Source organism: Perissodus microlepis, chromosome 18 (genome assembly GCF_051167445.1).
Source record: "Perissodus microlepis isolate ML-2025 ecotype Zambia chromosome 18, ASM5116744v1, whole genome shotgun sequence".
Taxonomy (NCBI): Eukaryota; Metazoa; Chordata; class Actinopteri; order Cichliformes; family Cichlidae; genus Perissodus; species Perissodus microlepis.
In genome coordinates this window covers 29906895-30431490 of record NC_140478.1, presented here as the reverse complement: position 1 = coordinate 30431490, position 524596 = coordinate 29906895, and the positions used below count along the sequence as shown (strand labels likewise).

At 42.3% G+C, this 524596-nt stretch overlaps 36 protein-coding genes, 1 long non-coding RNA gene, 317 other non-coding genes and 4 pseudogenes across 375 annotated transcripts; 20 read left to right on the top strand and 338 right to left on the bottom strand.

Moving 5' to 3' along the window:
- Nucleotides 1–91: 91 nt before the first annotated feature.
- LOC146368506 (U1 spliceosomal RNA) lies at nucleotides 92–255 on the bottom strand. The gene has a single exon (XR_014798263.1). It is a non-coding gene; the product is annotated as a U1 spliceosomal RNA (small nuclear RNA).
- A 180-nt stretch (nucleotides 256–435) lies between these two features.
- Nucleotides 436–599, bottom strand: LOC146368505 (U1 spliceosomal RNA). The gene has a single exon (XR_014798032.1). It is a non-coding gene; the product is annotated as a U1 spliceosomal RNA (small nuclear RNA).
- A 180-nt stretch (nucleotides 600–779) lies between these two features.
- On the bottom strand, nucleotides 780–943 carry LOC146368504 (U1 spliceosomal RNA). Its single transcript, XR_014798062.1, has one exon. It is a non-coding gene; the product is annotated as a U1 spliceosomal RNA (small nuclear RNA).
- Nucleotides 944–1085: 142 nt separating this feature from the next.
- Nucleotides 1086–1249, bottom strand: LOC146368503 (U1 spliceosomal RNA). The gene has a single exon (XR_014798101.1). It is a non-coding gene; the product is annotated as a U1 spliceosomal RNA (small nuclear RNA).
- A 180-nt stretch (nucleotides 1250–1429) lies between these two features.
- LOC146368502 (U1 spliceosomal RNA) lies at nucleotides 1430–1593 on the bottom strand. The gene has a single exon (XR_014798021.1). It is a non-coding gene; the product is annotated as a U1 spliceosomal RNA (small nuclear RNA).
- A 180-nt stretch (nucleotides 1594–1773) lies between these two features.
- On the bottom strand, nucleotides 1774–1937 carry LOC146368501 (U1 spliceosomal RNA). Its single transcript, XR_014798084.1, has one exon. It is a non-coding gene; the product is annotated as a U1 spliceosomal RNA (small nuclear RNA).
- Nucleotides 1938–2082: 145 nt separating this feature from the next.
- LOC146368500 (U1 spliceosomal RNA) lies at nucleotides 2083–2246 on the bottom strand. The gene has a single exon (XR_014798100.1). It is a non-coding gene; the product is annotated as a U1 spliceosomal RNA (small nuclear RNA).
- A 180-nt stretch (nucleotides 2247–2426) lies between these two features.
- Nucleotides 2427–2590, bottom strand: LOC146368499 (U1 spliceosomal RNA). The gene has a single exon (XR_014798083.1). It is a non-coding gene; the product is annotated as a U1 spliceosomal RNA (small nuclear RNA).
- A 142-nt stretch (nucleotides 2591–2732) lies between these two features.
- Nucleotides 2733–2896, bottom strand: LOC146368498 (U1 spliceosomal RNA). The gene has a single exon (XR_014798191.1). It is a non-coding gene; the product is annotated as a U1 spliceosomal RNA (small nuclear RNA).
- Nucleotides 2897–3038: 142 nt separating this feature from the next.
- On the bottom strand, nucleotides 3039–3202 carry LOC146368497 (U1 spliceosomal RNA). Its single transcript, XR_014798082.1, has one exon. It is a non-coding gene; the product is annotated as a U1 spliceosomal RNA (small nuclear RNA).
- A 180-nt stretch (nucleotides 3203–3382) lies between these two features.
- LOC146368496 (U1 spliceosomal RNA) lies at nucleotides 3383–3546 on the bottom strand. Its single transcript, XR_014798342.1, has one exon. It is a non-coding gene; the product is annotated as a U1 spliceosomal RNA (small nuclear RNA).
- Nucleotides 3547–3726: 180 nt separating this feature from the next.
- On the bottom strand, nucleotides 3727–3890 carry LOC146368495 (U1 spliceosomal RNA). The gene has a single exon (XR_014798229.1). It is a non-coding gene; the product is annotated as a U1 spliceosomal RNA (small nuclear RNA).
- A 142-nt stretch (nucleotides 3891–4032) lies between these two features.
- On the bottom strand, nucleotides 4033–4196 carry LOC146368494 (U1 spliceosomal RNA). The gene has a single exon (XR_014798155.1). It is a non-coding gene; the product is annotated as a U1 spliceosomal RNA (small nuclear RNA).
- Nucleotides 4197–4499: 303 nt separating this feature from the next.
- On the bottom strand, nucleotides 4500–4663 carry LOC146368493 (U1 spliceosomal RNA). Its single transcript, XR_014798243.1, has one exon. It is a non-coding gene; the product is annotated as a U1 spliceosomal RNA (small nuclear RNA).
- A 180-nt stretch (nucleotides 4664–4843) lies between these two features.
- Nucleotides 4844–5007, bottom strand: LOC146368492 (U1 spliceosomal RNA). The gene has a single exon (XR_014798041.1). It is a non-coding gene; the product is annotated as a U1 spliceosomal RNA (small nuclear RNA).
- Nucleotides 5008–5149: 142 nt separating this feature from the next.
- LOC146368491 (U1 spliceosomal RNA) lies at nucleotides 5150–5313 on the bottom strand. Its single transcript, XR_014798099.1, has one exon. It is a non-coding gene; the product is annotated as a U1 spliceosomal RNA (small nuclear RNA).
- Nucleotides 5314–5493: 180 nt separating this feature from the next.
- On the bottom strand, nucleotides 5494–5657 carry LOC146368490 (U1 spliceosomal RNA). Its single transcript, XR_014798098.1, has one exon. It is a non-coding gene; the product is annotated as a U1 spliceosomal RNA (small nuclear RNA).
- A 180-nt stretch (nucleotides 5658–5837) lies between these two features.
- LOC146368489 (U1 spliceosomal RNA) lies at nucleotides 5838–6001 on the bottom strand. The gene has a single exon (XR_014798120.1). It is a non-coding gene; the product is annotated as a U1 spliceosomal RNA (small nuclear RNA).
- A 180-nt stretch (nucleotides 6002–6181) lies between these two features.
- LOC146368488 (U1 spliceosomal RNA) lies at nucleotides 6182–6345 on the bottom strand. Its single transcript, XR_014798326.1, has one exon. It is a non-coding gene; the product is annotated as a U1 spliceosomal RNA (small nuclear RNA).
- Nucleotides 6346–6487: 142 nt separating this feature from the next.
- Nucleotides 6488–6651, bottom strand: LOC146368487 (U1 spliceosomal RNA). The gene has a single exon (XR_014798233.1). It is a non-coding gene; the product is annotated as a U1 spliceosomal RNA (small nuclear RNA).
- A 180-nt stretch (nucleotides 6652–6831) lies between these two features.
- Nucleotides 6832–6995, bottom strand: LOC146368486 (U1 spliceosomal RNA). The gene has a single exon (XR_014798156.1). It is a non-coding gene; the product is annotated as a U1 spliceosomal RNA (small nuclear RNA).
- Nucleotides 6996–7175: 180 nt separating this feature from the next.
- LOC146368485 (U1 spliceosomal RNA) lies at nucleotides 7176–7339 on the bottom strand. Its single transcript, XR_014798081.1, has one exon. It is a non-coding gene; the product is annotated as a U1 spliceosomal RNA (small nuclear RNA).
- Nucleotides 7340–7484: 145 nt separating this feature from the next.
- On the bottom strand, nucleotides 7485–7648 carry LOC146368484 (U1 spliceosomal RNA). Its single transcript, XR_014798079.1, has one exon. It is a non-coding gene; the product is annotated as a U1 spliceosomal RNA (small nuclear RNA).
- A 180-nt stretch (nucleotides 7649–7828) lies between these two features.
- LOC146368483 (U1 spliceosomal RNA) lies at nucleotides 7829–7992 on the bottom strand. Its single transcript, XR_014798340.1, has one exon. It is a non-coding gene; the product is annotated as a U1 spliceosomal RNA (small nuclear RNA).
- Nucleotides 7993–8172: 180 nt separating this feature from the next.
- Nucleotides 8173–8336, bottom strand: LOC146368482 (U1 spliceosomal RNA). The gene has a single exon (XR_014798228.1). It is a non-coding gene; the product is annotated as a U1 spliceosomal RNA (small nuclear RNA).
- A 142-nt stretch (nucleotides 8337–8478) lies between these two features.
- Nucleotides 8479–8642, bottom strand: LOC146368481 (U1 spliceosomal RNA). The gene has a single exon (XR_014798154.1). It is a non-coding gene; the product is annotated as a U1 spliceosomal RNA (small nuclear RNA).
- Nucleotides 8643–8822: 180 nt separating this feature from the next.
- LOC146368480 (U1 spliceosomal RNA) lies at nucleotides 8823–8986 on the bottom strand. Its single transcript, XR_014798222.1, has one exon. It is a non-coding gene; the product is annotated as a U1 spliceosomal RNA (small nuclear RNA).
- Nucleotides 8987–9128: 142 nt separating this feature from the next.
- On the bottom strand, nucleotides 9129–9292 carry LOC146368479 (U1 spliceosomal RNA). Its single transcript, XR_014798153.1, has one exon. It is a non-coding gene; the product is annotated as a U1 spliceosomal RNA (small nuclear RNA).
- A 180-nt stretch (nucleotides 9293–9472) lies between these two features.
- Nucleotides 9473–9636, bottom strand: LOC146368478 (U1 spliceosomal RNA). The gene has a single exon (XR_014798422.1). It is a non-coding gene; the product is annotated as a U1 spliceosomal RNA (small nuclear RNA).
- A 142-nt stretch (nucleotides 9637–9778) lies between these two features.
- On the bottom strand, nucleotides 9779–9942 carry LOC146368477 (U1 spliceosomal RNA). Its single transcript, XR_014798178.1, has one exon. It is a non-coding gene; the product is annotated as a U1 spliceosomal RNA (small nuclear RNA).
- Nucleotides 9943–10122: 180 nt separating this feature from the next.
- On the bottom strand, nucleotides 10123–10286 carry LOC146368476 (U1 spliceosomal RNA). Its single transcript, XR_014798200.1, has one exon. It is a non-coding gene; the product is annotated as a U1 spliceosomal RNA (small nuclear RNA).
- Nucleotides 10287–10428: 142 nt separating this feature from the next.
- LOC146368475 (U1 spliceosomal RNA) lies at nucleotides 10429–10592 on the bottom strand. The gene has a single exon (XR_014798171.1). It is a non-coding gene; the product is annotated as a U1 spliceosomal RNA (small nuclear RNA).
- Nucleotides 10593–10772: 180 nt separating this feature from the next.
- On the bottom strand, nucleotides 10773–10936 carry LOC146368474 (U1 spliceosomal RNA). Its single transcript, XR_014798078.1, has one exon. It is a non-coding gene; the product is annotated as a U1 spliceosomal RNA (small nuclear RNA).
- A 142-nt stretch (nucleotides 10937–11078) lies between these two features.
- On the bottom strand, nucleotides 11079–11242 carry LOC146368473 (U1 spliceosomal RNA). The gene has a single exon (XR_014798180.1). It is a non-coding gene; the product is annotated as a U1 spliceosomal RNA (small nuclear RNA).
- A 142-nt stretch (nucleotides 11243–11384) lies between these two features.
- On the bottom strand, nucleotides 11385–11548 carry LOC146368472 (U1 spliceosomal RNA). Its single transcript, XR_014798010.1, has one exon. It is a non-coding gene; the product is annotated as a U1 spliceosomal RNA (small nuclear RNA).
- A 180-nt stretch (nucleotides 11549–11728) lies between these two features.
- On the bottom strand, nucleotides 11729–11892 carry LOC146368471 (U1 spliceosomal RNA). Its single transcript, XR_014798221.1, has one exon. It is a non-coding gene; the product is annotated as a U1 spliceosomal RNA (small nuclear RNA).
- Nucleotides 11893–12034: 142 nt separating this feature from the next.
- LOC146368470 (U1 spliceosomal RNA) lies at nucleotides 12035–12198 on the bottom strand. The gene has a single exon (XR_014798152.1). It is a non-coding gene; the product is annotated as a U1 spliceosomal RNA (small nuclear RNA).
- Nucleotides 12199–12378: 180 nt separating this feature from the next.
- LOC146368469 (U1 spliceosomal RNA) lies at nucleotides 12379–12542 on the bottom strand. Its single transcript, XR_014798250.1, has one exon. It is a non-coding gene; the product is annotated as a U1 spliceosomal RNA (small nuclear RNA).
- Nucleotides 12543–12684: 142 nt separating this feature from the next.
- Nucleotides 12685–12848, bottom strand: LOC146368468 (U1 spliceosomal RNA). The gene has a single exon (XR_014798151.1). It is a non-coding gene; the product is annotated as a U1 spliceosomal RNA (small nuclear RNA).
- Nucleotides 12849–13028: 180 nt separating this feature from the next.
- Nucleotides 13029–13192, bottom strand: LOC146368467 (U1 spliceosomal RNA). Its single transcript, XR_014798411.1, has one exon. It is a non-coding gene; the product is annotated as a U1 spliceosomal RNA (small nuclear RNA).
- A 142-nt stretch (nucleotides 13193–13334) lies between these two features.
- On the bottom strand, nucleotides 13335–13498 carry LOC146368466 (U1 spliceosomal RNA). Its single transcript, XR_014798177.1, has one exon. It is a non-coding gene; the product is annotated as a U1 spliceosomal RNA (small nuclear RNA).
- Nucleotides 13499–13678: 180 nt separating this feature from the next.
- On the bottom strand, nucleotides 13679–13842 carry LOC146368465 (U1 spliceosomal RNA). The gene has a single exon (XR_014798199.1). It is a non-coding gene; the product is annotated as a U1 spliceosomal RNA (small nuclear RNA).
- Nucleotides 13843–13984: 142 nt separating this feature from the next.
- Nucleotides 13985–14148, bottom strand: LOC146368464 (U1 spliceosomal RNA). Its single transcript, XR_014798170.1, has one exon. It is a non-coding gene; the product is annotated as a U1 spliceosomal RNA (small nuclear RNA).
- Nucleotides 14149–14328: 180 nt separating this feature from the next.
- Nucleotides 14329–14492, bottom strand: LOC146368463 (U1 spliceosomal RNA). Its single transcript, XR_014798077.1, has one exon. It is a non-coding gene; the product is annotated as a U1 spliceosomal RNA (small nuclear RNA).
- Nucleotides 14493–14634: 142 nt separating this feature from the next.
- On the bottom strand, nucleotides 14635–14798 carry LOC146368462 (U1 spliceosomal RNA). The gene has a single exon (XR_014798169.1). It is a non-coding gene; the product is annotated as a U1 spliceosomal RNA (small nuclear RNA).
- A 142-nt stretch (nucleotides 14799–14940) lies between these two features.
- Nucleotides 14941–15104, bottom strand: LOC146368461 (U1 spliceosomal RNA). The gene has a single exon (XR_014797999.1). It is a non-coding gene; the product is annotated as a U1 spliceosomal RNA (small nuclear RNA).
- Nucleotides 15105–15284: 180 nt separating this feature from the next.
- LOC146368460 (U1 spliceosomal RNA) lies at nucleotides 15285–15448 on the bottom strand. Its single transcript, XR_014798220.1, has one exon. It is a non-coding gene; the product is annotated as a U1 spliceosomal RNA (small nuclear RNA).
- Nucleotides 15449–15590: 142 nt separating this feature from the next.
- Nucleotides 15591–15754, bottom strand: LOC146368459 (U1 spliceosomal RNA). The gene has a single exon (XR_014798150.1). It is a non-coding gene; the product is annotated as a U1 spliceosomal RNA (small nuclear RNA).
- Nucleotides 15755–15934: 180 nt separating this feature from the next.
- On the bottom strand, nucleotides 15935–16098 carry LOC146368458 (U1 spliceosomal RNA). Its single transcript, XR_014798249.1, has one exon. It is a non-coding gene; the product is annotated as a U1 spliceosomal RNA (small nuclear RNA).
- A 142-nt stretch (nucleotides 16099–16240) lies between these two features.
- LOC146368457 (U1 spliceosomal RNA) lies at nucleotides 16241–16404 on the bottom strand. The gene has a single exon (XR_014798149.1). It is a non-coding gene; the product is annotated as a U1 spliceosomal RNA (small nuclear RNA).
- A 180-nt stretch (nucleotides 16405–16584) lies between these two features.
- On the bottom strand, nucleotides 16585–16748 carry LOC146368456 (U1 spliceosomal RNA). The gene has a single exon (XR_014798198.1). It is a non-coding gene; the product is annotated as a U1 spliceosomal RNA (small nuclear RNA).
- A 180-nt stretch (nucleotides 16749–16928) lies between these two features.
- On the bottom strand, nucleotides 16929–17092 carry LOC146368455 (U1 spliceosomal RNA). The gene has a single exon (XR_014798197.1). It is a non-coding gene; the product is annotated as a U1 spliceosomal RNA (small nuclear RNA).
- Nucleotides 17093–17234: 142 nt separating this feature from the next.
- Nucleotides 17235–17398, bottom strand: LOC146368454 (U1 spliceosomal RNA). Its single transcript, XR_014798168.1, has one exon. It is a non-coding gene; the product is annotated as a U1 spliceosomal RNA (small nuclear RNA).
- Nucleotides 17399–17578: 180 nt separating this feature from the next.
- On the bottom strand, nucleotides 17579–17742 carry LOC146368453 (U1 spliceosomal RNA). Its single transcript, XR_014798316.1, has one exon. It is a non-coding gene; the product is annotated as a U1 spliceosomal RNA (small nuclear RNA).
- Nucleotides 17743–17884: 142 nt separating this feature from the next.
- LOC146368452 (U1 spliceosomal RNA) lies at nucleotides 17885–18048 on the bottom strand. The gene has a single exon (XR_014797988.1). It is a non-coding gene; the product is annotated as a U1 spliceosomal RNA (small nuclear RNA).
- Nucleotides 18049–18228: 180 nt separating this feature from the next.
- LOC146368451 (U1 spliceosomal RNA) lies at nucleotides 18229–18392 on the bottom strand. The gene has a single exon (XR_014798060.1). It is a non-coding gene; the product is annotated as a U1 spliceosomal RNA (small nuclear RNA).
- A 142-nt stretch (nucleotides 18393–18534) lies between these two features.
- On the bottom strand, nucleotides 18535–18698 carry LOC146368450 (U1 spliceosomal RNA). Its single transcript, XR_014798148.1, has one exon. It is a non-coding gene; the product is annotated as a U1 spliceosomal RNA (small nuclear RNA).
- Nucleotides 18699–18878: 180 nt separating this feature from the next.
- On the bottom strand, nucleotides 18879–19042 carry LOC146368449 (U1 spliceosomal RNA). Its single transcript, XR_014797977.1, has one exon. It is a non-coding gene; the product is annotated as a U1 spliceosomal RNA (small nuclear RNA).
- Nucleotides 19043–19184: 142 nt separating this feature from the next.
- Nucleotides 19185–19348, bottom strand: LOC146368448 (U1 spliceosomal RNA). The gene has a single exon (XR_014798117.1). It is a non-coding gene; the product is annotated as a U1 spliceosomal RNA (small nuclear RNA).
- A 180-nt stretch (nucleotides 19349–19528) lies between these two features.
- On the bottom strand, nucleotides 19529–19692 carry LOC146368447 (U1 spliceosomal RNA). The gene has a single exon (XR_014798283.1). It is a non-coding gene; the product is annotated as a U1 spliceosomal RNA (small nuclear RNA).
- A 142-nt stretch (nucleotides 19693–19834) lies between these two features.
- LOC146368446 (U1 spliceosomal RNA) lies at nucleotides 19835–19998 on the bottom strand. Its single transcript, XR_014798158.1, has one exon. It is a non-coding gene; the product is annotated as a U1 spliceosomal RNA (small nuclear RNA).
- A 142-nt stretch (nucleotides 19999–20140) lies between these two features.
- Nucleotides 20141–20304, bottom strand: LOC146368445 (U1 spliceosomal RNA). Its single transcript, XR_014798076.1, has one exon. It is a non-coding gene; the product is annotated as a U1 spliceosomal RNA (small nuclear RNA).
- Nucleotides 20305–20484: 180 nt separating this feature from the next.
- LOC146368444 (U1 spliceosomal RNA) lies at nucleotides 20485–20648 on the bottom strand. The gene has a single exon (XR_014798339.1). It is a non-coding gene; the product is annotated as a U1 spliceosomal RNA (small nuclear RNA).
- A 180-nt stretch (nucleotides 20649–20828) lies between these two features.
- On the bottom strand, nucleotides 20829–20992 carry LOC146368443 (U1 spliceosomal RNA). The gene has a single exon (XR_014798196.1). It is a non-coding gene; the product is annotated as a U1 spliceosomal RNA (small nuclear RNA).
- A 142-nt stretch (nucleotides 20993–21134) lies between these two features.
- LOC146368442 (U1 spliceosomal RNA) lies at nucleotides 21135–21298 on the bottom strand. The gene has a single exon (XR_014798167.1). It is a non-coding gene; the product is annotated as a U1 spliceosomal RNA (small nuclear RNA).
- A 180-nt stretch (nucleotides 21299–21478) lies between these two features.
- LOC146368441 (U1 spliceosomal RNA) lies at nucleotides 21479–21642 on the bottom strand. Its single transcript, XR_014798075.1, has one exon. It is a non-coding gene; the product is annotated as a U1 spliceosomal RNA (small nuclear RNA).
- A 142-nt stretch (nucleotides 21643–21784) lies between these two features.
- On the bottom strand, nucleotides 21785–21948 carry LOC146368440 (U1 spliceosomal RNA). The gene has a single exon (XR_014798147.1). It is a non-coding gene; the product is annotated as a U1 spliceosomal RNA (small nuclear RNA).
- Nucleotides 21949–22090: 142 nt separating this feature from the next.
- On the bottom strand, nucleotides 22091–22254 carry LOC146368439 (U1 spliceosomal RNA). The gene has a single exon (XR_014798219.1). It is a non-coding gene; the product is annotated as a U1 spliceosomal RNA (small nuclear RNA).
- Nucleotides 22255–22396: 142 nt separating this feature from the next.
- LOC146368438 (U1 spliceosomal RNA) lies at nucleotides 22397–22560 on the bottom strand. Its single transcript, XR_014798146.1, has one exon. It is a non-coding gene; the product is annotated as a U1 spliceosomal RNA (small nuclear RNA).
- Nucleotides 22561–22740: 180 nt separating this feature from the next.
- On the bottom strand, nucleotides 22741–22904 carry LOC146368437 (U1 spliceosomal RNA). The gene has a single exon (XR_014798400.1). It is a non-coding gene; the product is annotated as a U1 spliceosomal RNA (small nuclear RNA).
- A 142-nt stretch (nucleotides 22905–23046) lies between these two features.
- LOC146368436 (U1 spliceosomal RNA) lies at nucleotides 23047–23210 on the bottom strand. The gene has a single exon (XR_014798176.1). It is a non-coding gene; the product is annotated as a U1 spliceosomal RNA (small nuclear RNA).
- Nucleotides 23211–23390: 180 nt separating this feature from the next.
- On the bottom strand, nucleotides 23391–23554 carry LOC146368435 (U1 spliceosomal RNA). Its single transcript, XR_014798195.1, has one exon. It is a non-coding gene; the product is annotated as a U1 spliceosomal RNA (small nuclear RNA).
- A 142-nt stretch (nucleotides 23555–23696) lies between these two features.
- Nucleotides 23697–23860, bottom strand: LOC146368434 (U1 spliceosomal RNA). The gene has a single exon (XR_014798166.1). It is a non-coding gene; the product is annotated as a U1 spliceosomal RNA (small nuclear RNA).
- Nucleotides 23861–24040: 180 nt separating this feature from the next.
- LOC146368433 (U1 spliceosomal RNA) lies at nucleotides 24041–24204 on the bottom strand. The gene has a single exon (XR_014798074.1). It is a non-coding gene; the product is annotated as a U1 spliceosomal RNA (small nuclear RNA).
- A 142-nt stretch (nucleotides 24205–24346) lies between these two features.
- Nucleotides 24347–24510, bottom strand: LOC146368432 (U1 spliceosomal RNA). The gene has a single exon (XR_014798265.1). It is a non-coding gene; the product is annotated as a U1 spliceosomal RNA (small nuclear RNA).
- Nucleotides 24511–24652: 142 nt separating this feature from the next.
- LOC146368431 (U1 spliceosomal RNA) lies at nucleotides 24653–24816 on the bottom strand. The gene has a single exon (XR_014798145.1). It is a non-coding gene; the product is annotated as a U1 spliceosomal RNA (small nuclear RNA).
- Nucleotides 24817–24996: 180 nt separating this feature from the next.
- LOC146368430 (U1 spliceosomal RNA) lies at nucleotides 24997–25160 on the bottom strand. The gene has a single exon (XR_014798218.1). It is a non-coding gene; the product is annotated as a U1 spliceosomal RNA (small nuclear RNA).
- A 142-nt stretch (nucleotides 25161–25302) lies between these two features.
- LOC146368429 (U1 spliceosomal RNA) lies at nucleotides 25303–25466 on the bottom strand. Its single transcript, XR_014798144.1, has one exon. It is a non-coding gene; the product is annotated as a U1 spliceosomal RNA (small nuclear RNA).
- A 180-nt stretch (nucleotides 25467–25646) lies between these two features.
- On the bottom strand, nucleotides 25647–25810 carry LOC146368428 (U1 spliceosomal RNA). The gene has a single exon (XR_014798248.1). It is a non-coding gene; the product is annotated as a U1 spliceosomal RNA (small nuclear RNA).
- A 142-nt stretch (nucleotides 25811–25952) lies between these two features.
- On the bottom strand, nucleotides 25953–26116 carry LOC146368427 (U1 spliceosomal RNA). Its single transcript, XR_014798143.1, has one exon. It is a non-coding gene; the product is annotated as a U1 spliceosomal RNA (small nuclear RNA).
- Nucleotides 26117–26296: 180 nt separating this feature from the next.
- On the bottom strand, nucleotides 26297–26460 carry LOC146368426 (U1 spliceosomal RNA). The gene has a single exon (XR_014798389.1). It is a non-coding gene; the product is annotated as a U1 spliceosomal RNA (small nuclear RNA).
- Nucleotides 26461–26602: 142 nt separating this feature from the next.
- LOC146368425 (U1 spliceosomal RNA) lies at nucleotides 26603–26766 on the bottom strand. The gene has a single exon (XR_014798175.1). It is a non-coding gene; the product is annotated as a U1 spliceosomal RNA (small nuclear RNA).
- A 180-nt stretch (nucleotides 26767–26946) lies between these two features.
- LOC146368424 (U1 spliceosomal RNA) lies at nucleotides 26947–27110 on the bottom strand. Its single transcript, XR_014798194.1, has one exon. It is a non-coding gene; the product is annotated as a U1 spliceosomal RNA (small nuclear RNA).
- Nucleotides 27111–27252: 142 nt separating this feature from the next.
- On the bottom strand, nucleotides 27253–27416 carry LOC146368423 (U1 spliceosomal RNA). Its single transcript, XR_014798165.1, has one exon. It is a non-coding gene; the product is annotated as a U1 spliceosomal RNA (small nuclear RNA).
- A 180-nt stretch (nucleotides 27417–27596) lies between these two features.
- Nucleotides 27597–27760, bottom strand: LOC146368422 (U1 spliceosomal RNA). Its single transcript, XR_014798073.1, has one exon. It is a non-coding gene; the product is annotated as a U1 spliceosomal RNA (small nuclear RNA).
- Nucleotides 27761–27902: 142 nt separating this feature from the next.
- LOC146368421 (U1 spliceosomal RNA) lies at nucleotides 27903–28066 on the bottom strand. The gene has a single exon (XR_014798136.1). It is a non-coding gene; the product is annotated as a U1 spliceosomal RNA (small nuclear RNA).
- Nucleotides 28067–28208: 142 nt separating this feature from the next.
- On the bottom strand, nucleotides 28209–28372 carry LOC146368420 (U1 spliceosomal RNA). Its single transcript, XR_014797965.1, has one exon. It is a non-coding gene; the product is annotated as a U1 spliceosomal RNA (small nuclear RNA).
- Nucleotides 28373–28552: 180 nt separating this feature from the next.
- On the bottom strand, nucleotides 28553–28716 carry LOC146368419 (U1 spliceosomal RNA). The gene has a single exon (XR_014798217.1). It is a non-coding gene; the product is annotated as a U1 spliceosomal RNA (small nuclear RNA).
- A 142-nt stretch (nucleotides 28717–28858) lies between these two features.
- On the bottom strand, nucleotides 28859–29022 carry LOC146368418 (U1 spliceosomal RNA). Its single transcript, XR_014798142.1, has one exon. It is a non-coding gene; the product is annotated as a U1 spliceosomal RNA (small nuclear RNA).
- Nucleotides 29023–29202: 180 nt separating this feature from the next.
- Nucleotides 29203–29366, bottom strand: LOC146368417 (U1 spliceosomal RNA). The gene has a single exon (XR_014798246.1). It is a non-coding gene; the product is annotated as a U1 spliceosomal RNA (small nuclear RNA).
- A 142-nt stretch (nucleotides 29367–29508) lies between these two features.
- On the bottom strand, nucleotides 29509–29672 carry LOC146368416 (U1 spliceosomal RNA). Its single transcript, XR_014798141.1, has one exon. It is a non-coding gene; the product is annotated as a U1 spliceosomal RNA (small nuclear RNA).
- Nucleotides 29673–29852: 180 nt separating this feature from the next.
- On the bottom strand, nucleotides 29853–30016 carry LOC146368415 (U1 spliceosomal RNA). The gene has a single exon (XR_014798193.1). It is a non-coding gene; the product is annotated as a U1 spliceosomal RNA (small nuclear RNA).
- A 180-nt stretch (nucleotides 30017–30196) lies between these two features.
- LOC146368414 (U1 spliceosomal RNA) lies at nucleotides 30197–30360 on the bottom strand. The gene has a single exon (XR_014798192.1). It is a non-coding gene; the product is annotated as a U1 spliceosomal RNA (small nuclear RNA).
- A 142-nt stretch (nucleotides 30361–30502) lies between these two features.
- On the bottom strand, nucleotides 30503–30666 carry LOC146368413 (U1 spliceosomal RNA). Its single transcript, XR_014798164.1, has one exon. It is a non-coding gene; the product is annotated as a U1 spliceosomal RNA (small nuclear RNA).
- Nucleotides 30667–30846: 180 nt separating this feature from the next.
- Nucleotides 30847–31010, bottom strand: LOC146368412 (U1 spliceosomal RNA). The gene has a single exon (XR_014798315.1). It is a non-coding gene; the product is annotated as a U1 spliceosomal RNA (small nuclear RNA).
- A 142-nt stretch (nucleotides 31011–31152) lies between these two features.
- Nucleotides 31153–31316, bottom strand: LOC146368411 (U1 spliceosomal RNA). The gene has a single exon (XR_014797954.1). It is a non-coding gene; the product is annotated as a U1 spliceosomal RNA (small nuclear RNA).
- A 180-nt stretch (nucleotides 31317–31496) lies between these two features.
- On the bottom strand, nucleotides 31497–31660 carry LOC146368410 (U1 spliceosomal RNA). Its single transcript, XR_014798059.1, has one exon. It is a non-coding gene; the product is annotated as a U1 spliceosomal RNA (small nuclear RNA).
- A 142-nt stretch (nucleotides 31661–31802) lies between these two features.
- Nucleotides 31803–31966, bottom strand: LOC146368409 (U1 spliceosomal RNA). Its single transcript, XR_014798140.1, has one exon. It is a non-coding gene; the product is annotated as a U1 spliceosomal RNA (small nuclear RNA).
- A 180-nt stretch (nucleotides 31967–32146) lies between these two features.
- Nucleotides 32147–32310, bottom strand: LOC146368408 (U1 spliceosomal RNA). Its single transcript, XR_014797943.1, has one exon. It is a non-coding gene; the product is annotated as a U1 spliceosomal RNA (small nuclear RNA).
- A 142-nt stretch (nucleotides 32311–32452) lies between these two features.
- LOC146368407 (U1 spliceosomal RNA) lies at nucleotides 32453–32616 on the bottom strand. The gene has a single exon (XR_014798116.1). It is a non-coding gene; the product is annotated as a U1 spliceosomal RNA (small nuclear RNA).
- Nucleotides 32617–32796: 180 nt separating this feature from the next.
- On the bottom strand, nucleotides 32797–32960 carry LOC146368406 (U1 spliceosomal RNA). Its single transcript, XR_014798282.1, has one exon. It is a non-coding gene; the product is annotated as a U1 spliceosomal RNA (small nuclear RNA).
- A 142-nt stretch (nucleotides 32961–33102) lies between these two features.
- On the bottom strand, nucleotides 33103–33266 carry LOC146368405 (U1 spliceosomal RNA). The gene has a single exon (XR_014798125.1). It is a non-coding gene; the product is annotated as a U1 spliceosomal RNA (small nuclear RNA).
- Nucleotides 33267–33408: 142 nt separating this feature from the next.
- Nucleotides 33409–33572, bottom strand: LOC146368404 (U1 spliceosomal RNA). Its single transcript, XR_014798072.1, has one exon. It is a non-coding gene; the product is annotated as a U1 spliceosomal RNA (small nuclear RNA).
- Nucleotides 33573–33752: 180 nt separating this feature from the next.
- LOC146368403 (U1 spliceosomal RNA) lies at nucleotides 33753–33916 on the bottom strand. The gene has a single exon (XR_014798338.1). It is a non-coding gene; the product is annotated as a U1 spliceosomal RNA (small nuclear RNA).
- Nucleotides 33917–34096: 180 nt separating this feature from the next.
- LOC146368402 (U1 spliceosomal RNA) lies at nucleotides 34097–34260 on the bottom strand. Its single transcript, XR_014798190.1, has one exon. It is a non-coding gene; the product is annotated as a U1 spliceosomal RNA (small nuclear RNA).
- Nucleotides 34261–34402: 142 nt separating this feature from the next.
- On the bottom strand, nucleotides 34403–34566 carry LOC146368401 (U1 spliceosomal RNA). The gene has a single exon (XR_014798163.1). It is a non-coding gene; the product is annotated as a U1 spliceosomal RNA (small nuclear RNA).
- A 180-nt stretch (nucleotides 34567–34746) lies between these two features.
- LOC146368400 (U1 spliceosomal RNA) lies at nucleotides 34747–34910 on the bottom strand. Its single transcript, XR_014798071.1, has one exon. It is a non-coding gene; the product is annotated as a U1 spliceosomal RNA (small nuclear RNA).
- A 142-nt stretch (nucleotides 34911–35052) lies between these two features.
- Nucleotides 35053–35216, bottom strand: LOC146368399 (U1 spliceosomal RNA). The gene has a single exon (XR_014798113.1). It is a non-coding gene; the product is annotated as a U1 spliceosomal RNA (small nuclear RNA).
- Nucleotides 35217–35358: 142 nt separating this feature from the next.
- Nucleotides 35359–35522, bottom strand: LOC146368398 (U1 spliceosomal RNA). The gene has a single exon (XR_014797932.1). It is a non-coding gene; the product is annotated as a U1 spliceosomal RNA (small nuclear RNA).
- A 180-nt stretch (nucleotides 35523–35702) lies between these two features.
- On the bottom strand, nucleotides 35703–35866 carry LOC146368397 (U1 spliceosomal RNA). The gene has a single exon (XR_014798216.1). It is a non-coding gene; the product is annotated as a U1 spliceosomal RNA (small nuclear RNA).
- Nucleotides 35867–36008: 142 nt separating this feature from the next.
- Nucleotides 36009–36172, bottom strand: LOC146368396 (U1 spliceosomal RNA). Its single transcript, XR_014798139.1, has one exon. It is a non-coding gene; the product is annotated as a U1 spliceosomal RNA (small nuclear RNA).
- A 180-nt stretch (nucleotides 36173–36352) lies between these two features.
- Nucleotides 36353–36516, bottom strand: LOC146368395 (U1 spliceosomal RNA). The gene has a single exon (XR_014798264.1). It is a non-coding gene; the product is annotated as a U1 spliceosomal RNA (small nuclear RNA).
- A 142-nt stretch (nucleotides 36517–36658) lies between these two features.
- On the bottom strand, nucleotides 36659–36822 carry LOC146368394 (U1 spliceosomal RNA). Its single transcript, XR_014798138.1, has one exon. It is a non-coding gene; the product is annotated as a U1 spliceosomal RNA (small nuclear RNA).
- A 180-nt stretch (nucleotides 36823–37002) lies between these two features.
- Nucleotides 37003–37166, bottom strand: LOC146368393 (U1 spliceosomal RNA). Its single transcript, XR_014798215.1, has one exon. It is a non-coding gene; the product is annotated as a U1 spliceosomal RNA (small nuclear RNA).
- A 142-nt stretch (nucleotides 37167–37308) lies between these two features.
- LOC146368392 (U1 spliceosomal RNA) lies at nucleotides 37309–37472 on the bottom strand. Its single transcript, XR_014798137.1, has one exon. It is a non-coding gene; the product is annotated as a U1 spliceosomal RNA (small nuclear RNA).
- A 180-nt stretch (nucleotides 37473–37652) lies between these two features.
- LOC146368391 (U1 spliceosomal RNA) lies at nucleotides 37653–37816 on the bottom strand. The gene has a single exon (XR_014798378.1). It is a non-coding gene; the product is annotated as a U1 spliceosomal RNA (small nuclear RNA).
- A 142-nt stretch (nucleotides 37817–37958) lies between these two features.
- LOC146368390 (U1 spliceosomal RNA) lies at nucleotides 37959–38122 on the bottom strand. The gene has a single exon (XR_014798115.1). It is a non-coding gene; the product is annotated as a U1 spliceosomal RNA (small nuclear RNA).
- Nucleotides 38123–38302: 180 nt separating this feature from the next.
- Nucleotides 38303–38466, bottom strand: LOC146368389 (U1 spliceosomal RNA). The gene has a single exon (XR_014798189.1). It is a non-coding gene; the product is annotated as a U1 spliceosomal RNA (small nuclear RNA).
- A 142-nt stretch (nucleotides 38467–38608) lies between these two features.
- On the bottom strand, nucleotides 38609–38772 carry LOC146368388 (U1 spliceosomal RNA). The gene has a single exon (XR_014798095.1). It is a non-coding gene; the product is annotated as a U1 spliceosomal RNA (small nuclear RNA).
- A 180-nt stretch (nucleotides 38773–38952) lies between these two features.
- Nucleotides 38953–39116, bottom strand: LOC146368387 (U1 spliceosomal RNA). The gene has a single exon (XR_014798188.1). It is a non-coding gene; the product is annotated as a U1 spliceosomal RNA (small nuclear RNA).
- A 142-nt stretch (nucleotides 39117–39258) lies between these two features.
- On the bottom strand, nucleotides 39259–39422 carry LOC146368386 (U1 spliceosomal RNA). Its single transcript, XR_014798162.1, has one exon. It is a non-coding gene; the product is annotated as a U1 spliceosomal RNA (small nuclear RNA).
- A 180-nt stretch (nucleotides 39423–39602) lies between these two features.
- LOC146368385 (U1 spliceosomal RNA) lies at nucleotides 39603–39766 on the bottom strand. The gene has a single exon (XR_014798314.1). It is a non-coding gene; the product is annotated as a U1 spliceosomal RNA (small nuclear RNA).
- Nucleotides 39767–39908: 142 nt separating this feature from the next.
- On the bottom strand, nucleotides 39909–40072 carry LOC146368384 (U1 spliceosomal RNA). The gene has a single exon (XR_014798214.1). It is a non-coding gene; the product is annotated as a U1 spliceosomal RNA (small nuclear RNA).
- Nucleotides 40073–40214: 142 nt separating this feature from the next.
- Nucleotides 40215–40378, bottom strand: LOC146368383 (U1 spliceosomal RNA). The gene has a single exon (XR_014798135.1). It is a non-coding gene; the product is annotated as a U1 spliceosomal RNA (small nuclear RNA).
- Nucleotides 40379–40558: 180 nt separating this feature from the next.
- On the bottom strand, nucleotides 40559–40722 carry LOC146368382 (U1 spliceosomal RNA). The gene has a single exon (XR_014798212.1). It is a non-coding gene; the product is annotated as a U1 spliceosomal RNA (small nuclear RNA).
- Nucleotides 40723–40864: 142 nt separating this feature from the next.
- On the bottom strand, nucleotides 40865–41028 carry LOC146368381 (U1 spliceosomal RNA). Its single transcript, XR_014798134.1, has one exon. It is a non-coding gene; the product is annotated as a U1 spliceosomal RNA (small nuclear RNA).
- A 180-nt stretch (nucleotides 41029–41208) lies between these two features.
- On the bottom strand, nucleotides 41209–41372 carry LOC146368380 (U1 spliceosomal RNA). The gene has a single exon (XR_014798367.1). It is a non-coding gene; the product is annotated as a U1 spliceosomal RNA (small nuclear RNA).
- A 142-nt stretch (nucleotides 41373–41514) lies between these two features.
- LOC146368379 (U1 spliceosomal RNA) lies at nucleotides 41515–41678 on the bottom strand. The gene has a single exon (XR_014798114.1). It is a non-coding gene; the product is annotated as a U1 spliceosomal RNA (small nuclear RNA).
- A 180-nt stretch (nucleotides 41679–41858) lies between these two features.
- Nucleotides 41859–42022, bottom strand: LOC146368378 (U1 spliceosomal RNA). Its single transcript, XR_014798187.1, has one exon. It is a non-coding gene; the product is annotated as a U1 spliceosomal RNA (small nuclear RNA).
- A 142-nt stretch (nucleotides 42023–42164) lies between these two features.
- On the bottom strand, nucleotides 42165–42328 carry LOC146368377 (U1 spliceosomal RNA). The gene has a single exon (XR_014798094.1). It is a non-coding gene; the product is annotated as a U1 spliceosomal RNA (small nuclear RNA).
- Nucleotides 42329–42508: 180 nt separating this feature from the next.
- LOC146368376 (U1 spliceosomal RNA) lies at nucleotides 42509–42672 on the bottom strand. Its single transcript, XR_014798312.1, has one exon. It is a non-coding gene; the product is annotated as a U1 spliceosomal RNA (small nuclear RNA).
- Nucleotides 42673–42814: 142 nt separating this feature from the next.
- On the bottom strand, nucleotides 42815–42978 carry LOC146368375 (U1 spliceosomal RNA). Its single transcript, XR_014797921.1, has one exon. It is a non-coding gene; the product is annotated as a U1 spliceosomal RNA (small nuclear RNA).
- Nucleotides 42979–43158: 180 nt separating this feature from the next.
- LOC146368374 (U1 spliceosomal RNA) lies at nucleotides 43159–43322 on the bottom strand. Its single transcript, XR_014798057.1, has one exon. It is a non-coding gene; the product is annotated as a U1 spliceosomal RNA (small nuclear RNA).
- A 142-nt stretch (nucleotides 43323–43464) lies between these two features.
- Nucleotides 43465–43628, bottom strand: LOC146368373 (U1 spliceosomal RNA). The gene has a single exon (XR_014798133.1). It is a non-coding gene; the product is annotated as a U1 spliceosomal RNA (small nuclear RNA).
- Nucleotides 43629–43808: 180 nt separating this feature from the next.
- LOC146368372 (U1 spliceosomal RNA) lies at nucleotides 43809–43972 on the bottom strand. Its single transcript, XR_014797910.1, has one exon. It is a non-coding gene; the product is annotated as a U1 spliceosomal RNA (small nuclear RNA).
- Nucleotides 43973–44114: 142 nt separating this feature from the next.
- Nucleotides 44115–44278, bottom strand: LOC146368371 (U1 spliceosomal RNA). The gene has a single exon (XR_014798201.1). It is a non-coding gene; the product is annotated as a U1 spliceosomal RNA (small nuclear RNA).
- A 180-nt stretch (nucleotides 44279–44458) lies between these two features.
- On the bottom strand, nucleotides 44459–44622 carry LOC146368370 (U1 spliceosomal RNA). Its single transcript, XR_014798281.1, has one exon. It is a non-coding gene; the product is annotated as a U1 spliceosomal RNA (small nuclear RNA).
- Nucleotides 44623–44786: 164 nt separating this feature from the next.
- LOC146368369 (U1 spliceosomal RNA) lies at nucleotides 44787–44950 on the bottom strand. The gene has a single exon (XR_014798070.1). It is a non-coding gene; the product is annotated as a U1 spliceosomal RNA (small nuclear RNA).
- Nucleotides 44951–45092: 142 nt separating this feature from the next.
- Nucleotides 45093–45256, bottom strand: LOC146368368 (U1 spliceosomal RNA). The gene has a single exon (XR_014798068.1). It is a non-coding gene; the product is annotated as a U1 spliceosomal RNA (small nuclear RNA).
- Nucleotides 45257–45436: 180 nt separating this feature from the next.
- LOC146368367 (U1 spliceosomal RNA) lies at nucleotides 45437–45600 on the bottom strand. Its single transcript, XR_014798337.1, has one exon. It is a non-coding gene; the product is annotated as a U1 spliceosomal RNA (small nuclear RNA).
- Nucleotides 45601–45780: 180 nt separating this feature from the next.
- Nucleotides 45781–45944, bottom strand: LOC146368366 (U1 spliceosomal RNA). The gene has a single exon (XR_014798235.1). It is a non-coding gene; the product is annotated as a U1 spliceosomal RNA (small nuclear RNA).
- A 142-nt stretch (nucleotides 45945–46086) lies between these two features.
- LOC146368365 (U1 spliceosomal RNA) lies at nucleotides 46087–46250 on the bottom strand. The gene has a single exon (XR_014798132.1). It is a non-coding gene; the product is annotated as a U1 spliceosomal RNA (small nuclear RNA).
- A 180-nt stretch (nucleotides 46251–46430) lies between these two features.
- On the bottom strand, nucleotides 46431–46594 carry LOC146368364 (U1 spliceosomal RNA). The gene has a single exon (XR_014798211.1). It is a non-coding gene; the product is annotated as a U1 spliceosomal RNA (small nuclear RNA).
- A 142-nt stretch (nucleotides 46595–46736) lies between these two features.
- LOC146368363 (U1 spliceosomal RNA) lies at nucleotides 46737–46900 on the bottom strand. Its single transcript, XR_014798131.1, has one exon. It is a non-coding gene; the product is annotated as a U1 spliceosomal RNA (small nuclear RNA).
- A 180-nt stretch (nucleotides 46901–47080) lies between these two features.
- On the bottom strand, nucleotides 47081–47244 carry LOC146368362 (U1 spliceosomal RNA). Its single transcript, XR_014798356.1, has one exon. It is a non-coding gene; the product is annotated as a U1 spliceosomal RNA (small nuclear RNA).
- Nucleotides 47245–47386: 142 nt separating this feature from the next.
- LOC146368361 (U1 spliceosomal RNA) lies at nucleotides 47387–47550 on the bottom strand. Its single transcript, XR_014798253.1, has one exon. It is a non-coding gene; the product is annotated as a U1 spliceosomal RNA (small nuclear RNA).
- A 180-nt stretch (nucleotides 47551–47730) lies between these two features.
- LOC146368360 (U1 spliceosomal RNA) lies at nucleotides 47731–47894 on the bottom strand. Its single transcript, XR_014798186.1, has one exon. It is a non-coding gene; the product is annotated as a U1 spliceosomal RNA (small nuclear RNA).
- Nucleotides 47895–48036: 142 nt separating this feature from the next.
- On the bottom strand, nucleotides 48037–48200 carry LOC146368359 (U1 spliceosomal RNA). The gene has a single exon (XR_014798161.1). It is a non-coding gene; the product is annotated as a U1 spliceosomal RNA (small nuclear RNA).
- Nucleotides 48201–48380: 180 nt separating this feature from the next.
- Nucleotides 48381–48544, bottom strand: LOC146368358 (U1 spliceosomal RNA). The gene has a single exon (XR_014798319.1). It is a non-coding gene; the product is annotated as a U1 spliceosomal RNA (small nuclear RNA).
- A 142-nt stretch (nucleotides 48545–48686) lies between these two features.
- LOC146368357 (U1 spliceosomal RNA) lies at nucleotides 48687–48850 on the bottom strand. The gene has a single exon (XR_014798210.1). It is a non-coding gene; the product is annotated as a U1 spliceosomal RNA (small nuclear RNA).
- A 142-nt stretch (nucleotides 48851–48992) lies between these two features.
- Nucleotides 48993–49156, bottom strand: LOC146368356 (U1 spliceosomal RNA). The gene has a single exon (XR_014798130.1). It is a non-coding gene; the product is annotated as a U1 spliceosomal RNA (small nuclear RNA).
- A 180-nt stretch (nucleotides 49157–49336) lies between these two features.
- Nucleotides 49337–49500, bottom strand: LOC146368355 (U1 spliceosomal RNA). Its single transcript, XR_014798209.1, has one exon. It is a non-coding gene; the product is annotated as a U1 spliceosomal RNA (small nuclear RNA).
- Nucleotides 49501–49642: 142 nt separating this feature from the next.
- On the bottom strand, nucleotides 49643–49806 carry LOC146368354 (U1 spliceosomal RNA). The gene has a single exon (XR_014798129.1). It is a non-coding gene; the product is annotated as a U1 spliceosomal RNA (small nuclear RNA).
- A 180-nt stretch (nucleotides 49807–49986) lies between these two features.
- LOC146368353 (U1 spliceosomal RNA) lies at nucleotides 49987–50150 on the bottom strand. Its single transcript, XR_014798345.1, has one exon. It is a non-coding gene; the product is annotated as a U1 spliceosomal RNA (small nuclear RNA).
- A 142-nt stretch (nucleotides 50151–50292) lies between these two features.
- Nucleotides 50293–50456, bottom strand: LOC146368352 (U1 spliceosomal RNA). The gene has a single exon (XR_014798112.1). It is a non-coding gene; the product is annotated as a U1 spliceosomal RNA (small nuclear RNA).
- Nucleotides 50457–50636: 180 nt separating this feature from the next.
- Nucleotides 50637–50800, bottom strand: LOC146368351 (U1 spliceosomal RNA). Its single transcript, XR_014798185.1, has one exon. It is a non-coding gene; the product is annotated as a U1 spliceosomal RNA (small nuclear RNA).
- A 142-nt stretch (nucleotides 50801–50942) lies between these two features.
- Nucleotides 50943–51106, bottom strand: LOC146368350 (U1 spliceosomal RNA). The gene has a single exon (XR_014798160.1). It is a non-coding gene; the product is annotated as a U1 spliceosomal RNA (small nuclear RNA).
- Nucleotides 51107–51286: 180 nt separating this feature from the next.
- Nucleotides 51287–51450, bottom strand: LOC146368349 (U1 spliceosomal RNA). The gene has a single exon (XR_014798311.1). It is a non-coding gene; the product is annotated as a U1 spliceosomal RNA (small nuclear RNA).
- A 142-nt stretch (nucleotides 51451–51592) lies between these two features.
- On the bottom strand, nucleotides 51593–51757 carry LOC146368348 (U1 spliceosomal RNA). Its single transcript, XR_014798269.1, has one exon. It is a non-coding gene; the product is annotated as a U1 spliceosomal RNA (small nuclear RNA).
- A 180-nt stretch (nucleotides 51758–51937) lies between these two features.
- LOC146368347 (U1 spliceosomal RNA) lies at nucleotides 51938–52101 on the bottom strand. The gene has a single exon (XR_014798056.1). It is a non-coding gene; the product is annotated as a U1 spliceosomal RNA (small nuclear RNA).
- Nucleotides 52102–52243: 142 nt separating this feature from the next.
- Nucleotides 52244–52407, bottom strand: LOC146368346 (U1 spliceosomal RNA). Its single transcript, XR_014798227.1, has one exon. It is a non-coding gene; the product is annotated as a U1 spliceosomal RNA (small nuclear RNA).
- Nucleotides 52408–52587: 180 nt separating this feature from the next.
- Nucleotides 52588–52751, bottom strand: LOC146368345 (U1 spliceosomal RNA). The gene has a single exon (XR_014798310.1). It is a non-coding gene; the product is annotated as a U1 spliceosomal RNA (small nuclear RNA).
- A 142-nt stretch (nucleotides 52752–52893) lies between these two features.
- On the bottom strand, nucleotides 52894–53057 carry LOC146368344 (U1 spliceosomal RNA). The gene has a single exon (XR_014798102.1). It is a non-coding gene; the product is annotated as a U1 spliceosomal RNA (small nuclear RNA).
- A 142-nt stretch (nucleotides 53058–53199) lies between these two features.
- LOC146368343 (U1 spliceosomal RNA) lies at nucleotides 53200–53363 on the bottom strand. Its single transcript, XR_014797899.1, has one exon. It is a non-coding gene; the product is annotated as a U1 spliceosomal RNA (small nuclear RNA).
- Nucleotides 53364–53543: 180 nt separating this feature from the next.
- On the bottom strand, nucleotides 53544–53707 carry LOC146368342 (U1 spliceosomal RNA). The gene has a single exon (XR_014798208.1). It is a non-coding gene; the product is annotated as a U1 spliceosomal RNA (small nuclear RNA).
- A 142-nt stretch (nucleotides 53708–53849) lies between these two features.
- LOC146368341 (U1 spliceosomal RNA) lies at nucleotides 53850–54013 on the bottom strand. Its single transcript, XR_014798128.1, has one exon. It is a non-coding gene; the product is annotated as a U1 spliceosomal RNA (small nuclear RNA).
- A 180-nt stretch (nucleotides 54014–54193) lies between these two features.
- LOC146368340 (U1 spliceosomal RNA) lies at nucleotides 54194–54357 on the bottom strand. Its single transcript, XR_014798207.1, has one exon. It is a non-coding gene; the product is annotated as a U1 spliceosomal RNA (small nuclear RNA).
- Nucleotides 54358–54499: 142 nt separating this feature from the next.
- On the bottom strand, nucleotides 54500–54663 carry LOC146368339 (U1 spliceosomal RNA). The gene has a single exon (XR_014798295.1). It is a non-coding gene; the product is annotated as a U1 spliceosomal RNA (small nuclear RNA).
- A 180-nt stretch (nucleotides 54664–54843) lies between these two features.
- LOC146368338 (U1 spliceosomal RNA) lies at nucleotides 54844–55007 on the bottom strand. Its single transcript, XR_014797888.1, has one exon. It is a non-coding gene; the product is annotated as a U1 spliceosomal RNA (small nuclear RNA).
- A 142-nt stretch (nucleotides 55008–55149) lies between these two features.
- Nucleotides 55150–55313, bottom strand: LOC146368337 (U1 spliceosomal RNA). Its single transcript, XR_014798174.1, has one exon. It is a non-coding gene; the product is annotated as a U1 spliceosomal RNA (small nuclear RNA).
- A 180-nt stretch (nucleotides 55314–55493) lies between these two features.
- On the bottom strand, nucleotides 55494–55657 carry LOC146368336 (U1 spliceosomal RNA). The gene has a single exon (XR_014798184.1). It is a non-coding gene; the product is annotated as a U1 spliceosomal RNA (small nuclear RNA).
- A 142-nt stretch (nucleotides 55658–55799) lies between these two features.
- On the bottom strand, nucleotides 55800–55963 carry LOC146368335 (U1 spliceosomal RNA). Its single transcript, XR_014798067.1, has one exon. It is a non-coding gene; the product is annotated as a U1 spliceosomal RNA (small nuclear RNA).
- A 180-nt stretch (nucleotides 55964–56143) lies between these two features.
- LOC146368334 (U1 spliceosomal RNA) lies at nucleotides 56144–56307 on the bottom strand. Its single transcript, XR_014798279.1, has one exon. It is a non-coding gene; the product is annotated as a U1 spliceosomal RNA (small nuclear RNA).
- Nucleotides 56308–56487: 180 nt separating this feature from the next.
- On the bottom strand, nucleotides 56488–56651 carry LOC146368333 (U1 spliceosomal RNA). The gene has a single exon (XR_014798309.1). It is a non-coding gene; the product is annotated as a U1 spliceosomal RNA (small nuclear RNA).
- A 180-nt stretch (nucleotides 56652–56831) lies between these two features.
- Nucleotides 56832–56995, bottom strand: LOC146368332 (U1 spliceosomal RNA). The gene has a single exon (XR_014798332.1). It is a non-coding gene; the product is annotated as a U1 spliceosomal RNA (small nuclear RNA).
- Nucleotides 56996–57175: 180 nt separating this feature from the next.
- On the bottom strand, nucleotides 57176–57339 carry LOC146368331 (U1 spliceosomal RNA). Its single transcript, XR_014797877.1, has one exon. It is a non-coding gene; the product is annotated as a U1 spliceosomal RNA (small nuclear RNA).
- Nucleotides 57340–57519: 180 nt separating this feature from the next.
- Nucleotides 57520–57683, bottom strand: LOC146368330 (U1 spliceosomal RNA). The gene has a single exon (XR_014797866.1). It is a non-coding gene; the product is annotated as a U1 spliceosomal RNA (small nuclear RNA).
- Nucleotides 57684–57863: 180 nt separating this feature from the next.
- Nucleotides 57864–58027, bottom strand: LOC146368329 (U1 spliceosomal RNA). The gene has a single exon (XR_014798055.1). It is a non-coding gene; the product is annotated as a U1 spliceosomal RNA (small nuclear RNA).
- A 142-nt stretch (nucleotides 58028–58169) lies between these two features.
- Nucleotides 58170–58333, bottom strand: LOC146368328 (U1 spliceosomal RNA). Its single transcript, XR_014798127.1, has one exon. It is a non-coding gene; the product is annotated as a U1 spliceosomal RNA (small nuclear RNA).
- Nucleotides 58334–58513: 180 nt separating this feature from the next.
- Nucleotides 58514–58677, bottom strand: LOC146368327 (U1 spliceosomal RNA). Its single transcript, XR_014798278.1, has one exon. It is a non-coding gene; the product is annotated as a U1 spliceosomal RNA (small nuclear RNA).
- Nucleotides 58678–58857: 180 nt separating this feature from the next.
- LOC146368326 (U1 spliceosomal RNA) lies at nucleotides 58858–59021 on the bottom strand. Its single transcript, XR_014798183.1, has one exon. It is a non-coding gene; the product is annotated as a U1 spliceosomal RNA (small nuclear RNA).
- Nucleotides 59022–59163: 142 nt separating this feature from the next.
- LOC146368325 (U1 spliceosomal RNA) lies at nucleotides 59164–59327 on the bottom strand. The gene has a single exon (XR_014798242.1). It is a non-coding gene; the product is annotated as a U1 spliceosomal RNA (small nuclear RNA).
- Nucleotides 59328–59469: 142 nt separating this feature from the next.
- On the bottom strand, nucleotides 59470–59633 carry LOC146368324 (U1 spliceosomal RNA). Its single transcript, XR_014798091.1, has one exon. It is a non-coding gene; the product is annotated as a U1 spliceosomal RNA (small nuclear RNA).
- A 142-nt stretch (nucleotides 59634–59775) lies between these two features.
- LOC146368323 (U1 spliceosomal RNA) lies at nucleotides 59776–59939 on the bottom strand. Its single transcript, XR_014798080.1, has one exon. It is a non-coding gene; the product is annotated as a U1 spliceosomal RNA (small nuclear RNA).
- Nucleotides 59940–60081: 142 nt separating this feature from the next.
- On the bottom strand, nucleotides 60082–60245 carry LOC146368322 (U1 spliceosomal RNA). The gene has a single exon (XR_014797854.1). It is a non-coding gene; the product is annotated as a U1 spliceosomal RNA (small nuclear RNA).
- A 181-nt stretch (nucleotides 60246–60426) lies between these two features.
- On the bottom strand, nucleotides 60427–60590 carry LOC146368321 (U1 spliceosomal RNA). Its single transcript, XR_014798336.1, has one exon. It is a non-coding gene; the product is annotated as a U1 spliceosomal RNA (small nuclear RNA).
- Nucleotides 60591–60770: 180 nt separating this feature from the next.
- LOC146368320 (U1 spliceosomal RNA) lies at nucleotides 60771–60934 on the bottom strand. The gene has a single exon (XR_014798303.1). It is a non-coding gene; the product is annotated as a U1 spliceosomal RNA (small nuclear RNA).
- A 180-nt stretch (nucleotides 60935–61114) lies between these two features.
- LOC146368319 (U1 spliceosomal RNA) lies at nucleotides 61115–61278 on the bottom strand. The gene has a single exon (XR_014798296.1). It is a non-coding gene; the product is annotated as a U1 spliceosomal RNA (small nuclear RNA).
- Nucleotides 61279–61420: 142 nt separating this feature from the next.
- On the bottom strand, nucleotides 61421–61585 carry LOC146368318 (U1 spliceosomal RNA). Its single transcript, XR_014798258.1, has one exon. It is a non-coding gene; the product is annotated as a U1 spliceosomal RNA (small nuclear RNA).
- A 180-nt stretch (nucleotides 61586–61765) lies between these two features.
- LOC146368317 (U1 spliceosomal RNA) lies at nucleotides 61766–61929 on the bottom strand. The gene has a single exon (XR_014798047.1). It is a non-coding gene; the product is annotated as a U1 spliceosomal RNA (small nuclear RNA).
- A 142-nt stretch (nucleotides 61930–62071) lies between these two features.
- Nucleotides 62072–62235, bottom strand: LOC146368316 (U1 spliceosomal RNA). Its single transcript, XR_014798226.1, has one exon. It is a non-coding gene; the product is annotated as a U1 spliceosomal RNA (small nuclear RNA).
- Nucleotides 62236–62415: 180 nt separating this feature from the next.
- On the bottom strand, nucleotides 62416–62579 carry LOC146368315 (U1 spliceosomal RNA). The gene has a single exon (XR_014798308.1). It is a non-coding gene; the product is annotated as a U1 spliceosomal RNA (small nuclear RNA).
- Nucleotides 62580–62721: 142 nt separating this feature from the next.
- On the bottom strand, nucleotides 62722–62885 carry LOC146368314 (U1 spliceosomal RNA). Its single transcript, XR_014798069.1, has one exon. It is a non-coding gene; the product is annotated as a U1 spliceosomal RNA (small nuclear RNA).
- Nucleotides 62886–63027: 142 nt separating this feature from the next.
- On the bottom strand, nucleotides 63028–63191 carry LOC146368313 (U1 spliceosomal RNA). Its single transcript, XR_014797843.1, has one exon. It is a non-coding gene; the product is annotated as a U1 spliceosomal RNA (small nuclear RNA).
- Nucleotides 63192–63371: 180 nt separating this feature from the next.
- Nucleotides 63372–63535, bottom strand: LOC146368312 (U1 spliceosomal RNA). The gene has a single exon (XR_014798206.1). It is a non-coding gene; the product is annotated as a U1 spliceosomal RNA (small nuclear RNA).
- Nucleotides 63536–63677: 142 nt separating this feature from the next.
- On the bottom strand, nucleotides 63678–63841 carry LOC146368311 (U1 spliceosomal RNA). The gene has a single exon (XR_014798126.1). It is a non-coding gene; the product is annotated as a U1 spliceosomal RNA (small nuclear RNA).
- A 180-nt stretch (nucleotides 63842–64021) lies between these two features.
- On the bottom strand, nucleotides 64022–64185 carry LOC146368310 (U1 spliceosomal RNA). Its single transcript, XR_014798205.1, has one exon. It is a non-coding gene; the product is annotated as a U1 spliceosomal RNA (small nuclear RNA).
- A 142-nt stretch (nucleotides 64186–64327) lies between these two features.
- On the bottom strand, nucleotides 64328–64491 carry LOC146368309 (U1 spliceosomal RNA). Its single transcript, XR_014798294.1, has one exon. It is a non-coding gene; the product is annotated as a U1 spliceosomal RNA (small nuclear RNA).
- A 180-nt stretch (nucleotides 64492–64671) lies between these two features.
- LOC146368308 (U1 spliceosomal RNA) lies at nucleotides 64672–64835 on the bottom strand. The gene has a single exon (XR_014797832.1). It is a non-coding gene; the product is annotated as a U1 spliceosomal RNA (small nuclear RNA).
- Nucleotides 64836–64977: 142 nt separating this feature from the next.
- Nucleotides 64978–65141, bottom strand: LOC146368307 (U1 spliceosomal RNA). The gene has a single exon (XR_014798111.1). It is a non-coding gene; the product is annotated as a U1 spliceosomal RNA (small nuclear RNA).
- A 180-nt stretch (nucleotides 65142–65321) lies between these two features.
- LOC146368306 (U1 spliceosomal RNA) lies at nucleotides 65322–65485 on the bottom strand. The gene has a single exon (XR_014798182.1). It is a non-coding gene; the product is annotated as a U1 spliceosomal RNA (small nuclear RNA).
- A 142-nt stretch (nucleotides 65486–65627) lies between these two features.
- On the bottom strand, nucleotides 65628–65791 carry LOC146368305 (U1 spliceosomal RNA). Its single transcript, XR_014798159.1, has one exon. It is a non-coding gene; the product is annotated as a U1 spliceosomal RNA (small nuclear RNA).
- A 142-nt stretch (nucleotides 65792–65933) lies between these two features.
- On the bottom strand, nucleotides 65934–66097 carry LOC146368304 (U1 spliceosomal RNA). Its single transcript, XR_014798225.1, has one exon. It is a non-coding gene; the product is annotated as a U1 spliceosomal RNA (small nuclear RNA).
- A 180-nt stretch (nucleotides 66098–66277) lies between these two features.
- On the bottom strand, nucleotides 66278–66441 carry LOC146368303 (U1 spliceosomal RNA). Its single transcript, XR_014798307.1, has one exon. It is a non-coding gene; the product is annotated as a U1 spliceosomal RNA (small nuclear RNA).
- A 180-nt stretch (nucleotides 66442–66621) lies between these two features.
- Nucleotides 66622–66785, bottom strand: LOC146368302 (U1 spliceosomal RNA). Its single transcript, XR_014798331.1, has one exon. It is a non-coding gene; the product is annotated as a U1 spliceosomal RNA (small nuclear RNA).
- Nucleotides 66786–66965: 180 nt separating this feature from the next.
- On the bottom strand, nucleotides 66966–67129 carry LOC146368301 (U1 spliceosomal RNA). Its single transcript, XR_014797821.1, has one exon. It is a non-coding gene; the product is annotated as a U1 spliceosomal RNA (small nuclear RNA).
- Nucleotides 67130–67309: 180 nt separating this feature from the next.
- LOC146368300 (U1 spliceosomal RNA) lies at nucleotides 67310–67473 on the bottom strand. The gene has a single exon (XR_014797810.1). It is a non-coding gene; the product is annotated as a U1 spliceosomal RNA (small nuclear RNA).
- A 180-nt stretch (nucleotides 67474–67653) lies between these two features.
- LOC146368299 (U1 spliceosomal RNA) lies at nucleotides 67654–67817 on the bottom strand. Its single transcript, XR_014798044.1, has one exon. It is a non-coding gene; the product is annotated as a U1 spliceosomal RNA (small nuclear RNA).
- Nucleotides 67818–67959: 142 nt separating this feature from the next.
- Nucleotides 67960–68123, bottom strand: LOC146368298 (U1 spliceosomal RNA). The gene has a single exon (XR_014798124.1). It is a non-coding gene; the product is annotated as a U1 spliceosomal RNA (small nuclear RNA).
- Nucleotides 68124–68303: 180 nt separating this feature from the next.
- On the bottom strand, nucleotides 68304–68467 carry LOC146368297 (U1 spliceosomal RNA). The gene has a single exon (XR_014798277.1). It is a non-coding gene; the product is annotated as a U1 spliceosomal RNA (small nuclear RNA).
- Nucleotides 68468–68648: 181 nt separating this feature from the next.
- Nucleotides 68649–68812, bottom strand: LOC146368296 (U1 spliceosomal RNA). The gene has a single exon (XR_014798334.1). It is a non-coding gene; the product is annotated as a U1 spliceosomal RNA (small nuclear RNA).
- A 180-nt stretch (nucleotides 68813–68992) lies between these two features.
- LOC146368295 (U1 spliceosomal RNA) lies at nucleotides 68993–69156 on the bottom strand. The gene has a single exon (XR_014798301.1). It is a non-coding gene; the product is annotated as a U1 spliceosomal RNA (small nuclear RNA).
- Nucleotides 69157–69336: 180 nt separating this feature from the next.
- LOC146368294 (U1 spliceosomal RNA) lies at nucleotides 69337–69500 on the bottom strand. Its single transcript, XR_014797799.1, has one exon. It is a non-coding gene; the product is annotated as a U1 spliceosomal RNA (small nuclear RNA).
- Nucleotides 69501–69680: 180 nt separating this feature from the next.
- Nucleotides 69681–69844, bottom strand: LOC146368293 (U1 spliceosomal RNA). The gene has a single exon (XR_014798173.1). It is a non-coding gene; the product is annotated as a U1 spliceosomal RNA (small nuclear RNA).
- A 180-nt stretch (nucleotides 69845–70024) lies between these two features.
- On the bottom strand, nucleotides 70025–70188 carry LOC146368292 (U1 spliceosomal RNA). The gene has a single exon (XR_014797788.1). It is a non-coding gene; the product is annotated as a U1 spliceosomal RNA (small nuclear RNA).
- A 142-nt stretch (nucleotides 70189–70330) lies between these two features.
- On the bottom strand, nucleotides 70331–70494 carry LOC146368291 (U1 spliceosomal RNA). Its single transcript, XR_014798261.1, has one exon. It is a non-coding gene; the product is annotated as a U1 spliceosomal RNA (small nuclear RNA).
- Nucleotides 70495–70674: 180 nt separating this feature from the next.
- LOC146368290 (U1 spliceosomal RNA) lies at nucleotides 70675–70838 on the bottom strand. Its single transcript, XR_014798058.1, has one exon. It is a non-coding gene; the product is annotated as a U1 spliceosomal RNA (small nuclear RNA).
- Nucleotides 70839–70980: 142 nt separating this feature from the next.
- LOC146368289 (U1 spliceosomal RNA) lies at nucleotides 70981–71144 on the bottom strand. The gene has a single exon (XR_014798066.1). It is a non-coding gene; the product is annotated as a U1 spliceosomal RNA (small nuclear RNA).
- Nucleotides 71145–71324: 180 nt separating this feature from the next.
- Nucleotides 71325–71488, bottom strand: LOC146368288 (U1 spliceosomal RNA). The gene has a single exon (XR_014797777.1). It is a non-coding gene; the product is annotated as a U1 spliceosomal RNA (small nuclear RNA).
- A 142-nt stretch (nucleotides 71489–71630) lies between these two features.
- LOC146368287 (U1 spliceosomal RNA) lies at nucleotides 71631–71794 on the bottom strand. The gene has a single exon (XR_014798238.1). It is a non-coding gene; the product is annotated as a U1 spliceosomal RNA (small nuclear RNA).
- Nucleotides 71795–71936: 142 nt separating this feature from the next.
- LOC146368286 (U1 spliceosomal RNA) lies at nucleotides 71937–72100 on the bottom strand. Its single transcript, XR_014798109.1, has one exon. It is a non-coding gene; the product is annotated as a U1 spliceosomal RNA (small nuclear RNA).
- A 164-nt stretch (nucleotides 72101–72264) lies between these two features.
- On the bottom strand, nucleotides 72265–72428 carry LOC146368285 (U1 spliceosomal RNA). The gene has a single exon (XR_014798289.1). It is a non-coding gene; the product is annotated as a U1 spliceosomal RNA (small nuclear RNA).
- Nucleotides 72429–72570: 142 nt separating this feature from the next.
- LOC146368284 (U1 spliceosomal RNA) lies at nucleotides 72571–72734 on the bottom strand. Its single transcript, XR_014798444.1, has one exon. It is a non-coding gene; the product is annotated as a U1 spliceosomal RNA (small nuclear RNA).
- A 180-nt stretch (nucleotides 72735–72914) lies between these two features.
- Nucleotides 72915–73078, bottom strand: LOC146368283 (U1 spliceosomal RNA). Its single transcript, XR_014798108.1, has one exon. It is a non-coding gene; the product is annotated as a U1 spliceosomal RNA (small nuclear RNA).
- A 164-nt stretch (nucleotides 73079–73242) lies between these two features.
- Nucleotides 73243–73406, bottom strand: LOC146368282 (U1 spliceosomal RNA). The gene has a single exon (XR_014798288.1). It is a non-coding gene; the product is annotated as a U1 spliceosomal RNA (small nuclear RNA).
- Nucleotides 73407–73548: 142 nt separating this feature from the next.
- Nucleotides 73549–73713, bottom strand: LOC146368281 (U1 spliceosomal RNA). Its single transcript, XR_014798247.1, has one exon. It is a non-coding gene; the product is annotated as a U1 spliceosomal RNA (small nuclear RNA).
- A 180-nt stretch (nucleotides 73714–73893) lies between these two features.
- On the bottom strand, nucleotides 73894–74057 carry LOC146368280 (U1 spliceosomal RNA). Its single transcript, XR_014798043.1, has one exon. It is a non-coding gene; the product is annotated as a U1 spliceosomal RNA (small nuclear RNA).
- Nucleotides 74058–74199: 142 nt separating this feature from the next.
- Nucleotides 74200–74363, bottom strand: LOC146368279 (U1 spliceosomal RNA). The gene has a single exon (XR_014798240.1). It is a non-coding gene; the product is annotated as a U1 spliceosomal RNA (small nuclear RNA).
- Nucleotides 74364–74543: 180 nt separating this feature from the next.
- Nucleotides 74544–74707, bottom strand: LOC146368278 (U1 spliceosomal RNA). The gene has a single exon (XR_014798306.1). It is a non-coding gene; the product is annotated as a U1 spliceosomal RNA (small nuclear RNA).
- Nucleotides 74708–74849: 142 nt separating this feature from the next.
- LOC146368277 (U1 spliceosomal RNA) lies at nucleotides 74850–75013 on the bottom strand. Its single transcript, XR_014798038.1, has one exon. It is a non-coding gene; the product is annotated as a U1 spliceosomal RNA (small nuclear RNA).
- Nucleotides 75014–75155: 142 nt separating this feature from the next.
- Nucleotides 75156–75319, bottom strand: LOC146368276 (U1 spliceosomal RNA). The gene has a single exon (XR_014797766.1). It is a non-coding gene; the product is annotated as a U1 spliceosomal RNA (small nuclear RNA).
- A 180-nt stretch (nucleotides 75320–75499) lies between these two features.
- Nucleotides 75500–75663, bottom strand: LOC146368275 (U1 spliceosomal RNA). The gene has a single exon (XR_014798204.1). It is a non-coding gene; the product is annotated as a U1 spliceosomal RNA (small nuclear RNA).
- A 142-nt stretch (nucleotides 75664–75805) lies between these two features.
- On the bottom strand, nucleotides 75806–75969 carry LOC146368274 (U1 spliceosomal RNA). Its single transcript, XR_014798123.1, has one exon. It is a non-coding gene; the product is annotated as a U1 spliceosomal RNA (small nuclear RNA).
- Nucleotides 75970–76149: 180 nt separating this feature from the next.
- Nucleotides 76150–76313, bottom strand: LOC146368273 (U1 spliceosomal RNA). The gene has a single exon (XR_014798203.1). It is a non-coding gene; the product is annotated as a U1 spliceosomal RNA (small nuclear RNA).
- Nucleotides 76314–76455: 142 nt separating this feature from the next.
- LOC146368272 (U1 spliceosomal RNA) lies at nucleotides 76456–76619 on the bottom strand. Its single transcript, XR_014798293.1, has one exon. It is a non-coding gene; the product is annotated as a U1 spliceosomal RNA (small nuclear RNA).
- A 180-nt stretch (nucleotides 76620–76799) lies between these two features.
- LOC146368271 (U1 spliceosomal RNA) lies at nucleotides 76800–76963 on the bottom strand. Its single transcript, XR_014797755.1, has one exon. It is a non-coding gene; the product is annotated as a U1 spliceosomal RNA (small nuclear RNA).
- Nucleotides 76964–77105: 142 nt separating this feature from the next.
- LOC146368270 (U1 spliceosomal RNA) lies at nucleotides 77106–77269 on the bottom strand. The gene has a single exon (XR_014798110.1). It is a non-coding gene; the product is annotated as a U1 spliceosomal RNA (small nuclear RNA).
- Nucleotides 77270–77449: 180 nt separating this feature from the next.
- LOC146368269 (U1 spliceosomal RNA) lies at nucleotides 77450–77613 on the bottom strand. The gene has a single exon (XR_014798181.1). It is a non-coding gene; the product is annotated as a U1 spliceosomal RNA (small nuclear RNA).
- Nucleotides 77614–77755: 142 nt separating this feature from the next.
- Nucleotides 77756–77919, bottom strand: LOC146368268 (U1 spliceosomal RNA). The gene has a single exon (XR_014798157.1). It is a non-coding gene; the product is annotated as a U1 spliceosomal RNA (small nuclear RNA).
- A 142-nt stretch (nucleotides 77920–78061) lies between these two features.
- Nucleotides 78062–78225, bottom strand: LOC146368267 (U1 spliceosomal RNA). The gene has a single exon (XR_014798223.1). It is a non-coding gene; the product is annotated as a U1 spliceosomal RNA (small nuclear RNA).
- A 180-nt stretch (nucleotides 78226–78405) lies between these two features.
- LOC146368266 (U1 spliceosomal RNA) lies at nucleotides 78406–78569 on the bottom strand. Its single transcript, XR_014798305.1, has one exon. It is a non-coding gene; the product is annotated as a U1 spliceosomal RNA (small nuclear RNA).
- A 180-nt stretch (nucleotides 78570–78749) lies between these two features.
- On the bottom strand, nucleotides 78750–78913 carry LOC146368265 (U1 spliceosomal RNA). Its single transcript, XR_014798330.1, has one exon. It is a non-coding gene; the product is annotated as a U1 spliceosomal RNA (small nuclear RNA).
- Nucleotides 78914–79093: 180 nt separating this feature from the next.
- Nucleotides 79094–79257, bottom strand: LOC146368264 (U1 spliceosomal RNA). Its single transcript, XR_014797743.1, has one exon. It is a non-coding gene; the product is annotated as a U1 spliceosomal RNA (small nuclear RNA).
- A 180-nt stretch (nucleotides 79258–79437) lies between these two features.
- On the bottom strand, nucleotides 79438–79601 carry LOC146368263 (U1 spliceosomal RNA). Its single transcript, XR_014797732.1, has one exon. It is a non-coding gene; the product is annotated as a U1 spliceosomal RNA (small nuclear RNA).
- A 180-nt stretch (nucleotides 79602–79781) lies between these two features.
- Nucleotides 79782–79945, bottom strand: LOC146368262 (U1 spliceosomal RNA). Its single transcript, XR_014798042.1, has one exon. It is a non-coding gene; the product is annotated as a U1 spliceosomal RNA (small nuclear RNA).
- A 142-nt stretch (nucleotides 79946–80087) lies between these two features.
- On the bottom strand, nucleotides 80088–80251 carry LOC146368261 (U1 spliceosomal RNA). Its single transcript, XR_014798122.1, has one exon. It is a non-coding gene; the product is annotated as a U1 spliceosomal RNA (small nuclear RNA).
- A 180-nt stretch (nucleotides 80252–80431) lies between these two features.
- LOC146368260 (U1 spliceosomal RNA) lies at nucleotides 80432–80595 on the bottom strand. Its single transcript, XR_014798276.1, has one exon. It is a non-coding gene; the product is annotated as a U1 spliceosomal RNA (small nuclear RNA).
- A 164-nt stretch (nucleotides 80596–80759) lies between these two features.
- On the bottom strand, nucleotides 80760–80923 carry LOC146368259 (U1 spliceosomal RNA). Its single transcript, XR_014798179.1, has one exon. It is a non-coding gene; the product is annotated as a U1 spliceosomal RNA (small nuclear RNA).
- A 142-nt stretch (nucleotides 80924–81065) lies between these two features.
- Nucleotides 81066–81229, bottom strand: LOC146368258 (U1 spliceosomal RNA). Its single transcript, XR_014798241.1, has one exon. It is a non-coding gene; the product is annotated as a U1 spliceosomal RNA (small nuclear RNA).
- A 142-nt stretch (nucleotides 81230–81371) lies between these two features.
- LOC146368257 (U1 spliceosomal RNA) lies at nucleotides 81372–81535 on the bottom strand. The gene has a single exon (XR_014797971.1). It is a non-coding gene; the product is annotated as a U1 spliceosomal RNA (small nuclear RNA).
- A 142-nt stretch (nucleotides 81536–81677) lies between these two features.
- LOC146368256 (U1 spliceosomal RNA) lies at nucleotides 81678–81841 on the bottom strand. Its single transcript, XR_014797860.1, has one exon. It is a non-coding gene; the product is annotated as a U1 spliceosomal RNA (small nuclear RNA).
- A 142-nt stretch (nucleotides 81842–81983) lies between these two features.
- LOC146368255 (U1 spliceosomal RNA) lies at nucleotides 81984–82147 on the bottom strand. Its single transcript, XR_014798118.1, has one exon. It is a non-coding gene; the product is annotated as a U1 spliceosomal RNA (small nuclear RNA).
- A 181-nt stretch (nucleotides 82148–82328) lies between these two features.
- Nucleotides 82329–82492, bottom strand: LOC146368254 (U1 spliceosomal RNA). The gene has a single exon (XR_014798333.1). It is a non-coding gene; the product is annotated as a U1 spliceosomal RNA (small nuclear RNA).
- A 180-nt stretch (nucleotides 82493–82672) lies between these two features.
- LOC146368253 (U1 spliceosomal RNA) lies at nucleotides 82673–82836 on the bottom strand. Its single transcript, XR_014798300.1, has one exon. It is a non-coding gene; the product is annotated as a U1 spliceosomal RNA (small nuclear RNA).
- A 180-nt stretch (nucleotides 82837–83016) lies between these two features.
- LOC146368252 (U1 spliceosomal RNA) lies at nucleotides 83017–83180 on the bottom strand. Its single transcript, XR_014797721.1, has one exon. It is a non-coding gene; the product is annotated as a U1 spliceosomal RNA (small nuclear RNA).
- A 180-nt stretch (nucleotides 83181–83360) lies between these two features.
- On the bottom strand, nucleotides 83361–83524 carry LOC146368251 (U1 spliceosomal RNA). Its single transcript, XR_014798172.1, has one exon. It is a non-coding gene; the product is annotated as a U1 spliceosomal RNA (small nuclear RNA).
- Nucleotides 83525–83704: 180 nt separating this feature from the next.
- On the bottom strand, nucleotides 83705–83868 carry LOC146368250 (U1 spliceosomal RNA). The gene has a single exon (XR_014797710.1). It is a non-coding gene; the product is annotated as a U1 spliceosomal RNA (small nuclear RNA).
- A 142-nt stretch (nucleotides 83869–84010) lies between these two features.
- On the bottom strand, nucleotides 84011–84174 carry LOC146368249 (U1 spliceosomal RNA). Its single transcript, XR_014798260.1, has one exon. It is a non-coding gene; the product is annotated as a U1 spliceosomal RNA (small nuclear RNA).
- A 180-nt stretch (nucleotides 84175–84354) lies between these two features.
- Nucleotides 84355–84518, bottom strand: LOC146368248 (U1 spliceosomal RNA). The gene has a single exon (XR_014797749.1). It is a non-coding gene; the product is annotated as a U1 spliceosomal RNA (small nuclear RNA).
- A 142-nt stretch (nucleotides 84519–84660) lies between these two features.
- LOC146368247 (U1 spliceosomal RNA) lies at nucleotides 84661–84824 on the bottom strand. Its single transcript, XR_014798065.1, has one exon. It is a non-coding gene; the product is annotated as a U1 spliceosomal RNA (small nuclear RNA).
- Nucleotides 84825–85004: 180 nt separating this feature from the next.
- LOC146368246 (U1 spliceosomal RNA) lies at nucleotides 85005–85168 on the bottom strand. Its single transcript, XR_014797699.1, has one exon. It is a non-coding gene; the product is annotated as a U1 spliceosomal RNA (small nuclear RNA).
- A 142-nt stretch (nucleotides 85169–85310) lies between these two features.
- Nucleotides 85311–85474, bottom strand: LOC146368245 (U1 spliceosomal RNA). The gene has a single exon (XR_014798237.1). It is a non-coding gene; the product is annotated as a U1 spliceosomal RNA (small nuclear RNA).
- A 142-nt stretch (nucleotides 85475–85616) lies between these two features.
- LOC146368244 (U1 spliceosomal RNA) lies at nucleotides 85617–85780 on the bottom strand. The gene has a single exon (XR_014798107.1). It is a non-coding gene; the product is annotated as a U1 spliceosomal RNA (small nuclear RNA).
- Nucleotides 85781–85944: 164 nt separating this feature from the next.
- Nucleotides 85945–86108, bottom strand: LOC146368243 (U1 spliceosomal RNA). Its single transcript, XR_014798287.1, has one exon. It is a non-coding gene; the product is annotated as a U1 spliceosomal RNA (small nuclear RNA).
- A 142-nt stretch (nucleotides 86109–86250) lies between these two features.
- LOC146368242 (U1 spliceosomal RNA) lies at nucleotides 86251–86414 on the bottom strand. Its single transcript, XR_014798433.1, has one exon. It is a non-coding gene; the product is annotated as a U1 spliceosomal RNA (small nuclear RNA).
- A 180-nt stretch (nucleotides 86415–86594) lies between these two features.
- Nucleotides 86595–86758, bottom strand: LOC146368241 (U1 spliceosomal RNA). Its single transcript, XR_014798063.1, has one exon. It is a non-coding gene; the product is annotated as a U1 spliceosomal RNA (small nuclear RNA).
- Nucleotides 86759–86900: 142 nt separating this feature from the next.
- Nucleotides 86901–87064, bottom strand: LOC146368240 (U1 spliceosomal RNA). Its single transcript, XR_014798040.1, has one exon. It is a non-coding gene; the product is annotated as a U1 spliceosomal RNA (small nuclear RNA).
- A 142-nt stretch (nucleotides 87065–87206) lies between these two features.
- On the bottom strand, nucleotides 87207–87370 carry LOC146368239 (U1 spliceosomal RNA). The gene has a single exon (XR_014798093.1). It is a non-coding gene; the product is annotated as a U1 spliceosomal RNA (small nuclear RNA).
- A 180-nt stretch (nucleotides 87371–87550) lies between these two features.
- LOC146368238 (U1 spliceosomal RNA) lies at nucleotides 87551–87714 on the bottom strand. The gene has a single exon (XR_014798259.1). It is a non-coding gene; the product is annotated as a U1 spliceosomal RNA (small nuclear RNA).
- A 180-nt stretch (nucleotides 87715–87894) lies between these two features.
- On the bottom strand, nucleotides 87895–88058 carry LOC146368237 (U1 spliceosomal RNA). The gene has a single exon (XR_014798450.1). It is a non-coding gene; the product is annotated as a U1 spliceosomal RNA (small nuclear RNA).
- Nucleotides 88059–88222: 164 nt separating this feature from the next.
- LOC146368236 (U1 spliceosomal RNA) lies at nucleotides 88223–88386 on the bottom strand. Its single transcript, XR_014798286.1, has one exon. It is a non-coding gene; the product is annotated as a U1 spliceosomal RNA (small nuclear RNA).
- A 142-nt stretch (nucleotides 88387–88528) lies between these two features.
- On the bottom strand, nucleotides 88529–88692 carry LOC146368235 (U1 spliceosomal RNA). The gene has a single exon (XR_014798467.1). It is a non-coding gene; the product is annotated as a U1 spliceosomal RNA (small nuclear RNA).
- A 180-nt stretch (nucleotides 88693–88872) lies between these two features.
- LOC146368234 (U1 spliceosomal RNA) lies at nucleotides 88873–89036 on the bottom strand. Its single transcript, XR_014798335.1, has one exon. It is a non-coding gene; the product is annotated as a U1 spliceosomal RNA (small nuclear RNA).
- A 142-nt stretch (nucleotides 89037–89178) lies between these two features.
- LOC146368233 (U1 spliceosomal RNA) lies at nucleotides 89179–89342 on the bottom strand. Its single transcript, XR_014798039.1, has one exon. It is a non-coding gene; the product is annotated as a U1 spliceosomal RNA (small nuclear RNA).
- Nucleotides 89343–89484: 142 nt separating this feature from the next.
- Nucleotides 89485–89648, bottom strand: LOC146368232 (U1 spliceosomal RNA). Its single transcript, XR_014798092.1, has one exon. It is a non-coding gene; the product is annotated as a U1 spliceosomal RNA (small nuclear RNA).
- Nucleotides 89649–89828: 180 nt separating this feature from the next.
- Nucleotides 89829–89992, bottom strand: LOC146368231 (U1 spliceosomal RNA). Its single transcript, XR_014797693.1, has one exon. It is a non-coding gene; the product is annotated as a U1 spliceosomal RNA (small nuclear RNA).
- Nucleotides 89993–90134: 142 nt separating this feature from the next.
- On the bottom strand, nucleotides 90135–90298 carry LOC146368230 (U1 spliceosomal RNA). The gene has a single exon (XR_014798251.1). It is a non-coding gene; the product is annotated as a U1 spliceosomal RNA (small nuclear RNA).
- A 180-nt stretch (nucleotides 90299–90478) lies between these two features.
- Nucleotides 90479–90642, bottom strand: LOC146368229 (U1 spliceosomal RNA). The gene has a single exon (XR_014798325.1). It is a non-coding gene; the product is annotated as a U1 spliceosomal RNA (small nuclear RNA).
- A 180-nt stretch (nucleotides 90643–90822) lies between these two features.
- On the bottom strand, nucleotides 90823–90986 carry LOC146368228 (U1 spliceosomal RNA). Its single transcript, XR_014798097.1, has one exon. It is a non-coding gene; the product is annotated as a U1 spliceosomal RNA (small nuclear RNA).
- A 164-nt stretch (nucleotides 90987–91150) lies between these two features.
- LOC146368227 (U1 spliceosomal RNA) lies at nucleotides 91151–91314 on the bottom strand. Its single transcript, XR_014798252.1, has one exon. It is a non-coding gene; the product is annotated as a U1 spliceosomal RNA (small nuclear RNA).
- Nucleotides 91315–91456: 142 nt separating this feature from the next.
- LOC146368226 (U1 spliceosomal RNA) lies at nucleotides 91457–91620 on the bottom strand. Its single transcript, XR_014798456.1, has one exon. It is a non-coding gene; the product is annotated as a U1 spliceosomal RNA (small nuclear RNA).
- A 180-nt stretch (nucleotides 91621–91800) lies between these two features.
- Nucleotides 91801–91964, bottom strand: LOC146368225 (U1 spliceosomal RNA). The gene has a single exon (XR_014798324.1). It is a non-coding gene; the product is annotated as a U1 spliceosomal RNA (small nuclear RNA).
- Nucleotides 91965–92106: 142 nt separating this feature from the next.
- On the bottom strand, nucleotides 92107–92270 carry LOC146368224 (U1 spliceosomal RNA). Its single transcript, XR_014798037.1, has one exon. It is a non-coding gene; the product is annotated as a U1 spliceosomal RNA (small nuclear RNA).
- A 142-nt stretch (nucleotides 92271–92412) lies between these two features.
- LOC146368223 (U1 spliceosomal RNA) lies at nucleotides 92413–92576 on the bottom strand. The gene has a single exon (XR_014798090.1). It is a non-coding gene; the product is annotated as a U1 spliceosomal RNA (small nuclear RNA).
- Nucleotides 92577–92756: 180 nt separating this feature from the next.
- LOC146368222 (U1 spliceosomal RNA) lies at nucleotides 92757–92920 on the bottom strand. Its single transcript, XR_014798313.1, has one exon. It is a non-coding gene; the product is annotated as a U1 spliceosomal RNA (small nuclear RNA).
- A 142-nt stretch (nucleotides 92921–93062) lies between these two features.
- Nucleotides 93063–93226, bottom strand: LOC146368221 (U1 spliceosomal RNA). Its single transcript, XR_014798036.1, has one exon. It is a non-coding gene; the product is annotated as a U1 spliceosomal RNA (small nuclear RNA).
- A 142-nt stretch (nucleotides 93227–93368) lies between these two features.
- On the bottom strand, nucleotides 93369–93532 carry LOC146368220 (U1 spliceosomal RNA). Its single transcript, XR_014798089.1, has one exon. It is a non-coding gene; the product is annotated as a U1 spliceosomal RNA (small nuclear RNA).
- A 180-nt stretch (nucleotides 93533–93712) lies between these two features.
- Nucleotides 93713–93876, bottom strand: LOC146368219 (U1 spliceosomal RNA). The gene has a single exon (XR_014798302.1). It is a non-coding gene; the product is annotated as a U1 spliceosomal RNA (small nuclear RNA).
- A 142-nt stretch (nucleotides 93877–94018) lies between these two features.
- On the bottom strand, nucleotides 94019–94182 carry LOC146368218 (U1 spliceosomal RNA). Its single transcript, XR_014798061.1, has one exon. It is a non-coding gene; the product is annotated as a U1 spliceosomal RNA (small nuclear RNA).
- Nucleotides 94183–94362: 180 nt separating this feature from the next.
- LOC146368217 (U1 spliceosomal RNA) lies at nucleotides 94363–94526 on the bottom strand. Its single transcript, XR_014798291.1, has one exon. It is a non-coding gene; the product is annotated as a U1 spliceosomal RNA (small nuclear RNA).
- Nucleotides 94527–94668: 142 nt separating this feature from the next.
- Nucleotides 94669–94832, bottom strand: LOC146368216 (U1 spliceosomal RNA). Its single transcript, XR_014798035.1, has one exon. It is a non-coding gene; the product is annotated as a U1 spliceosomal RNA (small nuclear RNA).
- A 142-nt stretch (nucleotides 94833–94974) lies between these two features.
- Nucleotides 94975–95138, bottom strand: LOC146368215 (U1 spliceosomal RNA). Its single transcript, XR_014798088.1, has one exon. It is a non-coding gene; the product is annotated as a U1 spliceosomal RNA (small nuclear RNA).
- A 180-nt stretch (nucleotides 95139–95318) lies between these two features.
- LOC146368214 (U1 spliceosomal RNA) lies at nucleotides 95319–95482 on the bottom strand. The gene has a single exon (XR_014798341.1). It is a non-coding gene; the product is annotated as a U1 spliceosomal RNA (small nuclear RNA).
- Nucleotides 95483–95624: 142 nt separating this feature from the next.
- On the bottom strand, nucleotides 95625–95788 carry LOC146368213 (U1 spliceosomal RNA). The gene has a single exon (XR_014798254.1). It is a non-coding gene; the product is annotated as a U1 spliceosomal RNA (small nuclear RNA).
- A 180-nt stretch (nucleotides 95789–95968) lies between these two features.
- LOC146368212 (U1 spliceosomal RNA) lies at nucleotides 95969–96132 on the bottom strand. The gene has a single exon (XR_014798323.1). It is a non-coding gene; the product is annotated as a U1 spliceosomal RNA (small nuclear RNA).
- A 180-nt stretch (nucleotides 96133–96312) lies between these two features.
- LOC146368211 (U1 spliceosomal RNA) lies at nucleotides 96313–96476 on the bottom strand. The gene has a single exon (XR_014798270.1). It is a non-coding gene; the product is annotated as a U1 spliceosomal RNA (small nuclear RNA).
- A 142-nt stretch (nucleotides 96477–96618) lies between these two features.
- On the bottom strand, nucleotides 96619–96782 carry LOC146368210 (U1 spliceosomal RNA). The gene has a single exon (XR_014798500.1). It is a non-coding gene; the product is annotated as a U1 spliceosomal RNA (small nuclear RNA).
- A 142-nt stretch (nucleotides 96783–96924) lies between these two features.
- On the bottom strand, nucleotides 96925–97088 carry LOC146368209 (U1 spliceosomal RNA). Its single transcript, XR_014798273.1, has one exon. It is a non-coding gene; the product is annotated as a U1 spliceosomal RNA (small nuclear RNA).
- A 179-nt stretch (nucleotides 97089–97267) lies between these two features.
- Nucleotides 97268–97431, bottom strand: LOC146368208 (U1 spliceosomal RNA). Its single transcript, XR_014798322.1, has one exon. It is a non-coding gene; the product is annotated as a U1 spliceosomal RNA (small nuclear RNA).
- A 180-nt stretch (nucleotides 97432–97611) lies between these two features.
- LOC146368207 (U1 spliceosomal RNA) lies at nucleotides 97612–97775 on the bottom strand. The gene has a single exon (XR_014798268.1). It is a non-coding gene; the product is annotated as a U1 spliceosomal RNA (small nuclear RNA).
- Nucleotides 97776–97917: 142 nt separating this feature from the next.
- Nucleotides 97918–98081, bottom strand: LOC146368206 (U1 spliceosomal RNA). Its single transcript, XR_014798489.1, has one exon. It is a non-coding gene; the product is annotated as a U1 spliceosomal RNA (small nuclear RNA).
- Nucleotides 98082–98223: 142 nt separating this feature from the next.
- LOC146368205 (U1 spliceosomal RNA) lies at nucleotides 98224–98387 on the bottom strand. Its single transcript, XR_014798272.1, has one exon. It is a non-coding gene; the product is annotated as a U1 spliceosomal RNA (small nuclear RNA).
- A 179-nt stretch (nucleotides 98388–98566) lies between these two features.
- Nucleotides 98567–98729, bottom strand: LOC146368204 (U1 spliceosomal RNA). Its single transcript, XR_014798298.1, has one exon. It is a non-coding gene; the product is annotated as a U1 spliceosomal RNA (small nuclear RNA).
- Nucleotides 98730–98871: 142 nt separating this feature from the next.
- LOC146368203 (U1 spliceosomal RNA) lies at nucleotides 98872–99035 on the bottom strand. Its single transcript, XR_014798230.1, has one exon. It is a non-coding gene; the product is annotated as a U1 spliceosomal RNA (small nuclear RNA).
- Nucleotides 99036–99177: 142 nt separating this feature from the next.
- Nucleotides 99178–99341, bottom strand: LOC146368202 (U1 spliceosomal RNA). The gene has a single exon (XR_014798255.1). It is a non-coding gene; the product is annotated as a U1 spliceosomal RNA (small nuclear RNA).
- A 180-nt stretch (nucleotides 99342–99521) lies between these two features.
- Nucleotides 99522–99685, bottom strand: LOC146368201 (U1 spliceosomal RNA). Its single transcript, XR_014798321.1, has one exon. It is a non-coding gene; the product is annotated as a U1 spliceosomal RNA (small nuclear RNA).
- Nucleotides 99686–99865: 180 nt separating this feature from the next.
- On the bottom strand, nucleotides 99866–100029 carry LOC146368200 (U1 spliceosomal RNA). The gene has a single exon (XR_014798267.1). It is a non-coding gene; the product is annotated as a U1 spliceosomal RNA (small nuclear RNA).
- Nucleotides 100030–100171: 142 nt separating this feature from the next.
- On the bottom strand, nucleotides 100172–100335 carry LOC146368199 (U1 spliceosomal RNA). The gene has a single exon (XR_014798292.1). It is a non-coding gene; the product is annotated as a U1 spliceosomal RNA (small nuclear RNA).
- A 180-nt stretch (nucleotides 100336–100515) lies between these two features.
- On the bottom strand, nucleotides 100516–100679 carry LOC146368198 (U1 spliceosomal RNA). The gene has a single exon (XR_014798262.1). It is a non-coding gene; the product is annotated as a U1 spliceosomal RNA (small nuclear RNA).
- Nucleotides 100680–100858: 179 nt separating this feature from the next.
- LOC146368197 (U1 spliceosomal RNA) lies at nucleotides 100859–101021 on the bottom strand. Its single transcript, XR_014798299.1, has one exon. It is a non-coding gene; the product is annotated as a U1 spliceosomal RNA (small nuclear RNA).
- A 142-nt stretch (nucleotides 101022–101163) lies between these two features.
- On the bottom strand, nucleotides 101164–101327 carry LOC146368196 (U1 spliceosomal RNA). The gene has a single exon (XR_014798064.1). It is a non-coding gene; the product is annotated as a U1 spliceosomal RNA (small nuclear RNA).
- Nucleotides 101328–101507: 180 nt separating this feature from the next.
- Nucleotides 101508–101671, bottom strand: LOC146368195 (U1 spliceosomal RNA). The gene has a single exon (XR_014798266.1). It is a non-coding gene; the product is annotated as a U1 spliceosomal RNA (small nuclear RNA).
- Nucleotides 101672–101813: 142 nt separating this feature from the next.
- On the bottom strand, nucleotides 101814–101977 carry LOC146368194 (U1 spliceosomal RNA). Its single transcript, XR_014798478.1, has one exon. It is a non-coding gene; the product is annotated as a U1 spliceosomal RNA (small nuclear RNA).
- Nucleotides 101978–102119: 142 nt separating this feature from the next.
- On the bottom strand, nucleotides 102120–102283 carry LOC146368193 (U1 spliceosomal RNA). The gene has a single exon (XR_014798257.1). It is a non-coding gene; the product is annotated as a U1 spliceosomal RNA (small nuclear RNA).
- Nucleotides 102284–102425: 142 nt separating this feature from the next.
- LOC146368192 (U1 spliceosomal RNA) lies at nucleotides 102426–102589 on the bottom strand. Its single transcript, XR_014798106.1, has one exon. It is a non-coding gene; the product is annotated as a U1 spliceosomal RNA (small nuclear RNA).
- A 180-nt stretch (nucleotides 102590–102769) lies between these two features.
- Nucleotides 102770–102933, bottom strand: LOC146368191 (U1 spliceosomal RNA). Its single transcript, XR_014798232.1, has one exon. It is a non-coding gene; the product is annotated as a U1 spliceosomal RNA (small nuclear RNA).
- A 179-nt stretch (nucleotides 102934–103112) lies between these two features.
- LOC146368190 (U1 spliceosomal RNA) lies at nucleotides 103113–103291 on the bottom strand (annotated as a pseudogene).
- Nucleotides 103292–103433: 142 nt separating this feature from the next.
- On the bottom strand, nucleotides 103434–103597 carry LOC146368189 (U1 spliceosomal RNA). The gene has a single exon (XR_014798256.1). It is a non-coding gene; the product is annotated as a U1 spliceosomal RNA (small nuclear RNA).
- A 142-nt stretch (nucleotides 103598–103739) lies between these two features.
- Nucleotides 103740–103919, bottom strand: LOC146368188 (U1 spliceosomal RNA; annotated as a pseudogene).
- A 4801-nt stretch (nucleotides 103920–108720) lies between these two features.
- LOC146368187 (tripartite motif-containing protein 16-like) lies at nucleotides 108721–111769 on the bottom strand. The gene has a single exon (XM_084913686.1). The coding sequence runs from the start codon at nucleotides 111182–111184 to the stop codon at nucleotides 109532–109534; it is 1653 nt and encodes a 550-aa protein (XP_084769812.1). The 5' UTR covers nucleotides 111185–111769; the 3' UTR covers nucleotides 108721–109531.
- Nucleotides 111770–115093: 3324 nt separating this feature from the next.
- LOC146368185 (uncharacterized) lies at nucleotides 115094–130850 on the bottom strand. Of its 2 annotated transcripts, XM_084913700.1 has the most exons (4): nucleotides 130305–130850; nucleotides 124745–124827; nucleotides 120224–120476; nucleotides 115094–117536 (listed from the first exon to the last, which is right to left on the bottom strand). In XM_084913700.1, exons 3-4 carry the CDS (start codon nucleotides 120459–120461, stop codon nucleotides 116356–116358), a joined length of 1419 nt encoding a protein of 472 aa, XP_084769826.1. In that variant the 5' UTR covers nucleotides 120462–120476; nucleotides 124745–124827; nucleotides 130305–130850; the 3' UTR covers nucleotides 115094–116355. The 2 variants fall into 2 exon arrangements, with proteins under 2 accessions (XP_084769826.1, XP_084769827.1); XM_084913701.1 differs by lacking the exon at nucleotides 124745–124827.
- LOC146368186 (uncharacterized) lies at nucleotides 124964–128701 on the top strand. The gene is made up of 9 exons (XM_084913739.1): nucleotides 124964–125849; nucleotides 125918–125959; nucleotides 126048–126119; nucleotides 126202–126267; nucleotides 126418–126506; nucleotides 126620–126731; nucleotides 126812–126920; nucleotides 127006–127076; nucleotides 128571–128701. Exons 1-9 carry the CDS (start codon nucleotides 125136–125138, stop codon nucleotides 128661–128663), a joined length of 1368 nt encoding a protein of 455 aa, XP_084769865.1. The 5' UTR covers nucleotides 124964–125135; the 3' UTR covers nucleotides 128664–128701.
- A 1413-nt stretch (nucleotides 130851–132263) lies between the features above and the next one.
- On the bottom strand, nucleotides 132264–142058 carry LOC146368184 (uncharacterized). 4 transcript variants are annotated; one of them, XM_084913694.1, is made up of 4 exons: nucleotides 141870–142058; nucleotides 138612–138702; nucleotides 136020–136288; nucleotides 132264–135182 (listed from the first exon to the last, which is right to left on the bottom strand). In XM_084913694.1, exons 2-4 carry the CDS (start codon nucleotides 138632–138634, stop codon nucleotides 134026–134028), a joined length of 1449 nt encoding a protein of 482 aa, XP_084769820.1. In that variant the 5' UTR covers nucleotides 138635–138702; nucleotides 141870–142058; the 3' UTR covers nucleotides 132264–134025. The 4 variants fall into 4 exon arrangements, with proteins under 4 accessions (XP_084769820.1, XP_084769821.1, XP_084769822.1 ...); XM_084913695.1 differs by lacking the exon at nucleotides 138612–138702; XM_084913696.1 differs by lacking the exon at nucleotides 138612–138702 and having other exon boundaries at nucleotides 136020–136272.
- Nucleotides 142059–144844: 2786 nt separating this feature from the next.
- On the bottom strand, nucleotides 144845–147511 carry LOC146368183 (tripartite motif-containing protein 16-like). The gene has a single exon (XM_084913721.1). It carries the CDS (start codon nucleotides 147494–147496, stop codon nucleotides 145820–145822), a length of 1677 nt encoding a protein of 558 aa, XP_084769847.1. The 5' UTR covers nucleotides 147497–147511; the 3' UTR covers nucleotides 144845–145819.
- A 5294-nt stretch (nucleotides 147512–152805) lies between these two features.
- Nucleotides 152806–157699, bottom strand: LOC146368182 (uncharacterized). 4 transcript variants are annotated; one of them, XM_084913691.1, is made up of 4 exons: nucleotides 157108–157699; nucleotides 156419–156524; nucleotides 155667–155901; nucleotides 152806–154346 (listed from the first exon to the last, which is right to left on the bottom strand). In XM_084913691.1, exons 3-4 carry the CDS (start codon nucleotides 155884–155886, stop codon nucleotides 152953–152955), a joined length of 1614 nt encoding a protein of 537 aa, XP_084769817.1. In that variant the 5' UTR covers nucleotides 155887–155901; nucleotides 156419–156524; nucleotides 157108–157699; the 3' UTR covers nucleotides 152806–152952. The 4 variants fall into 4 exon arrangements, with proteins under 4 accessions (XP_084769817.1, XP_084769816.1, XP_084769818.1 ...); XM_084913690.1 differs by lacking the exon at nucleotides 156419–156524 and having other exon boundaries at nucleotides 157108–157698; XM_084913692.1 differs by lacking the exons at nucleotides 156419–156524; nucleotides 157108–157699 and adding an exon at nucleotides 156525–157076.
- Nucleotides 157700–159620: 1921 nt separating this feature from the next.
- On the bottom strand, nucleotides 159621–166504 carry LOC146368181 (uncharacterized). The gene is made up of 3 exons (XM_084913708.1): nucleotides 166284–166504; nucleotides 162746–163009; nucleotides 159621–161484 (listed from the first exon to the last, which is right to left on the bottom strand). Exons 1-3 carry the CDS (start codon nucleotides 166477–166479, stop codon nucleotides 160565–160567), a joined length of 1380 nt encoding a protein of 459 aa, XP_084769834.1. The 5' UTR covers nucleotides 166480–166504; the 3' UTR covers nucleotides 159621–160564.
- Nucleotides 166505–169290: 2786 nt separating this feature from the next.
- On the bottom strand, nucleotides 169291–170185 carry LOC146368180 (uncharacterized; the record flags this gene model as incomplete). The annotated part of the gene is made up of 1 exon (XM_084913737.1): nucleotides 169291–170185. A coding segment is annotated over one exon (642 nt), but the record flags the coding sequence as incomplete, so codon positions are not given.
- On the bottom strand, nucleotides 170079–172753 carry LOC146368179 (uncharacterized). Of its 4 annotated transcripts, none has more exons than XM_084913732.1 (4): nucleotides 172520–172753; nucleotides 171224–171484; nucleotides 170312–170433; nucleotides 170079–170191 (listed from the first exon to the last, which is right to left on the bottom strand). In XM_084913732.1, exons 2-4 carry the CDS (start codon nucleotides 171462–171464, stop codon nucleotides 170186–170188), a joined length of 369 nt encoding a protein of 122 aa, XP_084769858.1. In that variant the 5' UTR covers nucleotides 171465–171484; nucleotides 172520–172753; the 3' UTR covers nucleotides 170079–170185. The 4 variants fall into 4 exon arrangements, with proteins under 4 accessions (XP_084769858.1, XP_084769862.1, XP_084769859.1 ...); XM_084913736.1 differs by lacking the exon at nucleotides 172520–172753 and adding an exon at nucleotides 172399–172503; XM_084913733.1 differs by lacking the exon at nucleotides 172520–172753 and adding an exon at nucleotides 172332–172501.
- A 1806-nt stretch (nucleotides 172754–174559) lies between these two features.
- On the bottom strand, nucleotides 174560–180426 carry LOC146368178 (uncharacterized). Of its 5 annotated transcripts, XM_084913707.1 has the most exons (4): nucleotides 180193–180426; nucleotides 178897–179157; nucleotides 177137–177258; nucleotides 174560–177016 (listed from the first exon to the last, which is right to left on the bottom strand). In XM_084913707.1, exons 2-4 carry the CDS (start codon nucleotides 179135–179137, stop codon nucleotides 176117–176119), a joined length of 1263 nt encoding a protein of 420 aa, XP_084769833.1. In that variant the 5' UTR covers nucleotides 179138–179157; nucleotides 180193–180426; the 3' UTR covers nucleotides 174560–176116. The 5 variants fall into 5 exon arrangements, with proteins under 5 accessions (XP_084769833.1, XP_084769828.1, XP_084769830.1 ...); XM_084913702.1 differs by having other exon boundaries at nucleotides 174560–177258; XM_084913704.1 differs by lacking the exon at nucleotides 180193–180426 and adding an exon at nucleotides 180005–180183 and having other exon boundaries at nucleotides 174560–177258.
- A 2899-nt stretch (nucleotides 180427–183325) lies between these two features.
- On the bottom strand, nucleotides 183326–191339 carry LOC146368177 (uncharacterized). The gene is made up of 3 exons (XM_084913711.1): nucleotides 191163–191339; nucleotides 188283–188550; nucleotides 183326–185884 (listed from the first exon to the last, which is right to left on the bottom strand). Exons 2-3 carry the CDS (start codon nucleotides 188533–188535, stop codon nucleotides 184890–184892), a joined length of 1248 nt encoding a protein of 415 aa, XP_084769837.1. The 5' UTR covers nucleotides 188536–188550; nucleotides 191163–191339; the 3' UTR covers nucleotides 183326–184889.
- A 35482-nt stretch (nucleotides 191340–226821) lies between these two features.
- Nucleotides 226822–228537, bottom strand: LOC146368176 (tripartite motif-containing protein 16-like). Its single transcript, XM_084913720.1, has one exon. It carries the CDS (start codon nucleotides 228520–228522, stop codon nucleotides 226828–226830), a length of 1695 nt encoding a protein of 564 aa, XP_084769846.1. The 5' UTR covers nucleotides 228523–228537; the 3' UTR covers nucleotides 226822–226827.
- A 3437-nt stretch (nucleotides 228538–231974) lies between these two features.
- Nucleotides 231975–234238, bottom strand: LOC146368175 (tripartite motif-containing protein 16-like). The gene has a single exon (XM_084913685.1). It carries the CDS (start codon nucleotides 234009–234011, stop codon nucleotides 232356–232358), a length of 1656 nt encoding a protein of 551 aa, XP_084769811.1. The 5' UTR covers nucleotides 234012–234238; the 3' UTR covers nucleotides 231975–232355.
- A 6234-nt stretch (nucleotides 234239–240472) lies between these two features.
- Nucleotides 240473–247931, bottom strand: LOC146368174 (uncharacterized). The gene is made up of 4 exons (XM_084913670.1): nucleotides 247891–247931; nucleotides 246628–246817; nucleotides 244028–244292; nucleotides 240473–243048 (listed from the first exon to the last, which is right to left on the bottom strand). The coding sequence occupies exons 3-4, from the start codon at nucleotides 244275–244277 to the stop codon at nucleotides 241169–241171; spliced, it is 2130 nt and encodes a 709-aa protein (XP_084769796.1). The 5' UTR covers nucleotides 244278–244292; nucleotides 246628–246817; nucleotides 247891–247931; the 3' UTR covers nucleotides 240473–241168.
- Nucleotides 247932–247951: 20 nt separating this feature from the next.
- Nucleotides 247952–258522, top strand: LOC146368173 (uncharacterized). Of its 2 annotated transcripts, XM_084913714.1 has the most exons (4): nucleotides 247952–248139; nucleotides 249115–249204; nucleotides 250365–250602; nucleotides 255501–258522. In XM_084913714.1, the coding sequence occupies exons 3-4, from the start codon at nucleotides 250380–250382 to the stop codon at nucleotides 256505–256507; spliced, it is 1230 nt and encodes a 409-aa protein (XP_084769840.1). In that variant the 5' UTR covers nucleotides 247952–248139; nucleotides 249115–249204; nucleotides 250365–250379; the 3' UTR covers nucleotides 256508–258522. The 2 variants fall into 2 exon arrangements, with proteins under 2 accessions (XP_084769840.1, XP_084769839.1); XM_084913713.1 differs by lacking the exon at nucleotides 249115–249204.
- Nucleotides 258523–260576: 2054 nt separating this feature from the next.
- On the bottom strand, nucleotides 260577–265406 carry LOC146368172 (uncharacterized). The gene is made up of 3 exons (XM_084913671.1): nucleotides 265251–265406; nucleotides 263786–264035; nucleotides 260577–262755 (listed from the first exon to the last, which is right to left on the bottom strand). The coding sequence occupies exons 2-3, from the start codon at nucleotides 264018–264020 to the stop codon at nucleotides 261131–261133; spliced, it is 1860 nt and encodes a 619-aa protein (XP_084769797.1). The 5' UTR covers nucleotides 264021–264035; nucleotides 265251–265406; the 3' UTR covers nucleotides 260577–261130.
- A 550-nt stretch (nucleotides 265407–265956) lies between these two features.
- Nucleotides 265957–270250, bottom strand: epdr1 (ependymin related 1). The gene is made up of 3 exons (XM_084913730.1): nucleotides 269924–270250; nucleotides 268077–268285; nucleotides 265957–266645 (listed from the first exon to the last, which is right to left on the bottom strand). Exons 1-3 carry the CDS (start codon nucleotides 270157–270159, stop codon nucleotides 266452–266454), a joined length of 639 nt encoding a protein of 212 aa, XP_084769856.1. The 5' UTR covers nucleotides 270160–270250; the 3' UTR covers nucleotides 265957–266451.
- A 623-nt stretch (nucleotides 270251–270873) lies between these two features.
- On the top strand, nucleotides 270874–277659 carry nol7 (nucleolar protein 7). The gene is made up of 8 exons (XM_084913727.1): nucleotides 270874–271110; nucleotides 271745–271805; nucleotides 272697–272752; nucleotides 272845–272870; nucleotides 273001–273091; nucleotides 275041–275162; nucleotides 275540–275617; nucleotides 277183–277659. Exons 1-8 carry the CDS (start codon nucleotides 270926–270928, stop codon nucleotides 277254–277256), a joined length of 693 nt encoding a protein of 230 aa, XP_084769853.1. The 5' UTR covers nucleotides 270874–270925; the 3' UTR covers nucleotides 277257–277659.
- Nucleotides 277660–278617: 958 nt separating this feature from the next.
- ranbp9 (RAN binding protein 9) lies at nucleotides 278618–307448 on the bottom strand. Its single transcript, XM_084913672.1, has 14 exons — nucleotides 306791–307448; nucleotides 303481–303592; nucleotides 300631–300683; nucleotides 297508–297675; nucleotides 296210–296232; nucleotides 292464–292648; nucleotides 288970–289082; nucleotides 288374–288482; nucleotides 287678–287832; nucleotides 286190–286343; nucleotides 284355–284476; nucleotides 284049–284200; nucleotides 283107–283218; nucleotides 278618–282433 (listed from the first exon to the last, which is right to left on the bottom strand). The coding sequence occupies exons 1-14, from the start codon at nucleotides 307005–307007 to the stop codon at nucleotides 282303–282305; spliced, it is 1806 nt and encodes a 601-aa protein (XP_084769798.1). The 5' UTR covers nucleotides 307008–307448; the 3' UTR covers nucleotides 278618–282302.
- A 4272-nt stretch (nucleotides 307449–311720) lies between these two features.
- rnf182 (ring finger protein 182) lies at nucleotides 311721–317501 on the bottom strand. Its single transcript, XM_084913725.1, has 2 exons — nucleotides 315995–317501; nucleotides 311721–314435 (listed from the first exon to the last, which is right to left on the bottom strand). Exon 2 carries the CDS (start codon nucleotides 314085–314087, stop codon nucleotides 313224–313226), a length of 864 nt encoding a protein of 287 aa, XP_084769851.1. The 5' UTR covers nucleotides 314088–314435; nucleotides 315995–317501; the 3' UTR covers nucleotides 311721–313223.
- A 733-nt stretch (nucleotides 317502–318234) lies between these two features.
- On the top strand, nucleotides 318235–344027 carry retreg1 (reticulophagy regulator 1). Its single transcript, XM_084913709.1, has 9 exons — nucleotides 318235–318419; nucleotides 319437–319543; nucleotides 322087–322117; nucleotides 338892–339009; nucleotides 339326–339410; nucleotides 339718–339840; nucleotides 340459–340529; nucleotides 340948–341071; nucleotides 341180–344027. Exons 1-9 carry the CDS (start codon nucleotides 318235–318237, stop codon nucleotides 341680–341682), a joined length of 1347 nt encoding a protein of 448 aa, XP_084769835.1. The 3' UTR covers nucleotides 341683–344027.
- A 99-nt stretch (nucleotides 344028–344126) lies between these two features.
- LOC146368166 (tripartite motif-containing protein 16-like) lies at nucleotides 344127–358898 on the top strand. Its single transcript, XM_084913673.1, has one exon. The coding sequence runs from the start codon at nucleotides 351943–351945 to the stop codon at nucleotides 353620–353622; it is 1680 nt and encodes a 559-aa protein (XP_084769799.1). The 5' UTR covers nucleotides 344127–351942; the 3' UTR covers nucleotides 353623–358898.
- On the top strand, nucleotides 355251–358898 carry LOC146368165 (tripartite motif-containing protein 16-like; annotated as a pseudogene).
- A 2397-nt stretch (nucleotides 358899–361295) lies between these two features.
- LOC146368164 (uncharacterized) lies at nucleotides 361296–367830 on the top strand. The gene is made up of 3 exons (XM_084913722.1): nucleotides 361296–361635; nucleotides 364698–364978; nucleotides 365472–367830. The coding sequence occupies exons 2-3, from the start codon at nucleotides 364732–364734 to the stop codon at nucleotides 366299–366301; spliced, it is 1077 nt and encodes a 358-aa protein (XP_084769848.1). The 5' UTR covers nucleotides 361296–361635; nucleotides 364698–364731; the 3' UTR covers nucleotides 366302–367830.
- Nucleotides 367831–368421: 591 nt separating this feature from the next.
- LOC146368163 (tripartite motif-containing protein 16-like) lies at nucleotides 368422–370405 on the top strand. Its single transcript, XM_084913717.1, has one exon. The coding sequence runs from the start codon at nucleotides 368455–368457 to the stop codon at nucleotides 369640–369642; it is 1188 nt and encodes a 395-aa protein (XP_084769843.1). The 5' UTR covers nucleotides 368422–368454; the 3' UTR covers nucleotides 369643–370405.
- A 914-nt stretch (nucleotides 370406–371319) lies between these two features.
- LOC146368161 (uncharacterized) lies at nucleotides 371320–390369 on the top strand. Of its 2 annotated transcripts, XM_084913718.1 has the most exons (3): nucleotides 371320–371433; nucleotides 373038–373299; nucleotides 373999–375438. In XM_084913718.1, the coding sequence occupies exons 2-3, from the start codon at nucleotides 373050–373052 to the stop codon at nucleotides 374925–374927; spliced, it is 1179 nt and encodes a 392-aa protein (XP_084769844.1). In that variant the 5' UTR covers nucleotides 371320–371433; nucleotides 373038–373049; the 3' UTR covers nucleotides 374928–375438. The 2 variants fall into 2 exon arrangements, with proteins under 2 accessions (XP_084769844.1, XP_084769845.1); XM_084913719.1 differs by lacking the exons at nucleotides 371320–371433; nucleotides 373038–373299; nucleotides 373999–375438 and adding exons at nucleotides 386122–386433; nucleotides 387831–390369.
- On the top strand, nucleotides 375750–383222 carry LOC146368162 (tripartite motif-containing protein 16-like). 2 transcript variants are annotated; one of them, XM_084913684.1, is made up of 3 exons: nucleotides 375750–379163; nucleotides 380016–380102; nucleotides 380593–383222. In XM_084913684.1, the coding sequence occupies exon 3, from the start codon at nucleotides 380743–380745 to the stop codon at nucleotides 382399–382401; it is 1659 nt and encodes a 552-aa protein (XP_084769810.1). In that variant the 5' UTR covers nucleotides 375750–379163; nucleotides 380016–380102; nucleotides 380593–380742; the 3' UTR covers nucleotides 382402–383222. The 2 variants fall into 2 exon arrangements, with proteins under 2 accessions (XP_084769810.1, XP_084769809.1); XM_084913683.1 differs by having other exon boundaries at nucleotides 379998–380102.
- A 2419-nt stretch (nucleotides 390370–392788) lies between the features above and the next one.
- Nucleotides 392789–396177, top strand: LOC146368160 (tripartite motif-containing protein 16-like). Its single transcript, XM_084913676.1, has one exon. It carries the CDS (start codon nucleotides 392920–392922, stop codon nucleotides 394594–394596), a length of 1677 nt encoding a protein of 558 aa, XP_084769802.1. The 5' UTR covers nucleotides 392789–392919; the 3' UTR covers nucleotides 394597–396177.
- A 2008-nt stretch (nucleotides 396178–398185) lies between these two features.
- Nucleotides 398186–400159, top strand: LOC146368159 (uncharacterized). The gene is made up of 3 exons (XM_084913731.1): nucleotides 398186–398816; nucleotides 399507–399671; nucleotides 399749–400159. The coding sequence occupies exons 1-3, from the start codon at nucleotides 398760–398762 to the stop codon at nucleotides 399914–399916; spliced, it is 390 nt and encodes a 129-aa protein (XP_084769857.1). The 5' UTR covers nucleotides 398186–398759; the 3' UTR covers nucleotides 399917–400159.
- A 634-nt stretch (nucleotides 400160–400793) lies between these two features.
- Nucleotides 400794–403092, top strand: LOC146368158 (E3 ubiquitin/ISG15 ligase TRIM25-like). 2 transcript variants are annotated; one of them, XM_084913679.1, is made up of 2 exons: nucleotides 400794–401665; nucleotides 402364–403092. In XM_084913679.1, the coding sequence occupies exons 1-2, from the start codon at nucleotides 400862–400864 to the stop codon at nucleotides 402418–402420; spliced, it is 861 nt and encodes a 286-aa protein (XP_084769805.1). In that variant the 5' UTR covers nucleotides 400794–400861; the 3' UTR covers nucleotides 402421–403092. The 2 variants fall into 2 exon arrangements, with proteins under 2 accessions (XP_084769805.1, XP_084769804.1); XM_084913678.1 differs by having other exon boundaries at nucleotides 400794–403092.
- A 4428-nt stretch (nucleotides 403093–407520) lies between these two features.
- Nucleotides 407521–410123, top strand: LOC146368157 (tripartite motif-containing protein 16-like). 2 transcript variants are annotated; one of them, XM_084913675.1, is made up of 2 exons: nucleotides 407523–408361; nucleotides 409066–409231. In XM_084913675.1, the coding sequence occupies exons 1-2, from the start codon at nucleotides 407558–407560 to the stop codon at nucleotides 409120–409122; spliced, it is 861 nt and encodes a 286-aa protein (XP_084769801.1). In that variant the 5' UTR covers nucleotides 407523–407557; the 3' UTR covers nucleotides 409123–409231. The 2 variants fall into 2 exon arrangements, with proteins under 2 accessions (XP_084769800.1, XP_084769801.1); XM_084913674.1 differs by having other exon boundaries at nucleotides 407521–410123.
- A 2403-nt stretch (nucleotides 410124–412526) lies between these two features.
- Nucleotides 412527–425626, top strand: LOC146368156 (uncharacterized). Of its 2 annotated transcripts, XM_084913687.1 has the most exons (3): nucleotides 412527–412695; nucleotides 417013–417250; nucleotides 423025–425626. In XM_084913687.1, the coding sequence occupies exons 2-3, from the start codon at nucleotides 417028–417030 to the stop codon at nucleotides 424434–424436; spliced, it is 1635 nt and encodes a 544-aa protein (XP_084769813.1). In that variant the 5' UTR covers nucleotides 412527–412695; nucleotides 417013–417027; the 3' UTR covers nucleotides 424437–425626. The 2 variants fall into 2 exon arrangements, with proteins under 2 accessions (XP_084769813.1, XP_084769814.1); XM_084913688.1 differs by lacking the exon at nucleotides 412527–412695 and having other exon boundaries at nucleotides 415192–417250.
- A 15955-nt stretch (nucleotides 425627–441581) lies between these two features.
- LOC146368155 (uncharacterized) lies at nucleotides 441582–452438 on the bottom strand. The gene is made up of 3 exons (XM_084913716.1): nucleotides 452286–452438; nucleotides 449808–450066; nucleotides 441582–446359 (listed from the first exon to the last, which is right to left on the bottom strand). The coding sequence occupies exons 2-3, from the start codon at nucleotides 450049–450051 to the stop codon at nucleotides 445374–445376; spliced, it is 1230 nt and encodes a 409-aa protein (XP_084769842.1). The 5' UTR covers nucleotides 450052–450066; nucleotides 452286–452438; the 3' UTR covers nucleotides 441582–445373.
- A 2367-nt stretch (nucleotides 452439–454805) lies between these two features.
- LOC146368153 (uncharacterized) lies at nucleotides 454806–467489 on the top strand. 2 transcript variants are annotated; one of them, XR_014797688.1, is made up of 3 exons: nucleotides 454806–454968; nucleotides 457750–458014; nucleotides 462174–467489. It is a non-coding gene; the product is annotated as an uncharacterized LOC146368153 (long non-coding RNA). The 2 variants fall into 2 exon arrangements; XR_014797687.1 differs by lacking the exon at nucleotides 462174–467489 and adding an exon at nucleotides 461727–462133.
- Nucleotides 458605–461701, top strand: LOC146368154 (tripartite motif-containing protein 16-like). The gene is made up of 2 exons (XM_084912567.1): nucleotides 458605–458740; nucleotides 460061–461701. The coding sequence occupies exons 1-2, from the start codon at nucleotides 458605–458607 to the stop codon at nucleotides 461230–461232; spliced, it is 1308 nt and encodes a 435-aa protein (XP_084768693.1). The 3' UTR covers nucleotides 461233–461701.
- A 4838-nt stretch (nucleotides 467490–472327) lies between the features above and the next one.
- On the top strand, nucleotides 472328–475031 carry LOC146368152 (tripartite motif-containing protein 16-like). The gene has a single exon (XM_084913682.1). It carries the CDS (start codon nucleotides 472904–472906, stop codon nucleotides 474566–474568), a length of 1665 nt encoding a protein of 554 aa, XP_084769808.1. The 5' UTR covers nucleotides 472328–472903; the 3' UTR covers nucleotides 474569–475031.
- A 9781-nt stretch (nucleotides 475032–484812) lies between these two features.
- LOC146368151 (uncharacterized) lies at nucleotides 484813–503545 on the top strand (annotated as a pseudogene).
- A 2067-nt stretch (nucleotides 503546–505612) lies between these two features.
- On the top strand, nucleotides 505613–518171 carry LOC146368150 (uncharacterized). Its single transcript, XM_084913738.1, has 5 exons — nucleotides 505613–505799; nucleotides 508681–508896; nucleotides 510010–510225; nucleotides 511693–511923; nucleotides 515092–518171. Exons 1-5 carry the CDS (start codon nucleotides 505616–505618, stop codon nucleotides 515949–515951), a joined length of 1707 nt encoding a protein of 568 aa, XP_084769864.1. The 5' UTR covers nucleotides 505613–505615; the 3' UTR covers nucleotides 515952–518171.
- Nucleotides 518172–518229: 58 nt separating this feature from the next.
- Nucleotides 518230–524025, bottom strand: LOC146368149 (uncharacterized). Its single transcript, XM_084913667.1, has one exon. It carries the CDS (start codon nucleotides 523298–523300, stop codon nucleotides 518843–518845), a length of 4458 nt encoding a protein of 1485 aa, XP_084769793.1. The 5' UTR covers nucleotides 523301–524025; the 3' UTR covers nucleotides 518230–518842.
- Nucleotides 524026–524596: the final 571 nt, after the last annotated feature.

Genomic DNA, 524596 nt, shown 5'->3' with positions numbered 1-524596 from the left:
CTGATCGTGCCTAACACACATTTTGTCCCAGTTCAAAGGGCACACCGAGAGAGGAGCAGACACATGGATCTTTGCTTTCAGACACAAGAGTGAGGGGAGAGCGCGAACGCAGTCCCCCACTACCACAAATTATCCAGTTGATATTCCCGCATTTGGGGAATTCACAGGGGTCAGCACAACCGCAGTGCAATGGCTGAGCCTCGCCCTGGGTGAAGCACCTTTGTGATCATGCTATCTCCCCTGCCAGGTAAGTATGAGTTGCCAGTGTGGGAGACAGGGGTCCCCTTTCCACATGCAGCACTCTGGCTGATGGTGCCTAACACGCATAATGCCTGAATCCAAGGACGGTGAGCACACCTTTGCATTTTCTCCCAGTTCAAAGGACACACCAAGAGAAGAGCAGACACATGGATCTTTGCTTTTGGACACAAGGGTGAGGGGAGAGCGCGAACGCAGTCCCCCACTACCACAAATTATGCAGTTGAGATTCCCGCATTTGGGGAATTCACAGGGGTCAGCACAACCGCAGTGCAATGGCTGAGCCTCGCCCTGGGTGAACCACCTTCGTGATCATGGTATCTCCCCTGCCAGGTAAGTATGAGTTGCCAGCGTGGGAGACAGGGGTCCCCTTTCCACATGCAGCACTCTGGCTGATGGTGCCTAACACGCATAATGCCTGAATCCAAGGACGGTGAGCACGCCATTGCATTTTCTCCCAGTTCAAAGGACACACCAAGAGAAGAGCAGACACATGGATCTTTGCTTTTGGACACAAGGGTGAGGGGAGAGCGCGAACGCAGTCCCCCACTACCACAAATTATGCAGTTGAGATTACCGCATTTGGGGAATTCACAGGGGTCAGCACAACCGCAGTGCAATGGCTGAGCCTCGCCCTGGGTGAACCACCTTCGTGATCATGGTATCCCCCCTGCCAGGTAAGTATGAGCTTCCAGCGTGGGAGACAGGGGTCCCCTTTCCACATGCAGCACTCTGGCTGATGGTGCCTAACACACATTTTGTCCCAGTTCAAAGGACACACCAAGAGAAGAGCAGACACATGGATCTTTGCTTTTGGACACAAGAGTGAGGGGAGAGCGCGAACGCAGTCCCCCACTACCACAAATTATGCAGTTGAGATTCCCGCATTTGGGGAATTCACAGGGGTCAGCACAACCGCAGTGCAATGGCTGAGCCTCGCCCTGGGTGAAGCACCTTTGTGATCATGCTATCTCCCCTGCCAGGTAAGTATGAGTTGCCAGTGTGGGAGACAGGGGTCCCCTTTCCACATGCAGCACTCTGGCTGATGGTGCCTAACACGCATAATGCCTGAATCCAAGGACGGTGAGCACGCCATCGCATATTCTCCCAGTTCAAAGAGCACACCGAGAAAAGAGCAGACACATGGATCTTTGCTTTTGGACACAAGAGTGAGGGGAGAGCGCGAACGCAGTCCCCCACTACCACAAATTATGCAGTTGAGATTCCCGCATTTGGGGAATTCACAGGGGTCAGCACAACCGCAGTGCAATGGCTGAGCCTCGCCCTGGGTGAACCACCTTCGTGATCATGGTATCTCCCCTGCCAGGTAAGTATGAGTTGCCAGCGTGGGAGACAGGGGTCCCCTTTCCACATGCAGCACTCTGGCTGATGGTGCCTAACACGCATAATGCCTGAATCCAAGGACGGTGAGCACGCCATTGCATTTTCTCCCAGTTCAAAGGACACACCAAGAGAAGAGCAGACACATGGATCTTTGCTTTTGGACACAAGAGTGAGGGGAGAGCGCGAACGCAGTCCCCCACTACCACAAATTATGCAGTTGAGATTCCCGCATTTGGGGAATTCACAGGGGTCAGCACAACCGCAGTGCAATGGCTGAGCCTCGCCCTGGGTGAACCACCTTTGTGATCATGGTATCTCCCCTGCCAGGTAAGTATGAGTTGCCAGCGTGGGAGACAGGGGTCCCCTTTCCACATGCAGCACTCTGGCTGATGGTGCCTAACACACATTTTGTCCCAGTTCAAAGGACACACCAAGAGAAGAGCAGACACATGGATCTTTGGTTTTTTTTTACACAAGAGTGAGGGGAGAGCGCGAACGCAGTCCCCCACTACCACAAATTATGCAGTTGAGATTCCCGCATTTGGGGAATTCACAGGGGTCAGCACAACCGCAGTGCAATGGCTGAGCCTCGCCCTGGGTGAAGCACCTTTGTGATCATGCTATCTCCCCTGCCAGGTAAGTATGAGTTGCCAGTGTGGGAGACAGGGGTCCCCTTTCCACATGCAGCACTCTGGCTGATGGTGCCTAACACGCATAATGCCTGAATCCAAGGACGGTGAGCACGCCATCGCATATTCTCCCAGTTCAAAGAGCACACCGAGAGAAGAGCAGACACATGGATCTTTGCTTTTGGACACAAGAGTGAGGGGAGAGCGCGAACGCAGTCCCCCACTACCACAAATTATGCAGTTGAGATTCCCGCATTTGGGGAATTCACAGGGGTCAGCACAACCGCAGTGCAATGGCTGAGCCTCGCCCTGGGTGAACCACCTTTGTGATCATGGTATCTCCCCTGCCAGGTAAGTATGAGTTGCCAGCGTGGGAGACAGGGGTCCCCTTTCCACATGCAGCACTCTGGCTGATGGTGCCTAACACACATTTTGTCCCAGTTCAAAGGACACACCAAGAGAAGAGCAGACACATGGATCTTTGGTTTTTGACACAAGAGTGAGGGGAGAGCGCGAACGCAGTCCCCCACTACCACAAATTATGCAGTTGAGATTCCCGCATTTGGGGAATTCACAGGGGTCAGCACAACCGCAGTGCAATGGTTGAGCCTCGCCCTGGGTGAACCACCTTCGTGATCATGGTATCTCCCCTGCCAGGTAAGTATGAGTTGCCAGCGTGGGAGACAGGGGTCCCCTTTCCACATGCAGCACTCTGGCTGATCGTGCCTAACACACATTTTGTCCCAGTTCAAAGGTTACACCGAGAGAAGAGTAGACACATGGATCTTTGCTTTTGGACACAAGAGTGAGGGGAGAGCGCGAACGCAGTCCCCCACTACCACAAATTATGCAGTTGAGATTCCCGCATTTGGGGAATTCACAGGGGTCAGCACAACCGCAGTGCAATGGCTGAGCCTCGCCCTGGGTGAACCACCTTTGTGATCATGGTATCTCCCCTGCCAGGTAAGTATGAGTTGCCAGCGTGGGAGACAGGGGTCCCCTTTCCACATGCAGCACTCTGGCTGATGGTGCCTAACACGCATAATGCCTGAATCCAAGGACGGTGAGCACGCCATTGCATTTTCTCCCAGTTCAAAGGACACACCAAGAGAAGAGCAGACACATGGATCTTTGCTTTTGGACACAAGAGTGAGTGGAGAGCGTGAACGCAGTCCCCCACTACCACAAATCATGCAGTTGAGATTCCCGCATTTGGGGAATTCCCATGGGTGAGCACAACCGCAGTGCAATGGTTGAGCCTCGTCCTGGGTGAACCACCTTTGTGATCATGGTATCCCCCCTGCCAGGTAAGTATGAGCTGCCAGCGTGGGAGACAGGGGTCCCCTTTCCACATGCAGCACTCTGGCTGATGGTGCCTAACACGCATAATGCCTGAATCCAAGGACGGTGAGCACGCCATCGCATATTCTCCCAGTTCAAAGGGCACACCGAGAGAAGAGCAGACACATGGATCTTTGCTTTTGGACACAAGAGTGAGGGGAGAGCGCGAACGCAGTCCCCCACTACCACAAATTATGCAGTTGAGATTCCCGCATTTGGGGACTTCACAGGGGTCAGCACAACCGCAGTGCAATGGCTGAGCCTCGCCCTGGGTGAACCACCTTTGTGATCATGGTATCTCCCCTGCCAGGTAAGTATGAGTTGCCAGCGTGGGAGACAGGGGTCCCCTTTCCACATGCAGCACTCTGGCTGATGGTGCCTAACACACATTTTGTCCCAGTTCAAAGGACACACCAAGAGAAGAGCAGACACATGGATCTTTGGTTTTTGACACAAGAGTGAGGGAAGAGCGCGAACGCAGTCCCCCACTACCACAAATTATGCAGTTGAGATTCCCGCATTTGGGGAATTCACAGGGGTCAGCACAACCGCAGTGCAATGGCTGAGCCTCGCCCTGGGTGAACCACCTTCGTGATCATGGTATCTCCCCTGCCAGGTAAGTATGAGTTGCCAGCGTGGGAGACAGGGGTCCCCTTTCCACATGCAGCACTCTGGCTGATGGTGCCTAACACGCATAATACCTGAATCCAAGGACGGTGAGCACGCCATTGCATATTCTCCCAGTTCAAAGGGCACACCGAGAGAAGAGCAGACACTTGCTTTTGGAGTTGCCAGCATGGGAGACAGGGGTCCCCTTTCCACATGCAGCACTCTGGCTGATCGTGCCTAACACACATTTTGTCCCAGTTCAAAGGGCACACCGAGAGAGGAGCAGACACATGGATCTTTGCTTTCAGACACAAGAGTGAGGGGAGAGCGCGAACGCAGTCCCCCACTACCACAAATTATCCAGTTGAGATTCCCGCATTTGGGGAATTCACAGGGGTCAGCACAACCGCAGTGCAATGGCTGAGCCTCGCCCTGGGTGAACCACCTTCGTGATCATGGTATCTCCCCTGCCAGGTAAGTATGAGTTGCCAGCGTGGGAGACAGGGGTCCCCTTTCCACATGCAGCACTCTGGCTGATGGTGCCTAACACGCATAATGCCTGAATCCAAGGACGGTGAGCACGCCATTGCATTTTCTCCCAGTTCAAAGGACACACCAAGAGAAGAGCAGACACATGGATCTTTGCTTTTGGACACAAGGGTGAGGGGAGAGCGCGAACGCAGTCCCCCACTACCACAAATTATGCAGTTGAGATTCCCGCATTTGGGGAATTCACAGGGGTCAGCACAACCGCAGTGCAATGGCTGAGCCTCGCCCTGGGTGAACCACCTTCGTGATCATGGTATCCCCCCTGCCAGGTAAGTATGAGCTGCCAGCGTGGGAGACAGGGGTCCCCTTTCCACATGCAGCACTCTGGCTGATGGTGCCTAACACACATTTTGTCCCAGTTCAAAGGACACACCAAGAGAAGAGCAGACACATGGATCTTTGCTTTTGGACACAAGAGTGAGGGGAGAGCGCGAACGCAGTCCCCCACTACCACAAATTATGCAGTTGAGATTCCCGCATTTGGGGAATTCACAGGGGTCAGCACAACCGCAGTGCAATGGCTGAGCCTCGCCCTGGGTGAAGCACCTTTGTGATCATGCTATCTCCCCTGCCAGGTAAGTATGAGTTGCCAGTGTGGGAGACAGGGGTCCCCTTTCCACATGCAGCACTCTGGCTGATGGTGCCTAACACGCATAATGCCTGAATCCAAGGACGGTGAGTACGCCATCGCATATTCTCCCAGTTCAAAGAGCACACCGAGAGAAGAGCAGACACATGGATCTTTGCTTTTGGACACAAGAGTGAGGGGAGAGCGCGAACGCAGTCCCCCACTACCACAAATTATGCAGTTGAGATTCCCGCATTTGGGGAATTCACAGGGGTCAGCACAACCGCAGTGCAATGGCTGAGCCTCGCCCTGGGTGAAGCACCTTTGTGATCATGCTATCTCCCCTGCCAGGTAAGTATGAGTTGCCAGTGTGGGAGACAGGGGTCCCCTTTCCACATGCAGCACTCTGGCTGATGGTGCCTAACACGCATAATGCCTGAATCCAAGGACGGTGAGCACGCCATCGCATATTCTCCCAGTTCAAAGAGCACACCGAGAGAAGAGCAGACACATGGATCTTTGCTTTTGGACACAAGAGTGAGGGGAGAGCGCGAACGCAGTCCCCCACTACCACAAATTATGCAGTTGAGATTCCCGCATTTGGGGAATTCACAGGAGTCAGCACAACCGCAGTGCAATGGCTGAGCCTCGCCCTGGGTGAACCACCTTCGTGATCATGGTATCTCCCCTGCCAGGTAAGTATGAGTTGCCAGCGTGGGAGACAGGGGTCCCCTTTCCACATGCAGCACTCTGGCTGATGGTGCCTAACACGCATAATGCCTGAATCCAAGGACGGTGAGCACGCCATTGCATTTTCTCCCAGTTCAAAGGACACACCAAGAGAAGAGCAGACACATGGATCTTTGCTTTTGGACACAAGAGTGAGGGGAGAGCGCTAACGCAGTCCCCCACAACCACAAGTCATGCAGTTGAGATTCCCGCATTTGGAGAATTCACATGGGTCAGTACAACCGCAGTGCAATGGTTGAGCCTCGCCCTGGGTGAACCACCTTTGTGATCATGGTATCTCCCCTGCCAGGTAAGTATGAGTTGCCAGCGTGGGAGACAGGGGTCCCCTTTCCACATGCAGCACTCTGGCTGATGGTGCCTAACACACATTTTGTCCCAGTTCAAAGGACACACCAAGAGAAGAGCAGACACATGGATCTTTGCTTTTGGACACAAGAGTGAGGGGAGAGCGCGAACGCAGTCCCCCACTACCACAAATTATGCAGTTGAGATTCCCGCATTTGGGGAATTCACAGGGGTCAGCACAACCGCAGTGCAATGGCTGAGCCTCGCCCTGGGTGAAGCACCTTTGTTATCATGCTATCTCCCCTGCCAGGTAAGTATGAGTTGCCAGTGTGGGAGACAGGGGTCCCCTTTCCACATGCAGCACTCTGGCTGATGGTGCCTAACACGCATAATGCCTGAATCCAAGGACGGTGAGCACGCCGTCGCATATTCTCCCAGTTCAAGGGGCACACCGAGAGAAGAGCAGACACATGGATCTTTGCTTTTGGACACAAGAGTGAGGGGAGAGCGCGAACGCAGTCCCCCGCTACCACAAATTATGCAGTTGAGATTCCCACATTTGGGGAATTCACAGGGGTCAACACAACCGCAGTGCAATGGCTGAGCCTCGCCCTGGGTGAAGCACCTTTGTGATCATGCTATCTCCCCTGCCAGGTAAGTATGAGTTGCCAGTGTGGGAGACAGGGGTCCCCTTTCCACATGCAGCACTCTGCCTGATGGTGCCTAACACGCATAATGCCTGAATCCAAGGACGGTGAGCACGCCATCGCATATTCTCCCAGTTCAAAGGGCACACCGAGAGAAGAGCAGACACATGGATCTTTGCTTTTGGACACAAGAGTGAGGGGAGAGCGCGAACGCAGTCCCCCACTACCACAAATTATGCAGTTGAGATTCCCGCATTTGGGGAATTCACAGGGGTCAGCACAACCGCAGTGCAATGGCTGAGCCTCGCCCTGGGTGAACCACCTTTGTGATCATGGTATCTCCCCTGCCAGGTAAGTATGAGTTGCCAGCGTGGGAGACAGGGGTCCCCTTTCCACATGCAGCACTCTGGCTGATGGTGCCTAACACACATTTTGTCCCAGTTCAAAGGACACACCAAGAGAAGAGCAGACACATGGATCTTTGGGTTTTTTTTACACAAGAGTGAGGGGAGAGCGCGAACGCAGTCCCCCACTACCACAAATTATGCAGTTGAGATTCCCGCATTTGGGGAATTCACAGGGGTCAGCACAACCGCAGTGCAATGGCTGAGCCTCGCCCTGGGTGAACCACCTTTGTGATCATGGTATCTCCCCTGCCAGGTAAGTATGAGTTGCCAGCGTGGGAGACAGGGGTCCCCTTTCCACATGCAGCACTCTGGCTGATGGTGCCTAACACGCATAATGCCTGAATCCAAGGACGGTGAGCACGCCATTGCATTTTCTCCCAGTTCAAAGGACACACCAAGAGAAGAGCAGACACATGGATCTTTGCTTTTGGACACAAGAGTGAGTGGAGAGCGTGAACGCAGTCCCCCACTACCACAAATCATGCAGTTGAGATTCCCGCATTTGGGGAATTCCCATGGGTGAGCACAACCGCAGTGCAATGGTTGAGCCTCGTCCTGGGTGAACCACCTTTGTGATCATGGTATCCCCCCTGCCAGGTAAGTATGAGCTGCCAGCGTGGGAGACAGGGGTCCCCTTTCCACATGCAGCACTCTGGCTGATGGTGCCTAACACGCATAATGCCTGAATCCAAGGACGGTGAGCACGCCATCGCATATTCTCCCAGTTCAAAGGGCACACCGAGAGAAGAGCAGACACATGGATCTTTGCTTTTGGACACAAGAGTGAGGGGAGAGCGCGAACGCAGTCCCCCACTACCACAAATTATGCAGTTGAGATTCCCGCATTTGGGGACTTCACAGGGGTCAGCACAACCGCAGTGCAATGGCTGAGCCTCGCCCTGGGTGAACCACCTTTGTGATCATGGTATCTCCCCTGCCAGGTAAGTATGAGTTGCCAGCGTGGGAGACAGGGGTCCCCTTTCCACATGCAGCACTCTGGCTGATGGTGCCTAACACACATTTTGTCCCAGTTCAAAGGACACACCAAGAGAAGAGCAGACACATGGATCTTTGGTTTTTGACACAAGAGTGAGGGAAGAGCGCGAACGCAGTCCCCCACTACCACAAATTATGCAGTTGAGATTCCCGCATTTGGGGAATTCACAGGGGTCAGCACAACCGCAGTGCAATGGCTGAGCCTCGCCCTGGGTGAACCACCTTCGTGATCATGGTATCTCCCCTGCCAGGTAAGTATGAGTTGCCAGCGTGGGAGACAGGGGTCCCCTTTCCACATGCAGCACTCTGGCTGATGGTGCCTAACACGCATAATACCTGAATCCAAGGACGGTGAGCACGCCTTTGCATTTTCTCCCAGTTCAAAGGACACACCAAGAGAAGAGCAGACACATGGATCTTTGCTTTTGGACACAAGAGTGAGGGGAGAGCGCGAACGCAGTCCCCCACTACCACAAATTATGCAGTTGAGATTCCCGCATTTGGGGAATTCACAGGGGTCAGCACAACCGCAGTGCAATGGCTGAGTCTCGCCCTGGGTGAACCACCTTCGTGATCATGGTATCTCCCCTGCCAGGTAAGTATGAGTTGCCAGCGTGGGAGACAGGGGTCCCCTTTCCACATGCAGCACTCTGGCTGATGGTGCCTAACACACATTTTGTCCCAGTTCAAAGGACACACCAAGAGAAGAGCAGACACATGGATCTTTGGTTTTTGACACAAGAGTGAGGGAAGAGCGCGAACGCAGTCCCCCACTACCACAAATTATGCAGTTGAGATTCCCGCATTTGGGGAATTCACAGGGGTCAGCACAACCGCAGTGCAATGGCTGAGCCTCGCCCTGGGTGAACCACCTTCGTGATCATGGTATCTCCCCTGCCAGGTAAGTATGAGTTGCCAGCGTGGGAGACAGGGGTCCCCTTTCCACATGCAGCACTCTGGCTGATGGTGCCTAACACGCATAATACCTGAATCCAAGGACGGTGAGCACGCCTTTGCATTTTCTCCCAGTTCAAAGGACACACCAAGAGAAGAGCAGACACATGGATCTTTGCTTTTGGACACAAGGGTGAGGGGAGAGCGCGAACGCAGTCCCCCACTACCACAAATTATGCAGTTGAGATTACCGCATTTGGGGAATTCACAGGGGTCAGCACAACCGCAGTGCAATGGTTGAGCCTCGCCCTGGGTGAACCACCTTCGTGATCATGGTATCTCCCCTGCCAGGTAAGTATGAGTTGCCAGCGTGGGAGACAGGGGTCCCCTTTCCACATGGAGCACTCTGGCTGATGGTGCCTAACACACATTTTGTCCCAGTTCAAAGGTTACACCGAGAGAAGAGCAGACACATGGATCTTTGCTTTTGGACACAAGAGTGAGGGGAGAGCGCGAACGCAGTCCCCCACTACCACAAATTATGCAGTTGAGATTCCCGCATGTGGGGAATTCACAGGGGTCAGCACAACCGCAGTGCAATGGCTGAGCCTCGCCCTGGGTGAACCACCTTTGTGATCATGGTATCTCCCCTGCCAGGTAAGTATGAGTTGCCAGCGTCGGAGACAGGGGTCCCCTTTCCACATGCAGCACTCTGGCTGATGGTGCCTAACACGCATAATGCCTGAATCCAAGGACGGTGAGCACGCCATTGCATTTTCTCCCAGTTCAAAGGACACACCGAGAGAAGAGCAGACACATGGATCTTTGCTTTTGGACACAAGAGTGAGGGGAGAGCGCGAACGCAGTCCCCCACTACCACAAATTATGCAGTTAAAATTCCCGCATTTGGGGAATTCACAGGGGTCAGCACAACCGCAGTGCAATGGCTGAGCCTCGCCCTGGGTGAACCACCTTCGTGATCATGGTATCTCCCCTGCCAGGTAAGTATGAGTTGCCAGCGTGGGAGACAGGGGTCCCCTTTCCACATGCAGCACTCTGGCTGATGGTGCCTAACACACATTTTGTCCCAGTTCAAAGGAAACACCAAGAGAAGAGCAGACACATGGATCTTTGCTTTTGGACACAAGAGTGAGGGGAGAGCGCGAACGCAGTACCCCACTACCACAAATTATGCAGTTGAGATTCCCGCATTTGGGGAATTCACAGGGGTCAGCACAACCGCAGTGCAATGGCTGAGCCTCGCCCTGGGTGAACCACCTTCGTGATCATGGTATCTCCCCTGCCAGGTAAGTATGAGTTGCCAGCGTGGGAGACAGGGGTCCCCTTTCCACATGCAGCACTCTGGCTGATGGTGCCTAACACGCATAATGCCTGAATCCAAGGACGGTGAGCACGCCATCGCATATTCTCCCAGTTCAAAGAGCACACCGAGAGAAGAGCAGACACATGGATCTTTGCTTTTGGACACAAGAGTGAGGGGAGAGCGCGAACGCAGTCCCCCACTACCACAAATTATGCAGTTGAGATTCCCGCATTTGGGGAATTCACAGGGGTCAGCACAACCGCAGTGCAATGGCTGAGCCTCGCCCTGGGTGAACCACCTTTGTGATCATGGTATCTCCCCTGCCAGGTAAGTATGAGTTGCCAGCGTGGGAGACAGGGGTCCCCTTTCCACATGCAGCACTCTGGCTGATGGTGCCTAACACACATTTTGTCCCAGTTCAAAGGACACACCAAGAGAAGAGCAGACACATGGATCTTTGGTTTTTGACACAAGAGTGAGGGGAGAGCGCGAACGCAGTCCCCCACTACCACAAATTATGCAGTTGAGATTCCCGCATTTGGGGAATTCACAGGGGTCAGCACAACCGCAGTGCAATGGTTGAGCCTCGCCCTGGGTGAACCACCTTCGTGATCATGGTATCTCCCCTGCCAGGTAAGTATGAGTTGCCAGCGTGGGAGACAGGGGTCCCCTTTCCACATGCAGCACTCTGGCTGATCGTGCCTAACACACATTTTGTCCCAGTTCAAAGGTTACACCGAGAGAAGAGTAGACACATGGATCTTTGCTTTTGGACACAAGAGTGAGGGGAGAGCGCGAACGCAGTCCCCCACTACCACAAATTATGCAGTTGAGATTCCCGCATTTGGGGAATTCACAGGGGTCAGCACAACCGCAGTGCAATGGCTGAGCCTCGCCCTGGGTGAACCACCTTCGTGATCATGGTATCTCCCCTGCCAGGTAAGTATGAGTTGCCAGCGTGGGAGACAGGGGTCCCCTTTCCACATGCAGCACTCTGGCTGATGGTGCCTAACACGCATAATACCTGAATCCAAGGACGGTGAGCACGCCTTTGCATTTTCTCCCAGTTCAAAGGACACACCAAGAGAAGAGCAGACACATGGATCTTTGCTTTTGGACACAAGAGTGAGGGGAGAGCGCGAACGCAGTCCCCCACTACCACAAATTATGCAGTTGAGATTCCCGCATTTGGGGAATTCACAGGGGTCAGCACAACCGCAGTGCAATGGCTGAGTCTCGCCCTGGGTGAACCACCTTCGTGATCATGGTATCTCCCCTGCCAGGTAAGTATGAGTTGCCAGCGTGGGAGACAGGGGTCCCCTTTCCACATGCAGCACTCTGGCTGATGGTGCCTAACACACATTTTGTCCCAGTTCAAAGGACACACCAAGAGAAGAGCAGACACATGGATCTTTGGTTTTTGACACAAGAGTGAGGGAAGAGCGCGAACGCAGTCCCCCACTACCACAAATTATGCAGTTGAGATTCCCGCATTTGGGGAATTCACAGGGGTCAGCACAACCGCAGTGCAATGGCTGAGCCTCGCCCTGGGTGAACCACCTTCGTGATCATGGTATCTCCCCTGCCAGGTAAGTATGAGTTGCCAGCGTGGGAGACAGGGGTCCCCTTTCCACATGCAGCACTCTGGCTGATGGTGCCTAACACGCATAATACCTGAATCCAAGGACGGTGAGCACGCCTTTGCATTTTCTCCCAGTTCAAAGGACACACCAAGAGAAGAGCAGACACATGGATCTTTGCTTTTGGACACAAGAGTGAGGGGAGAGCGCGAACGCAGTCCCCCACTACCACAAATTATGCAGTTGAGATTCCCGCATTTGGGGAATTCACAGGGGTCAGCACAACCGCAGTGCAATGGCTGAGTCTTGCCCTGGGTGAACCACCTTCGTGATCATGGTATCTCCCCTGCCAGGTAAGTATGAGTTGCCAGCGTGGGAGACAGGGGTCCCCTTTCCACATGCAGCACTCTGGCTGATGGTGCCTAACACACATTTTGTCCCAGTTCAAAGGACACACCAAGAGAAGAGCAGACACATGGATCTTTGGTTTTTGACACAAGAGTGAGGGAAGAGCGCGAACGCAGTCCCCCACTACCACAAATTATGCAGTTGAGATTCCCGCATTTGGGGAATTCACAGGGGTCAGCACAACCGCAGTGCAATGGCTGAGCCTCGCCCTGGGTGAACCACCTTCGTGATCATGGTATCTCCCCTGCCAGGTAAGTATGAGTTGCCAGCGTGGGAGACAGGGGTCCCCTTTCCACATGCAGCACTCTGGCTGATGGTGCCTAACACGCATAATACCTGAATCCAAGGACGGTGAGCACGCCTTTGCATTTTCTCCCAGTTCAAAGGACACACCAAGAGAAGAGCAGACACATGGATCTTTGCTTTTGGACACAAGGGTGAGGGGAGAGCGCGAACGCAGTCCCCCACTACCACAAATTATGCAGTTGAGATTACCGCATTTGGGGAATTCACAGGGGTCAGCACAACCGCAGTGCAATGGTTGAGCCTCGCCCTGGGTGAACCACCTTCGTGATCATGGTATCTCCCCTGCCAGGTAAGTATGAGTTGCCAGCGTGGGAGACAGGGGTCCCCTTTCCACATGGAGCACTCTGGCTGATGGTGCCTAACACACATTTTGTCCCAGTTCAAAGGTTACACCGAGAGAAGAGCAGACACATGGATCTTTGCTTTTGGACACAAGAGTGAGGGGAGAGCGCGAACGCAGTCCCCCACTACCACAAATTATGCAGTTGAGATTCCCGCATGTGGGGAATTCACAGGGGTCAGCACAACCGCAGTGCAATGGCTGAGCCTCGCCCTGGGTGAACCACCTTTGTGATCATGGTATCTCCCCTGCCAGGTAAGTATGAGTTGCCAGCGTCGGAGACAGGGGTCCCCTTTCCACATGCAGCACTCTGGCTGATGGTGCCTAACACGCATAATGCCTGAATCCAAGGACGGTGAGCACGCCATTGCATTTTCTCCCAGTTCAAAGGACACACCGAGAGAAGAGCAGACACATGGATCTTTGCTTTTGGACACAAGAGTGAGGGGAGAGCGCGAACGCAGTCCCCCACTACCACAAATTATGCAGTTAAAATTCCCGCATTTGGGGAATTCACAGGGGTCAGCACAACCGCAGTGCAATGGCTGAGCCTCGCCCTGGGTGAACCACCTTCGTGATCATGGTATCTCCCCTGCCAGGTAAGTATGAGTTGCCAGCGTGGGAGACAGGGGTCCCCTTTCCACATGCAGCACTCTGGCTGATGGTGCCTAACACACATTTTGTCCCAGTTCAAAGGAAACACCAAGAGAAGAGCAGACACATGGATCTTTGCTTTTGGACACAAGAGTGAGGGGAGAGCGCGAACGCAGTACCCCACTACCACAAATTATGCAGTTGAGATTCCCGCATTTGGGGAATTCACAGGGGTCAGCACAACCGCAGTGCAATGGCTGAGCCTCGCCCTGGGTGAACCACCTTCGTGATCATGGTATCTCCCCTGCCAGGTAAGTATGAGTTGCCAGCGTGGGAGACAGGGGTCCCCTTTCCACATGCAGCACTCTGGCTGATGGTGCCTAACACGCATAATGCCTGAATCCAAGGACGGTGAGCACGCCATCGCATATTCTCCCAGTTCAAAGAGCACACCGAGAGAAGAGCAGACACATGGATCTTTGCTTTTGGACACAAGAGTGAGGGGAGAGCGCGAACGCAGTCCCCCACTACCACAAATTATGCAGTTGAGATTCCCGCATTTGGGGAATTCACAGGGGTCAGCACAACCGCAGTGCAATGGCTGAGCCTCGCCCTGGGTGAACCACCTTTGTGATCATGGTATCTCCCCTGCCAGGTAAGTATGAGTTGCCAGCGTGGGAGACAGGGGTCCCCTTTCCACATGCAGCACTCTGGCTGATGGTGCCTAACACACATTTTGTCCCAGTTCAAAGGACACACCAAGAGAAGAGCAGACACATGGATCTTTGGTTTTTGACACAAGAGTGAGGGGAGAGCGCGAACGCAGTCCCCCACTACCACAAATTATGCAGTTGAGATTCCCGCATTTGGGGAATTCACAGGGGTCAGCACAACCGCAGTGCAATGGTTGAGCCTCGCCCTGGGTGAACCACCTTCGTGATCATGGTATCTCCCCTGCCAGGTAAGTATGAGTTGCCAGCGTGGGAGACAGGGGTCCCCTTTCCACATGCAGCACTCTGGCTGATCGTGCCTAACACACATTTTGTCCCAGTTCAAAGGTTACACCGAGAGAAGAGTAGACACATGGATCTTTGCTTTTGGACACAAGAGTGAGGGGAGAGCGCGAACGCAGTCCCCCACTACCACAAATTATGCAGTTGAGATTCCCGCATTTGGGGAATTCACAGGGGTCAGCACAACCGCAGTGCAATGGCTGAGCCTCGCCCTGGGTGAACCACCTTCGTGATCATGGTATCTCCCCTGCCAGGTAAGTATGAGTTGCCAGCGTGGGAGACAGGGGTCCCCTTTCCACATGCAGCACTCTGGCTGATGGTGCCTAACACGCATAATACCTGAATCCAAGGACGGTGAGCACGCCTTTGCATTTTCTCCCAGTTCAAAGGACACACCAAGAGAAGAGCAGACACATGGATCTTTGCTTTTGGACACAAGAGTGAGGGGAGAGCGCGAACGCAGTCCCCCACTACCACAAATTATGCAGTTGAGATTCCCGCATTTGGGGAATTCACAGGGGTCAGCACAACCGCAGTGCAATGGCTGAGTCTCGCCCTGGGTGAACCACCTTCGTGATCATGGTATCTCCCCTGCCAGGTAAGTATGAGTTGCCAGCGTGGGAGACAGGGGTCCCCTTTCCACATGCAGCACTCTGGCTGATGGTGCCTAACACACATTTTGTCCCAGTTCAAAGGACACACCAAGAGAAGAGCAGACACATGGATCTTTGGTTTTTGACACAAGAGTGAGGGAAGAGCGCGAACGCAGTCCCCCACTACCACAAATTATGCAGTTGAGATTCCCGCATTTGGGGAATTCACAGGGGTCAGCACAACCGCAGTGCAATGGCTGAGCCTCGCCCTGGGTGAACCACCTTCGTGATCATGGTATCTCCCCTGCCAGGTAAGTATGAGTTGCCAGCGTGGGAGACAGGGGTCCCCTTTCCACATGCAGCACTCTGGCTGATGGTGCCTAACACGCATAATACCTGAATCCAAGGACGGTGAGCACGCCTTTGCATTTTCTCCCAGTTCAAAGGACACACCAAGAGAAGAGCAGACACATGGATCTTTGCTTTTGGACACAAGAGTGAGGGGAGAGCGCGAACGCAGTCCCCCACTACCACAAATTATGCAGTTGAGATTCCCGCATTTGGGGAATTCACAGGGGTCAGCACAACCGCAGTGCAATGGCTGAGTCTTGCCCTGGGTGAACCACCTTCGTGATCATGGTATCTCCCCTGCCAGGTAAGTATGAGTTGCCAGCGTGGGAGACAGGGGTCCCCTTTCCACATGCAGCACTCTGGCTGATGGTGCCTAACACACATTTTGTCCCAGTTCAAAGGACACACCAAGAGAAGAGCAGACACATGGATCTTTGGTTTTTGACACAAGAGTGAGGGAAGAGCGCGAACGCAGTCCCCCACTACCACAAATTATGCAGTTGAGATTCCCGCATTTGGGGAATTCACAGGGGTCAGCACAACCGCAGTGCAATGGCTGAGCCTCGCCCTGGGTGAACCACCTTCGTGATCATGGTATCTCCCCTGCCAGGTAAGTATGAGTTGCCAGCGTGGGAGACAGGGGTCCCCTTTCCACATGCAGCACTCTGGCTGATGGTGCCTAACACGCATAATACCTGAATCCAAGGACGGTGAGCACGCCTTTGCATTTTCTCCCAGTTCAAAGGACACACCAAGAGAAGAGCAGACACATGGATCTTTGCTTTTGGACACAAGGGTGAGGGGAGAGCGCGAACGCAGTCCCCCACTACCACAAATTATGCAGTTAAAATTCCCGCATTTGGGGAATTCACAGGGGTCAGCACAACCGCAGTGCAATGGCTGAGCCTCGCCCTGGGTGAACCACCTTCGTGATCATGGTATCTCCCCTGCCAGGTAAGTATGAGTTGCCAGCGTCGGAGACAGGGGTCCCCTTTCCACATGCAGCACTCTGGCTGATGGTGCCTAACACGCATAATGCCTGAATCCAAGGACGGTGAGCACGCCATTGCATTTTCTCCCAGTTCAAAGGACACACCGAGAGAAGAGCAGACACATGGATCTTTGCTTTTGGACACAAGAGTGAGGGGAGAGCGCGAACGCAGTCCCCCACTACCACAAATTATGCAGTTAAAATTCCCGCATTTGGGGAATTCACAGGGGTCAGCACAACCGCAGTGCAATGGCTGAGCCTCGCCCTGGGTGAACCACCTTCGTGATCATGGTATCTCCCCTGCCAGGTAAGTATGAGTTGCCAGCGTGGGAGACAGGGGTCCCCTTTCCACATGCAGCACTCTGGCTGATGGTGCCTAACACACATTTTGTCCCAGTTCAAAGGACACACCAAGAGAAGAGCAGACACATGGATCTTTGCTTTTGGACACAAGAGTGAGGGGAGAGCGCGAACGCAGTACCCCACTACCACAAATTATGCAGTTGAGATTCCCGCATTTGGGGAATTCACAGGGGTCAGCACAACCGCAGTGCAATGGCTGAGCCTCGCCCTGGGTGAACCACCTTCGTGATCATGGTATCTCCCCTGCCAGGTAAGTATGAGTTGCCAGCGTGGGAGACAGGGGTCCCCTTTCCACATGCAGCACTCTGGCTGATGGTGCCTAACACGCATAATGCCTGAATCCAAGGACGGTGAGCACGCCATTGCATTTTCTCCCAGTTCAAAGGACACACCAAGAGAAGAGCAGACACATGGATCTTTGCTTTTGGACACAAGAGTGAGGGGAGAGCGTGAACGCAGTCCCCCACAACCACAAATCATGCAGTTGAGATTCCCGCATTTGGAGAATTCACATGGGTCAGTACAACCGCAGTGCAATGGTTGAGCCTCGCCCTGGGTGAACCACCTTTGTGATCATGGTATCTCCCCTGCCAGGTAAGTATGAGTTGCCAGCGTGGGAGACAGGGGTCCCCTTTCCACATGCAGCACTCTGGCTGATGGTGCCTAACACACATTTTGTCCCAGTTCAAAGGACACACCAAGAGAAGAGCAGACACATGGATCTTTGCTTTTGGACACAAGAGTGAGGGGAGAGCGCGAACGCAGTCCCCCACTACCACAAATTATGCAGTTGAGATTCCCGCATTTGGGGAATTCACAGGGGTCAGCACAACCGCAGTGCAATGGCTGAGCCTCGCCCTGGGTGAACCACCTTCGTGATCATGGTATCTCCCCTGCCAGGTAAGTATGAGTTGCCAGCGTGGGAGACAGGGGTCCCCTTTCCACATGCAGCACTCTGGCTGATGGTGCCTAACACGCATAATGCCTGAATCCAAGGACGGTGAGCACGCCATTGCATTTTCTCCCAGTTCAAAGGACACACCAAGAGAAGAGCAGACACATGGATCTTTGCTTTTGGACACAAGGGTGAGGGGAGAGCGCGAACGCAGTCCCCCACTACCACAAATTATGCAGTTGAGATTACCGCATTTGGGGAATTCACAGGGGTCAGCACAACCGCAGTGCAATGGCTGAGCCTCGCCCTGGGTGAACCACCTTCGTGATCATGGTATCTCCCCTGCCAGGTAAGTATGAGTTGCCAGCGTGGGAGACAGGGGTCCCCTTTCCACATGCAGCACTCTGGCTGATGGTGCCTAACACACATTTTGTCCCAGTTCAAAGGACACACCAAGAGAAGAGCAGACACATGGATCTTTGGTTTTTGACACAAGAGTGAGGGAAGAGCGCGAACGCAGTCCCCCACTACCACAAATTATGCAGTTGAGATTCCCGCATTTGGGGAATTCACAGGGGTCAGCACAACCGCAGTGCAATGGCTGAGCCTCGCCCTGGGTGAACCACCTTCGTGATCATGGTATCTCCCCTGCCAGGTAAGTATGAGTTGCCAGCGTGGGAGACAGGGGTCCCCTTTCCACATGCAGCACTCTGGCTGATGGTGCCTAACACGCATAATACCTGAATCCAAGGACGGTGAGCACGCCTTTGCATTTTCTCCCAGTTCAAAGGACACACCAAGAGAAGAGCAGACACATGGATCTTTGCTTTTGGACACAAGGGTGAGGGGAGAGCGCGAACGCAGTCCCCCACTACCACAAATTATGCAGTTGAGATTCCCGCATTTGGGGAATTCACAGGGGTCAGCACAACCGCAGTGCAATGGCTGAGCCTCGCCCTGGGTGAACCACCTTCGTGATCATGGTATCTCCCCTGCCAGGTAAGTATGAGTTGCCAGCGTGGGAGACAGGGGTCCCCTTTCCACATGCAGCACTCTGGCTGATGGTGCCTAACACACATTTTGTCCCAGTTCAAAGGACACACCAAGAGAAGAGCAGACACATGGATCTTTGGTTTTTGACACAAGAGTGAGGGGAGAGCGCGAACGCAGTCCCCCACTACCACAAATTATGCAGTTGAGATTCCCGCATTTGGGGAATTCACAGGGGTCAGCACAACCGCAGTGCAATGACTGAGCCTCGCCCTGGGTGAACCACCTTCGTGATCATGGTATCTCCCCTGCCAGGTAAGTATGAGTTGCCAGCGTGGGAGACAGGGGTCCCCTTTCCACATGCAGCACTCTGGCTGATGGTGCCTAACACGCATAATACCTGAATCCAAGGACGGTGAGCACACCTTTGCATTTTCTCCCAGTTCAAAGGACACACCAAGAGAAGAGCAGACACATGGATCTTTGCTTTTGGACACAAGGGTGAGGGGAGAGCGCGAACGCAGTCCCCCACTACCACAAATTATGCAGTTGCGATTCCCGCATTTGGGGAATTCACAGGGGTCAGCACAACCGCAGTGCAATGGCTGAGTCTCGCCCTGGGTGAAGCACCTTCGTGATCATGGTATCTCCCCTGCCAGGTAAGTATGAGTTGCCAGTGTGGGAGACAGGGGTCCCCTTTCCACATGCAGCACTCTGGCTGATGGTGCCTAACACACATTTTGTCCCAGTTCAAAGGACACACCAAGAGAAGAGCAGACACATGGATCTTTGGTTTTTGACACAAGAGTGAGGGGAGAGCGCGAACGCAGTCCCCCACTACCACAAATTATGCAGTTGAGATTCCCGCATTTGGGGAATTCACAGGGGTCAGCACAACCGCAGTGCAATGGTTGAGCCTCGCCCTGGGTGAACCACCTTCGTGATCATGGTATCTCCCCTGCCAGGTAAGTATGAGTTGCCAGCGTGGGAGACAGGGGTCCCCTTTCCACATGCAGCACTCTGGCTGATCGTGCCTAACACACATTTTGTCCCAGTTCAAAGGTTACACCGAGAGAAGAGTAGACACATGGATCTTTGCTTTTGGACACAAGAGTGAGGGGAGAGCGCGAACGCAGTCCCCCACTACCACAAATTATGCAGTTGAGATTCCCGCATTTGGGGAATTCACAGGGGTCAGCACAACCGCAGTGCAATGGCTGAGCCTCGCCCTGGGTGAACCACCTTTGTGATCATGGTATCTCCCCTGCCAGGTAAGTATGAGTTGCCAGCGTGGGAGACAGGGGTCCCCTTTCCACATGCAGCACTCTGGCTGATGGTGCCTAACACGCATAATGCCTGAATCCAAGGACGGTGAGCACGCCATTGCATTTTCTCCCAGTTCAAAGGACACACCAAGAGAAGAGCAGACACATGGATCTTTGCTTTTGGACACAAGAGTGAGTGGAGAGCGTGAACGCAGTCCCCCACTACCACAAATCATGCAGTTGAGATTCCCGCATTTGGGGAATTCCCATGGGTGAGCACAACCGCAGTGCAATGGTTGAGCCTCGTCCTGGGTGAACCACCTTTGTGATCATGGTATCCCCCCTGCCAGGTAAGTATGAGCTGCCAGCGTGGGAGACAGGGGTCCCCTTTCCACATGCAGCACTCTGGCTGATGGTGCCTAACACGCATAATGCCTGAATCCAAGGACGGTGAGCACGCCATCGCATATTCTCCCAGTTCAAAGGACACACCGAGAGAAGAGCAGACACATGGATCTTTGCTTTTGGACACAAGAGTGAGGGGAGAGCGCGAACGCAGTCCCCCACTACCACAAATTATGCAGTTAAAATTCCCGCATTTGGGGAATTCACAGGGGTCAGCACAACCGCAGTGCAATGGCTGAGCCTCGCCCTGGGTGAACCACCTTCGTGATCATGGTATCTCCCCTGCCAGGTAAGTATGAGTTGCCAGCGTGGGAGACAGGGGTCCCCTTTCCACATGCAGCACTCTGGCTGATGGTGCCTAACACACATTTTGTCCCAGTTCAAAGGACACACCAAGAGAAGAGCAGACACATGGATCTTTGCTTTTGGACACAAGAGTGAGGGGAGAGCGCGAACGCAGTACCCCACTACCACAAATTATGCAGTTGAGATTCCCGCATTTGGGGAATTCACAGGGGTCAGCACAACCGCAGTGCAATGGCTGAGCCTCGCCCTGGGTGAACCACCTTCGTGATCATGGTATCTCCCCTGCCAGGTAAGTATGAGTTGCCAGCGTGGGAGACAGGGGTCCCCTTTCCACATGCAGCACTCTGGCTGATGGTGCCTAACACGCATAATGCCTGAATCCAAGGACGGTGAGCACGCCATCGCATATTCTCCCAGTTCAAAGAGCACACCGAGAGAAGAGCAGACACATGGATCTTTGCTTTTGGACACAAGAGTGAGGGGAGAGCGCGAACGCAGTCCCCCACTACCACAAATTATGCAGTTGAGATTCCCGCATTTGGGGAATTCACAGGGGTCAGCACAACCGCAGTGCAATGGCTGAGCCTCGCCCTGGGTGAACCACCTTTGTGATCATGGTATCTCCCCTGCCAGGTAAGTATGAGTTGCCAGCGTGGGAGACAGGGGTCCCCTTTCCACATGCAGCACTCTGGCTGATGGTGCCTAACACACATTTTGTCCCAGTTCAAAGGACACACCAAGAGAAGAGCAGACACATGGATCTTTGGTTTTTGACACAAGAGTGAGGGGAGAGCGCGAACGCAGTCCCCCACTACCACAAATTATGCAGTTGAGATTCCCGCATTTGGGGAATTCACAGGGGTCAGCACAACCGCAGTGCAATGGTTGAGCCTCGCCCTGGGTGAACCACCTTCGTGATCATGGTATCTCCCCTGCCAGGTAAGTATGAGTTGCCAGCGTGGGAGACAGGGGTCCCCTTTCCACATGCAGCACTCTGGCTGATCGTGCCTAACACACATTTTGTCCCAGTTCAAAGGTTACACCGAGAGAAGAGTAGACACATGGATCTTTGCTTTTGGACACAAGAGTGAGGGGAGAGCGCGAACGCAGTCCCCCACTACCACAAATTATGCAGTTGAGATTCCCGCATTTGGGGAATTCACAGGGGTCAGCACAACCGCAGTGCAATGGCTGAGTCTCGCCCTGGGTGAACCACCTTCGTGATCATGGTATCTCCCCTGCCAGGTAAGTATGAGTTGCCAGCGTGGGAGACAGGGGTCCCCTTTCCACATGCAGCACTCTGGCTGATGGTGCCTAACACACATTTTGTCCCAGTTCAAAGGACACACCAAGAGAAGAGCAGACACATGGATCTTTGGTTTTTGACACAAGAGTGAGGGAAGAGCGCGAACGCAGTCCCCCACTACCACAAATTATGCAGTTGAGATTCCCGCATTTGGGGAATTCACAGGGGTCAGCACAACCGCAGTGCAATGGCTGAGCCTCGCCCTGGGTGAACCACCTTCGTGATCATGGTATCTCCCCTGCCAGGTAAGTATGAGTTGCCAGCGTGGGAGACAGGGGTCCCCTTTCCACATGCAGCACTCTGGCTGATGGTGCCTAACACGCATAATACCTGAATCCAAGGACGGTGAGCACGCCTTTGCATTTTCTCCCAGTTCAAAGGACACACCAAGAGAAGAGCAGACACATGGATCTTTGCTTTTGGACACAAGGGTGAGGGGAGAGCGCGAACGCAGTCCCCCACTACCACAAATTATGCAGTTGAGATTACCGCATTTGGGGAATTCACAGGGGTCAGCACAACCGCAGTGCAATGGTTGAGCCTCGCCCTGGGTGAACCACCTTCGTGATCATGGTATCTCCCCTGCCAGGTAAGTATGAGTTGCCAGCGTGGGAGACAGGGGTCCCCTTTCCACATGGAGCACTCTGGCTGATGGTGCCTAACACACATTTTGTCCCAGTTCAAAGGTTACACCGAGAGAAGAGCAGACACATGGATCTTTGCTTTTGGACACAAGAGTGAGGGGAGAGCGCGAACGCAGTCCCCCACTACCACAAATTATGCAGTTGAGATTCCCGCATGTGGGGAATTCACAGGGGTCAGCACAACCGCAGTGCAATGGCTGAGCCTCGCCCTGGGTGAACCACCTTTGTGATCATGGTATCTCCCCTGCCAGGTAAGTATGAGTTGCCAGCGTCGGAGACAGGGGTCCCCTTTCCACATGCAGCACTCTGGCTGATGGTGCCTAACACGCATAATGCCTGAATCCAAGGACGGTGAGCACGCCATTGCATTTTCTCCCAGTTCAAAGGACACACCGAGAGAAGAGCAGACACATGGATCTTTGCTTTTGGACACAAGAGTGAGGGGAGAGCGCGAACGCAGTCCCCCACTACCACAAATTATGCAGTTAAAATTCCCGCATTTGGGGAATTCACAGGGGTCAGCACAACCGCAGTGCAATGGCTGAGCCTCGCCCTGGGTGAACCACCTTCGTGATCATGGTATCTCCCCTGCCAGGTAAGTATGAGTTGCCAGCGTGGGAGACAGGGGTCCCCTTTCCACATGCAGCACTCTGGCTGATGGTGCCTAACACACATTTTGTCCCAGTTCAAAGGAAACACCAAGAGAAGAGCAGACACATGGATCTTTGCTTTTGGACACAAGAGTGAGGGGAGAGCGCGAACGCAGTACCCCACTACCACAAATTATGCAGTTGAGATTCCCGCATTTGGGGAATTCACAGGGGTCAGCACAACCGCAGTGCAATGGCTGAGCCTCGCCCTGGGTGAACCACCTTCGTGATCATGGTATCTCCCCTGCCAGGTAAGTATGAGTTGCCAGCGTGGGAGACAGGGGTCCCCTTTCCACATGCAGCACTCTGGCTGATGGTGCCTAACACGCATAATGCCTGAATCCAAGGACGGTGAGCACGCCATCGCATATTCTCCCAGTTCAAAGAGCACACCGAGAGAAGAGCAGACACATGGATCTTTGCTTTTGGACACAAGAGTGAGGGGAGAGCGCGAACGCAGTCCCCCACTACCACAAATTATGCAGTTGAGATTCCCGCATTTGGGGAATTCACAGGGGTCAGCACAACCGCAGTGCAATGGCTGAGCCTCGCCCTGGGTGAACCACCTTTGTGATCATGGTATCTCCCCTGCCAGGTAAGTATGAGTTGCCAGCGTGGGAGACAGGGGTCCCCTTTCCACATGCAGCACTCTGGCTGATGGTGCCTAACACACATTTTGTCCCAGTTCAAAGGACACACCAAGAGAAGAGCAGACACATGGATCTTTGCTTTTGGACACAAGAGTGAGGGTAGAGCGCGAACGCAGTCCCCCACTACCACAAATTATGCAGTTGAGATTCCCGCATTTGGGGAATTCACAGGGGTCAGCACAACCGCAGTGCAATGGCTGAGTCTCGCCCTGGGTGAACCACCTTCGTGATCATGGTATCTCCCCTGCCAGGTAAGTATGAGTTGCCAGCGTGGGAGACAGGGGTCCCCTTTCCACATGCAGCACTCTGGCTGATGGTGCCTAACACACATTTTGTCCCAGTTCAAAGGACACACCAAGAGAAGAGCAGACACATGGATCTTTGGTTTTTGACACAAGAGTGAGGGAAGAGCGCGAACGCAGTCCCCCACTACCACAAATTATGCAGTTGAGATTCCCGCATTTGGGGAATTCACAGGGGTCAGCACAACCGCAGTGCAATGGCTGAGCCTCGCCCTGGGTGAACCACCTTCGTGATCATGGTATCTCCCCTGCCAGGTAAGTATGAGTTGCCAGCGTGGGAGACAGGGGTCCCCTTTCCACATGCAGCACTCTGGCTGATGGTGCCTAACACGCATAATACCTGAATCCAAGGACGGTGAGCACGCCTTTGCATTTTCTCCCAGTTCAAAGGACACACCAAGAGAAGAGCAGACACATGGATCTTTGCTTTTGGACACAAGAGTGAGGGGAGAGCGCGAACGCAGTCCCCCACTACCACAAATTATGCAGTTGAGATTCCCGCATTTGGGGAATTCACAGGGGTCAGCACAACCGCAGTGCAATGGCTGAGTCTCGCCCTGGGTGAACCACCTTCGTGATCATGGTATCTCCCCTGCCAGGTAAGTATGAGTTGCCAGCGTGGGAGACAGGGGTCCCCTTTCCACATGCAGCACTCTGGCTGATGGTGCCTAACACACATTTTGTCCCAGTTCAAAGGACACACCAAGAGAAGAGCAGACACATGGATCTTTGGTTTTTGACACAAGAGTGAGGGAAGAGCGCGAACGCAGTCCCCCACTACCACAAATTATGCAGTTGAGATTCCCGCATTTGGGGAATTCACAGGGGTCAGCACAACCGCAGTGCAATGGCTGAGCCTCGCCCTGGGTGAACCACCTTCGTGATCATGGTATCTCCCCTGCCAGGTAAGTATGAGTTGCCAGCGTGGGAGACAGGGGTCCCCTTTCCACATGCAGCACTCTGGCTGATGGTGCCTAACACGCATAATACCTGAATCCAAGGACGGTGAGCACGCCTTTGCATTTTCTCCCAGTTCAAAGGACACACCAAGAGAAGAGCAGACACATGGATCTTTGCTTTTGGACACAAGAGTGAGGGGAGAGCGCGAACGCAGTCCCCCACTACCACAAATTATGCAGTTGAGATTCCCGCATTTGGGGAATTCACAGGGGTCAGCACAACCGCAGTGCAATGGCTGAGTCTTGCCCTGGGTGAACCACCTTCGTGATCATGGTATCTCCCCTGCCAGGTAAGTATGAGTTGCCAGCGTGGGAGACAGGGGTCCCCTTTCCACATGCAGCACTCTGGCTGATGGTGCCTAACACACATTTTGTCCCAGTTCAAAGGACACACCAAGAGAAGAGCAGACACATGGATCTTTGGTTTTTGACACAAGAGTGAGGGAAGAGCGCGAACGCAGTCCCCCACTACCACAAATTATGCAGTTGAGATTCCCGCATTTGGGGAATTCACAGGGGTCAGCACAACCGCAGTGCAATGGCTGAGCCTCGCCCTGGGTGAACCACCTTCGTGATCATGGTATCTCCCCTGCCAGGTAAGTATGAGTTGCCAGCGTGGGAGACAGGGGTCCCCTTTCCACATGCAGCACTCTGGCTGATGGTGCCTAACACGCATAATACCTGAATCCAAGGACGGTGAGCACGCCTTTGCATTTTCTCCCAGTTCAAAGGACACACCAAGAGAAGAGCAGACACATGGATCTTTGCTTTTGGACACAAGGGTGAGGGGAGAGCGCGAACGCAGTCCCCCACTACCACAAATTATGCAGTTGAGATTACCGCATTTGGGGAATTCACAGGGGTCAGCACAACCGCAGTGCAATGGTTGAGCCTCGCCCTGGGTGAACCACCTTCGTGATCATGGTATCTCCCCTGCCAGGTAAGTATGAGTTGCCAGCGTGGGAGACAGGGGTCCCCTTTCCACATGGAGCACTCTGGCTGATGGTGCCTAACACACATTTTGTCCCAGTTCAAAGGTTACACCGAGAGAAGAGCAGACACATGGATCTTTGCTTTTGGACACAAGAGTGAGGGGAGAGCGCGAACGCAGTCCCCCACTACCACAAATTATGCAGTTGAGATTCCCGCATGTGGGGAATTCACAGGGGTCAGCACAACCGCAGTGCAATGGCTGAGCCTCGCCCTGGGTGAACCACCTTTGTGATCATGGTATCTCCCCTGCCAGGTAAGTATGAGTTGCCAGCGTCGGAGACAGGGGTCCCCTTTCCACATGCAGCACTCTGGCTGATGGTGCCTAACACGCATAATGCCTGAATCCAAGGACGGTGAGCACGCCATTGCATTTTCTCCCAGTTCAAAGGACACACCGAGAGAAGAGCAGACACATGGATCTTTGCTTTTGGACACAAGAGTGAGGGGAGAGCGCGAACGCAGTCCCCCACTACCACAAATTATGCAGTTAAAATTCCCGCATTTGGGGAATTCACAGGGGTCAGCACAACCGCAGTGCAATGGCTGAGCCTCGCCCTGGGTGAACCACCTTCGTGATCATGGTATCTCCCCTGCCAGGTAAGTATGAGTTGCCAGCGTGGGAGACAGGGGTCCCCTTTCCACATGCAGCACTCTGGCTGATGGTGCCTAACACACATTTTGTCCCAGTTCAAAGGAAACACCAAGAGAAGAGCAGACACATGGATCTTTGCTTTTGGACACAAGAGTGAGGGGAGAGCGCGAACGCAGTACCCCACTACCACAAATTATGCAGTTGAGATTCCCGCATTTGGGGAATTCACAGGGGTCAGCACAACCGCAGTGCAATGGCTGAGCCTCGCCCTGGGTGAACCACCTTCGTGATCATGGTATCTCCCCTGCCAGGTAAGTATGAGTTGCCAGCGTGGGAGACAGGGGTCCCCTTTCCACATGCAGCACTCTGGCTGATGGTGCCTAACACGCATAATGCCTGAATCCAAGGACGGTGAGCACGCCATCGCATATTCTCCCAGTTCAAAGAGCACACCGAGAGAAGAGCAGACACATGGATCTTTGCTTTTGGACACAAGAGTGAGGGGAGAGCGCGAACGCAGTCCCCCACTACCACAAATTATGCAGTTGAGATTCCCGCATTTGGGGAATTCACAGGGGTCAGCACAACCGCAGTGCAATGGCTGAGCCTCGCCCTGGGTGAACCACCTTTGTGATCATGGTATCTCCCCTGCCAGGTAAGTATGAGTTGCCAGCGTGGGAGACAGGGGTCCCCTTTCCACATGCAGCACTCTGGCTGATGGTGCCTAACACACATTTTGTCCCAGTTCAAAGGACACACCAAGAGAAGAGCAGACACATGGATCTTTGGTTTTTGACACAAGAGTGAGGGGAGAGCGCGAACGCAGTCCCCCACTACCACAAATTATGCAGTTGAGATTCCCGCATTTGGGGAATTCACAGGGGTCAGCACAACCGCAGTGCAATGGTTGAGCCTCGCCCTGGGTGAACCACCTTCGTGATCATGGTATCTCCCCTGCCAGGTAAGTATGAGTTGCCAGCGTGGGAGACAGGGGTCCCCTTTCCACATGCAGCACTCTGGCTGATCGTGCCTAACACACATTTTGTCCCAGTTCAAAGGTTACACCGAGAGAAGAGTAGACACATGGATCTTTGCTTTTGGACACAAGAGTGAGGGGAGAGCGCGAACGCAGTCCCCCACTACCACAAATTATGCAGTTGAGATTCCCGCATTTGGGGAATTCACAGGGGTCAGCACAACCGCAGTGCAATGGCTGAGCCTCGCCCTGGGTGAACCACCTTCGTGATCATGGTATCTCCCCTGCCAGGTAAGTATGAGTTGCCAGCGTGGGAGACAGGGGTCCCCTTTCCACATGCAGCACTCTGGCTGATGGTGCCTAACACGCATAATACCTGAATCCAAGGACGGTGAGCACGCCTTTGCATTTTCTCCCAGTTCAAAGGACACACCAAGAGAAGAGCAGACACATGGATCTTTGCTTTTGGACACAAGAGTGAGGGGAGAGCGCGAACGCAGTCCCCCACTACCACAAATTATGCAGTTGAGATTCCCGCATTTGGGGAATTCACAGGGGTCAGCACAACCGCAGTGCAATGGCTGAGTCTCGCCCTGGGTGAACCACCTTCGTGATCATGGTATCTCCCCTGCCAGGTAAGTATGAGTTGCCAGCGTGGGAGACAGGGGTCCCCTTTCCACATGCAGCACTCTGGCTGATGGTGCCTAACACACATTTTGTCCCAGTTCAAAGGACACACCAAGAGAAGAGCAGACACATGGATCTTTGGTTTTTGACACAAGAGTGAGGGAAGAGCGCGAACGCAGTCCCCCACTACCACAAATTATGCAGTTGAGATTCCCGCATTTGGGGAATTCACAGGGGTCAGCACAACCGCAGTGCAATGGCTGAGCCTCGCCCTGGGTGAACCACCTTCGTGATCATGGTATCTCCCCTGCCAGGTAAGTATGAGTTGCCAGCGTGGGAGACAGGGGTCCCCTTTCCACATGCAGCACTCTGGCTGATGGTGCCTAACACGCATAATACCTGAATCCAAGGACGGTGAGCACGCCTTTGCATTTTCTCCCAGTTCAAAGGACACACCAAGAGAAGAGCAGACACATGGATCTTTGCTTTTGGACACAAGAGTGAGGGGAGAGCGCGAACGCAGTCCCCCACTACCACAAATTATGCAGTTGAGATTCCCGCATTTGGGGAATTCACAGGGGTCAGCACAACCGCAGTGCAATGGCTGAGTCTTGCCCTGGGTGAACCACCTTCGTGATCATGGTATCTCCCCTGCCAGGTAAGTATGAGTTGCCAGCGTGGGAGACAGGGGTCCCCTTTCCACATGCAGCACTCTGGCTGATGGTGCCTAACACACATTTTGTCCCAGTTCAAAGGACACACCAAGAGAAGAGCAGACACATGGATCTTTGGTTTTTGACACAAGAGTGAGGGAAGAGCGCGAACGCAGTCCCCCACTACCACAAATTATGCAGTTGAGATTCCCGCATTTGGGGAATTCACAGGGGTCAGCACAACCGCAGTGCAATGGCTGAGCCTCGCCCTGGGTGAACCACCTTCGTGATCATGGTATCTCCCCTGCCAGGTAAGTATGAGTTGCCAGCGTGGGAGACAGGGGTCCCCTTTCCACATGCAGCACTCTGGCTGATGGTGCCTAACACGCATAATACCTGAATCCAAGGACGGTGAGCACGCCTTTGCATTTTCTCCCAGTTCAAAGGACACACCAAGAGAAGAGCAGACACATGGATCTTTGCTTTTGGACACAAGGGTGAGGGGAGAGCGCGAACGCAGTCCCCCACTACCACAAATTATGCAGTTAAAATTCCCGCATTTGGGGAATTCACAGGGGTCAGCACAACCGCAGTGCAATGGCTGAGCCTCGCCCTGGGTGAACCACCTTCGTGATCATGGTATCTCCCCTGCCAGGTAAGTATGAGTTGCCAGCGTCGGAGACAGGGGTCCCCTTTCCACATGCAGCACTCTGGCTGATGGTGCCTAACACGCATAATGCCTGAATCCAAGGACGGTGAGCACGCCATTGCATTTTCTCCCAGTTCAAAGGACACACCGAGAGAAGAGCAGACACATGGATCTTTGCTTTTGGACACAAGAGTGAGGGGAGAGCGCGAACGCAGTCCCCCACTACCACAAATTATGCAGTTAAAATTCCCGCATTTGGGGAATTCACAGGGGTCAGCACAACCGCAGTGCAATGGCTGAGCCTCGCCCTGGGTGAACCACCTTCGTGATCATGGTATCTCCCCTGCCAGGTAAGTATGAGTTGCCAGCGTGGGAGACAGGGGTCCCCTTTCCACATGCAGCACTCTGGCTGATGGTGCCTAACACACATTTTGTCCCAGTTCAAAGGACACACCAAGAGAAGAGCAGACACATGGATCTTTGCTTTTGGACACAAGAGTGAGGGGAGAGCGCGAACGCAGTACCCCACTACCACAAATTATGCAGTTGAGATTCCCGCATTTGGGGAATTCACAGGGGTCAGCACAACCGCAGTGCAATGGCTGAGCCTCGCCCTGGGTGAACCACCTTCGTGATCATGGTATCTCCCCTGCCAGGTAAGTATGAGTTGCCAGCGTGGGAGACAGGGGTCCCCTTTCCACATGCAGCACTCTGGCTGATGGTGCCTAACACGCATAATGCCTGAATCCAAGGACGGTGAGCACGCCATTGCATTTTCTCCCAGTTCAAAGGACACACCAAGAGAAGAGCAGACACATGGATCTTTGCTTTTGGACACAAGAGTGAGGGGAGAGCGTGAACGCAGTCCCCCACAACCACAAATCATGCAGTTGAGATTCCCGCATTTGGAGAATTCACATGGGTCAGTACAACCGCAGTGCAATGGTTGAGCCTCGCCCTGGGTGAACCACCTTTGTGATCATGGTATCTCCCCTGCCAGGTAAGTATGAGTTGCCAGCGTGGGAGACAGGGGTCCCCTTTCCACATGCAGCACTCTGGCTGATGGTGCCTAACACACATTTTGTCCCAGTTCAAAGGACACACCAAGAGAAGAGCAGACACATGGATCTTTGCTTTTGGACACAAGAGTGAGGGGAGAGCGCGAACGCAGTCCCCCACTACCACAAATTATGCAGTTGAGATTCCCGCATTTGGGGAATTCACAGGGGTCAGCACAACCGCAGTGCAATGGCTGAGCCTCGCCCTGGGTGAACCACCTTCGTGATCATGGTATCTCCCCTGCCAGGTAAGTATGAGTTGCCAGCGTGGGAGACAGGGGTCCCCTTTCCACATGCAGCACTCTGGCTGATGGTGCCTAACACGCATAATGCCTGAATCCAAGGACGGTGAGCACGCCATTGCATTTTCTCCCAGTTCAAAGGACACACCAAGAGAAGAGCAGACACATGGATCTTTGCTTTTGGACACAAGGGTGAGGGGAGAGCGCGAACGCAGTCCCCCACTACCACAAATTATGCAGTTGAGATTACCGCATTTGGGGAATTCACAGGGGTCAGCACAACCGCAGTGCAATGGCTGAGCCTCGCCCTGGGTGAACCACCTTCGTGATCATGGTATCTCCCCTGCCAGGTAAGTATGAGTTGCCAGCGTGGGAGACAGGGGTCCCCTTTCCACATGCAGCACTCTGGCTGATGGTGCCTAACACACATTTTGTCCCAGTTCAAAGGACACACCAAGAGAAGAGCAGACACATGGATCTTTGGTTTTTGACACAAGAGTGAGGGAAGAGCGCGAACGCAGTCCCCCACTACCACAAATTATGCAGTTGAGATTCCCGCATTTGGGGAATTCACAGGGGTCAGCACAACCGCAGTGCAATGGCTGAGCCTCGCCCTGGGTGAACCACCTTCGTGATCATGGTATCTCCCCTGCCAGGTAAGTATGAGTTGCCAGCGTGGGAGACAGGGGTCCCCTTTCCACATGCAGCACTCTGGCTGATGGTGCCTAACACGCATAATACCTGAATCCAAGGACGGTGAGCACGCCTTTGCATTTTCTCCCAGTTCAAAGGACACACCAAGAGAAGAGCAGACACATGGATCTTTGCTTTTGGACACAAGGGTGAGGGGAGAGCGCGAACGCAGTCCCCCACTACCACAAATTATGCAGTTGAGATTCCCGCATTTGGGGAATTCACAGGGGTCAGCACAACCGCAGTGCAATGGCTGAGCCTCGCCCTGGGTGAACCACCTTCGTGATCATGGTATCTCCCCTGCCAGGTAAGTATGAGTTGCCAGCGTGGGAGACAGGGGTCCCCTTTCCACATGCAGCACTCTGGCTGATGGTGCCTAACACACATTTTGTCCCAGTTCAAAGGACACACCAAGAGAAGAGCAGACACATGGATCTTTGGTTTTTGACACAAGAGTGAGGGGAGAGCGCGAACGCAGTCCCCCACTACCACAAATTATGCAGTTGAGATTCCCGCATTTGGGGAATTCACAGGGGTCAGCACAACCGCAGTGCAATGACTGAGCCTCGCCCTGGGTGAACCACCTTCGTGATCATGGTATCTCCCCTGCCAGGTAAGTATGAGTTGCCAGCGTGGGAGACAGGGGTCCCCTTTCCACATGCAGCACTCTGGCTGATGGTGCCTAACACGCATAATACCTGAATCCAAGGACGGTGAGCACACCTTTGCATTTTCTCCCAGTTCAAAGGACACACCAAGAGAAGAGCAGACACATGGATCTTTGCTTTTGGACACAAGGGTGAGGGGAGAGCGCGAACGCAGTCCCCCACTACCACAAATTATGCAGTTGCGATTCCCGCATTTGGGGAATTCACAGGGGTCAGCACAACCGCAGTGCAATGGCTGAGTCTCGCCCTGGGTGAAGCACCTTCGTGATCATGGTATCTCCCCTGCCAGGTAAGTATGAGTTGCCAGTGTGGGAGACAGGGGTCCCCTTTCCACATGCAGCACTCTGGCTGATGGTGCCTAACACACATTTTGTCCCAGTTCAAAGGACACACCAAGAGAAGAGCAGACACATGGATCTTTGGTTTTTGACACAAGAGTGAGGGGAGAGCGCGAACGCAGTCCCCCACTACCACAAATTATGCAGTTGAGATTCCCGCATTTGGGGAATTCACAGGGGTCAGCACAACCGCAGTGCAATGGTTGAGCCTCGCCCTGGGTGAACCACCTTCGTGATCATGGTATCTCCCCTGCCAGGTAAGTATGAGTTGCCAGCGTGGGAGACAGGGGTCCCCTTTCCACATGCAGCACTCTGGCTGATCGTGCCTAACACACATTTTGTCCCAGTTCAAAGGTTACACCGAGAGAAGAGTAGACACATGGATCTTTGCTTTTGGACACAAGAGTGAGGGGAGAGCGCGAACGCAGTCCCCCACTACCACAAATTATGCAGTTGAGATTCCCGCATTTGGGGAATTCACAGGGGTCAGCACAACCGCAGTGCAATGGCTGAGCCTCGCCCTGGGTGAACCACCTTTGTGATCATGGTATCTCCCCTGCCAGGTAAGTATGAGTTGCCAGCGTGGGAGACAGGGGTCCCCTTTCCACATGCAGCACTCTGGCTGATGGTGCCTAACACGCATAATGCCTGAATCCAAGGACGGTGAGCACGCCATTGCATTTTCTCCCAGTTCAAAGGACACACCAAGAGAAGAGCAGACACATGGATCTTTGCTTTTGGACACAAGAGTGAGTGGAGAGCGTGAACGCAGTCCCCCACTACCACAAATCATGCAGTTGAGATTCCCGCATTTGGGGAATTCCCATGGGTGAGCACAACCGCAGTGCAATGGTTGAGCCTCGTCCTGGGTGAACCACCTTTGTGATCATGGTATCCCCCCTGCCAGGTAAGTATGAGCTGCCAGCGTGGGAGACAGGGGTCCCCTTTCCACATGCAGCACTCTGGCTGATGGTGCCTAACACGCATAATGCCTGAATCCAAGGACGGTGAGCACGCCATCGCATATTCTCCCAGTTCAAAGGACACACCGAGAGAAGAGCAGACACATGGATCTTTGCTTTTGGACACAAGAGTGAGGGGAGAGCGCGAACGCAGTCCCCCACTACCACAAATTATGCAGTTAAAATTCCCGCATTTGGGGAATTCACAGGGGTCAGCACAACCGCAGTGCAATGGCTGAGCCTCGCCCTGGGTGAACCACCTTCGTGATCATGGTATCTCCCCTGCCAGGTAAGTATGAGTTGCCAGCGTGGGAGACAGGGGTCCCCTTTCCACATGCAGCACTCTGGCTGATGGTGCCTAACACACATTTTGTCCCAGTTCAAAGGACACACCAAGAGAAGAGCAGACACATGGATCTTTGCTTTTGGACACAAGAGTGAGGGGAGAGCGCGAACGCAGTACCCCACTACCACAAATTATGCAGTTGAGATTCCCGCATTTGGGGAATTCACAGGGGTCAGCACAACCGCAGTGCAATGGCTGAGCCTCGCCCTGGGTGAACCACCTTCGTGATCATGGTATCTCCCCTGCCAGGTAAGTATGAGTTGCCAGCGTGGGAGACAGGGGTCCCCTTTCCACATGCAGCACTCTGGCTGATGGTGCCTAACACGCATAATGCCTGAATCCAAGGACGGTGAGCACGCCATCGCATATTCTCCCAGTTCAAAGAGCACACCGAGAGAAGAGCAGACACATGGATCTTTGCTTTTGGACACAAGAGTGAGGGGAGAGCGCGAACGCAGTCCCCCACTACCACAAATTATGCAGTTGAGATTCCCGCATTTGGGGAATTCACAGGGGTCAGCACAACCGCAGTGCAATGGCTGAGCCTCGCCCTGGGTGAACCACCTTTGTGATCATGGTATCTCCCCTGCCAGGTAAGTATGAGTTGCCAGCGTGGGAGACAGGGGTCCCCTTTCCACATGCAGCACTCTGGCTGATGGTGCCTAACACACATTTTGTCCCAGTTCAAAGGACACACCAAGAGAAGAGCAGACACATGGATCTTTGGTTTTTGACACAAGAGTGAGGGGAGAGCGCGAACGCAGTCCCCCACTACCACAAATTATGCAGTTGAGATTCCCGCATTTGGGGAATTCACAGGGGTCAGCACAACCGCAGTGCAATGGTTGAGCCTCGCCCTGGGTGAACCACCTTCGTGATCATGGTATCTCCCCTGCCAGGTAAGTATGAGTTGCCAGCGTGGGAGACAGGGGTCCCCTTTCCACATGCAGCACTCTGGCTGATCGTGCCTAACACACATTTTGTCCCAGTTCAAAGGTTACACCGAGAGAAGAGTAGACACATGGATCTTTGCTTTTGGACACAAGAGTGAGGGGAGAGCGCGAACGCAGTCCCCCACTACCACAAATTATGCAGTTGAGATTCCCGCATTTGGGGAATTCACAGGGGTCAGCACAACCGCAGTGCAATGGCTGAGCCTCGCCCTGGGTGAACCACCTTCGTGATCATGGTATCTCCCCTGCCAGGTAAGTATGAGTTGCCAGCGTGGGAGACAGGGGTCCCCTTTCCACATGCAGCACTCTGGCTGATGGTGCCTAACACGCATAATACCTGAATCCAAGGACGGTGAGCACGCCTTTGCATTTTCTCCCAGTTCAAAGGACACACCAAGAGAAGAGCAGACACATGGATCTTTGCTTTTGGACACAAGAGTGAGGGGAGAGCGCGAACGCAGTCCCCCACTACCACAAATTATGCAGTTGAGATTCCCGCATTTGGGGAATTCACAGGGGTCAGCACAACCGCAGTGCAATGGCTGAGTCTCGCCCTGGGTGAACCACCTTCGTGATCATGGTATCTCCCCTGCCAGGTAAGTATGAGTTGCCAGCGTGGGAGACAGGGGTCCCCTTTCCACATGCAGCACTCTGGCTGATGGTGCCTAACACACATTTTGTCCCAGTTCAAAGGACACACCAAGAGAAGAGCAGACACATGGATCTTTGGTTTTTGACACAAGAGTGAGGGAAGAGCGCGAACGCAGTCCCCCACTACCACAAATTATGCAGTTGAGATTCCCGCATTTGGGGAATTCACAGGGGTCAGCACAACCGCAGTGCAATGGCTGAGCCTCGCCCTGGGTGAACCACCTTCGTGATCATGGTATCTCCCCTGCCAGGTAAGTATGAGTTGCCAGCGTGGGAGACAGGGGTCCCCTTTCCACATGCAGCACTCTGGCTGATGGTGCCTAACACGCATAATACCTGAATCCAAGGACGGTGAGCACGCCTTTGCATTTTCTCCCAGTTCAAAGGACACACCAAGAGAAGAGCAGACACATGGATCTTTGCTTTTGGACACAAGAGTGAGGGTAGAGCGCGAACGCAGTCCCCCACTACCACAAATTATGCAGTTGAGATTCCCGCATTTGGGGAATTCACAGGGGTCAGCACAACCGCAGTGCAATGGCTGAGTCTCGCCCTGGGTGAACCACCTTCGTGATCATGGTATCTCCCCTGCCAGGTAAGTATGAGTTGCCAGCGTGGGAGACAGGGGTCCCCTTTCCACATGCAGCACTCTGGCTGATGGTGCCTAACACACATTTTGTCCCAGTTCAAAGGACACACCAAGAGAAGAGCAGACACATGGATCTTTGGTTTTTGACACAAGAGTGAGGGAAGAGCGCGAACGCAGTCCCCCACTACCACAAATTATGCAGTTGAGATTCCCGCATTTGGGGAATTCACAGGGGTCAGCACAACCGCAGTGCAATGGCTGAGCCTCGCCCTGGGTGAACCACCTTCGTGATCATGGTATCTCCCCTGCCAGGTAAGTATGAGTTGCCAGCGTGGGAGACAGGGGTCCCCTTTCCACATGCAGCACTCTGGCTGATGGTGCCTAACACGCATAATACCTGAATCCAAGGACGGTGAGCACGCCTTTGCATTTTCTCCCAGTTCAAAGGACACACCAAGAGAAGAGCAGACACATGGATCTTTGCTTTTGGACACAAGAGTGAGGGGAGAGCGCGAACGCAGTCCCCCACTACCACAAATTATGCAGTTGAGATTCCCGCATTTGGGGAATTCACAGGGGTCAGCACAACCGCAGTGCAATGGCTGAGTCTCGCCCTGGGTGAACCACCTTCGTGATCATGGTATCTCCCCTGCCAGGTAAGTATGAGTTGCCAGCGTGGGAGACAGGGGTCCCCTTTCCACATGCAGCACTCTGGCTGATGGTGCCTAACACACATTTTGTCCCAGTTCAAAGGACACACCAAGAGAAGAGCAGACACATGGATCTTTGGTTTTTGACACAAGAGTGAGGGAAGAGCGCGAACGCAGTCCCCCACTACCACAAATTATGCAGTTGAGATTCCCGCATTTGGGGAATTCACAGGGGTCAGCACAACCGCAGTGCAATGGCTGAGCCTCGCCCTGGGTGAACCACCTTCGTGATCATGGTATCTCCCCTGCCAGGTAAGTATGAGTTGCCAGCGTGGGAGACAGAGGTCCCCTTTCCACATGCAGCACTCTGGCTGATGGTGCCTAACACGCATAATACCTGAATCCAAGGACGGTGAGCACGCCTTTGCATTTTCTCCCAGTTCAAAGGACACACCAAGAGAAGAGCAGACACATGGATCTTTGCTTTTGGACACAAGGGTGAGGGGAGAGCGCGAACGCAGTCCCCCACTACCACAAATTATGCAGTTGAGATTACCGCATTTGGGGAATTCACAGGGGTCAGCACAACCGCAGTGCAATGGTTGAGCCTCGCCCTGGGTGAACCACCTTCGTGATCATGGTATCTCCCCTGCCAGGTAAGTATGAGTTGCCAGCGTGGGAGACAGGGGTCCCCTTTCCACATGGAGCACTCTGGCTGATCGTGCCTAACACACATTTTCTCCCAGTTCAAAGGTTACACCGAGAGAAGAGCAGACACATGGATCTTTGCTTTTGGACACAAGAGTGAGGGGAGAGCGCGAACGCAGTCCCCCACTACCACAAATTATGCAGTTGAGATTCCCGCATGTGGGGAATTCACAGGGGTCAGCACAACCGCAGTGCAATGGCTGAGCCTCGCCCTGGGTGAACCACCTTCGTGATCATGGTATCTCCCCTGCCAGGTAAGTATGAGTTGCCAGCGTCGGAGACAGGGGTCCCCTTTCCACATGCAGCACTCTGGCTGATGGTGCCTAACACGCATAATGCCTGAATCCAAGGACGGTGAGCACGCCATTGCATTTTCTCCCAGTTCAAAGGACACACCGAGAGAAGAGCAGACACATGGATCTTTGCTTTTGGACACAAGAGTGAGGGGAGAGCGCGAACGCAGTCCCCCACTACCACAAATTATGCAGTTAAAATTCCCGCATTTGGGGAATTCACAGGGGTCAGCACAACCGCAGTGCAATGGCTGAGCCTCGCCCTGGGTGAACCACCTTCGTGATCATGGTATCTCCCCTGCCAGGTAAGTATGAGTTGCCAGCGTGGGAGACAGGGGTCCCCTTTCCACATGCAGCACTCTGGCTGATGGTGCCTAACACACATTTTGTCCCAGTTCAAAGGACACACCAAGAGAAGAGCAGACACATGGATCTTTGCTTTTGGACACAAGAGTGAGGGGAGAGCGCGAACGCAGTCCCCCACTACCACAAATTATGCAGTTGAGATTCCCGCATTTGGGGAATTCACAGGGATCAGCACAACCGCAGTGCAATGGCTGAGCCTCGCCCTGGGTGAACCACCTTCGTGATCATGGTATCTCCCCTGCCAGGTAAGTATGAGTTGCCAGCGTGGGAGACAGGGGTCCCCTTTCCACATGCAGCACTCTGGCTGATGGTGCCTAACACGCATAATGCCTGAATCCAAGGACGGTGAGCACGCCATTGCATTTTCTCCCAGTTCAAAGGACACACCAAGAGAAGAGCAGACACATGGATCTTTGCTTTTGGACACAAGGGTGAGGGGAGAGCGCGAACGCAGTCCCCCACTACCACAAATTATGCAGTTAAAATTCCCGCATTTGGGGAATTCACAGGGGTCAGCACAACCGCAGTGCAATGGCTGAGCCTCGCCCTGGGTGAACCACCTTCGTGATCATGGTATCTCCCCTGCCAGGTAAGTATGAGTTGCCAGCGTGGGAGACAGGGGTCCCCTTTCCACATGCAGCACTCTGGCTGATGGTGCCTAACACACATTTTGTCCCAGTTCAAAGGACACACCAAGAGAAGAGCAGACACATGGATCTTTGCTTTTGGACACAAGAGTGAGGGGAGAGCGCGAACGCAGTACCCCACTACCACAAATTATGCAGTTGAGATTCCCGCATTTGGGGAATTCACAGGGGTCAGCACAACCGCAGTGCAATGGCTGAGCCTCGCCCTGGGTGAACCACCTTCGTGATCATGGTATCTCCCCTGCCAGGTAAGTATGAGTTGCCAGCGTGGGAGACAGGGGTCCCCTTTCCACATGCAGCACTCTGGCTGATGGTGCCTAACACGCATAATGCCTGAATCCAAGGACGGTGAGCACGCCATTGCATTTTCTCCCAGTTCAAAGGACACACCAAGAGAAGAGCAGACACATGGATCTTTGCTTTTGGACACAAGAGTGAGGGGAGAGCGTGAACGCAGTCCCCCACAACCACAAATCATGCAGTTGAGATTCCCGCATTTGGAGAATTCACATGGGTCAGTACAACCGCAGTGCAATGGTTGAGCCTCGCCCTGGGTGAACCACCTTTGTGATCATGGTATCTCCCCTGCCAGGTAAGTATGAGTTGCCAGCGTGGGAGACAGGGGTCCCCTTTCCACATGCAGCACTCTGGCTGATGGTGCCTAACACACATTTTGTCCCAGTTCAAAGGACACACCAAGAGAAGAGCAGACACATGGATCTTTGCTTTTGGACACAAGAGTGAGGGGAGAGCGCGAACGCAGTCCCCCACTACCACAAATTATGCAGTTGAGATTCCCGCATTTGGGGAATTCACAGGGGTCAGCACAACCGCAGTGCAATGGCTGAGTCTCGCCCTGGGTGAACCACCTTCGTGATCATGGTATCTCCCCTGCCAGGTAAGTATGAGTTGCCAGCGTGGGAGACAGGGGTCCCCTTTCCACATGCAGCACTCTGGCTGATGGTGCCTAACACACATTTTGTCCCAGTTCAAAGGACACACCAAGAGAAGAGCAGACACATGGATCTTTGGTTTTTGACACAAGAGTGAGGGAAGAGCGCGAACGCAGTCCCCCACTACCACAAATTATGCAGTTGAGATTCCCGCATTTGGGGAATTCACAGGGGTCAGCACAACCGCAGTGCAATGGCTGAGCCTCGCCCTGGGTGAACCACCTTCGTGATCATGGTATCTCCCCTGCCAGGTAAGTATGAGTTGCCAGCGTGGGAGACAGGGGTCCCCTTTCCACATGCAGCACTCTGGCTGATGGTGCCTAACACGCATAATACCTGAATCCAAGGACGGTGAGCACGCCTTTGCATTTTCTCCCAGTTCAAAGGACACACCAAGAGAAGAGCAGACACATGGATCTTTGCTTTTGGACACAAGAGTGAGGGGAGAGCGCGAACGCAGTCCCCCACTACCACAAATTATGCAGTTGAGATTCCCGCATTTGGGGAATTCACAGGGGTCAGCACAACCGCAGTGCAATGGCTGAGTCTCGCCCTGGGTGAACCACCTTCGTGATCATGGTATCTCCCCTGCCAGGTAAGTATGAGTTGCCAGCGTGGGAGACAGGGGTCCCCTTTCCACATGCAGCACTCTGGCTGATGGTGCCTAACACACATTTTGTCCCAGTTCAAAGGACACACCAAGAGAAGAGCAGACACATGGATCTTTGGTTTTTGACACAAGAGTGAGGGAAGAGCGCGAACGCAGTCCCCCACTACCACAAATTATGCAGTTGAGATTCCCGCATTTGGGGAATTCACAGGGGTCAGCACAACCGCAGTGCAATGGCTGAGCCTCGCCCTGGGTGAACCACCTTCGTGATCATGGTATCTCCCCTGCCAGGTAAGTATGAGTTGCCAGCGTGGGAGACAGGGGTCCCCTTTCCACATGCAGCACTCTGGCTGATGGTGCCTAACACGCATAATACCTGAATCCAAGGACGGTGAGCACGCCTTTGCATTTTCTCCCAGTTCAAAGGACACACCAAGAGAAGAGCAGACACATGGATCTTTGCTTTTGGACACAAGGGTGAGGGGAGAGCGCGAACGCAGTCCCCCACTACCACAAATTATGCAGTTGAGATTACCGCATTTGGGGAATTCACAGGGGTCAGCACAACCGCAGTGCAATGGTTGAGCCTCGCCCTGGGTGAACCACCTTCGTGATCATGGTATCTCCCCTGCCAGGTAAGTATGAGTTGCCAGCGTGGGAGACAGGGGTCCCCTTTCCACATGGAGCACTCTGGCTGATCGTGCCTAACACACATTTTCTCCCAGTTCAAAGGTTACACCGAGAGAAGAGCAGACACATGGATCTTTGCTTTTGGACACAAGAGTGAGGGGAGAGCGCGAACGCAGTCCCCCACTACCACAAATTATGCAGTTGAGATTCCCGCATGTGGGGAATTCACAGGGGTCAGCACAACCGCAGTGCAATGGCTGAGCCTCGCCCTGGGTGAACCACCTTCGTGATCATGGTATCTCCCCTGCCAGGTAAGTATGAGTTGCCAGCGTCGGAGACAGGGGTCCCCTTTCCACATGCAGCACTCTGGCTGATGGTGCCTAACACGCATAATGCCTGAATCCAAGGACGGTGAGCACGCCATTGCATTTTCTCCCAGTTCAAAGGACACACCGAGAGAAGAGCAGACACATGGATCTTTGCTTTTGGACACAAGAGTGAGGGGAGAGCGCGAACGCAGTCCCCCACTACCACAAATTATGCAGTTAAAATTCCCGCATTTGGGGAATTCACAGGGGTCAGCACAACCGCAGTGCAATGGCTGAGCCTCGCCCTGGGTGAACCACCTTCGTGATCATGGTATCTCCCCTGCCAGGTAAGTATGAGTTGCCAGCGTGGGAGACAGGGGTCCCCTTTCCACATGCAGCACTCTGGCTGATGGTGCCTAACACACATTTTGTCCCAGTTCAAAGGACACACCAAGAGAAGAGCAGACACATGGATCTTTGCTTTTGGACACAAGAGTGAGGGGAGAGCGCGAACGCAGTCCCCCACTACCACAAATTATGCAGTTGAGATTCCCGCATTTGGGGAATTCACAGGGATCAGCACAACCGCAGTGCAATGGCTGAGCCTCGCCCTGGGTGAACCACCTTCGTGATCATGGTATCTCCCCTGCCAGGTAAGTATGAGTTGCCAGCGTGGGAGACAGGGGTCCCCTTTCCACATGCAGCACTCTGGCTGATGGTGCCTAACACGCATAATGCCTGAATCCAAGGACGGTGAGCACGCCATTGCATTTTCTCCCAGTTCAAAGGACACACCAAGAGAAGAGCAGACACATGGATCTTTGCTTTTGGACACAAGAGTGAGGGGAGAGCGTGAACGCAGTCCCCCACAACCACAAATCATGCAGTTGAGATTCCCGCATTTGGAGAATTCACATGGGTCAGTACAACCGCAGTGCAATGGTTGAGCCTCGCCCTGGGTGAACCACCTTTGTGATCATGGTATCTCCCCTGCCAGGTAAGTATGAGTTGCCAGCGTGGGAGACAGGGGTCCCCTTTCCACATGCAGCACTCTGGCTGATGGTGCCTAACACACATTTTGTCCCAGTTCAAAGGACACACCAAGAGAAGAGCAGACACATGGATCTTTGCTTTTGGACACAAGAGTGAGGGGAGAGCGCGAACGCAGTCCCCCACTACCACAAATTATGCAGTTGAGATTCCCGCATTTGGGGAATTCACAGGGGTCAGCACAACCGCAGTGCAATGGCTGAGCCTCGCCCTGGGTGAACCACCTTCGTGATCATGGTATCTCCCCTGCCAGGTAAGTATGAGTTGCCAGCGTGGGAGACAGGGGTCCCCTTTCCACATGCAGCACTCTGGCTGATGGTGCCTAACACGCATAATGCCTGAATCCAAGGACGGTGAGCACGCCATTGCATTTTCTCCCAGTTCAAAGGACACACCAAGAGAAGAGCAGACACATGGATCTTTGCTTTTGGACACAAGGGTGAGGGGAGAGCGCGAACGCAGTCCCCCACTACCACAAATTATGCAGTTGAGATTACCGCATTTGGGGAATTCACAGGGGTCAGCACAACCGCAGTGCAATGGCTGAGCCTCGCCCTGGGTGAACCACCTTCGTGATCATGGTATCTCCCCTGCCAGGTAAGTATGAGTTGCCAGCGTGGGAGACAGGGGTCCCCTTTCCACATGCAGCACTCTGGCTGATGGTGCCTAACACACATTTTGTCCCAGTTCAAAGGACACACCAAGAGAAGAGCAGACACATGGATCTTTGGTTTTTGACACAAGAGTGAGGGAAGAGCGCGAACGCAGTCCCCCACTACCACAAATTATGCAGTTGAGATTCCCGCATTTGGGGAATTCACAGGGGTCAGCACAACCGCAGTGCAATGGCTGAGCCTCGCCCTGGGTGAACCACCTTCGTGATCATGGTATCTCCCCTGCCAGGTAAGTATGAGTTGCCAGCGTGGGAGACAGGGGTCCCCTTTCCACATGCAGCACTCTGGCTGATGGTGCCTAACACGCATAATACCTGAATCCAAGGACGGTGAGCACGCCTTTGCATTTTCTCCCAGTTCAAAGGACACACCAAGAGAAGAGCAGACACATGGATCTTTGCTTTTGGACACAAGGGTGAGGGGAGAGCGCGAACGCAGTCCCCCACTACCACAAATTATGCAGTTGAGATTCCCGCATTTGGGGAATTCACAGGGGTCAGCACAACCGCAGTGCAATGGCTGAGCCTCGCCCTGGGTGAACCACCTTCGTGATCATGGTATCTCCCCTGCCAGGTAAGTATGAGTTGCCAGCGTGGGAGACAGGGGTCCCCTTTCCACATGCAGCACTCTGGCTGATGGTGCCTAACACACATTTTGTCCCAGTTCAAAGGACACACCAAGAGAAGAGCAGACACATGGATCTTTGGTTTTTGACACAAGAGTGAGGGGAGAGCGCGAACGCAGTCCCCCACTACCACAAATTATGCAGTTGAGATTCCCGCATTTGGGGAATTCACAGGGGTCAGCACAACCGCAGTGCAATGACTGAGCCTCGCCCTGGGTGAACCACTTTCGTGATCATGGTATCTCCCCTGCCAGGTAAGTATGAGTTGCCAGCGTGGGAGACAGGGGTCCCCTTTCCACATGCAGCACTCTGGCTGATGGTGCCTAACACGCATAATACCTGAATCCAAGGACGGTGAGCACACCTTTGCATTTTCTCCCAGTTCAAAGGACACACCAAGAGAAGAGCAGACACATGGATCTTTGCTTTTGGACACAAGGGTGAGGGGAGAGCGCGAACGCAGTCCCCCACTACCACAAATTATGCAGTTGCGATTCCCGCATTTGGGGAATTCACAGGGGTCAGCACAACCGCAGTGCAATGGCTGAGTCTCGCCCTGGGTGAAGCACCTTCGTGATCATGGTATCTCCCCTGCCAGGTAAGTATGAGTTGCCAGTGTGGGAGACAGGGGTCCCCTTTCCACATGCAGCACTCTGGCTGATGGTGCCTAACACGCATAATGCCTGAATCCAAGGACGGTGAGCACGCCATCGCATATTCTCCCAGTTCAAAGAGCAGACACATGGATCTTTGCTTTTGGACACAAGAGTGAGGGGAGAGCGCGAACGCAGTCCCCCACTACCACAAATTATGCAGTTGAGATTCCCGCATTTGGGGAATTCACAGGGGTCAGCACAACCGCAGTGCAATGGCTGAGCCTCGCCCTGGGTGAACCACCTTTGTGATCATGGTATCTCCCCTGCCAGGTAAGTATGAGTTGCCAGCGTGGGAGACAGGGGTCCCCTTTCCACATGCAGCACTCTGGCTGATCGTGCCTAACACACATTTTGTCCCAGTTCAAAGGTTACACCGAGAGAAGAGTAGACACATGGATCTTTGCTTTTGGACACAAGAGTGAGGGGAGAGCGCGAACGCAGTCCCCCACTACCACAAATTATGCAGTTGAGATTCCCGCATTTGGGGAATTCACAGGGGTCAGCACAACCGCAGTGCAATGGCTGAGCCTCGCCCTGGGTGAACCACCTTTGTGATCATGGTATCTCCCCTGCCAGGTAAGTATGAGTTGCCAGCGTGGGAGACAGGGGTCCCCTTTCCACATGCAGCACTCTGGCTGATGGTGCCTAACACGCATAATGCCTGAATCCAAGGACGGTGAGCACGCCATTGCATTTTCTCCCAGTTCAAAGGACACACCAAGAGAAGAGCAGACACATGGATCTTTGCTTTTGGACACAAGAGTGAGTGGAGAGCGTGAACGCAGTCCCCCACTACCACAAATCATGCAGTTGAGATTCCCGCATTTGGGGAATTCCCATGGGTGAGCACAACCGCAGTGCAATGGTTGAGCCTCGTCCTGGGTGAACCACCTTTGTGATCATGGTATCCCCCCTGCCAGGTAAGTATGAGCTGCCAGCGTGGGAGACAGGGGTCCCCTTTCCACATGCAGCACTCTGGCTGATGGTGCCTAACACGCATAATGCCTGAATCCAAGGACGGTGAGCACGCCATCGCATATTCTCCCAGTTCAAAGGGCACACCGAGAGAAGAGCAGACACATGGATCTTTGCTTTTGGACACAAGAGTGAGGGGAGAGCGCGAACGCAGTCCCCCACTACCACAAATTATGCAGTTGAGATTCCCGCATTTGGGGACTTCACAGGGGTCAGCACAACCGCAGTGCAATGGCTGAGCCTCGCCCTGGGTGAACCACTTTTGTGATCATGGTATCTCCCCTGCCAGGTAAGTATGAGTTGCCAGCGTGGGAGACAGGGGTCCCCTTTCCACATGCAGCACTCTGGCTGGTGGTGCCTAACACACATTTTGTCCCAGTTCAAAGGACACACCAAGAGAAGAGCAGACACATGGATCTTTGGTTTTTGACACAAGAGTGAGGGAAGAGCGCGAACGCAGTCCCCCACTACCACAAATTATGCAGTTGAGATTCCCGCATTTGGGGAATTCACAGGGGTCAGCACAACCGCAGTGCAATGGCTGAGCCTCGCCCTGGGTGAACCACCTTCGTGATCATGGTATCTCCCCTGCCAGGTAAGTATGAGTTGCCAGCGTGGGAGACAGGGGTCCCCTTTCCACATGCAGCACTCTGGCTGATGGTGCCTAACACGCATAATACCTGAATCCAAGGACGGTGAGCACGCCTTTGCATTTTCTCCCAGTTCAAAGGACACACCAAGAGAAGAGCAGACACATGGATCTTTGCTTTTGGACACAAGAGTGAGGGGAGAGCGCGAACGCAGTCCCCCACTACCACAAATTATGCAGTTGAGATTCCCGCATTTGGGGAATTCACAGGGGTCAGCACAACCGCAGTGCAATGGCTGAGTCTCGCCCTGGGTGAACCACCTTCGTGATCATGGTATCTCCCCTGCCAGGTAAGTATGAGTTGCCAGCGTGGGAGACAGGGGTCCCCTTTCCACATGCAGCACTCTGGCTGATGGTGCCTAACACACATTTTGTCCCAGTTCAAAGGACACACCAAGAGAAGAGCAGACACATGGATCTTTGGTTTTTGACACAAGAGTGAGGGAAGAGCGCGAACGCAGTCCCCCACTACCACAAATTATGCAGTTGAGATTCCCGCATTTGGGGAATTCACAGGGGTCAGCACAACCGCAGTGCAATGGCTGAGCCTCGCCCTGGGTGAACCACCTTCGTGATCATGGTATCTCCCCTGCCAGGTAAGTATGAGTTGCCAGCGTGGGAGACAGGGGTCCCCTTTCCACATGCAGCACTCTGGCTGATGGTGCCTAACACGCATAATACCTGAATCCAAGGACGGTGAGCACGCCTTTGCATTTTCTCCCAGTTCAAAGGACACACCAAGAGAAGAGCAGACACATGGATCTTTGCTTTTGGACACAAGGGTGAGGGGAGAGCGCGAACGCAGTCCCCCACTACCACAAATTATGCAGTTGAGATTACCGCATTTGGGGAATTCACAGGGGTCAGCACAACCGCAGTGCAATGGTTGAGCCTCGCCCTGGGTGAACCACCTTCGTGATCATGGTATCTCCCCTGCCAGGTAAGTATGAGTTGCCAGCGTGGGAGACAGGGGTCCCCTTTCCACATGGAGCACTCTGGCTGATGGTGCCTAACACACATTTTGTCCCAGTTCAAAGGTTACCCCGAGAGAAGAGCAGACACATGGATCTTTGCTTTTGGACACAAGAGTGAGGGGAGAGCGCGAACGCAGTCCCCCACTACCACAAATTATGCAGTTGAGATTCCCGCATGTGGGGAATTCACAGGGGTCAGCACAACCGCAGTGCAATGGCTGAGCCTCGCCCTGGGTGAACCACCTTTGTGATCATTGTATCTCCCCTGCCAGGTAAGTATGAGTTGCCAGCGTGGGAGACAGGGGTCCCCTTTCCACATGCAGCACTCTGGCTGATGGTGCCTAACACGCATAATGCCTGAATCCAAGGACGGTGAGCACGCCATTGCATTTTCTCCCAGTTCAAAGGACACACCGAGAGAAGAGCAGACACATGGATCTTTGCTTTTGGACACAAGAGTGAGGGGAGAGCGCGAACGCAGTCCCCCACTACCACAAATTATGCAGTTAAAATTCCCGCATTTGGGGAATTCACAGGGGTCAGCACAACCGCAGTGCAATGGCTGAGCCTCGCCCTGGGTGAACCACCTTCGTGATCATGGTATCTCCCCTGCCAGGTAAGTATGAGTTGCCAGCGTGGGAGACAGGGGTCCCCTTTCCACATGCAGCACTCTGGCTGATGGTGCCTAACACACATTTTGTCCCAGTTCAAAGGACACACCAAGAGAAGAGCAGACACATGGATCTTTGCTTTTGGACACAAGAGTGAGGGGAGAGCGCGAACGCAGTACCCCACTACCACAAATTATGCAGTTGAGATTCCCGCATTTGGGGAATTCACAGGGGTCAGCACAACCGCAGTGCAATGGCTGAGCCTCGCCCTGGGTGAACCACCTTCGTGATCATGGTATCTCCCCTGCCAGGTAAGTATGAGTTGCCAGCGTGGGAGACAGGGGTCCCCTTTCCACATGCAGCACTCTGGCTGATGGTGCCTAACACGCATAATGCCTGAATCCAAGGACGGTGAGCACGCCATTGCATTTTCTCCCAGTTCAAAGGACACACCAAGAGAAGAGCAGACACATGGATCTTTGCTTTTGGACACAAGAGTGAGGGGAGAGCGTGAACGCAGTCCCCCACAACCACAAATCATGCAGTTGAGATTCCCGCATTTGGAGAATTCACATGGGTCAGTACAACCGCAGTGCAATGGCTGAGCCTCGCCCTGGGTGAACCACCTTTGTGATCATGGTATCTCCCCTGCCAGGTAAGTATGAGTTGCCAGCGTGGGAGACAGGGGTCCCCTTTCCACATGCAGCACTCTGGCTGATGGTGCCTAACACACATTTTGTCCCAGTTCAAAGGACACACCAAGAGAAGAGCAGACACATGGATCTTTGCTTTTGGACACAAGAGTGAGGGGAGAGCGCGAACGCAGTCCCCCACTACCACAAATTATGCAGTTGAGATTCCCGCATTTGGGGAATTCACAGGGGTCAGCACAACCGCAGTGCAATGGCTGAGTCTCGCCCTGGGTGAACCACCTTCGTGATCATGGTATCTCCCCTGCCAGGTAAGTATGAGTTGCCAGCGTGGGAGACAGGGGTCCCCTTTCCACATGCAGCACTCTGGCTGATGGTGCCTAACACACATTTTGTCCCAGTTCAAAGGACACACCAAGAGAAGAGCAGACACATGGATCTTTGGTTTTTGACACAAGAGTGAGGGAAGAGCGCGAACGCAGTCCCCCACTACCACAAATTATGCAGTTGAGATTCCCGCATTTGGGGAATTCACAGGGGTCAGCACAACCGCAGTGCAATGGCTGAGCCTCGCCCTGGGTGAACCACCTTCGTGATCATGGTATCTCCCCTGCCAGGTAAGTATGAGTTGCCAGCGTGGGAGACAGGGGTCCCCTTTCCACATGCAGCACTCTGGCTGATGGTGCCTAACACGCATAATACCTGAATCCAAGGACGGTGAGCACGCCTTTGCATTTTCTCCCAGTTCAAAGGACACACCAAGAGAAGAGCAGACACATGGATCTTTGCTTTTGGACACAAGAGTGAGGGGAGAGCGCGAACGCAGTCCCCCACTACCACAAATTATGCAGTTGAGATTCCCGCATTTGGGGAATTCACAGGGGTCAGCACAACCGCAGTGCAATGGCTGAGTCTCGCCCTGGGTGAACCACCTTCGTGATCATGGTATCTCCCCTGCCAGGTAAGTATGAGTTGCCAGCGTGGGAGACAGGGGTCCCCTTTCCACATGCAGCACTCTGGCTGATGGTGCCTAACACACATTTTGTCCCAGTTCAAAGGAGACACCAAGAGAAGAGCAGACACATGGATCTTTGGTTTTTGACACAAGAGTGAGGGAAGAGCGCGAACGCAGTCCCCCACTACCACAAATTATGCAGTTGAGATTCCCGCATTTGGGGAATTCACAGGGGTCAGCACAACCGCAGTGCAATGGCTGAGCCTCGCCCTGGGTGAACCACCTTCGTGATCATGGTATCTCCCCTGCCAGGTAAGTATGAGTTGCCAGCGTGGGAGACAGGGGTCCCCTTTCCACATGCAGCACTCTGGCTGATGGTGCCTAACACGCATAATACCTGAATCCAAGGACGGTGAGCACGCCTTTGCATTTTCTCCCAGTTCAAAGGACACACCAAGAGAAGAGCAGACACATGGATCTTTGCTTTTGGACACAAGGGTGAGGGGAGAGCGCGAACGCAGTCCCCCACTACCACAAATTATGCAGTTGAGATTACCGCATTTGGGGAATTCACAGGGGTCAGCACAACCGCAGTGCAATGGTTGAGCCTCGCCCTGGGTGAACCACCTTCGTGATCATGGTATCTCCCCTGCCAGGTAAGTATGAGTTGCCAGCGTGGGAGACAGGGGTCCCCTTTCCACATGGAGCACTCTGGCTGATCGTGCCTAACACACATTTTCTCCCAGTTCAAAGGTTACACCGAGAGAAGAGCAGACACATGGATCTTTGCTTTTGGACACAAGAGTGAGGGGAGAGCGCGAACGCAGTCCCCCACTACCACAAATTATGCAGTTGAGATTCCCGCATGTGGGGAATTCACAGGGGTCAGCACAACCGCAGTGCAATGGCTGAGCCTCGCCCTGGGTGAACCACCTTCGTGATCATGGTATCTCCCCTGCCAGGTAAGTATGAGTTGCCAGCGTCGGAGACAGGGGTCCCCTTTCCACATGCAGCACTCTGGCTGATGGTGCCTAACACGCATAATGCCTGAATCCAAGGACGGTGAGCACGCCATTGCATTTTCTCCCAGTTCAAAGGACACACCGAGAGAAGAGTAGACACATGGATCTTTGCTTTTGGACACAAGAGTGAGGGGAGAGCGCGAACGCAGTCCCCCACTACCACAAATTATGCAGTTAAAATTCCCGCATTTGGGGAATTCACAGGGGTCAGCACAACCGCAGTGCAATGGCTGAGCCTCGCCCTGGGTGAACCACCTTCGTGATCATGGTATCTCCCCTGCCAGGTAAGTATGAGTTGCCAGCGTGGGAGACAGGGGTCCCCTTTCCACATGCAGCACTCTGGCTGATGGTGCCTAACACACATTTTGTCCCAGTTCAAAGGACACACCAAGAGAAGAGCAGACACATGGATCTTTGCTTTTGGACACAAGAGTGAGGGGAGAGCGCGAACGCAGTACCCCACTACCACAAATTATGCAGTTGAGATTCCCGCATTTGGGGAATTCACAGGGGTCAGCACAACCGCAGTGCAATGGCTGAGCCTCGCCCTGGGTGAACCACCTTCGTGATCATGGTATCTCCCCTGCCAGGTAAGTATGAGTTGCCAGCGTGGGAGACAGGGGTCCCCTTTCCACATGCAGCACTCTGGCTGATGGTGCCTAACACGCATAATGCCTGAATCCAAGGACGGTGAGCACGCCATTGCATTTTCTCCCAGTTCAAAGGACACACCAAGACAAGAGCAGACACATGGATCTTTGCTTTTGGACACAAGAGTGAGGGGAGAGCGTGAACGCAGTCCCCCACAACCACAAATCATGCAGTTGAGATTCCCGCATTTGGAGAATTCACATGGGTCAGTACAACCGCAGTGCAATGGTTGAGCCTCGCCCTGGGTGAACCACCTTTGTGATCATGGTATCTCCCCTGCCAGGTAAGTATGAGTTGCCAGCGTGGGAGACAGGGGTCCCCTTTCCACATGCAGCACTCTGGCTGATGGTGCCTAACACACATTTTGTCCCAGTTCAAAGGACACACCAAGAGAAGAGCAGACACATGGATCTTTGCTTTTGGACACAAGAGTGAGGGGAGAGCGCGAACGCAGTCCCCCCACTACCACAAATTATGCAGTTGAGATTCCCGCATTTGGGGAATTCACAGGGGTCAGCACAACCGCAGTGCAATGGCTGAGCCTCGCCCTGGGTGAACCACCTTCGTGATCATGGTATCTCCCCTGCCAGGTAAGTATGAGTTGCCAGCGTGGGAGACAGGGGTCCCCTTTCCACATGCAGCACTCTGGCTGATGGTGCCTAACACGCATAATGCCTGAATCCAAGGACGGTGAGCACGCCATTGCATTTTCTCCCAGTTCAAAGGACACACCAAGAGAAGAGCAGACACATGGATCTTTGCTTTTGGACACAAGGGTGAGGGGAGAGCGCGAACGCAGTCCCCCACTACCACAAATTATGCAGTTGAGATTACCGCATTTGGGGAATTCACAGGGGTCAGCACAACCGCAGTGCAATGGCTGAGCCTCGCCCTGGGTGAACCACCTTCGTGATCATGGTATCTCCCCTGCCAGGTAAGTATGAGTTGCCAGCGTGGGAGACAGGGGTCCCCTTTCCATATGCAGCACTCTGGCTGATGGTGCCTAACACACATTTTGTCCCAGTTCAAAGGACACACCAAGAGAAGAGCAGACACATGGATCTTTGGTTTTTGACACAAGAGTGAGGGAAGAGCGCGAACGCAGTCCCCCACTACCACAAATTATGCAGTTGAGATTCCCGCATTTGGGGAATTCACAGGGGTCAGCACAACCGCAGTGCAATGGCTGAGCCTCGCCCTGGGTGAACCACCTTTGTGATCATGGTATCTCCCCTGCCAGGTAAGTATGAGTTGCCAGCGTGGGAGACAGGGGTCCCCTTTCCACATGCAGCACTCTGGCTGATGGTGCCTAACACGCATAATGCCTGAATCCAAGGACGGTGAGCACGCCATTGCATTTTCTCCCAGTTCAAAGGACACACCAAGAGAAGAGCAGACACATGGATCTTTGCTTTTGGACACAAGAGTGAGGGGAGAGCGTGAACGCAGTCCCCCACAACCACAAATCATGCAGTTGAGATTCCCGCATTTGGAGAATTCACATGGGTCAGTACAACCGCAGTGCAATGGTTGAGCCTCGCCCTGGGTGAACCACCTTTGTGATCATGGTATCTCCCCTGCCAGGTAAGTATGAGTTGCCAGCGTGGGAGACAGGGGTCCCCTTTCCACATGCAGCACTCTGGCTGATTGTGCCTAATACACATTTTGTCCCAGTTCAAAGGACACACCAAGAGAAGAGCAGACATATGGATCTTTGGTTTTTGACACAAGAGTGAGGGGAGAGCGCGAACGCAGTCCCCCACTACCACAAATTATGCAGTTGAGATTCCCGCATTTGGGGAATTCACAGGGGTCAGCACAACCGCAGTGCAATGGTTGAGCCTCGCCCTGGGTGAACCACCTTCGTGATCATGGTATCTCCCCTGCCAGGTAAGTATGAGTTGCCAGCGTGGGAGACAGGGGTCCCCTTTCCACATGCAGCACTCTGGCTGATCGTGCCTAACACACATTTTGTCCCAGTTCAAAGGTTACACCGAGAGAAGAGTAGACACATGGATCTTTGCTTTTGGACACAAGAGTGAGGGGAGAGCGCGAACGCAGTCCCCCACTACCACAAATTATGCAGTTGAGATTCCCGCATTTGGGGAATTCACAGGGGTCAGCACAACCGCAGTGCAATGGCTGAGCCTCGCCCTGGGTGAACCACCTTCGTGATCATGGTATCTCCCCTGCCAGGTAAGTATGAGTTGCCAGCGTGGGAGACAGGGGTCCCCTTTCCACATGCAGCACTCTGGCTGATGGTGCCTAACACGCATAATACCTGAATCCAAGGACGGTGAGCACGCCTTTGCATTTTCTCCCAGTTCAAAGGACACACCAAGAGAAGAGCAGACACATGGATCTTTGCTTTTGGACACAAGAGTGAGGGGAGAGCGCGAACGCAGTCCCCCACTACCACAAATTATGCAGTTGAGATTCCCGCATTTGGGGAATTCACAGGGGTCAGCACAACCGCAGTGCAATGGCTGAGTCTCGCCCTGGGTGAACCACCTTCGTGATCATGGTATCTCCCCTGCCAGGTAAGTATGAGTTGCCAGCGTGGGAGACAGGGGTCCCCTTTCCACATGCAGCACTCTGGCTGATGGTGCCTAACACACATTTTGTCCCAGTTCAAAGGACACACCAAGAGAAGAGCAGACACATGGATCTTTGGTTTTTGACACAAGAGTGAGGGAAGAGCGCGAACGCAGTCCCCCACTACCACAAATTATGCAGTTGAGATTCCCGCATTTGGGGAATTCACAGGGGTCAGCACAACCGCAGTGCAATGGCTGAGCCTCGCCCTGGGTGAACCACCTTCGTGATCATGGTATCTCCCCTGCCAGGTAAGTATGAGTTGCCAGCGTGGGAGACAGGGGTCCCCTTTCCACATGCAGCACTCTGGCTGATGGTGCCTAACACGCATAATACCTGAATCCAAGGACGGTGAGCACGCCTTTGCATTTTCTCCCAGTTCAAAGGACACACCAAGAGAAGAGCAGACACATGGATCTTTGCTTTTGGACACAAGAGTGAGGGGAGAGCGCGAACGCAGTCCCCCACTACCACAAATTATGCAGTTGAGATTCCCGCATTTGGGGAATTCACAGGGGTCAGCACAACCGCAGTGCAATGGCTGAGTCTCGCCCTGGGTGAACCACCTTCGTGATCATGGTATCTCCCCTGCCAGGTAAGTATGAGTTGCCAGCGTGGGAGACAGGGGTCCCCTTTCCACATGCAGCACTCTGGCTGATGGTGCCTAACACACATTTTGTCCCAGTTCAAAGGACACACCAAGAGAAGAGCAGACACATGGATCTTTGGTTTTTGACACAAGAGTGAGGGAAGAGCGCGAACGCAGTCCCCCACTACCACAAATTATGCAGTTGAGATTCCCGCATTTGGGGAATTCACATGGGTCAGCACAACCGCAGTGCAATGGTTGAGCCTGATCCTGGGTGAACCACCTTTGTGATCATGGTATCCCCCCTGCCAGGTAAGTATGAGCTGCCAGCGTGGGAGACAGGGGTCCCCTTTCCACATGCAGCACTCTGGCTGATGGTGCCTAACATGCATAATGCCTGAATCCAAGGACGGTGAGCACGCGGTCGCATATTCTCCCAGTTCAAAGGGCACACCGAGAGAAGAGCAGACACATGGATCTTTGCTTTTGGACACAAGAGTGAGGGGAGAGCGCGAACGCAGTCCCCCACTACCACAAATTATGCAGTTGAGATTCCCGCATTTGGGGAATTCACAGGGGTCAGCACAACCGCAGTGCAATGGCTGAGCCTCGCCCTGGGTGAACCACCTTCGTGATCATGGTATCTCCCCTGCCAGGTAAGTATGAGTTGCCAGCGTGGGAGACAGGGGTCCCCTTTCCACATGGAGCACTCTGGCTGATCGTGCCTAACACACATTTTCTCCCAGTTCAAAGGTTACACCGAGAGAAGAGCAGACACATGGATCTTTGCTTTTGGACACAAGAGTGAGGGGAGAGCGCGAACGCAGTCCCCCACTACCACAAATTATGCAGTTGAGATTCCCGCATGTGGGGAATTCACAGGGGTGAGCACAACCGCAGTGCAATGGCTGAGCCTCGCCCTGGGTGAACCACCTTCGTGATCATGGTATCTCCCCTGCCAGGTAAGTATGAGTTGCCAGCGTCGGAGACAGGGGTCCCCTTTCCACATGCAGCACTCTGGCTGATGGTGCCTAACACGCATAATGCCTGAATCCAAGGACGGTGAGCACGCCATTGCATTTTCTCCCAGTTCAAAGGACACACCGAGAGAAGAGTAGACACATGGATCTTTGCTTTTGGACACAAGAGTGAGGGGAGAGCGCGAACGCAGTCCCCCACTACCACAAATTATGCAGTTAAAATTCCCGCATTTGGGGAATTCACAGGGGTCAGCACAACCGCAGTGCAATGGCTGAGCCTCGCCCTGGGTGAACCACCTTCGTGATCATGGTATCTCCCCTGCCAGGTAAGTATGAGTTGCCAGCGTGGGAGACAGGGGTCCCCTTTCCACATGGAGCACTCTGGCTGATGGTGCCTAACACACATTTTGTCCCAGTTCAAAGGTTACACCGAGAGAAGAGCAGACACATGGATCTTTGCTTTTGGACACAAGAGTGAGGGGAGAGCGCGAACGCAGTCCCCCACTACCACAAATTATGCAGTTGAGATTCCCGCATTTGGGGAATTCACAGGGGTCAGCACAACCGCAGTGCAATGGCTGAGCCTCGCCCTGGGTGAACCACCTTTGTGATCATGGTATCTCCCCTGCCAGGTAAGTATGAGTTGCCAGCGTGGGAGACAGGGGTCCCCTTTCCACATGCAGCACTCTGGCTGATGGTGCCTAACACGCATAATACCTGAATCCAAGGACGGTGAGCACGCCTTTGCATTTTCTCCCAGTTCAAAGGACACACCAAGAGAAGAGCAGACACATGGATCTTTGCTTTTGGACACAAGGCTGAGGGGAGAGCGCGAACGCAGTCCCCCACTACCACAAATTATGCAGTTGCGATTCCCGCATTTGGGGAATTCACAGGGGTCAGCACAACCGCAGTGCAATGGCTGAGTCTCGCCCTGGGTGAAGCACCTTCGTGATCATGGTATCTCCCCTGCCAGGTAAGTATGAGTTGCCAGTGTGGGAGACAGGGGTCCCCTTTCCACATGCAGCACTCTGGCTGATGGTGCCTAACACGCATAATGCCTGAATCCAAGGACGGTGAGCACGCCATTGCATTTTCTCCCAGTTCAAAGGACACACCAAGAGAAGAGCAGACACATGGATCTTTGCTTTTGGACACAAGAGTGAGGGGAGAGCGTGAACGCAGTCCCCCACAACCACAAATCATGCAGTTGAGATTCCCGCATTTGGAGAATTCACATGGGTCAGTACAACCGCAGTGCAATGGTTGAGCCTCGCCCTGGGTGAACCACCTTTGTGATCATGGTATCTCCCCTGCCAGGTAAGTATGAGTTGCCAGCGTGGGAGACAGGGGTCCCCTTTCCACATGCAGCACTCTGGCTGATGGTGCCTAACACGCATAATGCCTGAATCCAAGGTCGGTGAGCACGCCATTGCATTTTCTCCCAGTTCAAAGGACACACCAAGAGAAGAGCAGACACATGGATCTTTGCTTTTGGACACAAGAGTGAGGGGAGAGCGTGAACGCAGTACCCCACTACCACAAATCATGCAGTTGAGATTCCCGCATTTGGGGAATTCACATGGGTCAGCACAACCGCAGTGCAATGGTTGAGCCTGATCCTGGGTGAACCACCTTTGTGATCATGGTATCCCCCCTGCCAGGTAAGTATGAGCTGCCAGCGTGGGAGACAGGGGTCCCCTTTCCACATGCAGCACTCTGGCTGATGGTGCCTAACATGCATAATGCCTGAATCCAAGGACGGTGAGCACGCGGTCGCATATTCTCCCAGTTCAAAGGGCACACCGAGAGAAGAGCAGACACATGGATCTTTGCTTTTGGACACAAGAGTGAGGGGAGAGCGCGAACGCAGTCCCCCACTACCACAAATTATGCAGTTGAGATTCCCGCATTTGGGGAATTCACAGGGGTCAGCACAACCGCAGTGCAATGGCTGAGCCTCGCCCTGGGTGAACCACCTTCGTGATCATGGTATCTCCCCTGCCAGGTAAGTATGAGTTGCCAGCGTGGGAGACAGGGGTCCCCTTTCCACATGCAGCACTCTGGCTGATGGTGCCTAACACGCATAATACCTGAATCCAAGGACGGTGAGCACGCCTTTGCATTTTCTCCCAGTTCAAAGGACACACCAAGAGAAGAGCAGACACATGGATCTTTGCTTTTGGACACAAGGGTGAGGGGAGAGCGCGAACGCAGTCCCCCACTACCACAAATTATGCAGTTGAGATTCCCGCATTTGGGGAATTCACAGGGGTCAGCACAACCGCAGTGCAATGGCTGAGCCTCGCCCTGGGTGAACCACCTTCGTGATCATGGTATCTCCCCTGCCAGGTAAGTATGAGTTGCCAGCGTGGGAGACAGGGGTCCCCTTTCCACATGCAGCACTCTGGCTGATGGTGCCTAACACGCATAATGCCTGAATCCAAGGACGGTGAGCACGCCATTGCATTTTCTCCCAGTTCAAAGGACACACCAAGAGAAGAGCAGACACATGGATCTTTGCTTTTGGACACAAGGCTGAGGGGAGAGCGCGAACGCAGTCCCCCACTACCACAAATTATGCAGTTGAGATTACCGCATTTGGGGAATTCACAGGGGTCAGCACAACCGCAGTGCAATGGCTGAGCCTCGCCCTGGGTGAACCACCTTCGTGATCATGGTATCTCCCCTGCCAGGTAAGTATGAGTTGCCAGCGTGGGAGACAGGGGTCCCCTTTCCACATGCAGCACTCTGGCTGATGGTGCCTAACACACATTTTGTCCCAATTCAAAGGACACACCAAGAGAAGAGCAGACACATGGATCTTTGGTTTTTGACACAAGAGTGAGGGAAGAGCGCGAACGCAGTCCCCCACTACCACAAATTATGCAGTTGAGATTCCCGCATTTGGGGAATTCACAGGGGTCAGCACAACCGCAGTGCAATGGCTGAGCCTCGCCCTGGGTGAACCACCTTCGTGATCATGGTATCTCCCCTGCCAGGTAAGTATGAGTTGCCAGCGTGGGAGACAGGGGTCCCCTTTCCACATGCAGCACTCTGGCTGATGGTGCCTAACACGCATAATACCTGAATCCAAGGACGGTGAGCACGCCTTTGCATTTTCTCCCAGTTCAAAGGACACACCAAGAGAAGAGCAGACACATGGATCTTTGCTTTTGGACACAAGGCTGAGGGGAGAGCGCGAACGCAGTCCCCCACTACCACAAATTATGCAGTTGCGATTCCCGCATTTGGGGAATTCACAGGGGTCAGCACAACCGCAGTGCAATGGCTGAGTCTCGCCCTGGGTGAAGCACCTTCGTGATCATGGTATCTCCCCTGCCAGGTAAGTATGAGTTGCCAGTGTGGGAGACAGGGGTCCCCTTTCCACATGCAGCACTCTGGCTGATGGTGCCTAACACGCATAATGCCTGAATCCAAGGACGGTGAGCACGCCATCGCATATTCTCCCAGTTCAAAGAGCACACCGAGAGAAGAGCAGACACATGGATCTTTGCTTTTGGACACAAGAGTGAGGGGAGAGCGCGAACGCAGTCCCCCACTACCACAAATTATGCAGTTAAAATTCCCGCATTTGGGGAATTCACAGGGGTCAGCACAACCGCAGTGCAATGGCTGAGCCTCGCCCTGGGTGAACCACCTTCGTGATCATGGTATCTCCCCTGCCAGGTAAGTATGAGTTGCCAGCGTGGGAGACAGGGGTCCCCTTTCCACATGCAGCACTCTGGCTGATGGTGCCTAACACACATTTTGTCCCAGTTCAAAGGACACACCAAGAGAAGAGCAGACACATGGATCTTTGGTTTTTGACACAAGAGTGAGAGAAGAGCGCGAACGCAGTCCCCCACTACCACAAATTATGCAGTTGAGATTCCCGCATTTGGGGAATTCACAGGGGTCAGCACAACCGCAGTGCAATGGCTGAGCCTCGCCCTGGGTGAACCACCTTTGTGATCATGGTATCTCCCCTGCCAGGTAAGTATGAGTTGCCAGCGTGGGAGACAGGGGTCCCCTTTCCACATGCAGCACTCTGGCTGATGGTGCCTAACACACATTTTGTCCCAGTTCAAAGGACACACCAAGAGAAGAGCAGACACATGGATCTTTGGTTTTTGACACAAGAGTGAGGGGAGAGCGCGAACGCAGTCCCCCACTACCACAAATTATGCAGTTGAGATTCCCGCATTTGGGGAATTCACAGGGGTCAGCACAACCGCAGTGCAATGGTTGAGCCTCGCCCTGGGTGAACCACCTTCGTGATCATGGTATCTCCCCTGCCAGGTAAGTATGAGTTGCCAGCGTGGGAGACAGGGGTCCCCTTTCCACATGCAGCACTCTGGCTGATGGTGCCTAACACACATTTTGTCCCAGTTCAAAGGACACACCAAGAGAAGAGCAGACACATGGATCTTTGGTTTTTGACACAAGAGTGAGGGGAGAGCGCGAACGCAGTCCCCCACTACCACAAATTATGCAGTTGAGATTCCCGCATTTGGGGAATTCACAGGGGTCAGCACAACCGCAGTGCAATGGTTGAGCCTCGCCCTGGGTGAACCACCTTCGTGATCATGGTATCTCCCCTGCCAGGTAAGTATGAGTTGCCAGCGTGGGAGACAGGGGTCCCCTTTCCACATGCAGCACTCTGGCTGATCGTGCCTAACACACATTTTGTCCCAGTTCAAAGGTTACACCGAGAGAAGAGTAGACACATGGATCTTTGCTTTTGGACACAAGAGTGAGGGGAGAGCGCGAACGCAGTCCCCCACTACCACAAATTATGCAGTTGAGATTCCCGCATTTGGGGAATTCACAGGGGTCAGCACAACCGCAGTGCAATGGCTGAGCCTCGCCCTGGGTGAACCACCTTCGTGATCATGGTATCTCCCCTGCCAGGTAAGTATGAGTTGCCAGCGTGGGAGACAGGGGTCCCCTTTCCACATGCAGCACTCTGGCTGATGGTGCCTAACACGCATAATGCCTGAATCCAAGGACGGTGAGCACGCCATTGCATTTTCTCCCAGTTCAAAGGACACACCAAGAGAAGAGCAGACACATGGATCTTCTTTTTTTTGACAACAGAGTGAGGGGAGAGCGTGAACGCAGTCCCCCACAACCACAAATCATGCAGTTGAGATTCCCGCATTTGGAGAATTCACATGAGTCAGTACAACCGCAGTGCAATGGTTGAGCCTCGCCCTGGGTGAACCACCTTTGTGATCATGGTATCTCCCCTGCTAGGTAAGTATGAGTTGCCAGCGTGGGAGACAGGGGTCCCCTTTCCACATGCAGCACTCTGGCTGATGGTGCCTAACACGCATAATGCCTGAATCCAAGGACGGTGAGCACGCCATTGCATTTTCTCCCAGTTCAAAGGACACACCAAGAGAAGAGCAGACACATGGATCTTTGCTTTTGGACACAAGAGTGAGGGGAGAGCGTGAACGCAGTACCCCACTACCACAAATCATGCAGTTGAGATTCCCGCATTTGGGGAATTCACATGGGTCAGCACAACCGCAGTGCAATGGTTGAGCCTCGTCCTGGGTGAACCACCTTTGTGATCATGGTATCCCCCCTGCCAGGTAAGTATGAGCTGCCAGCGTGGGAGACAGGGGTCCCCTTTCCACATGCAGCACTCTGGCTGATGGTGCCTAACATGCATAATGCCTGAATCCAAGGACGGTGAGCACGCCATCGCATATTCTCCCAGTTCAAAGGGCACACCGAGAGAAGAGCAGACACATGGATCTTTGCTTTTGGACACAAGAGTGAGGGGAGAGCGCGAACGCAGTCCCCCACAACCACAAATCATGCAGTTGAGATTCCCGCATTTGGAGAATTCACATGGGTCAGTACAACCGCAGTGCAATGGTTGAGCCTCGCCCTGGGTGAACCACCTTTGTGATCATGGTATCTCCCCTGCCAGGTAAGTATGAGTTGCCAGCGTGGGAGACAGGGGTCCCCTTTCCACATGCAGCACTCTGGCTGATGGTGCCTAACACACATTTTGTCCCAGTTCAAAGGACACACCAAGAGAAGAGCAGACACATGGATCTTTGCTTTTGGACACAAGAGTGAGGGGAGAGCGCGAACGCAGTCCCCCCACTACCACAAATTATGCAGTTGAGATTCCCGCATTTGGGGAATTCACAGGGGTCAGCACAACCGCAGTGCAATGGCTGAGCCTCGCCCTGGGTGAACCACCTTCGTGATCATGGTATCTCCCCTGCCAGGTAAGTATGAGTTGCCAGCGTGGGAGACAGGGGTCCCCTTTCCACATGCAGCACTCTGGCTGATGGTGCCTAACACGCATAATGCCTGAATCCAAGGACGGTGAGCACGCCATTGCATTTTCTCCCAGTTCAAAGGACACACCAAGAGAAGAGCAGACACATGGATCTTTGCTTTTGGACACAAGGGTGAGGGGAGAGCGCGAACGCAGTCCCCCACTACCACAAATTATGCAGTTGAGATTACCGCATTTGGGGAATTCACAGGGGTCAGCACAACCGCAGTGCAATGGCTGAGCCTCGCCCTGGGTGAACCACCTTCGTGATCATGGTATCTCCCCTGCCAGGTAAGTATGAGTTGCCAGCGTGGGAGACAGGGGTCCCCTTTCCATATGCAGCACTCTGGCTGATGGTGCCTAACACACATTTTGTCCCAGTTCAAAGGACACACCAAGAGAAGAGCAGACACATGGATCTTTGGTTTTTGACACAAGAGTGAGGGAAGAGCGCGAACGCAGTCCCCCACTACCACAAATTATGCAGTTGAGATTCCCGCATTTGGGGAATTCACAGGGGTCAGCACAACCGCAGTGCAATGGCTGAGCCTCGCCCTGGGTGAACCACCTTTGTGATCATGGTATCTCCCCTGCCAGGTAAGTATGAGTTGCCAGCGTGGGAGACAGGGGTCCCCTTTCCACATGCAGCACTCTGGCTGATGGTGCCTAACACGCATAATGCCTGAATCCAAGGACGGTGAGCACGCCATTGCATTTTCTCCCAGTTCAAAGGACACACCAAGAGAAGAGCAGACACATGGATCTTTGCTTTTGGACACAAGAGTGAGGGGAGAGCGTGAACGCAGTCCCCCACAACCACAAATCATGCAGTTGAGATTCCCGCATTTGGAGAATTCACATGGGTCAGTACAACCGCAGTGCAATGGTTGAGCCTCGCCCTGGGTGAACCACCTTTGTGATCATGGTATCTCCCCTGCCAGGTAAGTATGAGTTGCCAGCGTGGGAGACAGGGGTCCCCTTTCCACATGCAGCACTCTGGCTGATTGTGCCTAATACACATTTTGTCCCAGTTCAAAGGACACACCAAGAGAAGAGCAGACATATGGATCTTTGGTTTTTGACACAAGAGTGAGGGGAGAGCGCGAACGCAGTCCCCCACTACCACAAATTATGCAGTTGAGATTCCCGCATTTGGGGAATTCACAGGGGTCAGCACAACCGCAGTGCAATGGTTGAGCCTCGCCCTGGGTGAACCACCTTCGTGATCATGGTATCTCCCCTGCCAGGTAAGTATGAGTTGCCAGCGTGGGAGACAGGGGTCCCCTTTCCACATGCAGCACTCTGGCTGATCGTGCCTAACACACATTTTGTCCCAGTTCAAAGGTTACACCGAGAGAAGAGTAGACACATGGATCTTTGCTTTTGGACACAAGAGTGAGGGGAGAGCGCGAACGCAGTCCCCCACTACCACAAATTATGCAGTTGAGATTCCCGCATTTGGGGAATTCACAGGGGTCAGCACAACCGCAGTGCAATGGCTGAGCCTCGCCCTGGGTGAACCACCTTCGTGATCATGGTATCTCCCCTGCCAGGTAAGTATGAGTTGCCAGCGTGGGAGACAGGGGTCCCCTTTCCACATGCAGCACTCTGGCTGATGGTGCCTAACACGCATAATACCTGAATCCAAGGACGGTGAGCACGCCTTTGCATTTTCTCCCAGTTCAAAGGACACACCAAGAGAAGAGCAGACACATGGATCTTTGCTTTTGGACACAAGAGTGAGGGGAGAGCGCGAACGCAGTCCCCCACTACCACAAATTATGCAGTTGAGATTCCCGCATTTGGGGAATTCACAGGGGTCAGCACAACCGCAGTGCAATGGCTGAGTCTCGCCCTGGGTGAACCACCTTCGTGATCATGGTATCTCCCCTGCCAGGTAAGTATGAGTTGCCAGCGTGGGAGACAGGGGTCCCCTTTCCACATGCAGCACTCTGGCTGATGGTGCCTAACACACATTTTGTCCCAGTTCAAAGGACACACCAAGAGAAGAGCAGACACATGGATCTTTGGTTTTTGACACAAGAGTGAGGGAAGAGCGCGAACGCAGTCCCCCACTACCACAAATTATGCAGTTGAGATTCCCGCATTTGGGGAATTCACAGGGGTCAGCACAACCGCAGTGCAATGGCTGAGCCTCGCCCTGGGTGAACCACCTTCGTGATCATGGTATCTCCCCTGCCAGGTAAGTATGAGTTGCCAGCGTGGGAGACAGGGGTCCCCTTTCCACATGCAGCACTCTGGCTGATGGTGCCTAACACGCATAATACCTGAATCCAAGGACGGTGAGCACGCCTTTGCATTTTCTCCCAGTTCAAAGGACACACCAAGAGAAGAGCAGACACATGGATCTTTGCTTTTGGACACAAGAGTGAGGGGAGAGCGCGAACGCAGTCCCCCACTACCACAAATTATGCAGTTGAGATTCCCGCATTTGGGGAATTCACAGGGGTCAGCACAACCGCAGTGCAATGGCTGAGTCTCGCCCTGGGTGAACCACCTTCGTGATCATGGTATCTCCCCTGCCAGGTAAGTATGAGTTGCCAGCGTGGGAGACAGGGGTCCCCTTTCCACATGCAGCACTCTGGCTGATGGTGCCTAACACACATTTTGTCCCAGTTCAAAGGACACACCAAGAGAAGAGCAGACACATGGATCTTTGGTTTTTGACACAAGAGTGAGGGAAGAGCGCGAACGCAGTCCCCCACTACCACAAATTATGCAGTTGAGATTCCCGCATTTGGGGAATTCACATGGGTCAGCACAACCGCAGTGCAATGGTTGAGCCTGATCCTGGGTGAACCACCTTTGTGATCATGGTATCCCCCCTGCCAGGTAAGTATGAGCTGCCAGCGTGGGAGACAGGGGTCCCCTTTCCACATGCAGCACTCTGGCTGATGGTGCCTAACATGCATAATGCCTGAATCCAAGGACGGTGAGCACGCGGTCGCATATTCTCCCAGTTCAAAGGGCACACCGAGAGAAGAGCAGACACATGGATCTTTGCTTTTGGACACAAGAGTGAGGGGAGAGCGCGAACGCAGTCCCCCACTACCACAAATTATGCAGTTGAGATTCCCGCATTTGGGGAATTCACAGGGGTCAGCACAACCGCAGTGCAATGGCTGAGCCTCGCCCTGGGTGAACCACCTTCGTGATCATGGTATCTCCCCTGCCAGGTAAGTATGAGTTGCCAGCGTGGGAGACAGGGGTCCCCTTTCCACATGGAGCACTCTGGCTGATCGTGCCTAACACACATTTTCTCCCAGTTCAAAGGTTACACCGAGAGAAGAGCAGACACATGGATCTTTGCTTTTGGACACAAGAGTGAGGGGAGAGCGCGAACGCAGTCCCCCACTACCACAAATTATGCAGTTGAGATTCCCGCATGTGGGGAATTCACAGGGGTCAGCACAACCGCAGTGCAATGGCTGAGCCTCGCCCTGGGTGAACCACCTTCGTGATCATGGTATCTCCCCTGCCAGGTAAGTATGAGTTGCCAGCGTCGGAGACAGGGGTCCCCTTTCCACATGCAGCACTCTGGCTGATGGTGCCTAACACGCATAATGCCTGAATCCAAGGACGGTGAGCACGCCATTGCATTTTCTCCCAGTTCAAAGGACACACCGAGAGAAGAGTAGACACATGGATCTTTGCTTTTGGACACAAGAGTGAGGGGAGAGCGCGAACGCAGTCCCCCACTACCACAAATTATGCAGTTAAAATTCCCGCATTTGGGGAATTCACAGGGGTCAGCACAACCGCAGTGCAATGGCTGAGCCTCGCCCTGGGTGAACCACCTTCGTGATCATGGTATCTCCCCTGCCAGGTAAGTATGAGTTGCCAGCGTGGGAGACAGGGGTCCCCTTTCCACATGGAGCACTCTGGCTGATGGTGCCTAACACACATTTTGTCCCAGTTCAAAGGTTACACCGAGAGAAGAGCAGACACATGGATCTTTGCTTTTGGACACAAGAGTGAGGGGAGAGCGCGAACGCAGTACCCCACTACCACAAATTATGCAGTTGAGATTCCCGCATTTGGGGAATTCACAGGGGTCAGCACAACCGCAGTGCAATGGCTGAGCCTCGCCCTGGGTGAACCACCTTCGTGATCATGGTATCTCCCCTGCCAGGTAAGTATGAGTTGCCAGCGTGGGAGACAGGGGTCCCCTTTCCACATGCAGCACTCTGGCTGATGGTGCCTAACACACATTTTGTCCCAGTTCAAAGGACACACCAAGAGAAGAGCAGACACATGGATCTTTGGTTTTTGACACAAGAGTGAGGGAAGAGCGCGAACGCAGTCCCCCACTACCACAAATTATGCAGTTGAGATTCCCGCATTTGGGGAATTCACAGGGGTCAGCACAACCGCAGTGCAATGGCTGAGCCTCGCCCTGGGTGAACCACCTTTGTGATCATGGTATCTCCCCTGCCAGGTAAGTATGAGTTGCCAGCGTGGGAGACAGGGGTCCCCTTTCCACATGCAGCACTCTGGCTGATGGTGCCTAACACGCATAATGCCTGAATCCAAGGACGGTGAGCACGCCATTGCATTTTCTCCCAGTTCAAAGGACACACCAAGAGAAGAGCAGACACATGGATCTTTGCTTTTGGACACAAGAGTGAGGGGAGAGCGTGAACGCAGTCCCCCACAACCACAAATCATGCAGTTGAGATTCCCGCATTTGGAGAATTCACATGGGTCAGTACAACCGCAGTGCAATGGTTGAGCCTCGCCCTGGGTGAACCACCTTTGTGATCATGGTATCTCCCCTGCCAGGTAAGTATGAGTTGCCAGCGTGGGAGACAGGGGTCCCCTTTCCACATGCAGCACTCTGGCTGATGGTGCCTAACACGCATAATGCCTGAATCCAAGGTCGGTGAGCACGCCATTGCATTTTCTCCCAGTTCAAAGGACACACCAAGAGAAGAGCAGACACATGGATCTTTGCTTTTGGACACAAGAGTGAGGGGAGAGCGTGAACGCAGTACCCCACTACCACAAATCATGCAGTTGAGATTCCCGCATTTGGGGAATTCACATGGGTCAGCACAACCGCAGTGCAATGGTTGAGCCTGATCCTGGGTGAACCACCTTTGTGATCATGGTATCCCCCCTGCCAGGTAAGTATGAGCTGCCAGCGTGGGAGACAGGGGTCCCCTTTCCACATGCAGCACTCTGGCTGATGGTGCCTAACATGCATAATGCCTGAATCCAAGGACGGTGAGCACGCGGTCGCATATTCTCCCAGTTCAAAGGGCACACCGAGAGAAGAGCAGACACATGGATCTTTGCTTTTGGACACAAGAGTGAGGGGAGAGCGCGAACGCAGTCCCCCACTACCACAAATTATGCAGTTGAGATTCCCGCATTTGGGGAATTCACAGGGGTCAGCACAACCGCAGTGCAATGGCTGAGCCTCGCCCTGGGTGAACCACCTTCGTGATCATGGTATCTCCCCTGCCAGGTAAGTATGAGTTGCCAGCGTGGGAGACAGGGGTCCCCTTTCCACATGCAGCACTCTGGCTGATGGTGCCTAACACGCATAATACCTGAATCCAAGGACGGTGAGCACGCCTTTGCATTTTCTCCCAGTTCAAAGGACACACCAAGAGAAGAGCAGACACATGGATCTTTGCTTTTGGACACAAGAGTGAGGGGAGAGCGCGAACGCAGTCCCCCACTACCACAAATTATGCAGTTGAGATTCCCGCATTTGGGGAATTCACAGGGGTCAGCACAACCGCAGTGCAATGGCTGAGCCTCGCCCTGGGTGAACCACCTTCGTGATCATGGTATCTCCCCTGCCAGGTAAGTATGAGTTGCCAGCGTGGGAGACAGGGGTCCCCTTTCCACATGCAGCACTCTGGCTGATGGTGCCTAACACGCATAATGCCTGAATCCAAGGACGGTGAGCACGCCATTGCATTTTCTCCCAGTTCAAAGGACACACCAAGAGAAGAGCAGACACATGGATCTTTGCTTTTGGACACAAGGCTGAGGGGAGAGCGCGAACGCAGTCCCCCACTACCACAAATTATGCAGTTGAGATTACCGCATTTGGGGAATTCACAGGGGTCAGCACAACCGCAGTGCAATGGCTGAGCCTCGCCCTGGGTGAACCACCTTCGTGATCATGGTATCTCCCCTGCCAGGTAAGTATGAGTTGCCAGCGTGGGAGACAGGGGTCCCCTTTCCACATGCAGCACTCTGGCTGATGGTGCCTAACACACATTTTGTCCCAATTCAAAGGACACACCAAGAGAAGAGCAGACACATGGATCTTTGGTTTTTGACACAAGAGTGAGGGAAGAGCGCGAACGCAGTCCCCCACTACCACAAATTATGCAGTTGAGATTCCCGCATTTGGGGAATTCACAGGGGTCAGCACAACCGCAGTGCAATGGCTGAGCCTCGCCCTGGGTGAACCACCTTCGTGATCATGGTATCTCCCCTGCCAGGTAAGTATGAGTTGCCAGCGTGGGAGACAGGGGTCCCCTTTCCACATGCAGCACTCTGGCTGATGGTGCCTAACACGCATAATACCTGAATCCAAGGACGGTGAGCACGCCTTTGCATTTTCTCCCAGTTCAAAGGACACACCAAGAGAAGAGCAGACACATGGATCTTTGCTTTTGGACACAAGGCTGAGGGGAGAGCGCGAACGCAGTCCCCCACTACCACAAATTATGCAGTTGCGATTCCCGCATTTGGGGAATTCACAGGGGTCAGCACAACCGCAGTGCAATGGCTGAGTCTCGCCCTGGGTGAAGCACCTTCGTGATCATGGTATCTCCCCTGCCAGGTAAGTATGAGTTGCCAGTGTGGGAGACAGGGGTCCCCTTTCCACATGCAGCACTCTGGCTGATGGTGCCTAACACGCATAATGCCTGAATCCAAGGACGGTGAGCACGCCATTGCATTTTCTCCCAGTTCAAAGGACACACCAAGAGAAGAGCAGACACATGGATCTTCTTTTTTTTGACAACAGAGTGAGGGGAGAGCGTGAACGCAGTCCCCCACAACCACAAATCATGCAGTTGAGATTCCCGCATTTGGAGAATTCACATGAGTCAGTACAACCGCAGTGCAATGGTTGAGCCTCGCCCTGGGTGAACCACCTTTGTGATCATGGTATCTCCCCTGCTAGGTAAGTATGAGTTGCCAGCGTGGGAGACAGGGGTCCCCTTTCCACATGCAGCACTCTGGCTGATGGTGCCTAACACGCATAATGCCTGAATCCAAGGACGGTGAGCACGCCATTGCATTTTCTCCCAGTTCAAAGGACACACCAAGAGAAGAGCAGACACATGGATCTTTGCTTTTGGACACAAGAGTGAGGGGAGAGCGTGAACGCAGTACCCCACTACCACAAATCATGCAGTTGAGATTCCCGCATTTGGGGAATTCACATGGGTCAGCACAACCGCAGTGCAATGGTTGAGCCTCGTCCTGGGTGAACCACCTTTGTGATCATGGTATCCCCCCTGCCAGGTAAGTATGAGCTGCCAGCGTGGGAGACAGGGGTCCCCTTTCCACATGCAGCACTCTGGCTGATGGTGCCTAACATGCATAATGCCTGAATCCAAGGACGGTGAGCACGCCATCGCATATTCTCCCAGTTCAAAGGGCACACCGAGAGAAGAGCAGACACATGGATCTTTGCTTTTGGACACAAGAGTGAGGGGAGAGCGCGAACGCAGTCCCCCACTACCACAAATTATGCAGTTGAGATTCCCGCATTTGGGGAATTCACAGGGGTCAGCACAACCGCAGTGCAATGGCTGAGCCTCGCCCTGGGTGAACCACCTTCGTGATCATGGTATCTCCCCTGCCAGGTAAGTATGAGTTGCCAGCGTGGGAGACAGGGGTCCCCTTTCCACATGCAGCACTCTGGCTGATGGTGCCTAACACGCATAATACCTGAATCCAAGGACGGTGAGCACGCCTTTGCATTTTCTCCCAGTTCAAAGGACACACCAAGAGAAGAGCAGACACATGGATCTTTGCTTTTGGACACAAGGGTGAGGGGAGAGCGCGAACGCAGTCCCCCACTACCACAAATTATGCAGTTGAGATTCCCGCATTTGGGGAATTCAGAGGGGTCAGCACAACCGCAGTGCAATGGCTGAGCCTCGCCCTGGGTGAACCACCTTCGTGATCATGGTATCTCCCCTGCCAGGTAAGTATGAGTTGCCAGCGTGGGAGACAGGGGTCCCCTTTCCACATGCAGCACTCTGGCTGATGGTGCCTAACACGCATAATGCCTGAATCCAAGGACGGTGAGCACGCCATTGCATTTTCTCCCAGTTCAAAGGACACACCAAGAGAAGAGCAGACACATGGATCTTTGCTTTTGGACACAAGGCTGAGGGGAGAGCGCGAACGCAGTCCCCCACTACCACAAATTATGCAGTTGAGATTCCCGCATTTGGGGAATTCACAGGGGTCAGCACAACCGCAGTGCAATGGCTGAGCCTCGCCCTGGGTGAACCACCTTCGTGATCATGGTATCTCCCCTGCCAGGTAAGTATGAGTTGCCAGCGTGGGAGACAGGGGTCCCCTTTCCACATGCAGCACTCTGGCTGATGGTGCCTAACACACATTTTGTCCCCATTCAAAGGACACACCAAGAGAAGAGCAGACACATGGATCTTTGGTTTTTGACACAAGAGTGAGGGAAGAGCGCGAACGCAGTCCCCCACTACCACAAATTATGCAGTTGAGATTCCCGCATTTGGGGAATTCACAGGGGTCAGCACAACCGCAGTAAAATGGCTGAGCCTCGCCCTGGGTGAACCACCTTCGTGATCATGGTATCTCCCCTGCCAGGTAAGTATGAGTTGCCAGCGTGGGAGACAGGGGTCCCCTTTCCACATGCAGCACTCTGGCTGATGGTGCCTAACACGCATAATACCTGAATCCAAGGACGGTGAGCACGCCTTTGCATTTTCTCCCAGTTCAAAGGACACACCAAGAGAAGAGCAGACACATGGATCTTTGCTTTTGGACACAAGGGTGAGGGGAGAGCGCGAACGCAGTCCCCCACTACCACAAATTATGCAGTTGAGATTCCCGCATTTGGGGAATTCACAGGGGTCAGCACAACCGCAGTGCAATGGTTGAGCCTCGCCCTGGGTGAACCACCTTCGTGATCATGGTATCTCCCCTGCCAGGTAAGTATGAGTTGCCAGCGTGGGAGACAGGGGTCCCCTTTCCACATGGAGCACTCTGGCTGATGGTGCCTAACACACATTTTGTCCCAGTTCAAAGGTTACACCGAGAGAAGAGCAGACACATGGATCTTTGCTTTTGGACACAAGAGTGAGGGGAGAGCGCGAACGCAGTCCCCCACTACCACAAATTATGCAGTTGAGATTCCCGCATTTGGGGAATTCACAGGGGTCAGCACAACCGCAGTGCAATGGCTGAGCCTCGCCCTGGGTGAACCACCTTTGTGATCATGGTATCTCCCCTGCCAGGTAAGTATGAGTTGCCAGCGTCGGAGACAGGGGTCCCCTTTCCACATGCAGCACTCTGGCTGATGGTGCCTAACACGCATAATGCCTGAATCCAAGGACGGTGAGCACGCCATTGCATTTTCTCCCAGTTCAAAGGACACACCGAGAGAAGAGCAGACACATGGATCTTTGCTTTTGGACACAAGAGTGAGGGGAGAGCGCGAACGCAGTCCCCCACTACCACAAATTATGCAGTTGAGATTCCCGCATTTGGGGAATTCACAGGGGTCAGCACAACCGCAGTGCAATGGCTGAGCCTCGCCCTGGGTGAACCACCTTCGTGATCATGGTATCTCCCCTGCCAGGTAAGTATGAGTTGCCAGCGTGGGAGACAGGGGTCCCCTTTCCACATGCAGCACTCTGGCTGATCGTGCCTAACACACATTTTGTCCCCGTTCAAAGGACACACCAAGAGAAGAGCAGACACATGGATCTTTGGTTTTTGACACAAGAGTGAGGGGAGAGCGCGAACGCAGTCCCCCACTACCTCAAATTATGCAGTTGAGATTCCCGCATTTGGGGAATTCACAGGGGTCAGCACAACCGCAGTGCAATGGCTGAGCCTCGCCCTGGGTGAACCACCTTCGTGTTCATGGTATCTCCCCTGCCAGGTAAGTATGAGTTGCCAGCGTGGGAGACAGGGGTCCCCTTTCCACATGCAGCACTCTGGCTGATGGTGCCTAACACACATTTTGTCCCAGTTCAAAGGACACACCAAGAGAAGAGCAGACACATGGATCTTTGCTTTTGGACACAAGAGTGAGGGGAGAGCGCGAACGCAGTCCCCCACTACCACAAATTATGCAGTTGAGATTACCGCATTTGGGGAATTCACAGGGGTCAGCACAACCGCAGTGCAATGGCTGAGCCTCGCCCTGGGTGAAGCACCTTTGTGATCATGCTATCTCCCCTGCCAGGTAAGTATGAGTTGCCAGTGTGGGAGACAGGGGTGCCCTTTCCACATGCAGCACTCTGGCTGATGGTGCCTAACACGCATAATGCCTGAATCCAAGGACGGTGAGCACGCCATCGCATATTCTCCCAGTTCAAAGAGCAGACACATGGATCTTTGCTTTTGGACACAAGAGTGAGGGGAGAGCGCGAACGCAGTCCGCCACTATCACAAATTATGCAGTTGAGATTCCCGCATTTGGGGAATTCACAGGGGTCAGCACAACCGCAGTGCAATGGCTGAGCCTCGCCCTGGGTGAACAACCTTTGTGATCATGGTATCTCCCCTGCCAGGTAAGTATGAGTTGCCAGCGTCGGAGACAGGGGTCCCCTTTCCACATGCAGCACTCTGGCTGATGGTGCCTAACACACATTTTGTCCCAGTTCAAAGGACACACCAAGAGAAGAGCAGACACATGGATCTTTGCTTTTGGACACAAGGGTGAGGGGAGAGCGCGAACGCAGTCCCCCACTACCACAAATTATGCAGTTGAGATTCCCACATTTGGGGAATTCACAGGGGTCAGCACATCCGCAGTGCAATGGCTGAGCCTCACCCTGGGTGAACCACCTTCGTGATCATGGTATCTCCCCTGCCAGGTAAGTATGAGTTGCCAGCGTGGGAGACAGGGGTCCCCTTTCCACATGCAGCACTCTGGCTGATGGTGCCTAACACGCATAATGCCTGAATCCAAGGACGGTGAGCACGCCATTGCATTTTGTCCCAGTTCAAAGGACACACCAAGAGAAGATCAGACACATGGATCTTTGCTTTTGGACACAAGGGTGAGGGGAGAGCGCGAACGCAGTCCCCCACTACCACAAATTATGCAGTTGAGATTACCGCATTTGGGGAATTCACAGGGGTCAGCACAACCGCAGTGCAATGGCTGAGCCTCGCCCTGGGTGAAGCACCTTTGTGATCATGCTATCTCCCCTGCCAGGTAAGTATGAGTTGCCAGTGTGGGAGACAGGGGTGCCCTTTCCACATGCAGCACTCTGGCTGATGGTGCCTAACACGCATAATGCCTGAATCCAAGGACGGTGAGCACGCCATCGCATATTCTCCCAGTTCAAAGAGCAGACACATGGATCTTTGCTTTTGGACACAAGAGTGAGGGGAGAGCGCGAACGCAGTCCGCCACTATCACAAATTATGCAGTTGAGATTCCCGCATTTGGGGAATTCACAGGGGTCAGCACAACCGCAGTGCAATGGCTGAGCCTCGCCCTGGGTGAACAACCTTTGTGATCATGGTATCTCCCCTGCCAGGTAAGTATGAGTTGCCAGCGTGGGAGACAGGGGTCCCCTTTCCACATGCAGCACTCTGGCTGATGGTGCCTAACACACATTTTGTCCCAGTTCAAAGGACACACCAAGAGAAGAGCAGACACATGGATCTTTGCTTTTGGACACAAGAGTGAGGGGAGAGCGCGAACGCAGTCCCCCCACTACCACAAATTATGCAGTTGAGATTCCCGCATTTGGGGAATTCACAGGGGTCAGCACAACCGCAGTGCAATGGCTGAGCCTCGCCCTGGGTGAACCACCTTCGTGATCATGGTATCTCCCCTGCCAGGTAAGTATGAGTTGCCAGCGTGGGAGACAGGGGTCCCCTTTCCACATGCAGCACTCTGGCTGATGGTGCCTAACACGCATAATGCCTGAATCCAAGGACGGTGAGCACGCCATTGCATTTTCTCCCAGTTCAAAGGACACACCAAGAGAAGAGCAGACACATGGATCTTTGCTTTTGGACACAAGGGTGAGGGGAGAGCGCGAACGCAGTCCCCCACTACCACAAATTATGCAGTTGAGATTACCGCATTTGGGGAATTCACAGGGGTCAGCACAACCGCAGTGCAATGGCTGAGCCTCGCCCTGGGTGAACCACCTTCGTGATCATGGTATCTCCCCTGCCAGGTAAGTATGAGTTGCCAGCGTGGGAGACAGGGGTCCCCTTTCCATATGCAGCACTCTGGCTGATGGTGCCTAACACACATTTTGTCCCAGTTCAAAGGACACACCAAGAGAAGAGCAGACACATGGATCTTTGGTTTTTGACACAAGAGTGAGGGAAGAGCGCGAACGCAGTCCCCCACTACCACAAATTATGCAGTTGAGATTCCCGCATTTGGGGAATTCACAGGGGTCAGCACAACCGCAGTGCAATGGCTGAGCCTCGCCCTGGGTGAACCACCTTTGTGATCATGGTATCTCCCCTACCAGGTAAGTATGAGTTGCCAGCGTGGGAGACAGGGGTCCCCTTTCCACATGCAGCACTCTGGCTGATGGTGCCTAACACGCATAATGCCTGAATCCAAGGACGGTGAGCACGCCATTGCATTTTCTCCCAGTTCAAAGGACACACCAAGAGAAGAGCAGACACATGGATCTTTGCTTTTGGACACAAGAGTGAGGGGAGAGCGTGAACGCAGTCCCCCACAACCACAAATCATGCAGTTGAGATTCCCGCATTTGGAGAATTCACATGGGTCAGTACAACCGCAGTGCAATGGTTGAGCCTCGCCCTGGGTGAACCACCTTTGTGATCATGGTATCTCCCCTGCCAGGTAAGTATGAGTTGCCAGCGTGGGAGACAGGGGTCCCCTTTCCACATGCAGCACTCTGGCTGATTGTGCCTAATACACATTTTGTCCCAGTTCAAAGGACACACCAAGAGAAGAGCAGACATATGGATCTTTGGTTTTTGACACAAGAGTGAGGGGAGAGCGCGAACGCAGTCCCCCACTACCACAAATTATGCAGTTGAGATTCCCGCATTTGGGGAATTCACAGGGGTCAGCACAACCGCAGTGCAATGGTTGAGCCTCGCCCTGGGTGAACCACCTTCGTGATCATGGTATCTCCCCTGCCAGGTAAGTATGAGTTGCCAGCGTGGGAGACAGGGGTCCCCTTTCCACATGCAGCACTCTGGCTGATCGTGCCTAACACACATTTTGTCCCAGTTCAAAGGTTACACCGAGAGAAGAGTAGACACATGGATCTTTGCTTTTGGACACAAGAGTGAGGGGAGAGCGCGAACGCAGTCCCCCACTACCACAAATTATGCAGTTGAGATTCCCGCATTTGGGGAATTCACAGGGGTCAGCACAACCGCAGTGCAATGGCTGAGCCTCGCCCTGGGTGAACCACCTTCGTGATCATGGTATCTCCCCTGCCAGGTAAGTATGAGTTGCCAGCGTGGGAGACAGGGGTCCCCTTTCCACATGCAGCACTCTGGCTGATGGTGCCTAACACGCATAATACCTGAATCCAAGGACGGTGAGCACGCCTTTGCATTTTCTCCCAGTTCAAAGGACACACCAAGAGAAGAGCAGACACATGGATCTTTGCTTTTGGACACAAGAGTGAGGGGAGAGCGCGAACGCAGTCCCCCACTACCACAAATTATGCAGTTGAGATTCCCGCATTTGGGGAATTCACAGGGGTCAGCACAACCGCAGTGCAATGGCTGAGTCTCGCCCTGGGTGAACCACCTTCGTGATCATGGTATCTCCCCTGCCAGGTAAGTATGAGTTGCCAGCGTGGGAGACAGGGGTCCCCTTTCCACATGCAGCACTCTGGCTGATGGTGCCTAACACACATTTTGTCCCAGTTCAAAGGACACACCAAGAGAAGAGCAGACACATGGATCTTTGGTTTTTGACACAAGAGTGAGGGAAGAGCGCGAACGCAGTCCCCCACTACCACAAATTATGCAGTTGAGATTCCCGCATTTGGGGAATTCACAGGGGTCAGCACAACCGCAGTGCAATGGCTGAGCCTCGCCCTGGGTGAACCACCTTCGTGATCATGGTATCTCCCCTGCCAGGTAAGTATGAGTTGCCAGCGTGGGAGACAGGGGTCCCCTTTCCACATGCAGCACTCTGGCTGATGGTGCCTAACACGCATAATACCTGAATCCAAGGACGGTGAGCACGCCTTTGCATTTTCTCCCAGTTCAAAGGACACACCAAGAGAAGAGCAGACACATGGATCTTTGCTTTTGGACACAAGAGTGAGGGGAGAGCGCGAACGCAGTCCCCCACTACCACAAATTATGCAGTTGAGATTCCCGCATTTGGGGAATTCACAGGGGTCAGCACAACCGCAGTGCAATGGCTGAGTCTCGCCCTGGGTGAACCACCTTCGTGATCATGGTATCTCCCCTGCCAGGTAAGTATGAGTTGCCAGCGTGGGAGACAGGGGTCCCCTTTCCACATGCAGCACTCTGGCTGATGGTGCCTAACACACATTTTGTCCCAGTTCAAAGGACACACCAAGAGAAGAGCAGACACATGGATCTTTGGTTTTTGACACAAGAGTGAGGGAAGAGCGCGAACGCAGTCCCCCACTACCACAAATTATGCAGTTGAGATTCCCGCATTTGGGGAATTCACATGGGTCAGCACAACCGCAGTGCAATGGTTGAGCCTGATCCTGGGTGAACCACCTTTGTGATCATGGTATCCCCCCTGCCAGGTAAGTATGAGCTGCCAGCGTGGGAGACAGGGGTCCCCTTTCCACATGCAGCACTCTGGCTGATGGTGCCTAACATGCATAATGCCTGAATCCAAGGACGGTGAGCACGCGGTCGCATATTCTCCCAGTTCAAAGGGCACACCGAGAGAAGAGCAGACACATGGATCTTTGCTTTTGGACACAAGAGTGAGGGGAGAGCGCGAACGCAGTCCCCCACTACCACAAATTATGCAGTTGAGATTCCCGCATTTGGGGAATTCACAGGGGTCAGCACAACCGCAGTGCAATGGCTGAGCCTCGCCCTGGGTGAACCACCTTCGTGATCATGGTATCTCCCCTGCCAGGTAAGTATGAGTTGCCAGCGTGGGAGACAGGGGTCCCCTTTCCACATGGAGCACTCTGGCTGATCGTGCCTAACACACATTTTCTCCCAGTTCAAAGGTTACACCGAGAGAAGAGCAGACACATGGATCTTTGCTTTTGGACACAAGAGTGAGGGGAGAGCGCGAACGCAGTCCCCCACTACCACAAATTATGCAGTTGAGATTCCCGCATGTGGGGAATTCACAGGGGTCAGCACAACCGCAGTGCAATGGCTGAGCCTCGCCCTGGGTGAACCACCTTCGTGATCATGGTATCTCCCCTGCCAGGTAAGTATGAGTTGCCAGCGTCGGAGACAGGGGTCCCCTTTCCACATGCAGCACTCTGGCTGATGGTGCCTAACACGCATAATGCCTGAATCCAAGGACGGTGAGCACGCCATTGCATTTTCTCCCAGTTCAAAGGACACACCGAGAGAAGAGTAGACACATGGATCTTTGCTTTTGGACACAAGAGTGAGGGGAGAGCGCGAACGCAGTCCCCCACTACCACAAATTATGCAGTTAAAATTCCCGCATTTGGGGAATTCACAGGGGTCAGCACAACCGCAGTGCAATGGCTGAGCCTCGCCCTGGGTGAACCACCTTCGTGATCATGGTATCTCCCCTGCCAGGTAAGTATGAGTTGCCAGCGTGGGAGACAGGGGTCCCCTTTCCACATGGAGCACTCTGGCTGATGGTGCCTAACACACATTTTGTCCCAGTTCAAAGGTTACACCGAGAGAAGAGCAGACACATGGATCTTTGCTTTTGGACACAAGAGTGAGGGGAGAGCGCGAACGCAGTACCCCACTACCACAAATTATGCAGTTGAGATTCCCGCATTTGGGGAATTCACAGGGGTCAGCACAACCGCAGTGCAATGGCTGAGCCTCGCCCTGGGTGAACCACCTTCGTGATCATGGTATCTCCCCTGCCAGGTAAGTATGAGTTGCCAGCGTGGGAGACAGGGGTCCCCTTTCCACATGCAGCACTCTGGCTGATGGTGCCTAACACACATTTTGTCCCAGTTCAAAGGACACACCAAGAGAAGAGCAGACACATGGATCTTTGGTTTTTGACACAAGAGTGAGGGAAGAGCGCGAACGCAGTCCCCCACTACCACAAATTATGCAGTTGAGATTCCCGCATTTGGGGAATTCACAGGGGTCAGCACAACCGCAGTGCAATGGCTGAGCCTCGCCCTGGGTGAACCACCTTTGTGATCATGGTATCTCCCCTGCCAGGTAAGTATGAGTTGCCAGCGTGGGAGACAGGGGTCCCCTTTCCACATGCAGCACTCTGGCTGATGGTGCCTAACACGCATAATGCCTGAATCCAAGGACGGTGAGCACGCCATTGCATTTTCTCCCAGTTCAAAGGACACACCAAGAGAAGAGCAGACACATGGATCTTTGCTTTTGGACACAAGAGTGAGGGGAGAGCGTGAACGCAGTCCCCCACAACCACAAATCATGCAGTTGAGATTCCCGCATTTGGAGAATTCACATGGGTCAGTACAACCGCAGTGCAATGGTTGAGCCTCGCCCTGGGTGAACCACCTTTGTGATCATGGTATCTCCCCTGCCAGGTAAGTATGAGTTGCCAGCGTGGGAGACAGGGGTCCCCTTTCCACATGCAGCACTCTGGCTGATGGTGCCTAACACGCATAATGCCTGAATCCAAGGTCGGTGAGCACGCCATTGCATTTTCTCCCAGTTCAAAGGACACACCAAGAGAAGAGCAGACACATGGATCTTTGCTTTTGGACACAAGAGTGAGGGGAGAGCGTGAACGCAGTACCCCACTACCACAAATCATGCAGTTGAGATTCCCGCATTTGGGGAATTCACATGGGTCAGCACAACCGCAGTGCAATGGTTGAGCCTGATCCTGGGTGAACCACCTTTGTGATCATGGTATCCCCCCTGCCAGGTAAGTATGAGCTGCCAGCGTGGGAGACAGGGGTCCCCTTTCCACATGCAGCACTCTGGCTGATGGTGCCTAACATGCATAATGCCTGAATCCAAGGACGGTGAGCACGCGGTCGCATATTCTCCCAGTTCAAAGGGCACACCGAGAGAAGAGCAGACACATGGATCTTTGCTTTTGGACACAAGAGTGAGGGGAGAGCGCGAACGCAGTCCCCCACTACCACAAATTATGCAGTTGAGATTCCCGCATTTGGGGAATTCACAGGGGTCAGCACAACCGCAGTGCAATGGCTGAGCCTCGCCCTGGGTGAACCACCTTCGTGATCATGGTATCTCCCCTGCCAGGTAAGTATGAGTTGCCAGCGTGGGAGACAGGGGTCCCCTTTCCACATGCAGCACTCTGGCTGATGGTGCCTAACACGCATAATACCTGAATCCAAGGACGGTGAGCACGCCTTTGCATTTTCTCCCAGTTCAAAGGACACACCAAGAGAAGAGCAGACACATGGATCTTTGCTTTTGGACACAAGAGTGAGGGGAGAGCGCGAACGCAGTCCCCCACTACCACAAATTATGCAGTTGAGATTCCCGCATTTGGGGAATTCACAGGGGTCAGCACAACCGCAGTGCAATGGCTGAGCCTCGCCCTGGGTGAACCACCTTCGTGATCATGGTATCTCCCCTGCCAGGTAAGTATGAGTTGCCAGCGTGGGAGACAGGGGTCCCCTTTCCACATGCAGCACTCTGGCTGATGGTGCCTAACACGCATAATGCCTGAATCCAAGGACGGTGAGCACGCCATTGCATTTTCTCCCAGTTCAAAGGACACACCAAGAGAAGAGCAGACACATGGATCTTTGCTTTTGGACACAAGGCTGAGGGGAGAGCGCGAACGCAGTCCCCCACTACCACAAATTATGCAGTTGAGATTACCGCATTTGGGGAATTCACAGGGGTCAGCACAACCGCAGTGCAATGGCTGAGCCTCGCCCTGGGTGAACCACCTTCGTGATCATGGTATCTCCCCTGCCAGGTAAGTATGAGTTGCCAGCGTGGGAGACAGGGGTCCCCTTTCCACATGCAGCACTCTGGCTGATGGTGCCTAACACACATTTTGTCCCAATTCAAAGGACACACCAAGAGAAGAGCAGACACATGGATCTTTGGTTTTTGACACAAGAGTGAGGGAAGAGCGCGAACGCAGTCCCCCACTACCACAAATTATGCAGTTGAGATTCCCGCATTTGGGGAATTCACAGGGGTCAGCACAACCGCAGTGCAATGGCTGAGCCTCGCCCTGGGTGAACCACCTTCGTGATCATGGTATCTCCCCTGCCAGGTAAGTATGAGTTGCCAGCGTGGGAGACAGGGGTCCCCTTTCCACATGCAGCACTCTGGCTGATGGTGCCTAACACGCATAATACCTGAATCCAAGGACGGTGAGCACGCCTTTGCATTTTCTCCCAGTTCAAAGGACACACCAAGAGAAGAGCAGACACATGGATCTTTGCTTTTGGACACAAGGGTGAGGGGAGAGCGCGAACGCAGTCCCCCACTACCACAAATTATGCAGTTGCGATTCCCGCATTTGGGGAATTCACAGGGGTCAGCACAACCGCAGTGCAATGGCTGAGTCTCGCCCTGGGTGAAGCACCTTCGTGATCATGGTATCTCCCCTGCCAGGTAAGTATGAGTTGCCAGTGTGGGAGACAGGGGTCCCCTTTCCACATGCAGCACTCTGGCTGATGGTGCCTAACACGCATAATGCCTGAATCCAAGGACGGTGAGCACGCCATCGCATATTCTCCCAGTTCAAAGAGCAGACACATGGATCTTTGCTTTTGGACACAAGAGTGAGGGGAGAGCGCGAACGCAGTCCCCCACTACCACAAATTATGCAGTTAAAATTCCCGCATTTGGGGAATTCACAGGGGTCAGCACAACCGCAGTGCAATGGCTGAGCCTCGCCCTGGGTGAACCACCTTCGTGATCATGGTATCTCCCCTGCCAGGTAAGTATGAGTTGCCAGCGTGGGAGACAGGGGTCCCCTTTCCACATGCAGCACTCTGGCTGATGGTGCCTAACACACATTTTGTCCCAGTTCAAAGGACACACCAAGAGAAGAGCAGACACATGGATCTTTGGTTTTTGACACAAGAGTGAGAGAAGAGCGCGAACGCAGTCCCCCACTACCACAAATTATGCAGTTGAGATTCCCGCATTTGGGGAATTCACAGGGGTCAGCACAACCGCAGTGCAATGGCTGAGCCTCGCCCTGGGTGAACCACCTTTGTGATCATGGTATCTCCCCTGCCAGGTAAGTATGAGTTGCCAGCGTGGGAGACAGGGGTCCCCTTTCCACATGCAGCACTCTGGCTGATGGTGCCTAACACACATTTTGTCCCAGTTCAAAGGACACACCAAGAGAAGAGCAGACACATGGATCTTTGGTTTTTGACACAAGAGTGAGGGGAGAGCGCGAACGCAGTCCCCCACTACCACAAATTATGCAGTTGAGATTCCCGCATTTGGGGAATTCACAGGGGTCAGCACAACCGCAGTGCAATGGTTGAGCCTCGCCCTGGGTGAACCACCTTCGTGATCATGGTATCTCCCCTGCCAGGTAAGTATGAGTTGCCAGCGTGGGAGACAGGGGTCCCCTTTCCACATGCAGCACTCTGGCTGATGGTGCCTAACACACATTTTGTCCCAGTTCAAAGGACACACCAAGAGAAGAGCAGACACATGGATCTTTGGTTTTTGACACAAGAGTGAGGGGAGAGCGCGAACGCAGTCCCCCACTACCACAAATTATGCAGTTGAGATTCCCGCATTTGGGGAATTCACAGGGGTCAGCACAACCGCAGTGCAATGGTTGAGCCTCGCCCTGGGTGAACCACCTTCGTGATCATGGTATCTCCCCTGCCAGGTAAGTATGAGTTGCCAGCGTGGGAGACAGGGGTCCCCTTTCCACATGCAGCACTCTGGCTGATCGTGCCTAACACACATTTTGTCCCAGTTCAAAGGTTACACCGAGAGAAGAGTAGACACATGGATCTTTGCTTTTGGACACAAGAGTGAGGGGAGAGCGCGAACGCAGTCCCCCACTACCACAAATTATGCAGTTGAGATTCCCGCATTTGGGGAATTCACAGGGGTCAGCACAACCGCAGTGCAATGGCTGAGCCTCGCCCTGGGTGAACCACCTTCGTGGTCATGGTATCTCCCCTGCCAGGTAAGTATGAGTTGCCAGCGTGGGAGACAGGGGTCCCCTTTCCACATGCAGCACTCTGGCTGATGGTGCCTAACACGCATAATGCCTGAATCCAAGGACGGTGAGCACGCCATTGCATTTTCTCCCAGTTCAAAGGACACACCAAGAGAAGAGCAGACACATGGATCTTCTTTTTTTTGACAACAGAGTGAGGGGAGAGCGTGAACGCAGTCCCCCACAACCACAAATCATGCAGTTGAGATTCCCGCATTTGGAGAATTCACATGAGTCAGTACAACCGCAGTGCAATGGTTGAGCCTCGCCCTGGGTGAACCACCTTTGTGATCATGGTATCTCCCCTGCTAGGTAAGTATGAGTTGCCAGCGTGGGAGACAGGGGTCCCCTTTCCACATGCAGCACTCTGGCTGATGGTGCCTAACACGCATAATGCCTGAATCCAAGGACGGTGAGCACGCCATTGCATTTTCTCCCAGTTCAAAGGACACACCAAGAGAAGAGCAGACACATGGATCTTTGCTTTTGGACACAAGAGTGAGGGGAGAGCGTGAACGCAGTACCCCACTACCACAAATCATGCAGTTGAGATTCCCGCATTTGGGGAATTCACATGGGTCAGCACAACCGCAGTGCAATGGTTGAGCCTCGTCCTGGGTGAACCACCTTTGTGATCATGGTATCCCCCCTGCCAGGTAAGTATGAGCTGCCAGCGTGGGAGACAGGGGTCCCCTTTCCACATGCAGCACTCTGGCTGATGGTGCCTAACATGCATAATGCCTGAATCCAAGGACGGTGAGCACGCCATCGCATATTCTCCCAGTTCAAAGGGCACACCGAGAGAAGAGCAGACACATGGATCTTTGCTTTTGGACACAAGAGTGAGGGGAGAGCGCGAACGCAGTCCCCCACTACCACAAATTATGCAGTTGAGATTCCCGCATTTGGGGAATTCACAGGGGTCAGCACAACCGCAGTGCAATGGCTGAGCCTCGCCCTGGGTGAACCACCTTCGTGATCATGGTATCTCCCCTGCCAGGTAAGTATGAGTTGCCAGCGTGGGAGACAGGGGTCCCCTTTCCACATGCAGCACTCTGGCTGATGGTGCCTAACACGCATAATACCTGAATCCAAGGACGGTGAGCACGCCTTTGCATTTTCTCCCAGTTCAAAGGACACACCAAGAGAAGAGCAGACACATGGATCTTTGCTTTTGGACACAAGGGTGAGGGGAGAGCGCGAACGCAGTCCCCCACTACCACAAATTATGCAGTTGAGATTCCCGCATTTGGGGAATTCAGAGGGGTCAGCACAACCGCAGTGCAATGGCTGAGCCTCGCCCTGGGTGAACCACCTTCGTGATCATGGTATCTCCCCTGCCAGGTAAGTATGAGTTGCCAGCGTGGGAGACAGGGGTCCCCTTTCCACATGCAGCACTCTGGCTGATGGTGCCTAACACGCATAATGCCTGAATCCAAGGACGGTGAGCACGCCATTGCATTTTCTCCCAGTTCAAAGGACACACCAAGAGAAGAGCAGACACATGGATCTTTGCTTTTGGACACAAGGCTGAGGGGAGAGCGCGAACGCAGTCCCCCACTACCACAAATTATGCAGTTGAGATTCCCGCATTTGGGGAATTCACAGGGGTCAGCACAACCGCAGTGCAATGGCTGAGCCTCGCCCTGGGTGAACCACCTTCGTGATCATGGTATCTCCCCTGCCAGGTAAGTATGAGTTGCCAGCGTGGGAGACAGGGGTCCCCTTTCCACATGCAGCACTCTGGCTGATGGTGCCTAACACACATTTTGTCCCCATTCAAAGGACACACCAAGAGAAGAGCAGACACATGGATCTTTGGTTTTTGACACAAGAGTGAGGGAAGAGCGCGAACGCAGTCCCCCACTACCACAAATTATGCAGTTGAGATTCCCGCATTTGGGGAATTCACAGGGGTCAGCACAACCGCAGTAAAATGGCTGAGCCTCGCCCTGGGTGAACCACCTTCGTGATCATGGTATCTCCCCTGCCAGGTAAGTATGAGTTGCCAGCGTGGGAGACAGGGGTCCCCTTTCCACATGCAGCACTCTGGCTGATGGTGCCTAACACGCATAATACCTGAATCCAAGGACGGTGAGCACGCCTTTGCATTTTCTCCCAGTTCAAAGGACACACCAAGAGAAGAGCAGACACATGGATCTTTGCTTTTGGACACAAGGGTGAGGGGAGAGCGCGAACGCAGTCCCCCACTACCACAAATTATGCAGTTGAGATTCCCGCATTTGGGGAATTCACAGGGGTCAGCACAACCGCAGTGCAATGGTTGAGCCTCGCCCTGGGTGAACCACCTTCGTGATCATGGTATCTCCCCTGCCAGGTAAGTATGAGTTGCCAGCGTGGGAGACAGGGGTCCCCTTTCCACATGCAGCACTCTGGCTGATGGTGCCTAACACACATTTTGTCCCAGTTCAAAGGTTACACCGAGAGAAGAGCAGACACATGGATCTTTGCTTTTGGACACAAGAGTGAGGGGAGAGCGCGAACGCAGTCCCCCACTACCACAAATTATGCAGTTGAGATTCCCGCATTTGGGGAATTCACAGGGGTCAGCACAACCGCAGTGCAATGGCTGAGCCTCGCCCTGGGTGAACCACCTTTGTGATCATGGTATCTCCCCTGCCAGGTAAGTATGAGTTGCCAGCGTCGGAGACAGGGGTCCCCTTTCCACATGCAGCACTCTGGCTGATGGTGCCTAACACGCATAATGCCTGAATCCAAGGACGGTGAGCACGCCATTGCATTTTCTCCCAGTTCAAAGGACACACCGAGAGAAGAGCAGACACATGGATCTTTGCTTTTGGACACAAGAGTGAGGGGAGAGCGCGAACGCAGTCCCCCACTACCACAAATTATGCAGTTGAGATTCCCGCATTTGGGGAATTCACAGGGGTCAGCACAACCGCAGTGCAATGGCTGAGCCTCGCCCTGGGTGAACCACCTTCGTGATCATGGTATCTCCCCTGCCAGGTAAGTATGAGTTGCCAGCGTGGGAGACAGGGGTCCCCTTTCCACATGCAGCACTCTGGCTGATCGTGCCTAACACACATTTTGTCCCCGTTCAAAGGACACACCAAGAGAAGAGCAGACACATGGATCTTTGGTTTTTGACACAAGAGTGAGGGGAGAGCGCGAACGCAGTCCCCCACTACCTCAAATTATGCAGTTGAGATTCCCGCATTTGGGGAATTCACAGGGGTCAGCACAACCGCAGTGCAATGGCTGAGCCTCGCCCTGGGTGAACCACCTTCGTGTTCATGGTATCTCCCCTGCCAGGTAAGTATGAGTTGCCAGCGTGGGAGACAGGGGTCCCCTTTCCACATGCAGCACTCTGGCTGATGGTGCCTAACACACATTTTGTCCCAGTTCAAAGGACACACCAAGAGAAGAGCAGACACATGGATCTTTGCTTTTGGACACAAGAGTGAGGGGAGAGCGCGAACGCAGTCCCCCACTACCACAAATTATGCAGTTGAGATTACCGCATTTGGGGAATTCACAGGGGTCAGCACAACCGCAGTGCAATGGCTGAGCCTCGCCCTGGGTGAAGCACCTTTGTGATCATGCTATCTCCCCTGCCAGGTAAGTATGAGTTGCCAGTGTGGGAGACAGGGGTGCCCTTTCCACATGCAGCACTCTGGCTGATGGTGCCTAACACGCATAATGCCTGAATCCAAGGACGGTGAGCACGCCATCGCATATTCTCCCAGTTCAAAGAGCAGACACATGGATCTTTGCTTTTGGACACAAGAGTGAGGGGAGAGCGCGAACGCAGTCCGCCACTATCACAAATTATGCAGTTGAGATTCCCGCATTTGGGGAATTCACAGGGGTCAGCACAACCGCAGTGCAATGGCTGAGCCTCGCCCTGGGTGAACAACCTTTGTGATCATGGTATCTCCCCTGCCAGGTAAGTATGAGTTGCCAGCGTCGGAGACAGGGGTCCCCTTTCCACATGCAGCACTCTGGCTGATGGTGCCTAACACACATTTTGTCCCAGTTCAAAGGACACACCAAGAGAAGAGCAGACACATGGATCTTTGCTTTTGGACACAAGGGTGAGGGGAGAGCGCGAACGCAGTCCCCCACTACCACAAATTATGCAGTTGAGATTCCCACATTTGGGGAATTCACAGGGGTCAGCACATCCGCAGTGCAATGGCTGAGCCTCACCCTGGGTGAACCACCTTCGTGATCATGGTATCTCCCCTGCCAGGTAAGTATGAGTTGCCAGCGTGGGAGACAGGGGTCCCCTTTCCACATGCAGCACTCTGGCTGATGGTGCCTAACACGCATAATGCCTGAATCCAAGGACGGTGAGCACGCCATTGCATTTTCTCCCAGTTCAAAGGACACACCAAGAGAAGAGCAGACACATGGATCTTTGCTTTTGGACACAAGGGTGAGGGGAGAGCGCGAACGCAGTCCCCCACTACCACAAATTATGCAGTTGAGATTACCGCATTTGGGGAATTCACAGGGGTCAGCACAACCGCAGTGCAATGGTTGAGCCTCGCCCTGGGTGAACCACCTTCGTGATCATGGTATCTCCCCCGCCAGGTAAGTATGAGTTGCCAGCGTGGGAGAAAGGGGTCCCCTTTCCACATGCAGCACTCTGGCTGATCGTGCCTAACACACATTTTGTCCCAGTTCAAAGGTTACACCGAGAGAAGAGCAGACACATGGATCTTTGCTTTTGGACACAAGAGTGAGGGGAGAGCGCGAACGCAGTCCCCCACTACCACAAATTATGCAGTTGAGATTCCCGCATTTGGGGAATTCACAGGGGTCAGCACAACCGCAGTGCAATGGCTGAGCCTCGCCCTGGGTGAACCACCTTCGTGATCATGGTATCCCCCCTGCCAGGTAAGTATGAGCTGCCAGCGTGGGAAACAGGGGTCCCCTTTCCACATGCAGCACTCTGGCTGATGGTGCCTAACACACATTTTGTCCCAGTTCAAAGGACACACCAAGAGAAGAGCAGACACATGGATCTTTGCTTTTGGACACAAGAGTGAGGGGATAGCGCGAACGCAGTCCCCCACTACCACAAATTATGCAGTTGAGATTCCCGCATTTGGGGAATTCACAGGGGTCAGCACAACCGCAGTGCAATGGCTGAGCCTCGCCCTGGGTGAAGCACCTTTGTGATCATGCTATCTCCCCTGCCAGGTAAGTATGAGTTGCCAGTGTGGGAGACAGGGGTCCCCTTTCCACATGCAGCACTCTGGCTGATGGTGCCTAACACGCATAATGCCTGAATCCAAGGACGGTGAGCACGCCATCGCATATTCTCCCAGTTCAAAGGGCACACCGAGAGAAGAGCAGACACATGGATCTTTGGTTTTTGACACAAGAGTGAGGGAAGAGCGCGAACGCAGTCCCCCACTACCACAAATTATGCAGTTGAGATTCCCGCATTTGGGGAATTCACAGGGGTCAGCACAACCGCAGTAAAATGGCTGAGCCTCGCCCTGGGTGAACCACCTTCGTGATCATGGTATCTCCCCTGCCAGGTAAGTATGAGTTGCCAGCGTTGGAGACAGGGGTCCCCTTTCCACATGCAGCACTCTGGCTGATGGTGCCTAACACGCATAATACCTGAATCCAAGGACGGTGAGCACGCCTTTGCATTTTCTCCCAGTTCAAAGGACACACCAAGAGAAGAGCAGACACATGGATCTTTGCTTTTGGACACAAGGGTGAGGGGAGAGCGCGAACGCAGTCCCCCACTACCACAAATTATGCAGTTGAGATTCCCGCATTTGGGGAATTCACAGGGGTCAGCACAACCGCAGTGCAATGGTTGAGCCTCGCCCTGGGTGAACCACCTTCGTGATCATGGTATCTCCCCTGCCAGGTAAGTATGAGTTGCCAGCGTGGGAGACAGGGGTGCCCTTTCCACATGCAGCACTCTGGCTGATGGTGCCTAACACGCATAATGCCTGAATCCAAGGACGGTGAGCACGCCATCGCATATTCTCCCAGTTCAAAGAGCAGACACATGGATCTTTGCTTTTGGACACAAGAGTGAGGGGAGAGCGCGAACGCAGTCCGCCACTATCACAAATTATGCAGTTGAGATTCCCGCATTTGGGGAATTCACAGGGGTCAGCACAACCGCAGTGCAATGGCTGAGCCTCGCCCTGGGTGAACAACCTTTGTGATCATGGTATCTCCCCTGCCAGGTAAGTATGAGTTGCCAGCGTCGGAGACAGGGGTCCCCTTTCCACATGCAGCACTCTGGCTGATCGTGCCTAACACACATTTTGTCCCAGTTCAAAGGACACACCAAGAGAAGAGCAGACACATGGATCTTTGCTTTTGGACACAAGGGTGAGGGGAGAGCGCGAACGCAGTCCCCCACTACCACAAATTATGCAGTTGAGATTCCCACATTTGGGGAATTCACAGGGGTCAGCACATCCGCAGTGCAATGGCTGAGCCTCGCCCTGGGTGAACCACCTTCGTGATCATGGTATCTCCCCTGCCAGGTAAGTATGAGTTGCCAGCGTGGGAGACAGGGGTCCCCTTTCCACATGCAGCACTCTGGCTGATGGTGCCTAACACGCATAATGCCTGAATCCAAGGACGGTGAGCACGCCATTGCATTTTCTCCCAGTTCAAAGGACACACCAAGAGAAGAGCAGACACATGGATCTTTGCTTTTGGACACAAGGGTGAGGGGAGAGCGCGAACGCAGTCCCCCACTACCACAAATTATGCAGTTGAGATTACCGCATTTGGGGAATTCACAGGGGTCAGCACAACCGCAGTGCAATGGTTGAGCCTCGCCCTGGGTGAACCACCTTCGTGATCATGGTATCTCCCCTGCCAGGTAAGTATGAGTTGCCAGCGTGGGAGACAGGGGTCCCCTTTCCACATGCAGCACTCTGGCTGATCGTGCCTAACACACATTTTGTCCCAGTTCAAAGGTTACACCGAGAGAAGAGCAGACACATGGATCTTTGCTTTTGGACACAAGAGTGAGGGGAGAGCGCGAACGCAGTCCCCCACTACCACAAATTATGCAGTTGAGATTCCCGCATTTGGGGAATTCACAGGGGTCAGCACAACCGCAGTGCAATGGCTGAGCCTCGCCCTGGGTGAACCACCTTCGTGATCATGGTATCCCCCCTGCCAGGTAAGTATGAGCTGCCAGCGTGGGAAACAGGGGTCCCCTTTCCACATGCAGCACTCTGGCTGATGGTGCCTAACACACATTTTGTCCCAGTTCAAAGGACACACCAAGAGAAGAGCAGACACATGGATCTTTGCTTTTGGACACAAGAGTGAGGGGATAGCGCGAACGCAGTCCCCCACTACCACAAATTATGCAGTTGAGATTCCCGCATTTGGGGAATTCACAGGGGTCAGCACAACCGCAGTGCAATGGCTGAGCCTCGCCCTGGGTGAAGCACCTTTGTGATCATGCTATCTCCCCTGCCAGGTAAGTATGAGTTGCCAGTGTGGGAGACAGGGGTCCCCTTTCCACATGCAGCACTCTGGCTGATGGTGCCTAACACGCATAATGCCTGAATCCAAGGACGGTGAGCACGCCATCGCATATTCTCCCAGTTCAAAGGGCACACCGAGAGAAGAGCAGACACATGGATCTTTGCTTTTGGACACAAGAGTGAGGGGATAGCGCGAACGCAGTCCCCCACTACCACAAATTATGCAGTTGAGATTCCCGCATTTGGGGAATTCACAGGGGTCAGCACAACCGCAGTGCAATGGTTGAGCCTCGCCCTGGGTGAACCACCTTCGTGATCATGGTATCTCCCCTGCCAGGTAAGTATGAGTTGCCAGCGTGGGAGACAGGGGTCCCCTTTCCACATGCAGCACTCTGGCTGATGGTGCCTAACACACATTTTGTCCCAGTTCAAAGGTTACACCGAGAGAAGAGCAGACACATGGATCTTTGCTTTTGGACACAAGAGTGAGGGGAGAGCGCGAACGCAGTCCCCCACTACCACAAATTATGCAGTTGAGATTCCCGCATTTGGGGAATTCACAGGGGTCAGCACAACCGCAGTGCAATGGCTGAGCCTCGCACTGGGTGAACCACCTTTGTGATCATGGTATCTCCCCTGCCAGGTAAGTATGAGTTGCCAGCGTGGGAGACAGGGGTCCCCTTTCCACATGCAGCACTCTGGCTGATGGTGCCTAACACGCATAATGCCTGAATCCAAGGACGGTGAGCACGCCATTGCATTTTCTCCCAGTTCAAAGGACACACCAAGAGAAGAGCAGACACATGGATCTTTGCTTTTGGACACAAGAGTGAGGGGAGAGCGTGAACGCAGTCCCCCACAACCACAAATCATGCAGTTGAGATTCCCGCATTTGGAGAATTCATATGGGTCAGTACAACCGCAGTGCAATGGTTGAGCCTCGCCCTGGGTGAACCACCTTTGTGATCATGGTATCTCCCCTGCCAGGTAAGTATGAGTTGCCAGCGTGGGAGACAGGGGTCCCCTTTCCACATGCAGCACTCTGGCTGATGGTGCCTAACACGCATAATGCCTGAATCCAAGGACGGTGAGCACGCCATTGCATTTTCTCCCAGTTCAAAGGACACACCAAGAGAAGAGCAGACACATGGATCTTTGCTTTTGGACACAAGGGTGAGGGGAGAGCGCGAACGCAGTCCCCCACTACCACAAATTATGCAGTTGAGATTCCCGCATTTGGGGAATTCACAGGGGTCAGCACAACCGCAGTGCAATGGCTGAGCCTCGCCCTGGGTGAAGCACCTTTGTGATCATGCTATCTCCCCTGCCAGGTAAGTATGAGTTGCCAGTGTGGGAGACAGGGGTCCCCTTTCCACATGCAGCACTCTGGCTGATGGTGCCTAACACGCATAATGCCTGAATCCAAGGACGGTGAGCACGCCATCGCATATTCTCCCAGTTCAAAGAGCAGACACATGGATCTTTGCTTTTGGACACAAGAGTGAGGGGAGAGCGCGAACGCAGTCCCCCACTATCACAAATTATGCAGTTGAGATTCCCGCATTTGGGCAATTCACAGGGGTCAGCACAACCGCAGTGCAATGGCTGAGCCTCGCCCTGGGTGAACAACCTTTGTGATCATGGTATCTCCCCTGCCAGGTAAGTATGAGTTGCCAGCGTCGGAGACAGGGGTCCCCTTTCCACATGCAGCACTCTGGCTGATGGTGCCTAACACACATTTTGTCCCAGTTCAAAGGACACACCAAGAGAAGAGCAGACACATGGATCTTTGCTTTTGGACACAAGGGTGAGGGGAGAGCGCGAACGCAGTCCCCCACTACCACAAATTATGCAGTTGAGATTCCCACATTTGGGGAATTCACAGGGGTCAGCACATCCGCAGTGCAATGGCTGAGCCTCGCCCTGGGTGAACCACCTTCGTGATCATGGTATCTCCCCTGCCAGGTAAGTATGAGTTGCCAGCGTGGGAGACAGGGGTCCCCTTTCCACATGCAGCACTCTGGCTGATGGTGCCTAACACGCATAATGCCTGAATCCAAGGACGGTGAGCACGCCATTGCATTTTCTCCCAGTTCAAAGGACACACCAAGAGAAGAGCAGACACATGGATCTTTGCTTTTGGACACAAGGGTGAGGGGAGAGCGCGAACGCAGTCCCCCACTACCACAAATTATGCAGTTGAGATTACCGCATTTGGGGAATTCACAGGGGTCAGCACAACCGCAGTGCAATGGTTGAGCCTCGCCCTGGGTGAACCACCTTCGTGATCATGGTATCTCCCCTGCCAGGTAAGTATGAGTTGCCAGCGTGGGAGACAGGGGTCCCCTTTCCACATGCAGCACTCTGGCTGATGGTGCCTAACACACATTTTGTCCCAGTTCAAAGGTTACACCGAGAGAAGAGCAGACACATGGATCTTTGCTTTTGGACACAAGAGTGAGGGGAGAGCGCGAACGCAGTCCCCCACTACCACAAATTATGCAGTTGAGATTCCCGCATTTGGGGAATTCACAGGGGTCAGCACAACCGCAGTGCAATGGCTGAGCCTCGCCCTGGGTGAACCACCTTCGTGATCATGGTATCCCCCCTGCCAGGTAAGTATGAGCTGCCAGCGTGGGAAACAGGGGTCCCCTTTCCACATGCAGCACTCTGGCTGATGGTGCCTAACACACATTTTGTCCCAGTTCAAAGGACACACCAAGAGAAGAGCAGACACATGGATCTTTGCTTTTGGACACAAGAGTGAGGGGATAGCGCGAACGCAGTCCCCCACTACCACAAATTATGCAGTTGAGATTCCCGCATTTGGGGAATTCACAGGGGTCAGCACAACCGCAGTGCAATGGCTGAGCCTCGCCCTGGGTGAAGCACCTTTGTGATCATGCTATCTCCCCTGCCAGGTAAGTATGAGTTGCCAGTGTGGGAGACAGGGGTCCCCTTTCCACATGCAGCACTCTGGCTGATGGTGCCTAACACGCATAATGCCTGAATCCAAGGACGGTGAGCACGCCATCGCATATTCTCCCAGTTCAAAGAGCACACCGAGAGAAGAGCAGACACATGGATCTTTGCTTTTGGACACAAGGGTGAGGGGAGAGCGCGAACGCAGTCCCCCACTACCACAAATTATGCAGTTGAGATTACCGCATTTGGGGAATTCACAGGGGTCAGCACAACCGCAGTGCAATGGTTGAGCCTCGCCCTGGGTGAACCACCTTCGTGATCATGGTATCTCCCCTGCCAGGTAAGTATGAGTTGCCAGCGTGGGAGACAGGGGTCCCCTTTCCACATGCAGCACTCTGGCTGATCGTGCCTAACACACATTTTGTCCCAGTTCAAAGGTTACACCGAGAGAAGAGCAGACACATGGATCTTTGCTTTTGGACACAAGAGTGAGGGGAGAGCGCGAACGCAGTCCCCCACTACCACAAATTATGCAGTTGAGATTCCCGCATTTGGGGAATTCACAGGGGTCAGCACAACCGCAGTGCAATGGCTGAGCCTCGCCCTGGGTGAACCACCTTCGTGATCATGGTATCCCCCCTGCCAGGTAAGTATGAGCTGCCAGCGTGGGAAACAGGGGTCCCCTTTCCACATGCAGCACTCTGGCTGATGGTGCCTAACACACATTTTGTCCCAGTTCAAAGGACACACCAAGAGAAGAGCAGACACATGGATCTTTGCTTTTGGACACAAGAGTGAGGGGATAGCGCGAACGCAGTCCCCCACTACCACAAATTATGCAGTTGAGATTCCCGCATTTGGGGAATTCACAGGGGTCAGCACAACCGCAGTGCAATGGCTGAGCCTCGCCCTGGGTGAAGCACCTTTGTGATCATGCTATCTCCCCTGCCAGGTAAGTATGAGTTGCCAGTGTGGGAGACAGGGGTCCCCTTTCCACATGCAGCACTCTGGCTGATGGTGCCTAACACGCATAATGCCTGAATCCAAGGACGGTGAGCACGCCATCGCATATTCTCCCAGTTCAAAGAGCACACCGAGAGAAGAGCAGACACATGGATCTTTGCTTTTGGACACAAGGGTGAGGGGAGAGCGCGAACGCAGTCCCCCACTACCACAAATTATGCAGTTGAGATTACCGCATTTGGGGAATTCACAGGGGTCAGCACAACCGCAGTGCAATGGTTGAGCCTCGCCCTGGGTGAACCACCTTCGTGATCATGGTATCTCCCCTGCCAGGTAAGTATGAGTTGCCAGCGTGGGAGACAGGGGTCCCCTTTCCACATGCAGCACTCTGGCTGATCGTGCCTAACACACATTTTGTCCCAGTTCAAAGGTTACACCGAGAGAAGAGCAGACACATGGATCTTTGCTTTTGGACACAAGGGTGAGGGGAGAGCGCGAACGCAGTCCCCCACTACCACAAATTATGCAGTTGAGATTACCGCATTTGGGGAATTCACAGGGGTCAGCACAACCGCAGTGCAATGGCTGAGCCTCGCCCTGGGTGAACCACCTTCGTGATCATGGTATCCCCCCTGCCAGGTAAGTATGAGCTGCCAGTGTGGGAGACAGGGGTCCCCTTTCCACATGCAGCACTCTGGCTGATGGTGCCTAACACGCATAATGCCTGAATCCAAGGACGGTGAGCACGCCATCGCATATTCTCCCAGTTCAAAGAGCACACCGAGAGAAGAGCAGACACATGGATCTTTGCTTTTGGACACAAGGGTGAGGGGAGAGCGCGAACGCAGTCCCCCACTACCACAAATTATGCAGTTGAGATTACCGCATTTGGGGAATTCACAGGGGTCAGCACAACCGCAGTGCAATGGTTGAGCCTCGCCCTGGGTGAACCACCTTCGTGATCATGGTATCTCCCCTGCCAGGTAAGTATGAGTTGCCAGCGTGGGAGACAGGGGTCCCCTTTCCACATGCAGCACTCTGGCTGATCGTGCCTAACACACATTTTGTCCCAGTTCAAAGGTTACACCGAGAGAAGAGCAGACACATGGATCTTTGCTTTTGGACACAAGAGTGAGGGGAGAGCGCGAACGCAGTCCCCCACTACCACAAATTATGCAGTTGAGATTCCCGCATTTGGGGAATTCACAGGGGTCAGCACAACCGCAGTGCAATGGCTGAGCCTCGCCCTGGGTGAACCACCTTCGTGATCATGGTATCCCCCCTGCCAGGTAAGTATGAGCTGCCAGCGTGGGAAACAGGGGTCCCCTTTCCACATGCAGCACTCTGGCTGATGGTGCCTAACACACATTTTGTTCCAGTTCAAAGGACACACCAAGAGAAGAGCAGACACATGGATCTTTGCTTTTGGACACAAGAGTGAGGGGATAGCGCGAACGCAGTCCCCCACTACCACAAATTATGCAGTTGAGATTCCCGCATTTGGGGAATTCACAGGGGTCAGCACAACCGCAGTGCAATGGCTGAGCCTCGCCCTGGGTGAAGCACCTTTGTGATCATGCTATCTCCCCTGCCAGGTAAGTATGAGTTGCCAGTGTGGGAGACAGGGGTCCCCTTTCCACATGCAGCACTCTGGCTGATGGTGCCTAACACGCATAATGCCTGAATCCAAGGACGGTGAGCACGCCATCGCATATTCTCCCAGTTCAAAGAGCACACCGAGAGAAGAGCAGACACATGGATCTTTGCTTTTGGACACAAGAGTGAGGGGAGAGCGCGAACGCAGTCCCCCACTACCACAAATTATGCAGTTGAGATTCCCGCATTTGGGGAATTCACAGGGGTCAGCACAACCGCAGTGCAATGGTTGAGCCTCGCCCTGGGTGAACCACCTTCGTGATCATGGTATCTCCCCTGCCAGGTAAGTATGAGTTGCCAGCGTGGGAGACAGGGGTCCCCTTTCCACATGCAGCACTCTGGCTGATGGTGCCTAACACACATTTTGTCCCAGTTCAAAGGTTACACCGAGAGAAGAGCAGACACATGGATCTTTGCTTTTGGACACAAGAGTGAGGGGAGAGCGCGAACGCAGTCCCCCACTACCACAAATTATGCAGTTGAGATTCCCGCATTTGGGGAATTCACAGGGGTCAGCACAACCGCAGTGCAATGGCTGAGCCTCGCACTGGGTGAACCACTTTTGTGATCATGGTATCTCCCCTGCCAGGTAAGTATGAGTTGCCAGCGTGGGAGACAGGGGTCCCCTTTCCACATGCAGCACTCTGGCTGATGGTGCCTAACACGCATAATGCCTGAATCCAAGGACGGTGAGCACGCCATTGCATTTTCTCCCAGTTCAAAGGACACACCAAGAGAAGAGCAGACACATGGATCTTTGCTTTTGGACACAAGAGTGAGGGGAGAGCGTGAACGCAGTCCCCCACAACCACAAATCATGCAGTTGAGATTCCCGCATTTGGAGAATTCATATGGGTCAGTACAACCGCAGTGCAATGGTTGAGCCTCGCCCTGGGTGAACCACCTTTGTGATCATGGTATCTCCCCTGCCAGGTAAGTATGAGTTGCCAGCGTGGGAGACAGGGGTCCCCTTTCCACATGCAGCACTCTGGCTGATGGTGCCTAACACGCATAATGCCTGAATCCAAGGACGGTGAGCACGCCATTGCATTTTCTCCCAGTTCAAAGGACACACCAAGAGAAGAGCAGACACATGGATCTTTGCTTTTGGACACAAGAGTGAGGGGAGAGCGTGAACGCAGTCCCCCACTACCACAAATCATGCAGTTGAGATTCCCGCATTTGGGGAATTCACATGGGTCAGCACAACCGCAGTGCAATGGTTGAGCCTCGCCCTGGGTGAACCACCTTTGTGATCATGGTATCTCCCCTGCCAGGTAAGTATGAGTTGCCAGCGTGGGAGACAGGGGTCCCCTTTCCACATGCAGCACTCTGGCTGATCGTGCCTAACACACATTTTGTCCCAGTTCAAAGATTACACGGAGAGAAGAGCAGACACATGGATCTTTGCTTTTGGACACAAGACTGAGGGGAGAGCGCGAACGCAGTCCCCCACTACCACAAATTATGCAGTTGAGATTCCCGCATTTGGGGAATTCACAGGGGTCAGCACAACCGCAGTGCAATGGCTGAGCCTCGCCCTGGGTGAACCACCTTCGTGATCATGGTATCTCCCCTGCCAGGTAAGTATGAGTTGCCAGCGTGGGAGACAGGGGTCCCCTTTCCACATGCAGCACTCTGGCTGATCGTGCCTAACACACATTTTGTCCCAGTTCAAAGGGCACACGGAGAGAAGAGCAGACACATGGATCTTTGCTTTTGGACACAAGAGTGAGGGGAGAGCACGAACGCAGTCCCCCACTACCACAAATTATGCAGTTGAGATTCCCGCATTTGGGGAATTCACAGGGCTCAGCACAACCGCAGTGCAATGGCTGAGCCTCGCCCTGGGTGAAGCACCTTTGTGATCATGGTATCTCCCCTGCCAGGTAAGTATGAGTTGCCAGTGTGGGAGACAGGGGTCCCCTTTCCACATGCAGCACTCTGGCTGATGGTGCCTAACACGCATAAACCTGAATCCAAGGACGGTGAGCACACCATCGCATATTCTCCCAGTTCAAAGGGCACACCGAGAGAAGAGCAGACACATGGATCTTTGCTTTTGGACACAAGAGTGAGGGGAGAGCGTGAACGCAGTCCCCCACAACCACAAATCATGCAGTTGAGATTCCCGCATTTGGAGAATTCATATGGGTCAGTACAACCGCAGTGCAATGGTTGAGCCTCGCCCTGGGTGAACCACCTTTGTGATCATGGTATCTCCCCTGCCAGGTAAGTATGAGTTGCCAGCGTGGGAGACAGGGGTCCCCTTTCCACATGCAGCACTCTGGCTGATGGTGCCTAACACGCATAATGCCTGAATCCAAGGACGGTGAGCACGCCATTGCATTTTCTCCCAGTTCAAAGGACACACCAAGAGAAGAGCAGACACATGGATCTTTGCTTTTGGACACAAGAGTGAGGGGAGAGCGTGAACGCAGTCCCCCACTACCACAAATCATGCAGTTGAGATTCCCGCATTTGGGGAATTCACATGGGTCAGCACAACCGCAGTGCAATGGTTGAGCCTCGCCCTGGGTGAACCACCTTTGTGATCATGGTATCTCCCCTGCCAGGTAAGTATGAGTTGCCAGCGTGGGAGACAGGGGTCCCCTTTCCACATGCAGCACTCTGGCTGATCGTGCCTAACACACATTTTGTCCCAGTTCAAAGATTACACGGAGAGAAGAGCAGACACATGGATCTTTGCTTTTGGACACAAGACTGAGGGGAGAGCGCGAACGCAGTCCCCCACTACCACAAATTATGCAGTTGAGATTCCCGCATTTGGGGAATTCACAGGGGTCAGCACAACCGCAGTGCAATGGCTGAGCCTCGCCCTGGGTGAACCACCTTCGTGATCATGGTATCTCCCCTGCCAGGTAAGTATGAGTTGCCAGCGTGGGAGACAGGGGTCCCCTTTCCACATGCAGCACTCTGGCTGATCGTGCCTAACACACATTTTGTCCCAGTTCAAAGGGCACACGGAGAGAAGAGCAGACACATGGATCTTTGCTTTTGGACACAAGAGTGAGGGGAGAGCACGAACGCAGTCCCCCACTACCACAAATTATGCAGTTGAGATTCCCGCATTTGGGGAATTCACAGGGCTCAGCACAACCGCAGTGCAATGGCTGAGCCTCGCCCTGGGTGAAGCACCTTTGTGATCATGGTATCTCCCCTGCCAGGTAAGTATGAGTTGCCAGTGTGGGAGACAGGGGTCCCCTTTCCACATGCAGCACTCTGGCTGATGGTGCCTAACACGCATAAACCTGAATCCAAGGACGGTGAGCACACCATCGCATATTCTCCCAGTTCAAAGGGCACACCGAGAGAAGAGCAGACACATGGATCTTTGCTTTTGGACACAAGAGTGAGGGGAGAGCGCGAACGTAGTCCCCCACTACTACAAATTATGCAGTTGAGATTCCGCATTTTTGGAATTCACAGGGGTCAACACAACCGCAGTGCAATGGCTGAGCCTCGCCCTGGGTGAACCACCTTCGTGATCATGGTATCTCCCCTGCCAGGTAAGTATGAGTTGCCAGCGTGGGAGACAGGGGTCCCCTTTCCACATGCAGCACTCTGGCTGATGGTGCCTAACACACATTTTGTCCCAGTTCAAAGGACACACCAAGAGAAGAGCAGACACATGGATCTTTGGTTTTGGACACAAGAGTGAGGGGAGAGCGCGAACGCAGTCCCCCACTACCACAAATTATGCAGTTGAGATTCCCGCATTTGGGGAATTCACAGGGGTCAGCACAACCGCAGTGCAATGGTTGAGCCTCGCCCTGGGTGAACCACCTTCGTGATCATGGTATCTCCCCTGCCAGGTAAGTATGAGTTGCCAGCGTGGGAGACAGGGGTCCCCTTTCCACATGCAGCACTCTGGCTGATCGTGCCTAACACACATTTTGTCCCAGTTCAAAGGTTACACCGAGAGAAGAGCAGACACATGGATCTTTGCTTTTGGACACAAGAGTGAGGGGAGAGCGCGAACGCAGTCCCCCACTACCACAAATTATGCAGTTGAGATTACCGCATTTGGGGAATTCACAGGGGTCAGCACAACCGCAGTGCAATGGCTGAGCCTCGCACTGGGTGAACCACTTTTGTGATCATGGTATCTCCCCTGCCAGGTAAGTATGAGTTGCCAGCGTGGGAGACAGGGGTCCCCTTTCCACATGCAGCACTCTGGCTGATGGTGCCTAACACGCATAATGCCTGAATCCAAGGACGGTGAGCACGCCATTGCATTTTCTCCCAGTTCAAAGGACACACCAAGAGAAGAGCAGACACATGGATCTTTGCTTTTGGACACAAAAGTGAGGGGAGAGCGTGAACGCAGTCCCCCACAACCACAAATCATGCAGTTGAGATTCCCGCATTTGGAGAATTCATATGGGTCAGTACAACCGCAGTGCAATGGTTGAGCCTCGCCCTGGGTGAACCACCTTTGTGATCATGGTATCTCCCCTGCCAGGTAAGTATGAGTTGCCAGCGTGGGAGACAGGGGTCCCCTTTCCACATGCAGCACTCTGGCTGATGGTGCCTAACACGCATAATGCCTGAATCCAAGGACGGTGAGCACGCCATTGCATTTTCTCCCAGTTCAAAGGACACACCAAGAGAAGAGCAGACACATGGATCTTTGCTTTTGGACACAAGAGTGAGGGGAGAGCGTGAACGCAGTCCCCCACTACCACAAATCATGCAGTTGAGATTCCCGCATTTGGGGAATTCACATGGGTCAGCACAACCGCAGTGCAATGGTTGAGCCTCGCCCTGGGTGAACCACCTTTGTGATCATGGTATCTCCCCTGCCAGGTAAGTATGAGTTGCCAGCGTGGGAGACAGGGGTCCCCTTTCCACATGCAGCACTCTGGCTGATCGTGCCTAACACACATTTTGTCCCAGTTCAAAGGGCACACGGAGAGAAGAGCAGACACATGGATCTTTGCTTTTGGACACAAGAGTGAGGGGAGAGCGCGAACGCAGTCCCCCACTACCGCAAATTATGCAGTCGAGATTCCCGCATTTGGGGAATTCACAGGGCTCAGCACAACCGCAGTGCAATGGCTGAGCCTCGCCCTGGGTGAAGCACCTTTGTGATCATGGTATCTCCCCTGCCAGGTAAGTATGAGTTGCCAGCGTGGGAGACAGGGGTCCCCTTTCCACATGCAGCACTCTGGCTGATGGTGCCTAACACGCATAATGCCTGAATCCAAGGACGGTGAGCACGCCATTGCATTTTCTCCCAGTTCAAAGGACACACCAAGAGAAGAGCAGACACATGGATCTTTGCTTTTGGACACAAGAGTGAGGGGAGAGCGTGAACGCAGTCACCCACTACCACAAATTATGCAGTTGAGATTCCCGCATTTGGGGAATTCACAGGGGTCAGCACAACCGCAGTGCAATGGCTGAGCCTCGCCCTGGGTGAACCACCTTTGTGATCATGGTATCCCCCCTGCCAGGTAAGTATGAGCTGCCAGCGTGGGAGACAGGGGTCCCCTTTCCACATGCAGCACTCTGGCTGATGGTGCCTAACACGCATAAACCTGAATCCAAGGACGGTGAGCACGCCATCGCATATTCTCCCAGTTCAAAGGGCACACCGAGAGAAGAGCAGACACATGGATCTTTGCTTTTGGACACAAGAGTGAGGGGAGAGCGCGAACGCAGTCCCCCACTACTACAAATTATGCAGTTGAGATTCCGCATTTTTGGAATTCACAGGGGTCAACACAACCGCAGTGCAATGGCTGAGCCTCGCCCTGGGTGAACCACCTTCGTGATCATGGTATCTCCCCTTCCAGGTAAGTATGAGTTGCAAGCGTGGGAGACAGGGGTCCCTTTTCCACATGCAGCACTCTGGCTGATGGTGCCTAACACACATTTTGTCCGAGTTCAAAGGGCACACCGAGAGAAGAGCAGACACATGGATCTTTGCTTTTGGACACAAGAGTGAGGGGAGAGCGTGAACGCAGTCCCCCACTACCACAAATTATGCAGTTGAGATTACCGCATTTGGGGAATTCACAGGGGTCAGCACAACCGCAGTGCAATGGTTGAGCCTCGCCCTGGGTGAACCACCTTCGTGATCATGGTATCTCCCCTGCCAGGTAAGTATGAGTTGCCAGCGTGGGAGACAGGGGTCCCCTTTCCACATGCAGCACTCTGGCTGATGGTGCCTAACACGCATAATGCCTGAATCCAAGGACGGTGAGCACGCCATTGCATTTTCTCCCAGTTCAAAGGACACACCAAGAGAAGAGCAGACACATGGATCTTTGCTTTTGGACACAAGAGTGAGGGGAGAGCGTGAACGCAGTCCCCCACTACCACAAATCATGCAGTTGAGATTCCCGCATTTGGGGAATTCACATGGGTCAGCACAACCGCAGTGCAATGGTTGAGCCTCGCCCTGGGTGAACCACCTTTGTGATCATGGTATCTCCCCTGCCAGGTAAGTATGAGTTGCCAGCGTGGGAGACAGGGGTCCCCTTTCCACATGCAGCACTCTGGCTGATCGTGCCTAACACACATTTTGTCCCAGTTCAAAGATTACACGGAGAGAAGAGCAGACAACTGGATCTTTGCTTTTGGACACAAGACTGAGGGGAGAGCGCGAACGCAGTCCCCCACTACCACAAATTATGCAGTTGAGATTCCCGCATTTGGGGAATTCACAGGGGTCAGCACAACCGCAGTGCAATGGCTGAGCCTCGCCCTGGGTGAACCACCTTCGTGATCATGGTATCTCCCCTGCCAGGTAAGTATGAGTTGCCAGCGTGGGAGACAGGGGTCCCCTTTCCACATGCAGCACTCTGGCTGATCGTGCCTAACACACATTTTGTCCCAGTTCAAAGGGCACACGGAGAGAAGAGCAGACACATGGATCTTTGCTTTTGGACACAAGAGTGAGGGGAGAGCGCGAACGCAGTCCCCCACTACCACAAATTATGCAGTTGAGATTCCCGCATTTGGGGAATTCACAGGGCTCAGCACAACCGCAGTGCAATGGCTGAGCCTCGCCCTGGGTGAAGCACCTTTGTGATCATGGTATCTCCCCTGCCAGGTAAGTATGAGTTGCCAGTGTGGGAGACAGGGGTCCCCTTTCCACATGCAGCACTCTGGCTGATCGTGCCTAACACACATTTTGTCCCAGTTCAAAGGTTACACCGAGAGAAGAGCAGACACATGGATCTTTGCTTTTGGACACAAGAGTGAGGGGAGAGCGCGAACGCAGTCCCCTACTACCACAAATTATGCAGTTGAGATTCCCGCATGTGGGGAATTCACAGGGGTCAGCACAACCGCAGTGCAATGGCTGAGCCTCGCCCTGGGTGAACCACCTTCGTGATCATGGTATCTCCCCTGCCAGGTAAGTATGAGTTGCCAGCGTCGGAGACAGGGGTCCCCTTTCCACATGCAGCACTCTGGCTGATGGTGCCTAACACGCATAATGCCTGAATCCAAGGACGGTGAGCACGCCATTGCATTTTCTCCCAGTTCAAAGGACACACCGAGAGAAGAGCAGACACATGGATCTTTGCTTTTGGACACAAGAGTGAGGGGAGAGCGCGAACGCAGTCCCCCACTACCACAAATTATGCAGTTAAAATTCCCGCATTTGGGGAATTCACAGGGGTCAGCACAACCGCAGTGCAATGGCTGAGCCTCGCCCTGGGTGAACCACCTTTGTGATCATGGTATCCCCCCTGCCAGGTAAGTATGAGCTGCCAGCGTGGGAGACAGGGGTCCCCTTTCCACATGCAGCACTCTGGCTGATGGTGCCTAACACGCATAAACCTGAATCCAAGGACGGTGAGCACGCCATCGCATATTCTCCCAGTTCAAAGGGCACACCGAGAGAAGAGCAGACACATGGATCTTTGCTTTTGGACACAAGAGTGAGGGGAGAGCGCGAACGCAGTCCCCCACTACTACAAATTATGCAGTTGAGATTCCGCATTTTTGGAATTCACAGGGGTCAACACAACCGCAGTGCAATGGCTGAGCCTCGCCCTGGGTGAGCCTCGCCCTGGGTGAACCACCTTCGTGATCATGGTATCTCCCCTTCCAGGTAAGTATGAGTTGCAAGCGTGGGAGACAGGGGTCCCCTTTCCACATGCAGCACTCTGGCTGATGGTGCCTAACACACATTTTGTCCCAGTTCAAAGGGCACACGGAGAGAAGAGCAGACACATGGATCTTTGCTTTTGGACACAAGAGTGAGGGGAGAGCGCGAACGCAGTCCCCCACTACCACAAATTATGCAGTTGAGATTCCCGCATTTGGGGAATTCACAGGGCTCAGCACAACCGCAGTGCAATGGCTGAGCCTCGCCCTGGGTGAAGCACCTTTGTGATCATGGTATCTCCCCTGCCAGGTAAGTATGAGTTGCCAGTGTGGGAGACAGGGGTCCCCTTTCCACATGCAGCACTCTGGCTGATCGTGCCTAACACACATTTTGTCCCAGTTCAAAGGTTACACCGAGAGAAGAGCAGACACATGGATCTTTGCTTTTGGACACAAGAGTGAGGGGAGAGCGCGAACGCAGTCCCCTACTACCACAAATTATGCAGTTGAGATTCCCGCATTTGGGGAATTCACAGGGGTCAGCACAACTGCAGTGCAATGGCTAAGCCTCGCCCTGTACTAAAACGGGGGCCAATATAGTCCCAAGAAGTATTATTAGTATACGTACTAGGTAAGGTATACTTGGGAAATATAATTGAAGTATACTTATTTTTTGTATGGCCAGCAACAAAAACGAATGGCTACATTTAGAGTAATGTTTAAAAATGACTTCATTTAGCAGGGTGTTCCTTTTTTCTCTTCTTATTCTTTCTTTTTTTTTTTTTTTTTTTTTTGTAATTGAAGTCTTTATTTGTTTTTAACATTTAACAACATGAAAACATAAACAAAACAACAAACAAAACAACAACAGAAAAGAAACAAAGAAAGAAAAGAAAAGACAGCTTCTAATCCCATGGTTAATTCTCATTTGTATTTTGGGTCTATTTTCAATACTTACTAACTATCGGTACACCCGCAAAAAAAAAAAGGACAATAAAATCAAATTCTTAAGTTATTCCATTACTGAGTGCCTACACAAACATACAATGCAGCAAGCATAAAATTTAACTAAAGATAATTGCCCTGACCAAATAAATTCCAACCATCTCAGCCAAAAACACATCCCCATGATTTGTCAAACCCCTCCCTATCATCATTAATCCTAGCCAAGAATTTTTCATACGACTCCATTTTCAGCATATTTTCTTTCCACCTATTATATTCTGGAGGAGATGGTTCCTTCCATACACTGAGAATAACTCGAGCCACTGCGATCACCCCCACCTTTATAACCACAAAGTCATATTTTGAAACCCCAGGTAACACCGACCGATCCCCTAATAAGCACAGTCTTGGTGACAAGGGTATTATCAAACCAATCCACCTTTCTATTTTGTTCAATACTTTTTGCCAAAAGGGATAAACTTTCCCACATTCCCAAATAGCATGCATAAATGTCCCTGGATCTGAACTACATTTCCAGCATATATTACTGGGACTGATTCCCATTCTATAAAGTTTGGACGGAGTGAAGTACCATCTGTGTATTAATTTATACTGAGTAAATTTACCCCTGGCCTCTCTTATATATTTATCAGAGAATGACAAAATTATACACCAGTCTTCTTTAGAAATTGCACAACTCAGATCTCTCTGCCATATAATCCTCAAGTTTTCACATATCTCTTTTTTTGGATTGTTAAACAGTTTGTAGAAAACAGCTGCTCTATGTGCTATACTTATGTACTTATACTGGACATTCGTTTGTTTTGTATAAGGTGGTACTTTTTAAGACACCTCTGCCTAACTACAGTGAACTAACCTAATAATTTGCTCTGGTCGTCATTTTACACAAGTTAAGGTGTCACATCCATGAAACCTACACCACTAACCAGCATCAGTCCTACAACTTCACTCTCAAAATTAATAAATTCTGGGACAAGCAGAAACTGTATTTTTAGCGGTGCATTTTGTGGCAGGCCAGACTGCTATTAAATGCACTCTCCTAAAGAAATAATTCCTTTGTAGCACCACTTCGTCTTGGTTCAGAAGAGATGTCCTGGATATACGTGATAATGTAACACGGGTGTTTGTTCATGTTTAGCGCGTTGGGTTGTGTTTTTAAAGCGATTGTTACGTTTTTAAAGCTTTTTAATGCAACAGGTGCGATAGCCGACACCACACGTTCACCTGACGTACAACGTGACGTATGACGCACACGTCAGGTATTCACTTTCAAAACAACAATGGGGATAGAAAATATTGCTCGAGGTCGTTAATGCTCCTTAAACAGATACCCTCAAACATTTGCAGATTTTACTGAAAAGGGAGAAAGACTGGGTTGTGGACATTATTCACTACTAAGAAGCATCAAATCTAGAGTTGAACATGTTAATCAAGATATTACAACACATAGACTTCGTCAAACAAAGAGAACCAGGAATGAGGAAGACTTTAGTCCCAACAAATTAGATTATTAGCTAATCCATAGTAAGTACACCCCATGATTCAACAGCTTGTAGAAGCAGCAACAACGTGATGTAAATGGGGGGGGTGACTTTCGTTTCAGTCTTTTTTTGAAATTTTACTGGTATGTGATTATGAAAGTAACTGTTTTGTTTGCATTTTTATTCAGAAATGTGAGCGGAGTTAGCATATAGCACATTAGGTACTGGCATAATAACTAATATAAAGTGAATCTCTAGGTTAAACTTTTAAAAGCCTCTCAGTGATTTACGTATAGACTGTCCTGGTAATTGCTACTCCAGGGATGAACACATGAAATAATTCCCACACACCGCATTCCAGTACTAGCTGCAGGTAAAGTTAAGTTAACAGAGTCTGTTTAGGCTTTTCAAGTTAAAGCACATCCATCAGATTAAAGTCAGTCTCATCAGTTGAGTTGATGTTATGTCAGATTTTGAGTCCCAGTTTTGTCAGACAGTCGATTATTATTTTGGTCGTAAAATCATCTTGATTAAGCTGTTAAAAGTTTGATTTGAAATATAGCCACACATTTAAAGGAAGATTCTACTAGATTACTTACTTATTACTTACTTAAAATGTAAAAATCTGATGAGTTCTGAATTATGATCTGCACAAGGTTTTATTTATTTATTTATTTTACTTATAGAAGACATGAAACACTACACATAAAAATGCTAATTTAAACCTTTGAGCCCTGATCTCAAAAACAGATATAGATATAATGCTGTCTGTGAAGCTAGAATTAAGAAATAAGTGCTCAAAGTTTTAAAAACATATTTAGTGCCATATTCTGTCAGTATGGAACATCATCCAATGTCATGTTGTTGGTTTGTTAGTTGCAGCTATTCTGTTATACCTGTATGTAAAAAATACACTGCACCCAAAATATTTCATAGTTCAGCAACACTGATCAATCTAATAAACTTAAACCTACTCCATCCTCCCTATTCTGGTATTTTAAAGAGTACTTAGCAGAAATATTAAGCAACCTAACTAATAGGGTTGCAAACTCCCAGCAAAAAAAAATAGGGAACCACCCTCCACCTCATGATGCTTAATCGATGTAATCAAATTTAATTTGATGCAGGGGGGAAAATGCACAGAAATAAATTATTTTTCAAGAATAATTAAATAGATTCAACATCCTTCTTCAACAGAATTGCAGAATTCACAGATGGTACTTTCCCAAAGGAAAAAGTACTACAGCTTACTAGGGTATATTAGACTTAACAGTTACTATATACAGTAATGGACTTCTATATATTTTACATCAGATTAAAACTTTGGGTGTAAGAGTCAGATAATTATTTATTAAAAGCTAGACATTTTAAATGAGAATAAGAAAGAAAAGTATGTCTTTGTGCCCCCTTTTCCTTTTTCATGCCCTATCGGCCCCCCTGGCTAAACTTTGCTAGATCCGCCCCTGCACAGTTACCAGCCGTCAGCTACGTAGAAAAAGATCCTGGTGTAGAAAGTAATATTAAATAAATTCTAACAACAGCTTATCAAGGTTAAACGTGCTGCTGTTGTTCAGCCGCTGGTTTCCTCTTTCTGGTGAGAAGTGGGCCAAAAACAAAGAAGAGAGACGGACTCACAGAAAAGCCGATCAGCTGATCATTAAGCAGTTTCACTGATTGAAGTAGCAGCAGGAGAGGGAGAGAGAGAGGCAGTCGCTCCATATATCTGTTGTTAAGCTTAACGTGGGAATGCTTTACAAACGTTCAGAGATGAACTTACACACTTGCTTTACTTCTGTCTGGGATAACTTCCTCAGAGATGAAATGCTGGTGAGGCTACAAATACACACAGCCGCTCTATCACGTGATGCATACTGCTGAAAAGTGCTATGGTTATGAGCCGAGTTACACCGTGTAGCAAGTTTTGTGAGGTGCTTTTTTGATATTTAATGGATCGATTACATTTTTTATTTCTCGCCGATATCCGATCCAGTAATTTGGGTCAGTATCGGACCGATACCGATACGTAATATCGGATCGGTCCATCTCTAGTTTGTACAAGTAGAATTCTGTTAAATAATATTAAAAACAGTTAAATAATTGAGGAGAATCTTGATGTTCATCTGAATGGGCCCTAGGACATATAAATGTCATCAATTTATTGCAGACAAATTAACTTTATTAACAATGTTATGCATCTGTGTTGTGTTTCAGCCTACAGCTCATTGCTGTTGATCTCATCTTTGCACACTCTCTCAGTAAAATAAAGTAAATGCAATTTTGTGCAAAAAGGTTTTGCAGAACATCTGGAATCGTGGGCTTATCTTGAAAGTTAATCCAGTACAACAGAATCCGTCTCAGTCATTTAGTTTTTTTTTCTTTTTTCAACATTGTCTGTATTTTATATATTTGTAAAATATAAATTATGAGTTAATGATGCAGTGTTTTCAGTCTGTGTTGGTGTCTCTTCTGATGTCATGTACACATGCAAATGGATGACCATAGAAGAGTCAGAAGGGAAAAGTAGGATGATACTCAATTTCAGGTTAGTTGTGAGCCACAAGGTTCATCTTCTCTTTTAAAGGTTTATAAGTACTGTGTCTAGTTTGCTCACTAATCTTAAGGAAAGGTCCTCCTTGTGTGAAGTCAGCCTCAATAACATACAGGGTTTTTGCTCAGAACAGACTTTTGGGAGATGATGCAGGATTGGTCTGGCTATAGAAATGGCAATGATTCTGTGTTACCTCGCTTGGGGTTGTGGACTTCCTTGTTCTTCCTGAGCATTTGGCATACAGACATTTATTTTATGCTTGAATAAATTAAACCCCCACTGGGTGAAATATGCTTTATTACAATGTTCCTTTGACTGGAGGCCAAAACCTCTTGGGGGGGGGGGGGGGGGGGGGTGTTTAGCAGAGGGTACAGTGAACAGGGATACACTAGAAGTCCAAAAACTCAAAACCCTTCAGGATCCAGGATTATGACCAAGAAGAAACAAGAAAATAAGATTTATTTTCTTTTAAGGGGTACATAAAAATTCATACTTTCATATTGATTATATTATATTTTTGGTTCTTATTTAGTGGGTATGAAAATAAACAGTAGAAAGCTGTGTGGTGAAAATGCACAATTTGTAGTACATCTTCTGGAGTTTGTGGTTTCAACGTGGCAGTAAGATGAGGAAGACAGGAGCCCATGGAAAAAGGTCAGTTAGTAAATATTCTGTTTTTGAAGGAAATGTTTCTATAATATTACATGATACAGCTCCAAATTAATTAGCTAATGACAATTTGATTCTTTTTACCATGATTTGCAATACAATTGACTCATAAAGGGTTTTATCAGGCTAAAAACATGTCAGGATCTAAAAAATGTGGACAAACTGAGCTGAGGTGTTTTAACCTCCTCTACATCCCTGTTAGCAGGATGAAGGTGCCCTCTTGTGTTGTGCATCAATTTTAAAATTAAACTTCAGAAAAACATTTTTAAAAAAAACTTCACTGAGCTTTCAGCATCTTCAGCAACATCAGCAAAGAGACATTTAAAGATTTGTAAAACCACACTGTGTCAGTTTGTTCACAGGAGTCACAAGAAGTGATTGTTTTTTATGGCTAGACAGACACAGTAAAGAGCTCAATCTAACAAGACCTCAAAAACATCAAGAGAACATTTAGAACATGTCAAGGTACCACCTGTAATGTGTAACTGATTTCTGTGCATTGCAGAATGCCACAATAATGATGGAAACAAAAAAGAAATAGAAACTAAAATACTGTTTTAATCCCACAACAGTATGAAAGGATTCAGTCTATTTCAGTTTAACAAACTCAGCAATGTCCCCATAAGAATAACAAAGCCAAAGTCCAGCATAGAGCGGCTGAGTGAATGTGGTCTGGACTCTGTGGAGGAGAGTCATGGTTTCAGAGACGCTGTAGAAGGACAAAATACCTGCTGTGTGATCCAGGTACACTCCTACTCTGGAGGAACGAGGACCTGAGACACGAGTTTGGATGTTGTTGTACCAAAATGTATAACTATTTTTCAAACAATCTAATGCCCAAGATTTGTCATTATGTCCAAACCAACATCCAGTTTCTACTCTGCTGATATTCTTGTACGCAACTGCTACAATAATTCCTCCACCTCTCCACTCCACCTCCCAGTAACAACGTCCAGTCAGACTTTGTCTACTCAGGACCTGCCACCATCCAGTGCATCTGTCTGGATGATCAGAATAAGACTGTTTCTTTGTGGATGTTGCTTTTCTGTTCTCCTCTGATAATAACAGATATGCGTTTGCTGTGTTTGGATCCAGTGTGATTTCACGTGAATATTTTAAAAATTCCGCTCTAGTCTTTGGCTCTGCTTGTGGATCCGACAGTAAAACATCCACTTCAGTGACTGTCAGTGAGATGTTTGTCCATTCCTCTCTCAGAATGTCCTGTAGTTTATCTCTGACCTCTGACACAGCTGCTGTCACATCCTCAAAGTAGCTCAGAGGACAGATATTGATGCTGGATGAGTCTGTAGACTCACTGAGTGCTGACAGTGAAGGGTAGTTGTGTAGAAACTGGATGTGATCCTCTGTGTGTGTGAGCTGCTTCAGCTCAGCATCTTTCCTCTTCAGCTCAGTGATCTCCTGCTCCAGCTTCTCCTGAAGCTCTTTGACTCGACTCACTTCAGTTTCCTGCTGGGATCTGATTTGCTGCTTCACATCAGAGCTTCTTTTCTGGATGAGATGGATCAGCTCAGTGAAGATCTTCTCACTGTGCTCCACTGTTTGATCAGCAGACTGATTGATGGCCTCCACCTCCTGTTGAAGCAGCTTCACATCTTTCTCTCTGTCCTGGATTCTCTGCTGGATGTTTTGTCGACTCACCTCCAGCTCTCTCTGCCTCTCAGTCCTTTCTGCTGCAGCTGAGACTGTGTCGTGGCCTTTATGTTCATCCACAGGGCAGAGATAACAGATACTCTGCTGATCAGTACGACAGAACATCTTCATCACCTCATCATGATGAGAGCAGATGTTCTCCTGGAGCTTCTTGGAGGGCTCAACCAGCTTGTGTTCTTTTAATGTAGGTGAATAATAATGAGGCTTAAGGTGTTTCTCACAGTAAGAAGTCAGACAGATTAAACAGGATTTGCGGGCTTTCAGTTTTCTTCCAATACAGAGACCACAGGCCACATCTTCAGGTCCAGCATAGCAGTAATCAGCAGTAGCAGCTTGGAGTCCAGTCTTCTTCAGCTCCTCCACTAAATTTGCTAAAATGGTATTTTTCACCAGCACGGGCCTCACTGTGAAGATCTGCCTACATTGAGGACAGCTTTGGATTTTCTTTACCTTCTCGCCATTCCAGAGTTTTGTAATACAGTTCATGCAGTAGCTGTGTCCACATGGAATAGTCACCGGATCCTTCAGTAGATCCAAACAGATTGAACAAGTGAAGGTTTCTGGGTCCATTTGATTTTCTTGCTGCGCTAATTCCCTATTTTCTCTCTGACTGTCACATAGTTTTCACGTTCTGTGAACACAAACAGCCTCTGTGCCCTGAAGGGAAACTGAGCTCTTATTTACTTCTTGCAATCCACCCTTATACAGGGGAAGTATTAACAGTGTGACAAAGAGCGTGTTGTGACAGGCATGGTGTGTTATGCTTGACTTACTGAATACAGTAACAACTATGACCCAGTTAAACAGTTTACAGGAATTTAAACAGGAATTTTTACACTCAGAGCTTTAACTTTTAGCTCCTAACATGTGAATTGAATTGGATCTCTTATCTAGGAGGGTTTTTCAGTTCTGACTGACTTGTGGGGATTTGGGATTTAAGCTCTGTAGGATCTACTGAGGACTTTGATATGTCTTGGGTCACTGTGCTTCTGGCTGTTGTAACACAAGTCAGTGGATTTTTTGTGAGTCATGTGATTGTTTAGTGAAGTACATGGGAAAAGACAGTTATCGAGAATGATTGAAATGATTGGTTCCCTTACTTTAACCTACACTTACAGGTTAGTTATCTGTTTTGAATATTAATAAATATGACTTAAAACATTGTCTAATCACCTAGTCAAACTACAGAACAGCGATTAGAATCATACAGTCTATCTAAAAATCATTTTACATTTTTGCTCTGTCTGGCCTGTTTGGTGCCCTGGGTTATCTTGTTTCAGGATACATAATACCTGCCATTATCCAATGACACATCTGCTTACCTGCTTATCTTTTGCTTGTTTCTCCTCTTGTTTTCTCTTTTTTTCTAAACTGAGGATCTGATGACTTTTACCTTTTCTTGTCCATCTTCTATCAGTAATTTTGCGATCAAGTATCAACACCAAACTCTACAACATAAACTAATAGACTAACAGACCTACACCTTGTATAGGTTTTTTTTTCATGGGATTTCACACAGCCCAGGAAAAAATAATTAATACATAATGGGCTTTGATTGACAATATTATGAATGAAATGTGCACTATTTGAAAGCAGCCCGCCTCCTTTTCTTTTGACAGGTTGTGTGTGAGCAGCAGCAGCATGCAGGCTCACTGAGGGCCCTCGCACTCACTTTTCGCTTATATGTGTGTGATAGAATTCAGAAAACAGATCGGTGCAAATTATAAGTCTATATCATAGACTTATAATTTTAACACGTTAAAGGGGGGACGGCAGAGGATTCTCTGGCTGGCTGGAGCGGGATCTAATAACTTGCTCGCAAAATAAAACAAAATAAAAACAAACCAACAAACTAGGGCTGTCAACGTTAACACCCTCATCACGATTAATGAGATTACAAATTTTAACGCAATCAACCCATCTAGAGCGCAGAATGGACAAACTTTGGACAAACTGCCCGAAATGCGTTGACAGAGACATTTCAGGGATTTTGAGTCATTCTGCACTCCAAATGGCATTAAAATTTTCATTCTTCTTTCTGTGACGAGAAAGAAGAATGAAGGCTACCAGGTTTTTTAAATATTCTGAGATAAGGATCAGCACTTGGGAGTTAAAGTTTGTTTCCTCGCCTTTGCCTTATTTTTCTACATTAAGTTTATGTGAAATGTTTTATTGGCAGTTGGTGATGATTCCATGTTTTTCAAAGTCATCCAATGTCAGTCATCGAATGTACCAATTTTCAGGTAATTATCTGTCAGAGTCACTGAGTTTAATATATGCAGTATTTTCACTTCTTTATGGTTTTAACAGTTTCTATACTCTGACCTATGCTGTTTGTTTCTTGTTCACTCTCTCATTTGATTTTGTTTCCTTCTCATCATTTGATCTCATTTTTGTCAGGTGTGTGAAAGGAAGGGATCAGCTGTGAGAGAGCAGAAAGCAGAGGGAGTGTTTTCAGGCTTTACCACATTCCAGGACAAGGAGCAGCAGAGTTAAAATTCATAAAACAACCATTTTATAATCCTCTGCAGTGTTGTTGTTCCAGCACAGTGACAAATAGGATAAGAGACACAAGTCATAAACTGTAAGTCAGCAGACATGAAAAATATGCTTTAAAAACAACAGTAGTTACACAAACTATCACATGAGGAGAGTCACTCTGGAGACATCAACTCTGGAGACATCAACATAACAACAACAACAAAAAGCAAACAGTCATCATGGGTTTTCAGTAAGCAGAACCTGTGCTCACACTCTGGACGACCATCAGTAAGCAAACATTTAAATATTTTTCTGTCAGTTTGTTCACAGCAGTCACAGCCTGTAACAACGATCCTGCATTAAGGGACCATGGGAAAGATAAGAGAAAAGAGTTTCCAGTTTACGAAAATCCTAAAATACTTCCAACTTCAATGTACCCAGGGTATCTGTCTGTTATCTGGATTCACGTCCCCTTTTTTCATGAGGATATGTGCTCACATGAAGCTGGTTATCAAATCACTAAGTTAAACCAGGGTTTCCACTGCATGTTCACATGAGAGTGGTGGCATTGGCACCATCTAACCAATCACAAACATTGGTATACATACTGTATACTAGCAGCAGCAGAGCTGAGTTTTGCAAAAGAAGAAAGATAGTTTTAGTTTTCATCCTTACAGCTGCAGCCTTAGTGGTGTCAGTGGTCTAACAGCCTAAGACCAAGTAAAGATTAAAATAAAATGGAGCTCATTTATTGGGTCAAGTCTATGCTTCAGCATAGCAGTGATAAGCAGGAGGAGCTTGGAGTCCAGTCTTCTTCACTTCTTCACCAAAACTGCTACAATATAGCACATTTAAAATCTGAGATAACCCAAAGTGTTTTACATTTGAGGCATATGACAAAGTACATTAAAAAATATCATGTTTCACTTAAACACCGATTCGAGTCCCAAAATTCTAAATTTAACCAATGATTCACAATTAAATAAAACTATGTTTTTCATAAAGCAAACACATTTACTGCCACAAAAACTTTCTTCATTTTTGAATTGAAGCAATGAAAGAATTTTCTAACTTCATCTTTATGTTCACGAAGGAAGAGAAACATGAAACATGTCAGAATATGTTTTTTCTTTCTATGGTCAAGCTGATCACAACTTCTGTAATAATCTTTAACAGGTTCTTGGCTAAATTGTGTGCTTAGGGTAGCACCTCTGCTCTTGAAATTTGATTTATCTGCCGATAAAAATTACGAACTATCAGGGTACTAGGTCTTTGACTCAGTATTTGAGTCTTATTTTGTATTCAGTATTCTTTCTGTTGCTTTATGAAGATGTTTTAAGTTCAAGTTTATACAGTTTGGTCTTGAGTCCAAATCTTTTATGTCTGAGTTTTTTGTATTTCTACTTATGTTGTCTTGTCTTTGTCTCATCCTTGTGTCTCTTGTGAGATTCTGTCATGTCCTCTATGTATGTTTCCCAAGTCATGTCTATGTTTATTCCCTCTGTCTCATGTTTGTTTTCGTATTTGTGTCTCTCTCCATGTTTCTGGCTCCCTCGCCCTCCCACGTTCCTCCCCTTTGCGTTTCATCCTCCATCTTCACTTCATCCTTTGTGTTTCCACTTTCCTCGTCACCCTTTAGTGTATACATTGTCTCCGTCTTCCTCAGCCTTTTGTCAGACCACCAGTTAATCCTCTTTCGTGTTCCTGTGTTTTCAAGGTATTTCCAAGTGTTCCAGGTTTTCATGTGTTAATTTTCCCACTTTAGGTTTTATGATTAGTTTCTTGTCTAGTTGGTTTTCCTGTTTGGTTTATGCTTGTAATCAGTCACAATAAAAGGCTTGCTTTTTGTTAAGTTTAGTTCTGCCTCTGTTTGTCTCCAACAAAACATTGATTCTTTAAAAAGGAAACTTTGTCTAAATTTTACAACTCAATACCAGTAAGGCTAACGATGTGATAATCAGTTTCTGAAGAGGACTAAGGACAGACCCAGAAGCAAGATAATGCATAAGGATATTTAATTTCACACAAGAGATTCACAGACTTAAGCACTAACACACTACAACTTTTTCAAGGAATGTTCTAACAATAGTTGGGAAAAACGTGGGGTAGTGGACAGGATGGTGATATAAATTTTTTAAAATATATTCTCAGTCTTTTCCATCCAAAACAGGGTTCCAAGGGAAAATGTGAAAATGTCTCCTTCAACTCCACAAGACTGGTTGGTAAACTTCCACACATCTTTAAATATCTTCAAGAAAATCAAGAGCCAATCCACTTTTCCACGATCAGGAAGAAATCCGCATCGTTCCTTCAGAATCCTGGTTTCAACTAACAGGCAGACTCTTCTCTCCAGTGTCCAGGCATATACCTTTCCAGGGAGGCTAAGTGTGATCACCCTGAACACAACCTCTGGTCCCTCTTTTTAAAAAGGTGGACTACCACCTCCAGCATCCATGCTATGTCATTTATAGGGAAATTGTAATCTAATTATAGTAACTCTGTAAAGGATTACACCAAATTATTTAAATACAAGGCAGCAGATTAGACTGTGTGCTAATGTAGAAAATCTACATTAAATTTAAAAAGCTGACTGAATATCCAAAACAATGACAACATTTTTGCTCCATGTTTTAGAGATTACACATGAGAAAAAATAGCACAAATTTTGCTGAAACCTTTTAAATATATAACTCACACCAAGAAGCAATATAACTAAACAATTAATCAAGAAGACAGGTTGAGGCAAAAGTTTAACCTCCCTATTGAATGACCAGGGTACCAAATCCTGGCTACAAGAAGAACAAAAAAAACAAATTTTTTTCATGTCCTCCTTTTTCACTTGTATCACTTGCAGATATTTTGTAAAAAATAAAAAAATAAAAAAATAAATCACCTCTACAACATAAAACAATACACCTATCATTTTATATCATATCTTATTATATATGCTATTCAGACACATTATTATTATCATTATCATTATTATTAATAATAACAATAATAATAATAATAATAATAATTCCCACTGCAGAAGAACTTTCCAAATATGAGATAAATATCTCCTCTCATCCTCATTTTTAAAAATTCTCATTTTACTCTCTGATGAGTAGTGATGAGTGACAGATGGTTTCTTCCACTGAAAACGCTACATCTAGATGAACAGAATCAACCTTTTGAGTAATTTGCCTGCTTGCCTGTATTGGCCCTGCCATAAACCCACTTTTACAACTAACAGCTATTCCACATTTTATGTGAAATTTTCAACTTGTGTGAAATCTCATGTGTCTTTTCAAGTGTATCATCTGAATGAATCTTTTCCCACAGGTGCTACAACAATGTGGCTTCTCACCTGTGTGAATTCTCATATGAATTTTCAAGTTTATCATCTGACTGAATCCTTTTCCACAGGTACTACAAGAATGTAGTTTCTCACCTGTGTGACTTCTCTGATGTCTTTCCATTGTTGGTTTATGACCAAATCTTTTTCCACAGGTGATGCAAGAATAAGGCTTCTCACCTGTATGAATTGTCATGTGTTTTTTGAATGTCGATTGGTCTCTAAATCTTTTCCCACAGGTGCTACAACAATGTGGCTTATCATCTGTGTGAATTCGCATATGTCTGTTGAATGCTGACAAAGCACAAAACTCTTTTCCACAGATGCTACAAGAATATGGCTTCTCACCTGTGTGAATTCTCATGTGAGTTTTAAGGTTAATTAGCTGACTGAAACTTTTCCCGCATGTATTACAAGAATATGGTTTCTCACCTGTGTGGATTCTAATGTGATTTTTCAAATGTATCATCTGACTACATCTTTTTCCACAAGTGTTACAACAATATGGCTTCTCATCTGTGTGGATTCTTACGTGAGTCTCCAATCCTGATTTCCTACTGAATCCTTTCCCGCAGGTGGTACAAGAATAAGGTTTCTCACCTGTGTGTGATCTCAGATGTCTTGTTAGGTTGGATTTATCATGAAAGGTTTTTCCACAAATCTCACATTTTGCAGACTTTTTACTTATCTCAGATTTACACTGAGTCTCTGACAATGGAGAATTTTCCACTCTGTTTCTGTTATTCGTGTCATATGTCTTCTTATTCAGCTCCGCATATCGAGTTGATTCTGAGTTGATGTGCTTACTTTTTTCCTGATCTTGACTCTCTGGTTCAGGAGAGCTGTGAGAAAGGAGCTGATCACTGTGTGGCTCTGAATCACTGTGGTCACCTTCATCATAACCAAGAGTTACAAGAAAGGTTTCAGTCTCCTGCTTCAGTACCAGCTGCTCTCCCTCCTTGCTGGTGTAGAGTTCCTCGTGTTCTTCTTTAATCTGCAGAGTCCCTGGATCCTCCTGGTTCATAATGTGGCTCTTCTCCTTGTTATCCACCTGCTGGTCTGTGAAATCCTCTTCATCCTTACAGACATGTTGATATGGAAAATCTGAAGGGGTAAATAAACAAAACAAATGTCAGAAAATTGTAAAAATGTGATGATGTTGAGGCAATGATCTAAATGAATGTTGAGTTCTAACACACTTTTTTTTAAGCAAAGTTCCGCTAAATATTTGGATGCTTGCAATGCTATATTTATTGGATAATGACCAATTCTTTGTAATTTTGCTTCTGTACACCACCATGTTGGAATTTAAAATGCAACAATCAATGCATTTAGTAACTGAATAGCACTGTTGTGCTCTGTTGGGTTCAAATCAAGTGACTGGCTTGAAGAATATCAAATTTATTTGTCCTGATGAACTTTTGGGTTGCCTTTGCTGTGGGTCATTATCTATTTTGGCTGCAAAGTGCCATCTGATCAGTTTTGCTGCATTTTTCTGAATCTTACCAAAGTATAGCCTGTAAACTTCACAATTCATCCTACTACATCTGTCAACAAACACATCACCAGTAGACACTAGTGATCCAGTTCCACTGGCAATGATACATGCTCATGTCTCTCCCATAATTGACACATAATGTGCTATCCTTCACCACCAAAAACTGAGTCTGAGAGATAGCTAGCTGAGGTACACTTAGCACAGTCTCAGTCATGGTTAGGTGATGACATAGGAAAGTGACAAGAGACAATCAAGGGTGAGAAAGCCAAACTCCAAATCACCCAGAGATTTTAACTGACAAAGAAAAATAGGAACCAACGGAAAGTAACAAATATTGAATGAACGTAGAAATGAGGAAACTAAACACAACTTCACTAATATTAAACTAGGATTACAATATAACAATAACTAAAATGCATATATAACTAACTAAACTAACAACACAGACTCAGGATGAAGCCAATATATTTTTCCAGACCCGGATGCTGTTGAAATCGAATTTCTATGCTTACAGCGAAAACATGTAATTCTAGAACTTAAATGGATGACAGAACAAAATGAAACTTCTGGTGTTGGGTTTGTGTCTCTGCACGGGCACAGATTTAGTGTCAACAGCAAGTGGAAATGTTAAACTCGTAAAAATCAAGCGTGATAATTAAAAGAACAAGAAAAAGTAATGAGATAAAAGCAATGAGGCTCTCAGTCAAACATTTGACTCTTCTAAGTCTACACATATAGATATAATTTACTTAGTTCTCTTATTTTTCTGATAACAGATGACTGCTGAGTTTTTGTGTGTGTGTATGTGTGTGTGTGTGTGTGTGTGTGTGTGGGGGGGGGGGGGGGGGGGGCTTTTTAAAAGTGCACGTGTCACCTGGTCCCTTCAGTAATTACGGAGGACCACAAGAGCCACACTCATCAAAATAAAGAATTCTGTGCATAAATTGTACAGTAAATTATGCATTTGTAAATTAATTTACAAATTTCTTTTTTTAATTATTTTATTTATTCAAACATTACATAAGTAATTTATTATTTAATAAGTTTATTTAAAATAAAAATGTAAAATAAAAACACTAATCAATATTTCAAAATGAATAATTAATTCATTAATAAATACCTCAAATCAAAAATTGTTACTGGTATCGCCACATAACCTGGCTTGAGTCATACAAGCTTTGGTTAGATAGTTTCGTTTTCTACCGAAGCTGGGTCTGTTTGTAGATGTAAAGCCAACGGTACTTAAACGTTTTAGAATAAACCAAGCAGACGGTTCAATCTTTAAACTAAGTGTATTCACAGGGACCAAACATCTGTCCCATGAGCTGTGGTGAGGAAACAGACCCAACCATGCTGTGCTTGGTTTATAGTTAAAAGAACTCTCATCCTGTATAAACCACTAATAATAAGTCCTCCTCCATGTTTTGTCATGCTTATATCATACAACCTGAGTCTGTCACCTTTGTAATAAAGCCCAACATTTCTGCAGGGTCACGTGTCCTGTTTCCCCTTTTTTTGTTTTTAAAATACATAAAGAGTGATTCTATTAAAAACTGTGTTTTCATCCTGCAAGTTAACAGATATTTGATAAACCTCTGCTGTTTTTGTTGTTAACTGTCATGGTTGACTTCCTTCTGCAGGTGTCCAGAGTCAGAAAAGACTGAGAAGGTGAGAGGTGAAGGGACAGAGGCTCTCCACCCCTGATGAAGCACCAGGACAAATTCAGCTATGTGTGAGGAAGAGGAGGAAAAAAACAAGACAGCAGCAGGTGAGAGATGGAGAGGAGAACAGGGGAAGAAAATATAGCTGTTCTCTGTAATTTGGGGACTGGTAAAAACATTTGAGACAGTTTCTAGATATTTGCTTCCTCCACTATCACTGAAGCTGAGTAAAAACAAGAAGAACAGGGAACATTCCCTCAGTGACACTTGGAAAATTAGAAACTAGTCTTTAAAGCTTCAAAACATTTGTGACCTTTGACATTATGGTGCTATCTGTACTCAGCAAATATTTTTATGAGGGAAACAAATCATTTCTAAAGGCTGTATAATCAGAGTGACTCCGTTTTTCTGCAGCTCCAAGGAAGTGAACTCTTAGTTTCATCATTTCCACTGCACCAGTAGAAATGTTGTTGATGTTAAATGTTTAAGAAACACATGCACTATTGCTACTGATTGCAGCTGATTTTTAGGTTCTTCCTGTTTCTCTAAAAATAAATGTAAATTTGAGCAGTGAGTAGGATCCTAAATTATTCAAATTCATTTTTTATTAAGACTGATACAGGTTTGCATACCTGTGCTGTGTAAGTTTATTTCAGGTTTCCACATATCATCACTGAGTTTGAGTTGTTCATCCTCACTTCCAGCCTCCTCCTTCAGTTTAAGCTGCTCTCCCTCTCCCTGATTGGTGGAGATTTCTTCCTGTTCCTCTTTTATCCGTGGGGCCTCTGGGTCCTCCTGGTCCAGACTGGAGTTTTCCTGCTGGATCCAGACCTGCTGGTCCTCCAGACCTTCCTCCTCCTTACACTTCATGCTGCTATTAGAGGTCTGAGGAACAAAAGCGCACATGAAAAAGGTTACTAATGTGATGACAGGAAAATACACCTCTAAACAAATATAATCCAGTACATATTGAGTTCTTGAATCACTACCCGATTAGCTATTCTTATTGTTGTTAAATTACTATTAAACAAATTACTAAGTGAAACTAAACAGAGCTCCCTGAAAGGCACAGCCAATCACATTGGCCATATTTGTCACATGAGGTAGGACTCCAGTAGAGAACGTAATTTAACTCTTTCTGCACCGCTGAGTGAATGAGAGGTTGACAGATCGTTTTTTTCTTTCTATTGGGTTTATTTTTCTTTACTCGAAGAGACCAAATTATTGGTGGGGACAATTCAATAATCGCTGGATATTGGTGGGGACATGTCCCTTCCGTCCATGCCAAATCTACGTCCTTGACCCACTGTCAGAGTACCTGGGCCATTGACCCAGTGTTTCGTTCTGTTAGGTCAGGTGTGTGGAGAATGGAGACAGAGGACCAAAATGCTGGACTCATAGATTTATTATTAGGTTGAATGAACTGAACATAAATGACTGAATGAACTAGGAACACACACGAGCAGTTGACAACAACAAGAGTTCAGCACTGTTTAATCAAAACATCAGGATTGACATTACAAGAAATATTTGGGGTTGGCTCTAAACATGCAGGGTGAGGACTGAGTGATGATTTGCTGGATAGAGCCAAAGTTACTAATAATCTAACTAATCTTAGCTCTTTGAGCCATCTGCCCATGGAAATTACCCACTTGGTGTGATAACATACAAAAGATCACTGCATCACAGGAAACATTATATAATTCACATATAAAACTATGAATTGTAATTTTAAATGGTTTAAAAGTATGTAGAATAGCATATGTAGGCAAGTATATTTCTCCTTTTTTTTATCAAGAAGCAAAGACAAAAAGGAAAAAAAAAGAAACAGGGCAGGGTTCGGTGGTTGAATCATCCCCACCAATGCCAAAACCAAATCTACGCCCTTGCAATGGGTTTGCAGTGTTTCAGGGTTTTTGTCAGATTTGGGACTGTGTTAGTGCGTTAATACAGATATAAAAATATATAATACTGACTTAAATACCTACAGCTTACAAAAAAAAGAGTAATGCATGCATTTATGAAGGTGGCAAAGCAACTTCATTAACATGCAAATACATGGGGATCTGTTTCACTAACATGTCAGGTTCATACAGTGGCACATTAATAATAATGCAGCTCTCCTCTGGATAAATCCTAATATCCACTTGAGTCTCAGTCCACACACAATCCCTACAGCATCCACAATGTGGCAAAAAAGGGTAACCTCATTTATTCTTGATGTGAGATTCAGTGCTATGATAATAAGTGAAGAAACAAAATATGGTAAATGCATGCATGCAACAAAGACAGAAACCAAATCCTCTGTTCATCAATCCAGCGGTATGTAGTACAAGGCAGGAGTAAGTACACAGAAGGTTTGGCAGGGTTGTTTCATATGCCCTAAACCTAACCTGTTCAGGTGTGCTGCCTCCTAATGTAGCTCAGTTTCAACCACCAATGAACTGTCAACAAGGAATGTAAGGCCAGCCCTGTAGCCACCGCATTAGCATTTTCCAAAAAGAGAGTTTGTTTCTTTCTCTGTGTGTACCCCTGCAACAGATTGTCAATTCGTGAAGGCTGCACCCTGCCTCTCTCCCTATGACACCTAAGATGAGCTCCTGTTTTGTGAATATTTTTATTCACATACAAATGGTGCCACATCACTCCAGTGCGTTCTGGAAGCACTACGCAAATGCCAAAGAAGAAATGCCTTTTCTTAAATCCAAAAGAAATTATTTTCTAAAAACTGGCTGTAGTATAAGTGCATAAGTTTAGATGCTGTTGAACAATATTCTGTATTTTATTTTTGGCAAGTGGAATTTCTGACCGTTTTTCTATTATCTGAGTTTTCCACATTAAAAGCTTGGAGCAGTGGACTCTCATTTAGCCAAGGGGTGGCAAAAAAAAAGCAAATAAAAACAAAGGGGAATCGGGTGCTGCCATCTAATAGACTGAGATTTCGTTTGGATCTTTTTAGTCTAAGTTAATGCTGAAGTCACAGTTACCATAATTTTGGTCAGTATGACCATTTTAATTATTTAACATTTTATATTTAAAACAAAAATAAGCGAGGGTGGTGGGATCATCATCTGGTCATCTGGTTCAGACTTGAAGCCCCTCTCTGAAAGCAAAATTCCTGCCGGTGTTCTGGGAATTTCTCCTACCCCGTAAACCGTCCTACCCGTTGTTCCTGAGCATGTGCGCGCATGCGCACAACACAAAAAGGGAAGCTAAGCGCATCCGGCTGTGATTTCACGCTACTCCATTGTCATATTTGCAGGAGAATAGGTAAGTAGTAAGTATTAGTACTTTTTATTGACGTTGATACTTGATTTTTTAAGCCTTTGTGATTGTTTGTCAATATTAAAGTGAAGTCGCTATCTGCTTTCTGCACAAAACTGTCGAATTTGCAGATTCGGTGAAGTCTGCTGTCAAGTTACTGGACACGTGGTATTTGCACAACACTTTTGAGTCCGCAGCTTCGGTGTTTTAAGGCTGTTTCGGTAATGTCGTATTTAATAAGTTAAATTATTTGCATTGTTAACTGCACATATTGAAGCTCATAAGAAAATGTTTACTGACATTCGTAGATATGGAGAAGAAGTGGGAAGAGATTTACGCGTTCATTTCTGCGGGCTCCTACCCTTCAGGATATGACAAGGCTCAGAGGCAAAACCTCAGAAGATATGCCTCAAAATTCAAACAAAAGGGTCAGTAATTTATTGTTAATACTAACAACTCATATATGTGGTTAAATTAATTTCTAAATATATATTGTTTTACTGCAGATGGAGAACTCTTTGTTGGAACCAGAAGAGTAGTAAAAACCATGGATGATGCCAGGAAGATATTTCATGAGTTTCATTCATCTCCAATTGGAGGACACACTGGCACACACAAAACGCTAAATGCAGTGTGTTCCAGATTTTACTGGTTTGGTATGACAGTTGACATTAAAACATGGGTATGTATTAACTGTTTGTACTGTTGTTAAATAGTGTTTAAAATAAGCAAATTTTTTGATATCAGTTAAAAGAGAAACTGTACACTTGCAAAATATAAATAAATATGGTTAATTAGTGATATTACAGTAATAACCTGTAGGCCTGGCAGAGATTTGAAGACGCGCACACAAACTATTGTTGCTAAATAGTTTGTTCGTTAGAGAATATGTCATTAAGTGTTTTTGTTTTTTACAAATGAGAATGTTGAACATTTACGTGAACTCCATAAATATTTTTACCTTAAAGATTCTGGAATGTGACCAGTGTCAAAAAGTTGGGAAACCACTGACTGCTGTGCAACCGTTGCAGTGTATTCAGGTAAATATTATGCCCCGTTTACCCATCAAACTATGCTTGTAGCTCATATTCATAAAGGCAGGAGGGTTTGCCAACTAATTTTAACCATCAATGTTAATGTGTACATTATACAAATTGTTATTCAAATTATTAATTTGTCCTTGATAGGTGTCTGAAGTGTGGGAACTTATTGGTATAGATCTTACTGGACCTCTTCCTAAAACTTCAAGCGGCTTCCAGTATATACTTACTGCAACTGACTACTTTTCAAAATGGGTTGAAGCTTTCCCATTAAAAACAAAATCTGCATCTGAGGTAGCCCAGCACTTGTGCTCCATTATATATAGACATGGCTGCCCCAAAAGGATTTTGTCAGATCAAGGCAGAGAGTTTGTGAATGAAGTAAGTGTTAAATAATTTTCAGTTACATTTTTTAACTTTACTTCACTGGGGTCAAAGTTTTTTTTCTTGTGTGCTTGTATAAGAAGTATAACCTTGTCCTTATCTGTTGAAGCTCAACTCTGATCTTTGCAAGTTATTGCAAATTGAAAGAAGTGTCACAGTAGCATACCATCCACAGACCAATGGTCTAGATGAAAAGACCAATGACAACATAAAAAGGTATGCCTAATTTTTATCTAACAGTTTTTAATAACATTACTTATGTTATTCAAACTTAATTGTTACTTAGTAATTTATTAATTTATTTACTTCTAATTAAACTTTCATTACTGTCTTTACATATTTCTATGCCTGCATTTAGAGCCCTCCGAAAACTGGTGAATGACCAGCAGAATAACTGGGATCTGTATCTAGAGCCCACCCTGTTTTCACTTCGGTCAAAAGTACACACCACAACAAAATACACACCTTTTTTCTGATGTATGGAAGAGAGGCAGTATTTCCATCAGAAGTGCCTGCTCAAGTGCCGGTGAGTGTTTGTCAAATTCTTTCTGTTAGAACAAAGAATTGAAACCATTTAAGAAAAAAAAAACAGTAATGTCTTTATGAATATGATATCATCTTGTTTTAATTGCTAATATCTACAAAATTTTAGATTTCCAACATCATTCTGCCAGACAACAAAAGGTACAGTGACTATGTACAGTCTGAAAGTGAAGCACAACATGCAGTTAAAGAAACTGCACAAGAAAACATTGCGAAGTCACAAGACAAGCAAAAGGTTGCATACGCCAAGCGGGCCCTGAAAAAGTACAAAAATGTTGTGTACAATGTAGGGGATCAAATTCTGCTTCTAAATATGAGGAAACGTGGGCGAAAAGGAGGAAGACTTGAACCGGATTTTTCAGGTCCCTACACAATTGATGACTTCAGTGGAAAATGTGTTAGACTGAAAAACGCTGAGGGAAATACTTTAAAAAGTCTATACAGTATTGACCACATTAAACCCTATAGAACAAGCCACCCTGTCCAAGTCTCAACTCCAGCTGAACCTGTTGAGAGTAGCCCATCTTCTGAGATGTGGCCTTGCAGTCCTCAGCATCATCATGAAGCGCTGCAAAATAACAGATCCTCTGTCATTCAGTTTGCACCAAAAATAGCTCAGGTAAAATCAGTCCAAGCACCAGAAGAGCTTGTACCAGTGACCCCCCAGAAACCCAGCACGCAGGAAAAAGGTGGCATAGCTAAAAATCTCATTCTGACCGGTTGGTCAATTGTTGCCAGTTTGGCTAGTCAAATGGATACTCCCCTCTGGCATGTTTATGTTGTTGGCCCGTTGGCCCTTGTCTGCTTGTGGCCCGTTGGCCCTTGTCTGCTTGTGGCCCGTTGGCCATTGACCGTGATTTTCAAATGGCAACTGTTATTACTAAAGAAACTTATCATATTTTGTTTTTTAGTGAAGTGGCTTTGGGCTGCAAAAGACACCGGGCGTGTAGAGGCAGTCGTTGGGCCATACAAATTGTATGACTCTTCTTTTCGCACACTGGAGGACAGTGGGTGGCTTTCTGATGAGGTAAGTGAAGTAATCATTTTTGGTCCTAGTGGTGGTCTGTAAAAATAATCTTCTTTTAATCCAAACAGGTCATTGATGAATACCTGCACTGCCTCATTAGGAAACAAAGGGCAAGTAAGAACGTATGCCGGTTATTTCACAAAAGTATTTTATACAATTTTGTAATCTTTTAAAAAAAAAAAATCTTGCATTTTTCAGAAACCCGTGTATCAGTTGTCTTGCGTTGTTGCAACCTCTCTGTTTTCTGGGAAGTTTAAATGTGTCAGCAAGGTAATGTAGATGTTATATTGGTTATATAGTGTATGTTATGTAAATAAATCTAAACCTTTATAAACTTAAAAATATTCCACAGATGTTGTTTCCGGCTGAGGACATTTGGTTGTGCCCACTGAACTCTGGTGCACACTGGATCCTTGTGGTACATGTTCACACCTCATGTGTTTTTTCTCTTTTTTGTTTTACTGTTCTTTTTAGCAGCATATTCTTATTTTGAAAATGCTTACAATTGATTATGTTTACTTAAGTGAGTGTAATACACATATTCTACTAAATACAATTTTTATTTTAGGTTGTCAAAATCTCCTCACAATCTGTACTGCTGTTAGACCCTCTTGGAAATGAAGGTTGTTATGAAAGGAAAGTTATGCGTAACTGGAGGTATTCATCATTCATTAATTATCTGTTTTGGGTTGTTTGGTTTGTGGGGTTTTTTCTTTTTATTTAGAGCAAAATGCTGGCTACATTTTAAAAACTTGTTTTGTTTTTATTAGGAATTTTCTGAAGATGAAAGGAAAGGAAGAGTCCAGAGTGGATTGGAAAATGGAGACTCTGCCACACAACAAGCAGATGGACTCCAGCAGTTGTGGAGTTTTAGTGTTGAAGGTATTTAATAAGCAATTGTATTTAATGTATTTAACTAGAATTAAGTTAATCAATTGCAATTACTGTAACATATTTTACAGTTTGCCGAACACTACCTTCTGAGTGGAGAGGTTACTAGGGTGCTGTCTACTCCAGAAGCCATTGGGCTGCACCGCACTGAAATTGCTTGCGAACTGCTAGAACATCAAAGTAAGTTGAGTCATGTGCTTTTGTATTGCAATAGCACTTTCAGTTTTGTTTAAAACTGTTAGGTTGAACGTCAGTGTGTTTCTAGGTAATGCTGATGACTACTGTGTGGTTTGTTCCATGCTGGAAGCCGATCCTGACTCCAGTATGATTGAAATGGTAAAACAAATAAACCACAAATGCAATATACAGTCAGTGTTGGGAAGGTTACTTTTAAAATGTATTCCATTACAGAATACAGAATACATGCCCCAAAATGTATTCTGTAACGTATTCCGTTACGTTACTCAATGACAGTAACGTATTCTGAATACTTTGGAATACTTAATATATTATCATGCTTTTTACAACAACGTGAATGTACTATTGCTGTGTGATTTATTACTATTACTGAAGGTCCGCGACTCCGAACTGTAGTAAAGGGACCTCTGACTAATACGGCGGGGTCCCTGTCGGCTTGTAGCCGAAAAATAGCTTTACTTTGTTGTGTGGGTCAACTTTTCTTGCGAGAGACAGAGAGAGGCGTTGAAAGACTGCTGCAACGGAACTTATTGTTTTCGGAGGAAAACACGAACACAGTGTACAGTCGAGTCTTAATAGCTTACTTACAGCTGGGCTCGTCAGGCTCTCTTCTTGGCTACAGTGGTTATTATTATATTTACATGCTTCCAGCTCCCGTTTTTGCTCGATGACAACTCGTACCTTTCCACTCCCCTTTTTCTCCCTCCTCGCGCTCACAGACCCATAACGTGTATGGCAGTCCATTCTCCCTGCAACACGGACTACACTGCCCATGATGCTACATTCTTTAGAGCTATGCTTGTAGCATTCTGCCTGTTAGCTTAGCACAACAACAACAACAACGAAAAAGCGCTCTCTCACCCAGGAAACACACAGTCGCAGAGAGAGAGAGAGCGTCGCCCTGTAACCATGGCAACCGTAACGCTGCCGCCTGGAACAACAGAACGTAGCTGTCAAACAAAACCCAAACAGTCCTGACCCGCGACAAAATGAAACAGGAAAGTACCGCAGTGTAATCCATTTATTTCAACAAAGTAACTGTATTCTGAATACCACCTTTTTAAACGGTAACTGTAACGGAATACAGTTACTCATATTTTGTATTTTAAATACATAACGGCGGTACATGTATTCCGTTACTCCCCAACACTGTATACAGTGGCTTGCAATAGTATTCGGCCCCCTTGAACTTTTCCACATTTTGTCACATTACAGCCAAAAACACAAATCAATTTTAATTGGAATTCCACGTGAAAGACCAATACAAAGTGGTGTACACATGAGAAGTGGAACAACAATCATACATGATTCCAAACAATTTTTACAAATGAATAACTGAAAAGTGGGGTGTGCGTAATTATTCAGCCCCCTGAGTCAATACTTTGTAGAACCACCTTTATCTGCAATTACAGCTGCCAGTCTTTTAGGGTATGTCTCTACCAGACGGGTAGAGACATTGGTCTTTCACGTGGAATTCCAATAAAATTGATTCATGTTTGTGAATGCAATCTGACAAAATGTGGAAAAGTTCGCGGGGGCCGAATACTTTTGCAAGCCACTGTAGTAATTATTTTCTCATCAAATTCATAATGTTGGTTAACACACTTACACCCCCCCCTTCTCCCTCTTCAGGTGCAGTGCGAGTTTTGTTCCAGATGGGCACATTTTGGATGTGCTCAATATGAGAGCAGCCTGGTCAAGTACCTGTGCGACAAATGTGCATAATTTGTACACTGTTTCTTTTTCAGTTCTTTCTCCGTGTGTTCTGTTGGATCTATAAATGTCAAATATATGTATCTGTAAATATATTCAGTAAATATATACTGTAACTATAATGGAGTGAGTTCATTGTCAAAGTTTATATAGTCAGGTGTTCCAATCACATCAATGGTGACAGCTGTATAACTTAAGCACCTTGGCATGCAGACTGCTTCTACAAACAAGTGCCAAACCATGCTACTGTTGTTATTATAAACTAGAAGCATAATTCTGTTGGCAAGAATTACGTGCCAAAACATGCTACCTTAGTTAATAAGAGCAAGAAGCATAATTCTGATGGGAAGAATTACGTGCCAAAACATGCTACCGTTGTTATTATAAAGTAGAAGCATAATTCTGACGGGAAGAATTACGTGCCAAAACATGCTACCTTTGTTAATAAGAGCAAGAAGCATAATTCTGACGGGAAGAATTACGTGCCAAAACATACTACCTTTGTTATTATAAAGTAGAAGCATAATTCTGACGGGAAGAATTACGTGCCAAAACATGCTACCGTTGTTATTATAAAGTAGAAGCATAATTCTGACGGGAAGAATTACGTGCCAAAACATGCTACCTTTGTTAATAAGAGCAAGAAGCATAATTCTGATGGGAAGAATTACGTGCCAAAACATGCTACCGTTGTTATTATAAACTAGAAGCATAATTCTGATGGGAAGAATTACGTGCCAAAACATGCTACCGTTGTTATTATAAACTAGAAGCATAATTCTGATGGGAAGAATTACGTGCCAAAACATGCTACCTTAGTTAATAAGAGCAAGAAGCATAATTCTGATGGGAAGAATTACGTGCCAAAACATGCTACCGTTGTTATTATAAACTAGAAGCATACTCTGACAGGAAGAATTACGTGCCAAAACATGCTACCTTTGTGAATGTGACCTACAAGCACACTTTAATGGGTAAAAAGAAGTGTCAAACCGTACTGGCTTTATGAATATCAGCTACAAACATACTCTGATGGGCAAAGTTAAGTGGCAAACCGTCATACCTACTTAAATTTTTGCTGGAATTATTGTTTGGCAGCAGAAATGTGCATAAATTACGTACAGTAGGACATTTTGCCAAAGTAGGGCAGTTTGTCATATGGCAGCGTAAAATTATCCTACTGGTAGAACGGTTTGCCAAAGTAGGACTGTTTGTCAGGGGACACCGTAAAATTATCCTACGGGTAGGACGTTTTGCCAAAGTAGGATGGTTTGTCAGAACACCGGCCTGCTGGGCGAAGATAGCCACAGGCGGCAGCGGGCTCTTGTGTAGCCACCGACCGGCAGACAGAGAGCCGAAGCGGACATCCAACTGGTGGCACCCTGCAAACTGCTTTCCCTTACTGCCTACTCTATCTTAATCTCTAACGCCATCTTCTGCTAACGTAAATTTCCCCAGTGTCTCCTTGGATGCTTAATGCCAAAAGTTTACTGTTAAAGAGAGAGAGGGTGGTGGCGACTCCTATTTTATATAGTATATCTATAAAAAAAAAAAAAAAGCTCATAGCTGCTGCTTCATTATTGTCTGTTAGCCTGCAGACTGAGCTCCGATCAGGGTCCTTACACGTCTTACTTCTGTGTAAGCGTCACATACCTGTTATCTGTGACTTTATCCCGAGTCTTCGGCTGATAGCTGGCAGTCTGCGTTAAAGGCTGATCTCCTCTTCATACTGTACGATCGTGTTTTTAGCCTCTGAGCAGATTTCTTCAGCAGTTAATCTCTCGGACACTGAATTAAAGGCAGTGCTGCTCGGACAACTGAAATATTTCTCTCATACCACCAAAACAGGCTCTTCAAGCTAACAGTCTACCGCACATAAAACATCATCCATCAGAGTCCTTGAACTGCACAAAGCTTTTGTCCCACCTCAGCAGCTGCATCCTTTCAGGCCGTGAAGGCCGCACTCAGCGTTTTTATATCTCTTACGTCGCGCTGGTCCTGTTGCCTAGCAGCGATGGCAGAAAATTGACACCCATTACTGAAAAAAAACAAAGACTGTGCTGATGCTTTGAACCTGCTGTTTGTTCTGTTTTTAACACTCTGTGCTGAAGCTGAAGGAATGTGATGCAGCTTCAAACTAAATTACTTTGATGGGACACAGTGTGCTGTGACAAAGAGTTTTATCATCCTAAAAATATGTGGACAAGCTAAACTGAGGTGCTTTAACCTCCTCTACATCCCTGTTAGCATGATGACGGCGCCCTCGTGTGTTGTGCATCATCAGATTTCAGTTAACTTAGCAGAAAAAGATGTAAAAAAAAAAAACTTCACTGAGCCTTCAGCAGCTTATACATCATCAGTAAAGAGAGATTTAAATATCTGTGTGTGACACAGTGAGTCAGTTTGCTCACAGGAGCCACAACATGTAACACTGCTTTTTCTCTCTTTGCCTGAAGCTCTTATGTTATTTAGCGCTGGAGTTACATTTCTTATGTGCATGGTGTAAAGTGCTTAATCGACAACAGTCCCTGCAGAGGATGTGGGTGTGATCCACAGTTGCTCTCCAGGATGAAGGAAAGGTTGGACATCTTTGATTGAAGGTGTGTGTTCTTAGCATAGTTTCACAAACTAGTTTCATTTTTTCCTCTAGCTTTAAATACTAAAAACTCACAATAAAAAATATTAGGTGACTTATTTGTAAGTAAGTAATTTCCCCATGCACCTTTGCACTAGAACTATAATTCCCCCTACCTGCCAAATCCTCATGGTGGCTACATCCATCTTTTATATTGTTATGTTGCTAAAACTGACCGCATAAATATATAATGAAGTCTGTGATAATTTGCTCACTGACATTCACACCAGTGGCCTGATTTAGGTTATTTTGTATCATCCTGTTCCTCCTTACACAAAGGAGCAGATATCAGTATTGCTGATGGAATAAGGACCTTCTATGCCATACTCAGCTCTCCTACAGTGCCTGTCTCCCAGAACCTCCTCCATGCTCTTGAGAATGTGTTTGGCAAACACAGCAAAGCTTCTGGTAATGGCACGTATTGATGTGCCATCCAGGAGGACTCAGGCTACCTGTGGAAACCTTTTATGGTCCAAGTATCCGCTCATGCTACCAGTAGTGACACTGGCAAATGCAAAACTCGAGAAAAGATGAGGAGGGGAAAAATGTCAGTGGCTCCTTTTGTAAAACTATTCCCGTTTCAGAGGTTGTGTCATTGTTGCCCTTCTAGATGTTGTTAATTTAATTAACACCAAAGCAGCTGAAACTAATTAGCAACCTCTTCTGCTACTTAACTAACCAGATAAATATCCCAGAGGTTTAACTGATTTGATGCTATACTTTGATTAAAAAGTGTTCCTTTAATATCTGAGCAGTGTATTTTTATGCAGTATGAACTGTCAATCTGCAGCTACTCTACACAAATATCTTCAATGAAGCAGCAACACTCTGCAGCCAGAGCAGCTCAAGAACGGTAATACACACAGAAGCATGTTTCCTCAAATAATCAAAACCTCAGTTTCAAAATACATATAAAATAATGACAGACACAACCAAAGCTTCATATTTTAGAAATGACACTTCAGAAAAAAAATTGTCACGTTTTACAGAAATCTTTATTTAAATTTTAAGAATAAAGAACCCACAACAATAAGGAACAGAACTAAATAAATCAGGATAAATAAATCAACAGAAGAGGTCCATATGGAAGCTTATTTTTTATGAAAAGTATTACAACATAAGGTGACCTCAAATCCATAAAGGCACATTGTTTTTGGTCTTGTCACTGTCAAGCTTTTAATTTTCTTTAAAGAGATTAAAGACTCTTTATTGGACAATAAAATAATAAAATCTTGGCTATAAAAAGCAAAGTACCCACAGAAAAATATTTTTTCTGTAACAACGCTGTCAAGTGAAAAGACTGAAGAACCTGGATCTACAATTAATATTTATCACCTCACCAGCACTAACACAATATATAAATTTATAATATACATATGTACACAAACTGACCAAGCATAAAACTATGACCATCTGCCTAATATTGTGTTGGCCACCCTTTTGCTGCCAAAACAGCCCTGACTGTTCAAGGGATGGACTCCAGACCCCTGAAGGTGTACTGTGGTATGGACTTGTTTGTCCGACACATCCCACAGATGCTCGACTGGACTTATATCTGGGGAATTCGGAGTGCAAGTCAACACCTCAAAATTCTTGTTGTGCTCCCTGCAAGAATTTTTGCTTTTGGCGGGGCACATTACCCCACATAGAGAGGCCACAGGCTTCTTAAGGTTTCTTCACAAAAGGTAAAGAGGTCCAGTTACTTTCTTTCCAAACTCCTTAAACTAACATGCCTGGATGATTGAGAAACTACACACATCAGAGAATACCATTTCCATGAATGGGTGTTCATGGTCTACAACAATACTAGGTAGTTGATACGATCTTCACATACCCATTGTTCACATGGCCAGGGATCAGCATGGACACCCCGACTGGTATGCAGTAATTCAACGTTATTTGTATAACACAAAAACCCCAACAATCAGTCAACTCCCTATAAGTAAGCACTCTGTGACAGTGGGAAGAAAAAAACTCCCTTTTAACAGGAAGACATCTGCTGCAGAACCAGGTTCAGGGAGGAGGAATAATTGACTACGACCAGTTGGGGGTGAGGGTAAGACAACTATGCAGCGCCCAAACTGCAATGCACTGTATATTCTAACACCTTTCTATTAGAACCAGCATTAACTCTGTTTTGGGGGTTGTTTGTTGGACCGGACCACATGGGCCAGCCTTTGATCCCACTTGGATCAGTGAGCCTTGGCTGTCTATGAGACCATCACTGGTTCACCACTTTTCATTCTTTGGCCCACGTTGGATACATGCTGACCACTGCAGACCGGGAACATCCCATAAGAGCTGCATTTTTGAAGATACTCTGACCCAGTTGTCTGACCCAAAGTCAAATAAACTCACTCAACCATTTTTCCTGTTTAACTCATCAACTCTGAGGGAAGAATGTTTACTTGCTTCCTAATATATCCTACCCCCTAACAAGAGCCAAGATGTAGAGATAATGTTGTTCACTGGTCATAATACTATGCCTGATAGGTGTACATATATATCTGCTCAGACAAATGTAAAAATCAGGGTTTCCCCTACATCATAAGAATAAGGCAAACAAACAATACAAAAAGTGTTTTTACTGTCCAGGAGATAAAATGTAGCTCATTGACCTGAATGTGAGTTCATCTCTTCCTTCTGGTTTTGGAGTTATTTGGTTTCTCACTAGTGTGAGTTTTACCATTAACACACTGCTATGCCTGACGGCTCTGATAGACTCTAAGGATGAAACTTTTAAGCTGTGTGAGTTTTTATGTTTGTCTGACTGCATCTTTTCTCACAGGTGTCAAAAGAACGTGGCTTGTCCCCTGTGTGGGTTTTGATATGTTTTCTTAATGTTGACTGATCTCTAAATTCTTTTCCACAGGTGCTACATGAATATGGCTTTTCACCTGTGTGGATTCTGATGTGAGTTTTCAAGTGTTTTCTCTGAGTAAATCCTTTCCCACAGGTCCCACAAAAATAGGGCTTCTCGCCTGTGTGAATTCTCATGTGAGTTTTCAAGTTTATCATGTGACGGAAACTTTTCCCACAAGCAATGCAAGAATAAGGTTTCTCACCAGTGTGAATTCTAACATGAACTCTGAATGCTGATGAGTCACTGAAACATTTCCCACAGGTTTTACAAGAATAGGGCTTCTCACCTGTGTGGATTCTCATGTGAGTTTTCAAGTGTATCGTCTGACTGAAACCTTTCCCACAGGTGCTACAAGAATAAGGTTTCTCACCTGTGTGAATCCTTTCATGAAGATCTAAAGTTGATTTCTTTCTGAATCTTCTCCCACAAGAGCTGCAAGAATATGGCTTTTCACCTGTGTGAATTGCCATATGGCTTTTCACATGTATGAGCTGACTGAATCTTTTCCCACAAGTGCTGCAAGAGTAAGGTTTCTCACCTGTGTGAACTCTTAGATGCTTAGTCAGCCTGTATTTATACTGAAAAGTTTTTCCACAGGTGTCACATTTTAATGACTTTTCACTTGTGTCAGTTTTGCACTGACTCTCCATCACTGGACAGTTATCTGTTTTGTTACTGTGATGTCTTCTCTTCTTCGGCTCTGCATATCTAGTTGATCCTGTCTGCACATGCTCACTTTCTTTCTGATCTTGGCTCTCTGGTTCAGGAGAGTTGTAAGAAAGGAGATGGTCACAGTTTGGTTCTGATTCACTGTGGTCACTTTCCTTATAAATAGGAGTCACTATAAAGATATCAGCCTCCTGCTTCAGAACAAGCTGCTCTCCCTCCTGACTGGTGCAGAGTTCCTCCGGTTCCTCTTTAATTTGCAGAGGATCTGGGTCGACCTGGTTCAGACTGGAGTTTCTATCTTGGTTATCAACCTGCTGGTTATTCATAGCCTCCTCCTCCATACACATATATTGTTGCGGGAGATCTGATGTGACACATGGACAAAAATTATATGAAAAAAAAAAAAACACAACTGGGTATTTCAGGTTGTAAATCTAGTATTCAAAATTATCACACGTTCATACTAGAATATTATAGAACAGCACTGAAGGACACTTTATTTTAATTCTCATATAATGTCTCACCTATTTAGAAGTAATGTATTCATCTCACATATGGGCTGTTTCAAGCACATCTATATGTTGTATTTAGGTATCTGCACTAGTAGACTGTTTCCTGTCCAGGCAGTCTTCTTTCATGTAGTAGAAGAAAGACAGCACCTAGGTTCCTCAGATGGGACACAGGGCACTTCAAAGGGGAATGCTTTGACAAGGGGTGATATGTAATAGATTTTCAGGTCAAAGTGACCACACTAAAAATAATAAACAGAAAACTGGACAGTTTTCAATCTTTTGAAGCTTAATGTCTGCCATGGGTGAAGTCATGAGTTGAAATTAATAAGTGGGTGAATAATAGACCACCCTCTAGAAATTGAGAGCCCAAAAGCTTGGGGCAGCTTGTCCATCTTTGATTATGCTTGAGTCTGAGTACTTCCTGCAGAACGTCATGGGAGAGAGTTTTACTTTTTGCCTTTGGTTTTTGAGTTTCTTTTTTTTTTTTTTTTTCACCAAACCGTCCTGCATTTGAAGTTGCATTAAAAATTGCCAAGTATGGTTCAGAGGCCAAGGACCTGGGAAGTGAAATCCTCACCAGAACGAAAGAAGTCAGTTTCCACTTTGGCTTATGAGAATGTAGGTTTAATGTTCAATGTTAAAGGTTTAGGGGAAAAAATACATAAATGGTATTTTGAAGTTTTACATACCTATTCTGTGTAATTTTATTTCAGGCTTCCACATAATATCTAGCTCTCCCCCAGTCCAGATGATGATGCCTTCAGTCTCCTGCTTCACTACAAGCTGCTCTTCCTCCTGACTGATCCAGAGTTCATCCTGTTCCTCTTTAATCTGTGGAGGCTCTGAGTCCTCCTGGTCCATACTGGAGGTACTCTCCTGGTTACACATCTGCTGGTCATCCAGACCCTCCTCTTCCTCACACTTCATGTTGCTGTGGGAGGTCTTAATAAAAGGGACACTAGAAAGAGGTTATTGATGTGATGACAAGAAAACAAACATTTTAAAAAATATCTTCCAGTATGCCTCTACACTATGAGCATGTCTCTCATATATGTGAATAAGTGCACAAGTGTTTCAAGAGCACCTGTGCGAGTCACTCTTGAGTTCTAGCACTCTTAATAGCAGAGTACAAAACATTAGGGGAGGTTCTACGAACCTTATGTTTTAAAACACTTTTTGATTGTCACTTTTGTGAGATAACAAACATCAGTAACTACATGACAGAAAATCCTTTCCATGAGAAAAAAAAAATCTATATTTAATGATTACTAGCTGCAGATTTTAATGTAGGTGAAGCGAAAAAAGAGGAGACGAGGAGGTCTTGGGTTGGTATGGTGTTATGGTGTTCCTGTTAAGTAGAGCAGGAAAGATGATGGTGGGTTTCGTGAAAAGGATGGAAACAACTGTAGTGAACACATGGATCAACAAGAAGGAGGAATTTAGGGTGACAGATAAGAGTGGAGAAGGGAGCACACAGGTGGATTACAGCTTATGCAGAATGTGCTGTCTGAAAGCAAAGACACCCGAAGGTGGTGTTATTCGAGAATGCAGCTAGGCAGCATCGGATGGCAGTCTACAGTATGGCTTCAGATATCAAGAAGAGGAAACAAGTGAAGGAAGAAGCAAGGATTAAATGGTAGAAGCTGAAGAAGGAAAAATGTTCCACAGAGTTCTGGAAGGAGCTGAGACAGGCTCTGGGTGGTAGGGACTAGGGGTGGGTTTTGATTATTGATTTTCCGATTAAAATCGATTCTAGCTTGAATAATGTGATATCGATTCATTAACATCCTTATTTATATTTTTAAATATAAATTTAGTTTGCCCAAAATGCTAGAGTCTCAGGTTAAACCTCACAAAATTTCGAGAACCACCAAACGGCTAAAGCAGTAAATGAGAGCGCGGACCCGCCAACGCATCGGAAACAGTTTCTCACCCGACGCCGTCGGGGCTGAAAGCCGAGAGCTCACAGATTCTGATGTGTCAGCGGGGCTGCACTTTGTGCTTAAATCTTGTTTTGTGCTATATTCTGAAGCTTCAGGTTTTGTCTCTCTCCAAACAAAGTTGATTGAACCAGCCACAAAAGAAGATCCAAACTACACTTTACATGTCGCTTCACATAAGCATCATCGTTAATTCCCTCCTTTTCCTGTTTTGCTTCCACCACGATAAAAATCGCACTTCCTGCAGAGCTCTCTCTCTCTCTCTCAGTGTACTTCAACAACAGTTTCCCATCTAAATATCTCTGTTTTCTGCATTATTTGCTTGCTTATTACCCACCAGTCTACCGTTATGTACAGCACTGTCGGGCACTGTTTTTTTGTTGTTGTTTTTGTTAATCTAACTGACTTCCAACAAGAAAGCCTCATTTCTGCTGTTCAATACTGAAGAAATTTAAACTTTTTAGAATTATGCGAAATTGCAAAATGCTTAGCTGTGTCTCTAATAAAACCTCTGTAACTTTACTCTGCTTCACTTCATCAGCATCAGGTAATGTTTATATGTTGATTCATGGGTTTCTTCAGTTTTTGTTCTATTGCATTTTTAAGGTTATCTGCTATAAAAAGCCAGGAAAATCACCTTCATGTTTTTCTGTGTTTAATGCTCAGTTACTTTGACACAAAGGCATCTGCTGTGATGCTTACACCTCTGATAAAGTCTCACAAATGTCAGCTTTCTTTTTATAGATATAAAAATATGGATATTTACTGATAAATGATCAGAATTATAATATGTCTGACTGTCTGAGGCAAAATGTCCCCGATTCAAATCGAATTGAATCAATTCAGGACCTTGTGAATCGGAATCGAATCAATTCTAGAAATCAGTGACGATACCCAGCCCTAGTAGGGACGTGTTGCCAGATGAATGGGAAGGTACAGTTGTAGTCGTGAGGGAAACTCACAACCAGGTGATTGATGTATCCTTTGGAGAGAGGAAAGAGAACAAAGAGACTTGTTGATGGACAGAGGAACTACAGGAAAGTATTCAAAGGAAGAGGTTAGCAAAGAAAAAGGGGGATAGTCAGTCAACAGGAACACTGGGTGGCTAGGCAGAGATCAAGCTGGGAAATATGTGCAGCAGGTTAGCATGTTTAAGGATAAATATGGATATGTACTAATGAGTGAAGGGAGTGTATGGAGAAAATGGAAGCAATACTTCGAATGAAGCTGCAAAGCCGTAAGAAAAAGGTAGACCACAGAGAAGATTCATGCATGTAGAGAAAGAGGATATGCAGAAGGCTGACAAAATTATAGACATTCTCTACTTAAGTCCAATTCCACCTGAATTCGACCAGATGTTTCATGGTGTCAAACTCCAGTCCTCAAGGGCCGGTGTCCTGAAACTTTTCCATGTGTCCCTGCTGCAACACACCTGAATAACATAAGTAGGTCATTAGCAACACTCTATAGAAATTGACTGCATGCTGAGGTGGCAGTTCAGCCATTTGATTCATGTAACAGCAGCTCATGACTGAATGAACACGGTGCACGTAGTTTTAGAAGTACATTTTTCCAAACACTTTACGTCACTTCAGTTTACTTGAGTAGGTTTAGGGGTTGCTACCGCAGCATGCAGTCAAGTGTTGCTAATGACCTACTAATTTTATTCAAGTGTGTTGCAGGAGGGACACATGGAAAAGTTTCAGGACACAGGCCCACAAGGACTGGAGTATGACACAACTGCTCTACACTGACAGTATACAGTTTATGCTGTCTTTATACTGGACGGCCACTGTACACCAGTCAAACACACTGATCTTTACTTTAAATCCATCACAGTACAGCAAACTAACCTGTTTATCTATTTTAATGCAGCCTTTAAATAACAGTCTACCTCGTGTTTGTTTTGCAGCATGTTTTACAATATATATTAAAAAAAAAAAAAAACAGTGTCACATGTACAAACCCAATATCTGATAAAAAGCACAAGGACTTAAATGTAAGCTTCAAATGAGCAGTCCTTCCCTTTAAATCTAAGCTCTCTTTATCCTCTCCTGTCCTATCTCTCTTATTTTTCTCCATCTCTGAGTGAAGTTGGCTCTTTCTTTTCACTCCCAGTGCAATACAGCAGCTGGACCTTTAGCTTGCAACACACTGTGAGACAAACTCCACACAAACAGTTTGTGTGTTAGCTGATGTTTGTTGAGCTAATTGAAATGCTGCATTTGAAATCACCTGCCACTAAAAAACATTGCTCCCTTTATGCTCACTACTCTTCTGCAGGGCTACTTAGAGGCTGAAGTATCACACTTGCAACTTATGGACACCTGCAGTTGTTCTGGTGTTGTGCCAAAAAAAAGAAAAGAAGAAGAAAACGCAACCCACTTTAAACCCTGACTATCGGACACCATTGTGCCTCTTTAATGCCTTTTTATCAACATACCCTGGTGATTAATACACGAACAGGATTGCCCCTCATGTGTTACTGTTCACGCTTATTTCAGTTTGATGTTTGAAGGCGTGCAGTGACATGAAATAATAGCTTCCCTCATATCCCTTAAACCAAAAGTAACAAGCCTGTTTTGAAAATGTAAGTAAAAGTAAAAAGTACTCAAGTAAGGCACAGAAGGCCGAAAATTCTATTTAAGTACAGTAACAAAGTATTTGTACTTTGTTACTTCCTATATAAACATATTACCAACAAAGTGTTCTTATATTCTTAGACTGAGATTTTATCATTTTAGCTGGCTTTGGGACAATCTGCATTTTTCTGGACTTTTTATTGCATTTTAGTGTTTGGCTTTTGAGCGACTTCTTCAGCTCTGTTTCTATACTACCGTAATAATTAAGAGACCTCACAAGGGTACCACATAATGATGTGAAGCCAAAGAGCTTCAGCACCATGGAGCAGCAGCAGATCCAAAGCTCAGTGCAGTGCAGTCACTACTGTAATCCTTCATACTGTCCATATTTAATGTATGGTTTGAATCAGGCCATGAATTTCCTCATAATAAGTATTTTTACCAAAATGTGAACTACAGATCTAATTAGAATGTATAAATAGCCCATCTCACATAACTCACCGAACTTCCCAACATATAATGATGGCAAACTTAAAACAGATACCAGTGATGTGCAAAAGCCTTCAGCCAATCTTTATATTTTGCATCCAAGGAGCCAGTTTCTGGTAATGTTTTACAGAGGTCTTGAGTAATAGTTCTCCAGCCTTTCAGAAGGTCTTTCAAAGCTGGTCTTTAGAAATTGGCTGCTCCTTCACTTTTTTCAGTCCAGCCCTTGTACCTGACAATTATCAGAGGATTTTTTTTTCATTCAAGCATAAAACAGGCATCTAACTCAAACTCAGTCGAGAGCTTTGGACTGTCATTCAAGAAGAAAGCTAATTTTAACAGAGTTCAGGCTGTGTTGAGGAACACAGGTGGTCATACCAAGTGTTGCCTTTCAAGCTCATAGAATTGTACAAACTCTGTTTTAGCCTTACATACTGGATTTCCATGCATGTTTGCATGTGTTTCAATAACCGTTTTCCAATTTTCTTGTCATAATATGAAGAGATGAGGGGTGGCTCAAGACTTTTGCATGGTACCTTAATAAGTCACAAGCACTCTCACTTCAGTGTGTCTGACATTAAATAGATATATTTAGTCAGCTATTTACCTTCACTCTTAACTGCAAAGCTTCACTAGTCATGTTTACACTTATTAATGCTCTTCATAATTTTCAGGTCTACTGTTGGTCGGGGGTTTGAAATAATATGACATAGAAACAGAATTTTATATTTAATTGTTGTCTCTAAAGGGAATAGGTCTGTTCATATTACAGTTTGAAAGACAGGCTACATCTATCTATGCAAAAGTGAGGAGAAAAAGCAAGCGAGAGCTGGGGGCTTTATCTCTTCAGCGCGGCAGTAAAACAAGATGTAAAATAATCGCAGCGTTGAACAAGATTTTTTGTTTGTTTGTTTGCTGAAAACTTTAATAGTTTATATATTTAAAGATTTAAAGAGATGGAAAAGTAATGTAAATAACTCTTGGCTGAAGTATTAAAATTACAACAGTAAACTGAAAAAAGGGGAATAACATGTGCATATCACAAACAAGTATATTTAAGAATAAGAAATTTGTATGGACCGAATTTCTGACTTTACGGTGTATACCTAAAGGCACCACACAAACGATTTGTGGAGGTGCGTTTGGCCGTAAACAGCAATGTAGACGCGCACTAGGTTTTATTTTTATATTATTTTTTTTGTGCTTCTCCAAAGTGTATATGGTAGCTGGGAAGACCTGCACAACAGCCACATGGCGATATTGAGAGAGACCTACGGCACTGTGCAGAAAGCAGAAGCTTTCTTTGTCTCTGTTTGACTTTAATACACGAAGCCTTCCAGTAAAATCACTTCCTCGTGTGTAACGCTAAAAGAAGTTTACCGTTTAAAAGGGAACTTGTGTTATTTCTATACAAACAGGTCATAGTTGCTCATTGATTTACTCTTTCTGTCTACAATCTGGGCTCCGATCAGTGTCCTACATGAGTCGTATTCCTGCGTTAGTTCATTGTGATCGTCACAGTTTTACATACCAATTTATGTGTAACTTTATCTCGAGTTTCCGGCTGATATCCAGCAGTCTGCGGTGATGATTGATCTCCTCCTCATACCGGACGATTGTTTTGCAACCTGAGAGAATGTCTTCGATAACAGCAGTTAATCTCGCCTCGATAAACTCTCACTTGAAGACAGAGGTAAGAAGTAAGCGTGCGTCATTTCCGTTCTTATTGTTTTCTTGTTAATTTCCGGCAGATTAGACGCATCAAAATGTTATTGCTGCCCCCTTCAGGCCATTCGTACAATTTCAACGACTTACTTGCGAGCCCCTCACTGGTACTTTGCAGAAACCTGAATGTATGACTCTACAATAATCCAAGTTAAATATTGATCCAAGGAATAGTCTATGCATAAAGTTTCTTTCTCACCATAGGTGGAGCCGATCATAAAAGCATGCCTAACACATTCTGCCTTTCCACATGTGCATTTTTTCAATATGATGACCAATAATAAGTGCCAACCCATGACTGAAATCACAGTGCACCAGCCTAAGTCTGGTGAATAGCCTGTTTATGGTCATGCCAAAGCAGCTCAGTCTAATTTAAATTCAGACTTTGGTTTAGGTTTGGATAGCTTTATTCCTTTAATACATGAAATCGTTGTTTTAAAAATTCCGTTTTTGGATTTACTTGAGTTATCTTTGCATATTAATACAATTTGTTTAATGATCTGAAACATGTAAATTTGAACAACAAATATGCAAAAACAAATAGATATATAAGTAAGAGAGAAATCAGGAAGGGGCCAAATACCAGCTCTGTACACCATAAGTTATATTAAAAAGATCTTATTGCATGTTTCAGAAAATCTGTGCATTTTCTGAAGCATATTTTTCTGAAACATATTTTCAGCCATTGTCACGTCTGTGCAGTTTACTTTTCTTGTTGTCATGTCTGTGTTTACCCACCAGATGACGCCCTTTCTGCATTTCCTAAAGCCTCCCTGGTCAGTTTAATGCTTAGTCCAAGTTTAGAGCAAGAGAAGCAGTGATAGTCTCCACGGCAAAAAAAAAAAAAAAAAAAAAAAAGGCACAGAAAAGAGCTCCATCTAAAAAAATCAAACAAAAACAAAAAACAAAACAAAAAACAGATGTCACAGTACTTTTCTCTATCTTGGATTCTCTGCTGAATGTTTTGTCGACTCACCTCCAGCTCTCTCTGCCTCTCAGTCCTTTCTGCTGCAGCTGAGACTGTGTCATGGCCTTTATGTTCATCCACAGAGCAGAGATAACAGATATTCTGCTGATCAGTACGGCAGAACATCTTCATCACCTCATCATGTCGAGAGCAGATGTTCTCCTGGAGCTTCTTGGAGGGCTCCACCAGCTTGTGTTTCTTTTCTTTTTGTTTTTAATGTTACAATATTACACTGTGGCTAAAGGTGATTCTAACAGTAAGAAGCCAGACAAACTAAACAGAACTTGAAGCCTTTAGTTTTTTTCTCTGTGTAGAAATCAAAGGCAACATCTTCAGGTCCAGCAGTGACCAGCAGGAGCATCTTGGAGTCCAGCATTCCTTAGTTGTTCCACTAACATGGAGTTTTTCAACAGAACAGGAGTAATTTCAGTGACTCTAAGGCTATGTTCACACTGCAGGCGAAAGCGCATCAAATCCAACTTTTTTGACCCTATGCGACCCATATCTGATCATGGTATGACAGTGTCAACAGCACAAATCCGATATTTTCAAATCTGATCTGGGTCACTTTCGTATGTGGTACTGAATCCGATACATGTCTGATGTTTCAGAAAACGACTGCTGTTTGATGGTCATGTCGCATTAAATCCGTCTTTTACGTCACTGACACAAGACAGACGCCAATTATCAGCTCCGGAGAAGCACCCGATAAGACACGAACGCTTCCTGGCCATCCAGTGAAGCTGTTGGGAAGACAACATTGGAGTAACGTGAACATTTTATTTGTACTGTATAATCTGCAGATTCTGACAGAAATTTCCAACTATCCTTTGAAGCACCGCTCCTCTCTAAAACAACAATAAGGATCATTTTTAGGCCATATGTAAATAACAAAATAACAAAATAAAGGCTCAGTAATTCTAGTGTTAAAGCAAAATTGGGAAACGTAAAGTCCGAAACAAGTCTTTGTATTAAGGCCATCAGTCAAACAATACTGTTTGGTCTGGGTCTAAACAGAGCGCGTTGTGTGTAACGTCTGCTTTTGCGCATGCGGGCCGCTTTAAGGGTTCACACTAGAGCACGTTTGCTGTGTAGACCTGCAATGACCTGCAATGCGAATGTAGCCTTAGTTTCACTTCCTGAAACTAAAACTAGACTGAGCTCTGATCAAAAGAACATGGGTTTCTGCTGTGAATGGGGTCTGTCAGCTCTTATATGTCACAACATGTTGGTTCCACCATCTACAACCTCCAGATCTGACGAGCAGGAAACGAGAAAGCATGTTGACAGTAGTGTGAATTTTGTTCACTGGTAATTTTCATCATTTTTGTCAACAACCTTTTTTTCTAGCAAAAACAAGACGATAACCAAATAAAAACTAATGCACACACTTCTTGTATACACATTTTTGTAAACAAATACAAACGAAATCCAATCAGAATTCAGTTGTGTAGAAAGGTGTGACGAGTTTCACATTCGATATCAAAGAAAATAAGATGCTTTGTAAGCTGTGCTGAGCAACTCCTACCAGTAAAAATATGACATCATCTGTTGCAACATAAAAAAAAACCCTCTTTAAAAAATCATTCTTCTCAGTTTCTTGTGCAAATCTGCTGAATGCAGTATTTATCTTCCTTAAAATAATTCAAATATTCCAAATGAACAGAGAAAAGTTAGCTGATAAACAGGGAGACTGTTTAAAAAATACATTAGTGTCATAAGTAATTTTTTTATTTGTTTGTTTTTTTCTTTTTGTCTACTTCTCAGTACAAACCAGTAGTACAGTGTAACTACACTGCCAGAAAAAACAGGTGTATAGGTGACAACACATAAAAAAGAATTGCACCACTGCAGAGCACAACACTTCAGGACTCCAAACTGAAGAACTCTACACAATTAAAGTGCAGTCAGGTCTCCTAGATGCAGTCACCTGAGGGCATGAAGCTTCCCCTGCTCTACACCCAAACACATTATTAAGACTGCAGCTGTTCTTTTTTTAAAATAGGTAATATTTACATAAAACACACTATTGATTTTACGTTCCCCTAAAAGGTCCAGTGGAAGTGGGGGGAAGAAACAAACGGTGTTTGGTTTGAAAAAAGGAGACAGGGGTGCAAAATTGTTAAAGAGTTTTATTAATTTTCCTATTCATAATATAACTAAAAGAGATTAATAAGCCACTAAACCTTTTAAAGAAGGAAAACAAAGAAACCCAGGAGTTGGTCACTAAACTGAAAAGTAAGTCACCGAAACACACTCCTCACCACAGAGCAGGACAAAACACCATAAAATTGACTGACAGCCCAGATATTCTGTGTTAAAGTCATGCAGACTATCCGGGCTATCAGTTCATTTTAGAGAAAGACATTGCCCTTCAATGAAACTGCAGGTGCATTTCCACTTTGCACAACAGTAATGGGAAACAGTGACAGCAAGAGAGAGAAACAGAAATGGAGCTCTGCAGCTGTTACAGTTCTGTATAATCGGTCCATAGAGTGGCTGAGTGAATGTGGTCTGGAATCTGAAGGAGAGGCATGGTTTCAGGAAGGCTGTAGAAGGATAGAATATTGGCTTGTAAATAAAAAATCATCATGGGTAGTAATAGCCTCTAGGAAACAGGAAAGAGCTCGACCTAAAAAAAAAAGCCCTCAAAAACATCAAGAGAATAACAAGAAGACGTCAAGGTACCACCTATAATGTTTGACTGACAGCTGAGCTCTGTGCAGTGCAGAGATGTCACAACAATGATGGAGAAAAAAGAAATACACACCAAAATGAAATACTTTAGTCTATTTAAGGTTAATGAACTCAGCTTTGTTTCCATAATCAGAGTAAAGCCAAAATCCAGCATAGAGCGGCTGAGTGAATGTGGTCTGGACTCTATGGAGGAGAGTCATGGTTTCAGAGACGCTGTAGAAGGACAAAATACCTGCTCTGTGATCCAGGTACACTCCTACTCTGGAGGATGGAAGACCTGGGACAGGAGTTTTATAATTGTTGTACCAAAATGTATAACTCTTTGTATCACAGTCTAATGCCCAAGATTTGTCATTACGTCCAAATGCACATTCATTTCCTGATCTTTTGATATTTTTGTACACAACTGCTAAATAAACTCCTATCCCTTTCCTCTCCACCTCCCAGTAACAACGTCCAGACAGACTCTCTCTACTCAGGACCTGAAACCATTCAGTGAATCTGTCTGGATGATTAGAATTAGACTGTTGTTGATTCATTGCTATTACTTTTCTGTTCTCCTCTGATAATAACATATGTTTGTGTGCTGTGTTTGGATCCAGTGTGATTTCACATGAATATTTTAAAAATCCTTCTCTGGTCTTTGGCTCTATGTGTGGATCTGACAGTAAAACATCCACTTCAGTGATTGTCAGTGAGATGTTTGTCCACTCCTCTCTCAGAATGTCCTGTAGTTTATCTCTGACCTCTGACACAGCTGCTGTCACATCCTCAAAGTACCTCAGAGGACGGATATTGATGCTGGATGAGTCTGTAGACTCACTGAGTGCTGACAGTGAGGGGTAGTTGTGTAGAAACTGGATGTGATCCTCTGTGTGTGAGAGCTGCTTCAGCTCAGCATCTTTCCTCTTCAGCTCAGTGATCTCCTGCTCCAGCTTCTCCTGAAGCTCTTTGACTCGACTCACTTCAGTTTCCTGCTGGGATCTGATCTGCTGCTTCACATCAGAGCTTCTTTTCTGGATGAGATGGATCAGCTCAGTGAAGATCTTCTCACTGTGCTCCACTGTTTGATCAGCAGACTGATTGATGGCCTCCACCTCCTGTTGAAGCAGCTTCACATCTTTCTCTCTGTCCTGGATTCTCTGCTGGATGTTTTGTCGACTCACCTCCAGCTCTCTCTGCCTCTCAGTCCTTTCTGCTGCAGCTGAGACTGTGTCGTGGCCTTTATGGTCATCGATTAAACAGTGATGACAGATACTCTGCTGATCAGTACGACAGAACATATTCATCACCTCATCATGACGAGAGCAGATGTTCTCCTGGAGCTTCTTGGAGGGCTCCACCAGCTTGTGTTTCCTGAATGTAGGTGAATCATAATGAGGCTGAAGGTGTTTCTCACAGTAAGATGCCAGACACACTAAACATGAATTGAAGGCTTTCATTTTTCTTCCAGTGCAGACATCACAGGCCACATCTTCAGGTCCAGCATAGCAGTGATCAGCAGTAGCAGCTTGGAGTCCAGTCTTCTTCAGCTGCTCCACTAAAACTGCTAACATGGTGTTTTTCACCAGGACAGGCCTCGGTGTGAAAGTCTGTCTGCACTGAGGGCAGCTGTAGATTTGCTTTGTATTCTCTGTATTCCAATGGATTTTAATACAGTTCATGCAGTAGCTGTGTCCACATGGAATAGTCACCGGATCCTTCAGTAGATCCAAACAGATTGAACAAGAAAAAGTTTCTCGGTCCAGCTGAACTCCTTTCTGCGCCATTTCTTCTCTGAGTGTCAGTGACTGTGTGAGTTTCACTTCCTTATAACTGAAACTATTCTGAACTCTGATCTAAAAAACTTGTGTTTCTACAGTTAATGGGGCCTGTCAGCTCTTGCAAGTCACTATATTTCGGTTAGGCCTTTCTTCAAAGTGCAGATCGGAAGGGGAGGGAACATGGATAGAGAGGAGGTTCTGAGTTTCATTTTGGGTTCTTTTTTTTTGGGGTTGTGTCTTTTTTTTTTTTCTTCATTTTTTAGTTTTTAGTTATAAAAACAAACCAACAGGGAAAATATAAAGAAAGAAATTTCCAAACTGCTCCTGGCAATAAAAGAAAACATTGCCTATTACATTATTCTACATTACTTACTTTCCTTCAGTTAGGAAGACTAGATGGTACACTGGCCTTTCGCTGTCTTCTACTGTTTCTTATTCAAGTTATTTTTGACAGTTAAGCCCTATTTGTGGAGTGTGAGAATTAGGACCCAAGATGCAGGCACGGCTTAAGATGTGAGTGAGCTTTATTTAAACGGTGGAAATACAAACAGAAGTGGCGATGGGATGAGCAGAACCTAAAGATAACCTATACCGGAAAAAACTAACAAAAGTAACCTGAAACCTTAAACAGAGACGCAGGGAAACACAGGGAGATAACACAGATGAACCAGCAACAAGCAGGAGAAAACACAGTGCTCATATACACAAAGGAGCAATCAGGGAATGAGAAACATGAGGGAGACAGAGCTGGGATTTATTCGACATAACAAGACAAGGGGAAGCAAAACTAGACACACTAACGTAGGACATGGCACTGTCAAAATAAAACAGGAAATGACATGAACACAGAGACACAATACTAACACAGTACAGAGGAAACTAAAACCTCAGAACTAGAAAATCTTAAACAGAATTAAACTGAAACAAAAGATAATAACAATCAAAACAAAACCACTGAGTCCACAAACTCAGGACCATGACACTATTGTAATAAAACTTGTCTCATGTGTGACACTGAAGAGATCCCAAAACTTTGTTCTAGTTACATTAATGCAGCACTTTGCATTGTACAGAAAGTATACCTTACAGTATATACAGTACAGTATGTAGTATGACACCAATATCAGATTCAATGTAACCACACCGGTTAAAAACAGGTACAGGTGATCAACACATAGAACAAATGTACCACTGCAGGGCATCACACTACAGCACTGCAAACTGAAGAACTCCACTTAGCTAAACTGTACAATCAGGTCTCACAGATAAAGTCATATGAATACATCAAGCTTCCCTGCTGTACCCCCAATCACACTATTAACTGCAGCTGTTCTTTAAAATTCAGTAACATTTAAGAAAACACTATCAAACCTTCTCCTCTTCATACAGGAACCTTGCCTTCCAGCATATTTTTTACCTTCACCAGCAGCAGCTCCGTATAGTGTAAGAACTGCTCCTATTCTCTAATGATGATTGTAGCATTGGTTGGCCTGCAACCTTTCCTATCTGTACATTTACCACTGAAAAAAGAGGATTAATTACATGTATATCAGGGCAAAACCAAAATATATTTATTAGTGTGCTAACCACACCACAGCCATGACAAAACACATCTTTTGCAGTCTGCTTCCTGTCCTTTAGCCTACATCTTACTTAAGCTCTGTTTAAACTTTTCAGGTGAATTATCTGATAACTTATACAGTTTAAAACCTGTGTTGATTTAGCTGGGGTGGTGCACCCATGTTTTCAAATTTTACCTGGAAGATATGCCTGTGAAGGCTCTCAGTCATCCAGGTCATCGTAATTTAAAGAGCTTGGAAAGAAAAGTGTCTTGACTTCTTTAAGTTGCTTGAAGACGTTTCACCTCTGATCTGAGAAGCTTCTTCGGTTTTAAGGTCAAATGGTGGAGAGTCCCAGATTTAAGAAATTTAAGAAAGACAACTCAGGAAATTCCACACTTTACTAACAAAAACATTTACTTCTCAATCAGAACCTACACTACACAGAGAAGAACAGGAAGACTTCACACCCGAAGACAGTCAGGAAAATGGGTGAAGAGCTTTTCAGACAGTAATCTCACTGAACCTGAAAAGAAAGTACTAGCCAAAGGACTCAATTTTGCCATTTCTCCTTAACAGATTCCCATAGTGAACCTCATCACAGCCATAGAAACCGCCATAATGAATAAATTATCACAAACAGAAGTAGAGCAAATTAGGATGAAAGTTTCAGCCACCCTCTCCAGTGCTAAAGTTCCTCCATCTAACCATACAATACAAGAAAAGAAGGCCGTTGCTTCCCTAAGCAAAGACCACAACATCACCATATTAACAGATGACAAAGGAAGGTGCACCGTGGTTCTAAATTACCACACAAAGATTACTACACTCCTCAGTGTCAACAATACCTACGAGACCAGACAAGCAGCTACAAAAAGAAAGTTATCGCTTGCCTTCAAGAATTTGAAAAGGACAAAATCATTGACCGCCCTACATATCATCATCTATACCCAGGGGATGGCATACCCAAGTGTGGGTATAAAGACGGGATCCCACTCAGACCCATTGTTAGCAGCATAAACTCTCCCACTTACAGCATTTCTAAACACCTTGCTACCATCCTAGCACCCCTTGTGTTAAACACCCCAAATCACATCAAAAACTCCACCGACTTCACAAACAAGGTCCAGAAACTTATGCTGGGCTTACACTGTGCGATTTTTGGCCCATTTTGAGCCGATTTTTGAGTCGTGCAACCATTTTGGTGATCGGCCCGAGTTTGGCCTTCATCGTGCGTCGTGCATCGTGTAGTATACGTGGGGTAACGAGAAGCGATTAACACCTCACGACCAGCTCCCGATCATCAATCGCTTGGTCGGGAGGATTTCAAACCTGTTTGAAATCCTCACGACTGTCGTGAGGGTGTCGCCGCAGCCGCTCACACTGCGCACAGATGAAACAATGGTGTCCTTTGATATAGTCTCTCTCTTCACTTACATACCCACCACGGAGGCAGTGGAGACTGTCAGAAAACGACTACAAGAAGACAGCAGGAAGACAAAACCAGCTTCACCCCCAACTAGATTTGCACACTGTTAGACTTCTGTCTTACCACCACATATTTTAAATACAACGAGGGTTTTTACAGACAAAAACATGGATGTGCCTTGGGCTCCCCGGTGTCACCTATTGTAGCCAACCTTTACATGGAAGAAGTGGAAAGAAAGGCTCTTGGCTCTTTTAAAGGCAGAGTACCTAGCCACTGGTACAGATATGTAGACGACACCGGGGTCAAAATCAAAACCCAAGAAGTAGAAGCCTTCACTGCTCACATCAAAGTTGTGGATAATAAACCCCACCTAAACTTGGTATCTGACCCAGATAGACTGCAGGTCATAACTTCTTACCTGAAGTTCAGTTCACCTGGCACTCAGACCAGCGGCCGCTTCGGGTCTCTCCTCTTGCCTCCCCTTTCCCTCATCCACCTGCTGGCCTCCACCACTTGCTAATGTTATTGAATCTGTGGAAGCTCCGCGATAGGCTCGTTATTCATTACTTCGTGTGGTGGCTATCTAAATCCCAGTAACAAGTTTGGCATAATAACTAGTTACCGTGCTTGTTACCACAATAATAACGTAGTTACTGTAACGCGTTACTTAATAACGCGTTAGTCCCAACACTGGATGTAACACTATAGATCAACTTACCTCAGAATATATAAAGCATATAAACAATTACAGCAAGATGATACAACAAACACAGCAGTACTACTAATCCAAAATACTCAAAGCTTCATAGAACTGAAACAAACATTTATTTTTATCTCCATTCTGCTGCTGATACATACTTTAGGTTTCTGAATATTAAACTTGTTGCTGCCTTTCATAGTGTGTAACTTGAAGGCCCTGAGTACTTTCTCCCACACTGAAAACACTGGAATGATAAAATTATTTGAACATTACCTAATAAGACTGATTCAGGTGTATACACTGCTACAAAACAGCACAAGAGAAGGAGGATTTAGTGTTTGTGTTATTACGAGTGCTAAACAAGAAGAGTTCCCAGATGGTACAGTGGACACATGTGTGACTCCTGTGATTAAAGCATCTTTCTTTCAGCTTAACGAGTGAACCGTCAGCTCGTTCAAACACACGTTCAAGTCCGTTTGGCTCGACACCACCGAACAGAGGCAGCAATATAACATAGCTAACATTAACAGTGCAGTGAATCCTGCTTGTGCAGTGAATCCTGCTTGTGCCGTGATATTCAGGACTGCAAACCTAGCAGCATCACTGACTTTCAGCTTGTTGTGTTTGTGGATATATGACTGACTTTAATTATCCATAAAATCATCACATTCTCTATAAGATTAAGGTCAACTATATATATATTTTGAAGTAGAGGCTTTAAAACATCACTAATGTCACATAACTTTGCCAACATGTGGCCAACATTAATGTTTTAATGTTCTTCATTATTAAACATTCGCACATAAATAAGTGACATCATATTCAGTACTTACTTTTGACAGTTCAGTCTTCGGCCGCTCCTTTCTGCCTTCTGCCGTATTTTGCGGCAAAATTATCCACACCCACCGCCGCGCTATGAATTGTGGGATATATGGGACCACGAAGCGTGCACCGGACCACGCTTGATATTTGGGAAAATAGACGACGCATTTGGAGTATGCATTTGAAGTACACTTCGAATTGGGGCAGCCGTCGTCGCGTGGCGGTGACGTAATCGCACTCAAAATGTGTACTTCAAGCGTGCGGTCTCTTAATTGGGACACAGCCATAGTGTGTGTCCTCTCATGTTCGTTGCTTGTCCATCTGTGTTTCTTCCCTGCGTTTTCTCCCACAGTTGTCTGTTTAGGTTAGTTTTGTTAGTCATTCCCAAATTAGGTCACCTTTAGGTTTTGTTTTCCTCGCCGTGTTTCTGTTTGTGCCCCCAGTGTGTAAATAAAGCTCGCTCACGTCCAAGCCAGTGCCAGCGTCTGGGTCCTCTCTCACACTCACCACACGTCTGCCACCGCAGCCGTGACGGTATCATTCTAAGATCTGAGTAAAAAAATCCTTCTCATTCTATATCTCTCTCTGAAAGAAATAAAAGGCCCACATTTGCAAAAAAAAAAAAAAAGAGATAAGTTGATTTAAATAACTTATCTCTCTGAAAGAAATAAAAGGCCCACATTTGCAAAAAAAAAAAAGAAAAAAAAAGAGATAAGTTGATTTAAATAATTAAAACAACATTTTCTGATTTCATGTAAGCAGTGTCAAACATAAAGAAAACATTGGGAAATAATGGACAACACTGTTCAAATCCATAATGACTTTTACTTATTTGTGTCACTTTCCAGCTTTTGGATAGAGTGATGTAATCTTGGCTATAGAATACAAGTGTCAATAAATTATTTATCCAGTCTTGTTTTTCTATAATAAAGTACATTCTACATTTTAAAACTTAACTAGTATGAATTCTCATGTGCCTTTTCAAGTGTATCATCTGAACAAAACTTTTCCCGCAATTGCCACAGGAATGTGGCTTCTCAGGCATGTGAATTCTCATGTGAGTTTTCAAGGACGTCATATGACTGAAGCTTTTCCCACAGGTAATGCAAGAATGTGGCTTCTCACCTGTGTGAATTTTCATATGAATTTTCACTCCAGATTTCTGAGTGAATCGTTTCCCACAAGTGTTACAACAATATGGCTTCTCACCTGTGTGAATTCTAATGTGAGTTTTCAAATTCGTCATGTCACTGAATCTCTTTCCACAGGTGTTACAAGGGTGGGGCTTCTCACCTGTATGAATCATTTTATGTTTTTTGAATCCTGATGAATCGCTAAATCTTTTCCCACAGGTGCTACAAGAATATGGCTTCTCACCTGTATGAATTCTCATGTGGGTTTTCAAGTTCATCATATGACTGAAACTTTTTCCACAGGTAATGCAAGAATGTGGCTTCTCACCTGTATGAATTCGCATGTGAGTTTTCAAGGACTTCATATGACTGAAGCTTTTCCCACAGGTAATGCAAGAATGTGGCTTCTCACCTGTGTGAATTTTCATATGATGTTCCAGTCCAGATTTCTGAGTGAATAGTTTCCCACAAGTCTTACAACAATATGGCTTCTCACCTGTGTGAATTCTAATGTGGGCTTTGAAGGCTGACAAGACACTAAAGGTTTTTCCACATGTGCTACAACAATATGGCTTTTCACCTGTGTGGACTCTCATATGAGTTTTCAGGTTTATCATCTGACTGAATCCTTTTCCACAGATACTGCAAAAATGTGGCTTCTCACCTGTGTGAATTTTCATGTGAGTTTCCAGTCCTGATTTCTGACCAAAACGTTTCCCACAGGTGCTACAAGAAAAAGGCTTCTCACCTGTGTGAATTCTTACATGTTTTGTCAAGTGACATTCGTACTGAAAAGTCTTTCCACAAGTGTCACAAATTAGAGACTTTTTACTTTTGTCAGTTTTACACTGATTCTCTGGCACTGGAGAGTTGTTTACACTGTTACTGTTCTTCAGCTCTGGTTTTCTAGTAGATTCTGATTCCACATGCTCATTTTCTCCTTGATGCTGGCTCTCTGGTGCAGGAGAGTTGTGAGAAAGGAGCTGGTCTCTGTTTGGTTCACGTTCACTTTCATCAAAAGTCACCATAAAGGTATCAGTCTCCTCCTTCAATAAAAGCTGTTCTCCTTCCTCACTGGTGCAAAGTTCCTCTGGTTCCTCTTTAATCCATGGGAGCTCTGGGTCCTCGTGGTTCAAACTGGAGTTCCTCTCCTGGTTACACACCTGCTGGTCATGCAGATCCTCTTGCTTAAAGACACACTGTTGCGCAAGATCTGAAGGGACAAGTGGACAAAAATATATTCTAATTTTAACGATTAGCAGTACTTTAATGGCTGTGAACTATGAACAGGTTGCTCACATGTACCACTGAAACTTAGAGTGTACAAATGTGACAAATTATTTGGACACTGAAGCAAATTTTTGAGTATTTGGATGTTTGTGATACTAAATATGTATGAATTTTAAAGGTACTGGTTTTCTTCCAATTGAATTTAGTTTGGGAATGGAGTTATAAGGTACAGCTGCTTTGCTGGCTCTGACCTCTTATATCGTGGTAAACACTTTGACTGCACAAGTCCAAACACCATGAAAAACACTCTTATATGATCAACTTCAACTTTAGAAATTCTGAATTGTATATTATGAAAACTGAATCTAAAAATTAATCCATTAATTAATCCTGGGAATTGATCAAATTAAATTTCACACATTTCCATTCTACAGAGAAACAACTTAACAATCTTTAACTTAAACTGATGACAAAAAAAAGAAACTTCTGCTGTTGGATTTGTGTCTCTGTAGGGGTGCAGACACTTCACTTCTTGCATTCTGGTGAATTTTTTTCACATGAATTAACATTTTTTTGCATCCTTAAAATGCAATGATGGGAATAATGGCGTTAAAAGTAACAATGTTACTAACGCTGTTACTTTTGTCAGTAACTAGTACTATAACTAATTACTATTTCTATGTTTACAACGCTGTTACAGTTACTAATAAGAAAATGTGGTGCGGACACGTTACTATTTTTCATTTAACCAGGAGCTGGGGGGGACAATCACACGGGTGCTGCTGATTGGCTGAGGAAGAATAAAGTAGCCATGGTAAACCAATCACCTGACCAATTTAAGATGACACATAGCAACAAGATGCTATTTCAACCCAAAACAACCCTGAGTGTCCATTTTTGTGTTAAAAGTGGTAAATGTGATTAAAAAAAATTTAAAAAAGTGATAAAAAAATATACGCCATAATTTTTTCCGGAATACTATCGTCACATTTAATGTCTATGGTCAGTGGTAGGAAGAGAGAGATTGAGTTTTGAGATGTGAGAGATTTGTGATGTGTAGCATGTTTGGAGTGTAGTTAGTGTGTTGATATGTAGTTTGTGTGGATAATTGTTTGTTTTGTGTATAAGAACAGTGAAGCCACTGCTGCATGTCAAAGTTGCTGTCAAAGAGCCACCAAGCCACCATTTATACTGCAGTCTGCAGAGGTGCATTAATTTTACTTATTGCAGTTGGCCCTTAGATTCCTGCTATGCTAAGAAAAAGAAATGTTACTTCATTATTTTTAAGGGCAGTTTAGCATACCTTTACTGTATGTCGTTATTTCAGGTTTCCAGATGGTATCCAGGAGTCTGAGCCGTTCTTCTCCGGTCCAGATGATGATGCCCTCAGCCTCCTGCTTCACTACAAGCTGCTCTCCCTCTTTAATCTCTGGAAGCTCTGGGTCCTGTGGGTCCAATGTGGAGTTACTCTCCTGGTTACAGACCTGCTGGATATCCAGACCCTTCCCCTCATTACAGTTCATGTTGCTGTTGGTTGTCTTAGGAGCAAATGAACACAAGAAAAAGATCTAATGTGATTATAGGAGAACACACATAAGCAAATATATCTCAGCAAGACTATGAATACATTGCTCAAATAAAAACTACTTTCAGCAGCTTGCTTATTGATAAGAGATACCTGCTAAAGCAGGAAGCTCTAGGAATCCAGGTGTAGGTGTGTCACAGGTTAATATTGTTTAGGCAATGGCACTTCCCCACAGGTGCCACTAGTGGAGTGGACTCTGCTTTTGATGTAAACTGGACGTTTTGTCCGTCAGTTTGACAACCCTCAGGTCACATCAGAGTAATAACAATATGTGGGAAAATAATAATGAAGGCTAGAACATTTTCCATACCGTTAATTAACTTTCGCCTGTTTTGAATAGGCACTGTTATTTGATTATTGCTGTATTCGCGGTATGCTTATGCGTGGGAGTATCACCAGTTAAACTCTTAGGTTATTTTATGTTTCTTTTTCAAAACAATATGAATTACAGATTGCTGTGTTTAGCTAACCTCACAAAGTGCCGTTTGTAGGCGACGTATTCACACTGATTACTTCCTGGTTTGTCGGTATCAAGTCCTGGAAAGCCGCACCCGTGACACATCTGCTCACCCTTACCTGGTAATACAACACCTGTTAGAGAAACGGGCCTGCCTCAACCTCGGAAAGTCTGCGGATGCTGACGGAGGTGAGGTGCACCACCGGCCGAAGCAACCGCAGAGGACTGTCGTTTAGCCGCGGGGTGAGACGCAGTCACGCTGCACGGAGTGGACCGTTTTTTCTCATTATGTGAGTTTAAAGTGTGATTTCATCTCCTGCTAACGTCACTTGTGTGTGTTTCACTGGATGTTTAAAACTCAAAGTTTACAGTTTAAAGAAATGGAGCGTTTCTACGCCAGGTTTTAGTCTGTTAGCCTACAAACTGAGCTCTGATCAGGGTCCTACACGAGTCCTACACCTGTGTTAGTTCAGTGACCCCCAGGGTCCGTTGATCGGCGGAGAGAGGCGGTTTCTCGCAGCTTAAGTACAGTTTTTTGTTTTACGGCGGTTTTTCCCGAAGTCGCAAAAGTATGACGTCACAACATTCTGATTGGTCACTTGCAATGTTGATCCTGGAACAACATTTACTATGTTGATCTGGGAACAACACCAACACGACGATATCAGATCGCGCCCCGGGCAGAGGTTTTTTTTTTCATACCTGTATTGTGTAACTGTTATCTCGGGTTTACGATTGATCTTCTCATACTGGACAATCGTTTCTTTAAATCCTGAGAAGAATTCTTCACCAGCAGTCAGCCTTTCTTTTAAACTCGCACCGTTGCTTCAACAGCTAAAGAATTTCGCTGTTAAGCGAGCTAACGGTACATGAACACGTCGAGTAAGTAAGGGTTGTGGCATCTTCCGCTGTACTTCTGAATTTCCGGGAAACTGGTCATATCAGTGGCGTATTGCTGCCCTCCTCAGGCCATTAGTAGAAACTGGTTGTGATCCTCTGTGTGTGAGAGCTGCTTCAGCTCAGCATCTTTCCTCTTCAGCTCAGTGATCTCCTGCTCCAGCTTCTCCTGAAGCTCTTTGACTCGACTCACTTCAGTTTCCTGCTGGGATCTGATCTGCTGCTTCACATCAGAGCTTCTTTTCTGGATGAGATGGATCAGCTCAGTGAAGATCTTCTCACTGTGCTCCACTGTTTGATCAGCAGACTGATTGATGGCCTCCACCTCCTGTTGAAGCAGCTTCACATCTTTTTCTCTGTCCTGGATTCTCTGCTGGATGTTTTGTCGACTCACCTCCAGCTCTCTGCCTCACAGTAGGAAGAAGAGTGAGGGTTATCAGACTTTATTCCAGGAAGAGAAGCACTAAATGATTCCTATGTGTTTACCCATTTTCTGTTCAAAACCCATAGAAATATAATGTCATGCTTTTCAGTTCATCATGTAAATCTGCTAAATTAGTAATTCTGTTCTCTACAATAATTCAGATAATAAAAATGAACAGAGAAATTACTGATAGTGATAAAAACAAACAAAGGAAAAATAAAAAACTTGACGATAAAATGAAACTCAGCACACAAACTGGCTTTTACACTTCTTTTCTTCAGTTACACAGACTGGATCCCACACTAGTCTTTTGCTGCCCTCTACTATTTCTCAATGAAGTTGTATCTATGAGAATATAGAAAGCCCAAAACTGTGTTCCACAGAAACAGAAACTTTATTGTTGCAGTTACATTCATGCAGCACTTCACCTTGTATATAACATATACAGGACATAGAATGAGACTAATATCACCTTCAGTTTAACCACAGCTGGAGGATCCAATTGGCTGTCTGTCAAGAAACTAGACGAACCTCAACCTAAATTAAGGCCGTTACTGGTGCTGACTGCAGCCCCATAACCATCAGATAGCATCTGAGACCGCAGGGCTACAAAAACAAAAAAAAGTCTTCAAAGGCCTCGTCTCCTTGAATGCCACAGAACTGTCCGTTTGGACTTTGCAAGACAGCACCAAACATAGGACATTGAAAGGTGATAGAAAGTTTTATTCTCTGATGAGAAATATTTAACCTTGATGGTCCTGATGGTTTCCAACATTACTGGCATGACAGGCAGATCCCACCTGAGATGTTTCCTATGTGCCACAGGAGGTGCATGCGCGTCAAACGCTGGCTATGTCCAGATGTTGCAGAGAGCATGACTGAGGGCCCTCGTCTGCGTGGTAATGACTGGGTTTTTCAACAGGATAACGCTACAGTACACAGTGCCCGCAGGACAAGGGACTTCTTCCACTCTTTTTGGCCCATTCCCCTGATTTAAATCCAATTGAGAACCTTTGGGGATGGATGGCAAGGGAAGTTTACAAAAATGGACAACAGTTCCAGATAGCAGATGTCCTTGATGTGGCCGTCTTCACCACTTGGAAAAATGTTCCCACTCACCTCATGGAAGTGCTTACATCAAACAAATATTTGAAGTATCAACGACATAATGGTGGAGCTACTCATTACCAAGTTTATGTTTGGAACTTTGATTTTTGCTTTGGGGGGGGGGGGGGGGTTACAGATTTTTTTGGAGGTGTGGTCCTAAACCTTTGATAAACTGTAAAACAGCCTGTTTCAGTTTAAATGTGGTTTTCAATAAATTGCATGCTCAAAATGTTTTGTCTCACTCCCATTTCTTCTTGTTGCAAGTTGAAGCTCTATTTAGAACCTTGTTAAGATCCAGCCATGCAAAATATAATTTTTTTTGCCATTTTTCAAGTGGTCTTAAACTTTTGATCAGGACTGTATGAGGAGATTCAAGTGGGGAATAGACCACAGCTAGCTTTGCACACACTCACATAAATGGGGATACATCATATGACTCTTTTTCCATACAAAGTGATTCCTATATGAGTGCAGCCTTCTCCAATCAGATAATAATGATAAAAGGCCGTAAAAATCTATAAAGTACAAATCAGTTTGTCAGTAAAATGCATCAGTGTTGCAAAAAAGATAAGACTTTTGCTAAATCTGATGATCTAGCCCAAAGATAATACATTTCACCCAGCAGAGAATATACATTGTACTAAAAACATACTCTACGTAAAAAGTCAGTGAAAGTGTGGCACTTCCAGCTGATTTTTAAATCAAACCTCAGAACATAACCTGCTACTGAGCAGGGTTTGTGTTCAGAATCTTGGTGATTTAGCAAGGGAAAAAAGAGAGCCACTGACACAATCTAACCTTTTAATCTCCATTCATGGTACATCCCTTTGTACTACAAAGCAGGGTTATCATATTCATGTTAGGTTAACCTAGTCTCAGTATGGGTTTTTGTACTAGAAAGGTGGTTTACATCTTATTGAGGTATATCACCATGGTAACACATGCTGTAAAACTAACCTGAAATCACTGCCCACTGACCAGTCTGATGGAAAATCAGACTGGTCAGTGGCGAAAATCAACAATGCTGTAAAATAAAATAATTGTCCCCTCACTGATCTATTTTGTACATATTTGTTAGACTTCCATATTAAAATGTCTGATTTAGGGTCAAAAGCACTGATGAGACTAACATATTAAAAGTTATTTACTGTCACATTTACATGCAATTTCCACTGTAAACCAGCAGTTATAGTACATAAATATCATATGTGTGCATCATTGATTAAAGTAGACTTATAAAACAGAGTGAGGCAAGTTCAAGTAGTGAAAAAAACATTTTCTGAATTTATGTAAAACAATATGAGAAAAAAAAGTGTAAAACAAGACAGTGCGCTCTGATATTTCAGAGATTACCCCTTAAAATTTTCAATTAATTAATTAATTGAAATACTTATGTTAAAAAACTGTATTTACTTACGTACATAATACTTATGTTAAAAAACTGTATTTACTCTTGTAAATACAGTTCAAGAGGACAGGCACATGCTGAAGTTTACGCCTCAAGAAAGTCAACACCACAACACATGAAGTGACCTTGAATCCATAATGATATAATATTTTTGGTCTTGTCTTACTTTCTAGCAGCTTTTAAACCTGTTCAGAAAATGACTAAGGAATAAATATAATTAACAATTATTAGATTATTATTGTGGAGATAATAATAATAATAATAATAATAATAATCATTATTATTACAACTAAAGCTCTCCCAAATTTTGTAAGTAAAAACCTTTAAACTGTATGAATTTTCATATGTCTTTTCAAATGGATAATCTGAATGAATCTTTTCCCACATATGCTACAAGAGTGTATCTTTTCCCCTGTGTGAATTCTTATATGAGTTTTCAATGTTGATGAAACCGTAAATTCTTTCCCACAGGTGTTACAAGAATAGGGCCTCTCACCTGTGTGAACTCTCACGTGGGTTTTTAATGTTGATTTTCGACTGAATGTTTTCCCACAGGTGCTACAAGAATACGGCTTCTCACCTGTGTGAATTCTCATATGACGTTTCAGTTCTGATTTCCAGGTAAATGTTTTCCCACACGTGCTACAAGAATGTGGCTTCTCACCAGTGTGGATTCTGATATGATGTGCCAAAGTTGATTTCTGACTGAATGAGTTACCACAGGTGTTACAAGAATATGGCTTCTCGCCCGTGTGAATTCTCATGTGAGTTTTCAAGTTTATAATTTGACTGAATCTTTTTCCACAGGTGCTACAAGAATGTGGCTTCTCACCTGTATGAATTTTCAAATGTTTAGTTAGTCTGGATTTATCGTGAAAAGCTTTTCCACAAGTGTCACATTTTACAGACGTTTTTCCACAAGTGTCACACTTTACAGACTTTTTACTTGTGTCAGTGTTACACTGACTCTCTGGTCCAGGAGAGTTGCAAGACAGTTTCCGGTCACTGTGTGCTTCTGGTTCACTGTGATCACTTTCCTCGTGGGTCACCACAAAATTATCAGACTCCTGCTTCAGTCCAAGCTGCTCCCTTTCCTGACTGGTACAGAGTTCCTCCTTTTCCTCTTTAATCTGTGGAGGCTCTGAGTCATCCTGGTCCAGACTGGAGTTCTTATCCTGCTTACACACCTGCTGATCTGTGAGATCCTCCTCCTCCTCCTTAGAGACATGCTGATGTTGGAGGTCTGAAGGGACAAATTGAAAAAGAAAAAACTGAAACATCTGGAAAAAAATACATTTTAATCTTCATCCGTAGGAGTCTCGATAAAGCATTGCTTGACTCTGAAATAATGCCACTGTCTACATTCAGGAAGGAAGGATTGTTCATGATGGTAGGATGAAGAAGCATCATTAATGCAGCTGTACAGCAAGCACTGAGCATAAACGCCAAAGAAAAACTCCCTTTTAACAGGAAGAAACCTCCACTTTTACCATGAAGACAAGTGGACTGGAAAATGGTTTATAAATAAAGGCTGCTTTCGATTTTTCCAAATGGGCGACTTTTGTGTCACTATTTTATGCCTGCATAGTCATGTGACAGCAAAAACAGATAAGTATGTAAAATAGAAAAATTTTATTGTGAAATTGGCTCATCATCAAAATATTGATAATGTTCCCAGAGGAAGTGTAAGATTAAGCGTTAGCTGCAGATGATTCTAACAGCAATAAACATGTTGGATTTCCTGCTATAATTACATTCTTATTAGAAACAAAAGTTAATCTGTTGGGTCTTTATTTTCTCTGATACTGAGAGGGCACAGTAAGGACTTGGACACAGATGCTGAAACATTAACCTTGTCATAACGAAGGCTTGTGAGCTTACTGTTCGAAATCGGGCATATTCAAGTTCATGTTCTGCATCTTTAACCGCTGGGTGTTTGAGTAACACGTTTGCAGAATGCTTGGATTTTTTACACTCAGGTATAATTTTGTTTCTTGTGGTTTTATTTTGGCGGGTGTCAAAAATTCTTCTACGTAGGAAAAACCTTCACTTTGTTACACTGTAGCTTCTGCTGCCATTAACTTGTGTTCATGTTTTGCTATATTTATTGAGCACCTTTGCCACAAAGAGGATGAATTAAAATCCACTGAATCTCATTTTCAGCTTATAATAGTATAGTAATCTCAAAACTATTTCTTCTCAACCAACAGATTTCAGCTGGACTTCAACTTGTTTTAGTAACCTTCAACAGTAAAAATAAACACATTTAAAATAATTTTAGTGAAATAAACAAATCCCTATATTCAGATTGGATAACATGCTTTTACCTTCAACTGACACAAACTGTAGTTTTAATGTTAAATGTTCACAGTTTAGGAAAAAAATGCATTAAAGTTACTTATTGCAGTTAGTCCTTAAATTCTTCCTAAAAGTAACTCTGAGCTCTGATTAGCATCCAAATTGAGTCATATTTATTTTTCTAAGACCTTTACAGTTTTACATACCTATTCTGTGTAAGTTTATTTCAGGTTTCCAGTTAGTGTCACTTAGTCTGTCCTGGTCTTCCCTGGCCCAGACGAGGATGCCTTTGCAATCGTGCTTCAGTACAAGCTGTTCTCCCTCCAGACTGGTGCAAATTTCCTCCTCTTCCTCTTTAGTCTGCTGAGAATCTGGATCCTGCTGGTCCAGATTGGAGTGACTCTCCTGGTTACAGACCTGCTGGTTATCCATATCCTCTTCTTCCTTACATTCATCTTCGTCTGGGAGGTCTTGAGGAACAAAAACACACAAGAAAACATTTACTAATGTGATGATGGAAAAACACACACCTGAGCAAATATATCCCAGCATATGTAACCATGTCCCTCACATATGAGTGAAATGTTTCAAGGGTATTCCTATGAGTTCTGACAGTCTTATTAGCAAAGTTGTCACACTTTCAGTCCCCACTTATGTTGGGCACTGGTGCCTTCACAATAAGAGGCCCACACCACAGTTAAGTCAGAACTGCTTTTCTGTTGTTGGAGGGGAAGACACTCAGAGTAGGTAAGTGGCACATTAAGGAAGTCACATACCTGTGAACTATATTACTGAGGTCCACAGGCATGAGTCTGATCAGTAGGGTTCATTAAATCTATTTATTTTTAATCAAAACATTGTTTTGTAATGCTGTATATACATTATAATAACATGGACATGCATTTAGTATAAACAGGTGATTGCAACTGTAATGCAAACAGTGCAGCTCCATGCTAAACTTTTGCACAATCACATGTGTTTCATGAGACAGATCATACACATTTATTTCCTGAATTAAACAGCCTACTGGAAGCAAAATATACCAACCTAAAGAAGTAGAAATGAAAAAATTCTATGTAAATGTATATTATTATTAGATATTAAAGGAAAGAAAACCACAACACATCAACACTCGGTTGATGTCGGCCCTTGCTGTCTATCTTCAATCTTCTCCTGGCAGATAGACTAATAACAGCACAAACATGAGTAGACCAAAGACTGGTTGTACACACAGATGATCTCTGCAGACAGATGGGCTATGAGTAGTTGCCCACAGTCTGCCAACGGACTGCTAAGGCACTGCCATTGCCGAACCATAATTTTGCCCTAAGGGCTTCTCGAGGACAAATGTGTTGGTTGCAACCACAATATAGAAAGCAGCTAAATTAAAAGAAATTAAATTAAATTCTAAAGTTTGATTAGCTGTTGAAACAAATATGTGATCTTGTTAAGTGTGTAATAATGTAGTGTAAAAGTGTAATAAACAGCTAAACCTACTTGGAGCAGAGACTGCTGAGCCACTGCTGAGGGCGATGTAAAATGACCCTGAATGATTGTTACGTGTCTGCAGGCTGCATGTTTTCTTTCCCTCTCCTTTTGTTTGCCGTTCCCTTAGGTCGCAGACTGCAGGCTGATGTCAATCTGGGGACGTCCAACTAATTAGAGGAGGGAGACCCTGATTGGACAATCCAGGAGTGCACACCTTGATAAGGAGACTCAGCTGTAGCTGGGGGCGGCTCTCTTCCCTCCTTTGAATTGTTTGGTACATGTGTGACGTTTCTCTGCTGTCCTTCTTTTGGTTGATGATTGTGGTGGGAGTAAAGTGGACTAGGTAAGTTTGGGGACCCCATACACTTACTCACGTAGAGTCTTTTTGTTAGAAACGCTAGGTAAGTAGGTTGGTGCCACCCATGTAATTTTGAGCTTGTTTTGAGTTGAGGTTTAGGGTCTTTCTCTCCTGTTTGTTGCTTTTCTAGGATAATAGCTCAGCTAAGTTTTGGTTTTGTCTTTTTGGTGTTTTTTTTTTTTTGAAACAACCTAACTGTCCCTTTCTCCCCCACATTTGTTGTTTGAATCTGGGTTGTTTATTTTGTGAGAGCGCTGCCATTAAACCTTTTTCATACACCTGTACCGAGTTTCCAGAGTTGTTGTGTTATCCCCTCCTGCCCTCGAGGAGACGTAACAATGATAAACATTAGAGGTGGGAATCACCATACATCCCACGATACGATATTATTGCAATTTTTTAAAATATTTTGCGATATTCAGATTCTGTACATAAAGGTAAACTTTATCAATATTCATTTTATCTAATATCAAAGTCTCACACTCAGTCTCTCATTTCAGTCAGTTGTATTGTTGACAAACTGAACGGTTTGTATTACAGTCTAGTCCAACTTAACTGAACGCAACCATCTGGTACAATTATAGCTATTCTGAACTATGCAATTTATGAAAACTATGCAGCCCATTCAGCAGCTGAAGAATTTGAAAGTAAATTAAAACAAAATATAATTTTACATTAAATAAAAAAGTTTTAAACTTAATTAAAATAAAACATGTCTTAAATTAAAATAAGTAAACTGTCATGTTTATTGCTGCCAAAAAAAAAGTTAAACACATTTGGACAGTGAAGGAATGTCAGGATTCTTGCTCAGAAAAAGGATCAACATGCTCTGAAGTCAGAGCACAAAAACCTTTTTTGTAACAAAATATTGATTTCTGCTGTCCCTGTATCGATACATTATTAGCAAACAAAATATCACGATACTACACAGTATCGATTTTTTCCCCCACCCCTAATAAACATCTGGAAAAAGTTTGTGGAACATCTGAAAAACTAATTTTTGCCTCAAACCAACATTGCCCTGATGCCAAGAAAACTCTCCTAGACAACGGTCGAGGAATGTAGCCAGAGAGAGGATGCCGTGAACTTTCCCCGATCCCTCACTTGCTTTTTTTTTTACATTGTATTCTGCTGTGGATTCCATATCTTGTGACACAGGCATGATATTTTACTCAGTTTCAGTTATACTGGACCTGCAAGCATTTATTGTGTTGTTTATGAGATTTTTTACACCAGAGGTCTCAGTGGAAAAGCACATTTGTCATGAGAATTGTTTTAGTTCACCTGGAAATAAGTGCATTCATTTTTAATTAGGCATTCACGCATTTGTTTGTTTGTTTGTTTTACAGCAGGAATACTCTGTCAGTTTCTTGGTCAAATTAAAGTGAGGATGCAGCAAATATGATCTCAATTTCATATTAAATACGGGCGTTAGAGATGAAAACTCTGCCTATTATTGTTTCTTTGAAAGCGATTGTATTTAATGAACTTACAGCACAGTTTGCTCTCTTTATGTTGATACAGCTCAACTAACAGTCTCAGTCTTCATCTCTCACTTACACGAAAGTTATAAATGAAATGAGAAGAGTAATTATTATACTTGGTTGTTAAAGTAAATGGATGGTTGAAATACTAATAACAGATCGGGTATTGTTTCCATAATCTCTACACTCACGTGTATCCGCTGGGAATAAACAGAAGCGGTGGTATTAAAAACATTAACTTTAAATTACAAGGCCCAGCCTAAATACTGCCGCTAGCCGCTTATCGTTTAAGACAAAGAGAAGCACTTCTATTATTTATGTAAAAAATAAAAAACCTCAGAGCTGCGCCTTCATTTTATTCTACAAACTGGGCTGTGATTTAGGTGCTGCGTGAGTCATCCCAGTTTTACATACCGATTATGTGTAACTTTATCTCAGGTTTCCGGCTGATATCCAGCAGCCTGAGCTGATGGTTGATTTCCTCCTCATACCGGACGATCGTTTTTTTAACCTCTGAGAAGATTTCGTCAGCAACGCCAGTCAATCTATCCCTGATGAAGTCTCTCATATACTGAACTGAAGACATTGCTGAGCCGTAACACAGACGCATCGTTTCCGTTAGTCCTCGCCTTGTGTTGGATCTGCGGAAAGCTTAAGGAGCGCCCCCTTCAGCTCAGGCTGAGAATTCCAATCAGAAACAAATCCTTACAGTGCTTACTAGTAACGTGGACACAGGCACCAAAACTTCATGCTTGGAGCAATGACTGTAGTCATTGGTTTGGAGCCATTATCTTGAAAATGTATTTATTTATTTTTGCTTTCAATCTTAGGAAACAGCTGTTTTCTAAATCTCAGATTTAAACTAACTACAACATGAAAGACTGAAGTTTAATGAACTCAGCAATGTCTCTAAGCTAAAGTCAAGCATAGAGCGGCTGAGTGAATGTGGTCTGGATTCTGTGGAGGAAGTCATGGTTTCAGGGAAGAAGGACACAATACCTGCTCATCTGCAGGACTGAGGACCTGAGAGTCTCAGAGCTCTGACACAAAACCTCAGAGGACGGATATTGTTGTTGGACGAGTTTGTAGACTCACATCTTCTACAACTGAAATAGTTCTCCATCACACCACCAGCCCACAGACTTCCAAATAACATAAAAATCATACATGAAACTGGTTCCCTAATTTTACAGTAAAGGGTGTTTCCTTGATAACATGTGGATGCTTTGCTTTGCTCCATAGACTGCTATTGTTCCTTCAGCACTGGTGTGATCACATTATAGAGACAGATTACAGTAAATTATATAGTTTCAAAAATAAGGCAAATATTGGGCTGGCGGTAGAGGTGCTTCCATATTTTTATCCTTTAAGTAAATTATCTTTAACTGCGGCTGTGTCCCCGAGCTAATGGGAAGCAAGGAGAGGGGCTTTAACAGTGGACAGAGCTAAAACTGCAAGTTTCAGACAGAATGAGCTGAGGCACTGCAGTACAGCCCAGTAAAAGATAAAAACTGAAAAAAAATTGGGGATTGAAATGAGCCTCTTTCATCAAAGTATCACTGAGAAATTACAAAGCCCCCCCCCCCAAAAAAAAAATATGAGTTAAAACAAAACATACTGGAAATCTCTGAGTCCACGTTAGCACAAAAAGTTTTTCATCACATGTTGTTCAGTGCATTCATCTCATTAGAGTTTTCATAATTACTAAAAAAAAAATGGTAAATGGCCTGTATTTGTATAGCGCTTTACTTAGTCCCTAAGGACCCCAAAGTGCTTTACACTACATTCAGTCATCCACATTCACACACTGGTGATGGCAAGCTACATTGTAGCCACAGCTGCCCTGGGGAGCACTGACACTTACTATTACATTTTTATGCAGTTTATACTGCTGCACTAAATAAACATCATATGTGTGTCTCATTGCATAAAATGCTGGAGCTAGGACATCTAAACAGGAACTGTAACACAGACTGAGGCACAATTAAAAACAAACATCAGTATCTGAATTAATCTAAGACAATGTCAGGCAAAGAAAAGCTTGTGTGAAATAAGGCCCAACACTGTTAGGTTTCTCCCATATTTTACACATAAAGAAATCTTTATTTAAACTTTAAAAAAATCACAACCTTTCAGTGCATGCTGAAATCTTGTGAAAATAAATATCGCATGGCCAATGTCCATATTGATATATATATATATATATATATATATATATATATATATATATCTAACATGTCATTTTCCAGCTTTTAGTCCTGTGTATCCTCCTCACTGAACAACAAAGGAATCGAAACCTGGTTGTAAATGTTTTTACATAACACAGATGTTTAGTGAAACAGGGTAGAAATCTCCATCTATAATTGATGGCCATCACTTCCAGAGCCTAAAATTATATTTTAAAAAATATATAAAATTTCGCAAAAATTCTCTGTTTTTGGTAAGATCACAGAGACTGTATCTACTGAAGAAGTTCAGTAGTCTGCTGGAAGTGTTTTAACATGTTTTATGTAAATGTGACTGCAGATTAGTAAAAGTCTTTTGTGAGAAGTAAACCAGCAACCAGTATGGATCAGGCTTTCAAACCTTCAGTGCTTTAATGTGGCCGTGTAGATGTCTCAAGTAATATTTTTTGTGCTCATTTCTCTCAACCAAAAGGCTCCATCTAGAACCGATGCTTGTCAGCTCTACAGTTTATAACAAGAAAAATAATAATGAATTCATTTATCAGTTTAAATAAATATGAAATCAGGCTTTTTTCTAAATCATAATAAGCCAATAAATAATTATACCATAATTGCCCCCCCAAAACAGAAAAAAAGAGAAAGAAAAAAAAAAGTCCTTTAGGTGCTGGAGAGATTTGCCTTCTTACACATGTGAACTCTACCATCATCACAGTACTACATCTACGCTCTCCCACATTCTTACACTTTTAATCAGTACGAATTCTCATGTGCCTTCTCAAGTGCATCATCTGAATCAATCCCTTGCCACAGGTGCTGCAAGAATGCGGCTTCTCACCTGTGTGGATTTTCTTGTGTTTTCTAGATGCTGATAAGTCACCAAATCTTTTCCCATCTTTCCCAAATCTTTATAGTGTGTGTTCTCTCATGTTCGTTGCTAGTCCGTCTGTGTTTCTTCCCTGCATTTTCTCCCAGAGTCGTCCGTTCAGGTTAGTTTTGTTAGTCATTCCCAGTTTAGGTTACCTTTAGGTTTTGTTTTGCTCGCCGTGTTTCTGTTTGTGCCACCAGTGTGTAAATAAAGCGCGCTCACGTCCAAGCCAGTGCTAGCGTCTGGGTCCTCTCTCACACTCACCACACATCTGCCACCGCAGCCGTGACGGTATCATTCTAAGATCTGAGTAAAAAAATCCCTCTCATTCTATATCTCTCTCTGAAAGAAATAAAAAGCCCACATTTGCAAAAAAAAAGAGATAAGTTTATTTAAATAATTAAAACAACATTTTCTGATTTCATGTAAGCAGTGTCAAACATAAAGAAAACATTGGGAAATAATGGACAACACTGTTCAAATCCATAATGACTTTTACTTATTTGTGTCACTTTCCAGCTTTTGGATAGAGTGATGTAATCTTGGCTATAGAATACAAGTGTCAATAAAATATTTATCCATTCTTGTTTTTCTATAATAAAGTACATTCTACATTTTAAAACTTAACTAGTATGAATTCTCATGTGCCTTTTCAAGTGTATCATCTGAACAAAACTTTTCCTGCAATTGCTACAGGAATATGGCTTCTCAGACGTGTGAATTCTAATGTGAGTTTTCAAATTCGTCATGTCACTGAATCGCTTTCCACAGGTGTTACAAGGGTGGGGCTTCTCACCTGTGTGAATCCTTTTATGTTTTTTGAATCCTGATGAATTGTTAAATCTTTTCCCACATGTGCTACAAGAATACAGCTTCTCACCTGTGTGGATCCTCATGTGAGTTTTCAGTTGGGGCATCTGAATGAAACTTTGTCCACAGGTTGTACAACAATAAGGCTTCTCGCCTGTGTGAATTCTTTGGTGACGTTTCAAATGTGATTGGTAACTGAATCCTTTTCCACAGGTGCTACATAAATAAGACTTCTCGTCTGTGTGCTGTTTAGTCAGTCTGGATTTAAACGGGAAGGTTTTTCCACAAGTTCCACATTTTACAGACTTTTTACTTGTGTTAGCTTTACAGTAACTATCTGACACTGAAGAGATGTCTACTATGGTACTGTGACTTCCATTTCTGTGATGGTTCCTTTTCTTCAGCTCTGCATTTCTTGCTGATCCTGAGTCCACATCCTCGCCTTCTTCCTGATCTCATCTCTGTGAATCAGGAGAGTTATGAGAAAGGAGTTGGTCACTATTTGGTTCTGGTTCACTTTCCTCATAAGTAGCAGTCACTATAAAGGCATCAGCATCCTGCTTTCGTACAATCCGATCTACCTCCAGACTGCTGCTAAGATCCTCTGGTTCCTCTTTAATCCGTGGAAGCGCTGGGTCCTCCTGGGTCCTTCCTTGATCGTCCAGACCCTTCTCTTCCTTACAGCCATGTTGTTGTGGGAGGTCTGAGGAAACAAAGGGACAAACAAAAACAAAAAAACATTTGAGAAAATATAATCCAGTCTTAACCATTAGCAGTTCACTACATTATGAGCACGTTGCTCACATAGTCCAGTGAAACTTAAAGTGCACAAATGTGGCAAACTTTTTGATGCAAATGACTGCTGATTAGCAAAGTTCAGCTCACTATGTGGACATTTGTGGTGTTATATATGCATGAAATTTAAAACTACGGTGCATTTTCTTTCAAATTAATTTGGCTCCAACAGAGTGAAGTGTCGTTCTCTAGTAAAACAATCACTTCAATTTCAGAAGTCAGAATGTAACAGGAGAATTTTAATTCCCACCAATCAATGATTAGCTGTTAACCAGGACCTTCAGGAATTTGAGAAAACACCTTTTTGGAAAATGGCAAAACTAGGCAGGTAACCTTAAAAGGTAAATACATATTCATTATAATCTGATATCTTCTGCTGCCGTGAATATGTGTACATGGTTTTCACTATGTTTACTTTTGACACAATCTACAATTAACTTCTTTCTAAGCTCATTTTCAGGATGTAACATTAATTAGACTCTCAAAACAGTGTCTGTCTTCTCAAGCAACAGACTCTTTCAGTTTTAGTCATTTAAATGTTGTGGCATGCAGTATAGGTCTAATGTTAAACAGTTAAAAAAAAAAGTTGCATGCTACATATTGCAGCTGGCCCTGTGTATTTTAAAATAAATGCAACTTTCATCTTTGATTAGAATACATAAGTCAAACTTTATTAAGATCATTACAGCTTTACATACCTATTCTGTGTAACTTAATTTCAGGTTTCCAGATGGTATCCAGTAGTTTGCGTCGCTCTTCCCCGGTCCAGACAATAATGCCCTCAGCGTCCTGCTTCAGTACAAGATGCTCTTCCTCCTGATTGATGCAGGGTTCCTCCTCTTCCTCTTTAATCTTTGGGTCCTCCTGATCCACGCTGGAGTTCCTCTCTTGCTTATAGGCCTGCTGGTCATCCAAACCCTCCTCTTCTTTACACTTCATGTTGTTGTTGGAAATCTTGACTAAACAAAGGAACAAAGTTCAGAATATAAAACGTTCAGGTAGCCGCTGCCAGTTTCACCCTTTGAGTTTTGCTGGAGGCTCTACTTTAAAAGCTGTTTCACTTTATCCCATTTATATCTCTTTTATTTTATTTTTTTACATTTATTTAACCAGGAAGATCCCATTGAGATTAAAAACCTCTTTTTCAAGGGAGACGTGGCCAAGATAGTCAGAGGCAGCTCTTTGTCATGATTTCTACATAAATACTCTCAGATTTGAAAACAGAAGCAGCGCAAACCAAAGTGGACTCTGGTGCTGCCATGTGAAAGAAATCCAGCGGGTATACATATATATTAAAGCTTCAGTTATTTTAGACAATTATTTAAAAACAACAATGAACCTTAATATATTTCAAAGACATGAATTATACTCCCTACCAGAGTGGTCTAGTAGGGAGTTTAGTATTACTTGGGAATATTAGAGCAACTCCAGGTGAAACTTTGTGTACTCTAGTGGACCCAGAAGAGGAATCTTTTGAGAATTTCATGTCAACATTTAATGACTTTTTAAAACGATGTAATGATACGATTGACTTTGCTTACTTTCATCAAAATTGTCTTTCATTCTCACAAAAATATTACTTATGCTTGATTTTCCCTCTCGATAAGACTCTCAGTAATGTAGTAATGTAAAGTGAAAATGAGCATGAAAGCAGTTTGGATTACCTTGAAAATAAAATAACTGAAACCTTAAAACTGAAACCAGTCTCTCTCACACACTTCTCCCGCTTTCTCTTTTTCACACACTCCATTTTGAGATGCACAATATCATAAATCAACCTGATAGCCAAACAGGAAAAACATTTACTGTAAATTGGTCCTTTCACGGGCCGCAACCACAGAAATCAGCAAAAAAGAAAAAAAAGACGCACTACCATAAAACCCTGGGTAGAAGCGCAAGAAAGAATTGTCGGCTGAATGCTCACTTAACCGCAGACCTAAATCAGACCTCTGATTTCGGTGCTACTTCCCTGAGAGCACCACAGCCTTACACACCTGTCGTGTGTAATTTTATTTCAGCTTTCCAGCTGATATCCACCAGTCTGCGCTGACAGGTGTCGTGTCGTATCTCTGAGCAGATTTCTTCTATACCAACAGTTCGGCTCTCCAGGAAACTGTCGTTCTTGCTTCAAAAACGTAAATATTTCGCTAGTAAACTAGCGAACAAAAGTTTGCAGTTAAACGAACATGTGAAGCTAACTTCCGCCTTGAGTAAGCGTAACCGTTACGTCATTTCCATTTTTCCTCTTCTTCTTTTGAAGGGTCCGGTGTTGTTCCAAAAATGTTTCCCTGTGTGTTTTTTATGTGTATCTTTATGTATGTTGTTAAATAGACTTGGGTGAACAGGGTTTACAAAGGAAATATATATAAAATTTAAAAATTACCCATTTAGTATCTCTATAACTCTGCATTATTGTACTTACATTATAACCAATCCGGTTCTTTTTGTCCACTTAAAAAATGCTTACAGAACTATTGTTACATTTGTTGCAATTTCTCCTGTCCTCTTGGCCTGATTACTCTTTAAAAAGACATTTTAATGTCAACATTTTTTAACTTCATAAATAAAGGATATATAAAAGTCACTGCCAAAAACTGATTGCAGCTTCTACCTTGTTACAGGAATGTTGTTTGTGGCTCAAGTTATTCATAGCAGTTTAAATATGAGAAATCAGGTTTTGGCAAAAATCAGTTTTTGGCAGACAATCACTTCTTTATCGTAACACCACCACGCTTGGCGTAAGGTACCTCATAAAGTCTGGTATTTTGCAGAAATCTGACTGTAGAATTTATTATATTTATTATTTAATGTCCACCAGTGGCAATTCCTCGAGCTTCAAGTCTCTTTCTGTAGAATAGTTGGAGCAGACCATCAAAGCATGCTTAACAGTTTCTGCTGTTCCACATGTGCATTTTTATTCAGCATGTGTGTGCTCATTTTTCACAAATAAAACATGGTGTTTCTGTATCTTAACATTGTTTTGCAGTGAAAAGTAACTGCCCCCCTTCATTTCATTCTCCCACATATTCTGCCACATATGAGTTGTGCTTTCTTTGATGATGCATCTGAATTCAGAAGTTCTGATGTTTATTCTTAATAAGCTTTTGGATTTAATATGCCAAATACATCTCATTAATACCATTTTGACTGCTAACACACAAACTCATTCTCCCCGATTCAAACAGAAACCCCCCTGATTCTGCTTTTTCTTGTTCAGCAGAATGAATAGCTTCACCCTTAGGTCTCACCCTAAGTTTAATTATTTGATCCATCATCAGTTTTTCCAAATTTGCTGTTTTCAGAATTTTTCTACGAGTAAAGCTGGGCTTGTAGTTGTCAGTGATTTAGTTTGAATTACCTAATAATTGTGAAAGTAATTATTTATTGATCCAGTTTACCATGACTCATTCTGGCACGAACTACACATCAAGTCAATCCCATGAGTGTTCGGTGGGATTGAGGTCTGGACTACAGGCAGGCCACTTCATCCTCCCAGATTCTGGGGGTAATCTCTGATAAACCCCGGACTGTGGGGGTGAGTGTTGTCACCTTGGAGCAGAGAGTTTGGTCTCAGCCTGTGGAGATATGGGACTGCCACTGATGCAGAATCTCATCTCAGTGTAACTCTGAGCATTAAGGTCCAATGATGACAACCCTTGTTTTTCCAGTGAGGGGGTTGTAGTCCCAGTCTTCCATATCCTCTTGCGTACCTTTATTTCAAATCTACTGGAGCCTGCCCACAAAATGATGAATTTTATATATGGTGCGGTTGTGTGTCAGGTATAATGTCAATGAGAGGACTTGAAACGGCTCGTATTTGATTATTAATTCAGCCGTTGCATTAAGGCCTAGTGTAAAATAGCAGCGAATCATGGCCTCTAGTAAACATCAAGAATATAAATACAGAGCTGAGAATGAGTCTGTTTCTCCTTCAAAGTACCATTGATAAAATATAATATCCAACCTTAAAACATTAAAAATGTTTTGTAGGAAAACCAACCCAAATGCAGGACTCAAAAAACAACAGGCAGGAGTAACAAAAACCTAACATTTAATTAGGTCAGCAACCAGCTTTCAAAATAAAACACACTGAAACTTGATAGAAACCCATAGTGGAAGGCTAGGGGGAAAAAAAAGCAAAAAAGAGCTATATTTTAAAAAAAATTGGCTGGAACACAAAGAAGAAAAAGAAACTCAAGTAATGACTACAATAAAACAAAAGCATAAAATAACAAAAATGTTTTAAACAATGACAAAACTCCAAGACTAAAGCGCAACCCCCCAAAATTAACAAAATATTAAAGACAATTTGCATACAAACGAAAATCTTTTACAAACAGTTAATCTCAGTGAAAGAAACATTTAAGTCCTCGTTGTCGTAAAAAGTAAATTTTATCACCACTTGATTATTTCAGTGGATGAAACTTTAAAGCACTGCAGAGGAAAGTTATTTAATATAAGACAACTGGTCATATCATATGCTAATCATCAGGCTAAATATGACAAAAGTGCTTATTTGAAGACCAAAAGCAATGACAAACCATATAAACATATTAAACATCTTTTACCATTACACTTTCATGCAGTTTAACTGTAAACCTGCAGCTACACTACGCAAATGTCTCGTCACCAGAAGTGTTTCATGAAATCTTTATTTAAACTTTAAAGATAAATAACATACTAAGCACATCGCTAAGAACACAATAAACACCACAACACATTCAGTGACCTGAAAGTCTAGTCTGTCTCTTGCAAGTGGAGTTTTTCCTTGATCTGTTGCTTAGCCGGGCAGCTTTTTAGTTTACAGCATCAATAAGTACGCATAATTTACTTACTGCGCATAAGCGTAGATATACACATTATAACAGATGGACTCCTATGTTGTTGTAAGCTGTTTGACGTTTCTTAGTTGCCCTCCATCCTCAGCTGGAGTAAATGATCGAGTCCATTCACCAACTGCACCATGCTTTGCTTAGAATGTCTGGATTTTTAATAAACTCATTAACTTTAAGAGTCATGTTTTTGTCAAACCATGTGAAGGACTGAAATTTAATTTGACAATCAGGTGCCATGTTACAAATCATGTTGCTTGTCAATACTGCACTACAACTTCCATAAGCGTACATATTTATTTACCAGCCTAGAGACATTATACACACCTCCTGCCGTCAAGCCATTTGTAATGAAATACAGGTTAGCCATTAAAAAAAAAAAATGATACAAGACAGAAGAAAAACTGAAAAAAAAAAAACCCTCACAGAAGAATCAAATCTTTACTATGAAAAACAAAACTAAACAAAAATGAACATTTGTTTAAGCTTTTTTTTCTTTTTAAAACAACAAAGCTATTTAGTGAATCAAGTTTAAGGACATAATTCTACAATTAATTTTTGTGTATTATCTCTACAGGCTAAAAATATCATTTCTAGATTTAAAAACAAACAAACAAAAGGCTTTCCCTACAATTATAAGAATAAGCCAGTATTAGAATATATGAGATCATTTTTTCCTCACAGGTGTTGCGTATTTGGCGTCTCACCGGTGCATGCTGTGCTATGAACACAGTGCTAAAAATCTAAAAGATGACATTTTTAACCAGTATGATTTCTCATGTGTCTTTTTAACTGTGTTTTCTGCTTGAATGTTTTCCCACATGTGCTACAAAAATGTGACTTCTCGCCCGTGTGAATTCTCATCTGTGCTTTCAATCCAAATGAGTATCTATATCTTTTGCCACGGGGGCCAGACGATAATGGCTTCTCACCTGTGTGAATTTTCATGTGAGTTTTCAAGTGTATCATTTGACTGAAGCTTCTCTCACATATGGTGCAAACATATGGCTTCTCACTTGTGTGAATTCGTGTGTGTTTTCGGAATCCTGATAAGTCCGTGAATGTTTTTCCACAGATGCTACAAGAATATGGCTTTTCACCTGTGTGAATTCTAGTGTGAGTTTTGAATGATTTTAAATCTCTAAAACATTTCCCACAAGTACTGCAAGAATATGGTTTCTCACCAGTGTGAATTCTCATGTGAGCTTTGAATGCAGATGAGAAACTAAATTTGTTTCCACAGACACTACAACAATAAGGCTTCTCACCTGTGTGGATCCTCATGTGAGTTTTCAGTTGGGGCATCTGAATGAAACTTTGTCCACAGGTTGTACAACAATAAGGCTTCTCGCCTGTGTGAATTCTTTGGTGACGTTTCAAATGTGATTGGTAACTGAATCCTTTTCCACAGGTGCTACATAAATAAGGCTTCTCCTCTGTGTGCTGTTTAGTCAGTCTGGATTTAAACGGGAAGGTTTTTCCACAAGTTCCACATTTTACAGACTTTTTACTTGTGTTAGCTTTACAGTAACTATCTGACACTGAAGAGATGTCTACTATGGTACTGTGACTTCCATTTCTGTGATGGTTCCCTTTCTTCAGCTCTGCATTTCTTGCTGATCCTGAGTCCACATCCTCGCCTTCTTCCTGATCTCGTCTCTGTGAATCAGGAGAGTTATGAGAAAGGAGTTGGTCACTATTTGGTTCTGGTTCACTTTCCTCATAAGTAGCAGTCACTATAAAGGCATCAGCATCCTGCTTTCGTACAATCCGATCTACCTCCAGACTGCTGCTAAGATCCTCTGGTTCCTCTTTAATCCGTGGAAGCGCTGGGTCCTCCTGGGTCCTTCCTTGATCGTCCAGACCCTTCTCTTCCTTACAGCCATGTTGTTGTGGGAGGTCTGAGGAAACAAAGGGACAAACAAAAACAAAAAAACATTTGAGAAAATATAATCCAGTCTTAACCATTAGCAGTTCACTACATTATGAGCACGTTGCTCACATAGTCCAGTGAAACTTAAAGTGCACAAATGTGGCAAACTTTTTGATGCAAATGACTGCTGATTAGCAAAGTTCAGCTCACTATGTGGACATTTGTGGTGTTATATATGCATGAAATTTAAAACTACGGTGCATTTTCTTTCAAATTAATTTAGTAGTGGACGTCTGGTTTTGGTACAGTTATAAGGCATGTAAGGGCAGTGTTGTTTTGCTCTGGCTTGTGTTCTCTTGTGGTAAACTACAATGGGAAACGTTTTCCCATACCTCCAAGCACAATGAAAAACACTCTTCTAATATGATTAACTTAATTTAAATTTAGTAATTTCGTGTTTTAGTAAACAGAATATAAATATTTAACCACACTTATCTTAACCAGGCAGTAGTTAATATGTAATTTTGTATATTTCCGTGCTGCTGAGGCATCGTTTAACTGGATGAGAGATGCATGCATCAATGATAAAAATACAAAATGCATGTGAAGAAAATCACAAAAGTCAGGTATCAGGTGGCATCTTACTGTGCTTCTAATTTCTCAAGTTTTCTCATTTATCATCCCTGCCAAGTCAACACACCAGATATTATTTCCTCTGTTGTCTCACTTTTTATGACGTCAGGTGACTGTTGACTCCTTTTTTTTGAGGGGTGACCTGCGTAAATGTGTATGTGTTACCTGTTCCTCTCAGTGATATCTGAAGTGAGTTTGTATGATATCAGATCTCCTTCTCCTTTTTCTTTATCAGCCTGCCTGCATGTACAGCTGCAGACTCACAACACAACACTTTGAGTGAATCTGTTTGTGTGTGGCAAAGATAGTTATGTTTTCCACAAGCATTTCAGTCAATTACATTTTGGGCGTAAATAAAACCTTCTGCAGATGACAAAAAAGATCAGTACCCGATCATCTGTTTATGGATGGAGCATTTTTCACTAATGCGTTAGTGTCTGTCACCAGGAAGAAGAAGCATCACTAACACAGCTGTAAAAGCAGGAAGAACACAGTGTTTCTGTGGCTCCAACAGAGTGAAGTGTCGTTCTCTAGTAAAACAATCACTTCAATTTCAGAAGTCAGAATGTAACAGGAGAATTTTAATTCCCACCAATCAATGATTAGCTGTTAACCAGGACCTTCAGGAATTTGAGAAAACACCTTTTTGGAAAATGGCAAAACTAGGCAGGTAACCTTAAAAGGTAAATACATATTCATTATAATCTGATATCTTCTGCTGCCGTGAATATGTGTACATGGTTTTCACTATGTTTACTTTTGACACAATCTACAATTAACTTCTTTCTAAGCTCATTTTCAGGTTGTAACATTAATTAGACTCTCAAAACAGTGTCTGTCTTCTCAAGCAACAGACTCTTTCAGTTTTAGTCATTTAAATGTTGTGGCATGCAGTATAGGTCTAATGTTAAACAGTTAAAAAAAAAAAGTTGCATGCTACATATTGCAGCTGGCCCTGTGTATTTTAAAATAAATGCAACTTTCATCTTTGATTAGAATACATAAGTCAAACTTTATTAAGATCATTACATACCTATTCTGTGTAACTTAATTTCAGGTTTCCAGATGGTATCCAGTAGTTTGCGTCGCTCTTCCCCGGTCCAGACAATAATGCCCTCAGCGTCCTGCTTCAGTACAAGATGCTCTTCCTCCTGATTGATGCAGGGTTCCTCCTCTTCCTCTTTAATCTTTGGGTCCTCCTGATCCACGCTGGAGTTCCTCTCTTGCTTATAGGCCTGCTGGTCATCCAAACCCTCCTCTTCTTTACACTTCATGTTGTTGTTGGAAATCTTGACTAAACAAAGGAACAAAGTTCAGAATATAAAACGTTCAGGTAGCCGCTGCCAGTTTCACCCTTTGAGTTTTGCTGGAGGCTCTACTTTAAAAGCTGTTTCACTTTATCCCATTTATATCTCTTTTATTTTATTTTTTTACATTTATTTAACCAGGAAGATCCCATTGAGATTAAAAACCTCTTTTTCAAGGGAGACGTGGCCAAGATAGTCAGAGGCAGCCCTTTGTCATGATTTCTACATAAATACTCTCAGATTTGAAAACAGAAGCAGCGCAAACCAAAGTGGACTCTGGTGCTGCCATGTGAAAGAAATCCAGCGGGTATACATATATATTAAAGCTTCAGTTATTTTAGACAATTATTTAAAAACAACAATGAACCTTAATATATTTCAAAGACATGAATTATACTCCCTACCAGAGTGGTCTAGTAGGGAGTTTAGTATTACTCAGGAATATTAGAGCAACTCCAGGTGAAACTTTGTGTACTCTAGTGGACCCAGAAGAGGAATCTTTTGAGAATTTCATGTCAGCATTTAATGACTTTTTAAAACGATGTAATGATACGATTGACTTTGCTTACTTTCATCAAAATTGTCTTTCATTCTCACAAAAATATTACTTATGCTTGATTTTCCCTCTCGATAAGACTCTCAGTAATGTAGTAATGTAAAGTGAAAATGAGCATGAAAGCAGTTTGGATTACCTTGAAAATAAAATAACTGAAACCTTAAAACTGAAACCAGTCTCTCTCACACACTTCTCCCGCTTTCTCTTTTTCACACACTCCATTTTGAGATGCACAATATCATAAATCAACCTGATAGCCAAACAGGAAAAACATTTACTGTAAATTGGTCCTTTCACGGGCCGCAACCACAGAAATCAGCAAAAAAGAAAAAAAAGACGCACTACCATAAAACCCTGGGTAGAAGCGCAAGAAAGAATTGTCGGCTGAATGCTCACTTAACCGCAGACCTAAATCAGACCTCTGATTTCGGTGCTACTTCCCTGAGAGCACCACAGCCTTACACACCTGTCGTGTGTAATTTTATTTCAGCTTTCCAGCTGATATCCACCAGTCTGCGCTGACAGGTGTCGTGTCGTATCTCTGAGCAGATTTCTTCTATACCAACAGTTCGGCTCTCCAGGAAACTGTCGTTCTTGCTTCAAAAACGTAAATATTTCGCTAGTAAACTAGCGAACAAAAGTTTGCAGTTAAACGAACATGTGAAGCTAACTTCCGCCTTGAGTAAGCGTAACCGTTACGTCATTTCCATTTTTCCTCTTCTTCTTTTGAAGGGTCCGGTGTTGTTCCAAAAATGTTTCCCTGTGTGTTTTTTATGTGTATCTTTATGTATGTTGTTAAATAGACTTGGGTGAACAGGGTTTACAAAGGAAATATATATAAAATTTAAAAATTACCCATTTAGTATCTCTATAACTCTGCATTATTGTACTTACATTATAACCAATCCGGTTCTTTTTGTCCACTTAAAAATGCTTACAGAACTATTGTTACATTTGTTGCAATTTCTCCTGTCCTCTTGGCCTGATTACTCTTTAAAAAGACATTTTAATGTCAACATTTTTTAACTGCATAAATAAAGGATATATAAAAGTCACTGCCAAAAACTGATTGCAGCTTCTACCTTGTTACAGGAATGTTGCTTGTGGCTCAAGTTATTCATAGCAGTTTAAATATGAGCAATCAGGTTTTGGCAAAAATCAGTTTTTGGCAGACAATCACTTTTTTATCGTAACACCACCACGCTTGGCGTAAGGTACCTCATAAAGTCTGGTATTTTGCAGAAATCTGACTGTAGAATTTATTATATTTATTATTTAATGTCCACCAGTGGCAATTCCTCGAGCTTCAAGTCTCTTTCTGTAGAATAGTTGGAGCAGACCATCAAAGCATGCTTAACAGTTTCTGCTGTTCCACATGTGCATTTTTATTCAGGATGTGTGTGCTCATTTTTCACAAATAAAACATGGTGTTTCTGTATCTTAACATTGTTTTGCAGTGAAAAGTAACTGCCCCCCTTCATTTCATTCTCCCACATATTCTGCCACATATGAGTTGTGCTTTCTTTGATGATGCATCTGAATTCAGAAGTTCTGATGTTTATTCTTAATAAGCTTTTGGATTTAATATGCCAAATACATCTCATTAATACCATTTTGACTGCTAACACACAACACTCATTCTCCCCGATTCAAACAGAAACCCCCCTGATTCTGCTTTTTCTTGTTCAGCAGAATGAATAGCTTCACCCTTAAGTCTCACCCTAAGTTTGATTATTTGATCCATCATCAGTTTTTCCAAATTTGCTGTTTTCAGAATTTTTCTACGAGTAAAGCTGGGCTTGTAGTTGTCAGTGATTTAGTTTGAATTACCTAATAATTGTGAAAGTAATGATTTATTGATCCAGTTTACCATGATCTATGACACAATATTATAAAGGGTTTAATTAGCCTAATAATATGTAATATGATGTAAAACATGTGGACAAACTGAGCTGAGGTGCTCTAACCTCCTCTACATCCCTGTTAGCAGGATGAAGGCGCCCTCTTGTGTTGTGCATCACTTTCAGATTTCACTTGTTAACCTGCAGGAAGACAAAACTTCACTGAGCCTTCAGCAGCTTCAACATCATCAGTAAAGAGAGATTTAAATATGTGTAATATCACACTGTGTCAGTTTGTTCACAGGAGTCACAACCTGTAACACTGATGCTGCATTCAAGCATCCCCCCCAAAAAGAAAAAAAACAAACAAAAAAACCCCCCAACAGTTATCCAATTTTACAAGTAATGTAGTGATCAACAACTAAAATAAATGTCTCATTTCTCGGTAATGAAGCTCTTTTAGTGATGAAAGCTGAAATTTCACAGAAAAAGCTTAACTCTGAATTTTGTTTCAGAAGGAAAACTGCTTCAGCAGTTTCTCGCAGATTAGTTTCAAATTTTCTCGATCAGAGGGAGATCCTGAAATAATGAGTAAAAGACCTTGTTCAGGGTTTTATTTTTTCTTTAGTTTTTTAAAGTAAATATCTCTTCATTGATTATAATCATAAATATTATAGTTTTATATCATTAATTTGTCATTTTTAATGCAAATATTCGGTTTACCAAACAGATCAAAGTAACTGCACTTTTAGGTTAACATTTTTCGCCTTGGTCAGCAATGACTCTTGGGATAGTGGGCCACAAAGGATACACTTGGTGTTTCGTTCAAATCTCAGGAAATGGAGGACACATTTGCCATAAAACAACTTTTAAATAAGTTTTTCAATCTGCCAATGCCAAACAGCTTTTTCTGCTACTGACTCTTGATTGGTCTTGTTCATTAGATTTGACTGGATGGTTGTCTGGCAATTTAACAGTTCATTGGTTTAACAAACAGAGGCCTCAGTAGCATGTGGAAGAACCATATAGAGCATGGCATCTCCTCCTCATGCTGGTCACACAGTGCTGTGGGATGGCATCCCATTCATCACCCAGCATGTGTTGCTGGTCAGCCACTGTGGCCGTGCTACTCATTCTGGCACGAACTACACATCAAGTCAACCCCATGAGTGTTCGGTGGGATTGAGGTCTGGACTACAGGCAGGCCACTTCATCCTCCCAGATTCTGGGGGTAATCTCTGATAAACCCCGGACTGTGGGGGTGAGTGTTGTCACCTTGGAGCAAAGAGTTTGGTCTCAGCCTGTGGAGATATGGGACTGCCACTGATGCAGAATCTCATCTCAGTGTAACTGAGCATTAAGGTCCAATGATGGCAACCCTTGTTTTTCCAGTGAGGGGGTTGTAGTCCCAGTCTTCCATATCCTCTTGCGTACCTTTATTTCAAATCTACTGGAGCCTGCCCACAAAATGATGAATTTTATATATGGTGCGGTTGTGTGTCAGGTATAATGTCAATGAGAGGACTTGAAACGGCTCGTATTTGATTATTAATTCAGCCGTTGCATTAAGGCCTAGTGTAAAATAGCAGCGAATCATGGCCTCTAGTAAACATCAAGAATATAAATACAGAGCTGAGAATGAGCCTGTTTCTCCTTCAAAGTACCATTGATAAAATATAATATCCAACCTTAAAACATTAAAAATGTTTTGTAGGAAAACCAACCCAAATGCAGGACTCAAAAAACAACAGGCAGGAGTAACAAAAACCTAACATTTAATTAGGTCAGCAACCAGCTTTCAAAATAAAACACACTGAAACTTGATAGAAACCCATAGCGGAAGGCTAGGGGGAAAAAAAACAGCAAAAAAGACCTATATTAAAAAAAATTAGCTGGAACACAAAGAAGAAAAAGAAACTCAAGTAATGACTACAATAAAACAAAAGCATAAAATAACAAAAATGTTTTAAACAATGACAAAACTCCAAGACTAAAGCACAACCCCCCCCCAAAAAAAAAATTAACAAAATATTAAAGACAATTTGCATACAAACAAAAATCTTTTACAAACAGTTAATCTCAGTGAAAGAAACATTTAAGTCCTCGTTGTCGTAAAAAGTTAATTTTATCACCACTTGATTATTTCAGTGGATGAAACTTTAAAGCACTGCAGAGGAAAGTTATTTAATATAAGACAACTGGTCATATCATATGCTAATCATCAGGCTAAATATGACAAAAGTGCTTATTTGAAGACCAAAAGCAATGACAAACCATATAAACATATTAAACATCTTTTACCATTACACTTTCATGCAGTTTAACTGTAAACCTGCAGCTACACTACGCAAATGTCTCGTCACCAGAAGTGTTTCATGAAATCTTTATTTAAACTTTAAAGATAAATAACATACTAAGCACATCGCTAAGAACACAAACACCACAACACATTCAGTGACCTGAAAGTCTAGTCTGTCTCTTGCAAGTGGAGTTTTTCCTTGATTTGTTGCTTAGCCGGGCAGCTTTAGTTTACAGCATCAATAAGTACGCATAATTTACTTACTGCGCATAAGCGTAGATATACACATTATAACAGATGGACTCCTATGTTGTTGTAAGCTGTTTGACGTTTCTTAGTTGCCCTCCATCCTCAGCTGGAGTAAATGATCGAGTCCATTCACCAACCGCACCATGCTTTGCTTAGAATGTCTGGATTTTTAATAAACTCATTAACTTTAAGAGTCATGTTTTTGTCAAACCATGTGAAGGACTGAAATTTAATTTGACAATCAGGTGCCATGTTACAAATCATGTTGCTTGTCAATACTGCACTACAACTTCCATAAGCGTACATATTTATTTACCAGCCTAGAGACATTATACACACCTCCTGCCGTCAAGCCATTTGTAATGAAATACAGGTTAGCCATTAAAAAAAAAAAAATGATACAAGACAGAAGAAAAACTGGAAAAAAAAAAAAAAAAAACCTCACAGAAGAATCAAATCTTTACTATGAAAAACAAAACTAAACAAAAATGAACATTTGTTTAAGCTTTTTTTTCTTTTTAAAACAACAAAGCTATTTAGTGAATCAAGTTTAAGGACATAATTCTACAATTAATTTTTGTGTATTATCTCTACAGGCTAAAAATATCATTTCTAGATTTAAAAACAAACAAACGGCTTTCCCCACAATTATAAGAATAAGCCAGTATTAGAATATATGAGATCATTTTTTCCTCACAGGTGTTGCGTATTTGGCGTCTCACCGGTGCATGCTGTGCTATGAACACAGTGCTAAAAATCTAAAAGATGACATTTTTAACCAGTATGATTTCTCATGTGTCTTTTTAACTGTGTTTTCTGCTTGAATGTTTTCCCACATGTGCTACAAAAATGTGACTTCTCGCCCGTGTGAATTCTCATCTGTGCTTTCAATCCAAATGAGTATCTATATCTTTTGCCACGGGGGCCAGACGATAATGGCTTCTCACCTGTGTGAATTTTCATGTGAGTTTTCAAGTGTATCATTTGACTGAAGCTTCTCTCACATATGGTGCAAACATATGGCTTCTCACCTGTGTGAATTCGTGTGTGTTTTCGGAATCCTGATAAGTCCCTGAATGTTTTTCCACAGATGCTACAAGAATATGGCTTTTCACCTGTGTGAATTCTAGTGTGAGTTTTGAATGATTTTAAATCTCTAAAACATTTCCCACAAGTACTGCAAGAATACGGTTTCTCACCAGTGTGAATTCTCATGTGAACTTTGAATGCAGATGAGAAACTAAATTTGTTTCCACAGACACTACAACAATAAGGCTTCTCACCTGTGTGAACTCTCTGGTGTTCATTTAGTCCAGATTTAAAATGAAAGACTTTTCCACAAGTTTCACATTTTAAACACTTTTTAAATGTGTTTGTTGTATACTGGCCCTCTGAGCCAGGAGACTCATCTGCTCCCTCACCGCAAGGTTTCCTCTTTATCGGCTCTGCTCTTCTAGTTGATCCCAAATCCACATGCCTGCCTTCTTCCACATCTCGCATCTGTGGTTCAGGTAAGTTATGAGAGAGAAACTGCTCACGCTTTGGTTCTGGCCTACACTGCTCATAAGTCTGAGTCACCATAAAGGTATCACTCTCCTGCTTCAGTGCAAACTGCTCTCCCTCCGGACTGATGCACAATTCCTCCGGTTCCTCTTTAATGTGTCGCGGCTCTGGGTGCTCCTGGCCCAGGCTGGAGTACCTCTCCTGGTTACACACCTGATGGTCATCCAGACCCTCTTCTTCCTTACAGTCGTGTTGTTGTGGGAGGTCTGAAGGGACAAATATGAAAACACATCTTTGGTTCTGGATGTCTGGATTCGGAGCAGTTGCAGTCATGGTACAAAAAAACAACAACATAGAATTACATATTAAATTAAAATAAAATGTTGTTAGCAGGTCTTAAATTAAGCAGATACAGTCTCAGATAATAAAAAGTAAACAGATGCTGCTAATCTAAAGTACTTTATTAACTGATCATCTTTACGTGTGACCACCTCTATAGCTTCTTTGGCATTTTCTGGACTGGAGGTTAAAGATGTGTTTTTGCAGATTGCAGAACATTCAAAATATTACAATTATTCCAAAACAGAAGCTTCACAAAATATTTGTTTCATAAAGTCTTCTACAACAGGATAAAATGCAGAATTAATTAAATGTTCATTAAAAATTACTCAGCAGCCTTTCATTGCCCCCTTTTCACAAGGAAAACTAGTTGATCTTTGCTGGTTTCAGACACTAAACACTTTGTCCGCTGACAATTTTAGACTCACATCTCAAATTTGATAAGCATGTAAAGAAAATGTCATAGTAGTTATGGCTAATCTGAATGTTTTAACTTAGTTTGACACTGTATAGCGACATTAGCATACCTACATTATCTAGTCTAGTTTTCAAGTGGGGCCAGAGTGTCTTGGCTAGATAAATTCAAAGACAAAACAGTAATCACAGTACTAGGAGCACAGTTAATGGGAAAAGTAAAATGCCATATTAAAGATCTAAATCAGGATTCTCTATAAAGGCCTCAGTCTTTCATATCACTGGCCCACTCATCTTTACAGCAGTACTTCAGTTCACTGAGACTTACAGGCTTTGCTTGTATACGCTCCCTCAAGGTCCTACCACAACATTTTAATAACATTGGGTCTGGGCTTTGACTGGGCCATTGCAACACTGTGACTGTTTTCTTTTCAGCCATTCTGTTGTAGATTTGGTGGTGTGATTGGGATCATTGTCCTGTTATATGATTCATTCTCCTCCAAATTTAATTAATTAGAAAGACTGTTTCAAATTTGAATCTACAGGGTGGGCCATTGTTTTTCTTGTGACATTACCAATAAGTTTGATGTGTCACATGGCCCTCTTCCTATTGAAAAAACAAAAGTTGTATCCAAGATGGCCGACTTCTAAATGGCCACCATGGTCACTACCCATCTTGAGGAGTTTGCCCCCTCACATATACTAATGTGCCACAAACAGGACCTTAATATCACCAACCATTCCCATGTTATTACGGTGTATCCATATAAATGTCCCACCCTGTACAATACTTTGTTATTGTCCTGTAGCTGGAAAACAAGCCCAAATCATCACCCATCCACTACTGTGCAAAATAAGTGGTATGAGGGCTTTTGTAAAATATGGTGCTGTGTATTATAGCAAACCCCTCCACTTTTTTCCCCTATTCTGTCCAAAGGACATTGCTCTAGACATCTTGTGGTTTATTCAGATGGAACACTGCAAACCTAAGCCATGCTGCCATGTTCTTTTTGGGGGCGAGATTAGCCTTTCTCCTGGCAACTCTTCCAAACAACCCCAATTTTTTTTAGTCTTTTACTAATTGTACTGTCATGAACTTTAACATGCTAACGAAGGCCTTTACAGTCTGGGATGTATCTCTTGAATTTCTTGCAATTTCATTGACCATTGAGATGTATTTGCTAGGGTATCAATAACTGGAAAGAATGGCAGCTACCTTGAGTTTTCCACTTGTGACTAATCTTTCTCATTGTAGAATGATGGACTCCAAATTGTTTAATGACCTTTTCCATATGAGTAGACAACAGCTGCTTGCGTAGGATCATTGCTAATGTCTTTTCTAATACTACAGCTGAAAATTATCTGCCACTTTAACTGATTTTTTTGTACCACCTCAGCTGGATCCTTTGAAGAAAAGTAAGTTCACTCAGAGTCCGTCTCAAATTACAGAGGTCCTTCTGGGCTGAGCCTAGAAACCCACTGGAACAAGCTCATTTCCACAAATATGCCAACATTTAGAGGAGATGTTGAAAAATTATGTTTTTACTGAGGTAGTATTCTGTAGCATTTTATTTTTGTCTCCTGGTGCCTTTGTGAGCTCTTTTCGCAAGCAGTCATAATCGCAAATGACTCTGACGTCCCAGTTTGTTTACTTGGATTTGTTGAAGCATCACTTTCACTTGTTTTGGTCATATACTTATCATGTTTATATTTATTTTATTTAAAAGAGACGGTGCATATTAATGAATATGCCAAATTTAGCTATATAGGCTAATTTTCATCTGCACTCTTTACAGTTTGTTGGTGCTTTCTTCAGGTTTGGGGTGTTTCACCATGACAGTTCCAGTGTGTGTGTGTGCGTTTGTGTGTGTGCTTGTGTGTGTGTAAGATCTCTACAGCACAGCTGCATACCTGATCTGTGTAATAAATTTCTTTCAGGACTCCAGATGACATCCAGCAGCCTGAGGCGCTCTTCCCCGGTCCAGAAAATGATGCCATCGGCCTCCTGTTTCACTACAAGCTGCTCTCCTGCCTGAGCGATGCAGAGTTCCTCCTGTTCCTCTTTAATCGGTGGAAGATCAGGATTCTCCTGGTCCACACTGGAGCTCCTCTTCTGGTTACAGACCTGCTGATCATCACGAACTTCTTTGTCCTTACACTTCATGTTGCTGTGGGATGTCTTGATGAACAAAGTGACAAGAATAAAAGTTACTAATGTGATGACAGGAAAACAGATCTGAGCAAATACATTCCAGCAAATTTAATAATAATAATAATAATAATAATAATAATAATAATAATAATAATAATAATGGATTGCATTTATATAGCGCTTTTCGAGACCCTCAAAGCGCTTTACAATTCCACTATTCAGTCACTCTCACATTCACACACTGGTGGAGGCAGCTACAGTTGTAGCCACAGCTGCCCTGGGGCAGACTGACTGTTTCTATTAAGGAACAACTTCAGAATATCAAAAATCCCCCAGAAGCTTTTGCTTTTTCGAAAACAGATACTATTACACTGGTTACTTACATCCAAACAAACTTTCAACCATAAAAATTACATTTAAATCAACAATGACACTTTTTTTTTTTTTAATCAAAAGCTTGTTCAATAAAGGACTAGGCCTAATTAGCCAACTCTTTAATTCAGACGGTTGCCTGCTTTCATATTCAGAATTTGTCTTTTTATCAAACATGTGATACCAAAATAATATGCAAATGTTTGCGATGCAAGTCCAGATTGTGCAGTGAGACATTTAGTATTTGCAGCACAGATGGAAACTACATCACACCACCCTTTGATCTCGGCTCTCCCATGACTGTATCTTTAATCAGCAACAAAGCATCAACAGAATGATCAGAAACAAACAAACAAAAAAAAAAAAAAAAAAAATTTTTACCCAGAAAGTTCCTACTGACCAACAAATTAAAAGAGGTGACATTTAACACCATTAAACGTTACCTCACAGTGACCAGACTTGTTTACATTTCTAGAAGACGTTTCACCTTTTATCCGACAAGCTTCTCTAGTTCTAAAACCTAATGGTGAAGAAACCCGGGTATTTCAACTCTAGTGGGAGTTGTCCCTTAGGAACTTGACCCACTATTGATTATGTGAAAAAGGGCGTAGGTCATTATCAGCAGAATTTTCATTTGAAACCATTGTAAGATCTGGCCTCACCCGATTATGGCCTATTGAGATCAACTGATGCAAGATGTGAGTGGGCCCTGAGGTGCCTGAAGTGATCTTAAAACTGTATTGTAGGTAGCAGACGGTTGATGTCGTAAGCCACCCCCTCTGTTCAAGGATGGCAACAATGGAATCCTCGAAAGAGCGACCTTTGACCTTTAGATGCTGATGTACACCCAAGTCTTGTCTTGTCAACGTGGCTCTTCTATGCTGTGCCATGCATTTATGGAGTGGCTGCTGCACTGCACCACATGCACCATGTTGTTTTGTAAAGGAGCATATGCGGTGCAGTGCAGTGAAGAGTGCTCAGACCTCTACATTGAAGAAACCAACTTTAAAATAAAATATTTGTAAGTTAAAATAAAAAGATCAAATAATGAAAACTCTGACAAGACTCAAACCTGTTTCTGTGACCACAAGCTAACATTCTCTTTCTGATACCACTAAGCAGCCCAACGGAGTCTCGAGTTTACTTAATACATCCTGTTCAAAAGCTTGGTTGATAAAAGACTGGGCCTAATTAGCCAACTCCTTAATTCAGATGGTCTCCTGCTCAGTTTAACACAGGCGGCTTCCTGCTCAATAAAACAACATCACTTTAATTTGTATAAAATGAGTAAAAGTGTCTCTTTCACTAGCTTAGACTGCTGGACGCTTGTGTTTACACAGCGTCCAGCAGTCACAGAAGGACTCATGATAGAAACAGACCAAAAATCATGTTAATTAATGAATCACATTGGAATAATCTGTTTCCAGCGAGCTGTTCAGTGTGAAACATGTGTGCTGCAGTCAGTTTACAGCTCTGAGCAGATCAGTGTTTCTTTAAATGTAACTGTACCCTTTAAAAAGAGAATTACAAAAAATAACTGAATGTCAGCCACTTAAGATGCCATCATGGAGATGTTTTAGTGGTGATTGTCTTAAAACAATCGATGATTACTGTGAAAAACAAATGATCATCTTAAATAATCAAACATCATGGGGAATATATAAACACGGACACTGCTGTGTTAATTTATTGTAAAAAGTATAAACGAGTTCAAGGTAATGAGAACTTCATTCAGAAAACTAGTGATTTTAGTCATCAAGAAATAAACTGGTGATCCCTCTACAGCCATACTGCCACCCACCATAAGAGCCCCCCCTCGCGGGGTCTTTAATCTGGTTAAATCACGTGATATACTCGCAGAAATTCATGAATCCACGTATGTAATCCGAAACACGGACTGGAATATCTAAACCACTCTATCTAGTTAAGGTAAAAACCAGCTAACCCGGAACACCAGCGTTTACATTCTGGTTTTCTGTTAACGGGTCCTGAATGCTGCTTCTGTTTCACTGTTTTGCCGTGAATACACCGGCCTGCACACACACCGCATGGAGTCCGCGGGTGTCCGCAAGCACGAAGGTTTTCACCGCGATGTTTTAGTAAAGTCACTTTCTGCTGTGTCTCTCTGGATGTTTAGTGTTAAACGCTTACCTTTTAAAAAGACAGAAGCACTTGTGTGATTAGCTGCTCCCTGATTTTAGTCTGTTAGCATACAAGCTGCGCTCTGATCAGTGTTAGTTCAATGAGACCGTCACAGTTTCACAAACCTGCTTTGTGTGACTTTATCTCGGGTTTCCGGTTGTTCTGCAGCAGTCTGGGCTCACAGCTGACCTCCTCATATTTCGTTTGTTAAGCTGGCAGGATTTCTTCAGCAGCAGCAGATAAACTCTCACACAGCGAACTAAATATATTGTCGAGTAATAAAAGTCACGTCATTTCCGTTCTGTTTCGTCTTCCGGTAAATCACGCGTATCGAAGTCGCACTGCTGCCCTCCTCTGGTCATTCTTAAAATTTCAACCAGAACCAAGTCATTACATAGTCTTTTGCAGAAACCTGGATACATAATTTACACTTCTCCAGTGATCCCAGTTCAGTGTTGATTTAAAGAATAGACTGTGATGTCATCCCTGACAGTTCCTCATGCATGAGGTTTCTTTCTGAAACCTGTAATGCCAGCCAGAACCTGGTCAAATTCACCTCATCCCTCCTCCTGCTTGTTCTTACACATAACAGATTTTCTGCATCTTAACGGTCATTAATAATGAGAAGTAATGGCACTCCTTCATTTTCCCACTGCTTCTGGCACAACACTGTTATGTTTTCTTTGATGATTCAGAACAGCCCATCCTTAGCTTAATACCTCTTTTAATTGCCCCTCAGGGTGCGGTGACTCAGGCCCTTCTCTGTGTTGGTATCTACAGAAACCCTACTGATGCTCCTGTGTTTTCAGTACTATATAAGTAAATCTGATTAGACTCCAGCCTGAATTTCTTTCTTTCTGTAGTATAAACAGACAACCGCCTTCAGTCACCTAAGCTTTACATTGCCTGTAGGTCTGTTATGTCAAAATCAAAGTCTCATTTACCATTTTGTGGACCTTCTGGCCATCTGCATAAATCTGGGGTGCAGCTGAATAGTCACTTTCATTTAGGAAGGTTCCTAACTGAGTGACATGACAAGTATCTGTGTGGGAGCTGTAATAAGAGCTCATCTCTAGGTATTAAGAAAGCTGCTTCACTGATTGCTTTATAACGTAATTTAGCAGAGGATACAGTGAATCAACCTTTATGAAAGGAAAACAGATAATATCATCTCATAGTTCACAGCAACACAGTGTCTGACCACTCATGAAAAGAATCAACTGTCAAAGTGGCATGCACATGTAAATGCTAGTTGTATTTTTCAGTTTTCAACAGCAGACCTTAAAGCCACAGCTGAACTATGGCCACAATAATAATAATAACATCTGCTTCTTGTTGCATGAGGGCCCTACATTTATATAGGCTGTCTAAATCCAGATGAAGAGCATTAAAATGATCAAAATGCTTTTACTGTCATGGTTTACAGTGGCAGACCATGTGTTGGTGAGTGGGGACCCAGGTGCAGACACAGGCGAGGAAACCAAACTAACTTGAACAATAGGCGAGCCTTTTATTACGGCTTATAATCAGCTCAACAAAACAAGGGAGTAAGCACAGAGGCAAAGCTAAACTGGGCAAGCTGAATACTGAGACTATGAAAGCTAGGAAGGCAATGACAACGAGACTGTGAAGACTATGAACAGGACTTTGTGCAGGAACATGAAGGAACTATGAACTCATACACAAACAAGCAACATGACGTGCACAGTGTCCTGAAACCTGACATGACATGAGGGCTGAAACACAGACAACGCAACAATGAACAAAGGGAGACAGAGGACTTAAATACAAACATGAGGTGATCGGGGGAAGTGGAGACGCCAGAGGAAACAGCTGACACAAATGAATCATAATGACACCACAGGGGAAGAGTAAAATTAAACACAGTAACCATAGAAACACAAGATCTCTTCAAAATAAAACAGGAAACATAATGAGACAGACACGACAACACAAACTTGACAACATAAGACATGCAGACTTGAAACACATGAAGGGCAAGGAAGACTAAAACACAGCGGGAGAAGACATGAGGGGATCTAATAAACAGAGAACTAAAGGCTGAGCAACTTAGGAGCTTAAGAAAAATAGATGAACTTAACATAAACAAAGAATAACAAAATACAAGGACTCAAGTCCTAACTTTTGCAAGCAATCTGGATCGGATTAATTAATTTTTGCTTTGGGTCTTCTGGGATAGACTCCAGGCTCCTCCTAACCCCTACTACAACCACTGACTGAACTGGATAAGAGGTAGATGTTAGAAATTTTGCTTTAAACATAGAAAACAAATAGGAGGAAAGGAATACACAAAATCACCTCTCCAGTAAACATGTCACAGTGTGTGGAGTGAGAGGACCCAAGTGCAGAGTTTAACAAACAAAACCAAAAGAGACATTTATTTAGGGTGATACATTTACTAAAATCAAAAGTCCATAAATGTGACTAATATATAAACTAATATATAAACTAAACACAGGGAGAACTGGAAACACTAACAGTTACTCAGAATACAAAGAGGAAACACAGAAGCCAATCAGGCAGAACAAGCTGTACAGCACAACAGGAAATGGAGGGAAACTGAGGCTATGAATACACAGAGAGAGAATGGAGTCAAAGGAAGTAGAAATATCTGAGGCACATGCATCACAGATCACCTTAATCCAAATAATGAGGCAGAAAGGAAAGTAAAGCAACACAAAAGAAGGAACTACCATAACTGAAACTCGGAAATAAATAGTAAATGTGAATAAACTACACAGGAAAACAAGGGGAAACACTGAAGGAACTTCTGAGCGGAGAGTAATGCAAAGTTTTAGTGGGACCTATAGAGGTCTACAAATTTAGAACAAGTCTCAAACCACTATAAAAATATTAACATCTTTCTCTGTTTTCAAACAGACTTTAAACAGTTGTCATTAAATTAATATGTGGTTAACAATCCTTCAAAGCTTGCACTAGCACTCTATATGAGATTTAGACTATTGTTTTCATATCTACATACCATCTAGCTTAGTATTATTTGTATGTTAGGATATTATATTAATCTGAGGACATTTTACTGGTTTATCTTAGTATTATAGTATATGTTGGTAAATATATATATGCATTTGGTTTATATCTGATGTTCGGGGTTGTATTTATAATCTGTGATTAGCTTTTGGGCCCAATTTCAAAAATAACTATTTGTATATTATGATTTTTGAATTTTTATTTTATTTTTATTTATGAATAACCTGAAGCTGATATCAGGAATGCAGACATTAATTGAAGCTAACATATATCAACACCTGAAGGTTTATAATACATAGAAATCAAAGTAAAAACCTCATGAAAAGGAAATAGACTCTAGAACTGAGAGGCTCAATAGTACAAGTACATAGTTGAGCTAAGAACAAAGACAAAGGAACCAATAACACAAAATTTTCACAACAAACTAAACACTGTACAAGGGAAACAGGGAACTACAGTAGTAAACCAAAGACCAAACCAATCGAAATAATAATAAACCAACCCTGACTGAATTAACTCAGTGTGCACGCTCAAAAACTGAAAATCCTGGGTGCGGGATCAAGGATGATGGAAGGAGGAGTGAGAACAAATAAGGAGTAAAAAGCAATGCAAAAATAACGCTATGTTAAATTTTCTTGAAATCAACTATTTTGGAATGTTAATTACATGAGCAGCCTCGACCTCAGCTTCTTCTTAGCTTCTTCACAGTGCCACCTTCAGACATCTCAGGGCTAATTTTATCACCCCACTGACATGTTTGCCTTGATTGGAAACAAAGAACTCCACAGGTCTGCTGACATGTTTTTAAATCAATCCCTGTTCTTTCACAGCCAAACGGTCCCCGGGTCCTAGTGTCCTTCTACATAATCATTGTTTGAAACATAAGTAAATTACTGCCAGTTGATTTTTTCTCCCAAAAGTTAATTAATAAAATCAACCAAGAATAATTTCAGAAAAGAAAATTTAATTAAATATCTCATTAAATAAATCTAGTTAATTTAAGCAATTTAATTAAATAGAAAACCATCTACAAGGTATAACAAAAAAGGGCTGGTGTACAGCAGCATGTGAGGAGAGATAAAGGGAGGAAGAAGAGTGTTCACCTGTTGATTTCATGTAAACGCTGCTACTGTTGCAAGACATAAAATGCATAAATGCTGCATCATTTTAATTGTTATCCATCTTAAACATGTGAGTGTAAGGAAGTATTTTCAACTGTTTGTTATCCCTCTGTAGTTTAGTTTGTAGTCGTCATGTCTGTATTTGTCCACTAGATGTCTCCCTTTGCCCACTTTTTCTATGTGACAGCTCTACGCCCATGATGAAACGTTTTCGTTGAGGCTCTCTGTTTAATGTTTGAACCAAGTTAAATTGTGTGTTCTTTACACATTTGCTGGTTCTGTTTCGCTGCTGCTTGTTCTTCTTAATAGTCTTGATGTTTTTTAAACAGTCTGTGCTGAAGCTGAAGAAACCAATTCTACAATGTTAGATGATACAGCTTCAGAATAATAACTAAGTAAAACTTCTGCAGCTTCAGCAACATCAGTAAAGAGAGATTTTAGTGTCTGCAATATCACTTTGTGTGAGTTTATTCACAGGAGACATAACGTGAAACACTGGTGCTGCATTCAGGGATCATGTAAAAGACGGTAGAGAAGATCTTCCAGTTCACAAATATCCTAAAACACTTTGCCTGTGGTGGTTTGAGAGTGATAGTTAGTGTGAGCAGATGATATAATGAGAGTAACAGAGCAGGAAAGGAGTAGTGATGTTCTGAAGATCAGAGAGTTATGGACGTATGAGATTATGGAGAGACTTAAAATTAACACAATTTTTTACAGGAAGCCAGTGAAGCTGTTGAAAGACAGGAGCTATATGTTCTATGAAACATCTTTATGTTACTGCTGTGTATATTCACTATCCCTCCTCTGCAAATGTGAATAATGTTACAGAGTTGAAAAGAGTGTCTGACAGGATCTGAAGTTTAAAGCGAGATTAAACTGGAAGGGAAGTGCAGTAGGTTAGGGTGATTAAGGATAGAGCTGGAAATGCACTAATGAGGGCATTTCAAATGCTCCTGAGAGGAGTACTTTTATTAGGTTCACCGGGAGGAGGCCTTGTCTGCTTAGGCTGCTGCCCCCGTGACCTGGCCCTGCATGAACGGAAGAAAATAAATGGATGGCTGGAAAATAAAAAAGAGAGGAGGACAGATGGCAGAGAGACAGTGCATGAGGAAGTGCAGGAGATTGGTAAGGGGTAGGTTACAGCAGCTATAAAGGATGAGTGGAAAAGCAGTTGGTCCAGATGACATATCTGTGGAGGTATGGAGGAGAGAGGGCAGTGGTATTTACTTTTTCACACAGGGGCAGGTAGGTTTGGATAGCTTTTTTCCTTAATAAATAAAATGGGCGTTTAAAATTGCATTTTGTATTTACTCAGATTATCTCGGTCTAATTTTAAAATTTACTTGATGGTCATGTCACATGATCGTGTCAAATATACAGAGTGCAGGCAGGGTGGAGTGGGTGGAGATGAGTGTTAGGGTGATTTGTGACAGAAGGATAGCTGCAAGAGTTAAAAGGGAAGGTTTAAAAGATGGAAGTGAGACCTGCTTTGATTTATGGTTTGGGAAATGTGACACTAACTAAAAGACAGAAGGTCAAACTGGAGAAAGCAGAGCTCAAGGTGCTCAGATTTTCATTGAGAGTTGCCAAGATGGACAAGATTCATACATCTGATGGACAGCTCAGCTCAAGCATTTTGGAGGCAAGGATAGAGAGGCAACATTGAGATGGTTTGGGCACGTGCAGAGGAGGGCTAGGGCAGAGGGAAAGGAAAGTTAATGACTAGAACTTTAAAGGAGGAGGAAAAGAGGAAGAGAACAGAGGACGTTCACGGATGTGGTGAAGGAGGACATGCAGTGGGTTGGTGTAACACAAGATGAATCAGATGTAAGCAGATGATCTGCTGTGAAAATCCCTAATGAAATGATACGCACAGCATATAATAGCTGTGTGTATTGTTTTTATGCCAGGAATTACTTTTGAGAAGCGAGAAGATGGTTTTAATGGTTTATTTTGTTTTGCAACAGATGTGCGAAGTTTGACAAAACAGTAAAATTCAGTAAAATTCCTCGTTTCAGATGGAGGATGAACTGTGGGGCTGCACCAAGGCGCAGTATACAGTATATCAGGTTCATTCCGACAGTGACTCATGCAAAGCTCCTGCAGTGTAACAAGTTTCCTGTAACCAAAATACCATTATAAAATTTGATCTATGGTAAAAACACTTTTCCCATCTTGTTGAAAAAAATATTAAATCCACATTTGCACAAAAGGTTTGCTTCTAATCATTTCAGTTGGTTACTTCGATGCATCCCTCTCATTAGACTGCACATTAAACGAATAGAGAGTAAATATATTTCATATCAAGCAGGTCAAACCCTATGTTACTGAGTTCACATCAAATTCAATACAAATAATTGTTGACATGATCATCAAAATTGATAAAATTTTCATGCAGTTTGAACTGTGAACCTGCTGCTAAACAAGAACTATAACACAGACGGGGACATGTTTATTCAAATAGTACAAAAAAGAAAAAAAAAAAATCTGCTTCTACATTTATATAAAAAATATCAGTAACCAAGAAAAATGTGTGAAATAAGGCAGAATTTATGTTTCCTTTATATTTTAGATATTACTTCTCAGAAAAATATATAAGGATTACTTTTAAACTTTTGAACTGCATAAAACTCATAACCATTCAACACACACTGAAGGTTAATTTTCATTAATATGAATAGCTCGTCAAGTCCATAATAACGTATTTCTGTCCTATGTGTGGCACTTTCTTGCTAAACTCTGAACAACTGAATTAAAAGTTCATCTATCCTTGATTTTCTATAAGAAAGGTATTTCTTAAAACACAACCTACATCTACAACTTATGTTTGTCATCTCTACAGCCTAAAACAAAACAACAAAAATAAATTCAGACAAATATAAAATCAGGGTTTCCGCTACATCAGGGGTGTCAAACTTATGCCCCACAAGATAATTATTGATTGATTATCTGAAAAACAGCAAGTGTAGTGGTACAGGACAGGTACACACTGCTGCCATTCATCATAAGAATAGGACAGCAAATTGAATACATGATCGGTACAGTTCGTTAATGTTATGGAAATAAAATGCATATGAGGTCAGCTTTTTAAGTGAGTGGGACACTTAACTAGTGTGACTTTTCATGTGATTTTTCAGGTTTGTGGCATAACTGAATCTTTTGTCACAGATGCTACAAGAGTGTGGCCTTTCACCTGTATGCCTTCTCATATGATTTTTTAAGTGTATCATCTGAATAAAACTTTTCTCACACACACTACAGGAATATGGCTTTTCACCCGTGTGAAGTCTTGTGTGAGTTTTGAATCCTGTTAAGTCACTAAAAGTCTTCCCACAGGTGCTACAGGAATATGGTCTTTCACCTGTATGGATTCTCATGTGTCTTTTCAACCCTGATAAGTCACCAAATCCTTTCCCACAGGTGCTACAAGAATATGGCTTCTCACCTGTGTGAGTTCTCATATGTCTTGTCAAGTGATTCACCTGAGTGAATCCTCTTCCACAGACACTACAGAAACGTAAGTTCTCTCCTGTGTGAACTTTGAGATGACTTTTGAATTTCAACTCATCACTGAAACTTTTTCCACAGGCACCACAAGTATGTGGTTTCTCACCTATGTGGACTCTCACATGTTTTCTGATTGCTGATGAATCACTGAAGTTTTTGCCACAAGTTCCACAAGTATGTGGCCTCTCACCCGTGTGAATTCTCATGTGTGTTTCCAGTCCTGATCGCTGAGTGAATCTTTTGCCACAGGTGCTGCAAGAATATGGTTTTTCACCTGAGTGGATTCTCATATGATTTTTGAATCCTGAAAAGCTACTAAATCTTTTCCCACACTCACTACAAGAATACGGCTTCTCACCTGTATGTTTTCTCATGTGTGTTTTCAAGTTTACCCTCCGACTGAATACATTCCCACAGTAGGTACAGGGGAAAGGTTTCTCACCGGTGTGCGTTCTTAAATGGCCTTCCAATATTGATTTTTTTCTGAATCTTCTCCCACAGGTGCTACAGGAAAAAGGCTTCTCACCTGTGTGGATTGTCATGTGACTGTCCAATCCTGACTTCAGTGAGAATCTTTTCCCACAGGTGCTACATGGATACGCCTTCTCACCTGTGTGACTTTTCATGTGACTTTCCAGTCCCGCCTTTATAACAAATCTTTTTCCACAGATGCTACAAGGAAATGGCCTGTCACCTGCGTGATGTTTAACATGGATTTTGAAAGGTGATAAGAAAGTAAACTTTTTCCCACAGGTGTTACAAGTATATGGCTTCTCACCTGTATGAAGTCTCATGTGAATTTTCAAGTTTACCATCTGAGTGAACCTTTTTCCACAACTGCTACAAGTATAAGGTTTCTCACCCGTGTGAACTCGTGCGTGTTTTGCTAAGTGGCAGTCAAACCGAAATGTTTTTCCACAAGTGTCACATTTTATAGGCTTTTTGTTTGTATCAGTTTTACCCTGACTCTCTGATTCGAGACAGGTGTCTACTGTGTTACTCTGACTTCTATTTGTCTGTTGTGATGTGTTCTTCAGCTCAAAATGTATAATCAATCCTGAGAGCACATGCTTGCTTTCTTCCTGTTTTTGGCTCTCAGTTTCAGAAGACTTGCAAGAAAGGAGCAGGTCAGTGTTTGCTCCTGGAGTGACCGTAAAAGTATCAACCTCCTGCTTCACTGCAAGCTGCTCTCCCTCCTGACTGATGCATAGCTCCTCCTTTTCATCTTTAATCTGTGGGGGCTCTGAGTCCTGGTCCAGACTGGAGCTCCTCTCCTGGTTACAGACCTGCTGGTCTATGAGTACTTCTTCCTCCTTACAGTCATGTTGTAGTGGGAGGTCTGCATAGACAAAAATGATAGAAAACACACACATATTTGAGAAAATATCATGTAATTTGCCATCGGAAGTTCAGTTATGAAGGTGAGAAAAGTTCTAAAGAGTAAAAACTATTTATTACATCCTCATGAAAGCCCTTAGCTGTAATTCTCCACTCTGCAGTAATATCGTTTTTTAAATCAGTATATACCTATGTATTTCTCTGACACATTTTAGATTTTTCTCTTCTACTTATTACTTTTTATATTTCTTAGGGGTGAATTTAATGCTTTAATTGCAATTAATTAATTTGAAAAAAAGAAACGCGTTAAAAAAATTAAAGCATTTAATCGCACTTTGCGTTCCAAGCAAATCGGAAGTTTTGTCCATGTCATGATTTCCTGGTATACGATTACACTGATGCAAACCGCTACAAAAATGGAAGACTCAGAAGAAAGGATGCTGCTAGGACTGATCGCAGGCAAACTTCATTTCCAAAAGACTACTAAGTAAAGCCTTGATAAAAGTCTGGTTTTGTGCAAACTGTGCACAAAGGAGTTTGCATACCACCAAATCACTTCAAGCTTACAGTACCATCTAAATGCAAAACATGTTGCAGCGAGCACAGAAACTGTGGGAGCTGTTAGCTCCAACAAAAGGTGCCAGCAGCCCAAACTTGATGAAATGACTGGCTTCAGGACCGACATTAGTAAGTCAACATCGGACAACAGTTAGCATCAGTTGATCCAACTTTCCACCTGAAAGACTATTCAGGTAAATTCAACAGCTTTATGACACTGAAAAAGCAAGAAAAATTAGATGCATTACACACAGTCCTGCTAATACGATGGAACTACACCAGGAGCAAACACGACTGGGGCAACAAAAAGAGCCACTCATACAGGATGTTTCCACACAGTGGAATTCAAAGCTGGATATGGTTTCTTGTCTACTAAAGAATCAAGAGGCTGTTTTTGCTGCTTTAGACAAACAATCAAATCAGACAAACTCCATCTGAGCCAGTAAAACTCCAAAAGCTGACTGTCCTCAAGCCATGCAAGTAAATAAAACTATTTTCAATTTATTGTTGTTGTTTCTTCAAAAAGCTCTATAGTTGACAATTAGTGTGTAGATTAATATTTACTTTCTTGAACTGTCTACTACAGGTTTGTGACTGAACTTCTTAGAGGTGAGACATGTCTCATGTCCAGTGGTTTTACCTGCTTTCTGCCATCTGCCTCACACCATGGAGGTCTCCGATGATGAATCAAACTGCATGGTGAAATTTAAGATCCTTCACAAAGGACATACCCCAATGTGTAGCAACACTCAACCATCAGTGGCTCAAGATAGCTACTGTGCTTGACCCACCCTTTAAAGATTTAAAGTGTCTTAAAATGTAAAGATGCCACTACAAAGGAGCCAGCAAAGACAAAGAGCCTCCTCCTCTCTTCATTGTCTTCGGACTCTGATTCAGATGAGGAAGCCCTGAGTACCAGGGCCCTGAGTTTGTACAGAGCAGAATACACCATCAGTGAAAAAGACTGACCGCTGCACTGGTGGTCGAGTCGAGCAGGGACCTACACATACAGCTGTATGTCCTTGCCACGTGAGAGTCCCATGTGAGAGTGTTCCCCACTTGCAGGTCACATAGTAACAAAAAAGAGAGCTGACTTGAGCTCTGAAAATGTGAACAGGGTAGTTTGTCTAAGTAACTGGCTGAAAGAGACAGACAGCAACTAAGCATAGAGGTATTGTGACTCCAATAGGTTTGTTGATTTTTGTACTAAAATGTTCAATGATCACACTGTTTTAGCCTAATGTACAAAATAATTTTGGCTACGGTTACTCAGAGTCTAAAGGTGAAGCTGGTTAAATAACGTTTAATGTTTCTGCCTTATTTTTTTATTAAGTAGAAAAACTGCACTTTATGTTGAAGTTTGTATTACTATTTAAAGACAATACGATTTTGAAAATGTATTTTAAGTACTTAAAATAAGGCTTTATTTTTAAGTCTGTTTAAGTTCTTGTTTCTCTGTTTTGAATTGAAATTCAGTTTAAATACCTTTTTCTCTCAGAAATTAAAAGAGTTTGAGTTTACAGCATTCATCTCCATGTCCATAATTTGATTCTGTCACCCACTAAAACCCTTTTAAATTAAAAAACCAAAAAAACCAAAAAAACAACATTTGAGCTTAGGGGAAAATTTTCTTGTGCGAGCAAATGCGATTAATCAAGATTATTTAATTACAAAGCCTCTAATTAAGTAGATTAATCTTTTTAATTGAGTCCGACCCCTAATATTTATTCATTTATTTAGAATAAATTGTACAAAGTTGCTATACATTTTAATGCATCAGAATAAATTGTACAAAGTTGCTATACGTTTTAATGCATCAAGCAGGAGTAGCACTTCTTTTTTGATATTTTTCCACAGTACAATGTGGAAATTTTTACAGCCTTTTTTTAAAAAAAATTATGTTTGGGCAATAATAAGTCCCAATTTTTAATTTTTAAGGGATGGAAACAACATAAACTAATTATTTGAACTCCACTTTCTGCTTTTATTTGGATAGAAACCTCAACTTTTCCAGAATGTTAAACAGGCTGCCTGGAATTATTTTGTTGTTTTAGCTGTGGAGGTGTCATAAAATCTGCTGCGAGTATGTGGTTTGTCCCTTTTTTAGGACTACTACTTCCTTCAACATCTGGTAGTTGTTTTGCTTTACTGTTTGCTATAACTGTGTAATAACAGAGAATAATAACAGGAAAACACAAAACAGGAACATGAAATTTTACAGATTTTTACTGAATAAGGTACTCAGAATGTACATGAAAAAAAAAGATTTGCAATTTGCAATTTGAACTATAAAACAGACAACAACAAATATGTGAACTTTCGTTTGTTTGTTTCTGGGGGTCTCTAATTTTTTTTCTAAGCAAGTCCAGACATTTTTGGCCTCTGGTGGAACTCCAAAAAGCAGTTCCTTTCAAGCTGCAGGCAAAGGCCTACATTGCACTGCTGGCATTTCCAAGGAGTGCTCCTCTTACAGACAGTGCACTGCTTCCTTCCCAAGGTTGCCCTGTGCCTCTTTCCCATATCTCTAGTGCTCGTAGGGACAGGAAAGTGTCCTTGACTTGGGAACTCAGGCTTGCCATCCAAGCAAACACCTAGGAGGTGTGCAGCGAGCTCCTCCTGGAAGGCCTGCCGTGTCTTGTGCTTCTGTTGCTTGCTGATGCACAACTCTTTGTGAAGAATGAAACTGTTGGTAACTGCAATGTCCAGTAGATGCTGGAAAACTGTCATGTTCAATCTTTTGGTTTTGCAAAGGACTGAATTTGTTCCTAGCATCTGGTCTGATGTGTCCACTCCTCCCATGTATTTATTGTATTCGGTCACAGCTGTCGGTCTGGGGACAGAAACGCTCTCAAAATGTCCATCTTCATTTTTCTGCCAGCGTAACACTGTGTCCCCACTGTACACAGGGTGGACGGTGGTACAGATGGCGACTTCTCGACTGTCCACCCATTTTACAAATAAAAGGTCACCATCCCTGATCCACCGAATGGAGCCTCTTGGTGATCTTTTATGGAGAGCATTTTCCTGAGAGGATGGAACACCCAGTCTGCCCTCCCTGTATGTACCACAAGCCCCAAATCCCTGCTTTTTCAAGTGTTGGAAGAGGCCTGGGCTGGTGTAGAAGTTATCACAGTAGACAATATAACCTGATCCCAGAGAGTCTTTGTCCACTAGTGATGTAACCACATCAAAAGAGAGTCCTTTCTCTGATGACAACTTTGATTTCCCTGTGTATGGCTTGAAGTCTATGATGTAGCCATTTACATCAGCAAGAACAAAAAATTTTAGCCCCCACTTGGTGGGCTTGGCAACCATCCTCTCTTCAACTGAAATGTGCTGCTTTGGGTGGTAGTTACTCATGCAACGACTTCTCATCATCTCAAGGAGAGGTCTGACCTGGTGAAATGTGTCATAGTCCTCTGTGCCCTTTTTCTTGCCATAGGCCACATCTTCTTCTGGATCACTGATATGAAGGTTAGAATTGATGGCCATAAATCGGTCTTTGGACATAACAGTGGCAGGAAAAGGAACATGAAAAATTGTGTTACTCCTCCAAATGTCTACCATTTTTGGAAAATTGCAGACTGCCATGTAAAGTAACAAGCCCAGGTACTTTTGTAGTTCTTCTGGTGTAATTTCCTTCCATGCAATCGTTTTGCCCTTTTCCTTTTTTTTTGCCGCATTCTTGTTTGTGTTTTCACACAAGCATTTTAGTACTTCGTCATCAAAAAATTTGGAGAAGATGTCACCTGGGGAGTGTGCAGCATTGAGAGCAGGTTGAATACCAGGTGTTCTCTTTGGTCTGAACCTTGGTGGTTGAGGGACAGCATCATCTGGGTCTGCCTCTGTTCTCCAAGCCACTGGACGATGTGGCGACCGGCTGCGAGAGGCATCACCACCAGCTCCACGGCCTTTCCTTTCTCGACTTTGGCCACAAATGGCACGGATCCCTGCTGTAGTCCTCAACATGAATGAATGAAATCCACCCCACCCCAGCAAAAAAAAGAAAAGGAAAGAAAAAAATTTCTGTTATACTTGCTGACTCTCTTTTCTGTCAACCAACCTTCGTTTTCACAGGGTTGCGTTCACCCTGTGCCTGGGATAATGAACCTAATTTCAATAGAAAGTGCAGAACCTCTGCTTTCAGAAACTGTTGCCATTTTTTCAATTGTGTGAACAGTTCAAAAGTTACGGTAGGTTGAAAAAACCTGTCACCAGCGACGGGTTAGGGCTTAAAGGGTTTTAAAAGCCTGAGGACTTTAAAGTTGCTCCTTTCAATACAGAGGTGGAGAGGCACTTCTGACCAAACTCCTAATTTCTCTAACATAGAGCCCATATACCCTTCAGAAGATGCTCATTTACATTTCCCATCACCTCCACACAACAGATATAGCATGCACAGCAAAAGCAGTACGGATTCCCCTTCAAGTCTCCCGCTCCACTCTGCCTCACTTTCTGAACATTTGAGATATCTAACTTCTTCCACTTGCAGGAGCAACTCATCCCTGACGCAAAATGGACATTCACCCCTTTCTGGCTGAGAACCATGACCTCATTTTGAAGGTGCTAGTTATCTTTCCAAACACTTCACACTTGGCTACAAATGCAAGTTGGATGATAAAACCAAAAATAGTCACATCAACTGTGAAGAGCAGAGAGGAGATTCTGAGGCTACCAAGGCAGAAATCCTATGCCACTTTGCAATGCTAGAAATTCTGTCACTAAAAATTATGAAGAGAACTGGTGACAAAGGGAAGCCCTGTCAGTTCAACTCCCACCAGGAGTAAACATGAAACCAAGCTGTCACCACAGTTGCACCGAGTCCAAGTCCTTTCAGTTCCCAAGATGTTTTAGAAGGACTAGCAACATCACCTCATCTTAGATGGTTTTCAGATTTTCTGAGAAAAATGCCCAGACATCAGATCGATAAAAATAAGTCATTTAAATGATTCAAATTAAATAACCAAAGTACTGCACTCAGACTGAATAAAATGCTGTAGTAAAACCTAAACTTTACTCCAGGGGTGGGGGAACTCAAGGGCCAGTGTCCTGCAGGTTTTAGATGTGTCCTTGATCCAACACAGCTGATTTAAATGGCTAAATTACCTCCTCAACATGTCTTGAGGTTTTCCAGAGGCCTGTTAATGCACTAATCATTTGATTCAGGTGTGTTGACCCAGATTGATATCTAAAACCTGCAAGATACTGGTGTTCTGACAAACCATCCTACTTTGGCAAAACATCCTACCGTAAGTAGTTTATGCACATTTCTGCTGTCACAGAGTAATTCCAGCACAAATTTAAGTATGTATGACTGTTTGCCACTTAACTTTGCCCATCAGAGTATGCTTGTAGCTCATATTCATAAAACCATGATTGTTTGTCACTTCATTTTACCTGTTAAAGTATTCTTGTAGATAACATTCACAAAGGTAGGACGATTTGCCACTTAATTTCAGCTGTTAAAGTATGCTTGTAGGTCACATTCACAAAAGTAGGATGGTTTGGCACTTAATTTTACCCATCAGAGTATTTTTCTAGCTAATATTCACAAAGGTAGGACGGTTCGCCACTTAATTTCGTGTTGTGCGCATGCGCAGAAACAACGGGTAGGATGGTTTGTCAGGTACAGAACACTGGCCCTTGAGGCCTGGAGTTCCCCCACTCCTGCTCTACTCATTGCAGTTTTCCCTTAAAATTTTCCTGTGCCTGTAAACAAATAAGAAACTTTGAGCTCTGATTAAGGTCAAAGTTATTAAGATTCATATTCCTGTGTCATCTCATTAAGAACTTTTTAGTTGTACATACCCAAGTTTTCTTTTCGTTTCCAGATTTTATCCAGAAGACTGAGCCGTTCTTTACCAGTCCAAACGATGATACCATCAACCTCCTCCTTCACTACAAGCTGCTCTCCCTCCTCACTGATGCAGAGTTCCTCCTGTTCATCTTTAATCTGTGTAGGCTCTGGGTTCTCCTTCTCCAGACTGGAGTTCCTCTCCTGGTTACAAACTTGCAGGTCTGGGTCCTCCTTAAACATCGTGTTGTTATCAGAGGTCTCCTGCTGATCTGGGTCCTCCTTAATCATCACGTTGTTGGAGGTCTTCTGTTGATCTGAGTCCTCCTTGCTGGTCATGTTGTTGTGGGAGGTCTTTGGGAACAAATGTACACAAGAAAAAGGTTAGTAATGTGATGACATAGTACAATGCAGTAAAACCATTGGATTTGAATGTGGGAATACTACACATATGTAATTAGAGTCAATTTTGCATCAAATGTTCTCTGCAGTTTTATAAGAGACCGTTTTTTAAAGATAGCGATGAGGTCATAGCTGTAGTGATTTACTGAAACATGGAAAAATACAGAAATAGTGTATACATGGAAAAAAAGAGCCTGTCTTACTCTAATAGCTTAAAAATCAATATTTGTGATAAACACCTTTATTCTGAACTCTGTTAGTCAAGAGTTCGCATCATTTCGTAGTCTTCAGGAATAGTTCTTCTTGAAGGACACTTCAAGCTTTTCTTTGGATGTTGTCTGTCTTTTTGTGTTGTTCATTGTCAAGAAGTTCCTACACTGCTTCACTAATGCTGAAAAATAAAGCTCTGCTAAGACACTTCTTAGATGTTCTTTTTGTTTTCCTGATCTACTCGGTAAACACTGATAAGAACTTGAGCCAAACTTTTTTTTTCACATTTGGATTCATTACTCGCTTGATGACTCCCTCACTAACAAGTCTCATCATAGGCGATGCTTGCAGATGACAAGAAAGCTCGGCTCACCATTCCCACTACCAGTGTTACTAAAACAAATGAGCTCATATATGCCACTGCCACAGAAATAATAGAAACACTTGGGTATGAGATCAAGAACGCATGCAGAGAAAGTCCCCTGTGGAGAAGAAGGTTGGAAGCCAAAAATCAGGGAAGCCCAGAGGGGGTTAGTCAGCTAACAGAAGTACTGAACGACAGGTCCTGGATGAATAAGATATACAACAAGGTGCAAATAACTAAGGTTCTAGAAACTGCAGAACAAAAGCTCACATCTCTCGCCACTAGGCTGAAGAGACAAGCAGAGGCCAAGAGAATAAATTGCCTCTTCTCCAAAGATCAGTCCAAGGTGTACTCTCAGCTACAAGGGAACAATAATAAGAGGGCAGACCCACCCAGAGCTAAAACTGAGCAATACTGGAAGAACATCTGGGAGAAAGAGATGTTGTATACCACGAGCGTTAAGTGACTTGTGGACCTGAAAGCAGACCACGGCAACCTCCCAGAAAAAGAGGCAGTCAACATTATGGACCTGAGGTGATCCACACCTACCATCTGAAGACGCTAACAGCACAAATAAATGTGCTCATAACAGCAGGTACTCACCCAGACTGACTAACACAGGGCAGAGAACGCCACCATTGAGCTACCAGCTGATTACCTGCGTCTACACAACATGGAAGCTCATCCCAGGTATCATACCAACCTAGCTAAATAGGTACATGAGTCAACACATAAGTGCATCTCTAAAAGGAGTAAGGCAATACTTTATCGATACAGGGACACTAAATATTGATACGTTATTATTATATAAATTATCTTACATATTATCATTATTATTTTTGCAAATACAAAGTGAACCTTTTAATACTGGGATCAGTTGCTTTTCAGTCTGTTGTTGCTGTTCTAGTGAGTACAGCAGCTCAGGAAGTTGGCAAAACAAAGATGAAAGCATCAGAAACAAATCGTGTGTGTGTGTGTGTGTGTGTGTGTGTGTGTTTGTCTGTGAATGGGAGAGAGACTGTGACAGGCAGACAGATTTGAGACACTGTGGTTTTTGCTGCATGTTTAAGACACTGGAGCTCGGCATAAGTCACTGCCGTGTGTTTTCATGGAAAAAGCCAAATTCAGGTTCTAAAATGAAATAGAAATAAATGAAGTGTAAAGTTGAGGATAGCAGAAAGATTAGCATCATCTTTCAACGTGTGGACATCGCAGATTCATATGCAACTATGACGACTCATTATATCACAGGGAACTGGTGACTGCTGTCTCACAACTGAACGAAATCTGCAGTTCGAAAAAAGTAATATATCACAGTTTATCTTATTAGAATACTCAGCATGTCACAAAATGTTACAAATTGTCTTAAACATTGTATATAATTGTATGTTTGTACATGTTTCAGTTCATCACTGCAGCTATGACCCCAACTTTCCCTGTAAAAAGAAAAAAATTGGCATCTCATTAAACTGTACAGGTTTAGAAAAAAATCATCATTATATCTGATATCTCATAGCCTATGTATTATATCCCTATATTTAAATTAAAATTACATGAATTCTGCTCAAGGTTACAGTTTTACTATATTCCTTTTCAGGTTAACTGTATGGTTTTAGAAAAAAATAAAAGCAAGGTCCACTCAAATCACATAATGTGTGAATATTACCATGTCTGAACTGCAGTTACATTAGTTTTCACAATAACAAACACAACACAACTGCAGCGAGTATCGATTCAGGTTGACCCAGACTCCGTTCATGGTTATCATCTCCCCGTATTACAGTACACTTTTCTGTTGTCACTTTATTATACAAAACAATACAGCAGACAAAGTCTTCTCAAATAAAGTAATTTCAATTCAATTTATATAGTAATTTAAATGATAAAAATAGTCGCCTCATAGCGCTTTATATTGTGAGGTAAAGACCCTACAACAGGGGTCTCAAACTCCAGCCCTTGGGGACCGGGGTCCTGAAACTTTTCCATTTGTCCCTATTGCAACTTACCTGAATGCAATTAGTAGGTCATTCGTAAGACTATAGAACTTGACTGTATGCTGATGTGGCAATTCAGCCATTTGATTTGTGTTACAGGAGCTCATGAGTGAATGAACATGGTGCAATAAAAATACTTTTAGTACATTTTTCCAAACACTTACATTTACTTAAGAGGTTAGGGGTTGCCACTTCAGCATGCAGTCAAGTTCTATACTCTTGCTAATGGCCTTATAATTTTATTCAGGTCTGCTGCAACAGGCAGGGACACATGGCAAAGTTTTAGGACACCGGCCCTCAAGGACTGGAGTTTGAGACCCCTGCCCTACAATAATACAGAGAAAACCCCCAAAAATCAGATGAAAAGAGTAATGTGGAAATTACTTCTCCATATTCACAATGCTTTTAATTTTAACTGCAAACAGAAAGAGCTGGATGAACATTTTACAACTAATAAGGTTCTTAAGGATTTCACGTATTTACAGGGCTCAACCTGAAAAGGAATCCAGTGAAACTGTTGCATCAATTCAAACATGATTACTGCAACTACAGTTCATAGATGGTAACATTATAAACAAGGCAACATAATTTGAGTAGATTTTGCCTCATTTTTCCTTAAATAATACAGTTACGAGATATACTACAAGCCTTAAATAGTTTAATAACGTATCATGAATGTATTAATGTATTATAACGTATAATGTAAAAAAATCCTATACGGGACAGCGGAGTAAAACGATAGTTCTGCAAATAAAGTAAAATAAAGACAGTTTCAAAGTTGCAGAATGAACGCGCGTTCCTTTGTGCTAGTCACTCGGCACCCGTACCACAATGTCGGGAATAGCGGAGCAGCACAACTGAAGGTGCGGCTTGCTTGACCGCGACTTCTCGAATAAGGGTTCCGGGCAAAATTACCGCTTTAAAAAAAGAGAAGCGCTTGTTTTACTTCTATAAAAACGATTCGATGCTGCTCCTTGATTTTAGTCTGTTAGCCTAAAACAACAAATCTGACTAGGATCCTGCATGAGTCGGATTCTTGTGTTAGTTCATTGAGACCGCTACACTTTCACGTACCTATTATTTGTAACTTTATCTCGAGTTTCCGGTTAGTCTCTACCAGTCTGTGCTCACGGTTGATGTCGTCCTCATACTGGGAGATCGTTTCTGAAGATCTGAGAAGATTTCGTCTTCAGCAGCAGCTAATCTCTCCTCGACAAACTCTTACCGATGCCGAAGACTGAATTGTTGAGCAGTAAAGAGGCAAGTCATTTCCGTTCTCCTTCTTTTTCTTCTTCTATTGTACTTCCGGTAGAATACACGCATCAACGTAGCATTGCTGCTCTCTTCAGGTCAGTTTGAAGCTAGTCCTAAACTAAATTAAATAGCTGACTAACTAATGGTATGTCCATACATTTTAAAAAAAGAAATGTCAACATCTCTAATATCACGCTGTCAGATTGTTCATAGGAGTCATGACGTGTAACGATGGTGTTGGATTCAGGGACCATGGGAGAGAAGAGATTATCAAATATCCTAAAACAGTTCAGTGCTACAATCCATTTCAGCCTCCATAAACAGCCAACAACTAGAAGATGTCGCGGTATCACCCATGATGTTTGATTAACATCTGACCGCTGTGCTGTGCAGAGATGCCAGAACAATGATGGAAGGAAAATAAATAAATAAAATAAAATAATAAAAGTAAAACACAGATTTAAATTGATGAAAATAGGAAAGACCTCAGTCTATTTCAGTTTAACAAACTCAGCAAAGACATCAAAATTGATTGAGTTATCATAATATAGACTAATCCAGCATAGAGCGGCTGAGTGAATGTGGTCTGGACTCTGTGGAGGATAGCTATGGTTTCAGAGACGCTGTAGAAGGACAAAATACCTGCTCTGTGATCCAGGTACACTCCTACTCTGGAGGAACGAGGACCTGAGATAGGAGTTTGGATGTTGTTGTACCAAAAAGTGTCACTGATTTCATCTTGTAATTGGAAGGTTGCCGGTTCGAGCCCCGGCTCCGACAGTCTTGGTCGTTGTGTCCTTGGGCAAGACACTTCACCTGTTACCTACTGGTGGTGGTCAGAGGGCCCGGTGGCGCCAGTGTCCGGCAGCCTCGCTTTTGTCAGTGCGCCCCAGGGCACCTGTGGCTACAATGTAGCTTGCCATCACCTATGAGTGAATGACTAAATGTAATGTATAGCACTTTGGGGTCCTTAGGGACTAAGTAAAGCGCTATACAAATACAGGCCATTTACCATTTAATGACTTAGCGCCCAAGATTTGTCATTGTGTCCAAACCAGCATTCATTCCCTGTTCTGCTGATATTCTTGTATGCAGCTACTACATAAACTCCTATGCCTCTCCTTTCCACCTCCCAGTAACAACATCCAGTCAAATTTTCTCCACTCAGGATCTGCCAGTGTTCAGTGAATCTGTCTGGATAAGGCTTATTCATTACTATTACTTTTCTGTGCCCTTCTGATAATAACAACTGTTTGTGTGCTGTGTTTGGATCCAGTGTGATTTCACATAAATATTTTAAGAATTCAGCTCTGGTCTTTGCTTCTGGTGGATCTGACAGTAAAACATCCACTTCAGTGACTGTCAGTAAGACGCAGTGTTGGGGAGTAATGGAATACCACATCATAATGAGGCTGAAGGTGTTTCTCACAGTAAGATCCCAAACATACTAAACAGGACTTGAAGGATTTCATTTTTCTTCCAGTGCAGACATCACAGGCCACATCTTCAGGTCCAGCATAGCAGTGATAATCAGGAACAGCTTGGAGTCCAGTCTTCTTCAGCTCCTCCACTAAATCTGCTAACATGGTGTTTTTCACCAGGACAGGCCTCGGTGTGAAAGTCTGTCTGCACTGAGGGCAGCTGTAGATTTTCTTCTCCTCCTCTCCATCCCAGAATCTTTTAGTTCAGTTCATGCAGTAGCTGTGTTGACAGGGAATAGTAACCGGATCCTTCAGTAGATCCAAACAGATCTTGGTCCAGCTGAACTCCTTTCTATGCCATTTCTCCTCTCAGTGTCAGTGACTGTGTGAGTTTGTTTTCCTTATAACTGAAACTAGTCTGAGCTCTGATTGACACAACATGTGAATGGGGTCTGTCAGCCCTTACACATAACCACATTTTGGTTGCACCTATCTTCAAACTGGAGAGTTAAAAGGGAGGAAACAAAGAAATGTGTAAACAGAGGAGGTGCTGATTTAGACAGCAGCTTCACTGTAAGAAGTAAAGCAGTATGAGAGAGAGTGGCCATGTTGAACCATTTCTAGGACCTTTTTAAATGTTTTTTAAACCCTTTATAAAAGTTTTGTGCTACATTTATAAACTTGAAATGCCTTCGACCCCTGTTTCTAATAGACCCTTGTTAAAGGTGACTATTAAAGCTGAAATTGAACAGAAATGATATGAAATGAAATCTCTGAGGATTTTTTGAATAAAAATAGCATATTTAGAATGTAACTTCAACTAAAAAGTGTATTTTAATCTTTGTCCATGTAAGTTGAAACACATAAAATCCCAGATCATTTGGCTGCTTTGATTGGAACAGATCATGTTTCAGATTTTTACTGACAAGTCAAATCACTTTTTTTATGTACCACATTTAAAAACAGGAATGTCTCCAATGTGTTGTATTTCATGTAGACTAAAATCTTTTTATTGAAGGTGACCCAAATCCATGAGCAAACAGAGAAACACGAGGGAAACATTGGAATTAAGGAAACTGCAGGAAACATAATGGCCACGACGCACAGGAAACAGTCTGAGGGGAACAGGATGGTGTGACAAAGGGCTAGGGGAAGACAATCTGTTTATCCCCTAGCCTCTTTTCCTTGACCTCCATATTGTTTAAATGGAGACAAAGGTACGAAGGAGAATTGATAACAAGTTAGGAAAAGAGAAGAGTGGTGCTGAAGTCGAACGCCCTTACGTGATGCGTTGCACCATGTTAAAACTACAAGAAGACAGACTACATAATGTGCATCTTACTTCACCACAACATGTTCAAACCCTGTTAGTTTATGTAAGTCATATAAGTGAGAACAACATGTGAAAAATATCACATCATTAAAAAGATTGAGATTTTAAAGAAGGTACATTGAAGGCCTGATTTGCTAACATCTGTAGCAGTGCAAAGTCTTCTTTTGATACTATAAAGCTGCTGGATTCATTAAAGAGGTTCTGTTTCAGTGACAACGTTTTAAACAAGAGTATTTTTGCAGTTACCCTGATGACATGTGTATTTGCAGGTGTTTTACTTTCAGGACAAATATATTTAAGTGAGTCATACAATTGGGAAATACAAAATCTATGCCATACAACTTACAACAAATTTAAAAAAACAGCACTAAAAAAGTCATGTCATATGTCTGTTCTGCCTGCGATAGTTGCTACTAAGAGTGTTTGTTTTATAACACACGTATATCTGTTTTAGTCTAGGTGCCTTTTGTTTAGATGAACTGCTGGACTTCCAGACCAGCAGGTTTAGGGAAGTCGTTTATGGGGTCACACTCTGACCCCCCCCCCCCCACACACACACACACACACACACACACTTACACAACGCACAGGCAAGGTACTCTTTGTGTGTATGTATACGTCATATGTTAATGAACCTATGTATATTCATGTAACCTAAATAAAAGAGCAGTGTTACGGGGGAACGAACGAGAGCAACTGGGGTCAAGCGTTCGTCCAGTTCTCTCCCGTGCACGAGAAACATAAAGAACTTCGCCTACTCGTGTCTTGCTTTTGCTGTGTAGTAGAATTGTCTTGAACGTTCCAGCGAATAGGTTTACAAACCTATCAATAACACATATAATAACACAATAATTTAACTTGTTTTGTAAATCTGTCCCATAGCCTAATAAATTAAACATGGAACAGTGGAACTTCTTTCCTCCTTCTTTCTTCCTCCAGCCATGGTCTGTGTTAGTGCCAGTGTTTTTCCACAGAGCCGACAGGTCCACCTCTGGGAGGAGCCACCGTGTTCCTGCTCTCACCTGTGGGTAATTAAGCTGTCGACTTATAAAGGCAGCGCTCTCAAATTCTTTTTACCAGATTCTCAGCTAACCACAGTTAGTGCAGGCCATCAGTGCGTTTTGTAAATGTCATAGTAAATTACCTTGAACCTGTCATTCATAGCTACTCACCAGATTACCAGATACAAATCCTCTCCATAGAACCTGCATTCGGACGCTGGACCTCTTGACAGTCTTCATAGTCATGGTTTTTGCTCACTACACACACCTGCTTGCCTCCCTGCCTCAGCGTCAGGAGTTTTGGATTCCTTATCACTCACCCAGACCACTCTCCCCTCCATGCTACGGATCCACTTGCGGCAATTAAGCAGCTAAAAGGAACATTCAGAACCAATAACTGCCAGCATTGTCCTGGAACCATTTACTCTTATTTCAGTGACTCCGCCCCCCCCCCCCCGGACCCTGCCATCCAGTCTGACTCTCCCTTTGGCCCCAAAATCAAAGAACTGCAGTTTCCACAGTTGAAGTCTCTCTTGTTGTTTGCATAGCTCAGGTTGCATAAGTGCTCCATAGTTTTGGCATTGTTCACGGCACAAGTTTATACTCACTGCCCACAGTTCACAGTCGTTGTATAAACACTTGTTTGTAAATTAACTGTCACTTAATCGTTGCCAGTGCTCCGTCTGCATCCTGCATTTGAGCCCTTTTCTCTCGAGTTGGCCACGGCTGTCACACTCCTCCAAGTTTAGGATTTCTGTCACTGCAGTAAATTTCCCTCCGTCCATCGCTTATCCCACAATGTGATAGGATTCTCTTCAACCATGATTGAAATTGATGTGGAGGAGTGGCGACATGCTTTAACACGTTGTGACACACAGCACTGACAGAATGGACAGTGGTTAACAGCAGTAAACACAGTTGATAATGTGCACCTCATAATTGGGTATGGTTTTAACAATGACTGACTAAACAAAACTCTCCTTGAAGAGGTTACTAACGTGGTATCAGATCTTAAAACATTGTATTGCTGATCATTTTCTCGTGGGTGGTGATTGGAACAAATGAGTGATGGATAGATGTCCCCCAAAATTAGGGAAACAGCAACACAATGATATGATTAATGGCTTTATAATGGATAATAATTTAATAGACGCATAGAAAACATTAAATCTAGTACTTAGCGGCAACACAGCGATCACACACAGCACATGGAGTGGTACAACACAACGAAGGACAAAGGAAAGCACGGCTTAAATACACAAGGGAGTGACGAGGGAATGGAAAACAGGAGGGAAACACGGCTGGGACTAATTAGACATGGTCAGACATGGGGACGCAAAACTAGATACACTGACATAGGACATGAGACCGTCAAAATAAAACAGGAAACATGAGACAATCACAAAGACGCAGACTAGAAGTTGAGACATAGTGACTCGACGAGGAACACGGGAAAGACAAAGTAACAGAAACCTAAATCCTAGGACGAAGAATATAACAAAAGCAGAAAACAACAAAGAGAACCAAAACCAATGAGTAAAAATAATCAAAAAATATAAATTAACCACAAACACTGAGTCAGAAGACTTAGGACCATCACATGACGTGTACCTTCAAAGTGCTTTTATTAGATCAAAGGCCAAGTGGATTTAAGATGGAGAAAATAATTTCCATTATTTTAGTCATTTAGAAAAACAAGTCGACAGAAAAAAACCTCCATAACCAGTTTATGGAGTTATTAAGTTAAATTGTACAGATAGCAAGATTGTAGAAAAGGACGTTTTTAAGTTTTTCTCTGGTCTATGCTCCTTTCATTACTCAAGAGTAATCATAGACCTTTTATTTATTTATTTCAAATCTATATCCAAAATCTATAATATCTTGATTAAAGCGATGCAATTTCTACTAGATTCTATGGTTAGGGAACTAAAGTTTACAGCACTCAGAGAATTCTCCTGGTTTGTGACAGCTTCACACTGAAAAAATATAGAAAATAGTGATAGAAAATTGTCCAACACAGTTTTTAGATTTTACTGACAGAACATTTTTCTAATCAGAATAAGTAAAAACAGAACTGAAAGAATCGGCTGAAGACAGAAGACTTTGATCAAAGTTTATTTATTATACATATCTTCAGTTTGTTTGCACCTTAAGTATTAAATATTGAGTTACATATTGCATTCAATATTAATAATTGAATTATCTATACTTTGATTATTATCATGATAATAACAGTTTTACAGCCTCTAATATGTTTGTAGATTTAGGGAAAAAAAACAACAAAAGTATTTTTTCTGCCAAAAAGACAAATGTGTATGTGATTACAGATTTAATTTCTAAATGTACTAAATGGTGAGAACAAAATCTCGTTAATAAAGAGTTTTCTCTGTTATGATTATTGGCTGCTAGAAAAACAAAAAGATGGATCAGGATTAATCAGTGCAAGCAGTAATATCAGTAGATCAGAGGATTCTTAAGGAGCTGTGGATGGTGAGGAAACTGATGATGCTGATGACCTGAGGTTGTACCACCTCACCTGATATATTGTAATAGTTTTCAAAACAAATGGAAAAATATTGAATTTTGGTCCTAACTGGTCAACTGCAGACTTTATAAGAATTTCTGAAAGTTCTGACTCAACTGTTTTATAACAAAGCATTCAGAGGACAAATCACAAATTGTCACAGTTTGCTGAGGTAAGCCGTGTGGTGTGTGAGAGTAAGGACCCAAGATGCAGGCACGGCTGAGATGCAAGTGAGTATTATTCATAAGGTGGGTGATACAAACAGAAACTGTGAAGGCGTGGACGGAAACTAAGAAAAACCTAAACTGGAAAAAACTAACAACACAGACCTGAAAGGGAGACGCAGGGAGACTCAGGGAAATAACACAGACTAACCAGCGACGAGCACAAGAGGACACACAGTATAAGTACAAACAGAGGGAGACACAGCTGAACCTAACTGACCCGACGAGACAGGGGAAATGTAAACTGAACACACTGACATCAGACACAGACCTTCACAATAAAACAGGAAATGCATAGACTGACCTCAGAAGCACAATACAAACACAGAACCAAAACCTAAGAACTAACAAAGATACATCATAAAATCAAAGATTAATAATATGAAACGGAAAACACTGGGTCACTGATCCAATACCGTGGCAAAACTAATGTTTGCATCAATTAAGAGTTGCTATACATGGTCTTACAAAAAGTGCCAACAGATGCCATGATGGTGCACGCACATGAAAAACAAAGTATGTCTGAATTCAGGATTAATTGCTAGTTTCAATTAAAGATAGATGGGAAGAAGAGATGAGAGGGGCATGATGATGTGAGCAATTGATGGCAAGCTAGAGGGGAGACAGAACATTTGTAAACTCACAGACATGTTTTTTCTTTTGTTTAGTTCAGTTGACACTTTTTGTAAGACCATGTATGACTCCTGTTAACTGATGCAAGCATATTATTTTTTAGTTTTTGCTCTGGGTGTTTTAGAAAAGTCTGACTGAACTGAACTATTGTAAATGGCAGCAATATTGAAAAGACCATGGTGCTTTCTACGAGTGGCTAATTGTTTTAGGATTTAAAAACTTTCAAAACAAACATTTGCTTCCTTCTCTCAACTCCAAATTAAGTTCCTTTTTCCTCAATTACATTTTTATTCTTACTCCTAAATCAGACATTTTGTACAGGAGTACATCTCTGAATTTAACGTTAACCTTAAAAATCACATTCTTTTTTTTTTTTTTAATCTATTCCTGGTGCAACTAATATTCAAACATTTAGTGTCACAGTTTGTTAAAGTTTTTTCCATCTGGCAGCCATCTCAGCGAGGCCTGGGCCAATATGTTGGCTTCCCTAAAATCAAATAAAAGAGAGCCTGTCTTGCATTCAGAGCCGTTCTGAATGCAAGACAGGCTGATTCAATTTAAAGCTTTGTACAGACTTTATTATTCAAAGACTAAACAACAAAATATTTGGCAAACAGTGACACTGACACACAGACAGAAAGCATAGCTGGCAGGGTTTTCAGTTGTTTATTTTTTAAAATTCAACTTTATGTATATAGCACCGAATTACAACAGCATTCGCCTCAAGGCGTTTAAGGACATGCATGAACCTCTTAATTTCACTCAACAGTCAACATGAGGCAATGGATTGGAACAATGACCTCATATTTTTGTTTTTCTCAGCCAAGAGGATATGTAAATTTCCACATGCTCCGTCCTCAACTTTGTCTTTACATGTGTGCAGAATTTAATTTTAAAATATTTCAGTTAATTATCATACTCATGTTGGATAAAATCCATCCATCCAGCTTATTTAATTTGGGTTAAAGAGAACTGGACCCTATGGTAGATTCCCTTTTGCTAAAGCGTTTATTTAGCGATGGATCAGGTGACAATGAATCCTCCTTTAGTTATACAGCAATAGGCTGCTGAGGGATTCCCATGATTCATTGAGGGTTTCTTCTTTAGTCAACTTTCGCGCTCACTATGTGTTAATAAACCTCTCTGCATTGAAACATTACTTGTTATTAATCTGTGGCTCTCTTCCACAGCATGCCTTTTGTCCTGTCTTCCTCCCCTCACCCCAACTGGTCGCAGCAGATGGCCTTAAGGCGACTGTAAAATTGAATTAAACTGAACTGTCATAGTGGAAGAGGCGGGACATGCAGGACAAACACAGGTAGTCATTCAATTATTAAACTCTGGTTCTCTCTCCTGTGTTTGCTTGTATCCCGTCTCTCTCTGCTCTCTTCTCTTTCCCCTCACACCCAACTGGTCAAGGCAGATGGCTGCCTCTCCCTGAGGCTGGTTTCTTTCTGTTCCTTAAAGTAAGTTTTTCTCCCTGTCACCAAGTGCTTGCTCATAAAGGGTGCTGAGATTGTTGGGGGGTGCTTTCAAATATTGTAATATTGTGGGTCTTTATGTTTTTTTATTAGTGTGTTATCAAATATGGAACTTTGCTTAAGTGCTGGTGTCGTGGTCACTGAGACCTCCTGCGCTGGCATACCTTCTCTCTCTCTCTAGCCCTATTTTTTCCTCCCTTTCTTTGTATGCATATATGTTTGTGGGCGTGTTTTGTTTACTCTTTCAGAGGCGGTACTTCCCAGCTTCCCCGCCTTCCTGGCAAACCCTCACTTGTTAAATACTGCTGATTAACATACCTCCTCCTCATGTGGTTATCAGACTGCCTATTTTAGGCTCAAGCAATTCCTCAGTTTTTGCCCGACTGTTGCATTACAAAGGGTTATTGGCTTCTTCATGTAATCCATAGAGTCGTTTTCAGATCTAACCTGTGATTCTGTGCAAACTACTCCAGTGTCTCAGAAGCCCTTGTGTATTTGTAACAGTGTGACAGTGTGTGTTTGTGCCCACAGTGTTACCGACTCTCTCAGAATAAATTGCATCTTAGAAAATGATTCTTTTTCCGGCACTTCAAAGCAACCTGTAAAACCTACGTAAACATTACTCAGTGTCCTGTGAGTGAGTCTTCCTTTCTGTGACTTCCATGACAGCTGGACTTTTTTCTTCTTCATATTTTTACTCGGGTATTTGTCAATGGATTTATCCAAAATTACAGATCTTTGGTTCATTTAGATGGTAAGAAAGGCCGGTGAAAATTTCAGAATTTTATCTTTAATATGTGAAATAAAGTGAAAGTGGGTCAACAGACCATTTTTCAAAAAGTATGTCTTGAAAAGTATTTGACATCTGAACCTATGTCACCCTAATCAATCTTTGCACCCAAACTTTGGATCATAACCATAACTTATATAAAGGAAAGCAGTGTCTCGTGATTTATGATATAGCTCAGTTTGCAAATTTTGAACTAATTTTATTGACCAATAAATCACTGTTTTTTTCTTTCCACAATAATTAACAACTTCCAGCTTCCAGAAAAAAACAACAACATGAAAATGGGTTTTTGGAGCTGGACGGTCTCCAAAGCACTTTGGGTCAACTTTTGTTGTTTAAATGTGCTATAAATATAAATAGATCAAATATATAAATAAAAATAAATGAATAAATACAATAAAAATCTATAAATAAAATATAGGTGACAGTTAAAACAAAAAAATTTCAGACATTTTTCATAGTGCATGCTGGACTTACCAGATAGAAACAAAATATGGACTGGACTATTGATATCTGGATAAATCCGCCACCTCTAACTCCAGTTCCCACAAAGCTCCAAACTGCCAGGAGTAAAATAGAAAAATGTATGTGTGCAGTTTGTAATGAGCTGTTTGTGAAGACACCCAGCTGTGACTAAGGGATGACAAAGACAAAACCATGAAAAGCAGGGCTGATGTTACTCTGGAGACACAAGGCATTGTGTCTGTCAGGTAAAATATGTACATCAGTCTGCACCGTGACAATACTACACAATACATTTTTTCCATAAGCTCCACTGCACCTGCGCTACAGCTTCGATTGAATACACTGATAAGCTCCAAGTGCTCTGAATGCACCACTGAATGTACATTTTTATGCTGACCCAACAGTGACAAAGCTCATCTGTTGATTAGAGTTTGTTTCCTGAAATAGAAAGCACTTCTTACAACATCCTGTTCCATGACAGTCTTTGGGCATCTTTCCAATTTCAGACTTCCTCTTTTAAATCAAAGGAGGAACTTCTTTGTTTTAAAACAAAGAAGTTCAAGTTATGACTGTCATCCTTTAGCACAAACGTTTCCACTTCTTAAGAGGCTGACGGGTAAATTATCTGATACCTTACATGGTTTAAAACCTGTGTTCTAGATTTCAGAACTCTATATAAAATAAAATTAAATACATTAAAAGTTACTGTTGTCTTTTTATGCAGTCTGAAATGTAAACCTGCAGCTACATTACATGAACTTGCTGTGTGTGTCACACTGATTACAAAACTTTAGCAGAATTTTTCTTTTTTAATAAAAGGTTTAAAAACAAGTAGCACACATGGTCAGCAATGGGAACCATTCACTAATCTATAGTATATTGCCAAAAGTATTTGATCAACCATCAAAATAATTGAATTCAGCTTTCCAATCAATTGCTTGGGTACAGTTGTATAAAATCAAACACCTGAACATGCCATACATATTAGCTGGATGGCCCTTTCCTGATCCAAAATGACTGTGCACAAAGCAAGGCCCACTGGTCCAAGCAACCCAATGGAACACTTTAAGAATGAATTAGAGTGGAGACTGCAAGCCAGGGTTTCTTGTCCAGCATCAGTGTCTGACTTGTGCTAACCACTGCACTACCGTGCATGTGTTGTGACTTTGAAGATCAAAATCACAGCACAGTAAGTTACTTTCCAGCTATTAATCCAGTTTAGTAAATCCATGAATTGATTGACAGAGGAATCAGATATTGCCTTTTATTATTGCATTTTATTCTGTATTACCTAATAATGCCTTACCATGCTTATCAATGTGTTATCATGCTCTTTTTCCTGAAGGAAAGCTGTTTAATGAAAATCTTGAGAACCTTCATCACAGCAGACGGCTGAATGTGTCAAAAAGAGGCCCAAAAGTGGGTTGACAGAAATTGTTTGGTAGAAATATATTTTGAAAAGTGTTTGATATATAACCTTGAAGTGTCATAGCAATCATACTATGTGCTCAAACAATATTTTTAGACAAAATTTTAGGCAAATCAAAGATGATCAAGCAGAAAATATTCTAAAAATTGCCTAATCTGCAATGGAATGACGCTTTTGTCTTTTGAAGACTGTAAATGGATGCGTGTGCTCTGTGTGCTCTTGTTGCATTGCTGACTTACAATAGAACAAAGGAGTTCCTGTTGCAACTCATTTGGTTTAAAATAAGGAAGTTCCAGATGGAACTTCTTTGTTTTAAACTTCATGTTATGAGAGCTGACAGACATGAGCTGAACACCTTCAACAGATGAATTGAACAGTGAAAGATGAAATGTCTGTGAAGGTTCTCAGTCATCCAGGTCATCATAGTCAAAGGAGCTTGCAAAGAAAAGCGTCTGGACTTCTTTAAGTTGCTTGAAGACGTTTCACCTCTCCCAATCCCAATCAGCCAGGGTTTCGAGTGAGCTCATTGTGAAACCTGGCCCCACCTTATCATGCGAATTCCTGAGGTCAGATGGCCCAGGATGTGAGTGGGCATTAAGGCGTCTGGGGAGGGAACTCAAAACTGGATTATAGATGGCAGACAGTTGGTGTCGTAAACCACCGCCTCTGTTCAAAGATGGTCGCTCACAGTGAACATAGATGGCTTCTTTCACTCCTCTTTCAACTCTTTCCACTCTTTCCACCATTTGACCTTAGAACTGAAGAAGCTTCTCAGATGAGAGGTGAAACGTCTTCAAGCAACTTAAAGAAGTCCAGACGCTTTTCTTTGCAAGCTCCTTTGACAGTGAAAGATGAAGCACATCTGCTTATTCCATCCTCTGCACTCCCCTCCAGGTAGTCTCTGATAAATCTCATACGTGGGGGTGAGCATTGACAGCTTGGAGGATAGAGTTTGGTCCCAGACTGTGGAGATATGGGATTGCCACTGGCTGAAGAATCTCATTTTGATATCTAAGATAAGCTAGATCTTTATTGCCACTGTTACCAGAACAATGAAACACAGTTTGGTATCTCTCCATTGGCAGCTTGTAGGATTTTACATTCACATTCCTCAGATAAGAGAATAACATAAATAAAGATAAAATAAGTTTAAGAGGTACCTACACAGGGAATGTATGTAATGCACAATAACATAAGTATCTACACAAAAGGATATGCACAAGTTATACAGAAACAAAATATATAAATATATCTGCAGGTACAGTGTAAGGAGTAGTGATCAGTGCAGTATAAGGTGCGATGTGATCAGTGGTATTGCACATTGAGTAACGGATAGGAATGCTGGTTGCTACTGTAAAAAAAAATAAATACAGTTATATAAATAGAAATAGTAATGTTGGTTGTATTATACTGTAATGAATACTGTTTATAAGTAAGTACAGTGCAAGTGTCCATGAGTGTTAACAGTACAGTTAACCTTCAATCAGGGTGGAGGTAGGGCGTGCTTGACAGCCTGTGGGTAGAAGCTTCTATTGAGTCTGTTTGTCTTTGACCTGATCGATCTCTGGTGTTTACCTGAAGGGGGGGGGGTGTCCGTGTCCAGGGTGCGAGGGGTGCTTGATGATGATACTGGCTCTCTGCTGAAGTCTGCCAGTATAAATGTTTCTGAGGGGAGTCAGTGTTGTCAGCAAATTTTATAATGGTGTTACTGGTGGGAACTGGAGAACAGTCATGGGTGAAAAGTGAGTATAAGAGGGGACTGAGGACACACCCTTGTGGGATGCGTATATTCTGAATGAGGGTGGAGGAGGTGTGCTCGCCCATCCTGATGTTCTGGGGTCTATCGCTCAGTGATGACAAGCTTAGATTTTCCAGCATGGGAACACACACGTTACCTGCCCTGAAAGCTGTTACCCTATCAGTACACCAACCAGCATGGTGTTTCCTGCAACTTCTCCATACTTTGACCCTACCATCCAACTGCTGTAGGCAAAATCTGGATTCAGGTCTTGTGGTCATGGTCACTGAGATTCAAACTTGTCAGAGATTTTCAGTAGATGCACCTATAGTATTAATTTCATATTGCTACTACGCCTCATTCTTGAGTTATTGCATTCACAAACTTGGGTATGTATGCCACTTGCCTGATGGGGGTGACAACAATACCCCATCAGACTTTAATGGTTAAGGGGTAAAAACTGGCATAAATTTAACGCTGTGTAGCTGGATTCAAGTAAAAAGTGTTTAAAGTTAACATTTTTATAGCATGTTTAAAACCACTGGTACAAAGGTTATGCTTTTTAGTCTATCTTACTGTGGCGGGCGGCAGGCAAGAATAGAGACCCTGGGTGACTGATCACCAGATACTAAGAATAGCGACAGGGGGATGGAATGTCCCTTCTCTGGTGGGGAAGGAGAGTGAGCAAGTGTGTAAGGTTGAGAGGTACCCACTAGATGCAGTCGGGCTCACCTGAACACATGGCTTGGACTCTGGCACCAGTTTCCTGAAGAGTGGCTGGACTCACAGTCTGAAGTTGCCCTTGCTGAGAGGTGGGAGGCGGGGTGCTTGAGGGTCCTCCACCTGGGGCAACTCCAACAAAATGGATGGCTAGTTTATGTTAGCTAGCTTGCGAAAGAGCATATAACTGAGGTGGATCAGTGGTTACTGCATACTAGAAGTGAGGAAAAGCAAAACCCAAAAATAAGTGAAGGAGACTGTAAGAGTGAGATTTTTTTTCCCCTGTGGACATACTGATGTGTAATGTCCACCCCTGACCTTTCCACATTGGAGATGGGAATTTGGAATCCAATTCCTTGCAATCTGTGTGCTTTTCGATCCCGCTTATCAGTTCTTGCAGTCTTACTAAGATTAGTTGATTTCAGTCCGTGTGTTGGAGAAGGAAAATAGTGGCACAGTTTACAGCATATGGGCATTGCTTTTATTTTTATTGCACAAAAGGATGAGACCCTGTTGGTAAAGTGGAGACTGCTCCAGGACAAAAACAACTGCATTATATTGCTAACACAACTCTGCACCTGCAGAGACAGCATGCTAATGGTAAGCTAGCCAGGAACCCAGTGTGACGCTAAAGCTGAGTAAATGCTCACCCCAGCCCAGCATCGTGAAAAAATTAGCTGTCATTTGTGGTGAAGCCACTTCAACAGGTAACAAACTGATGAGCAGTCAGGCTGCAGCTTCCGTTTCTACTTGTTCATGTTTCTACAGTAAAGTCACTGTGGTGATCTCTTTAAAGTGTCTTTGTGCTGGTTTTCATCTTTGATTTGTGTTGTAGGTTTTGTGTTCATACCTAAAGACTAAGATAAAGATCACGTGTGTCCTCATTAGGACAGGGATTTGTGTTGGTGTGTGGAGCTGTAGCCTGAAGGTTCAAATGTTAATTGGTAATTATGAGACAGTGTGTTTCAGGTCATTTTACAGAGTAACATGAAAGTAACTTAACAAGTAGTATAACAAATGCGTTTCTCCTGGCTCTGATTAAGTAACGTACTGCATTTCTTTTAAGAAAAGTTTTCTGTGTAATATGTGTAATAACTTTTTTGCTTTACTTTTTTGAGTAATGACCCCAACACTGATCACAACAAAGAGGGGGAAATACCTCTAGCATGTACAAACATTTGACCTCACAGCATGCAATTAATTAGCATGAATGTAATGTCTTTGATATGCTGCTTAGAGATGGCGGTGACACTCAAAGTGGAGCCAATGAGACTCGATAAGGAATCGAGTTGATAAGTGATATCGATAATTGAATCGGAGTCGCTATCAATTCTCATCTGTATTCCTCATGCATAAGGTTTATTTATGCAGCATAGTTGGAGCACCCCACCAACACATACTTAACTTATGTATGTCACATTCACACAGTGTGACATACATGTGTCATGTGTTATTTTATTTTCATCATCACAGAAAAGTATTGATATATCCTTGATAGCTGTAAAGTATGGTGCTCACACTAAAGTATCAGTTTGAAGTAAAATCAAACACATTGAGTTCAACATGAACTACATCCTTTTTATGAGGATGACGGTGCCCTCTTTGTATTCTATTGTATTGTATTGTGAATTGAGAAGTTTTCAGGCTTCAGTCGTCAATGTGCAGGAAGGAATGCACAAACTTCACATGTGATAATTGAATACATCAAAAATCCTATATCTTGTGAAAATCATTAAGGACAAAAAAACATGGCTAATTTCTCTTTAATGGAGGTGTTTTATTTAAGGCAGCTGAAAGGTCACAGAGCTGAATGAAGATTTTCTGCTCTAAACATAAACTTTGTAGCATTTCAGAAGGAAAACTACTGCAGTTATTCTCTCAGATGAGTCTAACATTTCATTGTATGATTTGAGTGAGAGTTTGGAATGAAGACAGAAGAACAGCCTTTGTTTAAAGTTTTATTTATGCTAAATATCTTCAGTTTTTTCACACATTAAACATTGAACATAATGAATCTATAAATGGATTATTATCATGATAATTAGAGTTTTCTTCATCATAATTTGTTTGTTGATTTGGGATGGGGGCACAGGGATGACAAAATCTATCTGAAAAAGGAAGGTGTGCTGATGTCTCTGTTAATGTTTATGAAGTGGAAGAGAAACAACAGCATAAAAATACAGAAATCCAATAATTCCACAAAAATTTGGAGTGCATTTTCATTTGGAGAAATATTTTTGTAAATAAAAATCATCATGACCAGCGATCGCCTCCATGTCTAAACAGAACCAGGAATGAGCTCCACTTAAAAAACTCAAAATCATCAAGAGAACAAATAGAAGATGTCAAGGTGCCGCCTATAATGTTTTACTCACACCCGATCTCTGTGCAGTGCAGAAATGCTACAACAATGATCAAGAGAAAATAAAATGATGCTAAAATACAGATTTAAGCCCACAGTAATATGAAACAGTCTATTTCGGTTTAACGAATTCAGCAATTGTTTTAAAAATCAACCAGTCATCTGTGTAAAGCCAAAGTCCAGCATAGAGCGGCTGAGTGAATGTGGTCTGGACTCTGTGGAGGAGAGTCATGGTTTCAGAGACGCTGTAGAAGGACAAAATACCTGCTCTGTGATCCAGGTACACTCCTACTCTGGAGGAACGAGGACCTGAGACACGAGTTTGGATGTTGTTGTGCCAAAATATATAACTGTTTTTGTTGCAATCTAATGCCCAAGATTTGTCATTACGTCCAAACATACATTCATTCACAGTCCCTGCTCTCCTGATATTCTTGTATGCAACTGCTATATACACTCCTATGCCTCTCCACTCCACCTCCCAGTAACAACGTCCAGTTAGACTCTCTCTACTCAGGACCTGTTCGTATCCAGTGAATCTATCTGGATGATCAGAATAAGAATGATCTTGAAAAACAAACGTTGATTTTCTGTGCCCTTCTGATAATACTAGATTTCTGTGTACCGTGTTTGGATCCAGTGTGATTTCACATGAATATTTTAAGAATCCAGCTCTGGTCTTTGGCTCTGCTGGTGGATCTGACAGTAAAACATCCACTTCAGTGACTGTCAGTGAGATGTTTGTCCATTCCTCTCTCAGAATGTCCTGTAGTTTATCTCTGACCTCTGACACAGCTGCTGTCACATCCTCAAAGTAGCTCAGAGGACGGATATTGATGCTGGATGAGTCTGTAGACTCACTGAGTGCTGACAGTGAGGGGTAGTTGTGTAGAAACTGGATGTGATCCTCTGTGTGTGAGAGCTGCTTCAGCTCAGCATCTTTCCTCTTCAGCTCAGTGATCTCCTGCTCCAGCTTCTCCTGAAGCTCTTTGACTCGACTCACTTCAGTTTCCTGCTGGGATCTGATCTGCTGCTTCACATCAGAGCTTCTTTTCTGGATGAGATGGATCAGCTCAGTGAAGATCTTCTCACTGTGCTCCACTGTTTGATCAGCAGACTGATTGATGGCCTCCACCTCCTGTTGAAGCAGCTTCACATCTTTCTCTCTGTCCTGGATTCTCTGCTGGATGTTTTGTCGACTCACCTCCAGCTCTCTCTGCCTCTCAGTCCTTTCTGCTGCAGCTGAGACTGTGTCGTGGCCTTTATGTTCATCCACAGAGCAGAGATAACAGATACTCTGCTGATCAGTACGGCAGAACATCTTCATCACCTCATCATGACGAGAGCAGATGTTCTCCTGGAGCTTCTTGGAGGGTTTAACCAGCTTGTGTTTCTTGAATGTAGGTGAATCATAATGAGGCTGAAGGTGTTTCTCACAGTAAGATGCCAGACAGAATAAACAGGACTTGAAGGCTTTTATTTTCCTTTCAGTGCAGCAATCACAGGCCACATCTTCAGGTCCAGCATAGCAGTGATCAGCAGGAGCAGCTTGGAGTCCAGTCTTCTTCAGCTCCTCCACTAAAACTGCTAACATGGTGTTTTTCACCAGGACCGGCCTCGGTGTGAAAGTCTGTCTGCACTGAGGGCAGCTGTAGATTTTCTTATTTTCCTCTCCATCCCAAAAGCCATTAATACAGTTCATGCAGTAGCTGTGTCCACAGGGAAGAGTCACCGGATCCTTCAGTAGATCCAAACAGATCGAACAAGAGAAGCTTTCTCGGTCCAGCTGAACTCCTTTCTGCGCCATTTTTTATCTAACTGTTAGTGAGCGTGATTGTATGGTTGTGAGTTTCCTTATGATTCAAATTAATCTGAGCTATGATTTAAACATAAGGTTTGCTGTGAATGGGACTGGTCAGCTCTTATACATCACCACATGCTACACCCATCTTCAAAATGCAGATTTGAAGGGGAGGGAACAAGGAAACATTTAGACAGAGAGGAGGTGCTGATGTAGGGAGTAAGAAGACGAGGGAGGGCTATCGGGGAGGGCTGTGATTCATTGAAGGAAGGGGATGGATTTGAGGGATGGAGACTGTATATTCCCCTTTTCTGTCCAAATCTTTTGTAACAGATTTTTTTTTTTAATTAATTCTCAGTTTCTACTTTATATCTGCTAAATGAAATATTTCTGTTCCTTGCAATAATTCAAATACAGCAGATGTACAGACACATTAGTGACCGCTTCAGGAACTGAGCTGATAAAATGGCTTTTTAAACACTTGTGTATTATGCATTTGTACCCTACATTTTCAGTTTTTAGATAGAAAAACAAACCAAAAGCAGAACAAAGAACCTTCATCGGACAATAAAAGCAACACAGTGCAACACAAAATGACAAATCATAATTTCTTTTCTGAAGTTTATTTTTTGACAGTTAAACCTAATTGTAATCAAGCTCATCTCATGGATGTGACTGTAGAAAGCCCAAAACTGTATTTTACAGAGGAGGTACCGAAACCTTGTTGTCACAGTTAAATCTATGCAGCTCTTCATCTTGTACAGAAAGTATACAGGATGCAGTAGGAGACCAGCAGCACCCTCAGTGTAACTACACTGATTAATACTGATGCAAATGGGATTAGCACACACAAAATGTGTAGAGTAAAAGTTCACTGTTGACAGCTACAGTCAGTAGACTCTGACTGTAGGATTGCAGACTGTCAAACTATTTCACTGAAATCAAGCTCATGTGGAATAACTTTGTTAAAACACAAGAGTCACAAGAGTCATACCGCTGACCATGACAGGACCATGACACACCAAATATGTTGTGACTCTTTTCATTAGTCAAATGAAACTTAATAGCTTTGTTTAGATTGGCCAGTATGAGAACTACCTTCCTATCCAAGCCACTTTAGTGAGCCAAGTTACTGTTAGGGTGTTACTGTATATTGTGAATACTACAAGTTCACATTTTTGTTTTATTTTCTTGAACAGCACGGGACCTAAATACAATATTAAGAGAAAAGCTATATTTTTATTATGCAAAGCATAACAGGTACAATGTGTTCTTCCACAAGAACCTCACTCTGACAAAGAAGACAACATAGACGACCAGCTAAATTGGTCTTTTACTGCCCTCTACTGCTTTGTATTGAATCTGTTTTTCACAGTTAAATCTTAGTGGGGGGGAAAGAGAGTTCAGAACTTTGTTTCACAGAAAAGGAGAAGGCAGCTTGAGAGTATAAAAACAAGATATTTTGTTTTCACAGTTAAAGTCATGCAGCACTTCGTCTTGTGAAGAAAATATGTCACCCTCGGTTTAACCACACTGACAAAAAGCTGCTGTATAGATGATCAACACACACAAATTTGACCACTGCAGGGCACATTAAAGCACCGCAAACTGAAAACCGATAATAATGAATTACAGTAGTCCAGCCTAGAAGTAATAAATGCATGAACTGTCATGGGTTCATGTGTTTTTTGTGGACTTATTTATATTTCTGGGGTTATCTTGGGAAGGCAGTCCTCGCTGGTCGCCCGTGTGTCTATTTAACATGCCTTGCTGTCATATGTTCGTTGTTGTTCTCTCCCAGTCCCTCGTTTCCATCTGTACGAGTGTGTTTGTTGGCGGTGTCCGGGGTTTCCTGTAACATCAGGCCCAGAGAGTTTTTCCCTGCAGTGGAGCCAGCCGCACCTGAGGGATAATTACATGCATCTGTCAGCCTCGTCTGGAGGGCTAATTAACGGAGTAGCTGAGCTGCAGTCGATGCTGGATTGTTAAGAGAAATCAGTTATTTCCCAGCAATTGTGGGACAGTGTTTTTGGAGTTGACAAGTGGTGTGTACTTACCAGTTGCTTGTTGTTTTCCCAGAGTGTTGTGGACACGAGTGGAGGGAGTTGAGCGCTCTGTACATAGACACCACAAGGGGGAAAGAAACTCACCAAGGACACTTGAGAAGTCACAGCATGGGAACAGGAAGCAAGCACAAGAAGCAAAAACTCACACACAGAGAATTGTTTGCTCTTGTCATTATTGTTATTCACTATAAATAAGTTCACAGTTTGCTGCACAGTCCTGTGTTTGGGTCCTGCTTTCACACCCCTTGACATGAACTTGGTTTTTGGCGTCACTCTGAGTGGCCAGAGCTTTCTGTGTCTGTGCTTTCTGTTTCCTTGCCAAATAAACTAAGGACAGATTATTTTCTTCCTGAACCTGCCAGTGTTCCCGATGTTTATTTAAATTCTGATTTTGTGAGTTTAAAGTCCAAAAAGAACTTTTTTGAACTGTATAACTGTGAAGTTGTATAACAGTTGTATGATTGTATAACTGTCAAGCTACAGTTTAGTTGTACTTGTACGATGACAAAAAAGGGCTTTTCTATTCTACGTTCGTGTTTCTAAACTGGCCAATTCCTCCAGAGGTTGTGTGAGTTTGGTATAGAAAATGTGACGTGAACATTTCTGGACTAAATATGAGTGAAAGTGTTGTCCCTGAGCATTGACTGTTCTGTCTCAATTAATTCTGTGTGTGACTTGGAACAAAATTAGAAAATAACCTATTGACAATGTTTCTAAGGATGCTTCCCCTAAGATGGCTTCCATGCCTCCGCCTGTATCAGAGACCAAACCTGCGGGTCCCTCTCCTCCTGAGCCAGAGGCACAACCCCAGCTTGAGCCACCAGAGCCTGTCGTTTGCCTACTGCAGGGGTATCGAACTCCAGGCCTTGTGGTCCGGTGTCCTGCAGGTTTTAGATGTCATCCTGGGTCAACACACCTGAATCAAAGGATTAGTTCATTAATAGGCGTCTGGAGAACTTCAAGATATGTTGAGGAGGTAATTTAGCCATTTAAACCAGCTGTGTTGGATCAAGGACACATATAAGACCTGCAGGACACCGGCCCTCGAGGCCTGGAGTTTGACACCTGTGGCCTACTGAGTGACTGCGCATCACTGTGCATAGTGGTTATAGTTTAGGTTATTCTGGATTTAAGCTCAGCATTGTATTTACTTGTTCAAACTATTTTAAATTGTTTTCATAGTTATTCTGGTAGCTTTAATAAATCTGGTAAAAGTAATGTTTCAGGTTTCTGCTGTAACAACTCCATTTCCTAGATTGAGAACTAATGCTTATAACTTCTTTGATCGTAAACATGATAACAAAGTCTTTTATTGCATAAAAAATTGTAAATACGTTTTTAAAAATGTAATTCAATCAGTTGAAAGACTGGAAACAAGAAATACCTTAAAGCTTTCATGTATCCATTTATTTATTGCCGTATCTATTGCCATCTATTTTCTTCTACTTATCCAACTAAGACACATCAAAGAAAAGTCATTTGTCCAATGCTTAAAAATGTGGAGTAACTTTACCTGTGATGAATCATTACATCAAATCTTTTTTGTTGTCAAAATCAAGTAAAGTAAAAGTTGACTTCTTTCTTTTTTATGAAGAAGAAAGTTGAAAATATGTACTCTTAACTACTACTTCAGATAGTCATTGAGATTAGGTTCACATTTTCTCCACCAATTTTGAGTGTATATATATATATATATATATATATATATATATACATATATATACATATTACACAAAATGTCAAAACAATGATTCTGAGAAAATGAAATGGAAACTACTTCAGTTTAATGAACTCAGCAGTCTTTCCAAGCCAAAGTCCAGCATAGAGCGGCTGAGTGAATGTGGTCTGGACTCTGTGGAGGAGAGTCATGGTTTCAGACACGCTGTAGAAGGACAAAATACCTGCTCTGTGATCCAGGTACACTCCTACTCTGGAGGAACGAGGACCTGAGACACGAGTTTGGATGTTGTTGTACCAAAAACTGTTGTTACGATCTAATGCCCAAGATTTGTCATTACGTCCAAAGTTACATTCTTTCCCACTCCCTGCTCTGCTGATATTCTTGTACGCAACTGCTACATAACCTCCTTCCCCTCTCCACTCCACCTCCCAGTAACAACGTCCAGTCAGACTCTCTCTACTCAGGACCTGACGCCAAAAGGTGAATCTGTCTGGATGATCAGAATAAGACTGTTGTTGATTCATTAATGTTGCTTTTCTGTTCCCCTCTGATAATAACAGATATGTGTTTGCCGTGTTTGGATCCAGTGTGATTTCACATGAATATTTTAAGAATCCAGCTCTGGTCTTTGGCTCTGCTGGATCTGACAGTAAAACATCCACTTCAGTGACTGTCAGTGAGATGTTTGTCCATTCCTCTCTCAGAATGTCCTGTAGTTTATCTCTGACCTCTGACACAGCTGCTGTCACATCCTCAAAGTAGCTCAGAGGACGGATATTCATGCTGGATGAGTCTGTAGACTCACTGAGTGCTGACAGTGAGGGGTAGTTGTGTAGAAACTGGATGTGATCCTCTGTGTGTGAGAGCTGCTTCAGCTCAGCATCTTTCCTCTTCAGCTCAGTGATCTCCTGCTCCAGCTTCTCCTGAAGCTCTTTGACTCGACTCACTTCAGTTTCCTGCTGGGATCTGATCTGCTGCTTCACATCAGAGCTTCTTTTCTGGATGAGATGGGTGAGCTCAGTGAAGATCTTCTCACTGTGCTCCACTGTTTGATCAGCAGACTGATTGATGGCCTCCACCTCCTGTTGAAGCAGCTTCACATCTTTCTCTCTGTCCTGGATTCTCTGCTGCATGTTTTGTCGACTCACCTCCAGCTCTCTCTGCCTCTCAGTCCTTTCTGCTGCAGCTGAGACTGTGTCGTGGCCTTTATGTTCATCCACAGGGCAGAGATAACAGATACTCTGCTGATCAGTACGGCAGAACATCTTCATCACCTCATCATGACGAGAGCAGATGTTCTCCTGGAGCTTCTTGGAGGGCTCCACCAGCTTGTGTCTCTTTAATTGAACCACATCATAATGAGGCTGAAGGTGTTTCTCACAGTAAGATGCCAGACAGACTAAACAGGACTTGAAGGCTTTTGTTTTTCTTCCAGTGCAGACATCACAGGCCACATCTTCAGGTCCAGCATAGCAGTGATCAGCAGGAGCAGCTTGGAGTCCAGTCTTCTTCAGCTCCTCCACTAAAACTGCTAACATGGTGTTTTTCACCAGGACAGGTCTCGGTGTGAACGTCTGTCTGCACTGAGGGCAGCTGTAGAAATTATTCTCCCCTTTTTCCCAGAAGCTTTTAATACAGTTCATGCAGTAGCTGTGTCCACAGGGAATAGCCACTGGATCCTTCAGTAGATCCAAACAGATCGAACAAGAGAAGGTTTCTCGGTCCAGCTGAACTCCTTTCTGCGCCATTTCTCCTCTCAGTGTCAGTGATTGTGTAAGTTTCACTTCCTTATTATAGAAACTGGTCTGACCTCTGATCTGAACAACATGTGTTGCTGCTGTGAATGGGGCCTGCCAGCTCTAACACATGTTGGTTACACCCATCTTCATAATGTAGATCTAAAGGGGAGGGAACACAGAAAGATATGGACAGACAGGAGGTGCTTAGCTAGAGAGCAGGAAGAAGAGGAAGGGTTTTCATGCTGTGAAACATTCCAGAAAGCGGGGAGAGGCTCTGTGTTTAATTGTTTTCTGTTCAAACCTTTGCTAAATGAATAGTTTCTGTTTCTTTTAACAATTCAAATAGCAGAAATGAAAAGCTGACAGCTTGTCAGACTCAGACTGTAAACCATAGAGACAGTTTATATATACATTTAGTCAGGGCAGTGCAGAGATGTTTAAAGGGGCGGGTGCTCACAGTCAAAAAGGGCTCATAGAAGCAGGCTGAAGAACAACAACGCACATTCATCAAGAATCTAATATGGAATCACATCACACTATATCACTGTCATCGGGTGGGCACAATGCAAAGCAAATGTAGCCTATTTTTTACCTGATGGGGTACAATGTTGCTGTTTGGGGGGGTTGCTTCTGCTCTTGCTGCTGATAGTGCTGGAGGGCAGGGCTGTGTTGATCTGAGACTGTAGAGATTAAACAGTCTACAGGAGAGATGGTAGCTGATTAAACAAGTGTTATGAGATAATAATAAAACACAAATATTGGTCACAGCGCTTGGAACCATAAGGCAACAAAACTGTGGGAAATAAACTAAGCTCTGCCTGTGAATCACTCTTTGCCTCTCTTCTTCCTTCCATCTCCTCATCTCATCTATCACATTCCACTTGCTGTCCATATGAGAACAAGGCACAATTTGCTATTTAATTCATCTATTATTTAATTATACATTGTAACAACTCTTGCACCTAATCCATAATAAAGCAATGATAGAAAAATGTTATAGAACCAAAACTTTGTGTTTATTATTGTTTTTATACTTAAAGTGTGATGTCCACATATGTGGACGCCAGATCCTAGGAAGTTAATAATAAAGTAACACCAAATGACAAAAAAATACAAGAGAACTCAAAACACTGGGTCAACAAGACCCAGGACCATGACACTAACAATAAGATCAGATAACTCTTTATTGTCATTGCACAGTCATACTGATGCATACATAGTGATCCTTATTCTATATATATAACAGAAAGAAAGGGCAATTCTCTCCCAGCCAATAAACAAAAGAAAAAGGGTCTCAACAAAAAGGGCTTCTTACGCCTTCTGAACTGCTACCAGGTCCTCAATATGTCCAGTGTAAGTAAGCAAATGAGTAACTAAGTACTTTCAGGCACGGTGGTTAGCACTGGGAGCATGCACTACTTCCATTTCTCCTTTTGAGATACATTGACTGTTTCAGATAGAAGAAATCAGGACTTCGCGTATTCCATAGGTTGCTTCCTTGTTTTACAAGGTTAAAGAGAAGTTAAAGAGAAGTAGCAGCAGTAAAAGCAGATGCAATACTCAGAGGCAAGTTTAAGAGATGCTGTGGCCATTTTTGTTGAATGTTTATAAATCGCAATTTGTATTCATTTTTGTTTTTTCTTTAAAGTTGTAAGAATACGTGGACCTAGTTTTTGTTATGTAAATTTGTAATTCATTTTATTTTTGGAAAAGTTTTTGGAAAGTGATTGGTTTATTAGCTTATGGACCCTCCCATCAATCAAGGGATTAAGAGCACCCTGGAGGGGTGTGGTACAGATGTTTTTTGTTTGCCAAATTTCAGATGGGACAACGGGAGGGTTTAAAAAATTATTTTTTCACCACTTTTTGAAGTTGTTAAAGAAAATTAAGTTGACTTTCATTTCATTTTAAATTGCAAGAAGTTATTTGGGGTTTTTTTGGTTTGTAATTTTCCACAAAATAAACGCCATATAATTTTAAACAATGAAGTAAGAAGTGTGTTCTAAAACAAACCTCCTGTTGCCACCCATGGCCTTTTCTTGGACTTTTTTGGTGTTTGGAACATAAAAGGCCGTCACAAGAGATTTATTAACATGAGGTGAATGAGGGGTAGAGGACAGGGATTCATGAAGAGGAGCAATGGGCTGATAGGATGTGAAGCGATGGAGAGTGGGCAGGCAGGTGAGATCCTTCTAAAAGTTGAGTTTATTTGGTAGAGATGTTTTCAAGGGAGCTTCATCCAGAGGAATGCTAACAGGATACTGACACACAGAGGAGGTTCAGAGACAAAGAGCAAGGATGAGTAAACAGCACAATAACAATGTCTGGCAGCTTTTGGAAACAGAATATGATCGCCAACAGTGCTGGTTTAGTTACCTGAGAAAAGTAATTTGTTACTCAGTTACTTAGTTACTTTTTGAAAACATGATACAAAACCCGAATAGGTAATAAATCAATAGACCTTTGCAAAAACTTAGTGATGTCCAATTCTACTTTTTCTTTATAATCTATTATATAAAATGTAATCAAATGAAAAAGTCTCTTTTTAAAACTTGTTTTGTTAGTTTTAATCTTTTAACTTTATGCATCAAGCAAAAATTAAATTATATGCAACAATCTTTGACTTGTAGAAATTTGTTTAACACTGAAACCTATTTTCTGCATATTCCAGCATATAAAATAATTGTTTTTGTATCTTTACACTCACTCTTTCAAATACATGCAATTAAAACACAGCAGAAAATAAATAAAACCAAAGATTCAGTGGCACTGAGTCCTGTCGCTCTTAATTCTGTTGTCACCTGTTTAGCAGGAGTGGGGTTGGTGGAGGTTTGCCCGGTGCTGCAGCGGTCATGTCAGTGGGGGGATCCGGGGGTTTCTCTGTGAATTTCACATTCCCGTGGCATCGTGCTCGGTGCTTGCTCAGAATTTAAGGGGGGTTTTTTTTATGTAAAAAGAAGTTTACTTCCAGAAATATGAAAGGTACAACAAGAATAATAAATACGACAAACAAACAACAATAATGATGAGATGATGAGATAGCCTTTATTTGTCAGTTGCAGGTCTTTTGCCCACAACCGCCTAACAATAAAATAATAACAATAAAATATAAGTTAAAGTGTCAGTTACCCACTGATTCAAAGGCCAGCAAATAAAAATACGTTTTTAATCTGGATTTAAAAACCAGCACTGATGTAGACGGCCTAATGTGAAGAGGAAGATCATTCCAAAGCTTCGGAGCCACAATAGAGAAAGCAGATCGGACAAGTATATATAATGCCAGACCATTTAAAGATTAAAAAACTAATAAAAGAGTTTTAAAATGGATCCTAAAATCAATTGGAAGCCAGTGTAGGGAGGCCAGAACCGGAGTAATATGCTCAAATTTCCTTTTACCAGATGAAGATCTTCAAATAAAATAAACTTTGCATCTTGTATAACGTGTTCTAGGTTTTCATCCCTTTCTCATGCCACTATGAAAAACTTTGTATTTTAATTTTAGTTTACGTGGGATAAGTGAAGACTTAGTTTTAAGAATTCCCACCAGACTGTCAGAGACATGCTTATGTTAAGGCTTTTAAAGCACTTGATGTTTAATACTGGAGCTTATGAAAGGAAAATTAGAACTTTTTACTTTTCCACCAAATGGCAAAATATAAACCATTAATTTTCTAAATATCATTAATTTCCTGGTTTATTGGTAACAGCTTCTGAAAAGCATGTCTATGACAGATCTGTTTGACCAACACCAGCCAATCAGCAATACCTGTTAATGTGAAACAACAGTCGAAGTTGATAACTTAATTGGTGTGACGTGATTTTAGCTCATTTTGTTAATGTGTATGCTCCCGAGTGGAAGCATTTTGGTGTTGGTTGTGTGCAGTTGTTTCTGAATGACTTAAAACTGTTTTAGTGATGATGCATGTTGAAAGGATGTGTGTTTGAGCGTTAGTTTGTATCTTTTAACAGTAATGTTTACCTGCTAATACCAAGTAAGTTAAAGGTGCCATGTGCATTGGAAAGTAGTAACCACTACTGACGATGTGTCCCAAAGTTTAATATTATAAACTAGATCAGATCTCTAATCCCTAAATCTAACTAAGGAAGGTAAAAAAAATGGCAGACTAGCTTGGGATAAAAGACCAAAACACCCTGTGAAGTTGAGGCACACAACGATGTGTCCCGCTGGTAAAGTTTCTGGGCTGCCTTTCCTCATAATAGCCATCCCTCAAGACTTTCTCCATTTGAAGCAATGCATTATAATAATAATAATAATGGATTGCATTTATATAGCGCTTTTCGAAACCCTCAAAGCGCTTTACAATTCCACTATTCATTCACTCTCACATTCACACACTTTTATCGGGGATTGTAACATCTAGTCCTTTTACTGAATATGTTATTATTAATGTTATTCCTGGGGCTATATTCTTTACTAAACTAACATATATGTATTGAGTGTATTAAGTCAAATTTTTAATTTGCACTTTTATTGTTATCATGTTGTTCCTATGTGTGTGTAGCATATAAAATAGGTTATGTATGATCCTCTTCTATTTAAAGGGCTTTTTGACCCATTTGACAAAAAGCTAATCTTTGACTGGCTTTGGGAACTTGCTGTTGGTAACAAACAAATGCAATGCTCAGTGGAGTTGGTCTGATAAAGTAAAATAGAGAAAGGGGAGGGGAAAGTAGGAAAAAGCAAATATTGTGGTCATTGAGTGAAATCCAGTTCAATTATCCAGGTAGATTTTAGAATCTCTTTCAAGTCAGGGCAAACTACAAAATTGAATAAGCAGCTTGACAAAAGGTTTATTTTAATGTTGGATGCATGTTCCATTTGAGTTATTTGTTGAAACTCTTAAATCCTGGAGGATATAGATACATCAGATCATTTGGTTCGGCAGTGAACTTGGAAAGAAAGATTCTGCGTCATATTTTTCCTCATCAAAAACCTCCAACATGCTCAAATACGTTCTGTATGTCCACCACTGCAGCACTCTTTTATTACTGCTCTTATTTGGTTATACATGTCAACAAAATTGACTTTTTCCTGCATAAATCAAGACAACTGACAAAAGCACATGTAACATGAGAGCTCACGCTATGCAGGGACATTGGGTACGATGGAGGACAACAGAGAACAGACACAAACAGGATTTAAATACACAAAAGGAGATTAGTGCAAAGTGGAGACACCTGGGAAAAAACACACAGCTGAGCCGAATGTAACTAATGAGACAGGGGAAGCAAAACTGAACATGACACACATGGGATGTGTGACTATCAAGATAAAACAGGAACTAACAAGCACTGAGACCAGGTCTAAGACATACTAACTTGACACAACAGGAAAACTGGACAACCATCAAGACAAGACAAGACTCTCTCTCACCCTTTACCCACCCCTGTTGAGTCAGGAGTCAAGAATCAACATAGCGGGCAGCCTTGTGGGAATTTGAACAGCCGTTTCCTCTTTCTTTATTCTTTGATAAGCCAGGGCCAAGCCAGCGCCTATCAGCAAGAACCCTTTTATCATGGTTCCAAAAAGGTAGATGTCTTCAATGTCCTCGGTCGACAGTCCCACCAGGGACACGACCCTCCAGTCCTTCCACCCATCCATCATGTATCCGGCAGAGAATGTCCCTCCAGGACACACGGTCTCTCCCGAACCCAGGCTTCTCGTCGAGAAGAGGGTGTCAATTGCATTCAGGGCCAGTTGATCAAATCCATAATTCCTCTTTTAGGTTTTAGAGAACAGACTGTGAAACTCTTCCAGGGTAGAGAGAGAGAAGTAGACAAGACTAGACAGAGACATGAGAAAGCCAAGCAGGAAAGATAAAGGAAGGGAGAAAGTGCGACCGCCTTCGTCAAAAGCCAGAGAAGTTACTTGTCATGTGTTGCTTGTCATGTGTTTCTATGGTGTAATAACAGCCATGTGCTTTTTTGTGCTGAGGTGATTTTTTCTGCTCTCAAACTGTTCTCCCATTAGGAGCTCAGTCTGGGTGGAGTTTTTTCTCCTCTCACCTCATGTTTGTTTAATTTTGTTGTTCTTTCCTATCAGCCTACCTCTCTGACCTGTCTCCCCAATGCGATGTGTGTCTAAAGTATGTTTGGTCAGAAAGTTCATTGTAAGTACGCATGCGCCAACTAGCATGCTGCCTGCTGTAACCCATAATTTCCTTCGGGATTAATAAAGTATATCTAATTCTGATTCTGTTAGTGGGGATAGGTTAATTGATTCATCTAAATTGCCCATAGGTGTGAATCTGTGAGTGAATGTGAGTGCGAATGGTTGTCTGTTTCTCTATGTGTTAGCCCTGTGACAGACTGGCAATCTGTCCAGGGTGTACCTCTCGCCCTATAACAGCTGGGATAGGCTCCAGCGCCCCCCGCAACCCTGGAAAGGAGAGGCAGAAGCAAATGGATGGATGGATGATTCTGATTCTGAAGAAATAAATAACCACAAAAACCTTTAAATATCTCTTTATTTACCATTTAAGAACACATAACCCATACTCATTTACAACAGAACTAAACAATAAATAACAATACAGGCATGAAATTTCCCCTGAAGTTAAGCAGAAATCAGCATGGCAACACAAAGTGATTTCAAGTCCACCATGACATAATTATTGGTTTTTAATAATAAAATAATAAATATTACAATTGTAATATTGTAAACAACAGACATTTACAATTGATGTTTGTCACATGTACAACACTAGAACAACTGGAAAATATGAGTTCAGATAAATACAGGGGTTTAAATAACTCAGAGATTCATCAAAATGTCATGGAAATGAGGTAATAATTTAAATAAACAATTCTCAAAGCTCTTGGATAACAGTTTAGCTCACAAGTTGAATAGATTAGTATATGCTGTAATATTGCATGCTGTAACTCATGTTTGATTCCTACCTGATTCCTTTTGCTGCGCCTATTTTTCTATTCACTTGTCATGCTCTCCCTATTGTCTTCACTATGCTATCTGATAAACATGAAAGTGCCCCAAAGAATTCTGTCTTTAAGTGTTCTAGACAGAAGCTATACCATAGATAAGAATGGGGTCTTTTCCCTAAGGTCTTGCAGTGATTTTGTTTCTCACCTGTGTGAGAAACAAACTTGTGACAGTAGCTCTCCCACATTTTGTAAGACTGAAACTTTCAACCAGTATGAATTCTCATGTGTCTTTTCAACTGTGTCGTGTAACGAAATCTTTTCTCACAGCTGTTACAAGAATATGGTTTCTCCCCTGTGTGAATTCTCATATGAGTTTTCAAATTTACCATATGACTGAATCTTTTCCCACAGGTGCCACAAGAATGTGGCTTCTCACCTGTGTGGAATCTAGTGTGAGATTTTAATGCTGATAAGTTACAAAATCTTTTCCCACAAGTGGTGCAAGAATGTGGTTTATCTCCTGTGTGAATTTGCATGTGACGTTCCAATGTTGATTTCTGAAAGAATCTTTTCCCACAGGCACTGCACGAATAGGGCTTCTCACCTGTGTGAGTTCTCATGTGAGTTCTCAAGTTCATCATATGTCTGAATCTTTTACCACATGTGCTACAAGAATGTGGCTTCTCACCTGTGTGAATCTGCATGTGACGTTCCAATGTTGATTTCTGACTAAATCTTTTGCCACAGGTACTACAAGAATAGGGCTTCTCACCTGTGTGAGTTCTCATGTGAGTTTTCAAGTTCATCATATGACTGAATCTTTTCCCACAAGTATCACAAGAATGTGGCTTCTCACCTGTGTGGAATCTAGTGTGAGATTTTAATGCTGAGAAGTCACTAAAATCTTTCCCACAAGTTCTACAGGAATAGGGCTTCTCACCTGTGTGAGTTCTCATGTGAGTTTTCAAATTCATCCTATGACTGAATTGTTTTCCACAGGTGTTACAAGAATATGGTTTCTCCCCTGTGTGACTTCTCATATGAGTTTTCAAATTCACCATATGACTGAATCCTTTCCCACAAGTGCCACAAGAATGTGGCTTCTCACCTGTGTGGAATCTAGTGTGAGATTTTAATGCTGATAAGTTACAAAATCTTTTCCCACAAATGGTACAAGAATGTGGCTTCTCACCTGTGTGAATTCGCATGTGACGTTCCAATGTTGATTTCTGACTGAATCTTTTGCCACAGGTACTACAAGAATAGGGTTTCTCACCTGTGTGAGTTCTCATGTGAGTTTTCAAGTTCATCATATGTCTGAATCCTTTCCCACAAGTATCACAAGAATGCGGCTTCTCACCTGTGTGGAATCTCATGTGAGTTTTGAATGCTGAGAAGTTACTAAAATCTTTCCCACAAGTGCTACAGGAATAGGGCTTCTCACCTGTGTGAGTTCTCATGTGAGTTTTCAAGTTTATCATGTGACTGAATTGCTTTCCACAAGCGCCACAGGAATAGGGCTTCTCACCTGTGTGACATCTAATGTGAGTTTTCAAGTTTATCGTTTGCCGGAATCTTTTTCCACAGATGCTACAAAAATATGGCCTTTCACCTGTGTGAATTTTCATGTGTCTCTTCAAACTTGACAACTCACTAAATCTTTTATCACAGGTGGTACAAGAATAAGGTTTCTCACCCGTGTGCACTTTCAAATGTCTAGTGAGGCTGTATTTATCGCGAAAGGTTTTACCACAAGTGTTGCATTTTACACAATTTTTATTTTTAATAGATTTACACTGACTCTCTGATACTGGAGAGTTGTGCATTATATTACTGTGACTATCGTTTCCGTTATGTCTCATTTTCTTCAGCTCCCAATTTCTAGCCGAAAGAAGCTGGTCCCTGTTTGGTTCTAGTTCATTGAGGTCACTATGCTCATAAAAAGGAATCACCATAAACGTATCAGTTTCCTGCTTCAGTAGAAACTGTTCTGCCTCCTGACTGTTGCGGAGTTCCCGCTGTTCCTCTTTAATCTGTGGAGGATCTGGGTGCTCCTGGTCTAGGCTGAAGTTCTTCTCCTGGTTACAGATCTGTTGGTCTGTCAGAACCTCCTCCTTGTTACGCTCAACTTGGTGAATCAGATCTGATGGGACAAATGGGAAAAATGTGTTTATGAAAGAAAAGTGTAATTCAAAAATTTGAACAATTAATTTTCGCACTGATATAAATGACTGGAGTTCTGACACTCTTATTAGAAAAGCTCAATATTTGTTAAATGGCAGAGTTTTTAAACATCCAGAGTTTTTCATATAACATTTTACAGAATTTTCAGTTATTTTTAAGTACATATGTTTAAATACAAACATCAATTGAATTACAAAACAGAAACTGAATTAACACACCTAATGTAAAATAAAATGAAAAATCTAAAATTGTCAGTAACCATAAATTTTTATTTTTACCTTCCTAACTTTAACATAATTTTAATATACCGTCTTTTGTTCGACTTTAACAGTATAAATACGATTCTAAAATTTAATGCAAGCAGTGTATAACATCACTTAGAATTAGAATTGTTTTATAATGTAAAACATATTATTACTGTGTGTTGTGTATTTTCTAGCAGTTCTTTCATGGGTGGGTGGGGGGCAATGTTCCCTCTAATTTTTCATGTGTCTGAGCAAACACACAAACTCCCTGAGTGGTCCCTTGGACCACTGTGAGCGACATTAGATGTGTGCACTGTGGTCACGCTGGCATTGAATCCATCCAAGTTACATGGTTTATTAAAATAATCAAACTACAGCATTTACATTTATGTTAGACTACTTTTAATTAAGTGCTTTAGCTCACTTACAATGAAAATTTTAAAAAATCTTGTTCATGACCTGTGTAGTATGCAGTGATGGCTGGTTGCTGTTCTAAAAATCGTTCTATCATATCATGTAATTATGTCCGTGATCAATCTGTGATAGACATATACACACACACACACATATATATATATATATATATATATATATATATATATATATATATATATATATATATATATATATATATATATATATATATAGAGAGAGAGAGAGAGAGAGAGAGAGAGAGAGAGAGTTTTTACATACCTGTGCTCTCTAGGTTTATTTCCGGTTTCCAGATGGTATCCAGCAGTTTGCGCCGCTCTTCCCCAGTCCAGACAATGATGCCTTCGGCCTCCTGCTTCACTACAAGTTCTTCTCCCTCATGATTAATGCAGAGTTCATCCTGTTCCTCTTTAATCTGTGGAGGCTCTGGGTCCTCCTGGTCCAGACTGGAATTCCTCCCCTGGTTGAAGTCCTGCCAATCATCCAGACCCTCCTCTTCCTCACACTTCATATTGTCTTAGGAAGTCTTGAGGAACAGTGGGAAACAAGAAAATTGTTACTAATGTGATAGCAGGAAAATACACTTGTGAGCAAATATAATCTAGCAGCGCTGTACACTGTGAGCATGTTGCTCACATTTGTTAGTAAAACTGAAAGTGTGTTTCAGGAACACCGTGTGAGTGCTAAATGGTAAATGGACTGATACTTATATAACGCTTTTCTACTCTCCTGGAGCACTCAAAGGGCTGACTGCAGGTTTACCCAACCTAATAACCAGTACATCTGCACAATGACTGAAACCAGTGAATGAACAGCGAGCAGTGAGGTCAGTTCCTTGATCATTAATATGCAGATTGTAATGACCATTGATCAATAACCACTGATCAAAGACTCCTTGAAGAGGTAATTTGCATGAAAAGGAAAAGACAATCTCTGAATCGAGGAGGGGGCCTATGGGTAAATCTTTCACCATCTTACAGTGCTGTGAGTGCAGCCATTATTGGTACTCATGGCCATTGATCAATGGTCTTTGATCAAATTTGCATATTAACGAAAAAAGAAACTGACCTCACAGCCCATGTTTCTAAGTAGATCAATCTAAATCCCAATTTTTAAATAAATCTTATGGCAAAGTTACTTCAGTGGGCATTCTGTGTACATGCCCAGGGACCCACAGACAGCTGGGGGGCCATAAAAGAGGCAAATAAAAAAAAAAAAAAAACCAGCATACACATATGCATAAACACACACACACATATACATATATATTGCCACAAATCAATAGACATTGATCAAAGACCTCCTTGACTCCCCAAGGAGGAGTACCTGTGAAAAGGGAAAGACAATCTCTCAATTGAGGAGGGGGCCTAATGGTCCATCTTTCACCATCTTACAATGCTGTGAGTGCAGCTCTCTGTAAATTGTATGTGAATGGATCAATGACCATTGATCAATGGTCTTTGATCAGTGGTCATGACAACTTGCATATTAATGATGATTGATCATTAAACTGACCTCACAGCCCATTGTTCATTCTGTGGGCTCGTTTCAAGTCCCTGTGCAAATGTACTGTTTATAAGGTTGGGGAAACCTGCAGTCAGCTGAGACTGAAGAAGTCACTTGGATGAGTGATGAAACATTTCTACCACTGAACACACTACGTCCAGATGACCAGAATCTTTTGGGGATTTTAATACCTGGATGATTTAGTATGCATCAAGACAGTAAAAAGATGCTAAATTGTTATTAACATTTGCAACTGGGAAGATATGTGCTATTTAGCCAACTTCTGGTCTTACGGCGACCCCTAGTGGACATTGTAAAATATTGCTGTGTCTGAGTAGATGATGTGTTCTGATTGTTGCTTAGTTATCTTTGACCCTGCTAATTATAGTATTACCTGTTTCTGTTTCCAGACAACCATGCTTATAGTCACCTATACTGCATCTGCCACAATTATAAGTGCATATCTGGCTGTATCACAGTTGGATTTATTATGGCAAGCCCTGCTGTAACCAGTTCTTCTGTGAAGCTTCATTAAAGACGGTGAACTAAACTCCTGGACTGCTGAAGTCTTTCTGACCGAAGACTTAGGCCAGACTTGTATACCCAGCACTTCCAGTATATATATATTCTACACTGTCACAACCACCACATGGCCTGCTGCACCTCACAGAAACAATAATAAAACATAATAATATAAACGTATAAACATCTTCTATTCTTATTAAAAAATAATAATAACAATTATTGAAAAACATTTTTATGTTTTTTTTTTTCATTTTTTCTTCTTATATCAGATGCCTTATAGCTTTATAACTACATTAGCTGTATTCATATGAAACTGTATTCATTTCTACACACTGTTACTTTGCAGGACAGTGCTCTTCTTTTACAGCTATTCTGTGTGGGGTGGGTTTAAAAAAACGATTTTAATATGAATAATGAGTTATCGATTCATTAAATCCTGATTTAATTTGATCAGTTTTTAAATGTAAATGTATTTTGCCAGAAACGCCGGAGTCTCGACTTAAAGCCCACAAAACAATTTCAACCGTCAGTCGGCTAAAACAGCAAACGATTAAAGGGCAGGTAACCGCAAAAAGACGTAAACACAAAGCACAAAACCCGACGGCACGGACACGCCGTCCGGTGAAAACCCGCCAGGTTTGTCACTCTCCGACCAAAATACACAGAACCGGCTTCTGTCTCCTGGATGTTAATACTAAAGGTTTGCTGTTTAAAGATAGAGAAGAAGTCCTTGTTAGTCTGTTAGCCAAAACTGAGCTCTGATCAGTCCTATATGGTGCTATATGTTATTCCTGTGTTCGTTCACTGAGACCATCACCAGTTTTACATACCTGTAATGTGAGACTTTATCTCAGATTTCCAGCTGATATCCAGCAGTCTGTGCTGACTGATCTCCTCATACCGGACGATCCTGTCCTAACCTCTGAGATTTCTTGAGCAGCAGCAGTCACCTCCTCTCAGACGCAAAACGGGACAGAGCAGCGTCGGGTCCTTCTTCTTCTTCTTTTTATTGTTTAATGGCTGTTGGCAAACAGCACAATGCCGCATTACCGCCACCAACTGGTGTGGAGTGTGGACCGTAATGTTATTAAAAAAATGAAATCCTCCCAAAACAAATGAGTCTGCCTTAAGAATCAAAATAGGGTCTGATAGCTTTCAATTCTCGAGTTCGTACGAAACAAATCGATCAAGTCGAGTTTCACTTTCATATCAGCAACCTGATCAATTTTTCTTTCACCATCATATGTCTGACATTGCATTACGCATCATTTCCGTTCTTCCTCTTCTCCTTTTAAATTTTCGTCAGATCGGCTGCATTAAAAGCATATTGTTGCCCTCCTCAGGACATCCGTGGAGGTATTCATGAATTTTGGCACAGCTGTGAACAAACTAAGCTGAAGTGCTTTAACCTCCTCTGCATCCTTGTTGATAGAAGTGCAAGATACATGGGTCAGTGATTTAGTCTGGAGCTGTATCATCTAATATTTCCTTCAGCTTCAGCACAGAGTGTTAACAGAACAAGACTTTTGATGAGAACAAAGAGCAGGGACAGTAACAGGAAACAGCATAGTTTAACACAACCAGTAAAAATCTAATAAAATGGTGACAAAGGACAGACATTTTTGGTTCTTGCTTGTCTGCAGCACCTCCAGCATGTTTAAAATGATCTGGTTGTTTTTGCACGCATTTTACTTTTGGTTAGCATGAAGTTCATGTGGAGCTCAGTGTGTTTGATTTTATATAAACTGATACTTCAGTGTGAGCTCCTTTCTTTACAGCTGTCAATAAAACAGCAATACTTTTACTGCTGTGATGAAAATGAAACATCTGTGTGATAGGCAGGTAAGGCAGGTAAGGCAAAGCATCAGGACTACATTAAGAAAAGCATTATTTTTTAATATTATTACTGTCAAACCACTGCCTTGTCTGCTATACCCACTAATAATATTTTGCCTTTAATCTCTAAATTTCCATGTTGTTCTCAAAATGATCAATTACAATAAAACAAAAAAAGCTATTATTTATCTATCGTACATTACTCCTTCTTAGGGCTGCCAGACTTTATGTAAGGACTTGACTTTCGTCGGACTGACCTGAGAAGCGCAGCAATACGATTTTGGGCTTTCTAGTCCACCGGAAGTACAAATGACGGAAATGACGCAATGGTTACTGTTTAACATGTCTAGTGTTCGGGTTTCAGAGTGATTGTTGTTGAAGAAATCTGCTAACAAGTTAAAAAAAAAACAAAAAAAAAACGATCGTCCGGCATGAGAAGGAGACCAGCCGTCAACTCAGACTGCTGGACATCAGCTGGAAACCCGACATAAAGCCACACATTACAGGTGTGTAACACTGAGACGGTCTCGGTGAGCTAACACGGGAGTGTGAACCGTGCTGGAGCTCATGTAGCGGCTCAGTTTGTAGGCTAACAGGCTAAAATCAAGCGCTTCTCTTTATTTTAAATGTAAATATTTGACGTTAAATACCCACTGAGACACTGAAGGAAGCGACTTTGTTCTGCATAAAAGGGGTTGCCAGTGCTGGCGTGTTTTCCTTTCTTTTTTAAAAAAAAAAATCTTTAATATCCTTTTTTATGTGTTGGTTGGCTGTAGTCAGCAGGATCTACGTATCTCTTTGGAAAATATCTTTTTGAATCTCCCTTATTGTGTCTACTCTGTGTGCAGTTTTTTTCTCTTTTGTTAAAAGTCACGTTTTGTAAACCTTTTTTTTTGCTTTAAATGATTTTGATAATATCCAGGACAGATGTGCTTGGCAGATTATAGGTCCTTGGGTCACTTACAACAGTTTGAATGTCACTTTGTTTGTACAACCTGCAGATTACTTTGAGAAATATTGTGGAAAACACCCCAGATCAGGTCCTAGCACCCTAGCAGACGACCCTCACCTTTTTTAAATACATGGTTTTTCTCTCCGCCTCTCGCCTCCAAACATCAAACTTATTTGAGCCTAAACAGTAACACATAAAAGGGAATCCTGTTTGTGTATTAATTACCAGAGGATGTCACATAAAAAGGGATGAAATAGGCAAAACTGTGTGCCGTAGTAAGGGGTTAACATGAGGTGGTGTTTTTATTTTATTTTGTTATATTTTTGGAACAACTGCAAATGTCTATAAGTTGCAGTACTTCAACATTTAGATAACGCTACAGAAGAGGAACGAACACAAGGGAGTGATGTTATTTAAGTCACAGGTAATTTCAAGTTCAAAGGCTCAACAAACATCAGCAAACACACAAACTGTGTGCAGTTGTTCACAGTGTGTTGCTAGCTAAAGCTCCAGCTGCTATATTTCACAGGGAGAAAAAAGAAAGAGAGCTGATGTCACACAGAGATGGAGAAAGACAAGAAAGAGGACAGGAGAGGAAGAAGAGAGGTTAGATTCAAAGGTAGGAGAATAATTCACTGAATTCAACCTTTTTACAATCTAGAAAATAGACAGCATCAACAGTGTACTGTCAGTGTAGAGGATGGAAATCAGCCAGAAAAACTCATGAAACATCTGATGCAGGTGTGTAAATCCACAAAGAGCAGTAAACCTCAGCAGTAGTAACTGATTTTAGGGTTCCCCCACCTGCTGAATCCACTTTAACCTCTCACTGTGCTCATTTTGCTGTTTAGAGGCAAAGTCGCCCTCTACAATGTCAGCAACAGCAAACAGAGATATATTTTATTTTCCTTCTTTTTCACTCTCGATGTTCTACTTAACTGATTCAAGCTGAGTACATTTATTAGAATTGAATTCAGACAAACATAAAGTTTGTATTCTACTAATTTTATTTTTGAGTGCATTTCAGAGCCTGTACTTTTTCACTTTTACTTGAGTAAAGAAGTTGAATCAGTACTTCAACTTTTATTGGAGTATATCGGTACTTCTGCATAAGTAAAGAAAGCCTGTATTTGTGCCAACTCTGGGTTTAAGAAAATTAATTTTTAAATGATCAGGTAAAATAATTGAAATTGAAATGTTTCTCAAAATATTTCCAAGTTTTGCTGAGATAGAGCACCCTTAAACTAAAGGTATCCAGCAGTAATCTCACTGCAGCTAATCTCATGGCAGTAGCAGAGCCTCCTTTGGTTTTCTGTGCTTGACAGTATGTCTGATTGAAATGAGTGAAAGACACTGGACAAAGGAAAGTAGCTCTTAATGTGGATCTTGGAGTAGATCTCCCATCATAGGAAGAGAAGTTCTCATGGGCAAAATTAAATGCAACTGATTGTTTATCTGCAGCGTGTTTTTATCATGGATTTGGATTTAGGAAAAGCTGTTTCCTCTTTAGACATGTGTGATTCTGCAGGGTACAACTTTTAATCAAATAGCTGCTTCACACTTTAAGCCACTACCTGAATGTTTTGTAGTCTGAACTTTGCAAATAAGAACACCAGAACTCGAGACTGTCTCACACAGTACTCCCGACACATTTGTCAAATTTGTGCACAAATTTATATATGAGAGACATGCCCGCAGTGTACAGTCTTTCTGGATTATATCTGTGTGTTCCTGTCATCACATTAGTAACATTTTTCTTACATCCCTTTGTTTCTGAAGTCCTCCCACATCAACATGAATTGTGAGGAAGAGGAGGGTGTGGATGATCAGCAGGTCTGTAACCAGGAGAGGAATTCCAGTCTGGACCAAAATGACCCAGAGCCTCCACAGATTAAAGAGGAACTGGAGGAAGTCTGCACCGGTCAGGAGGCCGAAGGCATCATCGTCTGGACCGGAAAAGAGCGGCTCAGACTGCTGGATACCATTTGGAAACCTGAAATAAAGCTACACAGAATAGGTATGCTAAACTGTAAATAAAAGTCCATAATAATTATATAACTCTTTTAGGATTTTAAACTTAGCTAAAAGGTACTAAAATTTTTAGGGATAGTATAAAGGACGCAAGGAGAGAGTGGAGAGGGAATAATATGAAAGAAATAGTCTAAGGAGGTTGGAAAGAAAAGCGCCTGGACTTCTTTAAGTTGCTTGAAGATGTTTCACCTCTCATCCGAGAAGATGAGCCAAGGTGTGAAAACAGGTGTGGGTCACAATCAGCCAGGGTTTCAGTTGAGCTCATTGTGACCCACACCCGTTTTCACACCTTGGCTCATGTCATTAGGTAGAGGATCATCAGGGGGTCCTTTTGTCCCTCTTTGGGGGGATACTCCCGTGGGTTTAAATCTGGGACTCTCCACCATTTGACCCTAGAACTGAAGAAGCTTCTCGGATGAGAGATGAAACATCTTCAAGCAACTTAAAGAAGTCCAGACGCTTTTCTTTCCAACCTCCTTAAACTACGATGACCTGGATGACTGAGAACCTTCACAGACATGAAAGAAATAGAAACTTGGAGAAATTATTGCGACAAAAGATCTTTTGTCCCGTGGGTTGACCATTGTCCTGATGCCTTCATTACTCAGCCATTTTACTACACATGCACTCAGGGCACTCTTTGGACATAAAATGCTAAGAGTTCCCTAAATGTGTATAAACGATCCCCCATAAACTTTAATGAACTCGTAAAGATGAGTGGGCCAAAATTTCTCCACAATGATGTGAGCGACTGATTAAGTCACATAGAAAGTGATGACTTCAAGTTATTACTGCTGGATGTGGTTCTACAAGCTACTGAATCACTAAGAGTGTACTTGGTTTTTCACAGGATCGTAACTCTTCTACTACAAACTAATGCTGTTGTAATAAATGCAGTATGACATTTAGCTTTGTCTTGCTGATATATGCAAGATCTTCCTTAAAACTACATCATCTGGATATACCTTTCAGCATTGTTGGTGCTTTTCCAGATGTGTAAGCTGCCAGGTCAGTGGATACGAATGCACCTCTGTACCAACAAAGATGCAGGTTTTTGAACTGAGTGCTGATGAAAAAGCCAGATGGTGTCTCTCATTTTTAGACCAGAGAATGTGGTAAAGTATTTTCAAAAAAAACCTTTCACATCTAGTTTCAGTACAGTTTTTGATCTAATTCCATTTTAAACAAGCTTTGGTTCAGAGAAGACGACAGCGTTTCTGGTTTCTTTTTTGCATGATAAAGTTCAACCTAAGATAAGATAAGATAAGGTGAGATAACCTTTATTAGTCTCACACGTGGGAAGTCTTTTGGTCACGGCAGAAAGTACACGTTTAAGAGTGGTAAATGTTAATAAAACACAATAGGATAGGATAAGATAAAATAGAATAGAATACTTTACAACAAGAATAAAATACTATATACAATAGAATAAAGTACTATACAAATAAGATAAAATACTGTGCTCTGTTGTTGTAGGAAAAAAATTGCACTTTGTAATATTGCACATCAGGGAGACGGTTACAATTGTGTATCCGATGTGTGTGTGTCTGTCTGCACGTGTGCAGTCATCTGCAGAGACCATGTTGTAGAGTCTGACAGCAGTTGGAAGGAAAGACCTGAGGAATCTCTCCATCCCACATCGTGGGGGCCGCAGCCTGCCACTGAAGGAGCTGCTCAGTGATGTTAGAGTCTCCTGCATGGAGTGGGAGATGTTGTCCACCAGGGATGACAACTTAGCCACCATTTAGGGCATCCTAAAACAGAGCTGGCCCTCCAGATCAGCCTGTTTAGTCTCTTTCTGTCCCCAGCAGACCACACAGTAAAAGATGGCTGAGGCCACCACAGACTCATAGAAGGTCTTCAGGAGTGGGCCCTTCACTCCACAAGACCTGAGTCTTTGCAGCAGGTACAGCCTGCTCTGCCCTCTTCTGTAGAGGGCATCTGAATTGTGAGTCCAGTCCAGTTTATTGTTCAGATGAACACCAAGGTGCATGTAGCTATCCATAGCCTCATTGTCCATACCTTGGATGTTTAGTGGTTGCAGTGGAGGATGTTTGTGCTTGCGAAAGTCTACCACCAGCTCCTTGGTTTTACTAGTGTTGATCTGGAGGTAGTTCTGCTGGCACCAGTCCACAAAGTCTCTGTACTCCTTGTCGTCCCCATCAGTGATGAGGCCGACTATTGCAGAGTCATCAGAGAACTTCTGCAGGAAGCACTGGGTGGAGTTGTGGGAGAAGTCTGCAGTGTAGATGGTGAAGAGCAACGGAGCCAGAACCGTTCCCTGTGGGGCCCCTGTACTGCAGATGACTGCCACACAGCCCTGAGTTCTCACATACTATGGTCGGTCGGTGAGGTAGTCCATTATCCATGTTGTGAGGTGATGGTCCACTCCCGAGTTCTCCAGCTTGTCCTTCAGGACCGTGGGAAGAATGTTGTTGAAGGCACTGGAGAAATCAAAGAACATTATTCTCACAGTGCTCCCAGCGGTCTCCAGGTGAGAGAGTGAACGATGTAGGTGGTGAATGACAGCTTCATCTGCTCCAATGCCAGGCTGGTAGGCAAACTGAAGTGGATCCAGTGATGAACTCACCAGGCACGGAAGCTGAGCCAGGACCAGCCGCTCCAGGGTCTTCATCAGGTGGGCCTGTAGCTGTTGAGGTCCTTGGGACGTGGAGTCTTTTGCACTGGTACAACACAAGAGGTTTTCCAGAGGTGTGGAACTTGAAGATGTGCTCCATCACCCCACAGAGTTGATCTGTGCAGGACCTGACGACCCTTGAGCTGATGTCGTCTGGACCCGCTGCCTTCTTGGTTCTGGTCTTCCTCAGTTCTGGTCGAGAGAGACAGGCTGGAGCCTTGTGTCGGTTGTGTGCTGGATGCTGTGTTGGGGGTGGGGAGTTGTGAGCAGGGTGAGTAGAAGAGGTGTGATGTGTCAGAGGTGGAACAGCAGCAGTGAGGGTGGGTGAGTCTGCAACCGATGTTGAAGACTGCCTCATGGATAAATCAAACCTGTTAAAGAAGTGATTCAGTTCACTTGCCCACCTTGCATCTCCCACAGGCAGAAAGTTCTGATCCTTGTGGCCCGAGATGGTTATAAGGCCTCTCCAGACTTCGCTAACATTGTTCTGCAGAAGCTGGTCTTCCATCTTCTTCCTGTAGCTGGCCTTTCCATTCCTGATCAGGCCTTTCAGCTCTCTCTGCACCCTTTTCAGCTCCTCCTTGTCTCTGGCTTTGAAGACCCTCCTCTTCTGCTTGAGGATGGCTTTAATTTCTGGGGTAATCCAGGGTTTGTTGTTGGAGAAACGCTGCACAGTCCTGGTAGGTACGGTATTATCCACACTGAAGTTATTGTAGCCAGTAAAACAGTTCACAAGGCTGTCTATGTCCTCCCCATGGTCATCTCAACTTTATGCCTCTTTTGCATTGGCATACAGTAGGTCCAATGTTTTATTGTCTCTCGTGTGGCACGTCACATACTGGGTGAAGGTCGGCAGTGTCAGTGCTTCTCTCCAGGTCCCGTCATCTTCTCAAATAGAGGAGGCAAAATTATGCAGTTGTCGTTGTCAAATTGACTTCAGTGTGAATGCACACTGCAGTCGACTGCACTCAAATCGACTGGTTTTCCATTACAACCCAGTAGTACCTTGTTTGCGTGCTTGTTGTCATAAGAACCTGTGTACGCATCCTGCGACATAATTAATATTATGACAGAAGCGCTACAACAAAGGTGGATGTCGAAGCAAATATATCCCTGCTGCTCTGTAGCTTTTCGTCACACTTGGGAGAACATGGCGTTGGTTTTTGTAGTAATTTCCTTTGTTGCAGAGTTTCAGAAATGGTGGTTTTGACTTTCGTGAGCGAGATGCTCTCATGACTCATCGAGTGATGCTACTGACCAGCCAATGTGACATGCAGCGTGACAACGTCACGTTTTAGTACCTGTTTGGATCACTTGGAACCCTGGGCGAGCAGGTACTAAAACAGTACCTGGTACCAGGCACTGTGACCTAATGGAAAATCCTGGAAACTGTGCAAACCGTGCTGAGTTGATCTGAGTAGGTACTAGTGGACAAGGGGCTTTAGATTTAAACCAAATAGGGCCAAACCCTTGAGCCAAAAAAGCTAAAAACACTGATGGGGGTGAAAAAAACAAGACCTAAACACTAAAGTTAAAAGGTTTCATATGAGGGAGTTGTTTCTTACACTGAATAACCTGAGAAAGAGAGAGTGGCTTATTTTTCAAAGATGGTTACCACAGTAGGTAAAAAGCGTTTTTAGGTCACTGTTTGTGGGGTCAAATAGTGTTCAGTCCTTATTCTAGTTTAGTTTATATCTGCTGCCACTTGTCCATGAAATCCATAATTAAACACAGGTGTCTTAAGAGATTGATTGCCAGTTTTGTCTTCTTTATTGCAGGAAAACACAAAAATCTAGATTCCCTGCAAGTCCAATCTTGCCTTGCAAAAACTAGAAATTCATTGGAAAGGAAAGTCCAGTGCTTTTCAGTAATATAACTGAACACCGTACCAAACCATCATTTCCCTAAATTATTGCTACTCATTGTATACATGCTTAAGTTATGCAGCAGTGTCCCATCTACGATGAATTCAAAACACAACACCAAAACTACTCACAAACGCACACCTTAGCGAACACGTCACTCTAGTCCTCAAAGAATCGCACTAGCTTCCAATTCAGCAAAGTGTGGAACTGAAGGAAAATTAAAATTACCTGCAGCTGAGCTCACTGTCACAGTTTTCTTTCTGCAGCAGCAACCATCAGCATTAATAACCAGTGGGAAGCAGTTAATTGAACAATTTCTATTTTCTATTTTCTCCTGTGTTTTATACACTAAACTTTTTTATGTTTAATGTCTTTGTACAGACCTCCACCAGCAGGATATCGGTAAGGAGGAAGAAGTTGTCACAGATCAGCAGGTCTGTAACCAAGAGAGGAACTCCAATCTGGACCAGGAGGATCCAGAACCTCTGCAGATTAAAGAAGAACAGGAGGAAATCTGCATCAGTCATGAGGAAGAACCGCTTGTATTGAAGGAGGAGACTGAGACCTTTATGGCTGCTTCTACTTACGAGGAATGTAAATCAGAACCAAACAGTGACCAGTTCCTTTTTCACAACTCTCCTGACCCAGAGAGCCTAGAACAAGAAGAAAGCGAGCATGTGGACTTAACATCAAGTAAAAAATTATTAAAATGTGACACTTGTGGAAAATTCTTTCAGTATCAGTCCAAACTTAATAGACATCTGAGAGCTCACACAGGTGAGAAGCCATATTTTTGTGTCACATGTGGGAAGAGATTTAGTCAGATGATACACTTAAGAAAGCACATCAGAATTCACACAGGTGAGAAGCCTCATCCTTGTAGCATCTGTGGAAATAAGTTTAATGACATGTCAGCATTCAAATCGCACATGAGAATTCATACCGGTGAAAGACCATATTCTTGTAGCACCTGTGGGAAAAGTTTTAGCCAAATGATACACTTGAAAATTCACATGAGAGTTCACACAGGCGAGAAGCCGTATTCTTGTGATATGTGTGATAAAAGATTCACTAATTTGATAAACTTGAAAACGCACATAAGAATTCACACGGGAGAGAAACCACATTCTTGTAACATCTGTGGGAAAACCTTTCGTCAGAATTCGACGTTGCAAACTCATCTAAGGATCCACACAGGTGCGAAACCATATTCTTGTAGCACCTGTGGAAAAAGATTTAGTCATATTAAAAACTTGACAACTCACTCAAGAATTCACACAGGTGAGAAGCCATATACTTGTAGCACCTGTGGGAAAAATTTCAGTCAGTTGACTCATTTAAAAAGTCACATGAGAATTCATTCTACCTTACAAAATGTGGCAGAGTAGGAGTGTGTGGCTGTTAGAATGCATAGTGAGGAAAATCACAGCTACACCTGAGGGGAAAAAAAGATGACCTTATATTCTGGTCAGTATGGAATAGCTTTTAATAATAGTCATTCAAGTTGGCTGTGTTTTTGTTCTGATGTAATTGGAAGCCCAGTTTTATAAAGGGTCTCAAATAAGCCAGTTTTTAGAACATTTCCTACTGAACTATCTTCAATATGTATTAACATTTCACGGTAGAAATTTTAAACCTGTATAACCAGTCCTGTGAAATTTTAGCTTCATATATTAAATAAAAACAAAACAAAAAGTTATGTTTTAAGTTACTTTCAAAACTTAAATGGTTTCTAACTAAGTCGTAAAGTGATAATATTCTATTTTCATTCGGCTTTCAAGCATTTGAGCAAATACGATAAATGTTTTAACAAAAACAAAAATATCCGTAAAGAGTTTACTCTGAATAGAACAAGTTTCTAGATGGTTGTGTAATTACAACTCAGAAAATAATTTCATTAGATATTTGCATGTTTAACCTCCTAGGACCTGCCGTCCACATATGTGGACATCACATTTTGGGTTATTAGGCCAAAATACTAAATTTTGCTGAACGATCGCCTGATATCCACTTACGAGGACATTATACTGCTAATGTTCTATCGAAATTTTAAACAAATATCCTCATATGTAGCTCTCATTTTTCTTAGAAACAAAAATCAGGTATAAAAAAAAAAAAAAATCTGGTAATTCTTTGTTTTTACATTCATCAGGTCCCAATATGCCCAGATATCAAAGATAAATTAAAAATGCATGCCATGGAAGAGTTTGGGTCTTAGGAGGTTAATCAAATCATTAAATCTGATTTTTATCAAAACAGAAAGTTTCTGCTGAGCCTTCTCCAATTTACATAACAATGTTATGTTTCAAAGTGCGGGCATATTTTCCCTCTTTTCATATTTTAACAAGAGTTATCAGAGTTGTCCAAAAGCAGTATTTTTTTTCCTCTTCTGCCTGTCAGCTTAGACATTGTCATATTATAATATACTATGTTATATATAATCTAACAACTGAAATAACACAAATAAAATGATGAAATAAGCCAATAAAAGAAACATAAACAAGAGGAGCCTATAGAGACTTCATAGAATGTATCTTGGAAAAGCTACATATGTTTGGCACAAAGGTGATTTTTACACCATAATTCGTATTTTAAAAGCTGCTAGACAGGACAGGATTTAATTTCTTAAAAAGCATCAAATTAAATTTCTATAAAAACAAAAAGTTTCTGTTGAACCTTCTCCAATTTGAATAAAAATGTTCAGAGTTGTGTAAGCAATAGGACTCAAAATGGTAGGTAGGTAGAGTAGAGTAGGGGAGAAAAAAAGGGCTGAAAGTGGGTCATTGGACCATTTTTTTAAAAAAAAGAAAAAAAAACTATTCAATATATGAAACTAAAATTTCACGGCAATCAATATAAATGGTTAAAATTTCTACTGTAAAATTTTTATGCAAACCTGAGATGGGCTAGCAGAAGTCTTTGTTGATTTGACACAGACTTACCCAGAAGTCAACAAGTAACATAAGCCCAGTTTATAAATAGCAGGTTTACTCTTCAGCTTCAGAAGCTTTTATAAGTGCTTTGAAGTCTGCCATGGAGACAAAGTTCCAGCTTGAATATGCTGATATATGAAGGTTATTTCATCACCGAGATGGAAAAAAAGAAAATATTATTCTACTAATTTCATCCTAGTTTTAAATATGTTTTAGTTTGATATTTTTATTGTTTTATTAGCCACTAAAAAGATTCCACTACATAAGATTAAAAACTGAAAAAGATCAAGAAACACATAACATATTTTTTTTATGAACATTAGTTATTTTGTGGTGATATTTATTTTAATGAAGACTAAACTTGATTTTCATCCTGTCCTGTAAATTTAATCTTTTGCACTGTTTCTTTGTGATGTGGGTCATTTATTGTAAGATATCAACACAATCTAATTAAAACTTTTGTCGAATAATTTGGTCTAATGTGTGATCTTTAAAAAAAAAAAAATTAACCAGCCCTGTGTGCCATATTTAATGTCAAAGTAAACTTGTTGAATGAAGAGCAACTTGACCAACTGAAAAACTGATCACTGTCACAAGATGGCAGTAATTTAAAGTATGCAAATAGGCAAGACGCTTTATGACAGAATGCTGTTTGAGATGCAAGAAGAGAGATTGTGGCCACTCAGATTTTAGATCATATGTGTTCATAGATTTCACTGGGCATGTACTGCCTGATTTGCTTGCCCTGACAGAAAGTCACTATTAAGTTTTTTTTCTCCTGTTGGCTCTTTTTCGTCACTAATAGGGGATGTTCTTAATTGTAATCTCAGGTGCTGTGTGTGTGTGTGTGTGTGTGTGTGTGTGCACAGAAGCCCTCCCCTCCTGCAGTTCAAACCCTTTCAAGACTCAAACAAATAGAAGAAAACGGGAAACTGGGAGAAAAATTGTTTCAGTGACCAAGAGTAATACTATCATCAAAATATGGAAAGAAAATCTAAGTTTTACTAGCATATTTAAAATATATATCTAGTGAGGGCAAGAACAATATTATATCTATGAGATGTATTTTATATATAAAAATTGTTCATTAACGCTTTCACGCATAGTGGTCACTACAGTGGACAGCTATTCAAAGGCTCTTTTCTTGTATTTGTGTCAGTGTTAATGGTATACTTAAACCACTACATTGGACACTAATGTGTCACTCCATACCCTGCCACCCACTCCAAAGGTGATGTTGTCCACCTAAATGGACATGAAAAAAACTTTGAAAAGTACATGTTTAAAAAATGAAGTTCAAAAATCTTTTTTTCATGCCTAAAGATGAGTGAAAATCCAGATTGAGGTTGTCATAATTCATGCATGAAAGGGTTAATCATAATCATGGTAAAATGTTCATTGATCATGATTTTGATTTGAAGACATACTCCCAAGCCGTACTCTGAAAGATCAATGAAGCCTACATTTGCGCAACTCATCAAGCACAAATTATCAATTACAACACAACAGGAAAAAAACAATATATTAAACAAACCCAAGTGTAAAAGAAAACATAACTTGCAGCTCATGTTAACTCAGACAAGTTCCAGGTGTTACGGTTTATTCATAAAGAAACAAGGTTAAAGTTCACTGACCAGAAAAAAACAACTCTTTGTCTGGATTAATGGGAAAACGCCAAAGTGGATATTTTCCTGTTTGGTTAACCTAAAGCCACTTTAAACCTTGTTGATTAACAGAAAAACATGGAACTAAGGCCAACATTTTGACAAAAAGAAACAAAGTTTACAAAATCAAGGACCAGAATAAAGACAGACACTCAACCAACTTAGTGGAGTCGCATTACTCGTGTTATTGGTTGATTGTGATCAGGATGATTCCTGGATGAATCTCTGATCAAGTAATTTTGTTTGCCCAGTTGAGCAACATGATTATGGAGGACCACAAGAGCCACACACATCCCCCCAAAATTTTTATGCTGCAATTTTGAATTGTTAATGCAATAAAATGCATTTGCAAATTCAGTTACAAATGTATTTTTTAAATAATTTTATTTATTTAAACATTACAAAAGTAACTTATTATTTAATAATTACATTTTAAATAAAGACTATTTATAAATCAATATTTCAAAATGATTTATTAATCCATTGATAGATATGTCAAATTGAAAATGGATTTCACAAAAAACAATTAAACTCTCAGAAAAACCCTCATTTGACAAATGCCATTCAGCGGCTGTTTCTACACTCTGCCCAACACGGATATGTGAAGAATGTGAAATGACTCTGCTGTGAAATGGAGAGCCAAATCTCCGAGTCTTTGCCTGCGGACAGCCTGACCGCCTGTTAACTGTAACATTCTAACATGGCTAATGTTGGCACCACTGCATGTAGTGCCACAATTTTTTAAGTTAAAGAGTTTTTTCTTCCCACTTACACCAAGTTGTTGTTTATAGAAGGACATGTGACTGTTGGCGTTTTCTCTCTATTACTGTAGGGACTTCACTTTACAACTCAGAAAAAAGTCATGAGTTTAAAACACATCTTTATTTAAACTTTATAAAACTCAAAACCCTTCAACATCTTCTGAAGTTTAATTTTTCATGAAAATGAACATCAAGTTCATAATGATATATTTGTGTCTTCTGTGTGACACTTCCCTGCTTTTAATATTGTGCAGTGAAACCTCTGAACAACAGAGAAATTAAATATTTGCCATAATAAGCAACAAGTGACAAAAAAAAAAACTTATATAAGCTTCTTTCTCTATAACAAAGCTGTTTAGTGGAACAAGTTTATCTACAACTTGTGCTTGTCACCTCTACAGCCGAAAACAATAAAAATATGAATTCAGACAAATATAAAACCAGAGTTTCCCCTGCATCATATGAATAACACAATTAATAGAATAAACAATTGTTACAGTTAGTTATTGTGTAAAATAAATATATGTCGTATTGAGTTGAATAATACCTGTGGGATAATCATATTTTATCCCACAGGTGTGATTTGCACTGTCATTGCTGGCTCTACTATTAACACACATGCTACACTGACACATTTCTTAAGCAGGAAACTTTTAACCAGTCGTCATGTGAATTGTCATGTGAGATTTCATGTTCGTAACATTACGGAATCTTTTCCCACAGGTACTACACAAATATGGCTTCTCGCCTGTGTGAATTCGCAGGTGATTTTGCAACTGTGCCAACTGAATGAAACTTTTCCCGCAGGTGCCACACGAATATGGCTTCTCACCTGTGTGAATACGCATGTGAGTTTTCAATGTTGATAATTCTCTAAATGATTTCCCACAGGTGCTACAAGAATACGGCCTCTCACCTGTGTGTACTGTCATATGTCTTTTTAAACCGGACAGGCCACAAAATCCTTTCCCACAGGTGCTACAAGAAAATGGCCTCTCACCTGTGTGAGTTCTCATATGCCTTTTCAGGTTTTGCAGCTGAATGAAACCTTTCCCGCAGGTGCTACAAGCATGTCGCTTCTCACCTGAGTGAATTTTCATGTGATTTTTGAATCCTGTTAAATTACTAAATCTTCTTCCACATGTAGTACAACAATATGGCCTCTCACCTGTGTGTATTCTCATGTGAATTTTCAAGTATACCATCGTAGCGTAGCTTTTCCCACAGGTGCTACAAGAATGAGGCTTCTCACCTGTGTGAATTTTCATGTGAGTTTCTAGTCCTGATTTATAAGTGAATTTTTTCGCACATGTGCTGCAAGAATATGGTTTTTCACCCGTGTGGATTCTCATGTGTTTTTTGCACTCTGATGAGCTAATGAAGCTTTTCCCACATGTGCTACATAAATATGGTTTCTCACCTGTATGGATTCTCATGTGAATTTTTAAATTTGGTGTCTGGGTGAATCCTTTCCCACAGATGCTGCAAGAAAATGGTTTCTCGCCTGTGTGACTCCTTACGTGACATTCCAGTGATGATTTCTTTCTGAAACTGCTCCCACAGATCCTACAAGAATAAGGCTTCTCACCTGTGTGAATTCTCATGTGAACTTTCAAGTTTATCATATGCTTGAATCTTTTACCACACATGCTACAAGAATGGGGCTTTTCATCCGAGTGAACTTTTATATGACTTTCCAAGTCTGATTTCTTGTAGAATTTTTTTCCACAGGTGCCACACAAATGTGGCTTTTCACCTGTGTGAATTCTAAGGTGGCTTCTGAAGGGTGATGAGAAACTAAATGTTTTCCCACAGGTGCTACAACAATATGGCTTCTCACCTGTGTGGACTCTCATATGACTTTTCAAGTTTATCATCTGACTGAATCCTCTCCCACAGGTGCTGCAAGAATGTGGCCTCTCACCTTTATGAACTCTTAGATGTCTTGTCAAAGAGGATTTATAGTAAAAGGTTTTTCCACAAATGTCACATTTTACAGAGTTTTCACATGTTTCAGATTTACGCCGGGCCTGCGACAGGCGCTTATTTCTGTTTATTTGAGGTCTTTTCTTCAGCTCTGCATTTCTAGTTGATTCCACATGCTTGCTTTCTCCCTGCTTCAGTACAAGATGCTCTCCCTTTTGACTGGTGCAGAGTTCCTTCTGTTCCTCTTTCATCGGTGAAGGGTCATCATTGTTTATACTTGAGTTCATCTCTTGATTAAAGACCTGCTTGTCTGTGAGAACCTCCTCTTTACAGTCATGCTGTTGTGGGAAATCTGAAAGGAGAAACATTACAGGAAAACACACAATTGAGAAAATATAATCCTAACTATTAGCAGGTCGTTACTTTGTGAGCATGTCACTCACATTTACCAATGAAATTTATTCTTCAGTTGTGGCAGATCATTTTGGACACTGGTGCAAGTGAGTGCATAGTTCTTGGATTCTAATTTGCAAAAATTATCTCAATATTTCGATGTTTGTGATTATCAAACTGTAGAAATATATCTCTCATTAGCTGACTGGCCTCTCCCCACTGTGGGTGAATCAGACTGTGGATCATGGAGAATCCATGCTTCACACATGTCAGTGTTTCTGTTTATATGCTCCCAGTCTGAGATGCACAATCTGAGCTGTTAAACTTCTTCTCCCTCTCGTGATCCTGTGCTTATCCTGTTTGACACTACTGCTGCTCCCTGCAGATCCTCTTATCACCACTCATGTCCTTCAACCCATTTTTGAAACTAACAGCATCATTATCCGTATTGTTTTAAACTTGCTTGAGTAAACATTTGTACCTCTATTAGCGAATAACGTTTATGATGTAGAAGCACATAATGACAGACATGACGATTCATCACAGTTGCTGAAAACAGTAAGTGTCAAACTTACTGACGTGTTTTAAAGGCTCAGAGACACTTTAGTGTACATGTTACATTTGTCAGAATTTTATACAATTAGTTATTATTAAACGGAGGTTTCTTCCTGTTAAAAGGGAGTTTTTCCTTCCCACTGTCGCCAACGTGCTTGCTCATAGGGGGTCATATGATTGTTGGGTTTTTCTCTGTGTGTATAATTATAGGGTCTACCTTACAATCCCTTGAGGGGACTTGTGATTTGGCGCTTTATAAGAAAATAGAATTAAATTGAACTTTAGTTGTGAAAAGTAAAAACTGATTCTTGCCTTAATGCCATTTGTTGCAGTGGGCTGTTAAATTCATCATGTATGGCTAAAAATAAAAGTCTGATTGGGGTCCAACGTGAGTCATATTCCTTTTTAACTGTGACTGTTACAGTTTTACAAACCTGTGCTGCGTAAGTTTATTTCTGGTTTCCACATGTTATCCAGTAGTCTGAGCTGTTCTTCCCCGGTCCAGACGATGATGTCTTCAGCTTCCTGCTTCACTACAAGCTGCTCTCCCTCTCGACTGATGCAGAGTTCCTTCTTTTCCTCTTTAATCGGAGGAGGATCTGGGTCCTTTTGGTCCAGGCTGTTGTTCCTCTCCTGGCCATCCAGACCCTCCTCTTTCTCACAATTCATTTTGTTGTGGGAGGTCTTGAGGAACAGTGGGACATAAGAAAAATGTTACCAATATGATGACAGGAAAATACACTTGTGAGCAAAGGCTGCAATACCTGGATGTGACACGTTCACTCTATCTGCTGTTTAACACGTTAGTGACTTAGAAAACACATTCATGTTAACTGCCGCCGTTTGTCACAGTTTAACATGGGCACCAGTCTGCTCAACAAGATGTAATATTGTGGCATGACTTACTGCACCAGTCTACACGCCAAGATACTAACCCCTAGTTTATTGTGAATGTTAGTGCTGTATAATGAGCAGTCCATTTACATGATTTAATGCTGGAAACAGTCTATTTTGTCCTAACAGAATGTTTTTATTTCAGGATATAACCTGAGGCGCTAACTGACAGGTGATCTTTGTCCGTGCATGAACATGTGCACTGGTGAGTTCAGAGCTCTCTGCAATGATCAGTGTATTAAATGAAGCTGCAGGGCAGATGTGGTGGATCTTATGGAAATAATCTATTGTAACAGACCAACCTACAGATTTTTATCAGAATAATGTCGCTCCTGCCTTTGGTTCTGGTTTGGTCTGCGTCAGTCAGTGCTGGATGTCTCAAAAACAGCTCTTTACAATCAGCACACATGGACTTTATTTTCTTCCGGTTACTTTGCAGCTTTGCAGGAGCTGAGTCTTCTAATGTCTGTTACTGTCCTGTATACGCTCAGCATCTGAAAGAAGACTCCATCACAGCTCTGTCTGAATGTATACAGTTATTATGATCACAAGCTTGTGCTTGCTGCTCACTGTGTGGGAGAGCCTGCAGGTTCAGACAGAGGGAGGCTATTTTGGCCCCTTATTATTTTTTTTCTGACAGTTTATACAGGCCAAACATAATGTTGCAAAAAATCGTTTAAAAATTCACTTTCGGAACACCTGCCCCCGCAGGCGGCCGCGGGCTGAGGGACAAAGAGCCGATGGTAGCACACTGCTGATAACAGAAGCTTCCTGTCACCGACTCTTTGATTTTAATGTATAAAAACCAGCTTATAGTAAAGTCACTCTCCCCTATATCTTATCGGATGCTATATGCTAAAATCCTACATTTAAAAACAAGAGGAGGACTTGTGTTATTTCTATAAAACCTAGCTCACACCGGCTCATTGATTTCAGTCTGATAGCATTCAAACTGAGCTCGTGAGCGCTATGTTAGCTCATTGACACCGTCACAGTTTTACACACCTGTTATGTGTCACTCTATCTCAGCTGTCTTTATATCCTGCAGTCTGCTCTGATGGTTGATCTCCCCCTCATACCGCACGATCGATTTTTAACCACCGGTAGTCTCTAATGTTGACAAACTCTCTGAAATACGGAAATGACGCCTGAGCACCGACAGTTGCGTCACTTCCGCTCTTCGCCGTTGGATTTTGGGCAGATTAGAGGCATCAAAAGCCCCCCCCCCCCCCCCCCCCACCCCACCCCCCACTAGACATCAGCTTTCTTCGATGTTAAAATTCAAATGGTTTTGTGGTAATAAAATGTCTATAAAATAAGGGAAACTATCTACGTACACCTCCTTACATTTCTTACTGTGTTTAGCTGTGGGGGATAAATTTAAATGGCAAAAGAAGAGTCATACGGAAATTAACTCAAAGCTGGCAGTCTGGAAATTATGATTTACCCATAATTGTAATAATGAGATCAAAACTCTTAAAGTCACTTTCGAGCACAGAGTTAACTGAACGTAATTGAATGGTGTCATGTGATGGATTTTATAGCCAAAGGTACCATCAGGCTCTAAGTGAGGACGCACAAAAAATAATGTTTACTTAAAGTGTCTGACAGTTATAGAAAGCTACTGCATTCATAAAGTGTTGTATCCAGTTTTATGGTAATTGTACGGAGTATTTTAATTCATACTACTTTATACTTCAACTTCACAACATTTCAGAGGAAAATAATCGTTTTATTCCAGTGATATCTGACAGTTTTAGCTTTGAGTCTTTACACATCATGCTTCATACAAGTATCCCAAATGTCATAGTGAAATTTAAAGATACAAGTCACAAAATAAAAGCAGGTTACAAAATAGTAATGATTTGTCTTTCCCATGAATCATCTTAAAACCATTCGGATCTCATCTTCTGACCTTTTTGAGGGTCCTGATTCCATAGTTTGGGAAGCGCTGAACTGTAGTAGTTATATATTAGTAGTATTTAACTGACAGGGCATATGCAGAATGAGTTCTTTTACTGTAAGTGCTACTCTTGTAGTAGAGAATTTTGAAACTGTGGCACTGGTTTCAGACTAAAGTACAGTTGTAATTTTACCTCAAATAAAATGTCAGTATACTTCAATAGTGAATGACTAAACAGGGAAGCAGTTTCAGACTTAAACTGCAGTTTAGCTTTTAAGGTCAAAGGTGAGATCTGATGAGGTCTCAGCACTCGAGGTCAACCATCCTCTCAGGCCGGGCTGTCTGGCATGTGCTCGGTGGGGTGAAAACGTTGGGGTCGCTGATTCCCAGCTCCAGGCTGAAGAAGCGGGTGGAGGTGGTGACACTGCTGTTCCTCGTGTAGGTCTCCTGCACTGGGTAGCAGTCCTTCATGGTGTAAACGCCCACCCAGGTCTCATCTGGTGGAGAGATGAGGACAAGTTACTGAAATAGCAGATTTCAGATGAGGTGCCAGCTCTGCCTCGGTGCCTTTTGAGAAGCAGCACACAAAAACCAAAAGTTTTCGCACAGTGGGTAGTGGGAGTTGTGGCTGTTTTGGCAAATCATTGGAGAAAGTCTTGTAGTAACCCCTCTCAAACCAATAAAAACAATCTTCCCAAATTTTGGATCAACCACTCTTACCTCATCTCCACCACCATGGCTCCAGTGCCTAATCTAAAACTGTACCAAGTATTTGCACCAAGAGGTGATAGGTACCGGTGTCTAAAAGGTGGCAAAGATCCACAAATATATATATATATATATATATATATATATATATATATATATATATATATATATATATATATATATATATATATATATATATATATATATATATATATATATATATATATATATATATATAATTTTTATTTTATTTTTTAGTTAATTCTAGAAAAATGACAAAAATGAATCCAGTTTGACATAAAATATTACTTTTGCCTCTTTGATACAGAGATACACCACAAATCTTGTATCTCAGCATGATGTGCCGTGTGTCCTTAAAACAATATGAGGAAAATCAAGATGTACAGAGATAGTCTGCTGAGATGTACAACAGTGTTTCTACAGCCATCTGATCTGCAATGCACAGTGGAGTTTCTGCCTTGGTCTGGGGCTCCACTTGAGCCAGTAGTGTTGATGATCTTGTCAAAAATGTAGAAAAGTGCAGTCAGATTTTGGATGTAGGAAGCATCTGACTGGGAACGGCTTTATTTTCAGCATGACAGTGATGAAACACACTGCCAATAAAAGCATATCTGGATAGAAAAAAACACTTTCAGTCATGGACTGGCCTCCACAGAGCCTGAACCTTAATATTATTAAAGCAATGTGACAGAGAATGGAACAAAAAGCAGCCAACATCCACAGAAAAGCTTTGAATGTCCTTCAAGACATCTGGAGAACTTTTGCTGAAGATTATTTAAGAAATTACAAGTTGCCTAAGAGAGTTCAGGCTGTGTTGAAGAATAAAGGTGGTCACACCACATATTGACTGTCAAGCCATCCTTTCAACTCCTTATACACCTATATACTGTTTATTACATTTTCCTAGATAAATATAAAGGAACAGTACTGCGCAGTACTGTATACTAGTGTGGGGTAGTTCACGAAAGGCTGCATGGAAAATGTAGAATTACTCTTTTTCGTGGAAAAGAAGTCATTTAGAAGCTACAGCCACTCTCATAATTCAATAAAACTTGCCAGACATGAAAGAAAGAACCACAGTGAAAGGGCTTATTCTTATTATAAAGCAGCTGCAGGACGTGCTGAATTTACGCTAACACTGACCTAACCCTTCAGCACTCACTATGGCCTGTTTGAAAGCATAAAAGTCTCAGACTTACGCTTGCGTGCCGGCTTCCTATCTGACCACTCCTGAACCTCAATGCTGTCCCCAGGGCCGCCGATGAAGTATTGGTCCTCAAAGGTGGAGTTATCAGGGACGTCGAAGGGATCCCAGGCTTCAGTCAGAGCAATCTTTGAGCATTCCTTCGTCTTCTGGTCAATCTGGAACATCACCATGCTCTGATACAAGTAGATATACTCAAAAAACCTGAAACAAAGAGGTTAAAGAAGTTTTTGGATGGGATTGTGCAGAGGACAAAAGACACAGACAGCGGTGTATAAACACAAACAGTGAAAAAAAAGATAAAATAGATATTGCTTGACTCACAATTTTGAGCCGTGAAAAAAAGTCTCACCACCAAGCATCAACCTACGGAGCTAAAAGCCAATCTCAAGATATCAGAAATTGTAGTTCCCCTAATGTCCACTAGAGTCCAGCTCCACAGCTGAGTCATTCTGCACAGACACCCAGGTTCAAATGACCGATTTTACAGTAGAACTAATCGTGTTTAGAGCCTGCTACAAACCCATTTTTGGTGTCTATGGATAGTTTTGCCCTTGATAAGAACTCTACAGAGGCTGATTTAACTGGAATGTGTTTTAATCATTTCTATGTTTGGCCTCAGCTCCAGTAAATCCAGTGAAAGAACCGGAGCGCTCCACTGTGTTTGTTCTGTTGGTGCCTTTTGGAGCATTTTTAATGAATTATCTAACAAATCGTATATCCTGGTGTTTAAGAAGTTTGTGCTTCAGTTTTGGTAAAGTCTAATATTTTATTAGTCTGTTACTTGCTGGATCTGTGTGATAACACTGCATGCTCTCATCCAAACATGGTCACATCCAGTTGAAGCAAACCACCTGAGCAGTGGCCAAAACATAAAACATTCAACATTCAAATCGCAGAATCCAAAACCAGTGGGCAACATCGTGGCTCCTACTTCCATTTCTTATGCACAGAAACTATAGGGCATCTATTTGGGCAGTAAGAAAACTGTCCAAGAGTTTGATAGTGTCTCTGTCTTCTAAAGTCTGAAGATGGTTACTTTTGGCAGGATAGTCCTCTGTGCCCAAACCAAACGCTCCAAAGTCGCTCTGTGGCCTCGTTTACCAGCCAGGGAACATTTCACAACTCCAGACTTTAGTCCAGGCTGAGAAGTGTTCAAACAGACTGTTTATGACCCTTTTTAGAACACAAAAATGCAAAAAACTAAACAAAACATTGTTTTATAGATTAATACAGTTATAAGTCAGTCTCTGATGTGTTTTTAATCTGATCTTTAGCACTGATGTGTAACGCATGGGAAAATAATTTATCCATTAATCGAATATGACCTTTATAATCATTATTACTACTACTATTATTACTTTTTGTAGTGTTTGCAGTATAAATAACTATGGGTGTAAATTATGGGTTGGTTTTGTGAATAAAAATACATATAAACTATAAAACAAAGCCGATCTTACAGAAAAGAAGAGCTTAAAGCTGGGACCAAATCCATTATAAATCAGCTTTATTAATCCCAATAGCAACGTTTACAATATTTAAGAAAAGTCTCCACACCAGCCAACTTGGAAACCAATAACGTTGTTCCTTATTATGCTTTATAAGTGACCTTCTAAGCTTTTACAAAAAAGTTAAGTACAGTGTTAAGTAGAACATGGTATCATACTGTGTTTTTTGTTAAATGATAAATGGAGTGATGCTTATATAAAGGATTTGGAGATTATTAAGCGCAGATTTACAGCTGCAGCTTGTTTTGTTGTAACTCTTCACACTGACTGTGTGCAGTAATAAAACGCAGTCTGTAAACAACATGTTTACTTTGTGTTTATTTACTGGTCTTACCTCTGACACGGGGTGTGCTTCTTGTGCTGCTGCAGGACTCGGATCCTCTGGTTCAGGGCGTCGTACGAGACGGCGGCTCGGCTGTTCCTGCCGGTGCTGTGGTCGTACACAACCCACCTTCCCTCCCACTGCAGCGGGGCGACGCAGGGCCCGACCGCCGGGGACGCATCCATCCGCGGGAGGACGAAGACAGAGGCCCCAGCAGCGGCCACAAACACGAGCAGAAGTCGGTGCATTGTGCCAATACAACCCTGAGTCCCGTTCACTACTAACAGCTCGGCAGATCCCTAGAATAAAGAGGAGATGGTTTTCCGGTTTTATCTTTCAAAATTAAAGCACAGGTAGTTAACATTTTCCTCCAGATATTACAAAACAAGCACATAATGAGGAAAATATAGACACTTGTTTCCGCCACTGAAACAAAAATAAAATAAAATTAAAAAAAAGGCAGATTTAAATAGAAATTTCGACTTATTATCTGAAAATTTTAGTGACTGACACTTCTGAATAAGTTGATTTCAAGATTCTTAAGTCGAAAATTTAAGCTAAAAAGTCACAATTTTGAGAGACTGGCCTTAAATTTAAAATAAATGAATAAAAATCTGTTGGAAAATACTACCTACAACTAACTTTACAGATACAAACATCTAAATTGTTAAACGTTAACTGTAATATAGATGATATTCTGTCTCAAAAGTTTGACTTACTCAGAAGTAACTAACTAGACATTTCGAGATATTGAAATGTTGGCATAATTGTATGGATGTTGAAATATATTATGCAAAAACAATTTAAACTTATTAAATAAATATTAAATTAATACAAATATAAAATGAGAAAACTTGCTAGAATTAGATAATCCTATCATTCGCTCATTTAGATCTATCTAAAACGGTTTGTTTGTTGGGCTGCAGTCATTGGTTGGTCGATCAGTCGGGTTCATTCTTTTTGCGTCACGTTGTGTGCGGCGTGGTCTGATGACGTCCCATAACGCTGGACAACATGGCGAAGAAACAACGTGGGAAAGCGAGCTCGTCGTCAAAGACGGCGGACATCGAAAAGCCCACAGAGAGTTTCACCTTGTCGCTGGAGTCTAGCGACGATGAAGCTCCAGAGGAGGTGACCTTTGAAGACTCCAAAGCTGAGGCTCTGCGGAGCATGAAACAGGCGCTGGATACCGCTAAAAGGTAGCTAACCGCTAGCTAACCTGTGCAGGGACGGTTGGGCCAAACTCCATTCAAAAAAACTTTGCATTCAGACGTCTCTATTCCAGTGAACACTACAGATACATTACGTAATTTTACCTAGGTGTATATCAAATCGGCAGCACGAAATTTAACAAAATTCATGTTCACAACGTGTGTATCTTTTAGCTGTTGTGTACTCTCAGACGCACAGCTCTGTGTCATATTGGTCTGGATCTTTGGATTGTTTGACGAAGTTTAGTTGGGCTAATGTCTAAAAGAGAAACTTTTCAAGCGTCAAAAAATAAACCCGATATGGACTGCACACTCAGAGGCCTTTTTATTAGGCACATCTGTAACAGTTCTGTCATAAACTCTACGTCTAGTCACATTTAAGGGTGACCTCAGCAGGGCCACAAACGGATCAGTAAATTATCCTGAAGCGTTTGTCAGTTTTTGCAGTATTTTCATACATGAGGGACCAGAATATTAGCAGTCCCCCTGAGAATGGCTTACGCTTGATCACCACCAGCAAAAATTCCCCATAAGTGTTATTACATTATCAGCAGAAGCTGTACAGTTGTGTGTTTGTGTCATTGTTATCCATAAACCTGATGAAATGCTCCTCTGTTTGCAGGGAAAAGCAGCTGCTAAAAGAGAAGAGGAGGAAGAGACAGGAGCTCTTCCAAGAACAGAAGGTCAGTGTGTGTCATTTTAAATGGTTTCAAATACTTTCAGAGGCCTGGACCCTGTCTAACCCTGAGTTTTAAGTTTTACAAATGCATTTACCTTCTTACCAGGGTGCATAACCATGGTAACTTCTCATGAAGTCATAACCTGCTCCTGAGAAAACATATGGACAAGTTCAAAACTACTGCCTGCTGAACAATCGATCGCCTAGAAAATGGTGTCACCAATCCTCAGAGCTCACTGCATTGACACTAATATGAGCTAAAGTATTTTTTAAAGTCTAAAGATGAAATTTACATCACTCTAACCCAAGCGGACTAACAGATTCAGAAAGTGCAGAACCTGTTTAACTCCCATTACAGTCTGACTATTGATTTTAGTTTAAGTGAAGCCAGATCAGGAGAGCCTGAGTATGCTGAAGTTGCTTCCATAGTTCAGGATCCAGGCTCAACCCAATCACACATCAGTGCTTTCATTTATTTTACTTCTATCTGAAAAGAGTTCAGAGGGTGTTCATTTCAGGAGGAGACACCGATGTGCTGTTTGAGGTGTATTAAAGCAACATTAAGGAAATGATGGGAAGGAGAGTTTTATTTATTTTTCTTCATTATTGTTTTTAATCCCTCTGCCTGTGAGTGAGTCTTCTTCACTGCAGGGTGGTTAACTTTGCTTAGCTTTACAGTAAAGAGGCAGGAAGTAGCACGCCTGGTTTGAATGATTCTGGAGGAGGATGAGGATGTCAATGTTTTGTTCCAGTCCCATTCTTGACATTTTTCACTTTAACTCAAAATGCAAAATGACAAAAAACAGTTCTCTTTTTGCCTTTCAGTGTGACCTAATGCCATAGAAAAACTAAAAGATGTGTGAACCTGCAGTTTCACAGACTGTTTTCTCCACAGAAAAGAAAACTCTTATCGGCTGACGTGTTGGAGGAAATCGACTCAGCTTCCTCAAAGTAAGTTTACCCGTCTAATTCTTGGATTTAACACATCGTCTCCATCAACTCACTCAGTGCTCACAACATTTGTTTGTTTTTCTTTTCTCCAGGAAGCAGAAACAGTCTGAAGATGAAGGTAAAGAAGCTTTCTTAATAAATCTTTAACCATTTAGCTGATGCTGTGGAAGGACTGGGCACTGATTTGTAGAGCAGCAGAATGAACTTCAGATCTGTGATTTCACCTAAATCAACCTGTCCTCACCCAGGTGAACAGGAGGAAAAGCCAGAAAAAGAGGGGGGAGATGGGAAGAAGAAGAAGAAAAAGAAAAGGAGTGGGAAATTGGCAAATGCCCGGAAGTATGTCAATGTTTTTAAATCGTTTTATTTCAGAGTTTAAGAGAGACACTTTACTTGGGTGGACTTGCCAGATTCTTTATTATTTAGTGTGGTCAGCAAACACCTTGTTGTTGTTATACATTATCAGGCACCAATAGAAACAAGAGAAAATTATGTATTTGAAGACAGGAAGTGTCTCAAACTAATATTTTTCAGTCTAATTTAATGAAGACTTTGCTCAGGCCTGTCCTCATGAGTAGGGCTGCCACAAACGATTATTTTGATAGTCGACTAGTCACCGATTATTTTTGCGATTAGTCGACTAATCAGATCATCATCCATTGGACGTAAAACATACAGCTTATTGCACCAGCAGCATCTGCTCTTATATAACTATCATTAGCTTACAGCTTTAAGTGTTTAAGGTATGTGCTAACTAAAAATAAAGACAAGATGATAGTTTATTAAATTTTAATGAAATTTGCAGATTGTTTCGGTGAAGTTTAACAAACTCCTTGCTATCTAAAATATAACAGGACACCGGAGTATATTCTCGAGCATCTCACACTTCTGATAATCAGCTGTCTGCTTGACGTTTATTCAGCTGTGTAAAAACTATAACTTTAATCTCAGCCAAACCGATTTACTCAGGAACAAATAAAATACTAAAAAAAGCCAAACAATAACATTTTTAAGTTATCTAAGTGACTTATGTATGTTTAACCTGAGTAGCGAAAGACGGCGGTGGGTTTGAAAACGATTTGCTGGGAGTCCGGTGTTCTCACGGGCTCTAGTGAGCCTCGCCCCCGGCTAGCTATCGAGCTAGTGGGTAACAGACGTCTCCGAAAACGTCGGAGCGCTTTTGAAAATATGTGGTGTCTTGATAAACTGAGCAGATATTTGAGGTTTACACAGCTACATTCTCGCCTGAAAATATGTTAAACGTTTATTTTGTGGCCCAGAAAGAATAATAAGAGTAATATTAAAACTAACTAGCTGCCGCCATTGTTGACAACTGCGCTGAGCCGCGCTGTGAATTCTGGGACAGAGCTTCTTCTTCTTCGGGGTTTAACGGCAGCTGGCATCCTTGTACATGCAGTGCTGCCATCTTCTGTTTCAGTCCGTTATTACACTCTTAAATCCTACTACTTATTCCTGCGTCTTTCAGGATCTTACAAAGCTTCAAACGATGCGTCGACTATTAAATCAGTCGTCGACGATTTTGATAGTCGACGTAATCGTGACTAGTCGACTAATCGTGGCAGCCCTACTCATGAGTTTCTCCTCCAGCGATGGTTCATGATGGTGGAGCTGGAGTTCATTAGCAGGAGAGACCCACTGATTGTTTTGGGAACATCTCTGCAGATAAAATATTGGTAAATGGTAAATGGCCTGTATTTATATAGCGCTTTATTAGTCCCTAAGGACCCCAAAGCGCTTTACATATCCAGTCATCCACCCATTCGCACACACATTCACACACTGGTGATGGCAAGCTACATTGTAGCCACAGCCACCCTGGGGCGCACTGACAGAGGCGTAGACAAACTTTGATTCACTGATGAAAGCCAGTTTGCAGCTCCTCACCCACCACGATTAGACAAAATCTGTTGTTACCAAGCACTTCACTGACTGCTGGACCCACGGATCAGAATCCACTCAGTGACATTTCAGAGAGGAAGTGAAGATGCTGAAAACCTCTCAATAAAATAATGATACAGAAATGTGATATTTTCATTGTTCTCACCTCATTGGACACTTTAAATTTTAGGATATTAGTTGGACTCTGTGTGCAGAGACTTGTTTTTAATTCTCAGCCTTTTGGATCCAATGAAAGTGCATGCTGGTGCTACTGAAGAAGTCTCAAACTGATCCTGATATATGTGAGACAATCATTATTCACTAAAGTGAAGCTGATCAAACACGCATTCTTCTTTCCGTCCTTTTATTGTACTCGTGTTGTTTGTCAGTCTGAAGGGGAAGTACACAGTGACGACGGTGAAGGAGCGAACGCTGGCGTCCTTCCAACAGCAGGTGGCCGAGGAGTTCGTCCGGTCCAGACTGTACGGACCAGGAACCTGCAGGACCACAAGTAAGCTGGTGGCATCACCATACTTAATTTTTTGTCAGGTTTTCTACTCCATGATACAGGGAGATGCATTTCTGCAGAGATTTTATCACCTTGTTTGTTGTTCTTTGGTCTTAATACTGAGTGAACACAGCTTCTGTGTTGCTGATGTAAAATGAAGCAAACACCTGCAAGCTACACTCTGTGGCAGTAGTCTGTAAAGACGATGATCTGTCTCAATTTGAGCTTTGCTACAATGACGTCCCGTCTCACTGAGAGGCGCTCGCTCTCCCGGGCGTCCTGCTGCAGAGACGGCGACGACATTCACAGCTTTCAGTCGTCAGACTTTCAGACCAGCGTTCTGCTCAGTGTTTTTAATCTTAATGTCCTTCTGCTTTCAGATAATGAGATGCTGTCCCTCCAGAACAAGAAGGGGTGGAATAAAAGTGCGGCAGTGCAGTTTGTCAAGAAAGACTGGGGTACGTTCAGAACAAGCCTGAGATTGATGACCAGAGGAAGTTTACTTCAGCTTTTACAGTCCAGTTGGTGCAATGTGTCGTCCAAAGATAAGAAGCTTAAAAGGAAAAAAAGACTTTATTTTTTCTTAACTGATTACTTTCTGCACAGTTTGTTATAAAAGAGATGGTGGAGCCTGAATACAAATCCCAGAAAATTCTGAAGCTCTAAAGATGGTGGAAATATGAGCCAGTGATGTTTATGCTGGACATGTACAGGTGAGGTTTACGATGGCCTCAGCTGTGTGGTGGAGGCGGGCAGGTTTACTTATCGTAGTAAAGGTGGATGGTTTTTTTTGCTTTCTACTATGAAACTGCATGTAGATAGAAGTATAATTTCTAGAGAATAAATGACCAGGGAATTAGGTGTTGCAGAGATGGCCGCAAAGTGGTAATACTTTCTTAATTTAGATCTTTGGTCACCCCAATTACAGCCAAGTACACAGTGATTTCAGCTTTATCTGTAAAATGTAGAAAAATGGGGTCAAAGGCATGAAAAGTTTGAGGTCACAGTTACAGATGGGTTCATCGAGAAGTTACGGTAAAACCTGTTTGTTATAGAAGTCTTTGTGTGAGACGAGTAAAGATATGGTTGAGTCTCTGCAGGCTTTGCACACCTGGATTTTGGCTCTGGCAAGATGATTAAAGCAAACCACAGTTTGAAGCGCCTCAGCACATTATAGGAGCGCAACACAGGGTCCGACTTATTTTAGGCTTTGAGTGTAGACTGCAAAAAATGTTAGTTACACCCATTTATAGATAAATTTACATCACTGTGCAAACTGTGAAGGATTCTGACTACACAGATGGAAGTGAGCCTCAAGGACATGTTTATAGGGATAAACCCAGCTTCACAAAGTGCTTCTATCGAGAAATACCATTTCTTAAGAGGATCACTAAAGAAAGTAACGCTCACGTTTTAAACTGCCGACCTGTATTTAACATTATGTTCTGAACACTGATGTGCCTGAATCAGACAGGAGCTAGCATGGAGGGTTAAATACAAGTCACATTGTTTAACTGTCATTGGTTTGATCTCTTTAAATCTTTTACAGAATTTTGCGGTTATTGCCACACAGGTCAGATTTATGCCATGATATTTATTAATGTTGTTGTCGTCACCACTCACCAGGTTTTCTGCCCCTGAGGCTTTTCAGGAGAGATTTTATCACCATGTTTTTTTGTTCTTTGGTCTTAATACTGAATGAACACATTTGTGTTATTGATTTAAAATAAACACCTGCAAGCTACACTCTGTGGCAGTAGTCTGTAAAGACGATGATCTGTCTCAATTTGAGCTTTGCTACAATGACGTCCCGTCTCACTGAGAGGCGCTCGCTCTCCCGGGCGTCCTGCTGCAGAGACGGCGACGACACTCCCAATTTTCAGTCTTCAGACTGGCATATTTACTCTCGATGTCCTTTCTAAAGGGTGTTTGAGTTGGAAAGCTGTGGGGACATGAGTCACATTTTTTTTTTTTTTTTTTTTTTTTTTTTTTTTTAAAAACTGTTATTGGTCTGATCTTTCAGCCTCTAAGGAGAAAGCCAAAGCAGAGAAGCTGAAGAAGAGGTGGCTCCACAAACAGCAGCTTCCCTCCTGTTGATGGGACGTAAGCAAGCAGCCTGTGAGCACACTTCTCCCCACGGCTGTTTAAAAGGACTCAAAACAGTCAGCATCACTGAGGAGGGGGTGGCAGCACTGTTGAAGCTTCAGGATGGGACAGTATACAGACTCTGAACTTGTCACAGAGACTCAAAAGACTGAGATCCTACCAAACTAAAGTCCTTCAACAGGTTCTTCATCACGGCTTTACCAAGAAGCAAAGGTTTTATTACTGGGTCTCAAAGTTTGTAAGGCTTTAATGTGAAGTTCTTGTGTTTCGTGTTTTTCTGCAGTCACTTGTGTTAAAGGTGTTTTCAAACCTGAAAGGCCAAAAATCAGATGTTTTGCGTTTATTTTCTGTAAAAATTCTGTAAGAATAAATGCTGATTGTTTTCTATTTCATATTTTTGAGATAAAAACCCTGATGCTTTCATCAGGTGTTCGTTTGCATTCAAAAACAAAAATGCAAAAGATGACGTGGTTGAGTATCAGCACAGCGTCTTTGGTAATTAAACTTAATTCAGACATAAGAGAAAAATAGCACTCAAATAATCCTGAGTTTAAATATGAAATGACACTTTTTATTTTTGTCTTCTAAAAATTAAGTTGAACTATAGTGCCAATCTATGGACATTTTACTGTGAATATGCACATTTATGGGTAGTTTATCATGAAATATGTACATACACAGCTTTTGTTATATTTTTTACTATTTTCAGTCCAAAACACTGAAATATTCTCAGATACAAAGGCTTGAAAAGTTGGGATCTGTCATTACTTAAAGCTCTCGTAGTATCACATCCTATCAGAGCACTTTGCTCTCAGACTGCAGGCTGACTTGTGGTTTTTAAAGGTAGAATGAGATGAAGTATCTTGTTCCTGTAGAACCAGCTCCCAATTTGGGAGAGCAAAGCCCTATTTTAAGATTAGCCTTCAAAGTGTCAGGCAACCCTGCACCTTCCATGCTGCTGGGGGACTTTTCATGATGCACTGAGCAGTCTCCACTCACCTGTATTCACTCCCCATGAGTTTATATGCCTTTTTCTCTCCCTCTTCAATATTTGTTTTTTTTCTCCCTATGCCTTCAATTTCCCCCTCACCTCCCCTACCAGTGGGCTGGTAGATAGCTGGCCCTCCCCAAGTCTTATCAAAGGTGGTTCTTCCTTCCTGCAGTCGCCAGTTCTACTAACATGGTATAGGCGGGTCATTGGGCTTCATTCACTGAATTTTGTTTCAGTTATTGTAAAAGTGCAAGAAACCCCAGAGTTAAAGAAAGAAGAATCTTTGAACATGTCATTTTGAATTAAACTGAACTCGATTTAAACTTCTGCTTCAGGTGTCATGCAGCATCCACACACGTGCTATCATCATTTGTCATTTTTAATATAAATCTTTTCACCCTCACACAAATTGCACATTTTTTTTTTCTCCAAATGGACACACAGTCAGCAGTGGACAACTTACTGGTTGACATCTTCCTTATACACCGTGAACTGGCTAAAAGAAGGAGAAACAAAAAGAATAAAATAAGAGACATCTAACTTGATCTTACCACCACTTTACTATGGCATGCATAGGTTTCAGACCTTACTCAGAAAGAGACAACAGACACTTTGTCTAAGAAGTTTTCTAAACGATGCCGTGACTGCTTGCGATCCAAAGAAACAAACCAAAAAAAAAGAAAAGAAAAGAAAGAAAACAGAAAGAAAAGAAACAAACCAAAGTACAGAAAGCTTGGTTCCACCGTGAGGAAAAATACCAACTCTGGATTCCTGGGTGGGTGTGAGGGCCAGGGGCTAGAGGAAAAGATGGATGTTGTGTCAAGCAAAAGCCTCGGCCTTCCTGTTTCTCTGCGAGTGGCGAGCATGAACACAGGCCTAAAAAACACAGCTGCGATACATTTTGGTTTAACGTGGAAGCCACAGTGCAGGTGACAATTCTGGATTTTTTTTCTTCTTAAAGTGTTTTTTCTTTTTACATCTTTACAGACTAAGAGGCCAAAAACAAACAAAAAAAAAAACCCTTATTCTGTTAATAAAACTGAAACCAGCAAGGTCACGAAAGCTCTCCTCTGAGGGGTGATGGGTAAAAATGAACACCTGTATGCATTTTCAGGAAGTTCAGAAATAAAAACTGGAGAGATTTACTCCCTGGTAGCATTTTGCTGAGTAACAAAAAAAGCTCTGGGGGCAATTTGGTGGTAATCATTAGGAAAACTAAAAGAATTTAGATTTCTGCTATCCAAGTTAAAAGTATTTACCGTTTCTATGGTTTAAGCTGAACTAACAGCCTCTCCATTAATACAAAGAGGGGTGAGGTTTTGACACCCACTGATGACGGTACTGGTTTGATTAAAGACAGTTGGAGCCAAGTTAACACAGGATGAGGACTGGAGATGGTCATGAATAAGGTCATCTTCAGGTAAAGATACAGATTAATGCATATATATATATATAAATATATATAAGTTCTGAGGCTCTGCCATAAAAAAACAAAAACCATCACTGATTTAAATGTAGCTGATCCAAGGTCATTATGTTGTGCACCTGTGGATCAGGGGTTTGCAGGGTTACCTGAAACACAGATCAGTTGGAATTCCCGTTCTGACATTTCTGATACATGTAAGAACTTGCAGGGCATCAAATCTGGCTAATTTACTCTACGACCAGCTGCTGAATGATGGCACACATGCCACACAATTTCACTTCAATTATACAAATGTTCTGCCTCAGGCATTACAGTCTCACTCCGAGGGATCAATTTACATTGTTCATCCATTTAAACATTCAGTGTGATCACGAACACGCTGGTGACCCGTTGCACGGCTTTGTGCGTGGACCCTGTGGACTCCTGCACTGAAAACTGCCGTCTGTTCTCACGAGCTGTAACCTGAGAGACTTGGCTTTCATTATCAGTGGTCTTCAGCATAAAAGTGGGGTCAGAATGATGGAACCGGACGTTTGGGATCTGGGATCAACAATGCAGAGCACAACAGAGTGATGTAATAGAAGCGGCAACACTGAACGCAGTCGAAAGGTGCACGGGAAGAAGTCCCTGAAGTAGAGGTCAGCCACATTTAAATCGAAGGATTTACTTTTTTTCTTTTTTTTTTTTTTTTTTTAAGGGCGGGGTCTTGACTTTATGACGTACTCAAGGAAAAAAAACAAAAACACAGTTTTTTGTTTTGTTTTTTTGTCTTGTTTTTTTTTTTTTTTTTTTTTTTTTTTTTTTTTTAGGAGACAGGAAATTTAAGTTTGACTTTAAATGGCTGAGCTACCTCAGAGGCCGATTTCACACCAGCTCAGTTTTTCTCATCTGATTTAAATGACCAAAAGTCGAGTCAGCATTCAATAGAGGCACAGGGGCCAATCAGCTGCTTCTAAACCAAGAATGATGAACAAGAGGGTATTTTGGCTCCTGAGTTTGTTGGGGGTTAAAGATTAGCATAGAGAGATACAAAAATAAATATTAACAATGTTTGGGACAAATCTTTTGTGTGGCTGAGGGTTTACCAAGGGGGGAGGGAGGGTAACAGATAAAATGCAGTCAGAGGTCAAAGCAGGGCTCCTACACAGCGCAGTCATCATAGAAAATCCAGCAGAAGTGTCTGAAGACGCTCTCAGCTCGGCTGTAGTGACTTCATGGACAACATGTAAAATCTGCAGCCAAGTTCTTAGAACTAAAAACCTGTTTTTTTCCAGAATTTTCCAGACCTGGAATTTGTGTCAACTTTCACCTGTGTAGGAACCCTGGATTCAACCAAAGAGGAAAATATTACAAACTGGGAACAACCAGAACACTTCAGGGGTCACTGGTGTCAGTACAAAGCATTAAAGGACTGTTTTGTTTTTTTTCAGTGATTTCTATAACTAAATATGTCGCTCTATTGATATAATTTTATTTTGTTAAATTCATATTTAAACGTTAACATGTACACACGCTCGTCACTGGTAATCGGTAGAATCGGGACCTTTATTATAATAAGTTGGAGGAACTTGCTCTCGCTGGCGCTCAACAAATATACTGTGAATGCAAGTAACAATAATTAATATATTGATAATTAGAATAATAATAAGAATAATCATCGTCGTCTGCACCATGCCTTGTAAACCTGGAAAAACTAAACAAAACAAGAGCCAGGTAACCCCGCCTCCCCCCCCCCACGTCTGCCCACTTCGCCGAAGAAAAACAAAAACTAAACAAAAGATTAAAAATAGGGAACGCTGAGTCGAGACTGTAGATTCTCTCTGGCTTCTCTGAAGTCCCGAGTCCACGTACGTCACACATATCTCCGCCGATGTCCTGAAGTCAGTGGAAGGTAGCAGGAGGGAGGCGGTGCAGGGAGGGTGAAGATTTACGGAGGGGGGTAGGCCATAAGGTTCGCATTGGCCGGAGTTTGAGCAAGCCTCGGTGAGGTGGACTTTTCAATCCCAGCATCAGCATCAGCTTGCCTCCGTGTTTATTTGTGTGTGTTTTCTGTGTGTGTTTGCCTGGTAAGCCCCAGGTTTACAGGGACCACGTTAATGGTGGGTCAACCATGGCGGCCACTCGTCTGTTTTCTTATTGTTGCCCCCCCCCGCCACCCCTCCCCATTTATGTTTGACCAGAGATATTTTTTAGCAGTCTGTCCACCCCCGGTTTGATTCCTCCCCCAGGAATGCGGGGACTGTGGCGCGTCCACATGAGTTCAGCCCCCCCCCCCCCGATTATTTTTTAAAGTCAGCTACTGTCAGTTAGATGGAGGCAGACGCATGGGGAGCCAACCGAAGGTGGAGGTGTAATTTCATATTTATGATGGAAAAGGAGGTGGTGTCACTCTAAGGATCTGCCCAGAAATGTCTTCTGACCCTCAGCGGCGTTCGGCAAAAAGCAGAACCAGAAGCGAGTGAGATGGTTGACGTTCTATGACGGCGTGCAGAGGAATGCCTCCTCGGCTAATAGGACTACACTGACTGAGGAGTTGGAAAGAAGGATTTCTGGACAGGCCCTTGGAGAGTGTGTGTGTGTGTGTGTGTGTGCATGTGCGTGTGTCTGCGTGCGCACGGGGCTAGTGTAGGTAATCGTCCACAGAGGCGAAGGCGCAGGAGCCGCTGCCAGTTCGTGCCATCATGGCGAGGCATTGGGCGGCCTGACCCACGGCCTGGGCCAGGGGAGGCTGCTTGGGCAGGTTGTGAGTCTCTGGAAAGAAAAAGGAAAAAAAGAAAATTGTGACTGCAGGTAATATCAGGAATTGGTAGGTGCAGTGCTTGTTGGACAGTCATACAGCATCTGGAAGTCATTTTAATTGAATGGCTTTATTTTCAGATTATTGAACTGAAAAACTTCAGGATCTGCAGGAAAATTGTGTTTAACAATGTCTGTAAAGAATTTCTGAGCTTTAAAAAAAAATTACATGATAATCAGAATCAACATATCAACATGCAAAGGACAATTTGATATATGGCTAAAAAAAACCCAAAAAAACAAACACAAACAAAAAAAAAAAAAAAATCACTGGTGTTTTGGAAGCAAGTCACATTTTTCCAGCTCACTCAGAATGAGAATACCTGCTCAGTTCTGCCTTCAGCTGGATAGCAGGTGCACTGACACCTTTATCTTTAAGGTTAGTTCACCTGGATTTAAACACGTCCTGGTAATATGCAGTCCCTAAGATATGCTGCCTGTCTGTCTTAAGATTTCTGCAGCAAACCACATGCAAAAGTTTTTTAGCATTTATCACAATCTGAGTTTTTTTGCTTCTTTTTGAGATTTGGGTTACCCACAGTCCCCATCAATCTCTTTTATCCTCCTACATCCAAAATGCTAACTGAAAACTGTAGACTGGATCATGCACTGCTCATGGCTGACCCACCTAATATTGCACTGTTGAGAGTGGAGCAGACCGGCTCTCTCTGAATGGCGTCCAGCTGGTATCCGACTGGGCTGTTCCACGGGTCCGAGTAGGCCAGCAGGCTGAATGCGTCCTGCAGCAGAAGACGGGAGAGCAGAAAGTGATCACACCACAGCCCATCACCTCATTTCACCTGCTTTGTTACAACATGCCGTAGCTGAACATTCTTTGCGTTAGCATTTCAGTTCAAACAGAATTTTCCCACAGTTTGACCCGTTCCTTTAAGAAAACTGAACTGACTGTACATTTTAAAACAAATATATTACATCATGACTGACTGCAGAGGTCACAAAATCTGTTTTTGAGCTATACTTTCTCCCCTTAAAAAAATAAAATAAAATAATGTTAATACTGAACATTTGAGGTCATTAGTATAGACATCCATTTGGAGAGATTGAAAATGAGCCCCGTTATCTCGGATTTTAAATGACAAAACCTCAATCCCATCTATGACACATTTGCTTTTTAATCCTTCCACTGAGGCAGTTTTCTGGCAACTATTGTTGCTGTCACAATTTGTTTAACTGGGACGAGATGTCACTGAAAAACAGACTGAATGCTCATATGCTAGGATCATCAATGTAGGTACCTGCCAAAGTCGAACACCTTCACCATCAATTTGCTCTAAATGAGACCAGAATGTAGAAAATGAGCACCCCTTTACACTGCCTTTGATTTGAACCTGGCTCATTTTGGCATTTTACTGGGAGCTAGTACAAACAGATAACATCTGAAGCTTTTATAAATATACAGTACAAAGGCAGGCATATTTTTATGTGAAGAAAATGGCTTAAATGATTGAAGTCAACTGTAAATGCCTGAAATACAAACACACAAGGTGAACAGACCCCACAAAAACAAACAATATAAACCAAGTAAGCAACTGAGAGATTCCTGTGTTACCTTGAGCATCTTTTTGTTAGCAGAGTTCTTGCCGCACTCACGGCGGAGGTGTTCACTCATGCTCTGGAGCTCCCTGCCAAAATGGATCATTCTCTCGATGGCCGCCTGGCTTCCGCCGCACAGCTGCCTCTTAGACTGTGCCGACTCCACCTCTGTAGAGTCAATTCAAAATGAAAAGAAAAGTGTTTTTAAGGCTGCGTGACACGCACAATGTGTGCAAGAAAAAGGCTGCTAGAAAGAAGCTGCTAGAACTATAACGCAACATCCAAAATCTCAGTTTCTTATGTCTCCACACGCTCTGCTCACCCATGTCTGCGTCACAGTCGTCAGGCTCCGTGGTGTGTTTGGAGGTGCCGTTGAGAAAACCATTGGAAGACGATTCTGTCACTCCGTTGGTGAAGTGATCGACCTCCATATCCACATCATTACTGAGAGAAGACACAAGAAACTGTCAGCAGCTTCTACAGGTGGATACTGTTTGGATTTGTAGAAGCTACTTTTGGCTGGAATCCAACCAGCAACCTTTTGCTTGCCAAGTGAATGCATTAACACACCACTGGAGGCACTAATATTATACTGCTCTGATTTAAAATCACTGCCAGCACAGCTTCTATTTAAAATTGATTATTTATCGATATTTTTATAGCTTCCTGAGTGATTTCTGTCTACGCAAGTTTTCAGCATTAATGCAACCATTACAGGACGGACACGATTTCCATCTTTAGTTCTAACAAGGCTCATAAACATCAGAACAACACAATTAATACTAACAGCTCTACATTAAACATCTATAGGATTCACAATAGCTCATTTTTACTTTTTTAAAGTAACTCCTATCCCTAGGGACCAACATCCTCATCACATAAAACGTCTAAGACCTAGACCTATCTCAGTTGTTGGGTTTATTCCCAAGTTCAAAAACTGTGGAAGCGAATTTCGTGCCGCCATTAGTCTACACTGCCCTGTCCTCTGCATTAGATTAGTTCGACAAGGAGGTAACAAAAAACTCCTGTCTGTTGAGTGGAGCGTAGAATATTAAAAATAACCAATAACCATAACCAAACATAACAAATAGTAACCAGCATAAATAAAAATAACTGTCTGAAGTGTAAAGGCACATGTTTCTGATAGATTGTTGAATCTGGTAAATTATCCAATCACATCACAGAAAGTTCAAGGGAAGAAATTTCTCCTCAATGAAAGCTGGAAACCAAATTACTAAGACATGCAACTTTCAGTCCCTGAGAGAAGTGATGCCTTGAAGATTCATTAAAAAAAATATTTGAAAGAAAAAAAAAAAAAAAAAAAAAAAAAAACTACTAAACTCATTATATTCATTTTAATGTCTAGTTTGAACCATCTATGAACATTATCTGGGCAGATAATGTTTAACAACAATGGTTAAATAAATACTGGATAAATATTTTAGTACATCTAAATATTTTGAAGCCCTTGTAAAATTAGATTTTTATAGTTCTTGTCTTAAAGATTTTGTGAGCAAGCAGGCGGGGGAGTGAATGTGAAAACTGTAGTTTGTTTTGTTTCACATGCCGTTTAGTTTCATATTACTAGGCGTCTGGTTAGCCTTAGTAAAAGGTTGTGGTTTGGATGTCATGACACGTGGCTCACAGGACCAACACCAACAGATGCTTTACATGCACCTCTGAGACGCCGGCAGCTTTGACCTAACAGCAGTACTTGAACCCCTGAGAACGAGGACAGACTCACTAATGACAATAACATTTGGAAATTAACAAATACATTATTATATTGCATACTGATGTAATGTGTCCCACTACAACACATAACCACTAATTAGGAAATATAATTTTAATGCTTGTTACAGAAAGAAATATTTACTATCGTTTAATAATGAATTCATAATTGTTCAACTCTGAATAAGAAAATGGATAAATGATTGTTATAAAGTGATGCTGGCTTGTTTTGATTAAAAGTCTAAATTTACTGTTAACTAGTTTAGATGAAAAGAATTTGGGGGGGGATGGAGGAAAAGTTAAGGTCACATGATGAAATTTACATCTTTTAAAGTCAAATTGTAAAGGTATGCTGGTTAAAAAAAAACTCAAAACCAAATAAACGGCTCCAGCTTTTACTGCTGTGTGAGTGCTTTGTTTCCATACCTGGTTATCGGCTGTTGGCTGCGACTCCCATTGAGGCTGATGTCGGATGCTGGGAGGGTGGAGCCAGAGCCTGGGGGGCAGGGCTTATGACTGTGAGGGGAGGAGCTGTGGCTCTTATTAGATGTCACACCATTACAGCAGTTGCTGTCAAACCCTGCAAATAAGTTTTCAAATGTTCTTAAAGTGACAGACAAAACTCCAATTACTAAACACAATAGAAGTAACGCATCCATTCTGATGTGCTCGCTGGCAGCTGATTTCCAACCACTACCCATAGTTTGGTTTTTACATGCATAACAAATGACAGTAATTCACTTTTATGAAAATACATTACATATACAAAACTACAATAAATATATTTAAAACATACAGAAGAATGACAAAACAAAGCAACAAATATGATGTTTTGTTGAATAATAATGAAACAAACAATGACTGAAAAATCCTAATGCTCTGATCTGAAAATTTAGATCTACTCTGTGTGTGTGTGCGTGCATACATTTAAATCATTCATCACTCCTTCCTTATCTTATTTATGGATAAGTTGCTCTGGGGCTAAACTGTTTATAGCATTTATAAAATTGACACTCACATTAAACTACAGTTTTTTTTAATTGTGAAACATCTTCTCCACAATAGCATAAGTTTACATGATCTTGTATCACTCCCTAACAAGTCACAATATAAAGTGACAGGACAAAGCTGTAAAAAACAAAAACAGAAAGCCAATAGTCTAATTTTATATAGTATTTCCCTCCCTTATCTTGTCATTAAAGAGCTCCACAGCACTAACTAGCAGTGGTGTTAATAGTCATTTGTTCAGTTTTTTATTGTGTGCTTTGCACAAATGCTGCCGGCAAATGTGAGCAGAATGTGTTGAGTTGGAGCCAATAAATTATAAATATTTAACATTTATTACTGCACCTAAAAAAAGAAGAAAAAGGGAGAGAGGGAGAAAAAGGCTTCACTGGCAGTTTATTGGCTTCACCATTACAAAGAAGAGAAATGCATTCACAGCCTGGTACCTATCCCATTTTATTTCATTGAAAAATCAATGAGGTATTTATGCTGCTTCAGATGCTTAAAGGCCATAAGAAACAATCACACCATGGCAATGTGTAGTTAACGCTCCTGAAGAGACAAGTCAGTTGCCACACATGCTAATGAGATACAGCTGAAAGTGATCAGCTGGTCTACGGGTACGGCAGAACAACTCACAACTGGTTCAGGAGATCCACTCTTTTCTATTAAATAGTAATATAAACACTGTTTTGTATTTTTGTTGCACCTTGCTTTTAGAGGAACATCTGTGTCATTCAAGATGAAAAAAAAATGTGGTGGGCTTTAGTTTGTGCTGCAGACACAGATTCAAACAAAGAGAAAGAAAGAAATATTTTTTTCCCTTTTATTTGCCTCTGGCCTCTTTTCCCCCCCAAAGATAAGTGAAGTTTTCACACTGTGAATGATGTGAATAATGTTGGACTGTACCTGTGAGGTAGGGCTGGGAGCTGCTGGCTTTGTGGCTGGGGCTGCTGAAGGGCCGGGGTGACCCGGGGTAACTGTCCTGAGACTTTGGGCTGCGACCTCCCAGACATCTCACCTCGCTGTCTGTCCCGTTCACCATCTCTATGAACTGTCTCACCCTGGGGAAAGATGGAAAGAGGTGAGGAAAGATTAAAAGGGGGGAAAACAGAAGGGTTAGGAAGGATGGTATGAAAATAAAGAGGTGGAATAAGGTGAAAAAGCACACAGAGCAACAACAGATGGAAATAGAGGAAATAAAGAAAGGGATGTAAAGACAGGAGGACAAATAAAAAAAAAAGTACTTAACTTGGTATTTAAGTATAGAGCTACATATGTGAAAGAGAGTAGTCGTTCAGCTTAGAGAATTAAAAAAAGGGCAGAATGTTTGATTCCATCCAAGTTGGGCAGTGAGTGAAGCCATTTTCAAAGCAATGCAGGAAATCTTATCGTATCTTAAGGGATATCTTATCCCCTTTCCTTTAAATATAATTATTGAATAACTCACTGTCTATAGTGAGGCTGTGTGAGGGTGCGTGACAGATAAAAGGGTTTAGATTATGGCTTTGTTAACTTTTCCAATAATGTTATCCATCTAAATAAAACAAATAAAACAAGTGTAAACATGTAAAACATACATTTTATATGCAACCGTGTTCTTACTTGAGCATGAAGAGAAGGTCTGGGTTCCTCTCCAAGAGGTTGGGGTACAGCTGCTGGGTGGTCTCAATGGCTTCACCCATTCTACCCGACAACACCAGCTTCTGGATCTCTACAAACCAACAGTGAAATCACACATGAAGGTTTTGAATGCTACCATTAACAACCTCCACCTCCAGTAAGAAGGGAGGGTCATCCCAACATCTTTTTTATGATGGGTTCCATTAGGTTTACTCTGCCTGTAGTTGCACTCAGATACATTGTTGCATCTTTGAAAAAAACAAAACAAAAAAGAAAACCCCTATACGACCCAATGTTACTGTGTCACTTCTCCCTTATGGTTTCTGATGATCAGGCTCCTGTTCAAGTACAGTTTGTATGGGGAAAAATGTGTATATCATATACACTGATGTTTAAATTCAAGAACTGTATACTGTAGAGTATTAGAAATCAACATATGCTAGCTGACTGTGTCTCGCAGAGAGAAACCATACCAACCACTTTGGTTCCTTTATGATTTTTAAATCTACAAAAACAGCACAGTGTCAACTTTAAAAATGGGGAGTAAGAAATAGATATAGAAATATAGGAGCACTCACTCTGCCGGTTTTTGATGGAGGCCAGCTCCTCATGCACAGCCTGATCGGTGGATTTGGCGAAGGCTTCAGCTGTGGCGCAATAGCTGTGGTGCACCAGGTAAGAAGCCACCATCCTGATGAGACAACAAAAACCAAAATACACTGATCAGACAAAGCAGAAGCAGATTTTCTACAATAACACTGCTTTTATTGTTTTTATTGCTTTCATTATTTGTTAATGTTGCCTCAGCAGAAGTAACATTAATTGAACTTTTCTGTCAGGACAGAAAAAAAACTGGTTCAACTGAGTTGATTTTGAACAGGGATGTACCACAACAAGTGAGATAAAGCAGGTTTTATTTTTGGCCTGATTACACCCAAATTTCTACAGCACCACTACACACAAATTTCTCTTGAACTGCTTTTATTTCAGAACTTGGACCACAGCAATAGCATAACAGAGTCTGCTGACAGTCTCAAGCTGAAACAGCTACTATATACAAAACTAAAGTTGAGTTTTGTTTTGTTGTTTTCACTATCAAGACTGAACTTCAACTCTACGCTGGTCTCATTTGTGTAGCTTTCTCTGATCCGTTCTTTCTATCATGTCACAATTTTGCTCACCAAGTTAATAACTCAGCCTAGGAAATAAAATGATCCTTTTGTGGTAAAGTCACAATCAGTCACAATCCCTCACTGTGCAGGAAAAGTGTGGGCTGTGGGCACACCATTGTGGTAAGGGTGAGGGGAGGGTGTCAAGTTAAAACAGGAAGTCTGTCTGTACACCGTGCCTCGCAAATGAAAGTCAGTTCATGTTTCTTTTCACTTCCAAGTGTGTTCAGCTGTTGGCCTTTCCGCTTTCTTCATCTGATCACTCTTTACTTCTCTAATGTCCACAAACCTGAAAGACTAACTTGAAATTACAAACATTTAAGTCTTATTAGCCAGAATGACCCTTTAAAGGTAACCCACTATGTTTTTCTTATTTTCCGTCAGATATAAATTTGTTACAATGATCAGTGCTCATTTTAAACATGGACAATATTTTAAATGAGGTCAGTGTATGCCCAATAAATCCCTGTGAGGCATAAGCTCAGGATTCAGACTGCTCTAAATGCTTCGTTTCGGACAGTTCTTTTTAAAATTATTAATTCTTAGCTCTGTCAAAAAAAAAAAAAAAGGAAAAGAAAGGGGGGGACATCCTTATGTGCTTATCTGAGGCACAGAAGCCACGCTCACCTACTGTTCAAATTCTGTTTATCCAGGGCAGACAATAGAAAGTTTCCAGGTGCTACCGCAAGGACCAGGATAATATACATAAGGATTATTTTGAAATGTGAATAATGCAAAGCTACTCTGGCAGAGTTCAAGAATAAAAATATGCAGATGAATATGAGCATGGTATGTTTTTTGAGTGTATGTGTCTGACTTTTCATTAATCAAATTAGAGGCACGGCTAAACCCAAACACCCCATTACTACGTCGATGACGAGTTCCCTCAGTGCAGCAGAGCTAAACCAAACTTCATGCTTCAGGCCGTTATATGACGAGACAATGCCACTCTCACCGGCTGATCATCATGCTACCATTGTTCCACAGAGACAATACACTGCACTGGTGTAAGATCAGAAACTTCTTGGTTCTATTCCTGCCTGTGAGGCGACATCTGGATAAAGGCAATAAGTCCCTTTATTCAGTCCCACCCCCAACTCCAATCCCCATCAAATGGAGTTTAAATCCATTCAGGACAAGTAATCATAGCAACAGAGAGCTAATCCTGCCAGGCCACAGCTTGAAGGGAAACCAAGCCCTGCATCTTTCCCTTCTGAATCACAGCTCCAGCTCTTCGATGAGGAACAATCCATCTGGGCCTTGATGCTCTTCATGTTAGTAGTAGTCCTGTCACCTACAGCATCCTTCTAAGACTTTTTCATTTAGCCAATACAAGATGAACACTGTTCAGTCTACAATAACTGATCAAAAACTCTGGATCCAACATGAATGTAAATTTCTGGTCAGCTGTCTCCTGTTCATGTAAGCATGAATTAGTAAATGATTGTACTGCTAAAACAGTCAGATAACAAGCCTGAGTGTGTGTCTGTGTGACATGAACACTGTGTGAGACCTACTGCAGTCACCATAACTCTGTCAGTAGATAAGCAGTTAACTGCGACTATACAACTTGTAAAACACACACTTTCACATCCATTTGAACCAAGAGGAACTTTATACTTAGAACAAGTAATTCATGCACCCACACCAACATCGCTAGCTGAACAGGAAAACAGAAGTAAGAGTTGTTTTATGTTACAACATTTATTTATTTATTAACTTTATCTGTGAAAAAACAGTGTGTAACAGTGTGTGTTTAAGTGCATAAAAATAGCCAGTACTTAGACCCTGCAAAGGCGTTAACTTAGGACAAGCAGGCAGCTGGTTTTATGCAGAAGAATACCTTGAGGTCACAAAGTCAAGTACTCCCTTTTCCTCCATCTGGTCAATGTGCCGCTGGTACTACTGAAACAACCAGCACTTTCAACCATTTATGGTCCAGTTAAAATCCAATTGGCTGTGAAATGTGGAGTAATGATGGTAATAACTCTCCGTATGGCTTTCCATGTCTGCTACAACTAGCTCTGCCACATTACATCAAGCAGTTAAGCAGAAGTGAGAGTTAAAGTGCCAAATTTGATGTCAAATCTGTACATAAATGTACTTAGCTGTGAAAGTCCTTTAATCCACACATTCATAAGCATGTATGGATTTTAATAAGCAAACCAGTAAGATTGTGCTAAACAAAATGGTCTTTATTTCAGTGGGCTATAAAATCATCCACCCACTTGTATCAGATATTAAATTTGTTGATTAAGACTTGCTATTCTGTATCCTGATAAAATTGTTACATTTGCAGATAAAATTTGAGATTTGACAATCCTGTACAACAAAGAAACTGGACATTATAACACTGTTCCTCATGAGCCTTAAATAGGTCAGGTTAGTCCCCTTTTGCTCTTATGTGTGGAAGATGTCAGGAACATTCAGCATGGCTCACTCACACGTGTGAGGCCAAGTGGTTATAACATCACATGGATAAAACTTTGGTATAGGAAACATATCCACAGATTAACTTTTCCCTTCTCCTACTTGTACTTAAACTTCTGAAATCATAATAGGGACATCTATTTGGAGACCATCTGGCTGAAAAAAATACAAAATACAAAATAAAAAAATAAAATAAAAAACAGCTTTTTAAAAATGGACATATCAAAATCTCTCATTTCCTGCAAAGTTTGTTTTCCACAATTTTCGCAGCTATTTTTTTTTCCTGAGGGAAGCAGACTGAAGTCAATTTCTAGGTTATTCTTAACCTAAGAAGTCATCCTTGTGGCACCTTATCACTGGGCAGACATCATAAGTGAACAAAGCATGCCAAGTCTAATATTCCATAGTTTAAAAAAAAATAAATGTACTTAGCTTAAACTACATGCAAATAATTTGAGCCTTCTAACTCTTACTTCTGGATCATGGACTGCCACTCGCCCTCGCGCTCTCCGATGGGGAAGCGGTCGATCTGGGCCTGAATTTTTGTCCTCCATTCTCTCATGTAGTCTTCAATGTCAAACACGAATGGGTGCTGCCCGAAGTTTGCATCCACCACCTCCCCTGGAGTCTGAAGGCCCACGGTCGGATACAAGTTAGGCTGCAGCAGGGAGCGATAAAGAGAGGTAAGAGTGATAGAGGAAACGGAGTCTGGAATGCAATCTGGACAATTAATCAAAACAGGAAGAAACAATGAAGGGTAAAAACAGGAAAACGGAAAATCTCAGGAAATAAGCTTTTGTCTGCAATTACGCCTTAAAATGTGACTTTAGTAGCTGACAAAGCTCATATGTGGTAGGATGCTGACAGTGTATCTTCTGAACAGAGAGCTCAGCCTGTTTTCACAGGCGTCGTTTAAAAAAAAAAAAAAAAAAAAAAAGGGGGGGGGGGGGGGGGGCCCTTATCGCACTCACTGACCATAATATGACTATCAGCTGATTGCTGAACTGACTTCATCAGAATTGATGACACTTCCAAATACTTGACTTTTGATTAATTTTGCTTTATAGACAGAACTAAAAAAAAATGTTCTGTCAGTCAACAACCCAACAAAGCATTTATTTAGATCTTTTTGATTATTGTGCATTTCACTTCATTTTATCATTTTTTTTTATTATTTTAGTTTGTCCTCCAATACATTACTAGTACTTCATAGTCCTGTTTATTGACTCTGTCCCACGTACTGCACTCAGCCTAGAGCAAATTAATTTCAACTGAAGACATAAATAATAAAGGAATACTGGTGGGTACTCTTTGTCTTACAATTTGAAGCATATTGAACTGTGAAGGGGAACAATTAATATGATTTAATTATAATATAACTGGGTTCGGTCATTGAAAGGTTGCCGTGTTTATTTTCTGCTGATCATCTTTGACTGCTGTTCAATACTCATTTGATGCTATGGAGCATATCTTATGGCAACATCTACCAATATACTACCCAAACTAAACAGCAGTTCTCATTTTATTTTTCAGCTTATTCCTGTTGTTACCTGTAACTTCATTAAAAACCTCATTTGTTTTTCAGACCAAGGAAACAGCAATCCCACGTGCTAACAGTGAAGCTCCCTAACACACAGTTTTGGAAAACTACTGATGTTAAACAAGGAGGACTCTACACTCAAACACGACATAATCCAAACTGTTGTATGATTTCATTTCTGATTATGATTTAATGAGCAACAGCACTATACATGAGTACTGGTGAATAAAAAGTAGAAAGTACGGGAGCACTGAAAGCAATGAAGCTCAATTATTACAGCCAAAGCCTTTCCAGAAACAAGTCTCACTCAGCTGGCATTTTAAAATGTCTCTGGGCACTTATTTTGAAGCAGCACCAGAGTTAAATTTCACTTATCACACAGCCATAAAAACTGCAAGTACAGAATCTGTGATAAAAAGCCACTGAAAGGTTTGCTGACTTTGGAACAAAAACTGTTTTAAAAAGTTTTTTTTGTTTTTTTTTTAAAAATATAAATCCTTGATTTGACAGACAGTAATCAGACAGAGCTAAATGAAAAACACTTAAGATTTGCATATCTGGATGTATTGTTCTACTATTCTACCAATCACCAGAGCTCTGGTTTAATCAGAGGCAGTGGTGACTGGTGGCAAGGCACATTCACTGTGTTGTGTTTGGATCGCTGCAAGTGTCCTTAAATTAAATTAATACCGAAATACCAAAATGTAAAAAAAAAAAACTAAACAAAAAAAGACAAACAACAAAAACTTTACAAAACACTAAACTTTTTTAGAGTTAGATTTAGGCTAAGAGTTGGGAATAACACCGCTGATAACAGCCCACATAAGAACAGCAGTACAAAGCTGTGTGTGTCTCTCAGAGTTGTCTTTGTCATGGTTCAATAACCAGAAAGGTCAGCTGCGTCGAGGTGACGCACTTCACTGCACAGCTCTGGAGGAACATGAATGTCTGGCTCACATCCAAGTCTGTTTGGCTGCTCAATGGATTATTGTTTTAGCTAAGAATCTTATTTTTCTTCTTCAATAACAGCCGGCACCCGTTTTCATTTGCTACCAACCAAGCAACAAGTGTCTCCCTAAACATCCCAACTTTGGTAACGTATGCATGAATCCCACTGGAATCAAGACCTAGTGGGTGTGGGAGTCGTTCACATAACGAAGAATAGGAGCTGACCGTGTCGCCTTGTTAAGAAACAAAGGAGTACTCAAAACTCTGGTTCCATTTGAAAAAGTGGGCCATTATTCTCAAGTCTAGCTCCATACTTTTGGAAGTTCTTGGTGCAGCTCCTTAGCTCGCCTTCCTGTCTGGTATAAAGGGCAAAACAAACAAAACAAAAGCAACAAAACATTTTAGCCCCTCCCCCTTTGGGGCAAACCATTTGTGGTTTGCTGGTGCTTACAAACAGAAGTTTTAAACAGCAGGAGGTTGGGGCTTCTGTGCTCACAGCTGTGTGCCTGAGATGGCAATATTACAGTTATCTCCTCTGTCTGACACAATACACAGCAAATAGTAGAAAGAAAAAAAAAAAAAAACCCTTTAAAACAAAAACGAAGCATGAGCATTTGGCTCATACACTTATGTCCTATGTTAGAACTTTGGTCATGTTTAATATGTGAATTTGCCACTGTAATATGTTACAGACAGAAAGAACAGGTCCACTGTAAATAGTTTTTAAACTTTCAAGCTGTTTTCCCCACTAAATGAAAGTGGAAAATGTGTCAACATGACTGATGTTTACAGCAGCTTAAAAGAAACTTTTTTTTTTTTTTTTAAATACTTTCTTCAGACATTTATTAAGCAGCTACTTTGAAGCATTATCAAATTAACTGTCACCAAGAGTGAACTCTGTGAGGAAAAAAAAACAGCTTATAAAGTCTGCTGACTTTGTTTTAAAAAGCTTCTTTCTACTTTGAGAGTCGTCCCTGAGATTTAAATTTAGGAGTCTTCCGTTTAATTTTTTTGGTCCAACCAATAAAATAATTAGATAATGTAATCAGTGCCACATAAGAAGCTTTTCATACACAGTAACGATATTCCTGCTAATATCAATTTATATAATTTTTTAAAAACTGTGCTTTGTTTTGCCGTTTTTCAATTTTTCTACATTCTACTTTTCTCCCCCACATTTCAAGGCCTACAACCTGCACTAGATGCTTTACTAATACTCTGTTCATCCATTTGTGGAAAAAAAATGAAACCATAGTACAAAATGTGTTATATAAAGCAGTTTACTGTGTCAAACACCTGACAACTTTGAGTTAAAGCCTCCTAATAAATGTGAACCTCTGAACTTCATAACGTAAATACAGAAAGTACAGTTCATTTGCTTTAAACACATAATGAATTCCTAATAGAGAACACTCAAGTGTCTGTTTATGGTTGGATAAAGCCAAAGAAACTTAAGCCGAAGGTTACACAGACACCACAATCACTACAGATGTGACAGAAGAAGAAAGGCCTTCCAGTTTGACAGTGTTTGAGAAAAGCTGACGGTGTGTTCGGAGCTCCCGAGTTTTCCAGCCTCTAATCCATTTTGCATGGTTAAACATTTTGACTGCAGTGGACATTCTGCAGGAAATGACACATTTAATTTCCATAAATAGCATCATCTCCTACAGCTGTGCTAATTATGGAAAAGATTACTTTACAACAAAGAGTGAAGAAAATCTCAGTACTTACTGGTAGGTCTGTGAAGGCAATACCTGCAGAGGAAGAGAGAAACAGTCAGCATGAAAAACAAGAGTACTTTCCATTTCTGCACACAGCGTGAGGCCACAGTTCGTGTGTTTACATGTGCTGAGGTAATCTGGTTACTGTCATCTTGCTGCAGTTCATAAATGTCACATAAGCGAGAAAGACTGTCTCCCCAACAGATTTAACTGTGAACCCTGTCTTCTAATCATGAAGGAAGTTATCACTAAAGCATTATCTAAAAAATACAAATTTGTATAATTTAAAAATTACATCAAAGTACTGCAAAGCCTTCACATTAAAAGCTTTTTGACAGATTTGCTGGATGCTTATATTATGAAGAACATACATAGATATAAATATATGTTTACATTGCTTTTACTATCGAGCTTTGTAACATTTCTTTGCTGTGCAGTAAAGTGGAAAAAATAATTTAAAACAAAAAAGAGCAAAAAACATCAGAGACATTTAATTAACAAAGAATGATTATTTAAAACAACAACAACAACAACAACAACAAGACAATTCATAGAAACATGCAAAACTTAAAAAAAAAAAAAAAAAAAAGCAATATATCACAAGCTGGACTTGCTGTGGTGGCCTCTTGTTTTGTGTTTGGCTCAGTAACAACTTCTGTTAAACTATTACAGCCGTGTTTGTAAAATGAGCTTAAATCATGGCAAAGTTTCTCCTCGGAAAATATTTTATTTTCCAATCCCTTTGTGAGAAATGAATAACTACACAAATGTAATCGAAGTTCCTTTGGAAGTCTCCAACTACAAAGCTTTGGTGAGTGTGGTATAAAAGGGACATAAGTGAGCCAATCCTCCATCTACCGCAGCTTCTGGTCAGAGTAACCATCCAGCTTACAGCAGCACGACAGGACAGAAGCAAGACTACTTTCAAAAGCTGCAGTTCAAGGTGCTGCAGGCTGAGATCCTTTTGGGGAAGGAGGTGAATAATATTACAGTCCAACAAAAACCTGGCCAGTGAGCCAGCCATTAGGGGAAAGATAAGACAGGAAGAGCTGGAGCTAACTGGTTAGCAGCAACTGAACTTTCAAAACACAAGTGGGCAAGCAGTGGGAAAAATATAGTGGACAAGCGGGATTGCCAACTATTTATTTAAAAAAACAAAACAAAACTGTTGCTCATCTCTCTCTTATTGAGAGAAATGCCATCTCTGTTTAAACATTGATAAAAAATATATTGGAAACACTGCAGTCCTTCTGCAACTTAATACACAGACCACTGCATGGCAGCATTATTGGGTATTATTTTCTGTACCTAGGCTGTGGCCATTCTTTGTGTAGAAGCAGGTGTTGTTGATGAGGTTAACACAGCAGCCAATCACATCGCCTGTTGTAAACGTGGGTCCATAAGGTTGCCCGGTGCCAGACGAGCAGAAGGAGTGGCCGTCATCTCCATGGTAACCATAAGAGTGCTTGTCCCAACCTGCAGCGATGCAAATGAAAAGTGTGAGAACATGAGGTGAAAAAGTGTTAAAACGCAGCAATTGTTTGAATCTCAGACTCAACACAGAAACACAGAGACAAACACGGACAGACACACACAGCCCATAGGAGGGCTGAATGATAATGGTCATAGTCTCACAATATGAATATTCCTACAAACCCACATTAAAAGGTACAGTGCTGTAGAATAATGATATACTTTGCAGCTGATTAGTCACACAGAGAAACTTCTTATGGTTGAACACAGTTGTGGGTTAGTTATAGGCAAAGCCTATACACAACTTTACACACACCTCCTCACATGTTGTAGCTTTTACCTGTCACCAAGGGCCAGCGTTACAAACAGTGAGCTCCTCCTACATGTGCTACATGTCAGTATTTATTTACTTATTTATTTGTTTTTAGAAAACCTAAAAGCAATACGTCAGTTTAAATTACTCAGCTCTAGGGTCAGAAGTACAATGTGGCCCCTATAAGTATTGTAAATATGCCTGAACTAGAAGCATACTGGCACTGATGACACAGGAGATCAAAAAACACAACATAATGTTTTCAAAATTTGTTTTGTGACAAATCACACCAAAAGCTACGCTACTGAGGAGGACAACAGTGCTGTGAGCAGGCCGCCAAAATGGTTCAAACGCAGTGTGATTAAACTGGAGAGGCAGCGTCAAAACCTTTATGAAGTAATCTTGCCACTCAGCAGCAATCTTAAAATCCCTCTGGGAACATATTTACGAAGTGTTATTTAAATTACACTTCAATATTAATGGTCACACGTGTAGAATCATCAGTAAAGTCTGATTTAAATACATGCCCTAAAATATGGTCATAAAAGGATTTTCATCTTTGCTTTGGCAGCGTTCTCCCCAGATTTCAAGTGGGATTCTCTGAGTGCCGACTCTTTTCTTTTCTAATCTAATTATTAGATTTCCTCAAATAAGACATGAAATAAAAGCTGTCAAACAACAAAATAGCTGGACCAAGATGTTTCGTATCTGCTGAAAGTTAAACCCAACTAACATTTGTGAGTATTTACAGACATTTCCCTATCACCAAACTTTATTAGGCCAGAAATTCGCATGTTAAGTCTAAAAATAGACATGTGACGTCATAATTCCAACGCTTCAGTAAACACTGGTGTAATATCATGACCTGGATCAAGAATCACACAGTGCTGAGAGCAGTAGAGCTGAAATATCCTCACTTAAAACAGAAAAAAGGCAGATGTATGTGTCCACACCTTCACCCACAGCCCTGTACCGTGAGCCAGCAAGCACAAACCTGCAAGATTCAATGCCTTGCTCAAGGACACTATGGGAACTGAACCTGGGAAATCGGTATTCTCAATCAGTGGAACAGCTTGCTGTTGCTTTCATGCTGACTGCAGAAAGACATAGCTCATTCAGTTTCTTCCAGAAAACTGGATGTACTCCCAGAATTGGGAAATTTTTGTGTGGCATTTTTAACCTTCAATTCTTTGTTTGTTTAACCTTCTGCAGACTGCAGCCCATTTTTGATGGGTCGTGAGGGTGTCACCGCAGTTTCTCACACTGCGCACGCGCAAACACAAATGTCAGCGAAAAAGACGGCGCAGCACGGCAGTGCAGCGTGTGATCTGGACACAAGCGATGGAGGCACTTGTAGAACTTTGGAAAGCTCATCCGAGCCTTTTCGATGTGGCCTCACAAAATTATCACGACCACAACAACCGTGAAAATAGTTGGATAGACGTTGCTGCTCAATCACAGCTGCCTGATCATGTTTTTCATTAGCAATTTAGCAAAGTTGATGGTGGTGGTGTGCGTGTCTGTGTGAGTGAAAGACAGAGAGGGAGAGCGAGCGACAGAATTTCTGTTATAACCTTCATGTTATGGACGCACAGTGTGAGCACTCGGGTCGCATCAGAGTATCGGGTCGTATAGTGTGAGGCCCTGCATCGTGACCTACGAACTTCTAACCCCTGCGAGTCAATCGTACAGTTTGAGCAGGAGCTGAATCGCGCGACTGACAAAATCGCACAGTGTGAGCCCGGCATAATTCTTACATCTAACCTGCTTTGGCGAAGGTTATGTCTGAGATAACAATAAACATGCTGAGGGGGAGGCAACATGTCCTCCACAGCCTCACAGGAAAAATATATTTATATAAATAAATAATTACAAATATAAAATAAAAATTTCAGCTACTGATCGTGTTTATTCATAGGCTGGTGTTTATGTTGGTAATGTCTGCTTTTGTATAATTTATGAGCTTTTAAATAATTAGTTAACAGACTTATTTCTTATGACATCCTCTCCAGTTTTTTGGCAGTTTCATCAAAGTTAAGATGCTTTAGGCCACTATGAGCAAACTAACGAGAAATGTTCATTTAGCCACTTTCGATATGCCGACACAACACCTTGGCCTGAACTACACATAAAAGCTCAGTAGAGTATTCATCCTTGCTCCTCACTCAAGAGCTACACAACATGTTACCGAGATCTCTGGATATAAACCCTTTGGCTTGTCCTGACAGGTATCAATTCTCAACATATGAACTTAGCTTCAATTTTTCCATGCTGGTTGCAACCAATTTCAATTTTATTTAATTTTTCTATAGGCCTTTGTATAGCAACATAATCCTAAAACAGGTTGACTAAAACGTTAAAGCCTTGTTGACCTTATAGAAGATTTCCCAGTAAGCCTACTTAAGGATCTGAATTGTGTTTTTTATATTACTTGTTTTTCTTTTTCCTTTCTTTTTTTTCCAAACTAACAACCACAATGAACAGACTCAGTCACGGCTCCAACCAGTTTATCCAAATCTAATCTCTAGTAGTTATGTTCAGACAAGATGACACCCACAGAAATCCCAGACATATCTAGTGTAGAATATAACAGATAAAGACACCAAAAGACAGCAGCAACAAATGCACAAAATATGTCAACTTACCAGGGAGTCTGTTCATGTTTACACCCTGAGCTGAGAGGCCGATACCCATGTACCTGTAGGACAGACAGGCGAGAGTTAAGCTGTGCATTTATGCAGAAAGAGACTGAAGAAGCCATTTTACACATGTAAGCTGAAGTCAATCATACCACAGACATCAGCCATGGCTCATCTCAAGCTACATTCAACACGGTAAACACCAATTTCTCACATACGTAATCTCATCAAAATGGTGTCTGCCTAATTAGGTTAATGTCATTTATTTTTTAATAATTTAAGTTCATGACAAGGGCTACCATAACATTGTTCAATGTAGGCAAAAGCTAACATTAATGTGGTTATTGATGAGTAACAGAAATTATTAAAATTCAATGTCATGGGATTGTAAATGTAGTCACCAGATCTGAAGTTAAAAAAAAAAAAAAAGAAGAAAAAAAAAAAAAAAACATAGCACATTTCATTTAGTAGTTGAAGAGAATGAAGTTGCCACTGATTTATATATCAAGTTTCTTCATTGCATGGCTGTTCTATGCAAAACATTGCAAACCCCTACAAATTTGGCATCCTCAAAAAAGGCTATAAACAAAGGAATATTCAACACACACAATGTAATGAAGTTGGGTTTTTTTTAATATACACATTTTGTTAACTTAATTGAACATATTATAATTTTGTTTCCCCCAAAAAATCTACCTTTGTGGTATGAACACCCCCCTCGATTGGCTCATTCTGAGCCAAGAAAACAGATTTAGATGTATTTTTCTGGCACATTTAAAGCAATCATTTACCAAATCCTATTTCTTATATTTGAATGGAAAATTATTACTTGAAATAATGAAAACAGCAGAATAATCACAAGTTAGTAGAGATGCATGCATTTCTCTCTGATTGTAGTGCTGGAGTGACAGAGTAATTGAGATGTAAAGCAAAGCTGCTAGTCCAACTATGTTCTAAAAACCACTTCTGAAAATGTTTTAAACATTTGAACTTCTGAAACACATATTTACCCTTGTGTGTTCCAAACACCATTATAGAAATTCAGTTAAACGTGAACACTTTTTTACTTATCTGGGGTCAAGCATGACCAACTGGTTACAAACAACCAGGGAATGCCTGATGTCTTACGAATGAACCTGAGGCACTTTGAAGATTTTAATCATGTTCATTATTTTGCGGTCTTCTCGTACGAATTTCTAAAATCCTTTTTGATGTAAAGGGCATGTGGTACCTAAACATGATGTGTGACTTTTAAGATAATGGATATCCAAAGAATTCATTACAGTTTACAGGCTGGAGTCTTGAACAGTTAGAAAATAATTTCCTAAATATATATATTTTTATGAAATTATTTAGGAAGTTTTACAAAGACGCTCCCAAACATGGCCATTTAGACCCTTTAAGAATTTTAGGCATGACCCAAAGGAGAATAAAAGGAGAATAAAAATGAATTTAACTGGAGGACATACTTTAAATCATTTCTGATTGAACACAAAACAATGTAAGAGGAAAAAAAAAAATCAGGACTTTCTAGAGAAGAGAAACTGAACTGCTTTATCTCGAACTCCCACTCTCATAGGACCAAACAACAATTACACTCCACAAGGCAAAACGCTGCAGGATTACAGCTCATGTAAACCCAGATTAGACTTGTCACTTATTTGGACTTTATACTTTCAGCAACTATCCACTTTGTAAAAAAAACAACAACAACAACAACAACATCAACAAAAGGTTTATCATTCCCAATGAGAAGTTCATCAGTCATGATAAATGAGTGTCACAGGCATGACTGAGGGAAAAAAACAAAAAACAAAACAGAAAAAGCTGTTCTTTCATTTTCTCAACCTCACATGCCTTAGCATTGCTGCATGAGCATTAGTGCACAGCACAAGGGCACTACAAGTTTAATGCCAACATCCTTAAATAAGCACGTCAAGGTGGTGACATTGAGCAGTCCTAGATTATTACTCAAACGTGCAGTTTGCCATTTACATATCGATACATGAACACACCAGCATGCGCAGCTGGTAGAGCCAATTTCATTCCCACCAGGCAAACGGAATAAAGGTTGGATGTACCAACTGCCGGTCCCACACTGGTTTGTGAACGTCTGGTATGAATACTTGGTTTTCACATTTTTGCCGACACCGACTTAGAAAATGTCCCTTGGTGACCACAAGGGTTGCCCCCTGGTGGCCATTAAAAAGAAAGCAGCTTTAAGGCACTTTGACTGGTTTCATTTTCTAGGACCGCAGCGCTATGCCCATCTTTTATACAGTCTATATGGCAACAATATTTGTCGCCATAGACTGTATCCTACTTGTAGATGAACAGTTGCCACTACTTCCTCGTGAACACAGCATCTTTCTCTCCTGCTGCAGACATGACTCGCTCTTCGTTTGCTCTGTTCAGAGAAGAGTGAGGAGCAGCATCTGACAATGAGCTGCTTGTGCATTGCTGTAATGAGAGTAGCTTTGCTGAATGGGGCAAAATTGCACTTATTTTTTGGAAAACATTGCAGGCTCTTAATCAGTTTTATATCCAGGCTATCTATTAAATGTTTTACTCTAAAAGAAGTTTGATCAAATTGGAGGTAATTTTATTGGTTATTATTTGATACACTGAGTGGGCCAGCACACCTAAGAACAAGTTTGTCTATTCATGGTCCCTCTGCTTATTGCTTTTGTCTAGTTTCAAACAAAAATAACCACAAATATTTTTTGCATTCTTTTTTTGCAGTGTTGCAGGTTGCTAGTTTCAAAATTTTTCGACAGTTTACCTAACCAGCTTATGAACCACTCACTGTCATCTATGAGCCCAAACTATTAACACTGCTGAAAGTAATGTTCTTACCCATCTCTGCCTTTACTGATGATCTTCACCTCAAAGTAGTAGACCCCGCAGGCAGCTGGGATAGGGTGGGTGGCCCGCACTGATGCAGCATCTTTGGGTGTTTTTCCATGACCTTTAGGTTGCGGTAAAACACAGAAGTGCGCAGTTAGTACAAATGACTATAGTTCATGAGATACATGTGCTGAGTGCCAAGACGCAGAGAGGCTTCTCTGCAGTTACTCTGGCTAAGGACCAAATACCACTTTAATTTAAAGCCCAGTTTACGATGTATGTAGGGTTTTTTGCCATGAGAAGCTGTGTAAGGGATTAAATCGCAAAGGCTAGCAATCATTAAGTCTGATCAAAACGTTTGAGAAGCACAAAACACACCTCACTAGCAGATTTACCCACCAATGAAAAAAAATATATATATATAAACTGAGAAAATAATGTCAGTTACTTTGAGATTGGACCAGAAGAGAGCTAAGGACTCTGCAGAGACACTACACTATAAAAATTTTACAAACCAAGTTTGGATCTATAAATAAAAGCAGCCTGAAGGAAAATACTGGATGTCCCACTATTTGTCGAGGTGCATATTTTACTTGTAAGTACTGCATAATTTACTTTCCATGGTTACATACTTTCCACATTCAATGGTCTGCCATTACGAATATGTGGATGAACATACTATAAAACATATATAGGTTTGTATCACTATGGCTGAACAATACAGAAATATTATGCTGATATACCAGGTGACATTTTTATAAACACACCTGAGCAAAAGATGTGTCATTGGTGAGAAGATTGTCACTCCAAACGTCTTAAATCTGAGCGGCTCATAATCTCAGTCTTTAAGGTTAACATGAAGCCACAGTGTAGAGCTATTAACAGCACCATGACGGTTATAAATCACATGTTTACACTGCTGTATGTTACTCAGTAGCTGTGTTTAGTTATTACAATAGATAGTCAAATAAACTGGTTTTATTAATAAGGTTCTAAATATCATTAGAGAGGGAAATTCTCAGTATGCTGCCAACAGAATATCTGACAATATCCAATACATTTACTTAATGGCTGGTTCTTTATATGTAGGATATAAACAATAAACAGCAGCATCATTTGACCTGACTGCCTTCATGTAAAAACAACGTAAATGTATGTCCAGACCATAATACAGGCCCTGAGTTTACAGTACAGTTTGTCATAATTGAAAGATTTCTTTAAATGCTTTTGTATGTCTTAATAAAGACACTTGGTTACTTATCACAGTTAAGTTAATTTAATTATTTTCTTTCAAATACCCCAGAACCACATTCAAATATAAGGAAATATATACTAGATGTAGATCAAGTGAAGTAAACACCTCACCTCCATTTTACAAATTTTCTACTGGCAATATGGCTCCCAGATTGAAAGAGCAACAGGAAAACACGATCATTAAAATTTTACCATGGCATGAAACATTAATTTATTAGTCAACTCAATCATTTAATCTTTATAATTATATAAAGTTTAAAGATGATCAGCTTACAAGAACACTTCTGAACCCAGAATTAACAGTGGTTTCCATTTTTGGCAAACAAGTCTTGAACGTATTCATCTGTAACCAAAATAGCTAAACGATTAGAGTCGGGTAAATGAACCGATCAATAAATTAATCAGTACTGACTAAAAACAAAGACCATGTTAATTATTAAGTGAGATTACAAATAACCTGTATTAATATAGCATTATCATTAATTACAGACATTATTACAGAGCGGTTAATTGGTAACACAGTGTCTACAGAATAATAACTTTTCTTGTGTAGATTTTCTACTGTTCTTTTAAGTATTGTCTGTTATACAAACTTCTGCACAGTAAAGCTGTTTAAAACAGTCTTTGGGTGTGAGGTGTACAAATGTGAATTATATCACTGAGTAACACCAATGCTATTCTCTCTTGCTCTGATGACATTTTTCTGTTATTACTGTATTAACGTATGAAACATTATTTTCTCAAATATAGAATTAATGCTTTTGTCCATAAAATGTCAGATAAATGTAATCTTCCAAAACGAAATCTTAACCCACTAAAGAATTATTCATTTTCTAGCCAACTATACCACTAAATATTAGCATTTAACCATGTGAAATGTGAATATGTTTATTTAAAAAAAATGTTTACATAACTGACATTTCAGTTTGTAAAGTATTTGCTATTTTACATTACAAATGTATTTTACATTTCTGGTAGGCCTTTGGACACAGCTGACATTTAGTTTCAGTAGAACTCACAGAACAATCTTTTCAGAGGGTTTTATATGAGAATTTATATTTGGAATTGGAACCAAAACCCATCTAACTAAAATCAAAGGGTTTCCATTTACAACTATGGCATTCTGTTAAAACATGGTTAATCACAGAAGGCCTGAATTTTAGAGCTTAACACTGCTGTTAGAATAAACTGTTCAGTAAGTGGAGAATTGCTCCCTGGAGGTCAGTACATGTAAAAGTTTTACAGTGTTTGAATGTTAAAGTTGCAGCTGCTGTAAGAAATTCAGGTGGATTTGTTGCACAAAGGCAGAACATTCTAGTTGCAACAAGGAAGCGTGTGTGCAGAGGGCCAGACAGAATAGCAGTACACACCCAGGAAGCAGTTGCACCTTTTTAAAAAACAAAAAAAACAACAACAACAAAACACTAGCCTTTTCTTCTAGGCCTGCACCAGAAAAAGAAAAGAAAAGAAAGAGAAAAAGCCCTCTAGATAGAAACTAGTCCAACTATCTCTGCATATCGTATCAACACTAGCCACTTCACTGGAAGCCTAGCAGAGCCTCTGACCGGGATAATCACGATATTTGACACAGCATTTCCTGACAATTAATAATAAATAAAATAATGTTACATTAGCCTAACAGAGGGTTGTCAAGCTCTGGTTCATTTTGGATAACACTGAACGTTGTAATTTTGGCACTCAAACCATCATTTGTAATTTGGCTAAGGATGTTTTTTTTAAATATATATTTCACAAGAGAGTTGGCCAGGTTGTCTGTCGTGAAAGCTTCCCGGTGACTATAAATGGAGCTGACAAGCTGTCTCACAAGGTAGCAGGAAAGCTAACAAGCTAGTAGGTCAATTTTGGCTGTGGCTACACCTCGCCAGCTGGTCGGGTTGCAAGATGTCCTCTGTCTTGTTGTTGGTGAAGCTGCTAGCTTAGCAGACTTTGTTTTTAGCCTCAACGGCAGTTGGCTTTGATCCGCTAACCGTCAAGCTAAGCTAACATGTCGTTAGCATTTGGTAACACAAGTACAAAAATTCCCGATTAAGGCTTTCTGTCATACCTTTATAGTGTACACGGAGGTTGTTCTGAGACAGTCCGATGTAGCTGAACTTGTCCTTCGGGCTCCAGGATCGGGGAAGTGGAGTCTCGTTTTCGTTAACGGCCGGATAGAGCCGTCGGAGCCGTTGATTGAGCTCCTTTTCCTGCTCGTTCAGAGCCGAGTCTCCGTGGACAACTACCGACATCAGAAACCCACCGCCGGATGACTGTCCAGACATGGCTACGACACGAGTTTTAGTAAACTGGCTTGTCAGCAACAAGCCAGAGCCACTTGTGTCCGTCAGTGTCAAGTTTTAAAGGGGAGTTAGCAAAGCTAGCAAGCTAGGAGGCTAAGCTAATTGGCTTCGCTGGTTGTTGCAGAGGCAGCCAGAGCTGGTTAGCCGAGCAGCTAACCTGGCTAACGCGTTTAGCTTGGCCAGCAAAGGCGAAGCGATCGCTGAAAATGACTCAGGTTGACATTAGGTCTGACTAAAACACAAATAGAAACAAGAGGATGAGACTGCCCCACGGGATCTGAGCAAAGAAGTAAAAAAACAGGGAGCTAGTCGGTGCTGGGGGCAAAGTAACTACTAACGTTAGCCTAGACGGATCGACAAAGTATGATGAGCTCGGCTAGCCTCGATCTTTTGTTTGTTGTCGGAGCATTATCCGCTGATCTGATTGGCTGAAAACAGCTCCACTCACTTCCTATGGGAATGTAAAGAAAATACACAGAGTGAGCTAAAAACTATCTTATCAGTAGATTACAAGGTTAACACTGTCAGCAAGTCTTCATGATTAGTGTCATCATCATTGTTTTCAGTTTTTAAGCTCTATAATTATTATTACATTTTAATTGTTGATGTTTCTAAACTAGATTTACACTTAATTATATGTCTTTCTTTTTAATATCCTATGACAGTGTAAGGTGAAAAATCTATATGGTCTTATTTGTGGAAATTTTTTTTTCTTTTATCTACCACTTACTAACTTAACCCTATCCACTACTTTGGGTATAAGCCAGAATACCCAGAGAGAACCCACAAAGACACAGGGAGAACATGCAAACTACAGGAGAGGCAGGAAAGGCTGGATTTGAACCCAAGGTGCAGGTGCTAACCACCCTTTGAAGGCATCACTTATTTCGGTTATAATAATATAAACAAACACACAAACAGCTTTTGGCAACCAAATGAAGGAAGAACTCTTGTTTAACAGAAAAGAGACTTCAAGCCAGGCTTGGGGAAGGGCAGCTATCTGTGGTGATCAAGTAGGGGGACTGATGGAAAGGAAATACAGAAAAGAGGAGCATGGAGAGATCATAAGTGACAAAAAAAAGCTACTTTCAGCTGCACCATATTCAAAAGTAGTCACCATGGCCAATTGCGCTGCATGATTGATTGGGCCATGGTGGCTACCAAATACCCAGAACACCAAAGGGGGGTCTTGTCAGGACTCCTGGTTCAGTTCACCTTGCATTTCCTCATGGAATCAAACCAGGTATCTTACACTTGTTTGTCAAACATGTACACCACTCCACTATGGAATCACATGAATAAAAAACCCCGGTCCTCCAGCAACCCTACTGTATAGCATTAGAAGGATTTCTCTCACTTGAAGGATTTTCAGAGAGCTTATAGAGAAGCTTGATAATAATTAATTACAGTAGTTCAGTGTGTAAGTAACATATCTATAGATGTGCCTTCTTCTAGTTTATTAACAGTGTACTGCACATTAATTGCATTTTTATTTTTGCCTGCAGTCTCACACATGTTGACAGCCAGGGTTTTATTGGGGCTAATCTTATTTAATTTGCCAATTTTTTAAATATTAATTGACATCTAATTACTACATCATATCAATGACTGTTTGCTTCATTAAAATACATTTATTTGTTTACATATATCTTTTGTTTTTTGTACTGTGAACGAGACTGAACCAGTATTACTTTATAAAAGATGTTTTATCAAATACTTGTTAACATGAAGAAGTTTATTAAATCAAGTTGCTCTTATGTTCAGTTTACATCTCTGTATTTCTATTTTTGCTAGACTGTAAACAGTGATGCCCCGGTGATACATATTGGTAGCCTCACTGGGCAGAAGTTAAACATAATTACAGCACATGTAACTTGCACACAGTAACTGAATGCAACATATAGTCGATTGCACAGGTAATAAAAGTGGAGTAAAGGTTGATACTAATGATTCTACGTTTAGGGTATAAACAAAAAGTTCAAAATCTTGATTAAGGTCAGAGTGACTTGCGTTTTTTTACCAAATCCCTTTCACCAACCCTGGCCTCCACTAGGTACAAGTGTCTTTTCCTTCTCTGAAAAAATATTAGCACTTTCTTCAGAGTTTACTGTGCTTCATGCAGTAACTAACTGTTAAATAAACACAAATTTAATGTGCAATTTGTACTATGAATTTATCAGGTAAATTTAAAGACGACCTCTTACCATTTGCGTTGCTATTTGGCAGTGTTTTCCTGTTGTGAGAAAATGTTATGGGCTAATCAGGGAGGTGGTTGGGATGGATGATGGCTGTACAAATACAGGCCAGAGACAGTGAGGGGTAATTATGTAGCCGATGTTTAAGTAAAGGTGGTTTTTAAATTTAGTGTTAATAAAGTTGTATCTTATGATTAATGTGGACTTTTTATGTAATAATTTTTCCCTAAACTTGTATTTTTTAAAGGGCCTATAAACATTACAGTAAAAAGTTTTAGCATCAGAGTTTTGAACTTTAAACTGACATGCAGCTAATCAAATTACCTATTAATTAACAGAGAATATTTTTGTGTGGGGGCTCTCTGGGTGTAGTTCAGCACTAATCCAGCCCTGTTAGTTGATATTTTAATAGTTAAATTAAAGGAAACCAGCTCAGTCAAAACACACACAGACAGAAAGTAAAACAAAACTTGGCAGTAATACATAATTCATGCCTGCCAGTGAAATAAAAACAGTTGTTTTAAAGATCGTGTTTTGTCTTGTTTTTGTTTCCAGCAGCTCTGATCACTGTTATAAACTAAAAGGGTTTTTTCTTTTGTTTTGTTTTGTTTTGTTTTGTTTTGTTTTGTTTGGCTCATATGGTCTGTGAATGTCCCTCGCGCCAACATGTGGGAATGTTCGTTGCATCACTAAAAAGGAATCTGAAATGATGTTACGCTCCCTGTAGGGAAGCAGTTGCTCACATTCACATCCCCTGGAAAACACACACATTAGGCCTTGGCTGTTTATCATCAGCAAGACGTGTGCTGTAGAAGCAGAATGGGTACAAATTGTGCTGGGAACAGCTCCTCAGTGTCTTAAACAAATGAATGAATAAATAATAGTGCAACAGAAATGAAAGCTCGGATTTGAAACCAGTGGTGGAAAATGTATTCATCTATAAGCTGAAGCTCTTTATTCTATCCTAATTATGTTTTTTAGATTTTTTTGGATATTTTCTGTTATCATCTTATATTCAGCAGCTCAAACACGAAAAGGCTAATGACACATCAATGCAGTATAAACCAGGATCATAGCAAAATAAGCTATAAAAACAGTTTGTACAAGCAAAGTATTTTAAATCAACAGCAACATTTTACAGAAATAATGATTTTCACACATTGAGAATCTCTGGTTGGTGTATCCTTTTGAACGATATTAAACCAGGAAGTGAAACTGATTAAGAGTCGCTTTTACAGAATTCACCAGAACCCCCGAAAGTAAAAACAAAACTCCACACAGAAGGGCTCTGGTGGGATTGACCCTCTTCCTTCTTCTTCTACTGAGCCACATCAAGGCTTAGCTTCAGTGTTTGTTTTTTGTAATTTAATTCTGTATTTATCCATTACAATATTCCAAATTGATCACATTTTAGTTTGTACTGATTTTACATGAAAAAGTTCTGGGTGTTGTAAAATAAAGAGGAATAAAACTGACAGAAAATAAAGAATAAAAGTTTCTAAAAAGCAATTCAGAGCAGAATAATCAAATAAAGTGGTATTTAAAGCTTGCCTTCTAACCAATGGTGATGCTGTGTAGAGCGATGTAATAAAGCCCCTGTTTTTATGGATATATATATGTCACAATATGCTGTCTACGCTTCTCCACTAATCACATAAATTAAAACGCATAATTAAAAATTTATGATTTTGTAGGTTTATGTGACTAAGAATCTGCACTTTATTGCATGATGTGAAATAACTTCAGTTTGTTTTTTGTTAGCACTCTTATTTTGTGCTTCTGCTTCCCATGCATAAAATGATGTATTAAAAAAAACTTTATATTGTTTATATTTTATATATACGATATATTATTTATATGTCTATATTATTTGCCATTGCTTTCAGTTCTTAGTATAACATTAACTTGACAGAACATAATATACTTCCAGGCACACCTTTCACTTTTCTTTTGCTCTTTGTGGTGTAGAAGTTAACACACTCACTTGATATGTGGAAGGTTGCTGGTTCAATTCCAGCTGCAGGCACCCTTTGGAGTTGTGACAGGAATGCCACCTGGTGCCAAATCCACCTGTTCAACTGCTTATGTAAATATCTAATTAACCAATCGTTCAGCTCAACAGATTTAAACTTTAACATGTGGTCAAGACAACGTCTGATTGACAACACTGCAACATTCAGATGAGAAGGTCAGAATTTGGTGTAAACAACTGGATAAGTAGAAGAAAATGGATGGATGGAACATAATAACATGGATGCCTTATCAACGGTTCAGGGAGAACTGTTGATACAAGAACCAGGAGATTCACATCATGCGGCAACTGCGTGATGCCATCATGTCAATATGGACTAAAATCTGTGAGAAGAAGTTCCAACACCTTGCTCAGTTTATGCCAAGGTAGATCTGAAGGCAAAAACTAGTCTAACCCAGTACAAGATAAAATAATGAGTAATTTGGTAGTCAATTTGACACCTTTTAAAAGGTTTGTATTTGTATTATTATATTAAGGTAAAACAAAAAATGCCATCAGAGGTTAAAGACTATTTTAATAAGCCACAAATGATAGCAGTACAATGTTATTCATCTCATACTCATTTATTAGCTTGTGTTTGACTTGGGTCTCTCAGTCAGTTATCTCTCCAGACGTCTCCGCTCCAGACAATACCAAGTAAGCATGAAAACATGACTGTTAATTTGACTTTCAAACTTACAGTGTAAACACTGCTGTTACATTTGCACCAAAATCTTAAACAACAATCTGAGCTGGTCTGAAGCAGATTCTAACTGTTTTAATTGACAGAGATGTTCTGTCAGTTATCAGTCACTCCATTAGCTGACATCTTTTTGCAAGGACTAACAGCCTGAATAAAGACACTGGAAATAAAGACTTTTGCAAGGACAGGACATCCAGCAAAACCTAACCTCAGCAGTGAAGGTGGATGTTGGGGTGGATGGTCACAGCACCCTCTGGTGGCTCAGACTAATAATACAGTACTCTGTGAATAGACGTTGACAGCAGAGAGCCCACATCTTAAAAAAAAAAACCCACTAGCTTAATGTTTGACTAATTATATCAGCTAGATCCTGCTTTTCCCTCCAATATTAGTTATCAGCAAACATTATTGTTATTATGCCTCCTTTTATTCTATTTGAGGGAATTAATCATTTTAGCTGGCAGGGCTTTAATCAGAACAAAATGATTTGTCCCTCTGACACATGCATGTGTGTTTAAAATCAAATCTAAGATCTCAGAGACAACGTTTAAGATCTCTGCTGCTGATCTGCAGGTTGCGTTTTACATATTATATCTCTATTAAAGGTACCTATTGTGTTTTTTCCCATGTTCTTTCAGATATGTACTGCTACAGTGGTGGATGCTCGTGCCTAAACATGGCCAAAATTTCAAATGATGATGTTAGTCATGTGAAAGTAATCCCAATCAGCCAAAAGTTCAGCCTGATCTAAATACTCTGTCAGTTTTATTTTTAATCTTCACTCTGCACGATGACAGGATAGCTCTGATATGATCATCTCAGGTGCACAGCTCTGGCTGTGACCACAGGAGCTGCACCCACCTGTGGTTCAAACCTTATGTTTGCCACTCATGGCACTCGGAAGAAAGCTGGTTGGTTAATAGCTAACCTGATGTATCAGGGAATAGGTTAAAGAGGACACCATGTATGTAAATCAGCCACACCAATGTGGAGATGAGAACAGTCTGTACATTCCTTTAGATTTTGAACTATAACATCATAATGCATTACATTAAACAGTGACTTCAGAAGTAGTGTTTTAGTCGAAGCTATCTGACATTTTGAGCTTTATTAGGTAAGTAAATTATCAGCCTAAAAACTGCACAAATTAAGATGTATGAGCTCCACCTTTATGCCATTCAAATAACAGTTCACATGGTTAGCTACACAGTAACATCCCCATTAGTCAATTCTGGAGATCTATTGTCAAGCATGTTCAAAGCAAAGCATTGCCTGTTCATTTGGTTGCATTATGATGGTAAGCAGTCCCAGAACTCATGGCAGATACACTGGCAGAACCCATAGACCATGATCACGATGAGGCTGGCAGGAACCAGGCTCACCAGAAGCACCCCAAGTGTTGTCCTCTGCATTATGAGCAGGTAAACCCCCATAGGCAGGGAGCTAAAGTACAAGAGCCCCAGGACCCATACCAATGCCCGGGCTGAAGTCTGGCACAGGAGGGCTGCACAGTTCCACACTGTCCACCTCTCTGCAATGGATGCCATAGAGTCCTGACTGGATGAGTGGTAGTCCTGGTTTGACAGGTGAGAGCCATGTATCTGCTGGTAGGGATGGATGTCTTGGGTGGATATGGATGCGGGCGGAGGCTCCATGATAGTAATGACCACAAAATTAGGGGAGCTGCGGATGGTGGAGTAAGGGGTAGAGGAAGATGTGGAGGAGGAAGTAGATATCACAGGTGAATTGCTGCTCATCAGTGAGCTCAGGCGCATGGGGCTTAGGAGCAGCTCCGTAGTTGCCTCCTGGTGGAACTGCCGGTTTCTCTGATTCCTGTTTTGGAGGGCCAGCGTTGCCACCAGGTTGCAGTCATCTGGCAGGTTGCTCACAGCATCTCCCGGCAGTCTAGTGAGATAGCGACAAAACGGACACACCAAGGCATTGGGAGGCGACTCACCCAAATCCAGGATCTTAATGAGACATTTGGAGCAGAGACGGTGGCAGCACTCAAGCACCTTAGGCCTTCGACTCCCCAGGTTGTAGGCGCAGTAGCAGATCTTACACTCCATCTCTTCAGTGCCCAGCATGTCCACAAAGCTAGAACCTCCAACACCACCACCACTATCCTCGGGGTTTTGCATCTCTAGCATCATCCTGTGCTCAAACTTTATCCAACTCTAAGATCAAACGCAAAATCCAACCAAAAGCTCAAGTCCAAGCTCAGCACCGGTACTTTTCCCATAGATGGAGACACTGATGAAGGTCCTCTTCACTGAAGATCTAGGCTTCATTGCAGCTGTCTCCTAAAATGTGTGTGTGTGTTTCAATGTGAAGCGAGAAGAGAGACATGCGAGAAGGTGAAGCCCCTCGCAGGATTTGGCCTCAGGCGGTTGCTTGGCTCCAAGCAGTTGGGTTGACCGTGCTTCATTTGGAGTAAAAAGCCTTTCATGAGCCACACAAAAAAGGGGGGAGAAGGGTGAGAGAGACACTGAGAGAAAGACCTAAAGAGAGAGAGAGAGTGAGAGACAGAGAGAGGGAGGGAGACACATAACTGTTAACACAGCAAACAGAGGCGAAAGGACAACAAAGCAGAGCCTGTACAAACCAGAGCTGGAATTTTCGAGTCTGATCTTTTGTTGCTCCATGAAATTCAGCCCAATTAGTGACTGATGCACGCACACACACACACACACACACACACACACACACACACACACACACACACACACACACACACACACACACACACACACACACTACTGTATTCATGACTTCCGTGCACATCGCAGTGACTTACCTTCATTTCCTGAACACTTGCTGTAGACTTAACCATTAGTTGCCTACACACATACACACATGCCAACCTGAAATCATGTCCTCACCTTTAATAATTTACGTAGCATGGATTAAATTTTTGTCTCTGGGAGGAAGACACACCCTCATAATGTGGCATTGTAAACACGCAGCATGGATAAAACCCAGGTAACACACACAAACAGACAACAACTGCAGCTCCCTGTTAATGGTCTGCAAAAATAAGTGTGCATGAAAAGTTGAATGAGTTTCTATTTAAATAACTTTATCTGTGTTGTACAACACTTTGGTCATAATGCTATATAAATAAACTATGGTATGTTATGAACCATCTGGGAGGGGCTCAGAGTAAGGTTCGGGCATCTGACAAGGATGCCTCCTGGGCGCCTCCTGGGTGAGGTGTAGACCCAGGACACGCTGGAGAGATTATATCTCTCGGCTGGCCTGGGAACGCCTTGGTGTTCCCCCGGATAAGCTGGAGGAGCTGGCTGGGGAGAGGGAGGTCTGGGCTTCTCTGCTTAGGCTGTTGCCCCCGCAACCCGACCCCGGATAAAGCGGATGAAGATGGATGGATGGATGTTATGGTGTGTGTGTTTGTGAGCATGTGTGTAAATATGCAAAATTATGTGCCCACGTAAAAACAGAAATGTGTTTTCTCATCCATCCCTACAGAAATGCCTGGTTCTTCTAAATCCACTGTGATAATTCTAAACAGGTAAATAACTTCTATCTTTATGAGTGTCGCCATGTGTATAATGACACTCCTGTCTCAGAAACAAAGATCCTGTGGAGGTGGGGGTGGATGATGGGGTCAGCAACATTACAAGTCCTGTTTCACATCTAGTAGCCGACATGGTTTTATCTTTTTTTAAACAATCTTTCACAATCCTTCTGGCGCTACCTAAATCTACCCACATCTGAGTCAAATTCATATGTAATACCATGCATAATGTTACAAAATGAGAACCTGTGTTTTCATTTAGTATTTCCTGTATTAGTGTCCATTTATCAGGTTAGATGGGTGCAGATGGCTGTTTCAGCTAACGTTTCTGCATGAAATCTTATGGATTATCTTTTTATTTGCAAGAATGCTACTGTTTTCTGTAACAGTTAGCTAGTAACGCACAAAATCAGCCATTTGGGTTCCATCGCGGTTACAGCAAATTTAAATCCCACGATCCAGTTTTCATTAGCTGAAATTCACAGTCAACAGTTTGAAACAACAAAGAAAAGAGAAATGTCTTACCATGAAAGACACCTATGATTTGAGACCAGGCCCGCTGATGCAAATATGTGTCAGAATTGGTGAACTGGTGTGGACTGAAGGAGTGGACCCAGCAGTGGAAAGTGGAGCAGGTCGAAGTTGGAGATCCTGGTTTGGCAGTGAGCTCTGATCTTGATTTATGGCCAGAACAGCACAGGCACCAGAGCAAAATGGGTCAACGTCTCTTTGTAGATGTGAGCTTTCCTTGTTAAGATGAGCTCATTCCGTCGAGTGTGGCAGGTAGCCCAGTCTGCCATCTCTCACGCAGTGTCATTTAGCTGTTGTTCTGTTTGCCACCTTAATTACTAAACTAAGAAAACTAATGATAAGTGCCCAATAAAAGTCACAATCGTCTCACACAGTAATTTAAAAGACTAAACTGGTTTTGTGGTTTCAGGGCTGGATTTACCCTGAAATGGCAAACTGGCACATGCAAAGGGAAAAGTTTGTCACAAATATTATGGAAACTTTGGTCTTTGTCATTATAATAAGCACAGTACTGTGCAAAAGTCTTGAACCAAGTCATGTGTCAGGTCTTTGCTGGATTTCTTTCCTGTTTTTTAAGGAAATTACTTTGAGATACTTTTTCTGCAGAATCAGCTGAAGAAACAAATCATATGGTTCTGCAACAAGCTGATGGTACAAAGCTTGGTGTCTGAAGGTACAATTTCATCCCCTGAGTTAGATGGATTTTTTTTGTAAGTTCAGTTTGCAAACAAACAAAAAGATGCATTTCTTTGAAAATTGTCAGGTACAAGGATGCTGGAAGGAATGAAAAAGGAACCAGTGTAAAAAACAAAACAACCTGCTCTGTAGCTTTTGACAGCTCTGAAGCGCTTGCAACATTTTGTACCTCAATGTTAAAATATATATATATATTTTTGTTTCCTTCTTTTTCTTTTACTTAAAGTTGCGTCCATCTCACCTCTGGGTCCACAGCAGCTTAGAATCTCAGCTAGCCAAACATGATTGTTGATATGTGGGAGGAAACTCAAACACAGGCTGTCCAGTAACAATAACATGAATCACTTGTAGTGACATTTATCTTATTTCTGTACTGTTTTATTGCACAGTGTTTATTAGAAGTTCATTTTAAAGCTCAACTAAGTGATTTTTTTTACCACTAGTGGGCAGAAAAACAAACATGAACCACCAAGCTGTTCAAGCTAATTTCTTAGAAACCAGGCATGTTTAAAATTTGGGCATAAACAGATCTGTTCCCTCCCTTTAGATTCATAGTATGGGTCTCTGATGAATGCAAGTTAAATATTGACTTTCTGTTTCTCTTTCAGGATGGGTGGAGACCAGCATCAAGCAGCTATTCTTCAGTCTTTTAACTTTGGCAGCTGAGAAACATCTGATTCCATTGTATTTAGTGCAGTTAACGTAGGTGTAGTTACATGTACAGTATATAGTAGTAATTCCGTCATTTAGACACAAAGGCTATATAATGATAACAATAAAACACAAACAAAAGTAAATGTACACACACGAACACATACACCTGACGTCACCAACCTGAACGACAACAACACAAGAGGCAGGAATTGAAGTATGCAGCTGATTTAAGTTGAGACAATTATACAGGAAGCATGATGATTGTGTCTTTCAAAATAAAGGCAGAAAAAAATAAGCCAAAAAGAAATGCAAATAATTTTAATGATTGCTTAATTACAACTATAAGAAGCTAGAACCTAGGTTTCAAATATAAAGTTACCACCCTTTGGTTAAAATAAGAAAAATTAATACAAATGATAGAAAATTGTTGTACATTTAATGTCTTTCTTTTAATTTCACCCCTTGCACGCACTGTTCCAGAGCAGCACTACTTTTACTCAAACACAGCACTTAAGCACACTTTTGAGTTACTTGTATTTTCATTTTATTTTCTTTAAAAAATAACTTTCATGCTACTTTTTAATTGGTTATCATATGTTTTGTTACTGCATTTGTTTCACTTATGTATCTTTGCTCTGTGAATAATAATGTAAACTATATATTCCTGAGATAAAAAGTAATTTAATAAGACTGTATGATTTAAACGCATTAGTTTTAATTGCAAAAAGAAAATTTTGACTATTTTCAAAAAGTGAATGCGTAATGAGACACTTATTTTGAAACCTCAGAATCGGAAATAGCTCATTAAAGTCTCCGCTTTGCTTAACACCCATCTCTGCTGAAGGAGCTGAGGGGCAGAGCGGAGGGACCCCGGTCGTTTTTCAATGCTGGGGAGCCGGGAAGCAGGACCCGCCGGAGGTGGGCAGGTGGCCGCGGCCGGCGGACCGCCAAGCCGGGATCAGGAGACCCTTCCCGGCCGCGCAGGGTGTCGCCTCACCGGCCTGGTCAGCTGGAGGCGGAGACCATGCAGGACTTCAGCCCTGTTTGCTGCAGCCAACGCGATGTTCGGGTAGGCATCATGACGCAGGGATATCTCACAGCACTGAGCTCCTGTTAATAAAAAAAAAAATAATAATAATAATAATTATGACTTTAAGTTAAATATTAAATATACTGTTAAAAAATCATGACATCCTAGTAATTCCACATTAAAGGCGTAATTATTTCATCTTTAGTCCTTTCTTTCTATTATATCTTTTAAATCCTTTGACGTTGTTACTTTTAAATTTATCTATACTTCACACACTAATAATAATAATGATGATCTTTAAAAAGGGGTTGTAAATACTCAGCTACCACTGTTTTCTGTATTTTTCTGTAATGTCTGTATCAGGGACATTGTCAAAACAAACCGCCATGAGCAAAAAAAATCAAACGAATCACAATAATTTGGGACTTCATGAGGCAAAATTCGTCAAGTTTATGTTTGTTTGTCTGTTTAAACAAATTTCACTTTTCTCATTCTGTTACAATATATTGTTTGAAATGTATTTTATGGCCTAAAAATAAGAGTTACATTTATAATTAGTCAACAGTAAAAGTACTTAAAAAACATTTAAAACCCCAAATAGTGTTCATTTAATTTTGTTTGTATTAGTATTTTTATATATTTCAGCATTGCTATATTACTGCTGCAGTGGTTCTGCTTAATGTACTGAAAGAGGAAAAGCATATATTGCTGTTATAAAGTCTTCGTTACACAGATCTGTTATAATTCTGCATCCTGATTTTTTTGAGTAAGGAACGCAGAAAAGCTCAAAATTCTGACACAGGGTCATTTTTTCATTATAGCAAAAGAATATGAGAATATTTTAGCTCCACAATAGATGGTGAGTTTTTTTTTTACATCCACGGATGTAAAATTATGTATCCAAAATCAAAATATAAAGCTTTATCATCTTGTATAAACAGCTGCACAAAAATAAACATTGATCTGCTAAAACTTCCACAGAGTTAAACTGTGGAGTGCATCATAACAACCTGAGTGAGCTGCTGTGAGTGAAACTTTTGTTCTGTTTCCCTGCAGGTTTGTGGCCTTTGACTCGTTTCGGGCCTACACCCTCCTGGCTTTCCTCCTGGCCCTGCTGGTCATCACGGTCACCACCCGAGATGTAATTCGGTCCAGATCCGCAGGTAACCCCCAAATGATCAGTCGATTAAAGAGAAGAATAACTAGTAAGGAACTGCCTTGCCTTAATCTCATAACTCTGGATCTTCAGTTATAACTGCCCCAAAACCCATTTAAATAAAAATACTGACACCGATAAAAGACCAACTGACACTAAAGTGTTTGTCAAAGTGCACAAGATGTGTAAAGGTGCTTTACAAAAAGTTGCTTGAAATCAGTTTAAACACTTTTGAGTGATGACTTTGTGTCCCAGGAGTCTGTGTATTGTTTGACAGAGACATCAAGTGATGCTGAAGTAGGGCCAGGCTGTAGTCTTGTGTAATGTCACTGTGAACCAAAAGCTGGTGCAGGCTGCAGCGTCGCATCCAGTGTTTGAGAAAATGGACGGATTATTGTCAGGACCACTTTTGCTGCAGATGTAGAAATAGCATTATAATGTATGCGGGGCCTTTGTGGGAGTAATCAACCCCTGATAATTAAAAAGACGACAGACACTCAGATTAGAAGATGTAAAAAAATAAATACCCTAAATATAGAAATGAATGAATGATCTATTACAACCAAAACTGTAAAGGTGGAACCCAAGTACAGAGATCTTAATAGTGTGTAAAGGAGGTTGAAGCTGGTTTTAGTGGGATAAGAGTGCAAGAAGCTGAGGTAGTCAGAGGGAGAAGCAGACTGGCGGGCAGCTGGGTGATGTTCCTGAAGAAGAAAAAATGGAGAAAGCTTTGTGATAAGAAACATTAGAGCAGATTTACTACAAGCAAGTTCTAATTTGGTGTTCAAAGTGTTATTACTGAGGTAGAAACTGCATTGTGGCGAGGAATGGTTGGAGAAAACGTTAACACAGTGGATGGAAGGCAGATGAACAGGTTGGGTGGGGCTGATTGTTGGCAGGTGTGCAGGATGAGCAGAGCTGGGAGCCAGGAATAAGGGAGACCTCGCCCACACCCATCCACAACAAAAACACAGACAGACAAACAAACAAGGGGAGGAGGCACCAAACAAATACAAGACAGAGAAAAAAGGAAACACCAGGGAGTGTTTAAGGGGAGGATTGTGATGTGGCTGTAGCACAAACCCTATAAACTAACAGAGCTGTTGACAAGAATATAAAACATTTACAAAAAGACACATCGAATGAACGAGGAGCTCAGATTTTAAAAAGGCTTTTATATATTATTTAGATGTATTTGATATTTATGAGAAAGCGTAATGGATATATGGGATGTGGATACTGTCTGTGGTTTTGAAATAATTGGTAAATGTTTGGTCTATCATGTTGAATTGTCAACAGCATTTTTATTACTATAATTTATTTATTGATGATTTCTTTTTATATATTTCTATTTCAGGGACTGCGGACGAAAAATAGCTAACAGCTAAATCTGATACAGTGGATCTTTTTTATTAGTAGATAAATGTTTTTTCCATCCCTGACAAATGAAGAGGAAAATTAAAATGAAATAAATAAGCCGTTCAGCTTAAACCCAAGATGTTCCCTCACTAGAGTTATAAATGGCTGCTTTGAAACCAACCAAATCTATTTGGTTCGGATGTTTACGTGATTTCAGCTTCATCCTGGCTTATTAGCCCAATGAGTAAGGATGAGACATCATCTTTCATGGCGGATGGTGACTCATCAGCCTGACTGTTGCTCACAATTACACTTTGAACACATTGGACTCCTGATGTCAGCAGTTATTTAAGTTTAATGTTATCAGTATAGTTTTCTCTTTGTAGAAAACTTTCATTAACATCACCTAACACTTCTATTAAAGAAAACTGTTTTTGCATACTTCACGTCATTAAGTATAATTTCATAACATCACAGTAATCATTAGCACTATATCAACACTCAATAAAAAATGGTAAATGGCCTGCATTTGTATAGCGCTTTACTCAGTCCCTAAGGACCCCAAAGCGCTTTACACTACATTCAGTCATTCACACACAGGCAATGGCAAGCTACATTGTAGCCACAGCTGCCCTGGGGCGCACTGACGCCACTGGGCCCTCTGACCATCAGTAGGCAAACATGGGGTTAGTATCTTGCCCAAGGATTTTTGGCATGCAGCCAGGATCGAACCACAGACCTTCTGATTAGTGGCTGACCTGCTCTGCCACCTGAGCTACAGCCACCCCATAGAAAAAAAGATTATATCTAATTAACCTGTGGTTGGAAACATGAAAAGGATCTTTGTTAAGCATTTATTTCATCTACAAATTATGTTTCTTTTAACATTATTTTATTACATGGTTGTTATATTACATTTGGAGCCCAATCATAGCTTGTGGTAACTACATTACAGTTTGCTCCAGCCATTTTATCATTGTTTCCATCCATTCATTTTCTACCACCTCTCCGGGTTTAGGGGATATTCTTACCGTCACCACCAACAGCTCGATAGGTGAGGGCAGGAATGTAGATCATCCAATAAATCAATAGCTAAGCCTTCAGGCTCAGCTCTCTCTTTACCACAGTTTCTGCAGTGGGTGTGAGCGCGTGAGTGCTGATGAATAACACATCTGTGTTTTTTTTTCACAGGAGCTCAGTTATGGCACAGCATGACAACAAGGTAAGACACTTAAGTGCAGGTGATTGTGATCTGCAGGTTTGTTAATGTTGTTTGTTTGGTGAAAATTGCAATGGGAGTGTTTGGATTTTAAAACATATCAGAGAGGCAGAGCTGCTCTGAAGGAAGAAATCTTCATATTGGTGAAGATGCTATTGCGGCATTCATTGTTTCCTGAACCTGAAGGCATCCATAGGACAGTGAAGTTAATTTAAACAAAGAAATCAAGAACAAACATGTCTGCATCAAGCTTCTGCTCAAACCACATCTGATCTTAGATGCTGATTTAAATTATGTCTGACACAACTTGTTTTTCACAAACTGAAAGGTGAAGAGGATCTTGGCTGAAAAACAAAAAGTTGGTCAGCTTAAATTGTTGATATCACATGAAGGAAAGTTTAATTGGATGTTTGTGACTCCTGAAATCAAGTTGATGTAATCAGCTTCAGTAATCAGACGTCTTACTCTGTTGTTCAACTGAAGAAAGAATCGACTCGCAGCAGTGTGGTCGCGTTACACAGTGTTGCTTCATGAATCACCTCTAGCTATGATCTCTTTTTGAGTTTGGACATATGCACAATATTATGCCAGAGACTGAGGTTCAGTTAAAACTGAACCTGTAGTGCTTTTAGCACCAAGAGATAAATAAAGTCCCAAAATCCAAAACATTTACCGAACAGAGCCAGGAAATATAAATACCAGGGATAACTAGGAATGTAATTCTCTGGGAACACAGAGCAACGAGACATAACAATGTAGGCGATGTGACAAAGGACAAAGGGACGACTGAGACAGTACAGACAGGTAACGAGGGAAATGAAAAAAGGTGGAGAACACAGTTGAAGAAAACATAACAACAGAACACAAAGAACAACGAATACCAAAATAAAACAGGAAGTAACAGAATGGGGAAACAAGATTGTTATATTCTTTCTTTGTCTCGTGACAAGTTAGAGAGATTAGACTGGAACAGAATAGGGAACAAAAGGGAACTAAATACAACTGAAAAGTTGTAAATACAACTGAAAATATTGAAAATTAAACCACAGAGAATCTTGTCGAAGTAGAACATAAACAAGACTTATAAACAAAAGTGAATAAAAACTTTATCAATATTAAACTAAACACTCACTAATATTACAAAAAAAAAAAAGGAAACAAAGCTCATAGTGGATTCTCAAAAACAAAAATTCAATTCACTTTTATTCATATGGTGTTAATTTACAACAAACGCCTCAAGGTGCATTATTCTGTAAGGTCAAGATCCTCTAATATTAGAAAGAATCCCCAAATGTCACATGACCCCCAATGAGACAAGCACTTGGCAATGGTGGGAAGGAAAACTTAATTTTAAGAGGAAGAAACCTGGTTGGGGAATCATCAGTTCACAAGAAATTCAAAACTCAGGGACCACGACAAATATATCCTTCATTAAAACTACATGAGCCCATTGCTCTGTTTTCTTAAAACGTGAATATGGTGGTGTGTTGCTGACTATTTGTGCAGGTGCAGATTAAGCCAAGTAATACAACACAAACACAAACAATCTTTTAGGGAAATGGATTTCAGTCTCTGGGGTGTGAAGGAGTTAAAGCCTGCAGTCACAGTTACAGAAATGTCACACCAGCCCTTTCTGCTAATTTGTGTTTGCTGCTGTCACACGTTCCTGTGCAAATATCATGCACTAATCAGTAACCAGGATACAAGTGTTTATCATGTATACAGGAACCTGTAGCAGCAGGTTTCTCTGCAGACGTAATTTCCTGGATATAACCAGGATAAACCTCACAAGCAGAATGACCATGTAAACACACTGCATGAACTCAGTTATTTTTTACAAATACAAAATCACACAGGACTTTGGGCTGATGATGCATTATTCTATACTGCTACTCATTAAATGTTTCAGCATGTTTCAGTAATTATTCGTAGGTTGTATTTGAAAAATTGAGTTGTGTTGAGAAGCTTCAAGCTGAGTGTTCACTGTCAACATCCCAGCCTTTTCAGACCAGCCCTCAGTGGCTCTGATTGTTAAATACTCATAACTTCATTAGTCACCTCATCATGAATGGAGATTTAAGACATCCATGCTTCATATACTGAAACCTAGAAAAAGTCTGTGTGACCACAAAGGACAAGGTGGCGTTTTGATATAGATGAAGTTTCTTTTACCATTTCAGTCATTTTATTTCACATATTAGATGGGTTGCTGTTGTAGATCTTTAACAAAACACTTAAAATCATCCAGCTTTTGCAGAATTTGAATTTTCAGGTCTCATAACTTTTGAGTAGTCTTTCATATTAATCGGCGCCTGGCAGTGATTGAAACCTTCATTCCAAAGGTTTTTAAATTGTTGCCTCTGGTGGGTTACTTCTGCAGCTACCCCTGCTTTCACAGATGCACTGCAGCTTTGACTTTTCTGAATGTCAACGAACAGAGGTCCATGTGACAATGCAAAATTCCAAAACAGTCAGACTGGACACTGGCTGTCCTTCAACTTCCCAGATTGCTACTGCAGCTAATGTTTTGGTGGATTAACGCTAAAAGTTGATCAACTGTGTCCTGCTTCCTGCATCATTCAGTTGTTTGTAGTTTGAAGGTGATTTTTTTCTTAGTTAAAAGGTCAAAGATAAAGGACAAAATCCAAGGAAAGGAACAGTTACAACATCCAAGGTGCATTTAAATAATGAGTTTAAAGACGATTAAGTGCGTTATTAAAGGTGAGCCAAGGCTGAAACTTAAGCTTGTGAAAAAACAAACAAAAAACAGGTTATATAATGTTCTGCTTAAATAACGTCAGATTCTGAGTCAATTTATACCTCTGAAATGCTTCTTATACATGTCTGCATGTGCTGAGGATATTTCAGAGGCATTTGCATTTAAAAATGGTAAAGCACGATTTGTCAGAAGCAAAGCAGATGCAAATTTAAAACGGGAACGTGTTTTATTTGTTACTCTCTAAAAGCTTCTTGGCGCTCATGGTTTGGATGAGCAGTTCAGCTCTGCCGATGTGCAGTGATTCTAAAACAATTTCTCTGCCTTAAATTTGAATCATCTCTTGTAAATATACTGGAAGGTTTCCTAACACAGAGTATATAAAGACGTGTAGCTTCTCATACTGTATCATGCATGACTGAGTCCTCTGCGAGAGCCGGGTCTCGTCCTGACTCTCAGCTGCAGCCCTGCAGAGCTGATTGCTCACATATGACTGTCTAATTTAATCCCCCTGCTAATATCTCCTGTGTGTGTCAGACTAAACTGTGTGATTTGTCAAACAGTGAAACCTACAGTTTCATGACGCACTTCATGCTCGTATCTTGTGATGCATGACTCAAATGCCTACTTAATTAGCGGATTAGTTGATCAACAGAAAGTAAATATATGGAATGAATTTGGTTCTTTTTGAAAGACAGGACATGCAGCTGGAAGGTATCAGATTAAACTGTAATTAACCATTACTATAATCTGCATGTCCTGGGGTATGCCTTTACTATGAACAGAGCTGCATTCATGATCTGAAACCTCCCTCTAACTGCAAGCTTGTGACTGGCTGCTTAGTGTTGATACTTAGATAATCAGAGATGCCTAAACAGATTAATAGCAAGCACGAGCTGATATCATGTCGATGTTGTTCCTGGATCAACAAAGCTAATGTTGGTCCAGGTTGGACATTACAAGTGACCAATGAGATTGTAGTGATGTAATAGTTTTGCCACGTGGAAACAAATTCACACCACACACCAAATCGTAAACCTGAGCCCGTAAACCTGAGCCCGTAACCCTAACCGCGATCACACCCTGTTCTCCAACCCTAACCTTGACCCTCACACCCCATTTTTTGATTTCTTTCCTGAGTGGACATCGGCAGTTTTTTTCCAAAGTCACAATGATATGACAACACAATGTGATTCGTCAGATCCATTGATGCTCCCAGACTAACATTATTATGTTGATCCAGGAACAACACCAACATGAGGATGTTAGACCTGATAGTCCGTGTTTGTGCCTTTTCACTTAAAAGATTCTTATTAGAAACAGGTTTTTTTACACATGCATCAAACAGGTGCTGTGAATTACACAGATTTTTAGTTTTTCTCCACCTCATCTTCTTCTTAGTGGATCATCCATCTCACCCAGTCCTTTGCATTCTCTTTTGTCACACCAACCATCTGCTTGTCCTCCTACGCTACACCCATGAATCTTTGCTGTGGCCTTTCTCTATTCTTTTTGTCTGGCATCTTCATCTTTAAATCCTTTGTCTAACATTTTCACTGTCCCTACCCTGCACAGGTCCAAACCATCTCAGCCTTGTCTCTCTAACTTTGTCAGTTAAACACCTCAACCTGATATGTCCAAATACCTATTCTTTCTAATGACTCTCAGTGAAAATCCCAGCATCTTTAAACCTGCCAGCTCTAGCTCTGCCTCCTGTCATTTTGTCAGTGTCTCCAAACCATGCATGACAGCAGGTCTTACTACCATCCTTCCCTTCACGCTTAAAGCTGCCTTTCTGTCACAAATCTCCCTGACACTCATCTCAGTTGGAAGTTTTTAATTTTAAAATTTTTTCAAACTCTGGGTTTGAATCCAGTCTGGGGCCTTTCTGTGTGGTGTTTGTGTTTGCGTGGGTTTTCTCCGGGTACTGTGGCTCCTCCTCTCACAGTCCAAAGACATGGATGGTGTTAGGTTAATTACGGATTCTAAATTTGTAGGTGTAGGTGTGAATGTTAGTGTGAATGCTTGTCTGTCTCTCTGTGTGTCTCTCTCTCCTGTGATGGAGGGTGAGCTCTTCAAGGCATACACTGACTCTCGCCTTAAGACAGCATAGTATAAGCTTCACACCCCCATTATCTGAATTAGAGTAGTAGAAGAAACTGGATGGATGACCCCAAGAGGTTGATTCTGTTCATCTGGACGTAGCGTTTTCAGTGGGAGGAAGTGACTTCTACAGTCTCAGCTGACTGCAGGTTTCCCCAACTTTATAAACAGTACATCTGCACAATGACTGAAACTAGAACAATTGGCTGTGAAGTCAGTTTCTTGATCATTAATATGCAAATTTTCATGACCATTTAGGAACAACCACTGATCAAACACCATTGACCAGTGGTCATAAGTATCATTCACATTCATAGTGAGGTGTTCTGGACGTGGTGTTCAGAGCTTAAAGGATGGCTTAAGGATGAATGACATTTTTCTCACATAATTTTCATGAAGAACTAAACAAACAAACTTATTTACAAAACTGTTCAGTTGTTGTGAAGAAATATTAAAAAAGTGTATCACGTTAAAGTACTATTGACAATAGAGAACTCAGTTATGAGCATGTTTTTTTCCTTCTCTCCTCTCTGTAAGAAAACAAGAATCATTTCTTTACATGATTGTCTTTCCATCCATATCCTTAGTTTTTTATTTCTGCCACTGGATGGAGCCTGAGTACACACAATCATAAATTATTCAGTTTGTTTAGGCAAAAGTGTGACTTTACAATTTCTACACATAACTTTAAAGATGAAATATTAATCTAATAGTGATCCCAGTCATCTGTTTGTATTTTTCCATTAAAATCTGACACCCAAGCTGTTAAACTGTGACCTAAAGTTTTCGGACTGAAGGAAAATTGTTAAATAACAACACAGATTTAAACTGCATTAAAATCTGAAAATAAGGTCAAAGAAGGTATGTGTTGCTTGTTTCCAAGTCCATAATAATGTTTCTCTGAGATCACCATACTTTCAATATCCCCACTCACTGAACCCTCAATTGAATAAGCAGAAGATAATGGATGGATAAATAAGAAAATGAATAATAGTTCCCCTTTAAATAACAACATTATTTGATTCAATATTTCAGGATACGTAACTGTAGAATAATTACTGTACAGTCCTTCACTGGTCAGATTTGGTCTGTTTCCAAATCTGTTTTATGGACTCTTATTTTGTTATAGTGTTCATTAACTGTCAGTGAGCACCATATAATACTTTACAGTTTTACGTTACCTGAAGTATGTTTATGTCACTGTGGAGCTAAACATATGGTGAGGGTAAATGATTTGTGCTGCAAGAATCTTTAAAAGAAAAAGCTTTGTGATCATGTTTTATTCATTCATAAGATTTTCTTCTTGGTCTTCTTCTTGTATAAAGTTACATATAAACCTGCTCAGCGTGAGCTGAAAACAGGTAAATATACAGTCGAGTTCAAAGAGACAATCCTGTCATCCTTTATGTAAATAATCAGAAAATGTGAGGATTTACAAAAAATTAAAAAAACTATAAGCGATGACATCAAAATTTTTGAATTTGTGGTATCGATCATGGTTTATTCTTTGTTCTTTTACTTTGTACTTTCTGACAGTTCCCATTTATTTGAATTGTTCATTAAAGTACCATTCAGTGATTGTTCTTTATAAATACCATGATAAAAATAAAAATTTTGCTGTGGAATAAATAAAATAGAAATATCTTAATGCACGTTCTCAGAGTTTCAGATCCCCGTTTAATGGTGCTGAGCCATGACCCATTTGGCAGTCTGTTTTGTGACCAAGTGGTGAAGGCGTTGAAGGGGGAGTCACATTGGTGAGCTGTTTTACACGCTCATTTCAAATGGTGTTAGTGGTGCAAGGGGCGGAGGTCGTCCGTTACTCGATGCCGGCTCTAAAGGTTCCATGGGATTCAGCGGAGGTGACAGGGATTTGTGGGCGCCAGGCTGGATGCAACACATCTGAGTTATATAACAGATAGTTGGGTGAGTCCAGGTCAGGGGCAATTTACACTGTACTGTAACGTGACAGAAACCTCACAAGATGCATTTTAATATCATGGACATAATAATTGTTTCATTTCAGTTATAGTTCACCCAGTTGAAGATTTTTCATCCAAGTAAAACCAAACTGATTAATAAATAAAGGTCCACTTGTAATCTTCATTTGGACTTTTTTCACCCAGTTTCTATCTTCTATGTATTCAGTGTTTGAGTCAGTGGAGCTGATGACAACAACTTTTGGTTGAAAAATGTTAATAGTGTGACAAGTACAGCTGTAGCTTGAAGTTACACTCATGTGTCCAAAAGTTGATTCTGATCATCTGGACGTAGCGTTTTGTGGGAGAAAGGTTTTGTCACTCATCCAAGTGACTTCTTCAGTCTCAGCTGACTGCAGGTTTCAATCTTATAAACAGTACATTTGCATAATGACTGAAACCAGCCCACTGAAGGAACAATGGGCTGGGAGGTCAGTTCCTTAATCTTAATTATGCAAATTCTCATGACTATTGATCAACAACCACTGACCAAAACCCACTGATCAAAGACCACTGATCAATGTCCATGAGTACCATTCACAGAGAGTTGGGGAATGGCTGCAATCACTGTAAGATGGCGAAAGATGATTGAGAATGCATCAAGACGTTACACTCATGTGCATGGACTTCATGTTAATTTTGGGCTTTTAATGATTTCTGAAACTGTTCTAATTCCTGGGTGGAATGATTGCACAGCGTACCTCTTTAACGGCTTTAAAAAACAAGAATTGGATGTACAATTTTGCATTTTGGGGGGATTTTCCCTAATCCACACAGGGTCAAAGTATAAATACATGCCCACTAATATTTGCCAAAAAGTTAATTCTGTTCATCTGGACGTGGGAGAAATGTTTCATCACTCATTCAAGGGACTCTTGGCAGAATTGGTAGAATTCATTTAATCTGGTTGGTTACATAGCACAGATGTGAATTTTAAGCATAAAATTAAGTCCACAAATGTGCAGTAGGCTTGAGGTCGGGACATTGGGAAGACTACTCCAGAAGCTTAATGTTAGCCTACTTTATCCACTTCAAAACCAGTTGTGATGTTCTTTTTGGGATCATTTTCCTGTTCAAACATGCAGCTGTGTCCAAGTTTCAACTGCCTCATAATGAATGTGAGTAAATGCCTGAACAAAACTGTACCAACTGTACAACAGTTACATCAAAGTCACCTTTTGGTTTGTGGACTTGAATTTATTAGAGCTAAGTGGCCATATTTGAATGAGATTGTAGATCATGAAGATAGCTGCTAATTTGTGCTAAGTGTCAGACTAATAAATAATTGGATCACCAACTTCTTCAACTGGCTAGTTCCCAGACTCCAGACATGTGCATCAAAGTCACCACAGCTCTCATTTCAAGATGCCAGCTTTTTAAACAAATCCAAAAAAGTAGAATTATAAAAATATTTTCCACTGTCCAGTTGAATTGAGGGCATAAAATACTTAAAGAGTTTTTTTTTTTAATGTTTTTTTTAAATCAAACTTTAAACATGTTTATTTCTGCAGTGAAATTAGTAATTTCAACAGTCTTGTGGGGATTGATGTACTTTGAGACAGCCTCAAGTGGCCGTTAGAGGAACTGCAGATTTTAGCACCGATATGTTGGCTTTATTTTTGGCTGTAGTGTGGAGCTTAGGTCTCGCACTAAATTTTTGCAGTAAAGTTATCTATTTATGTTGGGAGCTTGGATTGTTTCAGATTTCTTTTGCCCTTATTTGCATATCTACACTTCTACAGTCTGTCTTGTACTCTTCCTCTATCTGTCTCTGTGGCATTTGGCTGGCAGGATGGGATTGTGTTGTTGCCACCTGCTGTTGTCTGTCAGAGCTGTCTTGTGGGTAATTGTACATCAGGCACAGAGCACGTCTCAGGCAAAGGCTTGCAGGAGATTAGGTGCTGACCCAAAATGTGAGCTGACAGCTGAGGAGTGTGAGCCAGCCACGTATATCTACGTGTGTGTGTGTTTGTGGAGGGGGGCATGGGAGGGGTGTTGATAACTGAAAAAACAATGTCGCAAGTAATGTAAGTAACAGTTGACATTTATTTTGAGTCATGTTGTGTAAATGGTGAATGTTAGTTTCCTTTTCACTCTCGTGTGGTCTCCACTAACTCCTGAGGAACATACACATACAAGCCAAAAGTATTCACTCACAAATCCAGATCACTGAATTCAAATGTTCCAATCACTTCCATGGCCACAGGTATATAAAAATCAAGCAGGCAGGCAGGCTGCTTCTAAAAACATTTGTGAAAGAATGGGTTGCTCTCAGGAGCTCAGTGGATTCCAGAGTGGAACCACGATACCTGCAAAACAAGTCCAGTTGCGAAATTTCCTCTCTGCTAAAAGTTATTGGCATTATATAAGCGGAAGCGATTACGAACAACAGCAACTCAGCTATGAAGTGGTACACCACGTAAAATCACTGAACAGGGTCAGCGAATGCTGAGGTACATAGTGCATAGTTTGTCATCTTTCTGCAAATTCAGTTGCTACAGACCTCCGAACTTCAAACAGCCTTCAGATTAGCTCGAGAACAGTGTATAGAGATCTTCATGGGATGCGTTTCCAGGGCCGAGCTTCTGCATCCAAACCTTACATTACTGAGCGCAATGCAAAGCGTCAGATGCAGTGATATAAAGCATGCCACCACTGGGCTCTAGAGCAGTGCAGATGTGCTTTCTGGAGTCACAATTCATGCTTCTCCTTCTGGCAATCTAAAGGAGGAATCTGGGGTTGGAGGTTACCAGGAGAGTGTTGTCGGGTGGTTCTTCAGGAGTTGGACTCACCCCCTTATTTCCAGTGGAAGAAACTCTTCAGCATACCAAGACAATTTGGACAATTTGGGGATGGCCTCTTCCTGGATGACATGGATGAGTGAGTTTGGTGTGGGAAACCGTGACTGGCCTCCACAGGGTCCTGACCTCAACCTGATAGAATGCCTTTAGATGAATTAGAGCAGAGACTGTGAGAAGGGCAGGTTGAACATCAGTATCTGACCTCACAAATGTGCTTCTGGAAGAAAAACTCCCATAAACACTCCTAAACCTTGTGGAAAGCCTTCCCAGAAGAGTTGAAGCTGTTGTTGCTGTTTACTTTAACAGCTGACATTTACGTGTGCCTGTCTGCTGTTTGGTGCTTAGTGGGTGTAATAGCTTATTTGGTAAAACCTGCTTCCTGCTGCACCTGGAAGCTCAATAACACAAGTCAGGCTGAGCCACACAGCAGGACATAGAACCAAAGCAGAGAGATAACTGTGATTGTTTCTCAGGTTTATCATAATATAAATATGAGAACTATCCAGTGATCAGCTTTAAAAAAAAAAGCCCAGCACATACACAGGTGTTTTAAATGATTCCAGCTTTGTGGATTTGTGGAGTCAAGAGTTACAGGATGTAAACAAATGCCAAATGCAATAAAACTGTTATTGGGAATGTGAAAGAACTGTTGGTCAAGCATCATGTCAGTGCCATTTGTGTGTTTAAATGATGGTGCTTACAGATGTAGACGAACGTCATGCGACTCATACAATTTGTGTTTGTGGCGTTGGCTTCGAGGAAAGACTCAGTGCTGTGCCACTCTGTGTTCCCACAACAACTGCAAAGTTTCTTAAGAGTTGTGAAACACGAGTGCAATGTGTGGCTAATTACTTACTGTGCATGTGTGTGTGTGAGTGACTCAGCTGTTTCCACACCGCCGGAACAGATTCAGACGTGACTGGAAGCACTTGAACCAATCAGATCACTTGGGATGGAGTGGGTGTGTTTCAGAGTGCCCTCTCTGATTGGACCTGGGGTCCGCTGGAGTAAAAACAGCACAATAAACCGCCTATGAGTGTTTCATCACAGTCAAGTGATGTGATTAAGTCATATATAAAGAATAACAGTGATTACATCCAAACTTTGTTGCTTTTCGTCTTAAAAGTAGTTTACCAAGTTGAATGTTTTTAAGAAGAAAATTAACAAACGTTGTTGCCAAAACTGTATCTGGATAACCTTTACCTGTTGGCATCTCTCTGTTTTTGTCTATACTACAAAGTAAGCAAATTATTTTTATGATAATTCCATAAAAATACTCCAAAAGGTACAAATAGCACAAACACGGTTAAGAAGTCCAGTTCAGGTGAAGCTGGCTGACAGCTACACCTCATCAGTCAAAGCTATAATAAATCGGTCAAAATTATTTTTTTGTACTACACCATAAACACGTTTCTACAGTAACGTCTCGTCTTTGGAGCCGTCCTGAAGTGGTCTTTACATGAACTTCTTTTGACTCCTGGATTTTGCCTCTTGGGTTAAACACCCACACAAATACAAAAGGGTGGAAACTGTTTGTCCATAAGTGACAGCGAATTGGGGTCGAGGCCCACACAATGCTGAAAGGAAAAGGGCATGACAAGCGTCAAACTTTCCCTTGAGCTAAAAGTTTTGACAGCATCGATCAACACGCAGACAGCATTGTGTTTCTTCTCATCTGTTTGTCCAGTGCATGTCACTGAAACATGAGCAGGTGTGTTTAGGAGACCGTTGTTGTTGGATCGGTGTTGTTGATACAGGCTGTTGTTGTTGCCCCCCACCCCACCCAACTGCACCCAAACCAGCCCAACCTAGCCCAACCCCATCCCTCTGTACTCCTGATGGCTGCCGGATGGAATGTAGTGTGACTCGGTTATTTTTAGACGGGGTCACTTGAAATACTCCAAGCAGGGCTTCATTGAGGATAAACAGAAGCTGCTCTCGTGCAGTGTGTCACACTTAAAAGCTGAGCTTACCTCAAGCCTAGGTTTACATTTTGTAACAACTGGAAAAAATTTAAATTAGGTGTTTCTACATTATCCGTGATCCAGTTTTTACCTGGCTGTTTTATTTGCACCATTTAGCCCTCTGAAGGTGCCTGAAGACCTTGAGATGTCTCCTGAAGACCATGGGGCAGGATTGAGGTACAAATTTGTGTCCTGGAGAGGAAGCCAGAATAGATTTAAGGAGCAATGACTTGTCTGGTCTGCTAATCCAGATCCAGTAGAAAGAATTTAGCTGTTTTTACAGTTGGAAACATGCAGATATTTGGACAATTTTGGTTGTATTTGTCCCTTTATTGTAGGCTTGAAAACGCATGGATCTGAGATTTACTTATTTTTTTGGCAGAAATGAAGGAGATGATGTAGCACTTTTAACTGAACAAACTCAAGTACTTTAAAGAAAAACTGAAAACTTTTATTTTTGGGGAGGGTGACCTGAACTTACTAAAGAATCTCAACGTAAAGTTAGATCATACTAGAATTATTAAATTTATAATACATTCAACTTTTGATGTCAGTCTGAATAAAGAAGCACCACAGAACAGATGAACTTTGAAAAGTTGTGTCATTGGGCCATGTCTGTCTGTTCCACTGGTTTCTTATATAACTTGTTTGTTTTGCCTTCTTACGCAGACACATGCAGACTGCTCTTTCACGAAGGCATTAAATGTAAACTCCATCAGCCGGGATCCTGATTTCTCGCTCTGTTAATATCAGTCTTTTTATCTGTGTGTATCAGGTATTAGTTGCGTCAGAGTCAGGTTTTCTGTGGTAAACACCCACATAAATGGGGGGGGGGACACAAGTGAAGAGCTGAGATGTTTTTGCCGCCATTCTTTGCATTGTTTGTCTTTCTATTTTTAAACTGCCGTCACTGGGCTTGTTAGAGGCTCAGACGTGACGCTTTTTCTGTGTTCTGTTGTTTCAGAGCCTTTTAGTTTCTATTGGACTATTGCCTGAATCCTTCATACATGTGACTAATAATGACCCACCAGTGGATAACAGTGCTCAGTGGTGGTGTGTAAGAGTCTGGGGCAATGAAACATGATATAGTCTTTTCTCAACAAGTATCCAGAGTGCATGGGGCAGGAGTTTTGAGAATGCACATGTTGAAGGTTGACTATTACTTTCCTTTAAGTTGTGCAAACACTTTTTGGTTAAATCTAAAGTCAGAAACTGGTGAGATTCACTGGAAAATCTTGCAGACAGAGGCTACCAAGAAGTGTAAACATAAACCCAATATTCATACTTTTGATCGGATAAGTTTTGGGGGAGTTGAAGGCTGGGTCAATGTCTTGAAATGTGTTTTTTTCCATTCCCATTGAGATTTTGTGGTGTGTTTACTGACATCATTGCTGTTGGTTGGTTGGTCCACTCGGTTGTGGACGTGAATGGGGGCAGTTGCCGATCCAATCACACGTTTTCCAAGTCTGCTTGGGCTCCAAGGCTGCCTCAAGGAGTATGGGCTGTTGGTGCACTCTAGTGCAGTGTCTGCATAGACAAGTCTGATTGGTCATCTTGATAAAAATCGAACAATTTTATTAAGGTCGCCTGTCAGTATATAAATGAGGATGAAAGATGGCTACTTGCCACCAGCTTACTTTTTAACGTGAAAAGTGTGTTACTCTGCTCAGAGAAATGGGTAGATTTTAACATTTCTTTGAAAGCATTTTGGTTTGTTCCTTCACTTCTTGTGTCATGATTGCAATGAAGATGATGAGGTTAATATAAAGGGTAGTGTTAACAAGTGTTAATGAACAGATTTCAAGATTTTAGCATGTATTTAGAAGGAATTTAGTCAGGCAAAATCACACCTAGCTTCCCTTCTTAAGCCTTAATGCAACAACAGAATCAAGAAAGTCCCCTGAGCAGAAAGTTTGTCTGTCTGGTGACCCCCACCAGAAAAGTCAAGATCAAAGTAGGTCAAAACATCTGCTGAATGTGCATTCATTTCCCAGCTGATGCAAATATTACTGTAAAAGTCAAGCTGGATGGAAAACTAAATGGGATTTACTAATTTCAGAACAAACAATCATCCATATGGCACTGGATCGCATCACATCCACGAGGCCTCTGTGTCAGCTGTAAAGCTGGATATGCCAAAGAAATTACCAAGCAACAAGCTCAAACAAACAAATGTGGTGAAACTTTACAGAAGAGCTGCATGTCTTTTTAGGGAGATGTCTGGCTTTCGTGGAATGGATAAATTCTTACCTTGTCAGCCCATCCATGTTGCTATAATTGCTTTGCAATTTTACTGTCACATGTTCAGCACACCATCTTGCCTGGAAAGCAAACTCCTACAGGGCGCTGGAAGTCGAGAGGGGATCAGCGGGTTATGTGAGACAAGGCTGGGTGTGTGGGTCAGGTGGGTGTAAAAGAGATACTCTCGCTTCTCGTGGCCTAAGTGCCAAACTGAAGCATGATTGTGGGGAGGGAGAATTGGACTGAGCTGCAGATAAAGTGGAAGTTTAACTGATAAGTTCTGACTGTTTAATTTCTATGGCTGAACTAAAACAGTTTCTCTTTTTCAACACAAATACAGGGTGTTTTTGGATCGTAGCAGATTACAAATTTATACAGACAATTTGGATTATCATGTTGAGTCAATGCAAATGATCTGTGTTGGGTCGCACAGTGTAATAAAAGTAAATATAACGACGAATTGGTGGAGTCCATCTCTAATGCTGGTCAAGGATGAAAGAATAATGGAGATGACTGCAGACATGGCACTGATTGTGTTAGTAAGCAAAAAAATGAGGTTCTGGACAGAAGATGGGCTGCAAAGTGGCTTGCAGAAGTGCAGCAACTGTAAACAGCTTTTCACCATATGAGATTTACCAGTTGCATGCATAGGATGGTATCACTTAAATCACCTTAGTAGTCAAGTTTAGTTAGTTTAATGCTCTGTTTGTGAGACAGTGAAACTGTGAATATGGAGTTAAAAGCTGTGCAAGGAAAGAAGAAAACCAACCTTGGTGAAGATCGTTTCCAGTATTAGCAGCTGCCAGCAAATGCTAATATGCAATACTTAGGCTGAATAAGCTTTTCCTAAAGACGTGCCAAGAATAGGGATAAATCTGGGATACGTCAGAAATACCACATTAAGTCAGACCTTGCTGGAAGTAATTTTTTTTTTTTTTTTTTTTTTTTACAAATGTCCAGTCCCTTTATCAGCATGTGCTGGTAAATTTGTATCAAGTTGCACTCAGAAAGAACATTATTAGTGACAGACTTTCAGCGTAAGTCATTGGAGGTAAACGTGGCCTTAAACTGCCAAACGCTGCAGAGCCACTGGGCTACAGTAGTGATCCTACTTGTATTTGTTAAGCTTCCCCTTCCACACTGTTTACTGCATCAATCATTCACTGGAGTTAAATCAGACTCAGAGAGACAAAGAGTTAGGTTCTGTGTAAAATGTAACACAGTCTACAAAACTGTCAGTATTTTTGATATAAAGCCAACATTTGTTGGTTAACTGGTGGAAACCTGTCTAGCTGTTGTAGTAACTTGAGCCCCATCACCATTTCCCACCAGCTGTTTCCACCAGGACAGCTGCAACCACAGGACATGCAGTTTCCATCCTCAGCTGGATAAAGTGGGATATTTAATATGAGGAACATGGTTGAGACATTTCCAGCTTTTACACTGACAATGACAGATTAATTTGGTCTGAACAACAGTAGAAATTTCTCTTAGTACACTATGGATTTATGTTTGAACTTGAAATGCTCTTGTTTATTTTAGGTTGGATGAGGGAGAGGCAATAACAACAATCTGGAAAATGAGTCAGTAGGCTAAATAGACAGCAGGAAAACAAAGGTAACAAGCTACAGGTGAATTTAATCAAACACTAAAGAGGACAGGGCAAATACCAAAGGAAGGAAGCAGAAACATAGAAAGAAATATGAAGACCTAACAAGAAGTAAACCAAAAAGGAGACCAGAATAAACTTTGACAACGACGAGACAAAGGTGCAGGGTAGACTGATGCTTTCTTCTGCAGAGTGATCACATTTCATAGGTATATTTTGGTGTAAGAGACTGCTCACACTGAGTTTGAGGTTTTTGTAATAACTGGGTCCAGATTTATGCTTTTCTTTCTGCAAATTTTTGCTATTTATTTCCATCATATTCACGAGAAGATAGTAGGCTAAACAGCTCTAGAAGTAATATTTTGCTTCCTGTTTGAGGTCGTGAGAAAGCGCATCAATCTGATTTAAGTCCAGATCTTGACTAGGCCATTACAAAATCTTTTTCTTTGTTTTTTGAGCCATTCAGAGGTGACCTTTCCGGAATCACTGTCCTGATGATAGATGTTTCTGGTGTTACATTATACACTAGTAGATGCTCATTTATCACATTTTAGCTTTACTAATATTACTGCCGCATTGCGTTACAGCCTGGGGAACTGAAAGTAGCTAAGAGAGGAAAGATGACTTTAGCTGCCTCATACTCATATCTATTTATCACACATGACCTACACACGAGCCACACCTGTGCCTTTCATAGCTGTTTTATATCTGAAGAGAACACGAGAGGCTGATAGTGGAGCTTAAATAGGAGGTGATGTTCGGGAACTCCCATCCTGGAGCGGAAAGTTTTATAAATCATCAGGTGGCCCAGAATTCCCAGCAGTGCCACAGCATGGAAACCAGTTTCACGTCCCTATTCCCATCCCACACCTGTCTGCACAGTCATCGTGCCAATGTTATTGTAGGCTTCCTAATTTAGACAATGACATTTGCATTGGAGTGGCTTTTTACTTGGACTAAAATTTATTAATGACCCTCAATGAAGCAGAATTTCAAGCCTCTGACAGCAATGTAATCCCCTTCTTAGTTTGTCAAATGCTGGTCCTATTTTTAATGCGGAGTCACCGTAAAGTGTGTCAGCATGATCTAGTCCAGTCAATTTATTGGAGGGGACTATGAAAACAGACTAAAGCAAGAAATGCAACAGAACTAGAAAACTTAAAAAACACAGAACTCTGGGCAACAGACCCACGACCATGACAATTTTAGCCTTTAATGTCTAAATTGTGGTGGCTATTTTGTTTGGCAGAGTAGCAGCATCATTAGAGCTCCAAATTTACATTTTAGAGGCCCATTGTTTCAAGCACAGTCAGGAGTGTTATCTTCAATTTAATTAACATTCCTCTGTCTTTGTCTCTTTATAGCTGGGAGATCATTGATTCAGGCCAGGACAGCCGGACTGGGGTTGGACCTCAGCTTACTGACTCCCTCAGACTCTTCCTGCAAGAGACATCAGCTTTCAAAAAGCAAAACCCAGGCAAGGTGAGGCAGAAACGACATACCTGATGTATGTCATGAACAAAGCATATATGTATACTGTATATATATATATATTTAGTATAACAATTAGTTAATAAATTATAGAAATCTGTATAAAACAATTCTACCATTCAGCATTGTTGGAAAATACCTATTTGCTTTAAAACTTCACTGTCTGTACTTTGTGTCTGAAGCTGAAGCTGGGAGGGATTTTGCATATCTGTAAAAACACAAATACTAAAACAGTTTATTGTTGAGGGGGAGTTTAGTTTGTAACTGACAGCAAAAAGTTCTCTTTGTTTTTGCCTCTCTGTTTTAGTTTTGCCTGCTGGTTTGCAGTGTGTGCACTTTCTTTGCTGTCTTAGGACGCTACATTCCAGGGATCGTTATCTCATATATTCTAGGTGAGTCCTCAAAGATTTGCTCAACAAAAGGTCAAGTTATCAACTGAAAAACACATTTGAATCACATTTTTTGTCTGGTTTCCGAGAGTTATTTCACCAAATTGAGTGCAATAGCAGTGTGCCATCGGGATACCGTTAATTAGTGCAATAATTAGCAAAGAAATAATGATTATGAGTCTACACATTGATGTAACACTTGTGTTGTCCTCCGAGGACACATGATGAATATCGCATGCTGAATTTGAGCTTGCTATACACATTTTATTCTGCAAAATAAGCTGACATTGTTTTTTTTTTCTCTGTGAAGTGTTGGGTGTCTTTCTGTGGCCTCTGATTTCATCTCATGACATCAGCTCGTGGCTGGAGCCAGTTCTGCAGAAGCTGGACTTTGGCATCGGGGAGTTTTTTCAGAAAATCAAAGAGAACCACGGTAAATATCATGCAATTTGTTTTTACTCATTATCCAAACAAGGACATGAGATCAGGAAGTGACTCACCATGTGGTTTTTTTAAGACAACCACCTGCCAAACTGCTGCAAACCTATATGACCTTTATTTTTCTATTATGTAGACCTAACCAGAACAAATCTTTAAAAACTTTAACTGAAGTTTTGTTGCAACTGCTAAATGTCACCTTTGGCATATGCAATATGAGCCATATATCTCAACAACACATAACAAGCATAATGCAAGGGTCTGTCGTTTCTGCTCTGCAGTTCATTAAGACCTACCATTGCAACGGTGATGGTGTTTTTTTTTTGTTGTGTTTTTTCATTTGACCCAAAGTTAAGTGTGCAGGTAAATTGACATTAAGGTCACGGCTTGACCTAGATTTGACATTATTTTGAAATGCTACATAGCATGTAGGAACTATTGTAGAAATGTACACTGAATGTAGAGTAGATTTTTAATAAAAATGCATATTTAAATAGCGAGTAAACATTAAAAAGATTTGTTATCATGTAAAAATCAGTTTACCTTTTTTATCCAGTATTTTGCCAGAGAACTAAATCAGTCTTATCCATGTTTTTCTTTTTTTTTCTTTCAGAAAAGCGACTCCTGCAGGCTCAGAATGAGAAAGAAGGCATTGAGTCAGACCTCTCCTCTATGTTTCCAAAGGTTGGCTAATCATCTTCTCATCTTAATGTAATTATGCCTCTGTTGACTGATAGCATCCAGTTAAAGCTAGTAAAATTCAGTACACATGATCCACATCACCATCGTCAGCATGGGACAAATTCAATGGCAAGAAATGCTTGAAAGTTTTTCTCCTCATGCCAAACACTGAGCTGCTGGTTGAATTTACTGAGTGCACTTCCCTGTCACGCTCACTATTAGAGCGTTCAAATCACTGTGCAAATATAATGAATGCAATGCAGAAAGAATGTGTTGTATGCCTTTTAAGCCTCACTTAGTTGTTATGCGGCTTCATCTTTTAGTCCCGGATGTCACCACTTTGTCTGAGTCAACCAATTACCAGCTCAGATCTGGGTTTGCACTATAAAATCTGACGTCTGCGTGTGTCTCTCTCCCTCAGCTCGACTCCACAGTGTGTAAAGAGATGTCTGTCTCGGACACAGAGGTGTCAGATGTCACATGGACAGACAATGGTACTTTCAACCTGTCAGAGGGACACACACCACAGACTGAGAACTCAGAGGGTAAGTTTCATTTGACGCTCTTCTGACTGACGCCGAGAGCTACTTTGTGTCTCACATATTTAGGTAACTGGTGTTTCCTCCTTTTTGTGTCGGGGCCACTTTGATCAGACTTTGACAGAGAAGAACCGTTCATTGGTGGCCTACTTGAATTCCCTTCACTTGATAATGGCATGACCACCAATGGCGACGACGACGACGACCTCAGCCTCGGCCTTGCTTCACCTCCAACTCGGCTCCAGGATCCAATCAAATCCAAGCATGAACCTCAAGACCAGTCCACCAATGCCCTCGATTTGGTCAACCAGATGGCAGGTGAAGTTATCACCGCTGCAGTCACAGCTGCCATCCAGGAGAGAATAGAAGCAGCAGTCAGCTTCATGACGCCAACTGAAGACCCCAAGCAGGCGGGACTCACAGAATCGAGCAGGCTGTTGGAGCTGACCGAGGAGTCGGACAGCGAGGTGGAGGACTTTGAGCTGCTGGACCAGTCAGAGTTGGAGCAATTGGAGGGGGAGCTTGGCCTTGGAGAGAAGGCCAAAGCCAAAGAAGAGGTGCAGACCGACAATCCCGCCTCTTCTGGCTTCTTGTCCAAACTCCTTAAACGCCACTGACGGATGAAAAGTTTGAAAGCAGATGGTGAGGTGTGGTTTCCAGAGGACATGTGGAGGGGAGGCAACTTTATAGAGCTTCAATTTAGCTTCTTCCTGTTAAGCAAACATCTACAGAACTGATCAGATAGTGCCTGTCTTTTTTTAATCGAACCAGAGTAGCCCAAAGCTGAGACCACACCATATACCCTAATAATGGCTGACCAAACTGAGGCCTCTAAGATGATTTCAGTAACTAATGAAAGATCCATGCTCATCTGAAAACAGGCGTATGGATTTTTTAAATTTATACTTTTATTATTTGCTATCAGTCAGGTGGAGGCTGGTCACTCACGTTTATAAGGCTTTATATGAATTTCAAATTAACACTGAATTGACTTAGACGTAGTTTTCAGGTTACAGTGTCGCTATGTGGCAAGTGTGCAAAACTAGTGTAGTACAAACTAATACAGTACAAATACTGACTTCCCATAAGGCTCAAATCTTGTGACATACTACTCCACTACTACTCCTTGGGTTGGTCCTTCACATAGAGCTGAGAGAAATTAGACATTTAATTACGCCTAGGAGTCAAGTCACAGCAAGGATTAAGTCGCCTTTATTAAAAGAAGCATGAAATGCTACACAAATAAAGGCTAATCTACACTATTGAGCCCTGCTCTAAAAACAGACATAGATGTAAAACTGTCTGTGAAGCTGGATTTAAGAAACAAGTGCTTAAAGTTAAAGTTTTAAAAACATGTTTGGCGCCACCTTCTGTCAGTACAGAACATGACGTTATGTGGTTAGTTCGTTGGTTGCGGCTAATAGACTTATATTAGTTTATATTAGCTAACTTGTGACAGAATCGATAACTCAGAGGAAAAATAATGATACTAAAACTAAAAATCAGTCTAACGAGATCACTTCTTTGCTGCCCCTGACTGCAACAATGAGTTTTATGTTAAGAAACTGAGGATATACTGTCCACTTTCACTGTGTGTCTCTTTTGCAGTAAGTGGCTGGTTGCTGTTTGGCTAGCTGCACCAAACAGGAAAATTAATCTGTTAGTCGTAATGTTTGGATTTGTAAAGCACTTTATAAATGAGGACTGTGTGGAGCAGAGCCTGTTGGAAAAGCTGGAGTCCAATACTCCAGCTTTTCCTCACCAGGTCGGGTGTACTGAGCCGTGAAATCAGCTTGCAAAGCAGATATTGGCAAGATGCCATCAGCACTATTTTATGCAACAACAAAAAAATTCTCTCTTTAACGAAACACAACCAGTTTACTACATAACAGGTTACTACATGAGTATCACACCAAAAACATAACAGTTTGGGGTTTTTTTACCAAAGGGTATTGGAAACCCTAACACCCATCAGCATGTCCACAGGAAAAATGGGCTGTTATGTTGTAAACTGTCTGGATGTGCTCAAGAAGAGAAAGATTATCTTATGACATAAAAAGTGCTGAATGCATCAGCTGATTGCGCTGCTCAGTAAACTTGGCCAGAGGAGGAAAAACCAGTTTATGTCAGCCCGGTGAAAGCACCTGTCACCTGTCTCAAACAGGCTCTCCTCCACACAGTCCTCATTTATAAAGTGCTTTACAAACTCGAACATTACGGCTAACAGGTGGATTTTCCTGTCTGAGTGCAGCTAGCCAAACAGCGACCAGCCACGTCCTGCTAAAGAGACATACAGTGAAAGTGGACAGTATATTCTTGGTTTTAACATGAAGCTCATTGTTGTAGTCAGAGGCAGCATAGAAGTGATCCTCTTAGACTGATTTTTAGTTTTAGTATCATTACTTTTCCTCTGAGTTATCGATTCTGTCACTAGTTAGCTAACATAAACTAATTTAAGTCTATTGGCCGCAATCAACCAACCGATCACATGACGCCACGTTCTGCACTGACAGAAGATGGAGCTAAACATGTTTTTAAAACTATAACGTCCAGCAAAATTCAAGGTCAATTTTACATCTATGTCTGTTTTTGAGAACAAGGCTCAATAGTATAAATTAGCCTTTTTATGTGTAGCATTTCAGGTTCCCTTTAAACACAAAGATATTGTGTGGTGTGGTCCCAGCATGACAGGCAGGTGACTGGTTGATGACAAATCTCCTGCTCTTGATTTTTCATCAGTTGTGGCTTTTTAAAACAGCTGAATGGTATATGAGGTCAAAATTTAGGATTGATGAGCATCATATAAACACTTAATATTTCATTCATCACCTGCTGTTATTTAGTTCTAAGCAAATAACGATATTTTTGTGTTTATTTATGTATTTGTGAAATTCTTTTATGCCTGTAAATCATTTTGTATTGTTGCATAACAAATAAAGGAGTGATTATTCACAAAATACAACATACGTCATATTAAGATTTATACCTTTTTATAAACCATCTCGAGGTCTATGCAGTTAAATCCTCTCAGACACATTTTGGGCCCTTATGGGGAAAGGAGGTCATTAGTTTAAATTGTGAATTTTTTTTAAATATTTTATGTTTTGATCACACTTTAACACTAATATTTATTGTCTTTTTATGCACATTAAATATCTTTATATATGCATACAGCTAAATTACAGTGTGTAATTAAAAGCATTTAATAAATACATATCTGCAAGTGCTAAAAGTAATCGCATTAGAGTTACCCAGACTTTGAAACAAGATTCAAAGTTGGGACTTAAAAGGTAATCTAAGTATAAAAATTCACTTTTTAAATTGTAGTTTAGGCCTAAATGTTAACTGAACACAGGTGTTATTGTAGCAAAGACTGTATTTTACCAGTGAGTTTGTATAGTGGGCAGGAAAACTTCCTATCACCTGCTGTTAGTATTATAACTGACAGGATTTAGTTGCTTCCAGGACAGGCTCCAGGATCCCAGGCTGGATATCTGGGAAGAAAAGGACGAATAGATTTGGTTGAAAAACCACTGCTGCTGCTACTCAGCTCATAACACATGAATCAAACTTCAGTGCTGAAACAATTCTTCCAACTACATTACCCACAATTCCATCAAATCAGTTGACAATCACAAGGGAACCAAATAATCTTTAATATGTAGTTTATTTTTAAAATTTGCATTTGAATTTAAACTGTACCAGCTTTACCTTTATGTTTCATGCATGTTATGAAATATATGTTATCACAACTTTCAGAAAGTATCAAAATTACTGTCTCAGCTTTAGACATGAAGATATTTAATCTGAAAACTGAGTGTATGTTTAATTTGTCACAGTAGGGGAAGCACAGGGAGAATTAATGATGGCTTCACTCATCTTAGAGGAGGTCCCGTATGTGTTCATGCTGATTCACAGTCACAGCTTTCTCTGACACTTAGGGCTTTTCTCATTTCTCTAATTAGGATCACTAGGATTCTCTAATTAGGATCATCATGAGGGAAATTGCAATTTCAAAAATGTATCTAATAGACAGAGAAAGAGTCTATCCTACATTTTTTATGTACTAAAGAGGCAACACAGCATGAATATACAAACCACAGTGTGAGGAGCACCTCTTAGTCTTGTGAGATTTTTTGTAAGATGATTGGTTGCATATTCAAACTTTCTGTCCCTCACCGTTAATGTGTGATAAATAAAAAGAACAAAAAACTCAAGTGCATGTTTAAATTTCATTAAAAGTAGGCCTAAATAAAACAGTTTTCATGAACACTATGTATTTATTTGACATCTGAGATCAGAAAATGTGACAGGCTGTAACAAAATGATAAACAGTCAGTGGAGCTGTGACAACAAAGTGAAGATGTTTTATTTTGTTGTCTTTTTTTTTTTATTCCTCTTTCCTTGTGCTGCTTCCTTGTTTCCTTCTCTCTGGTGGGAAAGACCCAAATTACAAGGAGAGGAACTGACGATATGCATGACAAAAATAATTGAGTGTAACTGAACCATCATTAATATATCAGTGATTTTCCTTCTGTGAGAACTGAAAGTGTTTGCTCTGGAAGAAGTGTGTCCTGGCAGCGCGAGCCACCAGCTGGAGGACTGAAAAGTGGTTCATCAAATAGACTGTTTCAATAGTTTCAAAAAATAGAAACACAAAAAACTAGAACAATGTCCACCCTGACTCTAATACATTTTATTTTGATTTTGTCGGTAATAGGGGTGGCAAAAACTATCGAAGTCCAAGACCCACAGACAAAACCAAGGTAAAACCAACCAACCAATTAGGTTACAACTCCATGAAAGCTGCAGAATCTAAACTCTTGGGACCAAACAGAGAAATGACAAACTGACTCTCTGCCAAAGGACAAACGGAAACTGACGCAATATATTACATACACAGCTAACGAGAGGGGAAAGGAAACACTTGGGAAACAAAAACATCTGAAATTAATCAAGAACAAAGAGACAAAGGAAGCTTGTCTTGTTGTGTCAAATGCAAGACACAAGAAACAACTGTGTATCAAATTAAAACAGGAACAACAAATGGGAGAGAGACAAATTCTTAACAAGAAACAAAAGTAGACTGAGGAGGCTATACTAAGCTGCACCCCAAACAAGTAAATACAAACCAGTGCTCAAAATGTAAAGAGAACCCAGGATACAAAAGTAACCAGAACTAAAGACAAAAAGTCCAAATGATAATCTAAAATACAAAACTCAAAGTACCATCAACTTTACAAAGCGAAATGTTGTCATGTTTGTATGTCTGAATAAGTTGAACAATTTCAGGATATATGAAGATGCATCTAAAATGCATTCCTGCTGGCTGCAGGGTGACTCAGGTGTCAGTTTCAAGCTTAAACCAAATAAAGCTGTATTAAACAGCTTTCGCCACTAGATGGTAGAAATTAACCAACACGACCTCAAAGTTGTGGCCACACAGCTCATCGCAGCTCCATAGTCAGAGGAGCACAGGATTTGCTTTAGACAGTTTTTCATTACTAATGAGAAAAACTAAATAGTGGAGCAGTGTTGGTTACATGTGTGGGCAGCAAAAAGAAACAACATTGAGCACCCCCAGACCTTTGCTCAGTTTAAGCTGCTTTCGCTTACAAGTTTTTGCTCAAACTGAAGAAAGCTTTTATCTTTTTAAGTTAGTTAGTTAGAGTCATCTCAAGGCATTTAATAAGTCTAATATCGCTATTAGAGGAACACTCCTCATGATTCAACAGTACCCTATGAGCAAGCACTTGGCAACAGTGGTGAGAAAACAGGAAGAAACCTGCAACATAACCAGGCCTGGGAAAGGTGAGGATAAAGAAGGTAAACACCTGGCAGGTTGTTTGGATGTGTCAAGTGTGTCTGGAAAATGCAACTCTTGAATTAGAGACCCATGGCAGCCTTTCCAAAAGAGCAGCAATATCAATATTTTAGATTTCACTGAAACCCATCAGGGTTTACAACAACACCTCAATCACCTCTGCCAGGCCCAGATAATTTGGGTGTGGGATTTTATTTTTCACTTATTTATTTTTTAAATATTTACAATCATTATTTAACTCTGCACCGGAAGTCTGTTGAGGGGAGTTACCAGTGGCGGTCCTAGCCTGTTTGGCGCCCTGGGCGAACATCCCCCCCACACACACATAAAGTTTTATGTGTGTGTGTGTGTGTGTGTGTGTGTGTGTGTGTGTGTGTGTGTGTGAATATTAAGGATTGTACATAAAACATAACAAACATAAAACTGTTGTCGGAACCATACTGAATTCCGCCAGAGAAACATACACACACATATGAAGAGAGAGAGTATGCATAGTATGCAAACAGCTACCAGACAGCCATCATAATTCGTCATACAATGAGAACAGGACAAGTCAACAATTGACAATGACTAATTAATATTAAAATCTGTAACATAATGTATTGTTTGGAGTTTAGTCTGTTACTGTTGCTATTTTTACAATTTCATCTTGGAGCAACTGTAACCCACATAATTTCCTTAGGGATTAATAAAGTATTCTGATTCTGATTGTTTCAGGATGACCTGCCATTATCCAATGACACATCTGCTTACCTGTATCTTTTGCTTGTTTCTCCTCCTCTACTTGTATCTTTTTATGTAAACTGAGCACCTGATGGCTTTGAACTTTTCTTGTCTATCTTGGTTTTAATTTTGCACTCCAGCACGAACACCCGTTCCCCAACCCGAGAATCACCACAACATAACCTAATAGACCTACACCATAGTTAACAGATTCACTTTGTCTAAGGTTTATTTCTGAGATTTCGCATCATGAGTACATAATGGGCTTGGATTTACAACATTATGAATGAAATGTGCTCTATCTGGAAGCAGCCGCCCCCCTGCCCTTTCGACGGGTTGTGTGTGAGACTTTAAATCATCAAACTATAAAATTTAAATTTTAAATTGCTATTGATCCCTTTATCCCGTGTCCTAAAGTGTATATTTATTTTCTTACTCGTCTTATATTTATTGTTTGTTTACTTGCACTGCTGTAACTGGAGCCTCGTCATCTCGTCTCTCTATATACTGGACTGTATGTAGCGGAGATGACAATAAAGTTTACTTTGACTTCAGCAGCAAGCAGGCGCACCGAGGGCTCTCGCGCTCACAGAATTTTGAAAAAACATCGGTGCAAATTATAAGTCTGTATCATAATGTCTGGTGTTTTCGTGTTTGTTGGTTTGTTTTTATTTTGTTTTATTTTGCGAGTTGGTTATTAGATGCTGCTCCAGCCAGAGAATCCCCCGCCGCCCCGCCCTCTCCTTCCTGTGCCGCAAGCAGCAGGCGCACCTCGCAAACGGAGGGCGCCCTTACTCCCAGCAAATGGGCGATAGAAAACCGATCGGTGCCTACGACATTCCCAGTATGCGCTGGCATGACGTCGGGGCAGCATGAGTACGAGCTTTTTTTACTTTTTTATTTTTGCCGATGCCCGTGATGCCGCCCCGGGCAACAGCCCGTGTCGCCCGTATCAAAAACCGCTACTGGGAGTGACTATATTTCTTTAACATGCCCCATACATGTGTTTTTATAATATACAAACTCAGCAATGTACACCATTTAGTTAGAAGTGGAAATGCATTATCACTGCTTAAGAGGACGTTGTAGTGGCAAAGTTGAAAAGACAAAGACCAGTCAAAACAAATCAAGGACCTTATTTCTAAACGAGGGGCTAGCATGGACATGGTTTGGTTCAGGGGCGATTCTAGGATCAGAGCTTTGGGGTGTTGAGCACCCAGAGAGCTGCCCAGCCAGCCAAGATACACTTTACTCGTCACAATGAGACTTCTTCCCTGTCTCTGTCAGTCTCTGCATCCTCCCTGTCCTCGTCGTCTGTTGTCTTCGTCTCCGTTATCAGTCATCATAATTTTTCCATCTCTGTGCAAGTCTGCAAATTTCTTTATTAAATCATAAGATTCTTAAATTCATCAAGTCTCTCTGTGCCTGGGTCCTCATCACAAAACATGACATCACTGTTTTGTTTGTTTTTAACACAATTTAATCCCCACATTTGTGAAAGAAAAGCAAAACACTTTTGTCTGTAACAAAACCATCAAATCTGATAAAGGTTATTTAAATGCTGCAAAAGAAGAATGGATTGGAATAAAAAAAAACAACATATCATAACCTTAATTACTGGGGGAGAATAATGAGTGATGCTCATAGTAAGTAAAAAGTAAACTGAGTGCATTTTTTGGACAGAGATTCACTTTTAATATGCATGTATAATATAATACAGATACATAAAAAACACTCCCAAAACAGAATAAATTATTACAAATAAATTATTACAAAATATAAAAAAATATATATAAAAATGGAGGCAACTTTGCCTGTGGTAGAATGTATACCATGCATGAAAAAATCTTTACTGCAGATACTAATTTGACCAATTTAATAATACTAATTTTGCGTTAGATTCATAAGATTTATGAGTTTCATGCTTTCATAGTGGTACTTAGGAGAGCTTGACATTTTTATCAGGTGGTACACACTGTAAAAAGTTTGAGAAACACTGATAAGTGTATGTGTGCTTTTGGAAAACATTTAAAGCTGCTGTACAGAATCTTTGAAACAAGCTTAAAACATTTTTAGAATATAAACAGAGCATCTGCTTCTCTTTACAGCTCCTCACGTACGTACTGCGGCAGTCATACAGACAACTGGACGGTCCAAAAGTTGGCCTACCTATTACTGGCTGAGGTTTTAGTAGACTTGTGGCTGAACCACATAAAAATATATAATTAATTTTAATCTCCCCAATCAATAATAACGTGAAGTTGGAATGTTGTTAAAGAGGGTCAAAAATGTTTCAACCCAGTTTGTTTTGCAGATTCTGTATAGCAGCTTTAATATAGGAAGGACACAACTTCCAGATTGTGTGAGTAAAATTTGTTTTTTTTTTTCTTTGTCAGTTTAACAGTTTCTGTTTTGCCTGTCACTGTTCCCTGTCTGTTTTCTTACCTGGTTCTTCCTGGTTCTTACTTTCTCCTCACGTTCCCTCTTTCCTCTCTCCCTCTTCGGACTGACAATCATATACAAATAGATTGTATTCAATTAGATGAAAAATTACATTAATATGAAAAAAATTCTATTAAGATCACTAACAAAAAGTCCTCTCTCAGTGTACTTTCAACCAAAAGGCAAATAACCAAACCGCATGTATATCTAATAAAAGATAAATATTGAAACACTGATCCAACATTATTCTTGATTAACGGATCATTTGATTTTACACTTTTACCTGAATGTGGCTCCTTTTTTTGAAAAAACTTCCTTATATCCATTATGAACCTGGCTGCCTCTCTGTACACACACACACACACACACACACACACACACACACACACACACACACACACAACAGAAGTTATAAGGTTAATGGGCATCCAGTCAGTTAGCTAGTTAGTATCCATTTCAAACAGGACAGTGGTAACAACAATAGGCTACGGAGAACTTTAAGTTTTAGATTTTAAATAGGCTGTATACATTTCAATGGGAGCAACAGGAAGGTGAAATTTTGATGATTTTACTACAGAGCAGGACGGATTGTAGGGTAGCAAACATCGTCGGAAAACACGTTTTCAACAATGCAGGTTACCTGTTGTAATGTTTTTCAGCTAAAAAGAAACATGGTCTGACTCCTACCTAACTATATAAAGAGTAACTTAAGGTTAAATGCAGCTAATATGTCCTGTTTTAAGTCAGGCACTTAGACCTCCGCTCCGCTGCATCTCAGCCACCATCGCTCTAGCAGCAAGGGCGCTAGAGCCAGAGTAGGGGAGAGGCGAGCTGGAACAAACCATTTTGGGAGGGGGGGTATCTATACTTTTGTTGTTAAAATGTTACGTCTCAACCACGTACTGTATGCTTTTTATATTTTTAGTAGTGTGTCACACAAACAGCAAATATTGTCAAAAAAGTAAGAAATCTTTGGGGGTGCTTTGATTCATTTTGGGGGTGCTTCAGCACCCCCAAAATAACTGTAAATTCAGACATGTGAGGTTGTGCTGAAAAGAATGATACCAAACGAGGCAAAGTAATTAGTGTTTAAAGGTGAAATGTAGAGGGAAAATCAAAAGTAGTCAAAAACGGCCAATTATACCCTGGACCCCAGAGCATTAAACTTTTTTTAAAAGTAACGTGATAGTTACTTTTCCTAGTAATTAATTACTTTTAGAATCTTGTAACTCAATTACTAACTCAGTTGCTTTTTTGAAGAAGTAATTATAAACTATAATTAATTAATTTTTCAAAGTAACTTGCCCAACACTGGTCATGGCAGAAGCTTATATTTCTGTCCTGACATCGTTTAAACAGTAATCTCTTTACTACAATATAAGCTAACGTTTACACCGTAACTTTAAGCTAGCACCATAAAGACTGTAAAACACGTAATAATATCTACAAATGCATCTTAAAGCTGTTATATCAGCACTCGCTGTATTACTAAGACAACCACATTAACATTACTGACACTCGCTGACCTTATCAACGCTGTCCATTATAATCGTCTTACCCGTAAACACTGCTGTATCCACCGGAATCCAGCGAGAGTGGGTCTTCCTACCCTCAACGAGTAGGTGTAGAAGGCTGATTTCCGCTAATAACGAATGGACTGATAACACGCGAAGTGGGTCCACTACATAACACCTCCGCTCTGTTCACGTTTCCGTGTTCCCTCCCCCTTCAGAGCTGCAGTTTGAAGATGGGTGTAGCCAACATGTGGTGACGTGTAGGAGCTGACAGGTCCCATTCGCTACAGAAACATGTTATTTAGATCAGAGCTCAGAGTAGTTTCATTTATAAGGAAGTGAAAGTAACAAAGCCACTGACACTGAGAGGAGAAATGGTGCAGAAAGGAGTTCAGCTGGACCGAGAAACCTTTGCTTGTTCGATCTGTTTGGATCTTCTGAAGGATCCGGTGGCTATTCCCTGTGGACACAGCTACTGCATGAACTGTATTAAAAGCTTCTGGGATGAAGAGCAAAAGAAGAAAACCTACAGCTGCCCTCAGTGCAGACAGACTTTCACACCGAGGCCTGTCCTGGTGAAAAACACCATGTTAGCAATTCTAGTTGAGCAGCTGAAGAAGACTGGACTCCAAGCTGCTCCTGCTGATCACTGCTATGCTGGACCTGAAGATGTGGCCTGTGATGTCTGCACTGGAAGAAGAATGAAAGCCTTCAAGTCCTGCCTTGTTTGTGTGATCTCTTACTGTGAACAACATGTTAGGCTTCATTATGAATGTCCTGCCTTTGAAAAACACAAGCTGGTGGAGCCCTCCAAGAAGCTCCAGGAGAACATCTGCTCTCGTCATGATGAGGTGATGAAGATGTTCTGCCGTACTGATCAGCAGAGTATCTGTTATCTCTGCTCTGTGGATGAACATAAAGGCCACGACACAGTCTCAGCTGCAGCAGAAAGGACTGAGAGGCAGAGAGAGCTGGAGGTGAGTCGACAAAACATCCAGCAGAGAATCCAGGACAGAGAGAAAGATGTGAAGCTGCTTCAACAGGAGGTGGAGGCCATCAATCAGTCTGCTGATCAAACAGTGGAGCACAGTGAGAAGATCTTCACTGAGCTGATCCATCTCATCCAGAAAAGAAGCTCTGATGTGAAGCAGCAGATCAGATCCCAGCAGGAAACTGAAGTGAGTCGAGTCAAAGAGCTTCAGGAGAAGCTGGAGCAGGAGATCACTGAGCTGAAGAGGAAAGATGCTGAGCTGAAGCAGCTCTCACACACAGATGATCACATCAAGTTTCTACACAACTACCCCTCACTATCAGCACTCAGTGAGTCTACAGACTCATCCAGCATCAATATCCGTCCTCTGAGCTACTTTGAGGATGTGACAGCAGCTGTGTCAGCGGTCAGAGATAAACTACAGGACATTCTGAGAGAGGAATGGACAAACATCTCACTGACAGTCACTGAAGTGGATGTTTTACTGTCAGATCCACCAGCAGAGCCAAAGACCAGAGCTGGATTCTTAAAATATTCATGTGAAATCACACTGGATCCAAACACAGCACAAAAACAGCTGTTATTAACAAGAGGGAACAGAAAAGCAGAATTTATGAGTCAAAAACAGTCTTATTTGGATCATCCAGACAGGTTTTCTTTTTATTGTCAGGTCCTGAGTAGAGAGAGTCTGACTGGGCGTTGTTACTGGGAGGTGGAGTGGAAAGGAAAAGGAGTTATTGTAGCAGTCACATACAAGAATATCAGCAGAGCAGAGGGTGGGAATGAAGGTATTTTTGGGCGTAATAACAAATCTTGGGCAATAAAATGTTCCAACAACAGTTATACATTTTGGTACAACAACAATGAAATACCCATGTCAGGTCCTCGTTCCTCCAGAGTAGGAGTGTACCTGGATCACAGAGCAGGTATTTTGTCCTTATACAGCGTCTCTGAAACCATGACTCTCCTCCACAGAGTCCAGACCACATTCGCTCAGCCGCTCTATGCTGGACTTTGGCTTTACTCTGTTGGAACAAGTTCTGAGTTCATTAAACTGAAATAGAGTAAAGTCTTTCAAATTGTTATGGGTTTAAATCTGTATTTCATTTCATTCCAAATTCATGTTGTCTCTCTGATTGATTTGGCATTTTGCACTGTGCTGAAATCAGCTGTCAGTCAAACATTATGGGTGGTGCCTTGACAACTTCTTGCTGGTCTCTTGAGTTTTTCCAGTTTTTTAGGTTGAGCTCTTTCCCAAGTCTATTTAGCCATGGATGTTTTCATTGCTCATGATGATTATTCATTTACAAAATTATTTATCCACTTGAAAATTTAAACTTCTCCTTGCTTTAAAGGTTTGGTGAATATTTTATTTTTTGATGCATTTGTATGTTTGTTTCTCTTCCACTTCATGGGTGTTAGTGTTTGAAATTATTTTACCTTTCTTAACTAAAAACTTTTGCTTTAAGATCAAAAGTGGAGATTTTCATTTGATTGCATTTTAATTTCAAGATTTATTTTGTGCTCCTTGTCACTAAAAGCAATTCGTCTGTGAAGGTTCTCAGTCATCCAGGTCATCGTAGTCTAAGGAGCTTGGAAAGAAAAGCATCTGGACTTCTTTAAGTTGCTTGAAAAGTAATTCATTACACAGGATTAAAGGCTATTGGAAAGCAATGATATAAAGTTTGTGTTCAAATAAATACATTTAAATATTTCAGTCTTGGGAACATTTTTGTGTTTTGACAGTTTTCAATAAAGATTAAACTTCAGAATGGGTTGGTACTTCTGTACTTTTATACTTTTGTAATTTAGCTTCACAGTGTTGTAAAGACAGAATCCAGATGAGAAAACGTCAACTTCTTTTATCTGAAGTGTAAACACTAACATCTTAAAGAAAAAATTATAAAATTATTTGGTTGCAGTGTGTGTAGAATTTACTCTTTTCGACCTTTGCCCATTTTATGACTAGCTTTTTGTGCAAAGATTATCCAATTCACCATTTGGTTTCAACAGAAAGATGTCATTTTCTAAATTCGTGAATATTTTTATTTTTTTAGCTTTGCTAAAGTACACAACTAAAGTACAGAGCACTAGTGGACAATTTTGTAGAGTGCTCTGAGAGAAATCATCTACTTCTGAATGTGGATAAGATCAGAGAGACAGGATCAATTTCAGAAGGATGAGGACGGCTAAAAGATCTGTCTATCCTGATACAGGATGTTGATGTGGTGCACTGTGGAACCTTGCTGCCTTGTTTGGGTCTTTTTGTCACAGAGAAAAGTCACTGCAAAACAATGCAAAGCTGTAACGAGTGATCACCTTTAACCTGGGCTGAAACACTTCTCCAGTGTGTCCTGTGTCTGCCCGGGGCCTTCTTCCAGTGGGACATGCCCTGATAACCTCACCCAGGAGGAGCCCAGGAGGCATACTTGTCAGATGCCCGCACCACGTCAACTGGCTCCTTTCGATGTGAAGGAGCAGCGGCTCTACTCTGAGCCCCGCCCGGATGGTTGAACTTCTCACTCTATGTCTAAGGGAGAGGCTAGTTACCCTTTGGAGGAAGCTCATATCTGCCGCATGTATCTGGGATCTCATTCTTTTGGTCACTACCCACAGCTCGTGACCATAGGTGAGGGTAGGGACCGGTAAATTGAGAGCTTTGCTTTTACACTCAGCTCTCTCTTCACCACAATGGTCCGGTACAGCATCTGCATCACTGCAGCCGCAGCACCAATGCGTCAGTGGATCTCCCGTTCCCTTCTCTCGTCACTTGTGAACAAGACCCAGAGATACTTAAACTCCTCCACTTGGGGCAGGAACTTGTCCCTGACTTGGAGCGGGCACCCCACTCTTTTCTGGCTGAGGACCATGGCTTCAGATTTGGAGGTGCTAATTCTCATTCCCACCACTTCACACTTGGCTGTGAACTGTTCCAGTGCGAGCTGGAGGCCATCACCTGATGAAGCCAACAGAACTACATCATCTGCGAAAAGCAGAGAAGAGATTCTGAGACCACCCAGGTGAAGGCCTTCCACCACTTGGCTACGCCTAAAAATTCTATCCAGAGGTAGCGCCCCTGATCTCCACGCAACATTGTAGAGGCATGTCAACCTACACAGCCCCAAAACATCCAGAGCCTTCAGGTAGTCAGGGCAGATCTCATCCACCCCAGGGGCTCTGCCACTAAGGAATTGTTTAACTGCCTCAGTGACCTTGCCCCAGAGATTGGCGGGTCCTCCCCCCTCATCCCCAGACTCTGCTTCCTCCATGGAAGACGTGCCAGTGGGATTAAGGAGGTCCTCGAAGAATTCCTTCCACCAACCAACAAATTCTTCAGTCAAAGCCAGCAGCGCTCCACCTGCACTGTACACAGTGCAGCTGGAGCACAGCCTTCCCCTCCCGTGTCGCCTGACAGTTTGCCAGAATCTCTTCGAGGCAGTCTGAAAGTCTTTTTCCATGGCCTCTCTGAACTCCTCCCACACTTGAGTTTTTGCTTCAGCCACTGCCTGAGCCATGTTTCACATGGCCTGTCGGTACCTCAGCTCCCTCCAAAGTCCCACAGACTAACCAAGCCCTATAGCAGTGGTCCCCAACCTTTCTTGCGCCACGGACCGGTTTAATATCAGACAATATTTTCATGGACCAGCCTTTAAGGTGTCGCAGATAAATACAAAAAAAAAAAAATGATAGGACCAAAACAAAAACTGTGGTATTTTGTAAATATAATAATAAACACAAATTCACTGTGAAATTGTGTAACTTTATTAGCAGCGTCCTCCTGAAATGCGGCAACAACATTGAGAGTAACATCCTCCTCTCTGCCCTTTAATGCTCTCTGGTCGCTATGGTAACGCGTAAATGTTTCTTTCAAAATAAGACACACAACTACAACACGGGAAAAGACCCAGAGAAATCGAGTTAACGATAAAAACCCTGAAAACCATGAATTTCACACCCGAGCCTTAACTCTTGCAGCCCGTTACCAAACGACTCATCGACCAGTACCAGTCCGTGGCCTGCTGGTTGGGGACACCTGCCCTATAGGACTCCTTCAGCCTGGTGGCTCCCTTCACCTCTGGTATCCATCATTTGGTTCGGGGTTTACCATCACGACAGGCACCAACCATTGTGCGGCCGCAGCTCAGTGCAGCGGCTTCAGCAATGGAGGTGCTGAATATGGTTCATTCAGACTCAATGTCCCCAATCTCCCTCTGAATGGTGCTGAAGCTCTGCCGGAGGTGTGCGTTGAAGATCTCACAGACTGGGGCCTCTGCCAGACGTCCCCAGTGCAACCTTACAGGCACGCCAGACCTGTCCAGCATCCTTCCCCGCTACCTGATCCACGGTGACATTCAATGCCCCTTTTTCGGGCTGTGCTCAGCCAGGCTGTGTGGACTAAGGCCTGGCCACCAGATGCTCACCCTCGGACACCCTCCCCGGGCCTGTCTCCAGGGCGGGGCCCCGATAAACCTATCCCAGGCAGGGTGAACTGTTCCTTTGGCGTTCTTCTCATGGGACTTCTGAATTGCTCTTTGTCTGGTCCCTCACCCAGGACCAATTTGCCACGGGAGACCCTACCAGGGGGCAGAAGCCCTTGGACAACATAGCCCCTGGGATTCCTGGGACACACAAACCCCTCCACCACAATAAGGTAGCGATTCGCGGAGGGGGGAAAAATTCTAGCACTCGGTATTTTCCTCCTCCTTTCTTTTGTCTCTGCAAGTTATGATCTGTTTTTCAATCTTGAATATTTCCAATTTTTATATTCTCAGTTTTGCACGTCCCAGTGGATTCTACAAGAGAGTGTGTTTGTATGGCTGTGAGAAGAGATTCTGTTCTGGAAACACTGAAGATTGTAAAGTCTGGATGCATGGAACAAAATTCCACAATCACTATAATTAAAATCGCTTAACCTTCACAAGGGAATTCTGCATTTTAGGCCCGCCAGATTACATTATGACATAAATGTAATCCAATCAAATACAGATAATATTATATTAGATCCTATATTATGTTTTATTAATATATGTATATATGCAATATATGTATATATGTATTAATATATGTCTTAGAGTATATATTTGGCTTTATTTTATAGAAATTGTTTGGAAATGTCTTCTTTTTACAACAAAAAAAAAAACTTAAAAACAATCTGTGTCCTGACGATATTTTCTGTTCATCTGGATTATTTGAATTGTTCTAAAGAACAGAAAAAGTTATTTAGCACATTTAAATGACAAACTTGGAAGTGTGAGATTATTTAGAAAAAAAAGACTGAAGAGTCTTTTTAATTGTGAAACAATCTTTGATGTAGTACGAATCAAGCTGATAACTCTCCAAAGACCAGAGCTGAATTCTTAAAATAGTCATGTGAAATCACACTGGATCCAAACACAGCAAACACATGGCTGCTAATATCAGAGGAGAACAGTAAAGCAACACAAATGGGCCACCCACAGTCTTATTTTAATCCTCCAGAGAGATTTACTGAATGGTGTCAGGTCCTGAGTAGAGAGAGTCTCACTGGACGTTGTTACTGGGAGGTGGAGTGAAGAGGGAGAGTTTATGTAGCAGTCGCATACAAGAAAATCAGCAGAGTAGGGACTGGGAATGAATGCTGGCTTGGGCGTAATGATAAATCTTGGCCATTAGATTGTAACAACAACAGTTATACATTTTTGTACAACAACATTGAAACTCCTATCTCAGGTCCTCGTTCCTCCAGAGTAGGAGTGTACCTGGATCACAGAGCAGGTATTTTGTCCTTCTACAGCGTCTCTGAAACCATGACTCTCCTCCACAGAGTCCAGACCACATTCACTCAGCCGCTCTATGCTGGACTGAGGCATCACTTTCCTGGAGTATCTGCTGAGTTCATCACACAGAAATAGACTGAAGTTCTTCATATTGTCGTGGGTTCAAATCTGAATTTTACTTGGAGATCTTTCCTGTGACTTTTTAGCCATGCCGGCTATCACTGCTCATAATCATTTTTATTTACAAAAAGTATTTCTCTATATAAAAATCTAAACTTATCTGTCCTTTAAATGTTTGTTGAAAATATTTGTTTTGATGTATTTGTGTTTTGTTTTTTCTCTTCCACTTCATGGGCCTTGTTCTCCTCACTTTGTACATTTGTTGTTGTTTTTTTTAAAATCTATAATTACATTTACATTTTTCTGTTTAGCAAGACAAGTATTTTGTTATTTTCACAATATGCTATCAGAGGTGTTAAAAAAAAAAATTGTAATTATCATGATTATAATCAATGAGCAGATAATTCGTTAAATGTTGTCAAATGTTGGAACAATTCTTCTTATAAATAAAACTTTGAACACTTTTTTTCCTCACTCACTCTCACTCAAATCTGACAAAAAAATGTTAAGCTAACCTGAGAAAATAACTGAAGTTTTCGTTCTCCTCCTTTAGGTTTTCTCCTGAAACACCACAGGTTCAGAGCTCAATGTTAGAGCAGATTCAACTTTCTTCACTAAAACATCTTTACATTACAAAGAAATTAGTTTTGTTTTACTATCTAATTAAAGACATTTTTGATGCATTAAACAATCACCAGTAAAGTTGCTCCACAGTTTCCAACTCTGAAGTGATCTGTGATATTCGTAAACTCAGAACTCTTCTTGTCACGGTCTGGCTGGCAGACCGTGGGGAGATGGGGAAATAGGACCCAAACGCCGGACTCTTCAGTGCAACAGTGTTTATTTACGAGGTGGTGCAGTAAACAACAATCAATCCCCAGTTTCCCAGACTCCCAGTGTCTTCTTCTCAAAAGTCCCCGTGTAGTGCTCTCTGCCCCAGTGTCCCTGCACTCCCCGTGCTCACTGCTCCTTCTCGTCCCACACTCCTCCTGAGGGGAAAACAATAGAGGCAGCTGTTACAACTTATCCCAGCAGGCATACACTCACACTCACACTTCACTTGACTTGACTTGACTTGACTTGACTTGACTTGACTTGACTTGCTTGAAGACTGACGTGTAGTCAAACGCAATAATCCCGCGTCGGTGGAAGCTCCATCGCTCATCTAAATAGCTCCCCCGACGAGCCCAGATGAGGAGCAGGTGTGCGGCCAGGACTTCGGGTGTGGCCAGCCCTCAAGTTAGGCCACGCCCCCAGGGCTGAAGGTGCCTGTAACTTGGCCACAGCAGAAAGGCAGTACATACACACACACACACATACACATCTCTGCCTACATACAGATGTGCCAAGGGGCAGTGCAGACAACACACCAAATAATAATAATAATAATAATAATAATAATAATAATAATAATAATAATAACAACAACAACAATAACAACAACAACAGTCATAGTCCCCACTGCCCACGGACCCCGAGTCCCCAGAGCCGGGTCCGTGACACTTCTCTCCCATCTTTCCATGGTCCTGAATGCAGCATCAGTGTTACAGGTTGTGACTCCTGTGAACAAACTGACACAGTGTGATATTACACATATTTAAATCTGTCTTTACTGATTATGTTGAAGCTGCTGAAGGCTCAGTATAATTTTGTCTTCCTGAAGGTTAACAAGTGAAATCTGAAACTGATGCACAACACAAGAGAGTGCCTTCATCCTGATAACAGGGATGTAGAGGAAGCCAAAGTACTTCAGCTCAGTTTGTCCACCTGTTTATGTTACAGTCTGGTAAAGGCAGACTGTATGCAGTGAAGAAGAGAAGCCAAATGCAGACACACAAAATAAACAAAACTTATTATTAACTGAAACAAGCTGTTTATTAAAGGCTGATCTTAGAATACAAAACAATGGGCACAGGCAAAACTATCGTGACCTAAACTGGGTGAGCTAAACATAACAAAAGCCTGGAACATGGACATGGACTTGGACATAGACATAGAAACCTGGCATGAATTCATAATCCTGGAGACATGGCATGGAAACAACACAGACGATCTGAGGAAAATGAGTGAAAATACACAGACTAACTATAATACTATAATAACAACCTAGGTACGATAGAAATGAACTTAGAAAACCTAAGGACTTAAACATAAACCTAAGGACTTAAACATAGAAATAAACTAAAACTCAAAATGCTGGGTCAAAATGGCCCAGGATCATGACAGTTTTATATTCTGCCATGTTTTTAGGCTGAATAAACCCTTAATCATAAAGTGCATTGTGTCATAGATCATGGTAAACTGGATCAAAGCATCATTAGTTAGTCAGTTATTTAGTTTGGAGCTCTATCATCTAACACTGTTGAAATATTTATTTCAGCTTCAGCACACAGTGTTAAAAACAGAACAGGACTATTGATGAGAACAAACAGTAGGAACAGAGTATCAGCAAACACTATGGTTTAACATTAACAGTAAAAATCTCATCAAATGGTACCTTAATTTTGTCAGAAGCATTCAAAATTACCTCTAGACATGCGTACAATTATCTGATATTACAATTAAATATAGGCAACTAAAGGTTTCAAACGATTGTAGTTGGTGCAGTATATTTAAAGAGGAATATTTGTCTCAGAGATGTAGTAGAATTAAAGGCATAAATGAAATGAAAATGAATAAATATTTTTTATTTTAATTCCACTTTTTGATATATTTTTCTTTTTAATGTGAAACATGCAAGTCACACTAGCTGTAGTTCTTGTTAACGTTCATTTTGGCTACAAGGACCGAGCTTAAGGACCTTGTACCTGTCAGTGAACGTCTCTCGGTTTCTGTGGCGGTTGCTAGGCAACAGGAGCAGCGCGACGTAAGCGAGGCCGTCCCATTTAAAGCCGCTCGGTTCGGCCTTCACGGCCTACGAAGGATGCAGCTGCTGAAGTGGGGCGCTGCTTCGTGCTGCTCACAGGCTCTGATGGATGCTAGCTTCATGTGTGATGGACTGTTAGCTGGAAGAGTTTAGTTTGGTGCTACGACTGAGAAACATTTCAGGGTTTGAAGCAATAGTGGAGAGACTGACTGACTGCTGCAGAAGAAATCTGCTCTGAGGTTAACAGAACGTCTGATCGTCCAGTATGAGATCAACCTTCAGCAGAGACTGCTGGATATCAGCCGGAAACCCGAGATAAAGTTACGCATAACAGGTAAAACTGCGATGGTCTCAGTGGACTAACACAAGAATACAACTCATGTAGGACCTGATCAGAGCTCAGCTTGTAGGCTAACATACTGAAATCAGGGAGCGGCTAATCACACAAGTGCGTCTCTTTTTTACGGTAAACTTTTAGCATTAAACAAACCTTGAGACCGAGAGAAAGTGCCTTTACAGAAGATTTATTTAGAAGATTAAGATAAAGGAGGCAGGGAGGGAAAGCTTCTGTTTTCTGCACTGTGCCACAGTTCGCTGTCTGCTTCGGCTCTCTGTCCCTCACTCCGGGGCTACAGACAGTCCTCTGCCGCCTGTGGGGCTCCTCACCTCCGTCTGCACCCACAGACTTCCCGAGGTGGAGGCAGGCCGGCAGGAACCGCCGGTTCCTTTTGAGAGATGGGCTTTACTTTCAAAAATACCCCTTAATCAGGGTCTGACTCCCTACAAGACCATCGTGACTCCCCCACCATGCTCACCACTTTTTAAAAATATATATTTTTCAACTGAATTATATTTGGGTTCAAGAAAATTATGAAGTTTTTAAAATAACTTTGTAAAATAACTGAAATTAGATTATAAGGACTTCGACTTTTCTAATAAACAGTCTTAACTCGAACTAAATCCATCTCAAATCTCACAGATGTCAGTGTTATTCACAAAGCATGGAAACATAGTTATTAGTTTTAAACGCAGCCACAGCAGGCAAACTATGGCTGCATGCTCCAAAGAACAGGAGCACAGTAACTGAACACACTCTTAGCACACTTACATCTGATTTTGGGAACAGTGAAAAGATCTGAACCTGATGACCTGAGAGGTTTAACTGGGTCAAAGGTCGAGAGCCAATTGAGAACTGTCTGGTTAAACCAACTAAATCATGAAACCTTTGATTTAAAATGTCATGATCAACAGTGTCAAGTAGAACTAAGATTGAAACTCAAATCACTGATGACTTTAGTTGGGTTGTTTCTGTGCAATGACTGGCTGTGAAACCTGACTGGTATTTATCTGCTATGGTACTGTGAGATGGAAAGTGTTCAGTTTTTCATAAAAACAGGAATATATATATATATATATATATATATATATACAGGGAGTGCAGAATTATTAGGCAAATGAGTATTTTGTCCACATCATCCTCTTCATGCATGTTGTCTTACTCCAAGCTGTATAGGCTCGAAAGCCTACTACCAATTAAGCATATTAGGTGATGTGCATCTCTGTAATGAGAAGGGGTGTGGTCTAATGACATCAACACCCTATATCAGGTGTGCATAATTATTAGGCAACGTCCTTTCCTTTGGCAAAATGGGTCAAAAGAAGGACTTGGCAGGCTCAGAAAAGTCAAAAATAGTGAGATATCTTGCAGAGGGATGCAGCAGTCTCAAAATTGCAAAGCTTCTGAAGCGTGATCATCGAACAATCAAGCGTTTCATTCAAAATAGTCAACAGGGTCACAAGAAGCATGTGGAAAAACCAAGGCGCAAAATAACTGCCCATGAACTGAGAAAAGTCAAGCATGCAGCTGCCAACATGCCACTTGTCACCAGTTTGGCCATATTTCAGAGCTGCAACATCACTGGAGTGCCCAAAAGCACAAGGTGTGCAATACTCAGAGACATGGCCAAGGTAAGAAAGGCTGAAAGACGACCACCACTGAACAAGACACACAAGCTGAAACGTCAAGACTGGGCCAAGAAATATCTCAAGACTGATTTTTCTAAGGTTTTATGGACTGATGAAATGAGAGTGAGTCTTGATGGGCCAGATGGATGGGCCCGTGGCTGGATTGGTAAAGGGCAGAGAGCTCCAGTCCGACTCAGACGCCAGCAAGGTGGAGGTGGAGTACTGGTTTGGGCTGGTATCATCAAAGATGAGCTTGTGGGGCCTTTTCGGGTTGAGGATGGAGTCAAGCTCAACTCCCAGTCCTACTGCCAGTTTCTCGAAGACACCTTCTTCAAGCAGTGGTACAGGAAGAAGTCTGCATCCTTCAAGAAAAACATGATTTTCATGCAGGACAATGCTCCATCACACGCGTCCAAGTACTCCACAGCGTGGCTGGCAAGAAAGGGTATAAAAGAAGAAAAACTAATGACATGGCCTCCTTGTTCACCTCATCTGAACCCCATTGAGAACCTGTGGTCCATCATCAAATGTGAGATTTACAAGGCGAGAAAACAGTACACCTCTCTGAACAGTGTCTGGGAGGCTGTGGTTGCTGCTGCACGCAATGTTGATGGTGAACAGATCAAAACACTGACAGAATCCATGGATGGCAGGCTTTTGAGTGTCCTTGCAAAGAAAGGTGGCTATATTGGTCGCTGATTTGTTTTTGTTTTGTCTTTGAATGTCAGAAATGTATATTTGTGAATGTGGAGATGTTATATTGGTTTCACTGGTAAAAATAAATCATTGAAATGGGTATATATTTGTTTTTTGTTAAGTTGCCTAATAATTATGCACAGTAATAGTCACCTGCACACACAGATATCCCCCTAAAATAGCTAAAACTAAAAACAAACTAAAAACTACTTCCAAAAACATTCAGCTTTGATATTAATGAGTTTTTTGGGTTCATTGAGAACATGGTTGTTGTTCAATAATAAAATTATTCCTCAAAAATACAACTTGCCTAATAATTCTGCACTCCCTGTATATATATATATATATATATATATATATATATATATGACAGTTATTTTTCTTGCAATTACAGTACATCTCAGAGAAACAGGGAAAACGCCAGCCTGTAAAGAACAGTTGATAAGATTTACTAAATGATTTATAAAACAATAAATTACAGTTGAACAGTGACCAATGATTTTCGTTTTAATCTACAACAATGAAAAACATTTACTTGCAGCTTGAAGCTGGCAGCAGCTACCTGAATGATTTGTACTTTCCTAATAAGAGTATCAGAGCTCGAGAGTAACTTACACTTTCATTTTTCACATTTGTACAGTTTCAATTTCACTCACATATGAGGACATGCTCAGAGTGGACTATATTTGCTCAGATGTGTTTTCCTGTCATCACATTATTAACCTTTTTCCTCAGTGACCCTTTGTTCCTCAAGATCTCCTGCAGCAACATGAAGTGTGAGGAAGAGGAGGGCCTGTATGACCAGCAGGTCTCCAACCAGGAGAGGAACTCCAGTCTGGACCAGGAGGGCCCAGATCCTCCACAGATCAAAGAGGAAGAGGAGGAACTCTGCATCAGTGATGACGTAGAAAAGATTGTACTCAAACAGGAGGACGAAGGCCTCATCTGGACTGAAGAAGAGCAGCTCAGACAGCTGGATAACATCTGGAAACCTGAAATGAACTTACACAGCAGGGGTATGTAAAACCGTAATGGTCTTACCTAAAAATTAATATGACTTTAATTCATTCATTCAATAAAGATATTTTGTAAACACATCAGAGTTCTTCAAGGCCAGTGTTTAAATAAACTCAGCTGATTGTTAGTAGAGGTTTTCTGAGAGCTTCGCTGCTTTTTATCCCCATATTTTAATCCTACTTTTAAATTTCCCCTTCTGTCTGATGTTTGTCTTATCATTTACATAAACATGTTTCCAACAGTAATTGGTGGACAAACTGTGAAAATTGGTGCATAGAAATTTACTAACGTGTTAGAAGTGAGTGCATGAAATCTTATTTTAACAGTTTCCAGGTCTGGGTAAATGATATGATGATATTTCTGATGACATTTTGATTAAACTCTGTTGTAGAGTTGGAAATGGACAGCTGTAGACACCACTGCCGAGTAGTCATTCTTGTTATACTTCTATATTTATCTAAGACAAGTAATTTTGTCCATTTGTCACCTCAGCTTTCCCACAACAGCATGAATGTGAGGAGGAACTGGTTTTTGGGGACCAGGAGAGAAACTTCAGCCTCGAGCAGGAGGATCCAGAGCTTCCACAGATAAAAGAGGAACAGGAGGAACCTTGCACCAGTCAGGACGTAGATCAGCTTGTAGTGAAGCAGGAGACTGAAGGCATTATTATCTTCATGGTGGCTCCTACTTATGAGGAAAGTGAGCCAGAGCTGGACAGTGAACGTCTCCTTTCTTACAGCTCTCCTGAACCAGAGAGCAGAGATCAGCAAGACAACTTTCCTGTGTCAGAGAGTCAGCGTAAAACTGACACAAGTAAAAAGTTTGTGAAATGTGAGATTTGTGGAAAAACCTTTGAGTATAGATCCAAACTAACGAGACATATGAGGGTTCACACAGGTGAGAAGCCACATTCTTGCAGCACCTGCGGAAAAAGATTCAGCCTGATGATAAACTTGAAAACTCACATGAGAATCCACACAGGTGAGAAGCCGTATTCTTGTGGCATCTGCGGAAAAGAATTTAGAGACCAATCAACGTTCAAAAAGCACATGACAGTTCACACAGGTGAGAAGCCTTATTCTTGTAGCACCTGCGGGAAAAGCTTCAGTCAGAAACCAACACTGGAGAGACACCAGAGAAGCCACACAGGTGAGAAGCTGCACTCCTGCGGCACCTGTGGGAGGGAATTCAGTCAGATGATAAACTTGAAAACTCACATGAGAATTCACACAGGTGAGAAGCCTCATTCATGTAGCACCTGTGGGAAAAGCTTCATTCAGAGGATACAGTTACAAAGACACATGAGGATTCACACTAGTTAAAAGTGGGAGAACTGTCAGATGAAGCAGTCCACTGAGAAGCCAGATCAGAGCAGATCAGATGACCTCCTTCATTAAAAAACTCTGTATTGTTTATTGTATGTAGGGGTGAGAGATATAGCCTCAAAATAATATTTCAAGAAACTTACGTTTAAAAAAATAATGTACATTTTATCAGCTCGGCAGGCAGCAGCATTTATATGTGTAAGTAAATGAAGGATTTTCCATCTTTCTCTTCCAGTGAGCTACTGTCACTGATGACAGCTTAGCTAATTCAAAGTGTGAAAATGTGGCCACCTCAAGGTGCATGATATTGTAAGGTAAAGACCCAACAATAATACAATGAAAACAGAGAAAACCCAAACAGTCATATGACCCCCTATTAGCAAGCGTTTTGGCGACAGTGGGAAGGAAAAACTCCTTTTTAACAGGAAGAAACCTCCAGCAGAACCAGGCTCAGGGAGGGACCCCCATCTGCAACAAGGAAAGTTTTAAGTCTAATCTTAAAAGCTGAAGGCTCTGCTTCCCATTCTACCTTTAAATACTCTATGAACAACATTATAGTGCAATGTTAGTGACACGGCATACATGAAATATGAGCACATAAGTATCCTCAGTGGTGTTTTTCCTGGAAGTTTTAAGAAAAGTGTATTACAAGTGCTTACACTCTAGCTTAATATCTAAAACAACCTTGTAATGCTTAAGGAGCCTGCACAATTCTGTCATATAAGGAAAAAAATTCTACCTGGTTTGTTTCATCTTGGGTCGAGCTTTTTAACCTCCTGCTTTTCCACCGTGTAGCACATCAGTAATTTCCATCCACTGACTGCTCTTGCTGTTATATTAAATGTAACTCGCGAGTGCTCCAGTGATGCATGGTTGAATCATTTGTTTACCTTTGGGTCGCACATCACTGCTGCTGGTATCTCCTGCTCACGTGCCTTCATAGCCCGGTTGTACTCAAGTGTGTTTTTGCTTAAAGTGTTGTAACAGGTTTGCTTTTTTCACTTTCAGTGGGAAAAGTTTTCTTGCATATTTTGCAAACATTCAGCTACCAAACTGTGACTGGAGCCCGACGTATGGCTCTGGCTGTGAGACATGACTGGGGTTGACTCATTGTGGTGAATGCAAACACATGATGTTCCTCTAAACACACTTTTTTGTAAACATTTATACCAGTATTATTACAGATCATATGATATGTCACAGCCCTAATTCTGTTTGTTGCATATTCCATTAAAACCTGTAATGAAGATGAAACACGTATTTACATTCATTTGATGTGATATTTGTATCGTGTTGAGCTGTGGAGGTGACAAAAAAAGTTGCTGAGATGTTTTATTTTTTTGTTTAGTGGAGAGGTTTCACTGCACGGAGTCAAAGCTGGAAAGAAACACACATGAGACCAAACATTTTGTGATTTAATCTTGATTTTCATGAAGATTGAATTTCAGCATGTGCTCATCCTGTTGATTCGTATGTTGGTGTTGGTTATGTGTCTTAAAAGTGAAATAAAGATTTCTTTAAAACTTCTTGTGGCTATTTTTTTAAGGCACAATCTCTACAACATGAAACAACGTCTGTGAAGCACATTTTGTACAGTGGGCAGGGAGACTTGGCCATCACTGTGGTGGTGGGGTGGATGAGATTTGCCTGCGGTCGCTTAAGGCTCTGTGTGTTGTGGGTCTGTCCTGGTTGTCCTGCTCAAACATTGTATGGAAGTTGAGGTCAGTGCCTTCAGACCGGCCAACTATGGTGGTAATCATGGTCCCCTGTTTTATGAAGGGAGTGTAGAGGGTATGTTTGCACTTCAGGCCTCCCTAGGAAGGTCTATATCTGTAGTCACTTTCACTGTTTTCTTATTGCTGTTTCAAATTGTTGTTTCTGTTTGTAGACTTTTTATTGAATGATTTTGGTTTGGATTTTGGTTTATATTATTAATATGTGCATTTGTTGTTATTAATAATATTTGCTTCACTCTCCATTTGATGTGTTTTTGGTATGTTTTACTTTTAATTGTTCTATGATTATGTTTATGTGTGGTTTTTAATTATATTTAAGTTCTGGGGGTTTTTTATGAATAAAAGTGACTTAACAAGCTGGTGGAGCCCTCCAAGAAGCTCCAGGAGAACATCTGCTCTCGTCACGATGAGGTGATGAAGATGTTCTGCCGTACTGATCAGCAGATTATCTGTTATCTCTGCCCTGTGGATGAACATAAAGGCCACGACACAGTCTCAGCTGCAGCAGAAAGGACTGAGAGGCAGAGAGAGCTGGAGGTGAGTCGACAAAACATCCAGCAGAGAATCCAGGACAGAGAGAAAGATGTGAAGCTGCTTCAACAGGAGGTGGAGGCCATCAATCAGTCTGCTGATCAAACAGTGGAGCACAGTGAGAAGATCTTCACTGAGCTGATCCATCTCATCCAGAAAAGAAGCTCTGATGTGAAGCAGCAGATCAGATCCCAGCAGGAAACTGAAGTGAGTCGAGTCAAAGAGCTTCAGGAGAAGCTGGAGCAGGAGATCACTGAGCTGAAGAGGAAAGATGCTGAGCTGAAGCAGCTCTCACACACAGAGGATCACATCCAGTTTCTACACAACTACCCCTCACTGTCAGCACTCAGTGAGTCTACAGACTCATCCAGCATCAATATCCGTCCTCTGAGCTACTTTGAGGATGTGACAGCAGCTGTGTCAGAGGTCAGAGATAAACTACAGGACATTCTGAGAGAGGAATGGACAAACATCTCACTGACAGTCACTGAAGTGGATGTTTTACTGTCAGATCCACCAGAGCCAAAGACCAGAGCTGGATTCTTAAAATATTCAATTGAAATCACACTGGATCCAAACACAGTAAACAAACAGCTGTTATTATCAGAGGGGAACAGAAAAGTAACATTAATGAATCAACAACAGTCTTATTCTGATCATCCAGACAGATTCACTGACAGGTCTCAGGTCCTGAGTAGAGAGAGTCTGACTGGACGTTGTTACTGGGAGGTGGAGTGGAGAGGGAGAGGAGTTTGTGTAGCAGTCGCATACAAGAATATCAGCAGAAAAGGAGGGGGTAATGAATGTGAATTTGGACGTAATGACAAATCTTGGTCATTAGATTATTACAACAACAGTTATACATTTTGGTACAACAACAATGAAATACCCATGTCAGGTCCTCGTTCCTCCAGAGTAGGAGTGTACCTGGATCACAGAGCAGGTATTTTGTCCTTCTACAGCGTCTCTGAAACCATGACTCTCCTCCACAGAGTCCAGACCACATTCACTCAGCCGCTCTATGCTGGACTTTGGGTTGGACACATGGCTGCGTTCATTAAAGTGAAATAGACTGAAGTCTTTCATATTGTTGTAAGTTTAAATCTGTATTTTAGTTCCCTTTTAGTTTCTCTCTATGATTATTGTGGTATTTATGTGCTACACATAAATCAGATGTCAGTCAAACATTATGGGCAGTACCTCGACATCTTCAAGATGTTGTCTTGATGTTTTTACGTTTTATAGGTGGAGCTCTTTCCTGTGTCTGTTCAGGCATGGAGACTATCAATGCTTATGAATATTTTTATTTGAAAAATTTCTCCACATGAAAACATAAACTTCTCTATCTTCTAAATGTTTACTGAATATTTTTTTTAGGTATTTGTATGTTGTTGTTTCTCTTCACTGATCTTAACAGAGAAGTCTACAGACCTTCCTTTATCACACAGATTTTATTCTCATTACTTTGTACATTTATAAAGAAAACAATTAATTACAGAGCAATAAGACATTTTAAGAAAGTGCACTATATCATAATTTATAGTAAAGTGTATTAAAGCATCGTTAGTTAGTCACTTATTTAGTTTGGAGCTGTATCATCTGACACTGTAGAAACATTTCCTCCAGCTTCAGCACAGAATGTTAAAAACAGAACAGAACTATTAATGAGAACAAACAGTAGGAACACAGTATCAGCAAACATCATGGCTTAAAATGGAGAGTAAAAATCTAAAAATAAATAAAAAATTGTAAAAAGGATTTCCTGTTGACATGTTATTGGTCCTTACTTGTCTGCAGCACCTCCAGGATGCTTCTTATATGTTCTGGTTATTTTTGCACCAATTTTAGTTTCTGTCAGTAGGAAGTTCAAGTTCAACTCAGTGTGTTTGTTTGTTTTTTTCAAACTGATACCTGACCTTGAACACCTTTTTTAAAAAAAACAAACATCTGTCAATAAAGCGATGATATAAAATGCTTATATTAGTACTGAAAAACCCTGCATACCCACTTTACAGATATAAATAATTATATAAATCCACAGCTGAACTGGAGGAGCAGCTGATCTAGTTCACTCATGTGTTTCTGGACTAAGAGTTGGAGCAAATACCTTATGATTCAGTGATGTTTGTTTTTGTTAAATATTTTGTAGATCCAAGAGTGAGTTTGACTCATGATGATGATGTTCCGAATTAAACAAAGTTGGTCACAAATTCTTCAAAGCTGTTTATTAAGAATATATTCACTTGGACTCATCAGAGAGGCTTGTGATCCAAGGGAGCCATCAACTGGACAATTACTGACATGACAACAAAAAAGCTAAGTACAGAGGGGGGAACAGAGGTGAAAATACTTTCTTTAAAGGACTGTAATGTTTCCTTTTAAAATAAGTCTCTAAGGTCAGACAAAGGGACAGAAACTCATAGCTTTCTACCAGCCCAATGTTAAAACTATAAGTCTCTTTTTTAACATCTACTTTTTCATCTATTTCGCAGTCACAGTTAAAAGTATAAACATTGGCACGCTTTGTCTTGTGATTCTGCTGTTCGTAAAAAATTACCATGCGCAAAGTACCAGACTTTAAGGCTTTGACTTGATGCCAATGGCCTGAGGAGGACAGTATTACCCTTGGACATGTGTAGTCTGCCGTCTATTCAATAGAAGAACAAGAAGCGCGGAAATGGCACAACTCGTACCGCACAACTGTCTTCAGTTTCTGGGAGAGTTTAACAATGAGAGACCGATGATGCAGAAGAAATCTCCGTGGTTAAAAACATTAAAAACAGTCGTCCAGGATGATGAGATCAGCCATTGGCTCAGACTGCTGTATATCAGCCGGAGACCCGAGATTAAGTCACGCAGCAGGTATGTAAAACTGTGATGTTCTCAATGAACTAACACAGGAATGATCTGAGCTCAGTCTGTAAGCTAACAGGCTAAAATCAGAGAGCAGCTAATCAAACAAGTGCGTCCCTTTTTTAAAGGGTAAACTTTTAACAATAGACATTCATGAGACACATCAAAATCAAACAGGGAGGGAAAGCTTCTGTTTTCTGCACTGTGCCACAGTTCGCTGTCTGCTTCGGTTCACGATGCCTCACTCCGGGGCTACAGACAGTTCTCTGCCGCCTGTGGTGCTCCTCACCTCCGTCTGCACCCACAGACTTCCCGAGGTGGAGGCAGGCCGGTGTTGTGCCAAAAAGTAATTGTCTGCCAAAAACTGATTTCCGGTATTTGCCAAAAACTGATTGCTGGTATTTAAACTGCTATAAGTAACTTGTTGGGCTATAGTATGTGAAACATATGTCAAATGCTTCCCTTATGGATGACAAAGAGTCATCTTGAGCCACAAACAACATTAGTGTAACAAAGTAGAAGCCGCAATCAGTTTTTGGGAGTGACTTTTATATAACCTTTATTTATGCAGTTAAAAAAATCTCATTAACATTAAAAATGTCTTTTGTAAGAGTAAGCTGGCCAAGAGGACAGCAGAAATGGCAGCAAATATTACAATAGTTCAGTAAAAATATTTTAAGTTTGGATAAAGGATCGGATTAGTTATAATGTAAGTACAATAACACAGAGTTGTAAATATACTTGAAAAACAGATAATTTTTTAATTCTATATATAACCCCTTCGTAAATAGACTTCGGTGAACAGAGTTTACAAAGATACATAAAGATATTACACATAAAAAATACACAGAAACATTGGAAATCAGTTTTTGGCAGGCAATCACTTTTTGGCACAACACCGGCAGGGACTTTGAGAGATGGGCTTTACTTTTAAAAATACCCCTTAATCAGGGTCTAACTCACTAAAAGATGGCCATATGTCTCTCTTAATCTTAACGTAATCTCTTTCTTTTAAGTAATTGTTTTTCATTGAAATGAAATTAATTGTTCAATAAAATTATTACATTTATAATTTAATTAAAGTTAAATTAATCAAGGTGATTTTGACTTTGCTAGTTAACAGGAAGAGAAACAAACTTACACAGGATAAAATGAAATTTGGACCCAGCAAAAAAAGTCAGATCACAGACAAACAGAAACATTCCTCTTTGGCTAAAATAAAATGCAGATTATTGCTCATCTGCCGTTTTAATCATGGTGAATAATTTATGATTCAGCCAAGTAAGATTCTTCTGTGTGGAGGTTTTTCCCCTGTCAAAAGGCATTGCCTTTTACCTTCATCTAAACATGGAATTTAAGTCATGTAGTTGCTGGTGTTTGTTTTTAAAGAGGTCATAATATCTTTGTGATAGTAGAAATTTATCTTCAAAGTAATAGTTATAAAGTGAATTAATAAGACTTTCCAAAAAAGAGAGTGAGTCACATGGTGCTTCTGAAACATTTGTACAAACCTCTCTCACATATGTGAGCAACATGCTCACAGTGTACAGCCCTGCTGATTGAGGCTGCACCTTTACCTGTCTAATCTTTTTCTTTTTACTTTGTTCCTCAAGTCCCACATCAACATGAAGTGTAAGGAGGAGGAAGATCTGGCTGGCCAGCAGGTCTGCAACCAGGAGAGGAACTTCAATCTGGACCAGGAGGACACAGAGCCTCCACAGATCAAAGAGGAACAGGAGGAACTCTGCATCAGTCAAGAGGGAGAACAGCTTGTAGTGAAACACGAGGATGAAGGCATCGTCGTCTGGACCGGGGAAGAGCAGCTCAGACAGCTGCATAACATCTGGAAACCTGAGAAAGATTTACAGACCACCGGTAAAACTGTAATCGCTTTTCTGAAGTGTTAACATTAATATTAAACCTACAGTTTGTATCAGTCAGATCTATTTAATGTGTATTCGTGAAAACATGACAGGGAATTTTAAATGGACTGGTTCTTATATAGCGCTTTTCTACTCAATCTTGAGCACTCAAAGCGCTTTACAAAACTTGTGTATTCACTCCCATTCGCACAAGCACATTTTTCTTAGTGCTTTCTACCAACATTCAGACACACATTCCACAGATCAAAGAGCAACTTGAGGCAACTTGGAGTTAGTATCTTGCCAAAGGATATTTGAAATGCAGACTAGGTGAAGCCGGGAATCGAACCGATCAGTAGATGATCTGCTCTACCGCCTGAGCTACAGCCACCCCCAATAGTGAAGATTATTTTGAAAAATATCAAGATGTAGATCAGTTTCTAGATCAACTCCAAAATAGATCATCAGTCAGTCAGAAATAAGTGAGTTCTTTTTTGTTTTAAAGGTTTTTTTTACTCTTAATGTTGCTGAAAAATGTCAGAACTCAAGTTCTCATTTGCATCAGAGTGCACAAATAACTTCATTTTTACACACTTTTAATTTCACCTGCAAATGTGAGCAACATGCCCTCATTACAGACTTTAACTAAAACTTTATTTTATCTTCTCAGAAGTGTTTTTCTATAATTACATTTTTTTTATTGTTCTTTTAGACCTCCACCAGCAAACTACCTGTAAGGAGGAGGAGTTTGTCGCCAATCAGCAGGAGAGGAACTCAAGTCTGGACCAGGAGGACCCAGATCCTCCACAGATTAAAGAGGAACAGGAGGAACTCTGCACCAGTCAGGAGCTGGAGGAGATTGTACTGAAGCAGGAGATCAATAGTTTTATGGTGACTTCTAGTTTTGAGGAAAGTGACCTCAGTGAATCAGAACCAAACGATGACCAGCTCCTTGCTCTTAACTTTCCTGAACCAGAGCTTGAGGAACAGGAAGAAAACCAGCATGTGGACTCGGGATCAACTAGAAATGCGGAGCTGAAGAAAAGGAGACGTCACAAAAACAGAACAGATAAGTCTCGGAGTGAAACTGATACAAGTAAAAAATCTGTAAGCTGTGACACTTGTGGAAAAACTTTTCAGTGTAAATCCAATCTGACGAGACACATGAGAGTTCACACAAGTGAGAAGCCACATTCTTGTAGCACCTGTGGGAAAAGATTCATTTGGAAATCAGGATTGGAAACTCACGTAAGGATCCACACAGGCGAGAAGCCATATTTTTGCATCACCTGTGGGAAAAGATTTAATAAGAAATCCGGATTTGAAAGTCACGTGAGAATCCACACAGGTGAGAAGCCGTATTTCTGTAGCACATGTGGGAAAAGATTTGGTAAGAAATCAGGACTAGAAACTAATTTGAGAATCCACACCGGTGAGAAACCGTATTCTTGCAACGTCTGTAGGAAAGAGTTTAGAGACTTGTCGACTATGAAAAGTCACAGAAGGATCCACACAGGTGAGAAACCATATATTTGTAGCTCCTGTGGGGAAAGATTCAGTTGGAAATCAGGACTGAATTTTCATCTAAGGATCCACCTGAGTGACAAACCAAATCACTGCAGCACCCGAGGTAGAAAATGACCTCATGCTCCAAGTCACGGTACATTTTCTGTCCACAGCAGTGAAGAGCACTCTATGTTGTTTGTTCCAGCCCTGACTTTATGTTTCTCTAAATTTGATATTTTTTTATTGGTCTTTAAAGGTGACACAAATATTTATTGAACATCGATGCTCTTTTAATATTTACCACAGAAACTTGTATTTCTTCTTCAGTATAGAAGAAAACAAACATGAAAATGAGTTTTTCATCACTTGTTCCTTGTAACAACCATGATGTGATTCCTTTTTATCAGCCAATAAATAAGTTTTAATACACAGAAATAAAGATTTTAAAAAAGTTCAAGACAAGTATACAATTTTTATTTAAATATTTTTTCTTTGTGATTTATGTTAATGAAGGTTATACTTCAGTATGGCTTTGACCTGGTTGTCCTGGTTCTTCTTAGCAACATGTTGCAAGATTTGATTAAAATTTTTTGTGTCTAATTTTGTCTATTGTGTAATCCCTGCTAAATAAAAGCAGTTAAATGTGCTATATTGGCTCATGATAAGTGTTTATATCATTTTGCCTAAATGCAAGTAAACTCAATGTTTGCCAACTCTGTGTGTGCAGTTTGCTTCATAAGTACAGTAACAGAACTTAAACTACATGGAGACTATTTTGATTACATCATTACAGATGTAGATATTATTCATAGTTCATATTTCACAGTGTGCTGCAATCTTCTCCACAGACCTGCATTGCTCTCTGTTCAGACCCGTCATCTCCAAGATGTCCACTAGATGTCGTCAGAGTTCCCCCACTTTCCTCATCTATTGTGTTGCCATTACGTGAGCCTGCTTAAAACCTACAGTCCTTTACATATGGGTTCATTCAGGGTCTTGGTCCAGAAAGCAGGTTTAGTGAGATGAAGGAAAGTCGTTTTCTTTAACTTTACCTCTGAGTAAGTAACTCGAGTAACAGACTCACTGATTCCTCCCCTCCTGCTGGACATGAACCAGCTGACTGACACTTGTTTTCATTTTCTCATTCATAAAGTTGCTATCAGTTCAATTCATTTATATTTATATAGTGCCAAAAAAACAACAGTTGCCTCAGGGTGCTTTATATTGTAAGGTAAAGAATGTAAAAACCTCCACAATTGAACAATCTGAAAAGAGCAAATGCTTGGCACCAGTGGCAGAAACAGGCTTTCTGTCGTAATCACTGTAAAACACTAATCACTGGTCAGTCATTTATTGTGTTGCAATCGGTTACACTGAAGGAAAAAATTTCACAACTGGATCTTGGAGATAATGTGAATATTTGTGAAAATATGTGAAGATGAGGCTGAAATAACTCTGAGACTCTAAAACATGATGAAATGCTTACATATTGAAATGTGTGTAGTAGCATGACCTACAGCTTGTTTAAGAACTCGTGATTTTTTCCCCTGTTGGCATAAGATGAAATCTTGCATAAAGGAGGTGACCTTTGCTTCCTGACTCAGACTTGATAAACATGGCCCAAATCATTCACGTTGGTGCCAAATAATGTTTTGTTAAAGTTTAACAAGCTTTCCCAGCCTGAAACTGCCAGACAAACAAATCACCAACTGATTCAAAGGAGATGCTGGTTTAGCTCCCTGGGTAAAGTGGGTGACCCAGATGCTAAAGCCCAGCTATGACTCCTGCCTGAGGACTTTTAGTCTTGGTTTGCATCCAACTTTTCTGCCACAATAGTTCAATTCAATTTTCTTCATAAAACACCAAATTACAACAAGTTACCTCAAGGCAGTTTATATTGAAGGCACTTTATTGGAAGGTAAAGATCCAACAATAATACAGAGAAACAACAGGTAGAAGCAATGGAAGATTGAAAATAATAGTTGTCATTACTTTTCATTCAGTCATATATTAAGATACAGAAACACCATCTGTTGTGTGTAAAAATGAACAGTAGGGATAGGGTGATTTTCACCAGATCAAAGTCATGGATTCAAAATTATGGTTTGGTGCTGTTGAGTACCTGGATAGAAAATGCACATGTGGAATGGTAGAAAGTGTTCAGCATGCTTTGATGATCTGCTTCAACTATGCTGGGGTGAGCATTACAGACTGCTTCTTAAAATTAATACCCAAATTGGATCAATGGGGAACTATATATTCTACATTTGGATTTCTGATTATTATATCTGGCTGATTTTCATTAGATCGACCTGAGTAGGGCAGCGACAGATGTGTGCGGTCCAGAAGTAGAAGAAGAAAGAGGAGAGCAGAAATGATGACATTCTAGATCTCGCTTTTCACCTTTGATGTACTCTTAGCTGGAAGACTTTGGTTTGGTGATGTGTTAGAGCTAATTTAGTGGTTGAAGCTACTGTGGACTGACCAGATCTGCCATCAGCTCAGAGTGCTGGATATCACCGCAAACCTGAGACAAAGTCATACAGAACAGGTGTGTAAAACTGTGATGGTCTCAGTGAAATAACACTGACTCATGCAGGACTCTGATCAAAACTCAGCTTGTGGGCTAACAGACTAAAATCAAAGAATGCTTCTCTTTTTCTCTTTTGTTAAAAACTTTGAACATCCAGTGAGACACAGAGTAAAGTGACTTTTCCGAGATTGTTTCTTCTTCTACAGATTCAGATAAATGATGTCATTTTGAGCCAGAAAGAACATTTCCATCATAAAGTAGAAGACTTTTATATTCTTTATTTATTTATCTGGTAAAAAGTCTCATTGACTTTAAAATGTCTTTTTCAAAAGAGATCTGGCCAAGACCAGAAGCTCCAGTTTTCTCTGCTTCTGTTTGCAGCAGAGCAAAAAGGACAGAGAGCAAGGGACGAAAGAAGACATGAGACAAAGACATGAATGGGACCAAATACTAACCAAGGAAACCTAAACAACAAATACTGAATAAATTCAAGGGCGTAAGCCCTTGAATTCTGATTTAATAAAGTAAATCAGAATACTTTATTAATCCCGAAGGATTAATAAAGTATTCTGATTCTGATAACTAGGAAACATAAGATACACAGAGAACAGAATATTGATTAAACAAGACTCAAAAAACCACAAACACAAAACACTGGGTCAACGACCCAGGTACCCTAACAGCCGAGGGAAAAGATGACCTCCTATTCACATCAGTATGGTATATTTTACTCCCATATCACTTTGTTTGTTTAATTTATTTGGTGATTATTCGTATGATTTACAAAGAATTCTGAATTTACATTACTCAAAGATCATATTTTATTGTTTTAGGTTGTAGAGGTGACACACACACATGCAGTAGTTCAACAATGACTTCATTCCTCTATTGACCTATAAAGAGGTCTTGTTACATAAGATTAAAGCTGGAAACTTACACACATAAGCCCAAACACATTGTGTTATTGTGGACGTTGAAGTCACTGCATGTGTTTTTCATGAAGATTAAACTTTCCTGTGCTGTTGGTTCTTTGTTTAATTCTGTTGATTCTTACTTTTTTGTTCCTAAAGTTTAGTTTAAACTAAACTCTTGTTGGATACCAGGTGTTCATTTAATAAAGCTGCAGGTTCAAACTTCTAACTGCATGAAAATGTAATGTGCAATGTAATGTGTTTCTAAGTATCATCATTGATTTTGGTCATCAAATCAGCCATTGCTCATGTTTGATTTGATGTAAATTTTCCCTAATTTGCATATTCAGATTCAGTATTCAGTACCACATGTGAAAGTGACGCAGATCAGATTTGAAAATATCGGATTTGTGCCGTTCACACTGTCATAGCATGATCGGATATAGGGTCGCATAGGGTCAAAAAAATCGGATTTAATGCGCTTTCGCCTGCAGTGTGAATGTAGCCTTAGTTAGTTCTTAGAGTTTGGTTTCTGTGTTCCCCTCTATTTAGTGTCTGTACCGTGTCTCTGTGCATTTCCTGTTTTATTGTGAAGGTCCATGTCCTTTGTTAGTGTGTTCTGTTCACATTTCCCCCTGTCTGTGTAGTCAATTAGGTTCAGCTGTGTCTTTGCCATTCCATGTCTCCCCCTGTGTGTATTTATACTATGTGTCCTCGTGTGCTCCTCGCCGGTTCATCTGTGTTTTTTCCTGCATCATTCTGTGTCGTCTCCCTGCATCTCCATTTTAGGTTTCAGTTCTGTGTTGTGTTAGTTTTTTCCAGTTTAGGTTTCACCTCCTGCTGGCCTCCTTCGCCCGTTGCCCGTTCCTAGATGCCCCTGGTCTCATATTGCACTGGACTTCATCACTGGTCTCCCACCATCCTCAGGTAACAGTTATTCTGACCATCATCGATCGGTTCTCCAAAGCTGTGCATTTCATTGCTCTGCCTAAGCTCCCATCAGCTCTGAACACCAGCCAGATTCTTACACAGCATGTGTTCCGTCTCCACGATATTCCCCAAGACATATTTTCCAATCGAGGTCCCCAGTTCACGTTCTGGGTTTGGAGAGAGTTTTGCAAGGAACTAGGGGCTCAAGTCAGCTTACCATCCGGTTTCCATCTCAAACTAATGGGCAAATGGAACAGGCAAGCCACCTTGGCTTTCACACCTTGGCTCAGGCGATTAGAGGATCATCAGGGGGTCCTTTTGTCCCTCTGGGGGGGGATACTCCCACTAGGTTTAAATCTGGGACTCCCCACCATTTGATCTTAGAACTGAAGAAGCTTCTCGGATGAGAGGTGAAACGTCTTCAAGCAACTTAAACAAGTCCAGACGCTTTTCTTTGCAAGCTCATTTGACTACGATGACCTGGATGACTGAGAACCTTCACAGACATAATAAACACAAAGTTTTGGTTCTATAACATTTTTCTATCATTGCTTTATTATGGATTAGGTGCAAGAGTTGTTAAAATCTATAATTAAATAATAGATGAATTCAATAGCAAATTGTGCCTCGTTCTCAGATGGACAGCAAGTGGAATGTGATAGATGAGATGAGGAGATGGAAGGAAGAAGAGAGGCAAAGAGTGATTCACAGGCAGAGCTTAGTTTATTTCCCACAGTTTTGTTGCCTTATGGTTCCAAGCGCTGTGACCAATCTTTGTGTTTTATTATTATCTCATAACACTTGTTTAATCATCTACCATCTCTCCTGTAGACTGTTTAATCTCTACAGTCTCAGATCAACACAGCCCTGCCCTCCAGCACTATCAGCAGCAAGAGCAGAAGCAACCCCCCAAACAGCAACATTGTACCCCATCAGGTAAAAAAAAGGCTACATTTGCTTTGCATTGTGCCCACCCGATGACAGTGATATAGTGTGATGTGATTCCATATTAGATTCTTGATGAATGTGCGTTGTTGTTCTTCAGCCTGCTTCTATGAGCCCTTTTTGACTGTGAGCACCCGCCCCTTTAAACATCTCTGCACTGCCCTGACTAAATGTATATATAAACTGTCTCTATGGTTTACAGTCTGAGTCTGACAAGCTGTCAGCTTTTCATTTCTGCTATTTGAATTGTTAAAAGAAACAGAAACTATTCATTTAGCAGATTAACAAAAAGAATAGAGAGGCATCCAGTTATTGACATTTATATTATTTAGTTAAAGGTTTGAACAGAAAACAATTAAACACAGAGCCTCTCCCCGCTTTCTGGAATGAATCACAGCATGAAAAACCCTTCCTCTTCTTCCTGCTCTCTAGCTAAGCACCTCCTGTCTGTCCATATCTTTCTGTGTTCCCTCCCCTTTAGATCTACATTATGAAGATGGGTGTAACCAACATGTGTTAGAGCTGGCAGGCCCCATTCACAGCAGCAACACATGTTGTTCAGATCAGAGGTCAGACCAGTTTCTATAATAAGGAAGTGAAACTTACACAGTCACTGACACTGAGAGGAGAAATGGCGCAGAAAGGAGTTCAGCTGGACCGAGAAACCTTCTCTTGTTCGATCTGTTTGGATCTACTGAAGGATCCGGTGGCTATTCCCTGTGGACACAGCTACTGTATGAACTGTATTAAAAGCTTCTGGGACAAAGGGGAGAATAATTTCTACAGCTGCCCTCAGTGCAGACAGACTTTCACACCGAGGCCTGTCCTGGTGAAAAACACCATGTTAGCAGTTTTAGTGGAGGAGCTGAAGAAGACTGGACTCCAAGCTGCTCCTGCTGATCACTGCTATGCTGGACCTGAAGATGTGGCCTGTGATTTCTGCACTGGAAGAAAAATAAAAGCCTTCAAGTCCTGTTTATTCTGTCTGGCATCTTACTGTGAGAAACACCTTCAGCCTCATTATGATTCACCTACATTCAAGAAACACAAGCTGGTGGAGCCCTCCAAGAAGCTCCAGGAGAACATCTGCTCTCGTCATGATGAGGTGATGAAGATGTTCTGCCATACTGATCAGCAGAGTATCTGTTATCTCTGCTCTGTGGATGAACATAAAGGCCACGACACAGTCTCAGCTGCAGCAGAAAGGACTGAGAGGCAGAGAGAGCTGGAGGTGAGTCGACAAAACATCCAGCAGAGAATCCAGGACAGAGAGAAAGATGTGAAGCTGCTTCAACAGGAGGTGGAGGCCATCAATCAGTCTGCTGATCAAACAGTGAAGCACAGTGAGAAGATCTTCACTGAGCTGATCCATCTCATCCAGAAAAGAAGCTCTGATGTGAAGCAGCAGATCAGATCCCAGCAGGAAACTGAAGTGAGTCGAGTCAAAGAGCTTCAGGAGAAGCTGGAGCAGGAGATCACTGAGCTGAAGAGGAAAGATGCTGAGCTGAAGCAGCTCTCACACACAGAGGATCACATCCAGTTTCTACACAACTACCCCTCACTGTCAGCACTCAGTGAGTCTACAGGCTCATCCAGCATCAATATCCATCCTCTGAGCTACTTTGAGGATGTGACAGCAGCTGTGTCAGAGGTCAGAGATAAACTACAGGACATTCTGAGACAGGAATGGATAAACATCTCACTGACAGTCACTGAAGTGGATGTTTTACTGTCAGATCCAGAGCCAAACACCAGAGATAGATTCTTAAAATATTCACGTGAAATCACACTGGATCCAAACACAGCAAACACATATCTGTTATTATCAGAGGGGAACAGAAAAGCAACATATGTGAGGCAACAACAGTCTTATTCTCATCATCCAGACAGATTCAGTTATTGGTGGCAGGTCCTGAGTAGACAGAGTCTGACTGGACACTGTTACTGGGAGGTGCAGTTTAGTGGGCAAGTTTTTGTAGCAGTTGCATACAAGAATATCATCAGAGCAGGGAGTGGAAATGAATGTGGTCTTGGACACGATGACAAATCTTTTGCATTAGAATGTAACAACAACAGTTATACATTTTGGTGCAATGACATCAAAACTCCTGTCTCAGGTCCTCGTTCCTCCAGAGTAGGAGTGTACCTGGATCACAGAGCAGGTATTTTGTCCTTCTACAGCGTCTCTGAAACCATGACTCTCCTCCACAGAGTCCAGACCACATTCACTCAGCCGCTCTATGCTGGACTTTGGATTGGAGAGACTGCTGAGTTCATTAAAGTGAAATAGACTGAAGTCTTTCATATTGTTGTAAGTTTAAATCTGTATTTTAGTTCCCTTTTAGTTTCTCTCTATCATTATTGTGGTATTTATGTGCTACACATAAATCAGATGTCAGTCAAACATTATGGGCAGTACCTTCGACATCCTCTAGATGTTGTTTTGCGTAGTGCCTCCCCGCACCCCATTAGTGGTTCCCCGTGTATCGTTTTCCCGTGTACAGCATCAATCAGCTATCTTGGATCTAAGAAGAAGGGCATGCCAGAACCAACTGAAAATGTTAAAAAATAATAGAAAAAAAATTCTAATGACATTCAATGAAGTGGATGTTTTACTTACACCATCAGAGCTAAAGAGGCAGGAGAGACGCCCCTTGTGTGGAGCCCTCCCCATTGAGTGTTGTTAGTGTTGCTTCTAGTACACTTCTAGATTTGTCTGTTCATGGGTTGGTATTATATTTGTTGTAGGTATTTTATATTTTATTTCCTTGATTATTTTGTTAGTTAATTTTGCTAGTTTTTCGAAGGGAAACTTCCCATGTCTCTTTAGTCGTGGAGGCTATCACTGCTCATATGATTTTCATTTTAAACATATATTTTTTTTTTCCAAATGTTAATCTAAATTTTTATTTAACATGTATATTAATGCTTTTGTATGTTATTGTTGTTTCTCTTTCACTTCGTGGGCTTTCCATTATCACAGTTTTTATTTTCTAAATAATCTGTTATCAGAACAAGGTTTCTGTGATCACACTTGACGAGGAGATTAGTCATTATGTTCATTGTTTAATGTGGGAACCAGCTGAAGGGTTTTCAAATAAATACATTTTTTACAAAGTCTTTTCTTCAGTCTTCATTCCAGGATCTTGACATCAGACTGGTGTTAGTTTGGGTGTGTTTTCCTTTGGAATTTGGGGTTTATTCTTTGGTTTTTACATTATACAGAATTTAACTCTGTTAGTAGGTCCATACCCAGTGTTATATTAAAATCCATGAAAGTCTCCAAAAAGCCGCAGGAGGTCCTCAAACCTGAACACATCATCGTATAAATGAAATGAGAAATTAATGCGCACACAGACATGTAAGAAAAAGCTTCGGATTCCAGGAATTCTTTTCAAATACTGCATCACAAAGTAAAACTGATTCTGTAAATATTACATAATAACTCATAAACATATGAAGCTTTCTAAATGTTCGTGACAGTTACACCTTTTACAAGGCTGAGCAGTAAAGTAAATTTCTGTTTGCACATAATGTTGACATAATGATTACAGTATGCACTGTGTGATAGCCACAGGCCAGGCCGTGTTTTCTTGTTCTCTGTCTCATTCAGGTACCTGCTAGGTGGAGCTGACCTGATTTTGGATGAACATATGTGAGCAGGTCAGGCTCAGGTGCACTATAAAGAAACCCTTTCAGGACTTTTCACAGGCTTTTCTCTGCTCCTCTCTTTTTCATGGATGATACTTGCTACTAACCATTTGCACTTTTCCTTGGGTATATTTTTAGGTCACTGCAGAGTGACCACCTAAATACAGCTAAGCCTGAATAAGATTAATTTTCTGAAATCAGCTTTGAAAATAATGTTAATGTATGCAGTACAAAACAAAACCTTTTATTTTCACATTCTTGCAGAGGTCCGCCTGTGGTCGTAACTAATGATGGAGAGTCAGAGGTGGGAGAGTGTGTGTGGGGGAAAGAGAGCGGCTTCTCCCTGTCTTCCTCTTTTACAAAGAAGAACAAAGAAAATGAAGGAGTGGAGGTAGAGGAGGAGAATGTGGGGAGACAAAGGATAAAGATTAAGAATAATTAGTCTCTGACTGCTCATCTCACTGTCATAGTTCAGTGTGTTTGGCCCAGAGTCTTAAAATTTTTGGTGGCTCGTGATTTTTTCTTTTGGATTTAAGAGAACTCTTAAGTCCTTTGAGTATTATAGTGATTTTGAGTTTTCTTTTCTATGTTCATCAGATGATCTTAGTTTCCTTTCATGTCCTGTCTTATCCCGTCTCTGTGTTTGAAGTCTCCTGTATGAAGTAAGTCCTGTCTCTGTTTGTTTTTCTTTCTGTCCTTGTGTCAGGTTAAGTGCCTGATTGTAGGTCGCTAAAAGCATCTTCAGGTCTGATAGCATAGGGATGTTCAGCTGCTACAGTTTTTGCCTTGCAGTTAGAGGTTTCTTATTCTGAAGGTGGCTCCTTTAACATACTTTAGGGCCCTTTCATAGACGAGTAAAAGTTTATTATAGTAAGATTTAACTATCGAAAGCAAGTGGAATAACTACCAGCATCCAGTGTGCTCAAGTGAAGTAAAATAAGTTATGTAGGTCAATTTGTGTAGCTCAGAAGCAGTTTGCAAAAAGTTGCTTATGTTATTTTTCCCAACTTTCCCCCCATGTTCTTTTATGTGACGTTTCAGTGTGTCAGGGTCTTGTCTAAGTGTTAGTCATTGACTTCCCATTTTATTTGATGGTCATTTGTCTCTTATGCTTTGTATTTAGTTTTACTTCCTGCGTCATTAATTCTGATGTGTGTTCAGTCGTTCCCTATTCCCCTGATTAGCTCTAATGTGTATAAATTAGTATGAAAAGCACAACATGTATTAGTATAAATAATTTCAGTTATCCTTTGTTCTTTGTGACCTTGTCTGTTTTTCAGTCGGGATTTTGTTTGTTGCTTTTCTTCTGAATTTTTGTGGTGTTCTTGCTGGACTGTCACGGGTTGCTCTGAGGATCCACACGCAGGACTCTGGGGTTGTGATTTAACAGAGAAAGTTTTATTTACAATTTCTTCACCAAGTGTATTTACAGGCAGTGCGGAAATTGTGCTATTTACAAGACGTGAGGGGCGGGGTTCCAGGGAAAAAGGGAAATCACACACATGTCGACGCCGACCTCTCTCCACACAGGGAAACACGGGGATGGGTCTGGGGAATCTAGAGACACAGAAACACACTTTAACGTCTGATATGTCGGCACAGGAAACTTAAGCTAGACTTGTACTAATGAGAGCCTTCACAACAATCCAGTGTCAAACAGCAGACCTTCTCCCTCTTAAATACCCGCTGGTCTGATGAGGCCCAGGTGTTCCCAATCCAGGAAGGCATGGGCCGAGGGCGTGAACCCACCATGAGTTCCATGAGAGAGAGAGAGAGAGAGATAACCATTCACACTCACATTCACACTTATGGGTATTTTGGAATCACCAATTAACCTAACCCCACTAATTGTATGTTTTGACTGTGGGAGGAATGCCGGAGTACCCAGAGAGGTTGAACTTCCACCTATAAAATTAAAAGTATTTTCTTTTGACTCACTTTGTCTGAGAATCTGCATTTGGCTCCTGCAAACACATAACAGTCAGAGCTTCTGGACAAAAATAATTTCACCCAAATCTGTTAAAAATAAAACAAATAAAATTAACCTGAGCAGGTTTAAAATAAAGCAAAGAAAGGAGAATCCTTTTATTAACTAAATAAAGTTAGATTTAAATGACTCTGCTTTTATCTACATACCTAACTGTTGTTTCCTAGTGTTAACATTACTGCACCTGGGTGTGGTCTTCTCTCAATATAAGGCACATCACATCTCAAAAATTAAATAAATGAGATACAATTGACATTTTCACATCCGTCAAGCAATGCTGTAAAAAAGGCTCTCAGCTGCTACTGTCAGGGTTGCTAAGCAACAGGAGCAGCGCGTCGTAGGCTAGACGATCTCAATTAAAGCAGCCTCGGAGAAGGATGCAGCCCCTGAATTGGGACACAGCTTTAGTACTCAAGGGCTCTGATGGATGTTATCTTCAGGTGTGATACATATATGTCTGCAGTTAGCTGGAAGATTTTGGTTTGACAAATATTTCAGTTACTGAAGCAACAATGTCTTCAATTCAGCATTTGAGAGACTTTATCAGGGAGAGACTAACTGCTACAGCTGAAGACATCTCCTCTGAGGCTGAAAAAACGATGGTCCAGTATGAGGAGGAGATCAGCCGTCAGCGCAGACTGCTGGATATCAGCCGGAAACCCGAGACAAAGTTACACATAACAGGTATGTATAACTGCGATCATCATGCAGGACCCTGATCAGAGCTCAGTTTTAGGCTAATAGAGTAAAATCAAGGTGCAGCTATATATATATATATATATATATATATATATATATATATATATACACAAATGTAAACTTTTAGCATTAAACACTGAGTAAGGCACAGAGAAAGTCACTTTTGAGGTTAAATGTGAGGCAAAACTTGTGCCACAGCTGGCTGACAGCTTGATCTCTCTGTCCCTTACCCTGTGTGTCCTGAGGCAGGAGAGTCCTCTGCTCCTCACCACCCATCTTCATCCTTTGAGATGTGTTTAGTGATCAAAATCACCGCCTAATCAGGGCCAAACTCCCTGCAAAACGACACTGTGTCTCCCATCACTCTCGTCTCTTTTAAACAAACAAATCGATTTGACTTAAATGTAAGTTTTATTTTCAAAATTTACCCTGTTAAATAAGTGAAACTGCAATAGGTTTATGTGACCAAGAATAATCATGATTATGAATTTTGCTGTAAGCTTTTGCAGCAGCTTTAGCTCAGACTAAAATGATTCAGCTGTGTGGAGGAAATCTGGGGAAAAAAGCCCACTTCCAATGTCTTTGAGTCTTTCATTAAAGCTGCAGAAGGACCAGCATGAACAGACACACAAAGCATTTTGTGCAGGCTGGATAACGAAGAACTGCCCTCTGAGAGACATTTATTGAGTGAGCCTGCCTGATAAAGAAAGACTGACCTTGAGACTGAATGAAAAGAGCTACAATGAGCAAACTGGTTCAGACTGGCTGCATACTTACTTCCTGTACACATAAACTGTGGAAAATTACAAAGTAATAAATAATAATAATAATAAATAATATAAATATAAATAATATTTTGGAAGCTTCTATGGAGATGACCACATATCGCACCTCTTTCCTTAATATTAGTCATTTAGTTTGAGTCATAGTCATAAGTCTCATTACACGACATGACATCACACAGCTCTACACCTGAATCAGATTCATTATATGTAGGTCAATGTTATGATGGTGAGTTCACGGATAACATGAAGGCAGCTTCTTTATGGCAGTGAACGAAGAACAAGATAACAAAGGGAGAACTCGGTCAGCTTTGGTTTTCCAAGTATTTTCCAAGTATTCTACTTTATTGACTTACTGAGCATTTTCTTTTTTTTTTTAAGTTGTTGAAGCCAGGTCTGAAGATCCAGAACATTAAGATCACATGCAGTTGACTTCTAAACTGGAAACAAAAACTGACTTATGCAAACTGGAATTAATAGTATTGACTTTTGAAGCAAACAGGTCAGGTTTAATATTTTGAATGACATATCATACTGTTTTTAGTGTTTTCCTGTCATAACATTAGGAAGCTTTTTTCTTGTGTCCTTTTGTTCCTTCAGCAATCCCACAACAACATGAATGTAAGGAAGAGGAGGGTCTCCTCCAGCAGGTCTGCATCCCGGAGAGGAACTCCAGTCTTGATCAGAAAGACCCAGGGCATCCAGAGATTAAAGAGGAACCAGAGGAACTCTACACCAGTCAAGAGGGAGAGCACCTTATACTGAAAGAGGAGACTGATACCTTTATGGTGACTTCTACTTATGAGGAAAGTGAACCAAACAGTGACCAGCTCCTTTCTCACAACTGTCCTGAACCAGAGAGCAGAGACGAGGAAGAAAGCAAGTATGTGGACTCAGGATCGACTAGATGTGCAGATCTGTTGAGACATCAAATAGACAGAAGTCATATTAGCAGAGTAAATGACTCTCAGGCTTTAGACAGCCAGTGTAAAACTGATACAAGTAGAAAGTCTGTAAAATGTGACACTTGTGGAAAAGCCTTTCAGTGTAAATCCAACCTGACTAAACATCTGAGAACACACACAGGTGAAAAGCCACATTCCTGTAGCATCTGTGGAAAAGGATTTAGTCAGATGGCAAACTTGAAAACACACATGAGAATTCACACGGGCGAGAAGCCACATTCTTGTAACACCTGTGGGAAGAGATTCAGTCACATGATAACTTTGAAAACTCACGTGCAAAATCACACAGGTGACAAACCGCATTCTTGTAGCACCTGCGGGAAAAGATTCAGTCGTATGATACACTTGAAAACTCACATCAGAATTCATACAGGTGAGAGGCCGCATTCGTGTAGCACCTGTGGTAAAAGATTCAGTCAGAAATCAACACTGGAAACTCATGTAAGAATCCACACAGGTGAGAAGCCACATTCTTGTGCGATCTGTGGGAAAAGATTTAGTCAGATGGCAAACCTGAAACGACACATGGGAATTCATACTGGTTAAAGATTACAAATGAGTGAGAGGTGTCAGACATGGCAGTGTGACGATGATAGAGCCCACACTGGTGACAAACCAAATCACTGCAACAACTAAGGGAAAATGTGACCTCATATTCAGGTTGAGACGTGTACAGAACTCTCAGAATTGTTTATTTGGCTTATTATTATGACGCATTAGAACCTTTTTTTATTGTACTTTTTAAAAAAATAAATTGTGACGTGGTGACCAGAGAACATAGAAAGTGACATAACTGCTGTTAATGTGAAGTAGGCAGGATGCAACATAAAGTTTTTCCAAGTTTATGATGAGTAATTGACTGAAGATAGTACTGGATTGACGATTGACAACCAGAGCCTGGAATGTGTGCAAGCAACTAACTGGCAACCCCCAGGTAATGAAACTGAATTTGGGTACATGTGGTGGGAAAGAATCCTGAGCTGGTGGTTAAGGTCAAGATATACCTCTAGATATAGTTGGGCTCCCCTCAATGCACAGCTTGGGTTGTGCAACCAGTCTCTGGGAAAGTACTACTCTACTACTCTACTCTGGAGTTTTCCAGGTATACTTGTTTCCTTCTGGTTCAACAGTTGTTTTGGGCGTTTTTTTTTTTTCCCTGCACCTTTGGGTTGGCGAACGTTTCCTGGCTGATGTCTCTGCTTACATGCCGAATACTATCTGAGAACTATTCAGCATGTACCTGGGCTACTTAGGGTCCCCAACACTCAACATAAGAAGTGAAGCAAAACCTGCAGGGGTGTGATTGAAGGGAATAGCCTGTCCAGTCCAAATCCAAGCAGTGCTTTGTGGGGCTTCTGTGATAGTCCTACTTTATTCATAACCAACACCATGTTCAAACAAGTGTGTCTATGAGTGCACATCGCACCTGAGCAATAGATTGCTGATCAATTTTGTAATCATATAGTCAGGTCTGCAGCTGTATGTTCTGAACTGTCAGGTTATGAGAGGATACCAGTTGTCAGTTGATCATTAGCTAGTGGTGAGTTGGAGGACGTGGTGGGGAAGGATGCCAGAACGACCTTGCATACCCATACTGTAGATGTGCTGAAAGCATCTGGTAGAGGTTCCAGTTCACAAGATCTTTAACTCTGAGAGCTTTAACAGCATTCTGATGAAAGCTAGGGACATTGACTCTGAATGGACCATTTCACGTGTTTTTCCGTCTCGGAGTAGAGCTCCTACTCCCCAAATATCAAAAGGAGATGTTTAAGGTGGTTTTTGCATATAACCAGAAAGCGTCCAGTGTGAAGTGTTCTGGGCACTGCAGGATGTGGCCCCAGGAGAAACAATGGAGAGATTATATCTCTCAGCTGGTTTGGGAACTCATTGGGGTCCCTTAGGAAAAACTAGAGGAGGTGGCTGGAAAACTCTGTACTCTGGGTATCTCTGCTTATACCTGCTGCTATACTTGCTGCTGTGACCAATACCCAGAAAAGTGGAAGAAATGGATTTCCTGTCCAACTGTCAAAAATGACAACTCTGGCTCCTTGAAAGTAAAATGTAAAGAAAAGAGGGGTGCTCAAGGCATTTGCACAGTACTGGTAACTGGTTTTGTTTTACCTCTATTTTAATTTTCTACTGTATTTTTATTTTTTTATATATAGTCAATTTTATTGTACAGTACTTTGTGATTACATGTCTGTGAAAAGTGCTATGTAAATAAATTTACTGACTGTAGTTAATCAGCTAAGTTAATGAATGGATTTTTCTTCCTTTGCTTCATTTTTTAATCTGCTCAATTTCTTTTTATTTGTTTTAGTTTTACAGATTCGGGTGAAATTAGTTTTAGAGTTTTGACATTATATTATTATTAAAATCTGAGAGTGTTTGACAGAAATACTGATGGAAACTGCAGGAGATATTTCAGCATCATTAAACCAGTATGTCAGCTCTTGGGAGCAAAATTACAACAACAACATAGTAAGAAAAAGAAAATATTTTAAATCTTTTTCTTTTTCTTTCAACTGCTCCCTTTAGGGGTCGCCAGAGTGACTCATCTTCCAATATCTCACACAGTTTCTAGCATCCTCTTTAGTTATGCCAGCCCTTTTTCTTCACTACATCCACAATGTATAACATCAGTAGTGTTTGTTGTTATCGTTAAAACATCATCATCTTCCCACAAAATTTGCATTCAGTTGACTTTAGTTTTCAAACGCCACAGACATGAGATGTTGGTTTTCTACTGTCCTAAACTGAGCTATCTTTTAAAATCTGAATTGTACAAAGCTTCTGAATATTTTAGGATTTTGATAAGTATAAGTTAGCTACTGAGTTGTATAAAACTGCCCCCACAAATCCAGACTCACTAAAAAGTTTGGCCTTTGAACAAAAAATCTGTATTTTTTTTTATACTTTTCATCCTTTTTGATTGATTTCACTTTGCTTGTGTTTTACTTTCTATAAATGAAATCTGTCATCATTAGGGATGGGAGTCACAAACTGGTTCCCAACAGTTAAATTCCTTGGATTTGTTAATCTCCTTGCCTGTTGATTCTGCTGATCAGTTCCACTCACACTTGCTACAGTTTAAGATAAGATACCTTTATTAGTCCCACGAGTGGGAAATTTCATGTTAAGGCTGCCGACCTATTGCACGCAATGGCGGCGCCATATTAACCTCCGATAATACATACATTACACAAAAACATCACATGGGGAAGACAGGTCAGAGAGGTATAACAATGGAAAATGCACCACATGAGGAAAGATAAGGAGAAAAAAAATAACTCTCCCCAGACTGAGCTCCAAGATCAGTTTGAGAACAGAAAAAAAAAAAACCCACTCTGCACAGAGTGTACCAGATTAGGAAAATATGGTGCAGTCTGCAGAGTGGATATGGACATAACCTTTATTTTTATTGCACAAAAGGATCAGAGTGAGATGATACCAGAGGTATAATTCAAATGCTGCAGCACAAAACTCATCCTTAGCTGATGGCAATGGCACCTAGCATTGTCTTCTGCTGCTGCAGGCCATTGCCTTCAAAGAGGAACATGTTATATGTTCAGAGATGCTCTTCTGCTTGCCTTAGTTTGTAACAAGCGGCTACTTGAGTCATTGTTGCCTTCAAAAGTGCTCAAAGTACTCTGGCCATTCTCCTCTGACCTCTGACATCAACAAAAAATGTTCACCCAGAAAACTTCAGCTTGCTAGACTTTTTTTAGACCGTTCTCTGTAGATCTTAGATGTGGTTGTGATAGAAAATCCAATAGATCAGCAAGTTTCTGAAATACTCAGAATGGACCGTCTGACCACAGCACTTTCACAGTCACTTTGTAGGGTGAAACATTTCTATATTGCTGGGACTGGACTGCAGCAGGATCATAGAATATTTCAGGAGTATGAAAATGGTGTGAGTCATGCGCTTTGGCCATCAAAGCCAGGCAGTCTCAACCAAGCTGAACATCTTTCATGATTCATGATTTCATCATTATCTTTTGAATGACGTAAAATAAAGTGATCTTAACAATTTCATCAAAACTCTAAAAAAAACATTTTTTTTTTATTTCATTTGTTCTTTAGATTTTAAGAGACTTGCAGAATCAATACCATGAAAGACTGAAGCTGTTCTGAGGGCACATGGTACACAAAAACCTCATGAAGTAGTTTTTTCCTTTAATTTGTCACCTGTCTGTATCTCACTGCTCCAGTTTTGATATCTTTGTGGATAACGGTGTCTGAGCCTGTTTGGTCAGAAAATATTGTTCATGACATGATACTAAAATAATTTAATTAACTATGTGTCTTTTATTCTCACATGACACATGGTCTATTTCTGTCAAAAGTTACCTTTTATATAAATGACACGCAGGAATAGACAGAAAAAACAGTGATGTCTGCACTGGGATGAAGGAAAAGAAGCTAAAATTATTTTAGCAGACATAAGCAAGTTTTGAAAAAAATGTGAAACAAGCTCTGTTATAAGAAGTGTTCAACAAGCATTTCTCCTCTTCCTGAAATGAATCACACGCTTCGTCTTCTTCCTGCTCTCTAACTCAAGACTTCCTTTCTGTCAACATGTTTCCGTGTTCCCTCTCCTTTAGATCTGCAGTTTTAAGATGAATGTGACAAACATGTGGTGAGACTGGTAAATCAGAGCTCAGACTAGTGTCAGTCATACGGAAGTGAAACTCGCAAAGTCGCTGACACTGAGAGGAGAAATGGCGCAGAAAGGAGTTCAGCTGACACAAGAAACTTTCTCTTGTTCGATCTGTTTGGATCTGCTGAACGATCCGGTGACTATTCCCTGTGGACACAGCTACTGCATGAAGTGTATTAATGGCTTTTGGGATGGAGAGGAAAAGAAGAAAATCTACAGCTGCCCTCAGTGCAGACAGACTTTCACACCGAGGCCTGTCCTGGTGAAAAACACCATGTTAGCAGATTTAGTGGAGGAGCTGAAGAAGACTGGACTCCAAGCTGCTCCTGCTGATCACTGCTATGCTGGACCTGAAGATGTGGCCTGTGATTTCTGCACTGGCATGAAGCTAAAAGCTGTGAAATCATGTCTAGTGTGTTTGGTTTCTTACTGTGAGAAACACCTTCAGCCTCATTATGATGTGGCTCCATTAAAGAAACACAAGCTGGTGGAGCCCTCCAAGAAGCTCCAGGAGAACATCTGCTCTCGTCACGATGAAGTGATGAAGATGTTCTGCCGTACTGATCAGCAGAGTATCTGTTATCTCTGCTCTGTGGATGAACATAAAGGCCACGACACAGTCTCAGCTGCAGCAGAAAGGACTGAGAGGCAGAGAGAGCTGGAGGTGAGTCGACAAAACATCCAGCAGAGAATCCAGGACAGAGAGAAAGATGTGAAGCTGCTTCAACAGGAGGTGGAGGCCATCAATCAGTCTGCTGATCAAACAGTGGAGCACAGTGAGAAGATCTTCACTGAGCTGATCCATCTCATCCAGAAAAGAAGCTCTGATGTGAAGCAGCAGATCAGATCCCAGCAGGAAACTGAAGTGAGTCGAGTCAAAGAGCTTCAGGAGAAGCTGGAGCAGGAGATCACTGAGCTGAAGAGGAAAGATGCTGAGCTGAAGCAGCTCTCACACACAGAGGATCACATCCAGTTTCTACACAACTACCCCTCACTGTCAGCACTCAGTGAGTCTACAGACTCATCCAGCATCAATATCCGTCCTCTGAGCTACTTTGAGGATGTGACAGCAGCTGTGTCAGAGGTCAGAGATAAACTACAGGACATTCTGAGAGAGGAATGGACAAACATCTCACTGACAGTCACTGAAGTGGATGTTTTACTGTCAGATCCAGCAGAGCCAAAGACCAGAGCTGGATTCTTAAAATATTCGCGTGACATCACACTGGATCCAAACACAGCAAACACACAGCTGTTATTATCAGAGAGGAACAAAAAAGTTACATTTGTGAAATATCAGCAGTCTTATCCTGATCATCCAAACAGATTCAGATATTGTTATCAAGTCCTGGGTAGAGAACGTCTGACTGGACGTTGTTACTGGGAGGTGGAGAGGAAAGGGCGAGTTTATGTAGCAGTCGCGTACAAGAACATTAGCAGAGCAGGGTGTGGAAAAGTGTGTGGATTTGGTCGTAATGACAAATCTTGGGCATTGGACTGTTCCAAAAACAGTTACACATTTTGGCATAACAACATTGAAACTCCAGTTTCAGGTCATGGGTCCTCCAGAGTAGGAGTGTACCTGGATCACAGAGCAGGTATTTTGTCTTTCTATAAAGTCTCTGAAACCATGACTGTGCTCCACAGAGTTCAGACCACATTCACTAAGCCGCTTTTTGCTGGACTTTGGTTTTACAATAATTATGGAGATATTGCTGAGTTCATCAAACTGAAATAGACTGAACTCGTTCATATTGTTGTGGGTTTAAATTGGAGTGGATTTTTCACTTGAGCTAGAATTTTTGGGATCGGCCCGAGTTTCGCCTTAATGTGTCATGCATCGTGTAGTATACATGGAGTAACGAGAAGCGAGTAACACCTCATGACCAGTTCCCGATCAGCAATCATATGGTCACAAGAAAGTCAAACCTTTTTGAAATCCAGGTCGCCCCTCGTGAGGGTATCCACTGTTGAAGCAGTGCCACAAGCCAATTTAATGCAACCTCTCACACTGCGCGTGCCCAAACACAGAGGCGAAAAAGTCGGAGCAACATGGCAGTGCAGCGTGTGATCTGGACACAAGCTAACTTGTAGAACTTTGGCAAGTTCATCCGAGCCTTTTCAATGTGGCCTCACAAAATTATCACGACCACAACAACCGTGAAGAGTTAGATGGACTTTGCTGCTCAGTTATGTTTTCATTAGCAATTTAGAAAAGTTGATGGTGGTGGTGGTGGTGTGTGTGTGTGTGTGTGTGTGTGTGTGTGTGTGTGTGTGTGTGTGTGTGTGTGTGTGTGTGTGTGTGTGTGTGTGTGTGTGTCAGCGAAGGAGAGAGAGGGAGAGCGAGAGACAGATTTTGTGTCATATATTAGCTAAATAATATAACCTTTGGTAACACAAAATGTTACCAAGCTAAAATTTGGACGCACACTGTGAGCACGCCGGTCGCATCGGGGCGTATAATGTGAGAACGATGACCTACGAACTTCTAACCCCTGCGATTCAGTGGTACAGTTTGAGCAGGAGCTGAATACTGCGACTGAAAAAAAACACACACAGTGTATTCCCTGCTTTAGATGTTATAATCCTATACCTTTGATAATTGCAATCAATGATAACTTCATGTATTGTTTTTAATGTTTAGCATGTGAACAAAGTGAAGGTTTTTACTATAAATAACTTTTTGTTCAGTTTTTCTCCCGAAACACCTGAAATACTTTCAATTCAATTTAAATTCAATTCAATTTTATTTATATAGTGCCAAATCACAACAAAGGTTGATTCAAGCCACTTAACCTCAAGGACTAACTGTAATATATAAACATAAAAATATAGAGCACACTCTTGTGTTGCAGTTGAAGTTCCTTTGAGAATTTGAGGTCCAAGGTGTTGGTTTTCTTTTTAACAACAGTTTAATGAGTAGCCCATATAAAGTCTTTATATATTCAGAGGTATTTAAAGCTGTCCACTGTTTCCACAGTTTTCATGAGTACTGGCAGATGAATGCTCCTCCACGTTCATGTAATTCACAATAACCTCCTTTCTTTCTGAGATATTCAGGCATAAATGCTTGTTTTGGCAATAATTTTCCAGGGCTGTCTCATCAGCAAGTGAACTCAATCCTGAAAACCTCTCAGTTATGTTATTAGCTCTTTTTTACCCCAAGCTGTCATGGGTGTAGAGAGAGTGTAGGAATGGGTTCAGAGCACAGCCCTTTGTCTATTATTATTATTACAGTACTTAGTGATTATATGTCTGTACAAAGCATTTTATAAATAAACATACTGAGGTTTAATCAGCTGTGTCACCAGATGAATCAATAAAGGGATTGTCTCTTCATTTTTAAATCTGCTCATTTTATTTCTATTTGTTTTAATTTTACAGATATGGGTGAAATTCTTTCTAGATAATTATTTTCTGACATTTTGAGAGTTTTGGACATAAACACTGATGCAGTGTTTAGAGACAAGCAGGAAACCTCAGTGGAAGACTCCTGGTCAGGGTTTCTGACTGCACAACAAAGTATATGCCAATAAAAGACAATTAATGTCAGCTTGACAGTCATACATGTTATAAGAAACAACAAGCTATCACAAACAATAGATAATAGTTTACAACACACAAAGCTCAGCAGCACTAAATTAAAGTTATCAGAGCATATCAGACTGTAAATTCTGCCATCAGAGTATTTAATTGTCTGCCATAGCTGCAGAAGTGTTAAACACTCTTGGCTTCCTGTAATGAGTCACTGCCCCATAACCCCCCCTCCCGCTCTCTGACTCAGCACCTCCTGTCTGTCCTCATGTTCACTTGTTCCCTCCCCTTCTGATCTCCACTTGTACACTCAGAAAAATTATGGTTCTTAAATGGTTCTTCAGATGTCTTCATGGTTCTTTAAAGAACCATCATACGTCAAAGAACCTTTTTATTTTGTGGATGGTTCTTCAGCTATTACAAATGGTTCTTTAAAGAACAAAAGGTTCTTCATCCTTAGCAATCTAAGTTTGATGGTGTAAATGGCATAAATATTTATTCACTATAACGAGGCTGTGAATTATACTGTGTGTTTTCTTTGTGTGCATGTGTGTGCGAAGGGGGAGGGCGGGTTACCTGGCAATTACCCTTTAAGAGAAGATGGTAGGAAACTGAATATTCAAATAAAAGTTAGAAATATTTGCTTAAAAATATACTGGTGGCAGGGGTGGGGGCCAAAGCCTAAAGACCCTAACCCCCCCCCCACACACACACACACACACACACACACACACACACACACCCCTAACCCCGCAAACCCATTATGAATATGGTGAGTTAAAAAACAGTAGACACAATACACACATTCAAATACTGTACTTTAGTTTTAAATGTTAATAAAGCATTACTATTTTCTACTCCAAGGCATTACTTTTGAGATTATTATATATTTTTGAAAATATAGCATAATGATAATACTAGTTATTGTAAACTTTACAAACCACCCAGCAGTATGTAAAGTCAAATTATAAAATACAAGTAAATAACAATTTCAGAACATAATGTCAGTGTAATGAACACACACTTCGTTTTGACAAAGCACACTGCTTAGGTAAATGATCTGAGTAGTTGTTCATCACTGAGCAATTTGTTAATATGTGTTTCGAGCCAAATAAATGACAGGGAGCGAGAGAGTGACGTCAGAACACGTCATACTATAACCTCCCGGGAGCGGACGGAGGGGGTCAGTCGTTGGGATGCGCATGCGCAGACAGAGTGCGCGAGCGGCGGGCCTTGACCTTTCGGAAAAAAAACTCTTTCTCACGGCCGGTGACAGTGAAACGGATAACAGTCTTCAGTACCTGCTGGACTTTGAAGCTCTGGATTCTGGGACTGTTGGAAAAGGTAAAACATTTTCATTAAAACCTTATTACTGTTTTGTTTTTGTTACTCGTCATTGTAGCTTGCTGTTAATGTTGTGCTAACAGTAGCGATTAGCTAGATACGTTAGCCGTTGACGTCAGCGCAATTTAGTATCCAACTGTTTTCCTAACAAAACCACTGTTATAATTAAGTGAAGGTGCTCCCAGCTAATTTGAACCTTTGGCTTCTAAAATATGTGGTTCAATTGCGTGCTGCGTACATAACCTAATGTCAGCTAGACCGAAATTAAAATTTAATATATTGTTAAAGTCACTAAAATGGCGCCTGAAGCCTGTTGTGACGTGAGCTCTGTGTCTGCTCTAGAAACTCTGAAATTCTGTAGATCTGAGCTGTACATTAAATACTCACATGAACCTGTACTTTGAATCCTGTATGAGCTGTATAAAATACAGCTATGCATAAGTGTTTTGAATGAATAATTAGATTAGATAACTCTTTATTGTCTAATCTAATTATATAGAAATGTGAATAGAAATGAATAGAAATGTGACATGAGAAGGTGTGTCTTTGACTGTTCCTGTATAACTTATTTTCGGACTAGTTGACAAGTTATGCTCCGGTCATTTGTTGTTTCCAAGATAGATGTTCTTTTGTAATATAGTTACATTTTCTTTGTATATTTCATTTATCCACCATCATACATCATACATACAAGCTAAGAAGAGGTCGTTATACTAACAAGCGGTATCAACGCTGGGCTAAAGTTCAGCACATGGTTAAAGTTTGTAATCCAGCCAGGGTGTAAATATCACTCAGCAGCCAGAGCTGAAGCAGGTAGCATCAACACATAAATCTACTCTACCCGGCTTAAATCACAAGAGCACCTCTGACCAAAAAGCTGTAGATTTTTCTTGTTTGCACAAATTAATCCAGATTCACATTGTGTTCACAGCTCCAACAAAATGAGGAAGAGGAGGGGGAGAAACACAATTAGGTTGAATTACAATTGGATGGAAGGCGAGGACAAGGAGAAGGAAGCTTAGGATGAGGAGGAAGAGAAGCAGCAGGAGCATCTTTAGGGATCCCTATGATGTCATTGAGGTTTGTTTCATTAATATGGTCCTCTCACAAAGAAAGATGACTTGTTTTAGTTCACCTACTTCCTGTATTAAATAGTGATGTGCAAAATGTTGTGGAAAACCACAGAGCAGGCACGTATAGGGCATCTGCAGGTAAATGAACATCAAATCTCTAAGACAGACTGAAATCTGTATATTTATCACCCTTATGATAAAACCCATGTCAGCCATTGGTTTATGGACTTTGTATTGCTTTATTGCTGTTGCTATGTTGGGACCATATTAGGATGAGGGATCAGAATCTGGAGTCATGCACACTATTGTTTCATTTAGTGTGTATCCATAAGATTCGTACAGCAGATCCAAGTTGTGCCTTGAAAACGGGAAAGTCGTCTGCATAGAGGAGAACTTTAATAGCAGGCTTGTACAAAGTGAGGCTTTGTGCTCACATTTGCTGCAAACACTCGTTTTACCCTGTTTTGATGCAGAATTCACTTGAAATCAGGCAAGAACTGGACTTATTTTTTATAATGTGTTCTTGTGAATTGATTGTGTATCGCATATGTTTGATTTGACTTTCTGCAAGACAACACTCGTCCGCTGGCCAAAAAAGTTTTCCAAATACCTCCACGTGATCTAGCCTGGATTTAGAAAAGAATAGAAAAAAATCTGCACCTCCTGCTTCAGATGCAATTTGTGTTTCTGTGTTCAGAGGCAGCGGCGAGAGGGGAGACCTCGGCTCATCCAGCTGGAGAGCCTGACCAGGAGGAGTCGAACATTAACTCAGCTCTTCCAGGGCACCCTGCAGACTCGGCTGTTGGCATCGGCGAGGGATGATGTGAACACCAAACTGGAGTCCATCACAGGTCAACTGCAGGTATGCGAGTCAGACCTTCTGAGGAGGGTTTCACTTTTCTCTCTTCTTTATAATTGACTCTTTTCTCTCTCTTTCAGCTCCTTGTCTCAGAGTGGGAGGGATTTGAAGCACAAAGGGAGGAACTTGTCGTTTGGTTGGCTGATATGGATGTCCGCCTGAGTGCGGTTGACCAGCTGACAGGAAACACCAGTGAAAAACTGAAACAACTGCAGGTGTGGGCTTGTTTTGATATGACGTATATTTGATATGATACATACGTCAGAGACATTATCCTAAACTGGACTAACAAAGGACCATGAGTACAACATGAAACGTACATTACATAACGCAAGGCTGAAGTTCATTGATCATTTTAATCATAAACTTGTTGTTGAAATATTTTTACTGAACATGCAAGCATCTGCTGATGAAAATGTGTTGATTTATTGGTCTGTTATGAAGCTATTGCTATTTCTAATGTGTTTTATCACTTTCTGATGTTTTATTAATTAAACAATACATGTATTCATTGTTGTGTTATCTGTAGATATAGTATTTATATATATTTATTTATAGTATAGCAAATATATTTAATTATTACTGTTTAAAACACTAATATGTGACATGTATTAGTAGTGATGTTGTGCTGAGGGTTAAAATGCCTTTTTGTCTTTTGGTATACTACGAAATGACAATAAACCATTAATATATGTCTACGCTGTTCTCGTATTTATTTTACCCTACTCAAATTCAATTTATGATGCATTTTATTTTGAAAGATTTAAAGGTTTTTTAAAGAACCACTCAAAAAAGGTTCTTTAAAATGGTTTTTTAAAGAACCATTTTTAAAAAGGTTCTTTGAAAAACCATTAAAGGTGCCCCAAAGAACCATTTCTTGATGGTTCTTTGGGGCACCTTTAAAGGTTCTTCAATGAACCACTGAAAGAAATGGTTCTTCAAAGAACCGTTGTTTGAAAGGTTCTTTGTGGCACCAAAAAAGGTTCTTCTATGGCATCAGTCTAAAGAACCACTTTTGGTTCCAGTTGGCACCTTTATTTTTCTGAGTGTAGATGGGTGTAAGCAACATGTGGCAATCTGTAAGAGCTCACAGGCCACATTCACAGCAGCAACACGTTGTTTAGATCAGAGCTCAGACTAGTTTCATTTATAACGAAGTGAAACTCACACAGTCGCTGACACTGAGAGGAGAAATGGCGCAGAAAGGAGTTCAGCTGGACCAAGAAACTTTCTCTTGTTCAATCTGTTTGGATCTACTGAAGGATCCGGTGACTATTCCCTGTGGACACAGCTACTGCATGAAGTGTATTAATGGCTTTTGGGATGGAGAGGAGGAGAAGAAAATCTACAGCTGCCCTCAGTGCAGACAGGCTTTCACAGCGAGGCCTGTCCTGGTGAAAAACACCATGTTAGCAGTTTTAGTGGAGGAGCTGAAGAAGACTGGACTCCAAGCTGCTCCTGCTGATCACTGCTATGCTGGACCTGAAGATGTGGCCTGTGATTTCTGCACTAGCATGAAGCTAAAAGCTGTGAAATCCTGTCTAGTGTGTTTGGTTTCTTACTGTGAGAAACACCTTCAGCCTCATTATGATGTGGCTCCATTAAAGAAACACAAGCTGGTGGAGCCCTCCAAGAAGCTCCAGGAGAACATCTGCTCTCGTCATGATGAGGTGATGAAGATGTTCTGCCGTACTGATCAGCAGATTATCTGTTATCTCTGCCCTGTGGATGAACATAAAGGCCACGACACAGTCTCAGCTGCAGCAGAAAGGACTGAGAGGCAGAGAGAGCTGGAGGTGAGTCGACAAAACATCCAGCAGAGAATCCAGGACAGAGAGAAAGATGTGAAGCTGCTTCAACAGGAGGTGGAGGCCATCAATCAGTCTGCTGATCAAACAGTGGAGCACAGTGAGAAGATCTTCACTGAGCTGATCCATCTCATCCAGAAAAGAAGCTCTGATGTGAAGCAGCAGATCAGATCCCAGCAGGAAACTGAAGTGAGTCGAGTCAAAGAGCTTCAGGAGAAGCTGGAGCAGGAGATCACTGAGCTGAAGAGGAAAGATGCTGAGCTGAAGCAGCTCTCACACACAGAGGATCACATCCAGTTTCTACACAACTACCCCTCACTGTCAGCACTCAGTGAGTCTACAGACTCATCCAGCATCAATATCCGTCCTCTGAGCTACTTTGAGGATGTGACAGCAGCTGTGTCAGAGGTCAGAGATAAACTACAGGACATTCTGAGAGAGGAATGGACAAACATCTCACTGACAGTCACTGAAGTGGATGTTTTACTGTCACAACCAGAGCCAAAGACCAGAGATAGATTCTTAAAATATTCAAAGGAAATCACACTGGACCCAAACACAGCACACACACAGCTGTTATTATCAGAGGAGAACAGAAGAGTAACATTATTGTTTTATCACGAGTCTTATTTTGATCATCCATATAGATTCACTTCTTACAAACAGGTCATTAGTAGAAAGAGTCTAACTGAACGTTGTTACTGGGAAGTGTTGAGGAGAGGAAGAGGAGTTATTGTAGCAGTTGCATCTAAAAATATCAGGACAGCACAGGATGAATGTTGGTTTGGACACGATGACAAATCTTGGGCATTAGATTGCAACAAAAACAGTTATATATTTTGGCATAACAGCATCCAAACTCCTGTCTCAGGTCCTCAGTCCTCCAGAGTAGGAGTGTACCTGGATCACAGAGCAGGTATTTTGTCCTTCTACAGCGTCTCTGAAACCTTGACTCTCCTCCACAGAGTCCAGACCACATTCACTCAGCCGCTCTATGCTGGACTGAGTCTTTACTATAATTATGGAGATATTGCTGAGTTCGTCACACTGAAATAGACTAAAGTCTTTCATATTGTGGGTTTAAATCTGTATTTTAGTTTCATCATTGTTGTGACATTTTGGCTGTGCACAGAGATCAGCTGTAAATCAATCATTATGGGTGTTACCCCAACATCTTCTAGATGTTGAATGATGTTATTGAGTGTTTTATAACGAGCTGTTCCTAAGTCTGTTTAGCCATGGAGGCTATGACTGCTCATGATCATTTTCATCTACAAAAACATTTCACTGCATAAAAAGAGCTGATCTCTAAATGAGTAGTGATCATCACTTTATACACTTGGAAAGAAATGTATAACTGGAAGACTAACTTTTCTGGGGGGGGTAAGTCATGACAAATGAGGTATTATGAAACTCTAGTTTTAAGGAGTAATCAAGATGAGATTGTCCGTTGTTTTTAAAATTCACTACATGAAGAAATTTAATATTATTATAATTACAAATAAAACGTTGTTGAAAAAAACGTTTTTTTCTGTCTTCATTCCAGGGTCTCAGTCAAGTATGATAGGAAAACTGCTAAAATAATCTTGAGGGAATAACTGAAGAAATCTTCCTCCTAAAACCCCACAAAGTTCATGTTTAGACCAGAGGAAGATTCATCAGTCAGTCTCATACTTGTTGATTTTTAAAGCAATGTTTTTCTTTCAATCAGTATATAGAGAAGTTTTTTAATCTAGGTCATCATGGACAAAGTTATTAAACATTTTAAAGCACTGAAGTGTTTTATTTCATATTTATAAACTGCAAACTTATCAGTTTTTCCCATGGCCTCTCAGTGCAGCATCAGCATTACTGGTTGTGACTCACAGCCTCTCTGTGCTAGATTTTTCTTCTCTTCAGTCAGATATGGACTGCTCTCTTAGCCTGCCGGTGTGAGATTTGTGAATCTCTGGGAGATGAATGATTTGCCCCCCTTTCATTTAACAAAAACACCTCCTTTGTCTTGCAGACATTTAGGCATAGATGGTTGTTTTGGCACTACTTTTCCAGGGTTGTCCCATCTCCTGTCATAGCTATTGGTGAAAATATACGGACATATGTACAAATGTGAATAAAAACAAATCCAAACAAAGAAACAAACCACAAAAAACCAACAAACAAAACTCTGATCACTGGTGTAAAACAACAGTTACACAGAAAAAATGATCCAAAGTAGACACCTGGTGGACAACGACAGACATGACAACAAGAAAACATTACAACATAAAGTGCCTTGACGTAACTGTTGTTGTGATTTGGCGCCAAATCAATAAAACTGAATTGAATTAAATAAAAGAATCAAGTTCTTGTAGAGAACTGGTTTCAAGTGGGTAAATTTGTGGAATTGATCTCATTTTGTGTGCTGCAGGAGGAAAATAGTGGCACAGTCTACAGCTTGGACATGGACATTACTTGTATTTTTATTAAACAAAAGGATAAGCGTGAGATGGTAAAGTGTAAACTGTGTCCAGGACAGAAACAGCTGCATGATCCTGCTAACACAACTTCGCACAGACAACCTGCACAGATGGCATTTTAACACTAAGCTAGCCAAGAACCCAGAGTGATGTTAAAGCTGAGCAATGCCGACCCCAGCACAGCAGCCAGACTCTGAACTTCAACAGGTAACAAACGTGTAACCAGTCAGGTTGCAGCCTTCGTTTCTATCTGTTCTTGTTTCTAAAGTAGAATTCACAGTGGTTTGATTGCTTCACTTTAGTTTACTTTGCAGTCCCTACTTTAAATATATTTTATTTATTGTCTATTATATTGTTTCTTTATTAAATTAGTTTACTTTTTCCATCACACCTTACAATGTTTATATGGAGTGCACCCATATCAACACTGCATGGTCAAATTTATGTTTTATGTTTTATTAATACGTCTTTCTTTGTTTGAGATACCTGCGGGTTTGGCTTCTCCTTCCTGGTTGGCAAAAGGCTGGGGGATCTGAAGTACTGCTGACAGCCTCATTGGACTGAACAACATGCTTCATTGCCAGGGGGTGTTTGGAGTTTGCTTAATTGTTTTGTGTTAGGTAGTTATATGGCAGCTATTTTGTTTTCCCCTCGTGTGTCATAGGGTTTAGCTAAGTCAGTATTTAAGTTCCCTCCTGTTACATTTCAACTTGTTAGTCTTATGGTTCAAAAATGAATGTTGTGAAATACATTTAAGATATGATACTTTATACAGGTCAAATATTTCAAGAATAATGTTTCTCAATGTAAAATTGTAAAGAATCTTTAGATAGGATACAACATTTTGTAAACAAGTACCTCAGAACCTGCTGAGCCGTGCCTCTCTTGTACTGTTACATGGATGTAAGCGCACGTCCTTGTAAAATTTTCCACAGTGCTTCTGCTAAATCAACCAAACAAATACATGTACTCTTGCAAATTATAAACAATCCAATTGTTGCTTTAAAAAGCAGCACAAACAGATAACAACAAAGACTGTCGGATCTTTCCAAAGTTCTCCTTCCTGCATTTCAGTGCTTCCTGGAAAGAGTTTTGGAGGAATCTACTCTTTATGCTGACAAAGTAGGTCATAAACCTCCTCAGGCCAATGTTGCTGCCTGTTTCTTTGATTGCTGTTTTTAGATTGATTCCGTTCTGCAGTGCTGCATCTGTGACTGATATCATTCCACCCCTGCGCTCTGCAATATTTGATGCATGTGGAGGATTCTGCTGTTTCTGTTGCCCAGGATGGCTACTTGTTTTACATCTTTTATTTCTGTATTGCTCCCTGTGGAAAACATATCTGGATTTTCTTATTGTCCAGATTATCAATTGTGTCTGTGCACTTAGTCTTACATTTGTCGTTGATGTTAACCAGCTCAAAGTAGCCCAGGTCATTGGTGAAGCGACCATCTGTCCGTCACATATATCCCCTTCTCTCTGTAAACACAGAGGTACTTGAACTGTTTTACGTGGTCATTTTTAAAAACCTTCTTTCTTTTTTTGGCATTTATTCCTCCATTTGCACCAATGTAAAAGACAAAATAGTAATCTCTTGCCTTAACCATCTTCTTATATCTATTGAAAGGCTTTAAGGCCTCCAGCACTGTGCAACTGTGCAAGGCCTTTCTGTGTGATTTGCATGTTGTCCTTGTGTTTATCTCTGGGCACTCTGGCTTCCTCACAGTCCAGAGACATGTAGTTAGTGGGGTTAGGTTAATTTGTGATTCTAAACTGCCATCACTATAAATGTGAGTGTCACTGGTTATTTGTGTGTGTGTGTGTGTGTGTGTGTGTGTGTGTGTGTGTGTGTGTGTGTGTGTGTGTGTGTGTGTGTATTGGATTTCACTCTGAACCCATTAACTGAATCAGAATCAATAAAATATTCTGATTCTGATTTAGTTGTTCAAATAGTTTATTCACATAGTAAAGAAGTTGTTACTAGTATAAGGATATATTTTCTCAAAGAGGATTTCATCATCTGCAGTTCATGAAAAAAAAGTGTCACATTAACAACAAATCAGTAGATTCATGAATTATGGAAACAGTCTCTTTTCAGCTGTAGATGTACACTTCACATACAGTTCAAAGACAAGCATGAGGGTGCACACTTCAGCATCTTTTATTTTGCATGGTTATACCATTGTGGATTTTGCTAAATAAATTTGCTCAAGAGTATTTCATATGTTTGACATCCAGCAAAAAACTTGATTTTTACTTTTGCTTTGTTCTTGCTGACTTTTTCACCTTTAAAGAAAAGAAGTTGAATCAGTATTTCTACTTTTACTTGATAATTTCTAACACTAGCATCTGTACAGAGTATCTGCACAGAATGTCTGCACTTTTGCTGCTTCTCCTGTAGACTTTTGTGCAAATGTAGACTTGGTATGTACATTTCCCCCTCTACATAGAGTTTATTCATGACCAGGCGAGGCAGGACCAGGCGACGACAGCGTGGAAGCCGCAGATGGAGAAGCAGGTGGTGGCACTGCATCAACAGCGGAGGGGTTGCAGATGGAGCAGGTGGTGGCACTGCAGGCGATGGCGTGGGAGCCACTAATGGTGGCGCTGCAGGCAACGAAGACTGGACGGGCCTCTCGGACCCTCCAGCGGAGGCAGGTTGCTGGACGGGCCTCTCGGACCCTCCAGCGGAGGCAGGTTGCTGGACGGGCCTCTCGGACCCTCCCTCCAGCGCAGACAGAAAGCTGAACGGGCCTCTCGGACCCTCCAGCGAAGGCAGAATGCTAGACGTCCCCCTCGGACCCTCCAGCTGAGGCAGAAGGATGGACGGGCCTCTTGGACCCTCCAGCAGCAACAGGTGGCTGGACAGAAACTCAGGCCTAAAAAGACAAAGGAAGCAAAACCAGACATATTAACATGAGACACGGACTTTCAAAGTAAAACTGGAAACATAACACAGAGACGCAGACTTGACATGGGGATACAGCAGACAGGGGAGGCAACACAGAACAGAAACCAGCAGGCACAACTCAGACAAAGAAACCAAAAGACTAGAAATGATAAATAAAGGCAAAAATCAAAGTACAATAATAATGAAAACTTAAACCTCTGGGTCAACGACCCAGGCACCCTAACAATTACAATTCAGTGTGACTGACACTGAAGGTGATACTGGTCTCATACTATGTCCTGTGCATGATCTGTACAAGCCTTTCGATGTGATTTGCATGTTGTCCTTATCTCCGGGCACTCTGGCTTCCTCACAGTCCACAGACATGTAGTTAGAGTGTCAGTGGTTATTGAAATGAATAAAATTATTAATTTAGCAGATGTAGAAGATAATTTTTAAAAAGTTTGAATAGTATTTTTAAAATGTGAAAAATGCTCCGTTATAAAAAGTGTTAATGACACACAGTCTGATAAACCTCCCACTTCCTCCCACTCTCTGACTCAGCACCTCCTCTCTGTGCACATGTTTCTGTGTTCCCTCCCCTTCAGATCTAAACTTTGAAGATGGGTGTAACCAGCATGTGGTGACGTGGAATAGCTGACAGGCCCCATTAACTGCAATAGTTTCAGTTATAAGGAAGTGAAACTCACACAGTCACTGACACTGAGAGGAGAAATGGCGCAGAAAGGAGTTCAGCTGGACCAAGAAACTTTCTCTTGTTCGATCTGTTTGGATCTACTGAAGAATCCGGTGACTATTCCCTGTGGACACAGCTACTGCATGAACTGTATTAATGGCTTTTGGGATGGAGAGGAGGAGAAGAAAATCTACAGCTGCCCTCAGTGCAGACAGACTTTCACAGCGAGGCCTGTCCTGGTGAAAAACACCATGTTAACTGTTTTAGTGGAGGAGCTGAAGAAGACTGGACTCCAAGCTGCTCCTGCTGATCACTGCTATGCTGGACCTGAAGATGTGGCCTGTGATTTCTGCACTGGAAGAGAAATGAAAGCTGTGAAATCATGTCTAGTGTGTTTGGTTTCTTACTGTGAGAAGCACCTTCAGCCTCATTATGATGTGGCTCCATTAATGAAACACAAGCTGGTGGAGCCCTCCAAGAAGCTCCAGGAGAACATCTGCTCTCGTCATGATGAGGTGATGAAGATGTTCTGCCGTACTGATCAGCAGAGTATCTGTTATCTCTGCCCTGTGGATGAACATAAAGGCCACGACACAGTCTCAGCTGCAGCAGAAAGGACTGAGAGGCAGAGAGAGCTGGAGGTGAGTCGACAAAACATCCAGCAGAGAATCCAGGACAGAGAGAAAGATGTGAAGCTGCTTCAACAGGAGGTGGAGGCCATCAATCAGTCTGCTGATCAAACAGTGGAGCAGAGTGAGAAGATCTTCACTGAGCTGATCCATCTCATCCAGAAAAGAAGCTCTGATGTGAAGCAGCAGATCAGATCCCAGCAGGAAACTGAAGTGAGTCGAGTCAAAGAGCTTCAGGAGAAGCTGGAGCAGGAGATCACTGAGCTGAAGAGGAAAGATGCTGAGCTGAAGCAGCTCTCACACACAGAGGATCACATCCAGTTTCTACACAACTACCCCTCACTGTCAGCACTCAGTGAGTCTACAGACTCATCCAGCATCAATATCCGTCCTCTGAGCTACTTTGAGGATGTGACAGCAGCTGTGTCAGAGGTCAGAGATAAACTACAGGACATTCTGAGAGAGGAATGGACAAACATCTCACTGACAGTCACTGAAGTGGATGTTTTACTGTCAGATCCACCAGAGCCAAAGACCAGAGATAGATTCTTAAAATATTCATGTAAAATCTCACTGGATCCAAACACAGCACACACACAGCTGTTATTATCAGAGGGGAACAGAAAAGTAACATTCATGTATCATCAACAATCCTTTTTGGATCATCCAGACAGATTTACTGGATGGTGGCAGGTCCTGAGTAGAGAGAGCCTGACTGGACGTTGTTACTGGGAGGTGGTGAGGAGAGGAGGAGTTTTTGTAGCAGTTGCATATAGGAATATCAGCAGAGCAGGGACTCGAAATGAATGTGGATTTGGTCGTAATGACAAATCTTGGGCACTAGATTGTTCCAAAAATAGTTACACATTTTGGCATAACAACACTGAAATTCCCATTTCAGGTCCTTGTTCCTCCAGAGTAGGAGTGTACCTGGATCACAGAGCAGGTATTTTGTCCTTCTACAGCGTCTCTGAAACCATGACTCTCCTCCACAGAGTCCAGACCACATTCACTCAGCCGCTCTACGCTGGGCTTAGATTTTACAACAATTACGGAGATATTGCTGAATTCATTAAACTGAAATAGACCGAAGACTTTCATTTTGTGGGTTTAAATCTATATTTTAGTTTCCATTTTATTTTCTCTCCATCATTTCTGCTCTGCACCGAGATCAGCTGTCTGTCAAACATTATGGGTGGTACTTTGACATCTTCATTTTGTTCTCTTGATGTTTTTGAGTTTTTAAAGGGGATCGTTCCTGTGTTTGTTTGTCCATTGAAGGTACCAGTGATTGATATGAATTTTATTTACACAAATATTTCTCCACCTTTTTTTGTCTTCTACTTCATGGGCTTTAACAGAGAAATTAGCAGAACGTTCTTTGTCAAGCAGTTTTTTTGTCTTTACTTTAGAAAGAAACAAATACATTTATCTGTTTGGTATATTGACACACACACACACACACACACACACACACACACACACACACACACACACACGTATATATACATTACACATGCATACACATACATACACAAAGCTGTGTAAACCAACTATAAATAACTAATCTAAACTTATATACATTAAATACAGAAATGAAATGAGGTGGAATGAATACTACAGAATGCACATAAGGTGCAGTTGCAGTCTGGCAGTGGGAGCAGTGTGACATAATATAATCTGAATGCTTATTTGCTGATTATATTGTTTTATGGATAAGAGAGGCCCAACTCTGAGTACAGTCTGTGCCAAAAGTACTGACAGGAAACTGCATGCTTTTGCAGAGAACATGAGCTGCGGGCAGAAAGTGAAACTAAGTAGGGTGTTTGATCGAAACTTAAAGTGTGTGTGACGTCTAGAGGAAGTATATAAATAACTAGGCTTCCTGTTTGTGCTTCAGACCTGAGCTTGTGTGTTCGTGTGTTCAGGTCTCCCTTCCCGGGAATGTAAAATAAAGATCATTTTTTGAGTTTGACCACTTTGAGCCGTGTCTTTCTTTGCCGTAAGGAATACAAAGAACTGGGATTTAATACAGGTCAACTGTTTAGAAGGGAGATGGCGAGGGGAAAGAAACTGTTCCTATGTCAGGTGGTCCTGGTCTGCAGGCTTCTATACCGTCTGCCAGAAGGCAGCAGGTCAAAAAGTCTGTGTCCAGGGTGTGAGGGGTCTGTGATGATTTTCCCTGCCCGTTTCCTGGTTCTTGAGAGGTACAGCTCCTGGATGGAGGGCAGGGGGGCGCTGATGATCCTTTCTGCTGCCCGTACAGTCCGCTGCAATCTGCTCCTGTCCTGTTTAGTGGCTGCACCATACCAGACTGTGATGGAGGAGCACAGGACAGACTCAATGACTGCAGTGTAGAACTGGATCAGCAGCTCCTGTGGAAGACTGTACTTCCCCAGTTGTCTCAGGAAGTACATCCTCTGCTGGGTCCTTTTGAGGATGGAGTTGATGTTGGTCTCCCACTTCAGGTCCTGGGAGATGGTGGTACCCAGGAACTTCAAGATCTTCACAGTAGACACCCGGCTGTCTGATATGGTAAGGGGGAGCAGAGTTAAGGGATGTCTCCTGAAGTCCAATTGTAGTGGCAATTCCTTTTGTTTGACCAACCAAACATCCCACAATTAAAAGTCCACAAGCCACTGCTGCACTGCGATAATATTCCGTACGCAGGCAAAAGAAGTCCACTGTCCAAACTTGAAAGTTGCGTTTTTATGGTTTATTCATCCAGTTTGGCAAGCAATAACAAGATCCATTTTTAGTTACTTCCTGCTGCTTCTCCTGCTCTAGTAAAAAACCATAGGCTCACCCCAGTGCATGCTGGTCCTATACCAGCCTCTTTATTTATAGAAACAAAATGGCCCTACAGCTTTTACTGACTAATTTAACAAGGTAACATCAAACAAACGAAACATTGAAACAAATATTAACCTACAAATAAACTTGTAAATAAACGCCAAAATATAAGTAAACTAACAACAAACTTTAACAAATTTCAAAAATAATAAAAAATAAAGAACAAATAGCTCCAACACCACTGTCATCTCTACAGTCTTAAGAGTGTTCAGCTCCAGATTGTGCTGACTGCACCAGAGTACCAGCTGCTTAACTTCCTGCCGGTATGTAGATTCATCACCATCCTGAATGAGGCCAATGACGGTGGTGTCATCTGCAAACTTTAGGAGTTTAACAGCCGAGTTCTTGGAGGTGCAGTCATTAGTGTAGAAGGAGGACACATCCTTGAGGGGCACCAATACTGAGGGACCGAGTTTCAGAGGTGATCTCCCCCAGCCTCAGTTGCTGCTTCCTGTCTGTCAGGAAGCTGGTGATCCACTGAGCTGGGATAGTTTGGAGGAGAGAAGTTCAGGCACGATGGTGTTAAAAGCCAAACTAAAGTCCACAAACAGGACCATGGCATAAGTTCCCGGGCGGTGGAGGTGTTGCAGGATGTAATGCAGCCACATGTGATATGAGACAAACTTAACTGGCGAACTAATTATAATATATAACAATATAAATATAGTATTTCCTCCTAGAAGAGATGAAAGACATGCTTTTGTGTGGATGAGTGTAGCGTTTTACTTTTCTGAGGCCCTTGCAGAAGCATCACTTGGTTCATAGGCCTTGTCTTCTGAAAAGCTCTGGAATGCTTTACTGAATAAAACAAATGACTTTGCTCATTTGACTTCAGTAAGGCAGACTGGGAAGCATTTCCTTCTAACTGTGAAAAAGCCACAGAGAAATTTGAGAAAAGCAGGATGGATGAATGGAATTACAGTTTATCTGAAATTATTGTTTAGTGCAAGAAAAATAGTGGAAATGACAAACATAGTAGCTGCTAGAGTGATTAAAACAGGTCTAAAATGAAGTTCAAGACTGTTCACAAAGGAGCTCAGATATGTGTTAAGGAGTGAGGAAAATGAATGAAATGATAAGGAAACATACAGAAACTTCAGTTAATGAAGATGACACTAAAATCAATCTAAGGGCTGGAGAACCTGTGGGGGGGGCCTTGAGGTGACTGTTGTTGTGATTTGGTGCTATATAAATAAAATTTAATTTAATTTAATAAGCACTGGGTCTTCTGAATGTGGATCCATCATCAAAAAAACAGCATGTGGCAAAAGCAATAACAGAATGAAAAGAATGGGTGTCATTACTTTACATGTTTAGACAGTCTGTTCCAGTCGTGCTGCAGAATATTACAGACTGTTTAAGTCAATACTTGGCTTGGATCACTGGGGAACTAAAATTCTTTATTCGGGTTTCTGCAAAGCACTGGACTGTTTGGAAGGACTTTTATTTGGACTACGAATGACCCGAGGAGGGCAGCAGTGCGCCAGTTCTACTCGAAATTCTAATAGAAGAAGTATAGCGGAAATGACGTCACTCAAACTCCACAACAAACAAACAACTGTGGTTTGAGAGTTTTTCAAGGTAGAAATCTGCTCGGAGGTTAAGAAACAATCGACCAGGGTGAGATCAACCATCAGCGCAGACTAAATTCAAGCAGCAGCTCATCACATAAGTGCGTCCCTTTGATTTAAACGGTAAGATTTTAGTATTAAACACGCGGACGAAATAATCTGTGAGAGAAACCTTCAACTCGCACCACGTGGTTACCGTGCAGATGTTGTAGGTTATTTATTTTAAAACTGTGGAACGCGCGGTACTTGGGCTCTTTCTGGTCGTACGCAGGAAATCTCATTTTTTTTAAAGATTAAATAACATACCAATGTGGAGGTATGCAAAGACAGCACGAGGGTTCTCGAGGCTCTTCTGGGAGCCTAAGTATAGAGCCGAATAGTGGAATTGTAACGTGCTTTGAGAGTCTCGAAAAGCGCTATATAAATGCATTCCATTATTCCATTATTAAGTCGACCATAAAAACGTCTCCCCGAGCGTGAGTCCTCTATGACGAGCTACCTTTCCTTAGCGCCAGTGGTCTCGGCCACTATAAAGGGCTGGTGTTCCAGATCTACTGGCGTTTAGATCAACTGGCGTTAGCCGAACAGATGTGTGGTAGTCTTGCGTTTCAGGAGCTGCTACCGACAAACCAGCAAAAAAAACGCCAAATGTGTCATCTGTGACACTTGTGAGGTTATCTCAAACACACTCCGTCAGTCTTGATGCTGTTGAACAACAAAATGTTTAAAAATGTGGCGAGTTTACCTGGTGATATCCTCATGCGCGACGCAATCGCGAAAACAGCAAACAATTAACACCACGCCGATGTTGTTCACAGGACAGCAAGAGTCAACGATCGGGAGACTCTTGTCGTCGTTATCGTTCCCCTCGCACGGTTTATTTCTCCGATTTCAGCGTTTTTGCTTCACAACTACAGCGAGCAGTTTACTTTGTGCACTAACATGGAGTCGAGTCAACCAGCGCCACCTCTGTCCAAGTGCCACAGCCTACAGCCAGATCAACTTGTGACACACATCTGCAGCACGTTTGAATTCGTGTCATGCACATTTGTACCTTTCAATTGTGTCTGTTTGTGCGTCATGCAAATAAACCTTTGAAAAGAATGAAATGACACTAATATTTCACTAGTGTTGTAACATCACATGTCGTTAGCGTAGTCTGCCTGTGTCTTTTCTCTGCGAACAAACATTTTAGAGTTGGTAGTTATATACAGTCTGTATAAGTATGGTTACTCTAATGATCGTTTGTAAGGAGATGGCAGTTACTGTGAATTCACAGCAGTTACACAGTGATTAGTAATAAACAGCCAGTGAGAGTGAGTGGATTTAAGAAAGTCAGTGACTCAGGTGTGTCGCTTGGTTTGTCATCTGTTTGTGAGACTGGAGGAGACGTAGAAATCTTTTGTTTTAAATCTTAGTTAGGAAGGTTCCTGTTTGAAAACAAGCACTTTTTGTGAGAAATGCAAGAAGTACATCTGCAGAAAGCACACAGTTACATTCTGTCCATCATGTGGACAAAATAGAAAATGTTGAGCATTGAAAAACTGAGTACGTTGGGCAAGTTCAAAAGAAATGCGTTTGTAAGAACGAAAAACCAAATTGTTCCTAAAATAGTTATGGAAAGTCTAACTGTTGTATGTCTGTGTTCTACATGTTTATCTAATGGAAAATGAAGTTGCTATTGTTTTATTGCAGTTTTTGGATAATTCTGAGTGGATTTACACAGTACGGGTCAAAATGACCCGCAACAAAATCAATGTCAATTGTTTGTTCTTCAACTTAATACAAGGGTTAATTTCCAAAACTTGCTTATGATCTTCAATTTGTAGCAGATCCACTATCACATAGCAGCTGGAGCAGTCTCCAATGGAGGTCAGTCCACTGCTGCCACCTGTGGCCAAGTGCCACAGCCTACTACTAGATTAACTTGTGACACATCTGCACCTGCTGCTATGATCACATTGAGTAGAGGCTGAGTGGCTGCACTAACCCCTGGTACATCCAGATCTACCCACAAACATGTTGACAGATACAATCCCGGCAATGTGGATTGTCAACACTAAAAACAATCAGTAAGCAAAGACAACAGGGATCAATTTTTTCTGTTTATTTAGCACCCACAACATTTGTAGTCGCCTTCTGCACAGGGGAAGTCCACACACACTGTGTGGTACCACTTTCCACAGAAGGTGCATTCAATCTGCAAGACTGAATGAGATTGTCAGAGTCATTGTCTGACTGTTTATTACTAATCACCCGCTGTACATTCACAGTAACTGCCATCTCCTTACAAATGTTTATTAGATTAACCACACTTATACAGACTGTATATAACAACCAACTCTAAAATGTTTGTTCGCAGAGAAAAGACACAGGCAGACTACGCTAACGACATGTGATGTTACAACACTAGTGAAATATTAGTGTCATTTCATTCATTTCAAAGGTTTATTTGCATGACGCACAAACAGACACAATTGAAAGGTACAAATGTGCATGAAACGAATTCAAACGTGCTGCAGATGTGTGTCACAAGTTGATCTGGCTGTAGGCTGTGGCACTTGGCCAGAGGTGGCGCTGGTTGACTCGACTCCATGTTAGTGCACAAAGTAAACTGTTCGCTGTAGTTGTGAAGCAAAAACGCTGAATTCGGAGAAATAAACCGTGCGAGGGGAACGATAACGACGACAAGAGTCTCCCGATCGTTGACTCTTGCTGTCCTGTGAACAACATCGGCGTGGTGTTAATTGTTTGCTGTTTTCGCGATCGCGTCGCGCATGAGGATATCACCAGGTAAACTCGCCACATTTTTAAACATTTTGTTGTTCAACAGCATCAAGACTGACGGAGTGTGTTTGAGATAACCTCACAAGTGTCACAGATGACACATTTGGCGTTTTTTTGCTGGTTTGTCGGTAGCAGCTCCTGAAACGCAAGACTGCCACACATCTGTTCGCCCAACGCCAGTTGATCTAAACGCCAGTAGATCTGGAACACTGGCGGGCTCGTTTCCCTGGCTACGATGGCTGATGATCGTGCCGCGATCCCAGCCACCATCGATGAGCCTTTTCTGCGAGTGAACGGTAATCCTTCGCGGCCAGTGTTCCAGATTAACTGGCATTGGCCGAACAGATGTGTGGTAGACTTGCTTTTCAGTAGCCGCTACCGACAAAACAGCAAATAAACACCAAATGTGTCATCTGTGACATTTATAAGGTTACCTCAAACACACTCCCTCAGTCTTGTTGCTCTTGAATAACAAAATGTTTAAAAATGTCGCGAGTTTACCTGGTGATATTCTCGTGCGCGAGGCGATCACGAAAACGGCAAACAATTAACACCACGCCGATGTTGTTCACAGAACAGCAAGAGTAAACGATCGGGAGAATCTTGTCTTCGTTATTGTTCCCCTTGTTATTACTCCGATTTCAGCGTTTTCGCTGCACAACTATAACGTGCAGTTTACTTTGTGTGCACTCAAATGGAGTCGAGTCAACTAGCTCCACCTGTGGCCAAGTGCCATAGCCTACAGCCAGATTCATTTGTGACACACATCTGCACCTGGCTCTATCGCCACGTTTGAATTTGTTTCAAGCACAATAATTGTGGAACTTTCAATTTTGTCTGTTTAAAGCTAAGTTAGTAATATTTATAATGTAATTTCCAAAACTTGCATATGATCTGCAATTTGTAGCAGATCCACTATCACATAGCAGCCGGAGAAGTCTCAAACGAGGCCAGACAATCTACCACACATCTGTTCGACCGACGCCAGTTAATCTGGAACACCGGCAGCGGGGAGTTGGCGAGGCCAATGGATGCATGATGTGATTAGTCGACTATCTCAAAAATAATCGTTTGTGGCAGCCCTAGCTGGAGTACCCAGAGAGAACCGACACACTGAGGAGCAGAACATGCAAACTCCTGAGTCGAATTAAGAATCTTCTTGCTGTGAGGCAACAGTGTTAACCACCATCCCACCATGGTGATTCTATATTTTTACTTAAGTACAGTTTAAATAATTTACATGATATTAATTCATTATTGTGACTGCAATTATTTCGTAGTTTGAAAATAATGAAAAACAAAACAAAATACTGGTAGGTGTTGCAGCTTTAAGCACAAATCAGCAAACAAAGTGAAACAGCTTTTAATTTGAAATTTTTACTCAGATCATAGTCAGGTGGTGAGAAACACTCTAAAATTCTCCATCTAAATATACATTTCAATGACATAATTACTTTTGGTTGTCACTGTGGCAGGTTAAAATGACAAACAGTTGTGCAACTGTGAAGCTGGTAGCAGCTACCTGAAAGTTTTTGTATTCTTAATTTTGCTTATAAAAGTATCAGAACTTGAGTCACTCACACGGTGCTCTTGAAACATTTGTCACATTTGTTCATTTTTAATTTCTCCCGTTATCACTTGTCTCTTTTCAAGAATTCTCAAAACAGAATGAAGAGTAAGGATGAGGAGGTTCTCGCAGACCAACAGATCTGTAACCAGGAGAGGAGCTCCAGTCTGAAGCAGGAGGACCCAGAGCCTCCTCAGATTAAAGAAGAACAGGAGGAACTCTGCACCAGTCACGAGGTTGAACACATCATGGTCTGGACCGGGCAGGAGAGGCTCAGACTGCTGGATACCATCTGGAAACCTGAAATAAAGATACAAAGAAAAGGTATGTGAAACTATCAGGAAGGCAGGAACCAGTGAAGCATCAGTGATGTCTGCACTGGGAAGAAGGAAAAGGCGCCTTAATATCTGTTATTGTTGCTCAGTTTTCTTTTAGGAGCAGTTGACAGTCTCACAAATTGTGGTTTTCTGGAAGCAGAAACGATGTCTCACAATGTCTACAAGGGGTCACTGTAGACCATAGATTTGCTTCATAGTATGTGGCTCGCAAGTTTGCTAATACAGGGAGTGCAGAATTATTAGGCAAGTTGTATTTTTGAGGAATAATTTTATTATTGAACAACAACCATGTTCTCAATGAACCCAAAAAACTCATTAATATCAAAGCTGAATGTTTTTGGAAGTAGTTTTTAGTTTGTTTTTAGTTTTAGCTATTTTAGGGGGATATCTGTGTGTGCAGGTGACTATTACTGTGCATAATTATTAGGCAACTTAACAAAAAACAAATATATACCCATTTCAATTATTTATTTTTACCAGTGAAACCAATATAACATCTCCACATTCACAAATATACATTTCTGACATTCAAAAACAAAACAAAAACAAATCAGCGACCAATATAGCCACCTTTCTTTGCAAGGACACTCAAAAGCCTGCCATCCATGGATTCTGTCAGTGTTTTGATCTGTTCACCATCAACATTGCGTGCAGCAGCAACCACAGCCTCCCAGACACTGTTCAGAGAGGTGTACTGTTTTCCCTCCTTGTAAATCTCACATTTGATGATGGACCACAGGTTCTCAGTGGGGTTCAGATCAGGTGAACAAGGAGGCCATGTCATTAGTTTTTCTTCTTTTATACCCTTTCTTGCCAGCCACGCTGTGGGGTACTTGGACGCGTGTGATGGAGCATTGTCCTGCATGAAAATCATGTTTTTCTTGAAGGATGCAGACTTCTTCCTGTACCACTGCTTGAAGAAGGTGTCTTCCAGAAACTGGCAGTAGGACTGGGAGTTGAGCTTGACTCCATCCTCAACCCGAAAAGGCCCCACAAGCTCATCTTTGATGATACCAGCCCAAACCAGTACTCCACCTCCACCTTGCTGGCGTCTGAGTCGGACTGGAGCTCTCTGCCCTTTACCAATCCAGCCACGGGCCCATCCATCTGGCCCATCAAGACTCACTCTCATTTCATCAGTCCATAAAACCTTAGAAAAATCAGTCTTGAGATATTTCTTGGCCCAGTCTTAACGTTTCAGCTTGTGTGTCTTGTTCGGTGGTGGTCGTCTTTCAGCCTTTCTTACCTTGGCCATGTCTCTGAGCATTGCACACCTTGTGCTTTTGGGCACTCCAGTGATGTTGCAGCTCTGAAATATGGCCAAACTGGTGGCAAGTGGCATCTTGGCAGCTGCACGCTTGACTTTTCTCAGTTCACGGGCAGTTATTTTGCGCCTTGGTTTTTCCACACGCTTCTTGCGACCCTGTTGACTATTTTGAATGAAACGCTTGATTGTTCGATGATCACGCTTCAGAAGCTTTGCAATTTTGAGACTGCTGCATCCCTCTGCAAGATATCTCACTATTTTTGACTTTTCTGAGCCTGTCAAGTCCTTCTTTTGACCCATTTTGCCAAAGGAAAGGACGTTGCCTAATAATTATGCACACCTGATATAGGGTGTTGATGTCATTAGACCACACCCCTTCTCATTACAGAGATGCACATCACCTAATATGCTTAATTGGTAGTAGGCTTTCGAGCCTATACAGCTTGGAGTAAGACAACATGCATGAAGAGGATGATGTGGACAAAATACTCATTTGCCTAATAATTCTGCACTCCCTGTAGTAGGCAGTGTTGGAAAAGTTACTTTTAAAACGTATTACAGAATATATGTATTTTGTAATGTATTCAGAACTCGTTACTCAGTGAGTGTAATGTATTCTGAATACTTTGGATTACTTAATATATTAACATGCTTTTTACAACTACATGAATTGCTGTGTGATTTATTACTATTACTGAAGGATACTCGCCATACCAGTACCAACTAGACTTTTAAATCTTAATGTAAAATGAGTATCAGTAGGTTGGACATTAGGTACGGCTACACTTTTTGCTGGGTCTCATATAGAAAACTATTCCGCGCGTATATGAAACAGGTCCGTGGTTCCGAACCGTAGTAAAGGGAACCCCGGGGTATTCCGTTACTACCCAACACTGTTGGTAAGGCACAAATATGGCAAAACTAAAAAGCAAAACAGTTCTTTAACCTAATTCCTAATACAGCTGGGTGTAATTGTCACAGGACAGTACAGCCGCTGCTAGGAAATTAGTGCTAAATAATTTTACCAACAAAGTATGAAAAGTTTGGAATACTCTATAGATGAGACAAACAAATATTACTAATGTAGGATTCTAATTAGAACTTAAACTTTATTTTCAGGGGTACAGGAATAATTTAAGGCCCAAGCGCAACACGTTTAAATGACTGAAACTAAAAGGAACAAGTTGAAGTGTGTTGGTTGAGAAAGTAGAAACAATCTTGAGTCTAGTTAATGTTGAAACCTGAAAATGAGTTCATATTATGATGCTGATTGGCTTTATTTGTTAATGGATATAAAATTTCTACAGATTTAAACCCAATTGGACATTGTAGAAGAAAAACAACAAAACAAACAAATATACAAAACATTTGCTTATTTTGAAATTGAAGATAGCAACAGAAAAGTCAGGACGGAGCCATGTTACCACTGTTTTCTGTCTTCTTTTAACAACAGTTAGTAGGGCTGCTCAATTAATCGAATTTTAATCACGATTACGATCTAGGCTTTCAACGATCATTAAAGATGACTGAGCCGATTATTAGCCCCTCCCTCGTGCTTTACTCTCGCGCTGCTCCGTGTGGCAAAGCACCTCTCTGCATTTCGAACACGCATCGCAAAAATTAAGAGGACCCGAGGGAAGCTCGGAAAGCTAAGCAGAAGTTATTTGGAGAGGAGAGTGACTGCCGTTGGTTGAAAAGAGAGGTAAAAAAAACTTCAGTGGTGTGGAAACATTATGGGTTCGCGGAGTCAGACGTGGATCAAGTAGACATAGTGTGTAAACTTTGCTACGGTGTCGTAGCTGCACCACAGAGCAACACTGCAAAGTTCACTAAACATAGATGTTTACATTTTTCATTTATTTTTTATATTGCAAACATTTGCACTGTTTTCAGTATTTGCACAATATTTTATATTATTTTTTAAAGTCATTATTCAATACATTGTTATTGTTAACCCTATAAATCCCTGTAGAACCGGAACCACGTAAGCTAGCGCAATAATTTGTTTTGCATATGAAACCGGAGGAGTTGTACTTACATCTTATGCCATCAGCTTGTCCTCGGTCACAGTTTCCTTCCACATAAAGCTTTGCAAAAATTGCATAAAAAGCACTTGCAGGAACAAAAACATAATATTCCAGAAACACGCTTTGCTGATCCGATCAGCTGTTCGTAACACTTCCCACATTGAAAAAGAGGTCAAGCGAACTATCGCATGTCCGCCATTTCCTGTCCGAAACCGGAAGTGACGTCATTTTCGCGGAAAATGTAGTTTTTTACTTGTAGGCCTTAAAAGCATATACTGGTGTTTTTATAAGTCATGTTTGACTCTATACTTTTCTGAATAGTTAGAACTCGAATTGCACAGCTGGAAATAGTTTATTTTGATGCACATGCTGTTTTCTTTGCAAATTTGCATCATAGGATTGTTTTTTGTTTTTCCTGCAGTATATAAAAATTGCTGTATCTCCAAAATAAAACTATGAAGACACTCAAAATAAATTTCCTGTTGTTGTAAACTATTTTTTGCAACTTTTTTGTATTTAAAGTTTTGAGGTATAAACCTCTTAAATTTCTCCAAGTAGAAATATATGTAAAAAAAACAAAAACGATTTTCAATTTTTTTGTAGTTTATTGCACTTTTTTGCAATTAATGTAATTACTATGGACTTAATGCATACATATTATTAAAATATGGGCTATAACAGTTGTATTGATGTATAGCAACTTGAAATGCTCCCAAAAATGGCTCCACAGCATGTAAAAAAAAATAAAAAATAATATAAGCTCTGGCGGACTTGGTTCTATGGTAGGTCTTAAAGGGTTAAATAAATATCGTCAAATAATCGAGATTATCATTTTTGCCATAATCGAGCAGCCCTAACAGTTAGTGACCTGAGGAGACCAGCTGCTGTTTTGAGTTTCTTCCCATTTTTCTCTGATATAAGATTCTAGCTGTTGAACAGTCCTGGGTCTCCATTTTCATATTTTTCACTTTCATGCAAAATATTTTCAGTGGATGAAAGAAACATTTGCCATGTCTGCAGGCAGGCCAGTTCACCACCTGGACTCTACTACTACAAAGCCATGTTGTTGGAATAGATGCAGAATGTGGTTTAATATTGTCTAGCTGATGCAAGGCCTTCCCTGAAAAGCCCGTCATCTGGATGGGAACATTGTTGAGTTAGAAACTTGACGCCTAAGCAGCCAGTTTGATAGGAAATTCCATCAGAGAAGAACGTTTTTGACCTGAGCACTGAGAACAAGCAGGTGATCCTCATTAATCCAAAGGATGCCATGTCCATGTTTTCAAAAAAAAATTCAAATTCTGATTCGACTGACGACAATTGAGACAAAAAACCTAAAATCCGAATAGAAAAAAGTTATATTTTTTACTGTAAAAACCACAAACATGTTTAACAAAACACTTTCGAAACTTAAAATGCAAATAGAAATTGTACATTTCTAAAAATTATGCACACGTTTTGCAAATATCATTGGTACATGGTACTATGTACCTAAAAATGCACACATAAGACTGAGAAGAACACCACAGGTATAAACCCTGCAGGTATGACAACATGAGGAGTATCACTCCTGTTTTCCACATGGAGACAGCGTTTACATTGCAATCTGCCTTTGGTGGCTTTTTTTGGAGCAACTGTGGCATTCACGAGTAGAACTGACACAAAACAACACAACGACTACACTACACCCTAACTATACCCTCCAAACATGCTAAATGTCACAAATCTCTCACGCATCAAAACTTGCTCTCTCTCTTTCTTTCGCTCGCTCGCTCTGACTCGCCGGTGTCACTCCTAAAACTTCCACCTCTTCCCAAACAACAAAATGCCACATGTTGCCATATCATTTTCGATTGGTCAACATGGTACATTTTTTCACTAATGGGGAAGGAAAGGGGTGTTTTGTCTTTTTCTCTCACAAGATAAAAAGGAGTGTTTTCTAGCGCTGTCCTTAAAAAACACTGTTTTTACAGTTTCTTCCCACTGTAAACACTACTGTTTTATTCAGAAAAAAACATTGTGTGTATTTTTTATCATACGTCTGTTTTACGTGGCCTGTCAACACAATTTAAAAACTGGTATAAAGTTTGAAGTCCGCACTTTCGACCCAAGTTGAAATGGAGACTCTGGGTTGTTGCATCTTGTTGCTGTGTTGTCCTAAATTGGTGGTCTGATTTTTGGCGCGTCAGCACGTCCGTCGACTCTCAAGCGTTAACCAAGTTGAGCATGCATTTCTATTGTTGAAATTGAAGTTGAATTGATTTGTATGTAGCTCCCCAAACTTCAATTTGTTCCGGTGTATCTAAGTGTCAGTATCATTAGCATAACTGTTTGAATTACACTGGCATACATGGGCAACATGCTCATAGAGAACTTCTAATAGTTGATGAGATGTTTTGTTTTGTTTATTTAATGTTTGAGTTTTTGTTTTTTTTTCATTTTATGTTTTTATTTTTGTCTCTTGAGACTTTTCAGATCAAAAGATCTGTAAGGAGGAAGAGGTTCCTGCAGACCAACAGGTCTCTAACCATGAAAGGATCTCCAGTCTGGATCAGGAGGATCGAAAGCCTCCAGAATTTAAAGAGGAACAGGAGGAACACTGCACCAGTCAGGAGGGAGAGCGGCTTCTTCTAAAGGAAGAGACTAATAAATGTATGGTGACTTCTACTCATGAGGAACCTGAACCAAGCAGTGACTTTCTTTCTAACAACTGTCCTCAGCCAGAGTGGAGCCAAGGCCAGGAAGAAAGTGAGCATGTGCACTCAGGATCAACTACAAATGCAAACACAAAGAGGAGAAATCAGAGAAAGCAAAGTGGAGTAGAGAGCCAGCTCATGTCATATAGTCAGTGTAAGCCTGACACAAGTAGAAAGTCTGTAAAATGTGAGATTTGTGGAAAAACCTTTCAGTATAAATACAGACTGCTTAACCATCTAAGAGTCCATACAGGTGAGAAACCTTATTCTTGTAGCACCTGTGGGAAACGATTCATTCAGATGAACGGCTTAAAAACTCACATTAGAACCCACACAGGTGAGAAGCCATATTCTTGTAGCGCCTGTGGGAAAAGCTTTAGTGACGCGTCAGCATTCAGAGTTCACATGAGAATCCACACAGGTGAGAAGCCACACTTGTGTAAAATATGTGGTAAAACATTCAGTCAGGCAGCACACTTGAAAAGGCACATGAGAAGCCACACAGGTGAGAAGCCACATTCTTGTAACACCTGTGGAAAAAAATTCAGTGATATGGACAGCTTGAAAACTCATATGAGAAACCACACAGGTGAGAAGCCATATTCTTGTAGCAGCTGTGGAAAAAGATTCAGTGACATTGTGTGTTTCAAAACTCACATGAGAATCCACACAGGTGAGAAACCTTATTGCTGTAGCACATGTGGGAAAGGATTCCGTCAGCTGATCCACTTAAAAACACACATGAGAATCCACAAAGGTGAGAATCCATATTCTTGTAGTCTGTGTGGAAAAAAATTCAGTTGCATTCTGTTCTTCAAAACTCACATGAGAAGACATACAGGTGAGAAACCTTATCGGTGTAGCACATGTGAGAAAGGATTCCGTCAGCTGATCCAATTAAAATCTCACATGAGAATCCACACAGGTGAGAAGCCATATTCTTGTAGCACCTGTGGGAAAAGCTTTCGTCACTCATCAGCATTAAGAGTTCACATGAGAATCCACACAGGTGAGAAACCATATTCTTGTAGCGCCTGTGGGAAAAGCTTTAGTGACGCGTCAGCATTCAGAGTTCACATGAGAATTCACACAGGTGAGAAGCCAAACTTGTGTAACATATGTGGTAAAATATTGAGTCAGACAACAAACTTGAAAAAGCACATGAGAATCCACAGTACATGAAAGTGTCAAAGGTGGAGGAAAGAGTTCAAATGGAGCAATGTTCAAAGTGGAGCTTCACTGCAATGCATGAGGGAAAAGATTACCTCATATTTAGTTCAATTTGGTATTTTATGTCCATAACAGTAACAACTGTTTGTTACACTAATTGGTTTGTTACTATGATGAATGTTTTTCTGTACAGATAACTGTACAGATAACATGTATATATTAATTGTAGATGTTAGTTAATATTTTTTTTACCTAATCAACTTTGTTATAAAAAACATTTATTATTTTTTTATTGCAAACATTTAATTCATCAGTCATTCTGGTTTTCCTACAAAGGATTTGAAATCATTCAAGTAATACCTAAGACCAAAAATCTGGAGTCATTATGGACTGGAAGTCACTTCATGTTGTGATGTTGATTTAGTTAGTTGTGCTTTTTATTTATGTATATTCTGTAGTATTCATTCTACCTCATTTAATTTCTGTATTTAATGTATATAAGTTTAGATTAGTTATTTATAGTTGGTTTACACAGCTTTGTGTATGTATGTGTATGCATGTGTAATGTATATATAGACACGTGTGTGTGTGTGTGTGTGTGTGTGTGTAAGAGAGAGATTTACATTGCTGTGCTTGAGATCCACCATCTACTGGAACCAAATTCCTTTCTGATTTTTATAGTTTTAAAAAAATGTCATAAAAATGATTATAACCAGTTCTTTGCAGTAAACAACATAACAATGTTCTACTTTATTTAGCTTTTTTCCACAATTTGTTTCTTGGTGTCTGACTATGTTTTATATAAATTGAGAAACTATTTATTTAAACTCAGATTTTTACAATGGACTTTTTCACCCAGTGTGCTTGAATTTGGGTTTATTAAAGAAAATCTGTTATACTTAAGCCCAGTACCCTGTTCAAATTCTTGGGCAGTCTACAAAGAGTTGTAGTTTTGTATTGTGAGAGATGTTAGATTCGGGGGTATTTTATATTCTCGTTTTCACATATTATAGAAATAGAAATAAAAGTAAATTGAAGAGACTGTTCTCTGATGAAAATGTATGTTGACATATGTGACTTCATCCCTCAACTACTGACGCTCACCATGTTGTGTAATGGATGTGAAAACTTTGCCTGTGTTGTTACCACAGGCAAGATGTGCAAAATAATTCAGCAAATTAAAGTATCAGCTTGTTCCATCATCCAGCTTGTTCAACGAAGTCCGATGCTAACTGGAAATAGAGATAATTCGCCTTCAAAAGTAAATTTTAAGAATATGGAAACCATATAAAATTGCTCAAATACTGAACACAAATCATATTTCTGACACACAGTCTATGGGTGTAACCTCCAGAGTCACACAACGGTTTTGAATGATCCTGTTATTTAAGCAGAAGACTATCCCACTATAAATGCAGGTTTTCTGTCCTACAGATTCTCTGAAACCATGACTCTCCTCCACAGAGTCCAGACCACATTCACTCAGCTGCTCTTTATTGGAGTCTCTGCTGAGTTCATTAAACTGCGAACGACTGAAGTCTTTAATGGTGTAAGAGGTTTAAATTTTCTTTTAGTTTGTCTTTCCATCATTTTCTTTATGCACTGCACATAGATTAGCTGTCAGTTGAACTTTATGGGCAGAGCGCTACCCTAGTTTTATTTTTGTTTTTTGTCTGCAACTTAATGGAGTTAAACAGAAATTAGCAGAACTTTCTGTTCGTTGATCAGATTGATCTGGGGGTAGGGACAGGCTTAGGGCGTCGGGGGATTCCCCAGGAGCATCTTCATTGGAGGGCTCAACCCGGGGTTGCGGTCATGGCCTGTTTAGGGCTCTGTTGGCTCTTAGGTGACGGTTTCCTCATGGATGCGTGTAGCGGGCCTAGGGGAGGGTCTGTGCTGATGAACGTGGGTTACTGATCTGGTAGCCTGGCTGCCCCTGGGTGGGTCCGGGACGGGCGTGGGGTTCTGGGGGTGCGCCTTCTTCTTGGCTGGGGCCCTGGCTGGGCCTTGGGGTTTGGGTCCTGGTTGGTGTGTCGCCGGGGTTGTGGGCGAGCGGGTGTATGGGGGGCCCAGCCCTGGCGCAGGGTGCCGCCAGAGCCACCTGGGGGACTCTTCAACTGGTGGGGGGGTGTTACATCTTGCAGAGGTCTCCTCTCTCCAGGAACTCACTCTGCAGGAGGGGGAGATATAGGAGAGGTGGAGGAACATCTCAGCCTGGGCGTCTATTGTCTTGTGTAGTCTGGAAGATGAGTGGATGACAGGGTGGGTGCAGTTTTCTCTGTGGTGGGGTCGGGTGGGCTGTCCCGGGCTCTGTGGGGCCGGGCGGCGCTGCTGAACCGGTCTGGATGGGCCTGGGCCCCCTTTCCCTGGTGGGTTGCAGAGTATGGGGGTGCCTACTGGGGTCAGTGGGGGAGCTGGCCCCAGGGAGAGGCCACTTGCCCCTCCCTTCCTTCCCTCCCCATCTCCAGCTGCCTCCCTCTTCCTGCTCCACCACAATCACCCACACATGCAGGGCCTTGGGGTAAAGGTGTGTCACCAGGGTGCAGGTAAGGCATCCCCCCCTCTGTCCCCTTCTGGCTGCCTGTCCCTCAATTTTATCCCACAACTTAGACATTACTCACACTCTCATAACACATACATATAGGATCTTGGGGGTGGGCACACTACACGGCATCCAGAAGACCTATAGGGTGTACAACCTCACCCCTGGCGTCGTTGCCCACCTCTCAATTTTAAATACACGTAGACATTGAGGGCTATCAGGAGGGGCTATGCGCTTACCTGCTGCTCTCTGGCAGGTAGCTCCATGCCCTCCTGGGTTTTTAATGCACCTTAGAACACACATGCATCAACACTACATATGAGCGGGCGGAGGGAGGTTTGGAGTCTTTGTATCTGTGTGTGCCTGTTTGTCTGTGTCTATGTCAGGTCGGGTATCAGAGGTCTTGGTCTCTTATGCTCTGAGGGCCTCTGGATGTCTGGAGTTTTGATCTCCTCCATACCTGCTTCATGCCCTGGAGGACGGGGCAGTGGCTCCCCACACCCTGTAGCAGATCAGTTCATGAAGGAACCTTTTAAATACAAGCGCGCTCATGCTCACAGGTGTACACACGGGTGCTGCACAATAATATTTAATATTTAGCATTTACTGTTATATTCACATAGATCAGCGGTCCCCAACCTTTTTTGCGCCACGGACCGGTTTATGCTCGACAATATTTTCATGGGCCGGCCTTTAAGGTGTCGCGGATAAATACAACAAAATAAAACTAGTACCGGTACCGAAAAAAAGAAAATTTATTCATAACACAGGAAAGACCCAGGAAAACCGAGTAAACGATAATAACGACAAAATAACGCTGAAAACCGATAAAAACCCTGAAAACTATACATTTCACACCTGAGCTTCAACTCTCGTGGCCCGGTACCAAACGACTCACGGACCGGTACCGGTCTGAGGCCCGGGGGTTGGGGACCGCTGACATAGATCATCGCAATGATGTTGTTTATCATATTGTTCTTTTTTTTGCTTGTTTTCTCTTTTTTCTTTCTCAACAGGTGATCCAGGTGATTGATATAGTTAATGATAAGTAAGTAGTAGTAAGTAGTTAATGATGAATCAATGTTGAATTCCGGTGTTGATTTTCCACCACTTTTGTACCCTTGGTTAATCTTGAAACAACAAAAAAAAATAATATTAAAACAGGACTAAATAGGTATTTCCATCAATCCTAGACCACAGAAAATTACCATCAACACTTAAACCTGTGAAAAAGACAATTGTGTTTGATCTAAAAACAGGATAACCATTATATGTTGAACATCCTACAATTTATCATGTTCGTAACAACAACCCTATAATATTAAGCACTGGGCATTATGTAATTAAAAAAATGACAATAGACAAATTTGTATCAATAAAAAAAACTATTTATTTTATAAAGAGATTTATTGTTAAATGTATTAGTTACAAGTCAATGTTTTTAGTTTACTACGGGATGGGGCTGGATATCGGGCGTCCTGCACCACCCATCCGATCGGGAGCATAGCGGAGCCATTTCTGCACTGCTTGGGCGAAGGCAAACTCAGAAACTGCATTTACCCCCACCTGCTGAGTCAGGCCATCTAGGACAAAAACAAATAAGCAAAAAAATAAAGAGAAAAAAAAAGAGAGGCTCAATTAGAGCTTAAATATGAACAACCTCTTGTAAAAAGCAGGGAGAAAGCCTATAAACCCGCGTTCCCCAACCCCCGGGCCACGGACCGGTAACGGAGGCCCGGGTGTGAAATTTATGAATAGGGTTTAGGGTTAGTTACCCTGGGTCTTTTCCCGTGTTGTAGTTGTGTCTCTTATTTTGAAAGAAATATTTACACGTTACCATAGTGACCAGAGAGCATTAAGGGGCGGAGAGGAGGATGTTACTCTCAATGTTGTTGGCGCATTTCAGGAGGACGCTGCTAATAAAGTTGCACAATTTTACCGTGAATTTGCTGAATTTTATTATTATATTTACAAAATACCACAGTTTTTGTCTTGGTCATATCATTTTAATTTGTTGTATTTATCCACGACAACATGAAGGCCGGTCCGTGAAAATATTGTCTGACATTAAACCAGTACGTGGCACAAAAAAAGGTTGGGGACCGCTGCTATAAACTAGTAGGCTGATTAACATGAAAGTCACAAGGCTGAAATCAACAAGCTACCTCCTCACTTTGTTCACCAGTGTGCTATATTTCATGATCTGCTTGACTGCAGGACCAAACATGGGGCCTGAAGTTACACACATTGTCCTAAGCATTTTCCTGTATCCCTCAGACAACGAGGACTGGGTTAAGGTAGAAATAAGTCTGCCAAATTTATTATTTTTTTGCTTCCAAGGTGCCACACTACTTTGTTTTGTTCGCAGTCATAGTTTCCGGTCTTTCAATATTCTTTGGAGAGTCCCAAGTACTAAAACCCTGGTGATAGCAGTCCTTTAAGAGGGTCAAGAACCCACTAATGATCATGTATCTCATCACATGAAAGGTGACTTTATCAAGGTGTGAAAAAGGGTGTGGGTCATTATCAGCAGAGGTTTCAGGTGAAACCATTGTGAGACCTTGCCTCACCCTATTATGTTACCTATTGAGATCAGCTAACGTGAGATGTTGGTGGGCTTTAAGGTGCCTGTGAAGAGACTTCAAGAAACTCTGAGTGTTATTAGCTGAAAGCTCAGCATTTGTGGCTTGGCCTGTCCAAAGAAATTTTTGGTTGTCACTCCAATTCAGCGGTCCCAAATACATAATTAAACTGTCAAGCTGAATCATGAAAAATGCCAGTGTGATGGACATAACTATAATTTTTTTACCAACAAGGTGATTCCCACAGAGCTATTAGCTGCAAATTTGGCACGTCTTAGCATTGTGTGCCAGGTATCCTTAAAAAAAGGGAAGAAACTGAACAAATGGAGGACAAAAGAAGTGGAAGACCTAAAACACTATCTCCAGGTTAACAGGACATAAAAGTCATGTTCTTCAGAAAGAGGAAAAAAATCTAGCAAAGACCTGACACAGAAAATGACAGATGCATGTAGCACTTCAATTGATCCACTCTATTGGTTCACTGAAGGCTCATAAAACTACAATAAACAATAAAACTTACCAAAGATACACTTGCAGAGCACTGTCTCTTTAAATGCTCTTTTTTGCTTGGTCTGGTCCTTATTTTTTCTCCCAGTCCAGTTAAGTCCAGAGGCCAGCTCATTTGTAATGGCATAGGCTAGTATACGACGGACTCGCACCTCCAATGTGGTCCCTCCAATCAAAGAAAAGCGTCTCACCTATCAAAATATTTTCAAAAATTGAATTATTGTGACTTGTGTTTTAAATGTGTATGAATATGCTTGTGAGTTGACATGAAATAATTGAAAGAGACAATGTTTTTTTTTCCCACTGCTTAATTTTCCAGAGATAATAGGAAATATTTTGGTTAATTCCTATTTGTTGGATCTTCCGATGATAGCATGTTGATGTATATTCAAGCAGGACATACAGCAGCAGGCAATTTTAAGAAGTTGAACCAAATTGGACAATTTATAAAGTTCTGAGTTACAAAAGTTACATAAGCTTTAAGAACCTACCATTGTTTTATTTGCTTCCGGTAACTGCAGAGTTGCCTCTGCATTGTTCAGCTCATCCATATTATGTAAAGGCAAATCCAGAGGCAAAACGCCAGCATCAACAGGTTCATTGCTGCAGGATTGACGGAAGGCTCTGAACTCCTCACGGAGGTCCCTGACTTCTCTGGTCAGCTCTGTCACCATAGTTATCAGTTTTTGGAAGGCTGCATCTGTTAAGAAGAACAATAAAACTGGCTTGTGATAAACCGGATAAGCATTGTGATGAGAAAAAAAACAACTATATCCATACGTTATGGCTTCACATTTTGATTTCAAGTTTAAGTAGTTCAATCAGCTCAAACTGTTTACAAGTTTATCCCTTTCGCATGTAGATGAAATCCTATGTAAAATTTCAAAGTACAACATTTTAGAATTTGCCTTTTAAAAGTTGCCTCACAGAGTCTGGAATCTAAAAAAATCAAAATAAGATGATATTTAATAACATAAATTAGTGTTTCGATGGTAAAATTACAATGAAATTGTGATGAAACTAATTTTATCAAAGCATACTTTCATTATCAAAGGTATTCAAAGCAGACTCTATTTGCTGGGGAGGTTGTATAGTTGTGTAGGTTGGTGTGTTGGGATGGAGCGGTGAAAGGAGCCGGTAGCTGGCCAGGGCATCGTGATGGTTGCTAGTAGTGGGTTGGGAGGCAGACTGCAAAGTGGTGGAGGCTGTTCAGAAAAATGTTTAAAAAATAAAAGCTTACATAAAATTTATCTACAAAGGTTCATTTCCTCACACACACTAAACATTACAATATACTATACCTGGGGGATTCGGTCATCTACAGAGGAATTTCCTATTTGAAGACTTTTTGTCAGGTTTCAGAGCCCATCACAGTACAGAGATGGCTTTAGTGAAGGTCTCAAATGATCTTCTTTCGTCCCTGACAGTGGACTCATGTCCTGCTAGACCTCAGTGCAGCATTCAATACTATTGGCCATAGTATTTTATTACAGTGATTAGAACATGCTGTAGTTATTTAACTTACTTAAACAGCTACAGCGCTTCAGTGTTTTGAATTCTATCTCTCTAATAGACTCGTTTGTTCATGTAAATGGAGAGTTCCACAGGGTTCTGTGCTAGGGCCAATTCTGTTTACATGCTTCCTATAGGCAATATCATTAGAAGGCAAAGATGGCATAACGCACAACAATTTGTTAAACTGCAGGAATGTGTTAAAGACATAAAGACCTAGATGGCCTTGCATTTTCTGCTGCTCAGTTCATATAAAACTGAGGTTATTGTACTTGCCCCTTAAAAATCTTAGGAATTTGGTACCAAACCAGATTATTACTGTGGATGGTATTACCTTGGCCTCTAGTTGCACTGAGGAATCTTGAAGGTATTTTCAAAGAGTATATGTCCTTCAATGTGCATATTAATCAAATATTAGGGCTGGATTGCGTGACCCTTAATACTGCCTTAAGTTATTCTGCAATATGCAGTTAGGCTACCGGGGGTTTCCATGATGCACGTTCTTTTTCACTCACTGTATTGTTGTGGAGTCTTTATCTTACAATATAAAGCACCTTGAGGCAACAGTTACTATGATTTGGCGCCAAATAAATAAAATTGAATTCATTTGTTTTTTCTTGGTCGTTGTTGTATGTATGCCATAGGGCCTCTATTGTCTTAATTAAATTACATAGTATCAATTAAATGTATCTTTAGACATTATTTATTAGTTTAATGATTTGAATTTGTTACAAAGTTTGATTAATTTTCAGCTAACTCCAAGTCTGCCAGAGTTTTTTTTTTTTTTAAGGGTAAAGAAAGTTATCATAGCAACTATCAACTAAAACACAGAAGCTGCAGATACTGTGATCACAAGTTTGTACTTTGAAGCAAAATTTGAGGCTGATGAGTTAACTTCAAGTTCAAACCTGGGTTTTCAGTATTATGAAGGTAATTCACATACGCTGGTATGGTAACTTGTGGAACTAATCCAGGCCTACAGACCAATCTGTTCTTTGGTCTACAGATGGTAAGAGGGTTCCAAGTTGTGATCTCCCATAGAACAAGTCTGCTACAGCTTATCCTTGTATTTTTACATGCTGTGTGAAATGTGCCATTTCAGCTGGCTACATAATTATAACCTTCATTTTCCAAATTCAATATGTAATAAGTTCTTAGTAACTAATAAATGGGTAAAGTACAATAAGCCCAAAAAACAGATTTTTATAAAGATGTAATTCTCTACATACAATTTTTTTTAATAGCTGTGTGCCTCAAAATTATAAATGGAAAAAGAAAATTGTCACAGAATCCTTTTGAAGCTCTCGAAATTTATTGCTAGTATGTTTATAGCTTCATTTTTGAGATGCAATCATTTTTAAATGTATTAACAGCATTAAAAACTAAAACAAAATGCACATGTGAAACATTTGCAAAGTTACAATATATCAAAATAAACAATTTTCAACAGTCTAATCAAAGTTTTAAGTGTCAGGGAAACTTGTATACAGAGAAGCATGAAGTCCAATTTTAATTTTCAGTACCCTTTAAGGAGCTGTGATACAGCTTGTGACAGTTCCTGTCAACGATAACACACAGAGCCACTCTACATGCCTCACACATGAACGGAGTGCACTTCCGACACAGTTTGCACTTCCTTCGCCCCTTTGAGGCTTTATTATGGCCAGATGCCCCTTCAACAATGGCAACAGGGATGTGCTGATACCTCTCTGGGACTGATTGTAGGGGAACCTCACAGAGCTCAGCTATCAGCTGTTCCAGGAAGGCCTGGTGCTTCACAGGCTGCTCCTCCAGTCTGCCACACAGCTCCTTGCTGATTAAGTAGCTGTTTGTTACAGCAATGTCAATGAAATGATACAGCACCATCACATACCACGCCCTGCTCTTTCTCCATGAGGAATAGGAGCCAATCAGCTGGTCTGACAGGTCAGCTTCCACCATAAAGCTGTTGTAGTCTTTCACAGCCGATGGCACTGGCACCTCGACTACTCTGCGTTTTCCACCAACCTTACACATCCTTTTCAGAGTGTCCCCTGAGAAGGCAGTGTGCATGGTGGAGCACACACTCACCTCCCTTGTGTCCATCCACTTGATGAAAATGAGGGCTCCCTCTCTGATCCACCTGACTGTCCCTCTTGGAGATTCTTTGGTCAAGGCATTAACTTTGGTTTTTGGGGTGCCGATTCTCGTGTCCCGAAATGTGCCACATGCTCCGAACCCCAGGTCGTGAAGGTGGCGGAACAGTGCTGGGCTGGTATAAAACTTATCACAGTAAATGTGATATCCAGATCCCAGGCAGTTTTTGTTGACGAGAGACACCACTGCATCAAATGACAGCCCCCTCCCGGTTGCCAGAGTGGACTTCCTTGTATAAACCTTGAAGTCAAAAATGTACCCCGTGTTGTCAGACAACACAAAAAATTTTATCCACCTCTTTTTTTGCTTATTCTTTATGTTTTTCTTTAGGGCAGTTTTGGCTTTGGTCGGTACCATGCGCTCATCCACAGAGAGGTTTTTCTGGGGATGGTACATCGCTTTGCAAGCTAACCGCAAACTGTCATACAGGGGGCGTATTCTGTGCAGGCAGTCATAATCATCGGTGCCTTTTTTGCGGTCGTTGAGTTCATCTTCAGCAGGGTCACTCATATGAATGTTCCAGGTGATGAGGAGGAACCGGGTTCTCGACATTACCTTGCTAGGATATGGCACATAAAAGATGGAACTGACACGCCAAAAATCCCTGATATTTGGCAGCTTCAGAATCCACATGTACAGTGTCAGGCCAATGTAGCGATAGAGTTCAGCCTCTGTGAGCTCAGCCCATTTGAATTTTTTACCTGCAGCAATATTTTTTGCTGCATTTTTGTTTGTGTTTGCACACAGTGTTTTGACAGCCGCCCAGTTAAAATACATCTTGAAGAGCTTAGATGGAGATGGATTGGTCAGATACTCTGAAAGAGGTAGTTGGATACCTGGCTTTCTCGTGGGCAGGAAATGTGGCAGGGGGTGTGGCAAGTTGTCGGGGTCCTTTTCACTTTTCCAGGCAGCTGCATCACCAGAGAGTGGCTCTGACCTAGAGCGCTTGGCTTTGTTTGCTGAAGGCCAACTCCTCTGACTCCTTAATCTTCTTCTGCCTCCATCCAGAGTAGTGGCGGCTTCGGTTTCTTCTTCTTCTTCCTCCTCCTCCTCCTCCTCCTCCTCATAATCATCATCATAATCATCATCACTTCACACACAGAAGTTGCACAGTGTTAGAAGCATTCACCATGAGAATAATATAATGATGTATATTTAATGCTGCATAGTTATTTTCTCTAACTCAGAAACAAACAATATTTCATAAATGTATACGTACGTGTCATAGTACGGATACATTTCTTCACTCAAGTCAGCTTCATCTTCACTATCAGCAGAGTCCAGCCCAGAGGAGTGGACAGAAAACCCATCTTCATCCGGCACTGTTACAGAGTCAGAATCTTCGTGTTTGAGGGGTCCATTTTCTTCTAGTTTGATAATATCGTGTGTGTGCGGACCTGTGGGAGAGTGCAAAAAGTCTGTGGTGAGTGTGGGCTGTACATTTCTAATGCTGCGTTTCACATCTCTCAGATGGGACGTCACGCAACAGTTGGCATGTTGCAGATGTAAATTTGGCAAGTCCCAAAGAGTTGATTTGGATTCACCGTGCATGCATCAACACATAAATTTAAGAAAGTTAAGCCAAATTGTTCAGAAAGGCACCATACATGTTTTTGTGAAAGAGCACAAGATAAAAGGAGAGGGAGAGTTTGTGCTCTGTAAACAGAGAACAAAAAAAAAAAAAAAAAAAAAAAAAAAAGTACGATCCCTTTGAAAATAGCAAAACTTCCTGTTCTCAAAGTTCAGTAGGTTTTGGACTTTAAGGTCTGCTTGGGTCCCAATGATGTAAATTTTTGTCATAACACAATAAGCAGAAGGGGCCGTGCCTGCTGGCTCAATATTTTGTTAAAACCGTATAAGTGTAGTCAGTATATTTCACACACTGTTGTAAACAGTGAAAAAGCGTTCTCGGGTTAGGTTGTTAAGGTGAGCCTGACTATGAGCCTGGGCTCAACCAAGAGGTAAATGCACTATATATCCACTACATGATCCTACATCAAAACAGTCTTAATAGGGAAAATATGATTAAGTTTTATATACCTGTGCAGTGCAAGTCTTCCTCACGTTTCCAGCTGTTATCCAGCACTCTGAACCGCTCTTTCCCGGTCCAGACGAAGATTTCTTCAGACTCCTGCTTCACTATAACCTTCGCTATTTCCTGACTGGTGCAGACTTCCTCCTGTTCCTCTTTAATCTGTGGAAGTTCTGGACCATCCTCACTCAGACCAAAGTTCCTCTCCTGGTTATGGACCTGCGGGTCATTCAGACTCTCCTCTTCCTCACACTTCATATTGCTGTAGGGGATCTTAAATGATAAGGGGACATAACAAGAAGGTTACTAATATGATGACAGATGTGAAGGCACATCTGAGCAAATATATTCTAGCAAGTCTGTACACTGTGAGCATGTTGCTCACAACTTTATTAGTGCAAAAAAAAAACAAAAAACATCAATGTATTTTCACTTAAACAAGCAGCTGTTTTTATGTGCATTAAAGTTATATAAAAATTTAACAGTGCAAATGCAAATTCCTTGCTGACAGTTTAACCAAAAGGCATTTCCGTTGGAAATTAGCCGACATATCCTCAGCATAACCATGTATAATATCCACAAAACGCAAAAAGAGGTTATACAGACACAATACGGTAATATTATGTTCAAGTAGGACTGGGCAATATGACCCAAAATTCATATATTCATATATTCTTTAGCTGGATGGCGATATACGATATATATCTCGATACTTTTTAAAGCCATAAATTAAGAACAAAAAGAGAGTTCTTAGTCAGAACTGTGTCCCAAATCTCACACAGGCACTTTTATTAACATACAGCATAGATGTACAAGAAAAAAAATACTCAGAAATAAATTATCAGCATTTATTAAATAATAATACTCCATAAGTAAAATAATGTTGTTTTTGTGCATAACAAAAAGCTCACAATTGTGCAGTCAAAATGTAAACTACCAGAATTCATACATAAGGCACACTGTCGATTTTTGAGAAAATGAAAGGATTTTAGGCATCAACGTGTTAGCCCAGTTAGCTCGTTGACGCCGTCCAGCCCCACGCACGGGGTGATCCGCTGTAACTCGTTAACAGAGATTTACCCCGTTAATGCAGTTATGGCGTTAACGTCACGCTAACAGCACTAAAATAGTAATCTCCAAATGTTTTCTTTTTACCGACCAGCTCCTCTTTGATAGCTTCCGTGTCATCTTGTTGTTGCCTGCAGGTGAAGCGATGGGGGAGGGGGAGTTGTGTTCAGTGAAGGAGAGAGGCGAGGCAGAGTAACGTTGTGTAGAGACAAAAGTGGACGAAAGAGAGACTGGGGTGGGCGATAGAAGCGATATAAATTTGGCCAACGATAGAGATTTTCACTATATCGCTCTACCGCGATAGCGCATGTTGATGATGTCATCAAGCTGCGCCTGTTTTGGTCGAAAGCATCGCAGCGGCTACAACCATTATCATCTGCAAATTATGGCAGGCGACAGTCATAGGAAAGAGATGAAGCACTTTTGAAATATGGGACAAGCCAAAAACTGCGCTTCCTCCACTTCCGTAACACTGATTCATTAATGCTGAATTCTCTCGCAGCTGTTCTGTTCCCATGTTGTTGCAGTATATTAATAACTAACCTCGTATTGTGGATGAATAATCTCAGTTGTTCTCCTGACTGAAGTTTGCCCTGTGTATAGCATCCTGCTATGCGATTGCATTTGTCCCAAACCACCAGAATCCCTCACGTTAACTTTTATCGAGTGGAAAAAAAGTTGGCGTTCATCCTCCAGCTTCACTGTGCTAATGTTATGCTAACATAGCTGTGTCGCTAGCAATCACGTAGCACAACATTATATACCAGGTAGTCCAACTTCAGTAACCCCACAAACGCCACTGCTGTTTAGTTTTCTGTCTTCATTTATGTTGGAAGAGATAGCAGAGCTGTACGTTTTAATTAGTTTCAAAAATCTCTCAGTCAGAATATGTCATATGTCATGTTTAGGTGGAAACTAGCGAGCTAACTTCCTGTTAACTTGTAACTCCGTTAAATTTAATAACTTCTGTTTTCATGGTGTAACTTAATTGTTACACCTGGTAAAGCAGCAACGCTGATCATTTTATTAAAGATGAAAGAATTTAGACTGTTTTTAACTCTCAGTGTTCCTTTGACTTTGGGACCTGAAGGGGATGGAGTACCGCAATATGGATTTTAGGCCATATCGCCCAGTCCTAAGAGAGACAAACTTGCGGCTCAAGTAACATAGACTACATCGATATAAACGATATTGTCACATCTCATATAAAAATATATCGATATATTTTCAAACTCAATACATCGCCCATTGTGAAGCACAGTACGTATCACTCCGCGAGGCTCCTGCCTACGATGCCGTAATGCTTCGACAATCCATCAAGCGGTGCGGGTTCATAGCTTAGCAAAGTTTTACTAAAACATTTGACACATTTTCGAGCGCCGTGTACCACATAAAATCGTTTCGAGGTCAGTAAACACAACCAGAATTCAGTTGCAGCATTTTAACAAATCAATTCTGCTTCATTCAACGATCCGCTTTCCCCCTTCTCATTCTCTGTCGCTGCCATGCTTTTTCCGCCATGTGCTTATGAAAACAAAGGCACTGCGCATGCGCGTTTTACCCATATTCTATCACGATATTTCATTTTCTTAACGTTGCCCAACATTATACCGGTATTACCGTGAACGGTATGATATGGCCCAGCCTTAGTCCCAGGTATTTAAAACCTAGTGGGAGCTGTCCATTAAGAGGATCGTTGACCCACTTTAGGGACTTCTTAAGTGAGTCAATGATCATTGATAAGCCAAGGTGTGAAAAAAAGGCTATGGGTCATTATCATAAGAGATTTTGTGTGAAAGCATTGGGAGACCCTGGCTCAGCCCATCATGTGCCTACTGAAATCACCTCACCGGTTTAGACATTTCTGCTCAAAGATAGTCGTTTACCCCACATATCCACATCACAATACAACCCCTTCACACATGTGTGTGACGCGCGCACACACACACAAATGACGAAATGTAAATTATGTAACTGGGTAAAAACAAATGTTTTTTTCTCTTTTTCTACGTTTTCAATTCCGTTGCGTGCTTTGTCTCCACACTACTTCCTGTTATTGGGGGAGCGCGGTGCGCACAGTCCCTTGGCCTTACAGATCTACAGCTGCACTGTGTAAACCATCTAAATGCTGCAGGTCCGCAGAGATCTGAGCAAAAGCAAGTACTGAGCGAGGGGCTGTGTAAATGGATAAAAGAAAACACTGAAATAAGTTTTTGCACGCAGCAGTGAATTTTGCTCGCTAAAAGTTAGCCTTTCTTCGCTCAAAAAAAGTTTATCCTCAAAATGCAACACTCGTGCTGACAAATTCTTTTTACGTGCGCTCAGACGAGTGGCACAAAAATAACGCCATAGTAGACGGTGAGTAAATCTAAAAACATATCTTCGCTTTTCTTTAAAACTCCCGCCTTTGTGCTCAAGCGTTCTTTTTTACCAGTGGTTGTCGTTCATAAGTCCTGCAGGGAAAGACGTAGGATACACGTTTCGTAGTGGATCTTTTAACATGACAGTTTTACATACCTGTTATCTCAGATATCCAATAGTCTGCATTCACGGATGATTTCTTCATCGAGCTTTAGTAAGGTTTTAGATTTCATCGCCTGCTCACCAAGTCTCTCCGTAAATTCTACTGCGCCGAACAGCGATAACACCGCGTCACCTCCGTTTTTCGTCTTCTTCTTCTTCATTGTGTTTCCGGCAGGCTAGTCGGAAACTTGTACTAGCGCCCTCCCAATGATTCAAGTTAAGCACTGTCTCATTTTACATCGCGGGTCTCATAAAGATAATGATGAGATAATGGGTTTCATGTCTTGTTAGTTGTTTCCCTCCGTGCTCGGTGCGCAGGCTGCCCCACTCACCCCAGCACTGTTAGTATGCAAATCAGAGCAGAGCAAAATTATGCAGCCAACTTCTATCGTCACAATGTAACTGACAGTGAATTATTTTAATGTTTTAATTTTGTATTTGTTTTAAATATATTTTTTTAAATTTTTCCTTTAGTTGCGAGACTTTGTTTTAAACTTGGTGGAGCGGAAGTAACGCTCAACACGGACTGTGCCTAAAGTGTGTGGACCGCAGGTTTTGACTCTTGCCACCGCCTTGAAGCTGGACTCGGGTATATAAAGAACACATGTGAAAGTATTGTGGTTAAGCTAAATGCAATTTATCAACCTACCTTTAAGGTGAAGTGCAACTGTGAAGAACGCTACGGCAGGCAATGATGTGCGTTTAATGTGACTGTTAATTTGAGTTTCCATGAAATGAATGTCTTATTGTATTCATACTTTATTTTGCAAATTTATTTGAGAATTAGGCCATTTAATTAAGATAATAATAATAATAATAATAATAATGTACACTTTTATTGATCCCCGTGGGGAAATTCTTCTCTGCATTTAACCCATTCACTCAGTGAAGCAGTGGGCAGCCACCAGTGCAGCGCCCGGGGAGCAGCGTGTGGGGATAGATTTTATGTTGTTGGTTGTAAAGATCTGGATGGAGATTTTTTTTTTATTCTGTATTTCTATTTTTCAGTTTTATTTTTCAAGACTTGATTTATTGCCTTTTTCTTTGTAACTTGGCCTACTTTTTAAAGTTTTGTTAATATTTACATTTCTCTCTGCCCCCTCATATATGCCTGTCTAGAACCGGCTCAGATGGTGTTACTGATCTGAAAGAAGTAAACAGTAAATCACAGTTTCATACTCCTAAAGAAACCAAGCAGTAACTGTCTGCGGATTTTGCAAAAACTTATTTGATACTCTTCTGCAGTAGAGTCCGAAGATAACATGATCCTGAGAATGAGTTTGTCTTCTATGCTTTGTAAGGACCTTGAGTATTAGAAAGGTGCCCACAAATAAAGTGCAATAATAATAATAAATTATTATTATTATTATTATTATTACTACTACTACAGAGTACTGTGTGAGAAATTATTCTTAAAATAGAGATAAAGACTAACCGACTGTCACCTCTGTAACATAAAACCACTGTCTTTGAGTAAGACCTGGCTTTTTCAATGTAATTGAGATCTCTGTATCACCCTTCAAATTAATGCAGGCTATTGGTTTGGTCTTCTGAGGTGAATAAATTCTAAAATATCAGCGAATTAATTTTTTTCTGATGATCAAAACCCCAATTTTGAATATGCACAGACTCTTTTCAATCCGTGTATCATTAATTCTTTAATTTTTCAATGGACAATGAAACCAGGTCTCGTAAAGCAGACAAATTGAATTTTAAAATTAAATTTGTTCCAGCAGCCCTTTTTTCCATTTCATATTTTTGATCCAAATCTAAAATTGAAATAATCAAAACAAGTACTATTTCCTTTTGATAGGCAATTCAAAATCAAATAATATATATTTGTTCTTTGATTGTCAGTTTAAAAAAAAAAGAAAAGAGTGAGTGATCCACTGATTCAGTCAGTGTTACAATATGCCTGTGCTCACGTTTTGAATCCAGTAGTTTACAGGGAGCATTTAATAGTGAATAATACGTTTAATCTTCCTGAAGTTTTTTCCCCCCCAGATAGACTTTTTCTTTATTGTATGTGGATAAAAACCTGTTTGAATTTATTTGTGTTTATGTGAAGACATGATAACTATGCAATTTTCAAATTAAAAAAAACATTTCAATACGTAATTTGCATTTAATACTAATGGTTCAAAGAATGTCAGGCTGAATGGTGGGCCCCCACACATTTTCACCTCACCAAATCTGACCTTCTTTGCAAAACGTTTGGACACACCTGTCTTAGAGATCACAGTTCAGAAAAAGAGTTGGTCTTAAAAAGATTTATTTAAGGTTTTATGTAAACTTTATAAACATAACTTTTAAGTGCATATTGAAATTTAAGCCTACATCACAACATATGAATTGATAATGACTCGATATTATTTGTCTTGTGTGTGTCAATTTACAGCTTCTACTCCTGTGTAGTAAAACCTCTTTATTGAATGACAAAGAAATCTAGGCTATTAAACAAAAGCAACAAGCCAAATAAAATTCATGCTTTATTTTGTACAACAAAGCTTAGTTTAGTGAAAACGATTAAGAACTTCAATCTACAGCTGTTTTAAGCTGTTTTATATGTTTTTAGTATCACCTCTACAACTTAAAAGAATAACAAAAGTACAAATACAGACAAATGTAAAATTAGCCGGGCTTGTTTGTCCCAGTGATCACAGTGGCTATGATGTCAGAGGCTTGACCCTGGTAGGGTCTCCCAGGCAAATTGTTCCTGTGTGAGGGACCAGCGATGAGCGATTTAGGTGACCCCTTTGAAGCAAGGAAAAACAAGGGACCAGTTCACCCTGCCCAGGACATGGATACTGGTGCCTATCCCTATGCCAGGCCTAGGGAGGAGGCTCAAGAGAGAACACCTGGTGGGCACACCTTAACCCATGGGGCTCTTGCAGACTCCGCACCTGCAGAAAGCACTGTAGAGGGCGGGTGCAATGCATTTTGGGTCGCAGTGAAGGGCAGAGGCTCCAGGAGTTGTAACCCTGGCTCATGGTAGGAAAACTGAAGTTGACAAATAGAATGTTACCTCTCTGGTAGGACATAAATCTGAGCTAGTGCATGAGATTGAGAGGGACCGGATATAGACATAGTAAGGTTCACCTGAATGCATGGCTCAGGCTCTGGAGATGTTCCAGACTCTTCCAAACTCTAGATTCCCCATACACAGAAAGGCAACAGGCAGGGATGGGTAGGGATGGGTATCGTTTAGGTTTTATCCGATACCGGTGCCAAACCGGTACTTTTGAAACGGTGCCGGTGCTTAAACGGTGCTCAAACCGGTGCTTAAAGAATGGAGAACACCAACTTTATCCAAAAACCTCTCATGTTTAACTGTTTTCCACTTTTTCTTTGGTCATTTTAGCCTTTTTGGCCAGGGTGAAGGGAGTATCTGCCATCAAACAAGAAGACAGCCGCATGTAGCTATGATGATGTTTGCTAGTTCACCTTACATGCATTAATGTAATAACGTGGTTAGCCTACTCAACGTAAATTACACACGAACAACATTACGCTACTCACGCAGAGAAGAACGGCTGCTGCTGCCATCATCATCCGTCATCATTTCTGCTACACTGGCAGGGCTAGGGGCCAGGACTCTATTCTTCGGGTTTTTGGGGATGTTGCTCCGGGTCCGATAACTGGCAACCCACCCGCAGTAGATGTGCACGGAGCGAGGTCTCGCAGCAAGCTATCAAATACGGCGCATTTCTCGGCTTTTAAAAAAAACGCTATGCGTCGCCAGGTGTTTCATCGGATTTGAGGTGTTACCTCCTTTGACAGTATCACAGTATCAGCTTAAAGCACTTGTTGCAGGCTGCTGAGTTTGCATCTTTTGCTGTGAAGTACAGCCATACATTTGACCGGTCCTCCTTGGGCATTTTTAATCTGTAGCTCTGCTCTAAAAGAACGTACGTACCTGGACCCGCCTACTATCCTCGGAAACGTAAAACGATTGGCTAGAATCTAAAGTGTATCACAGCTCAGGAAAAAAAGCACCGAAATAAAGCACCGAAATGTGCGCTGCTTTTCGGTCTGGTTACTACCGTTTATGTCAGAACCGGTGCCATCATGGCACCGGATACCGGTACCCATCCCTAGGGATGGGTATATTAATATCCCACCAAGTTCACTGTCTGTACAATAGGGTTTTCCCAGTGGACGAGTGTGTCTTTTCCCCTGCACCTTTGGGTCAGGGAACAGGTCCTGGTCCTGATTATAGGTGAATGACAGTTCAGAATATCCAGCTTTATTAAAGTCAGTAGGTGGGGTGCTGGAAAGTGACACATCTGGACAATTTATTTCCCTATTTTTAGATTTTAATGTTCATGTCTACATGATATTGCACACTAGAGGGGTGTGATTTTTTTGTGATGTTTTGTCACTGGACTTTTGTGCCAACCACCATGTCTGAACATAAGTTATTCGCATAAGTGCATGTGGTACTAGGACACCCCAGGTCAAAGGTCAAGGATAGATTTTGTCAATGTTTTAGTGGTGGTCTTGGACACATGAGTGAATAGAGGAACAGAGCTGCCAACTGATCACCACCTGGTGGTGAGATGGATCAAGTAGCAGTTTTCTGAGGAAGCCTGGGTACATTGAGTCTGAGTGGACCATGTTCTGCACCTTCACTGTTGAGGCACCTGCACGGAGCTATGGCTGGGAGTTGCCTGTTATGGGGTAATCCCTAAACAGATGGTGAATAACCAAGGTGAAGGGAGTTGTCAAACTGAAAGAGCTCCTGTGGTTATCCTGTGGGATTCCAAAGGAAACAGATTCCACTGGGCCAAGCAGAGTGTGGCTCTGGAAGAAGCTGAAACAAAATCTCTGGTGCAGGAGTCTGGTTAATCCATGAAACAAGACTTTTGATCTGCCTCAAAGGGATTCTGGCAAACTACCAAGTGACTCAGGAGGGCAAAGTGATGCTGTACTCATATGGTGTATAGTATGGGTGGGGTGCTGCTGACTTGAACTGAGGAAACAAGAAATAGACAACCTGAAGGATTTTCTGAATCCCACTGACATGCTTTCTGTACATGAAGTAGAGTCTGGAGACTAGGGGGATGACTTGCCCGTTACTGGGGCTGAGGTCATTGAGGTAGTTAAACAACTCCTTGGTGGCAGGGCTGCTGGGGTGGATGAGATTCACCATGAGTTTCTCAACACTCTGAATGTTGTGGCACTTTCTTGGCTGACAGACCTCTCTGCTTTTTCAATCTAAGGCTACAACTCTGACTGGAGTGGTAGCCTAAGAAGGGGGGACTGGAAGATGTGCTCCAATTACAGAGGCAACACATTATTCTGACTCCTGGAAAGATCTATGCCAGGGTACAAGAGAAATGACTCTGTTAATCGAACCACAGGTTCAGGTCCAGCTCTTTATCCTCATAGGATCATGGGGTATCTGGCTTGTTGTCATCTGGTCTTTAAGTGATGACGTGATGAACCCTGCTTTTAGATCCTAACTACTCCATGTTTATCAAGGCTGTTGTGTTTTTAACACGTTTTAAGGCTTTGTATCTTGTTCTATGTACACGACTTAAATAATAAAAATAATGTGGCATGCAGCCAATTGAGGTGGCTCAGACATCTGAATAGGATGCCTCCTGAGCTTTTCCTAGGTGAGGTGTTCCAACACAAAGGGGCCCAAGGGCAGACCCGGGCCACACTACAGAAATTATATATTATCGCTAACCTAGAACCTTGGTGTCCCCCAAATGAGCTTAAGCAGGTTGTCGGGATGAGTGATGTCTATAATTCTCTGCCTAGACTGCGTGCCCTAACATTTGGCCCTGGAAAAGTGCCATAAAAGGGATGGATGGCTGTAAAATCAGTGTTTTCCTTATACAAAAAAGCTAACAATTGGAATAAACAATTCAGAGAGTAGAGTTAATTACTATTCTAGACGGGATATATACCATATTGACCTGATAATGGTATGAGCTCTTCCTTCAGGCTTTGAAGTGATTTGGTTCCTCATGAACATGTGCTCCACTATTAAACTGTTCCACCTAACAGCTTTCAAACATTATCTAAGAAGGAAGCTTTTAACCAACATGGATTTTCATGTGTCTTCTCAACTGTATCCTATAAGTGAATCTTTTCGCACAGGCGCTACAGAAATATGGCTTTTCACCTGTGTGCGTTCTCATGTGAGTTTTCAAGTTTGTCCTATCACTGTATCTTTTACCACAGAGGTTACAGGAATATGGCTTCTCACCTGTGTGAATTCTCATGTGAGTTTTCAAGTTCGTCCTATCACTGTATCTTTTTCCACAGGTGCTACAGGAATATGGCTTCTCACCAGTATGGACTCTTATATGAGATTTCAAGTTCATCAGATCACTGAACCTTTTCCCGCATGTGCTACAACAATGTGGTTTCTCACCTGTGTGACTTCTCATGTGAGTTTTTAATGCAGACAGGTAACTAAATATTTTTCCACATATGCTACAAGAATATGGCTTCTCACCTGTGTGACTTCTCATGTGAGTTTTTAACGCAGACAGGTAACTAAAAATTTTTCCACAAGTGCTACAAGAATGTGGCTTCTCACCTGTGTGGACTCTCTGGTGTTTTGTCAGTTTGTATTTATATTCAAAGGTTTTTCCACAAGTGTCACATTTTAAAGACGTTTTACTTGTGTCAGTTTCACACTGACTCTCTGACACAGGACAGCTGTCTGCTGTGTTACTGTTTCTGTGATGTCCTCTCTTCTCAGGCTTTGCATTTCTATTTGATCCTGAGTCTACATGCTCACTTTCATCCTCATCTCGACTTTCTGGTTCAGGAGAGTTGTAAGAAAGAAGCTGGTCACTGTTTGGTTCAGGTTCCTCATAAGTAGAAGTCACTATAAAGGTATCAGTCTCGACCTTCAGCACAAGCACCTGACTAGTGCAGAGTTCCTCTGGTTCCTCTTTAATCTGTGGAAGCTCTGGGTCCTCCTGGTCAAGACTCAAGTTGCCCCCCTGGTTAAAAACCTGCTGGTCATCCAGATCCTCCTCTTGCTTACAGACATGTTGTTGCGGGAAGTCTGAAGGAACAAACATAATAGAAAAAACGCATCTGATAAAAGATTATTTTCACTTTAAACAGATGAAAATAATAAAACAACTCAAAATTTACATATAAATATTTCTGCCGTGTCAAAAAAAAAAAAAAAATTCAGTGACCAATATAACCACCCTTCTTTTCAATAACTGTCATAATCCTTCAATTCATGGAGTCTGTCAGCGTCTTAATCTGTTGATGACCAACCGCTTGTGCAGCAGCAACCACAGCATCCCAAACACTGTTCAGAGAGGTGTATTGTTTTCCTATCCTGTAAATCTCCCGTTTAAGCAGGACCCACAGGCTCTCAATAGGCTTTAGGTCCAGTGAGGAAGGGGGCCATGTCATTATTTTTTCATCCTTAAGGCTAGCCATCCAGTGGAATACTTCGATGCATGCAATTGTCCTGCATAAAATTCATGGTCTTCTTGAAAGATGCAGATTTTTCCCGTACCACTGCTTGAAGAAAGTGCCTTCTAAAAAAAAAAAAAAATTAAATCTTTGGCAGTTAATTTGTGTGTTTTTGCCTCGGTACATTTATTCCGATGCTGTTTGCTAATTGCAACAAAATGTTTGATGGTCCTGTGGTCACGCCCCAATATTTGAGCAATTTCAAAAGTGCTGCATCCCTCTGAAAGACCGTACACATTTTTTGAGTTTTAAGAGTCTTTTAAATCTCTCTTTTGGCCCATTTTGCCTGAGGAAGAGAAGCTGCCTAAAAATTATGCACACATTTCTATAAAGTGGTGACCTCCTTAGACCACGCCTTCACTCATTACGCAAATACACATCACCTGATATGCTTAAGTCCAATAAGCACTCAAGTTTATACAGCTCAAAGTTTAAAAATATGCATAAAATTATGATATGGCCAAAATACGCTGTTCAAACAATGTTTGACTGCATTGTTCTGGACAGAGATCTTGGATGTTGTTCCGGGGATCTGCTGGAGCCACTCACCTAGCTTGAGGGTCACTGCACAGAGTGCTTCCATTACCACTGAGACCAATGTTTCAGCTTCTCGTTCTCCTTCATCCTGATGTTGCTATCACTTGGTATTATCTACCTTTATTACTATGGCCATTGTTCTCTGCTTGTCCACCACTACTATACCAGTTGGTTAGGACTACTATGATTATATTTAGAAATATACATTTTTGTATTTGATTAAATAGATATAAAATAGCAATTGGTGAAAATTTTATATTTATTCCAAGAGCTGCAGAACCTAAAGTTTTACACTGTCAAGATGGAGGTATATGATCACATTACAGCATGCAGTGATCAAACCCATATTTTGTTCACCACATGAAAGAGCTGTTAAGCATTTATGCACACAGTGTGAATGCTCTCCAATCCAATCAGAACAATGTCATTTGTTTAGAAAGGCTGGACAAGTTTGTAAGTGATCCAATCAGAAGTAATCTTCTTGTGCAGTGACGTTAGATGTGCACATTTAATCTGCACCTGGTAAACAGGTTCGGAGAGTGGGTTTAGCCAACTCCCATACCTCCAATTTCTAATGAAAATGTGACGAAATCTCAACATTTAGGAGGCAGAGAAGAGTACATGCACAGAGACATTTCAGATATAATGTCAATGAAAATAAGATGCTTTGCAAACCATGTGGAGCAACACTCTCCAGTAAAAACCCAACAAAGCTTTACACTTTATTGTTTAGTCAATTAAATCAACTTTAGATTTTGTCTATGAAAGTTTTATGATATTTAGTTAACTTAAACTAGACTAAAACAATTTAAATGTCTAAATTATGACCAAAACTGAATGATGTTTTACTTGAATAAAACTAACTCCAAAAAAAAAAAAGAATTTTGAAAAAAAATTCAAAAGTTAAAAGATGAATTAAACAAAAAATATTTATCTACGCAACATAATATTTTATTGTTTGTTATTAAAATATTTGAATCTTGTCCTATTTTCGCTATCTGGAATTACATTTCCTATCCTTGGAGTTTTCAAGGTAGTAACAATGTTTTTACTATGTTTACTGACAGTGTTGGTCAAGTTACTTGAAAAAGTAATCAGTAACTAATTACTGATTACTTCCCCAAAAAGTAATCCCGTTACTTTACTGATTACTTATTTTCAAAAGTAATTAATTACTTAGTTACTTTTTAAAAACATGATTTACAACCTGAATAGGTAATAAAGCAATAGATCTTTCAGCCCAATTCTACTTTTTCTACATAATCCATCATACAAAATGTAATCAAATGGAAAAGTCTCTTTTTAAAACTTGTTTTATTAGTTTTAATCTTTTAACTTTATGCATCAAGCAAAAATTAAATTATATTCAACATTCTCTGACTGGAAAAAAATTGTTTTAACATTTAAACCTATTTTCTGCACATTCCAGCAGATAAAAATAAAATATTTTTTGTGTTTACACTCAGTCTTTCAAATAAATGCAAGTGAAACACAGCAGAAAATAAATAAAATCAAAGACTAGCGGTCCTGTTGCTCTGTTTTCACCTGTATAGCAGGCGGATGTTTGCCCTGGTGCAGGTGTGCCGCAGCGGTCAGTGGAAGAATCCGTAAGTTTCTCTGTGAATTTCCCATTACGTGGTAGCGTACTGGGTGCTTTCTTGGAAGTTTAGGGGGTTTTTTTGCTGTAAAAATAAGTTTTCTTCCCACGCACAACGGACACTAATGTTTTTGTCACTTTTTACGGAATCAAACTCAAAGTAAGGTCAGTACGTCCACGTTTTAAACGATGCACGCTCATACTCTCTCCTGCACTCGATATATTATCCATTGTTGATCTGCACACAGCTGTTGCCACAAACGTCGCACTCGCTTACGTCACTGTCATGAGACACTCTCGCAAAAAAAAATAAAAAAATCACGGTTTTAGTAACGCAGTAACACAGCGTGCTTACGGTAAAGTAACAGTAATCTAATTACCTTTTTTGCAATAGTAATCCCTTACTTTACTCGATTACTTGAAAAAGTAATCGGATTACAGTAACGTGTTACTGCCCATCTCTGTTTACTGAGCACAAACATCTAACTGGGAATAAATTAAGTTCTATTTTATGTTATTTTTGGGTTGTACCATTATTTACATTCTCAAGATTGTTTGTTTCTTTCTAAACGTTTAGCAACATTTGTGGGTAAATATAAAGAATTTCAAAATGATTCAGCTTCAATAAGCAAAGAATTGTATTCAGTTTGGACAAAATGCTGCATTAAAATCTAGTCTCACCTCTTCAGTCTAAGAATTTAAGTCAGTTTATCAGCTGACTGATACAAAGTATAGAGTTGGCTTAGGAAAGGTATAATAATAGAGGTACAATGATACTTGCATTTGGCTCTTAAATTCATCCTCTACCTCTAAAAGTAAAAGTAATTTCGTGTCTCGTTTGGAATCCTACACGAGTCATATTTGTTTTACTAAGAACATTACATGCCTTTGTCATGTTTTTCACATTTCCAGATTGTATCCAGTAGTCTGAGCCGCTCTTCCCCAGTCCAGACGATGATTCCTTCAGCCTCCTGCTTCACTACAAGCGAGTCTACATCCTGAGTGGTGGAGACTTCCTCCTGTTCCTCTTTAATCTGTGGGAGCTCTGGGCTCTGCTTGTTCAGACTGGAATTTCTCTCCTGGTTACAGACCTGCTGGTCATCCAGACCCTCCTCTTCCTCACACTTCATGTTGTTGTGGGAGGTCTTGAGGGACAAACGGACACAACAAAAAGGTTACTAATGAGATGACAGGGAAACACAAATGTGACAAATGTTTTGAGACAAAATATGAAAACGATAAATAAAGTGGAGGAATGATAAGATTGTTTTTTATAAATATTTGTGAGATACATCTTACAGGGGATTTTTTTGTATTAACTAGTACTGCAACAGCAGTGAAAAGCTTTCAGTTGCAATATTCTCATTTGGATTTATCTTCACATTAGTAGCTCAGTCAGTGTGCACAACTGAAAAGACAGTTCATTTAAGTTCTGCCATGTTTCATCAAATACCAGTATTACTGAGGAACAGCAAAATGTGCAGGTCCACAGTAAACACTTATGGTGAGGACTCTGTCAAGAGTAACATAATAGAGACAAAGTTTTGGTGCTGTACTCAAAGCTTTGAGGCATCTACCTGTGCCAATTACACACTCTTTTTGACAACATATCCCATATCGCTTATGTGGTACATGTGGGTTTTCTCCGGGTACTCCAGCTTCCTCCCATATTTCAAAGGCATGCAGTTAGTGGGGTTAGGTTAATTGGTGACTGGTTGCCCATAGGCAAGAATCTGAGTAAGAATTGTTGTCTGTCTCTGTGTGTTAGCCCTGCATCAGGTTGGCGACCTGTCCAGGGTGTACCAAGCTTCCTGCACTACGACAGCTGAGATAGGTTCCAGACATAATCCCACTCTCCGATAACAGACATCAGTGCATTGATGTCTGTTGTGGTGATGAGAGAGCTGAGCGCAAAAGCAAAGCCATCAGTTTATGGTCCCACCCTCACCTACGCATCCATCTCCACATTAGTCACTCATGAGCTCTGGGTAATGACACATCACATTACAGAGAATAACTTCCTCCCAGAGTAACAAAAACTGTAATTTAATGACATCCGAAATCCGTTTCTGACCTTGGTCAGACACCTGGGGCTGAAGCCATGCACATCTCCACAAACACATAAGAGACACACAACAGGTTACTGCTGTTATGTGGTTGTTTTTTCACCATCAGTGGTGTTATTTTTAGTAATATATTATTTTTATTGCTGTTATGACTACTGTCAAAATAAATTTCTCTTCAAATTTACATTGTAATATAAGATAGCATATCATAATAGGTATATAAGATATAATATAATCTATACAAATTTACATAAATGACATTGCATAAATTTATATTACATATTATAGTCTAAGGAGCTTGAAAAGAAAAGCGTCTGGAATTCTTTAAGTTGCTTGAAGACGTTTCACCTCTCATCCAAGAAGCTTCATCAGTTCTAGGGTCTAATGGTGGAGAGTCCCAGATTTAAGCCCTGTGGGAGTAACCCTCGAGAGGGACAAAAGGACCCCCTACGATCCTCTACCTAATCACATAACATATTACATATTATACAACACATTGGGTAAATTCCCTGCTTATAGAGTCTAGGGGGAACCCAGCAAGTGCCATTAACTGGTCTAGACTGGTTGCTCTTAATGATCTGTTACTCTATATTTTTCACGTTTGTACAGGATATTGTATTTGATTTAATTGTTATGTGCTTATGTGGTACATGTTTTTTGAATTTTGCTGCCATGATGCCAGGACTCTCTTTGAAATGAGATTTTTACCTGGATAAATAAAGGACTATTAAATATAAGTATAGATGTATACGTATACAGCATTATAATTTATTGAATACATAACAGAAACATTGCTGAAATGGCGAATATTGAACCCCCTGTTAACCTCGTTTATAAGAACCCAGCTGCGGGTTTTGTAGTCCATCTCTTGCACAGTCTGGAGTCACTGCAGCTCTCTGAACTGTGCTTCCCTTTTAAAGTGCTTATTAATTCTCATTCACACCTTTAATCGGCCTCGTTACGCTTTCCTTCAAGGTCAATGAAAAGTAGCTAGAATAAGGAGACATAATAGGAGGTATTTTAGGACTATCTGGACCTGCCCCACTTTCTCTGTACGTATCTTTGATTTAAACGTGTAAAGCCGCCTTTTTACTAGTCACGCCCCTCCCGTGTCTCACTGAACTTCGGGCTGAAAGGTTTTCATTAAAAAGAGAGAGAGAGAGAAACTTGTGTTATTCCTATTATAAACAGCTCGTAGCTCCTTGCTGGTTTGAGATCTGAGCCTGCAAACTGAGCTCTGATCAGTGTACTACAGGAGTCGTATTCCCGCGTTAGCTCATTGACGCCGTTTTACACACCTGTGTGACTTTATCTCGGATATCCAACAGTCTGCGTGGACAGCTGATCTCTTCACTGATGTCTTTTCAATTTCTGAGATTTCTTCGGCTGCAGTTCGTCTCTCCTTAAACTCTCGGATACTGAAGACGCTGCTAAATAGTAAGAGTCGCGTCACTTCCGCTTTCCTTCTTCTATTGCATTTACAGCAGACTAGACCCATCAAAGGTGTATTGCTGCCCTCCTTACACAAAAAAGTCCTGCATTTTTGTGCTTCAAAACTCTTTTCGACAGCAACCTTTTTTCACGGCAGCATATAGAATAAATCCAATAAAAAGGATATATAGAACATAGGACGTACTAAATTGACTTTTGCTACGGTGTTTGAGTGTAATTATGACTAAAAAAATGCATATTTGCCTTTCTGCGGCATATTTTAGTAGAAATGTTTATATGTTATGTTTTATGACACGGTGCACTTTATTATAATGTAACCTTTATTATAAAGGACTTGTTCGTCCTAAATACATGGCAAATTGTCAAATGTATGGACAAACTAAGGTGCAATGCGTTACCTTCCTCTCCATCCCTGTTAGCAGAATGAAGGCAACCTCTTGTGTTGTGCATTGTTGGTTTTCAAATTTCAGTTGTTAACCTCAGTGTAAAAACTTCACTGTGCCTTCGGCAGCTTCAACATCATCAGTAAAGAGAGATTTAAATATCTGTAATATCACACTGTGTCAATTTGTTCACCGGAGTCACAACCTGTAACACTGATGCTGCGTTAAGGGACCATGGGAAAGATGGGAGAGAAAAGTGTCCACTACAAAAACCCTAAAACCCTTCACTGATGAAAACTGTGGATTAACTTCAACCCAGAAAGTTCAGGAAATCAAAAATCAACTTTAGGTGTCAAATGAATAAATGTGGAAAGCCATTAACTCTCCTGGGGTTTGAGCTTTGATGCAGCTTTAGTGTAAGCCATGGATTTACTGGTCAATCTATGGTTCCACCCCCACCTAAGGTCATGAGCTCTGTGTAGTGACTGAAAGAATGGGATCACAGATACAAGCAGTGTAAATGACTTTTCTCCAAAGGGTGGCTAGTTTCTTTCATAGTGATAAGGTGAGGAGTTTGATCATGTGGTGAGAACTAGTACAGTTGTAAATAAAATACTACATTTTTAATTGGAAATCAAAAAGCTCACTACGCATAAATGACTATATTAGTTTTCATTGAGAACACATCATATTAGAGAGAATAACTTCCTTCCAGACAATAAACTGTAACCTGACGCTCTGGTCACGTCTATCGCGTTCGGTGTGGACGTCTATTGGGAAATCTGAAATTGGAGCCTCTTTCACAGAGTGGAGAGGACACACCGGTCACAGCAGATGGCCCCGCCCCTCCCTGAGCCCGGTTCTGCCGGAGGTTTCTTCCTGTTAAAAGAGAGTTTTTCCTTCCCACTGTCGCCAAAGTGCTTGCTCATAGGGGGTCATATGATTGTTGGGTTTTTCTCTGTATCTACTGTACAATATAAAGCGCCTTGAGGCGACTTTTGTTGTAATTTGGCGCTATATAAATGAAATTGAATTGAATCCAGTATTCCCTGTTATAACCTTTCTCCTCAGTCTGCTGAGTATCTTTGTCAACAGCAGCTGAGTGTGAGTGTATGCACTCTGATAACAAGTGCAGCAACATTTTGCAATGCTCACAAAGTTTCTCTCTAAAGATTTTCACTTAAATGAAAAGTCTTTCCCTTTTCACATGTGAAAAGGGAAAGACCATCTCTGAATCGAGGAGGGGGGCCTGAGGGTACATCTTTCGCCATCTTGCAATGCTGTGATTGCAGCCATTCCCCAACTCTCTGTGAATGGTACTCATGGCCATTGATCAGTGGGCTTTGATCAAGGGTTGGTGATCAATGGTCATGAGAATTTGCATAATCATGATGAAGGAACTGACCTCCCAGTCCGTTGTTCCTACAGTGGACTAGTTTCAGTCATTATGCAAATGTACTGTTTATAAGATTAGGAAAACCTGCAGTCAGCTGAGACTGAAGAAGTCACTTGGATGAGCGACGAAACGTTTCTCCCACTGAAAACGATACGTCCAGATAAACAAAATCAACCTTTGAAGATTTACCTAAGTGGATGTTTGAGAATGCATCAAGACGTAAAAATCTAATAAAATGGTAAAAAAGGACTTCCTGCGGATACTTTTTGTCCTTACTCGTCTGCAGCTCCGTCAGCATGTGTAAAATGCTCTTGTTTCAGTTGCTCTAATTTTAGTTTCTGCTAAAGAGGGGATCGTGTTCAGCTCAGCTTGTTTGATTTTATTTCAAACTGATACTGAAGTGTGTACTTAAATCGATAGAAAGCAGAGTTTCACTGGTCTGGTCCACTCAAGATTAAAATTTGGTTTATGTGATTGACGATGTAAAATGACTTTGAGATCTCTGTCATTCACTATTCCTTTAAGTCAGTGCTCAATTTGAATCATTAGGGGGCGCTAGTACGCCTTTCAGTCCAATCTGCCAGAAAAGCAATAGAAGAAGAAAAAAACTGATGAGACGCGATGTTTTGGCTGTTCGGTGCAGTATCTGAGAGAGTTGGTACTGCAGGCGAAGAAATCTCAAATATTAATAAGCTATGATTGAGGAGGACCAGCTGTGAGCGCATACTGCTGGATATCCGAAATAAACAGGTATGTAAACACGATGGACTACAAAACGTGCGTCTTACTTCAATAATATTTGACACAATACTAGACGTGCAACAGTGTGAAGGCAAAGCACGGAAACGGAAAAGAAAAGGGGAAAAAAGAACATTTGTGCACAGTTACATAATTTACATTTCACCATTAAAGTGTGTGTGTTTACACACACTTAAAGTGTTTAGTGTATTGCAGGGATAGGCAACTCCAGGCCTCGAGTGCCGGTGTCCTGGAGGTTTTAGATATGTCCATGATCCATCACAGCTGATTTAAAGGGCTAAATGACTCCTCAGCATTTCTTGAAGTTCTCCAGAGGTCTGGTAATGAACTAATCATTTGATTCAGGTGTGTTAACCCAGGGTGCGATCTAAAACCTGCAGGACACCGGCACTCGAGGCCTGGAGTTGCCTACCCTTGGTGTATTGTATGCACTCTGAACGACCATCTTTGAACAGGTGATTTCAAGTCACATGATGAGCTGAGGCAAGGTGTCACAATGGTTTGACACAAAATCTTTTATGATATTGACCCTTTTTTCACACCTTTTGTTGTGTGACGAGAGACATGATCATCTTAAGGGGCAACTGACACCAGGTTTTAAATTCCTGGAACTATCCACCATTTGGCTTTAGAATTTAAAAAAAAAAAGTGTATCGGATAGGAGGTGAAACATGCAATCTAGCTACTTTCTTTCCAAGCGCCTTAGACGACTGTTACCTGAATGACTGAATGATATATTGTTATTGAGTTTTTCTTCCCCACTGTTGCCAAAGTGGTTGCTTAACATTTGATTGTTGGTGTGTTCTTTGTATTATTGTAGGGTCTTTATCTTACAATATAAAGTGCCTTTAGGCAACTGTTGTTGTGGTTTGGTGGTATATGAATAAAATTGAATTTAATTAAAAATTAAATTGATTTGAATTGAACGGCAACAATTAAAGAAGAAAAGGAGTATAAATAAAGGCAAGCAGCTAAACAATAAGAATGGAATAGACAATTAAAATTTATCAATAAAAAAGACAGCTATGGGACAGGAGCTTGGTATATGTTTGTCATGATTTTAGAGAGCAGCGATGGCGCAGAATAATCCTCATGGTGGTTCACTGGGGGTGAATACTGGCCGGATTAGCAGTTTTTCTGTGCTAAGAGCAGCAACTTGTATATTTTTTCTGTGTTCGTGGAGGTGTGCGTGTCTTCAGCCCTGGGTGTCTGAACCAAACCAAGATAGGTCAGAAATGTGTTCCAAATGTTATTAAATAATGGTGCATTGATTCTATGGAATTGGCGAGAGAAAATGAAAATATTGCAGAACTAAATCTCGTCAAAAATCACTAGTTAATTCAAACACATGAAGTGACCCACTACCCATCCCTCCCCCACAACTAAAGAAATGAAGAGAGGAGGGAAATCCTTCAGACACAAAGGACCATGATCTTTTTATATTTACAGCTTAGTTATTACAAATGCCTCATTATCATTCCTTTTTTAAAATCTGTGTGTTCCACATAATCTGACCCTCTTGGCTTGCTTCCAAGAGAGTTTTTTGCAATATACTTCCACAATCCTTTTTCCTTTTTCCCTTCAGGGCTGTTCGATATAACGATATATATCGGATGATGATATAAAAACGTCTATGTTTCATTTTACGCTATCGTTTGTTTCGTGGTGTCACAAAATAAACTGTTTACGGCAACATTGTTTCATTATTTTGATGGTCACAGTAGTGGCTATATTAATTTCTTAAAGTTCTCTCTTTCTTTAAAGTTCTCTTTATATTTAATATAACCACACTACAGACAGAGAAGCGCTTGTTTTTATGCGTTGTCCTTAGCAACAACGACGGTAAAACCACCATGTGTCCGCTTGTTTATTTTCCACATAAACCTTTCACAATAAAGCTCAAGATCCTGTTGAGACTTTTCAAAATAAACTGAATCACGTGAAAGATGCAGAGTATTTACGGATGAGAAGCAAAAAAGAGCCGTCAGGTGCTAAAAAATAAACCTTAGACTCAAACGTTAGAACAGGCTTTTCCCCACAGCACGCCGTGTAAGAAACACTCACAAAGAAAACAGCGGCCGTTACAACTTATGTCTAAAAATGTATCGTTTCAATTAAAACACTGGACTCCAGGTACCCGACGCCCAGCTGGAAACACTTCACGCAAGTCGAGCTGCCCGAGATTCACAGAATTTACAGAAGATGTTAAATTTTTGTGATTTATATCATTCTCAGGACGATAGATGTCTTAATATCGGGATATGAGATTTTGGTCATATCGCACAGCCCTAATCCCATAATCAAAAAAGTTAAACACATTCACTTCTTGCTACTTTTCAAGAACAACCCTGTATCAAGTTACATTGTGTTACCATCTGTTCTTATGTATTGTTTTACTGCTGTCCTATTATTATTTTTTCAATAATGGTTGAAAAATTGTTACCATTTGCTTTAATATAAATATAAATTTTAATTCATGTAATCACTGTTGTTTTATTTCAGTATACAACAGTGAAAATCAAACTGCCTTAAATGAAGCTGGCATCAGCAACTGAATGTTGTGCACTCTGAACTTTGTCAATAAAAATGTCATAACTCGAATCACTCACACAGGTGCTCTTAAACATTTGTCCAATTTGTACACTCCAAATTTCACTCACATATGTGAGCAACATGCTCTCAGTGTACAGACTTGCTAGAATATATTTGCTCAGATGTGCCTTCCTGTCATCATATTAGTAACCTTCTTGTTATGTCCCCTTATCCTTTAAGATCCCCTACAGCAATATGAAGTGTGAGGAAGAGGAGAGTCTGAATGACCCGGAGGTCTATAACCAGGAGAGGAACTTTGGTCTGAGCGAGGATGATCCACAACTTCCACAGATTAAAGAGGAACAGGAGGAAGTCTGCACCAGTCAGGATGTAGTGCAGGTTGTAGTGAAGCAGGAGTCTGAAGAAATCTTCGTCTGGACTGGGAAAGAGCGGTTCAGAGTGCTGGATAACATCTGGAAACACGAGGAAGACTTACACTGCACAGGTATATAAAACTTAATAGTTGTTGGGGCGTTTTTCTCTGTGCACAGACACACTCTACCTCTCCTTTTATTTTTTGCTCTTCAACAAAAAACATGTATGGTGCTTTTTGAATTTGCTTAACTTGCTGAACAGAATCAACTTTTGGGAACCAGGTGCAGAACGACTCTTTGCTGAACAGAGGAGAGTGTTCTGGATTCTATGTGGTCATGAGGCTATCACAAGAGAGCAGTTCTCTTGTCCTTATTGCCAAAGCTTGAGAGCCCAACCAGTCAACCCTAAGATGGCTGATTTGCATCCTTCTCAGCTCAGATTGCATAAACCAACATTTTTCTCAACAGGAACTGGTTGCTTTGGACAGCTGCAGGTCAAAATTGACCATCGACATGAGAAACTTTAGGGTCTGCTTTTCAAATATCTCACAAGAGCAGTTCATATTGAGTTACTGTTCGACATAAATACAGACTCCTTTCTGATAACCCTGAGGAGATTTATCTCCCAGAGTGGAAAGCCAGCAGAGTTGCTATGTGACCAAGGAACCAATTTCAGGGGTGGGAGCATCATATAAAATTCCACTTACTCCACATAGTGATCATGATTTTGGCCTTCAAAATGATTTCACACTGCTGGGAGTGTGAAATCCGGTCTGTCAATGCTGGCCTGACTACAGTCCTGGGTTTGCAAGTCCTCAGTGAAGAAGTGCTAACAACAGTCCTGGCTGAGCTTGAAGGTGTTTTTAACTCATAACTGTTATCCACCCCTTAGGTTATGTTTTATCTGATTTGGCAGACCCAGAACCAGTCACCCCCAATTTGATGATGATGGGGCAGCCAGATCCTTTGCTACCGCAGGTAGTGCATTTCACGATTCAGAGCTGCTTTGATGTTGACATTGGAGGCCCTGCCATTTAGTGCATCTGAACCAGTTATGGCCATTTCAGCCATTCTGCTGGTCTTTTAGTTCAGGGCTTCATTCAGGCCCCTGTGTGTACGTCCAGATAAATGTAAGATACATACATACATATACTAGGGGTGCAACAATACTGGTATCGATATTGAACCGTTCGGTACAGTGCTTTTGGTTCAGTACGCATATGTATCAAACAATACAACATTTTTTATTTATTTTATCAACTTTTCTTCTGATGATACTGTCTGTGTTGAGCACTCAGTGGATCTGCGTTCGACTACTCCGCCTAGGCTGCACTGTCGAGTGCAGATCCACTGAGCGCAGCGCAAGCTAGCAAGACAGAAGCTAAGCTCGTTGCAACATGGCAACTGCCTCAACGCTACCTGAAATTGAACCTCCCCCACCCTCATTCAGATCTGGCGTTTGGAACTATCTTGGTTTTCATGTGAAGCATGACCCAGTTAGCTCGTTAACGTGTTGACGCCGTCCAGCCCCACGCACGGGGCGATCCGCGGTAACTCGTTAACGGAGATTTGCTGCGTTAATGTCATTTTAACGAGATTAACGCTGACAGCAATAGTGGGAACACAACGAATATGAGTGCACATTTACGCCGACATCATCCTAGTGCAAAGACAAGTGGAAGCAGACAAAAACAACAAGCACGCATGCTACAAACTTTACCCGAGTCATTTAGACAGCCGTTAGCACATGATTCTCCTTATGGGGACCTGATATGTTTAATATGCTGCTGAGAATATAGCCCAGAAGAAGCGTATAGTATAGCTTTTATTTTGGAAAGAGCCATTTCTCTGTAATAAACTGTCTTTTCCAAAGATGAGTGATTTCTCCATCAGATTTATTTATTTTTATTATTTTGTTGTTTCAGCAACATTAAATTTAAAAACTGTACTTTTGAGTTCAATTTATAATTTTAGTTTATATAGTTTATAATTTTAATAAATGACAAATTAATAAATGACAAATTAAAAAAGCATGAACATTTTTTTTGTATCGAAAAAATATCGAACCGTGAATTTTGTGTATCGTTGCACCCCTAATATATACATGCATACATACGTACATATACATTTGTTGGGGTGATCGTGGCTCAAGAGTTGGCAGTTTGTCTTGTAATCAGAAGGTTGCCCGTTCAATCTCTGTTATCTCTGCTCTGTGGATGAACATAAAGGCCACGACACAGTCTCAGCTGCAGCAGAAAGGACTGAGAGGCAGAGAGAGCTGGAGGTGAGTCGACAAAACATCCAGCAGAGAATCCAGGACAGAGAGAAAGATGTGAAGCTGCTTCAACAGGAGGTGGAGGCCATCAATCAGTCTGCTGATCAAACAGTGGAGCACAGTGAGAAGATCTTCACTGAGCTGATCCATCTCATCCAGAAAAGAAGCTCTGATGTGAAGCAGCAGATCAGATCCCAGCAGGAAACTGAAGTGAGTCGAGTCAAAGAGCTTCAGGAGAAGCTGGAGCAGGAGATCACTGAGCTGAAGAGGAAAGATGCTGAGCTGAAGCAGCTCTCACACACAGAGGATCACATCCAGTTTCTACACAACTACCCCTCACTGTCAGCACTCAGTGAGTCTACAGACTCATCCAGCATCAATATCCGTCCTCTGAGCTACTTTGAGGATGTGACAGCAGCTGTGTCAGAGGTCAGAGATAAACTACAGGACATTCTGAGAGAGGAATGGACAAACATCTCACTGACAGTCACTGAAGTGGATGTTTTACTGTCAAAGCCAAAGACCAGAGCTGGATTCTTAAAATATTCATGTGAAATCACACTGGATCCAAACACAGCACACAAATATCTGTTATTATCAGAGGGGAACAGAAAAGCAACTGGAGAGGAACAAGAACAGTCTTATTCTGATCATCCAGACAGATTCACTGGATCGTGGTCAGTCCTGAGTAGAGAGAGTCTGACTAGACGTTGTTACTGGGAGGTGGAGTGGAGAGGGGAAGAAGTTTATGTAGCAGTCGCATACAAGAATATCAGCAGAAAAGGAGGGGGTAATGAATGTTTATTTGGACGTAATGACAAATCTTGGTCATTAGATTGTAACAACAACAGTTATACATTTTGGTACAACAACATCCAAACTCCTGTCTCAGGTCCTCGTTCCTCCAGAGTAGGAGTGTACCTGGATCACAGAGCAGGTATTTTGTCCTTCTACAGCGTCTCTGAAACCATGACTCTCCTCCACAGAGTCCAGACCACATTCACTCAGCCGCTCTATGCTGGACTTTGGGTTTATAAATATGGAGACACTGCTGAGTTGATTAAAGTGAAATAGACTGAAGTCTTTCATATTGTGGGTTTAAATCTGTATTTTAGTTTCATTTTATTTTCTCTCCATCATTTCTGCACAGAGATCAGCTGTCAGTCAAACATTATGGGTGGTACCTCCACATCTTCTAGTTGTTCTCTTGATGTTTCTGAGTTTTTAAAGGAGATCTTTCCTGTGACTGTTTATGGAGGCTATCACTGCTCATCATCATTTTGATTTACTAAAATATTTCTCCACATGAAAATGTAAACTTCTCTATCCTCTAAATGTTTCTGGAATATTTGTATTGAAAAATGTTGACATTTCTCTTTATGAGTATGGCAGACCATGTGTGAGTGTTTGTGTTTGTTTTTGTCAAAATCATCAAACAAATGAGGAAAAACTGTGATTTTAATGAATGAATTCATATATTGTGTTGATGTTTTATTGTGTGAATAAACTGGAAGGTTTGACTATAAATCAAACTTTGAACAAAGTCTTTTCTTCTGTCTTCATTCCAGGATCTCACTCAAATCTGATGCAGAAAATATGAAACTAATCTGAGAGAATAACTGAAGCAGTTTTCCTCCTGAAGCATCACAAAGTTCAGAGTTCATGTTTAGAGCAGAAGATTCAGCAGTCGCTCTGTGACCTTTCAACTTTCTTCACTAAAACAGCTTCATTACAGAGAAACAAGTCACATTTTCTTGATGTTCTTAAGTCCTTTCAGATGTTTTTAATGGTCCTTGAATGCAGCATCAGTGTCGCAGGTTTAAAAGGTCACTTTCTGTTGTGTTCAAAGATTTCCTTCAGATATGGTCTTTAATCAGTAAAGCCAGTGATACAGCAGTGTCATTAGCTGTGTTATTGGCACCAGGCTGTGTTTATGTATGTATTTAATTCTGTCTGAGGATGTCTTCAGCATGAAATGATCATTTGCTCAGCTGCTGTGTCTCATCTCTTATCAGACATTGGTTGGAACAGAGTTTTGTTGCTGACCATCTGACAAGAGGGTGAAGAAAAGCTTCAGGCTTCATTTGGACACTACGTTGGACAGAAGTCTCCACAAAAATGACTCAGAAACACAAATATTATTAATGAAAGTCCAAATGTCAAAAAGGGGTCATACATGATCCTGAGAAATGTCCTTGAACATTTGAACATGAGTCAGAGGGTTGTCAGGTTTCTACACTGCATCGTGGCATCAAGCCTGAGATGTCTGTGTAAACAAGTATGGAGGACACAAATGCACAGACGCAGTCGAGCTGTTTACTGCTGATGAGGAAGGAAAATAGTCTGTTGGATATTAAAGCAGCATTTATTAGAGTAAGAACAGATACTTGTGTCCTTCATTTGTTCCCCGTCAATTTACAGAAGACTTAAGGACCCTTTGACTTCTAACATACAGCTGCATGTTTACAATTTTATTATTTATTGATTTCCAGCAAAGCGAGACTTTACTGATTAAAGACATATAATCAGACATATTACTGTTACTCTCTGAAAAAGACTCACATAAAGCAGATTTATCACAAGCAAACATCAAGACACATCCTTCATTGCTTAAAGTTGCAGTGGGACTCTTTCGCCATCTGGTGGTTGTAACAGTTATGACAACTGTTCCTGCATATATGTCCCTCCTCAGTGTGAAGAAGACTGGACTCCAAGCTGCTCCTGCTGATCACTGCGTGTTCCTCCTGTGTCTAAAATCTATTTCCATTATGAATCAGGAAACTGTTTGCACCAATCATAAAGGCAATAAAATACGTCACACACTAAGAAATAACAAAAAGGAATTGTGGATTTCAAGGAGATTTTTCCCTCGTTTTTTGAAATCATAAGAATACAAACTAATGCAAGACTGTCATGTTTTCATAAGTTTGTAGAGACACTGTTCTGTTGTATTCTAGGACATCAGTCACTTTTTAAATGCATGCTGCTACTCCTCCTCCTCATCATCATCATCATCATCAGCACCCATGACCTCCTATTAGTCTTTGTTTTGTTATTTTTCAGAGTTCAGGAGACGTTCTTATGGGATTTCCACAGGGTACAAGTACTTTTTAGACCCTTTACCTAAAAGAAAAGAGTAAAGTACAAAGTAGATTTACTCACTGCAGGAAAATAATGCCTCAATCTGATATATTGTCTTATATGACAAACTGAAAGTGATGCATCAAAGTGTAAGCAGCATTTTCCTGTTACAGCTGGTCTAGATGGAACTGATCTGATCTCCTTTATGTACAGGTAGATATCCAGTGGGTTTGCTAAGGGTCACAGATGAGGGGCTGTGTGAGATGTTTAATGGGAAAGGAAATAAAACCATTGTTCCAGACCTGCAGCTAAGATACTCGAGTATCTTCAAATATGAAGCTGAGTATTACTTCCGTACTTTCCTCCACTGCTGATGACCTTGTTACCTGCTGCTCCCTGTTAATGATCAGCCTCAGTTCTGATAGTAAACTGTTGGCTCTCGTTCTGTCAGGTTGTTGCCCAGTGACGTCTTGTTTTCATTTTCCTTCTTCTTCAAATGTGTTTTCCTTTAACTCTTTGCTTTTGTTTCTGCTTCAAACACCAAATGATACACGTGCTGCACCTCTGATGGTTTGTCAGAGAGCAGAACAATTTACATTACAGAGAATATTTTACAGTTGAACATAAACTTTCACTTTTTTCCTCTAAAGTGTGCTCACTGGTTTTTCCAGCTGCTGTGAGATGTTTATGCCTGACTGTAAAGATGGAAATAAACACAGATGGAAACACTGAGTCAGAGTGTTGCTGCTGGTTAGTCAGTATATTAACAGAACATGGTTCATAAAACTGCTCCTACAACTGTTTTTGAATCATTTTTAAAGACACTTTATTGTTCTGTTTTTGTCTTTTGGCATTTCTGTGCTAATTTCTTGTTTTAATGGTACGCTAATTCTAACTGATTTTTCCTATTTTAATACCTAAATAAATAATCATTTATTTTTTGTTCATTTGTCTAAATTCTGGGAAAAGAAAGAAGTTTGTATTTGTTTAAGATACAATGAAATCATATTTTGACATATTGGAAGATGACATGGAGCTGAAAAAATACTACAGGTATAAATGGAAACTACAGTTTATTTCTGTTATTTCCTGTGATCGTGTTTGTACACTCGCTCATGATAACTGTTCATTCAGCTGCTGTTTTTGTCTGCTGGACATCTTTAGCTTTCAGTAAGGATGCATTCATAGATCAGCACATCTTTTTGAACCACATTTCTTATGAGACTCAGAGTTTACATTTTGGAAATGTGGTGAGACCTGGGGTAGAAAGAGACTGAAGCTTCAACCTCGGCAGTTTTGTGTGTGTCTGAAGCAGAAAGATAAGAACTGTGTGGCCAACTCATCACACACATAATCCTGAATCAGAAAAACAGCATCAAGTGTTGTAATTGTTAAACACAGAAGTGTGATTTATATCAAAGTCAAAGTCAGCTTTATTGTCAATGACCATATACGTACAGTCATACACAAGAATTTGAAATTGCAATCCTCCCATGGCCCTCAGTGTACACTAAAACAATATAAAGAAAAAAGGATAAAAATAAAATAAAAGTTTTATGTACAACACAATACAATACTATACAATTATTTAAACAGCAGTGTCCAACACAATCATGGTGATTGTGGACAAGTTTGTGTGCAAGTGGGGGTGGGGCGGTCAGTGAAAAAGTAATCGTGGTGGGTCAGGGTTCATATGTTTGGGGGGTGGGGGGTTCAGAGGAAAGAGGTTAATGCAGGTCTGGAGTTCGTGTGTGAGAGCAGGGAGTGAATTCAGCATCCTGACAGCCTGATGGATGAAGCTGTCGCTCAGTCTGCTGGTTCTGGCCCGAAGGCTGTTCAGTCTCCTTCCTGATGGCAGCAAACTGAAGAAGGTGTTGGACAGATGAATGGAGTCACCTGTGATGCAGAGGGCTTTCCAGGTGAGGGGGGTGCAGTAGATGTCCTGGAGGGAGGGAAGAGAAGTACCCATGATCCTCTCCGCTGCTCTCACTACCTGTTGTAACGTTTTCCAGCAGGACCCAGTGCAGGAGCCATACCACACAGTGATGCAGCTGGTGAGGATACTCTCAACAGTGCCTCTGTGCTCATAATGGGGTTTGAGGCTCTTGTTCTCCTCAGTTTGTGGAGGAAGTAGAGTCGCTGTTGCGCTTTACTGACCAGTGATGCTGTGTTTTTTGACCAGGAGAGATCTTCCGAGATGTGCACACCCAGGAACTTGGTGCAGCTGCTTACCCTCTCCACAGCAGCACCACTAATGGTTAGTGGGGTGTGCAGGGTTTGAGTTTTCTTGAAGTCTATGAAGATCTCCTTAGTCTTCTCCACATTCAGGGACAGGTTGTTGTTACTGCACCACTCGGACAGATAGTAAACTTCACACCTGTAGTAGGGCTCATAGTTGTTGCTGATGTGACCTACCACAGTTGTGTCGTCTGCAAACTTGATAAAAAGGTTGGAGCTGTGTGATGGTGTGCAGTCGTGGTTCAGCAGAGTGAAGAGAAGGGGGCTCAACACACATCCTTACGGAGCCCCCGTGCTCAGAGTTCTTGTGCTGGAGGCTAACATATGAGTCTCTAGTGTCCAGATGTGTGAAGGCTGAGTGAAGGGCGGTTAAAATTGCTTCATAATGATGGAGGTAAGTGTGACCAGACAGTAGTCGTGAAAGCAGGAGGGAGATGACTTCTTCGGTACAGGAATGATGGTGGAGGCTTTGAGGCATGTGGGAACGACAGTCTGGCTCAGTGATGTCTTAAAGATGTCTGTGAAGACATCTGTGAGTTCTGCAGCACAGTTCTTCAGTGCTCGTCCCGGGATGTTGTCAGGACCTGGGGCTTTGAGTGATCCTAGCAAGGGACCTCCACACACTGTCTGGGGATAGTCTCACCACCCGATCGTTGGGGGGGTCCTCTGTGCGGGGGTCCTCTGTGCGGGGGTGAAGGTCTGTGCCTCAAAGCGAGCGAAGAATTTGTTTAGCTCATCCGGTAAAGACATGAAACCAATATTAAATTCAGTTCTTTTGAATTCTTTTGGCGGCAGAAAAAAACTGTACTCAGAGTGGTCAAAGCTCAAAAAATGATCTTTATTTTACATTTCCGGAAACGGAGACCTGAACACACGAACACACACGCTCAGGTCTGAAAGCAGTAGCAGCCAGCATGGTTATATTTCTGCAGCACGTCACACACACACTCAGTTAGTTCCTCTTTCTTTTTGTGTCAGATTTCCGGTGCAGCTCTGCACTAAACTTCCTCTTTCTAAAGTCTGTTGCCAGGGCAACCTGTCACCCTCTGACCTAGTTTTTGTTTCGTCTGAGCTTAGTTTCTAAAGGCCTCTCTTATTAAAATACATAAAACAATATAATAAGAAAATAAGCACTACGAATACATTAATTACATGACACCAACAACAGTCTGCAGAGTGGGCTTGTTGTCTGTGATGGTCTGTATTCCTTGTCACAGCCTCCGAGTATCTCAGCTGTCACTGAAGCTTTGTGAAATCCTCCTGGAGTACTGCCTTGGTGTGTGTGAGGGTATAACACAATCGTATCCAAAATTCTTGTCTGCAAGAAAAATACAATAACACAAGAACAAGCAAAATATAAGAACGGGTAAATCTGAGGATTATAAACAAACATTCAATAAAACATAACAAACTTTTGTATGAGTTAAATATCAATATTAAAATTACCCATGTGTGTTTATATGGTTAAGTAATGAAGGTCGTTCTTATATTTTGCTTGTTCTTATGTTATTGTATTTTGCTTGCAGACAAGAATTTTGGATACGATTGTCTTACCTGTGATTTCTCTTGATTGTGTGTGAAATGTGTGTGTAGCTTAGTTCAGTATGTAACCCCAGATAGTGGTTTGGCTTCAGGGTAAATTAGCAGCAGTCTATAAAGGGCTGCCAGTTAACATCAGACGGCCTCTGATGTCCAAATGAAGCTTTCTGAAGCTTGGATTGAAAAACGGTTCATTACTCGAAGCTTTTCAACACAGTCCTGTTTGGTGACATCTGGTGGACAAAACTATGAAGCGCAGTTGAATCTACAGCTTATAATGAACTGCTTCATTATGATTGCCCACTCTGCAGAGATGAACTGACAGCTTCTCTTTAATGTCACGTGACAGTTGTGTCTGATATCGGGCTGATATGGTGCTTTGAACATGTATTTGTTTTACGTGAAAAAAATTCTGTTATGTCGATTTTAATAATAAATAATTTAGATGAATAAAACGTTCTTGTTTAAACATGTGCCATGGTGTGTTCTCCTGTTGCTTGTGACTTCTTGTAGTTTGTTAGTAATAAAAAAATACACTATATATAACAATGTAAAGCACAATATTATAATAGGTTGTGAGTATGCTTGTGCTGTGAGGTCACTGCCTCCACCTGATTATGTAATTAACCAGCAGACTGGTACGTTTATATATAATATACTATAAGTTATATCATTATAATTATGTGTACATCATATTTCTTATGTACATTTTAGACCTGGGAGCAGAATTGCTGATGAACTGGTTTTTATTCAGGAACAGGCAGAGCGTCCTCTCTTCCTGGCTCCATGTCTATAATTATGTCACACACTGATTCACTCTCACAAAATCACCAAAACACAGCACAAATCCCACCAATGATTCAATTCCTTATAAATCATTGAATCAGGTACTGATTGGTTGATTAGCCCATTGATCACGTGACTCTGTTCAGTCAAACCAAGCCTCAGCACAGCGTTTCTGAAGCAGTGTGTTGATTTTTTTTGACACATGTGCCGGAGCTTCAGCTTTAAACGGGCCTGTAAATGGCCTCGCTAGAAGTCTGACTAGCTATCCACACAGCTAAACATGAACCCAGGAACTCCAGACAATAGATGAGATCTTATGAAGTTTACTGGTTCTTTCATTTTGTGAAACTGTAACAATAAAGCATATGTGGAAATGTACATTACTCATCTGTACTGTTAACAACAACATGTGCCAATGACCTGACAATGCATTTGAGAAGCTAGCATGACGATTAGCACCGCTAATTAGCATATGAATAGCACATAGAAAACTTGTTAACTGTGGTCCATCACACATAAAGACAACACTTGGAGTGTCTCATTGCTTTTTACCATTAAATACTTACAGACAATGCTTTAACAAACACCCAAAGAAGGACATGAATGTGGAGCAGCCATCTTGAAACAGCATAGCAAAGCAGTAACATAACAGGGCCGTCACCATCAGAGTTGCTGGAACCATGTCCCACTACTGGCTACTCTGTTTTATTCTGTGTTAAGTTTTTGAATGTGAATTTTCTGTGTTAAGAATAACAAAGAAAATGTAATGAAGTGATTTTAAAGTTTAAACTTTGTGTTAAATCAGAGAGAGAGAGAGAGAGATGAGGTGTGGGTGGACATCAGATGATCAAATGTCAACAACCTGATTGGCCCAAGTGTGAAGATGTGACGTCCACTGAGGGAAGGGGGGAGAAAGGGTGAGCAGGTATAAAAGTGAGGTGAAGAAGAGATTCGGGGTTCTTCAGAAGTTTGGATCTAAGAGGTTCACAGTTAAAATTCCAGCAGAGACGCTAAAAGGAGAACCACAGTCACCTCTGAATGTTTTTAACCCTTTGCGAAACAACAAAGGCATAAATATGATCATATAAATATTATCTACTGGGTCAGACTCATAGGATCAGGGATTAGAACTCCTTTTATCAGAGAGATGAAATCTTCCTGTGCAGGGTTTTTTTGTGGGCCTACCGATCGACAGAAACTAGAGTCAATAAAGAAACTGGACATTGGCTCAATGTGTGTGTGGCACAGGGAAACAAGGACTGAGCGCTGTGTAGTCCCACATAAAGTCAGACACCCGGTCACCCTAGGTGGACCATGGCATGGTCTATATCAGGGGTCCCCAATCCCAGTCCATAAGGGCCGGTGTCTCTGCAGGTTTTAGATCTCACCCTGGGTCAACACACCTGAATCACATGATTAGTTCATTACCAGGCCTCTGGAGAACTGCAAGACATGTTGGCTGTGTCCCAATTCAGAGACCGCACGCTTGAAGTACGCGTCACCGCCACGCGACGACGGCTGTCCCAATTTGAAGTTCAAATGCATACTCCAAATGCGCCGTCGATTTCCCCAAATATCAAGCGTGGTCCGGTGCACGCTTCGTGGTCCCATATATCCCACAATCCATAGCGCGGCGGTGGGTGTGGATAATTTTGCCGCAAAATACGGCAGACGGCCAAAGAGTGAACTGTCACACATTTGATTTCCATGTGTGACAACTGCCAGTGTCCAGAGTGAGGACAGACTGAGGGACCCACTGCTGCACATCATCTGTGAGGCTTTGCACCCCTGATGATCCACCAGGACAAACTCAGCAGTGTGTGAGGAAGAGGAGGAGGAAGAGCCAGCAGCAGCTGACAGATGGAGAGAATAGACAGACTGTTCCCTGTTTGTGAAGGACTGCTAGAAAAGTTTAGAATCACTAATTGTCTGTCCTGAATCAGTCTTATTAGGTGATGTTAATATAATTATATCAGTGTTTTCAGTGTGGGAGAAAAATATCAAAATCCAAAAAACAAAAGACAAAACAAACAAACAAAGAAAAAACATACTGTGTACAAACAAGCTCTCATCTAAAACATAATTTTCATTTAAAAAGCAGACATCTGTTACTCCTCAGTAAGATATAAACTTATGATCACATTCAGTGTCTGACAAAAACAAAAAAAGGAAGAAGAATCTTCCAAGCTTAGGTGTAAATCCAGTCATTTAAGGTCACACGTTTTCACAGCTTGATGATCAAAGTTTAATGTTCAGAAACCTAAAGTATGTATCAGCAGCAGAATGGACCTAAAAATAAATGTTTGTTTCAGTTCTATGAAGCTTTGAGTATTTTGGATTAGTAGCACTGCTGTGTTTGTTGCATCATATTGCTGTAATTGTTTATATGCTTTATATATTCTGAGGTAAGTTGATCTATAGTGTTACATCATATTTTATAAGGATGTTATGTGTTTGTATACTTTCTGCCCAGTTTGACCCATTTAGCAGAAGTCAGCCTGTTTAAGGCTCTGATATCTATTCTGTATGACTTAAAGCAGTTATGACATGGTCTGATTTTCTCACCCAATAAAGGAATATTTAATATATCAGTCTACTCTTCATTCTATCAGACACAGTTATTATAGCTCGTACATTTTGTTTTTACACATATATGTAAGCATTGAGCCAAATTTAGTAATGCCAACATACTGAAAGAACAATATTTGTCTCTTATATATAATACATCTATATATACACTGTCAAAGATACTTGTCTTTGAGTGAAGATTTAAGGTGATAGGAAATATAAATAACTGCAACTTGAATCTTTACTGAAGCTCAGTATTTGACACAGAGTTCAAACTCACTGCTGTAATAACTAATAATGATTAATATGGTAACTATAATATTGGCCATATTATATTTGCATTACCAAAGTGAGATGACTTTAGTCTCATGAACAACATTAGCTAATTGTTATTTACTAGCTAATCTTAAAATGACGGTTCAGTACAGAAATGAAGCCCAACAATCATGTTTTACAGTCCTGTGGTCTCAGCCTCAGATACTTATTAAATCACACAGAGCTCATGTAGAAACAAATGAACAAAATATGTTCTCCTTCATTTCTGTCAAACAAAGCTGAATGAAACGTTTCCAGCGGTTTGTATCATGGTTGCTAGGCAACCTGGGCAGCGCGACGGAAGCTTTAACAAGCCTACAAGCCTCGCACTTCCGGTCTTAGCGGTCTTTGAGTACGCGGACCTTGAGGACCGTTAAGGCTGCGTACTTTATTGGGATACAGCCCTTGTCATGAGCTCACCCTTGCTGTGTGTCTTGTCTGTGTTGTAGTCTAGCTTCCTAGTGAAGTTCTTTGTACTATGGTTGCCTGCAAGTCCAGCAATAAAGCTGCCTTTTAGGTTCACTTCTGCATCTGAGTATCTGCATATTGGGTTTATGCGTCTGTCTGCTGCACAGCACATCATGACCAAGGCAATGTTAAATTATTGAAACTGTTCCCTGCTGTTGGTGGAGGTTTTGTCCACAATATGGAGTTACTGAAGGTCACAAAACATACTTTCATAAAACAAAAACATGTAAAAATAGATTAAATATTTTACTGACACTTGAGAGTAGCAATACACCTTAAAAGTGTCGATTCACTTTTAGACACTGATTAACAGAAGAGACGTGTAAAGACTTTTGGCAGATTTTTGAGAAATGAGAATTTGTGAAACCTGCTTGCTATGGGGAATGTTTCTCAGGTGGTGAAATTGGATGAATATTTGGCTTTGCCCTCAGAAACAGTTTTATTGCCAAAAAATGTTTAACTTACCAAAGAATTTCTCCCGAGTTTTCTATTGAAATATATAAAATAGGAGAATTTGCAAAATAACAGAAAAATGTTCAAGTTCAACGTGAAAACAAAAATGTCAAAGTGAAAAAACGCAGCACTCTGTCCTTGCAGTGAGTTTCCATCTTTAGCAAACTGTTATTAATCTGTATTTAAGTTCATTTTGTCTGAGGATCTCCTCCCCATGAAATAATCATTCGATCAGGAGCTGTGTCTCAGGTAGAACTAGAGGTTTGTTTTGATGCCGTTTTATTACTTACAAGCTAATATCGCAATCTGGTGGTTATACAGTTTATGACAAAAGTTAATGCTTGTCCCCATTTGAAGACTGCTTTCAAAAGAGGACTGAAGAGTCGTTTAGCTTCTAGTTTAATCGGCTTTGCGGTGTAATCTTTGCTGCCAACAGTGTAGTGAAACATTTAAGCTGCACATGAAAGTTAATGGGTAATTATGATGATCTTTACCACAAAGATTTTAAATGAAAGAAAAAATAAAGGGCATGAAAACTGATTCTTATGTCTACTGTGTATCTTCAGTGTGAATGTTGAGTTATATTTGAGTGTCTGCATTTAAAGCACATATTAATGTATTGCTTCGAAATCCATGGTGGTACACAGGAAAAATTACTAAAGAATGTAGAATTAGAACACTATCTGTATTTGTTTTTTAAATATTTTTACACATATTTTACTATTTAAAAAAAAAAACCTCAAGAAATCAAGCTTGCTGCCTGTCTTGTACAGTAATTTCATTTGAACATAGGTTTGATTTAGTGGAGTCAGTTGTTCCCATGCATCATTCTGTAAGTGTGAGAATGAACTAAGATTAGAAAATGTCAAAATATAAAGTGTCATTTATTTTTATTCATCACAGCATCCTAAACTTTGCTGAACTTTTTGAAAAATAGAATGAACTCGCTGGGTGTTGACTGTCACATTTCAAGGCACTAAGTACAGATAAACTATTAAACTTCAACCCGGACAGACTTGTTACTGCATGTTGTAATCAACATAACACACCCTGCATCATGTGATTGGCTCTTGGTCGCTCTGTAAGAATATTTCTTTAGTTCCTCCCTTCACAGATGTGTCTGTATCAGGATGGGTCTAAACAACATGGTGTAAATGCAGTTGCTGGTGAGCCTCATTTCCTGTAGGAGGTGAACAAGAGCAGAGATCTGTTTCCCTTCAGAGCACAGAGGTTGTTTCTGTTCAGAGAAAGTGAAACTGTCTGACAGTCACTGAGAGACGGTGAAACGGCACAGCACATGAATCAAATGGATCAAATAAAATTCTGCTGTTCAGTCTGTTTGGATCTACTGAAGGATCCAGTGACTATTCCCTGTGGACACAGCTACTGCATGAACTGTATTAAAAGCTTCTGGGATGAAGAGGAAAAGAAGAAAATCTACAGCTGCCCTCAGTGCAGACAGACTTTCACAGCAAGGCCTGTCCTGGTGAAAAACACCATGTTAGCAGATTTAGTGGAGGAGCTGAAGAAGACTGGACTCCAAGCTGCTCCTGCTGATCACTGCTATGCTGGACCTGAAGATGTGGCCTGTGATTTCTGCACTGGAAGAAAAATGAAAGCATTCAAGTCCTGTTTAGTCTGTCTGGCATCTTACTGTGAGAAACACCTTCAGCCTCATTATGATTCACCTACATTCAAGAAACACAAGCTGGTGGAGCCCTCCAAGAAGCTCCAGGAGAACATCTGCTCTCGTCATGATGAGGTGATGAAGATGTTCTGCCGTACTGATCAGCAGAGTATCTGTTATCTCTGCCCTGTGGATGAACATAAAGGCCACGACACAGTCTCAGCTGCAGCAGAAAGGACTGAGAGGCAGAGAGAGCTGGAGGTGAGTCGACAAAACATCCAGCAGAGAATCCAGGACAGAGAGAAAGATGTGAAGCTGCTTCAACAGGAGGTGGAGGCCATCAATCAGTCTGCTGATCAAACAGTGGAGCACAGTGAGAAGATCTTCACTGAGCTGATCCATCTCATCCAGAAAAGAAGCTCTGATGTGAAGCAGCAGATCAGATCCCAGCAGGAAACTGAAGTGAGTCGAGTCAAAGAGCTTCAGGAGAAGCTGGAGCAGGAGATCACTGAGCTGAAGAGGAAAGATGCTGAGCTGAAGCAGCTCTCACACACAGAGGATCACATCCAGTTTCTACACAACTACCCCTCACTGTCAGCACTCAGTGAGTCTACAGACTCATCCAGCATCAATATCCGTCCTCTGAGCTACTTTGAGGATGTGATAGCAGCTGTGTCAGAGGTCAGAGATAAACTACAGGACATTCTGAGAGAGGAATGGACAAACATCTCACTGACAGTCACTGAAGTGGATGTTTTACTGTCAGATCCACCAGAGCCAAAGACCAGAGCTGAATTCTTAAAATATTCACGTGAAATCACACTGGATCCAAACACAGCAAACACATATCTGTTATTATCAGAGGGGAACAGAAAAGCAACAGCAATGAATCAACAACAGTCTTATTCTGATCATCCAGACAGATTCACTGTATGGTTTCAGGTCCTGAGTAGAGAGAGTCTGACTGGACGTTGTTACTGGGAGGTGGAGTGGAGAGGGGGAGGAGCTTATGTAGCAGTCGCATACAAGAATATCAGCAGAGCAGGGAGTGAATGTGTATTTGGACATAATGACAAATCTTGGGCATTAGATTGTGACAACAACAGTTATACATTTTGGTACAACAACATCCAAACTCCTGTCTCAGGTCCTCGTTCCTCCAGAGTAGGAGTGTACCTGGATCACAGAGCAGGTATTTTGTCCTTCTACAGCGTCTCTGAAACCATGACTCTCCTCCACAGAGTCCAGACCACATTCACTCAGCCGCTCTATGCTGGACTGAGGGTTTACTATAGTGGACTTGAAGATACTGCTGAGTTTGTTAAATTGAAATAGACTGAAGTCTTTCATATTGTGGGTTCAAATCTGTATTTTAGTTTCATTTTATTTTCTCTCCATCATTTCTGCACAGAGATCAGCTGTCAGTCAAACATTATGGGTGGTACCTCCACATCTTCTAGTTGTTCTCTTGATGTTTCTGAGTTTTTAAAGGAGATCTTTCCTGTGACTTTTTATGGAGGCTATCACAGCTCATCATCATTTTGATTTACTAAAATATTTCTCCACATGAAAATGTAAACTTCTCTATCCTCTAAATGTTTCTGGAATATTTGTATTGAAAAATGTCGACATTTCTCTTTATGAGTATGGCAGACCATGTGTGTGTGTTTGTGTTTGTTTTTGTCAAAATCATCAAACAAATGAGGAAAAACTGTGATTTTAATGAATGAATTCATATATTGTGTTGATGTTTTATTGTGTGAATAAACTGGAAGGTTTGACTATAAATCAAACTTTGAACAAAGTCTTTTCTTCTGTCTTCATTCCAGGATCTCACTCAAATCTGATGCAGAAAATATGAAACTAATCTGAGAGAATAACTGAAGCAGTTTTCCTCCTGAAGCATCACAAAGTTCAGAGTTCATGTTTAGAGCAGAAGATTCAGCAGTCGCTCTGTGACCTTTCAACTTTCTTCACTAAAACAGCTTCATTACAGAGAAACAAGTCACATTTTCTTGATGTTCTTAAGTCCTTTCAGATGTTTTTAATGGTCCTTGAATGCAGCATCAGTGTCACAGGTTTAAAAGGTCACTTTCTGTTGTGTTGAAAGATTTCCTTCAGATATGGTCTTTAATCAGTAAAGCCAGTGATACAGCAGTGTCATTAGCTGTGTTATTGGCACCAGGCTGTATTTATGTATGTATTTAATTCTGTCTGAGGATGTCTTCAGCATGAAATGATCATTTGCTCAGCTGCTGTGTCTCATCTCTTATCAGACATTGGTTGGAACAGAGTTTTGTTGCTGACCATCTGACAAGAGGGTGAAGAAAAGCTTCAGGCTTCATTTGGACACTACGTTGGACAGAAGTCTCCACAAAAATGACTCAGAAACACAAATATTATTAATGAAAGTCCAAATGTCAAAAAGGGGTCATACATGATCCTGAGAAATGTCCTTGAACATTTGAACATGAGTCAGAGGGTTGTCAGGTTTCTACACTGCATCGTGGCATCAAGCCTGAGATGTCTGTGTAAACAAGTATGGAGGACACAAATGCACAGACGCAGTCGAGCTGTTTACTGCTGATGAGGAAGGAAAATAGTCTGTTGGATATTAAAGCAGCATTTATTAGAGTAAGAACAGATACTTGTGTCCTTCATTTGATCCCCGTCAATTTACAGAAGACTTAAGGACCCTTTGACTTCTAACATACAGCTGCATGTTTACAATTTTATTATTTATTGATTTATTGCTAGCAAAGCGAGACTTTACTGATTAAAGACATATAATCAGACATATTACTGTTACTTTCTGAAAAAGACTCACATAAAGCAGATTTATCACAAGCAAACATCAAGACACATCCTTCATGGCTTAAAGTTGCAGTGGGACTCTTTCGCCATCTGGTGGTTGTAACAGTTATGACAACTCTTCCTGCATATATGTCCCTCCTCAGTGTGAAGAAGACTGGACTCCAAGCTGCTCCTGCTGATCACTGCGTGTTCCTCCTGTGTCTAAAATCTATTTCCATTATGAATCAGGAAACTGTTTGCACCAATCATAAAGGCAATAAAATACGTCACACACTAAGAAATAACAAAAAGGAATTGTGGATTTCAAGGAGATTTTTCCCTCGTTTTTTGAAATCATAAGAATACAAACTAATGCAAGACTGTCATGTTTTCATAAGTTTGTAGAGACACTGTTCTGTTGTATTCTAGGACATCAGTCACTTTTTAAATGCATGCTACTCCTCCTCCTCCTCATCATCATCATCAGCACCCATGACCTCCTATTAGTCTTTGTTTTGTTATTTTTCAGAGTTCAGGAGACGTTCTTATGGGATTTCCACAGTGTACAAGTACTGTTTAGACCCTTTACCTAAAAGAAAAGAGTAAAGTACAAAGTAGATTTACTCACTGCAGGAAAATAATGCCTCAATCTGATATATTGTCTTATATGACAAACTGAAAGTGATGCATCAAAGTGTAAGCAGCATTTTCCTGTTACAGCTGGTCTAGATGGAACTGATCTGATCTCCTTTATGTACAGGTAGATATCCAGTGGGTTTGCTAAGGGTCACAGATGAGGGGCTGTGTGAGATGTTTAATGGGAAAGGAAATAAAACCATTGTTCCAGACCTGCAGCTAAGATACTCGAGTATCTTCAAATATGAAGCTGAGTATTACTTCCATACTTTGCTCCACTGCTGATGACCTTGTTACCTGCTGCTCCCTGTTAATGATCAGCCTCAGTTCTGATAGTAAACTGTTGGCTCTCGTTCTGTCAGGTTGTTGCTCAGTGACGTCTTGTTTTCATTTTCCTTCTTCTTCAAATGTGTCTTCCTTTAACTCTTTGCTTTTGTTTCTGCTTCAAACACCAAATGATACACGTGCTGCACCTCTGATGGTTTGTCAGAGAGCAGAACAATTTACATTACAGAGAATATTTTACAGTTGAACATAAACTTTCACTTTTTTCCTCTAAAGTGTGCTGACTGGTTTTTCCAGCTGCTGTGAGATGTTTATGCCTGACTGTAAAGATGGAAATAAACACAGATGGAAACACTGAGTCAGAGTTTTGCTGCTGGTTAGTCAGTATATTAACAGAACATGGTTCATAAAACTGCTCCTACAACTGTTTTTGAATCATTTTTAAAGACACTTTATTGTTCTGTTTTTGTCTTTTGGCATTTCTGTGCTAATTTCTTGTTTTAATGGTACGCTAATTCTAACTGATTTTTCCTATTTTAATACCTAAATAAATAATCATTTATTTTTTGTTCATTTGTCTAAATTCTGGGAAAAGAAAGAAGTTTGTATTTGTTTAAGATACAATGAAATCATATTTTGACATATTGGAAGATGACATGGAGCTGAAAAAATACTACAGGTATAAATGGAAACTACAGTTTATTTCTGTTATTTCCTGTGATAGTGTTTGTACACTCGCTCTCATGATAACTGTTCATTCAGCTGCTGTTTTTGTCTGCTGGACATCTTTAGCTTTCAGTAAGGATGCATTCATAGATCAGCACATCTTTTTGAACCACATTTCTTATGAGACTCAGAGTTTACATTTTGGAAATGTGGTGAGACCTGGGGTAGAAAGAGACTGAAGCTTCAACCTCGGCAGTTTTGTGTGTGTCTGAAGCAGAAAGATAAGAACTGTGTGGCCAACTCATCACACACATAATCCTGAATCAGAAAAACAGCATCACGTGTTGTAATTGTTAAACACAGAAGTGTGATTTATATGTGGTTTTACTGATGGTTAACACAGTCGCACAAACACCTGAAACTGGTGAAAATATAAAACAACATATGAAACATAAAGATGTGCCAGTTACCAGAACTTATATGTGGTTTCACTGAGGTTTAATTATGCTCAGTTTATCAATGTTCACTCATACAAAAGTTTGTTATGTTTTATTGATTATTTGGCTTTAGGTTTTTCAGTTTTCCAGCTGCTGCAGTTTAATGTTTGCCTGGGAAAAGAAATTTCAGTTAGTGTGGGAAGTTTGGTTAAGCTGGTGGAAAGCAATACTGTTACACTGACCTTTTGGATAAGATTGTCTTACCTGTGGTTTCTCTGATGTGCACGACAAAACAGTCTCCAGGCAGCTTGAGTGCCCATTTAAAGGTTCCTGGTGGTACCAAGTGATTGAAGAGAGGATTGAAAAGCCATATTAGTTTATTGTAGATTGTAGTCAGTTGGCCAAGCTTGTAATGAAAAACGGTTCATTACTCGAAGCTTTCATCACAGTCCTCTTTAGTGACATCTGGTGGACAAATATATGAAGAGCAGCTTGAGTCTGCAGCTTATAATGAACTGCTTCATTATGATTGCCCACTCTGCAGAGCTGACAGCTTGTGTTTGATGTCATGTGACAGTTCTGTGTGAAATCGGGCTGATATGTTGCTTTGAACATGAATTTTTGGGGGGTGAAAAAATTATGTTATCATCAATCAATCATGTGGTCAGAAGAATCTGTGCTTACCTTGCAGGAATGTTTTAAATTTACAGATTGGGAAGTTTTTATTCAGTCTTGATGCTTTGGTGGATGTTAGCTCATATGCAGTTTTTTGTAAAGACATGATTATACCCCTTAAGCGTGCTAAAGTGTACCCTAACAATAAGCCATGGGTCACCAAATGCATCAAATCCTGTTTAAGGAAAAAGAGACAGGCTTTTAAAGAGGGGGCTGTTACTGACTTTCAGGCAGTCACCAAAGACTTGAAAATCGAGCTCTTGAAAGCAAAACAGATCTACAAAAACCTTCTTGAAAGCAAATTTGCTGCAAAAAATTTTGGGTCTGCCTGGACTTGTATGAAAACCATATCAGGGTTTCAAAATCCCCAGAGAAGCAGTCAGATCATTGTAGACGGTTTTAAGTCAGACAGAGATTTGAATATGCTTTATGCTCATTTTAGTTCTTCTGAACTGAAACAGAAACTGAAAGATACTCAACACTTCATCACCGAACTCAGCGATGTCCAAAAGGCCTTTCATACAGTTAATGTGAACAAGAGCCAGGGCCCTGATAACATTAGTGCCGCCTAATTAAATCTTGTGCTAAAGAACTCAGTCCTAAATTTCAGGTTATTTTTAATAAATCCTTTCAAATACAAAATGTGCCCTCGCTTTGGAAGGAAGCTGTCGTCGTTCATGTCCCTAAATCTAGTCGTCCAAACGTCCTGAATGACTTCAGGCCTGTTGCCTCACCTGAGTTGTCATGAAAGTCTTTGAAAAAATCATCAGAAATGTGATTATGGAAGAGATTGAATATCAGCTGGATCCAATGCAATTTGCGTACAGGCCCAACAGAGGAGTGCAGGACGCGCTTTTGACTCTACTAAATCTGATTCTTAAACATGTAGAGAGTAAAGGGACTTTTGCAAGACTTCTTTTCATTGATTTTTCTTCAGCTTTTAATACAATACAGCTCCATATTTTAATTAAAAGACTTTTAGAAGAGTTTGAAATCAGGAAAAAACTGTTTTGCTGGATTTTAGATCTTTTAACTGACAGGTCACAAAGAGTGAGAATAAATGGGGTTCTGTCTGACCCAGTGTTCTCCTCCACAGGTTCTCCTCCAGGGTGTCTCTTATCGCCCTTATTATTCATTCTCTTTACAAACATGTGTCAGAGCAGATATGAAAACAGGGCCATCATTAAATTTACAGATGACTTTGTTATTGTCAGCTTACTGAAAGAGGGTGAAACTCACCACGGTCCAATCATTGATGACTTTGTTCAGTGGTGGGAGGAGTCTTATCTCCAATTGAACATATCTAAAACAAAAGATATGGTTATTGATTTTAGGAAACAACAAAATGGGCACAGAGTCACTTTAATTAAAGGTCAGAAAATAGAGCAAGTGCAATCATATAAATATCTTGGGACCATAATCAATGAAAAACTGAACTTTTATTGCAAATCGGTCTGTAAAAAGGGTCACCAGTGCCTTTACTGCCTCAGGAAACTTGCTCATTTCCACATCGACCGAAAGATTTTAACTTTGTTTTCTTGTTCTTTTATTGAGTCTGTTTTATCTTTTTGTTTGGTGGCATGGTTCAGTCAGACCTCTGTCACAGAGACAAATTCACTGAATTAGTTAGTGAGATGGTCCAGTCGTCTGATAGATGAGTCACAGGCCTGTTTAGACTCCCTGTACTCTAAACAGGTACCACAGATGGCTTAATCAATCCTTAAAAATGGTTCCCATCCTCTACGGGGTGGATTTAGCTTCTTTCTTCAGGACGGAGGTTTCTAGTTCCAAGATGCAGGACAAAGCATTATAAAAACAGCTTTGTCCCTGCTGCTGTCACTGAACTCAATAAGAATTGTTTTTGATTTGATTCATTTTGTTTAATTACTAAATATGTGTTTTGTCAGGTTTCATTAGGTGTGTGTGTTTGTGAAGGGAGGCCAAATGCTATCATTGTTCTGTAAAGCAAATTTACCTGTGGGTATAAATAAAGTAACCTTAACTTAAAGCTAATAGGAGGTTGTGAGGTCACTGCCTCCACCTGATTATGTAATTAACAAGCAGACTGGTACGTTTATATATAATATACTATAAGTTATATCATTATAATTATGTGTATATCATATTTCTAAACCAAGCCTCAGCACAGCGTTTCTGAAGCAGTGTGTTGATTTTTTGACACATGTGCCGGAGCTTCAGCTTCAAACGGGCCGTCACCATCAGAGTTGCTGGAACCATGTCCCACTACTGGGCTACTCTGTTTTATTCTGTGTTAAGTTTTTGAATGTGAATTTTCTGTGTTAAGAATAACAAAGAAAATGTAATGAAGTGATTTTAAAGTTTAAACTTTGTGTTAAATCTTGTAAATCAGAGAGAGAGAGATGAGGTGTGGGTGGACATCAGATGATCAAATGTCAACAACCTGATTGGCCCAAGTATGAAGATGTGGCGTCCAGTGAGGGAAGGGGGGGAGAAAGGGTGAGCAGGTATAAAAGTGAGGTGAAGAAGAGATTCGGGGTTCTTCCCTTTTGTCCTCTGTGAGATGAGCAGTTCAGAAGTTTGGATCTAAGAGGTTCACAGTTCAAATTCCAGCAGAGACGCTAAAAGGAGAACCACAGTCCAACCTGTGAATGTTTTTAACCCTTTGTGAAACAACAAAGGCATAAATATGATCATATAAATATTATCTACTGGGTCAGACTCATAGGATCAGGGATTAGAACTCCTTTTATCAGAGAGATGAAATCTACTTCCTGTACAGGGTTTTTTTGTGGGCCTACCGATCGACAGAAACTAGAGTCAATAAAAAAACTGGACATTGGCTCAATGTGTGTGTGGCACAGGGAAACAAGGACTGAGCGCTGTGTAGTCCCACATAAAGTCAGACACCTGCTCACCCTAGGTGGACCATGGCATGGTCTATGGCTGTGTCCCAATTCAGGGTCTGCACGCTTGAAGTACGCGCACTACGCGTACTACGCGTACTACGTACGGTGCGTACTATAAGTACGAGAAGTGCGGAAGTGAGAGGCTTGTGAAATGAGACGTCTAGCCTTCGTCGCGCTGTTCAGGCCAAGCTTGAAACCTGGATCCCCCGTAGCCGGTTACCAAGATTACGTGAAGTACCCTCAGAAGGTCTGCTAGATGATGTTAATGCAGCACTACGGACGATACCTACAACCACGATTACCGACACTAACAAACTGATCTACAATACGGCAGCAGTGATCAGTGAGATGCACAACCTGTGCACTGCCTGGATTGATTACAAGAAGGCCTATGACTCAATGCCCCACAGCTGGATCCTGGAATGCTTAGAATTGTACAAGATCAACAGGACCCTAAGAGCCTTCATCAGGAACTCAATGGGGATGTGGCGTACAACACTAGAGGCCAACTCCAAGCCCATAGCACAAGTCACCATCAAGTGCGGGATCTACCAAGGAGATGCTCTGTCCCCACTGCTGTTCTGCATAGGCCTGAACCCCCTCAGTGAGATCATTAACAAGACTGGCTACGGATACTGGCTACGGATACCGACTACGGAACGGAGCAGTTGTCAGCCACCTCCTGTACATGGATGACATCAAGCTGTATGCCAAGAGTGAACGAGACATCGATTCACTGATCCACACTACCAGGCTATACAGCAATGACATTGGAATGTCGTTCGGACTGGAAAAGTGTAGTCGAATGGTAACGAAGAGAGGGAAGGTAGTCAGAACTGAGGGGATTGAACTACCAGAAGGCAACATTGCAGACATAGAGGACAGTTACAAGTACCTGGGGATCCCGCAGGCGAATGGGAACCATGAAGAGGCCGCTAGAAAGGCTGCAACCACCAAGTACCTGCAGAGGGTCAGGCAAGTCCTGAGGAGTCAGCTGAACGGTAAGAACAAGATCCGGGCCATCAACACGTACGCCCTCCCCATGATCAGGTACCCTGCTGGGGTAATAGGCTGGCCAAAGGAGGAGATAGAAGCCACTGACATAAAGACAAGAAAGCTCCTTACCATGCATGGAGGGTTTCACCCCAAGTCCAGCACCCTGAGGCTGTACGCTAAGCGGAAGGAAGGGGGCCGGGGACTGGTGAGTGTCAGCACCACAGTCCAGGATGAGACAACGAACATCCAAGAATACATTGGGAAGATGGCCCCAACTGACCGAGTGCTCAGTGAATACCTCAGGCAGCAGAAACCCAAGAAAGAGGAGGGAGACGAGGAACCATCATGGAAGGACAGGCCCCTGCACGGTATGTACCACCGGCAGATAGAGGCGGTGGCTGATATCCAGAAATCCTACCAGTGGCTGGACAAAGCTGGACTAAAAGACAGCACAGAGGCACTAATCATGGCAGCACAAGAACAAGCTCTGAGTACAAGATCCATAGAGGCTGGGGTCTATCACACCAGGCAAGACCCCAGGTGCAGGCTGGAACGCCATAACCAAGTGGCCGGCATAGTGTACAGGAACATCTGTGCTGAGTATAACCTGGAAGTCCCAAGGTCAAAATGGGAGATGCCCCCAAGGGTGGTGGAGAATGACCGAGCTAAGATCCTGTGGGACTTCCAGATACAGACGGATAAAATGGTGGTGGCTAACCAACCAGACATAGTGGTGGTAGACAAACAGAAAAAGACCGCCGTAGTGATCGATGTAGCAGTTCCGAATGACAGCAATATCAGGAAGAAGGAACACAAGAAGCTGGAGAAATACCAAGGGCTCAGAGAAGAGCTCGAGAGGATGTGGAGGGTGAAGGTAACGGTGGTCCCCGTGGTAATCGGAGCACTAGGTGCGGTGACTCCCAACTAGGCGAGTGGCTCCAGCAGATCCCGGGAATAACATCGGAGATCTCTGTCCAGAGGAGTGCAGTCCTGGGAACAGCTAAGATAGCTAACAGAGAGTTTATTACAGAGAAATGGCTCTTTCCAAAATAAAAGCTATACTATACGCTTCTTCTGGGGTATACTCTCAGCAGCATATTAAACATATCAGGTCCCCATAAGGAGAATCATGTGCTAACGGCTGTCTAAATGACTCGGGTAAAGTTTGTAGCATGCGTGCTTGTTGTTTTTGTCTGCTTCCACTTGTCTTTGCACTAGGATGATGTCGGAGTAAATGTGCAGTCATATTCGTTGTGTTCCCACTAGTGCTGTCAGCGTTAATCTGAAATGACGTTAACGCCACAACATGGCAAATCTCCGTTAACAAGCTACCGCGGATCGCCCCGTGCGTGGGGCTGGACGGCGTCAACACGTTAACGAGCAAACTGCGCTAACGCACTAGTTCCCACCCATGTAATTGAGCATTGCGTGGCACATCCGACATACTGTTTTACTTTTGTCCATGACGTGCTTACCATCAGGGTCATACTTCACATGAAAACCAAAATAGTTCCAAACGCCAGATCTGAATGAGGGTGGGGGAGGTTCAATTTCGGGTAGCGTTAAGGCAGTTGCCATGTTGCAACGAGCTTAGCTTCTGTCTCACTAGCTTGCACTGCGCTCATTGGCGCTGTACTCGACAGTGCAGCCTAGGCGGAGTAGTCGAACGCCGATCCACTGAGCGCTCAACACAGACAGCATTGTCAGAAGAAAAGTTGATAAAATAAATTTAAAAATTTGTGTTGTTCAATACATATGCATACCGAACTGAAAGCACTGTATCGAATCGTTCAATACCGATACATGTATTGTTGCACCCCTAATATATATATATATATATATATATATATATATATATTGGGGTGCTAGTAGGTGTAAGGTTCATGGAATTTACGCAAATTTGCGCGGGGTTAGTAAATCTAGTGGCAGGGACTTGCACCAGAAAAAAAAAGTCAGTATTTCTAGTGTTAACCATAATGTAAACCAACAAGAGGCCATCAGACAGTAAAACATACAAAGAATGCTAACTGCCCCAACAGTACTGACCTAAGCCTAATCTCAAAAGTAGACAGGGTGTCTGTTATGTAGAACCTGTGGGAAAAGATTTATTGGGACGTCAGACTTGACTAAACACATTCGAATTCACACAGGTGAGAAGCCACATTCTTATAGCACCCGTGGGATAAGATTTACTACGAAGGCTCACTTGAAGAGACACATGCAAATTCACACAGGTGAGAAGCCACATTGCTGTAGCACCTGTGGGAAAAGATTTTCTGTAAAATCGAATTTGAAAGCACACATGCGAGTTCACACAGGTGAGAAGCCATATTGCTGTAGTACCTGTGGGAAAAAATTTCACGTAAAATCGAATTTGAGTACACACATGCAAATTCACACAGGTGAGAAGCCACATTGCTGTAGCACCTGTGGGAAAAGATTTTCTGTAAAATCGAATTTGAAAGCACACATGCGAGTTCACACAGGTGAGAAGCCATATTGCTGTAGTACCTGTGGGAAAAAATTTCACGTAAAATCGAATTTGAGTACACACATGCAAATTCACACAGGTGAGAAGCCACACTCTTGTATCACCTGTGGGAAAAGATTTACTCAGACGGGTCAGTTGACAAGACACATGCAAATTCACACAGGTGAGAAGCCACACTCTTGTATCACCTGTGGGAAAAGATTTACTCAGACGGGTCAGTTGACGAGACACATGCAAATTCACACAGGTGAAAAGCCACATTGCTGTAGTATCTGTGGGAAAAGATTTCGTGCAAAATCAAATTTCAAAAGACACATGCAAATTCACACAGATGAGAAGCCACATTCTTGTAGCACCTGTGGGAAAAGATTTACTCTGAAGGGCCATTTGAAGAGACACATGCAAATTCACACAGGTGAGAAGCCACATTGTTGTAGCACCTGTGGGAAAAGATTTAGCGATAAGGGACAGTTGAAGAGTCACATGCAACTTCACACAGGTGAGAAGCCACATTGTTGTACCACCTGTGGGAAAAGATTTCTTCTTAAATCAAATTTGAAAGCACACATGCGAGTTCACACAGGTGAGAAGCCACATTCTTGCAGCATCTGTGGGAAAAGATTTACTAGGAAGAGTCACTTAAAGACACATGCAAATTCACACAGGTGAGAAGCCACATTCTTGTACCACCTGTGGGAAAAGATTTCATGTAAAATCAAATTTGAAAACACACTTGCAAACTCACACAGGTGATAAGCTACATTCTTGTAGCACGTGTGGTAAACATTTTACTACTTTAGTACAGTTGAAAATGATTTAGGAAACCATGCTACATGCTAAGTTTCATTCTTAGAAAATGTTGATGGTAGAACACATAAACTGTGTCTGGATCATTTAAAAATGAACATTTGAAAAAAAAAACCTTGATTTTGAAAGGTTTTCGGAAGCTCAGTTTCTCTTTTCACACATGGACAAGAAAAACTGTTCGTCTCGCAACATAAAATGTGTGCACCTTTATCACCTTTTTCTAACGTCATTTTTTATTGTTTATGGGCTTTGTCTTTACTGAAGGTTTCTTCATTAAATAAAAGAACTATTTCTCAGAATCACACTTGGAAATATCAGTTTAAAAAAAACTACCCGTGTACATGCGGTAGCCTTTATTGAAACCAGTTTTTTCTCTGAAGTTCACAGTTTGAAGGTGTTTAAAGCATAAGAAAGTTTACTAACTGTGCACTGTTCGCTAACTTGCACACTGCCAGAACTCCTGTTGGGATTTTGTTTTTTTTAATAAATTTATATACTGGATTGACATTAATGGGAAGTGCTTTGTAGATGGAAAGGGAATTAGGCGGTTGATTCAAGTTCTTGTATTGTTTGTGACCCATTTACTTAGGTCATTTATTATTTATATTTTTAACATAGCTTGCACTACTGTTATGTGAGCACCTGTTGATACCCAGCTGTTGTTTTGTAAAAGGACCTCAGAAGAGTCCCGGAAGTCTTCGTCTTTATTTATCTTGATTGGCATGTGCATGTGCTTATGGCGAACACCCTAGTGGGCTTTTCTTTCTTCTAAATCTTTGTTAATCTTGGATGTTCAATAAAACTGTTGGCATCACACTTCACTCATCTCCTGTAAATTTTGTGTTTTGGATTAAATTGTGTTCCAAAATCCTGAATCAACATCTTTCCAGCCTGTAGAAATTCTGAAAAGCCTTTAAAATTTGCGACCCCACAATCCTGATCTGCCTTTTGGTGATCAACTGGCCAGAAAGATTCAACACATTCAAGTGGATCATCATGCTAACTTCCTTGATTCTCGTCCTCACTTTCCAGGTCCTCAACGGTACTCCATCAATTGTCAGTTGTGTGTTTCAGAACAAAAGTGGAGCAAATAATAGCAAACACTGAACACACACAGGGCAGCACGGTGGTTAGCACTGTTGCCGCACAGCAAGAAGGTCCTGAGTTCAATTCCACCATCAGGCCTTTCTGTGTGGAGTTTGCATTGTCTCCCCGTGTTTGCGTGGGTTTCCTCCGGGTACTCCGGCTTCCTCCCACCGTCCAAAGACATGCAACTTGTGGGGATAGGTTAATTGGATATTTCAAATTGTCACTAGGTGTGAATGTGCGAGTGAATGTGAGTGCGAATGGTTGTCTGTCCCTGTGTTTTGACCCTGCGACAGACTGGCGACCTGTCCACGGTGTACCCCGCCTCTCGCCCTATGACAGCTGGGATAGGCTCCAGCACCCCCCGCGACCCTGAAAAAGGATAAGTGAATGGAATGGAATGAACACACACCTCCCCTGTCTGCCAAGAGCATGTCTAAGACTTTTCTATACCACCATCAGTGACATGAAGACAGATTGTTCAAACAAATCTGCGATGGTATTTTCAGATTAAGTTAGCCAATTAAACATCACAGTTGACTTAATTAATGCAGTCAACAATTCCTTAGGAGGTGTCATAGCTCGTGGGGTGAGCTGTGTGGAATTTAACTAGGACCCAAGATGCTGGCAGCTGAGATGCAGGGGAGTTTTATTGAGAAGGTGGAGATACAAACGGAAACGGCGGAGGTGTGTAGGAAACTAAGCACAACCTAAACTTTAAAAAATAACAAAACAAACCTGAAGCGCTGACTGGAGACCCGGGGAACATAGAAACATGCAGGGAGGAACAGAGGTTGACACAGGTAATTAATGCAGACGAACCAGCAACAGGCAGGAGAACACACAGGGCTTAAATACACACAGCAGCAACCAAGGGATGGGAGACAGGAGGGGAACACATCTGGGAGAAATCAGAGCTGACGAGACAGGGGAAACGTAAACTGACCACACTTACATGAGACAAAGACCTTCAGAATATTACAGGAAACTTACAGACACAACAAACCAGACAAGACACTGAACTTAACAGACAGACTCACAAGCAGACACAGTGACATCATGGACAGACAGAGGGAACACAGAGAAGTGGGAGCAGGCAGGCACAGAACAAAACCCTAACAAATGGCAAACCTAAACAAGAGACATAACAGAATAAACAGGATATATAGAACAGATAGAACATAGAATAATATAAAGAAACATGTCCTGGGTCTGATAGTCATCAGGCTCACTAGCTTTTGAAATTAATAAAATATCTGGTTGCTCTGAAAGCACAATCCTGTGGCAGCGTTGGTCTTTCCTTGGGATCAGGGGCGTTATCTTTCCTTCGTTTTTGGTTTTTTGTGTTGCGCTCCTGTTTCCTCTAGGCCGAGGTGTAACAATTTACTGTAGAAAAGCTCATCTGTGATATAATATACAAATTCAAGTAATTTCTTAGTCAAAAATTGAAGTTCACTTTTTTAAGATATAAGCACAGGATTGCAATCCTTGGCTTCAAAGGAGAAACAAATGAAACAGGGTTTCTAAATATTTTACTAATAAAGCATGATATTTGTTCAGTGACGGGGATATTATTTGAATCACTGATCTAGGATTTGACCCTTCAACATTTGTATGCTATTCTAGTGCTATGCAGCAAAACAACAAAAACTTTTAGGAAATTCACAGTTGCAGGAAACCAAAGTGCAATTATTTAAAATGAAAAACTGAAGGAGAAAAAACAGAAACTGCTTTTCCTTTCAGTCCTGTTTTGTATATTGACTCATATTAGAATATGAAACATTAAGAATTGTTGTTTTGAGTTTAGTGTCATTTTAATTCAGGATTTTAATTTCATTTTTTTCAGTTTAAAATAAGCTATTCGGTTTTGAATAGCCTATTGAAATTGGGCTCTACAAGTTTCCCTGTTAGTAGAATAAGCTTCAGGTGGGGAGAAGCAGAATCAAGCCCTGAATACAACACCCAGTGGTGATCTGCTCTTAAAGCAGGAAGGAAAGCTAAATGCTAATCACCGACACCCGAAGGTATGACAGTGTTGCTGCGTCAAAATGTTGAAGGTGTCGGTTTTTCTGGAATGTTGCTGGATTTTTCTCATGTCATCCAGTCTTAGATTGTAGTTCATTAGTAATTCTCTTTTTTCTCCTTTGTAGAAAAAGGACAGTGTCACAGCCGAGGGGCCAAAGTGAGAAAATGGACTCAAATGCAGACAGCACTCGGGAGCACAGAGACTGGGAGTAAAATAAACTTTTATTACAGAGTATGTGTAGACGTACAAAGTGAACAGAAATATGCACTAAACAAGAGGACCGTAAACTTAAAGCGCATAAGTAAACCAGGAATCTTGTACTCAGACAATTCAATCTTTCACTGTGAATGAAAATACTACTGTGGAAATGAAGACTCCTGTTACAAAACTGTAAGTACAACTTCAACACTTCTATGAATCACTATGAATGAGAGTACTACTGTGATACACTATAACAACACTATGAAAGTCACAAACATTAGCTGTGAAACGAGGTGCAGGTAATCACTACGTGAACCATGAGGGGGTCCATGAGGGAACCTCGGGAACCCGATACTGGGTAACATCCAGTGCAGGAACCGTGCAGTGTGGGGCAGAGGAAAGTTACGTGGTGAAATTCTCACAGTCACTAAAACAAGGAAAACAGGTGTTAGAAAGTATTCCAGCTGCAGATCCAGAGTGTAGGTTGCAATTAGTAAACAGTCTTAGGCTGTGTCCCAATTAAGAGACCGCACGCTTGAAGTACGCGCACTGCACTACGCGTACTACGTACGGTGCGTACTATAAGTACGAGAAGTGCGGAAGTGAGAGGCTTGTGAAATGGGACGGTATACGCTTCGTCGCGCTGTTCAGGTTGCAACCATGATACTAACCGCGAGACACGTTACATACAGCTTTGTTTGACAGAAATGAAGGAGAAAAATGTTTTGTTGGTCATTCATTTTTGTCATGACATCACTTTGATTAGTTGAGTATCTGAGGCTGAGACCACGGGACTGTAAAACATGATTGTTGGGCTTCATTTCTGTGCTGAACAGTCATTTAAGATTAGTTAGTAAATAACAATTAGTTAATGTTGTTCATGAGACTAAAGTCATCTCACTGTGGTAATGTAAATATAATATGGCCAATATTATAGTATTGTCAGATTATTATGATATATATATATATACACACACATATATATATATATATATATACACATATATACATATATATATACACACATATACATATATCACTGACTTTCAGCTTGTTGTGTTTGTGGATATATGACTGACTTTAATTATTAAACATTCGCACATAAATAAGTGACGTCATATTCAGTACTTTTGACAGTTCACTCTTCGGCTGCTCCATCTTATTAGGGAAATTCCATATACATAAATGTAAATTTCAAAACTCAACCCCATTATTTAATTTGTTTTTGATTGAAATTGAATATTACTTAAACTCTCTTAAATTAACTTCCAAAAGGTTTATCATTGATTGAAATTCATTCAGAAATGTTTAACGAATGAGCTGTCACAACTTTCAAGTACAAAGTTGTTATGAAGTCTGTCACATTCCCCCCTTTTTTTTCTTTTTTCTTTTTTTTTCCTTTATGTATTTATCCTTCTTATTTCATTGTACTGTATATTGTTACTCTTATTTGCCTTGTATGTCTACTGTACAAACTGAACTGGAATGACTGACTGTTCGCTTTATAATTTCAATAAAGTTTGGGGAAAAAAAAACAACCTCTTCGGCCGCTCCCTTCTGCCGTATTTTGCGGCAAAATTATCCACACCCACCGCCGCGCTATGAATTGTGGGATATATGGGACGACGAAGCGTGCACCGGACCACGCTTGATATTTGGGGAAATCGACGGCGCATTTGGAGTATGCATTTGGAGTACACTTCGAATTGGGACAGCCGTCGTCGCGTGACGGTGACGTAACCGCACTTAAAATGCGTACTTCAAGCGTGCAGACCCTGAATTGCGACACAGCCATTGTGTCTACTTATGAGTCCGCCTGTCAAGTTCTGTGTCCTGTCTGGTTCTCTGTGTCTGTTAGTTTCCTGTTTTATTCTGAAAGTTCATGTCTCATGTCAGTGTGTTCAGTTTTACCACTCCCCCGTCTCGTTAGCCTATTTCTCCCAGCTGTGTCTCCCTCCTGTGGCTCATTCCCTGATTACTCCCCGTGTATTTAAGCCCTGTGTTTTCCTGTGCTCTCTGTCGCGTCGTCTGTGTTACTCCGTGTCAGTCTTCACTACTCTGTGTTACCCGGTATTCATTCTGCGTCTCTCTGCCATCTTTCTGTGTGAATTTTGCTCCTCCTCCTGTGAGTGTTTGGTGTAGTTTAGTTCTTTAGTTTTCCCAGTTTAGGTTTGTTTACTCCCCGCTCTGCTCTTCCTGTTTTTGTCACCTTATTCACCTCTGTAAATAAAACCCACTTGCACCTCCGCCACTGTCTGCTTTTGGATCCTCCTTCCTCACCTCCACACGACTGCCGCCCCAGCCGTGACAGTGTGAGTGTTCAGTGTTTTTCCACTCAGGCCTGGTCCTGCATTGTCCGCCTGGGTGGAGCTTGGAGTCCACACCTGCCTCCAATCAGCAGGAGGTGTATTTAACATCAGTGTCTCCACTAGTGATGGCCAAATTAAGCTTTCTGAATCACTGAAGCTTGTATTGAAAAACGGTTCATTACTCGAAGCTTTTCAACACAGTCCTCTCTGGTGACATCTGGTGGCCAAAAATATGAAGAGCAGCTTAAATCCACAAAATAAAACCAACTGCTTCATTATGATTGCCCACTCTACTGAGTGGAATTCTGTCTGATATTGGGCTGCTGTTGTGTTGCTTTGAACATGTATTTTTTGGTGGTTAAAAAAATGTGTTTTATTTATTTGTTGAGATATACAATTTTTATCCGTTATCAAGAATAGCATAAAACATAACAACCAAACAGAAAAGAAGAAAGGAAAAAAAAAACAAAAAAAAAAACCCACATCCACACAGACACACAAAAAAACATATTTTCACTCAATATCCCCTAAGATATAGAAAGAGAAAAAGATAAACTCCAAGAATGAATTGTCCTTTACACTTGCTTCCTATTTAACTGAGAACATCTTAATCGCAACCACCCCCCTCAACAGTTGGGACAAATCATTTGGCAAATAAGAAAGCAAAGGGGACCAAACATTGAGAAAGAGACCCTCAGTTCCTCCTAAAATAGCAGCAGTTCTTTCGTGAGGAATAATTTTAAATAATTCTCTGTACCACAACGTCACAGAGGGAGGTTTATCCTTAACCCAATTAATAAGAATACATTTCCTAGCTACCAGCAATAGTTTGTGACATAATTTGCGCTGCAAGTGATTCAATGTTAATTCTTTTGAGGGTAGGCCAAGAAGAAAGTACCCGGGGTCCCTTTGAATCAGGTTGTTAAAAATATTACTTAGTTCTTGAGATATGAAGCTCCAAAATCTTTTGATTAATTTACATTCCCAAAAGTAATGAAAAAAAGTGCCAGTTTCTTTTTGACATTTACTACAAAGATGGGAAATATGAGGTGCAATCTTATGCAAGACATTAGGAGCTATATAAAGGCGATGTATGATTTTGTATTGGGTTTCTCGCAAGCGGTTACAAGTAAAAGTGGAACTACTCATGTTAATAGCTCCTTTCCACTCCTCTTCGGTATATTGATTATTAAGATCTCTCTCCCATTTATAAATAGCGCTCAGTGTGTTGCTACTAAGAGTATATAGGAGAGAGTAAAAAGCTGAGATAAAATGAGTTCTGTCTTTTCGCTTAATAAGAAATGTCTCAATATCATCATATATAACTATTTCTGAAGACTGTGGAATTCTAGAATGAACGTAGTTACGAACCTGGAGAAAGCCAAAAAAGTGGTCTCTAGGAATATTAAAATTTGACTGCAATTGCTCAAAGTTCATCAGTGTGTTGTTTTGATACAAATCGCCAATTACCCTTAATCCCTTTTTGTGCCACTTATCGAACATGCTACAAGACATTCCTGGAACAAAATCTTTGTTTCTCAGTAAAGGAGTCAAGAATGAAGTGCAATCTTCTCTACCCAACCTTTTACGCATTTCCCCCCAGACCCTTATTGTATTATAAATGATTGGGTTATTCTTAATCCCCATTTTTAATATTGTTTTTTTGTCACAGACAGCTAAGCTCCAAAGGGAATAAGGTAAAGTGGACCAAGAGTCTAGGTGAGAGTGAGAATTTAGATAAGCATGTAGCCACTCCCATAAGACACGGCTATGACATGCCCAATTATAAAAAATTAAATTTGGTAAGCCTAAGCCTCCCCTATCTATAGGCAGTTGTATAGTTCCAATCCTTAATCTAGGTTTCTTGCCACGCCAGATAAATTTTGAAAAGGCTTTTTCTATATCACAAGAAACTTTCTGAGTGATCAATAAAGGTAGCATTTGTAGGGGATATAATAAACGCGGGAGAATACTCATTTTGATTAAATTCACACGCCCCATAAGAGAAAGCGGCAGTTTTTGCCATCTATCTAAATCTTTTTTGATTTTTATTATAACTGGTGATAAGTTCAGTTTCCATAAATCTTTAAGAACTGGTGGAATGTTTAGCCCAAGGTATGAAAAGCCGCTGGGGGACCATTGAAAGGGATTAGAGATATCTGGCAAAGAGTTAATCTGATCACCCAGTGGCATAACTTCTGATTTCCCAAAATTAATTCTGTAACCAGAGAATGAGCTGAACTCATGTATGGTAGACATAATAGCTGGTATTGATTGTTCTGGTTTTGATAAGAACAGCAGAATATCGTCAGCGTACAATGCTATCTTATGATTTGTTCCACCCACTGTTATACCATGCACATCTTGGTGCTGGCGAATAGCCTCAGCTAGAGGTTCAAGTGCTAATGCAAAGAGGAGAGGGGACAGGGGACAGCCTTGCCTCGTACCTCTTTGCAATGGAAACGCTGATGATTGTATACCATTAGTTATGACACAAGCTTCTGGAAATTTGTAGATAGTTTTAATCCATGCAATAAAATCTCTCTAATACATTAAATAGATATGTCCACTCGATTCTGTCAAATGCCTTTTCGGCATCTAAAGATATAACATAGGCTTTATGATTTGTCTGATTCGAGTATTGTATAATATTTAATAGTCGTCTAATATTTGTAGATGAGAAACGATTTTGGATAAAGCCTGTTTGATTAGGGTTTATGAGCAGTGGGAGAATGCCCTCAAGCCTCCTTACTAATAGCTTGGAGAGTAATTTAGCATCGACATTGATGAGACTGATCGGTCTGTATGATTCACACCTATCTGGAGATTTATTTTTCTTTAGAATTAACAAAATATTAGCCTGTCTGAGTGTTGGGGGCAATTGTTCATTCTTAAAAGAGTCTAAAAACATATCAGTCAATGGTCCTACAAGAAGGTGACTTAGTTTTTTATAAAACTCTGGGCAGAAACCATCAGGCCCTGGTGCTTTTCCTCCTTTAAGGGAGTTAATAGCAAGGCGCACTTCCTCCTCTGTCACAGGGTTATTTAACTCTTTCCTGTGACTTTCTGATAGCGATACAACAGGCACCTTCTCTAGAAATTCCCGCATCTTCCCATCTGTATTACTACACTCTGATGAGTATAAGTGTATATAAAACTGCTTCATAATTCGATTAATATCCATTGTTTTATAATGCTTAACATGTTTATTGTCAAACAGTGATTGTATAACGTTTGTATCTGTCCTGCCTTTTGCTATTTTTGCTAAGAGACGGCCAGGTTTATTCCCAGATTCATATAATTTATGCTTAGCAAAGAAAATTGCTGCCTTTGCTCTTTTAGTCAGTAATTGATTTAAAGCTGAGCGGGCTGCTTCTAACTTCTTAAGTATAGTTTTGGACCTGGAGATTTTAAACTGCACTTCTAGTTTTTGTATTATGTACTCTAAATCGAGTTGTTCTTTCATTGACGCCTTTTTCTGCGCTATAGTATATGAGATAATACTACCCCTAAGATAGGCTTTAGCAGTTTCCCACAATAAAGATGGGCTTACATCTTCCGTTTTATTAGTGGTCATAAAAACATTCCACTCTTTAGTGATATATTCAATAAATAAGGGGTTACTCAATAAATGAGGATTCATCCTCCATCGGCGGGAATTTGGCTCAAAATAAGGTGGGTGAATGTTTATACTTACTACTGAATGATCAGATAATGGACAAGACCTTATTGAGCACTCTTCCATCCTATCCAACACCGTCCTGGATGACAGGAGCAAATCTATTCTTGAGAAACTCTGGTGGGGGCAAGAAAAAAAAGTGAAGTCCCTATCTGTGGGGTGAGCTACTCGCCAGGAATCAAAAATTTCTAGATCAGAACAGAACTCTTTCAATCTAATGCTTCTTGGCGACGATTCACTCCCTGGTGGAGATTTATCAACCCTAGGATCAGGAGCACAATTAAAATCACCTCCCAACACCAAATATGGGGAAGCTATGGCTGAAACATGGGTTAAGAGATTGGGAAAAAAAGAGACATCTTCTGAATTTGGACCATAAACACATCCTATAGAAACAGATTCTCTAAATAAGAAACCAGATATAAGAATGTAGCGTCCTTCCTTATCTTTTATGACTTTTTCTATGGTTAGTGGCAACTTGCTATGGATAAGGATGGCTACTCCTCTGCTTTTTGTGTTATATGATGAGTAAAAAACTTGGCCAACCCAATTTCTTTTTAGTTTTGAGTGTTCCAAATCATTTAAATGAGTTTCTGAAAGTAAGGCAATTTGTGTTTTTTCCTTTTTCAAGAATGAAAGAAGTTTTTGTCTTTTAACAACATTATTCAGCCCTTTAACATTTAAAGAAATTATTTTAAGGTCAGTCATATCAGCTCAATCTCTTTTGTTATAGTTTCTTTTCCCCCTCTATTATAACATGATGTGTGGGAAACCATTTCTCGGAGTGCGCTACTGCAATTAAGCAAACAGATGTTTCCATAGAAGGGAATGCAGGTAATTTTAGATACATTATATAGACACAAACATGAAAAAAAAAAAGAAAATAAATAAACAACAGAAGCAATAACCACGCATATTAATGATAAAAAAAAAGGAAAAAAACAACCCCTAAAATCCCCCTTCCCTCCCCCCACAAAAACGATCCTACGATCCATCAAAAAAGAAAACTTGGTCTCGTGAAACCGAGCAAAAGTCACTGACAGAGAGGCAAAAAGGAAAAGAAAAAGAAACAAAACTTCCTCTCCAAACTCCCGCATGCCACCGAGAGAACCAGCCAACCTCATTTATATTTCTGAGTTAAACATGTTTTACTTTATAAAGTTTGTAGGAAAAAACAAATAAGAAGGGACGGGACAGTTAAATCATTCCTTAATAAGTGTACAACTTCCAGTTCCAATATACCTTAACATGGACTGGGTATCCTTAAATTAAGAGTATGTCTAATATTTAAGTACCGTAATAGAACTAATCATATTCAATCAATTGCTGTCGGTGTTCAGTTTAACTCAAATTGTTCAAGTGTTTTATTTATTTAATAAATAGTTTTGACCAGCAAACTCTCCTTGTTTAAATATGCACCATGGTGTGGTCTTTCTTTGCTTGTGACTTCTTGATGTTGGTAAATACAATAATTGAAAAATACCACGTTACATATAATATATACATATAATAATGTACAACACATTATAGAGTATGCTTCTGCTCTGAGGTCTTGCCTCCATGCACTTATGCAATTAATCGCTAGACGGGTGTATTTATAAATAATATTATATTTTCCCAGACATATTTTTGACCTGGGGGTAGAATTGATTGTGAAATGGAAAAGGAAAATGCTTATGAACTTGCAAATTAAAAACATGATGTATTTAAGGTAACCCTTTTTCATTTTCATTTAAAAAGAGAATTTGTTCTAGTGTGCGATGGCCGAACCTGTTCCTTTTCGTGGAGATAATTTCTCCTGCCTTAAGGAAAATCCCTTCACATGGCACAGAGGAGGCTGGAGTGCAGAGAAACTGGTAGAGATGCAGTTATACAGTCTACCTGGGCCCCACTACTTCAACTATCAGCTGAAGAGAATAAATAAATTAAATTGCTGCACATTTGGCAGACTAACATTTTCAGAGTAATTAAACAATAAAATATATATTTTTACAACATTACATGTAAAGAGTCAAGTGGAAGTTTTTCTAAAGTTATTTAATGATATTTATATTATGGAAGCAGATTTTTGACATTTTACCTTTTCCCCCATTTTCAGATATAATAAACACGCACAAAACAAAAGCAAACGGCCAGAACACAAAGCCGGAAAACCCACCCGATTGACAAAAATCAACTCAAAATTCTCCCACACAACAGAACCTCCGCTATTCCTCGCTGGCTCCAAATCTCTCAGTGGAACGATCAGTGGTTCGCTGTCACCATCAAAACACTCCACACATCCCGCGAATGATTCGCTTCCTTATAAACCATTGAATCAGATACCGAAGCAGTTAGGCTCTAAATGAAGCTTCGAACGTCACTGATCACGTGACTCTGGCCAAACGAGTCAAGCTTCGACACAGTGCTTCTGAAGCAGTGTGTTGATTTTTTTGACACACGCACCGGAGCTTCAGCTTCAAGCGGGCCATCACTAGTCTCCACCAGTTCTCAGCCAGTCTGTCAGCTACCTTGTGGTTGTCACCAGGTCATGTAAAAGTTCTGTTCTATGTTATGATTGAAATTGACTTGACTTGACTCTCTTCTCCCTCCAAGTGGTCACGCCACGAGCCCATGTCACTTACCTCAATACCTTAGAGTTACTTACCTCTTCCATTGGCTGCTGATCTCACTCTCTGGAATACTGACCTGTCTGGCATCACGCTCCTCTGGATTTCCACCATCTCATCTGCTTCTTCTCCTGCCCACCAGTTTCCATTACTCCTGGAAAACAGATTAGAAGTTGTTTTCTCCTGGTCACTCACTCTGATTTTCCCTCCGATCATTAACTTTTCTCTCCTCTGTTGCAGTGCCTTTTACCCTGATATCCATTATCACTCACACGGCAGAACCAGAGCTCCTAGACTGATACCACGTAGCCATAATTGTAAATACACAATAAAGTAGTGAAAAGCAATTCTTGCCTCTGCAATGTGTCTTGCATTTGGATCCACGCTCTCTTTCTCTTAGGCCACTTGGCCCTAACACTTGAGCTGTCTCATATTGCTAGGCAGCACTGGGTTGTCTTCTTTGAATGTTGCAGGGATATTAGTAGCCATTGTAATCTCTCTCCCACTCTTCTGGTTCAAATCCTTGGGTTTTCCCCTTTTCTATTTCTTTTGTCTGGATGTTAAATTTAATTAAATTACAATTTGTTTATGCATTTCCTTTTAGGTTGTTCTCATTTTAGTGTTTTTTTTATTAGTATTATCAATTCTTTGTCTACTTTTTTGAAAATCCTGAATATTAGTTTATTCTTTATCATTGCTCTGATCTTTATTTTAATCAATTGATCCCTTTTTTTATTTCTTAATTGTTTATAAATGTATAATTTTTTTATTTTATTTTTTATTTATTACTTCTAATATAAGTTCCATCTGTTCCGACCAGGGGTGTGGGGTGACCTGCAGTATCAGCCTCCTTCCACCAGATAGAGGCAGATACGATAGCACTTTAGCTCAGTCCTACCACTAGTTGACACTAATTCACTCACATGTTTTCTTAAGTGAATTCAGTAATTCACCTAGCAGCGGCCCTTGTCCGTGAGATCTTAAACACTCACCTCCGGCAGAGCTTCGACAGCATTCAGAGGGAAACTGAGTTTGAATGGACCATGTTCAGGACCTTTATTGCTGAGGCTGCTGCACTGAGCTGTGGACCATGTCATGGTGGTAAACCCCGAACCAGCTGGTGGACATCAGGCTGAGGAATGAGTATTATGAGATTATGTCATGCTGTCATAAAATAGATGTTATCTGATATACTGAGACATTTGGAGTGGGTGTAGTAGATTACTTCTTAAGCTCTGAGGACTTGAAAATGCAGAAAAAATAAAGCAACTGAATGTTGATGAATCCATGTGTTCTTCTAGAGCGTTCAGCTTTCATATCAACTTGTTACAGGGCTTGATTATATAATCTGAAGCAACTAAACATTAAGGTTGGAAGAGGTTTCAGATTTGGTTGTACAACACACTCTTATAATAGGTTGGGAATAGTGCTTGTGCTATAAGGTCCTTGTCTCCACGTGATTATGTAATTAACCAATGGACACATGCATTTAGATATAATCTATTATGATTCATATGTATATTGTATTTCTTTCTTGGATGCTTTCAGTGAAGCTTTGTGTACTTTCCAGTAGCCCACTTAAAAATGTCAGTTACATTTTAAAGTACATATTTATTGATATTAATTGCTGCATTGACAGGATTCATATAATATTTATGCCATGTTTATGTAAACATGGCATATATATATGCTATATTAATGCTAATGTGACAGACTATTAATTCATTCTCCACTCTTGGATTTGAGATAAGTCATGATGCTCTGTGTTGAGATGCACAATAAAGAAAGGGCATGTTTGAATCACAGAACTTTAATATTAAATAAGTTCTCTTACCACTTTGCTTCTTGTGTAAAGCATTGCATTGGGATTTTCCACTTTCTCTACTGAATAATGCTACTTTAAGTGCTATATGATTTGGTGGACTTTCTTTATGTGGTTAAGAAACTTAAAGAATGTTGTGCCATGTTTCTTCTTTCTCCTCACTAATTTTTATTTAACTTATTTTGAAAAATCTGGTCAATGTGATTAAGCTCTGTCAGGTGGCCCTGTACATCTTCAACCTGAGCCTGAGCCTGGAGAGGGTTCCTGAACTGTGGAAGACTTCCTGTGTGGTTCCGGTGCCAAAAATCGCACACCCCAGGGATCCCAACCACTTCAGGCCTGTTGCCTTGACTTCTCATCTGATGAAGACCATGGAAAGGCTCATCCTGCACCACTTTCGGCCACTGGTGGGCTCAGTGTTGGACCCCCTGCAGTTTGCCTACCGTTCTGGAATTGGGGTGGATGACGCTGTCATCTACCTGGTACACCGATCCCTCTCTCACTTAGAGCAGGCGGGGAGCACTGTGAGGATCATGTTTTTTGACTTCTCCAGTGCTTTCAACACCATCCAACCTGCACTACTGAGAGGGAAGCTGGAAGGAGCCGGAGTAGGCAAACAGCTGACTGCATGGACCATCGACTACCTTACCAACAGACCACAGTATGTGAGGCTCCATGACTGTGTGTCCGAGGTGGTAATCTGCAGCACGGGGGCACCACAGGGCACGGTTCTCTCACCTATCCTGTTCAGCCTTTACACTTCAGACTTCTGTTATAATTCGGATGATTGCCAAATACAGAAGTTCTCAGATGATACAGCCATCATTGGATGCGTATCAGACGGGAATGATCAGGAATACAGGGGGGTCATCAGTGACTTTGTTGGCAACACCGGTGAACATCCAAGGGAAAGACATTGAGATAGTGGTCTCCAGTTTATTGTTGGGTGTTCACCTCAACAATAAACTGGAGTGGACTACAAATACAGACGTCCTGTATAAGAAGGGCCACAGTCGAGTCCACCTGTTGAGGAGACTGAGGTCCTTCGGAGTCTGCAGGACTCTGTTAAGGACATTCTATGTAGTGATGGGTCGGTCGCGAACGAAATGGCTCTTAGAGCCGGGTCTTTGACGTGAACGATGCGAGCCGGCTCCTTATCGCGAGCCGTGGGTTTTTTGTTTTTTTTCTTTCTCTCACCCTCTCTCTCGCACTTTTTTTCCGCTTCACTCAACATGTGAGCCTTGTGCTTTACGCTGGGCAGAGGGGGGAGGGGCGGTAGTTACGCTCAGTAGCACAGGAACAGAGCAGGAGGGAAAGACAGAGAAAGAGCCAGGGACAACAACGTCACATTAGAAAGGTATAGTAATCATCCACAACTATTTTCAGTTGCAGATGATAAAGGATTCAGAAAGTTTATTCATGCAGGTCCATATGACAGAGAATATGCATGTTCTTTTTGTTTTCATATTATAATTTATATTTAATTGTGTTGTGGTTTGCAGTGTTTTGTGTTGTTTCACTTTAAATTTGTAAAAGGAAAAAGCTGAAAATGTAAATAGTTAAAAGTTGAAATGTGAATAGTTGATTTTTGTATTATATGATTTATTTATTACATTTTATGTGGAGTGAATAAATAAAAGTATATTTACAGTGGCCCCTACAGACAAAGCACATACAAACTTCAAATCACGTACGAACTCTGAAGCACGTACAAACTCCAAAACACGTACAAACTCCAAAGCACGTAAAAACTCAGAAGCACATAAAAACTCAAAACACGTACAAAAGACAACATAAGTGCTCCAGGATGTTAGGGGCAGTGTTGAGCTTTTGTTACCTAGTGGCTACACAAGCCAGCAAGTACCAACGACCGGATTTGGTGTGTGGTAGTAACAGGTAAATGAACATTTTTTTTAAATTATTTGACTATATATGAATGCTTGTGTATAAATACATAAACAATACACATATGCTTTCATGCTTTCAATTGTGTAATTTAAGTTATCTAGGTAGCTTTGTTTTGGAAGTTCAGTTCATGCTAGAAATGTGTTTTGGAGTTTGTACATGTTTTGTCTCTAGGGGCCACCGCTGATATTTATATATAAACATATATAAATAAAACCACTTTTTTTTGTACATTAGTAATTCCTTTTGTGCATAATTTTATATTATTGTTAATAATAAATTAATTAAAGCAACAAAACAACCTGAAGAGCCGGTTTGGAGCCGAAAGAGCACGGACAGGGACAGGAGCAGGATTGACAAACTGGTGCGGAGGTCTAGCTCCGTGCTGGGATGTCCCCTGGAGTCTGTGGAGGTGGTTGGTGAGGGGAGCATGTTCGTAAAGCTGACATCCATCATGAACAACCCACATCACCCACTGCATGAGTATGTGAGTGGGCTGAGCAGCTCCTTTAGTCAGAGACTGAAACACCTTCGCTGCAGGAAGGAGCGCTTTCGCAGATCATTCATCCCAACAGCAGTTAGACTCTATAACTCCTCAATCACGATGTCATAAGTCTCTGGACACTGTGAACATCCACGGTCACCACTTCATGCATAATGGACCTTCCATGTGTATGGACATGTGCAGGTATATATGTAATGTATATCTATACATATGTATATTTAGTGTGTACATGTGTGTGTGTACATGTCTATAAACAGGAATAGTAGTGGTACAATAGCTATATCAAGCTATATAGTTTATGTCTTCCATATTTCCAACCATATCCATAATCACATACTGTGTATGCTACCATTGTATATAGTGTATTATCTTACTTTTTTTCATTGATTGTACTTATTGTATTTTTGTATTTCCTTCTGATATCTGTACCTGAGCTGAGGTGACGCAAAAATTTCCTGTTATGGGATCAATAAAGTCTTATCTTATCTTATCTTATCTTATCTTATCTTATCTTATCTTATCTTATCTTATCTTATCTTATCTTATCTTATCTTAAGGGAGATGGGCACTCCTTTAAATGTGTATGTTCTTTCATACGTCTTTCATCCTTTCATTGTCATCCAATTTTATCCTGCCCTCCCCTGTCATTATGGTTTGCTAATATGTTAATGTCACCTAAATATACTTTGAGTTTGTAAGTTTATTACATTTAAAAGTTTTAGTCTTTTGAGTGATGCATTGAAGTCTTTATCCTTCCTGTCAGAGAAGCACACGAGGAAACACACAGCTTGAGGGATGACGCAACACTGACTCAAGAGAAACACAGGGTTTAAATACACTGGGAATTTTCTGTGTCTCATGAGGGGAATGAGACACAGAAGGGGGACACAGCTGGGAGAAATCAGAACTGACAAGACAAGGAAGCAAAGTAGGATACACTCACATGAGACACAGACCTTCAAAGTAAAACACGAAGTAGCACAGACGCAGACTTGACTAGGGGAGACAGAGCAACTAAGAAACACAGAGAACAACAACAAAGAGACACAGAGGGCAGCTACTAAATACTCAGAGAACTAAACAGAATACAAGAAAGCCAAACTAAGACACTAGACTATACAATAAACTGGGGCAACAAAGAGAACTAAGATCATAATACAAAAACTCTGAGACACAAGAAACTCAACACTGGGTCACCGACCCAGGACCGTGACAATTTTTATAATGGCTCTACCTATAGGTTCTGTAGTCCCATGTCCCAGAGGGTGGAGGGCCTGTTTTCTCTATACAATCAGTTATGTGGGAAGGAATTCAGTATGAATCAGAATTAACTCTAGCGTCTCACAGACAATTTGCAAAATGTTGTGCATTGACAAATACTGTCAGGCAGATAGTCCAGTTCATACATACACACTTAAACAAACTTCTCGTAATTTCCGTCCCAACTACAGCTGGACTGCATGCCATCGGGCGTACCGGGCATTTGCCTGGTGTGAGCCAATGGTGATTTTTTGTTTTCATGGGCTGATATTTTGGAGTTTTGTTTGTTTTTTTAAATAAATAACCGGTATAAACAATTAAAGGTGGTGGACTGGGCAAAGGGTCATGATCGACTCTGGGCTGGACCAATTACAGCTGAGGAGCTCCTCCTTGCTTGGGCAAAGGCCCTGAAAGCAATGTTATCATAGACAAGCAGAAGAAAATTGTATTGAAGGGAAACGGAACACGATTTTTCCCGTACTTCAGCTGAAAAAAGACACAAAGCTGGAGTTATTCTGTCTTTACCATGCGCAGCTGCCTCTTCTTCTCTTCCCCCCCCTCCCTCTCCTGTTGCTACTTCAATCCTGAAACTGATCAATGATCAGCTGATCGGCTTTTCTGTCGCAAGTCCCATCTCTCTTGTTTGTTTATCGTCCACTTTGCGCCAGAAAGAGGAAACCAGCGGATAAACAGCAGCACGTTTAAGCTTGATAAGCTGTTGTTAGAATGTGTTTAATATTACTTTCTAGTGTCAGCAGATGTTTGCTGGAGCCATGGTCGATATCCTTTTCCTGCAGACTCTACACTCTGCCTATTGTCAATAAAATTTAAATGGTTACAGATTTTGCTTCTTTTCTTGGTGTCAGTCATTTTCATTACTATACTTTTCTAATGTGATGATGTTGTCTCTTGTTGTTGTCCCTTGCTCTCTTTCTCTCCCTCTCCCTCCTGCTCTGTTCCTGTGCTACTGCGAGTGTACCGCTCCTCCCCCCTGCTCCGCAAACATAAGGCAGTGTTTGCGTTCCTTCCCCCTCAACTCAGTGCAAACACAAGACTCACGTGCGGCGTGAAGCGAGAAAGGTGAGCGAGAGAGGGTGAGAGAAAGAAAAAAAAGAAACAAGGCTCCCAATCAAGGGCGTAGATTTGGTTTTGGCATTGGTGGGGACGGATGATTCAACCACCAAACCCTGCCCTGTTTCTTTTTTTTCCCTTTTTGTCTTTGCTTCTTGATAAAAAAAAAAGAGAGAGAGAGAAATATGCTTGCCTACATATGCTATTCTACATGCTTTTAAACCATTTAAAATTACAATTCATAGTTTTATATGTGAATTGTATAATGTTAAATTACTATTAAACAAATGTATTTTAGACTTTAGGTTACCTCAGCCATATTCCATATAAATCGGGTATCATGCAAAAATAAAAAAAATAGCTTCAAATACAGTCATGACAATTACAGAATATGACTTTAAGGACTTAACAACATTACTTCAGTTATATTACACCAACATCTCTTATATACATTAGCACTAAGGGAACACTGAATGACCTGGTGGGTTTTGTCCATAAAACTACTCATCTAAGATTACCACAAAGTAAAAGATCTCTCAGCAAAATTATGCAACATTTTAAGCACACTATACAAACATTACTAATGAGGCACTCATATGGATATTAGTGGGGACATGTCCCTTGCGTCCATGCGAAATCTGCTCCTGATTGTTCTGGGAATCCATCCTACCCGTTGTTTTTGCCCATGCGCACAACACGAAATTAAGTGGCAAATCATCCTACCTTTGTTAATCTGAGCTAGAAGCATACTTTCACAGCTAAAAATTCAGTGGTGAACCATCCTACCTTTGTGAATATCAGCTAGAAGCATACTTTAACAGCTAAAATTCAGTGGCAAATCATCCTACCTTTGTTTATAAGAGCTAGAAACATACTCTGAAGGGTAAAATTAAGTGCCAAACCATGCTACCTTTGTGAATGTGACCTACAAACATACTTTAATGTGTAAAATGAAGTGGCAAACCGTCCTGGCTTTATAAATATGAGCTACAAGCATACCGTCATACCTACTTGAATTTGTGGTGGAATTACTCTGACAGCAGAAATGTGTATAAACTACTTAAGGTAATTAATTAATTAATTTATTTATTTATTTTTTATTTTTTGAGCGTCGTTCCAGACCATACTCCATACCAGTTGGTGGCGGTAATGCACCTTTCAATTGTTTGCCAACCGCCAATACAACTGTAAGAAAGAAAGAAAGAAAGAAAGAAAAGTTTCAAGACTTTAGTTGGATGGTATCGGTTGTTGTTGCAATGTCTACAGTTCAGCATCTGAGAGAGGTTATCCAGGAGAGATTAACTACTGCTGCAGAAGAAATCTTCTCAGAGTTTGCAAAAACGATCGTCCGATATGAGGAAGAGATCAGTCAGCTAAGACTGCTGAATATCAGACCCGGGATAAAGTCACACAATACAGGTATGTAAACTTGTGGCGGTTGCGGGACCATTGTGTGATTCACGTGGGCATCAGCACCAACTTAGCGACTTTGTCGCTATATTTGGCGAGTTTTCAGACCCCTTTAGCTAGTGATGGGCAGATGAAGCTTCATGAAGCACTGAAGCTTTTCATCCAATTGGTTCACCCCAGCGCAAAGCTTCTTGAAACTTCGTAGGACATCTACTGGATGTAAAAATATTAGTTGGCATGAATTTGAAGAGTGTGGCCTTTTGCACACAGCCTGTAAATGTCAACAACAAAAGGAGTGTGTAAAACATCTATATTGTAGTGATGCAGTATACTGTGTATATTTATACTGGCAGTATGGAAATGATCATTTGGAAATGCTTAAAATGGAAATGATCATTTACTGTGAGGTGAGGTGTGGTTGGGGTGTTTTGTAACAGTGGTTGTGCTTTTGTAACGTTGAGGTATGGACAGCAGTCCTGCCTGTTCACATTTTATTCTGTAAAAACTAAATTTTCACTGCTTTTATGGCCTTTTTAGTGGGGAGAACATTTAAAACATTTAATGATTTAACAAATCTTTTAAATCCTTTGTCCTCCACAATGCTAAATGGCTGGGAGTCCTCAATCATCATGCTAACCAGGTCTTCATCTATTTGAGATTGTTCTCCTGAGGAAAGACAACAAAAACAAAGCACAAATATAAATATCACACACGTAACTTATTACAGTTGTATAATATTGTTATATCATTTAGTAACATTACTGCATGCTATATTATCATGACATTTGATGGCTCACCTGGTCTTGCTCCAGAATCGGTGTTCCCCCTATTCCCCCTATTCACATGCAAAGCTCTGTAGTGCATGGCACATGGATGAGGTGTTGTTGTTATATCCCAGCTCCCTGGCACATAGCAAACACTTCACCTTGTACAAAAGTAAAGCCGCTTAACATAAATTGTATTGCACCATCAGTATTATGAAAATACATCTTCTGTAGAAATTTACATACCTTGTTGGGAGGAATAAAATCACAATGTTCCCACACAGGGGAGGACATCCTCCTCTTCTTAGCTGGCTCCATTCTCTCCTGACTTTCTCTCCTCGCTCTCATAAACCTCCAAACTGTCTCCAAACTCTCACTAACCGCAACTCTCCATCAAACACCTACATTTTGAATGAAGTCTGAGGGGTTTATATCTCTGTCACAGCTCGCGGCAAAGTGCGAACCACTTCATGAACCAGTCACGTGGTACAGCAGGGCAGCGAGGCTTCGGACGTCATCATTTTCAGCTCCTCCCATAAATGAAGCAAGCCTCGATACGCGCATCGCGGAAACGCCCCCTCCATTACTCGACACAAGCTTTGAAGCGTCGATACAGAACGTCACATCACTGCCTTTAGCGACTTTTTTTTTTCGAAAAAGCGACTAGCGACAAATCTGGCGACTTTTTCTGGTGTCTTATTTATGACGATTTTTGACATGAAAGCGCGTATCGCTCTTCGCGACAAGCAGCGGGTGCTTTCTTTCTTTGTTATGGGAAGAAATACTGAAATCATCATGAATGAGTAGTGATTTATGTAACTTTGTGTATATAATTTGGCATTTCCTACTGATGTAGGCCAAAAATAAATACATGATACCATTTCATGTATTTTAAAGGTTTATTTGCAAGACACAAAAACAGACAAAATAGAAAGTTCCAAATGTATTGTGCACGAAGCAAATTCAAACGTGGCGATGGAGCCAGGTGCAGATGTCTGTCACAAGTTAATCTGGCTGTAGGCTATGGCACTTGGCCACAGGTGGAGCTAGTTGACTCGACTCCATTTGAGTGCACACAAAGTAAACTGCACGCTTTAGTTGTGATTCTGAAATCGGAGTAATAGAACGTACGAGGGGAGCGATAACAACTACAAGATTCTCCCGATCGTTTACTCTTGCTGTCCCGTGAGCAGCATCGGCGTGGTGTTAATTGTTTGCTGTTTTCGCGATCGCCTCCTGCATGAGAATATCCAGGTAAACTCGCGACATTTTTAAACATTTTGTTGTTAAAGAGCAACAAGGCTGACACAGTGTTTTTGAGGTAACCTCACAAATATCACAGATTAAATATTTGGTGTTTATTTGCTGTTTTGTCGGTAGCGGCTCCTGAAAAGCAAGTCTACCACACAGCTGTTCGACCAAAGCCAGTTGATCTGCGACGCCAGTTAATCTGGAAAACTGGAAGCAGGATTCATCACGTCATCACTTAAAGACCGGATAGCGATTTTCCTTACTGAGGAGTTGGCCACATGGTGGGCATGTGGACAATTCCTGCCAATGCTTTGGAAGCATTTGGAATGTGTGGATAAATGCATTGATCTACAATAGTAATACACCACAGTAAAGTGTATGAAGTTTCATCTGTGTAAATAGACTTACCGGCAACTTTCTTTGGTAGACGTGTTCAAATACTCTAGCGTTTCGGCTCGTGTTGGCGATCAATAACGGTGATCACTTTGATCATGGTGTGGGTGATTGTGCTGCACTGGCTGATCTGATTATTTTAGAGACTGCTTATCTGTTAGCATTTTCCAGCACAAACATCTGTATAATTTACAGAGAGTGGTACCTGCCTTCATAAAACACTTTAATCTTTCATTATCATATTGGGATCATGCTGCTGTTCATTTGTTTGTTTTTGTTTTTTCACATTGTGTAATAATAACTGGCAGCCACATCTAAAAAATAGATCCTAGATGAGTGATTGTTTCTGTGGCAACATTTGCAACAATGCAAGAGGCCGTGAAACCATAAGTTTGATTCTCAGTTTCCTTTTAATCCTTTTTGATCTTTCTTATCATCACATTCAGTCACTATTTGCTTGTGTCCTTTCGTTGGACACGAAGGTCTGGATGAGCAGCAGGTCTGTGACCAGGAGAGGAGCTCCAGTCTCAACCAGGAGGACCCAGAGCCTCCACAGACTAAAGAGGAACAAGAGGAAATCTGCAGCAGTGAGGAAGGAGAGCAGTTTGAACTGAAGCAGAAGGATGAAAGCATTCATGTCTGGACCGGGGAAGAGCTGGATTTGTTGTGTAAACCTGGAGTAAAGCTGACCAGAATGGGTATGTTCAGTTTCATGTTCATGTTCATGCTCAGTAAACTATACTATACTTTATGACAGCGGTCCCCAACCCCCGGGCCTCGGACCGGTACCGGTCCGTGAGTCATTTGGTACCGGGCCGCGAGAGTTGAGGCTCAGGTGTGAAATGTATAGTTTTCAGGGTTTTTATCGGTTTTCAGCGTTATTTTGTTATCGTTTTTATCGTTTACTCGGTTTTCCTTGGTCTTTTCAGGTGTGTTATGAATAAATTTTCTTTTTTTCGGTACCGGTACTAGTTTTATTTTGTTGTATTTATCCGCGACACCTTAAAGGCCGGTCCATGAAAATATTGTCGGGCATAAACCGGTCCGTGGCGCAAAAAAGGTTGGGGACCGCTGCTTTATGATACAGAAATGAATATGACTCATATCAAAAAGCCAGGTGATGGGCTACAACAATAGAATAGTGTAATGAGCTACAACACCATTACACCACCACACCAGGTGATGGTGCAATGGTGGTTGAGATATTTTCCACACATACTTAAAATGACACCGCACTGTACTCGGGTGGTCTCCAGAGTCACCAGCTCTCAACAAAATAGAGCACCTTTGGGATGTGGTGGAACATGAGATTTGAATCACGCATGTGGAGCTGACAGATATGCAGCAGCTGTCTGAAACTCTCATGTCAATATGGACCAAAGTATCTGAGGAACATTTGGTTGGGGTGAGAGAGGAAGAGGGAAACAAACACATGCTCTGGAAGAGAGCCAGTGATTAATAACAAGTAATGATTCATTGCAGAATCATCACTTACTATCTATCACTAGTATTAGCAACGTGTACCTAATAAAGTAACCAGTCAGTGTATATTTATCAGTAAAATATCAAAAGATTAGAATTAACAGCATATCTTATCTGCCTTCTTCAAATGCTTAAAATATTCAGATCATGTTACTTTTCATTTGTTTGTTTGTTTTTTCACATTGTGTGATGATCACTGGCATGTAAAAATGAGACCCCAGCTTATGAAACCATAAGCTTGATTCTCAATAGATGACCCTTTTAATCTTTCTTGATCTTTCTTATCATCACATTAGTCACCATTGTCTTGTGTCCCTTTGTTGATGAAGGTCTGGATGATCAGCAGGTCTGTGACCAGGAGAGGAGCTCCAGTCTCCACCAGCAGGACCCAGAGCCTCCACAGACTAGAGAGGAACAGGAGGAAATGTGCAGCAGTGAGGAAGGAGAGCAGCTTGAACTGGAGCAGGAGGCTGAAGGCATTAATGTGTGGACTGGTGAAGAGGTGGATTTGTTGTGGAAATCTGGAGTAAAGCTGACCACAGTAGGTATGTAAAACTGTAATATACAGATTACATATTAAAACGTCGGGTGATGACATGACAAAGACACGTGGCGTGTATTACCGTCTAGCATACTACCTCACTGAAGACATGTTTTCTGTTAGCACTGTAAAATATAAACCGGGTTCAACGTCTTCTGTTTGTTTAATAAAAAACAAAAATTTTGAATTATGTTTGTCCAGTGAAGGAAGTCTCAGGCTTAAGCCACAGCCTGGTAATGGCTTTTCTTGCTGCAGTGAGAAGAATCTTAGTTAAATATAAATCCTCTCTTTTAACCTTATCATCAATATTTCCTAAAAATAGTGCAGTACAGTCCTCAGGAACCTTGTAACCTAAAACCTTTTGTAGAGTATCACCCACTGTTTTCCAGAATGAGAGATTTTTAGAGCAAGACCAGAAGATAAATCTTTGGTTCTTCATCAAATTGAGGTATAATTTAGATTTTTGTTGTTTTTTGTTGGTAGGCGTTGCACATCATTTCAATTAAAAGAGTTAATCATCTCAGCCTCACCTATCTCTTTATTTTAGTAGTCTCGAAGTTGTAGATATCGAAACAAATCCTGGTTTTTCAATTCAAACATGTCTTTAAGCTCTTGAAAGCTCCTACTTTTGTCCGTTTTGGTAATTAAACAGAAAGCAGTCAGGCCCCTGTTGGTCCACTCTTTGAAAGCCTTGTCATATTGTCCTGGTTTAAAACTATTTTCCAAGCTTATCCATCGCAACTTTTTGTGGCTATTTTTCAGGGTCAGTGCCATCAGGTATTAGCCTCTCTCTTCTGATCACATTTTCAACAAAGCTTATTACAGAGCTGCCCTCTTCTCCTTCTGGGACTCCGTAAATTCGCAGGTTATTTCTTGTCGATCTAGACTGAAGGTCTTCTAGCTTTTTGCCACTCGTGTTTCGGCTTCCTCAAGTTTCTCACCGTATTCTTGGACTGCTAGCTTATTAGCCGTTAGCTGTTGGTTTGTGTCTTTTTGAATTTATTCAGGTCTTCTTTCAACTCACGCCTGAAATCTTCTTTGAATGCGTTGAAGTCAGCTTTCATCTCCGTCTGGAGGTCAAAGATTTGTTGGCTGATATTTTTAATGCCCTCTTGCAAAGATTCGAGTTTGGCCCCCTCGCCATTTTCTTTATCTGAGTTAGCCATATCCGCATGCGTGTTCTCTCTCTCTTCTGGAAAATACTGTTCAGTTGGTTCATGTATCTTGTTCTTTTTCTTTGTCCCCACCCCTGCATTGTTTTAAACATAGAAGTAGTAAAAAGAACTTGAATTTAAGGGGAAATTTGCTCGACCCCGAGGAGCTCAGAAATTACGCAGCCATTTTGCCTTGCTGCCAACCGGACGAGAGATAATATTTAAAAAATTTGTGCACCTTAAATATCGCTCACATATTTGAGAGACATGCTCACAGTGTAACTTTTTTCATTTTTGTTGTCATTTGTTCCATCAAGACCTCCCACGGCAACATGATTGTAAGGAAAATGAGGATCTGGATGACCCGCAGGTCTGTAGCCAGGAGAGGAACCCCAGTCTCAACCAAGAAGACCCGGAACAGGAGGAAATGTACACCAATCAGGAAGGAGAGCAGCTTGCACGTAACCAGGAAACCAAAGGCATCATCGTCTGGACTGGGCAGGAACTAGGCATCATGTGGAACCCTGAAGTAAAGTTAAACAGAATAGGTATGCAAAATTGTAGTCAAGGCATGTGGGCTTGTTGTTCTTGGTCACAGGGATGATTGTGGATCGTTTGAAGCCACCCATGGCTCCAATACCATCCACATAAGTTTTTGAACACCTGAGAAAATCAGTGTTAATCTTTGGTACAGAAGCCTTTGTTTGCAATTACAGAGGTCAAAGGCTTCCTGCTGTTCTTGACCAGGTTTGTACAGGTCTCCACCAGAGGCGGAGCCAGACATTTGAAACACCTGGGGCTTAGCCCAAAAGGGTAGTATGCATGTGGGATTTTTTTTTTTTTGGGGGGGGGGGGGGGGGGGGTAGAAATGACTGAAAGATTAATTGGCTCTGTTTTGAGTTTTGTTCAAAAAAGAATGACTTCATATAGGGAAAAATATATATCACATGTGCAGGACACCTTAAACTAGTTTTTTAATTAAGCAGCAAGGCAGAACAAGGTCAGGGCTGTATCAAGACACGAGGACTAAACCCCAATTCAACCAGACCCAGAACTGATCCGGAATTAAAACAGGACTACAACAGTTCAAAATCAGGACTACTTGGGATTTAACCAAGACAGAACCAGAATCAGAACTAGATGATAGTAGCACTAAAAATCATCATAGACCTGCACTACACTTATTTTTTAATTCTACCAAAGTCCACTATTTAGATTGAGAAAGGTTTATATAATTATTTAGCCTTGTTGTGCAAACAAGCCTGCATAACTTAATAAATACAGAATTTGAAAAATAACAAACCTAAAAAGAAACGCTAGGTACGAGATACATGAGTACCTATGATACGGTGATACTTTTGGTAAACGACCATGTGTGTCTCACCTGCTTTTGTTCCCTCTCTGTTCTGTCCTCATTCTCCTCTCTCTCCCTCTCTGTTCCCCTCTTCCTCTCTCTCTCTCTTTGTGCTGACAATCATCAAATATACAGATATTTACAAACTCTTCAGATAAAAACACAAACTTTTTTAATTGTAACATCAAATCAGACTAAATGTTTATTTTTTTTTTTAGATTGATAAATATAAAAAACATATTTGTTAACTTTAAGAGTAAAGAGAAAAACTATCTGTATTTCTTAATTGCAAATGGCACCAAATTGTATTCAAACTTGAGCCACACTTATGGAGCTCCACGATTCTTTTTCTGGTGTTTTGGTTGACATCTCTTGATTTTCCCATTTCAAAGAAACAGGCTCTGTGTTTTGCCTTATATGCATCCACAGGTGTGCCACTAATTTACTCACATGGACTCTACTAACCTATCAGAAGCTTCTTCAGCTCAGAATGGAATCCTCTGGAGTTTTCTTATTAATTAACAATAAACTTAGTGTATATGTGCTCCTAAATTTGATGAAAGGGATAATAAATAGACAGATCTCTCTCTCTCTCTTTATTCTGACATTTAACTAATTCAAAAGATATTTCAATATTTATCTAAAACAAAAGTTTACTCTAAATTGATGTTGTATAGTAAAAATGTTTTGTGTTTTCTCCCTAAAGTGTATGTAAATACCTGGTTACAAATGTGAATATCCTGCTGTGTACTCAAATCCCTCTTGTTTTGCATAGAAATATACTGAACAACATACAAAGCATAATATATAAAATAACATTTACCTGAGTTTTTTCTTTGAAAGAACCCTCTAATGTCCATTCTTATATTTCAGTACATAACTGAAACCGATTTAGTCGGGGAGGGTAAGAACTGAAAATATGAAATAAACACACGTAAGCTAAGACTCTCTAAAAAAATAGCATTTGTTCGGCTTTTCATTTCGCCATTTGTTGATTCACTCGAAGAGCAAGTAACGTAATATTGGTCAAGTGATCAGTTTGATATCAATCTTTCGTGATGCACCGTCATATTTACATTATTTGTACGGTACGAATGATTTGCTTTGGTACCTGGTCAAACTTAAGCTCTCCTTAGTATGGCTGGCTCCGTTTCTCCAACAGCGCACTCACAGGCAGCAGCTGCCCCGCCCTCTCGCTCAGTCGCTTAGTGCCTGAGCTCGGATCATACCAATATCAGGGGGGATTCACGCACAGTCGTAAATTCCCACAGTGTGCACTATGTGCTTCGAATATTGTGTGTACTTTTTGTTTTATACAGTTGTCAGCCAGGCATCTAACTATGAAAAAATTACACTCCAAAAGACCCCGGGCTTCTGACAAAACAACCCGGGCTTAAGCCCAGTAAGCCAACCCCACGCTACGCCCCTGGTCTCCACACAGATCTCCTCTAGATCTGTCAGCTTGTGGGGCTGTCACTGAGCAACACAGTTTCAGCTCCCTCCAAAGGTTCTTCCAGAGGACTTAGATCAGGAGACTGGCTAGGCCACTCCAGAACCTAATCTTAAGATTAGAGAGGGTGTCTATGTATTATGTGGAGCAGTGCAATACAAACATTTTTTTTGTTTTTTTTTAGAAATAATACAATGTGATTTCCTTAATTGTTTTTTTTTTAATGCTGTCTCTCACAGTGGGAATGCACCTACAATGTGAATTTCAGACCCCTCCATGATTTCTAAGTGGGAGTACTTGCAAAGAAACCTCTGGCAGACTCAGGGAGGAGCCACTTGCACAAGCGCAGCGTGTTCAAATACTTATGTTCCTCACTGTATATTGTCTTTATTTTCTCATCGTAGATGATCTGTTTATATTAATTGATGTGCGATATCTGTAATTCAACGCCAGAGTTTGAAAAGAGTTCAACTGTTTTAGATATTTACTGAGCTGACGCATGCACATTAAAACAAAGACTCAACAGTCACCTGATATCACACAAATTCCAACAGAGTAATATTTATGAGAAGAAGGAAGGAAGAAGACAATTGTTTCAATTTAAAATTTCCGCCCAATCGATTCTCGTTTTGTTTGGGCAGTTTAAAGAATTACATGTTTTCTCTGCAGCATGGAATGGAAAAAATGAATTAAACAGATTTTATATTCTGCTTTCTGGAATATACAATTCCAAACTTAAATTGATCATAAGAGGAGCGTTCTCTGCAAAACAGCTTGTCCCTCCAACATGCCTTTAATTGGTATATCTGTGCAACATGCTTACCATGTGGAGACCTGCTAATGGTTACCTTGTAATTTCTCAAATGTATGTCATTTTTTGCTTTTTTTTTATTTTTTATTTTTTTGCTTCAGATTTACCACAACATGACTGTAAGGATGAGGGAGGGCTCACAGATCAGCAGGTCTGTAACCGGAAGAACAACTCCACTCTGGACCAGGAGGATCCTTCGCAGATTAAAGGGGAACAGGAGAAACTCAGTACCGCTCAAGAGGGAAAACCGCTTGTACAAAAGCAGGAGACCGGAACATTTTCTGCCTGTAAAGAAAGTGACCACAGTGAACCAGGACCAAGCAGTGACCAGCTCCTTTCTCACAACTCTCCTGACACAGATCAGGACGAAAGAAAGGATGATAATTCACACAGTATAAAGTCAGCGCAAATTGTATCAGGACTGACAGTTCAAAATTCCAAGACAGCACATTTATGTAGCACCTATGGGAAAAAAATTAATTCTAAACCAAACTTGAATCAACATATAAAAATTCACAAAGGTGAGAAACCACATTCTTGCAGCACCTGTGGGAAAAGATTTCATTGTAATTCAGACTTGACTAGGCACATCAACACTCACACAGGTGAGAAACAATATTCTTGTAGCACTTGTGGGAAAAGATTTAATTTAAAATCAAGCTTGAAATCCCACATAACAATTCACACAGGTGAGAAGCCATATACCCGTAGCACATATGGGGAAAGATTTCGTCTAAACACACAGTTGAAGGGACATATGCGAATTCACACAGGTGAGATGCCATATTCCTGTAGCACTTGTGGGAAAGGATTTAATTTTAAATCAAGGTTGAAATCCCACATAACAATTCACACAGGTGAGAAGCCATATTCCTGTAGCACATGTGGGGAAAGATTTCGTCTAAACATACAGTTGAAGAGACATATGCGAATTCACACAGGTGAGAAGTCTGAGTCATAGAGAGGGCCCAAACTGTCCAAAGTTGTAGAATCCCCTAATTAGTGAAATTTAAAGCTTACATTTATTAGTGCAACTTGTTTTAAAGGCATGAAAATCTGTAGTATTAATAGGGCTGGAGTGTCTGTGAAGGTTATCAGTCATCCAGGTCATCGTAGTCAAAGGGGCTTGCAAAGAAAAGCGTCTGGACTTCTTTAAGTTACTTGAAGACGTTTCACCTCTCATCCGAGAAGCTTCTTCAGTTCTAAGGTCAAATGGTGGAGAGTCCCAGATATAAACCTAGTGGGAGTATCCCCCCACAGAGGGACAAAAGGACCCCCTGATGATCGTCTAATCGCCTGAGCCAAGGTGTGAAACTGGGTGTGGGTCCCAATCAGCCAGAGTTTCGGGTGTGTTCATTGTGAAACCTGGCCCCACCTTATCATGCGAATTCCTGAGGTCAGATGGCCCAGGATGTGAGTGGGCGTTAAGGCATCTGGGAAGGGATCTCAAAACTGGATTATAGATGGCAGAGAGTTGGTGTCGTAAACCCCCGCCTCTGTTCAAAGATGGTCGCTCACAGTGGACATAGATGGCTTCTTTCACTCCTCTTTCAAACCATCTGTCCTCTCTGTCCAAAATGTGAACATTGGCATCCTCGAAAGAGTGTCCTTAGGGCTGGACATCGTCACTGATTTCTAGAATCGATTCGATTCCGATTCACAAGGTCTCGAATCGATTCGATCCACGATTTGATTTGAGTCGATTTGAATCTGGGAAATTTTGCCTCAGTTAGAAATATTATTATTCTGATCACGTATCAGTACATATCCATATCTTTATATCTATAAAAAGAAAGCTGACACTTGCGAGACTTTATCAAAGGTGTAAGCGTCACAGCAGATGCCTTTGTGTCAAAGTAATTGAGGATAAAAGACAGAAAAACATGAAGGCAATCAGGGGTGATTTTAGCCCATTTTTGGGGGTGCTTCAGTGTTTCAATATTTATCTTTTATTAGATGTTCGTGTGGTTTGGTTATTTGCCTTTTGGTTGAAAGTAAACTGAGAGAGGACTTTTTGTTAGTGATCTTAATAGTATTCTTTTTCATATTAATGTAATTTTTCATCTAATTGAATAAAATCTATTTGTGTATGATTGTCAGTCCGAAGAGGGAGAGAGGAAAGAGGAGAATGTGAGGAGAAAGTACAAGATCAGGAAGAACCAGGTAAGAAAACAGACAGGGAACAGTGACAGGCAAAACAGAAACTGTTAAACTGACAAAGAAAAAAAATAATAATAATTTTACTCACACAATCTGGAAGTTGTGTTCTCCCTATATTAAAGCTGCTATACAGAATCTGCTAAACAAACTGGGTTGAAACATTTTTGACCCTCTTTAACAACATTCCAACTTCACGTTATAATTGATTGGGGAGATTAAAATTAATTATATATTTTTATGTGGTTCAGCCACAACTCTACTAAAACCTCAGCCAGTAATAGGTAGGCCAACTTTTGGACCGTCCAGTTGTCTGTATGACTGCCGCAGTACGCACGTGAGGAGCTGTAAAGAGAAGCAGATGCTCTGTTTATATTCTAAAAATGTTTTAAGCTTGTTTCAAAGATTCTGTACTGCAGCTTTAAATGTTTTCCAAAAGCACACATACACTTATCAGTGTTTCTCAAACTTTTTACAGTATGAACCACCTGATAAAAAATGTCAAGCTCTCCTAAGTACCACTATGAAAGCATGAAACTCATGAATCTAATGCAAAATTAGTATTATTAAATTGGTCAAATTAGTATCTGCAGTAAAGATTTTTTCATGCATTGTATACATTGTACCACAGGCAAAGTTGCCTCCATTTTTATGTATATATTTTTTTTATATTTTGTAATAATTTATTATGTTTCCGGAGTGTTTTTTATATATATATATCTGTATTATATTATACATGCACATTAAAAGTGAATCTCTGTCCAAAAAACGCACTGTTTACTTTTTACTCACTATGAGCGTCACTCATTATTTTCCCCCAGTAATTAAGATTAGGATGTGTATTTTTTTATTCCAATCCATTCTTCTTTTGCAGCATTTAAATAACCTTTATCAGATTTTATGGTTTTGTTACAGACAAAAGTGTTTTGCTTTTCTTTCACAAATGTGGGGATTAAATTGTGTTAAAAACAAACAAAACAGTGATGTCATGTTTTGTGATGAGGACCCAGGCACAGAGAGACTTGATGAATTTAAGAATCTTATGATTTAATAAAGAAATTTGCAGACTTGCACAGTGTGAGGGACCAAGCAGCCAAAGCAAAGAGGACACAGGCAAAAAAATATCTTCAAAAAGGGTTTCCTTTATTTTAACCCTCAAAAAGTCCAAAATTAACAAAATTCAAAAACATACTTAGCAGGCCCATAAAAGAGGTCAACTAAATATAACTCTACAAAAAGGAATTTCCAAAAACTTAAACAAAACAAAGTGAGACACAACTTAACTCACAAACTGACCTAATTACAAAGACACATGAGGGTAGCTTTTATAATGATTTGGCCAAACCATTTGAACACAATAGGGGGGAAACAAAAACACACACTAATATTAACTAAGCACAGAATAACCTAACTAAACCTAAAACACCCCTGCTCCTGGTAAGCCCATGGTTAGTCCTGCTGAGCAGGCATTTTGTTCCCAGAGTCCTCAGCCACGCCTTTTGCCCAGACAGGAAACAGCCACCACCCAAACCCAGGTAACTCAAAGAAAGAGAAACATAATTAATATAACAAAACATTTTAGAAAAACCATACAATGTTACTATGTGCGCGCCTCATAATACCAGTGTTAGGTTTAACCAAATGATTAATGAAGAAAACTGCAAAGCAAATTAATAAAGTAAAAAATGGACTAATTTACCCCTGTGTGGCTGATGCCATCACACACCCCCCCTCTTCAGGACTCTCGCTGGTACAGCGAGAGAGGAAGTCGGCGGTAACGTTGTTCTTCCCAGGAATGTGCTTGATGACAAACCGGAAAGGTTGCAGAGCAAGGTACCATCTTGTGATCCTTCCGTTCTTATCTTTCATCTTTTCCATCCACTGAAGTGCACTGTGATCCGTCTCCAGGGTGAATTCTCTTCCAAGAAGGTAGTACCTGAAGGAATCAAGGGCCCACTTGATGGCAAGGGCCTCCTTTTCCACTGTTGAATACCGAACCTCTCTTGGGAACAGCTTTCGGCTGATATAAGCAACAGGATGATGTTCTCCTTCCAAACCTTGAAGTAGCACTGCTCCCAGACCCCTATGAGATGCATCAGTTTGAAGGAAAAAGGGCTCATTAAAGTCTGGACTGTACAAAACTGGTTCACTACTCAGTGATTGACTGATGTCCTTGAAAGCTGCTATAGCCTCCTCTGTCCAGTTAATCTGATTAGGACACTTGATGCCTATCAAGTCCGTTAGTGGAGCTGCCCTGGTGGAGAATCGTGGTATGAACCGACGATAAAAGCCTGCCATGCCCAAAAAGGATCTTAGTTGCTTCCTTGTCTGTGGGAGAGGACAAGACTCAATGGCTTGGATCTTACTGACTTGAGGCTTGATCACCCCATTCCCGATCACATGGCCCAGGTACGCAGTCTCAGCAGAGGCAAAAACACACTTAGAGGGGTTCACGGTCAACCCAGCAGCGCCAAGACGGTCGAAGACAGCATGCAGATGTTCCAAGTGTTCCTCCCATGTGGTGCTGTAGATGACAATATCATCAAGATATGCAGATGCAAAATCTGAGAAACCACATAGTACTTGGTCCATTAATCTCTGAAAGGTTGCTGGAGCCCCATGCAGCCCGAATGGCATCACTGTAAATTGGAAGAGACCCCAAGGTGTTCGAAAGGCAGTCAACTTCTTTGATCGCTCCGTGAGTGGCACCTGCCAATATCCCTTGCACAGGTCAAGTGTGGTCAAGTACTTTGCCTTCCCCAGCCGTTCCAGCAAATCATCAATGCGTGGCGTGGGGTATGAATCAAACAGTGATACTGAGTTTAGGTACCTGAAGTCTATACAGAACCTCATGCTTTCATCCTTCTTTGGCACCAGGACCACCGGATTACACCACTCACTCTTTGATGGCTCGATGATCCCCAAGGACAACATGAGGTCAATTTCCTTCTTCAGGGATATCAGCAGACGTTCAGGGATCCTGTAGCTCAAACGCTTTATTGAGACGCCCTCTTTAATGACAATGTCATGCTCAACAATATCTGTTCGGCCAGGATTCACTTGAAGCACCTCAGAGTTACATGCAGCTCTCACCTGAAGCTGTTTATCATCTGGCAGATGACTAAGGTCAAAATCTACCACATCAGCAGAAGGCAAGTATTGCTCACCAACCTCTTCTTCCTCTGGCACACCCCTTATGAGCATCACCTCTGCTGTCTTTTCAGGGCGCTGCGCCCATTCCTTCAAAAGATTTATGTGCAGAACCCTGCTGGAGCGTGGCTTTCCAGCAATGAACACTTGGTAAGTAGTGGACCCCAATTTCTTCTGAACCTCAAAGGGCCCTTGCCACTTAGCCAATAGCTTGTTGTTGTCAGTGGGGAGGAGCACCAACACCTTTTGTCCAGGACTAAAAGACCTCTGACGAGCTGCTCGGTCATACCAAAACTTCTGCTTCTGCTGAATTTTGGTCATATTTGACTGAGCAAGCTCACTCATTTTCTGCAGTCGCTCCCTCATCTGCACAACATAGGAAACAATGTTAACAGAGTCCATCTTTTCCTTGCCTCCCTCCCAGATGTTTCTTAACAGGGCTAGAGGTCCTTGTACCTCATACCCATACAAAAGTTCGAACGGAGAGAAACCAGTGGAGGCTTGTGGCACTTCCCTGTAGGCAAAGAGAAGATAAGGAAGCCACTGATCCCAATCAGCACCATTCTTATCTACCACCTTCCGGAGCATCTGCTTCAGAGTCTGATTGAACCGTTCTGTTAGCCCATCAGTCTGAGGATGGTATGGGGTGGTCCTCAGGCTTCTAATGCCCAGCAGCTTGTACACCTGTTTTAGTAAGTTGGACATAAAGTTACTCCCCTGATCAGTCAGTATTTCCTGTGGGAACCCTACTCTTGCGAAGAGCTGTACAAGGCAGAAAGCTACTGATTTTGCCTTGATGGATTTCAGTGGGAAGACCTCTGGATATTTAGTTGCATAATCAGTGATTACAAGCATATAGCGATTCCCTGACTTACTCTTTTCAACGGGTCCAACAATATCCATTCCGAGGCGCTCAAATGGGGTACCAATAATAGGCAGTGGTTGGAGTGGAGCTTTGGAAGGGACTTTGGAGGATGTCATCTGGCACTGAGGACAGCTCTTACAGAAGTAGGCTACATCTCTATGGAGGCCAGGCCAGAAAAAATGTTGTTTAATACGAGCTGTGGTTTTGTGCTTACCAAGGTGGCCAGCCCAAGGAATAGAGTGTCCCAGATTAAGCACTGTTTCTCTAACTTCTTGGGGGACCACTAGCTTCAGAAGTGAGCCCACCTGATGGTAAAGTATGCCATTTTGCAAGACATAGTCACTTTTGTTAATGCCTGCCTCCTCTACTTGGTCCTTGTCTATCGCTCGCTGAAAACAGGAAGCTAAACTAGGATCAGTTTCTTGCAGCTCTATTATATTGCCAGGAATTTGAAGTCCTAAAGGCAAGTCTGGGTCAGTATGCATTTCTGGGTGTACTATAGTATGCTGGAACTTCTCCTGTCTCCTCTGTCTGCGACTTTTCCGAGGCTTCCCAGGTGCAACTTCCCATTCCTCATTAAAAAATGGCAAGGCACTGAAAACTTCCGAGGTTTCACTAGATTTTTGAGCTTGGGCTCTAGTAACAGCCACATTGCATTGATGATTCTGGTCTGACTCCAACAAATCAAAAAGCACTGGAAAATCTCGTCCCAGAATAGCTGAATAAGGCAGGTTATCAACCACCCCAACATTTAAAAGGTAAGTCTGTCCATTCACTTTAATGTACATGTCAGCTGTTGAGTACATCTTCTCATCTCCATGCACACAACAAATGGGGATGGTGTCACTAACACGGACAATATTGGGGGGCACAAAATCTCTGTGTATCAGTGTACGAGAACTGCCAGAATCAAGCAAAGCTCTTAAAGTTGTTCCATTAGCTTCAATTTTTATCATTTTAACAGTCTGGTCACACCGGAGCCCATGTTCAGCATGTGAACGTGGCATGAAACACATTTGAACCATCTTAGCTGAGGTTTTTGGGCACATTGGCTTTGTGTGGCCCTCTAACCCACAGAGGTAACAAAAGATCTTTTTTGAATTTTTTAATGGTCTGCCAGCAAACTGGTTCTCACCCACAGGAGTTTTATCTGCTGACAATGGCCTTTGATGATACATCTGGGCTGATTTGGGGCCTTCCTTTGGCATTTTATTTGCATTACAGGTCCAAGGTTGCCCTTTCCTCCTGGCAGCTACAAACACTTCTGCCAGCTCAGCTGCCTTCACTGCAGAAGACGGATTGTGCTCTCGAATCCAAACCTGTAGCTCAGGGGACAACATTCTCAAATATTGTTCAAGGATGATTATTTCACCAATTTCTTGGTTCGTTTTACCTTTTGGCTGAATCCATTTCCCGTACAGATCTTTAAGTCGAGCATACAACTCCTTAGGGTTCTCATCAAGCCTGACTTCCAGTGAACGGAATCGCTGCCTGTAGGTCTCAGGGTTAACATCATACTTGGACAAAATTGCAGCTTTAACTTTGTCATAGCTGAGAGAGTCATCAATATCCATATGAACGTATGCCCCTCTTGCCTTGCCCGTTAGCAGTGGTATTAATCGAAAAACCCAGTCTGTTTTTTCCCAACGATATGCTAAGGCAATGCGTTCAAATGTAGTCAAAAAATGCTCAATATCATCACTATCAGTCAACTTTTCCAGTCTGGGTTCATGCAATGAAAACTGACCTGATAATGACTGACTGGATTCAGCTTGAGCTTGAGGAGAGCTAGAAATGTGAGGTAGCTCCCTTGACTCTGGTGACTCTGTGGTAGGTAATGGTAGCTCTGGTACTGGTGATGTCCGGGACTGCACCTCTAACTGTAAAAGCTGAAATTGATGTTGCAATGCTTTGAATTTTTGCTCTTGTCGTGCAGTTACCTCTTCTTGCCTTGCTTCCCGAGCCTCCTGTTGACCCATATGAGCTTGCAATATTGACATCAGATCTGACAGAGATGGCTCCCTTTCTTCAACCTCAGTGCTCTCAACCATTTCAGAGACTCCAATTTCCTCCTCAGCATCAGCTTCCTTCTGAACAGTTACTCCTTTCTTCTTTTCCACCTTTCCTCCCCGATGCATTTTTCTTTTTTTCTGGGGGTGAAAAAACCTCAAAGAAAAAAAAACTGTGTCCTCAACTGGCAGATCCCACTGCTGCCACCAATTGTGAGGGACCAAGCAGCCAAAGCAAAGAGGACACAGGCAAAAAAATATCTTCAAAAAGGGTTTCCTTTATTTTAACCCTCAAAAAGTCCAAAATTAACAAAATTCAAAAACATACTTAGCAGGCCCATAAAAGAGGTCAACTAAATATAACTCTACAAAAAGGAATTTCCAAAAACTTAAACAAAACAAAGTGAGACACAACTTAACTCACAAACTGACCTAATTACAAAGACACATGAGGGTAGCTTTTATAATGATTTGGCCAAACCATTTGAACACAATAGGGGGGAAACAAAAACACACACTAATATTAACTAAGCACAGAATAACCTAACTAAACCTAAAACACCCCTGCTCCTGGTAAGCCCATGGTTAGTCCTGCTGAGCAGGCATTTTGTTCCCAGAGTCCTCAGCCACGCCTTTTGCCCAGACAGGAAACAGCCACCACCCAAACCCAGGTAACTCAAAGAAAGAGAAACATAATTAATATAACAAAACATTTTAGAAAAACCATACAATGTTACTATGTGCGCGCCTCATAATACCAGTGTTAGGTTTAACCAAATGATTAATGAAGAAAACTGCAAAGCAAATTAATAAAGTAAAAAATGGACTAATTTACCCCTGTGTGGCTGATGCCATCACACACAGAGATGGTAAAATTTTGATGACTGATAACAGAGACGAAGACAACAGACGATGAGGACAGGGAGCAAGTCTCATTGTGACGAGTAGAGTCTCTTGGCTGGCTGGGCAGCTCTCTGGGTGCTCAACACCCCCAAAGCTCTGTTCCTAGAATCGCCCCTGAAGGCAATTTTCCTGGCATGGGATTTTATAGCAGATGACCTTTAAAAATATTCTATGTAGGTCAAAAACGAAAGAAAACCATTTATCAACATATGAACATTAGCTGATACTGCTGAAATGAAGCAGAGCAGAGTTACAGAGGTTTTATTTGAGACACAGGTAAGCATTTTGCAATGTTGCATAATTTTAAAAAGTTTAAATTTGTTCAGTAGTCTATTGAACAGAAAATATTAGGCTTTCTTTTCGGAAGTAAGTAAAAAGAAAACAAAAAAACAGCAGCCGACAGTGCTGTAAACAACAGTAGACTTGTGCGTAATAAGCAAGCGAATAATGCAGAAAACAGAGATGTTTAGACGGGAAACTGTTCTTGAAGTACACCGAGAGAGAGTGAGCTTTGCGTGAAGT

What these genes read in the sequence shown, in the direction of transcription:
- LOC146368149 (XM_084913667.1), bottom strand. Translation starts at nt 523,300, where the DNA reads ATGCATCGGGGAGGAAAGGTGGAAAAGAAGAAAGGAGTAACTGTTCAG.
- LOC146368178 (XM_084913702.1), bottom strand. Translation starts at nt 179,137, where the DNA reads ATGAAGTGTAAAGAAGAGGAGGGTTTGGATGACCAGCAGGCCTATAAG. An exon ending in AATTAAGTTACACAGAATAG is followed by an intron (nt 177,259 to 178,896) that starts GTATGTAATGAT and finishes TTGTTTCCTCAG; the next exon opens with ACCTCCCACAACAACATGGC.
- LOC146368181 (XM_084913708.1), bottom strand. Translation starts at nt 166,479, where the DNA reads ATGCGTCTGTGTTACGGCTCAGCAATGTCTTCAGTTCAGTATATGAGA. An exon ending in GATAAAGTTACACATAATCG is followed by an intron (nt 163,010 to 166,283) that starts GTATGTAAAACT and finishes TTGTTCCTCAAG; the next exon opens with ACCTCCCAGACGAAGATGAA. An exon ending in AATAAACTTACACAGAATAG is followed by an intron (nt 161,485 to 162,745) that starts GTATGTAAAACT and finishes TTGTCCCTTCAG; the next exon opens with ACCTCCAACATCAGCATGTC.
- nol7 (XM_084913727.1), top strand. Translation starts at nt 270,926, where the DNA reads ATGGCGAAGAAACAACGTGGGAAAGCGAGCTCGTCGTCAAAGACGGCG. An exon ending in GAAACAGTCTGAAGATGAAG is followed by an intron (nt 272,871 to 273,000) that starts GTAAAGAAGCTT and finishes GTCCTCACCCAG; the next exon opens with GTGAACAGGAGGAAAAGCCA. An exon ending in AAATTGGCAAATGCCCGGAA is followed by an intron (nt 273,092 to 275,040) that starts GTATGTCAATGT and finishes GTTGTTTGTCAG; the next exon opens with TCTGAAGGGGAAGTACACAG.
- LOC146368166 (XM_084913673.1), top strand. Translation starts at nt 351,943, where the DNA reads ATGGTGCAGAAAGGAGTTCAGCTGGACCGAGAAACCTTTGCTTGTTCG.
- LOC146368176 (XM_084913720.1), bottom strand. Translation starts at nt 228,522, where the DNA reads ATGGCGCAGAAAGGAGTTCAGCTGGACCGAGAAAGCTTCTCTTGTTCG.
- LOC146368186 (XM_084913739.1), top strand. Translation starts at nt 125,136, where the DNA reads ATGAGGAAACGTGGGCGAAAAGGAGGAAGACTTGAACCGGATTTTTCA. An exon ending in GTGGAGTTTTAGTGTTGAAG is followed by an intron (nt 126,732 to 126,811) that starts GTATTTAATAAG and finishes CATATTTTACAG; the next exon opens with TTTGCCGAACACTACCTTCT. An exon ending in CGAACTGCTAGAACATCAAA is followed by an intron (nt 126,921 to 127,005) that starts GTAAGTTGAGTC and finishes GTGTGTTTCTAG; the next exon opens with GTAATGCTGATGACTACTGT.
- LOC146368156 (XM_084913687.1), top strand. Translation starts at nt 417,028, where the DNA reads ATGAAGAGTAAGGATGAGGAGGTTCTCGCAGACCAACAGATCTGTAAC. An exon ending in AATAAAGATACAAAGAAAAG is followed by an intron (nt 417,251 to 423,024) that starts GTATGTGAAACT and finishes TTGTCTCTTGAG; the next exon opens with ACTTTTCAGATCAAAAGATC.
- LOC146368160 (XM_084913676.1), top strand. Translation starts at nt 392,920, where the DNA reads ATGGCGCAGAAAGGAGTTCAGCTGACACAAGAAACTTTCTCTTGTTCG.
- LOC146368152 (XM_084913682.1), top strand. Translation starts at nt 472,904, where the DNA reads ATGAATCAAATGGATCAAATAAAATTCTGCTGTTCAGTCTGTTTGGAT.
- LOC146368163 (XM_084913717.1), top strand. Translation starts at nt 368,455, where the DNA reads ATGAAGATGTTCTGCCGTACTGATCAGCAGATTATCTGTTATCTCTGC.
- rnf182 (XM_084913725.1), bottom strand. Translation starts at nt 314,087, where the DNA reads ATGATGCTAGAGATGCAAAACCCCGAGGATAGTGGTGGTGGTGTTGGA.
- LOC146368159 (XM_084913731.1), top strand. Translation starts at nt 398,760, where the DNA reads ATGAGGAGGAAGAGAAGCAGCAGGAGCATCTTTAGGGATCCCTATGAT. An exon ending in ATCCCTATGATGTCATTGAG is followed by an intron (nt 398,817 to 399,506) that starts GTTTGTTTCATT and finishes TTCTGTGTTCAG; the next exon opens with AGGCAGCGGCGAGAGGGGAG. An exon ending in CCATCACAGGTCAACTGCAG is followed by an intron (nt 399,672 to 399,748) that starts GTATGCGAGTCA and finishes TCTCTCTTTCAG; the next exon opens with CTCCTTGTCTCAGAGTGGGA.
- LOC146368187 (XM_084913686.1), bottom strand. Translation starts at nt 111,184, where the DNA reads ATGGACCCAGAAACCTTCACTTGTTCAATCTGTTTGGATCTACTGAAG.
- LOC146368174 (XM_084913670.1), bottom strand. Translation starts at nt 244,277, where the DNA reads ATGAAGTGTGAGGAAGAGGAGGGTCTGGATGATTGGCAGGACTTCAAC. An exon ending in AATAAACCTAGAGAGCACAG is followed by an intron (nt 243,049 to 244,027) that starts GTATGTAAAAAC and finishes TTGTCCCATCAG; the next exon opens with ATCTGATTCACCAAGTTGAG.
- LOC146368177 (XM_084913711.1), bottom strand. Translation starts at nt 188,535, where the DNA reads ATGAAGTGTAAGGACAAAGAAGTTCGTGATGATCAGCAGGTCTGTAAC. An exon ending in AAATTTATTACACAGATCAG is followed by an intron (nt 185,885 to 188,282) that starts GTATGCAGCTGT and finishes TTGTCCCTTCAG; the next exon opens with ACCTCCCACAACAACACGAC.
- LOC146368185 (XM_084913700.1), bottom strand. Translation starts at nt 120,461, where the DNA reads ATGAAGTGTAAGGAGGAGGAAGGTCTGGAGGACCAGCAGGTCTGGATC. An exon ending in AATAAACTTACACAGCACAG is followed by an intron (nt 117,537 to 120,223) that starts GTATGCAAACCT and finishes TTACCCCTTCAG; the next exon opens with ATTTTCCATATCAACATGTC.
- LOC146368182 (XM_084913691.1), bottom strand. Translation starts at nt 155,886, where the DNA reads ATGAACTGTAATGAGGGGAAGGGTCTGGATATCCAGCAGGTCTGTAAC. An exon ending in AATAACGACATACAGTAAAG is followed by an intron (nt 154,347 to 155,666) that starts GTATGCTAAACT and finishes TTGTCCCTTCAG; the next exon opens with ATCTTGCGCAACAGTGTGTC.
- LOC146368175 (XM_084913685.1), bottom strand. Translation starts at nt 234,011, where the DNA reads ATGGCGCAGAAAGGAGTTCAGCTGGACCGAGAAACCTTCTCTTGTTCG.
- LOC146368184 (XM_084913694.1), bottom strand. Translation starts at nt 138,634, where the DNA reads ATGAAACATCTGGTCGAATTCAG. An exon ending in AAACATCTGGTCGAATTCAG is followed by an intron (nt 136,289 to 138,611) that starts GTGGAATTGGAC and finishes ACCTCTTTCTAG; the next exon opens with TGTCCCTTTTATTAAGACCT. An exon ending in AATAAAATTACACAGAATAG is followed by an intron (nt 135,183 to 136,019) that starts GTATGTAAAACT and finishes GTGTCACATCAG; the next exon opens with ATCTCCCGCAACAATATATG.
- LOC146368158 (XM_084913678.1), top strand. Translation starts at nt 400,862, where the DNA reads ATGGCGCAGAAAGGAGTTCAGCTGGACCAAGAAACTTTCTCTTGTTCA.
- LOC146368150 (XM_084913738.1), top strand. Translation starts at nt 505,616, where the DNA reads ATGGTATCGGTTGTTGTTGCAATGTCTACAGTTCAGCATCTGAGAGAG. An exon ending in AGTAAAGCTGACCACAGTAG is followed by an intron (nt 510,226 to 511,692) that starts GTATGTAAAACT and finishes TGTTCCATCAAG; the next exon opens with ACCTCCCACGGCAACATGAT. An exon ending in AGTAAAGTTAAACAGAATAG is followed by an intron (nt 511,924 to 515,091) that starts GTATGCAAAATT and finishes TTTTTGCTTCAG; the next exon opens with ATTTACCACAACATGACTGT.
- LOC146368154 (XM_084912567.1), top strand. Translation starts at nt 458,605, where the DNA reads ATGATTTTGGCCTTCAAAATGATTTCACACTGCTGGGAGTGTGAAATC. An exon ending in AGTCCTGGCTGAGCTTGAAG is followed by an intron (nt 458,741 to 460,060) that starts GTGTTTTTAACT and finishes TCTTGTAATCAG; the next exon opens with AAGGTTGCCCGTTCAATCTC.
- epdr1 (XM_084913730.1), bottom strand. Translation starts at nt 270,159, where the DNA reads ATGCACCGACTTCTGCTCGTGTTTGTGGCCGCTGCTGGGGCCTCTGTC. An exon ending in AAGCACACCCCGTGTCAGAG is followed by an intron (nt 268,286 to 269,923) that starts GTAAGACCAGTA and finishes TCTTTGTTTCAG; the next exon opens with GTTTTTTGAGTATATCTACT. An exon ending in TAGGAAGCCGGCACGCAAGC is followed by an intron (nt 266,646 to 268,076) that starts GTAAGTCTGAGA and finishes TCTCTCCACCAG; the next exon opens with ATGAGACCTGGGTGGGCGTT.
- LOC146368155 (XM_084913716.1), bottom strand. Translation starts at nt 450,051, where the DNA reads ATGAAGTGTGAGGAAGAGGAGGGTCTGGATGACCAGCAGGTCTGTAAC. An exon ending in ATGTGAAAAACATGACAAAG is followed by an intron (nt 446,360 to 449,807) that starts GCATGTAATGTT and finishes TTGTTCCTTCAG; the next exon opens with ACTTCCCGCAACAACATGTC.
- LOC146368173 (XM_084913713.1), top strand. Translation starts at nt 250,380, where the DNA reads ATGAATTGTGAGGAAGAGGAGGGTGTGGATGATCAGCAGGTCTGTAAC. An exon ending in AATAAAGCTACACAGAATAG is followed by an intron (nt 250,603 to 255,500) that starts GTATGCTAAACT and finishes GTCTTTGTACAG; the next exon opens with ACCTCCACCAGCAGGATATC.
- ranbp9 (XM_084913672.1), bottom strand. Translation starts at nt 307,007, where the DNA reads ATGTCTGGACAGTCATCCGGCGGTGGGTTTCTGATGTCGGTAGTTGTC. An exon ending in CCTCCGTGTACACTATAAAG is followed by an intron (nt 303,593 to 306,790) that starts GTATGACAGAAA and finishes CGCAACCTAAAG; the next exon opens with GTCATGGAAAAACACCCAAA. An exon ending in GACCTTCTCTTCATGCTCAA is followed by an intron (nt 287,833 to 288,373) that starts GTAAGAACACGG and finishes ATCTTTCCCCAG; the next exon opens with GGTGAGACAGTTCATAGAGA.
- LOC146368164 (XM_084913722.1), top strand. Translation starts at nt 364,732, where the DNA reads ATGAAGTGTGAGGAAGAGGAGGGCCTGTATGACCAGCAGGTCTCCAAC. An exon ending in AATGAACTTACACAGCAGGG is followed by an intron (nt 364,979 to 365,471) that starts GTATGTAAAACC and finishes TTGTCACCTCAG; the next exon opens with CTTTCCCACAACAGCATGAA.
- LOC146368157 (XM_084913674.1), top strand. Translation starts at nt 407,558, where the DNA reads ATGGCGCAGAAAGGAGTTCAGCTGGACCAAGAAACTTTCTCTTGTTCG.
- LOC146368183 (XM_084913721.1), bottom strand. Translation starts at nt 147,496, where the DNA reads ATGGCGCAGAAAGGAGTTCAGCTGGACCGAGAAACTTTTTCTTGTTCA.
- LOC146368161 (XM_084913718.1), top strand. Translation starts at nt 373,050, where the DNA reads ATGAAGTGTAAGGAGGAGGAAGATCTGGCTGGCCAGCAGGTCTGCAAC. An exon ending in GAAAGATTTACAGACCACCG is followed by an intron (nt 373,300 to 373,998) that starts GTAAAACTGTAA and finishes TTGTTCTTTTAG; the next exon opens with ACCTCCACCAGCAAACTACC.
- retreg1 (XM_084913709.1), top strand. Translation starts at nt 318,235, where the DNA reads ATGCTGGGGAGCCGGGAAGCAGGACCCGCCGGAGGTGGGCAGGTGGCC. An exon ending in AATTCGGTCCAGATCCGCAG is followed by an intron (nt 319,544 to 322,086) that starts GTAACCCCCAAA and finishes TTTTTTTCACAG; the next exon opens with GAGCTCAGTTATGGCACAGC. An exon ending in AAAAGCAAAACCCAGGCAAG is followed by an intron (nt 339,010 to 339,325) that starts GTGAGGCAGAAA and finishes TCTCTGTTTTAG; the next exon opens with TTTTGCCTGCTGGTTTGCAG.
- LOC146368172 (XM_084913671.1), bottom strand. Translation starts at nt 264,020, where the DNA reads ATGAATTGTGAGAAAGAGGAGGGTCTGGATGGCCAGGAGAGGAACAAC. An exon ending in AATAAACTTACGCAGCACAG is followed by an intron (nt 262,756 to 263,785) that starts GTTTGTAAAACT and finishes TTCTCCTTTCAG; the next exon opens with ATTTCCCACAACAGCATGAC.
- LOC146368179 (XM_084913732.1), bottom strand. Translation starts at nt 171,464, where the DNA reads ATGAAGTGTAAAGAAGAGGAGGGTTTGGATGACCAGCAGGCCTATAAG. An exon ending in AATTAAGTTACACAGAATAG is followed by an intron (nt 170,434 to 171,223) that starts GTATGTAAAGCT and finishes TTGTTTCCTCAG; the next exon opens with ACCTCCCACAACAACATGGC.
- LOC146368162 (XM_084913684.1), top strand. Translation starts at nt 380,743, where the DNA reads ATGGCGCAGAAAGGAGTTCAGCTGGACCGAGAAACCTTCTCTTGTTCG.